This window comes from Pectinophora gossypiella, chromosome 11, assembly GCF_024362695.1.
Source record: "Pectinophora gossypiella chromosome 11, ilPecGoss1.1, whole genome shotgun sequence".
NCBI lineage: Eukaryota > Metazoa > Arthropoda > Insecta > Lepidoptera > Gelechiidae > Pectinophora > Pectinophora gossypiella.
This window is the reverse complement of record NC_065414.1, coordinates 7,612,295-8,119,318: the sequence shown is the minus strand read 5'-3', so window position 1 is coordinate 8,119,318 and position 507,024 is coordinate 7,612,295. Positions and strand designations below refer to the sequence as shown.

General features: G+C 35.6%; 4 protein-coding genes across 14 annotated transcripts; all 4 read right to left on the bottom strand.

Moving 5' to 3' along the window:
• Positions 1–36,717: 36,717 nt before the first annotated feature.
• LOC126370971 (gonadotropin-releasing hormone receptor) lies at positions 36,718–184,306 on the bottom strand. Its single transcript, XM_050016143.1, has 6 exons — positions 184,085–184,306; positions 77,653–78,357; positions 59,995–60,178; positions 54,855–55,054; positions 50,912–51,033; positions 36,718–40,017 (listed from the first exon to the last, which is right to left on the bottom strand). The coding sequence occupies exons 2-6, from the start codon at positions 78,316–78,318 to the stop codon at positions 39,888–39,890; spliced, it is 1,302 nt and encodes a 433-aa protein (XP_049872100.1). The 5' UTR covers positions 78,319–78,357; positions 184,085–184,306; the 3' UTR covers positions 36,718–39,887.
• On the bottom strand, positions 127,912–133,191 carry LOC126370813 (uncharacterized). Its single transcript, XM_050015836.1, has 2 exons — positions 128,597–133,191; positions 127,912–128,051 (listed from the first exon to the last, which is right to left on the bottom strand). Exon 1 carries the CDS (start codon positions 133,189–133,191, stop codon positions 131,791–131,793), a length of 1,401 nt encoding a protein of 466 aa, XP_049871793.1. The 3' UTR covers positions 127,912–128,051; positions 128,597–131,790.
• An 11,785-nt stretch (positions 184,307–196,091) lies between the features above and the next one.
• Positions 196,092–203,073, bottom strand: LOC126370990 (uncharacterized). Of its 7 annotated transcripts, none has more exons than XM_050016181.1 (6): positions 202,844–203,073; positions 199,554–199,742; positions 198,649–198,828; positions 198,098–198,406; positions 197,507–197,622; positions 196,092–197,141 (listed from the first exon to the last, which is right to left on the bottom strand). In XM_050016181.1, exons 2-6 carry the CDS (start codon positions 199,621–199,623, stop codon positions 196,980–196,982), a joined length of 837 nt encoding a protein of 278 aa, XP_049872138.1. In that variant the 5' UTR covers positions 199,624–199,742; positions 202,844–203,073; the 3' UTR covers positions 196,092–196,979. The 7 variants fall into 7 exon arrangements, with proteins under 7 accessions (XP_049872138.1, XP_049872136.1, XP_049872140.1 ...); XM_050016179.1 differs by having other exon boundaries at positions 199,554–199,657; XM_050016183.1 differs by having other exon boundaries at positions 198,649–198,842; positions 199,554–199,611.
• Positions 203,074–214,664: 11,591 nt separating this feature from the next.
• On the bottom strand, positions 214,665–463,295 carry LOC126370952 (small conductance calcium-activated potassium channel protein). 5 transcript variants are annotated; one of them, XM_050016097.1, is made up of 17 exons: positions 462,683–463,295; positions 356,183–356,939; positions 354,703–354,807; positions 335,479–335,511; positions 247,245–247,450; positions 233,539–233,668; positions 232,084–232,179; positions 228,857–229,030; positions 226,613–226,755; positions 226,293–226,397; positions 224,313–224,448; positions 222,306–222,416; positions 221,288–221,415; positions 221,033–221,102; positions 219,247–219,366; positions 218,834–218,973; positions 214,665–218,588 (listed from the first exon to the last, which is right to left on the bottom strand). In XM_050016097.1, the coding sequence occupies exons 2-17, from the start codon at positions 356,924–356,926 to the stop codon at positions 218,420–218,422; spliced, it is 2,610 nt and encodes an 869-aa protein (XP_049872054.1). In that variant the 5' UTR covers positions 356,927–356,939; positions 462,683–463,295; the 3' UTR covers positions 214,665–218,419. The 5 variants fall into 5 exon arrangements, with proteins under 5 accessions (XP_049872054.1, XP_049872055.1, XP_049872053.1 ...); XM_050016098.1 differs by having other exon boundaries at positions 219,247–219,348; XM_050016096.1 differs by lacking the exon at positions 222,306–222,416 and adding an exon at positions 222,141–222,251.
• Positions 463,296–507,024: the final 43,729 nt, after the last annotated feature.

Below are 507,024 nucleotides of genomic sequence, written 5' to 3'. Positions count from 1 at the left end.
ATACGTGTTTGTGGATAATGTTTCAGAGGCACCCATTGTTTGGGCAGTGCTGTGTTTACTCGCAAACACTAGCGAGCTTCTCTGTTTAGTTTAGACCTCCCCGGGAATCAAAGCTAAATACTCAACAAGATGATTCAAAGGAGTAGGTTATCCTAGGTTGTATAGCAATTGAACTCTTTGAAGTTGTATGGTTTCAGCTTGTTTCTGATGGATTTTCGCCCTCACGATTAGAGACTATAAATATGAAAAAGGCACTTACATGAGCGGCAAGAACACGGAATTTACATAATATTGTTTTTTTTTTTTAAGTTTACAACCCGCATTGTTCGAAGTTTGATGCGTTTTTCTTGGCTTGAAGTTGACGCACGACTATGATGCATTTTATTGCCATTTTTTATTCAGGATAATTGATCCACTCGATTCAAAATTATTGTACTTAATTCTTTTCTTTCGATAGTAAAGTGAAGATTGATAGATTTTAACATCTGTATTTACACAAAGTTTTCACAAAATATCTCAAGGCGATCCAGTCTGTCACTGTCACGTACTATAATATCCATAGGTACCAATATGCTTTACACCCTGGGGTCTCAAACTTGTATGTTGGTACTAAACAAGCTTACCCAGTGTATTTGTCTGTGAGAACAAGGCTTATAACGTATGAGTATCTTAGTAGGTAGTGATAATGCATTAAGATATAAACCATAAAACATAGCACGATAAGGGTGACGTCATATCTCTCGTCTTTTTCGTACTAAGCTTTATACTGTTAGTGCGAAAGAGACATATATCTCGTCTCTCTGTCATGCTAGATATAATTTACGGCAAATGATTGCTTATGTTAAAGCACTCACCGTACTAGGAACTGAACTGCAGCTCTGTTTTTTTTTTGACAGAGAAGAAAAACACAATAAGTAATTAGCAAAGATTATTTAGAATCAGGAATGCCGTTGGATGCGGGCAGCGCGGGACCGATCGTCGTGGAGATCCTTGGGGGAGGCCTATGCCCAGCAGTGGGCGTCGTACGGCTGATGGTGATGATATTAGAATCAGCAAAAATAATGTACAAAGGAAAATCTGTAATATGCAATTTGTATTTAGACATTGTTCTAAATAACTAAGAGAGTTATTACACAATAAACCATTACACGTAGTAGCGCAGTTTTTTTCAGGATGTGTGCTCTGTTAATGGCAATAAGCTCGCACCTATTCCAGAAGATTTAAACATAGCTGTGTGTTAAGATGTGTGTGGATTTATTATTTCACCACTCGCAGACTGTATTAAAAGAAACGCTGATTGTTTTGCCATTTCGTATATAATTCGGTTTTAGTAGATAATTACAAAAGTTACAAACACGTGCGACAATAAGAGAAGTTCGATGAATACAAAATTAATTTAAAAATAGTAAAGAATTAATATATTTTTTTTTAACCTTTTTTTAAAAGGTTATTCAATTGTTAATTATAGTCAATTATATTATTATGTTGCAATTGTCAACACTGTGGAGGAGCGGGTATATACGAAATACTATTTACACCTCTGTCTATCTCTTCAGGGATACAGATATTATGATGTTAAGTTGTGTTAAAATAATGAAATGATCATTTAAACAACGCAAAATATAATTGCGTTGAGACAAACCCATGTCGGCTTTAGCAATGCTTCTTATCGCTTAAGGCATTAAGTTCATATTTTTCAATAAAAAAAAGAAACAAGGATCACCTGCGCGATTGTGCTTTAGCTATTGAACTACTAGACTAAATCGAGCTGATCACGAAGAAATCTGAGCGCAGGTATTACTGGCAATGAAATCCCTTAGGATGCATACATACATACTTTTTTTTTTCATTTGTTTTGGCACAAAACAGTCATTTATACAAATAAGTAAAGAAAAACAATACATAACATAAAGACAACGAGTGCCCAAAAAGTGCTTACAGATAAAATGCAATTAAGAGCTTATTGAGACAGACTCAGTTATGCTAAGAGGTAGAACATAAGTACATGAAACAAATCATTAGTAGGTACCTACTAATAAGATGGTCACTTAATCTATAAAAATAAAAAGTGAATTATTCTTATACAAAATGAAAATTTAGGATACAATATAAAAGCAAACCAGATTTAAGTAAATAAAGAAAGATAAAGATAACAAGCAGACAAGAGTGAAATTAAGTAATACTAAAGTAGTATTTATAATAATTATACACTAAGTTTTAAGAATATTTTATTTTTCATGGTATTCAAAGAGTTATTGAATAGGTCGATATCAGAAAAGTCCTTATTATACATGTTCAGACAGCGAGAGGTAAAATTATTATTTGTATAGTTTTTACGTAGTCGTGGTGGTACAAAAATGTTTAAAGTTCGTGAGGAACGAAGTGGCAATAGGGCTTTATTAATGAAATTAATTTTAGATAACAATAACGATGAATCGATTATATTGTTCAACAGTTTGAAGAGAAATACTATATCGAATTGCTTACGACGATTTTGAAGGGTGACCATTTTATGTTCTTTAAGTGACTCGATGTATGATGCATTGGGTGTACTACTGCGATAATTTAAGATCTTGACGAATTTTTTTTGAACTCTTTCGATGCGATCAACATGACATTTGTATAAAGGATACTTCGGAACATAGTTGTATCAAGACGTTAAGTAATGTTCTTAACTATTGTTCTTTGTAGGACAGAAACGAAACAGATGGAACGGAACGTAACAGGTCTATTTTATTATTAGTTCTATATTTAAATTATAAATAGAGAATGTATAAGACGAATCCATGGAATATAGAAAAGTGCAAGTGTAGTTACGACATGCCTGGGATACTTAAGCAAGTGAACACGTGATTTTTTTTAAACTACGTACCTAGGTTTTGTTTAATATTTATGATTGTTTTGTAATTAGATTTTCTTGGCGGGCAGTTTTGCAAAAATAATTAATTTGATTTAAATCAGGTGGTTTCCTAAGTTTTTCTATATAATCAATTAATTTAGGAAGCTATTAATTATTCCAAAGAAAAAGTCATTTAAAATTGAAATTAAAAGTTACGATGACCAGAGGGCTCTTTTGTGTAAACTTAAAAGTTTATTAAGAAAGGATACGGAAGGGAGATCTTATTAACACCTTGTTATGGCTGAATAAACTCTGGAACGTGCTGACCTTCGTGGTTTCGAAGAGCAATGGAACAGTAATTTTGTTAAGACTTAATTCGTTTATACTTGTCTTCTTTCCTTTATGCGATTTCCGTGCCTACGCCATCATCAGATAACAAAATCCGATTTTTGAGAAGAGCTGACTCTGTTTTACGTATGCTACGAGACTTATCTGAACTGTGAAAGCTCTCTACTGAGAGCTTTCACAGTTCTCTGTTTGTCCAGTCAAGAAACAAATATCGTCCAAGTCTAAACAACATATTATAGCATCACGCCTGTGCCCCCAAAGGGGTAAACAGATGCATCTGTAATAATTCCCGCCAACTATGTTAAGTCATGTGTGGTGTGAGTACGGAGAAGACGATTGACAGAAAAAAAGTTTAACCTAACAGAAAAGAATTACATATCCTGCCGACGCCATTTAGAATGGGATAAAGACAGGAGGGTGATGATGAAGCCATGTAGTTTAAACAATATTAAATATAATATGTCAATGTAGACCGACGATCTGGTGAAGGTCGCGGGAAGCCACTGGATGCGGGCAGCGCAGGACCGATCGTCGTGGAGATCCTTGGGGGAGGCCTATGCCCAGCAGTGGGCGTCGTACGGCTGATGATGATGATGTCAATGTAAGGCGGTTATCATACGACGCGGTTGTCAAACTACTTTGCCGACCGCTTCGTCACCGAAAACCGCGACGGCGACCGCTTCGTGTGATAACTGCCTTAAAATAGTGAGAAGTACCTGTCGCAATAGCAATGGCAAAACAAGCCTTCCATAACAAGGGGTGCATATTCAAGGCTAAGATAGCCAAAGCAATCAACAAGGAATATTTAAACATATCTTAAACAAAAGAAAAATATTTATAAAAACAAAACAATTGGCGGAATACAGCAACAATTTATTCCAAACGAGCAGTGATAGGAAATACTACTGACTATCATGCCGTGATGTCTGGATACAAGTAAAGATATAATTTAATAAAAAGTACTTAAGTACCAACGTTAAAGGTTTATTTTACAAATTCGTTAAAAATCGATTAATCAGCAATGGGTCTCGATCAGATCGTTTAATACCAGCCATAAATTTATCCTAAATCTAATAAAAGCAAGCCCTTATCTAGACAGATTCTAGACATCTGTTATCATTCTACAGCTTTAAATGCCTAACTTTAGCATTGAGTTTTATACAACCATCACTCAAGGGCTTAATCGATACTTAAAACCATTTTAAGATAATAAGATTTGGTGGTCTTTTGTGGGTGACCGTATTAAGATGACATAAACTTACGACTCTATCCCAATTGGTGTAGTCAAAGCCACATCAGTCGCAAGATGAACTAAGTTCCCACGCCACGCCTAAGTACCGAGCTTCCCGTTAGACCAACAATAGGTGGTGAGCCGTATCGCCATATATAATGGTCGAGCCAATTGTGTTAGTGGGAACTGCACTTATGATAAATTAATAACTCCAGTAGAAGTCCGATAGCGGGTTTCGAATTAGCGCTCCCTGTTTGACTGTGTTACCTCTAGTTAGATTATTTTTCGATGACCCTAGTACGAGTATCATCATCACCTCCCTATCATTATGCCATTATTCACAGGGTCCACTTACCTAACCTGAAGATTTGACAGGTCCGGTTTTTTACAGAAGCGACTGCCTGTCTTTCACTTACTCGCGAAGGGAATACCAGCCCAATACAGGTTAGGTCACATACCTCCGAAAATGCATTTCTCGGGAATGTGAGAGGCAAGCGTTCTACCAACTGAGCTACCACGGGCTAACCTAGCACGAGTATTAGATTTATTATTAAACCGCCAAAGACCTTTTACATTACTCAACGATTTGCCTTGTTCACTTTCGATTGATTTTTTTTTTTCGTACCACGATTGACACGTGAAAAAAACACGTACAATGACGTCATTATTATACGCAATTGTTAATACACCTTTGTTATTGAAATCCTGTAAAGCAACGTCTGTAGCTAATGAGATTTGTAAACGGATCAACATGTTAGCATCGTATTTGTTTCATGTCAACATTAAGTTCACTTTGGTCCAATCAAAGGCGACGGTTGATTTGAATTGGACAGACAATGAATGATTAATTCGAGTGATCGGTACAGCAAGCAAATTTAACGACGCCAGTGCTGTAACTCCGTAACAACTATAGGGTTTATGCTTAGGTAAGCACAAATGATTTTGTGGCCAAAACGGATCATGCACATCTAGAACGTGGAACCCTTGTACCTTACGTAACTTTTTGTAATGGAGCTTATTAAAATATACGTATGCGGAACGGCATATTGGACAATTAGTGCAATACTCTTAAGTGTACAAATTTGTTATTGATAAGAAAAGAGCACTATGTCTGGAAGTGTACCTCCAGCTAAAAGTATTATCTGAAGCATTCACATAAAAAAGGAATAGTATCCTAAAGAAGTTATGTGATAGGTGGGACTCTCCCCTTCTAAAAATGGATGGAGCTTCACACTTTATAAGTTTGTTTTTATGCTCGCACGAATAAGGTCTTACTAACACTAGTTTATAAGTCGTCTTGTATACTAATATTCTATGGACGTTACCGAAATAAATGATTTTTGATGTCATTTAATTTAAAAAAAACGGAAATTTATATTTGCCAAATATGGCTTTAACTACTTTACCGAACACAACGTTACCGTGTAAACATAAGTAAGTGGATCGTCTACTTCTGTAAATTTTTGTCTATAACTTTCAAGACGATACATAATAATTTAATTAATTAGTGTACCGACATCAAAATTTTGTCAATGAAGACGGATTACGTAAATCAAATTCGTTTTAATGTACATAATAATAAAAGTACCTTCACGTTTGATCTACTTTACAAAGTTATTGGTTTAGTTTGCTATCATAATCGTATTACGATGGGTTTAGTTTTGTGCCCTCAAATTAAATTAATATTCTCCGTGTTATATTATTATTCGTAACAACTTTAGAGATAAGCTTATCGTAGGCGTAATAAAAAGTTTGCAATTTGAAAGGGTTTACGATAACACACGAGAAGTAGGTCGAACTCACGCAGTATATGGTCTAAAGTGTTAGAGTTTACTTACATAAAAAAATGTTATCCGGCTAAGTAGTTAATAGCGTCTAAAGCAAACCTACATAAGTCAAGTTAAAAAGAAGACAGAGACTTGAATTAAAGTCTCTTGTGATTTAAAAATGTGAATGATGATCTTCTGGAAGTGCTTGAGGAAGATAATGAAGACAAACAAGTTCAAGAACGCTATTAAATTATTGATTTACTTATCCAAAGTTCGACATAACTTTTTGCATAAAATAATTCTTAAATACAGAAAAGAATCGCAAAGGGATGGATCTTCAGCTTGTATTTCTCGTTGTTTTAAACAAAAGTTGTGAACTTATAAAATCCTTCATCCACTTAGAAGTAACGATACAAGAGTCGAAAATTGTCTGCGACAAGAAGATTTGTAATTCAACAAATTGGAAAGAACACTCAACGTTATTCGTAAAATGAAAATAAAAAAAATGGCTCCATGAGAGAATGGCTAAGAATACCGTAGGACTCTTTTTTTTTGACGTGACTTATTGTAGATTTGCCGCAGATGGCATTAACTACTTGGCCGGACAAATGAGGAGCGCTGAGGGCTCTCACCCGATACAACGTTTAAGACAACAGGCCTGAGTGTGCCCAGTTGGGCGCGGACCTCGGCTCAGGGCGTCGTCTGAGAGGAAAAATATTTGAAAGAATTAATCGACCCTAGTGGGCCGATAGCGATAAGCGCTGAATGAGGGAAATCGTCGACCACGCCGGCGGGGTCGGTATCGGGGTCCTGAAGTGTTTGTTTGGTGTCGCGAGCTGATTGGCTGCCTCTATGGCTAGAGTAATAGGGTCGTCGGGATAACCGTAGGACTCAAAACTTGTCAGTTTTATTAAAATTCATAACTCGAGCAATACCTACCAATGGACATCTTGTTTTATTTACAACATACGGATTCACTTGCAGTATCGGCTAGCAAAAGCAGAATAAAGTTTTACTATCATAAGGTATAACCCTTCTATGAAAGGAAATCTAAAATAATATTTATGTTCTCTGTGACAATTGCATGAGCAATAAGGGTTTATTTAAATTTCTTTCGGCGAGTCTTTTATTGTTTCCTACGTCAGCTTTTGTCGCCTACAAATGTTCTTATTACACAGCAGGAGGTTTTATTTTTTGTAACGCAAATTCATGATATTGTTATGTGTGGAAACAAAGGATCTGACACGTATATGAGTAACGAACCGACGATTTATGGTATATTCGCTATTTTACTAGATTTAAAGCTCTTTGTGTGCTATTATAATACGAAGATAGTGGCAATAAAATGGTAGGATAAGTATAATACAAATGAGAAACGGTCACTTCTCAGGATCAACGATATATTTTCCCGCTTCAACTGAATGGTAAATGCATTTAGGATTGATTATTTTTATATATTATGAACTCTAATTCTTGCTAGTGTTGCTTCTATTACTAAGACTTGACGGATGTTGGAATTTGTATAAACATGAATAAACCTTTAATAATTTTGAATTACTATTTATATAATTATTTATCTTGTTTAAACGTTTTCGTCAACCGAAAACACTTTAAATGGATTAAAGTTGACGAACTACTACTCTTTTAGGTGTATCCCTTTTTTGTGAATATTAAAAAGGATTCACAAGAAAGATTTCCTGAGTGGACCCCTCGGTGGCATTTGGAAAAACATCCCACATAGATTGACGGATATTTTTATTTGTATGTACTTATACCGATTTTTCTGTACTTAAAGAATGCCTGGAAGAAATTGCAGCATGAGAAAGGAGGCTGCTTGTATATTTGTTACATTTTTTTACTATTTTCTGTATCTTGTGGTCTTTCTGCTCAGTAATGTATAAATATCAGATATCGATAAGACGAACAACTGGGTATTCTGAAGAATTGTTCTATTAACCTTGAAACTGGCAGATTGTAAAATATGTCCATAGAAACAAATAAATATGTGAAAAAACAAAACATATGTGAAGAGGAGAACTTTGAGTTGCTAATTACTAGAGAAATCTAAACCCCTCATTCAGTTAAATGTTGTTTGTAATGAAGATTTGTATAACCTGCAACTTGGTCTTGGGAGAGTATGATAATACTCCACAGCCCTATTGAATTAGTACAAGGATAAGTGCAGAACAAGAGAAGCGAGAAACGTTAGGTAAGATAAGAAGAGAACCTACTAAAAGAGGTATCTACGTAGCAAAGATAAAATCAATAGAAGACTAGATGGGTGAATTTCAACAAGTCTCATTTTTTTATCATTTCGGTGAGATTTTTTATTTTAATACTTTTCTTCACATATTTGACGACAAATAAAACTTTAACCTATTTTGAATTATGTGCGTGAGTGGGCATCAAATACGATCGAAACTTACTGAGATATTTAAAATTGAATTTTTATGAGTCCACTGAAATGATAAGTACCCACTGAAATGATATAAATATAAACCGAAATGATATAAATGTACACTGAAATGATAATGAGTCCACTGAAATGAAATTAACCCACGGAAATGATACAGTCAAGAAAAATTGTGCTGCTTAGCTAGGGTTCCGTACAAAGTGAAGTACTATATACGTCCCACTGCTGGGCACAGGCCTACTCTCAATTAACCGGGGGGGGGGGGGGGGGGTATGGAGCATACTCCATCACGCTGCTCCACTGCGGGTTTGTGGAGATCGATTTATACATTCTTAGATAAATAGTTCAATACTTGCTAAATAAAAAATAGTTTAATACTATTTACTAATAGTAATAGATTGTTGTTCGTTTCTTTCAAATGCATTTAGTTGTTGTCAATATGTGGAGCCGTGGTAGCTAATGGGTGGGTGGTAAGGTAATTCATGTTTAGATCAGAAATGATTGTCACATGCTCAGCGGTGAAGAAAAACTTCGTGAGGAAACCCACATTCCCGAAAATTCCATTTTCGGAGGTATGTGACCTAATGTATATTGGGCTGGTTTCCCCTTCGTGGGTTGGAAGGTGAGACAGGCAGTCGCTTCTGTAAAATACTAGACCTGTCAAATCTTCAAGTTAGGTTAGGACCCTGTGAAAAATCGGTATAATGCTAGGGGGATGATGCTTATTGTCAATATGTCTTTTTTGTGGCTATTGTCATTGTTTCTTTATTAATTACCTACATTTTTTTTTAATAATATAGGTTCACGTAGGACCACAATCTCACCTGATGGTAAATGACGATGTGGTCTAGGGTGGATCACACTTACCTAGCAAATGCCTATTCACCCTAGTCTTGAAGTCTCCTAGATTATAACGAGTTGGAAGTTATATCCATACCCAAGAGCTCGAGATGGTTGGTAATTCACTCCGGAAAGTCCCAGTCAGGAGGAAAGGACTCCGTTTTGCGGTGAACAGACACGCCTGGGTCATGGAAGCGTTGAGTCCAACCTACTTGTTGTCACCCCAGTCTGAGACGGACTTAAGGGGCAGTTTCACACGATTCACAAGATCCTCTCTGAGGGCACTATCATCTCTGGTGCTTACGCGTGCATTGGACATGTATCTCTCCGTGACTGTGCTATCGTCTGCATGCCTAAAGATACCGGGCATAATCAGTAGATCATTGATAGAAAAAACGTGGCGGAGAGAACAGATCCCTGAGGGAGTCCGGCATTAATAGCATGTAGATCAGACAAGCACCCATCAACTACTACCCGAATCAATCTATCCCTATCTATCCAATTACATAGGCTAGAAGGGATCCTGAATATATCAAGGGACATAACAAGATCCTCGCCTTGATTCTAGATTACCTCACTCCATAAGCGTGTAGCATACACAAGAAGAACATCAGTTGACCTATCTCTGAGTAAATTGTTGGCTTCAAGGTACGCCAGGAGGCGGTTGTTCAGGATTAGCGGCGGTTGTACCGAGATGGGGCAGTAGTTAGCAGGGTTGGTACGAGTGCCTTTTTTGGGCAGAGAGAGCAGGTAGAGGCGTGTCAGAAGGAGACTATTCAGGTGCACAGTTCCGCAGCACTATTGCTGGGATATCATCAGGACTACTGATCTTATTCACGTCTAGAGTGCGAAGCATTTTTATACGGCAGAAGTTTGCTTCGACCGATTTGACTAGCGGCTAAAAGGTTTTACTACCAGCTCAGTCAGTTTGGCATCAATTTTGCCAATATTGTCGAAACGTGCCCTGCGCATTGTCTTCTTGCAAGACTTTGCAGCGGTATTCAGGGAATTTTTCAGAGCCCGCATGTTAGGAGGCATATTAGAGCTTCTGCACTAGCATACTCCGCGATGTACCATGAGCGAGCCTTATCGTCAGATGATATGTCAGAAAATGGGATAGAGTATTCCATTGCCTGACAACTAATATGGCATCTCCGCAGCTCGTCGAGTCTTCTGAAGAAAAGCAAACCTCACGCCAAGGATAGGTTTGCGAAGAAGTGCCGCATCTCATCCCAATCTGCTAGCGTGTGTCACCATATTTGCCTCGATCCTCTGGGGCTAAAATCAGGTGGGGAATAGACAGACACATATCTCACCAGACAATGGTCGGATTTTCCCAAGGGGGAAGTCACTGATAGAGATTGATATTGGTCCGGATCAGTTATCAGCAAAAGGTCCAAGCAGTTGGCGCTATAGTTAGCAACGTCAGGTATCTTTGTAACGCAATTCACCAGATGTGAGAGATTTTGCCACACATGGCAAAAGCTTGCGCCTCTTTGCCAGCATGGTTGGTCTTCTGGAATGGGAACAACCACTCTTGCTGGTGGGCGTTGGAGTCCCGGAGAAGAACAAGTTACGCTGAGAGATACCTCCGCCGTGCCAACTCCACTGTCCTACTGAGGTAGGTGAATAACCTGTTTGTCTCAGAGTTACCGCTGTGCGATCGGTAGACACTGGTGTAAACTATTTTATCCAGGCCAGTGTCCACCAGGATCTAAAGAATGGATAAGTCTGGGTATTCAAGGTTACCGAGAAAAGCAGAAAGAGGAGTTTGATAGAAGGTTATATGACGTTTTCCAATCACCCAAAAGGGTTTTGAAAAACCATGAGATCATCTCGAGGAAAAATAAAATAGCTCAACAGAACTGTTAAAAAGGCTCTTAAATCAATACCTAATTCGAAACTAAAATTTAACACACGGATCTCTAAAACTTAACGGTTTTATCATTTCAGTGTTACTTATCATTCCCATGGACTGTTATTGGCATTTCAGTCCACCGAATCCACCGGAATGATAACACCGAGATGATAAAAAACAGGTTATTTTTGTATAAACTGTGAATTTAAATAACTATCGAAAAATCGACACTTCTCAAACAAAACAGTACTTGCAGCCGATTTAACACATCAATATGAAATAAATTGAACTAATCTAACACGAGTTATAATGGCTACCGAAATGATTTTTTACTGATTTTTTTTGTCCCCCTATCACCGAAATGATAAATTTCTTTTTTTGGCGGGAAACCATTACACGCTGTGACGGGTATGTTCACGTCTAGCGGTCGAGCCGAACCAATGCGAGGTGTTGGCAGGTAAGGAGGTGTCATAGACGCAATGTTGACGGAGTTATTCTACCAAAACTTACTGTCCTCTGAAATGATAACTTTTTTTCGGACAAAATTTAACTGCCTGTCAAATGTATGAGAAGGAAGGTAAACAGACAGAAATAGTTTTTGTTGTTAGATTATTTAATAATTTAACGAAATTCTATCAATTTAAATCCCAATAATAGAAAATAATTGTAGAGCAAGACATTTTATAAGCGATAATGGGTTACGGACAAGCTACCGAAATGATAAAATGACACTTTAAAAATTTTTTTCAGCGTGTTACAGTTGCTGAAACTGAATGTTTTTTTTTGCCAAGGTAGAGGACTACTTACTTTACCCAGAAAAAATATTCAAAATCATTTAGCAGAACTTTGCACTACCGTTCTCAGCCAAGACAACTTTTTTTTTCGCTTTTGCAATTCACCCAGATATGTCTTGCTGTATAACAATTTAAACGCCGATAAAATAATGAAGAGTTATGACATTTAATAGTTTACATTTCTTGTGGTCACAATTTGTTCCCCAAAGCTGTATAAGAAATCGTTTCAACCCTGGACCATAAATGTTTTTTCGAATACAAATCAATTCCTCATTAAGTACGTAAATCGGGTAAACAGTTGTACAGAATTTGCTATCGAGTACGATTTAAAATATTTTGGGTTTACACCCACAAAAGACCGCTACTTTTATTTGCGGCTATGGGAACAAGAATTAAGCACAGAGTAATGAATAAACAGAAAATAACGTTTTAAATACTTACTAACTTTATTATTTACATTGTTTTCGTGGCGAAATTACTACTTACCCTTAGTCGGCACCTAAGTAGGTGTAGTACTTTTTTACAAAAAATATTAATCTTTACATTCACTGTGTAGTGGCACGGAACCCTCGGTGTGCAGGTCCTTCGAAGGCATAAGCGGTGAACGAGCATAAGCTTTTATTTATTAAACAACTCATGAACAATTTAATCTTCTTCTTCTATCATGTGGCGTCCGCCAAAGTTTCCTGACATGACTCATGTAACTACGTAATTACATCAGAAAGTAGTAACCGGGGCTAATGGGTTAATGTGCCTTCCAAAGCATTTACTGAACTAATTCAAGACTAGTATCATCATCATCATCAGCCCATTAACGTGCCCACTGCTGGGGCACGGGCCTTCCCTATGGATGGATAGGGGAGATCGGACCTTAAACCATCACGCGGGCCCAGTGCGGATTGATGGTTATTAATGACTGCTAATGAAGCCGGGACCAACTGCTTAACGTGCCTTCCAAAGCAAGGAGGAGCTCGAGGTGACAACTTTTTTTTTTATGGTCACTCATCCTATGACTGGCCTTTGCGAAAGTTGCTTAACTTCAACAATCGCAGACCGATCGCGTTTACCGCTGTGCCACCGAGCTCCTCAACTAATTCAAGACTAGTAAGTAATAGTAAAAAGTCAATTTCTAAACTATTTTCACCACCCGGTACACATGATACAGGTTCAGCGATTCATATTTTTAATAACTCGTCACAATATTTTAATTACGTATTGTATAAATTGTAAATGTCTGAATTCATTCGCTACTCTAGCCACCCAGAAAGAGCTTGAACGATTATTTGTTTGGAAGCCGCAGGATGGGCCGGATTTTGTTTACGATCGGTTCGATAAACTGGACACCCGAAATCCGTCCCATTTGAGCCAACTGGCGCTTAGCTTAAGTGCCTGATGCTATGTGTATACGAATGTGCGGCTTACGAGTACTATTTTTGGAATAAGTTATGTATACACATACATTGCCAACAAAGCAGTATCTAAGCGGCGATATCTTCAAGGTTTCATTGCTAATAATAACCAAATACTACTTTATATTTAGTCAAGAAGGAAGATCGTGTTGTCTGACTACCAATCTCTCTTGACATTCAATCTAATAATAGTTTATTTTGTTATAATAATTATACTTCTATGTACAATAGCATAATATAATATAGCATTTCGCCTGGATCCCCGAAGTGGTACACCCACTCTTTGCTTCAAGTGCCATAGTTAGCAAAGATATAAAATGTCGTGTGAGTTATCATGGTGACACTAATGACTACGGTTGTGTCACCAACAGAGTGTATGTAGGACACCTGGTGCACAACTGCATAAATTTTGTTGGGGACGTAACCGACGCGGTTGCGTCGCCATGGTGTCCTAGTGAGAAAGGGCTCTAAGCGTGTTAACCCTAATCACAACGTGGAACCATTTCCTCCAGGATCAGTGCCCAATAAATTATTCCACCACGGAAACGAAACAATTTTGAGGATTGCTAGTGTAATCCCTTCAAAGCTGCGTTTTCACACATCACCAATACCTATTCTACATAGTATTTTTCATTTCCGTGAAGCAATATCCTGTGCACAGGATGTTTGGCTTAGCTTTTCCAATTTCCTTACCAATAGGCTGTGGGAAGTTTCAAATTTTTCGGTTTACCTAGGTAACGAAATTTTCGAGAATTTTAGAGACGGTTGCTAGATTTTCGCGCGGTGAATTTTCCAATCTCGAGGCTTCCAAAATCCTACCGTGGAATTTTATTATATCAAAAGCTAAAAATATCAGGGTACAAATTGAAATTGTTTATACACAAACAACCTGTGTACGCCCCGCTACTAGAAACTGGCCACCTTTCATCGATCGTAGGGACTGCAAATAAAAAACATACTTCGCTGCTTGTTGGTAGATAAATCCTTGAGTCTATTTTGAAAAGTACTTTTTTCAAAATTGACCTGATAAGTATTAAACTTCGGACCTCTGATTACATCAAAATGTCATCAATTCACCCCATGATGGTCAAATCATAACTTCTTTAAAATAAAGCCATGTTCTTTATCCTCAAATTGACAAATATTAACCCCGTGCGAATGTTCCTCTGTTATTAACTGACGAGACCTTCGCAACCATTTGGTGACGGCGTAACTATTAATATCAGAACTCAATGAGGGTTGACATCAGACAAGCGGTTGATTGTAATTTTGCCAAAACAAAACCCCTTTTAAGAGTACGGAGAACATATTGCGTTGACCCAAAACAAAAACGATAAAATAAAGTTAGAAAAACTATGATGCTATCCTTAATAATTATATTAATAATGTTAAATCAATTTTAGTAATTTATTTTCTTATCCCACACTTAAGAAAATGAATTGTTTTCAATTAAGTCAAAGAAGTGGGCTTTGATAGACAAGAGTTAAGAATGTTACACCGACAAGAACGTGGCGCTTAAATTACAAATATGATGATGTTGTAATGTACTAAATTACTATTTTTAGAGTACTTGTAGTAATATACATTAAACCAGGTAGATCCTTATTTCAGGCGTCAGTTAGTACGGCGGATCAAATAGGTAATAAGCAAAGAAATGAAGAATGAAATTAAATGAACAAATATTAAACGTGAATAGCTTTTGAACCTAAGCTGAAATAACAAAGTATCAGGAATTCTCCATCTAAATGTGTTTGAATAATGTATGCGCTAGAGCGGAAGATTATTCCGAAAATCTTTTATTTAAATATTTGCTTTGGCACAACGGAAATTTCTTGTGAAATGAGTAGGTACGTTGTATAATAAATTAAAAAAAACGACAAGTAGGTGCAATTATCAAAAGGTTAGAGGTAACAAAATATATTTTTTACAGTGTTCGTCTTTTGTAAAATAAAGAATCCGTTCAGTGACTTTCGTATGCAAAATAAAAGAAACTACTCGTATGCAAACTTTAATAATAATAATAACGTTTATTGCATCAATTCAGGTTAGGTACATTGCAGATTACAGTGCATAAAAATAGTATCACCAAATTCTACTTTTTCAAGCATACACAATGAACTTTAGAAGTGTTCTCTTACTTAGTTGATGATCGACGGAGTACAGCAAATAGCGCAGTGTCGTGTAAATTTATTGTGCAAGTTGTTTTTATTTGATTAGTAAATGATATTAAGAATTCTAAATTTATTCGATTTATTTATCTATACTTATAATAAATCTGTAGAGAGGTCAATTCTGTACATTAAATATTTTTTCAAAATAACTATCAGGGGGTGATAAGTGATCGATACTGATGCGAAAAATGCAATCAGTAAAATTTTTGTCTGTCTGTCTGTCTGTCTGTATGTTCCTTATAGAAACAAAAACTACTGGACGGATTTTAATGAAACTTGGTACAATTATTCTTCACACTCCTGGGCAGGTTATAGTATACTTTTCATCACGCTACAATCAATAGGAGCAGAGAAGTGAAGGGAAATTTTGGGAAAACGGGAGAAGTTACTCCATTTTTTAAGCTTTCGTCACGTGAGCAGCCTTAATGGTTAAAGTTACATAGAAATCATGTATGACGGAAATATCTAAATATATAAAAGGAGAAACTGACTAACTGACATATCAACGCACAGCCTAAACGGCTAAACGTAGGCACTTGAAATTTGATAGAGATGCACTAAGAAAGGAATTCCCGAAATTCCCACGGGAACGGGAATTAGCGGGAAAATCCTTTTGTATGAAAAATCTAAACCACTCAAGTTAGAAGTTTGAAATTTGGCATGCAGGTACCTTAGATACCGTAGAGGTGCACTAACAAAGGAATTCCCGGAATTCTCACGGGAACGGGAATTAGCGGGAAAATCCTTTTGTATGAAAAATCTAAACCACTCTAGTTAGACGTTTGAAATTTGGCATGCAGGTACCTTAGATACCGTAGAGGTGCACTAAGAAAGGAATTCCCAAAATTCTCACGGAAACGGGAATTAGCGGGAAAATCCTTTTGTATGAAAAATCTAAACCACTCAAGTTAGACGTTTGAAATTTGGCATGCAGGTACCTTAGATACCGTAGAGGTGCACTAAGAAAGGAATTCCCGGAATTCCCACGGGAACGGAAATTAGCGGGAAAATCCTTTTGTATGAAAAATCTAAACCGCTTAAGTTAGACGCTTGAAATTTGGCATGCAGGTACCTTAGTTAACTTAAAGCTTAGTTGCAACAGGATATAGCAAAATTCCCACGGAAACGGGAGTTAGCGGGAAAAAAACATTTGTATGAAAAAATCGAAACCGCGTAAGATAGATGTTTTCAATTCAATTCAATTAAATTATTTATTGCATTCCATCTAGTACAATGTGATGTTACATAGGCATAGGAACTAAAACATGGACCCTGTAGGGCACAGCAACGTTGAAGGGAAGAGAGGAAGTGTGTATTAAAATTAAAACTCAATGAACAATCAATTCAAAAAAAAAATCAATTCAATCAATTGATTCAATCTAGCATGCATGCATACCTTAGTAAATATAAAGTTTATTTATGGCTGTATTTTGAAAAATGGGAGTTATTGGAAAAAAAATTGTATGAAAAAATCTAAACTGCATAAGTTAGATGCTTGAAATTTGATATGCACTCCCACACACACAAATATCTCTCTTTTATAACACGCTACGCGGACGATGTCGCGGGCAAAAGCTAGTCGTTACATAAAATCCGGAGATCATTTACCTAGTATTTGGATTATCTGGAGAGTATATTTTTATTTTCTCGGGACAAAAGCTAACCTGTCTCCAAATAGAGTAGCACCTTTCCAAAATCGCTTCAGTAGGCACAGAGATTACATCGAACAAACAAATACACCTTTACTCTTCGCATTAGGTATATAGATTTAGAATTGTAGGTAAGTTATATTGTATTTATTTGGAGAAAACACATTAATGTTTCAATTACATTTTATTTGTTTATTACATTTTAAACTATTTCATTCCAAAGTTCACTGTAAATTAAATCAATGATTTTGTAAAAGCTACATGTGACATCATAAAAAAAATAATAATTGAGCCGAATATAGGTCAAAGGGAAAATTTGTTTTAATTGCATTGAGTTGGATATTATTAACTTGTGACCCGAACCAATTATTTACGATTTAATTAATGGAAATTATTGTCGTATGTTTATTGAAACGGGACGTCAATACGGCAACATTTGAAATACTCAAGCGTAAAGTTAAATTATGCAAATTAATTAACCACTGAGAGAGATCACACGGGTGGTTGTTGAAAACAGAATGCTATTGAGCAAAACATGATTAATAACAATATGAGGAATCTACATCGATTCATTTTATTTATTTTCGTTCAAGATGCCAATGCATTGCGATGCGTTGTTGATGATTGATTTTTTTTTAACATCGATAGACATTAATATACTTTATTGAAAAAAAAAGATTAATCCTTATTTTTAAATAGATATGAGATGCTTGTTAATATAGGATCCGAGCAAGAATTTTTAGTCATATGCGGCAGATCTACAACAAGTCACGATTCCACAATTATTCCATCAAATAAATTAAATGTTTTAAATCAAATAACGCACACGGAGAAGAAACAAAAATACAAAAAAGATATAAGTAAAAAGAGTACAATGTGCGGCCTTGCACAAAATACTAGTAAAATAGAATAGAATAGAAAAAGTTTATTATAAAAGGACGCCACACACAAAAAAAGACAACAACATCATATCAAATTTCCACTAAAACAATTACAAAAAAGCAAGACGGATGTTTGTCGAAATGACTATAAGGTGGTGGTGGACGTCCTGAGATAAAAGGGCCTCACTCAGCACAAGTCGCGGCGTGCACCACGACGCTGATATTATGTGGACCCTGTTGGGTGACGCACGAACACCGTATCGTAAATACTAGTTGTACATACTATTTTTTTGTGTGAAGGAGCTTGAAACTCGAGTATCAGCAACTAAAATATTACAGCATCAGGAACAAGCTAGTCAAGTAAATAAGAAATCTTTCCATCGAAGAATATTTTCATAAAACGAATAAGGAAGTTTCATCAAGACCAAGCAGCTAGTGCTCTGCAATAATAAACTGTAAGGACTAGCAATAACTAACCCCCTACTGCGTACTGCAGGACCCAGACTTTATGCCTTCTAAGCCAATATAAGTCTCAGCGCCGTTTCTACTTTACTGCCCGGCTTTCAACACTAGAAGTTATCTTGATTTTTCGTAAAATACAACTCATACTGGCCTTAAATTCTCGTAAAAGGGAATATGGTTTTCAAATGGTTAATTCAGTTTCTTTTCATTAAGATAAATTGCAACAATAGTCACAATGATCTGTATGAAAGGGTTTCAAATACAGACGTAACTTTTTCGTTTCGTCGTGGCACATTTTTGTGTTTATTTTTTTAAATATAATACGTATATTTTTCTACTTACTTACTTTCTTTTGATTGGTTTTTGTGATCACTAGATTTGGAACGTAATTTTATTGATATTGGTCAAAAGATAGTTGCGCCGTAAGGCGACTTGTCACCAGCCTCCCGAATCGGTGGATAAGCCACCAAGTTAAAGAGGACTAATTCCGTCTTTAGTCGGTTAAAACATATCGCCTGCGATGAAAAATAGAGGAACCTGCTTTATACGGGTTGTCTTTACGCCAAGTTCAGTAGACAATGCCCAAGTATTATTTTAAAAAAATAGGATGGGACATTTCGGTTGAGAGTCCTTTTTTTTCACAATAATTATAGTCGTATGGTAGTATATTATTATGAGATAAGCAACATTTGTGGTAATGATAATGTGACATCTATTCAAGTGAAGAAGTACTAAGTAATCTTACACCTTACCAACTATCTTCAGTGAGTAGGCATATAACTTCTTTATTCAGTATCTAGTGCCAACATTACGAAATAGGTGGCGCTATCAATATTTATTACAGCGCCATCTTACGAAGGGTGAATGAACTGATATGCTCAAAGAATGTTATAAGTGTTTCCCTCTGTTTTAAAGTGATTCTGTTTTCTTTTTCTCAATTCAGATGGCGCTAAACAGATGTGATAGATGACTAAGTATGTAAAACAGGCTTTGCCATTTGAAGTTGCAGGTTCAAATAGGTTTATTGGTATACGACTGTTTGGATTTATACCCTGTATTATAATAAATTGCGTAGTATGTTCGCTAACTGGGAACTTATATATAGGTACATGCTACCTACTTTCCTAAAAATTAAACAGTTCTTCATTATTATCTTATATTAGTCGCGCTTTGATAATTTTGCTGCGCTTGGTGGTAGGTATGCAAAATATGATGCAAAGTAGGTAAACCAAAAGAAAAATCTAATTTTAGAACGATGAAAAAAAAACCACAGTACCTCTCTTTCTCAGTCAGTAGATTAATCCAATGGGTTTCGAATGATTAAGACCCTTAAATGGAACGGAATTTGAAATATATAGCACCTTTTATTTAATTTCATTAAACCGAAGGTCGCTATTAACGATTTCGCCAAGCTGGATTTCCTGGAAAAAATACAGGGACCCTATTATGTAGACTGAATTTTTGAAGGAATGATTGTAAGGTCAGTTGCGCATATTTTTGTTTTTTTTCCGAAGTGTTGGCTATAGTCAACAAGTATAATATAAATATAACCTTATTGTGTTGTATACATAAACATAATATACAGTAGATATATATAAACGCTTCAAAAACGATTTAATTCGATTGACAATAAGGTGTACGCAAATAACGTAAAAAAACACTATCGATAAATCACCCGGGCTAGGAGATATTTGACGTTAGAAAAGCATGTAGTAACAGTAACTTTATGAAAAATAAATAGCTGGCGAGGATGGCTATGTTACTGTGTATAATAATATATTATACACCTCTTCCTACCTCTTCGGGGCTACAGGCATGATTTTATGTTATATGTAGTGTAAAGAAAAACTACACATTTAATACTTACACAACTAAACACATACACACACAAAATTTTGTGGCTACACAATTAATGGACTATCGTCATGTCGGCCGACGAGTTATTACTACTTATTACTCTCGAATAGATAACATTACCTGACCAAAATTACTAAGAAGATAAATACCTTAGTCTTGTGGCCTGTCAACCCTAAAAAGAATAACGGGCGTATAATTTATGTTTGCATCAAATGAGAAAGGATCGCAATATAAATCTTGAATGAGTTAAAATACTGGCAACCCTCGTTTCGCAGAACTCTTATCAAATATTTTTTCCACTTGATTTAGATTGGTAGGTACTAAAATATTAAAATTGTTACGATAAGAAACGTATGTAGATAAATAAATATTACTCATAATGATAATCCCCGTCAGAATGCAAAAAATCATAAGTCATCTGAAGAAGTAACCAGCTTTATTGACAATACGACATGAATATATTTTAGAAAGCTCTGTTCTCTTTTCTGTGCTCTTTTGGAAAACTAGGTCGCAGATTCAAAGCACGAGTCTAATTTATCGAATTCATGTTTGAATCAAAAATGTTTATCATACAGGGTGTTAGTGACACCGTAATGAATACTGTGGGGATGATTCGGACCATGATTCTGAGTTGATATCAAGTGGAATTTCCTGTTGGAAAAGTCATAAAAATTTAAGTGCTTTTTGAAATTATTTTCCGATCCGTACTTTTGCGACGGAAAATTAAACTTGATATCAACTCAGAATGATGGTCTGAATCATCCCTCAAAGATTTCGTTACGATGTCACTAGCACCCTGTATATTTTTAGCGGTGATGGAAAACGTCTTTAGGAAATCTACATTTCCGAGAAATGTAATTTCTGAGATATGTGACCTAACATTATAATTGGGCTGGGTTTTTCTTCGCGTTGGAAGGTCAGGAGGTAAAATACCGAACTTGTCAAATCTTCTGGTGAGGTTAGCGGACCTTGTGGCAAAGGGAATACTCTAGGGAGATGGTAAAGATAATAATATTTTGGAAACATTTCTGATCTCATAGTTGAATTTCCGACATTTTTGGAATGATAAGCAGCTTCCGCGTGAGACAGATAAAATATTAAACGCCATCATTAAAAATTGTTATTATAGCCTGAAGATAGTTACTTTGAATAATTTATTATGTTATCAGAAGATGCATCAACAGGATATTGGTATTTTCTTCCATCAACATAGTAATAATGATCGTAAACAATTAGATCTTCTGTCTATACTAAGTACTTATAGCTAATTGAAGGGCATTTACTTTATTCAGTATTTTTAAAACATGTCATTGGATGTACTGTATCGGTACAGTACATCTAACCTAAGTGTTGTAACTTCTGAGTCTTCAGTGTAGTTATACTGCTTCTAAAAATAGGGATGATTTTATAATTTCGGCAAAAGTAAGTGATTGATAAAGTTCTAAGTTCCAATACACGTCTAAGCAAATGAAGATTTAGTAAGGATAAAATGCACTTACAGTCATAATACTTTTAATAAGTGGACGGAGAAAAGTTGTTTATTTCATTTAATAAGTAGTTATAAGAATATTTTCGTGGTAAATTTTATATAGGTGCTTTTTTGTCAATCTGGGGAAACAGTAGTGTCCCCGCCAAGATGTGCAAAGCGAAGCGCAAGGGCAGGCATTATTACTACCTACTTTTTCGTAAAACGTTACGTCAATTTGAACTCTCAAAACTCACATTTGTTTTATACCAAACATACGGCCAAGCTCCATACTTTACCTAACGTGTAGAGTTTCTGAACTTAAGGTTTCTGTAGATATGGGGTGTAGAGTGAGAAACTTGGCTCTACATCAGATCTGATAACTTTTTGATCTCGTCTTGGCAACATTTCACATGAAAATGTTTTTGATGGGATAAATTCTTACAACATGATCTTTACTGTATGTTTTGCCAGCTAGATATTTATAAGCACTGTTATCGAATAGTTTTAATAAATGTTTACGCACATTAAGTTTTGATCGGAATTGCTATAACAATAGCGGGACAGGGCGTAAACCGCTTCAGAAGCTTTTATGTCATTGGACGTAATTTCGTTCTTTTATTTTATGACGTCATAATGTTTCCTCGAGCACGTTCTGTCGCGATTCAATTAAATATTTATACATTGCCTTGTGTATCTGTAGGAAATGGCATGAATCTATGTGAATCTAAGTGTTGTAAATGTACTTACACAGTGTGTTTTAAAGTCGCAGTTACACAGTAGTATTTATCAAAATCGTTACAGTAGCGCAGGAAGTTAAAAAGCGCTTAAAGTAACACGCAAGTAGCTATATACAATATATTTGTTCAGTAAAACTTACTTTCACTTTATGTGACGTATTTATAAAAAGTAAACGTCAATATAGTTATAAAAGCTACTCGTTGTCATCGTTGTCTAGAAAATGGGATCTCGGTTTGAAGAGCTTTATTCTCATAAAAACTATACATAGTCACTTTACCATAAGAACTAAATATTTTAAAATTTAAATTAGTTTGTCCTGTTGAACAGGCCGAGAGGGTATACGAAGAAAATAAAAAGTAAAGAAAAATGGATCTGACGAGGTTTTTATGTAAATGATGTCAAAGATGGAAGGTAAAAATATAATCTATTAAAAACATAGCTGACGAGGAGAGGGTGTGTATCCTAAAGGAGGGAGGGAGGGTGTATACTCCTGCCAACCCTTTCACCGATTCGAGCGTGATACTATGTTGTTATGTTAAAAACAATAACAAAACAATGGTAAATATGCTATAGCTATCTACAAATTGGGGCATTTATTCTTACTAATGATACTCAGAATATTTGGCATAAGATTATTTACGTTATTATATTATTTCGGGGCGGTTTAATTAGATGAGTTCTTGTGGTTTCGCAGACCTTGGTATTATTATTTTAATGAATCGTTGTGTTCGTTCTTGGACCACAAGACGATTTAAACGAAAGGTTTCTTTTGACTTCAATTTTCTGGCGTCATTCGTAGTTAAGCAAAGCCTATCTACTGGACAACACTGATATGCAATTATTGCTCTACGTTTAGCCCAAGAAATGTGCGGACACTACAATCGACTTGACTTGAGGTCGTCACAAAAATACCTATCTAGTTATTTAATGAATATCTAAGAAGGCAGAAATATGAAGAAATACATAATGTATAGTTTCTCATCATCATCTTCTCCTCGTTATCACGGGATCCGCATACCTAACCTCAAGATTTGACAGGCCCGGTTTTTTACAGAAGCGACTGCCTGTCTGACCTTCCAACCAGCGAAAGGAAAATCAGCCTAAATACAGGTTACGTCACATACCTCCGAAATACGTACATTTGGGTTTCCTCACGATATTTTCCTTCACCGCTGAATGAAGGAAACCCGCTGAAGATATCCAAGACTAAAGAGCCCGTAGCGATACTCTCACCAAGCGGGGATTGCGCAATTCGTTGCGGCAGGGTGAGTGTGTGTAATGTATAAAGTGTAATAACTGTAGAGTGACGGATCTGGTCAAAAAAACGTATTAGGCTGCGTTCACACGGCCTTTTCCCATCTACTTTGCCAGTCACGATCAGTTTCCGACCTTACTAAAGCTAAAGCTTAGCTAACCAGAAATCTATTTAAAGCCTATTTTAATATTTTGCATTCGTAGAAAAATATTTAATAGGTAGTAACTCGCATACATAAATCAGAAACACTCGTAAAACATCGGAGATTCTTATTCTGGCAATAAAATACACCGGTCGTATTCAGCTAATGTCAAATCGTAAAAAGGCTGTAAAAGGTAGGCTCGATGGAATGATTAGTTCCACAGAAATCTGATATTACGAGTATTTGGATCTTTAGTGGATGTCAAATAGTATTGGCTTTCTAAGGAAGAGAAGCAACTGCGTGTTAACATGAACAGCCAACTTGCGTTTTACTGGCAATGAGGAAATTTCCAGGCTACGTTCATCATAAAAACACTGTAGATGGCACTGTAAAGTTTTCCGTTTAAATCTTCTAATTTCATGGATAATAGGCATATTTTTTGTTATTACTCCCAGGCGCAACACATCTTCCACCCATTATTATTCTGATCTTAGTAACATAATTCTATACATGTATCTGATCCAAATATCAGTATTTTTTTTATGGCATTGCATTATATTTTTTATATAATTATGTACCCCGAGCAATGAGAAAATAGGTAATTATTACGTTAAATCTGAACAGCGCCATCTATATTGTTTTTGGGGAACGTAGCCCGAAAAGTCCCTCGTAGTTTTATATACAGGCACTAAGCACAAAATAAGCAATCATCGGCATAAACGTAAATCGATGTCTTTCTTAATTAAAGCACATAATAACGATGTCTCTCTTTTTGTGATTTTGCATTTAGATGTTTAAAGTATCAACTTAGAATGATACGAGTAAATAATAGTTGTATCCGTAGATAGATAGATAGATAGATAGATAAAATACTTTATATTTTTTTCGTAGATTAAGCGCGAAAAAAATCTAAGTTTATGGTTATACTTATATCTGAAGGGAAGTTGCGATTGCGACGCACTTTCTATATCTATTAGAATTTATTATTATTTATTTATTAAAAATAAGTACAGTACTTAATACATTTGTTTACAATTGACGGTGCAACAAAAACCAACTTTGGTTTGTCCGTACACCGACATTCACCATCGTCGCTTCCAATTTGCAATATAATATCATGCTCGAACAAATAGTACAATAAAGAACATGTAGGTAGGAATCTATACACTTGCAAGCGAAGTACACAAAAACTAGTTCGCTGCATCAGCTTCACCCCGCGCGTCACACTATGACGAGAACTAGGCAATCACTGTAACCAATTACTTACTTATACCAACAAAAAAAAACCTTTTTAGTTACTAAAGACAGTTGATAATTTTGACATTATAAAAGTATAATTTTATTATCTGTACTTTTATCATAAATTGTGAAACTTCTGCAAATGGTAGGTATAGTTAACGACCGTAAGTTAAGTGACGCGGTTTCTCCGGAATTTCATTTCCATTTCAAACTATTCTATTGAACTCCATACGCATTCATATATGCGTAACTGAACTAACAACTATTGGTATAGTCAGGGATACAAGTCATCAAACCAATGTGCATACATTTGGTATTCCAGACCTCGCCGATGCGGCGTTGTCGGCGTTTACTCTCATTCGTCGCATATCGCTATTCTGTCAAACATTAATCGACAGTATCGATACTATCGATAGGCCTATCGGTTGGGTAGATGATTTTGGCTGTTTACTATCGATAGTAAAACTATCGATTTTTCGGCAACACTAGTATAGATAATGTCGTACCTGTCTATTCTTTCTGTCCAGTCAAGTGGTGCGAATGTCATTCGAGAAAAAACTACAGTACTTAATTTAAAAATATATACTTAAGTTGATAATGTCGTCTGACCAAAGACCTAATCATGTAACTCAGTTTTTATATTGACAGGATAGGTAGAAATTCTGTTCTCTGATTGGCTGAAACTGGGAAATCCTGTAAATTCATTGATATTTTATCCAACCGTGGGATAGGATTCTGTCTGAAAAGAATATGAGTTACATGAACACCCCTTTGGTAAGTCGTCTTCCGTAGTAAATGGCGATCAGTAACACTCTAACGGACTCCGTGGTCCAGTAGTTTGAGCGTTCGGCTCACCATCCGGAGGTCCCGTGTTCAAATCCCGGTGTGGACATATCACGAAAATCACTTTGTGATCCCTAGTTTGGTTAGGAAATTACAGACTGATCACTGGATTGTCCGAAACTAAGATGATCCGTGCTTCGGAAGGCACGTTAAGCCATTGGTCCCGGTTACTACATACTGATGCGAGTTAATAGTCGTTACATGAGCCATATCACGGGCTTTGCCGGCTCAATAGTAACCCTGACACAAGGGTTGATGGGGTTGGTAATCCACCTCACAACCCACGCGTTAGAAGAAGAAGAAGTAACACTCTGAATGTAAACTGTGTGGACTGGGTGGAAGATTTGTACCTTACTAAGTAGATAGGTAACTACAAATAATTTCGGAGAATATCTACTTGTATACTTTTTTAAATTGGCCCAGCTACAGTCAACAAGGGGTAATGAAGGTATTCCAACCTTAAATCAGCGACGGATCCAGAGTTAGGACTAAGATTGAAACTTATTAAAGATCAAACGTTTTGGTTGCTGATGACTATGCACCTATGCAGACCATATTAATATCATACACTGTATTACTGAGACTTGTAAGCTCTATTGTGATCACCGCCTTATCCTACAGTTCATCTCTAAGCCCTATCTATCTATATAGATTTGGGTAGCATTAATTACATGACAAAGCAAAACAAGTTCTAAAATAGTAGCTTTTTGCCGAAGTTTATTTTTTGTATTTATTGCTCCTTAGCCCATAGAATAAGAAATGATACTAAGTACGTACAGAAAAGCATCTCGGCTGTATTTACCTTACCCCCTCTCGGTCTTACTTTAGTCTTCAATTGTATGGCAGCAGACGTCACACACATTGACGTTATCGTACAGCGCGTGTACGATAACGTCAATGTGTAGTGTTTGTGTAAAAGAAGGTTTTTTGTATGAAGTGTCCGGGGTGTGGTTAGACCCTAGGTCCGCTACTGCCATGAACCTTGACCTTCATAACATGGAAAACAGTCCGTAGCCCTTGTTTGGGTAGGAAGGCAAGCAAACATTGATATACTGTCTTCTATTTGCAACCTTCTCGGATTATTCAAGTAACAAAAGAAATAACTTTTTGATTCTCATGTTTGAAACAAAGGTTCATAAAACAATTTTTATTTTGTTCTTGAGTTTAATACGAAGCGGCGTAAAATGTACCCAGGATATTTTGTCTGTTTGGAGAACCAACAAATTTTAAATCTTAATATTCTGACATTGAATTTGAAGAAATTTGGCCGAATTTCTTTGCTGTCCTGGAGTAAAGGAAAACAAAGAATGCATGCAGATGTCTTAAAAAAAGATGCAAAAAAATTGCGAAAAATGCTTTCGAAATTTACATGTATATTTATATGTCAATACTAACATTTTATTCGATTACACTGCTGTTTATCATAATCGTTTGCAACTTAAATAAGGTCTCAATTCAATTCTGTCCCATTAGGGTTGATAGGCGAGATTGTACGATACATCTGGTGAAAAAAATATTTAGATTTGTTAAATAACTACGCTTATGCATTAGCAATCCCAGAAAGATAAAGTGATCCTAAACAAATATTTAATAAGCGTGAAATTAGAAATAAGGATCTAATACGATATATCGCAGCTAAAACGATAATGATAATTTATTTTGACCAGAGTCAATCAAAATGAAATATAAATGAATAGAAAATTTCATTGTGAGATGTATAAATGCAATGTGACACAAAATGTTTGTAAGCTCCACATTTAATTTTGATTAAAATGTAATTTATATTCCATAGAATTGCATTTATAAGTACACTACATTCGTTCCATTCAATCATTTTTATATATAAAAAATCGGAATATATTTTATTTTTATATAACATATATCCTATACTAGCTAAGTAACGATAATTTTATAATATTAAATAATTAAATTACGACTACCTTCCTCTTCTGGCACGCAATTTAGTTACTTTTGATGTACAAGGGTACTAAAGAAAAAATATCCCTTCCAATAAAGCTAATTTAGACCCGTCAATGTTAAAAACATTATTCTTAACCGTGAACGAATGCAATTAATATAAAGCTAAAACTTTTCGCTTCAGTAGCCTAGGTGTAGATATTTACCTAATTTATAAACGATCTTTAAAAATTGCACAGAAGTATCTAGAAAGATTTTAATACTGATGGGCAGAAGGATTTTCTCTTTTAACCTGACCGGATACAGAGCGTACTCCACCACGTTGTTCCACTGCGGTTTGATGGTGGAGAAAGATCCTATCATTGATTATTTTATCTCAAGCGGAGAAGGAAGATACGAAATTTGAATCAATGAGCAAAATATTCACATCGCAGACGCTTCATCAACTAGCAGGGTACAAAGCATTCTGCGTAAATATTCTGTGCTGTTAGCTTTCCTTAAGAAATAAATAAAATAAATAAATATAAAATAAATAGACTCTGATTAAAGCCGATGTGAGAAACATCAAGATACTAAGGGTAAGTTAGTTTCATTTAGTGATTGGTTTTGACTGACCCGGACGGCATTAAAGCCGGGGTTTAGCAATTTAGATCTTAATTGCTACTCCACAGTCCACGGAGACCTTCTAAAGGAATTCAATAAATAATACTTAGTAAGTTTAAATAGTTTTGGGAGTGAACGATGAGCGCCAAAAACTATTTTCGTTTCTGGATGTTCAATGAAGATAAACAATAGGGTGTACGGTCACGAGCATTAATATGTATACACTTTGGTACCATGTAACATTAACTTTTTTGACAAATTGAACTGTAAGTCTCACAAAATGTCAAATATGTTAGTGCGACAGAGTCTTAAGGTGGGTACATTATATTGCTTGTGACTGTACAATCAAGCGTGACGACACTCGAAATCTCTACCTCATACACACTAATATAGTAGGTATTAAAAATGCAAAAATACCTCTCTCTGTTTGTAAGACTTTCATGTATAAAGGGATATGCATAATAACGATTTAAATGAAATTTGACATTATGGAGATGGATTGAGACCTAGGGAAGAACATGACAATTTTTATCTCTGAAATCACCCCCTAAAGATAGCAAAAAGCGATAACCATAGTCCACGTGAGCAAAGTTGCAGGCAGAAAACAAATTGTATATAATTGGTGTAGCTATCCTGGTAAGTACATCAAGTTTGACCTTCTTTTCTTCTGTGAAACGTCTTGTAATCTGGAGTTAATTCATATAATATATTGATACAATTTATATATTTATATTCTTACTAAGCATGACTAAAGCTGTTGCTATCGTTTCATCTTGATGTTCTTGAGAGTGTAGAATAAATTATTCTATGCATAACAGCAGAGTAGTGTGATGAAGCAAACCCATAACAGACACTTGTTTGCCAGAAGGTCAAAAATGGAAATAAATATTTTGTTGCCAAGCTTTAAGCATTTTGACATGTGATACGATTGTAGTGGGCCGGGAAATAGGGAAAGATAGGGTTCGAGCTTGTGTACTATATTGAAACCTCATTTGGAAGCGCCGGAGTGTTACAAACGACGCCTCTGGGCGCTATATCGGGATATATAAGCGGAGCTTGTGATTTGAATATAATGAGACGTACAGCTGGTGGAAATCATAACATAGTATCACACGTAACGCTATAAGTTTTCACTGTATTCTATATTATTCTACTGGAACAGCTTCTTTCTTCAAAGGTGTCATTGATACAGTCTTCAAATATATGTACTACAATTATTCTGTTCCTTGGTGCTTCTATTATCTTAACGTCCCACGACCACTCGGCAATCATCGCATTCACGCAGTACAAGCGGGAATTAAATCAAAACAACAACAGAGTACTTAACTAGTTCTGAAATGAAATTCTGGGGGGGGGGTCTTGTTTGACATTTGTGTGCATCGCGCACTTACTTTTATATGCGCAAATGTCAAATTGCAATATTGCTTTCTTAGATGAATTTCGATTCGTTGTGGCCTTTTTAACCCCCCCTGATCTTTACACGATTAATCTAATAATTGATAAGGATGGAAGTTGGATGGAAGTCGTTTGTATTCGGAGATGTGATGATTGCCGAAGGACGTTAATAAAATAGAAGCACTGTACCGAGGTATTAGCATTTCATTTATATGCAGATAACTTTAGTTCTAAAGGCATTTGGTGTCAAAGACAATTTACTCATGGTCAAACGCATACTGATGTGTCAATTAATGTGGGGTCTTTATCACCTAAACTAGAAGAATCCTGATAAGTACCTACAGTTAGAATTCAGAATATTTGTGTTCAAAAACTAACGTTAACTTTATCTTTGTTTTTAGCATCATGGATTGCGTTTAGCGCAAGATATATTAGTTGGCGTAGTTACTCGAGCGATTACTATAAGATTTATAAACGAGTATGGAAATGGCGGAAATGTCAAAAAACTTATTTTCAAAACAGGGAAAACATATCATAAAAAATTAAAACATTTTCATTTAAAATGATGCCAAGACGAGATCTCGATCTCATGTACAGCCAAGCTTCCAACTCCACACGTCCTAACTATACAAACACTAAGTTCACAAACTCTACACGTTAGGTAAAATATGTGGAAATCTGAAAAATTTTGCTAGCGAATAATAACATCAGCAGTACCTTATGTTTTGAAAGAAGTAAGTGAGTACATTTAACCTTTTTGTCGCTGAAACGATGCAATGTTGTAGTCCAAAATAGTGTCATCCTGTACGAATCTTACAGTTTACTAACCATCAATATATTTCAGTAAGAAAACTAAGGAATAAAACTTTAAAATATGGCGAATGAAGTTCTCGCTCCAACCAAACCAATTTATAGAATAAAACTTAGAAGATCTATTCGAATACGGTGAGAGTTAATTAAACTTTTGTCGATGGAACCCAGAAGTGGATTCAATTTAAATACTTGTGGTCGTCGTGTTTACGAGTCTAAGATTTTTTTACCTTAGGTATAAACGACTTCTTATTTTGAGTGCAAATTAGAAATTGGCATTGCATCTAAATATTTATGGAACTCAAGTACTGCGTTGATTGAGTGTCGTTTAACGACTTCGATCGGTGTCATATAAATAAGTAATGAAATTCGATGTTTGAGATGTTTTTATTTTCGTAAAATAAAATATGATAAATTATTCCCTGCGGCCCAAATTTTCAAACATAACAGTTAAATAAAGGGGTTTTGATTTTAAAAAGACTTTGGACCTTAAGACCATTATATCTATGAAAAAAAGAGATTCTTCTTCTTATCATAATAGTATCGGCCCAAAACTAGGCAACAAGTATGGCGCTATCTGCAGCGCTCATTAGATCCTCCTGCGTGCAGGTGTTCGGGCACGCAGGACACGATGTAAGATGTTCCATCGTTTGGGGAACAGTGCCGCACTTGCACTTTAAGTCCGAGCCATCCGAGAAACCCCACCTGAACAAATTGTCCTTAAAATAGAATAAACGAATAGTTCAAATACCTGCCTACTGAACGTATTTAGCTAAAGATCAATAAACTATAATTCATCATTAAATAATATGTTAAAGATGTTGACCCAGGTAGCGGACGTAAACAACAATAATTATGATAATATTGTTGTAAATACGGGTGACCTTTGAAAAGCTTAAAATCTTTTGTCCCAATTTTATTTTCCCGAATTTCATTATCCATAATTTATTTTGAATAGTTATTGTTTAGCCTACTGATATTTTCGTACTAGGTAATAATGTTTTCCCTTACATTAATACAAGTGTTGTCAATCCCAATGTCATTAAGTACCGTATATTAGGCGTTCGTTCCATTCAGGTAACCAATTAGGACGCAAATTAAAAAGCAAAAACTAGTTTTACCATTACATATTTAAATGTAAAACTAGGTTTTGCTTTTTAATTTCCACGTGTTATTCCAATTCGCTTTTTTGTGATTTTTTTTTGTTAATGTTTTGTTAATGTCCTGCGCTAACCTAATTCACAACTCTTCCGCCATTTTATAGATCTATCTATATGTCTAATATAGATCTATAGTTGTACCAAAGTAGGATTATAATAAAAATAAAAAGGCGATTTTGACAATGATTTTTATATCACTATAATCTCCTTTGTACTTAAACAAATGACTGTTAATCATTCAACTTATTTTTGTATTAACGACAACTTAGGTTTTCATGATACTTTCTACATTTAGCAATTCTAGGTAGGAGATAAAAATCATAGATAATAAAAAGTAACATTGTTATTTCAGCCCTGCGCTTTCCTATTTCGAAGTTGAGAGCTCTGTACACGTAAGGTCAATCATATTTCTAGAGACTGCCAAGTTGACTGATAAGGGCAGTTTCTTGTCATGGCTTGTTAGCTTCACAAATGGGAAGCGCCGAGGGCCTTCACCCGGTAAAATTTAAGACAACAAGCCTGGCTCAGAGCGTCATCAGAGTTTTTTGAAACAATTAATCGAATTGAATGCTTAGGGATAAGCGCTGAATCCTAACATTATTCTTAACCGTGAACGAATGCAATTAATATAAAGCTAAAACTTTTCGCTTCAGTAGCCTAGGTGTAGATATTTACCTAATTTATAAACGATCTTTAAAAATTGCACAGAAGTATCTAGAAAGATTTTAATACTGATGGGCAGAAGGATTTTCTCTTTTAACCTGACCGGATACAGAGCGTACTCCACCACGTTGTTCCACTGCGGTTTGATGGTGGAGAAAGATCCTATCATTGATTATTTTATCTCAAGCGGAGAAGGAAGATACGAAATTTGAATCAATGAGCAAAATATTCACATCGCAGACGCTTCATCAACTAGCAGGGTACAAAGCATTCTGCGTAAATATTCTGTGCTGTTAGCTTTCCTTAAGAAATAAATAAAATAAATAAATATAAAATAAATAGACTCTGATTAAAGCCGATGTGAGAAACATCAAGATACTAAGGGTAAGTTAGTTTCATTTAGTGATTGGTTTTGACTGACCCGGACGGCATTAAAGCCGGGGTTTAGCAATTTAGATCTTAATTGCTACTCCACAGTCCACGGAGACCTTCTAAAGGAATTCAATAAATAATACTTAGTAAGTTTAAATAGTTTTGGGAGTGAACGATGAGCGCCAAAAACTATTTTCGTTTCTGGATGTTCAATGAAGATAAACAATAGGGTGTACGGTCACGAGCATTAATATGTATACACTTTGGTACCATGTAACATTAACTTTTTTGACAAATTGAACTGTAAGTCTCACAAAATGTCAAATATGTTAGTGCGACAGAGTCTTAAGGTGGGTACATTATATTGCTTGTGACTGTACAATCAAGCGTGACGACACTCGAAATCTCTACCTCATACACACTAATATAGTAGGTATTAAAAATGCAAAAATACCTCTCTCTGTTTGTAAGACTTTCATGTATAAAGGGATATGCATAATAACGATTTAAATGAAATTTGACATTATGGAGATGGATTGAGACCTAGGGAAGAACATGACAATTTTTATCTCTGAAATCACCCCCTAAAGATAGCAAAAAGCGATAACCATAGTCCACGTGAGCAAAGTTGCAGGCAGAAAACAAATTGTATATAATTGGTGTAGCTATCCTGGTAAGTACATCAAGTTTGACCTTCTTTTCTTCTGTGAAACGTCTTGTAATCTGGAGTTAATTCATATAATATATTGATACAATTTATATATTTATATTCTTACTAAGCATGACTAAAGCTGTTGCTATCGTTTCATCTTGATGTTCTTGAGAGTGTAGAATAAATTATTCTATGCATAACAGCAGAGTAGTGTGATGAAGCAAACCCATAACAGACACTTGTTTGCCAGAAGGTCAAAAATGGAAATAAATATTTTGTTGCCAAGCTTTAAGCATTTTGACATGTGATACGATTGTAGTGGGCCGGGAAATAGGGAAAGATAGGGTTCGAGCTTGTGTACTATATTGAAACCTCATTTGGAAGCGCCGGAGTGTTACAAACGACGCCTCTGGGCGCTATATCGGGATATATAAGCGGAGCTTGTGATTTGAATATAATGAGACGTACAGCTGGTGGAAATCATAACATAGTATCACACGTAACGCTATAAGTTTTCACTGTATTCTATATTATTCTACTGGAACAGCTTCTTTCTTCAAAGGTGTCATTGATACAGTCTTCAAATATATGTACTACAATTATTCTGTTCCTTGGTGCTTCTATTATCTTAACGTCCCACGACCACTCGGCAATCATCGCATTCACGCAGTACAAGCGGGAATTAAATCAAAACAACAACAGAGTACTTAACTAGTTCTGAAATGAAATTCTGGGGGGGGGGTCTTGTTTGACATTTGTGTGCATCGCGCACTTACTTTTATATGCGCAAATGTCAAATTGCAATATTGCTTTCTTAGATGAATTTCGATTCGTTGTGGCCTTTTTAACCCCCCCTGATCTTTACACGATTAATCTAATAATTGATAAGGATGGAAGTTGGATGGAAGTCGTTTGTATTCGGAGATGTGATGATTGCCGAAGGACGTTAATAAAATAGAAGCACTGTACCGAGGTATTAGCATTTCATTTATATGCAGATAACTTTAGTTCTAAAGGCATTTGGTGTCAAAGACAATTTACTCATGGTCAAACGCATACTGATGTGTCAATTAATGTGGGGTCTTTATCACCTAAACTAGAAGAATCCTGATAAGTACCTACAGTTAGAATTCAGAATATTTGTGTTCAAAAACTAACGTTAACTTTATCTTTGTTTTTAGCATCATGGATTGCGTTTAGCGCAAGATATATTAGTTGGCGTAGTTACTCGAGCGATTACTATAAGATTTATAAACGAGTATGGAAATGGCGGAAATGTCAAAAAACTTATTTTCAAAACAGGGAAAACATATCATAAAAAATTAAAACATTTTCATTTAAAATGATGCCAAGACGAGATCTCGATCTCATGTACAGCCAAGCTTCCAACTCCACACGTCCTAACTATACAAACACTAAGTTCACAAACTCTACACGTTAGGTAAAATATGTGGAAATCTGAAAAATTTTGCTAGCGAATAATAACATCAGCAGTACCTTATGTTTTGAAAGAAGTAAGTGAGTACATTTAACCTTTTTGTCGCTGAAACGATGCAATGTTGTAGTCCAAAATAGTGTCATCCTGTACGAATCTTACAGTTTACTAACCATCAATATATTTCAGTAAGAAAACTAAGGAATAAAACTTTAAAATATGGCGAATGAAGTTCTCGCTCCAACCAAACCAATTTATAGAATAAAACTTAGAAGATCTATTCGAATACGGTGAGAGTTAATTAAACTTTTGTCGATGGAACCCAGAAGTGGATTCAATTTAAATACTTGTGGTCGTCGTGTTTACGAGTCTAAGATTTTTTTACCTTAGGTATAAACGACTTCTTATTTTGAGTGCAAATTAGAAATTGGCATTGCATCTAAATATTTATGGAACTCAAGTACTGCGTTGATTGAGTGTCGTTTAACGACTTCGATCGGTGTCATATAAATAAGTAATGAAATTCGATGTTTGAGATGTTTTTATTTTCGTAAAATAAAATATGATAAATTATTCCCTGCGGCCCAAATTTTCAAACATAACAGTTAAATAAAGGGGTTTTGATTTTAAAAAGACTTTGGACCTTAAGACCATTATATCTATGAAAAAAAGAGATTCTTCTTCTTATCGTGCCGATGGCAAACTAAATAGTATCGGCCCAAAACTAGGCAACAAGTATGGCGCTATCTGCAGCGCTCATTAGATCCTCCTGCGTGCAGGTGTTCGGGCACGCAGGACACGATGTAAGATGTTCCATCGTTTGGGGAACAGTGCCGCACTTGCACTTTAAGTCCGAGCCATCCGAGAAACCCCACCTGAACAAATTGTCCTTAAAATAGAATAAACGAATAGTTCAAATACCTGCCTACTGAACGTATTTAGCTAAAGATCAATAAACTATAATTCATCATTAAATAATATGTTAAAGATGTTGACCCAGGTAGCGGACGTAAACAACAATAATTATGATAATATTGTTGTAAATACGGGTGACCTTTGAAAAGCTTAAAATCTTTTGTCCCAATTTTATTTTCCCGAATTTCATTATCCATAATTTATTTTGAATAGTTATTGTTTAGCCTACTGATATTTTCGTACTAGGTAATAATGTTTTCCCTTACATTAATACAAGTGTTGTCAATCCCAATGTCATTAAGTACCGTATATTAGGCGTTCGTTCCATTCAGGTAACCAATTAGGACGCAAATTAAAAAGCAAAAACTAGTTTTACCATTACATATTTAAATGTAAAACTAGGTTTTGCTTTTTAATTTCCACGTGTTATTCCAATTCGCTTTTTTGTGATTTTTTTTTGTTAATGTTTTGTTAATGTCCTGCGCTAACCTAATTCACAACTCTTCCGCCATTTTATAGATCTATCTATATGTCTAATATAGATCTATAGTTGTACCAAAGTAGGATTATAATAAAAATAAAAAGGCGATTTTGACAATGATTTTTATATCACTATAATCTCCTTTGTACTTAAACAAATGACTGTTAATCATTCAACTTATTTTTGTATTAACGACAACTTAGGTTTTCATGATACTTTCTACATTTAGCAATTCTAGGTAGGAGATAAAAATCATAGATAATAAAAAGTAACATTGTTATTTCAGCCCTGCGCTTTCCTATTTCGAAGTTGAGAGCTCTGTACACGTAAGGTCAATCATATTTCTAGAGACTGCCAAGTTGACTGATAAGGGCAGTTTCTTGTCATGGCTTGTTAGCTTCACAAATGGGAAGCGCCGAGGGCCTTCACCCGGTAAAATTTAAGACAACAAGCCTGGCTCAGAGCGTCATCAGAGTTTTTTGAAACAATTAATCGAATTGAATGCTTAGGGATAAGCGCTGAATCCTCTATTACCCGTTATCTACCTCATACTCCACCTAGGTGAACCACGGGGATTTTTCTCCGCGTTCAAAATTACAGGTCTTTATCGCCGACGACGCTTGCGGGGTTGGTATTGGAGATTTGAGCGATGTGGTGATCACTGTTACTGCACAGTTGACTTTATAAACACTATCAATAAGTAATGTACATTTGCGGGTTTGAGGTCCGGTCTTTTGTGACTCTACCTATTTAATGTTATGGGCTGTATTTGTATTTTTAGCGTAGTTTAGTGTATTTATTATGTATGCGTTTTATCTCCTATTACAAAGGGAACTACTAATCCAATCAATTTCAGATCCCCTGTTTTAGTCTTATTAAAAAATAGTTGCTTTATTTAATTACTTACTTAGTATTACTGCCTCTGCTGTGGTTCCTTATATTTTACAGGTACTTACATGCCACAACATCACATAAAATTGTACAGTTTGTACAGGGGCTGTAGCCCTTTTTAAATAATCGAATTTCACTTGGGGCCTGTTTCATAAAACTTACAATTGTAAATTACGACAATTTGGTGTTCATTACGTAGCTAATATGAAACTGAAAAATATTCGTGATCACACACCCGGCAATGTACATCAAATTGTCATTGTAATTTACAATTGTAAGATTTATTAAAAAAGCCTCTGGCAAAAGACTGCGCGTCAAGCGGTTTAATGTACAGGAGCATCTCTACTTGGTCTGTGAGTGGGATGTTCGAAAGATAGAGTCTTGTCACCGGATCGGTATTATTCTATAGATTTTAATTCGACTTGAAACAATTTCAAAGTTCCAGATAAACGTAAAACGAAACGAAAATAATATCGAACCCGGAAACAAGACCTAATGACCTCTGTTTTAAGTTAGGGCTTGTTTCGTAGGGTTAAAATGTGAGAGATAATTCATTAAATAATTTATTTTTATTTTTTTACAATATTTTTGCGTGATGCAAGAAATAGTTTTTGCATCGGAGGCAAACATTTCTTTAGATTTAGACGGGATAAATCTGTGCTCTTTAATATGCGATTTACACACAAAGCGTTTCAAAAGTTCACTTTTTCGAGATACATTAACTGGGCTTTGCATTACAAGATAAAGTGGAGAGGATAACCATAAATACACTTCACTCGATTACACAGTTTCAGTCACATTATTGACAGGACGCCGATAAAGATGGCTGTCACCGCTAACCAATCATAGGCCAGCACAATTGTCAAACATCATTAAAAAATATGGCGCACGACAAAATTCACTCCACGCAGATTCCACGACGTGCAACTGCCTTACAATCGATTGATTCTTACAATCGACAGTGACTATTAATCCATAATCAATGAGGTGCTTTCCAATCGACGCTCCCCAAAAACACGATAGATGGCGTTGTTAAGTTTTATCTTCGTTTAAACTTAAACTAACTTCGTTCGTCATAAATAACAGATATATGATTATGCAACTTTTATCGCTGTTTTTGGGTATAAATGATGACTCTTTTTATTACACCAAGGTACAATTACAACTTCCACCCATTACTATTCTGATCAAAATAAAAAGAAACAATATACGTAGGTAGCAACATCATTCTATACATGGTGTGATCCAAATATCAAGCGACAATTAGTTTTGTATATGCTTCGCGCATTGCATTACATTTTTGAATAATTATGTACCCCAACAATGAGTAAGGCGATTCTCACACTGCCCGCATGATGCAGCGTAGCGCGTGGATGCGTGTTCTTCCGTTGCTTGTAAGTATCTCCGTTTGTATAGAAAACACGCACAGTCTAACACACGGAAAATGCATCCGCATAAACGCGCAACGGAAGAACACGCATCCACGCGGTACGCTGCATCATGCGGGGCAGTGTGAGAATCGCCTAAATAGGTAATTATCACGTCAAAATTGAACAATGCCATCTATCATGTGTTTGGGGAGCGTCGATTGGAAAGTCCTTCATTGCAACTTCGCTATGGCCCCCGATATTCTGACCCATGTGTAAATATAATTAAAATGCATGACATATACATATTAAGTCAACGAAATGTCAAGTGATTCGCTTACATTTTCATTCTAGTTCATACTTATCGTTATCGAAAGCCAATGCCACATGTTAGCTAAACCCTCTGGGAGGAAAAAGTAACGTATTTTCTCTAATTTCATATTTTTTTGATGTTTATATAACCTGTTACGGTCTTTTGCCAAAATTGATAGGATATGGTCTAAAGCTGCCCAATTATGAGAGTAAAAAGAAGTAAGTAATACAATTAATTACTTAAATTCAAATGTAAGGACTGATACTTTTACTTTTATTTCTCACTGCACTATATTTTTGCACTGTTACTTTTATTTCCGGACAAAGATGGGCCAAATTCTGTCAACTTACTTTTGACTTTTAAAGAAACAAGTTTTGTTCGGTTGATATTAACATGTAATAGTCTATACCGAAGAGAATTAGACGCCTTACTTACCTGCATAACACATACACACGGAATAATTACACATCTTTGTCAATGTACAAAATCGATTAATTTAAACATCTATACAACATATATTTATACAAACATATTCACACTATTTTACAATATATATGATGTGTCTATTTACAAATGCCAAAACATTTCCACTGAGGTCTTTAGATCAACCTTTCACACGGTATCATTTTAGCCTCGTTGGTTCATAACATAACACTAGTAGAGTACTCTTCTTCCCGTATAGTATAGTTAAGATAGTTCCGCACTGGTTATAACAAACTAATATTCTGTCCGTTGGAATATTTCGCAGAGGATCTTAAAGAGCGTATGGTTGTCAACCTGACGGAAGAAGTATGGTTGTCGCGGCGGAAGACAGATGCTTGTTGGCCACCGGACTCTCTGAAAAGAAATAATAAAAAATATTACGGAAGAGAATATTATAGGGACATTTCAGGCTACGTTCGTGTCGAGATTTAACTTTAATCTTTCAAAAATACAATGCAATGGCAGAAGCATATATAAAAATATTTGTCGCTTGATATTTGGATTACAATGTGTAGGTATAGAACAATAAAATTATGTTGCTACCTATATTACTACTCCTTTGGTTGATCTGATAATGTGTGGAAGATGTTGTGCTTGTGTGTAATAAAAATGGTCATCATTTATATCCAAAAACAAAGATAAAAGATCAATAGGATATTTATTATGAAATAAGCAGGTTGTACGAAGGAAAAACTGTACAGCGCCATATTGTTTTTAGGAACGTAGCCTTGAAAGTGCTTCGTAGTTTATTTGGGTCAAGGCATACCTCGGACACTTTATAGAAAACACCTCATTTTACACAGACACTACACATTGACGTTACACGCGCATTTGTGTGTGTGGCGCTCATACGATTGAAGACTAAAAATGAAGACAAAGGGGGGGGGGGGGAAGTATTATTCGTATGCTTTGGTGAAGGGATGGTAAACAGCCATTGCCACTGTACTACATAATACAAATTCCCTATGGCTGTGAAGTTTACTCGTAAGAAACCATACATTAAACCATTATTATCATACATATAAGAACGCGACTATGCTCCCAATTGCCAGTCAGAGGTACATACATCGCAAGATGAACTCAGTACCCACGCTTTACCAAACGTAGTGATTGCGAATTAAATTAACACACGAAATTAAATGGAAATCAAATCGAAATAAAGATTGTTCTCTATCAACTCTACGTAGAGTCAATATTTTTCCAGAAGAAAGCTCTACCGAAGTCCGAAGTCAAGACAGAAAACCGCAGCTGAAGCCGCGATGTGGCAATTTGAAGCAGATGTTCAAGTAATTAAGTTTAAATGTCTGACACTGTTTATTATTTCTGGTCAATTGGTTCTTTTGGCATGGAAATAACACGATACAAGATATAATCCATTTTGTATCCGTAATGCGATTTTCGATGCATTAATCTGCTTGAATCTGCTAGATTACCTAACCTAACCGATAGCGTATTCGATATTATGTTGCTGTAACTATAAACGTACGTATATGTGTGTGATTAGGTTAACCAGTAGTCCAATTACAGACACGTCCACATAATATAGGTGTTATATGGCACTCACATACGCACGGACGTAACCGTGGGACTCTCTATTGTGCTTCTTGCAACAGGACTTTCAAAACTAAATTTGGTTTTGCTAGTCACGCCCGCGCCCATGGAAGAGCCCAGGCTAACACTAGCTAAGGGTGTCGCCTTCGACGGATACGTCTGGGAGGACATCATCATATTTTCTACCGGGGTAAGCAGAGACTATAGAATTCCATTTGCTTCGATCCTGACACACTTCTCTTGCTTCCTCCACATTCATCAATCACTTCATACACGCACGCCTGTTCAGAGTAGATCGTATTAAACTAGGTCAGGCCCATAGGTAACCTCAAAATGTACCTATTGCAAAGTTAAAGGATTTTTCTTTTATTGCACTCGTCCACATTTCGCATGAACAGGAGAAGGACACGGTGGTGTAATGGTTAACACGCTCGTCCCGGCTTGATTAGTGCCGCGAGTTCAATCCGAGTCACTTTTTTTTTTCGATTTAATTTTCTCTTTCGATTCCAAAGTTGACAGGACTTCCCACAATCAACTGGAGGGGGTATAAAGCATACTCCACTACGCAGCTCTACTATGGGTTGGTGGAGGAGTTAGGAAGATACTAGCCAGGGTCCAATATAAATAAGTACCTAATAAGTACTCATCTTGTTCAATGATAATACCTTATTAATGGCCTGTTTTTCTAATCTTATATATCTTCTTCACCGATAATTGCCAATTAAGATGATGACGTAGTTAGACGAGCTTAGGGTGAATACTGGCATGGAATATTATTTTGTAATCTGAAGTATTTTACAAATTGATGTCGAATATAGCATTATAATAATGCACCAACTCTTCTTCTTCTATCGTGTGGGTTGTGAGGTGAATTACCAACCTCATCAACCCTGGTGTCAGGGTTACTTTTAAGCCGCTAAAGGCCCCTGACATGACTCATATAACGACTACTTACTTACATCAATAAGTAGTTTTGAATTTACGTCATTTCGCAAGGTGTTATGGCTGAGGAGAAGAAATGACAAGAAACTGCAACAGCAACACATCTTTTAAAAACCAATGAGGGTATACATTACAAGTTATTTAATAACTAGAGGAACACATTCAATACCAGACATTTTTATCATTTAGGTAGTCATTAATCTTATAATAAGCTTTTTTACATATAGTAAGCTTCACATGAGCTTTAAATTTATTTTCTGACAAATTTAAAATAATATCTGGTATTTTTCTACAAATAAAGTATTTTGTATTGTATTGTAAAAACGTATACATAACCCCAAAAAAGATGAATTTAATTTACTTAATCTAGAATTTTGAATAGCAATTTTATTTTTACTTCTTGTATTGTAAGTATACCTTTCACAGTTTCTCGGAAGGAGATATTATACATTTTTACGTACTTATGGCTGATTCCGGGTAGTCGTTGCATTTGTTTTTATTATGTGCTTATGTCGTTTCCATATCTCGGGCCTATGGAGTCCCGAACTTTTGTCTTCCGTGAGGCCGAAGCCAATACGTAGACCTAAGTTTACCTCGACCGCCCTTGGTCTTACTTTAGTCTTCAACTGTGCGTCAGATGCTGGTACGATAACGTCAATGAGTAGTGTTTGTGTAAAACGAGGTGTTTTGTATGAAGTGTCCGGGTGTAGCAGGGGGAAACAATCGTATCTTCGTCTTTATAGCGATGGCACGTCATATCCTTCGGAATGTTACCTGTCATTGTGATGAAACCCTTACTAAGAATGTCCTACATTCAGAAGTAGATCAAAGATGTTTTCTTGGGTCCTTCTTCTTTTCCGATAAATCGTTTATAAATAGAATATAAGTTATATACTGACTTGTAATATTAGCTGTGCTACAATATTTTTAGATTTTCTTTACATTGTAAATAATTAGCCCAATCCTTTTTCTTTACATTGGTTATGTTAACTTTATTTTTTTAATAATTATAGTGATATTTGCGTGATACGAGATCAAAAAGTGCTGCTCATTTTAACGACTACGTCACACCCCAGATACTTCATACAAAAATCTCAATCTTAGGTACAGTGTGCTGATGAGTCACAGTCCGCGCGCGCTCCCTTGATCCATAGTGGCTTACGACAATTTTACCTTTTCATTATTTTTTTTTTCTTATTTTTTTTTCAAAAGGGGACGTCCCCTTTGTGTTTTACTTTATCGAACGCTGACCTAATTTTTACGAGTTGTATCGTTGTAAACGTATAAATATTCTTTATTCTATGACTACGTAAGAGTTACAAGCGAAAGTTATGTAGATGTACTTATATAGTATTTGTTACGTTATACTCGTATGTAAGGATCTAATAAATTTAATTTGAATAATCTTCCTACACTGCATTTATGGCAAATAAAGAATCTTATCTACAGATATACCGAAGTTCATAATGTTCTACATTTTTCTAATGTATATACACGGTTAACTAATAGAATATCATTTACCAATTCTATCAACTTTAATTTAAAAAAAAATAAAAAAGGAAACGTCAATCAAGACTGAAACACATAGGACGAAATTGAAAATGTCAGATTCAAATGATGATGAATTGAAAAGGATCAAATAACGATTGAGAAAGAAAATATTTTACCTCTGCATTGTTTAAACTATTAATCTATAAATTGACATGAGTCTACAATATGCATTTACTGATCTCGAATAATAATGGTTTTACAATCTTAGCTCACTAAATAATGTCACAACTATAGTATATAGAACTCGGCTTTTTATGTACTTAAACAAGCGAGTCATAGTTTAAAAACTGTTAAAACTGTTTTTTTGCGAATCAAATTCTAAAACTCATGTTTATTTAAAAATGATGATCGCCAAAGCAATTTATAACTTTCAATTTTCGCTCTTCTCGCTAGGAACGGAAGAGATGAGAAGTTAAAAGTTTGAGGTAGACTTTGATTTATCAAATGAAATACACTTTATTGCACAGAACTTAAATTTAAAAACAGAAATAACACATGGATACATTACAACTTGAGCGTTCTTATATCTCTAGAGTAAATTCTTCCAGGCAACAAACATTTATACTAGATTTAGATGCAGGATGGTGTTACAAGAAATAAATAAAAGTAAAGATAAACTAGATTTAGTGGTCTAGCGTCAAAGGTCAAGACACATAATATATCGTAGATACGTAGAACTATGTGGAACGGGAAGCAGATATGTATACTCGTAAAACTGCGCCCAGTCGATTCCGGATTTCTGTAATCTGGGTGCATACAAACTCAAATATTACAAAAAAGTACCTCCAGCGCCGCCTCTGTATTGATCAGCCTTAAGGATAATGACTACCGATGCTATATCCAGCAGTAGAAGCGTTCCGAGAATTTACAGAGTAAATTGTTCAGCCGGATATGGTGACCACAGCCACACAACCAGTGATCAAACGTTGACCCGGAGGCAATCGCTTGAAGCATTCACTGAGTATTATATACAAACATCTTTCTAACTATCCGGCGCAGTAGTTAAAGCCATCTGAGACACACCTAAAATATAGAAACTTAAAGATTTACGCACGCTATACATAGTGAACTATTTTTGATGGGTCGATACGTGATTAAATATTAAAAAAGGAAAAAACAATTATCTCTTTAATTTGTTTTTTTCCGGCGTTAACAACGACGGTAATGACAAATAATGTGACGTGCGGTGTCGACGTGATAAATAATTAAGAGACTAAACGAATTTACCTGTAAGTGAAGTTCTATTTCAATTATACGAAGCTCCTTGTTACAGGCGAGACTCCCTCCCTTAAAATGTAATATCATTTTTTTTTTTGACGTGACTTATTGTAGATTTGCCGCAGATGGCATTAACTACTTGGCTGGACAAATGAGGAGCGCTGAAGGCTCTCACCCGGTACAACGTTTAAGACAACAGGCCTGAGGGTGCCCAGTTGGGCGCGAACCTCGGCTCAGGGCGTCGTCTGAGAGGAAAAATATTTGAAAGAATTAATCGACTCTAGTGGGTCGATAGCGATAAGCGCTGAATGAGGGAAATCGTCGACCACGCCGGCGGGGTCGGTATCGGGGTCCTGAAGTGTTTGGTGTCGCGAGCTGATTGGCTGCCTCTATGGCTGGAGTAATCGGGTCGTCGGGATCGTATATTGCGTCCTTCGGACGCCGATACTTATCAATAGTAACTCTGACATCACACGATAGAAGAAGTTTTTAATATCCCGTCTTAAAGTCTTACCAGGTGATGGAGTTGTCCATGAAACATGCTTTAAACATCATGACATTAGTTGACAGGTACGTCCAGGAAGCGGGAAACTATTTTTTTAGCTTTGGATTAAATGAAATTGAGACGATGCTGGAAAGACGTAGACATCACTGTTAAATACCGTCCCAAAGGAGGAGGGAGTATAATCACGTATTGACCCGTTAAAAATAGTTAACTATGTAAACCTAAAAAATGTCACGTCAAATAAAATCTTCTACTACATAATACAAATAGTGATGTCTAGTTATAGCGAGTTCATTGTTATAGTTTGAAGCGCATGACGCTTCGAACAAATACCTCAAAAGGAATTAATGGAAAGTCCTTATAATTCCTCTATAAATCCTGCCACTTGCAGATTATCTGATGAAGGATTGGTGTTAGTGAAACTATGATGACAAGTATTAAGTAGATTCAGTACAGACAGACAGGTTTGTTTAAAGTTTGCTAATATTAATCATTGAAACGACACCCATGCTAGAAGTGAACTCTTATGTATAAAAGTAGGTTACATTTTTGTATTTAAAAGCCTTTGGCCTTTATGATACAATCCATCGACATTGGTACATAACCTGTAGATTGTATAGGTATAATGCATCATAGAAAATTATTAAACAGATCCCAAATACTGAAACAAAACGAAAATCGATCTTTGTTTCATATCAACATTAATATATATATATATATATATATATATATTATTTTCTTTCATTGTTTCTTTCTTAATTTTAATTCTATGTAAAACTTTAAACTTTGACAGCGCGTAATATTCGGATGAATTTAAATCGGATTCACATTCAGGAGATATTAATTCGTGTGAGAAAACTTTGATGACTCTGAGTTGATATCAAGTGGAATTTTCCGTCGCAAAAGTATGAAAGGAACTGAAAATTATTAAAAATATAATAAAATTGACATGAAATTTCTGGGAGGAAATTCCACTTGATATCAACTCAGAATTATGGTCTGAATTATCCCCTTCATTATTTCTCACAGTGTCATTACGTACAGCCATACGTACTTGCACAGGTGTAAGTGACATCATAACGAATACTGACAGGGATGATTCTCATTATTTTGAGTTAGTACCATGTGGATTTTTCCATCGACAAAAGTTTAGAATTGAAAATAATCTAATAAACTAAAAACATACATACATTTTGCGACGGAAAATTCCCCTTTATAGATTCATGGTCTGAATAATTCCCCATAGTATTAATAACGATGTAACTAACAAGTCATTAATGGAACTTGCGGTTCGGTAATTATCTTCACGAAGTTTAATTTCCATTATTTCCGCAAAATGATATCCTGATATATAATTATAACCAACTTATTGTCTCATTTGTCACAGAACCGACAACCTCTGGTGTTAGCGTGTTATGGAGTGAAAACCGCATCTAGGGGAACGCAGTCTGGGTCGGCCTCTGACAAGATGGCGGGACGGCCTGCAGAAGGTGGTAGGAAGCGCCTGGATACGTAAGGCTGACGAGGACTATGTGACTATGTGTATGCGCGCCTTGGGAGAGGCCTATATCCAGCAGATAACCTTCATTTTATTACAAATTAGTTTTCATCAACCAATTATGTAATAGTATTATACTTAGGTATCTAAGCCAGACTTAAGTTGATAGTAATTGCAATTAGCTAATCAACAGGTGTTAGGATTAATTTACATGAACTAAACGTGGCATGTTAGTGTTATAATATTGGAAATTGTGTTTATGAAACATAGAAAATAAATGAGGTAATATATTTTATCTTTAAATGTATTTTCTTTTTTTATGTAAGTATATGTGTGATCTTTGTCTTATGATGGTGATGTTATTGTAAAGTATCTGTTACCCGTGTCTGTGGTGTCCTAAAACCCCGCGGACCCTTGACACTACCCGATGGCACCACCGGTAGTGTCAAGGGTATTATTCCGTGCCAATAATAAATGTTTCCGTCTTTCTTTCTTTCTTTCTTTCTTTCTTTCTTTCTTTCAAAAGCAGTGGAAATGAGAATGACTTTGAATGATAGAATAAGAAATAGTGTGATAAGACAGTGTTGTGGTGTGAAAGTTAATATAGTGACGAGAATTGAGAAAGGGATGCTTAGATGGTTTGGACATGTAGAGAGAAATAATGAAAGTAGACTAACGAAAAATATTTATGAAGGGGTAGAGTTGGAAGACCAGGTCAAGAGTACGCTAGAGACATAGATGGACGTACATTGACCAAATTAGAATAGAATAGAATAGAAAAAGTTTATTATAAAAGGACGCCACACACAAAAAAAGACAACAACATCATATCAAATTTCCACTAAAACAATTACAAAAAAGCAAGATGGATGTTTGTCGAAATGACCATAAGGTGGTAGTGGACGTCCTGAGAGAAAAGAGCCTCACTCAGCACAAGTCGCGGCGTGAACCACGACGCTGATATTATGTGGACCCTGTTGGGTGACGCACGAACACCGTATTTCATAAACATGTGTTAATGGTGTATATACAGGGTGTTAGTGACATCGTAACGAATACTCAGAGGGATGATTCAGACCATGATTCTGAGTTAATATCAAGTGAAATTTTCCGTCGCAAAATTCATGTTATTTTTTTAGTTTTTTAAATTATTTTCAATTCTATACTTTTGCGATGGAAAATTCCACTTGATATTAACTCAGAATAATCAGCCGAATCATCCCTCTCAGTATTCGTTACGATGACACTTACACCCCATACAAGTACATACAGTAACCATACAAGTAGGTATGGGTGTTAGTGACACTGTAACGCATACTGAAGGGGATGATTCAGACCATGATTCTGAGTCGATATCAAGTGGAATTTCCTGTCGGAGAAGTCATGAAAATTTTAGAGCTTATTTAAATTATTTTCCGTTCCATACTTTTGCGACGGAAAATTCCACTTGATATCAACTCAGAATTATGGCCTGAATCATCTCTCAAAGTTTTCGTTACGATGTCACTAACACCCTGTATTTAAATTCAATTCAAAAATATACATTATAATATATACCAAATTATTTTAATAGAATTAGAGTGTACATAGACAAATATTATCGCAAAGATGTATACGTAAATACTTAAAGTTAGAATGAAGAAAAGAAAGTTATTAATATAGGTAAAACTACTAAACAAATATAATAATATAAACAATTACGAATTCCATGAATGTGTATTGTGTAGTCTGTCTGTGTTAGTACCTATATATCGCGCGCGCCGCACCCCGATTCTAGCTCACGTCGGTAAAGTAGTTTGGTTACTACTAGTACTTACAAACAAATTATTTTTTTAAATTGGAGATGTCCTTAGAAAAGGTTTAGAACGATCTACTCTGAACCGGCGTGCGTGTATGAAGCGATTGATGAATGTGGAGGAAGCAAGAGAAGTGTGTCAGGATGGAAGCAAATGGAATTCCATAGTCTCTGCTTACCCCAGCGGGGAAGAGGCGTGAGTTATGTATGTATGTAAGACCAGGTCAAGAGAACTCTAAACCTGCGAGTACCCATGAAGTCTTGGCTGAGAGTGGAGGAAGCGAAGGTGGTGTATAAGTCTCAGGGTCCTAGAATTCCCTTATTAAGTGGAATTCCGTGGTATCCGCCTGCCCCAAAGGCAAAGGGCCGTAATCTTATGTAAACATCAACAAAAGTGAGGAACATGAATTAATCTAACATAATTTATATTTAAAATGCGAAAATGAATTTTAACTTTGACTTTCGGGCCTTAACTCTGTGATCCGCTATCCATTTTTTTGCATAATACAATTCGTGGATAGATAAGTAACTCTTTCAAACCATTAAGTGAAGCGACAGTTATTGCTTGCGACGAACACAAATGAACCGTCCAGGGATAGTCCCGTGTATCTCTTTTATGTATTTTATACATAAGTGTTTTCTATTTTATTGTAAAAAAAAATATATAAATCCGCATAGCTCCACGTAGAGCCATACATCTCATAAAAAATATTTAATTCCATGGCAAAGGTAATTATAATAAAGTAAATTCTGAATTGTAAGTACGTAACATAATTATATTGTATCGGACGACGCTCAGTGGGTAGGCCCGCTACAAGGTGGACCGACGATCTGGTGAAGGTCGCGGGAAGCCGCTGGATGCGGGCAGCGCAGGACCGATCGTCGTGGAGATCCTTGGGGGAGGCCTATGCCCAGCAGTGGGCGTCATACGGCTGATGATGATGAACATAATTATAAACAGGCTATAATGCTATATACGACCCACTTCCGGGCACAGACCTGCCCTCAATCAACCGGAGGGGGTATGGAAAACACACCACCACTTTGCTCCACTGCGGGTTGGTGGAGGTGAAGGTGTTTTTACGGCTAAGAGCCGGGACCAACGGCTTAACGTGCCCTCCGAATCACGGAATCATATTACTTTTTCGGACAATCATGCGATACAAGTCTGCAAAGTCCTTACCAAACAAAAGACTGTCTCACAAAATGATTTCGACAATGTCCCCATCGGGAATCGAACCCGAACGTGAGCCTAACGTTGTAACTACTAGACCACGGAGGCTTTAATGAAATGCAAATACTTAACTTTAATTTTGAACTTGCCAAGTTTTCATGGCGAAGACAATAAGTTGAAGCTTTAGTCATTCGATGTAATTTAGAAAACTAGTCCACAGCTAAAATATTTCAGGTACTCAGTGTCATTAATCTTTGTTCAAGGTCAACTCATATCACTCACACTACACTCACAATAACATGTGACAATATCTGATGCTGGTATTAGTTCTGAGAATTCATAACGTTTATTGTACTACCAATCCGCACCGACATCGCGTGGGTTGAAATCTCACACGAAAGTCTTAAGTCGAACACTACAAAACAGTAAATTAACTAAACCCGTCGAGCCATTTATAAATAATAGTGATGTTTCGTAATAAATGGTGATATTTTTATTCCTATAAAGCAAAACGGACTCTGCTTGACGCAAAAAATTACGTTTTTTGATAAAAGCAGTCCAGCCGTGGGCGAAGTAGGTACTCGTACGATCTTAACGACCCGATGATTCCGGCCAATAAGCTAGCAACAAACACTTCATGACCATGATACCGACCTTATCGGCGTAGTTGACGATTTTCCTCATTCAGCGCTTATCGCTATCGAGTCGCTAGGGGTCGATTAATTATTTCAAATATAATCCTTTCAGTCGACGCCTTGAACCGAGGATTGCGCCCAACCGAGCACCCTCAGGCCTGTTGTCTTAAATTTTGTACATTTTATGCCCATTTGTCCGGCCAAGTAGTAAATGCCATTTGCGGGAAATCTACAAAAGGTAAGTCACATCCAAAAAAAAAAACGATCCCGTATTTTGGGAGGAGTTCAGTGTGGTGTATGTCAGTGTACTACAGAGTTATTATTATTTTATTATCTGTGAGTGGTACACATACATGCGTATAAAAAAGGCAGAACATACCTGTCACTGTGTCGAGAAACTTTCTTCTTCGGCCATAAATGGAAGGCGCCATATATCACAGGGTTGACTAGACTGTTTGACATCCCGAAGAAGAATATACCGGAAAGTAACTCCTCACTTTGCTGTAAATAGAAAATAAGTATTTAATATCAAAAATATCAATAAGGCATAAAATATTATTTCACTGTGCCTATTTGGGTTTTTTGATTCTTAATGTAAGTAAGTACATCCAAATTCAAATAGCTAATTTTAACTCGTGTTTAACAAAAGATCGGAAATATGTCGATTTTTTAGATGAAAAGTTTAAAAATTACACCTATGGAACGACAATAAATCAGAGTCATCTTGTCGCTGCTTTTGCTATAAAGTCTTGAAGTGCATATAAAAAACCTATGGTAGCAAGGTATCAGAACAATGTCTATATATATACCTATATTTTAAAACTCGTGTGGGAAGATAAGCAGCTAAACGCGTTTTATAATCGTCTAGAACGTAAAGAATATACCCTGTAGGTACTTCATAATCAACGGTTTGATGAAGTACAAAGAAGCAAACCACAAAAAGTATAGAAGAATAGAAATTGGAAAACTTTTCCTCTAGGTAAAATGCTTTAACTTCCCTTTTTGTGGAAATTTTTATCGTAGATGTTTACGTCAGTATCTTAAAAGGCGTCAAAGAAGTGCTGCGTCTGAGTTTACTCAACACTTAATTTAAAAAAAAGTTCAAAGAACTACCTACGTACACATTCCTTGAATTGAAGTTTTTAATTTTATACTACCATTTTAACTAGGTAGTAGTTATAAATAAGTTGACCTTTTATCTTTGTTCTAATTTAATTTAAAATAGGTGGTACTTAATTCAATTGAAATGTCAAGTTTAAAAACTAAAACTCAAAACACGGTAGGGTATGGTGGTTGATCGAGAAGAGGCCTGTGCCCAGCAGTGGGACGTACAGGTATTTATAAGCTATTTTTATTTGTGTTGTTGTTTGTTCGTGGTACGAGTATGTGTTGTTTATTTATGTTAGGTAAGCAACATATTCCGAAATAATAACTGTTGTTTTGTTTAGATAATTTTAAACAAATGTTTGAAAATAGTCGAATAGATCTACAAAAATGAAACATAATAAGGACAAGTTTTTATTGTAGTAACTATTCGGAACCGGTACCGATATAGGAATTTGCCTATATTATGATCTCTCTTGCACCACTCTCTTGCCTTCAGCTTTACAGAGAGTCTTCCTTGCACACAAAAAAATGTATACGCGATTACTGGAAAGTCAAATCTGCACTCGTGTAAACCAAATATATAATATATTCAAAGATCTTCAAATCACAAGTGTGACAAATCGAAAGTGTCACTATGTTACCAATTGATAAAAGAAAATTTTGAGTTTGAGTTTGAATTATCCCGTGTGAACACATACGAACTAGAATATTATTATTAAAATTACCACACTCGAAGCGCTACCGGGACTGCTTGCTGTATGCTTAATATTATGTACATTAATTTTAATGGGAGGTTTTCTCATGTAGAGTTTGTACGAGCACGTGTACACAAGAACTTATTACTCCAATTACAACTGTCGGTGTACCTACAGATGCGAGTAGACCGCTGTCGCTTTTGTTTGTTTGTGCATTACATCTTTAGCTCTGAGACTATAATAAAAGTAATACAAATATAACTATCATCATCACCACCCCACTAACGTCCCCACTGCTGGGGCACGGGCCTTCCCTATGGATGGATAGGGAGATCGGGCCTTAAACCACCACGCGGGCCCAGTGCGGATTGGTGGTTATTAACGACTGCTAATGCAGCCGGGACCAACGGCTTAACGTGCCTTCCGAAGCACGGAGGAGCTCGAGATGATTTTTTTTTGTGGTCACCCAACCTATGACCGGCCTTTGCGAAAGTTGCTTAACTTCAACAATCGCAGACCGAGTGCGTTTACCGCTGCGCCACCGAGCTCCATAACTATAACTGTTACTTTTTTATATAGATAAATGTTAGTACAATAAGACAGACATGCATTGTTCAGAGAGAATCTTTTGATACTAGATGAGACATTCGACAAAAGAATACGATTAAATTGTTTAAAGATATGTTTGAGTTTGACCAACTCAATGCAAAAATGCATCTCAATCATTAAAAGCATTTGTCTACGTCGTAGCTAAATTGGATGCATTTTGTAGCAGCTACGCGGCGGCGTAACAAAGTCGTAGCGAACACTTTAAAGTTTGAATCGTACTAGATTTTTCATAACCTAAAGGTCTGTTTAATGAGAACATACCGACTATGTGGTGTATTAAGTGACACTTTGCGCGGTGAATTGTAACATTATGACGAAGTATAAGAGCGTTCATTCAAAAGCGTTATCACTTACACCCCGCGGGACGCGAATTAATTAATACATAACACAAACAGCCTACACACCCTACTGCTGCGAGGAGCCCGGCTTATCAATGTTAACAAAAGGAGTCATAAAAATAAATTATTAAAATCCACTAAAATTATTACTGCGTATGCAAAATTGATTCTTAAGGTCATCCGTTTCTCATACAAAAGTTGATGCAATATTACAGAAAAACGAGTTTTATGAGTTTTTACTCATAATGGTTTGACAATTCGGATTGAAAGTATTGGGACGACCGGGACATTATCTTTAGACGTTGAATTCGGTGATGCGTTTCGGTCAGCTACAGTAATCTGCACCAATACAAATGTGGAATTTATCAAAATTGACCTTTTGGTCAATGACCGCTTGTCGTCAGTGTCTATAAAAATGTTTATTTTTTCAGTTTGTTCTCCAATTACTTCGACAATTGATAAAATATGTAATATTAAACGACACATTGCCATAACATAACATAACGATAGAAATATTCCCTTATGCTTTTTAAATCATTAATGTTATAAATGAATAAATACTTTTTATGATAGAACACGCACGCAATCGTAGTATTATTAAACTTTTATTAGATAAGCTAACAATAACTGGATTTAATTTAAGATCTTTATTTGACAGTCGAAATATCTAGCGTCACAGACTTGCGTAAATGGAATTAACGTTTCGGGTGAATGGCTCAAGCTGTGAATAGGTCACTCCGCTAACCTTGATGAAGTATCAAAATATTTATGATAGACTAAATAGACCAAGAATTTAAATTCCATGTCGTTATCATCCTTCTAATGGATTAAGAAGCGATTCTCTTCGGCTAATTATCTCGATCCCATTTTTTAAGATTTACTCTTTTTTTTATTTTACCTAACCAAATAGATGGATCTTTCATATTTATGCCGACGGGCACAGAATTTTTAACTTACTTTCAAAGAAAATACTACAACTTTGAATTGAATTCAAAAGTTGGCTTCTTCACGAAAACAACCTCAATTCTTTGCGCAGAAAAAATAAAACGGAAAGAAACGATTTACTGCTAAAGTAAAAACTTCTCTGTATACATTATTATAATAAAGAAATCAATTTTTGAATACCTATCTGAAACAAAAGACTGATGCAGAATAATATTTTTTCTAGCTGCACTATCCTAAGAATATTTCTACAAATTTTATATTGAATTTATATACACTCAAACAAGAGTGAAACACTTTCTCACAAAGTTTCTGCAAATGTTTCTTTAAGTGATATTTTGTTTCGGCTAAATTTGACTCGTAGGTATGTATACCTATTGGATTTGCACAATATTCGTGTATGTGAGTTTACAGGAGCTTCTAAACGCGTGTGCCTTTCAGAGATGTATGTTTCTATTATGTTTGTATGTTTGTCCACGAATTTCACAGAAACTACAAGTCGCAGGCTACAGTCAGACTGAACTACAGAATTCTGATTCTAAAATTGTATGTAACAAAATATTATTTCTTACTTGATATTTGATAGATTCTGAATAATTTTAATAACTTTTTTTGTAAACATAATACTTACGTTTTTGTCAGGGTTCAGGAATGTAAATATGATCATCATGACATAGTACGGCGTCCACCAGACGATGAAAGCTGCTACAATGACCACTGACATCCTCAAGGACTTCATCTTTGCTCGGTCTATCAGCCTTCTTCTATTCATGTCTGGAGTCAAATACTTCTCCGGCCTCATCACCTCGGGTTTAAATACTTTCTCGCTCTCTGGAAGGAATAATGGAACGACTTAGAACAATCAATTAATTTGCGCTCAAAGAAGAACTTTTGGAAAGTAATAAGCGTTGGAATATACTACGAAATCTCTTTTGGCGAACGGTCCACAGGGATAAAGTTTTGGGATAGTTAATAGATCGACTTCGATTAAAATATTATTGATAAAATTTTAAATTTATTTGTCGACTAATTATTGCGGGTACCGTTATTCTGATGAAAAAAATATCCTAAATCTAAAATTATCTTACAATAAATCCAGAGTATACAAGCGTGCCTACTACCTACTTTTCATGTTGTCATACAAGATATACCTTGTCGGCTTACAGATAAGAAGTCCTTTGAAAGCGAATACCCAGTTTCATAAGCCGTGGATTACCAAAGCTTGTGTTATCGACGTTTATCTGGCTTAATACAGGTCTTATACCAAAATATTTCTTCTATTAGCTTTTCTCTTAATATCAGATACGCATGCATTAAGGTTTACTTATATATCTTTATTCATGTCTGTAATCTCAGGTATTGTGAGCGTTGCCATAAATATTAAATATAGAATCAGAAGGTAACTTGTTGCTGCGCTTTATATGAAGTACGAAGTTTTTTCACGCCCGGCGCACCCTGGTAACAATCTGCGGACGGTTTAGTCGGTAACGCAGACTGGCCGATCCCTTCACCACGATGGCGATCCAATGTATCGATCGCCATCGACTCGCAAAGAAAGAAGAAGATACGAAGTCCGGACTCCGGACGTGGATTATGATGAACCATAATGGCGACAGGTGATCAACTCATCACCCGTATAAGTATCAACTGCATAGCATCATGCATATAGAAAGGTAGGCAGAGGTGTATAGTATACCCACCAATACCTCGCTGGCTCTGTTTAAGTCCCATATAATAAGGGGCCTATTGCCATTTATCGGGAGAAGTCTTGGAAACCACGTGATATCTTCTCTTCTATCGTGTGGGTTGTGAGGTGAATTAACCAACCCCATCAACCCTGGTGTCAGGGTTATTATTGAGCCGCCAGAGGCCCCTGACATGGCTCATGTAACGACTACTTACTTACATCAGTAAGTAGTGACCGGGACCAACGGCTTAACGTGCCTTCCGAAGCACGGATCATCTTACTTTTTGGACAATCAGGTGAGCAGCCTGTCATGTCCTAACCAAAGTAGGGATCACAAAGTGATTTTTGTGATATGTCCCCACCGGGATTCGAACCTGGGAACTATCTATCTTTGACCTAGTCAAATACTCTATTCACCACTCAATCATACTCAATCATTAATATTATTAAAGCAGGAAATTACCCAAACGTCTGTTGTGAATTCTAAAATACTCAGACGACAATGACAAATCGTTTGAATACTTACTAATGTGTCTCTAAAATGTATTCAACACATTTTCTAGATATATAATGTATGTATAACTATGGAGCAGACTAAAGCAAGTGAACAAGCAATAGCTAATGAAAATTATTCTTACGCATTATTTCTGGACTCGCTCATGTAAAGTACACAGCTACGTAGCTAAATGTGCCTCAGGAATGGGTAAGATTCAGCTGCTCGAGCGTACCATAACCATGTATTAAACAAAAATCAAACTATGGCACGTGTAACTTTAATGTGTTCGTTATTCATATAATTTTATACCATCGATATTGAATTTATATTAACACAGTTGGCACACAGGGGCAAATTATAATTGTCGATAGAGCTCACCATCTATCACGTTGATCTAACAGAAAACTCGGTGTTACGTGGGTACTTACTTCATCTTGCGATGTATGTAACACTGCCTACCCCAATCGTATATGCGATTGGTTCGGAAATCAAACAATATGATTAATTAACGCTTTATTTACTTAGTTTATTTGTTTCGATTTCTACGAGTAGGTTACTTACTTTTGTGTCAACATGTCCAAAGTAATCTGGTTGTTTTGTAAATCACCTTCAATGTTACACAGAATTTATAATAAGTAGTTACTTTGACATTGGATTTCGTTTTAAAGTTAATTTTAAAAGGCGGAACAAATGATTTAAAGTAGAACAATAGAGGAATTGGATACATCACCATCGTATGCGCTGTCAGAATTTTCTATTTTATATTTATTTATAAATACTTATACAGAACACATGAGAAAGATTTTTGCTTTGTTAATTGAAAATAGTCACAAGAAGAATTCCGCGCGCCACATCACTGAATGGTGTCCGAATTTTTCGAATTAACAAAACATAAATCTAGTTTACCTTAATTAATCTTTCGAACGCCGGAACGCGGATCTCGACCAGACACAATGTAAAATCTATTGTGTCTGGTATCTCGGCATATGAGAGGTTAAAGAACATAATAACGGGTTCTTACCGTTTAAAACAGGGATATGAGACTCCCGATATTTCGACCACGAAACAACGACGGCTTTAAACGCGGTAAGAACCCGTTATTATGTGTTTTAATATGATAATAACAGCCTAAACTTAAAACATTGGATCATAGATAATTGATATTGTGTGATTTCAAGGATTTGTGCCTGGTTACTGGTAATGGGCCCGCCCTCTATTACATGGGACTTAAACATAACTAGCGAGTAATGGGTGTATTGTACTTCAGAGAAACAGGCGTGATACAATATTATGTTATCTTATGTATGAATATGAAGTCATGAGGTACCTATGAGAAGAAAAACATTAATTTCGGTTATTTTGACAATTCTTTTCCGGAATATTTTTGAATTTCGTAAGTTATATGTGTTTGGGTGGAAGGCAAGAGGGAAACCACTGCTCTATTTTTCCCTAAAAAGTAGCAGGGAAAATGGTACACCGACAAGAACGTAGCTTTTAAATTAGTTATTTTGTTTTTTTTTTGACGTGACTTTTTGTAGATTTGCGGCAGGCATTAACTACTTGGCGGGACAAATGGAGAGCGCTGAAGGCTCTCACTCGGTAGAACGTTTAAGACAACAGGCCCGAGGGTGCCCAGTTGGGCGCGAAGCTCGGCTCAGGGCGTCATCTGGGAGGAAAAAAATATTTGAAAGAATTAATCGACCCTTGTGGGTCGATAGCGATAAGCGCTTTTAAATAAGTGAGTGAGTGAAATTATATGCAATCGCTTACGTAAGAACTTATGTGTTTACCGACATTCTCCTCCCATGTTTTATAATGTTCATGTATGGAAAATGATTGATCTGTTGTCACGGTTCCATGAACACAGACATGAACGTAAATAAGCCAGTGCGGGCTTGTTTGGGAATAAAGTACCAAAATAACAGCATACCAGCTTGACGTGACTCACTTATGAATTCTACAGACGGACATATTCGTATTTTGTTCCAGAGTAAATGGGACATTTCTATATTTGAACAATGAAATAATCTAATTCTACCCCACATTTTTGTGCTAAACCAAAGTTTTGTTCTCCCTTAGAACGTGAATGAGTTCTGAAAATAGACTTCTAAGAATAAAATAAACAGGTAGTCTTAGCACGCCAGCGAAAAACATAAACCTAACTTGTGGAAAGTGGTTTATTTTCTGTATTGAAAGAGCGTTTTTTCAAAAACATAAAGTTATAGTAATATTTTTATGTGTTGCCCCAGTTTTGCAAGTTCTTAAAGATAAGCTGATCTTTTGTCACCAAAAGGTTTGTCACATTTATTATAGGTCTTTGTACCAACAGTAGCTGCGACCTTGCGGGCGTCAGTTTATGTATGTATGAAAAGAAAAAAACGACTTGTTTCTTAGTGTATTAGTTTCTATGAAATACACAATATTCTAATTAGGTATTCAGAATCATTATTAATTTATTTTAAATAACAAATTAAAGTTTCTTTTGAAACCTTAAATATATAACTACCATTATTAATTTGTTTTGATCATGTTATTTCTTTGTTGTGTTTGATTTATTTCAAACACGAACTTATAAAAACTTTTTAGTGACTTGGCAAGTTCGCCTGACTGAGTATGTAAAAATAACTTCCATAATTATACTAAACCAGTTTAAAAGGCTTACCTTCATTATGAGTTAGGGAAAAGGCAAAAGGTTCAGAAGTTTTCAGTTTTTCACAGTTCATTGCGTAGTTGATGAGAGTTGTTGAAATGAAGTAAGTACCTTAACTTGTAACTACCTCCCACTCTACACAAGGATAATAATCTATTTGAGTTAATCTGCTCTAAAATTAAATAGGTAGGTACCGTATCTAAAGACTTATTAAATACAAAAAGCCATTTCAGGCGTTAATTTATAACGCATTAGATGTTTCTAACTTAATGATGTCTAGGACATTTTTCTTTGCAACTACAGCGATCAGGCGCTGAGTGTATCAATACAAAATCATGAAACAGACAAAGTTTGCTTAAGTGACACAAATGAGACCTAAAAATGTGACGATAATGTCCTCTCGACTAATATGTTAGAGCCCCGCCCTACTAGAAATCGGTACTCAGTAGTTTTTAATTTTTGAAACCACCCTTGAAAGTTAACGAATAATGGCACCACTATCATATAGTTATTACCAACCTCATAATAATCCCGTTTGCTATTCCTTTGTGACATGAAATCGTGACATTTAATTAGAATTACTAAAACCATAACAGGTTTAATTGAAATTTGTTAAAACCATGACAAAAAATATTTTTTTAATTCGTCCCCTAAAGGGCCAAATAAATAAATACCTAAGGGACGCGAACAGGGTAAGTACTTTGCGAAGACGGACTTAGTAATAGTATAACTTACTGTGAGACTAGAAGTCTTAAAGCGTTAAGCCGTTGGTCCCGGTTACTACTTAATGTAGTACGTAGTCGTAACATGAGTCATGTCAGGGGCCTATGGCGGCTCATGAATAATCCTGGCACCAGAGTTGATGAGGTTGCTAACCCTCCTCATAACCCACGCGATAGATGAAGCTAGTTTAAATATAACACTAAATAATCACTTACGTGCAATAGTCCTTACAGTGGAGACGTAAGTTGATATCAATATTAGAAGTGGCAGTATGAACATGAAGATAAGTGACAGAGTAGTATAAGCCTGTTCTTGCCACCGCTCTGTGTAGAACCCGTGCGTCACGCATTGATGGAACTCTTCAATAAACGGCCCTCTTGCCACTCTAAAAATCACAGCCTGAAACAAAACAAACGTATCGGTTACTTAAGGGGCTATATTTTTCAAGGGATACTGTAGTGGATACAATTGCGTTTAGTCCTTGACAGCTCGCGTCTTTCATTGATTATTATTTATGTATAACGGCCTCCAGGGTCCAGTAGTTGAGCCTTATGCTCACGATCCGGAGGTCCCGGGTTCGTATCCTAGTAGGGACAAATCACAAAAATCACTTTGTGATCTCTAGTTTGGTTACATTACAAGCTGCATTGTGTGACGGATGCAGCAGAGACTTGGTTAAGGGAGCTTAAGCTGGATATTTGATCCAAGCAGGATATTTGTCTGCCATACGCAATAATAATAATTACAGGCTGATCACCTGATTGTCCAAAAAGTAAGATGATCCGTGATTCGGAAGGCACATTAAGCCGTTGGTCCCGGTTATTACTTACTGATGTAAGTTAGTAGTCGTTACACGAGTGATGTCAGGGGCCTATGGCGGCTCAGTAATAACCCTGACACCAGGGTTGATGGGGTTGGTAATCCACACGATATAAGAAGAAGAAGATTTATGTATATGTTACTTTTGTTAATGTAAATGATTTTAAATGTTCACAGACTACCGATAAAAGGATCTAAGTCGCGACTCTACAGATGAGCTCAGTGTAATTATATCATAAGGGAGAAAATGTAATAACTAAATTGACACGGGCGAATTCTCTCGGCACGGACGTGACACAGACGCTACAAAAAGGCACAAATGAAGCACAGATGCGGCACAGAAATCGAGCAAAATCTTTAACGTGGTCTCTAATGCATATCGATGCAGCGAAAATCACCTTTAGAGTAACACGGCTTTGTTTGGTAGTATGTTATAGTATACAATGCAAAAGAAAAATCAACCGGGACATCTATTGACGTAGTATATATATACTTAATATAATTATGTGTGCGTCAGGTGAATCCGCCGCACCCAACCCAACTTGCGCAAACATCTTAGGTAAGTAGGCAAATAATTTCACCATAATAACCACTTGAATTCTTCAGACATAAAACTTTTTTACGATAACATTTAACATAAAAATCTCACGAATATATCCCAATTGAGGTAGTTAGAGGTACATCCATCGCAAGTTGAACTAAATACCCACATCTTACTGACCTTTCTGTTAGATCAACGTGTTAGGTGGTGAAGAGTATCGCCGTCTCATCGAGTTAACTGTGTTAGTGATTTTTTTTACGATTAGATTACTTTTGTCGCCAATGTGTTCATTTGCAACAATGGTGCAACAGCACCAGCAGCTGCAGCAGCTGCTATTGCTGATGGTACAATTACCATCAGGCAAAATTTACTGACTGCGGTTGCATCAGATAGAGTTTACGGTGAGACACTCTTTTTATGTCAAAGTATTTTCATCTTTTCTACGATGTAAAGAGGTTTGTTACCGTGGTAGCCTGCTTGCAAGAACGTTTGATTCTCTTTGTAAGGTCGCAGGTTCGTGACCCGGCATGAGCCTGAAACAATGATTTTTGAATCCATGTTTGGATCTTAAATGATTATCACGTGCTCAGCGGTGAAGGATAACATCGCGAGGAAACCTATATTCCCGAGAAATACGTTTCGGAGGCATGTGTCCTAACCTGTATTGGGCTGGGTCTCCTTCACGGATTGGAAGATCGCATCTATAAAAATGTTACCTGTTAAGTTAAAACTTCAGGTAAGTATGGTAAACGGACTATGTGAAGAACGGCATAATTCTAAGGAGATGATAACGAAGGCAAGAGGTTTAATTTTACTTCAGTAAATACGTAATGAAGACAGAACACAGCACTTACGTATTCGATATCCCAGCGTAAATTATTTGATCCTAAATATACACTGTCACTATATATCTTGCTATGAATCTTGGAAGCCAATTTGACTTTGCAGCTTATTTGCGTGAATATCACGGATAAGCTAACACATTTCGGATAATTATATATGTCATAAAATAATACGTTTACCTTTGCTGTGTTTATTACTTCAAAGTTGGGTATTTATTGTATGATCCAACGTATATCGTTACACACATTTAAGCTGAAGATTTAAGATCTAAAGATTTCACAGAACTTTCAGATTAAAGAGTGGGAGTGTAAAATCATGTCACAGCTCTATTGCGAGATCTTTTTAGAAGTAGGTTCACACTAACGTGATAGGCTGATCACCTGTGACCATACCTACAGTTTTCTTATCTTGGGTTGTGTGGTTAATAATTAAAACACATAATAACGGGTTCTTACCGCGTTTAAATGGGGATATGTGACTCCCCCTCTGGGAGTCATATCCCCATTTAAACGCGGTAAGAACCCGTTATTACGCGGTTATTATCATAATTAAAACACATAATAACGGGTTCTTACCGCGTTTAAATGGGGATATGTGACTCCCCCTCTGGGAGTCATATCCCCATTTAAACGCGGTAAGAACCCGTTATTATGGTGTTTTAATTATGATAAAAACCGCGTAAACTTAAAACGATGTGTGGTTAATGACCAACTTCGGCAACCCTGGTGTCAGAGTTATCATGGGTTGGTCTCAGATTGATTAAAGGTAGCAATATGATTTCTTCTTTCCTGTCGATGACAAATCGAACAACGTAATTATGATTTATCAGCCCAATATGCTGCCACGGCAATAGCGTGGGCGGAAGCGCTCATCAAGTCCAAAGCAAAGCAATATGACTAAATACATTAAAGACTATATCACAAAGACAAGATTAGGTTTTACCTAGCCGCCAAGTGGCACAGACATGTCTCATGTGACGACTACATAATTACGTCTCAGTAAGTAATACCCGGGGCCAACGGCTTACAGTATATAAAATCCATGTTGCATCTTGTCTTGTGATTATTTGTGGCTCTATCCACCCTATTAGGGATTACAGACGTGAGTAAACGTATGTTTTAATGTACATACTTATACTGATTTAATTAAATTTATATTTGAAGAAAAAACAGATACAGGCTTATGATAATTACAATCGTAGGTAAAGATTAGGATGTGAAGCTTATATGCTAACACATTCGTAAGAATATGTGTTTTGGTGACAAGACATAATATGGCAGTGAAAACATCTTCCCGTTACTACTACACCTACCTTCTTATACTGTCAACAAAAGTTGCAGGACACTTTTGATCCAATCACCGCTCGTAATTTACTAAATTAAGTTGACTATGTACAATAAATTGACAATCCAAACCATTCCACGAGTTTCCAGCAGTTAACGTCCTTTCCCAAGAGCTCAGGTATGACATCCTTTGAATATCTAAGTAAGTGTTAAGTTACGATGAATATTTCAATACCTGAATTGCCATTTTCTATGAACGCCGAGCGAATGTTCATGACAACTCAAGGATTTTCAGATACAAACTTGGTAAGTAATGGTACATTAAATTTGCTATTTTTAGCATCAATCTGTTTTTGGAACAAAATAAAAATGCTTTGTGAAGGTTTTTGGGATATTTTAGATAGATGATTGAGGCAACGAAAATCTTGTGGGAGACTTGCAGACGATAGTTGAAAGTTAAAATAGAAAATTTAAACCTGAACGACACACACAACACACTTATTACGTAACTCCATTTTAAAAAAACAGAATCACGCCCTATATTAATGTTACTGTATAGATGTTACAGCATAAAATACCATCAAAAACGTCATAAAAATATAACCAAACGAGAGGGGGTTGAGTTATATCTAGTTCGGCACGATACAAATTGGTGCGGGCGGAGTTATATATTACATTGCAACTTGTTTGGAAGTGTGGTTATATGTTTGTCGAGTGAATGTGTAAAAGAATTCGAACCTTTGCTGCCTGTTCTATCGATTGATATAATATATAAGCAATACAATGTGAAGTAGTTTTAAGTTCTTTTGATATCAATCTTGATTGTGACGGTGTATATATACAGGGTGGCCCAGAAGTTCAGGTTCAAAATGAAAAATTAGATAGAGGGGCTCATTAGCTACCAGAAACACCCCCATGTATGTTCAGCAATTATTTACGGTTTAGGAGATATGACCCATTTTGTACCTTTTTCTAGATTTTCTACCTTACTTCAGAAATAATCATTTTATCGCTATCCCTTTCTTAAGAATTATTTTATTTTACTTCACAACTATGCCTAAGTCTGTGTACTGCTCAATCAAAGATAAATCAAAGTAAAATAAAAGATAAAAAAAAAGTTATCGGAAGTCAAAGTAAGAATTCGACCAAAATTGTTACAATTGTTAAAACTTCGCCGAAGAATAATAAACACATGAGATTGTCATGGACCCTGAAAGTATTTCTAAAAACTGCTCCATTTAATAGGCTTTTAGAAACATTAATAAAAAGTACCCTTAATATGGGCAAAAAACTAAGTAATTAGCCCTCAAAGATTGCAAGACACACAGATTTGAAGGAAAATTTGACATTCTCATACAATGTAGCTGCTACTTTCTAACGTTGTTAAAGGTGCTCAAAGACACATTTTCAATTAAAAGTAAATAAAAATCACGCTTATAATCGCTAACAGGGAAGACATAGCAACAATCCGAAGACAAAACTTGCAGTCACTTTTGGTATTCGTATTTTAATAAGTACATAGATTTCAAGGCAAAAGTTATCCCCAAACACTGTTGGTGATTCATACTATTGGATACTATGAATCACCAACAGTGTCCCTGAAAGTATTTCTAAAAACTGCTCCATTTAATAGGCTTTTAGAAACATCCAAAAAAGTACCCTTAATAAGGGCAAAAAACTAAATAATTAGCCCTCAAAGATTGCAAGACAGACACTGTTGGTGATTCATAGTATCCAATAGTATGAATCACCAACAGTGTTTGGGGATAACTTTTCCTTGAAATCTATGTACCTTCACCTACCTTTGTGTTGGTGTAATGAAATATATTGGTAATATTTCATTACACCAACACAAAGAAACAGTTACAATAAACAAAATCAAAATATATGTTGGTACGTAGATACATAGCCATTGACGACCGTGTCGCTAAAATCGAATTCTAGTTACATAATAATATTTTTCTACTCCTCTACTTTAATCTGGCATTTAAATAACCAAAAAGTCTAATATAAGTACATACATAATTAAACTCTTTGAAAAAGTGTACGCTCTATGGCCTATAAAAGCATTGTTTACAAAGTGTAACTGTACTATAATGTCGCCAAAAAAGCATTGTTGTTGTTTTTTTTTTTTTTGATCTGGAAACTGGCACCTTTACTTTGAAGGTGCCATAGATATACTATAAAAAAAAAGTATACATTTGCCGCCATTTTCCCGCGCGTTGGAAAATAAATTGGAAAATTTTTGTGTTTCGTTTAAAATTACGTCGTCGTAGAAAAAGTATTGTATGCAACGTTATATAACTAGGTCAAAAAATGCTCGTGGCGTCTCTTATTGCGATGTTCGCCAAGGCTCACATCGCAACTCACGCCACTCGCATTTTTTGACCCTTCTTATACAACTGTTGCATAAAATACTATATTATGGCATGAATATTGTTGAGCAATTATTATTAATAATAATAAAACACTTTATTGCACACAAATTCACAAAACATTATTATTCAATTATTATTGGCGTAGCACATATTTCGGCTAGTTAGAAATGTTTTATATACTTACAAAATATATATGTGTCACATTGTTTTAAGTTTACGCGGTTATTATCATAATCAAGGGGAGTCTCATATCCCCATTTAAACGCGGTAAGAACCCGTTATTATGTGTTTTAATTATATATGTGTCACTATTCACCAAAACAGTACGTAGTAGTTAATGCCATCTGCGGCAAATCTATTATTATTATTATTATTAGCCTATATGATCCCACTGCTGAGCAAAGGCAAATCTAAGTCACATCAAAAAAAATGACCAGTATTTGAATATGAGTACTGTAATTATTGTGACTTTTTTCATTGCGAATAATTATATGCACATCTGCCTACCCCAACTAAAATAAGTACCTTACCTCTACGACTAAGTTTTACGAATAAATTGGTCACGGTGTTGGAAATGCTACCAATCTGTAAAATCCGTACGAATATCTATCGCTTTGAAGGTATTTAACAGCGTCAAAGCAGAAAGGAGATTACAGGGCAAAAAGCCTTCAGAATCGTATTCCCTTTGCGAACATTTCCCGTATTATTCTTTTGGATAAAACTGTCCAAATGACAGTAATGACCAAATTTCTGAAAGGGTATCAGACCCAAATAAGTGATATTCTTCTGGAATTTTTAGGAAAACCCGCAAAGAATTTTGCTCTTAAATTAGATTGCGGAAGTACGTACAGTTATTCTCGGTTATTAAGAAATTCATGTCGGCAATGTGCGTTTACAAAAGTTGCGAAAGAATAATAATTGTTGCCAGGGTAATTTTGCCTTTCCATTATAGTTAAACGACAATCAAAATTAAACTGTAACATTAGTATCGCTGTAACACAGCAATAGTAATGTAATTGAATACTTGCGGTATCCATAAATACAATTCGACTCCACCCCTAATTGCCACAGACATTGAAATAAATCCTTGGATATTAACTGGCATTATTGAATACCTATGTCTAACTAAATGCGATTTGGAATGTTACTGATAATTCTCCGGCCTAGTGATAAACTTTTACACTCCTCGTTGCGTCGTATTCCTCAACCTTCACAGTAAGTGACCTCTTAATTAAACCGACACCAAAATGTAGCACGTGTTGGATTGAGCATTGAGTTTTCAGTCTTCTTTCTTTTTTTTTTCAAAGTTCTAGAAGATCCCGATACTACATATTAACGAACTGTAAATTCGTTGCATATTTCGTTATCACCAGTCCATTAACAGTGGGGACGCCACTGCTGGGGCACGGGCCTTCTCTATGGATGGGTAGGGAGATCGGGCCTTAAACCACCACGCAGGTCCAGTGCGAATTGGTGATTATTAACGACTGCTAATGCAGCCGGGACCAACGGCTTAACGTGCCTTCCGAAGCACGGAGGAGCTCGAGATGAAAACTCTGTTTTTTGTGGTCACCCATCCTATGACCGGCCTTTGCGAAAGTTGCTTAACTTCAACAATCGCAGACCGAGCGCGTTTACCGCTGCGCCACTGAGCTCCTCTCATTCCTCTCGTTGCATATTATTTTATAGTTTACAAATTCCAAATGTGCGGGCTTATTTGTGATATCTAGAACGACAGCGCAGTTACATTTTGTGCGATGTGTACCGCCGTGCTAACGTTAAACAAGTTACGCACGTTCGAACCACGAACATGTCATAGGCACGTGTATGGACGGTGTTCTGTATTCCATGTTCGTTAGTGGTTGGTCCGCAAAATTTGACCGAACGAGCGTATTCCGTCTTACGTGATGCCATTGCGATCTACAACAGAAGTTTCAATGATCATGAATTCGGTTAGAACATAATCTCATTGTCCAAAAACTGTATTTTTCTCACAGCGCGTTCCGATATAATAATATATATATCATCATCATCACCAGCCCATTAACGTCCCCACTGCAGGGGCACGGGCCTTCCCTATGGATGGATAGGGAGATCGGGCCTTAAACCACCACGCGGGCCCAGTGCGGATTGGTGGTTATTAACGACTGCTAATGCAACCGGGACCAACGGTTTAACGTGCCTTCCGAAGCACGGAGGAGCTCGAGAAGAAAACTTTTTTTTTTGTGGTCACCCATCCTATGACCGGCCTTTGCGAAAGTTGCTTAACTTCAACAATCGCAGACTGAGCGCGATTACCGCTGCGCCAGCTCCAATATATATATATATATTATTGATGTAGTATGTGTTACTATAGCTCACATGTAACAACAAGTTTTACATTTGATCACTTTTGACGTCGTCATAATCATTGTTTTAATACAAACACGTTTTAACAATAGTAAATTTTGTGTTTTTAAACATTTGACCACAGTCAACTAAGGACATGCTTACCTAAGCAGTGTCTAGTCCGTTGTGCCTTAAAGAGGCCTAGGTACCTTGTATTGAAGTCGCTATTTGTTTTTATAATCGTACGATGTGTATCGCACCGCGTAGAAACTTGCTAAGAGTAGCGCGTTCCCGGCTTCCCGCTTTAACACTTTCAAGGACAGAACGTCTAATGATTCCAAGGTGTTATATTACCTATTATGAACCATCAATGACCCATGATCTCTATCTGTAAAAGGGTTAAGCAGAGCAGCACTACACAGTGAAGCGTAGAGAAAACGCTATCTTGTTCTGTTGCTCGCTGTGATTGGTGGATTCCTATTCGTTCTTCTCCATTTCGCTTCAGCAGGAATACAATCTTACCACGGTAATCACGAGTATTGCAATTAGTGGTGTATACCACAGCGGAATCCGTCATTTACGATTCACAAAGTCAAGCAATGGACCGTAACAGAAGAGTGAGCAGTTTCCTAACGGCTGAGGTAAATTGGATTACATACGGGCGGTCGTTTAAATGTCCATGCATCCAGTTCTACGCAATTATTTGACTCAAAAGGACGATTTCAGAAAGGGTATTAGCTAAAACAATATATTTGATAATTATTAGATAATTTGATAGTTTTTGTGTTTTTTTTTTAGCACAAGTAACGCAATGTGTCATATTTGTTGCGTGGAATAACTCCATTGTATGAAAAATGGAATGATGAGCTTTCTTACCAAACGAGGAGTGCCGTTTTTAACCACGCTACCGGACTTACACCAATAAATTATTCAAATCAAATCAAATCAAATATACTTTATTGCACAGAACTAAAAATTCAACAATCAGACAAAACACATGAATACAGTACAATTTGGGCGGCCTTATTGCTCTAGAGCAATTTCTTCCAGGCAACCAAGAAAAGGAAACAAACATTTATAGCTTGGATGCGGGATGGTGCAACAAAAAAAATAAATAAAATAAAAATAAATAAATACCTTAAAGTTAATACCTAATTATTAATTTATCTTAAATGAAATTTCCACTTGTTTCGACCACTGTAAACGGCGGTACGCCGCACGACCTTTCACGTTGTTTTAACAGAAAACTCGGCGAAGTTTGATCTTGAGATAGATGCCTCTGACTACCCCAATTGGGAATACAGTCCTGAGCTTATGTTATGTTCTGTTTCCAAGTGTTATAGCTTATCTGGGCGATAAAAATCATAAGTGTCAGTAAAATCATAACTGAAAATCAGTTCGTTATATAAAAATTGACGATTCATAGTGTAAATAATACCTACTGAATAAATATATTTTTGAATTTAAATTTTAAATGACATCACTTGCTGATTACCTACTTGTCGCTCTGTCTACCCCGATAAGAATACGAGGACACTACTGGTATATTATGTTACATGTATTTTTTTTCAACCCCGGTACAACTATACCTAAATTATATATTGTGTCTATAAAGTCTTTGGATTAAATTTACCCACGTGACCCACTTAATTTTTTCCTTCAACTCCTCGGCCTCGGCGGCTCAGATTTCTTTTTGCAATTTCTTAGTCCTCGTCAACCGGAGAGGGTATGGAGCATACTCCACCACGCTGCTCCACTGCTGAGCGTTAGGCTCACGATCTGGAGGTCCGGGTTCGATTCCCGATGGGGACATTGTCTAAATCGCTTTGTGAGACTGTCCTTTGTTTGGTAAGGACTTTTCAGGCTTGAATCACCTGATTGTCCGAAAAAGTAAGATGATTCCGTGCTTCGGCCGTAAAACACCTCCACAAACCCGCAGTGGAGCAGCGTGGTGGAGTATGCTCCATACCCCCTCCGGTTGATTGAGAGGAGGCCTGTGCCCAGCAGTGGGACGTATATAGGCTATTTATGTGTTTATGTTAGTCCTTGTATTATTCATTATCTCGGTACCCTCATAAATATATAGGTTGTTAGTGACACCGTAACGAAAAAGAACGACTACTTGATTGTACTAAAAGGACGAGCTTTTCACGCCGATTCGAACAACCCGAATCTGTTCTGCTGCTTATCGCGTTTTACGACTTACATTGATGGTATTTAGTAATTTGTCCTTTTTTTAGGGTTCCATGCAGCTTAAAGCACAATATTATGAGACTAAAAATGTTTATGAATATTCCGACGGGACAGTCACCTAACATTTACAGCCTTACACGTCCCACTGCTGGGCACAGGCCTCTCCTCAATCATCCGGAAGGGGTATGGAGCATACTCCACAACGCTGCTCCACTGCGGGTTTGTGGAGGTGTTTTTACGGCCGAAGCACGGAATCATCTTACTTTTTGGGACAATCAGGTGATTCAAGCCTGAAAAGTCCTTACCAAACAAAGGACAGTCTCACAAATTGATTTCGACAATGTCCCCATCAGGGATCGAACCCGGACCTCCAGATCGTGAGCCTAACGCTCTAACCACCAGACCACGGAGGCTGTTATTCAGTAATTCAGAATCACGGTCTGCATCATACCCCAGTTTTCGCTACGGTGTCACTAACACTGTATATTACCAGACTAGTGGCGAAAAAGAAATTCTAAACTGTAATACATTACTTCAAAGTGTCAATTTATTATCAAATTATTTTTGGAAATTGGAACTTTTATTTTGAATTTGGTACATATTACTTTATTAAAATTCAAAACTAAGTTAAATGGAAAAAAAAACATTGTCACCTTTACATCTGTCTTTATTTAGTAATCAGAATTTCATAATTTATCTTCGACCTAGGAATTTTCCCAATTATGACGCCCAATAGCAAGAGCTGTAAAGCCAAAAAAGTATAGAAAGCTGAATCAGTCTTTGTGAATTTTCGTGTAAATAGAGTTCTGTGACCAGCAGCAGTCCGTCGCGGGCAGAAAATGGACGCAAAGCTAAGCTAGGTTTTGCGCGTCTGCAGTTGAGAGGCAACAGATGTATAGATACATACGTACCTCTCATGCTTTCTCCTACACTATTGGCTATTACAGACGCTTGCGGGCGAGCACGAACCCATAGACGATGATAGGCCAATAACAGCCGAGTATGTCCTCCACACGATCGTACTGATGTAATCGATTCGGTACTCTATTTTTACTCATAAAATTTCATGTAGGTAATAATTTACCATGGCATACTGTTACTTGTCCTATTATTAGTTACGCATAGTATTAATTTGTCATAACTTTTTAAGCATAATAATTAATGACAATAATGATATTTACGCATAATTATTATAAGCATAAAAACTATACTCCGAATAGGAAAAGTTTTGGCACAACTTTGAACATTTTCGAAACTTACTTTTTCCTTGGCTGCATTTGGTTCATGATTGTGACTTTTTATATTTTTGACACTATTTCATGCTGTCGATCATCATTCAGTATACTTTTCGTGTGTAAGATAAACATGCTGGCCCAAGGGCCCAAGGGTCACCCCCGCACCACCCTAACCTACTGTTATGCCTTGTAAAAATTATGACAAAACACTATTATTCTAAAAAAGAATTATGGATACCTATTTATATGCGAATAAAATTTATACCAACAAATATTAGTCAAAAATAAGTTATCCCTAACAAACCAGTATTCCTAGATGTTATTATGGGAAAGCATGTTATTATGCATTTTAAGAGAATCCCAATCGATTTTGTAAAGGGCATGAGCAATCTAGTGACTATATCAGCTGTTATGCAATTACATTTACAAAAATATGTCGTGAAAGAAGTGAAAGACACTCGACAATACCCCCTCCCTCTTGGGGTTTAACGACGTCATATTCTTCTTCTATCGTGTGGGTTGTGAGGTGTATTACCAACCTCATCAACCTTGGTATCAGGGTTATTATTGACCCGGCAAAGGCCCCTGACATGGCTCATATAACAACTACTTTCTTACGTCAGTAAGTAGTAACCGGGACGTCATATTAATAATGTTTGTAACAAGGTATAAATAAATAATAATTCTGATTCAAGTACCTATCGATAAAGACTTAATTGTCATACAATTTGCAGTCGTAAAAGCGGCCAATGTCCTTTGTCCTGAAACGCGCAATTTGGTCCCCACTTGCTTTAGCAGTGGCCCACTTCGGGCCCCATCAGGGTTCCCTCAGACATGTTGTCTTAATTTAGTTGCCAGTGTAGAGCCCTCACCTCGATACTCATTCCTCATTTGTCTGGCTAAAGAGTGAATACCATTCGAGAAATAAATATTCTTTAACTCCCAGTTAGGAGAACACAATACCGGTAGGTATTGTTCAGAACCCATTGTGTTCTAAGTGCTCCTAAAAGTTTCATTGAAAGTTGAACAAATAATGATTACTAAGTTCTCGGAGTTAACCACGAAAGCCAGTATTACTTTGATCAAATTTTAAAAAAATATAATACTACTTTTACGCCAGACTTTTATAAAAAGTTTATTTGAAATCGAAAATTTATAGTGGCTCATCGAGCTCTATGTCTAATTAAGCGCATCTAAATAATTACAGTTCAGTCTAAAGTTCAAGGTTGACGACTGGCAGGTTATTTTAGACAGTGGTTTCGAATACCTAAATTAAAGGAAGCATCAATTAGTAACGATGAAAAGCCGTTAATAGCCACTAATGAATACTCCAGCGCGCTTTTATAAAAATAATGACTTATAGTTACGAAGTTACTCAGGCAAAAAAAAAAACTTTTGGGTATAATATGAATTTCAAAAGGACATTATGTGAGTAAAATAAACGTTTGGGTTTACATACCCCTTCGTGTCCTTCTAAAAATCTCCTTCTTATCGTGTGGGGTATGAGGAGGACCACCAACCTCATCAACCCTGGTGTCAGGATTATTATTGAGCCGCCAAAGGCCCCTGACATGGCTCATGTAATGACTACATACTTACATCAGTAAGTAGTAACCGGGACCAACAGCTTAACGTAGCTTCCGAAGCACGGATCATCTTACTGTCGGACAATTAGGTGATCAGCCTGTAATGTCCTAACCAAACTAGGGATCACAAAGTGATTTTTGTGATATATCTCCACCGGAATTCGAACCCGGGACCTCCGGATCGTGAGACCAACGCTCAACCACTGGACCTCAGAGGCCGTTAAAAATATGTATTCTTCTTCTCTCGTGTGCATTGTGAGATCACTGATCGATCTCATCAGCACTCATGTCAGGGCTACTCCTGAACTGCCGATCCTGACATAGTTCTAATAACGATTCCATACCCAACTAATGTTACTTAAATAAATATGAGCCGGGACTAACTCCGAAAGGTGGAGGCATCTTGTTTTCCGGACAATCATAAAATATAATTTCGGCCTGCAATGTCCTGACCGTACTAAAAATATGTATTAAGTAAGCCAGATTAAAGGTACACAACATAACACGTAATATATCTCACAATTATATCCCAATCGAGGTAGTCAGAGGTACATCCATCGCAAGATGAACTAAGAATTTACCACACCGCGCCGAACTCTTTGTTAGAACAACGTGATAATATGTGAGCCGCGTCAACGTCTATAGGTAAAGGTCGAACCCGCTGTGTGTTAAAGACACGTGTTTGAATAGATCATAATCGTTTCTCAAGCGTACGATCAAAATTATCAGCAATTTCAACGTTCGGATAACTATTTATTGTTTGAGCAATAATTAATAATACGTACCTACTGCGACGCAAGATAAATCGGTATTGGATTAATAACAATAGATGGGATGACCGTGAAGAATGCGTGAAAAATCGAATGAATGCTTTTAGTTTTTCATACAATAACCCCGATTAAGTGTAAATACGGCGTAATACCCACACTTGTGTTTGTAAAATGACAAATACCCAATAATGAGTAATCAATGTTGAAATGATATTATGTTACATTTACAATACATACGTGTGGTATCGGATGATATTCAGCGGATAACGGTATATGCTTTAGTACTATATAACACTGACGCGTACACCACATGTCTGACTTAGTATAATAGCCCCCGAGGTAATAATAAGACGAAAAAAAATACGCACACATCAAAACATACAGCCAAAAACTACGAAAAATAACACACCTATTGTATCTATTACATTTTCATCGTAATTTATTTTGTTTATGCTTTAAAAGTGTGTGTGTGTGTGTGTGTGTGTGTACAGGAGACATAAACTCAGAATCATGAGCTGAATCATCCCCCTCAGTATTTGTTACGATATCACTTACCCTGTATAAGTGTAGATATATCATAACCTACCGCCTATAATAATTACAATAGGGTGATTTCCGGAATAAAATCTTCTTTGTTTTGGTCTCAAACTATTTCTACACCAAATTTCGATTTGAACGTGAAAAGGCAGTAGAACACAGATACGCGATAGATACTTGCATATAAATTACTACTACTTTGCAATAAATTTTATAAAAACGCACTCATCACGAAACTATCACTCACTGACTCGCTCATCACGAAATCTCTAGAACAACAAGTGCTGGAAGCAATGGCTAGGAGTCTCAAATTTGACACGGAGAATCTTTTTACGACTTAGGTGTCACTAAAATAGAATTTTGCGAAATTCAAACCCATTTCTTTTATCCCTAACCCTAATTCTAGGGGAGTAAATGAGGTCGGAAAGTTTGTATGGAAGGAGATCATCGGCTTTCCATACTATGACCGGGACAAATTTTAAAGTGCCGGCCAGAGAAAAAAATGTACTTACCGAACCTTTCGAGTAGATTCCTATGAACATTTTTTACTATATCACCAAACGTGTATTCTACTACTTGCATAGCAAAAATATTTTTTGGCCGGCACTTTGACTTCTGGCCTAAAATCCGATGATCTCCTTTCAATATTTTAAACGCGAACAAAGTCGTAAGTAACAGTGACTTTATAAATTGTCTGTGTTGATTACCATCCTCGATACCTAATCCATCAGGTGACTTTTTTGCCACAATATTGGATCAAGGTAAATGATACTTCTAAGTGCTTCTTTTCACCCCAGATCGGGGGTGGAAAAAGTATAATGTAACCTATATAGGCAGGGTTTTCCAACGTAAAAAAATGGCAAGTGCGAGTTAAATTTGCACACCAAGGGTTCCGTCTTATGACCATTTTTTCATCATTTTCTAGTCAATCATTCAATAATGACATGTATTGTGTGGAAATTTTGAACAGCTGCTATTTAATAAACTTCAAAAGATGCAGCAGGGTCGGAAAGATAGACTGACAGGCAAATGATGTAGAAGGCCGCCATGGTACGGGACCCTGCATATCACGTAAAAATACATTATGTAGCTTTACTCTTGACACGGGCTAGAGAGGGTCAAATTCGAGACTAATCCAATCATCTCGAGTATGGAACCACGCGAACCTCGGCAAATTGGCAACAAAAGAAATCCTTTCCTCAATGACGTAACATTCGAGTAACACCTTAAGGATATTTTGGCCTTGATATTTTGTTTTTCATTAGGACGATAATAGAGGTTATTCGGCTTCTGGTTATAATAACTTTGGACTAAGGTCGGTAATACCCCGGTAATACCCCCTCCGGTTGATTGAGGGGAGGCCTGTGCCCAGCAGTGGGACGTATATAGGCAGTTTATGTAAGGTCGGTAATCTCTACCTTATGGCGCTTGTTTCGATCGGATGGAACCTCCTCGACAAGACTTATGGTCGTCAACCAGGTTGGAAGATCACCAACCCCTTCAACTCACGTCCTAAAATATATATCCATTTCACGTATCACATCACAACTTGTCATTTCCAAGATGAGAAAATATTTTCGCACGTGTGTTGAAAGCGATCGATGCAAAAATAAGGTGTAAGTGACAAAAGTAGAGCATTTAATTTCTCCTTATTTGGTACTAATATTTCTCAACTGGAATGGGTAATCACTACCTAAGGAATGCGCAAAGCTGAATAATCATCTGGGGCTTGCTTTGGTCTTAACCGATCATGGTATTGCCATTTTAATATGATTGACCTTATGAAATAAGGTATAAAGTCGTAATTTACCAATTTACTAACGTAATGATATTATTCATAATATGAATAAATAAGTAAACAACTAACATTCGCGTCAGAAAGAGTACTGCGGGGCGGAAGGCAAGAGGGAAACCACTGCCCTATTTTTCCCTAAAAAGTAGCATGGAGAATGCTACACCGACAAGGGCGTGGCTCTTAAATTAGTGATGTGATGATGATGATTAACATCAGTGTTAAACTGGTAAAATAGGACTTTATACCTTATTTCATAAGGGTAATCATTTCCAAGTTTCTTGTTAATTTTTATCCGCGTGGTTACCAATACGTTACCTTAGATAGGATAAAGAACTAAGTACAAAATATGGTGAAGGTACACATATTTGAAGAGATTCAAAAGTTCTAAATGTAGGCATGTGACCTACCTTCATCTGAGTTTTAACAGATCCTCTCAAGTCAAAGTTTAATTTACTTCTGAATTGCCAAATTTTAAGAAAATCAATACTCGTATAAAAGTATATTTACTAAATAATATGCCATAACATTTTCTGTGTCATTTAATGTTTTAAGTACCGAGGGAAGGCCTGTGCTCAGCATTGGGGCGTAGATAGGCTGTTTACGTTTTATTAAGTATCTACAAGGTGCTTATCTGTCAGTAGATACAGGCGACAATATGAAATATTATATTATAATTATATTCAACACAATAATAATTAATCTACAGAAAATCTATGAGATAAACAAAGCGTATTATTATTGATGTTTCTAATAATAGAATTTATTTCGATCATAAGTCAAGGCTTTTTAAATTATTGACGAATAAAACTGTGGTTTGCGGTTAACAACTTGATGGCTGTGACGAGGTCAATAGCTTTCTAAATATTAAAGTACTCATTGATATTCGACACCTAAAGGTGTCAAATAAATGTCCATCGACCTATTGAAAAGTAACAGGCGGGTCTTTATCATGGCTTTTTTTTAAAAACTTGTTCTAGTATCTAAATGAAGAATTGATATTTGATAGGCTTCAATTAATAAATGTTGTAAAAATACTTTTGAAAGATAATTATATATTTTTTTGAGAATGTAAATATAAAACCTGCTAACGCATCAGAATGTTTAGTTTACTTTTCAATCAACATGAAAACGAATTCGGCACTGGAAAGATGCTGGAAAGGCAAAATTATATAGGCGTCAAAGAGCCATTAAAAAGGCCGTTTTAAGTATTTCTTAGACCGTTTATCGTAACTTTTTCCGCATATATTCAATTTAGATGACCTCAACGTAAAATTACATCATTTTTCATCATCTATGTCTAGCAATTCATATTGTTACTTGGACTGGGAGTATATTTTGGTGCCTACGTAATGTTTGGCGTTTCCGTGACGAATATATTACATATATTGTATTCTAAATTGCGAGCCGTCAACACTTTAGTAATTTGTGAAACTTCGCCGTCTACAATCTGAACTAACTTACTTGAAACTCATCTATTTTATTAGTATTCGTTACAATATTTAATTTTAATAATATATATTACAAAATATTACTAATGCGAATATGGGTAGTCGAACTTAACTTACCTGAGGTATACTTAGCAGGAAACTTAAGACCCACGCGATGATTACGAGACGTCCACTTCTCGTTGCCGTAGCCATACTCTTCATTGGATACTTAACAGCAAGCCATCGATCGACACCAATCAACACAAGGATAAATGTACTCAAATACAAAGCGAACATTTGAACGAACTTGAAAAGTTTGCACGCAATATTACCCGCGTACCACTGTACCGCGAACGACCACGCCGCTTCACCGGCTATACAAAATACAGTCACCAACAAATCCGCAACACTCAGCTGGAATATTAAACTATATATCGCTGTCCACGAAGGTCTAGCTCGGCCTCTACTCCTCTTCCCCATCTTCAAACTTATTATCGTCGCTAAGTTCCCGAAAAACGATAGCACAGCCATGGCAGACAGGATGCTTGCTCTAACTATCGTACTCTTCGTCAAAACTGGAGCGTGATCCAAGCACATCACCTTAGTGCCATTGTAATATAAAAGGAGATTCATTATGTCTTCAGTATTAGTCTCGTTAAAAAGGTTTGCTTCTAAACATTTTTCAATGGGCCATCTTTCGTAGGGGAGAATAATGTCGCTGCTGAACTCTCGACTGTACGTGAGTTCACTTTGATAAAAGACGTCGTCTTCAAGTAATGTGGTATTGTTGCCTCCGCTGCCCATGTTTCGTCATGCGTATTCAACGGTTTCTTTGACGGCAATCTGAAACAAACAAACATAATTCTAATGAGATATTTTTGTCTGAATGGTGTTTTTGAAGATGATTTCCAAATGATCTTCAAGGACATTTTAGAATAAGCCTATATTTCCTTTTTTTCTTCTTTATTGTGATGACAACAACAGCCAGCAGCCAAGGTTACAGAATAATGTAACATTTTATACAGTTTGGTTTTGTCACTTATCTTCCTTTACAAACAAGTTACCTATGTCCATGATTAGAAAACACTTCTCAAACTATTATTTTTAAAACAATATAACTTTTATAAAAACAGCGAGAAGAGCACGTCTGAGACGACGCCGGTGGAATTGACAACTGTCAATAGTGATGTCTCATAAACAAATCAATGTTAAATTAGTTCCAGTTCATTCGGTTTCGCTTTATGTTACTTTAATATGTTTTATAAATAAAATATAAGACATATAATATTGAAATAGAGTTATAAAACAAGACAAAATAAACTAATTAAAAAACGGTTTTCTAACAATGTGTTAGAAGCGCAGTAGGCAATTAAAAGTTGAAATGTTACTTCTTCTGATCGTGTGGGTTGTGAGGTGGTATACCAGCCTCATCAACCCTGGCGTCAGGGTTATTATTGAGCCGCCAAAGGCCCCTGACATGAAATGTGACTAAAGTACGTATTAGGAACCAGTTTAACATTATTAAGGTTGTATTACATGAAATAAATAACTAATATTGTAACACAACTGTCTAAAATAGTTCGTGTGGCACGCCAATAGATGAAGTTAGTAGTTTATTAGAACGCGGTATCGACATTGTTGTTAGATTCTAATACGAAGATTACACACATATGTGTCGTTGTACTCAGAACCCAGGCTTCTAGATAGCTTGCCTACCTCTAGGTGACTATCACAAGACCGATATAGAAACTATAAGTACTGCTTCCGGCTGTGACGCTTGCGCTACGTGACGTCATGACAGGGACTGTGCCTTAGTAATCATTGTGCCTTGCTTCTATGTAAGAGTTTGCGTAATAAACGTTTTTCATAGTGACGTAGTCGTTTTTGTACTCCCTTGTTACGCGGCTAGGGCAAACCCCCCTCTTCATAATTGGCTTCCAACGTGTGGCCCCCTGGACTTCACATAAATGTTTAAGTCCACATAAATGTTTTATTAAATATCATTCAGTGCATAGGTATACTCATTCGAGTTTCGTTTATTCGCATTTGTGTTTCATACATCCCTGTCAAACAACAAGAAGACAATGTTTGCACAACTGAACATTCGTGTAATCATGTTAACGTAGCATATTCATGAGCAACTCGTAACCATATTACACATATAAGTACATTTTGTTGTATATTTAGTAATTTAGGAGTATTGGTATTTTTTCCAGACTAGTACATAATTGTCACTCTCACTAATTTAAAAGCCACGCTCTTGTCGTGTGTGTGTAGAATTCTTATCTACTTTTTTTGGAAAAATAGTGGTGTGGGCAATGGTTCCCGTCTCGCTTTCCGCCCCGCAGTACTCTGTCTGACGCGAATGAGATAGCGCCCAGAGTAGTCAATTTCAAAGCCGCATTGTGACTCCTATCCTCCGCCTCTGAATAGTACTGACAGTTACCTGTAGCCTGTGACTTTAGCACCAAATTATACCAGTGACAAAAACAAAGTGCAAAAGTTAAGCCTGGAACATTTAAGCATACGATTAGCCAGACACCACAACCAGAACAAGCATCCATTGGAAGATAAACCAAACACCCGCACCTCACCGAGCTTCGTGTTAGACCAACGATAGGTGGTTCGCCTATAATAGTCGAGTCAACTGTCATCATCATCATCATCAGCCGTACGACGCCCACTGCTGGGCATAGGCCTCCCCCAAGCATCTCCACGACGATCGGATCTGCGCTGTCCGCATCCAGCGGCTTCCCGCGACCTTCACCAGATCGTCAACTGTGTTAGTGTATAAATTAATAACTCATTGGTGCAAGTTCAGTATCGGGGTAGGAACCGTCGCTCCACAATTGAGAAGCAAGCCGGTGTACCACATAATCATAGTAACTAGGTACTAAATGTATCGGCTTCAACAAGTGTTTCAAATTAAACATGATAATACACTCCCTGAGAGAAGTCCCGCGGATTTCAATGGAACTAAATGACAAGTTATAATAATTTCATACAGATACTGCGACGCTAACGCCGCGGCTGTGGGACTTCTTTTATATCGCGGACTCCATACAATCGGGTATTTTTTCTTGCCACAAGATCGGCAAACTAAGGACATTGAGGATATTTTGACAACTTTTACGTACCGTCTACAGTTGTATTTTTACCCAAAGCACGTTATTGAATGGACTGCGTTGCTTCATGGTGATTCAAATTTTAACACAACAAAACGGACCACATGTTGTGAATTATTCATACAGATGTATTTGCATTTTTCTCTGATCGAAAAACTGACAATAAATTATACAGCATTATAATGACTAAGTCGAAGTTATTAGAATAGTCAATAAGTACAGCTAAAAAAAACAAAAGCTATCGAAGGTTGTCTGGAAAAACTATAAAGCAGCCTTTGTCTGTGTGCAATAAAGTGTTTAATTCATTTATTAAAGTATGTATACCTGTTAATCCTCTGTATTTTCTATTGTTTTAATGAAAATAAAAACATAAATATGTCGGGACCAAATAACATATCCTTTACCTACATAAAAGTGATGAGAAAGATCAATGGGATCATATAATATTATGAATATAATATTTTATTCAAAACAATGCGTTAAGACTTACGAAGAAGGAAGTAACATAAATATAACAAAATTGATATCTTTTATCTTTGACGTAAAACATTTTTATTTCAAATATTGAAACCATAAAGTATAATTCTCAAAGACCATTGTGGGAGTAGATCTTTAAACCTTTATTATATATTGAACAAAATCCTTGTAAGTACAAAATGTAAAAGTCCTTCTAAATTATGTTATAATTTTTTTAAGGCTACTACATAATTTATAGGCCCAGCTCATAAAAATCACCGCGAAAATTTTTTAAAAGCTTTACTTAGCCTCAATTTCTCATTTAAACAAAGTAGAATTAAAAAAAGCCTTTGGAGATTAACTTATATTTTACATTACGTCTGCCGTGGAGAAAATTATAAAGTCAGAATTGCATTACAAGAAAAGCATCGTAGAAGTTACGTAAGTAGTAACTATTGTCGAATCCGTAATGGTTTCAAATAAATTAACCTGTTAAAATAAAAAATGTCCCCGATTCCTGCAGACACCTAATTTTATTTTAAGTTATACCTCGTCATTTTCTTAACCGCTGAAAAGGAAATGGACGGAGGATTGACAACAGTTAATTTTAGAATGAATAAATAATCCGGGCGAATAAAACAGGTTACAATTCGCTGCTATTTAACCCGTTTGACGTGTGCATCAACTTAAATCTGTCGGGTTATTAGCCAGCAAAAAAAAATAATTCTGCATTGACGTGTATCCCACAAATATGCTTGTCGATTATCTCTTTCCTTTTCGATGGATAAGAAAAATACAGGTATAACTTAAAATATAATTATAATGTACTGAAATCAGTATTAATGTCACTAACACTATAGTAAGTTTATTTTTACTGCGTTTAAAGGAATTTATGTAATTAATGCTGCAAAGGAATTTCCCTAGATAGAAATGACGTAAAAACACTGTGAACTTTGTTACACTTTATTTTAGTGCGATATCAAATTAAAATGGTTTCCAGGATTTGTGCTTGTTTAATAATGGGTTCGCCCCGTATTACATGGTAAACATGGGGCTCACCAGCTGGTGAGGAGTGGGTGTATTACGTCTCTGCCTAACCCTCCGGGGATTAATGATTATGGTGATGCTATGTCCTGTATGTCCTGTTATGTTGTTTATGCTTGGCACTCTCCTTTATTATTTGAAGTCACAGAACACTCGCATATACGCGAGCATAAATTCTGTACTTAATAATGTTTTATTACAAAAAAAAAACATGCTAAATTCTCGTAAAGTTTACCAACTCGAAAGAAAGCTTTTAAAAGCTTAACTGAATCCGACTGTTTAATGGGTGAAATTAAGCCTTATGGCCCGACTCTTAATGCTCTAAAAATGGTGAATTTCTAGAAAATAACATCACGTAACATAAGCTCATACACAATTTTATCACAATTGGGGTAGTCAGAGGTACAAACATCGCAAGATGAACTAATTCCATAGAATAAGGAATAATTGAAACAAAATCTCACTAATTGTCAAACATGTTAATGTTACAAGGTTCAAACCTGTACAGTCATGATCAACATCATATACCCACTTTAGAACCCTGTCGCACTATCATATTTTGTCATTTAATAAGACGATAGTAGAGCTCATAGAGAACCAACTTTTTTATCCTGTGCTGTATTGGTTAGATACTTAATTAGCCAGGGGTCTATCTACCAAATGAAATGTCGCAGGTTGAATATCTGGGGGGTCAAAAAGGACACATCGAAGCAATTTATTTAATAAAGCAATGTTGCTATTTGACATTTGTTTGAATTGCACGGTTATTTTTATGCGCAAAAGTCAAATAGCAATATTGCTTTTTTAGATGAATTGCTGAAATCCCGCGATAAGTAGGATCAGAGGAATTTATAAAACGAACCTTTTTTAAAAAAATACCTGAGTCTAGGTTGAGCATGCCCCAAACTAGCTTTTGGAGTACGTAGCAGTTTCGTAAGGCGAAGAATTCAGAATTAAATGATAATAAAAATGAAATAATATAACAAAACACTTCAAATCACACAGTCCATGTTCGTTCAACGTTTATTCGTGCTTGAAATCTAATTATCTTGCACTGTTATATACCAGCATTGCATTTCTAGGCGTGCTTAGGGGACTACGGCGCGTAAACTTCTTCCGTCTTATGAAACTTTTCCGTTTAGTGTTGTTGAATCCTAGCTGAAGAACGGTGTTAATTAAAGCGTTTAGTAGTCGTTTAAACCTGTGAGACACGCTTTAACACTACGACATGACACTGTAAATGGTTGGCAGAGAGTTGGCGGAAATAAGAAAGAAAACTAAACGTATGACACTTTTATTAAATTATTACATAAAAGAAAAGGACAATACATAAAATAAAAGCGAAACTAAATTTACCATAAAACAACGAGCGTTCTCAGTGACAGCGAAAATTTGAAGAGGAAAGATAAAAGACAATCGAACCATTATGTAAGAATCATCATCACCAGCCCATTAACGTCCCCACTGCTGGGGCACGGGCCTTCCCTATGGATGGATAGGGAGATCGGGCCTTAAACCACCACGCGGGCCCAATGCGGATTGGTGGTTATTAACGACTGCTAATGCAGCCGGGACCAACGGCTTAACGTGCCTTCCGAAACACGGAGGAGCTCGAGATGAAAACATTTTTTTTTTTGTAAGATGTAAGAATAAAACATAGAAATTCTTATAACGTAAGAAGATTTTATAAAAATTATAAAAAACATATAGTCCATCTAAATATGATCGTGTGTCGTTTACGGATACCACGGGGACGCAACCAGAAAATTACTTTGTTGCACATACAAGTTTCTCCTCTTGTGTCATGTGGGTTGTGAGACCAATGACCTCATCAACCCTGATGTCAGGGTTACTATTGAGCCGCAAAAGGCCTCTGACATGGTTCATGTAACGGGTACATACTTAAATAGTAGCGGTGAACGCTTAACAAGTCCTCAGAATCACGGATTAGTAGTCGTAGTCAAAAAAGTTTTTCCATAATACAGGGTGTTAGGGGAGGCCTTTGCCCAGCAGTGGGATCTTGCATGCTAGATTAGATTAGATTAGATTAGGGTGTTAGTGACATCGTAACAAAAACTTTGAGGGTTGATTTAGACTATGATTCTGAGTACTTATTAAGTGGAATTTTCCGTCGCAAAAATATGAAACTGAAAATAATGAAAAAAAAAAAACAAATATTTTCGTGAATTTTCCGACAGGAAAATCCACTTGATATCTACTCAGAATCCCATGATTCTGCATCATCCCTCTCAATATTTGTTCCGGTGTCACTAACACTCATACGCACTTATATGGCTGACTGTACGTATCTGTACGGGGTGTAAGTGACATCGTAATGAATACTGAGGGGGAGATTCAACTCATTATTAATATGAAGTGTAATTTTCCATCGCTTACAGCCTGTATAGTAAGTAAGGGGTTCAGTAATAGGGTTTTTTTTTTCATTAAAATAGATTTAGTTTTATAGCACTTATAGCAGATTGGAAACATTCACGTGCTAAGCAAAGTATTATCAAAAACGTTATTATAATAATTGCACAGTTACATAATAAGCATCTTGAGAAGCCTTTCCATGACCAAGCGTACTGTTCTTGCGTGCTATCACGGAGTGTGATATAGAATTTAAGTTAGTTGCATCAAAAATATATTAATTGTCACACAAACGTACGGCCAAAATCCCTAACGAGGTGGGCAGCCTAGAAGCGAAGTCAGAGATTGATTTCTGGAATGCGGATACATTCAAACGTCAAAATCTCGCATCAACTTTATTTCAACTCGCTGCCGCCGTTCTCGAAACTGTGTCGCTAGTGTGCATTAGATTTAACTAAATGTCTTACAGAATGCCAAAACAATAACTCACCGCGGATTCAGATTTCCAAAATTAGCTTACAGAATTGCACAGCTAAACACAAACATGTCTTTTGAAAACGAAGTAGCTATTTCTTGACGTTATCAAATCACTGTTGAATAATCTTCATTTTCTCAGAGTTAAAAATAATTTCCGTAATAAAAAAATAAAATTCATTCAATAAATTGATAAGTTCTCCGACAGTCACGTTTAATATGACAATGAAACGGAACTACAGGGAGGAAAGACGTCATTGCATTTCACTAACATTTCTATTTTTAGTATGTATTTCCTGCTAGAAAATAAGCATGAGTTTAAGTGTATGTAATAGTATGGATTAAGCGAAATGCTATTTTTAAGCATTGGTTATGTTTAGTTTGAATATTTGCGTGACTTATTGTAGATAATTTGCTTCGGACGGCATTCTCTATTATTTAGCGGTACAAAGAAATACGCAAAACATAACTAAGGATTTGAGCGTGGATTATAACAATTCTGGTAGACAAACAACAAATACAAACTTTATTGCAGATTGGCAGTTCTAAAATTGTATTACCTAAAACTAGATTAAGACGTATTATTTTGAGAGCTGCCAAACTAGCAAAATATGCGATTTCATTGTTAGGTTTAGAGTACAGAAATTTGTCGTATTACAGATAAGACAAAGATCCAAATTTCAATTTATAGGCAAACGTGATATTTTTGTCTTCGTGTATCTTTTAGTAGCATAAGTCTCAGGGTGTCAGTGCCACTCAGCGTACGTAGTATGGAAAATTGACTTTGGGATTATTCGACGTGATACAATTCGAACAATGCAGAAATCTGCATGAATAATAAAATGTTTGTCCTTATACAAGCAGCTTAGATGGTGTCACCATCATAATAATGAATATTTCCAAGGAAAAAATGGACATAAATACATACCTATAACATCTACGAGAAATGTTTCCGCGGAGTCCGCTGCCTGTCTGCTCTTCCATACGGCGAAGGAAAAACCGGGCCAAAAAAAGTTAGGTCACATACCTCCGAAATGCATTTCTCGGTAACGTGGATATGTTTTACTTCACCGCAAATATGTATTCGTAAATCATTGGTGTAGGACCGTGCTGTGGTGCGCATTGGACCCGAGCAATGATATATTTATCTACACTTATAATAAATCTGTAGAGAGGTCAATTCTGTACATTAAATATATTTTCAAAATAATTATCAGGGGGTGATTAGTGATCGATACTGATGCCAAAAATGCAATCAGTAAAATTTTTGTCTGTCTGTCTGTCTGTATGTTCCTTATAGAAACAAAAACTACTGGACGGATTTTAATGAAACTTGGTACAATTATTCTTCATACTCCTGGGCAGGTTATAGTATACTTTTCATCACGCTACAATCAATAGGAGCAGAGTAGTGAAGGGAAATTTTGGGAAAACGGGAGAAGTTACTCCATTTTTTAAGCTTTCGTCGCGTGAGCAGCCTTAATGGTTAAAGTTACATAGAAATCATGTATGACGGAAATACGTATATAAAAGGAGAAACTGACTGACTGACTGACTGACATATCAACGCACAGCCTAAACGGCTAAACGTAGGCACTTGAAATTTGGAAGAAACGTAGTTTAGCTACCGTAGAGGTGCACTAAGAAAGGAATTCCCGAAATTCCCACGGAAACGGGAATTAGCGGGAAAACCTTTTTGTATAAAAAATCTAAACCACTTAAGGTAGACGCTTGAAATTTGGCATGCAGGTACCATAGTTAACTTAAAGCTTAGTTGCAACAGGATATTGCAAAATTTCCACGGGAACGGGAGTTAGCGGGAAAAAACATTTGTATGATAAAATCTAAACCGGGTAAGATAGATGTTTTCAATCTAGCATGCATGCTACGAATAAAAGCATGCATGCATACCTTACTAAATATAAATTTTAGTTATGGCTGTATTTTGAAAAATGGGAATTGGCGGGTAAAAAAAATTGTATGAAAAAATCTAAACTGCATAAGTTAGATGCTTGAAATTTGACATGCATATATTATATACCTTAGTGAATGCAAAGTTAAAAATTTCCCTGGGAAGTTAGAGGCTTGAAATTTATAGCTCGCGGTAGTGGCAACCAAGAAACTTCGCGGCCGCGGCGGCGTTTGTGGGGTGGCGACAGCGGTGGCGAGGCGCGGAGGGGGGGCAGATACCCGAGTGAGCAACCGGAACGCGGCAGACGCGTGAGGGCAGACGTCGTTGATGGTCGTATCAAATATTGAATTTTGCGGGCGAACTTTTCACTATTCTTGGATGGTTCAAATCTTTCGTAGGTAGTTTTCTGTTGAATTTTCCAAACGGACGTTTCACGGCGTTTTTCTGTTGTAATTTCTAAATTTTGTTTAAATTTTCGAAACTGATCGTATTTTCCTAAAATATCAAACCAAATCATAAACTAATAATCTAGAAATTAATAACAATTCATTATTTAACTGAGCTACTTATACTATAAACTCATTTAAAAATAATGAAATTAAGCATTTTTAACCTTTCTCCCACACACACAAAGATCTTTCTTTTATAACACGCCACGCGGACGGAGTCGCGGGCAAAAGCTAGTTTTCTTATAAAAGCAATGTCATTACGTATAAAGGCTGTTTATGTATGTATGTATGTATGCCATTACGTGATCGAAGCGAGAATGTGTCGATTGCCAATTTAAGTTAACATTTTCAACAAAATTACAACGCAGCCTAAAATATTTGTACTTACACAAAGTCATGCCTTTTTTCACTAAAGAAGTAGACAACACTTTTGGTATTTGTGTGTTAAGATCCCCACCCACGCCCGCCGACCCGCAGTGGAGCAAGCAGCGTGTTTTAGTATACTCCATACTCTTGACGGAAGGTCTGTGCCCAGCAGTGGGACGTGTATAGGATCTTAAGATAGTTCATAGCGAACTGTAAATATATTGGGATGGTACCTATTGTATGAGTCATACCTACAGGAGAATAAATAATAGAATCTATGATGGTTTCTAATTTCAGTTCGCGACAAACTTTGACGACATTGATATTAGTATTCAACTCTGTTCTGAGCAAATGAACCTCTGTATTCAAGCCAGAAGGAATGTTGCAACGAAAACTTTCTTAATACCTATTCACAAAGCTCTACAAACTTAGTAACATAGAATTAAATTTGTCACCAACAAAGAAACTAGAAATACTTCCTTCACTAGAGTAAGTTGCAAAAGTTGCAAAACTTTTGAAAAAGAACCAATTTTTCTTTATTCCTGAAAGGACACCTACTTTTTCAATTGTAGTTTCTCTGCAACTAGAATAGGTTCATAATAACCACTTATGATTGCGTAATGTGGTTGTTTCTTTTACTACTTGGCCGGTCCTGAGATCAAGTTGCAAAGGATTATGATAATCCACAGTGACAGTGATAAACATATTATATTATTATATAATATAATATACATTTTTATCACTAAGAAATTACAAATCAGAATCAACGTAATTATCATGGATATACTTGTTGAAAATCATTTTAACATTTTTGAATCTACGTCATTTCGAAATTGTGTTATGGCTGAGGAGAACAAATGACAAGAAACTGCAACACATCTTTTAAATCAATGTACATTACAAGTTACGAAATAACCAGAGGAACACATTTATTACCAGGCATATTTTATCATTTAGGTAATCATTAATCTTATAATAAGCTTTTTTAAATAAAGAATGCTTCAAATGTGCTACAACTTTACTTTCTGATAAATTTAAAATACTGTCCGGTAATTTATTCTAAAAACGTAGGTATTATTTACCCCAAAAAAGATGAATTTAATTTACTTAATCTAGAATTTTGAATAAAAAAAATATTTTTATTCATTGTAATGTGATAATGCCTTGCATAGTTTTTCGGAAGGAGAGATACATTTGTATATAAGTACATACTTAAAGTAACTGTTACAAACTGACACTGTACATTATCATAATCGTTTTTTTAGTGTCATCCCTGAGCTTATTTTTAAAAGTTAATAGGTCATGTTTGTACCCTCTACAAACTAACTAACTACTAACAAGGGGACATTTACTGTGTAGGTACTCATAATACGCAAATTAAGCTGTATGTAATGTGTAAAATACCACATTGTTGTATAATGTCATCTCATTTGAAGCCAATTTCACGCTTCTAGCAGCACTGTGGAAATGGAGAGATTCCAAGATATTAAACCAAAATGATTGCCTTTTCGAAACGTTTCCAGTGAAAAATAATATAGTGAGCTTTTGCATATCCACTGGGAGCTTATGTACACTGTTATCAACTTACGTAGGTATGTTATTATGTTATGAATAATTATTTAAAAAGATACAAACGTTTATAGGAATATTTTTACGGTGACACTAATGATATTGACTGCTAGTACTCAAATTCAAATTCAAAAATATCTTTATTCAGTAGGTAACATAGTTACACTTTGAATCGTCAATTTTTACGAACGAACTCTCAAACTCACCCGGATAAATCACAACATAACAAAGAAAATACTTTATTGCACATAAAGAAAATACATAAATACTTCTTACTTCTTGTGTCTGTTTTATTGTGTACAAATAAATAAATAAATACAAAAGATAAATACTATAAAGAGTCATCATCATCAATTTAAGAGCCACGCTCTTGTCGGCTTTTACTATAAAGAGTACAGTAGGTAAATCAAGTTCGTCCTAAGCTCGTATTGTTGCGGGGCGCACTATGGTATCAGATAAATAACCCAACGAATTTTCCTTATCAAATAATTATTGGACGCGTAAATTTAAAAATCTTTGAGAACGCTTTGTAAAAGATCTGTATTAAACAAAATGGATAATATTGTCAGAATTAAAAAATAGTGGATATAGGTTTATCGTTCAGAAACCTGAATATATACATTCCTAATATTCATACGTTGAATCGGGGCGCACGTGTATAAAACGATTGATAAAATGTGAAGTAAATAAGAGTCGTATGTTAAGACAGCCAGTCTCAGCTTACCCCGGTGAGAAACATGCATGAGTTTATCAACGTGACATACATGTTCTAAAACACAATCATAAAACTGGGTTTTTACCGCGTTATCAGGAATATCGGGACTCTATTTTCTGATTTAAAGCGGTATAAACCCGGTATTATGTGTTTTAATGTTAAAAATAACTACGCAAACCACAAACAATGTATATACAAGTTATATTCGTAAAAATAGCCAATCAAACTACATCCTACATTTCTGTATCAATGTTCTCGAAATACAAGCTAAGTATGTATGAGATATATATGCGGTAGAGTTCCGTAGTTTTTATTAAAACGGCAATGAAGTTAAAATATAATTTTAAACATTCTCCAATGAAGCAATACACAAAATTAAATATATACAAATTGTAAAGCGAAAACGTTTTTGTTTTCAAGACATATTAGGTATTATTGTCTCTGGATAACAAGTAGATAATCCTACTTTCTAATTTGTTCTGATTTGACATCATGTTTTATGATAAAATAACAAAATTTTTAACGATCCTAACACAAGATCGTAGCATGTGGAATTCTGTAGTATCTGCTTACCTCAACGGGAAATAGGCGTGATCTTATGTATAGCACTTTATTTGCAATTCACAACAGGGAAATTATGATAATGACATTAAAAATAAGCAAATACCAGTATAAAAGAGATGTTCGGAAAGAAAATCACGCATTTATAACAGCTTCCGTTTCGATATTTTGAATACGGACCTCTAAAAAGCGCAAAAGGCTTAAATCAATGAAGAAATACGAACCAACGGCGCCCCTTTGTTCTTTCTCGGGCGTACATTTACCATTTGAAACAAAATATTTTACAGTGAAGTCAACGTTTTAAATATGTGATTCGCCTTCACGTCTCGTTAACTAATAGTTTATCATAGGGCTTTGTGCCAGAACTGCTATGTTATATAGCATTATAGTAAGAAATTTCCTGTACTTTACTTTTTTAAAACCTTATAATGTTTGCATAGTATATTTTTAAACGCTTTTATTCACAACAAAGCATGCCTGTGTCATTAAAGAGGTAGGATGAGCTTTATACTATATTTGGAGGAGATCCTATTGCCATTAAGGCACAAATCCTAGAAACCACCTGATATCAATTCTCTATCATCCACACATGAATTCAAACTCTTAAGATTGAATCCAGTGGTCTCGAGTCGGGATTCGAACCCATGCATGGATTTGCTGTTTTGATCGTATTTGAAGCCTGATAAAGATGACAATTAAAGCATTACTTATACAGAATAAACCCAAAGTCTATAAATAAACAGTGGATAAGCCAAGTCGAAAACGATTCCGAAAAGCGACAGCAACAGTGATAACATCATGATTAAAGGGACCTTAGCCAACTTGCAAAACGATTACGAAAAAGGACAGTTTTATTTTTGACGTTACTTGTTTTTTATATTTGCCGCTTAAGGTATTACTTAGCCGGAGCAAAATGAAAATGACAGTGATAATAATGTATGAGGCTGACAGAAGGTAGCTCGTATCATCATCATCATCAGCCGTATGACGCCCACTGCTGGGCATAGGCCTCCCCCAAGGATCTCCACGACGATCGGTCCTGCGCTGCCCGCATCTACTACCTATTAAAGAGAACGACTATTTCAGTACGATTTATATTTATATTTCAGTAAGATAAAATTTTACAATATTCTCAATTCGCGGTAAGAATTAGAACTGTCAAAGTACGTTACCTAGTGTCGTGACACTCATTAGCATAGTGATGTATCAGACGATATTAGGTCGATCGATTCTTTTCTAACAGTACCTATACTATCGCAGGTATTTAAAAGTTCCTTGACATTACACTGTTCCTGGGTAGATTTTTTTAATCGACAATGTTTCAGGGCTTCTGATATTATTTTCCTTTAACAGTCGACTGCGTTGAGAAAAAGTTTTGTTCTTTCCAGAACATGCTGGATAAATGATCGCAGTCGTTTGTCCTCGGCTTTCCTAGTCATCGAACAAAGATTGCTCTCTTTTAACGTACCTAGTTAAAATAATTGCTTCGATTTTTTTCTTGGAACGTCTAATATTGTACCAAAGAGTATATGCAAAAATATGTTTTGTTTAAATGCAAATGAAGACTAGTTAGGTTCTTATTTTAGCATGTTGAATAGTACATAAATGATAACTACAGTGCAACGCAAAAACGGCACATGAGACCAACTGGGAGTCTTAAACCGTTCGTCATTTTTTTATATTGCTTCTTCTTTCCTTTACCATAACCTGCTTGGAAAAAATCGCTTAAGCGATAAAGCTGGTAGTATTTTTTATTCGACAAACCTTTTTTTATCTCTGCAATTGTTTCTTTGTCCAATAAAGACTATTTGAATTTGGAATATTCCTGGTACTATAATAGCGGTATTTTCTATTTTTATTCTATTAAATTTTTGTATGGCGTGTCCGGGATGTAAGGGGTGTAAGGAGTGGCAAATCACTTAATTACCCAAGCCAACCTCACCTACACAAGGTTCACCCTGCTGAACAACAAACGAGGCTCTGACGAAAAACTGACCCAGACGCACTGGCCAGTGAGGTGTATTATGGCTGATTAGCTGTAATGATAGCGATATCGAGGCAGAACACCAGCCCGATGGTCGGATGACATTGAGAAGTACGCCGGAAAGCAATGTATGAGACTTGCATAGGATCGAAAAGGATGGCGTGGAAGAGAGGAGACCTTTACCTAGCAATGGGTGGACACAGGCTGAGTAGATAAATAAATAGTCTGGGATGTGCTTTCGGGAAGAGTTTTCAAATATCTAGTACGTTGTAAATAATGTGTATATTTATTTCTTATTTTGATTTCACTAAAAGAGTTTTCTTTTTATCTTAGTCACTAATGGAATAAAATAAACATGTTTATTGCATGCGGGTGGATTAAAATTCAATGGGTTGTCACATGTGGGCTCGGTGCATATCGGAAAAATGCATATTCAATTTTGCAGTGTGTAATAATAGCTTGTTGCGATACTTTGATAAAATCAAATGTAACCGCCAATTCATTTATAAACGTAAAATTGTTTAATATTTTCTTCCCTGAATAAGCATAATTATATATTATGTAATCAGTAGTTTATTTGATCTTTGTAATATACCTAGGAGTACTTTGGTACCATTTAGTTGCCTACTTAACTCACGCTCGCAAGCATAATTCGTAAAGGGTGTATTATTTAAAAGCGATAAATAGAACTGCGATGATCTTCAGTACGAATAGTCATCACTGTGCGAGTGCCAGTAAGCTGCATAACCTAAAATGTGTTGCAACGTTTCGTGGTGTTTTTCTTTTCTTTTTTTAATTTCTTTTTTCTTTATACTTTGTGAAACACCAATGTAAGTTTATTTCTAAAATTCGACGTTCTTATTTTAAAATTAATAAAAATGAACATAAACTAAAGAAAATAAGACACACAATTGATAATTGAGCAAAGTATATAAATAAACGTGGGTGATAATGTGATACTCCGCTTGCGTTCTTTTTACATTTGAAAACAAAAGATAGTATTTTATCCTTTCTATTGTTATAAGTACAATTCTGAGAAAAACAATGAAACAAATAAGTAAGCGCTTCCAGCTTTTACTTTGGAAGTGGGGCATTAAATGAGTCTTTATTAGGGTGGGATAGATTTTTCTTAGTATTTTCTTCTTATATATCCTCGCGTCAGATAGAGTACTGCGGGGCGGAAGGAAAAAGGGAAACCACTATCCTGTTATTCCCTAAAAAAGAAGCATGAAGAATGCTACAGTCTTAAAGTAGTGGTGATATTCTGAGTGTCAAGGATTTATTATTTTTTGATTAGTAAATTCAGTGTTATAAATTCAATCAAGTGCTTTTCAGTTTATGGCAACATACTTAACGCTCAAGCATTATGATCGATCTAAACGGAGGATCTAAATAAATTAAACTTAAAAAAATGTAAAAATATATATACCCAGTAAACAATAACAATAAATAATTAAAAGAATAACAAGACTATCCATTTGGGACTGCCAATATAATTTAAATTACTTACAATACATTGTAATAAATATCGAAAGCAAGAAACTGAATTCTAAAGGTAAATTCAGGATCCTTTTCACCGCGATCTCCAATTTAATTTGCGTTTATTCCCATGGAAATTTCTTAATTGCGGAAAGTATTATATTCCCCGTTATGGTTTAGGAATGGAAACCTACCTATTGTGTTGTTAAGTGTTGGTATCCCCAACAAAATTATATTGTTATTTAAGTATGGCAATACTTGCCTTCTTTTTCTTCTAGAATCTGCGTAACGTGTATCGTGTGACTTTAAAATATAAAATATAATGAAAGTGCCGTTAATAACACTGTCCAGCTGTATTATTCCGCATTCCATCGAGCAGAGCATCGCCAACACCTAGATGCCCACATTAAGTAAATATATTTTACTTTCAAGGAGAATGTATGAAAACGGCTACCACGAGCTGTGTGTTATTGTGCTATGATTCTTGTAATTCTGTTAGATTATGTTTATCATGCGAATTTGTAAGCACCTAATTATTTATTTCTTGTCAAATGAGAGTAGCTGAATTATAGATATTTATTTTTAGCGATAAAGATAACATTACGTTCACTAGTTCACAACTGTATTTCCAAATTGGGTGGTCAGAGATATAATTCACCGCAAAATAAATTAAATACATACTCGCCATTCCAAGACAGTCAACTTATTAATCACTTAGAGATCACTGTTGAATTCAAATTATTTCGAACAGGGAGATCTGGAATTAAGTACTTCTTAAACAATTTAGGCTAGCAATAACTCAAACATAACTAAATTTTCATTAAGTATTATTTGACAACAGTGAAGATAAATGACATCCATTAATTAGGAAATAAACTTATTGCAACACTAAAATATACTTAGCAACTGGGCTTTACGGGCATACAAGGTAAAGCCTTTAAGCGGCTACAGAATAAACGAGGTGCTGCCAATTCTGACAACTGAAACTGATGGAGTGATTAAGTAAGGCGATTTTCACACAACGCTACGCACCGACGGCACACCCCAGACAGTTCATATAAACAACCTCATTTTACACAGACACCACACATTGATAATATTATCGTACACGCACAAGTCTGTGTGTGTGTGACGCCTGAGGGCTGCCAATGACGATACTTATAATTTTACCGTTATTATTTACTTAAGTAGGATTTTATAATCATCAGTTAATATTTATATATTTATTCAGCACACAAATCACGAACTAACAAAATAACAATGAAGGTTCACAATTTAATTAAATAGGGTCTACACTTGACTGAAAAATTCACTGAACTAATTAATTCAGTTTACATTATTTTTAGATATAGCACTTGGTCTAGGTAAAACTGAACCTTTGTGAATTTATTAGCGTGTTATGATCAATGACCGTGGAAAAAAAATATTTATAGGTACCACCCAGGTGCGCTGGCGCGGGCAATTACTGTTAGTTCAAATTTTAATATTCAAATCAGACGAAAGAACATCTGCGTCCAAATTTAAAATTAAACCGATAAAATATAAAAACAGCGGTCCGCGTGCAGCTTTCACGATTCAAAACTAGACTATGTTCGAGGGGGATGAGGTAAAGCTAGCTCAGACGTTGGTGGGGAGCGTGGCAACGTTCACTCGTTCAAGATCAACTTACTGAGTGACTGAGAGCTATTCAAATTATTATGAGAAGCTACGTCTAACGAGTATCAGAGATGCTTCAGCTAATGTGTAGGTATTCGAGATAAGCTTGACTAAGTTGTTACTTAACTGTTTGTAACTTGACCTGGCAAACTTTGGAACTTAGCAACCTTGGCCTAAGTGGAATTCGTAATGTTGGTAACAGGTGTTTGACGTATATAATAATATTAATTATATAACACATGCTACACACACACACACAATATTTATTTTTATTTTGTGAATTGTTTTTGTAATTTGTATGTTACCTATTTCAGTTGTTTTTTTTTTGTTTATTATTATTTATTTTTCTTAATTGTTTGTCTCGATCAAAAAAATTTCACATTTATAATATTAGAGACGTATATATCATATATTGTCAAACATCATCATCATCATCAGCCGTACGACGCCCACTGCTGGACATAGGCCTCCCCCAAGGATCTCCACGACGATCGGTCCTGCGCTGCCCGCACCCAGCGGCTTCCCGCGACCTTCACCAGATCGTCAGTCCATCTTGTAGCGGGCCTACTCACTGAGCGTCGTCCGACACGTGGTCGCCATTCTAGAACCTTTCCGCCCCAGTGGCCATCGGCCATATTGTCAAACAGTTTACTTTTATTTAGCTCATATATACAAGGAGAAGACAATAATTATAATGAAACGTAATCTCGCAATCTCAAAAATCTCGTGTCCATATTCATATATTTAATATTACATTCAAGGTTATTGACCCCAAATGGCTCTACCTGCCCCGATCACTGCGTATTATGATCATTTTAGTTATAAAAGTCGAGATATATACTTGCGATACTTATTGAATTCTTTCACTATGGCTATCAATATTTATAATAATAGAAATATTAATACACAAGAAAATCTAAGATCTTAACGAGTAAATACTCGAAAAGGTCCTTAACCTCAGGATGCTCAACCAGGCTTAATATTCAAAAATACGAAATATTCCTACTGAGTTTTAGAACGCCCTTGAGACTCCTGGACGAGAGCCCTCAGCGCTCCTTATTTGTCCAGCCAAGTAGTACCCGTCCGAGGCAAATCTACAACAAATCATAACAACGGCATGAAAGACTCCAGAACAAAAGAAATCCTCGGCAATTATTTTTTAAGTATTGCTTTATTATTGTTTTTTTACAACAAAAATGCCTTAACGAAGCTGTTTTAATGGCACTAAGTGTAATAAAAGAGGAAAAAAAATATTTTATTTAAATTCTTCTATTTTCTTCCCCTCGTGAGTTGTGAGGTCAATGACCGACCTCATCATCCGTGATGTCAGAGTTATAATTGAGCGTTTACTATTAAATGCCCTGGCATAGCTCATGTAACGACTACTTTAATAACTTACAGTACAAAACATCTACTATCGGACAATCAGTCCAGCCTGCAATTCCCTAGCCAAAATAGGGATCATAAAAAATTAAATTTGTTTATTTTTCCTAGAAAGTGTTCAAATTTTTAGTCAATTCGGTAATCCGGTTCAATCGCTTCTACAATTCATTATATTTTTATAATATTTCATTATTTTTTCTTTTAAATTGGGGTTTTAATAAGTATATTGCGCAGCGGTAAACGCGCTCGGGCTGCGATTGTTGAAGTTAAGCAACTTCCGCAAAGGCCGGTCATATGATGGGTGATCACAAAAAAAAGTTTTCATCTCGAGCTCCTTCGTGCTTCGGAAGACATGTTAAGCCGTTGGTCCCGACTGCATTAGCAGTCGTTAATAACCACCAATCCGCACTGGGCCCGCGTCGTGGTTTAAGGCCCGATCTCCCTATCCATCCATAGAGAAGGCCCGTGCCCCAGCAGTGGGGACGTTAATGGGCTGATGATGATGACAATACAATAATTTTTATATTATATCGTCTTTGTCCGCAACATGGCTTCACCACTATTTTGTGAGTGTGATAGAGTTAGCGCTATTTGAATAACACAAGGTAACACCTTCAAAAATATTGATTCATAGCATGTATTGCTTCATTTGGTCCGTGTTTAGCAATAAAATTGTGATTGTATAGAAAATAAATGAAGTGGCATTTATATTCCAGTGGTATTTAGTACTTATGCTAGTGAATCCATTTGAGATAAGCTTCCTTCATGTAAACAAACAAATAAATCGAATACTTGAATGTTTTACTCTTCTTCTTTTCTGTAGGAATTTGTTTTCTATCTTAGTAAACTGCACGTTGTTTTTCCTTCTATTTTTCTTTGTATTTTTGTGTAGTTTAATATCTCATCAAAGCTGAATGGTAATTAAATACGTTCATATTTTTTACTTTTCTTTGAATCCAAGGATTATCGAATTTCCAATGAGGATAAAAACTAAAAGTTCAAATGTAGGCGGCAGCACTATTGACTGATTCAAAATTTTGACAATTCTCCAAACTGTCCAGCTGAAATTCGTGATAAATTGCTATACAAATGCAAGGTGGAGTATATCCCGTAGTGTAAAAATATATACGAAAACTATATGTTTACTCAAATATTATGGGGAACCGTCAAAATTTAAGAACACTCAACATTTTTTTTTGACGTGACTTATTGTAGATTTGCCGCAGATGGCATTAACTACTTGGCCGGACAAATGGGGAGCGCTGAAGGCTCTCACCCGGTACAACTTTTAAGACAACAGGCCTGAGGGTGCCCAGTTGGGCACGAACCTCGGCTCAGGGCGTCGTCTGAGAGGAAAAATTTTTGAAAGAATTAATCGACCCTAGTGGGTAGATAGCGATAAGCGCTGAATGAGGGAAATCGTCGACCACGCCGGCGGGGTCGGTATCGGGGTCCTGAAGTGTTTGGTGTCGCGAGCTGATTGGCTGCCTTTATGGCTACGGAAGAACACTCAACAGTAGCGATACGTGATGAAGAAAGATGAGAAATATGCAGGTTTTATCCCTATTATTCAATTATCGAAATGTCATTGAAGTGATGTTGGTAATTTGTCAAAGAGAAACGTGCAGTCTTCATGATAATAAAGATAAAACCATCAATCATCAATTTGCTCGTATTTTTATCGCTTTTTGCTTTTACTTAGTATCTATAATTTCCATTTTCTAGAACTAATCTGTTATAGGAAAGTAATTACATTAATTGATAGCGTGACTTCGCTGGTGTTGTGTCTATAACAGAGGCTGTAAAATAATTGTTACTTATTGATAAAGAATTTTCTTTTTATTGCTACATAATACACGTAGGAAATGTTTACACTTTGGGATAACAGAGAGTGTATCTATTATCATGAAATGTTGTGGATTGGCGCACCATTTTTCGTTATTGGTGTTCATCTTTTTTATTGGGAAGTTCTCAGTTAAGTAGTTCCTAAGTAGCTTATTTTAATCTTGATGACAGACGTAAAAAAAATAAATGTTTGCTGTAAGAGTCAGCAATTTCATCCCCATGTAGGTTATCGCCAGCTTCAGCAATTTTGCCTTTTGTCTTATCATCGTGGTTAATGGATTTGCTAATTACCTATTGTGAGATGATTTTTGCAATATTATCCAGATCTGTCAGATGTAAGAGAAATACATCAGTGAAAGAGGATTATGTCTACACCCAGTATATACGTATCGACAGGTTTGCTAGTTTCAAATTCAAGTATATAATTTTTTTTTCTATATCTTACAGGTGAGGTGTTTTTCCAGCTAATCTCCGGGATTAACGTGCCCTCTGAACCCCGAAATCATCTTACTTTCATCAAGCCCAAGGTCTTTACCAAACAAAGGACAGCCTCACAAAATGATTTCCATAATAAAATATAAAACAGTACTACAAACATAAACATTCCACTGCTGGGCATATTACACCATAAAAAAGTGCTTTTGTGCAATAACAAATAATTAAAACAATGACACTTAGACATCATTTTCAGCTTTTAATATAATTATGATAATTATTATGTGTATGACTCATTGGTGACTGAAATTTTTTTATGCCATTCTCTCTGACTTATAAAAATATTTTGCAGATGATTGGATGAGTTAGGTACTTGATAACTTTTTTAAAAATGGGGAATTATGAGCCTGACAGGTTACTAGTTGCTACCCATTACTGTGGGTGAGCCTTGGCCTCTCCGGTTTATGTCCAGAAGTGGGCTGATGATGGGTAAATAGAGTAGATACACCATAAAGCACATAAGTAATCAAAAGTATATTATAATCATGTTCATTTAAAATGCTTAACTCTAATTATGTTTTTCATAACATTTTCATGTTTCGAAACTAACCAAGAATCCCGGCCAGAACTTCCCTCTACCCCCAAAACATGAAATTAAAGCAACCAGAACCTAATAATCTTGTCTAAAATCCATTGTTATTAGCAGATTGCCTGTGTATATCGGAGTTAGAAGAAAATAAATAGTGTACGGCTGTTAATGCACCTTTAAAAAAAAATTTGTGAGTACTTTTCCCGTTTGTGCCTACTTACTGTAAAATGAACCTTCTTACCGTAATCCGTAATTCTGTTACCTATTATTGGATGCTATATTCAAAATCATATTTAACATTATTAAAAATAAGAATATCGATTTTGTATATTTTTTCTGGAAATCGATGTATTGATTATTTAGAAATAGTATTTTTTAGAAAGAGCGTGTACATCCTTATTGTCAGAAAAAGATCTATTTATTAAAAAAGGATTAAAACTATACTACTAAAACTAAATTAAAAAGCTCAATTAAAAATGCTCCCTTTTATCACCTGTCGACCGAATGTGCCCATCACGCTCACATACCTATTTTATACATATTGCGAGCTACGGTGATAGCTGAGATATGAAAATGTATAAATGATAGATAAGTACTTTGCTTCCGAGAAAGAGTTTTATTTTACCCAACATAGATCACAAGACACAATCAACATCAAAATTCAAAGCGTTGTCAAAAAAGGTGAAATTAAATGATGATGATCGAATATAATAACATGTCAAAAAGGCTATAAAATGTTCTGCGAGGATATCGCAACACTTACACATTTCATTGACTAAAGATTATGCCATAAAAAGCAACAACACATTTATTACAAACTACTCGTAGTATATTGACGTAAAACGGTTTTTTATGATTGGCACTTATTTACTTAAAATTACCATACATTGATGACATTTTAAATAACCGGTAATATATTTGATAGCATGTTCCGCTTGTTGTTTTATGATGATGATTGATGTTATCAACCTGGCAAGCTGGGAGTGGAATTCTTTTCCGTCTTCTGTATTTCCGAAAGCATATAACCAGGGTGCTTTCAAGGCCAGAGTGAACAGGCACCTTCTGGGCGAGCTCGCTCCATCTTAGGCCTCGTCAGTGCCTTCGGGCAAGTCTGGGGCCAAAAGAAAACCCATCAAAGGTAAAAAAAAAAGCTTTGATTACTTACTTGACAGTTGTAATAATAAAATATGAAATATGTCAGATGTGATAATTTATCATTTTACGATAATTATATAATGGCTTTTTGTTAAGATGATTTTTAAATATTTCATTTTTACAAGATAAGATTTCAATTTTACAAGACCCGAAATACGGGCGGCCATGATTGAGTTTCGTGTGACGTCACACATAACTTAATAAACATTAAACATTCGTAATTTTTAAAATCCGTACCCAAAAACTGTCAAGTAGCCAATTATTCAAAAAATATTACGTACGTAAAGAGTTGTCATTTTTTTGTAAGTGCTTACACAAATAGTATAATGACATCATTTTCACTCATCATTAGGAGAACCTACTATCATGTAGTAGCAAACTAAAAATACCTAGTTTGTTAGTTTGGGTTCCAAAATTTGCTTGCAGCTATAAGAAAACACTTTAAGGTAGGTATGGCTTAGTAATTAATTATACCTAACACCAAACTCAAACACCAAACTATATCAATCATCTTGAAAAGATGTAGGTATAAAGCCAGACGAAGTTTATTTTATTTTTTATATTTTTACACAAGACATGCATAGAATTACACCTGAATCTTTGTCGGGGCAGCTACTAATACTTAGCGTCTCACCTACTATGTAGGTATGAATGTATTTGTTTATTATTGTGTGTGCTATCGCGGTTTGGTTTAAAAACAAACTGTGGAGCTTAAGAGTAGGTTCATTATGATCTAAAGTAATGTTTTCATTAACTTTATCTGATATTCAAATAGATACATCTCACTATAATGTCCGCACCAATATCCGGAGCTACAAACTAACTTCCTCAAGCTTGTTGGACGAGAGGCAGTTTTCCAATATCGGACAGACGTAGTTTCCTCAAGATACTCGCACTACATCCCCTATATCGTCATTGCAAACACTATACACTTTTGTAGTAGTTTGAAGAGGAATCTGAGGTTCCTCGGGCGTCTAAAGAGAATCTTCCTCTATCAATCTCACACTACTGGAAGAATTTATGTTCGAAATAATTTGTGTTTATCCCCTTTTGTGCTGTCCTGTGTACAATAAATTATTAAATAAATAAAGTAAGTTCGCGTTTGACCTCAATCTCTGATGATAAATGACGATGAGGCCAAATGTGAAGCTGATGAACCTGAAAAAATTACTGCACACAGAGTGTTAGTAACATCGTAACGAGTACTGAGGGGAATGATTCAGACCATGACTCTGAGTTGATATCAAGTGTAAATTCCTTTCGGAAAATTCATGAGTGCATTTGTTAATTATTTTTAGTTCTAAACTTTAGCGACGAAAAATTCCACTTGATATCAATTCAGAATCATGGTTTGAATCACTCCTCAAAGTTTTCGTTACGATGTCACCAACACAGTGAATACCTTTAGCTTCGGTAAAACTCGCTTATTTGTATTTTCAATGGTTATTTGGATTTGAATCTAAATTAGTTTACCTATCTCAACAACCTCAACGTCGCAAACAAAAGGAAGATTTAATGAAGTAGTTGTGATTCTGAAAAAAACCGATTGTCTACTTCAGTTTTGAGGAAACAACTAAATCAAAGGCGAATGCCTTCATCGTGTCAAAGCAAATTCCAGGAGATATGACGAAAAGGAGAGTTAAATCTAATATCTTGATCGTGGTGGTACTAAATCGATAAAATATGTAAATACATGTTACGTTAAGCTATAATCCTTAGGTACTCAAACCAACGATACGGCTCACCACCTTGGTCTAACGACAGCTCGGTGAGATGTGGGTACTTAGTTTATCTTGCAATGGATGTACCTCTGACTACCCCAATTGGGATATAGTTGTGAGCTTATGTTATATTATCATGTTATGTTACAAAAACCTTACCATTTTCGATTTTAACGCGAAGTTATAAGAAAATAGCTTCTAAAACATCTATGGTGACGCGATCTTAAGTAAGCAATACAAATAAATGACGAAAATCCATTATACTTGTCTCACTAATGGCAATACTTGGAACCTTCTTTGAAGTTCGTTTTGAAGGACGCTTTTATTTGACGACATGTGTTCATATTCACCCGTGGTTTATTAAAACGTCTTACCACGTCTTTTGCAACGGAAAGCTCAGTGTAATGAAAACGAGAAAGCGGAGTATATGACGGGATATTTAGAATAGGTAAGTATACAATTGGGTTACAGTGCTTGCGCGCTGAGGAGCTCGGTGGCGCAGCGGTTAACGCGCTCGGTCTGCGATTGTTGAAGTAAAGCAACTTTCGCAAAGGCCGGTCATAGGATGGGTGACCACAAAAAAAAGTTTTCATCTCGAGCTCCTCCGTGCTTCGGAAGGCACGTTAAACCGTTGGTCCCGGCTGCATTAGCAGTCGTTAATAACCATCAATCCGCACTGGGCCCGCGTGATGGTTTAAGGCCCGATCTCCCTATCCATCCATAGGGAAGGCCCGTGCCCCAGCAGTGGGGACGTTAATGGGCTGATGATGATAATGATGATGATGCTTGCGCGCGTCGTAATGTTTTCAATTCTAGATAATATTTGAAGCGATCAAGGTACTGTGATATTTAATTATACAGGGTGTTACTGACACTGTCAGCTCATGATTCTGAGTTATATCAAGTGGATTTTTCCGTCGTCATCATCCCTCAAAGTTATCGTAACGGTTTCAATAACATCCTGTATAGAAAGTACAAACATTACGAAATTATAGTCACAAATAGACTGTAGTTTTTAAACATGCTGTGGGGATATTGAATGAGGAACTGAATAAGAATTTCATGTTATTCGTTATTGTGTGTTTGCCTTACCGGTAGACAACTTAAAGTAAAGTACAAATTAAGAATGTGTCCTAAATATATGCAGTGGTCTCTTTATAGCCCACTGGGAAATAGGCGTGATATTATGTATATATGTGAATACATTTTATAGATGATCCATGCATGTCACGAAGCACCCAATAATAAAGTAATTTATAAAAGGCCCACGCATTTTCATGACGATGCTTTACACCTTTAAGTCCTAGTTACAAAAGTCTTACAGCATACATAATACTGAAGTAAGAGCTTTAGGATTCAGAATAAACTTTCAGGGCACGTTTGATATTAAGTCAAACTCCAACATGCACATAGCACTTTCAAACTTTGTCCCTAAAAAATTGCGTCAAAAGTTTAAATTTTGGTGAAACGACTGGTTTCGTAATGACGCCTGCCTGCCTGTGTTCGTCAATATTTGTTTGTATGTATAAAACGGAATGTTATGTCAGTGATACTAGATTCGAGAAAATGACATGCATATAAACAATGCGCGAATGGAATACTAAACTCGTATGGTAATTTATTCACTAAAATTGGATATTTATTGACGCAAAAATGTTTTTACGATAACGGAAATGTTGAAGTTTTTATTAGAAAACAAAGACTATGTTGAAAATACTAATCCTAGCCACGACAGAAGTCCACGGATTTTAATGGAACTTGTTATCAAGTCATAATAATTCTGTGCCAAATCTGCGATGTTAGGGCCGCGAGCGGTTACTTCTTTCATGGCAAATACTCCATGCCCTTTAAATCTAGTTACTTTATCTTTTAGTCTTCGTTTTGTAATAAAAAATACATCACCAACTTCCTAGCGTTATCCCGTCTTTCACAGGGCCCGCTTACCTAACCTGATGATTTGACAGGTCCAGTCTTTTATAGAAGCGACAGCCTATCTGACCTTCCAACCCGCGAAGGGAAACCAGCCCAATATAGGTTAGGTCACATACCTCCGAAATGCATTTCTCGGGAATGTGGGTTTCCATATGATGATTTCCTTCACTGTTGAGCACGTGGATTTAAAAAAACAAAGTAAGTATATTCCATATGCACACAGAGTGGGCGTTCCGGGCGAATATTCCAAAAAATCTTGCCCAGGTACGATCTCGATATCTCCTATGTCTACATTAAGCTTAATACCGCAGCGAAGCAATATACATTCCCTTGTGAGTCGTCTACGTTTAAACCGTGCCACTCTATTGTACGACACGTGCCCAAACGCAACGTGTCGCGTGTAAAACTGTGTCATATGAGAAAAAAAGTATTGCAATAGATACCATTTTTCTGAACTTTTCATATCCATTGGGTATTCTCCAACGAATCTCCATCTGCAGTCAATACGAAAAAAAAGTGTAAAGGTTTTTTTTAAATCAATCCCCGTATTTGTTATAAAACAACAATCAAATCAAATCAAATATACTTTATTGCACAGAACTAAATTTCAATTTGGGCGGCGTTATTGCTCTAGACAGGCAACCACTACCAGGAAACAAACATTTACAAACAACAATGTTTAAAATGCACTCGGTTTATTTGTGAAACTAGTTATACAAATAAGATATGTTCTAATTTGTATCCAACTTATTATGGAGGCCGTCAATCCACCAGTATAATAAGCATAAGAGTGTTTAAAATTGCATGATTATATTTTTTATTGTGTACCCTGTTTATATTTATGATTTTTTACGAAGAAAGTGACAAGTATGAATGTAGAATCTACATTCATACTTGTCACTTTCTTCTTGCCATCTACATTGTAGATGGATATAGAGGGTAGAGGACGACCCAAGAAAGTGCGGACAGATTGTGTGAATAAGGATATGTGTAAAGGGAAGGAAAGGTGTGAGTACTGAGATGACGACCGACATAGATGGATGGGAGAGGAATATAATGTTTTGCCGACCCCACTTAGAGTGCGTTAAGGGCATGAAAATGATGTTTTTTTTTTAATATTTTTGTATTAAAAGGACCGAGAGCTGTTCTGTTTCTAATATCTTAGTTATTCGTTTCCATTCATTAGCGTATAATTCTCATCTGTATGTTCATATTCATTTCATATAATGTAATTTTGCCGTTATATTCATATTATTCATTTAGGTTACATTCTACTAGTAGAATAGTTCATTCTTTGTTCCATTCATGACACATTTTAAATAATAAATTGAATACAATACAGTATAGACAAATCTAACCTCTTTCAATTTCTGAGTTCCTGGTAATTCTAAAGCTCGAGTAGGCCTACTCTGTAATCCAGAATAAACTTGTAGAAAAACAATATTTATATTTGAACTTGACATTACTTTTCATAATCGTTAAATAAAGAAACATTTATTTTAATTTTGACATGTAACTTATATCTCACTTATTCACCCAAGCTGTCAAAAGGTTACAAAATACATGCTTAGGTTTAAGAGTGTTAATCAAAGCCGATCCGTTTCAAATTTCATTGTTCATTGCACTTATTAACTGAAAGCATTAGGTAAGCGGATTTGCACAAAGTAATCTCACTCTACCGTTTCAATTCCATAACATTCCAAATCTTAGATTATACGTGTACCTACCTGTCTTACCTGTTCATAATAGAGTTCAAAATTCAATTTGATGCAAGAATTCAAGATTGTTGCGGGGATTTCGGCAACTTTATAGCGAAATTGAATTTTGAACAGTAGGTACTTACTATATGAAATTTAGTGGCGGCTTCTCGGAATATAAGACGACAGCTGACAAAGATGAGTCAGTTTCTGTGAATAACTCATAAGTAATCCTAACATTCGTAGAGTTGTCATAAATAAGGGAATTCTCCCGTAGAAAGCCCTTTATTGAACTACTCAATTTTGCGCAGTTTTTTTTTGTCTTGATGTTGTTTTTTGGACTTATTTGTGTTGAAATTATAGATGATGATGATATGTCAAAAAACTTTCGAACTATTGACACCTATAGGAAAACCTACACACAATACTACAAGTACTAAACTGCAATATTTTTTTTTTCTCCTCCTCCATATTGACGTAAAATCATATAAAACAATACCTAAGATATTTGAAATTTCTAAGCAGAAAACTTACATTATATTACAATTCATAACATAAGTATTACGACTAATAATAGAAAGAGTCTACCCATTTGTCGACTGTTATATCACTCACCGCGCTTTTGCTTGGAACAAAGTGCAGTTCAACTCTAATTAATACTTAGGAACTATAATTTGTTAAGTGTCTTGCTAATGTATTGCGAAGATTATGGAAATGCGCACAAATTTTAATTATTAACAGGCATAATATCATTACCTTCATATTCATCATCATCATCAGCCGTACGACGCCCACTGCTGGGCATAGGCCTCCCCCAAGGACCTATTATCTTCATACATATTAGCTTCATATTAATGTCATTGACAAATCTTATTATGTGCTCGATCATTTCATGAAATGGTCATATTTCATGAAATAGAATATCACTCGTTGGCCACATCATGATGAAGTTTGGCCAGATCAATGAACACAAAACATTTAATGATATGAGCAACTTAATACATGATTAATTGGCCAAACGTTGGCAATCATATTGTAATATTAGTAACATTATCCACCGGTAGTGGCGCTGGTGTCGATTATATTTAAAACTTGAACAATTTTCCATGTCGAATAGGTATATAATTTTGAACCTAAGATATTAATCGAGTATTCGCCTTTTTATTACACAACATGGCATGGACACCGCCTGCATTAACGATATGACGATATAACGATTGAAATATCATTAAACGTTGACGTATCAACGATATAGTCAACTTAAGTTGGCTATTTCATGAAATATGACCGTTTCATGAAATGGTCGAACACATCATGAAATGATCAATTCTACGATCTGGCCACGACATTGACATATCCATGACATCTACATTAATATTGTAAATTTGTTGTACCGTATAAGATGGTATAGGTAAATGGTATTGGGAGATCCAATAAACGTTATTCTGTGTTACGAGTATAAGTATGCAATTTCCGTTGTTTACGTAAAATACATTATTTTATGTTTCTAACAGATCGGTGAGATTTGAGTTAAGTACCTACATCGTTCATCTCGCGATGAATGTACTTCTGACTACCCCAATTGGGAGTGAGCGTGAACTGTTTATGTTTATGTTATTTTAAGCAATCACCGAATATCAACGAAAAGTAATTTAAACTTCATAATTAGGTATACTTAAGTCAATGAGAGAAGTTATTGACAAATATCTCTTCCAAATATGAAAGTACTTAAGGAGATCATAGCAAAGACCGTCTTCTATCGTCTGGGTTGTGTGGTGGATTACCAACCTCATCAACTCTGATGTCAGGATTACTATTGAGCCGCCAAAGGCCCCTGACATGGCTCATGTAACGACTACATACTAAGTCTACATCTACATCAGTAAATAGAAACCGGGACCAACGGCTAAACGTGCCTTCCGAAGTAAGGATCATTATACTTGCGGACAATCAGGTGATCAGCGTGCAATGTCCTTACCAAACTAGGGGTTACAAAGATTTTTTTATGATATGTCTCCACCGGGATTAAAACCCTAGCTACCCATTTACTATACTGTTGATTCATAGAGCAACACGGGCTTCTGGCGGCGCTGATTACCAAATCAAATCAAACCAAATATACTTTATTACACACAAACAAAACATACAAACATTTAGCAACATTACAAACAGGCGGCCTTGCTTTGAAACATTTTCTTCCAGGAACCATTACCAGGAATCAGCCATAAAAAACTTGAATGCGAGATGGTTACCCCATTATAGAAAAAAGTATATTTGGGTCTAAGCATTAGTTCTTTAGTGATTATACGTTTTTGTTCTCACAAGAAATGCTGTTCTTAAAAGAACAAGAGCCAGTAATGAGAAATATATAAAGAACTAATTATAGATCTAGTCATAATATTATCTAGATAATGATCAGAAACGACCCACAATTCATTTTAGAACTTAAATCTTGCTATTTAAATACCAAATGTGACCACAGATCTCAAGACAAATTGCAGTCACACTTCTCTAATCCAGCCAGAACAAAAAGAAGCCAAGAAGATCTCGGGTTACCGGTATTATACCGAAACATTAAGAACCGTAAATTACCGAGATGCCGTAGCCAATCACCGACAACGTCGCTAATAATTTAAATATTGTACCTATTACTTAACAAAATGTAATAATAAAACAGTTTATTTTAATCAAAAAGCTAATTTTATTGGCTTTGCCTTTTGCTTTTGACATTTAAGCCGCCCTAAGAATATTAATAACAAATATAAATCCCAGATGAAAATACAGCGCTCTTTTGAACACAAAAACAGATTGACTAACCCGAAGTGAGCAGCTTATTTTTATACCATGACATAATAATGAATAGACATCAGAACAAGGAATACTCCAACGGCTTAATTAAAACGAGAATTACAATGTAACTGGCTGGTAATAAAGCTTACTACGACACATTCATAGCTTGCAGTAGGTAGGTACTGTGACGATTTCATAAATCATGTTTCATTTAAACAATGCACACAGGTGTGATTCCGGGGATGGGATTTTTGTAATATTGGAGATTTTATATATCGCAGTATATATCTCTAAGGATATTATTATATGACGGAATATAATTATTACAACAAGTCGTGTTATAATTATAATCCGGTATATGTTTATTTCCCTAGGGATTTAACTATATGACGGCTATTGAAGGACTCTCTTCCTGACACGCACCCATTCGTATACAAAAAATTTGCTACCGCTCACCGCCGCGTACCGTTTTTGTGTGTAAGGACATTAACGTGTAGAAGTATTTTATTTAATGACTTAAATGTATATTAAATTTCTGTTCGTGAAAGTAGATGTACTGCTTAATTCATAAGCATGTGCTAATTATTCACTGTTATGTACAAAGCTTGTTCTGTATAACAATGTTAAGTTGTATAACAATTATATACCCCATTTATTTATTTTAGTGAAATCGCTGGATGATCGGCATTTATCAGGTTGTGATTCTCGAAAATGTATCTTATATTAGGTATGTTGATACATTATTTACTATTTATTAATAAAATATCAAAGTAAATGAGCAAAAAATACAATTAAGAAAAAATAAACTCTAGTACCTAAAGTAATATTAAACATATTTTCTATTATATAAAATCAAATAAAAAGTATTTTCGTTCCTAAACATGACTGTCAAAGGATGTTTTTTATTTGTTTCTATTTAATTTTGTACGATACAAGAACTGAGAAGAACTAACAAGGAGCTCTGTAGCATCCTTGAAGAGAGTAGGTACCTAGATGTATAAATAAGCAATCGTTGCGGAGTTTTGCCGGAGCTCTCATCTTTATGATCGAAGGATACTATTTTATTTTCCTATTTGCGCATTCACACCGGCATAAAATATATTTCATTTTATTGAGAAATCTTTTAAACTGGTCTCGTATACTGTGTGCTTTTACACATCTAGTACTTGTTCATGTCAATTATAGAGCTTAGCGCCCGCGGCACGGGTTTGCCAACGAGCTCGGCGCGCATTTTATCGAAGGATTCGACCGATAACCATAGGTTTATCGATGTAGATAGTATTCGTTTCGTCAATTGATTTTAGTTCTTGATATATCTCGCGTGCAATGTACATTACAAACGAACGTGTGGCGCCGCGCGAAGTAGCAGAGAAGGGATTCACACAATGGGGGGTATTTTATTTTATTTTATTTATTCAGGTTAACAACAGCTCATTTACAATACGTACTTTACGATAATATTATGTTATAAGCTAGTGAAGCTAATTACAGTTAACCACGTATTAATTAAAGTAGTAGGGGCAGACGAGTTCACGTATATCAGTGGTAGGCGTGTGTGTGTATGTGTGTGTGTGTGTGTGTAATGTGTGTGTGCATTTAAAACAAAGAGAACACACCGCTTCGAAAAATATCTCACATAGCAAACTCCTCACACATCGCTATCATGGCTTTCACGAAATTCTTTGTATGCCTTACTACGCCACATAACTTAGACAAAAAATATAGTCAAATTCCATTATTTTTGCTGTACTGGTAGAACCTAAATATAAAGTATGTTATTATATATAGTTCTACTAATCGTATCCGATTACGGCGATCTGTGTTATTTGCTCGTATGTGTTTAGTTACTTAAATCTAAAAATAGAATGGTTTCTGCAGTTTCTAAAACCACTTACACATTAAAAATAACAATTGGTGATGTCGTTAGAAAAGATTCAGTAAGATCTACTCTGAACCGGCGTGTGTGTATCCCACGATTGATGAATATGGAGGAATAAAGAGAAATATGTCAAGGTCGAAGCAAATGGAATTCCATAGTCTATGCTTACCGCGGTGGGAAATAGGCATGCGTTTATGTACGTTTATGTAAAAACAACTAATTTAGAAGACCTTAATGACGATGGAATAATAACACTGTTTGACGTAAATAATGCGTCAGTTCATTTTGTGCAAAAAGACGAATTCTTCATTTGACGTTTTCTTGAAGTCAAATGACGAAATCATGGAACTGTAAACAAATTATGCGGACAATGCTCTTCTGGCAATTAATCAAGTGAACACATAACATTATGCCTGTATCCGAGGCAGAAGTGTACACTATACACCCACTCCTCACCAGCTACTTTTAAGTCTCATGTACTAAGGAAGTCCCATCAAATAATAATTATGTATTGTGTAGTAAATCGGGGTAAGCAATGAATATGGAATTCCGTTTGCTTCGATCCCGACACACATCTCTTGCTTCCTCCACATTCATCAATCGTTTTGTGGCGGACCCAACTAGTTGGCCACCTAGTTCCGCCCACATGCAACAGATGGCGCCACAATCAATAATGCAGTCTTCAAGCAGTCGTGAAACGCGATATCGAAGTTTACACAACAAGTCGCATATCGTCCCTTAGCTTACAACACCGCTTAAGTCATTTTTACCAACTTTACAGGAGACGAAAAAAAATGTCTTATTTAAAATATCTGTAGATTTTTTTATTGCTACTTAATACATACTCTAGTTAGCGGTTAATAAATAATTATTTATAAGTACTTATTTTGACGATTTACTTTATTTTAACCTTTATTTTCTTCTTCATCCAATGAAATGTAAAAACCGCCAATTTTCGACTTGAGCGGTGTTGTAAGCTAAGGGACGATATATACAATTTCCAACATAACACCGTTGGATCGTCGATCCCTAGTCACACTACCAACTTATGGCTAGCGGGGTACTATGCTCAGTTCGATACCCCGAAAACATTCTTTGGCGGCAGCACACCCTCGCCGCCAAAGTTTCATATACGCACGCCGGTAGAGAGTAAATCTTACTGAACCTTTTCTAACGACATCTCCAATTAGGTCAACGTCCTTGTAGGTCTTCCTCTGCTAGCCCTACCACCAACCTTCACTTTATAAACTGCTCTCGTAATCCTATTATCCTTCATCCGCTCTATGTGTCTAATCTAACTGAACATTCCCTTCTCAATCTTCGCCACTATATCGTCTTTTACACCACATTTCTCTCTTGTCACACTGTTTCACACTTTATCAAAAACTTATAACATAAACCTATTTGCCTCGAGATAGGTTTCCAGCGTTTAGAATCATGTTCTGCAAAGATTTACCTGCGTAGCATTTCCATAAAGCTAGTGCAAATTGTACGTCTAGGCACTTTAGCAGAAATACAAATCTTTAATAATTCCAGTTTGAATAAAAGCTTTTAGCTACTCTGCTAGATTACCCTCAAATCTCTCGAGATAACAGACATATATATTTTTACAATTATTTTGTACGAGATCTGCGTTCCGACAGACGGTAACTTAATGAAGGAAAAACATGTGATAAAGATGTTCAGCTTATATAATCACGGCCATGTCGTTTTCTTCTGTCGTGTAGGTTTTGCGGTCGGTAACCAACCTCATCAACCCCGGTGTCAGAGTCAGAGGCTGCTACAGGCCTCTAACATAGCTCATGTAACGTCCTGCAATGTCCTGACCAAACTGAGGACTGTTTCATAAAGTATCTTTTGTTAGAGGTCTTCCGCCGGGTTTCCGCCGGGACCACGGAGGCCGTAAAAGTCAACTAAAGAATTGTAAGGGTTATGTACCTAATATGCCCAATGTGTTGAAATTAACCTGTTCCTAACACTTATTGAAAAATCATATTCTAATGTGAACAAGACGACACGACCACACTGCTTTCATACCAGGTAAAACCTGAGTTTTTTTTACATAACTCGAAACTAGCGTGTCTATTGCGACATTGTTGCGATATGATTAATCATGACATTTTTATGACTTCGGTAGATACCAAGTGTGCCTGCAAGTTGCCTGTTTGTAGGGAAAAACTTAAAATTGTTTTTGACATGTGAATCGAATTGATCGTGAACCAAACGATCTAGCCACTGCTGTTATGTCTGAAATGAAATAAAAGGTGGCAGCAAAAGCAGGTACTCCACTCAATATCGGTTTTCACATTCAGAATCACGTTTCGAATGGCTTTCCCCTACCTAGCATTCTGTTTGCATGTAGAAAATTTCCCGCCTTTAACACAAAATGCGATACAATATTCAGAAGACCGTTTTACATTATTTTTGTTATTCTAGAAAAAAAATAACCTATTGATAAATTTATCTAATGATAAACCATTTGAAAACATAAACAAAATTTAAACAAACAATGTAAACATTGCATAACATAACATACAAAAAAATGCATCACCGACAAGAACGCGCATTAAATGCTGCACCGACAAGAGCGTGGCTCTTAAATTGATGAACAAAACATACATTAACAGCCTATATACGTCCCACTGCTGGGCACAGGCCTCCCCTCAATCAACTGGAAGGGGTAAAGAGTATACTCTACCACGACTAGAGGCATTTGGGCTAGCAACCCGGCTTAACGTGCCTTCCGGAATCCTCTTTCTTTATCTGACAATCAGGCGATTCAGCTTGCAATGTCCTACTTAAACAAAGGACAGTCTCACAAAGTGAATTTCGGCAGATCGTGAGCCCATTGCTCTAACCACAGACGCTGCATCTTAATATATTGCTATTTGTTACCTGTACAAAAAAAAAATACCATTTTTTTGTGGAACTAGCAATTTGAATATTTTTCACTTGTTGTCATCAAACCGGTCGTTGTCCACGGAAATGAAACTTCAAATAGGAAAGGGTTGCTCATAAAATACATATAAATACCTACAGTATCACATTTAGACTTCCGACGTTCTCATTATAAAGGGTTTTCTGAGAATTTGAACCCAAACTGAGCGATATTATATCAGATAAAAAAATTCCAAGTATCTGCGTAGGTAGTTCATCATCACTAACTTAAGAGACACGCTCTTTTCGGTGTAGCATTTTCCAAGCTACTTTTTAGGGCATATATTATCTATAGTGGTTTTCCTCTTGCCTTCCGCCCCGCATTACTTCACATGTTTATCCATGATAATAACGGTGAATAAATGATTCTGATTTCTGATTTGATTTCTGTCCCCCGCCTCTGAATAATACTGACAGTTACTGCTGCCCTCTGTCAGATTCCAGGTTACAGCCCCTGTGGCGCGCTCCTTCGCCTCTGCAACCGTCGAGGTCTTCACCCGTATACCCAGGCAAGAGTTCTACGTTATAGTAGATCTTGGTCCCTATCCGAACTGAGCCACCAATTCACTTCGGCCTACTGAAGTAAAAGACGCCCACCCCCGCGGTAAGGATGCGCCGAACAGGATTTTCCCCAGTGGAGGGCAGAGAAGGTGGCTCTGTCCCCCCTGGGGCCGGGTCTTGTATGAAACCAAAACCAAAGGTGGAGGTAGTTAGAAGCAATAAGTTGTAGCGAAAGTATTTCTACAGATAATTATAGGAGAAATGGAACGAGACGTTTGCTGCTGCCTTAGAAGGTTATGGCAGTAATAATAGGATGGATGGATGTACTCGTACTGAGGGTCGAAAAAGACCACATTGTTGCACTCCCCCTGGGTAACAGGTTAATCACCTGTCATCAAACAATATATTGATAATATATCAAAAGTGGTATCAGGTTGCCGTCTGATTCTTTTCCCGCCTCATTACGGGATTATAAGAATGAGTTATGAGCGTGGGTGCGTCAACGTAATCACTTGAGAAATAGCCCTCTTTGCTCGTTTGTGGGACGCCTTAATGGCCTCCCTGGTCTAGTGGTTTCAGCATTCGGCTCTTATCTGGATGTGAATATAATCACAAAAATCACTTTATGTTCCTTAAGCAGGTTAGAACATTGCAGGTTGATTACCCGATTTTCCAAAAGTGAGACGATTTTGGACGCGTAAGCTGTCCATTCCGGATGTTTTATTAACATAACATAAATAGCCTATATATGTCCCACTGCTGGGCACAGGCCTTCCCTCAATCAACCGGAGAGGGTATGAAGCATACTCCACCACGCTGCTCCACTGCGGGTTGGTGGAGGTATTTTTACGGCTAATAACCAGGACTAACGGCTAAGCGTGCCCTCCGAAGCACGGAATCAACTTATTTTTTCAGTCAATCAGGTGATTCAAGCCTGTAATATCCTTATCAAACAAAGGACAGTCTCAACAAAGGTTTATTCACTAAGATGTTTTATTCACTAGTAAGTATTTAGTCATTTCATGAGCTATGTCGTAATTTGACAACTCACATAAGAGAAGAATAAGGATTAAGATGCCTTACGCAAAGGTAACTAGGTAAATCGTCTTTATAACCCGCAAAAACACGAATCGCCCCCCACTCCTCTTTTTGAGTAGTATTCCTCAGTGCTGAGGATCTTGATATCCTTTTCTGCATCAGGGTCATTATTATTTCTCTCGTACGATCTTTCTCCGTCTGTTTCTGTCACCGGCGGAGTGGATAAAAACATGAACAACAACACGTTAAATTATGGAAACTCAATAAATAGTTAATAAAAATAAACGTAAATCGCATTATTGTGGGGCCGCTAAACAAAACATACTGCATTTAATTTGCAGGAGAATTCGTCGGATACTATCCTCTGACAATTACTAACTCAATTATTTTTTAATGTATTAGTGCGTTCAAGCATTGCTGTCTGACTTTGTAGGGATATTTCCTTCTCATTTAAAGTACTTTCAACCGTTATTGTACCATAAATATCTATATATCTTTTATAACAGAAAGCTCAGTGAGGCGTGGGCGTGTTTCATCTTATATTGGATGTACCTCTGACTACCCCGATGGGGATACGGTAACCTAGACGTTACCTATTGCAAATATACCTTAGATAGTAATAACTACTTGGTCTGCTAAACGGGAAGTGCTGACGCCTCTCACACGGACAAAATTGAAGGTGATAACTGAAAATTAACGTTAGTAAACCATACACCTCGGTGGCGCAGCGGATAACGCGCTCGGTCTGCGATTGTTGAAGTAAAGCAACTTTCGCAAAGGCCGGTCATAGGATGGGTGACCACAATAAAAAAGTTTTCATCTCGAGCTCCTCCGTGCTTCGGAAGGCACGTGAAGCCGTTGGTCCCGGCTGCATTAGCAGTCGTTAATAACCATCAATCCACACTGGGCCCGCGTGATGGTTTAAGGCCCGATCTCCCTATCCATCCATAGGGAAGGCCCGTGTCCCAGCAGTGGGGAACTTAATGGGCTGATGATGATGAAACCATACACCACATAACAGCAACATAAACCCACAACTATATTCCAATTTGGGTTAGTCACAGGTACACCCATCTTACGATGAACAATGTATGCCACACCTCACCGAACTTTCTGTTAGACCAACGTAGTGATAAATAAAAATAGGTAGTGAGCCACAAACCTAAAACATTCAACTAACGATACAAAACCAAACATCGACTATTATTGAAAATATATTATGTATTTGCTGTTTTGTAACTCCGATACCTACCTAATAAAAGTACACTCTTCAAGAAAGTTTGACTTCAAACTTGAGTGTCTCAGGAACTCGAAGGAACAAGTTCTAAATGTTTAAATAAATAAAATAAATAAATAATTTAATGGGACTGCCTATTGACTTAAAACGCGTCTTTATAATAACTTGATAAAATATCGGATAATTATTTCGCCAAATACGAGTGTATTATATTATAAGGTGTTGAAATAATAATTGGATGACACATTTAAACCTTAACAATGTTGGTAGTCAAATTAAATTAATAGATACAAAAATATTCAATATCTGGCATACCCTTTCTGGATTAACCAAAGTGAATTTTAACGCTTCTCATTTAAATAATTATATTTAAGTAATATTTCCTGAATCAATAAAAGGTTTGAATTTATAAGAAAATAAATAATTATAGTTAATTACTTATTAAGAAATTACTATGACAACGTAAATGGATTTCCTTAGTCAGCTGTCCATTTTCATCTTGAAGTAGTAAGTAACAAACAAGATTCGAATATCGGTAAGTAATGGATTCTATCCCTTAGCTCTAACTTTGTAACCAAATAATTTCCTTGTTATGACATTAGGGGAAGAGAGATAGAAGTTTTGTGAGTACAATAAAAGAGAGATCGTAGAAAGAATTTTTAAGAGCTGGCGTCTTGTATAACAATGTAACAGAACGCACCACAATAATCGTCGCGGATGGAATCATCTAGGTTCTTTTCAATAAACTTTAATGTACATCAATAATGTGTTCAAATATTTGTCGAAAAGTTAGTACTTAACAGTAACTAAAAGGTTTGGCTATGGGGTGAAATATTTTTTCGACATTTATTTATTATTTTCGTCTTTTTGAATTTATATTTTTATTATTATAATATTCTTTTGTTTTTATGACTTTAGGCAGGAAAAACATAATTAGTACTTTGAGAAACATGTAGGCTTTGTTTCACCTTTAGGCTTCATAATTTCATAGACCTACAAACAAATGGTATTCAGTGGTCTCTGATTGCCTCGGTGGGAGGTAGGCGTGAGTTTATGTATGTGTGTATGTATGCACAAACCTATATGGAAGTGATAATGATATTCTAGTGATTATACCATTATGTGTGTCTGTGCCCTGCAGTGGGACGTATATAGGCTGGTTATGTTTATGTATACCATTATGAAACTACTTATTTCTTAATTCGAATCTAGTGTTTCTATAAGGCAATTTTTTTTATTATTTTTATAAATTTAACGCCATCTATTAGGGAATAGATTTGGATAAGTGCGTCTACTCGTACATAGATGGAGTGGGAAAAGGACTGACATTTGTGAAAAGCAGGACTTCATTTCTAGGCAGCTTGATAGCTAGAAGTCATTGTAGTACCATAGCTTGCCAATAGATGGAGCTGTACGATATCAATAAAAATAATCAACCAGGGGATTATTAATGAAACATACTATTTTTCTCCAAAACTGCTTTATTTACTATTGATGTTCATAATTAACAATGTACCTTTGATGTGAGAAACAGTAGTGTGCTTGTAGGCTTAAATCTTTCATCTTACTAAATCTGTCCGTCATTCACATTTGTTTTCCCATAATTTTCTTTAATATTCTGCAACAGATTCCAGGTTTGGAGTAGATATCTGTCCCTCCTGGATCTTTGGACGATTCTGAAAGTAATTAATAACTGAAATTAGGGGTAAATTTTATGTAAGAGCATAATCACTGTCTAGTACCTACTAAGACGATGACTTGCATTTACTTATTGTTTCTACAGGTATTATTTATGATTCACAGGACTCTAATAAACTAATAAAAACATGTAAATACAATAGGAGTAGGATTCATTATTATTCTCAAAAGATTATGAAGGGAGATCAAATCTCATCATGAAAGCCAGTTTTAACCGAAACCGTTTTGCTAATAACTTTATATTTTATTTATCAGTCCAGAAACTATTGGTTGATTTCATGTCTGGTAGGTATGTAATTTACTAATTATTATATTACTCATCAATAAAACAAGGTTGTTAGTGACTGAGCATGTGTAGGAATCTAAGGAATATTTGAAAAATTTCATCTGTTAATATCTCATTAAATCCTAAACAGATTCAAATAATTCTTGTAGTCCTGATAAGAACTATCTCTCCACACATGGAGTTAAGTAATAAAATTTTGCTTGATTGCTGTTTGATAGTTGAAATTATCATAAGAAAAATTGGAACAAATGGTTGAAACAGTGACTTTTTGCACTACGAATTTCTCTATAAAATACTTAACGAATACAAAAGGTATTTATTAATTTCTTACCTGGTGAGTGAATATTTTATAGGATACATTATAAACATCGTCAAGAAGTCTTCAATCTTACTAATTATAGTAGCTAAAACCCGTACGTTGCATCTTATTTTGTCGACCTTCCATTATGATTCCCACTATTTTGTAGTCATATTAAACACGATCTGAAAGGTTTCATAATTATATTTAACACAAAAAGTACACTAATTGTCCAAACAATACAAACCACACTACTTGATTCAACTGTTTTGTTTAACTGTAAGAACGAATGAAGGATATGTTCAGTTTACGTCACAGGAATACATAGATTATAAAAAGGTATACGAAATTTTAGAGTTTGTTAATTAGGATTCGAGATAGGGATGTTATTTTGAAAGAATTTGTACGAATTTATGGAATAAAATTATTTAAAATACAAAAATAGACATTAGGATAGTTTGAATTTTCGCGGGAGTAGCAAGCACCCATAGGGTGTCGATGTAAAAATATATGAATGAAGGGTTTTGAGCTGGTATATTTTACAAAATTGAAAATAATAGCTATATTACGTAGTATTTCTTGTTGAAATTGATTTATAAAGCATACGAAGTTCGTACCTATCGTTTAAAATATTATTCTAATTTTTTAGAACTGTAATTCGTGAAAATTGAAAAAATCATGGAAAAAAAAGTAAAACTAAAATAATGCCAAGTGTGAATCGCATTATTTTGAGGGGTTCCGTGCCTACAATTGAAAGAACATTTAGTGAACAAAAACATGAACGTGAATTGATCGTGAATTTTATATTGCTAGTATGTTGTCGTTGTTAATGACAAGCCAAAACATGCATTGGAGGATCGGGTTTGTAGAGTGGGGGATCTTTTTAACACTTTCGCGGACGAGTATGCATAGGAATTCGTGTTTGCACTACTCGCAGTGACGGGCATTCTTAAGCATTCCAATTTTACTTCCTTATTTTGGACAGAGGAGCTATTGCATTCGTATTCCTCGTATATTGTCAAGAAGCCGCAAGTTTAGTGTCACATTATACTCAATATTATCGCGAATACTGTCCTACTAGAACGTTTTTGCACACATAGAAAAAATGTCTCCCCGCCGACCCCCCTTTCTCACGCACACTGACGCAGATTGCATAGCGTCTGTGTTTGTTTGACGCGTTCCTTCAGCGCTCGGCTACTGCGCCGGAGAGTACACACATGTTATGTGATCGATTTTGCGCGAGCCGGCCGAATATTGACGAGATATTTTGATCGATGTAAGTATAATATCCTGTTTTTTATACTAATCACTAGTTATTTATACAGTAAAGGTTGCAATTACCATTTAGTAAGCTAGTGTTATGATGAAAATGAAGTAATATCGTGAGGGTTGTCCTGTGTGGGTGTGTAGGTATTTTATTGGAACTAGTCAGTAAACGATGTAGTTTTTATACTAATCACTTGTTATTTGTACAGTAAAGGTTGCAATTACCGTTTAGTAAGCTAGTTTTATGATAAAAATGAAGTAATATAGTGAGATTTATCATGTGTAGTTGAGTAGGTATTTCATTCAAACTAGTGAGTAAACGATGGATATCTTTTGCAGATGCCGCGAAAAAACAAAAAACTAGGTCCTAAAATAGTCAACGTTACTCAACAAGAAAAACTGTTGAAGCTATTTGATGAAGCGACAGATGAATCGGATGTACCAGATGAGAATAACAGCGATCAAGACTGCTATAGTATATGCTGTCATAACATAAGGAAGAAGTGGCATATTGTAGGACAGAAATGCTAAAACAGTCGAATTTCAAAGAAGGTTACGTCACATGCCCAACTCTAAATTCTGTACCGTCGGTGAAAAGTAATACAACTCGAGTTGTATCACTTTTGAGTTATTAGCACACACTTCATGTTCAAAAAATTCTCTTTCTTTCTGTCTAATTCTCGTAACTGTAGCTATTATAAATACGGAGATAATTTTTGTGTCTAGTGATATAAGTACTGTTTGTGAAGGATTCATGCTGTTATAACACGTGTAACATAATTCATCTTAACTTGCATTAAAGTGAAATGAAGATTTTCACTAAATATTTTGGTGTAAGTAAATGCAACTCAACATATATTAAAATACACGCAATCCTTGAATTCTCACAGTCCGTGTTTAATGATATAATTTTAGTTGTAACATCAAACACCAAATTTATTTTTTCGTGAAAAGTAATATAAATTAATATATATCAAAATATTTCAGAAAATACGATCTAAGATATCAATAACGTGTCGTGTATAATGATACATACAAGTTCGATTCCATGCGCCACCAGTGTGTATCCTAGGGTGACCTCCGCATAAACCTGTCTATGGGAAGACATTTTGTCTAGAACCACAGCAAACCATATCTGATCCGCATTGCGAATGGGTATAGGTTAAGTTAGTACTTCAGACCAAACCGTGTTTTTTCTCTTTCTGCTATAACCACCTTGTAGTACTTAATTACAGTACCTCAATAAGTTGTGGGTCCTGATCATGGCGTCGTTATCACCATGGCAGGGTTAGTCAAGAGGTATTTGAGATTTGTCATAACTGTCGTTAGTCTCCTTCCCTTAGCTCGAAGCATAGCTGTTTTACATAGTTTTCTTGATTACATGCAGGTTAAGCGGTGGCAGATTGAACGCTGCCTTCATTGCTAAGGAGGTTGTAGACGTGAAATAATGGCTCCAAATATTATCGAGCTCCAATTAACATGCAAGCCATTCAATACACGCTGGTTATATCTTTTATGCAAGCGCCGGTAGTGGTATTTTTGAACCTACACAGCCGTAGATGACAGCTCGGCATAGGCAGCATCGGGATCTGCCACATCTTCTCAAGAGAAGATTACCAGTTTCTCAAACACGTTGAATGGTGTAAATTTGTCGAGCTTCCTCATTTTTATAAAGGGAATAACTGCTCTGAACTCTTGAGCACCACAAGTAATATTTGTTTTCTGTATTTTGATTACATAAGAGAGAATTACGCACAGGACTGTGAAAAATGGAAAGAGGAAGGGGAGGCCTTTGCCCAGCAGTGGGATCTTGTAGGATAGATTAGATTAGAATAAATAATTGGCAACACTACGGGCACAACCCCTTAATTAAACCAGGTCACAAAGTTTGTAAAAATCCCAGGAGGTATTTGAGCTTCTGAAAGGAGTTAGTTGGCTTACATAGTCAATAAAAGCACGCATAATGGACCACTTGCGTTTATGCGGAAAACTGAGCCCATTAAAATAACATTACATATGGGACATTCGAGTATTCATTGAGTCAAGTCAGGGGCCTATGGCGGCTCAGTTATAACCCTGACACCAGGGTTGATGGGGTTGGTAATTCACCTCACAATCCACACGATAGAAGAAGAAGAAGATGGGACATTTGCCCATACATGTTGTGCCGACCCCACCTAGAGTGAGATAAGGGCAGGAGGATGATGATAATATAGTGGGAAGTTTGCCCACTTCACAATAGTGGTCCATACGCGAGGATACGCGGAAAGTCCCCCACGTGTGCTTACGTGTAGAGTTTTGCGGAAACGAGCTCATTTAGCTTAACCATAACAGACCATGGTCCATGGTGGTCATGGTCATGGTCTGAGGATAGCCCTGTGTAACCTATAGGTTTGGAGGTGAACCAATGATCTTCATTTTCACTACCTATTCTCATCATCAACATTGATTCGACTCCGTTTATCGTTCTGTCAATGTTGCGGGCTACCATTAGACCGGGAATTTTGATAATTCGAAATATCGAATTTTACTTTACTTTAGGGGATTTTGATTGTGGAATGAGTTGTGGTCTTTTAAATAGTTTCAGCAAGAAAGAAGTAACACTTACCGGTTTGTGTGATTTTGGTTTAAAAGTACGTAGGTACATCACCTTTATCTCCAGGCCATACTGCCAGGCTAGCCCGAAACATTCCTAATGACTAGTCTTAATATGATTCCTCTTACCTTCATTTGTTAGGGGTGGAAATATTATCATAATTGAATTTGTAAAATTTTGACTGCAAAAATGAACCAAAAGTGGTTTTGATTAGGGGCGTAGTGTAGTGGACAAAATGTGTTTGTAGTGGGCAGCAGTGGTGGTTTTGACCGGTTATTTATGAGTTTTGAGAGTAAAATCATAACAAAAATATCTTATTATCGTCACCTTACACTATATATACGTGTACCATCTTTATATGTATTTATTATTAGAAATTCGTAAAAACATGTATCATTTTACACAATAAAACCGAAAAAATAAGTCATGTTAAACCACTTGACACAAATTCGTTATAGTTTATCGTTTGTGTCAATTGATATAAGTTACGTTTCTTTACTTTTTAAAGAAAATAAATAGAATTTTGCCTTTCTACAACATTATGAAATAAACTTTCTTCCAAGACATTTTGTTTTTTGTAGAATAAGACTGTAAAATTAATAATTGAAATATGATATATCAACGATGACTTTTTTATAGTTATGTGTGTAAAAAGGTATAAGTAGACTTGTATCAATTTACACAATATAAAAGTTGGTGTCAACTGATACATGTAATTTATTTTGATCCTCTACCATTTCTGTTTAGGTTCTAAATATAACTAAATATTAGAAAAGAAACCTTCCATCATCACCTATCGACACATCTAACTTCTGTTCCATTATTCCTTATAAGTCGCGAGCTAGAATATTTTTAACTTTAAACTCGATTTTCTCAAAACTTGAATTTTGGACTTGTATTACTTTTCACCGACGGTACAGAATTATTAATAATAGGATGAAGATGTTATAGCAGTCTTAAAATTTTCATACAAAAATTTAGTGCCCAACGCCTGTGACTTACTGTCCGCGAAAGTGTTAAATGTTTGATTTATTGTGTTTCTTTGAATTTGTAGTTGTGATGGCAATGGAGATGCATTGTTTTTGAAAGTTTCAGCTACCTAATTGTCACAGTTTAAGAGATATAGAGGAATTTAGGTATTATTCATGGTTTTTGTCTCCAAAAACGGAACCGTTTTTGGATTGTTGACAAGGTGTTGTATTGTACGCGTTTTAGACCCTAAAATAGAACAATCCAGAAGTCACGCCACTTTTCGCGTACACAGAGAAACAGCCAATAAGGTTGAGGAGCTTGGTTTGTGTAGATTATGTAAATTACAGATGTGTGCGAGAAACGTCAGGCAAATGGTCGAGCGAGTGTTTGGCTTTTTAGAAATTCTACAAAATTGGATATATTTTTTATCTAAAATTCTGCAGTTCTGATTTGATAAATTAAATAGAATTTGATTAAATAAATAACATCATTAGTATTATAGTCTACTTAGGAATAAAAATAAAATTTAATGAATATTTTTATGTCAATAGGAAGTATGAGATTTTCAATAAATACCTCGATTGTCAATGTCGGGTAAATGTCATTTGGATGTTTTTGAGGCGCTAGTGGTAGCAATATCGCGATTGCCTGAGAGATGGGACGGAGCATAACGGGTATAAAAGGGGTTTTGCACGATTTTTTAAGGAACTTCGTTGGTGACTAGGACAGCAGGAGGTGCTGCCGGTTTTAGAAAATTCAAGTCGGACTAGAGTTTCTGTAAGTCGGTAGGGATCCGTTCTGCTGGATTACCAGCTGTCGCGACTTTTGAGAGCTCCGTAGCTCAGGATTACAGTGCGCGATTGCTATTTTGACAAATTATGTAAATTTGCTCTTTAATCAGCTATCCGAACCTTCCGTGGTGTAGCTGGTCGTCTACCGCGCTAGAATAGGGATTAGAATTAGTTTCCGTGCGTAGATTACGTGAAATATGTAGGTTTTGTCCGACAAAAGTCCGCGGAGTGCGCTGTAGGGACCTTGTTAGGTTTAAAATAGGAAGTGTGGTGTACTAATTACCTTTTCTTACAGGCATCGTTGGAAACAGGTCTGAGATCATCAGATCTCAGACGACAGGTACAATTTTACGCTAAAGATAGGGCCCGATAGGAGTAGGATGTGTAAAAAGTGTGTAGGGAAGCTTGCGAACGTAGGGATCATGTGCTGCTTGTGATTGTTTACCTTTGTTTGTGTTTTGTTATTATTTATGTTATTTTATGTATGTTTATCTATTTAACTTTTTGACTGACACTTTACTGACGCGTAGGGAATGACTGCTTGCGATATATTTTGACTGGATTTTATTATCTTATTGGTTATGTTTGGGCTGTGTGTCAATGTTTACAATGAAAATTGTACATATTGCCGCATAGACTGGACAAAAATGTTCTTCTTGTAGTTCTGTATGTTGCGATTCGCATTTAGGTTTAAAGAAATCTTTATTCTCAATAAGAATATAAATTCACTTACTTGAGAATTTAAAAACTAAGTATACGTACAAAAGCATTTTGAGGGTATATGATAAATAAGAGCTACAATAACACATTTTTTTTATTCGAATATGGCATAGCTTGCATCACCAGTGTATTCTGAGTTGAGACATTGCGTTCGCAGCATGTTAAATCACGCGGACACATTCCAATATAAACTGGTTGCCCGGTTTGTACAGAGAGTAGTATCATGGATGTCTTAAACTGCGATTTGTTAGATATGGCATTATATATTATTACGTTTTAAATTATATATATATATAATTATATATGTATATTATAATATATTAGGTCAGTAGTAGCTATTTAATTTTAAACTTATTATAAATGGTGTTTAAGGATTTAATGTAAGTTGCTTGACACAAACTTTTTTAGGGACTTTTTGAAGATTGACATGGATTTGGCCTCTTTTATGTCTTTCGGAATCGAGGTAATATAATTATTGCCTGGAGATGGGGAGATCAGTATGCAGAATGAGGTATCCTTGTTTTAGAGGTAACCTCATGGATTTAGATTTTTACTTTATACTGTGAACCTAGACTGTTGGTCCAGGTTGGATTGTAATCTTGCTGTGTTTTATTGTAGTTAGAATTCCCCTGAGGATTCTATTCGAAAACCAATCTGAAGTTACACAGGGTGAACCTTTATGGTTTACGGCCTGCTACCTCACTGTGTCAATGTAGAATAATTGTAGGAACAGTTGTTGTTACCACTGTAACATGGTTCTGGATTGTTCTATAGTGGTGCTTTGGGAGATACAGCTATCTACAGGAGTGGTGCGGTGAGATATTATTATCCATGACCTTCTTTCTGATATTGGGACAGGATGACCATCCGCCAATATGAGATGAAGCTAGATAATCAGTATCGAGCCAGCGCTGCGACTTGGATAGTCAGGTTGGATTGCCTCCTCCTGATGAGCGGTTGTGCGTGGCGATGCTTTCGAGTATGAAGACTCTAGCCGATGCCATATAATCAGTATTGTATGGTATGGGTCAACTTTGTCCTCTTGTGTTATAATGTAAATTTATTATGACCCACCCTGGACCTATCAGCTATTGTGGCTTATCAAGCCATGTAAATTATACAATTAATTACTAATTTGAATTGAATTATAAAAGTCTGGATACCATGAGATGAAGGTAATGGTATTGATAATGGCTTTTGAATAAACTTATATACTCTGAATCTGTGTTGTTATTTCACCTATGTGACTTAACATGACTTCTATATACTTACTGTATTGTCCGGGCCTGCCTGGCTTGATTACACTGATATACAAACCAATCAACACAATTTATTTGTGTTATTTTACTATTCTTTTACCTGATAATACCTTAATGTCACTGCTGCTAGTTTGTGACATACCTAACAACCTATACCTTGTCCAGGGGTTTACCTGGCCTGATTTCACTATGCAACTTGTTTGCTTACTAATATGCAATATTATTGCAATAATGCATTTATGCATAACAATTACATCCAGTTTGACTGCATATATTCTTGTGATTCGTGGTTGGTATCATATTCATGACCATCCATCTCACACTCATACTTATTCCTATGGCTGGTGTTATTGCAATGCCGCTGAAGCCATAGTAGGGACGTTAGGGACATTTTTGCTTAGTATACTCGGGGTCAATCCAGTTCGGTAGTCTCTGCTTCTGTTGATCCTCTTGCACTGTGGTGTATTGGGGGGAGGACAGTGATGAGTAGCTGCGTATTGCCTTCGGTTGCTAAGTCGCTCATTCGTTTTGTTAGGGACATTTTGCTTAGTATTCTTGGGGTCAATCCAGTTCGGTAGTCACTGCTTCTGTTGATCCTCTTGCACTGTGGTGTATTGGGGGGAGGACAGTGATGAGTAGCTGCATATTGGCTTCCGGTTGCTAAGTCGCTCACATACTTACCTTTTTGCGCCATGGCTATGGTGCTAACTATGCATCACATTGAGTTGTGTTGTTAGATTGGATGTAAATCTGTCTAACTTAAATAATTTTATTACATATGTGAAATTGGTGTTGGGAAGCTCTTCCCTTTACCTACCAACTTATTTTACCTAATGCTCCTGATATGTCACATATTTTATGTGCTTATCATTCCATAAAAAACCTATATGTTCTTTCGGAGAGGGGCCTAAATCAGGGTAGGGCCTCATTCGCCGGTGAGCGTGGTCGGGGCTCGAAACGGCACCCTATACTATTACATTGTTGTTATGGGATTCAAATCCTTTTCCTGTGTTCCTAAATCTTTTACAATAATAAATCTAATTCCTAAACATATTTCAAATAACTAACTTATTTCTTACCTTCTTGTAAGTCTCTCTTGTTTAATTATAAGCTTTAATCAGTGTCATTAAGTTTAGGATTGCTTGGCGTTGACTTAACTGTTTTTTAAACTATAAATATTTATAATATCTCACATCCCATTGCCCTATTACTTAGATTTTTTTTTTTTTTTTTTTTCTCTCCTAAATGGCTTCTGTCAACAGGGACAATTTTGCCAGCGTCAGGGTTGGGAAATACACATTTTCAGTGTACAGGAGCTCCAGAAGTTTAGGCCAAATGATCGGTTGTGTAACCTAGGAACAAACAGACATAAGCACATTAGTTAGTAGATATAGTAATTATTATACTACATATTATAAAATAAATAACAATTACTAAAGTTTAATATTAAAAGTTTCAATGTACTTAACTAAAATATCTATAAAAGGGGAATCTACATAAGATAATACACTATACATATTAGTAGGGCGAGGGATAAAGTTGGGCAAGAAATCATACAGAGAAAGAGGGTATTTATGACAATTGAAAAAAATGTGATCAATGGTACCCTCTTCATATCCACATTCGCACAATGAGTGGTCCCGCACCCTTATCTTGGCCAAAAAAGATGGAGAACAGTTGTGACCAAGTCGCAAACGAATAATAGTAGAAGTAGTGCGTTTACTTGCTTCGCGGAACTTAAAAAACCAAGGTTTAACTGGGATATCAGGTTGTAGTTCGCCATAGTATTTTCCCTTACGAAGTCGAGAAGTATTCCATGTGACATTCCATTGCTCGGAGAGGTCGGATTTGGCACGGGAGCGTAAATCTTGGGCATAACAAAAATCGTACGACTCACCGCTGGAGCGAATGGCCCACTTGGCACATAAATCCGCCTGTTCATTCCCTTTTATCCCAGAGTGCCCAGGTATCCAAACAAGGACCACTTCAATACCTAGTGCATGACAATTGTATAATGCTTCACGAGTTTTCAAATTAATTGGAAGTAATTCTTTTGAACGGAATGGAAATTTCATAATGTCCTCAAGGCAACTACGAGAATCGGAAAAGATAACAGTTCGATTGAGCTGATGAGATTTAACCATGACTACTGCTTCATAAATCGCAATTGCTTCACCGGTGAATACGGAAGTTTTTGGTGGGGATTTAATGCTTAAATAGGATTTCCACTGAGGGACCCATACTGCTGAGCCTACACATTCTTCTTCAGACTCCTTAGAAGCATCGGTGAATATTGTAAGCCACCCTTTCCATTTATCCTCTACAATTTTATTAAACTGTACATTTGCAGCAGGGTCTCCCTTGACAATACCAATGTTCAGAATGATTTGAGGTTGAAAGATTAAAGCCTCATAATCAAAACCAAACATGGGGTTGGAGGAAGATTGGAACATTTTTGGACCTTCATTAAATTTTTTAAAACTATTATACAGACATGGAGATTGTTTATGAGACCAATACCTGGAAGAGCAAATAAGATTAGATAGTTGTGTGAGACAAGAAATTAGAGGATGGGAAGAATTTTGGGCAATTTTGAAGAAGAATCTGTCACATAAGTACTGTCTACGGAGAAGCAGTGGAGGGTCAAGACACTCTACCTGAAGGGCATTGATAGGAGAGGATTTCATCGCTCCGGAAATAATTCGTAGGCACTTGGCTTGAATCTTATCCCAACAAGCAAGGGCTTTCTTATTACAAGGTTCAAGTAAGAAAGAACTATAATCAAAGTGACTGCGTATTACAGCATTATATAACAATTTCTGGGTATATGGGTGAGATCCCCACCAGACTCCAGAAAGGGCCCGAAGAATATTTACACCTTTCTCGCATTTATTTTTAATATAATTTAGATGTTCGACACCAGAAAGCCGGGAGTCAAAATATAAGCCCAGAAATTTAACATTATCTGAGACAGGAATGCTTTCTTCCTCCAGAACAATATCAATAAAAGGAATATCTCTCTTTCTTGAAAACACCACAACAGAGCTCTTAGATGCTGAAAGAGTAAGGCCATGTAATGAAAGCCATTCATTGAGATAGCGGATGGCAGCATTTAAGCGAACCGAACATTCTGAAATGTTATCCGAAGCATAATAGAGGGCTATATCATCTGCATATTGAAGTATGCTACAAAAACAGTCCACTGATTTGTCCAAGTCAGATGTATATAAACTGTACAATATAGGGCTCAGGACTGAACCCTGAGGCAAACCCTTCCAAACAGTTCTAGAGGGTAACAGTTCACCTTGGATGCGGACAAAAATGGAACGGGCCATGAAAAGATTGCAAATAAAGTTCACCATCCTCGCTGGAATACTCAGATTGAGCATTTTTTGCCTGAGTAGCGGGAGAAGAACGTTGTCGTAGGCTGATGAAATGTCCAAAAAAACACCAACTAGGTGCTGTCCTCTAGAAAAGGCTAAATGAACCTCGGTCGAAAAGATACTCAGATTGTCCAGAGTTCCAGATCCCCTACGGAAACCGAATTGTGTTTTAGATAAAATACCTCTATTTTCTAATATCCATTCTAACCTGTTTTTGACGAGATGTTCCATGATCTTTGAGAGCACGGAAGACAGAGCGATAGGTCTATATGATGAACCAACCTTGGGATCCTTGCCAGGCTTTAAAATTGGCACAATAATTTGTTGCTTCCAAGTATCAGGAATAATTCCTGTCTCGAAAATTTTATTAAAAATTGAAAGAAGAACTTTTTTAGAAGAGTCAGATATTTTAATAATGAAAGAGTATGGAATACCATCCACACCAGGGGTAGAATCAGAAAGGTGTTTTAATACAGAAGAAAGTTCAGAAAAAGAGAAAGGATTATCCAAGGGATCAGAAGAAGAGATAGAAGCAAAACATGGAAAAGAGTCTTCTGAAGGTACATATGAGGGAGCTAAATGGTCTAAAAAGTCATCCAACCAAGAAGAGCAGTCGTTGGAGGAGGGAGAATGATTAGAAAAAGAACCACGGAATTTGTTCATATTTCTCCAAACCAAGGAAAGAGGAGATCGCGGAGATAAGCCTTCACAAAAGCTTCTCCATCCCCCATGTTTTTTTCGCGAGAACTCTCTCTTAGTTATAGCATTAGCTCTTTGTAAAGACATATAATTTTCGTAAGACGGTTGATTTAAGAATAACTCCTCAGATTCATCCCGTTTTATGATAAGTTCTGTGCAATCTGAATCCCACCAGGGTGGAGAGGGGAGATAATCTTTTGGAGCTTTCTTAATAGGGACTGAGGAATTAGCACTAGTAAGTAATATATTAATAAAATCAAAATAGAGCTGGATATAATTTAGTTCTGATACTTCTGGCATCAAATCCGTGCCAAGTTTAACAGAGGACAAGAATTCTGGCCAATTTGCCTTCGAAAGGCGGTACTTTAGGAGAGGAGGCACAGGAGAGGGAGATATAGAGACACAATGAGGGAAAGAAATAATGATTGGAAGATGATCACTACCATGAGAACAAGAAAGGATTCTCCAAGAAGTTCCAGGAACAAGAGAAGGGGATGCAAAGGACAAGTCAACACAACTTGGGTTCTGAAGAGGGGAAGTTCTCCTAGTCGGAGACCCATCATTGAGAAGACATAGGTCATTATTGTCCATCACGTCGAGAAGAGAAAAACTTAATGAGTCACAGGATCTAGAACCCCACATTGTATGATGAGAGTTAAAGTCTCCCACCACAACCAGGGGAGGGGGCAAGTTGGAAAGAATTGAATCAATTTCTTTGAAAATAGGAGATCTAGCATAGGGAACATATACAGAGACAAAAGAAACATTCAAAGCTCTTACAGCAACAATATTAAAAGAGGGTGAATGAGGAGGAAGAGAAATAAGGGAATACGTGACACAAGATTTGACAATGAGAGCACAACCATCCTTCCCATTGTCACAATCATCTCTGAGACATGAGTAGCCTGGAAGTCTAAAACGAGAACCCGGCTTCAACCATGTCTCCGAGATGGCTAGAATTGAAGGCTTAAAAGAGTTTATTAAACTGATAATTTCATGTTTCTTATGATTAATGCTCTTGCTGTTCCACTGCAGAAGAGTGGCCATTTTGAGTGGAAGAAATAGAGGGTAAGAGAGTTCTTAAGTGTTGCAACATTACTGCGATATTGTTCGGTAAATGATTGACCTTTCTAGAAAGAATGTGAATTAATGATTTACACATTAATTCAATGTCGTCGTCAGTGAAGGAAACTTCTGGATTCGAGTTGATAAGTGCACAGCCATTAGGCTGACTGGACTTTGGGGTGGCTGTAGCTTGGGAATGAAATTCTTTATTATACCCGTTAATTACAGGAGCCGGGGACCAGCGGTTGCGGACCACAGTTTTCCTGTATGTAGTTGATCTTGGAGTGGAGGGAGGGGATTCAATGGCGTGATAAGTAGGAGACAAGGGGCTCATAGGAGGGCGAGGAGGAGTGGATTCTGCAGCAGCAGTGTCGCGAAAAGTGCGACGAACCGGACGGAAACGAAGAGAGGCTTCTGAGTAAGGAATACTTTCCTCGGACATAACTAATTTTATAGACTTCTGTCGCAAGTGTTCGGGACAATTTGCATATGTAGCAAGATGAGAACCAGAGCAAAACAAACAAGAAATTTTTTCGTCTGGGACTGTGCAAGATTCTCCAGGGTGTGGCTGGGTACACCTAAAGCATTTAGGTTTTGATCGACACTGAGACTTTATGTGCCCAAACCGGCAGCAATTGTTGCACTGGATAGTAGGCAAAGTATATATACCTACAGGCAGGGAGGTGTAGAAACAAAATACTCTCTCTGGGAGGGTTTGCGAAAGGAATGTTAGAACAACTGTTTGGGTCGGGACCCACTCTGTTTGTCCATCCTTCACGGACTTCCGATTCAAACGTCGCGCTTTAACAACCCGGCAACCAGGTGGGCATTCCAGGGCAAGTACAAGCTCTTCCAGGGTCCAATCAATAGGAATGTTCCTCACTATACCCATGCGGGTAATGTGGTATGACGGAATTACTGCTTTATACTTATTCTCGGAGAGCAATGAATTGTCTAAAAAATCATTGGCGGATTTGGCATCAACAAATTGAACAACGACTCGGTTGCGACCGGCGGACCTGATTCCATCCTTAGCAATTCCTTGAACGGATTTTTTATATAGAAATTGCGCAAATTTAAGCAGCCTTATGGTCAGACCAGCTGAGGGATCCTCTTCAACTCGAGATACGTGGACTATAAATGGGGCAGCATCGTGTTCACTGAACTTTAATTTTGACCCATGATCAAAATCTGGGTGGGTAAAAGTATGTTGGATTGAGGCCGCAGGAGGTACGCCAGCCCGTTTAGGCGGAGTCTCCCCTGATGTATCCTTAGGACGTTTGATGCCCTTACGCACCTCCTCAGAAGAATCGCCGCCCCCATCTGGGGGCTCCTCCACATCCATCACCAACAGAAAACACTAAATACTCACAGCACAGCACAAAAACAGCACAGTACAGCACAAAAACAACACAGTTCCTTTGAGAAATAACCAATTTTAGTGAAAAAAGTCAATTTAAAATTTCCGCACGTGTAGTAACCAATACCCTCGCCGCGAAAAAACATTACTTAGATATTTACTTGACTTTCTCATATACCATAGTGACATAATTATAACCTATTTGTATTGTTATTAAGTATATATGTAGTATATTAAGTTAGTATTATTCTTTATTTACATGCCCTCAATAACATGCATTCATATCTGACTCAGCTACCTTCATATAAAAGAATTTGAGTTACTACAAAACACAACATAAGGTCCTACCTTTATACTAGACGATCACAACAATAATAATGGCCATTTTAATCACTTAATTTGACTATAACCCGGGGTCGAATCCTGGTCAGTTTAGTCAGTGGAGTTGAGTATGTGGGGTTTTTAAGTAATTTATGTAAGGGGGGTCGTTACAATTTGGTGCCGTGACCAGAATATGGGGTCCCAAATGCTGGGAAAAGATTGGATGTCTTGGGGGCGTGAAATTTGATATGTATGTGTATATAACTAGGGGTTTATAAAGATGTGAAATGTTTATGTATGTGTAATCTAAGGGAGACATAAAGACATGTATGTATGGTTAGAATAATGTGGGGGCGTGAAATTTATATGTATGTATGTATTAATGTAATCTAGGAAAGGTGTAAAGATATGTATGTACATCAAGAATGATGAGGAGTTGTAAAGTTATGTATGTACATCAGTAATGATGTGGAGACGTAAAGTTATGTATGTACCTTTATAGTGATGAGGGGGCGTAAAGTTATGTATGTATCTCAAGAATTATATGGGGGCGTAAAGCTATGTATGTACTTAGAGAATTATGTGGGGGCGTGAAGCTATATATGTATCTTAAAATGTCCAGCTGGGGCGTTCTATTTTTGTGAATAGTAAGGGTCTGAGACTAACCTACCAACCCTGATATCATAAAGGGGTGAAGTTTGTGTTAAAACGGTTCAATCTTATGTTTTAATTATCAATTATTATAAATAAGAGACTGATTATCATCAATATTCTAATATTAATTCATATTATAATAAGTACAGTTGTCATATTCTGTTTGTTTTATTTATTATTATTTCACTTTAATTTCACTGTGTATGTCCATGTCATTTTTGTTTTATCTCACTGTGCATGCTTATATTATTTTCTATGTGTCACTTTCAGTATCCTCTTACTGTGGCCAAGACACCTTTAGCCTAACCACGGTCACATGAGTCTGTGTGATTGGCAGTAAGAAAATCCTTCCTACACCTGCTCCTTTCCACTATCCGCCTGTTGCCTTAGGTCTCATGGTGCAGGTATCCCGCCCTATGTATCTATTTATATATTTTCTGTGTAGGTATGGCTAGGGCTAGGGCTGTAGGTCGATAGGAATTTTGACTTGCTAGCATTGTAGGGTTTCGTTCTTGCATAGTTAGGCAGGGCTATATTATCATTCCGAAGCTGTAGGTTATGTAGAAACATGCGCGTAACTGAAAACAAAATAAAATAGCATTGTAAGCGTGTTTTGAACAAGATGCAAGTGAAGGTTTTCCAACGTAATGACGTAGTATTTTAAGTAACCAAACTTTTATAATTACCTTGTGTCATCTTTTATATGTTTTTACTAGGTAGAATCTTCTTATTTACAATGATTTCTTTAATAATCACGACGAAATAATCGTAATACAACGGATGGATCTCTCCAGTTGCCAATCTGACATTAAATTTGTTTGTTTTTGGTTCATCTAAGTACGTAGACAAGGATCATCTTACATACAGCCTTGTTTTAGGTTCATACTTTGACAAAGGCAAACATTTTTTATTAAATAAGCGTGTGTATTTAGTATTTTTATAGATACAATTTATCTAAGGCTATAGAATATAATTTGTGACGTTTTGATGTAGGTTTATCTTACTTTTATAATAAAATATTTAACAAAATCGATCGATCTAAATTAAAATCGATATTAATCGGTTCGTGTATAGATGCTTTATTTTGCCTGCCATCTGGTGACGAGTAAGAGTATTAGTTTGACATTTTATTAGATAGACTTCGCATAGAGTCTCATATCGACGGACAAATTATTAGTTCCGCTGTTCACCGTTAGAGTGCGTTGATATGCATTATTTAATTGTTTTGTTTTTTTAGCGTATTTTTTATATATTAGGGATTAAAAATTAGATATGGATTTTAATTGTTTTTATTTGCTTGTTTTTGTATGTTTAGTTTATTAGTGTAAAAGTGTTGTTGATCGCGGTTGTGATACGCGGGTAATTTAAATAGGGTTACTATTGACCACGGTAGGTAATTTAGCTAGGGTTAGTGTTGTTCAAGGTTATTTAATCAGGTCAATAATCGGAAGGGTCAATAACCGGAAGGGTCAATAATCAAAAAGGGTCACTGGTAGAGAGGGTATTGATACGGAGTCATTGATACCGAGTCAAGGACATGAGGTCATTGATCGGGGTCATTGATCGGTTTATTGGTCAAGGTCATTGATGCCGGGTCATTGACACGGGGTCATTAGTCTAGGTCATTGATAGAGGTCAGGGATAAGTGGTCGTTGACCGGATTATAGGTTAGGTTATTGACTTGACCTACTTCCATTAGTTCCAATGTTCTCTAATAGATGGCGCTAGTTGTATTGAAATCATTATCTTTATATTTAGATTTAATTGAATTTGATAGATTTCATTTAAATAATTTTAAATAGTTTACTTTTGTTTTGTTTATTACTCAATTATTGAGTAATTATTTATTTATTTTTGTTTTGTTATATATTCTTTTTTATTGTTATTATGGGAATTGTTATAAGATTATTATTCAATAAGGATTTAATTACTAAAATAATTAGTATATTATTATTAATTAATGGTTATTTAATAATATTATTGATGTATAATTTAATGGTTTTTATATAAAAATATTTTGACATCACGCTCGTGTTCCCAAAGGAGTAAGCTGTAGTATATAATATTATGTATTTATTTTTATTTTATATCTTATATTTAGGTAAGTAATTAGGAAACATTTTAGTATACCTGTATACTTACATGAGTGTACTTGTATATCATTATGGTTACAGTATTTTTGAATAAAATATTTTATTTACTTATTTTATTTTCAAATATTGTTATTAATTCAGTATTTATTTTATTTTTGAGGGAAGTTGGGCGGTCATTCCTGGGGGGAGAATTAGGTAAATTGTCATTGTGTATAAGATTTAATAAAGACTTAATAAGATCTTCTTCCGAAAGTTTTAGTAATATAAAAGATTGCTTTATTTATTTCTCTAAGGCTAGCTTATTGTGGTGTTTCTTTTTATTTTTTATAAATTATCACTACGATAAACTACGTAATAATTTAGGGGGCGATTGTAACAGAACGCACCACAATAATCGTCGCGGATGGAATCATCTAGGTTCTTTTCAATAAACTTTAATGTACATCAATAATGTGTTCAAATATTTGTCGAAAAGTTAGTACTTAACAGTAACTAAAAGGTTTGGCTATGGGGTGAAATATTTTTTCGACATTTATTTATTATTTTCGTCTTTTTGAATTTATATTTTTATTATTATAATATTCTTTTGTTTTTATGACTTTAGGCAGGAAAAACATAATTAGTACTTTGAGAAACATGTAGGCTTTGTTTCACCTTTAGGCTTCATAATTTCATAGACCTACAAACAAATGGTATTCAGTGGTCTCTGATTGCCTCGGTGGGAGGTAGGCGTGAGTTTATGTATGTGTGTATGTATGCACAAACCTATATGGAAGTGATAATGATATTCTAGTGATTATACCATTATGTGTGTCTGTGCCCTGCAGTGGGACGTATATAGGCTGGTTATGTTTATGTATACCATTATGAAACTACTTATTTCTTAATTCGAATCTAGTGTTTCTATAAGGCAATTTTTTTTATTATTTTTATAAATTTAACGCCATCTATTAGGGAATAGATTTGGATAAGTGCGTCTACTCGTACATAGATGGAGTGGGAAAAGGACTGACATTTGTGAAAAGCAGGACTTCATTTCTAGGCAGCTTGATAGCTAGAAGTCATTGTAGTACCATAGCTTGCCAATAGATGGAGCTGTACGATATCAATAAAAATAATCAACCAGGGGATTATTAATGAAACATACTATTTTTCTCCAAAACTGCTTTATTTACTATTGATGTTCATAATTAACAATGTACCTTTGATGTGAGAAACAGTAGTGTGCTTGTAGGCTTAAATCTTTCATCTTACTAAATCTGTCCGTCATTCACATTTGTTTTCCCATAATTTTCTTTAATATTCTGCAACAGATTCCAGGTTTGGAGTAGATATCTGTCCCTCCTGGATCTTTGGACGATTCTGAAAGTAATTAATAACTGAAATTAGGGGTAAATTTTATGTAAGAGCATAATCACTGTCTAGTACCTACTAAGACGATGACTTGCATTTACTTATTGTTTCTACAGGTATTATTTATGATTCACAGGACTCTAATAAACTAATAAAAACATGTAAATACAATAGGAGTAGGATTCATTATTATTCTCAAAAGATTATGAAGGGAGATCAAATCTCATCATGAAAGCCAGTTTTAACCGAAACCGTTTTGCTAATAACTTTATATTTTATTTATCAGTCCAGAAACTATTGGTTGATTTCATGTCTGGTAGGTATGTAATTTACTAATTATTATATTACTCATCAATAAAACAAGGTTGTTAGTGACTGAGCATGTGTAGGAATCTAAGGAATATTTGAAAAATTTCATCTGTTAATATCTCATTAAATCCTAAACAGATTCAAATAATTCTTGTAGTCCTGATAAGAACTATCTCTCCACACATGGAGTTAAGTAATAAAATTTTGCTTGATTGCTGTTTGATAGTTGAAATTATCATAAGAAAAATTGGAACAAATGGTTGAAACAGTGACTTTTTGCACTACGAATTTCTCTATAAAATACTTAACACGTTGCCAGTCCAGTGCCCCCAACGTGGGGGCACCACAAAGTATGATGGCAAGTCCGTGCCCCCACGTGTGGGTCACGGGGTTCATATAACTTCGAACTACGTTTTCGGGCTTGGACTTAGGAGTACGTTTATGTAATTTACTGGACTTATCAGCAAAGGATGAAGTCATAGGATGAAAAAAAAACAATCCACATTTTGTTTTTCGTGCGGGAAATATGAATTATTTTCTATAGAGTAAAACAAAAACGTTATTTTATTAAAAAAATATATTTATTTATATCAAAATTCCGCGACTTTATAATTTGTCTTCAATATCTTCATTTTCATACAACAGTTTCAATATCTGATATGATGCTTTCAGCGTCACTATCTTCCAGAATCCTCTGGATATCCCTATCCGGTAAAATAGACATTTTATGCGCAAAAGTGAACGTACTATATCGGAATCAAAACAACAACTGTTTCGAGTCTCAGATAAATGTAGGAATTATAATAATTGTTGAACTACTCGCAAAGTAAAATAAAAAATTTACTCCCAAGTCCGTGGGGTCACATTATTTCCTCCTCATAAGTCCGTGCCCCCACATGTGGGTCACGGGAAAAACTGCTGAAAACTGAAAGGAAAAATGATTTTTCGGAAATGAAACTTCTTATACGTTGTAGTTACATATAATAACATACGAATTCGACATTATCTAAGTTGGACTTACCGGGTCGAAAAAAAACTTTGTATGGGGACTGTGAACGTGTTAACGAATACAAAAGGTATTTATTAATTTCTTACCTGGTGAGTGAATATTTTATAGGATACATTATAAACATCGTCAAGAAGTCTTCAATCTTACTAATTATAGTAGCTAAAACCCGTACGTTGCATCTTATTTTGTCGACCTTCCATTATGATTCCCACTATTTTGTAGTCATATTAAACACGATCTGAAAGGTTTCATAATTATATTTAACACAAAAAGTACACTAATTGTCCAAACAATACAAACCACACTACTTGATTCAACTGTTTTGTTTAACTGTAAGAACGAATGAAGGATATGTTCAGTTTACGTCACAGGAATACATAGATTATAAAAAGGTATACGAAATTTTAGAGTTTGTTAATTAGGATTCGAGATAGGGATGTTATTTTGAAAGAATTTGTACGAATTTATGGAATAAAATTATTTAAAATACAAAAATAGACATTAGGATAGTTTGAATTTTCGCGGGAGTAGCAAGCACCCATAGGGTGTCGATGTAAAAATATATGAATGAAGGGTTTTGAGCTGGTATATTTTACAAAATTGAAAATAATAGCTATATTACGTAGTATTTCTTGTTGAAATTGATTTATAAAGCATACGAAGTTCGTACCTATCGTTTAAAATATTATTCTAATTTTTTAGAACTGTAATTCGTGAAAATTGAAAAAATCATGGAAAAAAAAGTAAAACTAAAATAATGCCAAGTGTGAATCGCATTATTTTGAGGGGTTCCGTGCCTACAATTGAAAGAACATTTAGTGAACAAAAACATGAACGTGAATTGATCGTGAATTTTATATTGCTAGTATGTTGTCGTTGTTAATGACAAGCCAAAACATGCATTGGAGGATCGGGTTTGTAGAGTGGGGGATCTTTTTAACACTTTCGCGGACGAGTATGCATAGGAATTCGTGTTTGCACTACTCGCAGTGACGGGCATTCTTAAGCATTCCAATTTTACTTCCTTATTTTGGACAGAGGAGCTATTGCATTCGTATTCCTCGTATATTGTCAAGAAGCCGCAAGTTTAGTGTCACATTATACTCAATATTATCGCGAATACTGTCCTACTAGAACGTTTTTGCACACATAGAAAAAATGTCTCCCCGCCGACCCCCCTTTCTCACGCACACTGACGCAGATTGCATAGCGTCTGTGTTTGTTTGACGCGTTCCTTCAGCGCTCGGCTACTGCGCCGGAGAGTACACACATGTTATGTGATCGATTTTGCGCGAGCCGGCCGAATATTGACGAGATATTTTGATCGATGTAAGTATAATATCCTGTTTTTTATACTAATCACTAGTTATTTATACAGTAAAGGTTGCAATTACCATTTAGTAAGCTAGTGTTATGATGAAAATGAAGTAATATCGTGAGGGTTGTCCTGTGTGGGTGTGTAGGTATTTTATTGGAACTAGTCAGTAAACGATGTAGTTTTTATACTAATCACTTGTTATTTGTACAGTAAAGGTTGCAATTACCGTTTAGTAAGCTAGTTTTATGATAAAAATGAAGTAATATAGTGAGATTTATCATGTGTAGTTGAGTAGGTATTTCATTCAAACTAGTGAGTAAACGATGGATATCTTTTGCAGATGCCGCGAAAAAACAAAAAACTAGGTCCTAAAATAGTCAACGTTACTCAACAAGAAAAACTGTTGAAGCTATTTGATGAAGCGACAGATGAATCGGATGTACCAGATGAGAATAACAGCGATCAAGACTGCTATAGTATATGCTGTCATAACATAAGGAAGAAGTGGCATATTGTAGGACAGAAATGCTAAAACAGTCGAATTTCAAAGAAGGTTACGTCACATGCCCAACTCTAAATTCTGTACCGTCGGTGAAAAGTAATACAACTCGAGTTGTATCACTTTTGAGTTATTAGCACACACTTCATGTTCAAAAAATTCTCTTTCTTTCTGTCTAATTCTCGTAACTGTAGCTATTATACATACGGAGATAATTTTTGTGTCTAGTGATATAAGTACTGTTTGTGAAGGATTCATGCTGTTATAACACGTGTAACATAATTCATCTTAACTTGCATTAAAGTGAAATGAAGATTTTCACTAAATATTTTGGTGTAAGTAAATGCAACTCAACATATATTAAAATACACGCAATCCTTGAATTCTCACAGTCCGTGTTTAATGATATAATTTTAGTTGTAACATCAAACACCAAATTTATTTTTTCGTGAAAAGTAATATAAATTAATATATATCAAAATATTTCAGAAAATACGATCTAAGATATCAATAACGTGTCGTGTATAATGATACATACAAGTTCGATTCCATGCGCCACCAGTGTGTATCCTAGGGTGACCTCCGCATAAACCTGTCTATGGGAAGACATTTTGTCTAGAACCACAGCAAACCATATCTGATCCGCATTGCGAATGGGTATAGGTTAAGTTAGTACTTCAGACCAAACCGTGTTTTTTCTCTTTCTGCTATAACCACCTTGTAGTACTTAATTACAGTACCTCAATAAGTTGTGGGTCCTGATCATGGCGTCGTTATCACCATGGCAGGGTTAGTCAAGAGGTATTTGAGATTTGTCATAACTGTCGTTAGTCTCCTTCCCTTAGCTCGAAGCATAGCTGTTTTACATAGTTTTCTTGATTACATGCAGGTTAAGCGGTGGCAGATTGAACGCTGCCTTCATTGCTAAGGAGGTTGTAGACGTGAAATAATGGCTCCAAATATTATCGAGCTCCAATTAACATGCAAGCCATTCAATACACGCTGGTTATATCTTTTATGCAAGCGCCGGTAGTGGTATTTTTGAACCTACACAGCCGTAGATGACAGCTCGGCATAGGCAGCATCGGGATCTGCCACATCTTCTCAAGAGAAGATTACCAGTTTCTCAAACACGTTGAATGGTGTAAATTTGTCGAGCTTCCTCATTTTTATAAAGGGAATAACTGCTCTGAACTCTTGAGCACCACAAGTAATATTTGTTTTCTGTATTTTGATTACATAAGAGAGAATTACGCACAGGACTGTGAAAAATGGAAAGAGGAAGGGGAGGCCTTTGCCCAGCAGTGGGATCTTGTAGGATAGATTAGATTAGAATAAATAATTGGCAACACTACGGGCACAACCCCTTAATTAAACCAGGTCACAAAGTTTGTAAAAATCCCAGGAGGTATTTGAGCTTCTGAAAGGAGTTAGTTGGCTTACATAGTCAATAAAAGCACGCATAATGGACCACTTGCGTTTATGCGGAAAACTGAGCCCATTAAAATAACATTACATATGGGACATTCGAGTATTCATTGAGTCAAGTCAGGGGCCTATGGCGGCTCAGTTATAACCCTGACACCAGGGTTGATGGGGTTGGTAATTCACCTCACAATCCACACGATAGAAGAAGAAGAAGATGGGACATTTGCCCATACATGTTGTGCCGACCCCACCTAGAGTGAGATAAGGGCAGGAGGATGATGATAATATAGTGGGAAGTTTGCCCACTTCACAATAGTGGTCCATACGCGAGGATACGCGGAAAGTCCCCCACGTGTGCTTACGTGTAGAGTTTTGCGGAAACGAGCTCATTTAGCTTAACCATAACAGACCATGGTCCATGGTGGTCATGGTCATGGTCTGAGGATAGCCCTGTGTAACCTATAGGTTTGGAGGTGAACCAATGATCTTCATTTTCACTACCTATTCTCATCATCAACATTGATTCGACTCCGTTTATCGTTCTGTCAATGTTGCGGGCTACCATTAGACCGGGAATTTTGATAATTCGAAATATCGAATTTTACTTTACTTTAGGGGATTTTGATTGTGGAATGAGTTGTGGTCTTTTAAATAGTTTCAGCAAGAAAGAAGTAACACTTACCGGTTTGTGTGATTTTGGTTTAAAAGTACGTAGGTACATCACCTTTATCTCCAGGCCATACTGCCAGGCTAGCCCGAAACATTCCTAATGACTAGTCTTAATATGATTCCTCTTACCTTCATTTGTTAGGGGTGGAAATATTATCATAATTGAATTTGTAAAATTTTGACTGCAAAAATGAACCAAAAGTGGTTTTGATTAGGGGCGTAGTGTAGTGGACAAAATGTGTTTGTAGTGGGCAGCAGTGGTGGTTTTGACCGGTTATTTATGAGTTTTGAGAGTAAAATCATAACAAAAATATCTTATTATCGTCACCTTACACTATATATACGTGTACCATCTTTATATGTATTTATTATTAGAAATTCGTAAAAACATGTATCATTTTACACAATAAAACCGAAAAAATAAGTCATGTTAAACCACTTGACACAAATTCGTTATAGTTTATCGTTTGTGTCAATTGATATAAGTTACGTTTCTTTACTTTTTAAAGAAAATAAATAGAATTTTGCCTTTCTACAACATTATGAAATAAACTTTCTTCCAAGACATTTTGTTTTTTGTAGAATAAGACTGTAAAATTAATAATTGAAATATGATATATCAACGATGACTTTTTTATAGTTATGTGTGTAAAAAGGTATAAGTAGACTTGTATCAATTTACACAATATAAAAGTTGGTGTCAACTGATACATGTAATTTATTTTGATCCTCTACCATTTCTGTTTAGGTTCTAAATATAACTAAATATTAGAAAAGAAACCTTCCATCATCACCTATCGACACATCTAACTTCTGTTCCATTATTCCTTATAAGTCGCGAGCTAGAATATTTTTAACTTTAAACTCGATTTTCTCAAAACTTGAATTTTGGACTTGTATTACTTTTCACCGACGGTACAGAATTATTAATAATAGGATGAAGATGTTATAGCAGTCTTAAAATTTTCATACAAAAATTTAGTGCCCAACGCCTGTGACTTACTGTCCGCGAAAGTGTTAAATGTTTGATTTATTGTGTTTCTTTGAATTTGTAGTTGTGATGGCAATGGAGATGCATTGTTTTTGAAAGTTTCAGCTACCTAATTGTCACAGTTTAAGAGATATAGAGGAATTTAGGTATTATTCATGGTTTTTGTCTCCAAAAACGGAACCGTTTTTGGATTGTTGACAAGGTGTTGTATTGTACGCGTTTTAGACCCTAAAATAGAACAATCCAGAAGTCACGCCACTTTTCGCGTACACAGAGAAACAGCCAATAAGGTTGAGGAGCTTGGTTTGTGTAGATTATGTAAATTACAGATGTGTGCGAGAAACGTCAGGCAAATGGTCGAGCGAGTGTTTGGCTTTTTAGAAATTCTACAAAATTGGATATATTTTTTATCTAAAATTCTGCAGTTCTGATTTGATAAATTAAATAGAATTTGATTAAATAAATAACATCATTAGTATTATAGTCTACTTAGGAATAAAAATAAAATTTAATGAATATTTTTATGTCAATAGGAAGTATGAGATTTTCAATAAATACCTCGATTGTCAATGTCGGGTAAATGTCATTTGGATGTTTTTGAGGCGCTAGTGGTAGCAATATCGCGATTGCCTGAGAGATGGGACGGAGCATAACGGGTATAAAAGGGGTTTTGCACGATTTTTTAAGGAACTTCGTTGGTGACTAGGACAGCAGGAGGTGCTGCCGGTTTTAGAAAATTCAAGTCGGACTAGAGTTTCTGTAAGTCGGTAGGGATCCGTTCTGCTGGATTACCAGCTGTCGCGACTTTTGAGAGCTCCGTAGCTCAGGATTACAGTGCGCGATTGCTATTTTGACAAATTATGTAAATTTGCTCTTTAATCAGCTATCCGAACCTTCCGTGGTGTAGCTGGTCGTCTACCGCGCTAGAATAGGGATTAGAATTAGTTTCCGTGCGTAGATTACGTGAAATATGTAGGTTTTGTCCGACAAAAGTCCGCGGAGTGCGCTGTAGGGACCTTGTTAGGTTTAAAATAGGAAGTGTGGTGTACTAATTACCTTTTCTTACAGGCATCGTTGGAAACAGGTCTGAGATCATCAGATCTCAGACGACAGGTACAATTTTACGCTAAAGATAGGGCCCGATAGGAGTAGGATGTGTAAAAAGTGTGTAGGGAAGCTTGCGAACGTAGGGATCATGTGCTGCTTGTGATTGTTTACCTTTGTTTGTGTTTTGTTATTATTTATGTTATTTTATGTATGTTTATCTATTTAACTTTTTGACTGACACTTTACTGACGCGTAGGGAATGACTGCTTGCGATATATTTTGACTGGATTTTATTATCTTATTGGTTATGTTTGGGCTGTGTGTCAATGTTTACAATGAAAATTGTACATATTGCCGCATAGACTGGACAAAAATGTTCTTCTTGTAGTTCTGTATGTTGCGATTCGCATTTCGAGGTAATATAATTATTGCCTGGAGATGGGGAGATCAGTATGCAGAATGAGGTATCCTTGTTTTAGAGGTAACCTCATGGATTTAGATTTTTACTTTATACTGTGAACCTAGACTGTTGGTCCAGGTTGGATTGTAATCTTGCTGTGTTTTATTGTAGTTAGAATTCCCCTGAGGATTCTATTCGAAAACCAATCTGAAGTTACACAGGGTGAACCTTTATGGTTTACGGCCTGCTACCTCACTGTGTCAATGTAGAATAATTGTAGGAACAGTTGTTGTTACCACTGTAACATGGTTCTGGATTGTTCTATAGTGGTGCTTTGGGAGATACAGCTATCTACAGGAGTGGTGCGGTGAGATATTATTATCCATGACCTTCTTTCTGATATTGGGACAGGATGACCATCCGCCAATATGAGATGAAGCTAGATAATCAGTATCGAGCCAGCGCTGCGACTTGGATAGTCAGGTTGGATTGCCTCCTCCTGATGAGCGGTTGTGCGTGGCGATGCTTTCGAGTATGAAGACTCTAGCCGATGCCATATAATCAGTATTGTATGGTATGGGTCAACTTTGTCCTCTTGTGTTATAATGTAAATTTATTATGACCCACCCTGGACCTATCAGCTATTGTGGCTTATCAAGCCATGTAAATTATACAATTAATTACTAATTTGAATTGAATTATAAAAGTCTGGATACCATGAGATGAAGGTAATGGTATTGATAATGGCTTTTGAATAAACTTATATACTCTGAATCTGTGTTGTTATTTCACCTATGTGACTTAACATGACTTCTATATACTTACTGTATTGTCCGGGCCTGCCTGGCTTGATTACACTGATATACAAACCAATCAACACAATTTATTTGTGTTATTTTACTATTCTTTTACCTGATAATACCTTAATGTCACTGCTGCTAGTTTGTGACATACCTAACAACCTATACCTTGTCCAGGGGTTTACCTGGCCTGATTTCACTATGCAACTTGTTTGCTTACTAATATGCAATATTATTGCAATAATGCATTTATGCATAACAATTACATCCAGTTTGACTGCATATATTCTTGTGATTCGTGGTTGGTATCATATTCATGACCATCCATCTCACACTCATACTTATTCCTATGGCTGGTGTTATTGCAATGCCGCTGAAGCCATAGTAGGGACGTTAGGGACATTTTTGCTTAGTATACTCGGGGTCAATCCAGTTCGGTAGTCTCTGCTTCTGTTGATCCTCTTGCACTGTGGTGTATTGGGGGGAGGACAGTGATGAGTAGCTGCGTATTGCCTTCGGTTGCTAAGTCGCTCATTCGTTTTGTTAGGGACATTTTGCTTAGTATTCTTGGGGTCAATCCAGTTCGGTAGTCACTGCTTCTGTTGATCCTCTTGCACTGTGGTGTATTGGGGGGAGGACAGTGATGAGTAGCTGCATATTGGCTTCCGGTTGCTAAGTCGCTCACATACTTACCTTTTTGCGCCATGGCTATGGTGCTAACTATGCATCACATTGAGTTGTGTTGTTAGATTGGATGTAAATCTGTCTAACTTAAATAATTTTATTACATATGTGAAATTGGTGTTGGGAAGCTCTTCCCTTTACCTACCAACTTATTTTACCTAATGCTCCTGATATGTCACATATTTTATGTGCTTATCATTCCATAAAAAACCTATATGTTCTTTCGGAGAGGGGCCTAAATCAGGGTAGGGCCTCATTCGCCGGTGAGCGTGGTCGGGGCTCGAAACGGCACCCTATACTATTACATTGTTGTTATGGGATTCAAATCCTTTTCCTGTGTTCCTAAATCTTTTACAATAATAAATCTAATTCCTAAACATATTTCAAATAACTAACTTATTTCTTACCTTCTTGTAAGTCTCTCTTGTTTAATTATAAGCTTTAATCAGTGTCATTAAGTTTAGGATTGCTTGGCGTTGACTTAACTGTTTTTTAAACTATAAATATTTATAATATCTCACATCCCATTGCCCTATTACTTAGATATTTACTTGACTTTCTCATATACCATAGTGACATAATTATAACCTATTTGTATTGTTATTAAGTATATATGTAGTATATTAAGTTAGTATTATTCTTTATTTACATGCCCTCAATAACATGCATTCATATCTGACTCAGCTACCTTCATATAAAAGAATTTGAGTTACTACAAAACACAACATAAGGTCCTACCTTTATACTAGACGATCACAACAATAATAATGGCCATTTTAATCACTTAATTTGACTATAACCCGGGGTCGAATCCTGGTCAGTTTAGTCAGTGGAGTTGAGTGTGTGGGGTTTATTTATATTTATTTATATAGTACTATGTAAGGGGGGTTGTTACAACAACTACACATCGCAAGATGAACTAAGTACCCCCCGAGCTTATAAAGCGACCGTGTCTTACGTAGGTATGAGATTTAATTTTTACTTTACAGTAAAGTGTTTGCACGTTGTTTGACTACATGTCGTTCTGCACAGTCATGTGGATCATTCTCATGTGTTAATAAATATACTAATGTATGCACATATTTAAGAAGTTTGTTTTTGGGTGTACTTGTCCCTACGCTGAAGTACGGTAGTGGATGTTTGGTATGGCAGAAGAAGCATGAAATAGGATTAATGCCGTAGAAATGAAGTCGATGCGTAGCATCTGAGGTGTTGAGTAACAGAGTGAGAAATAGTGTGATAAGAGAGAGATGTGGTGTAAAATACGATATAGTGACTAAGATTGAGAAGGGAATATTAAGTTGGTTTGGATACGTAGAGCGGATGAAGAATAATAGGATCCAATCAAAAACGTAAATGTGAAATGAGAGCCAAGTTAAATATTATGATAAATGCCTTGGTAGTTGTCATCAACGACAAAAGAAGTGAGATCTAAATGGGTGCCAAGTTCAATGGTCAGTCCTGAAATTTATTTATAAGTAACAGTATAACATATCATAATCTTCTTATAACATAAGATAATGTATTGTAGCCCAAGGTCTGTCTGATGGTTCGTGTAATATTACACACGGTGCGTCCCGCCAGTTCTTCTTGAACTTGGCTTGACACGCTACCGCGTGTCTAGATTATGAAAGTAGTACCTATATAAAGCGAACGTAGGTGGTAGGGCTAGCAGAGGAAGACCTAGAAGGACGTGCATTGATCAAATTAAAGGTGACCTTAGAAATGGTTCAGTACGATCTACTCTGAACCGGCGTGCGTGTAAGAAACGATTGATGAATGTGGAGGAAGCAAGAGAAGTGTGTCAGGATCGAAGGAAATGGAATTCCATAGTCTCTGCTTACCTCGGGAAATAGGCGGCAGTTTATGTATGTATGTTACTGGGTTCCTTCGAACACGCTGATGATGATCGCAGATTCATCACATTTAGATATCTAATTTTATCTACAATTCAGGAAAGATTCAACAGAGTATCTTACTTATCGACTGTAAAAAATGCATTACGCCTGGGGAGTTTGTAATGCTATCAGACAAAGATGTTTGAATTGCTATAAGAAAAAAACTGAAAAAACAATTTCTACCCTTACCCGTATTGACCTCAATTGCGGAAGTAAGCAAACAATACCACATCCCGCATCCGACTTTAGATAAACACTTCAGCACAATCCAAATATGTGGCAAAGTTTGTACATTTTGACAGCTTTATACGCTAAACTGGTACCTACCTACTCCAGTTTTATGATTTAAAATTGTCGGTTGACAGTCGGTTAAACTTATGCGATATAAAGCTGTCAAAATGTTCAAACTTCGCCACTCAAAAGTGTTTATCAGCTATTTGCGTTAGCACGAGTAATGAATGTCTCTCATGTATCCAAAAAGACACGGTAAACAAGCCACTGTGTGTCACTGTGTGTCACTGTATGTCACAGTATGTCACTGTATGTTACTGTGTGTCAAAATGTCACTGTTACTAGCTTTCCGTATTCGTTTGGAAGAACTATTTGTTGCCAAGTTTTTCATTACAGAATACAAGTTATAACAAAGTAAGTAGTCCCCAAGATTTTTTATAATATATTTATTACTTATGCAAAACAATGACCTCGCGCCCATTTCTATCTTGAAAATTGGATAAGAAATAAAAAAGATACTTAAATAACGGAAAATTGAATTATAATTTGCTTGATACGAGTATTTTGAAATCTGACTCTCTAATAATATTACTTCAATAGATTATTATATTCTTTGTATTTGATTCGAATAATGTTTGCTACTGATCAGACAGTATTTTTGCTACTTATCAAACAAGCCAGCAGAACCCTAAAATATTTTGGGAGGGTATAGCTATTTCACACTGCCGCTATCCCATATACCTTGGCATTATACTTGACAGGTCGCTGACTTATAAATCTAACTGCGAGAGCGTCAAAAAGAAGGTTTATGCTCGGAACAATCTCCTGCGGAAACTGACCTCCACCAGCTGGGGCGCGTCTCCTAAGGTTCTTCGCACGACCGGTTTGGCACTATGCCACAGTGCCGGTAAGTACGCTGCTCCTGTTTGGAGCTCTTCTACTCATGCAAAAAGGGGTTAGTACAGCTTTGAACGAGACGTGTCGCATTATTACAGGCTGTCTAAAAACAACACCGGTTCATATGCTGTACCCTCTTGCCGGAATAGCACGCCTTGAAATCAGACGGGAGGCTGCTGGCGCTGCAGAACGGACAGGAATGATAAAGGACAGCCGCTATCCGATGCATGGTGACATTTCGGTGCCTCAAAGACTTAAAAGTCGTCACAGCTTCCTTAAAGAGGTGGCTCCATTAGATTCCAAACCTAACCAAACCCGCATAATTTTTTGGCGGCAGAAGTGTTCTCCCGCTCCTTTTATCGCTCCATTGGAATCTCTGCAAGTGGAGATACCTGGTTGATGGTTCCGATGAGTGCGAGTGTGGAGTATCACCACAAACTATGGCTCACCTTTTGTGCTGTCCTAAGTGCCCTAACACCTGCACTATTAAAGACGTGGCCAATTACTGGTCAGCAAAAATCTAGTATCGATCGCCATCGACTCGTTAAGAAGCAGAAGACAGTATTTGTCAAACATATAAAAGTTATGAATGAGACATACTTACTACATAAACGTACGAGTTTCCAAATTTAGAAGACAGATGAAATTAAGCAACATTGTTATTCGTGTTTAAGTAACTTGGTAAATTAAACATTTTTTACCCGAACTTCAGTCCCGTTAAACTAACTTTACTTTCGCCTTGGGGAGAAACGTCTTTAGATATACGAGTGTTAACGTAATTTTTCCTATTTAGTGTAACACGTATTTATCATTATTTTTACATACATACATAACTCATGAGGACAGAAGAGGCAAGATGATTGGACACCTAATAAGACACGACGAATTCATTAAAAACATCATAGAAGGAAAGCTAGAAGGAAAGAGAGCTTACATGGAACAGATTAAAGAAAAGGTTAACGTCGTGTCTTATAGGGAAGTCAAGGAATTGGCCTTTGATAGACTGGAATGGAAAATGCTACACCGACAAGAGCGTGGCTCTTAAATTGATGATGATGATGACATAACTCATGCCTATTTGCCACCGGGGAAGCAGAGACTATGGAATTCCATTTGCTTCGATCTTCGCTCTTGCTTCCTCCATATTCATCAATCGTTTCATACACACACGCTAGTTCAGTGTAGATCGTACTGAACCTTTTCTAAGAACATCTCCAATTTAGTCAATGTACGTCTTTCTAGGTCTACTAGGTCATTAATTTTACAAATGTCCGTTCAAAAATAATGATTTCTTGACTGGGAACCTAATACGTGTGGTTCATCATATCCATCATAAAGCTTCGTTCCGACTAGGCGACAATTATCGAGTGGCATGTGTCCTCGGACGTAGTCGCACGACTAAACCCGACATCTAATTACTACCTTAGCAATAATGCTGCTTTTGTACGTTTTTTAAATTTGTACTCCTATGTTTTATTTATTTTCTTTTATGTAATAAAGAATTGTGTATTGTATTGTGATTGGAGTGTGAAGTAGTCATCGGGCGAAGTTTTGCAACTTTGTTCGGTACCTCCGGAGACACAATATATGTAGGGTCCTAGTAGGGTCAAGGCTAAACACTAATAGCATGAATGCTTGTGGGTTAACTTAGTTCATCTTGCGATGGATGTACCTCCGATTACACCAATTGGAATATAGTTGTGAGTTTATGTGTATGTGTGTGACTTGCGGCTCTCTCCATCCCGATTTTTTTACGTGACTTTTTGTAGATTTGGCGCAGATGGCATTAACTACTTGTCCGGACAAACGGGCAGCGCTGAGAGCTCTCACCCGGAACAAAATTTAAGATAACAGGCCTGAGGGTGCCCAGTTGGGCGCAAACCTCGGTTCAAGGCATCGTCTGGGAGGAAGAATATTTGAAAGAATTAATCGACCGTGGGTCGATAGCGATAAGCGCTAAATGAGGAAAATCGTCGGCCATGCCGGCGAGGTCGGTATCGGCGATCTAAAATGTTTCTTGTGCCGAGCTGATTGGCTTGCTCTATGGCTAGGGTAATCGGGTCGTCGGAATTGTATATTACGTCCTTCGGGCGCCGATATTTTTCAGGCTCATGGTTTCAAAAACGTAAGTTTTATAAAAAAATATATTTTAATATGTTTACAACAAATGCGTAGATTTTAAAAAATACCTGACTTTAGAATTAATTAGCTTGTGCATTGTGAAAAATGGCCAAATAATTACTGTTATTCTCTTGGGTTTGATCGAACGTCCATTAAGAGCATTTTATTAAGTACATTTATTTAGAATAGAAGGATAGCAAACACGTGGCAAGGGACGGGTCTTATTGCACGCAACAGATATTAATAAGTAGCAGTAACAGTATTGGGAGTAATTCTTTGTTTTACGTTAGTCATTCCTTACGGTTTTCTTTTTTCATTTTTGTAATAAAGAAACATCAAGTTAATGTTGAATGAATGTAACAAAGAAATCTTTCAATAGTTTGATGTCGGTAAAAGTACTTTGTATTATTTAGAATATTATGTACTATATTTTTTGTTTATTTTGTTGTTTGATCTTGTTGTCAATAGCATTTTGGTAACATTCCGACAATTTGTTTACATAGCTTATAACAATCTCACATAAAATCTTTACCTGCTGTTGTTGTGATATATGTATTTCAAAAACAAAACTTTGCTTGTTTTGAAATATTGTGTACCTAAACGTTACTTTTCAATAACAAGCTCTTGGGAAATCACTGTTGAGCCAAAATTACATTTAAGAACAATTAATTCTCGCGATATAAGTTTGTATTTTATTTCAATGAAAATTATCTTTAAATACTTAATTATATTTTGTACTAAAATGTTTATTTATTTCCTCTTAATTTTGATTCGCTCATTGGGTATCGTAAACGTAACTCGCAATTTCTGAGTAGCTAAATTACGCTAATAGATCTTTTAGACTTATATTATAATTTTATGATAATTTAATATTTCATATTTTAATATTAATATTATCTATAGTATATTAAAAATAGAGACTTATTTCTGCAGAAAAACTGTTAAAATAGGTATGCAGGTCATTGTTAAACATATGTTATATATAAGTACACGATGATAATGATGTAATCCAGCCAGTATCGGCTATGGTGACTGCTTCAACTCCAACGTGTATTGTATACGCTTATACTTTGGCTTATACAACTAATCTTGTGGGGAACGATCACAGTGGGACTAATCAGTAGGACTACTGAGAATAAAGGCTCACTCATTGCCTTTCGGGCATGTACTTATATTCATAAACTGTGGAATGGAATTCCATTTGCTTCGATCCCGACATACTTCTCTTGCTTTCTCCACATTCATCAAACGTTTCATAGGCGCGCTCCGGTTCAAAGTAGATCGTGTTAAATCCTGTTAAATTATATAAATAATTAATAATAAAAATAGCTGTCATATACAGGTTCCTGTTTAAACTAACTAAATAACCAGCTAAATTAAATTGACTCTTACTGAGCTGCTATGTACGTGTTTACAAAATCAAAATATAAGTACTTTTAGAGTTTTTAGGATTTTTAGAGTTGCAATTCCGACAGTTAAAACCACTTTTGCTAAACGTCACCCACATTATCTTTCCATCTACGTATATAGTATAATTTGCCACAAACTTCCGATTAAATCGATGTCCCTCCGAGAGGCCAAAAAAGAAGTTGAGACATGGTTGCTGAGTCAGAACTATGACAAAACGGAGGAATTGATGCCAAATTCATAATTACAGGATCACACAGAAATACACACTCACACACGCACACACACACACACACACACACACACACATCGTTTTTTTTCGGGTCCCTGCGATACAGGCTTATGCTTAGTGCAGGGTCCGCTGTTTTATCTGTCTATATATTAATGTAGATTTTCTGAAACTACCTCATAAAACCAATTTTTTGTAACAGATTACTTCTGTAAATCTCTTTTTTGAAATAAATATTTTTCTATTTTCTATTTCTACTTGTTACTACAAATATAAGTCTCTCCTGCCCTGTGTGATTGCTTGAACGAATTTTGAAAATTATTGAAAAGACTATAATATAAAATCTGCATGCAAGTAGCTATAAATAATCCTAAAACAAATATCTACAATTTTCTTTACAAAAATATCTTTCTAGAAAAATAACAACTGTAACAACTTAACTTTATCTAATTTATTAAACCGAGCCCCTTGTGAAAAAAAACTTTACGGAATTTCATTCCAGGTACGTAACTACCTTCTTATTTTATACAATTTTAAGTCCAGAACTTTATGACAAATAGAAAAGTTTTAACTCGTATCCTGGAAAAGTGCACAGCGATAGAGCATGTTGAAATAATTACTTACTTACAAAAGATTATTTTTAATCCGTGTTTTTCATTTATAAGATCTGTAAAACTGTAGGTATACATTTCATTTATGTATTTAAAAGGTACACACTAGAAGTAACAGTCATGACATGAGACTACTCGTATACTAGTGAAACAATGATGATTTTTTTTCTCAGAAAAACATATTTTTTACAGAAAAAAATTTCAAGTTGAGATTGGACAGAGACTGTATTGAACTCTAATGACACAGGGCGCGCCGCAACCTTTTCGCGGGGTTCGAAAATAGTTGTACGATAATAATGTTTGTCTACAAAGACAAGACTCGCTGCGGCTACGACAGCCACTACGACCACAACAACACAACTCTATCATGGGCTTTATATTAGACGTACGATGTTTATCTACAAAGACAAGACTCGCTGCAGCTACAACAGCTGCTACAACTATGGCACGTCGCAACACCATCACGGGCTTCGATATTAGACGTACGATATTTATCTACAAAGACAAGACTTGCTGCGACTACTACAATCGAATCGAATCAACTAATCGAAGCTCTCCATAGCGGCTTCCGGTGTAAAATAGTACAAGAAATTGATTGCTTCTGCATTACTTTAAGCTGTGTCAATATCGTCGCAGTTACTAGGACCCAAGTTCTATATTTGAGCAGTACTCGTTTGAGCACTTACACTATTCATGTATATGTTCCTGTAGAGTTACACTCACTATTTCCAATGAACTCTTGCCGGCTTTAATTTCTAGATATACGTCTCGAATTTATACTTTGTATTTGATACCCTCTTCATGTTATGTTAATCGAATTGATAGATTGAAATTGAAACCTTCGAGGCTTAAGTGTTTCACACTGTTTTGAATTAATTAGACGTGAACATTTAAAGCAAATCTTCATTGGAAAATGAAGGGATATCAAGAGCTTTATGCCTTGACTGTAGACAAAAATATTGGATACGCAATCGCGTATCGGGGTACGCAAATGGGCATAGACACAAGACATCAGAAAACAACCTGAGGCTTCAACTGTTGCAGTTCCAAGTTGTACATAATATGACTTAGGGCTGATTTTTCAATGGTTGGATAATTTTCTATAAAAGGTCAAATTATTTATTACGCAACGTCCCATGGTCCCTCGTCTTGGACAGTGTAATATAAAAATAATTAATAATAATTAGATAAAAATTTATTTTCAAAAAGACTATACAAGGGAGCAGTTTTTAGAAATACTTTCAGGGTCAATGACAACCTCATTTCTTTAATATTCTTCGGCGAAGTTTTAACAACTGTAATAATTTTGGCCGAATTCTCTCTTTAAATTCTAATAACTATTTTTATCTTTGATTTGGCTGTTTTTATTTTTTCAGCTAGTACTGAGTGCTAGTTTCAGTCTATTCCTTAGGAATATGAATGAAGTAAGGTGAAACATTTTGAAAAAGGAACGAAGTAGGTCATGTGTCCTAAAATGTAAATATTCGCTGAACATATATGGAGGCTTCAATGAAACCACGGAAAAGTCAAAAGCTCTCAATATAAGTACTTATACAAGTTACGCAGTATAGGAAGCACTTAAAACTAAGAACAAAAATTAACTTTCCTTCATTAAATAATAAGGGCCCTACCTTACTAGGCTCATCTTGGTCTTTCCGTTCCTCTCTTTCCTTCTATCTTCCCTTGTATAATGTTTTAATAAGTTCGTCGTGTCTTATTACGAATCCAATCATCTTGTCTCTTCTATCCTTAATAACTCTCAATATTTGTCTTCTTTCCTTTACCCTTACTAGAACTTATTCAATAGTAACCCTTTCCGTACAACTTATTCTTTCCATCCTCCTCCAACACCACATTCATAGAGGGCTATACTCCGTATGAAAGTTTTGATGCATCGTTTACTGTCTTATAAGGACGCTTTCTGTTTCAGTGTCTAAATTTCACATCTATTGAGGCCTATACTTTATATGAAAGTTTTGATGAATCATTTACTGTTTTATAAGGACGTCAAAGAATTAGCCCTTGATAGACAAGAATGGAGAATGGTACACGGAAAAGAGCATAGCACGTAAGTTAATGATGATGACCGTCAGTTGCGACACCAGCGGGAAGTAATTTGGAACTCAGTTCCAAACAACAAATCACTTCCGTGAGCTAGGGCCCTTAGACAGGCATTCCTGTAGCAGAGAATTGACGCTACTTAACATTAAATACATCCAAAAATAAATATACTATTAAACAAGTCGTGCAACTGGTTATATATCTTCCCGACAAAATCGTAAAAACGAACACAGTGAGTTGGCTTATGTGACTCACATGCCTGCAATTGCAAGCATACACAATGTTTACTGAACTGAACTGAGATAAACAGAATGCAAATTCACAACGGCTAAAGTGGAATTTAAATCTACACTTTAATGGTATTCTGATTATAATAGAGCGTATTATGTTCCAGTAAGAAAGACATACATTTAAACTACGGGAGGGTCACGGGTCGTGTCTGTTATCAGATGGATTTTCGGAATGGTCGGTGGGTTTAACCTTCGCCAAACAAGTTGTTGACAACATTGCCAACAAGCACGTACATTGGCAACAATTCTTGGTACCTACTGGGACCAGCGCCTTTTCTGATAATAATTGTAAGTATTTTCATAATACCTAATAACTTGAAAAAAAAAGATGCTGCTATAAAAAATAAAACAAAAATCTTAAACCTAAGAGAACCTAAACCTCGTATCATGCCAGCGATACCTTCTAATTTTGAAAATTTATGATTTGGACTGTTAATTTAATTTAATTGTAGATATTCGAAATGCGCTATGGTTCTGGATATACACCAGTATAATCTATATAATATACATTTCAGAACACGTATAATTATCAATTTCCTGGATAAAGACGTACTACGCTTTTGAAGTCGTCCACAATTAAATTTGGCTCGCCTACGCTTTTCTCATAATGTGTACTATTACGAGTAAACTTTATACTTTCAAAATTTAATACAATTACTATATTATAAGTAGCTTATTTATGTTAATATTTTGACGCGTCACTCACATACTTACGTTGGCGTAATTATGAATAACCATCATTCACTAAGCTTTTATGTACCACATTTTAAAACAGGTTTCGTGTACTTGTGATAAATTATCAAATTTCACGTCCACTGAAACGTTCTCTTGTAACTTAGAATAATTGTTAATTACTCATTAGCATTTATGAGTGGGTGAAATATGTAATTATGCATACTGCCTTTTAAAAGGCTTTTGAGCTGAGTGAAATCATAGAATAAGGAATAATACTACGTATAGAACGGCAACTCTCTTCTCCCCACCAGCAACTGAGTTAGGTTTACCTCACCCCCCTCGGTCTTACTTTAGTATTCAATCGTATGGTGACGTCACAAATACAGGTGCACGTATACAATAATGTCAATGTGTCGTGTCTGTGTAAAACGAGGTGTTTTGTATGAAGTGTCCGGGGTGTGGTGAAATATTTATAGCCTTTATAGAAGTTAATAGAAAATGTCTTCGGGAAAATTGGTTATTTACAAAAATTACTAACACCTGGGAATTTACTGACTTTTTCTTATTTCAGCATTTTCTGCTAATAAACAGTATCAGGGATTGAGCGCGTATTTTACCTAAATAGCTCCCAAAACTGCTGTAAAATGCTCGCAATTGGAATTTGAATACATCTATGTCACACCCTTAACGATAATTTCATGTATACTAATGTTTTATTTTTGTAATTTAAGATAAGTTCTAACGACGTGGATTTAGTATAATAGCCACTTATTTGCTAACAAGATTAAAGAATATTACAACATTACAATTCACTCATTCTCAAATACCTATTTAATCTGTTTTCTAATTCAGAATGTTATTGAAATGATGTCCAAAGTAACGTAGCTTAATAATAATTGTACCGTAGAAGGCTATAATTTTTATAACGATGCATATGGCTATTCAATTATATTAACATCCTTCCACTATTATTTCATGAAGGTTGAATAATTATACAGTAGTTAGAGAAGCCTGGATCAATTAACATGTGAAAGTTATTTTACCTATTACTTCAATTTACTCCATTAATTTGGGGTCATACGAGTAACGGGCAGTAACATTATTTTATTCTATTGGAAACGTATAAACTTTGGGTTACTATGCAGCTACTATGCAGAATCATTTTTTATGGAACAGTATTAGATATTATTTTTACTACGGGAACATCACTACTCGGTAAATACTCTTGTTATTTTAAAATCATTCCATTCCATTTCGCCTGACATCTTGTTGTATAAGGGAGTAGCCGCACGATCACTGACCACAATGACAACATCTTAACAGCTATGAAAATATGATATATCGAACAAAAAAAACAACCTATCTGCTATCTTGACGTCAGAAAAATAAAAAAGCGGGTGTTATGAAGTATGTTTGTATTGGAGGGCGAATGGTTGCCAGACAAAAAAAAATTAAAATAAAAATAAATTCGAATTTTCAAAACACTTAATTTCGAATGTCATTCGATATAAGTGTTAAATTATGTAAGTAATAGTTTAAGTTGATTTTGTTTTGTTGTTTTCGTATCTTGACAAAACGATCTTTCTGAATTATCTCTGTAAGTATATATTTTTTTATTTGATATTATCAGAATTATGCTTGTTTTTACTTATACAAAACTGTTGGAGTAGGAAGAGACCACTGAATTTCACTTCCTACGATCCTAATACATTTGCGTCCTCCACTCTCATCAAAGACTTCAGGCATGCTCGCCGGTTTATAGTCCTCTTGACCTGGTTATTTTTTCAATGCTTATTTCTTTTATTTCTTTCTGAAGGGGATATTGGGCCCAATAGCTATCGGGACCAGATCTATGTAAGACGATTGCTTACTGACCTATGTTGGGTTAAGTTTACCCCTATACCACAACTGCCATACACAGCAATATTCTTAGTCAATCGAACGAAATCGTTGGATATACACACAAATGAGACTTTGATCTTCTACATCAGCTCAATTGACGTAGGTACCCAATCTAATTATCTGAGCTTTCAAGCCCTATCCCCCCCCCCCCACTACCCCCTTTCATTTCTGTTCACCTGAAAGGCTTTTACATTATGTTTACGACTCTGTTTTTTATGTGACAGTTAAACTCTAATAGAAAAACCATGTCGAATCCTGTAGAACATATCTTGTATACTTATCTCATTGTAATGTTTTTAAGTAACCTATATTTTCATATTTACCTATCATATTGGAAGTCATATGCCAATATATTATTTTTTCATCCAATACAAAAGGCTTGATGGCGCACTGGTGGGCGCGTACTTCGTCTAAGAGGGTTGTATTTGCTCTAATGCGAGATTGAGCACTTAGAAACGATAAGCGCTGCACCACGCGGGCTGGATCGGTACCGGATTTTTGAAGTGTTTATTATTGTAGTCATTTGATTTTCCGCGTCTATAGATAGAGTAATCGGGTCGTCAGGATCGTAGGTAGGTATATCATGTCTCGGGCGCCTTGTCGGTACTGTCCCTAGGTGGGGTACCAATAGCACACCCCGGACACTTCATACAAACAATCTCGTTTTACTCAGACACCACACATTAACGTTATCGTACATGTGCATCTATGTGTGTGACGTCTGACGCCATACGATTCAGGTCCAAACTGTGTTCAAGGCGGGGTGAGGTTTTATCCATATTTTGTTAGTAACAGAATATTATATCTAAGAGTACCATTTTTAATTGTCCATCCTTTGTGAGACCACCTTCAGGAGACTGTTGATGCTGCCCCGCAATCACTCCCACAGAAAAGCCACACGCTTGCGTAGAACTGCCTGGAAGCCATCAGTGCTCCAAGAGGCGAACATCCCCGAGGCACTGCAGCGCCAGGGCAGCCCCCACAACCCCCTTAAGGCGTTGTTATATTGAACGCGCAGAGCACTGAAGGTCTTTTTGGTGTAATTGCTCCAAAGGTTGCATGTGAAAAACCTAGCTCAGACGCTGGTGGGGACGGAGAGTTGCCTTTCTATACGTAGTATTATTCCTTATTCTATGCTAATAGTCCATACATATTGGAAGTCGCGTGATTAGTATAATATGAAATGCTATAGAGCACACCGTTGATATCAACGGTGTATGAAATTGTCCGCCAAACCACAGCAGCGTATACGTAGATAAAGTGTAGAGATATAGTAATTCCCTTATGTAATAGGTACATCAGACAGTTACAAAAAATAATAAATAGATACTTCGTAGAGAGCGTCTTTTTAACCGTTCGCTGAATAATATTTAGCCATTGTTCAATTATTGGTAGTTATAATTAATTTTATTTCCTAAGTAGTTTACTTCCAAAGTCATAAATCAAAACATTTTAGGATGCGGTATTTATTCTAATGCATGCATATTTACGAATGAAAAGAAATGTATGTTATGTTAAATAAAAAGGTCTTTCATTTTATTTGAAAATCACATTATTTGGAAAATTTCACATGTACAATGTCGAAATTCTACGTATTTCACACGGATCGTGAGACGTGTGGTAAATTACTTCATAATTTAGATACATCTTGTTTTTTCATGCTCGTCTAGATTGTGAGATTTGTTTTTTTTTTATGACCCATGAAATGTAAGAGTTATCCAAACCTGTACAATCTCAAGAAATAGGTTCACGTGCTTGAGCATAACAATATTGTAGCTTTTAACATGCGTATATGTGTATTTGGTATTGTGCAATAAAGTAATTGTTATTTTATGTATAGCTCTCACATAGTAAGCATGAGTAACTTATGAATAATCTACGCCATTTAGAACCCTATTATATTCACAAGAGACGTAAGGATATAAGTTTCTAATGGACTTTACGATGTTAATGTATTAGAGTAAGTAAGGCCTCACGTTGCGTAGTGAGTCTGTTGCGACGCGCCACCTAAATGGGTGTTTCGGATTTCCACATATTATTATAATGACCATGTCACCCAATGCGTCGCGACGTCACAATCGCTGTGTTACAACTCACTCTACTTATTCAACACAGTTCGCAATACGCTGACACCAAAGCTCGCTGATGATTTTATCCATATTATAAACAAACAATGTATTGACCCAACACTGTTTCTAAAATTTTAAATCAAAGTATGTTTGCATGAACCTGCGACTTATAAAACAGCATAATTTATGTTTTAAGTGCTGCGCTGTGTTTGTTGAAGCAGTGTAACTCCAAAAACTTTGAAATTTAACTAAGTGAGCAACAAATGGCTAGAAGTTACTAAACTACCTGCAACATAGCATCTTTGCAGATACAAACTAATCTCAACTCATCAAACCGTTTCATTATTCGACAAGTATATTATTTTTATTTATTATTATATAAGTTTATGAAATGAAAGAGAACGGTTAATGAACGCAGAAAATTCATAGGGTTTTTTGAGTTGCAAATTTCGGTTTTGAACATTACTCATGCGTAGAGTAAGTAGAGTAATAATAAGTCATCAGAAGACAATTTAAAGCAAGTTTCTGTATTGTTTTCCAAATCTGCTCCGTACAACTTAATTAAAACAAACTTGTAGTAACAACAACCAGAAGTGCGGAACACAAGTTCTTACTCTCATAAATCAAAAAAATTAAACATTATACTATAGTAGGTCGTCATTCATTACACGGTAGGTGTATCCAGCGAAACAAAATAAAGATAAATAGGTATATTATAAGTGCTACAGATTAAAAACAAATCCTTTGTTACAAGACTTATAAAAAAGGCAATATCGAAATAATGTCTCGCGAAGATATATATGCGATAAAAAAGCTTTTGTGCATGAATGAGCGATGAAACCATAAAGGCGAAAAAAATATTTACGTCATTTTTGTGGTGCACAAAGTTGGTATTTCAATGGCAAGCCGTGAATGGCTTTTGCGCTATTAAAACCTATAGGTTTCAAAAAGGTGCAGTATGTGCATGGATTAAAAAAACAAATGTATTAAAAGATGGGGTATCAAGTCAATACGATATGATAATTATATACTATAATAAATATTATAATATGAAATGTAGTCGCCTCCGGTTTGTCGTCTGTGATGCGTAAACGGGAAAAATGCTACGGAATAGAAAGCTATGCACGTATAAAAGTCGTATAAGGCAAGGCGTTCAGTGTACGGCGTTCGGAGCAAATGGCTCGCCACAAATATGAAAGCATACACATTGCGAGGACATGCCTGGCAATATTTGTACATACTTAAGACCATAAACTTAGATTTTTTCATGCTTACGCCTTAAGACTTAAGCATAAAAAAGGACTAATGACAATAAGTATATTATGTTTTATACTAATAAAAGACCTAATTTCTAAAATATTCGGTTCGATTTATTAATTTGTCTAAATAAATAATAATACTTGTATGATTTTATATTTTTATTTCTAATCACGCATGTCGTATTATACCGACATGTCCATACCATAGAGATAATTTAGCTGAGGACAAGGTGTAATGCTTCAATAAATTAACTAAACTGAGCTTCCTATCGGAGCTAGTAATAGTACACACTGATAGGATGTAAATCATTGGATATATCTAATTTGATTACTATTTTGATTTACTATTCCCTATATTTGGTCAATAGAGTCGATCCGAATTGTCCTGAATCGAACGTAAATTGGATATTGTTCCAATTACAATAGCCCCAATTCCTGCACATCCTAAATTTAATTTAAGTTGCAACTGTCATTTTCTTATCCGCTAAAAAGGAGAGGGATGGGTGATTGACAACTGTTAATTTTGAAATGAATGAGTAACCCGGACGGAAATAATAGGTATCTCGCTCATAAGTATACAACCCGTTTGACGTGTGCTGTCAACTTAATTCGGTTGGGTTATTGACCAATATAATTTTTTTAACAAAAATATAACAGTCAAATTAAAACCTACACTAAAATACATCAAAACACAGAAATATATAAAAAAAGCGAGCCCCGCCCGAACGTACCCATTATGTTTGCAGCGTTACCTCTGGACCGCAAGTGAAATACGCTGCGAGAGGAAAAAGCCAGCTCGAGGATTTCCGCCTCCAACCCTTATACGGCGACCAACATCACGCACCGAAGCTTTGGCCTCAGCGCCCCAAGGTCCCGCAAAAACAAAAATTGACGTGTGTTCCATAAATTTTGTGCTTGTCGATTACGTCCCTTTCATTCTTAACGGATAAGAAAATGACAGGTACTTATAACATAAAATAAAATTGGATGGCGTGTACTGGAATCAGTACCAATGTCCGCGGAAAGATTACCTAGGGCCTTACTCGAATCGCAAATGATTATCGTAATCGACAGTAACAATTCAATAAAATTTCTGTCATCTTTGACAATACTGTGTCGAAGTAGGAGAATACAAGTGGATCCGAAGTCATCATCATTATCCCATTTTTCACGAGGTCCGCTTACCTTACCTGACGATTTGACAGGTCCGGTTTTTTTACAGAAGCGACCTGTCTGACCTTCCAACCCGCGAAGCTAAATACAGATTAGATCACATACCTCCGAAAATGCACAGGTGGATCCAAAGTAAATCAAGTAATCGGTGCACAATCTAAAAATAAAGTATAAGTAGTAAGATTGATTTTGATTAATATAAAAATCCTTACATACATAAATACAGTTTCATTTGATAAAATACATATTATTTTGCATCTCTTACCTTTGTTTTTGGGTATATTTATACCCATCATTTATTTATCATCATTTGATGATCCTTGTTATTAGATCCAGGCACAACAACTAGTCCACCCATTATTAGTCCAATCGAAATAAAGAGAAGCAAATATAAGTAGCAAAATTAATCTATACCATATCTGATAGGTTAAATCTGCACAACGCCAAGGGTCTGGAAGGTCCCTTATTAACATTAAATGACATTTTTTATAAGTAAGTCAAACACAATTTATATTGTTCGTGATGTAAAAAAAACTACACGTCTTTTATATACATTTTTTTTATATCTTTTAGTCTATACTAAACTATAACAGTTCTTTTGAGTTCTTATTATTTTTATGTCAATGATAAAAAAAATTCAACCATAAAATATAAATAGAACCCACACAATCACTATTAAGTACTTATGAGCAATAAAGTACCAACATAATTTCATAAAAAATGCGACAAAACATATTTGAATACCTACAGGTACAATACTTGAATGGTGACAATTACTATAAAGACAAAATGTTACCTGTTACAATACTAAAGTATCCATGTTATGATATGAAAAAAAAAAAACTAATGTCGCTCTAAAAAAGTAACATCATGGAATAACTAATAGCATAGCATACAAAAAAGAATTATAAGTACATTTATCATAGCTGCCAAGCAACCAAAACCAAGTTTTAGTTTGATAACATTACGTTACAATATGTTGTTTAGGCTAAGAATGCGAAAGACAAGTGATTTAATGATAAAATTTAGTTTTTTTTTAAGAAAAACTATGTGTTCTATACGAAATTATTATGCTTTCTTTTTCGAGGACTAAAATAAAACATCTCAGTTTGTATAGATAGGGGGTTTTGATTAAATTTTATTCAGTCAAGTATTTTTTTTTTAATATGTATCATTTCGTTTCATACGAGGGTTTTGTTGGCTTGTAAAAACGGCATACTAATCCGTTTATTGGTCTCGAACCATGTCATATTGATTGGTATGAAATGGTATCATGTCGTATTGATTGAGAAGAACACAGAATATAAAAGCAAAGCAAGGAAATCAAACCGAATTTAAAGTAAGTATTATGGGAGACAATGTTAGTAACCTTGTTATAATGGAGTGACCAATTTTATGGGGAATTTAAAGGGTGGAAACGTTTTATTTGGGCTCCTACGTAAAGTCGGCTGTTTAGATTTATGTCTTTCCATAAAATAAATAAAGACGTAAAAGACCTAAAACATTAACTTTGTATTCAGGGTTTAATGGGCGAAGGGTTCATCGTCTGACACCGGTACGGTTCAATAATATTTAACTAGGATTGCGTATAAAAAGTTAAAATTACCTTCTAATTACTTGTAGTTAATTAGATTTAGGCTAGTTTATCTTTGCTGTAAGTCCATTGTATGCCGTTGTCACTTATAATTAGGGTGATAATTACTATGTCAGTTTATGAAAATCTTTACTGTAAGACTCGTTGTTAACTCTGTTGGTGACCTTTAATAAATAAATAAATAAAATAGTTCTGCCGCTACATTGGGGATCACGAGTATGAGTTTTTTTTTTTTTGTAAAATATATTATGTCTCTGGCGCCGTATCACCGAGGGGCGGAGTACCAATAGTTCATACATACTTATCATTATAATGCAAGTAATAAATAAATCACATATTTTCAAGAAAACACTGTAATGGGTGACTTTATCGACTATTTATTAATTTCCATCGTAATTCTTTCCACAACCAACGTCTCCTAGAAAAGTCGGGGAACCAATCCAATCCCGTTCTTCATTTGTTTTTCTCGCCGCGTAATTCTCACTTCCGTTCCCGCCTTTTCTGTTTACTTACTTTTTAAATTAATTAATTAGTTGTTTAACATTTACAATTATAAATAATTTATATTAATTCTATTTAATAATATTTTAAATCATTAAAATACTTTTAAATTATATGCCCATTTGCTTGAACGATAAAAGTGCAGGTAAATTAATAGTCCATATAAATTCCATCGTTTCGCAACTTTTAACTTTAATCTAGTTAATATTTATGTTAGATATTGAGATATCTACTTGCAGATAATTCAACTTCTTTTAAAATATGAGTGATCATGACAATATATAAAGCTCCAGACTACATCCCAATTGGGAACATCAGAGGTACATCCATCGCAAGATGAACTAAGTACCCAAACGAAACAGAAAACATTTTCTTCTTTAAAAAAATCAATAAATAAATATATAGTATATATGTGTGTGTGTATTTTGACGTATTGTAGTGTAGGTTTTTAATTTGACTATGTTATATATTTTATTAACATTGTATTTAGTAATAATTGTCCATATATTTTTATTATGTGAATATTTTACCAGATAATATTTTAAATTTGACAGAACACAAAAAAAATAAAATAAATAGATTTAGTCCATAAAATACATGGACCAATTTTGTACAAAATAGGTTAAATAGTTTAGGTTAGGTTTCCATTTCTGGTCTAATATTCAGTTTTAATGCGTCGTAATACTATTATTTAAGTTTACCTATGAAATTAAATATAATTAAATTCATCATTTAAAATATAATTATTTTGGGAAACCAGGTTTGAATATGAGAATATACATACATTGTGAATTTGTAATATGTTGTGACGTAATTAATATAATAAATAATTCCTAAGGCTATGTTAATTACCTAATTCATTAGGAAAATGAATAGATGTGCCTCACGCATAATTAACTATATTTAGATTAAGTAAATAAATTATGCAAATTTATTATATTTTATGTTAACTGAAAATATATTAAAAATAGACATGAAACAGAACGCTCGGTGAAGCGTGACTACATAGTTCAAATTTCGAAGGATATATTTAAAACTAGCCTATTTGGGAATGTATGTGCTTATTATGTAATAATATTATATAAAACAAAAGAGTATCTAAGTAAATGAGATATTGGAATACCTTCTGATTTTAAGAGAAAAAATAAAACCAAACAAAGACAACTTTTCGACTAAAGTACCTATGATTTTCGCTAAACCATCTGTCGTATCATGCATTATTAATATGCATTTTATTTCGTCATAATATTTATTGAAATGCGATAACAATGGGTGTCAATGCCAGATTGCATTATTGCACGATGTTATCTGTGTTTATGAAGTTAGCTTTATACAAATTTATTTACTCCATTATTATAATAATTATTTACTGAACAAAGTGTTACTTACTGAACACCGTAGCGAATACTGCAGGGGATGATTCAGACTTTGATTCTGAGTTGATATCAAGTGGAACTTATGAAAGTTTTAGTATCTTTTTAAATTATTTTCAGTTCCATTCTTTTGGACGGGAAATTCCACTTGATATCAACTCAGAATCATGGAGTGAATCATCCCTTAAAGTTTTCGTTACGATATCACTAACACCGTGTAATTACTAAGCTACTACCTTTGACTACCCCATTCTGGATAAAGTTTAGAGCTTATGTTATCTGTTGTTAAAATAATAATAATAAAAATGATAATATTCTCGTTATACCCGGTTTTCCACACGCAATACATAAACAATGAAGATTTGATTTTGAAAGGATGTGGGTTCTTATTTTATACTGTGATTAGGCTTTTCGATTTGGAAAGATGTTAGATTTACGTTAAATGTAGATTAAAGTACTGTAATATGTTTTATTAAGACATTTTTTTACCAAATTTCTTATATACATTAGACTTCTCCTTTACCTGTGGATATTGGAGCATTGGGCTCACGATATGGAGGTCCGGGTTCGATTCCCGATGGGGACACTTTCGATAATCACTTTGTGAGACTGTCCTTTGTCTAGGACATTGTTGAATCACCTAGTTGTCCGAAATAGTAAAATAATTCCTTGCTTCGGAAGGTACGTTAAGCCGTTTGACCCGGGATACTAGCTCAAATGCCTCCACCAACCCGCAGTGAAACAGCGTGGTGGATTATGCTCCATGCCCCCTCCGGTTGACTAATGGAAGGACTGTATACAGGGTGTTAGTGACATCGTAACGAAAACTTTGAGGGATGATTCAGGCCATGATTCTGAGTTGATATCATGATGATGGAATTTTCCGTCGCAAAAGTATGGAATGGAAAATAATTTAAGAAAACACAAAAATTTTCATGAATTTTCCGACAGGAAATTCCACTTAATATCAACTCAGAATCATGGTCTGAATCATCCCCCTCAGTATTCGTTACGGTGTAACTAACACCCATACCTACTTGTATGGCTACCTGTATGTACTGGTGCGGGGTGTAAGTGACATCGTAACGAATACTGAGGGGGCTGATTTAGCTCATTATTCTGAGTTAATATCAAGTAGAATTTTTGATCGCAAAATTATAGAATTGAAAATAATCAAAAAAATAATTAAAAATACCATGAATTTTGCGACGAAAAATTCCACTTGATTTTAACTCAGAATCATGGTCTGAATCATCCTCCTCAGTATTCGTTACGATGTCACTAACACCCAGTATAGTCTATGTTGAATTTAAATGCATGCAAAATTTTGTATTATAAGTTGTAATTTATGAAATAGGTACAAATATAAAACTATTATGGTAGAGCGGTGTCTCCTAAAGGAGGTTCCAACCCTTACTTAATGCTATGTACTTACCAAATCTTACTGCAATAAACTCGCGCGCGATACATCCTGCTGTTCAACGAAAGAGGCTCTGGCGACCCACCAACACGCACTGGACCAGCGCGGTGGGCTTATGGTCCAACCAATAGGACCGATCGTCGCGGAGATCCTTGGGGGAGGCCTACATGCCCAGCATAACATGTTATGTTCCCATAACGTTACAAAAGCAAGCATGATACCAGCTGGCACAAGCTATTAGCAGCATTCGCTTGTATATTCCAATACTTACAAGCGAATGAGTCGCTTTACCTGCGAGCTCGGAGGACGTAAGGAGCAAGTACATTTCGTTGCATAGTAACCATAATAATTGCATGGTCGAATAGATCATTTACTAATGCCTCGTGGAAAATAAAACACATTTAACGATGCTTATTGACTTATTGATGAAACACAATGTATAAGGAAACTCTGAATAGTAAAATGTAGGAAAGGAAGAATATTTCCCCGTATTTAAGACATTTAAGACATATATTTAAGACATAATATAAGTTAAGGTAATGTAAGGTAAAGTTAATATAAGTATAAGTAAGTCCGTCTTTATCACAGCAAGTCGTTACTTCTTTTCATCGTGTGGGTTGTGAGGTGGAATACCAACCTCATCAAGCCTGGTGTCAGGCTTATTACTGAGCCGCCAAAGTCCCTTGACATGGCTCATGTAACGACTATATACTTACATCAGTAAATAGTAACCGGGACCAACGGCTTAACGTGCCCTCCGAAGCACGGATCAATTTACTTTCGTACAATCAGGTGATCAGCCTGTAATGTCCTAACCGAACTAGGAGTCACAAAGTGATTTTTGTGATAATCATAGCCGTTAAATCAACGATTGAGAAATGCAATAAGTAAAATTTTACTTCAATAACATTACACGAGCATTATAAAATTATGTGGATTAATTTAGTTCAACGACTGAAACTAAATTCGGGACGTTTCGAACAGAACAGTTTCTTAAGTCTTCTTTAATTAACTTGAGCAACTTTGGTAGATCCTAAGGCTTCTGGAATATCATTCTCGTCTAGATAGTGTCAGTTTGATTTATTTTGTCATTTTGTTTTTCTTAATTATGCTGTTTACTTTGTAAGTTAAGTATGTTTATTATTTTTGTGTGTGTAAACTTTTTATTTTACCTTCATTGTCATGAATAAATTATCTAGATAGCGAGATACATAATTATATACCTATATGCGATAACAGACGGCCTGAATTTTAACTTTACAGTAGCCCCAATTCCTGCAGACACCTCCTAATTTTACTTTAAGTTATACCTGTCATTTTCTTATCCGCCGAAAAGGAAAATGACGGATGATTGACAGCTCTTAACCCTTTCAGCGCCAAGAGTTTTGATCAAAATCGGTCACCACACGCCACGTCATTAAACTTGGTTGATTTACTAGTGCTGGCAATATTGAATATCGATGTTTTAATTTGTAGTAAATAAATCATTTCAAAAATATGTATATATAGTTATTTTTAAGTTTTATGGGTTTTATTTTATTTTTATATACTCCTTGAAACATTTTAAAATGTATTAAAATCTCAGTAGCCTATAAATACAGTGAACAATCACACAAGTAATTATGATATTAGTTGCATCACTACGTGTCTGATATATCAGACATTGGCGTTTACATAATACGAGTTTTTAGAGAGTCTTAGTGATGTAGCAACTTCCGGTCATAAACTTCGATACCTTACGAAAGAGTTACAAAATGCTACATCTCCTACGTGCCTACTTGACTATCTTGAATCATCTGGGAGTTGTCTGGAAGTGTAATTTTTCGTTTTCGTCCCTTAATTTTTGTTTTTCGTTTAATTGCCATGGCTAAAGGTAACTTTTTCTTTGTAATTTGATGGGTTATGATTGTCAATCATTTTTGTAGTGAAAGAATGTAAAATAAAATCCCGTAACAGACTTCATTCGCGCAGGCGTGGGCAAGGTCATGTGTGTGTACATCGGAATTTCTAGGAACATGGACATCACAGGCTGATCACTTGATTGTCCAAGAAGTAAGATTATCCGTGCATCGGAAGGCACGTTAAGCCGTTGGTCTCAGTTACTATATACTGATGAAAGTACGTAAGATTATTTTTGCACTGAAGGTCCTGGAAATATATCAGGAAGACATAACGTAGTATCACGCCTGTATCCTGGAAAGGGTAGACAGCGGTATTTCTAGGAATCGACATTTGATCATAATTTATCGATATATCTTACCCTCATTATACAGCACTAAATAAACAGTTCTAGAAACATCCATCGCTTCTGACGTCACTTCCGTGTCTTACATATTAGACGTTGGCGTACGAGACTGATGCATGATGGTGTCGCTGTAGTGTTGTGCCATACCGTGCAATTTAGTAGATGCGATGCAAAACATAATCCAAAAATAAATGAATTTTCTGTGGCGAAACTTGATATTTATTCACACTGAAAAGTTTTATGCCCAAAACAAAAACCGTATAAGTTTTACTTTCTTAGATGTTCCTTTGTTGTTGGTACATATAGTACCAGATTTCTGGTTGTGATCAACATGGTTATGTAGGTAACATCACTACGTGTCTGACATATCAGACATTGGCGCTGAGGATTCAAGTAAAAAAATCGTCGGAAATAGCTTATAAACATGGTTTGTTTTTAATGATTTATTATTTAAATAACATTGTAATACATTGTGAAATTGATATTTTTCAAATAACAAAACTATAAACTGTTTGAAAAACGAATGCATGTGTCCTTAGATATTATAACGATAAGGAAAAATACAGTTAAATTGGTAAAAAATATTTGTCTGATATATCAGACTTTGGCGGCGAGGGCACGAAACTTAAATGTCTGATATATCAGACTTTGGCGGTGAAAGGGTTAATTTCAGGCAGAATGAGTAAATGAGTGAATATACTGAGCGAATCAAAAAGGTATCTCGTTGGTATGCAATCCGTTTGACGTGTGCTGTCAACATAATTCCGTCGGGTTATTTGACAATGTAATTCTTTTTAGGTTGTTTTAGATTTGTGCTTAACATTGACGGGTGTTCCATAAATTTTGTGCTTGTCGGTTACCCGTCCCTTTCCTTTCCGGCGAAAATAATGACAGATATTAACATAAAATAAAATTAGATGGTGTTTACATGAATTAGGACCAGTATATGCTTTTTTTTACTGCGTTGTTAAAAGCAATTATAGGTCACATATATAATGGAATCGATTAACGAAATGGTACTCTAATGCGCAGTTACAGGTATATTTATGGTAAAAAATACTCCCCTTAGCGTAGTTCTATTTGTGCTGATCACACCGCTTAACCTCTACAGACTCGACTGACCTCATCAGCTGATTACTAAAGTTTTGTACACCCCTTTGTAATACAATTGAATTTCGAATGCTTAGATTTTATGAAGTATATTTGGCATATAAAATATAAGTTTAAAAACTTATTCCCGACTAAGGAAAAATCAGGGTCTAAAAAGTATGAAACAAGAAAATAGGTATTTTTTCTGAAATTCTTCCGAATAGTGAGGTTAAGGACATAGTCGTAATAGTCCGAAAGTAAGATGATTCGTGCTTCAGAAGGCACGTTAAGCCGTTGGTCCCAGTTACTACTTACTAATGTAAATAAGTAGTCGTTCATGAGCCATATCAGGGGCCTTTGGCGACTCAATAGTAACCCTGACACCAGGGTTGCTGTGGATGGTGCTCCACCTCACAACCCACACGATAGAAGAAGCAAATTCTTATGATTTGATCTTGGCATTCGACCACGGCTATCTCTTAAACATCAGTAAGTATTCGAAAGAATTTTAGATTTTAAATCTCCTGTTTTTTGTACCTAATAATTATACAAACATAAATAAACACTTATTTTATCCATAAGTAGTAATTCAGAAAGTAAATACAGACTGAAAATTGAGAAATATTATTAATTAGATGAGAATTTCCTAATTTAGACCCTGAAATTGTTTACGCGAGTGGAGTTTACAAACAGATCGATATCTTTATGGAATTATACTTGTCTCGTTAATTAGAGAGACAGTAATAGGTATGTTATTTTAATCCCTATTAATTAATATATAAACTATTTATAGTACTGTCGAACAGCCTCTGTGGTCCAGTGGTTTGAGCGTTGGGCTCACGATCCGGAGGTCCCGGGTTCAAATCCCGGTGGGGACATATCATGATAATCACTTTCTGATCCCTAGTCCACCTGATTGTTCGAAAGTAAGATGATCCGTGCTTCACAATCCCGGTTACTACTTACTAATGCAAAATATTAGTCGTTACATGAGCCATGTCAGGGTCCTTTGACGGGTCAATAGTAACCCTGAAACCAGGGTTGATGGGGTTGGTGATCCACCTCACAACCCACACGATAGAAGAAGAAGAAGACTGTCTCTCGCACATTGAAATAAAATAAACGTGAGAAACCATTTGTTTAGGTTGTCCTTGATTTTTTGTTTCATAGGTAATTTGTTTGCATTATTTTATAAACGAATTGTGTTTGAATATAATACAGTGAGTAATCTAGTCATAAACGCATCATTTGACTGGTGTTCAATTTAGACACGTCTCTCAGTAATGTAATAAAAAAACTACTCGTATATATAATGAAGCGCGACGCGGATTCGAGCTAGTAAAAAACAAAACAAAATTACATATGTATATAACCATTTATTTCAGGCTACAAATGCCCATAAAATAAATACCTTAAGTATAGATACAAAAAATAATATTAAAACATATAAACAGCCTATATACGTCCCACTGCTGGGCACAGGCCTCCCCTCAATCAACCGGAGGGGGTATGGAGCATACTCTACCACGCTGCTCCACAGCGGGTTGGTGGAGGTGTTGTTACGGCTAATAGCCGGGACCAACGGCTTAACGTGCCCTCCGAAGCACGGAATCATCTTACTTTTTCGGACAATCAGGTGATTCAAGCCTGAAAAGTCCTTACCAAACAAAGGACAGTGTCACAAAGTGAATTCGACAATGTCCCCATCAGGAATCGAACCCGGACCTCCAGATCGTGAGCCTAACGCTCTAACCACTAGACCACGGAGGCTGTTAATATAAAAAGTAACGAAAAGAAAACCACTTATGTTGACACATTTAGTACATTATTTTTAGTACTTGCCAACCTATTTGAATAAATTATGCATACTAATTGTATTCTAGTTTACATTTTGTACAACTTATGACAAGCTGGTAATTAGTAAGTAATAAAAACAGGATTTGTTTTGGAATCTTAATGGGAATTTTACTCATACAGTCTTCATTTTGTACAGTAAATGTTATGCTTTACATACTGGAAGTCGAAACATCGTAAAAGCAATTGGTGATCACAAAGCCTCATGAAATAGACAGTTAGATATTATTTTTCCAATTGTACCTACTTTCGTACATGTGTTTCCTTCCATGTCATTACAAAGGTGTACAAGCTAATATAATTTACTTAATTGTACACTCGCCTTTAAATCGTTACAATATAGTACAGGAACCTTAGGCAAGTTGCAAACAATTAATATGACAATCTACAGTGACAGTGGTAAAAAAATAATGAAATTGACATGTCACCGTATATTAGTTCCATACAAACTTAATTTGTATAACAATGTTTTATGTTTATTTATTTTTTTAAAGAACGTCTAGAACCTTGTGCCGAGGTGAAGTATGTAGATTTTGTACGCGTGCTTATTGTCTTCGAACCGCCTTACCCCGAACGTGCGAGCGAAACAGACAGTCCTCGCGCGCTTGTTATGGCTTGATCACACTTACCGAGTGAACGGGCTAGACAGTGCATGAAAGCGCGGACAGGATACTCGGCCTAGCAAATAGAACAGGGGTCGAGTAGCTATCTCGCCAAATAACTCGGCCGAGCGCTCAGCCGTGCACTCTTCGTAATGTTCATACACACCGAGTACTCGGCCGAAGGCACTGTTTCGCCCGTCCACTCGGTAGGTGTGATCAAGGCATTACTCCTTATATCTTACGGATAAAAGTGGGTACTCGAATCGGGAACATTCGGGGGTAGGGTTAGGCAGGCAGCATGGATCGGTGCGGGCGGTGAGTGTGCCTTCTATCGATACAATTATTTTTTGTTTTGTTATTCAGAAATACATGCCGTTAATTACCTATAACACGCATGTACGTACGATACGAGCCTCACAAATATATACAGAGTGTTAGTGACGTCGTAACGAATACTGAGGATGATGATTCAGATCACAGCACTGATTTAAAACCAAGAAGAATTTACCGTCGCAAAATTCATGGTTTTTGTGTTTTTTAATTAATTTAAATTCTATACTTTTGCGGGGGAAAATTCTACTTGATATTAACTTAGAATCGTGGTCTGAATCATCCCCCTTAGTATTCGTTACGATGTCATTAACACTCTGTATAAATTGTCACGTGTCACTTGAATATTCATTTTTCTTATGTACGTTGTTAACAAATATTGGAATAATATAAAATACTACGTGCATATATTCTAATCACAAATCTAATCACGCTAGGGGTGAATATACTGGAGTGAATGTACTTGAAATAAATATGATTTGTTGAATATACAAATGTCCGAAACCATTTACATGATATCGCTCCAAATTATTACCGAGGTAGGTTGGTTTATTAGTCAATATAGTCACTTTCAGGTCCACGGGTCATTAATAGTAGTGACCATAGTGACAGTTACGCACCAAACCATGTTTGTACATACTAGTCGAATCTATAGACTTCACTAGTTTACGCGATATTCTACTGGAAATGGAGTAGCTCGGTGGCGCAGCGGTAAACGCGCTCGGTCTGCGATTGTTGAAGTTAAATAACTTTCGCAAAGGCCGGTCATAGGATGGGTGACCACAAAAAAAAAAGTTTTCATCTCGAGCTCCTCCGTGCTTTCAAAGGCACGTTAAGCCGTTGGTCCCGGCTGCATTAGCAGTCTTTTTTTTGTGATGTATCCCCACCGGGAATCGAACCCGGGACCTGCGGATCGCGAGCCCAACGCTCAACCACTGGACCACGGATTTGTTAGTTGGTAGTTAACGCACTACTTGGCTGGACAAGTGCATCGCATCTGAGGTAAACGTACAATACGTCACGTGAACAAAGACTAGAATTCGTTTAACGCGAATCATACTTTTGGGCGGATGATTTTGTGTGATTTTTTTCAACTTAGTGCATTAAATTCGCAGCGAATAATTAAGATGTATTCTTTTGTTTGAATTTTTATACGTCTGGCGAATAGGCACCTAATACCTATTATTGTTATTAATAAAATATCCTGCGTGGATTATATAAATCTAGCTTGAGCTCCCTCATCCAAATCTCTGCTGCATCCGTCACAAAATTCAGCTCGGCTATGCCACCTGGGAACCGGTGTAGAGGGCACTCGTTCACTATGTGAAATAGAGTTTTATCCGAGTGCCCTATTTATGTAGGTGATGGTTCGACTTTCCGTGGTTGGTCCTACACTGGTTCAGTTGGGTCGAGAATAATAATAGTATTTATTATTATATTATATAGGTACTTATCATTATTTATTATAATGATACCTATGAGTATTGTGGACCTAGGTACCATAGAAATAGCGTTATCCTTTCCCGTACGTTTTAAGGCTGATTTTATATTTTAGGTACGCTATATTCTCTCTGGTGCTTACCTAAAATTCAAACTAAATGAATGAGGTTACGGTACCAATTTGTTGTTGGAATTTTAGCTTCTTTTTGATACAGACATTTTCAGATAGCTACCTAAGAACTTCATACAAAATTCAGTCATTTCTAGCGTTACTTTTAACATTTTTTTTTAGTTCACTACTATATATGCCGCAGCCAACTATCTTCATTACGTATACATCTTTGCGATAATATTTGTCTATGTACACTCTTATCCTATTAAAATAATTTGGTATATATTATAATGTATATTTTGGAATTGAATTTGAATATATATACCATTAACACATGTTTATGAAATACGATGTTCGTGCGTCACCCAACAGGGTCCACATAATATCAGCGTCGTGGTTCACGCCGCGACTTGTGCTGAGTGAGGCCCTTTTATCTCAGGTCGTCCACCACCACCTTATGGTCATTTCGACAAACTTCCGTCTTGCTTTTTTGTAATTGTTTTAGTGGAAATTTGATATGATGTTGTTGTCTTTTTTTGTGTGTGGCGTCCTTTTATAATAAACTTTTTCTATTCTATTCTATTCATTTGCCGTTTAATTACTACCTCTCCCTTTTACTTAACAACAACGTTCAACTAACGCACTGAATAATATTCAATCATTTTGTCAAACAGCTAGGTCTATGACTTGGAGTGACAACGTTTAACTACTTGCCTACCCAAGTTATATTATTTTAGCGCGTGGCGTTTAAATATATTGTTATTATTTCTTACTGTTTGATTGAGTTAACAAAAAAATGCAATATGTACATAATCATGCTGTATGGTGATAAAAATGAAGTAATTAATGAAAGTAAAAAAGACAATCCATCATCCCCATCATCCTAGCATTATCCCGTTTTTTTTTTCACAGAGTCCGCTTACCTAATCTGAAGATTTGACAGGTCAGGGTTTTTTAAAGAAGCGACTGCCTGTCTGACCTTCCAACCCGCGCAGGGAAAACCAACCAAATACAGGTTAGGTCACATACCTCCGAAAATGCGGGTTTCCTCGCGATGTTTTCCTTCACTGTTGAGCACGTGATAATCGTCTATGATCCAAACATGAATTCGAGAACAAATTCGACAATCATTGGTTTAGGCTTGTGCTGGATTAGGACCTGCGACATTAAAGTGAGAGGCAAGTGTTCTACCAACTGGGCTACCACGGCTTCAAAAAAGAAATCCGTAAAAAATAAATTAAAATAAATAGCTTTAACGTTGATAAAGTTAGAACGTCTTCGTTACAGCTTTAGCTAATTAATTAATGAGAGTGTTTATGCTTATCATGGAATTTCAGAGTTCCGTATCAAAATGTGAAATAACTAATTATTACAGTCTGGCACCAGGTTTGATGAGGTCAGTCACCCACATGGAAATTAGAGAGTAATTATATCCAGTAATAGAAAGTAATTAATATAAAAGAAGGACAAATATGAATAAGAAATGTTTCATTGCGTCCATGTGTTCGAACAAAATGTGGTGTCATTTATTCTATGTAGGATGATGAAAAAAAAAATCTAATCACACCACCACCAACCGTGATAGGAAGTAGTCTTTTGACAACATGGATCTGCCCATCAATGAGGAACTTTCCAGTTTACGTTCCTTAAAAACACTATAGATGTCGCTGTAAAGAATTTCCTTGGTTCAGCCTCCTAATTTCATGGATAACAGACATACATTGTATTTGTGGGAGACACGGCTTACGTGCCTCACTTAGCAGGGTCCACAGAATACCAGCGTCGTGGCTAGCGCCGCGGCTTATGCTGAGTGAGGCCCTTTTATAAAGGACACCACCACCATCGTTGACCAGTCCATACAATCAATTATTTGTATTTCTCGTGTATGTTGTTTTTATTATGTGTTTTGTTTGATTGTAAGTTGTGTGTTACTCCGTGTTTTAAATTATATATTTGTTTTGTATTTGTTACTGTGGTGTCCCTTTATAATAAACGTTTCTTTCTTTCTTTCTTTCTTTCATACTTATTCATTTAGTTTTGTCATCCTTGTTTTTGGGTATAAATGATGATCATTTTTATAACACCCACGCACAATTACATCTTCCACCCATTATTATTCTGATCAAAATAAGGATAATAATAATATAAATAGCAACGTAATTCTATACATAATCTGATCCAAATGTCAAGCAACAATTATGCTATTACGTTATATTTTTACATAATTATGGACCCGAGTGATTAGAAAATACGTACTTATTACGGTAAATCTTTACAACGCCGATTTATTTTTGGAGAACGTAGCCTTAAAAGTTCCTCATTGACTTTCACTCGCAGTAATTTTAATTTTTCTAGTACCTAAGTAACACTTAAAGTGTTTTCTCAGTCATCTTTCCTTGTTAAAATTGCATTAAGAGATTAATATCTCAGCATAAAAATATACTTTGACTTTTAGAAGATAATCCATTTTACTTATTCTCCCCGAAATTCTCCGAATTCAGTGCATTTATTTTGAACATTTTCACACAATAGAATGACAAAGTAAGGCTCTATATCATCTGAACAAAAGTAAGATTCACGTTAAATTATAGCCTAGCATAAAGTATTTCCAGTAAATATATTGTGTTTTAAATTCAAAAAATATCCTTATTCAGTAGGTAACATAGTTACACTTTGAGTCGTCATTTTTACATAACGAACATCTCATCCGCCTAAAACTCTACAGCTTCTAACAACTTGCATAGCCAAAAAAAGAAGAAAAAAAGAAACTGCAACGAAAACGTCGGCACAGGGCCTTAGACGTTCTTTAAAATAAAATATAAAATATTGTTATACAATTTTGTAATAAGGCTGATTAATATTTACAAATAAAGACATAACTGTCAGTCCAATCTCATGCATTCATTAATTGTCACATAATAGGTAAATATAAATGGTATGAATGGTACGTAAAGACTTACGATATCCTATTTCCCAGTCATGATGCTCTCTATTATATATAAATGACAACTTTATTTACCTACCGGAACTTCTTCTTCTATCGTGTGGGTTGTGAAGTGGAGTACAAATCTCATCAACCCTGGTGTCAGGGTTACTATTGAGCCGCCTTCTTCTTCTTCTATCGTGTGGATTGTGAGGAGGATTACAAACCCCATCAACCCTGGTATCAGGGTTAATACTGAGCCACCACAGGCCCCTGATATGACTCGTGTGACGATTACGTACTTACATCATTAAGTAATAACCGGGCTTAACGTGCCTTCCGAAACACTTACTTTTGGACAATCAGGTGATCAGCTTGTAATTTCCTAACCAAACTAGGGATCACAACGTGATTTTTGCGATTTGTCTCCACCGGGATTCGAACCCGGGACCTCTGGATCGTAAGCATAATGCTCAACCACTGGACCACCGAGGCCGTTTGAGACGCCAAAAGCCCCTTACATGGCCGGAACTAATACCTTATTTCGAATCTTCAAAAGACAATGCTCGTATTTCACATATTAGAGGTATATCTCATATTATTATGTTAATAATTGTAGCATGTTTGTTTCTACGTGAAGGAAGCATTCATTGAGCATTATTAGAGAAAACCCTAAGGGACCTTTCTCAAAACGCTTTTCTACATCATGTGATGTGATGGATGGACGTACGAGTTTGCCAGTATTATACATGTCAGTTGTTACACATTTTCATACTAAAGTTCGACATTTGACCATTTTTTGCACTCATAACTTATTTCTTACTTATAATGTTCCGTGAAAAGCATATCAAAGAAAAAAGGAAAGGTTCTCATCTACTCTTTATTCAGATTGTAACCTAGTTTTAAAAACGCTTAAATCACATCACGCCACGGGGAAGTCCTCTACAATTCATCCATACAAGCGCAAAGACACAGCAAATAATGTACATAATGTTTTTTTAATCTCTACCTACATTAAAGAGTAAGAGCAAAAACTAAAAACGCGGTTCCCACGTACATTCTAGAATGCGCTCGTTTAATACTACAGTAGCTCACTCAATGTATCACTAAGAAATGACACGTTTTCCTTCTGTTTACATCGATTTCGCGAAAGTCTGAATTGGGTCAAAATAAATTATTAAATTATGATTGCTAAATAAAGACATTTAAAAACCAAAGAAAATCATTTTATATTTATGAATAACTGATTTATGAATTTTAATCAAGAGAAACTTAATAATAAGTCCAACATTTTTACACGTTTTTCTGTGGTTTTCGTCACAGTGTGCTTTTTCCTTTTTCATACGAATCCCATGGTAATTTCGTGTTTTGACGTTTAGTAAAACGTAACTGATTTGACTTGTTGGACACTAGTCTATTAAGTCGGCTTTAAGTCACAGATATATGAACTATATTATATGAAGCTCATGATGTGACTAGTGATGTGCAGATGCTTAATAATTTTAAAAGCAGCCAGTGTCTTTTCTATTAAAGAGTTTTCACAACGGGAACATGGCCACTTTGGAAACATTCTCGGGAGCCGCACTTTGCTGGATATGACGTATGTTATGTTTCAAGATATGAGAGATCGCAACAATCAAAATATACAGAGTGAGTGTTCCGGATAAGTAGTTAATGCCATCTGCGGAAAATCTACAAAAAGTCACGTCAAAAACGACAGCGTGAATGTGAAAATATGCATCCAAATGGAGCCAATAATATAATGCAATACAAAAAATAATAATTAAGCCAGTAACAGTAAATCACCAGTAATCTCTTCTGAGGCTGAAATGAGTAAAACATGAAAAAACCACTGGCGCGTTTCAAATGGTTGCATCTTTAAAGGTTGATTCTCGCGTGTCTACGTCTGAAAGGGACTAAATTAACCATTTCTTCTTATATTTTCTTCCGTTCTCTCCTTAAAAAGAGATTTAAGAAAATATTTTCTTCTGTATGCTTTCGAAGTTCTTGATGCAAACATCATGAACAACACAACATATCAAAATCTCTGGTAACTTATGCGGGAAAGTATAACAATCATAAACATCAACCCTTATATTTTTTTTATTTTATAATATTGAACATGTCATGTTATTGTTTTATTGGCATGTCATGGGAGCAAGCTACAGAGGCTGTAAAAGATTGCGGGGAGTGGAAATCTGTTATTCGAGCCCAAATTCCAACAGGGGTTACAAGAATTATTTTAGGGGTTACAAGAGATATTAGAAGAAGAAGAAGAATATTGAGCGTTTTGGAAAGCGTGGGTGGCCGGAGCCTAGACGTAGGGGCTTCTAAAAAAACTTAAAAGTATAATACACCGACTAGCCATTATTTCTGTGTGCACTCAAAAAAGAAAAGGCTTTCGCGTAGTAAATCAATAAATATACCCCCAATAAGATCCGACGATACAAAAAATCTTGCACTGCGTTTTTATTTTATAAGGTTTATATAATGTCATGGCCCTAATTCCTGCAGGCCCCTCTTAATTTTATTTTAAATTATACCCGCATTTTTTTATATCCACAAAAAAGGAGAGGGACAGCAGATTTATATCTCTTGTCGGTGTAGCATTAGCAATGCAAATTTTTAGGGAAAAATAGGGCAGTGGTTTCCCTCTTGCTTTCCGCCCAAACACGACGGGAGATTGACAACTGTTCATTTTAAAATGAATGAATAACCCGGGCGAATTGTATGGGCGTCTCGCTGATATGCAACCTGTTTAGCGTGGGCTGTCAATTTAATTCTGACGGGTTATTGGTCAATATAAAATTATGAGAGAGTTTTTTTACATTTCTGCGTAAAATTGACGTGTTTTCCTTTATTTATAATTAAAAATTAGAAAAGGAATTTAAATATTAAAAATTAGAAAAGGAAAGGGACGGGTAATCACCCGTCCCTTTCCTTTTCGGCGGATAAGAAAATGACAGGTACTTATTATAACTTAAAATAAAATTAGATGATGTGTACTGGAATCAGCATCATGTATTTGTAAATTACATTATTATAATAGGTATAATATAATAGGTACTCAAAAGATACATTTGGTATTTTAGTAGGTTATTTATAATTGATTATTGTCTTTAAAATTATGTCTAAAACAAGTGCCAGAGTATTTTTGTATATTTACTTTTAATCCTGAGAGAAAAATCTTGAGTTTTGTATTTTCCCACCATCTGCCTATTAAGAACGAGGACATACTTCTATGACATTCAATAAGAAATGTGACCAATATAAAAAAATGCGATGTAATTTACGGTCCTACGGAGACTAAAAAGCTAAACCGGACCATTTACATTGACCGTAAAATAAAACGTAAACAGCTTTAAAAAAAAATCTTGCATAATGTAGTAAAATATCTACGCATTAAAAGGATTTAATGAGTTAATTAAAACTTTTTTCTCTCGTGAGCTTGTTTCTCGCATGAAACTAAGGATAAAAGTCACAAGCTTGGTAATTGGTGTCTTTTTGGAAATTATCATACACATAAAATAAGCTGACGAGAATCCGTCAACGTTGTTTCATAACGGTACTTTCCAAACTCATTTTGTTATATATGAACCTAAAACGAACATTCTAAATTTAAATAACCAGAGTCATTTATATTTAAAATAGATGTAACATAATGATACTTTTTTTTAGTACGTAGTACATTTTAAGTACACGGTACTAAAGTTTTAATTGCAAAAGTGACCGTAATTGTATGATAATAAGTTATTATTTTCTTATTTTGTAAGCAAATGTAAGTAAATTGTCGTTGAAAATAGAACTTAAAATATTGTTTTGTGTGCTTACGTCACATATAAAATAAATTCTACAAGACTGCTTCATTACGGTGTGCTTGTTAGGTTAGGTTAGCCTCCTCAAAAAGAAAAACAGAACCCTTATGGAATCACTTTGTTGTCCGTCTGTTTGGATTTTTTTTGTTTGGGAACGGGTGGAGGGATCAAGTTGAAATGAACATCTAATCTAATCATCTACTTCTGTGTACGTCAAATAAATCAACGCAACCCAAAGACACATACATTTGTAGCCTTATTTCCGCACATTATGTAGCGGAATAAAAACCTATGAGGTCCCACAGATTTAAAATCATGAAATTTGGCACAAACGAAGGAGTTACAGCAGAAGTAAGGAAAAAACAATATTTATCTTTTTGCGATTACAAACTGATTTGCACTTAGTTGACTAATCGTGACCTACGTCGATGTATGGAGACAATAGTTTTTCATCGACAAAGTTAAAGCCTCAAAAAAGATTAATTTTCCGCAATACAGATTAGATCCTAGTGCGAAAGTGGGCCGTGGTCGGCCGTCCAATGGTATGCCTATAGTAATACCGTGAACATGCTGTATTTTATTATTGTACTTTTTCTATAGTATTTCAACGCAAAATAAATATTTTTTATTAATTTTCGTCGACAATTAAAGATTACTATGGGGCACTCACCTTTGTATTAGCAACTTAAGGAATACTCAAGGCACTCTATAGATCACCGATCGAAACAACAAAATGTTCTGGTAATTATTTTGGAAAGGTTTATAACCTCTGACATTGAATTGGTTCTCTTCCGCGTCCTTTTGCCTTGGATTGTTTCTTATACTGAGGTTTTAAAGTCATTTCATATTTTTTTGTCATAATTTTATAAATCTTCCTTGTGTCTTCTGCAGTTTTTAACTGCTTACTACCTACTTTTTTGTTTGAAAATGAACACACGTCCGCAAATTGAGATATTCAATATTAATCATCAATATTACCTATATTGTTTTTTATGTTGTGTTTGAAAATAATCCGAAATAAATAAATGAAATAACGTTTGTATCTTCCTCACATTTCATTAAATTACAGATCAACAGCACCATTTCATAAAATTTCAAACAGTAAGAAGGTACATAAAACTTTTTCTAAATAGGTATGGGAAACAGTTAAAAGGAAAGTCGAAAAACTTATTAAAAACTTACCTTATCTCTCGATAGATATTCACCAAAAAGTTTCTGAAACACTTCACTCTCAGTTGTTTATGTCACTATAAGTTGTATCTTCCACATTTAGTGTAAAATTAAAGGGTATTTTATGTCACAGAACGTGTTTGAAAGTTCGTCAATGTCGGCCTTTACGAAGAACACGCGTCCTATCCGCGTCGGATCTCGCTAACAACTGATTACTACCGACCTCAACGACTGAAACTTCACCATCTAGGTACTCTTCCTTCACACAACATAATAATAGTGACTGACAGCCAATGTTTTTTCAGCTGCAACCTTGTAATCTACCGACATTCCTATTCGTCTTTTCCAATACGTATCCGTACAAGAGACGTTTTTAACTCGTTCAAAACGAATAATTTTACGCCTCATCCGTCGATGACAATTCGTACAATCAGCCAATACGGGTTCCGTATTTACCATTAAAATGAAAATAAACCTTGGTTCTTTTCCTAATTGATTGAGGATTTAGGACATGTTCAGTAAACATTCCATAAACTGCCTATATACGTCCCACTGCTGGGCACAGGCCTCCCCTCAATCAACCGGAGGGGGTATGGAGCATACTCTACCACGCTGCTCCACAGCGGGTTGGTGGAGGTGTTGTTACGGCTAATAGCCGGGACCAACGGCTTAACGTGCCCTCCGAAGCACGGAATCATCTTACTTTTTCGGACAATCAGTTTTTAATAAACATTACAATTTGTATAATGCAATATCATATTGTTCATTGCAGCACCACAATAAAGCTACAAAATATCTATATTCAAGCTACACACGCACTTGGCAACGTCCATTAAAATTTTATTGGGTAAATTCCTAGGTCAAAGAAAAATTATGAAATCCTGATTACTAAATAAAGACAGATCTAAAGGTGACAAAAAGGTTTCCTTATTTCTATTTAAGTTATTATGAATTTTAATAAAGAAAAATGGTATAATACACGTAATTGCGACATTTTGTCACGTATTTCTATAACGTCCCAGGTTGCTTTTTTCAAACAAATTCCATAGTAATTTTGTGTTTTGACGTTTAGTAAAAAGTAACTGATTTGACTAGTATTCTTGTAATGTTTACTGAAGAGGCCCGTCGGGAGGCGGGAAACCAAATGAATACCCGTTATATTCCCATATAACGGGTATTCATTTGGTTTGATGGAGAGTGCTAGCTATCAAAAGTTGACGGAGTGATAATTTAAATAGCACTGACAAGGGTGCACTTTGGAGCGTCTGTTGTTTGTTTCGCGTAAATAATGATATCAAGTTGACTTTTCCGTCGTAAAATACATATTTTTGTCTGTTTTTAAATTATTTTCAATTTCATAATTTTGCGGTGGATAATTGATATTTGATATTTACTCAGAATCATGAGCTGAATCATCCCCCTCAGTATTCGGTGCGATGTCACTAACACCCTGTTTGTGTTGGAACTGTTATAAGATTTATATATTACCTATAACTTTTTGTAAATCATAAAAACGGTTTTGTAACCCAACTTTTAGGTAAAAAAATATGTAGAAAACACCTCGTGAAATTGTGATCACGTGTTGGTTTATACCGAATCCTTTACCTCTTGATACGATATACTTTCTCTCTTTCCTTCATTTTTTCCTTCTACGATTTTTTTTATTAACAAATCATGTCGTAGCAGGTGGCCAATCATATTTTTCTCTCCAGTTCTCTAAAGTCTCTATTATCATTTTTTTTCTTCATCTCTTTCCAGCACTTTGTCTTTGACACCGTTTCAGTCCAGCTGCCATTTGAGCCATGTTAAGGGCCTTTGGCGGCTCAATAGTAACCCTGACACCAGGGTAGATGAGGTTGGTACCCCACCTCACAACCCACACGATAGAAAAAGTCCAGCTTATACTCATTCTTCACCAACACCACATCTCAAACGCTTCTGACCTTTTTTTGTCTCTCTGTGTCACAGTCCACGTCTGTTTATTGTTGAATGACAGAATTTTTATTTGTTTTATTTTGAAAAGTGTTCAGTATTTTGATCAAGTCCAATAGCCGTCCTGATTTATATGTATCTATCTACTTACTTATACTTAGTTAAAATGTCTGTGGATTGAGTCGTTAGTTGGATTTAGAGCTGCTCGGTAGTTTGACTAATCCCCCGTCACGCAGACGCGTTGACCCTCGTGTGATGGATAGGCAGCTAACTGAAAAGCAATGTTTCTCAAACTGAAGATTAAAAGCGGCAATATAGGTCAGGCTTTTTCTCCTTGTTCCCGAATCCGGAAGCTTGTGTGTGTGTGTGTGTGTGTGTGTGTGTGTGTGTGTGTGTGTGTGTGTGTTTAAACAAATGAATAGCACGCACGATTGACGAATGTCAAATCGTGCACTTAAATACTGTACAATCATACATACATAAAAGATCACGCCTATTCCCGTAGGGGTAGATAAACGCTAAGGCGTTCCACACTACGATCCTGACACACCACCTTCGCTTCCTCCACTCTCCTTCCTACCTCATTTAGAGTACTACGCTTGACCTGTTCCTGTTTAATAAAACTTACAATTGTAAATTACAATGACAATTTGATGTACATTGCGGAGTGTGTGATCACAAATATTTTGCAGTTTCAAATTAGCTACGTAATGAACACCAAATTGTCGTTGTAATTTACAACTGTAAGTTATTAAATAGGCCCCTGGCCTTTCTTTAAAATCCTGGATCTGATCGTGGCGTGTTCGCCTAGGCCTTCCTTATCCAACTCTACCACTCACACCGGCATTGTAAACCTACACACACATGCATATATTGTTTATGTACTTTGAAGTCCTAAGGCTGTGCCTAGGACGTCGCAAGTTAAACAGAAAACTCAAGGCCGGGTGATCCCAACAGTGAGAAGCTGCAGCCAAAAGCGGAGTGACGTCATCTATTTTCATTAGTCAATACTAACGAAAATTCAATCTAAAGTTGTTTACCTACTTTCGATGCACGTTAGAAGCACATGAACTTGTTATTGTACTAACCATTGTGTTGCACGTGGTGAAGTCAAAGTTGAAATAAAAGGAGCTATCGAAATTGCAAACACGTTTTCTTACGTACCTACATAGTGAACCCACGCTGACCATATATTTCTATCACTGTCTACGGACTGAAAATGGTTTGCACTAATTTGATATCTGATTGGCAGGATTTTACTTCCTACTCTTATAAGTAAGTACGTACAAAGCGTGGGAGGTAAAAAAAATAAATATGGTCGAAGTAATATAGAAAAACTTCAAGGGAGGAAGGTATTTGTCAAGAAATGAACTCAAATACCTATGTGTTTATTAAAATGTAACATATCGTCACGCCTCTATCCCTAAAGGGGAGGTGTATAGTATACAGGGTGTTAGTGACATCGTAACGAATACTCAGAGGGATGATTCAGACCATGATTCTGAGTTAATATCAAGTGGAATTTTCCGTCGCAAAATTCATGTTATTTTTTTAGTTTTTTTTTAATTATTTTCAATTCTATACTTTTGCAATAGAAAATTCCACTTAATATTAACTCAGAATAATCAGCTGAATCATCCCTCTCAGTATTCGTTACGATGTCACTTACACCCCATACAAGTACATACAGTAGCCATACAAGTAGGTATGGGTGTTAGTGACACTGTACCGAATACTGAAGAGGATGATTCAGACCATGATTCTGAGTCGATATCAAGTGGAATTTCCTGTCGGAGAAGTCATGAAAATTTTAGAGCTTATTTAAATTATTTTCCGTTCCATACTTTTGCGACGGAAAATGGCCTGAATGATTCCTCAAAGTTTTCGTTACGATGTCACTAACATCCAGTATATAAGTCAGCTATATTTAAACCCCCTGTAATAGAGGATGATCTCATTGCCATTATCCGAGCGCAAATCCTGAAAACCATGTGATATCAATTATCCCCCACCCACCAAGCCCACAAAGCCCATAAACCAACCCATAAAGACGAATTTAGCAAACGATGCATTACTATGAAAAAGTGCGTCAGCTATGCGTCTTAACTTAGTTAAGTTAAGCTTGGCTCTTAACTTAGTTAAGCTTAGCTCTTGGTCTGCAACTCCAACTAGGCACGCTTAGACCTGTCGTCTTCATTTTTTTTTCGACTGAGAGACCTCAGCGCTTCCCATTTTTCGGCCAACTAGTTAATAATGCTATTTGCGGCAAATCGACAATAAGTTACGTCTAACAGAAGGTCTACAACTGGTATTAAATCTGGTTTTGGTGTAAAATTAGATATATAGCGACACAGAAACCGCTACCTTTCGGTCGGGTTAAGTAGCTACAGTTTCAAATAGGAATACATAAATAGAATCGCTATATTATATGCTCCACAGTTTTGTATTTAGCCTACACGATTTGGCCCATCAAAGGAAAAGTTTCTGATAGCAAATCAAAGTTCGTTCAATAAAAGTTTGTTATAATCTAAATGTGTCCGTAATATTCTGCAGGTCAGATGTTAATATTAAACTTTTGCTATTAGTAAGCAGTATTTTTGGTAAGTAATACCAAAATCTTGTTATCTATAATGGCATATAAATGAATGTATTAAGAATATAAAGACGTGCCAATGTATGTGGGGTACATTTTAAAGGTCATTTAGGCAATTTTAGAGGCAATTTTCAACGTTCAGTAAGCATAATGCGAGAAGCCTACATTGAGAAATAAAAGCGAATATAAACTTAGTTATAAAACGTTTACTGTCACTTTACCGCGCAAATTTTCCTGAAACTGAAAGCCACTAAAGGTGTCCACGAGACCATTTGATTAAACCATTTGACAAGACAAGAATACCGGAAAGAAGGGATAATGAAAAGCGCCGTCGGGTAAAAACAAATTTAGATGAAGTATATTTTTATACACTACTTAGATATTAGGGTAAATATAGATAGCGATTCGGCTCACCACCTACATATATCACGTTGGTCTAACAGAAAGCTCGGTGAGATGTGGGTACTTATTTCACCTACCGATGGATGTATATCTGACTACCCCAATTGGAATACAGTCGTGAACTTATGTTATGTTAAGTATTATTGTTCTTAGTTAGGAGTACTCTTTACTTTTGTTTTTATTTTTAATTTTATTTCTGATCTCTATAATTGGAAGATTCTAAAGATACCTAGAGTTTAAGATACTTACATGTTTAATTCCTGATCTCTTTAAATTTAAAATGTATTATTATGTTCCTATTATTATTATTTATTTAATTCAATGTATATAGGTACCTGAGTCTCCACCGGACTTTGTATTTTTAATCTTTGCGCAAAAAATGTTATACCATAGGGCTACTGCGATACAGGGGAAACCCTAGTGCAGGGCCCGTTATTAACTTGTGTTAATTTTACTTTATTTGGTAAATAAATATTTTTTACTTTTACTTACTTTACTTTACTTTTGTAGCATGTATGAAAATTGAGATAAGAGTAGAAGAAGCGACAGTTATATTATATCAGTTGTAGTAAGTTTAATTCTGTGGCGTCCTCCTACTCCTAGAATCTAAATACCTACTCTAAATAGACGTGATTTTTTGCATGTAGGTATACTAAGCATGACATTGTTTAAAGCATTTACAGGAAATAATTTTGATTAGTACTTTTTTACCTATTATGTTCATGTGTTGTGTAAGTTAAGTATGTTCCTATTATTGTGCAATACATACTAATATTATAAATGAGAAATTGTATGTGTATGTCTGTCTGTTTGTTAGTCCGTCTTTCAAGGCAATACTGAGCGACGCACTGACATGATTTTTTAGTGGAGATAGTTGAAGACATAGGCTACTTTTTGTCTCTTTCTAACCCCCCACTTCCCTAAAATGTAGATTGATAGTTTGTGTGGCGCATTCTCCAATTTGCGAGGTAATAAGCTAATTTAAGTAGATAGTAGGTAAGTATATATCCAGGAATATCGTGCTCTGAATCAATGAATGCCTATTGAATCCATTCAACACCAGACGAATCTCTGTAATAGAACTTTATCAGTTTGATTGGAACAGAGCGGCCTCATTAAAATTGAAGTCACGGAATTTCTGTCAAATTAACGAAAGTTTTGATTAGAAAATATTTTACTTATAAGGAAAGTTATGCGTAAAATTAAAAAAAAACTTTTATGTTGTCAAACATTATCAAGTAACATTCTAAGAACTCCCAAAACTAATCTTTGTGATAAAAACTGAGATTAGAGTTGAAGAACTGAGAGTAAAGTAGTCTAAGTACAGTGCTTCTTATTTTCTAATGTCCTTCAGCCATCATCGCATTTCCGAATACAAACTAATGCCAATTTCCTTACCTTTCGTTACGAGAATTTAAATTCAAAACCTATTTTAAACACGACGCCGACCGCTTTGTAAACATTTTCTGAGTAATTATATCCTGTAGCTTATCACTGTAAGTTATTTTCTGATAACTTCTGACTCTGCAATAGAGTATGTGTACATGGGTTGTGAGTTATATACCTCTGTGAGAGTTTAATAACAATTGGATGGATTCTTCGCTCATACGTCACTTAGAGAACACGTATACTACTGTACCAAAATTTTTGTTTAAACCTACCTACATCATGGCAAAGTGTAATAAGTGCAAAAAAGTAATCACCAAAAAGCAAGTGGGATTGGCCTGCAGCAGGTGCGATATGGTTGTCCATGACACCACCGTGTGTAGTGGTCTTACCACAAAACAACTTGCAACACTTAGAGCAACAGAAACGTTAGAGTGGAAGTGCAACGACTGCCACCTTTCGTCAACGAGAAGATCTTCGTTCCTGTCGGCCACGGAGCTCGACGATGATGGAGAAAGAGGTGAGGAAGAAGAGATGGCAACGCCAGGTGTGGGGGTAGATCTAAAAAAAATACTTGAGAGCATTACCAAAGAAGTCCACAAGATTGTAACAAAGGAGCTTAATGCAATCCTGAAGTCGGTAAAATATGCGAGCGATAAAATCGATGAGTTTGACGTTTGTATTAATGCAACTACCGAAAAAATAAAAAGCTTAGAGCGGAAACAAACAGCAATAAAAAATGAGAACAAACACCTCGATATAAAGGTTGCAGCACTGGAGCAACGGTTAGAGATTATGGAGCAAGCAAAGCTAACCACCTATATTGAAATTGCAACAATTCCCAAGGAAAACACAGAAAACATACAAGAAATGGTCAGAGATATTGGAACTCAGCTTAAGTTACGGACAAATATAGATAATGATGTGCGTATGTGCAGACGTCTACCAGAACGCAAAGGTCAAGCCGGACCCATACTAGTGGAGCTAAAAGACGAAGAGACAGCAGCGCGGTGGATAACAGCGGGTCGTGCTACAAAGATTGTAGTGTCAGACGTGCTACCGAATATGAGAGGAGAAACTGCATCTGACAGAGTATACATTCGAGAAGCCCTCACAGTCCGTAACAAATACCTACTCGGAAAAGCAAAATTTGACCTGAAAAATACATTCAAATTCGTATGGTGCAAATACGGAAAAGTGTTCGCCCGTGCCTCTGAGAAGGAGAAAATCTACCACATCAGAAGCGAGGAGGATATCAAATCACTCACAAACACAGGCCGGGGTAACACACAAAACAGAATGGAAGGCAAAGATGAGTAGATTTCTTGTTTCCATTCTTTCTTCCCTTTGATTAAAAAAAATATATATGTAGGTACCTCATTTTAATTTTTGAAAAATGGTTAATTTAAAAGATAATGTTATTGAACTGTTCGACTGTATAAATATCAACGATTTCCTTGATCACCTACCCGCGAGGAAGTGTCAAAAACTAATATGCGTCCACGTAAACATAAGATCGACATTAAAAAACTTTAGTAAACTAGAGCAAATTGTAAGTTCATGTAATTGTTTAATCGATGTAATTGTTGTCACGGAAGCGAATATTTCCAATAAAATAAGCTATCTATACCAGATGGATGGATATACTATGTATACACAGCTAAGGAAAAACCGAAAAGGTGGCGGTATTATTTTATTTATACTCAACAAACACAAATTTCAACCACAAAAGTCAACAACTATACATTTTGAATGTTTAACTGGGGAAATAATAACGCCAACGAATTATGTCTTATCTGTGTGTGCAGTGTACAAACCACCAAATAAAAGCGAGCACTGTTTTGTAAAAGAACTTGAACGCACTTTGTCATCGTTACAGAACACCGACTTGATTCTACTGGGAGATATGAACATCGATCTTAAAAGCAAGGACGCAATACAGAAATCATACATGGACATGTTGGCCGGGTACGGCCTCGTTGGCGGGATATCCGATTATACCCGGATTGAATGCAGGAAGGAGTTGGTAACTAAATCCTGCATTGATCATATATTTGTTCGGTCCCGACTGCGAGACGTTTACTCGGGCGCGCTCAGTACTGTACTAGCTGATCATAGAGTGACGGTCGCTGCGGTGTATGGAATACCACAAATACAGGCTGCTCCTATATATGTCCCCAGAATCAATAAAGAAATACTCAAAAATGAACTAAACAATATTGACTGGAGTACACTGAACAACATGAGGTGTCCACAACACATTTATAATACCATTAGGAATAACTTATTGGAATGCTACAAAAAATCAAAATATGTGCATAAAGTAACTGGATCAAAACGAAATACAGACCCCTGGATAAATAGTGCTATAAATAGAGCTTGTGAAAAGAGAGATTATTTATTTTTGGAATGGAAAAAAGATACCAAAAATCAAATAGCAAGAATAGAGTATAACAAACAAAGGAATAAAACACATAAAATAATTGAAAGTCATAAAAATAAATTTTATATACAACTACTATTAGATAATAAAGATAACATAAAAAAACAATGGCATATAGTTAATCAAATTTCCGGAAAAATAACAAAGTCAATAGATGATACAATTTTAAAAGCATTTGGAAAAAATGGCACAGTAAAACAGATAAGTAATGAATTTGCAAAACAATTTAAAGATAATGTTCAACAAATAATACCCAAATGTAAAATTAAACTTTTAGATGAAAAACAGTATAGAAGACCCTTGGATAGATCTATGTTATGCCCTGAAGCAACTAATAAACAGATTCATAAAATCATAACATCCTTAAAAACTAGGAAATCGCCAGGGTTTGATGGGGTTAGAGCTTTGGACATTAAAGCAATAGCTGACAAAATGTCAGCGGCTATAGCAATCCTTATAAACACCAGTCTTAAAACGGGTGTCTATCCAGACGAGTTAAAATTAGGGTTGGTTAGGCCTGTACACAAAGGCGGGGACAGCAAAGACTATGGAAAGTATCGACCAATAACTATGCTACCTATCGTTGATAAGGTCGTAGAGAAATACTTTAGTGACCGTATACATAATTTCTATCACCAACATGGTGTCTTGTCCCTAAATCAATATGGCTTCCAACCTAAAAAAAGTACCACAATGCTCCTATCACGTTTTTCTGATAATATTAATAAGTACTTGGACGATAAAAAACACGTGTTACTGATATTTATAGACTACAGCAAGGCTTTTGACACATTGAGGCACGACACACTATTAGAGAAGCTTGATGACACTGGAGTCCGAGGACCTGTTTTGGAGTGGTGTAAGAGTTATGTTGCTGGAAGATCATATCAAGTTAAAATAGGTACTGCGCTTAGTAACAAGGTAAATGTCACGGAAGGAACAGCACAGGGCTCGGTATTGGGTCCGTTACACTACCTAGCATATGTAAACGATCTAAACAACCTCATTCAACTCTGTAACGTTTACCAATATGCAGATGACACCTGTATTGTATCCGCCGATAGAAATGTGGATACAGCTAATGCAAACCTACAACACGATTTTGATCTAATCTGTAAATGGTCACATGACTCAGGTCTAGTACTAAATACAGAAAAAACCAGACTCATCCACATTCACTCCAGTCACAGCAAAACATACAAGGACGTTAAAATAATAGCACATAGTCATGACTGTTTCCACTTATCTTTAAATAATGCTTTTGTAAATTGTAATTGTCCATCTCTACAACAAGTTAATGAGCATAAATATTTGGGTTTAACCATTGACAACCGGTTTAACTGGGGCCAACATGTTGATAATGTATGCGCCAAGCTCCGGGCTGTCATGGCAAAATTTTACGTCATCAAAAATAGAATTCCGTATCGAACTAGGATAACTATTTACAAAGCATTGGTGGAAGGTGTAGTATCTTATGGCCTCAGTAGTTACGGTCGTACATTTAAAACATATCTCGAGCAGATCTACAAACTTCAAGTAAAAATTTTAAAACTTATAATTCCTCCTAAAATTAAGGAAAACATAAGAAACAATTTGGAATTATTCACCTTCTGTAATACACTACCTGTATATTATGAATTTAAATTAAACGTTCTAAAAGAACAATTCTTCAGAACAGAAATACAACACATCAAATTTTCAACGAAAATAACTAGACAGACTGATAAAAACTTACTTACTAAGCCACGGTATCGAAATTTCTACGGGAAAAGAACGTCTGAGTATATTATCCCAGACTTAATGAATAAAATACCGATTGAAATAAAAAAAACAATAACAGGCCAAAATAAGGCGATAATTCTAAAAAAGGAAATATTCAAACAAATGTGTCATAATGTTATAAGTACAATTTAGATAGTAGGTATAATTAATTATAACAAACCATGAAATACAACTACCTATGTATTCAATCAACTTATGGCTCTGCCCACCTCAGTGGGAATGAGGGCGTGATTTTACGTTTGTAGGTAAATGGGACGCGTTAAAACATCCTGTATTCGCAGCGTAAGACCGGTTTGTTGATGAGCGACTGCATGTAGCAGCGTATGCCTACTGACGGTCAATGTGTGATTTCTGTTTGCTACCTACCTGTTTTCTATTATAATTAAGTAAGCACCTCGGTGAATGGTAAGGATTTGTTTTGTGTAAGTTCTTTAAATGTAATAATGTGAAAGCGTGGCGAATGCCGAAGATGAAGGCATCGAGACAAACCTGTTTAGGTTTAGCGATGTTTGTAAATAATGTATGTGTAATTTATGAAGTGTTATAAATAATAAAAAAAAAAAAAAAAAATTAATGTCAGGTATAAACATTCAAAACTTCACTATTCCAAATGAGCCTTACTTTCCATTCGTATTAAATGCTATCCGAAAAAAATATAAGATAATGTGACCATGATAATAGAATTAACACGGGATATTTCAAATATCTTTACTCCTTATATTTTCACAAAATCCTCAAACCCGACCGACATTGCACCATAGACTCCCTTTCTTACTTCTAAACAATCAAATTTCTATTCATTATCCTTCCATAGTATTCTCATTTTCCTTCAGCTACTATTACAGTAAGAATGAATAAGTATATACGTATTATGTATTGATACCAATTCCCAAATTAATTGAAAGGGTTCTTTATTCGTTTAGTAACTGGCTCCCGTAGAGAGAACGTCGAATTTTATGTCAATTTGACGTATCTGAATTGAGTTGCTATGATCGTATAATATCTTTATGGTGCTATGGAGATAAAATGTATTATTTATTTTCTCAATCTTGAGTGCGATATTGAATGAATACTGACGGACTGAAGGCTGATCGACTGATCGTGTTTCTATAGGCGATTTGATGGATAAAAGAAAAAAATATACAGGTAATAATTTATTACATTTAGCAAATAAATATATCTAATTGACAATGCCCTACTTTAGATACTTTTAGTTTATATCATTTATTCTACTCTGTAATAAAAGGTTTCTAAATATAAATTTGATGTTTCCTTTTGTTTATTTTCGTATTCTAATGCCATAATACTATCCATCCTGTAATTAGGTAGTTTCCTAGGTCAATGATAAATTATGAAATTCTGATTACTAAATAAGATAGATCTATAGTTGACAAAACATGTTTTCTTTTTGTTTGGTTGTGAGGTGGATTACCAACCCCATCAACGCAGGTGAGTATTATTGAGCCGCCAAAACCCCTGACATGGCTCATGTAACGACTTCTAACTACACACACACGACACATACCATGTAACTTGCTTATGTATTTTAATAAAGAAACTGATTTGACTAGTTGGTATACAGGTTTGAACGTATTTTTATATTCATAGCAGTTAAACAAAAAAATATTAAAAACAAAATCTAAAATTATTTTAAGAAGAACATATAATTCCAACTACTATTGTAACAATGTAAACAATTGCTTACAAGCTGTTTCAATATAGGCCTCCTTACATACCCAGACGGTGATACAAAAATATTAATTTTATCGTGCTCACATTACATTAAATTGACGACTATATTTCCAATTAGGGTAGTACCTGGTAGGTGCATAGATCTCTAGACGAAATAAGTAATATTTTTTAAAGTGCTCGTTATCGATTTTCGGTAGAAGTATATAACATAGAGGGTGTAAGTGACATCGTAATAAATATTGAGAGAAATTATTCAGGTCATTATTCTGAGTTTATATTAAGTGGATTTTTTCATCGCAAAGTTTAGAATTGAAAATAATTAAAAAACACAGGAAATATATTATGAACTTTGCGATGGAAAATTCAACTTGGTATTAATTCAGCATCATGGTCTGAATCATCGCCCTCAGTATTCGTTACGAAGTCTCTAAGACCCTGTATGTAGTAGGAGCACTCTTAAGGTTTTGTCCCCTAAAGAACGTGTCTTAATGATGACGGACCGTCTCTACAAATGGGCACAGGGTTGGATTCTCTTTGCTGAAATGAACGAGTGTGGTTACAATACAAGTACTAGTTTTGCGGGTAACGAAAGCTTACTTCTGAAAATAGGTTAATCAAAAAAATGTAGATTACGTTTTACATTGAAAGATGGTTAACAATTATGTAGTAATTTAATGTTACAGTGCATAATCGTATATATAATCATTCTGCGATCGTGTAGGAAGGTGTGGTACAAATGAATTACTTCCAAGTTTAGTGTTTGTCGCCACAAGCATCCGCGCTACAGAATGAGTCGTTATTTCTATTGGCACGTAGGAATAAACCTCTTGATTCTCTTCCTGTAAAATTAAAAAATATATCAACAGTTTCAAATAAATTATAAACTTTTATAACAGAGTCAAAAGTCAACCGAAAATACATAAAGAAACGCATCAAAAACAAAATTAAAACACATAATAACGGGTTCTAACCGCATTTAAAATAAGGATATGAGACTCCCGATATTATTGTTAGAACCCGTTATTATGTGTTTTAATTATGATAATAAATAACCGCGTAAACTTAAAACAATGCAAAACAAGCTCTGTTATATTGACATAGAAGGGATACTTCTTGAGTCCACTTATTCGAGTGAATATCATAATTCAAACATTGAATTCTGAGATGAATAACATTATAAATATTATAATAATTCAAAACTTACGAGTACTTCATCTGAACGTACAGCTTTTTTCATTTTCCTGCAGTACCAGCATGATACGCCAATGATCACTGCGCTAGTTGCTCCTGCCGACACAGCCACTACCGGACCTAACCAATCTGAAATTCATCAAATTTACAATACAAATACAACACAAAACTCTTTATTGCACTTAAAACAATTCTTAAAAATGCATTAGTATAATTAGATAGGTAGTACAACAGGCGGCCTTTTTGCTAAGGTAGCCAAAAGGCTGCCTGTTGTAGCCTTTAAGTATAGGAAATCAATTTAATAAACGTAGCGGGATAGACAGTGCAAAATAAAATGTTGAAAAATATAAATATACCTAGATAAAGTCTATACTTTATCTTCTATATAGAAGACAATAAATAATGATTACTTATAATAATATATAAATATGTACATTTACGTATATTACTACGGAAGAGAGGAAACCATGACAGTGCTTTACCTACTTTATAAAAAAGAAGATGTAAGAAGAACGGAGTACAAGAAGAAAAAATGTTGCAATTCAGAATTCAGGTGCATATGATAGCTACAATCGATGCTTATTATTTCCATAAATCTACATACCTTGTTTTTCATAAATATCTTGATTATCAGGATCAGTAGTAACATCATCATCATCTGTTACATTTATCATTGTTCTGAAACTTGTAGTTTCATTAAAACGGAATATATCTTCATTTTCAACTTCAGTTTTATTGTTAAAAATACTAATCGTAATAATTCTGGAACGATAATTTTTGCCAAGGCCATCCCTGACACAACAGAACCATTGGCTGTTGTCAAATGTTGGTGTCAGATATACGTGGTGCTTTAACATATTTGTATTATATGTTCCAACTTCACGGATTATAAGGTTTATTGTACTTGCTACGTCTGAAAAATTATAAAGGTTATCTTTCACCAGCAACTTTAGTCATGTGGCTTCTATAATAATAATAACAGAAAATTATTCGATTTCTCTTTTTGCAAGTTTTTCTTTTAAATCAATCCACCTGTTTACGTCATTTGGACCATTAAAACACAATGTCCCAACTTTGGTCAACTGAGTGTAGAAGACCCTGTAGGTAGAGCATATTCTTTTAGTGATATTTCGATCGCTTTTTTTAGTAGCTTACTCATTTCTTGTTGGTAGATCACTTGTTGTTGTAACCAATACAAAATAAATCCGTCATGCAAAATAGTTCTGACACTATTAAAATCAATTTTGCATACAAGTTTCACAGATGTGTTTTCTTTCGCCCTTATTTGAGTTACTTCTGGATATATCGTAAAAACTGGCCCCTTAGAATCATCGTCTGCAATTGAAAAACTGATTAAAAAATTAAAATATGTCCTTAGACGTTATATTCAAATATATACAATTTTAGTGAAACTTAGTAACCTATTATTTTAACTATGTACGGTTCCCTTAGCAATTTCACAAAACAACCACGACACCAAAACAGCAATCAAGTTCCAAAGTATAAAATATATATTAATATATATGTATTTATTTATTTTATAGAAATATTTCAAACCAAAAGATCCTTGGGGGAAGCCTATGCCCAGCAGTGGCCGTCGTACGGCTGATGATGATGTCAAACCACAAGGCCGTAAAAATTGTATACATTAACCTGAATATCTACATAATTGTAACACGATTAAATGCTTCCATATTGGGAGGGAACAAAAATATAGAACGTGATCCCTTGTTTATGTTCCTGGGGCTTGTCGTAAACGTCGATAGACGGATTGTATTTCAAAATACGATAGAACGTTATGACGATGATGGGTTGAACACTATTCACCATATAGTAAATCATTATCCGTCTGAAGACTTCTTGAGTCTCGTAATGGGATGTATAATAAGTATTGTTCGATGGTTTCGGCTGTAACACTGAATTTAAGTGATTAAGTATTTTAGACGCGTTTGGAGGCTCAATATAACCTTGAGCACGGTCGTCGACCTTACAAACCACGCGCCAAAAGAAATAATATTTCTTAGGTATGTTATAATGTTTAAGACTTTTTTCCCACTTACCATTTTCTGAAGCACAACATTTAATTATCATCAATAATACAATTTTGGACTGTAAACTCTGACACACCATTATGGTTTTAGTATCAAAATGATTATTAATTTTACTAATTATGTTTGTAGTTTATAAGTAAGATTTCAACTTTTTATTTTGTTAATTGTAAGTACCTTATATTTATTTGAACATTGAGGCTGAAATAATATTGCGTTTTTTTTTTCTCGCTATTATACGTTAGGTAATTATGTAGCTTTATCCCTTTGAAGCACGCACATTGGAACACTAGCTTTTGAACACTGCAACGAGCACACAGGAAATTAAATTTAATTATATTTTAAAGGAAGTATATTGAGGTTTTCCTTAACAGTGTAATAAGTAATCAACTGATAAATTCAATTTTTATCTTTAATTCTATAATTTAGAGGCGAAAATTGTAACGTGTTTTTTTAATTGTAGATATTTACGAATACCGAACTTCATACGGTTTAACGTAATAATATATTGCCTATAAGAATATCATATCATATCGTAAATACTTATATACGATATGATATGGTACACATTTGATACGATAAGTAGGTATATACATGGTATATTATTCTTACCTAATGTTTCGTATTGTTGAACATTTCATATGGAAAAACGCTTTGATTTAAGCGAAAACATAAAAAACAGTATCGGTTTTTGTTTACTAGAAAGAGTCTTAAAGAAACTTACTTAAAATAAGACAGATGTATTTTGATTTATTTATCCGCTATGCCGTAACTGTGATGAACAGCACCTTCTTCTTCTTTGCGAGTCGATGGCGATCGAAGCTAAATTTTTGCTTTAAAATAGTCCTAGTTGTCGACCATAAGGGTCCTATTTCACTAAGATATAGTGAAGCACGACGGTTATATTTTTCTCTCTTGTTTTCTTCCCATAGTAGACAATGTCCACCAACCCTCAGTTGAGCAGCCAGGTGAAGTGCCCAGCAGTGTAATATTATAATAATAAAATCATTTATTTCAGATTCAAAATCCATACATTAAAATAGATACCATAAACAATTAAATTAGTAAAAATCAAATACAAATTCAAATTAGAAATTAAACAATTTAAATCAATAATCAATTAAGTCATATTAAAAACAAATCAATAAATAAAAGTGACCAGTGGTTCTACGTGGTATGGTGGCCTATCCACACCTTAAGAAAAGGCGAGTCCAACCGGACCACCAACGCCCTCAGAATACCGTTAGGGCTGTCGCTATCTTTTATGAAATATCCTTTTTACCTAAAAAATAAAATTTTGTAAGTACAAAAAATTTCTCAAAAGTGTCAAACACTAAACAATAACATCGCGGCTGACTTTGCTAACTAACGATCTGTACTTTTTGCTAAAGTTATTTGTGACTTATTGTCAATGAGGAAGTTTCCAATTGGCGTTCCCCAAAAACACGATAGATGGCGTGTTTTCTTCGTTTAAACTTCTAATTTCATGGATACCTAACAGACATATTGTGCGTCTTTTATCTTTGTTTTTGGATATGAATGATGATCCTTTTTATTACACTAAGGTACAATTACAACTTCCACACATTATTATTCTGATCAAAATAAAGAGAAGAAATATAAGTAGCAACATCATTTTATACATAATGTGATTCAAATATCAAGCAACAAATAGTTTCGCATATGCTTCTACAATTACATTACATTTTTCAATAATTATGCACCCCAGCTATAAGAAATATTAATAATAACGTGATAATTATCACGTTAAAATTGAACAACGCCATCTATCGTGTGTTTGGGGAACGTCGATTGGAAAGTCCAAATCAGTTTCACCTAAAATTGCAGATACGTCAGTTCGGTCATCAGCGACGTCATATAATTGAATAAATCAAATATTAATATTGAGATGTATAACAAACATGTCTTGGAAATATGTCAGTTAACTTTATCCGGTCTTTTTCTAAGTAAGCATTATAAATCATAGTATTTTCTCACGGATAATTACAAGGTAATTGTCATACTCGGGCTAATAAGAAATTACGGCATATTAATTAATAAGTAATCGCACGTGAAGTTTTTTTGCAATGATACAATGCTAGCACGTGTGTCTATAAAAAAGGATATGAATGATCCGTCCTACATTTGTTTACAACAATATTCAATATTCCTTGTGTTATTGTTTCCAATTGTTGATCTCTTCTTGTGAATTTTTAAAGATAATAATATAATATAATGAAATAGAGGTAAGTAGGTATATAATATTATGTTTCTAAGATTGAGCCTTCTAGGTTGTTAACAAACAGCTGACCTGCTTGGCCCCGATTCCTGCAGACACCTCCATTTTATTTTAAGTTGTACCCGTCATTTTCTCATCCACCGAAAAGGAAAGGGACGGATGATTGACAACTGCTAATTTTAAAACGAATGAGTTAATGAATGAATAACCCGGGCGAATCAAATAGGTATCTCGCTGATATGCCAATCGTTTTACGTGTGTTGTCAACTTAATTCTGTCGGGTTATTGGCCGATGTAAAATTTTTAGAGGGTTGTTTTAGATTTCTGCCTAAAGCTGTAGTGTATTCCATAAATTTTATATCTGTCGATTACCCGTTTCTTTCTTTTTCAGCGGATACGAAAATGACAATTGTATAACTAAAAACAAAATTTGATGAATAATGGTTGTCTCTACTCTATGACGACCGGTTTGCCATACAACCATAAAGTTGAAGTTGAAAAAAAATTGATGGTGTGTACAGGAATTAGCACCACTGTTTCTTATACCGTATTTTTGACATAAAATGTTTAAAAATCACAAAAAAATTGATGAGCTACACTATTGTTTATGATAAAAAATTATCATATTTTTACTAGAAGGTTATATTATGTAGCAAATGTATATTTGATACGATAGACTAAGATGGATATTATCATTATGATATACAGTGTAGTGTCTAGTAATCCTTTTTACTAGATACCTTCATAAATTTGTTTAAAATCAATTATCATGTTGTAACAATTTTTGAATGTCGATTTTCAACTTGAATGCTAACCATTCACAGGAATATATCTAAGTTCATTACTTGTTACTCTGTTAAGGAAAACCACAATAGACGTCCTTTAAAATATAAATCAATTCCAAACAGTGCAGTTGCTCACTATTCAAAAGCTAGTGTTCCATTCAACAGGACAAAGCGACTCAATTAGGTATTTTATTAACGAAAAAAACGGAATAGGTATTATTTTAATTTTCAAATAAATATAAGGTACAATTAACATAGTAAAAAAGGTAAAGTCAAACCTATGAGAAAACATGATTAATACAAATATTAATTATTTTGATACAAGTGCTAGATATATTGGACACGTATAAGACACGGCGAATAATTCGATGTGAAGACGAACGTCGAGTCTTATAAAGGAGTAAAAAAAATCGGCCTTCGATTGACAAGAATGTAGAATGCTCCACTGACACGAGCGTACTCAATGATGTAGTTAAGTAGTTGTTTGTGACAAGGTACTTTGTGTTTCAGCTAAAACGATGACTGTAAATAAATAAAATCGGTACCTCAGAAATATCTATTAATCTTAATATGACGATTTTAGAAATGTAATATTGGTCTTATCTACATTAATAGAAAGCGCCAAAGCATTATTCTTACTACAATAAAAAACACGAGATTTAACCTTTTCAAAGAAATTAAATTGATGGTGCAAGTTGTCTGTTATTACGGTTTTTAGATGTGTCAATAAATATGCTTAACACGTTTTCTTCCCACGTGTCCATGCGAGTAAAAAACGCAAACAATGCGTACAATGTAACAAGTCAAGTGTCAATTTCCTACAATTACACATAAATCTAAGAGCCTTTAGAGCCTTTATACACTGTTGCTGTTTACGACGCGTTTTCATCGATGCAGAAGGGCCTGAGGATAATATTAATAAACTAATCTCAGCTGACGCTGCCCTCAAGATCATGCTCAAGTCCCCGTTTTTATATAAAAAGTGTCACATTGACACGATGGCAGTCTCGAAGTGGAGATTAGTTTTTAATATCACACTAAGTGCAATGAGGACGTGTAGGGTTAATGGGGTTGGTAATTCACCTCATAACCCACATGATAGAAGAAGAGATAATAAAACATCCATTAAGACCATAATAAAATAAAAACTTATAAAATCACTTAAGTTTTCACCCGTTTTAACCTAAGAACAATAAAAATTTTAATGAATACACTGATATAAAAATTGTAACTCAATCAAAACAGTCATGTTTATGCAATGCGACGGAAGACGATAGCCCGGCGAGTTGTTACCCCAATTACGTCGTCAGTCGTGATTCCTAATTAATTTATTTATAGACCACTGTAAATTCACAATTTTAAAGTCGTGAAATGACAAAACATCATTTTATATCCTAATATGAAATCCTACGTTTATGGTTTGATAGGTCTGCACCTCGTCATGAGTCACAGTCCCTACCATCAACTTCAAACTCATTGCTCATATTGTAAGGCAGAGGTGAAAATACTTAGTAATCTCAACACATGTCGAGCATACGTCCCATTACGCGAAAACACTTTGACAAATCGATAAAACTATGGAAAAAACTGCCGCGGTGCTTCACTACGGGTTTGTCTTGGTCATGTTGTAGACATATTAAATCAATTTCAGTAGACACCTACCTGCGCTTAGATAAAACTCAATTTCACAGTTAAATCCAAGTAACATATGAGTGATTAAAATCCTATATGTGTTATGTCACGTTAAATGGATAAAAGGACTATGCAGATCAAATAAAATCCAGTGAAGTAAACAAATTTGAAAGGTAAAAATCCTTTTTAGGGTTCCATGAGTGACTCAATAGGAAAAACGGAACCCTTATAGGATCACTTTGTTGTCCTTCAGTGTGACAAGAGAGATCAAGACTCTTTTTCTCGGGAACGCGAGGAGGTCTCAGGTTGAAATTAACATCTACTACTAATATCTGCGGTGCCTTTAAACTGTAAAAAAAATCAAGCTTCTAAATCAACGCAATCGAATGCAGGCGAATCACAACCTATTAGGCACTTTAATAATCATGCAATCTTTTATAATCTTTAATAATCTAGAAACATGAATTTTGACAGGACACAAGATCTTACAGCACAAGTAAAAGAAGAATTCATCAACATATTTATCCACATGGAGACAATATTTTGCTTCTCATAAAGATCAACGTTAAGGTTTAATACGATCTACTCTGAATCGGCGTGCGTGTATGAAGCGATTGATGAATGTGGAGGAACCAAGAGAAGTGTGTCAGGATCGAAACAAATGGTATTCTATAGTCTCTGATTACGCCGGTGGAAGATAGGCGTGAGTTTATGTATGTATGTGTTAAAGATCAACGGAAAATCTTCGATCCTCGATCACCGTGATGAACGAACTATTTACATACCAGTTTGTATGGAACCACCGGAGCGCGAATTAGACTCGCACTTGGCTGGTTTTTTTAGAAGCGACAGTGATTTAATTATATAAATTAAATTGTGGATTAAACAGTATTTATAAGTGATTGATTACAAAATGTCGATGAGTTGCTATAACATGTCACTCTTATGGGTTTATTCCAAAAAACCGGTCAAGCCCGACTCTCGCAGCAAAGGTTCTTATGGATGGCTTCAACAGTGCCGTTGAAAATCTCTTATCTCCATATATCGACATAGGTAGCGATTACGCGCAATCCTTTAGTAATTAAAAAGCACAAAATACCTACTTTCTTGCATAATGGAGTTTTTATTATGTTTTACTTAATGCCTTTACAAGTTAATTTACTAAAGCTGCAGTTAATGGATGTGCTTGTGGTCATAAAAGTGATCATAACCAGCAGGCACTTACAGTAATTATAGTGCCATAATACAATTATTATGAACGTTTTATAACAAAGAGGATATGACTGAATAATTTAAGTAAGTACTTACGCTAAATTTGGCGCGGTTCTGACGCGGGGTTGGCTTGGGTCCGGCGCGAAACCGGCGCAGGTCCGGCGCCAATTTTAGCGTGAGTACTTAAATAATTCAGTCATCAGTCTGAAATGTGCTGATTAATTATATTATTATAAAATTGTTTATATAACAAAGTGTAAGTTGATCGCTTGTGCACCTTTGTCAAATTAATGCGGGATGTTGTGTTTGGACTAGTTTTTCTAAGCCACCGGAACGCTAGAGCACATACCTAATAATCCTTAATGAAAAAAAAAGAGTGATTATAAATATAAGTGAAAAGAAACATTGCCATAGTAACAGCGCATCTGCGTGGCTACTTACGCGCGTCTGTATCGACCTGTACCGCAAACGCGATACAGATTCGAAGCTGTATCGCGATTAAATCGACAAAAATGTTTGTTAATAGCTGCTACACTGGACTGGTGTAGCGATTCAGTGCAAAGTACAGTTAGTTTCAAGTTGTATTTTATAGGAAGACAGTTTTACTATCCTCTTTGTGTTGCAGTGAACACTAATAATGACCTCTTTAAGTTTATGAGTGCCATCACATAAGGATTAACAGCTTAACACGCCCTCGAGGGTACGCCATGGGGCTAATTCTTCAAAGCAATCCTAATACTAGGTAATGTAATAAGGTAGGTATTCATAAACATTATAATAATTTACCTACATTACTATGTTTATTATTACTTTATACCAGTATATTACATAATGTTCCTATATTATATTGCTTCAAAAATAAAATAATCTTTTCCTCGTTTATACGGTCAAAAGAAGTTATTATAAACATTTAAACAAAGCTCATACACAGGAAACCTGTATTTAAGTAGGTGATTAATTCAATTAGTGGGTATGTATGTAAAAGGATAATTTATAGAAACACTGATCAAAATATAACTTATTAACAAGTTGAAAAAAATAAACCATAACATAAGTTCACGACTTTATTCCAATAGGGTAGTTTCCAACTAGTCAAATCAGTTACTTTTCACTTAAATTACTATGGAATTTGAATTAAAAAGCAACCTGTGACGTCATAGAAAAACGTGACAAAATGTCGCACATACAATTATATTTTTCTTTATTTAAAACTCATAAATGAGTTAAATAGATAAAAGAAAACACCTTTTGTCTTTATCTGAATTTCATAATTTATATTTGACCTAGGACAATTGAGGTAGTTAAAGGAACATTAATCGCAAGATGAACTAAGTACCCACGTCACACCGAGCTTTCTGTTATGTTTATAACACTTAACATCAATATACTTACCTACTTAATATAATATGATTATAATAATTATTAATAATTTGCCTCCGTCTCTTCCGTCTTTTCCGGCTGCTATTTAAGTAAGTGTACATTAATTCAATCGTGTGAGTCATTTGCCTGCTCAATAGTACCTTAACCCTTACAGGGTTGATGGTCATGGTTCATTGCCATGACAACTGTTACGAGAGAAGAAAATTAGTGATAATGAACTGTGTATTTATTCAGGATGACGTCGATGGCCTCGAAACGTTAATGGTTCATGATATCGATCTGCTTTTCAATACCTACGTAAGACCCTGGCATCCTTAACAAATATAACAACGTATTTTCTTGGACCCTTGCGGTGAGGGCGTTTCGCCACCACGGTTGCGCCTTTTTTATTTTGACGTGACTTATGATAGATTTGCCGCAGATGGCATTAACTACTTGGCCGTAGAAACGGGGACCTCTGAGGGCTAGGTTGTATTTTTTTTTTTTGACGTGACTTATTGTAGATTTGCCGCAGATGGCATTAACTACTTGGCCGGACAAATGGGGAGCGCTGAAGGCTCTCACCCGGTACAACGTTTAAGACAACAGGCCTGAGGGTGCCCAGTTGGGCGCGAACCTCGGCTCAGGGCGTCGTCTGAGAGGAAAAATATTTGAAAGAATTAATCGACCCTAGTGGGTCGATAGCGATAAGCGCTGAATGAGGGAAATCGTCGACCACGCCGGCGGGGTCGGTATCGGGGACCTGTCTAGGTTGTAAACAAGGTAGGTATGTTGTACTACGAATTCCCAACTATATAAGTGACAGAACACTTCGTAAACGAGAACCGTATCTGTACAACATGCTGCCGGTTGACATACGTCAGGAGTGCAATAGAAGTAAATTCAGTAAATCTTTATTTAAAAGTCTTATGCAAAAGATCTCTTTGCTATAAAGTTAACTATAAATGTAACTTAAAACAATAATTTTAAGCGAACTCCACTCCCGCAAACAAACCAAGGAATTGGTTTTGTGTGTTTTTTATTGTACCAATATTTTCTGTATCTTTATGAAAAGTAAACCTTTTACTTACTTACTTCACCTGATTGCGTAACCGAATTCGGAATAATTTAAATCTGGTGCCACACATAGTAAATAGGATAGATCGCAGGTGCTGACGTCACTTAAGTAGTTAATTAAATTTAGTTACAGCTGCATTTTATTTTGAACAGTTCTTTTGTAGGTTCACGGGAACTCAATATAGAATGGCATTTATTAGATTGACTATGTTGATTAAGTTTTCAGACTATGCAATCAAGCAGGCCGAAGTAATAAAATTGCTAAGTAAGTTCAATTCAAAATTACTTTTGCAAACGAGTCACATTCGATTCAAGTAGGGCATGATTGTAATGTTGAATCAATTTGAAATGCAACCTAATTTCAATTCTATCATGAAATATTTATGTATTCGGAGACTGCAGTTCACGGTTTCTTTGTTTGAATAATTGACAACATTATTACAGAAAGAATTGGAATTTCAGTTTCATTTATAATAAATGTCTTCGAGCTGTTTATTTTGTTAGTGCTTGTTCTGCATAATATCAATGCACCATATAAAATGACTTTTTATAATATACAAGCAGTCATATGACGTTCTCCGGAATGTTCCGAAAATGATTATATTCTCATTGTAAAAAAAAAAAATGTAAAGACACTTTTTTTGGTTTTATTTTTCAAATTGTTCTTGCTTGTACTCTGGTCTTATCTGCCTATAGGTTAGGTAATAAAGCTGTTTTTACATACGTTTTGCGCGTTTTTACTGCCGGAAACGGAATAAAATAAGTTGGTTAAATAAATTAGGGTATACGATATAGCTTGCCAACTGAAGCAATACAACAAAAAACCATGTTATAAAAAATAAACTGTTGGTAGACACCATTGGCCTCATGTATGAACAAAAGATACTCAAAATTAAATAGAATCTTTTTCTACTATTAGAAGTATTCGAGTTGACCACATAATACCCAGTATGAGTGTCAACTGGTACACGTGCCAGTTTTCAATGTGCAAGTTGCCACCTAACCCCCATAAAAATATGCAAATCGATATACTACCTATGTAAACAAAACAAAGATTTGTTTCTTATCAATCTGTACAAGACTCATGTAAAAAAAACTATGTATTAAATAAAGAGGTCCGTGTTGCTCTATGTATAAAATAAACTATTTAGCAGTGCTATTTTTGTTATTATGTGTCAAAATGTCATTTCATTTATGCTATAACGAGGAAATGGAATAAAAAATGTTATTTCCGTATTTTTCCATTTAAATATTTATGTAGACAAGCAACGGATCAAAGAATAAGTTACCTGGGAAAATAAATAAGAACATTTTTTTTTCCTCACTCCAACATTGACGGAGTGCCACATATACAGGACGTAGTGACATCGTAACGAATACTGAGGGGGTAATTCAGACGTGATTCATGTGGTTTTTTTTAATATTTTAAATTTTGTACTTTAGCGATGGAAAAATTCCACTTGATATTAACTCAGAATAATGAGCCAAATCATCCCCTTTAGTTTCCGTTACGATGTCACTTACACACCGTACAACAAAGTACAGGTAGCCATACAAGTCAGTATGGGTGTTAGTTGTTAGTGTTTTTTTCTATTATTTTCAGTTCCATACTTTTGCGACAAAAAATTCCATTTGATATCAACTCAGAAACATGGGCAAAATCATCCCTCAAAGTTTTCTTTACGATATCACTAACACCTTGTATTATAATATAGGCTGACACACACTGATATTAACATTTTGCTGAGTTGATGTTACTCTTTTGAGATAAGGTTTTTTAATATTTTGTTCACTCCTCTATACCCCCTACCTATCCTACCTACTTATTTCAGAAATTTATTAATTTTCTTTCTTGTTCCTTCTCTAACATAACATAACAAATACTAATACTATCTACTACTACTATGGTTAGAGCGTTAGGCTCACGACCTGGAGGTCCGGGTTCGATTCCCGATAGGGACATGGTCGAAATCACTTTGTGAGACTGTCCTTTGTTTGGTAAGGACTTTTCAGGCTTGAATCACCTGATTGTCCGAAAAAGTAAGATGATTCCGTGCTTCGGAGGGCACGTTAAGCCGTTGGTCCCGGCTATTAGCCATAAAAACACCTCCACCAACCCGCAGTGGAGCAGCGTGGTGGAGATTGCTCCATACCCCCCTCCGGTTGATTGAGGGGAGGCCTGTGCCCAGCAGTGGGACGTATATAGGCAGTTTATGATGTAGGCCGAATAAGTTTATCCTGTAAATGTTTTGTGACTTTGTGTGCAATAACATACATACATAAACTCACGCCCGTAATCTCTAATGGGGTGGGCAGTAAGTAAAGCCACAAGTAATCGAAGACAACTTGCAGCCACTGTTGATACGATGTCGTAAGCTGGATATGATAAACCTTATGGTGATAAGGGATCAGCCTATCGCCCATAACATTAGTCCATCATGTTAGAGGACACGATCCCTCTGTCGGTTTTTACGACATGCCCGGGAAGACAAGCAACTGAACGTGTTCTAAGTTTTTTATTTGCTCCCAAAACAGCATAGAAGCAATAAAGTGTTTTTATTATTATCATTATTCGGAATTATGAGCGTAAGTTTGTGTGTATGTATGTCAATTTTTTATTTTTGTCGGTAGCTTCCCCATTGATTTTTTTTGTAAATAGAAAGATAGTGTATGTATTTGTTTGACTAAATAAATGAAGAGCGCTGACACCATTTTCTCGATGACCAAAGTAATTTAAGCTGCTTATTTTTAAGTTTTTGGGTTACGTTCAGTAGGTACTCGGCCGAACAAGTGATGGATAGTAAAGAATTGGCTTAAAAGAGTCTGCTTATGCCCAAAAGTGGATGATAATTTGCAGAAATAATATGATATCATTATTGCAAATTTAAAACATGTTGATGAAAATATTGTCACTTCCAATAATTCAGTTGAGTAATTAAATCAATAATTTCATATTAAATAAATTAAATTATGTAAATGAATGTGTCATGAAGTAAATACATCATGGTTAAATTGCTATGATACTGTATGATATCATCGGAATGTCATTGTGCGCTATACTAAAAATGTGTTTTTACATTTTAACCTAACTTAGCATCACGCCTACGTCTCTGAAAGGGTTGGCACAGGTGTATCGAGGACTCAACCGGCACTCCCCGTTTGAGAAGCAAGCCGCTGAAACATAGGATTATAGTGACCTCAAATTTTGTGCTAAAAGTTTTTACGGTTCAGTGTGCCTTCAGGTCTAGCCATAGAGGCAGCCAATCGGCTCGCGAGACCAAACACTTCAGAATCCCGATACCGACCCCGCCTGCATGGTCGACGAATTCCCCCAATCAGCGCTTCTCGCTATCGACCCACTAGAGTCGATTAATTCTTTCAATTTCCCCCCCCCCCCCCCCCCAGACGACGCCCTGAGCTGAGGTTCGCGCCCAACTGGGCACCCTCAGGCCTGTTGTCTTAAATGTTGTACCGGGTGAGAGCCTTCAGCTGCTGAACCAAAATTATAGTTAGTTATCATTAGTTAATTTTGGCTGTACCTAAATTTATGCACAATAAAAATCTTTATCTTTAGCGCTCCCCATTTGTCCGGCCATGTAGTTAATGCCATCTGCGGCAAATCTACAATAACTCATGTCAAAAAAAAAAACAAATCAGACGAAACAGAATCCAACACAGGCCTAAACCAATGATTGTCGAATGTGTTTTCGAATTCATGTTTGCATCATAAATGATTATCACGTGCTCAGCGGTGAAGAAAAACATCGTGAGGAAACCCACTATCCCGAGAAATGCATTTTCGGAGGTATGTGACTTAACCTATATTGAGCTGGTTTTCCCTTCGCGGGTTGGAAGATCAGACAGGCAGTCGCTTCTGTAAAAAAAACCGGTGCTGTTAAATCTTCAGGTTGGGTAAGCAGACCATGTGAAAAACGGGATAATGCTAGGGGGATGATGATGACGACGGTCCGGTGCCTCGTTCTTTCAAAGGTAAAATAGTAATATTTAGGTACTAGCTTTTTCCCGCGACTTCGTCCGCGTGGCGTGTTATAAAAGAGAGATCTTTGTGTGTGTGGGAGTGCATATCAAATTTCAAGCATCTAACTTATGCAGTTTAGATTTTTTCATACAATTTCTTTCCCCATAACTCCCATTTTTCAAAATACAGCCATAAATAAACTTTATATTTACTAAGGTATGCATGCATGCTAGATTGAATCAATTGATTGAATTGATTTTTTTTTGAATTGATTGTTCATTGAGTTTTAATTTTAATACACACTTCTCTTCCCTTCAACGTTGCTGTGCCCTACAGGGTCCATGTTGTAGTTCCTAAGCCTGTGTAACACCCCATTGTACTACATGGAATGCAATAAATAATTTAATTGAATTGAATTGAAAACATCTACTTATCTTACGCGGTTTCGATTTTTTCATACAAATGTTTTTTTCCCGCTAACTCCCGTTTCCGTGGGAATTTTGCAGTATCCTGTTGAAACTAAGCTTTAAGTTAACTAAGGTACCTGCATGCTAAATTTCAAGCGTCTAACTTAAGCGGTTTAGATTTTTCATACAAAAGGATTTTCCCGCTAATTTCCGTTCCCGTGGGAATTCCGGGAATTCCTTTCTTAGTGCACCTCTACGGTACCTAAGCTACGTCCCTTCCAAATTTTAAATGTCTACCTTTAGCCGTTCAGGCTATGCGTTGATATGTCAGTCACTGAGTCAGTCAGTTTCTCCTTTTATTTAGATTTGATTTTTTCATACAAATGTTTTTTCCCGGTAACTAACGTTCCCGTGGGAATTTTGTAATATCCTGTTGCAACTAAGTTTTAAGTTTACTACTTCCTTCAAACGTCTAACTTGAGAGGTTTAGATTTTTCATACAAAAGGATTTTCCCGCTAATTCCTGTTCTCGTGGGAATTTCGGGAAATCCTTTCTTAGTGCACCTCCACGGTATCTAAGGTACCTACGTGCCAAATTTCAAACATCTAACTTGAAAGGTTTAGATTTTTCATACAAAAGGATTTTCCCGTTAATTCCCGTTCCCGTGGGAATTTCGGGAATTCCTTTCTTAGTGCACCTCCACGGTATCTAAGGGACCTGCATGCCAAATTTCAAACGTCTAACTTGAGTGGTTTAGATTTTTCATACAAAAGGATTTTCCCGCTAATTCCCGTTCCCGTAAGAATTTCGGTAATTCCTTTCTTAGTGCACCTCCACGGTATCTAAGGGACCTGCATGCCAAATTTCAAACGTCTAACTTGAGTGGTTTAGATTTTTCATACAAAAGGATTTTCCCGCTAATTCCCGTTCCCCTGGGAATTTCGGGAATTCCTTTCTTAGTGCACCTCTATGGTAACTAAGCTACGTTCCTTCCAAATTTCAAGTGCCTACGTTTAGCCTTTTAGGCTGTGCGTTGATATGTCAGTCAGTCAGTTTCTCCTTTTATATATTTAGATATTTCCGTCATATATGATTTCTATGTAAATTTAACCATTAAGGCTGCTCACGTGACGGAAGCTTAAAAAATGGAATAACTTCTCCCGTTTTCCCAAAATTTCCCTTCACTACTCTGCTCCTATTGATTGTAGCGTCATGAAAAGTATACTATAACCTGCCCAGGAGTGTGAAGAATAATTGTACCAAGTTTCATTAAAATCCGTCCAGTAGTTTTTGTTTCTATAAGGAACATACAGACAGACAGACAGACAGACAAAAATTTTACTGATTGCATTTTTGGCATCAGTCTCGAACACTTATCACCCCCTGATAGTTATTTTGAAAATATATTTAATGTACAGAATTGACCTCTCTACAGAATTATTATAAGTATAGATTATGACACTATGTGGAGATGATTTTTTTGTTTCATGTCGATCGTGATTAAGATGACCGACGTCATCAACACTGCTGTCGGGGTTATTATGAATTACTGAGCTGCCAGAGCCTCAACACATAATTTATATAACGACTACTTAGTATGGTCGAACTTATTTTCTAATATCAGAAAATCAGGTAATCGAATATATATTTGAATTTGAACCTGCAAATGTTCTAACCAAAACTAGGGACGCTCTCATATAATACCAGCGTCGTGGTTCACACCGCGACTTGTGCTGAGTGAGGCCCTTTTATTTCAGGATGTCCACCTCCACCTTAATATTATGATTAGTCGTGGAAATGTCCACGAACATCCTCTATGCTTTTTTGTTATTATTCTGTGAATTTTTTTAAGTGTGAGTGATGTTTTCGTCTTCTTTTTGTGTGTGGCGGGCGTCCTTTTATAATAAACAATTTCTATTCTATTCTATTCTATAAAGATTTTTTGAATAAAGCTTAGGTTTTCGGACCATGAGCCTGAAAAGTATTGGCGCTCGAAGGACGTATACGATCCCGACGAACCGATTACTCTAGCCATAAAGGCGGCCAATCAGCTCGCGACAATAAACACTTAAGATTGCCGATAACCACCCCGCCGGCGTGGTCGATGATTTCCCTCATTCAGCGCTTATCGCTATCGACCCACTAGTGTCGAGCATTTTTTTTTTCAAATATTTTCCTCAAAAACGACTCCCTGAGCCGAGGTTCGCGCCCTACTGGGCACCCTCAGGCCTGTTGTCATAAGTTTTGGACCGGGTGAGAGCCCTCAGCGCTCCTTATTTTTCCGGCGAAGCAGTTTAAGCCATTTGCGGCAAACCAACAATAAGTCACGTGAAAAAAGGATCATGAGCCGAACGATCTAACTATCAAGACCACTGAGGCTATCAAGGGATGGAGTAATAAAAGACATCTTCTAAAAAATACTACAGCTCATATAATCGAAGTTACACTTTCATCAACAATGATCACAAAAGTTTCATCACTTCTGTTACGCACCGCATAGAACTTTCTGTTCGCAATCAACTAAAAAATAATACAATTGAACGTATTTCTTTAAAAATAATTTACTGGAACCGTATTCAATACTTATTTACATTAAAATTCGCAAATACAACTGGTATTTACACATTACTTTTTATTTATAATGTCTTAATGATTTTTTCGCTTATTTACAAAATCTACAGTTATCAATCTTAACAACATTTGGTCAATTCTTATTACAAATAAATTTAACTATGAATTTTAGCTAAAATAGGGTCGTGTACTCACAAAAGTGTTTTAGCATTTTATGGTCTAAAACTAAACCTCTATTCTAATAGAACAATAAGGAACTTTTCAGGTTGCGTTCCCCAAAAACAATATAGATGGCGTTGTACAGATTTCACGTGATAATTACCTATTTTCTCATTGCTCGAGTACAAAATTATTCACAAATATAATATACCTAGATATTTGTATCAGATATGGTATATTTTGATAAGAATAATAATGTGTGAAAGATGTGTTGTGCCTGGGTGTAATAACAAGGGTCATCACTTACCTATACCCAAAAACAAAGATGAAAGATGCATTATATGTTTTTTGTTTTTCAATTCAATTATTCAATTTTATAACCTGAAGGTACATACCTACACCAAATCGTTATAAAACAAGACAATATCATTAGTATATGCCTGTTATCCATTAAATTAGAAGGTTAAACGAAGCCATCTGTCTTTTCTTTGGGGGCCGTATCCTGGATTGTCTCACATTGTTATAACTATGTAAAGCAAATATATTTGGATTGTATCCGTGAATATAATTATGCATAAATATAGAATAAATAACTTTATTTATTGAAACCATTTATGTAGCTATAAAATTAACAAATAAATCAAAAATCCTAGTTAAGAATAAATATTTTCTATACATACAAACAAGTTTTGTAGTCAACAAACATTATCAACAATTATATATTATATTATTATATTGCGTATCTAGTGTTAAAACAATTTTGTGAATATCATAAAATACTATCAAGCTTAACTTAATGACTAGATGAAGTATTAAGATTTAAAACTGGGGATATTCAAATTAGGCTATACGTTCTGAGACCATCATGTCGAAACTAAGTAATGTGCTAGGGGCGTGTTTCAGATGTAACACATTGGCCATCTGTCAAACTATTAAAGGTTTCTATTAGGCACTGTATTGTTTGCTGCGTACATGCATGTATATAATATAAACCACATTTTAATGTTTTAATACAAATTCATTTATATTAAATACCCTTGTTAAACGGTATTACGAAAATTGCAAGTGTCAATTTATTTTAATAGGGAATCAATGAAATATGCTGGTTACTAATCAATCCATAGTACAATTAATTGTATTAATAAACGACATATATACAACTAATCTGTATGTTATCGTATAATAAATTTAGGACCATAGTTCATTATTCGTACCTTTATTTTTATGGGTAAGTAAGTAAGTAATTGTAGTGTTAAGTTTATTTGTTTGCAATGCAGTCGTAATATATGTAAAATCTACGTGTATAATCACGAGGTAGGTACAAATGCAAGGGAGTAAAAGGGAATTTGAACGTTTGACAAAATTTTAGAAGAAGAGGGCAAAGATAATAATGCCTATATAAGAAATGTACAATGTCAGGAATTCTATAAATCTATCATTACAGATTTACTCGTAACACTAAAACTAGTTGGTGTTTTTGCATATACGAACGATTAGGATTATTTAGCTTACCTATGCTATTGTTATGAATATAATTTTAAAATTAAAGATAAAATTCCTGGCTGTTAAAAATTCGATCAATTTATTAAATTATAAGATTACAAATAGTTTTAACGAATTGACAAGAGAGAAGTAAATAAGAAAAAAATAATAAATTATTAAAGAATCAAATATTATGATATAAGAAATATTCTTAAGATGTGTGCGTTTGGCTTTCTTAGTCTCACTCTAAAAAAAAAGTTTTAAATGAAAATATTATGTAAATAAACGAACGTATTTCATTATTTACGTAAGCGTTGACCTTAAGCTATATATCATTGAATCTAAAATTGTATCATGAAATATCAAAGTGAGTCATTAAAACTAAAATATACAAAGAAATTGATCCCATCACACGTACTCGTACAACTACAAAATTCAGATATTTATTATATATTACGCTCTCAAATTTTAGTTTTTATCTATTTACATATTCATAAGGATAATAAAACTGAATTATCGAAATTTTCGTAGTGTTTTAGGCACTATTTAGACAGCCATCAATCTTATGTCTTATACAAAGCTTTACTTACGCTATTCTTATAAAAATGTTTACAATCTACATGTCAATAGGCAGGTAGTAACAATTCAATTTTACTATAAGTAAATCTAAATAAAGTGTATACAGTTATATAGATCTTGTAAGTTAAAATTATGTTTGAAATCAACAAAATCTGTATCTATTTTGTAGGTCCAATGTTTAGTCCAAGTTTTACATCTATGTACGGCAAGTGACGTAATTTATTATGATTTCTATTTGTATGTGATTAATACAATACATAAGAAACTCAAATCTATGTACCATTCTACATGATGAATAATTCAATTAATCAGTAAACATAAATACATTCGAGGAAATGATAAATTTGTTGAATATTGTTATGAACACTAACGGTAAAATGGTCATTTTGAACAAAAAGAAGTAAGTCATTTCCCTGTTTTAATTTTGTTGCCATGGCGCAAAAGAATTTAACTCACCTACTGTAAAGGCCGCTATATAAATTATATTGTGATTACTATTTTACCATTATGCAGTCGAATTCTTCAAACTAGACCGACTGTCCATAAAAACCCAAATTATCTAATTGTAAACTATTGCTATTACCTATTTAATTTATCCGAATTATAATTCATCCTTATCGCATCGAGAAATCTTTGAAATCAATACTTATACATAATTTGGATTTTCGTTGTTTCAAAAGATTTCCCGACAGACAAGCACAAACGTTGGTGGATATTTACAATAAACTTTAGTAAAAACACACGCAGTTTACAAAACAGTGTAATTGGTTCCTTGAACATCAGATAAAACGTGAACAGACGTGGTAATTAACCTTAGTACCTATGACTAACGCTGATAATGTATTCAAAATATCATCTAATGTATTAGCTAAAGCGTCTATTGATAAAGCATTTTTGTATAATCACAACAGCGAGTCCATTCCGTCTAATTTCATTCACTATCTAAGCAATATCACTAGAAAAGTCTGGCACATCCGAAACTTGGGGAACAGCGAAGAAAACTACGGCTGACCTTTTCTCGCACCGTGGCGTGGTCGTCGGCCAACCCCAGTAAATGGTTTCACAACATTCCTCAACCCTAATTTGTTTGTCACAATATAGAAACAAAAACAGAAGACGACGATGATTCGCATTTTGACAAAATCAAAGTTGTAATTCGTAACGAAAAACAACTTTTTGAAGTTAATGATAAAGTGATAAATCTAAATAGGAACTAAAATCTTTTCTGCAACAAAACACTAGTCGAACTTCGTCTATCACTCAACGCGTTGATGACGCGTCGCTTCAATCTGTCGTGAAACCTTATTGGGGCGTAGTCATAATAAAGGGGGGGTCAGAGGATGGGCGCCGAGTTTCGTCGAGTTCAGCACAGGAGTTCGGAGTTGGAGGGCGGTACTCAGCTGGGTAGAGGAGGCCGGGATACATGAGGAGCGGGGCTGGAAGGCTGGGGTTGGGGCACCGGAGTACTCGAGTGTGACGTGGTACTCTCTGGTGCCGAGTGGGTCCGCGTCGCTGGCTGTAAGACCGGACTCGGCGGCCACGGGTGTGATGCTGATGCCATCGTCCTGGAATTGTGAAAAGTAAGATAAGAGAACAATTTGGTAATTAGGTTAAAAAAAAACTTGTGAATGTTTCGTATTCACAAAATTAACAACTGTAAAGTAGAGCATAATTGGATTTTATGTAACAATCGAACACTAAAAATTGGTCGTAAAAAGGCTTTGCCAAATTTCGCCTTTTTGTCTCATACTCTTTTGTTTTATCCAGCACTACGCTTATTGTTATCTAAAGACATATTGATAAAATGTACCTCGCATAAGGCGTGATAGAAGACGGTGGAGTAGGCACGGCGGCGGTGTCGGGGTGGAGGTAGTTCCTCCGCTGCTCGGCCCGCTCCCAGCATTGCTGGAGACAACGGGCCACTACGTCTGGTAGAGTGTTTACTTGCTCCTGAAATTAGTAGAAGAAGAAATGGGTGTCTTGCTTAAAATTACGAAAAGATTTTTCTAGAATTTCATTAGCGACACCGGTATTGTACACACACAGACACATAATGTCATCTTACAAAATAACGTCTTTGTCTATTATGATACTAGTACGTTAACTGTGTTAATAGTTGCATATGCATAGACTACTACTGCTCTGGAATAAAACAAGACAATGAGGTTGGCATAAAATTAAATGTAATAAAAAATATAATCGTGATCATTTTTTACGCCTTACCTGTAAAGCAGTTAGCTTCTCTTCTAAACTAGTGAGTCTCTCTTCTATGGTATCTTGTCTCGTACTCATGTCTGATACGATTTCGTAGACCGTGTTCTGCGTCTGAAATAGAAAGGGGTCCTACTATCAATCGCTTTGCAGTACTTCGTTCACTGTTGGCTCAAATCGTAGTTTTTGTGTTGTGTTATGTGTTTCTGTCTGATTTCGTTTATGAGTATAATTTATAGGATAAAAACTTTTATTTCTAATGTATTAGCATTAGTACGAATGAAAATTTAGAAGGTGTGCTAAAGGGCTCTATACATTAAAAATGTTGTTAGTTACTTCATTCATAGCTAAACATTCCACCTATTTGTAAAGTATCTATTATTCAACTGCTATTCTATCTTCACTACGTTTCTAGAATCTAAAATTTTACATGCACTGATTCGATGTTTTACTAAATTTTGAAGTCCATGCGCTAAGCGAATGGGAGATGCAATTTGGAATAAATAAAATGAAATAGCATGCGATAAATTTGCAGGGATATTTTCTATATCTATAACTGTAAACCAATTTATTAGATAATAAATAAATCATATAGAGATTTATTTCTGTAGGTACTTATTGTTAGAGTGTATTCACAACCTCATTCTGTAAGTTTATAAAAAGTGTGGAATTAAAGATACGTGGAAGGCATCGAAGGAACAAGTTGTGTCTGATGCTCCCGGTTTCTACCTTTGTGGTTTGTTTAAGAAAAGGAAGAGAAAGAATGTGAAGAATGTTTTTTGAAACAGTGAGGTGCGGAAGGCGGTGACAGAACAAAGGCAACACGAGAGAAATGTAATGAACTCAAAAGTATTGCATAAAGTTGTGGAAAGAAAGAAAGGTGAAAAAAAAAATTGAGTAACAGGAGATAACCCATCGATTCCCAAGCCCACCAAGAGTGATTTTGGGAATTCATAAGGACAGCTCGAGGACAACCTAATGTTGCACCTCAGAACTGACTTAAATCAGAAACGAAGTTGGCAGTATTATTAAAGGTGAGGAATAATACATGTTAAAAACTGAGGGCTGGAAGTGGCGTGGTGGCTAATCTGCTGTACCGACTTGAAAAAGCCTATAGTAGAGTGATAAAGAATGTACCATTGAGTGGTGACTTTGAATGATAAAATAAGGAATAGTATGATATGGGAATGTTGTGGTGTGAAAGGAGATGTAGTAACGAGAATTATGGAGTAGGTGCTGAGATGGTACGGCTAGTAGAGATTCACGAAAAGGTTTATGCAGGTGTAAGTGATAGAGTCAGAAGAGGAAGGGTAAGGCAAATATATTGCGACCAAGTGTAGGATGTTTAAACATAAACCAGGTCAAGTGTGCTCCAAAACCGTCAAGAATGAACGAAGATTTTGATGAGAGTGGTCGAAGCAAAAGTAGAGTGTCAGGAAAAAAGTACCTAAATGCAATTCGGTAGCTTCTGTGTACCTACGGGAGCTAGGCTTGATCTTATGTATGTGTGTTAAGTCGATTTAGATTTTATTTTTGACAGTTTAATCACGAGCAGTATTGACAACTTATTCTAAGTGTATTTAATTGGAAAGAGCTAAGGTAAAGGGGTACCGTTAATTTCCATTACCTACTATTACTGAAAATGTCAGTAACAAATACCCAATAACTAACTGGTTTATAACTAAGACTAACAACCTATATCGTATTGGAGATTGGAGTGCTAACTACTGATCTAAATGGGGTGTATCAAAAATGAAGTGTAGCATAGCGTAGAACATTACAACTTTTATAAACGTACCTTTGCCATGTCGGTTATTGTGTTGGCATTGTCCATTAGCTTTCTCTGATCCATTTTTACTTTTCTTAACCTGAAATGTCGTATTGGAAACATTGTGTTCATTCATTTTGGAGATAAAGTGACACAAAATAAAAAGTTTCTCTAATACATTAATTGCAAATGTCGTTGACAGAGTTTATAAGATTATTTTTATTTATTTCATGAATATATATTTCCTGTTCTTGTTAATTTCATCAGAAGGCGATTTGTACTTACGCATATATGGCTAACAAGAACTTTCTCTGATGCGTCCTTACTCGTCCAGGGTGCACCCTCTTGACTAGACGCGTGTGTTTGTATATTAGCCACGTCTCCCGAAGAACGTTGGCCGCTGCGTTTTTCAACTGTAAAATTTCATGAGTTTCTTCTTAGAGTTATATAGGTACACTGTATGCATTGGCATCTTAGGATTGTGCAAATCTACTTGTATTCTTTAGAAAGGATATGTGTATAAGGTCTGTTATGTGTCTCTAAATTTTTTTATAGCTATTTATGAGTTTTATAATGTGTATTTTACTTGCTTAGTGCTCTAGCGATCTATTACTTAACTTTTTTAAATGCTAGGTTTATTCATAAATTTGAACCAACTTATCTATTTTATATGAAAAATGTTAGTAAGAAAACAAGTATAGCATATAATAAAAATATTCTATGTGGGTGGATAAGTATGGTATTTAATGTGAATAGACACGTATATGTTATAATATTAGTATTGGTTACCTTCATTTCAAGATCTGGAACTGTAAATCATTATTCTTAATACAGCTAATCAGACAAGGTCCTAGTTAACACCATGTAAAGCTTCGCAAAATTATGTTAAACTACAAAGTAATTTACCTATTTCCATCATGAGTTCTATACTAAATATTCACATCACAGACACAAAGTTAATCACAATAAAAAGCAGTCTAAAATGTGATTACCTAATACCAATATCAGTTTGTGACACATTAAATAATACGGACTAAAAGGAGAACTAAATTTAATTTAGAGCTCGCCACTCGATCCCTATCTTAGCCAAGCATCCTTACCTGTACAATCCTGTCGTTATTTCCATTATTTATCTTACCTTCTTAGTGAGCTGTGTTTCCATCATGAAGTTATGCACGTGTTTCTCCGCTCTAGTTAATTCTAATTTTCTTGAAGCAACGGTCACTAATAAGGCTGTACATCCCGCCCCCTGTTAATTAGATTAACAATAATTGTGATGAACAGATGTCGCTGTAATACTTACTCTTTTAGTAAGTTGTGTATCCATCATGAAGTTATGAACGTGCTTCTCAGCTCTAGTTAATTCTAATTTTCTTGAAACAACCGCGACTAATAACGCTGTGCATCCAGCTCCCTGTTAAGTGAATATCTTAATGTAAAATGCAAGCGAACGTGTATAGAAGCATTCAAGAAATTTTCATTCCTTAACGAAAGGCTTTATTAAAGGCTAGAAATTAAAATTAACTGAAAATTATTTGAGCTAAGTGCTTTTTTATCTTTTTGTTTAATTTTAATTCTTGTATATTCGTAGAGGATAACAGAAACAACTATTTATGTAAAAACTTCTTTCTTTACTTTTTTTTTTCTTCTTTTGTATATATATTTTTTTTATATTTGACATTGCTTTTATTTTTTATTTGCATTACAATTGTTAATGTTACCCACTTAATCAAGAAAATTTAAAGTATTAAATTCATTAAGTATTTCACTTGTAAATTAAAATATTTTTTTAGCTTTAGAATTTCATACTAAAATGCAAGTAAACTAAATTATAAAGAGAGTTTAGAGGTATGAAAATCGTTGCTATAATTACTAAATTCTGTTAGTTGTTAAGATTGTTAGGTTAGTAGCATAATTCATTTTTATAGGTAATTGTTAGACAAACTACGAATACAACGATGTTCAGACTAAAAAATCTCTAATTATCATTATTTTATGCAGTTTCTTATAGTAATTTGTGACAGTTCTTTCCACTTAGTGCATCATCATCTAGAAAGTGCACAAACGTATCAAACGTGTATTAACACATCAAATACTTTGGATTTATTGTCATCAACATTGATACATCTATTTAGGTGCAATTTAATTGTACACTTTTTTATTTAATAAAATTATTTTAGGAAAAGTGAGCCATTTTAAAAACAAACGTATTGTGCAATTCAGTGAAAAGTTGAAGTGAAGAGAGAACTAGAAATAGTAAGGAGAAATGAAGCATTCCGTACTACATAATAATATATCTAATAGCTGGCTTTAACAGGGAAATGGACGTTACTGTACTCAAAAATCATTGAAAACCGTACTATCGACTTGATGATATTAATAAAATAAAATTGCCTGGAATATCTACGATTTAATTTATTGCGGTAGAAGAAATCTATCGTACTTTTAGGATTCAGTGTGTACATTGAGTGTGAGTTTTACATAATATAGTGATGTTTTATATTCAAGAAAGTGTGTACAATATTTCAACATTGATATATATTGGTTCTGATACAACAGTATTGTGAACATTCATACTTATAATAATTACATTGAAATACATCGATTAACTCTGTGATTTATACTAAGATTTCTTAAAAGATGTGTAAAGCAATATTACGAGTAGTGTATGTGTGATGTTGGTTACATCGAAACATAAGTGTTGACTGACTGCACTGCAATATTAAGGAATCTCTATTGGCAGAAATAAGAATAAACTAGGCGTGAAATTACTGAAAAAATATTTTTTACTCAAAAGACGTAACTACTAAACCTTGACGACCTGAAACAAGGAACTTTGCAGGGACGCACTGGAATAAAAATCTTAATTATTAAGTTCCGTTCTACGAACAAAATAGTTTAAGGAATTTTCGTTGAAATAAAGTTATTTGAACCTTCGATTACTATCTAAATTTTATTTTTGTATTTTACGGGTACCAAACCTTAAAGATATCATGGGCTAGTTATTTCTACCAATGTTATTAAGTTACTTTATTAGATGTTTATATTTGACACGCTTTATTCTTGATTGTTATCAAGCCTAAGTTTAAGTCGTGGTTAAAAGAGCCGATTAAAAATATTTTGATTAGACAATTTTGGTTTCTCTTTGAATTTTATTGGTAACTGCGTCCGAATAAATGATTTTGATCGATGTTTTCCAGTGTCATCAAGGATGTTCGTCACATTGTACGAAATTAGAGGAGCAGACTTCAGTGCTAACTTCAACGCCGTGTCAGTCAACACAAATATAAATTGTTCGTAAGAAACTTACCATAATGCCGGTGCTAACGGCGATACCTCTTCCGCAATATGTGTTTGGCACAATGTCACCAAAACCAACGGAGAGAAACGTTATTGCAATAAGCCACATCGCATTCAGTAGATTAGCGTGTTCTTCGTCGTGAAACCTGAATCGTCAATAAATTTCAACTATTTACTCAAAATATCGGTCTACTTTTCGGATGAGACCACAAAATACCTTAGTGTGTTAGTAACAATACCTACCTACAAAACGCGTAAAGCCGACCCTATGCAATAAGTGACAGAGTTCATGTTAGAAAATAAAATAAAAGAAATAGAAAAGTTGAGGACAAAACTGTTTTAGACATTGAAGAGTTTGACTTTGATTGTGAAATTGCTTCAAACGATTGTGAAGTTAACACATAAAATGGCTCACCTTTACCGACCTAACACTAAATTATCTAGAAAAAGCAAGTTTAATTTTAAATACTAACGCAATAAAATTTTACCTTGCTTTATCTAGTTGGAACAAGAACTGATCACGGAAACCACATAAGGTGTTAAAGTCTCAAGGCAACCCATATAATCCTACATTCATACATACCACCATACCGCAGGTGAGGGTAATGCCACGGCCGCAGTAAGTATTGGGGACTATATCACCGTAGCCCACACAGAGGAAGGTTATAGCTGTCAGCCACATTGAGTTTAGCAAATTGGCATGGTCTTCATCGTGGAACCTGAGAGCCAAAATGCCCGACAAGAACCACAGGGTAACCGAATATTCGACCAGACAACATTAAATCTATCAAATTTCAAGAGAACACTACTTCAGAAATTGATTATTTAAGTTGCAGACTTAAGTTATTCAATCGAAGAATTCGATGTAGGTGATGATTATTGAAACCATAAAAATGTCTAAACACAGATTTTCAATTACTTCCAAATCTGGCATGCCTATTGAATGACGAAAACAATGTTGATTACTACACATCTAAGACCGTATAATAAATAGATTCAAATACAACGTGCAGTCTAAACACTTATCTGGGTTATACCAAATTAGCCATGCGTGAATTTTTGCCTGAGTTGAACAGGTTTGGAGTCATACAGATAATAAACATATAGACAGAGTCGCAAGAAGAGAAGGAGACACATATAGAAGTGAGAAAGGTAAAAGCAGTTTTATAGGAATAAGGTTTGTCCTGATGCATGATGTGATTAGTGCTATGGCCTTGTGCATTCAAATGTCTGCGACAGTTGGAAGCTTATCTAGGTGTATACTGTTTTAATCGAGCCATTTTGTGCGTATTTATAAAATATTTTATTTGTTTGATTTAAGGTTGTGATTGCGTTTCATAATATTCTGACCGTATTTGCAAGTGCTATTTTGACGTGTTGATGTAGATTTTAGTACAAATACAGCTCTTCTTACCTAAAACGTGCGTGTGTAGTGTACACAAATTAATGGTGTAGAAACACTACAGATTCACAATTAGCATCTGAATCCTTGACATCAAGTGATATGGTCTACATCTATTAATTAGCAGGTGTGTGGTTACATTTAAGTACTTTGTAAAATAATCTACAGTTGCGTAGGTATTCAAAGTCAAACTCTTGTATCTCACTGTGATGATTCATGAACCTAGCTTCACTACTTAATAAATTCTTCCGTAAATTTAATCCTAAACATTGATAACACAAAACATAGTGGGTTAAGAAGCGAAATAAATATTTACAACGCCACAGTACAAAAGCGGTAGCATGCCCACTGGCACAACACTGGTGATTACCGTAACAATTTTGACAATATTTTACAAAATGCCAAACATTAAGGATATCTAAACGAAACGATGGAAGCGTAATAATACAGATTGATGAAATCCAAACTAATGAAAACTTAAAATTGAATGTCGTTAATATTTTAGTGTAATTGATGTATCCTTAACAAAATCAGTCCGCAAATCAGATTGCATGTAACATATTGAAAACACGTAGGAGCAATACTGACCTTTCACATTGTCTTAGTGTCCAACTGGCAATAATCCATAAAGACACCATGAACACAAGTAATACGGTGCCAGGACATATAGTCATTAATGTCTTTAAAACGAATCTGTGAAAATAAATAGATCACAGCGCTTAAAAATAAGTTGATAATATTCTTTATTTAAGCAAACACAGTTAAAGCTGAGGTATTGATATACATAAAAAGTCTATCTCTTTATTGACATGTTATAAAATTGTTACATATAGCATAGTAGAACAGTTAAAAGCGTACATACAAGAATACAGTACAACAGTCAAACATTTCGTAACAGTATAATTTACCTAGTGTTAAAATTTATTCTGTTTAAAGCTCCTATACTCCTAGATGAAGCATCCGTAAACAATTTACTGTGGAGTAACATAACCCTGCATATTAAGTACAGCCGAAAGAACATCGGCAAGGAGAGTGTAACATCATATGGTACCTGAAATTAGAAAAATGTTACTTAAGTAACACAAATTCAGTGTCAATAAAAATATAAACAAAACACAAGATTCCGTAGTATATTTGAATTCATTAGATGAAAAAAATTTATAAATGATGATAAAATATAGCAACTACGTCTCAAAAATTAACAAAGCAGATGCAGAATGGACAGTAGGAAAGAGAAAAAAAAAACGGTCACCACGGAATCTAGATTTTGAAATTGATTTAAACGTAAAAATTGAACACCTTAAGGCACACACTTTAAAGACTTTCATATTTACACATTTCAAGTGATGTCAGTCATAACTATTGTTTCGATTCCAAAATAAATATGTCTAATTACTCAAAACATGTGCTTTATATTTATCTCACATAATATTTCTTTATCCAGTGCTCGCATTCCCTTTATATGAACTCTGTAGTATTATACCTATAGTAACTACAACACAACGTAAACTATTCTATTAAGAATAAAATGGCCGCGATTCCTGCAGACACCGTCTAATTTTATTTTAAGTTATACCTTTCATTCTCTTATCCGCCGAAAAGGAAAGGCACGGATGATTGACAACTGTTCATTTTAAAATGAATGAGTGAACGAATGAATAACGCAGGTCTATTAACTAGGCATTTCACTGATATGCAACACATTTGACATATGCTGTCAATTTAATTTTGTGTTTTGTTTCTTTAGGTTACCGGCCAATAGAATTTTTGGGATTTTTTTAAAATTGATGTGTGTTTCATTAATCTGCCATTCCCTTTGTTTTCGGCGAATAAAAAAATAACAGGAATAACTTAAAATAAAATTAGATGGTGTGTATTAGAATCAGCACCACTAAGTGACTAAAATAAATTCTCAACAAATATATATTTAACTTTTTTTTAAATAATGACACTGTCTATCAAAATATTTAAAGAATCATCAGGTCACATATATTTAAACATTATAAATAAAGGGGAGAAATCGAATAATAAAGACGTAGAAACTGCATTTAATGTATGCACACTCAAAGAAACAGATATTAGTTGAGAAGCATCTTCCAACAAAGCTTTCTTCCCTTTTACTTCGTTACCATTGCCAAACTCAGACAAAACGCATATCACGTACACAAGTACAAAACACAATTTCAATTAACAACTATACATTTTTGTAAAATTATGACACACACAAACCTCACAAAAACTGTGGAACGTGAAACGGTTTTCAACTAGTACATGCTCAAAACATGAATTTCTAACATCACTTAAAACCTTGAATGAATCCGATTAATACAGACCTGAATTTGCTTATACATTGTGCCCTAAGGAGAGAAATGAAAAACGAAATCAGTTAGCAAATCAAGTAGGTAACAGATTGAGGCTAGTCATAATGTCTGAAGCAAACCATAGTTATACATAGCATCAATAAAATTATGCAGAATGATGTCGAAGTTAAAGCAATTAACATTAAAATTTAGAACAGGAAATTACAACAGAACAAGCATTTGCTTATTATTATTTTTTACACATCCATACAATTATGAACATTAGCAGTTAGATAAATGTTTTAGTTAACACAACATCATTCACAATACTCAACATCGATTAGAGTAAATAATGTACTGAGCAACAAGATCCAATTCCGAAAATGTGAACTGATCGAGGAATGTCCTAGGACACGATTCAAATATCTAATTTGACTATACCTTTTTTTGATCACCATGAACCGAAAAATCTTAGGGGAATTAATCATAGATAATTAAATGCATTAAAACATGTAAAAGTGTTTTTGTCTGTTGGCAAACCTAATAAATAAATAAATAAATAAATAAATGATTGCTACTGAAAATCTTTCGAAACTTTTTATTTGGCGATCTTCATTTTCGGTCAAATCTTATCGTAAATGAATTTAGAGCGATTCTATGCGATATATCGCGAGACCATTGTGACTGCGTTCTAGATCACAATGTGTCGTCGTAACATTCAATATAAAAACGAAGCGGTAACTCCCGTGTCCCATCATCACTCTCATAGGACACAAAACTTGTTACTCATTTTGTAGTGTCGCTCAGAGCATTAGTTTCTCGATCAAAACGTGCAAAACAGTAGAAACTTACAACTTCAACTCCAATAACTCCTCCTTTGTTGGCCAGCTTGGTGGTCCACGTAAATGTGTACTGCCCGGGGATGGGATGGACGGCGCAAATGGCAAGCTCCAGTGCTATCTGGGCTATCCTTTGCCACGTCATTGCTATCCGCCAGTCATCAGCGCAGTTGTCTATCATAAATAACTGGAATTAGGGAAAAGAAACAATTTTATATGACTGAAAACAGTGTCTTTAAGTTTACTTCTATAATTTGTATCTTTTTTTTTTTGGATATCCATAACATTGTAATTATTGATTTTTGGTGAGAGAAAGCTTAGTCTTCGTAAGAAAATAGTAACAGAAACATTTAAAAACAAATTATTTGATTAAGTGTCAGTAACAGTCCAGCAAACCCGCAATTCAATACTATGAATGGTAAAAAACATCTTTTATAAAAATATTGATGATATAAGGGATAGAAAATCGTAAGGCCATTTTTGTTTATCCTCAAATAATAAAATAGACGTAAGATATTAACTTACTGGTTTTATGGGACAAGATACAGATAAAGATAGTTTTACGGCGGCTTTACCTTCCCTTTGTTATGGGTTCAGTATGGGATTTAAGGTTCAGAAAGGTAAGGCCCGTATTGTATTCGTAAAGATTATTTTGCGTTATTTTTCAAAAAGGTACTCGTAATATGAATAAATTAAAAAGTATGCATTATGAATATCATATTCCACTACAGCATATTGAGTGTATAAACCTCCTCAATCATCATATAATAATTGACAATAAGCTTTTTATGTCTTCTATAGTTACGTGAAGTTGATTTTCTTCACCGAAATAGAAATAATTTTCAAGTATCTAAAACTGGCATTTTAATACAAAACACGTCTTTTGGTACTTAACTGTTGCTTATTTTTATTTTTTTATTTATTTATTTGGAGAACAAACAGATATAGACTTAAAAGCTAGATACAGTTATTTGCGTCGTAATGTTTAGAATATGTAGCCTACATCCTCAACATTCTCACTTATAATCTAATATAACAATTGCTCCTAAATTTACGGACGGACCACTTGGTGACAGGCCATTAGCCCATCGCTTAAGTACCAAAAAAAAAAAAAAGAATAAAGTAATAGAATATAAACTAAAATTTTGTAAAGTGTGTGTGTGTGTGTGTGCGCATATGTGTGCATTAGTGTGGTTGTCAGCCCTGCGATGCGTTGCTTAATAAATAACAGTCCTTTTTGCAAAAAAATATTTGAATTTATCAATGGAAGTTAACCTTTCCGCATACAACTTCGCAACACGCAAATTAATGCATTTTACGATGACGACAATCGATTATTTCTTAAAAGCATAGAAAACTTAGAAGCTTAAAATGGTTTGCTGAGTAATTGTTAACGGAAATAAATAATACCAGCAATTATGAACACGATATGACTATTCTTGGCAATTGCATACTAGTTAAGTATGATTAAAGACTTTAATCGTACTCAATACTGAAGACTTCGTTATATCACACGACTTGGTCGATGTTTCTATGCAATTTCTGCAGGCTATCCGGCGTAAAATATTAAAGTTAATAAAGACTGTAATAGCGGAGTCCAAGGCCGGAATATTGATTGTTTACCGATGGTTTTATGTTTGTGGTACCTATTTCGTATTATCTACTGAAAGTTCCGCTTTTAATGGTCGAAACTTGTATTAATCTGTTTTTAACATGTGTTATATTTAATACTGAGTATGCCTACTTAAAACTATGTAGGGATAGTTATGTTGAATAGTAGTGACTGGTTGTCTGGGAGAAATTGCTGCAGCGCAATAACTTCGCCTACTTTTTTACATTTTTTGTGTATATTTACATTGTCTTATGTGCAATAAAGAATATTTGATTTGAATTTAAAGTTAGTATAGTCCGTTCAAGAATGATTTTCATAAAAGGTAAACAAATATGGCTGCCGATATTTTTTATCTGTGTCAAACTGCATACTAGTGAAGTGCTGAATTGATTTTAGCTCAAGTTATTTTATCAAAATGAACTGACTCTTGGATTGTTTGAATATTTTGTATGATAATATTAAAATATATATTGTATGTTTCTTTGTGGTTACACTAACTTACTTTGAATCTCATTTTTTCACTTAAGTTATTCACGGAACTGACTCGTTTTCCTGACCTGAATGAAATGTCTCATCACTAATCGTCAAATTGACAGCTAGCCACAGATTAACAATAATTTATGATGTATGTTGTTTGATTTTGTTTTGACATGAAAAAATGTGTTTTAATAATTATTTTACGTTAATTTCACATTGAGCTAAGAAATCATACATCTATTGAGTGTTACGGATGTTATTAGAAGAATACTTTGCGTAGTTTAGGTGAAATTCGAACATTCTTTGTAGTAACAGGTTTGTTTACCTTTTATGAAGATCATTTTTGAACGGACTATACCTACCTGACAAGAAGTTTGTTTTTTCAATATTGATAGGTACCACTTGTTATTTCAGCTGTTCCGATTTCTAAATGAATATAATGTAAGTATTATAAAGAAATGTTTACATGAACTATGTATAACTATAAAACTTCTTACTGGATAAAGGCCATGTTTTTACTGGATAATCACAAATTTAAGAGCCATGCTCTTGTCGGTGTAGCATTCTCCATGCTACTTTTAGGGAAAAATGGGGAAGTGGTTTCCCTCTTGCCTCACGCCTAATACTTACTTACTAGTATTTTACTGGATAAAATGGTAAAATATTTATAATAACTCTTATAAGTTTATAGTTTTTTAAAGTAATGAAACAACCCCGAAATTAAAGTAAGTATGCAGTGATCAAAGTCTTTTTGGTCGTTAAAAAAGTATTTATGAATATAGTTTTTTTGACGTGACTTATTGTAGATTTGCCGCAAATGGCATCAGCCCATTAACGTCCCCACTGCTGGGGCACCGGCCTTGCCTATGGATGGATAAGGAGATCGGGCCTTATACCATCACGCGGGCCCAGTACGGATTGGTGGTTATTAACTTCAACAATCGCAGACCGAGCGTGTTTACCGCTGCGCCACCGAGCTCCTTGCCTGGTACAACATTAAAAACAACAGGCCTGAGGATGCCCAGCTGTGCGGGAATTTCGGCTCAGGGCGTCTGGATAGCGGCAGGTCTGGATAATATTTGAAATAATTAATCGACCCTAGTGGGTCGATAACGATAAGCGCTGAATGAGGGAATTGAGTATAGACTTACCTGTACTTCTAAAGCGTGATAAGCGACGATTAGGCCAAGTAAGATCACAGTCGACATTGATATAAGCGTCTTCAACGCTTGTGAATATATTGATGCCTGAAATGGAAAAGAAACATTATAAAAAAATAAGTACATTGATCAGTAACACAAGGTTATCAGTGGACATACACATATATTTCAATATCGTCATTGGAAAGGCAAAATTAAGCAAAATTTATTTAAAAACTAAAGCGCCAAAATATCCTAAAATAGCAGTCTAGTCATATATAATGAAGAGACAATGTAATGTAATGTAAATTGGATAAATGGGTAAAAAATAAACGACTGTTTTTCGAAATAGCCTTTTAACGCTCCTGTAATTTCGCTTTTCCAGTAACGACATATACTTAATTCTACGAAAGGTCTCGACACATGAACGAAATTTTAATCTCATACATTGCGTTAATAAAACTTGGGAACTCCGACATTTCCGACACTTTCAGTTTTATTTCCGAACTTTTAATTGGTTAATATAACTTTAGTGTCCTTATTTTAAAATGAAACGTGTTAAGTTTGATATAACGAATCAGTTTTGGGTTCAAGGTTTGTTCTGTTAAGTTCATTAATATTTTCCCATTATACATACGTAACTTCACGATTGATGTATGTAGATATGTGGCAAGGATAAGCATATTTCATTTTTGGAAAAGTGTCTGAAACACTCTAATTACACACAAGCAATATTATATATAAATTACAGCCACATCATGTGACTAACATATATGAAATTATTGGTAAATATTGGCAGGAGGAGGAATATAGCAGATTTTTATGACCAACTGGACTGGCCACCGAAAACCATGGCTGGCTGGTAGCAGCTGGAGGAGAAAATTCGAGGACGGAACTCAGTGGCATGTCATAGGAGAGGCGTAGGCCACTGAGCTGCTGGATATAAATTCAGCAGTGGAGGAGCCTAGGCTGTTGATAATGTGATGTGGATGATGTGTTTTTTTTTTTTTGACGTGAGACTTATTGTAGATTTGCCGCAGATGGCATTAACTACTTGGCCGGACAAATGGGGAGCGCTGAAGGCTCTCACCTGGTACAACGTTTAAGACAACAGGCCTGAGGGTGCCCAGTTGGGCGCGAACCCCGGCTCAGGGCGTCGTCTGAGAGGAAAAAATATTTGAAAGAATTAATCGCCCTAGCGGGTCGATAGCGGATGATGTGGATGTTCTATTACTCTATCCACCGTTACTTACCTACATGCACACATACTCAAAATCACGCATATCTCCCATTGGGTTAGGCAGAGACCACGGAATTCCAATTACTACGATCCTCACACACCACTTTCGTTTCTTCCACTCTCATCAAAGTCTTCACGCATGCTTGATGGTTTAGAGTACTCTTACCCTAGTAGCTTTTTATTAACAAAAAAAGTATGATTCAAGTACACAGTTTATAATATCTTACCTTAGTGTATACGCCAGCACTCGAAAGTTCATTTTCTATAACCATAATTATAATACCGAACATTCCCATTACTAAGGCGTAGTCGCTTATTCGTTTCCGTTTTTCAAATAACGCCTTTCTTCTACCTAACCTGTAACAAACAACAAAAGTAGCATTAACATCTTTCATTCAACGTTCTTTGCATGGCTAGGGTTGAAAAGGACACACAAAAACGTGCTGGATTTCACCTGGGGCTTAGTTGAAAAATACATACATACGTACGTACATAAAATATGTTTTCACCCGGATGCGCAGAGAATTTGAATTTGAAATAAGGAATAACGTACTTATATACATACATAAAATCACGCCCGTTATTTCAAATGGGCAGAGCCGCAAATCTCTTCTATCGTGTGGGTTATGTGGTGGAGTACCAACCTCATCAGCCCTGGTGTCAGGGTTACTATTGAGCCGCCAAGGCCCCTGACATGGCTCATGTAACGACTACTTACTTACATCAATAGGTAGTAACCGGGACCAACGGCTTAACGTGCCTTCCGAAGCACGGATCATCTTACTTTTTGGACAATCAGGTGATCAGCCTGTAATGTCTTAACCAAACTAGGGCCGCAAGTTATCAATGACTACTCGCAGCTACTGTCGATACGAAGTTTTAAGATGGATAATGCTGAACCTTATAGTGACTAGCGATCAGCTTGTCGCTTATAACAATTGTCCACCATGTTTGAAAGTACACAATCATTCTGTTGGATTTGCGATATGCCCGAGAAGACAAGCACTTGTACATCGTACAGCTGCTGTATGTGTCCCACACGCCATGCGCCGTTTGCCTCGTAATGTGTGTACTTTCATATTTATTTTGCGGCGAGACATGTGCTACGCGCGTATTTCATATTAATTGGCATACAGCGTGCGATGGTGTGTGGGACATATGCCTCGGCATATTTGCCTCTAGGCATACATACATACACATACATAAACTCACGCCCGTAATCCCTAATGGGGTGGGCAGAGCCACAAGTAATCAAAGACAACTTGCAGCCACTGTTGATACGATGTCGTAAGCTGGATATGATAAACCTTATGGTGATAAGGGATCAGCCTATCGCCCATAACATTAGTCCATCATGTTAGAGGACACAATTCCTCTGTCGGTTGCCTCTAGTCGACTTTTAGTATAAACCCGGTATGATAGAAGGGTATCGTTATTCTATATAATTATCACTAAAACCATAGCGTGAAATATTATATCGGAGAAGTGGTGCCAATTAGGTAAAGATTGACTTTATGCCCTACTAAAATCCGCTTTGATAACTTTTTAAGTTGCGCTTCCACTAACGCGCAGCAGAAATGTACACACATCGAACAATCACAGCGAGCAATTGTGGTTCGCTGCGATTGGTCATTTCCGCACGTTTCCTCTTCACTTCGCTTAGATGGGAATGCACACTTACACAGACGAGTAAAGAGACTTTTACATTTAAATCTCGTCCTGACTTAATATTTAAGTATTCGCGGCCGCTTTCACTCAATTTTCTTCAGTTTACATAGCCCCAATATTCTACAATGTGCCTACATTATTCACAAAGTCTACACAATATGCTTTACTCTGGCGAGTCTACGTGCCTTCGTCGGCTATTTAGGGATTAGCATTAGATTCTATCAGAACTCCAAATCCCGTCACTGGTAGCCCATACTGCTGACCTGAATATTTTAAGACTTTTAAGTACAAAATTGAACAAAACAGTTACTAACCGATCATCATCGTCCAAAAGTAATTTTCCCGGCTACTATTAACTTTAGTCTTTAGTAGTCATTACATGAGCCATGTTAGGAGCAGGGGTGTCTTGTTGGAAGCGTTTATACAAGTACAAATAAGTACTCATGTCGCGATACGCGTCATAACTGATCATGTTGGTTTAACAAAAAGCTTGCTGAGGTGTGGGTACTTAGTTCATTTTACGATGGATGTACCTCTGACTTCCTCATTGGGATATGCTCGTGAGCGTATGTTGTGTATATTCACTCTCTCTCTCTCCTTGGCATTTATTATTCCCATCTGATGGTGGGGTCTGTCTTCTTCGTACTTCTCTGTCACTTCGCTCTATCAGACGTGTCGTTCTCATATGCACAGGTCCTTTTTCACCACATCCGCCCATCTTGTTTTTGGTCGTCCACTTGGTCTAAGCCCTGGCATATTTAGATTGGCTGTAACATCACCCACATAATCTGGAGGTATTCTTTTTACGTGCCCAAACTAACGAAGCCTGCTCTCTTGTAGCTTTTCGGAGATATCACCAGAGACGTCGGAGATGTTGTATATATTGTGTTATGTTAAATACTCACACCATGGTGTCCGAGTGAGATAGGGCCCTCAGAACGTGAGATTTGCTAGATAGTACTAACCAGTAGCATCCAGGAAACATTATCCGTTGTAATTCTAACATTTTGTCTTTATCAAGAACAATTGGAATGCTCATTTTTTAGACGTCAAACTATAAGATATCTAGAAAGAATCAGGGAACTCTCATTACATTAGCTCACGACTATATTCACAATTAGGCTAGTCAGAGCAATGTCCATCGCAAGATGAACTTCATGAGTATCCACGCTTCACCGAGCTTCCTTATTAGAGAAATTATGTCTTTGAAGTGTTGAACGCATTGATTGAATGATCTCAAATATAATGTAATTTTGTTCTCCCATCAAAAAATGGAGGTAATAAATCATAACAAATAATTAAGTAACAATTATTTTAGTGAATCTAATATTTCATATTATTTTAAATCTGTCAGCCTATATTTTGCACAAGAAAAAACGACGAGACATTATTACGTAGTAAGTTACAGCAAAGCTGTTACAGCGAATAATGTTTACTTGGAACCAATGATAAGAAATTGATAGATTTTTCATTATTCCAATACTGAGAACTTCCATCATTAGTCAGCTAAACAAGCTTCCAATAGCATTAAATATGAAAGCATAGTCAACCACCCCGCTAGTCATACGAGGAGTTTTAACGACTTAGAACGGCGATACACGTCTGAATGTTTTGCTAAGTTACCTAGCCTTCACTCGCTGTGATCTCAAAGTGGCGTATTACCACTGGAATATAGACCGTGGTAGTCAAGTTGGTAGAACGCTTGCCTCTCACATTGAGATCACAGGTTCGAATCAAGCACAAGCCTAAACCAATGATTATCGAATTTATTTTCAAATTCATGTTTGGATCATGAATGATTATCACGTGCTCAACGGTGAAGGAAAACATCGTGAGGAAACCCACATTCTCGAGAAATGCATTTTCGGAGGTATATGACTTAACCTGTATTGGACTGGTTTTTTACTTCGCGAGTTCGAACGTCAGACAGGCAGTTGTTTCTGTAAAAAACCGGACCTGTAAAATCTTCATGTTAGGTAAGCGGACCCTATTAAAAAAACGGGATTATGCTCGGGTGATGATACCCAACTATACACTCGCTTGTATAGATACGAAAACTTTGCAACTTATCTAGGATTTTTTTATCTAGTACCCTGATCATGGAAGCTGATTCAACTATCGGACCGCGCGAGATTGTTCTTTCACGCAAAAAGATGTACGAGTGCATTTCGATAGTCGAATCAGGGCACCGGATGAAAAAACCAGACCTGTATAACCGTTCTTACATAAGAGGTTTGGCACAAATGCAGCAAAACGACTGAAGGAAATCGATCCGACCCTGATGCAAGCTATTTCCGCTCGTTCAAGGCCGCACTTATTATTAAAACATAGGGTACGTAGCACCGAATACTTTTAGCGACGTATGACGTCTCCATTGTTGAGGTTTTTACGTTACGTTATGTAAAAGAATATGTAAATTTTCAAGACAAAGGTTATTATTTTTCTTGACAAAGTAAACTTTACACGTGAGGGAATAAAACTGATTACAAACACAAATGATCTTTTCATAGCAACATAGTAAAGTGGCATTCAAGTATCTCTTCATACCCTCTTCGCTTAATGAGAGCGGCTTGTGCCCAGTATCGAGTTGGAAAATCTAGTGGTCCTGCTATAAATAGCTGTTGTTTAAATTGTTTATATACTTGTGTGAATACTGAGAAAAAGCATAAATATTGAAGAGTCATAAACCGAAAAAGATAAAGTATACGTTTTTATGTTACGAATAATTTACTTAGCCATTTGGGCAAGTATATTTTTGTAAAATTAAATAATATGTACCTACTTTAAACTTAAAATATTCAAACTTTTCAACATTATTTCAGTTATCGCCTCAACGATTTCAACTCTTGCAATTTTCCGTCGCGTGGTGATGAAATTTCATAGGCCAACGGCGATGCTTTTAAGCTAGACGTTGGCACACCTAGAAAAAATGAAGTGGAATCTAATATTGGCTGAAGTTTATAACCTTAGCAAAAAATTGCAACTTGGGTTTTAAAACTTCGACTTTAATTTACGTGTGTTAAGTTCAGTATCGAAGGAAATATTCAATTTTGACTAAAATTTTGTTTAAAAAGCAACCCTACAACCAAAATTTAACCTTCACCAACTTTACAGCTTACTTAAATATTTCTTAAAAACATGCTAATGCGTCGCTTAAATGCTTATCCACGTTTATTATTTTATAACCACCTGGCTTAAGGATCAATAAAAGAACCGTAAAACAAAATTAATTCCACTTAAGGAGTTCATAAAGTTACCCACGGTTTAAAAACATTATAACAATAACAAAAATTTATGAAAAGCAATCTCCACGCTACTGATTCCCTTAAGGATTAGAGAGAAAAAGTAGAGGCCAAAAATGTTATTCGTTCGTTCATTATTCATTACAAATTAGCTTTTCTCCCGTATATTAGGTACGATACCTTGGTTATATTGCGTTTTGCACCCTAATTCCAAACCCTAATCCATGGAATGAACTCTCTTTCTATCCCAGAGTTTTGATCTATTTTGTGTACCAATATTTTCTTTTTACAATAATATTGTTAGAACAAAATCGATCGGGCTAATCTGGATTGATACATTACCATGTTATTAACGTCACAACACTGGTTTCTGTACTTTGACAGATCTTACTCGTAGCGCGAATTGAAGCTATTGTAATTTATCTACTTATATCGAAATATATTCACTAATTGTATTAAACTATACGTTATGTTTAATAGTATGGATTATTTACTTTTTTTATTCTATTCCTATAACATAAGCTCTGAATATCAACCGTTGTTACTAAATAAATAGGTACTGCTTTATTTACATTTAACCTCTAAGGAATACTATCGTCTGTGTTAACCGAAGATTGACCCCAGCGTTATTACTCTGCTTATTGGTTTTATACAACCCGAGAGAATTAATGAAGACTGTCTAGGTTATAAAGAAGAGTTATGCACAGCTATAACCTGACACATATTCATAAAATGTTGTGTATGACACTTTAAGGATGAGTAGGAATCCCATCTTCTTCTTCTATCGTGTGGGTTGTGTAGTGGATTACCACCCTCATCAACCCTGGTGTCAGGGATACTATTGAGCCACCAATGGCCCCTGACATGACTCATATAACGACTACATACTTACATCAGAAAGTAGTTACCGGGACCAACGGCTTAACCTGCCTTCCGAAGCACGGATCGACTGTCTGATGTTTAAGAATCCCATGAAAAAATGATTAGCAGAACGTAGTTGGTCTCACTAGGACAGGTTAGCGAAGGTGGGTATTGAAGGAATACTCCACCGACAAGAGCGCAGCTCTTAAATAAAGAGATGAAAAATGTAGTTTGCTGTGAAATATACCTAAGGTTAACATAACCACACACACACACACATATGTGGCACGCTGGTCACATGCCTTTCTTTAGTCGATTGAAGATCGATTAAAGAAAAGGAAAGTATTGCACTACGGGTTTTCAGCCGGTTCACATCCGAAAAAATATGACCCGGAAATGTGTCCACTTATAAAACTTGAATCATTTTACCAGTAAAAAATAAACAAGCGGTGAGCCAGTCAAACAAAGTTCAGTCCTATTTTTAGATAGTCTGATTCAATAAAATCAGGAAAACAATCTGAAAACGGACCTATGTCGCAAAAACCTCGCAAAAAAAAATAATTAAAAAATAATCAAACTTCCGTCAAAAATGAATCACTTGTTCTCGATTTTCCACTTGTTCTCTCTGTTTTCAAAGTAAAAAAATGAGAACAATTGATTGACTTTGATTGTAACGTTTCTCTGGGAGCTTTTTAAAATATATAATTAAAAATATCTCGAGAAGAAGAAAGAATGTTGTTGATTGGTTTACCATTATAGGTTTTAACACAATTTCGTAAGCGACATGCCGCACAACGCGTTGCGACCACGTTGCGATGTCGGAGTTCAGTAAGTAATTCTAAAGATTGAGAGCCACATCGCGGCGACGCCGCAACGTAGCGGGAACGCATCGTATGGCATCTCTCAGAATACTGACTGCACGCCCGCGGCAAGCAATTATTTATCAGTAAATGATTCTAACTACTCCAACTGTTGAAAATTATACCCGAGATGCTACTTGAAAGGAGAACTATACAGTATTTCACTTAATATAGTATTTCGATTACAAGTCAAAGCGTACGAAGCGGAAACATATTTTTTGAACAAACAACAGTTCGTTTAGGTACTATCATTGATTACGTTAAAATTAATATCAACTCGATACACATACGACGTTACCGCAGCCAAGTGGCCAAACCACTGTGTGATCCCTGGTTTGGCTCGGACATTGCAAGTGTGCAAAATGGCATGATCAGCCCATCATATCGATTGTGCGAAAATCAGATGATCAGTGCTTCGGAGGGCACGTTAAACAGTTGGTCCCGGCTACTATTTACTTAAGTAAGTAGTGTTTCTTAGTCGGGTACTATTTACTTAGGCAGCTTTTGGAGGCTCAATAGTAACCCTTAGACCAGGGTTGATAAGGTCGGTTATGGATCTCACGACACACACGAGAGAAGAGGGAGGCACATACAAACACACCCTGATGATGTACAGAGTCGTTAACCACCAGACAAAGCCACATCTAGAAGAAGAGAAGAAGAAAGAGGGGTTCAAATTATTCGCTTATTTTATTTAGATGTAACTTTTTGTAGATTTGCCGCAAATGACATTAACTTCTTGAATAGACAAATTGTGAGCGCTGATGGCTCTCAATCGGTACAGAATTTAAGAAATAGGCCCGAGGGTACGAACCTCGGCGCAAGGCATCGCCTGAGAGGATTATATTTGAAATAATTAATCGACTCTAGTGGGCTGATACAAGCGCTGAATAAGGGAAATCGTCGACCACGTCGAGGTCGGTATCGGGGTAAAATGATTCGCATCACCTAAGCTCACCTACTAAAAATATTGGCATAAATTCATCCGTCATTAACAATCCCATATTTCCACGAACATTTTCCGCGTGGCGTTTATAGGCAAATCCTTTTGTTCGCCACGCCATTCCCATTGTGTTATGCATTTCTGTACCCGCCTGCATTATGTAAAAGCGGTGTGCATGAAACCATAAAAATACGTCATTACCTACGCTTTTGTAGTTTTGCACCTCAGTACTCTGTTCGTGGTGTGGATTTCATTTGGTAATGGTCACAGAAATGAGTTTTGTTTGTAGTTGTCTGAGCCAATATGTAGGTCATATGGTTATTTATTATTGTTTCACAGTAAAAGATTGATGCATCACTTTGATTTGCAAGGGTTTTTGGACTTTTTTATACTTACCTACAAAAAATAGATAAGTATAATTGTTTTATTTGGATAGGTTCATTAATAAAAACTTGACCCCGGTGAGGACTTCTGATCCATTGAGTCAGATAATCCTTTCTGTCAATTAAGTAATTTTATCCCACATATGACTTATCCCCGAAGCGGTAGGCAGAAGTGTATAGTTTATTTACTAGTTGGTATGTTTAAGTCCCATGTACTCGTATTTATCATTTGCTATTAACCAGGCACAAGTCCTAGGACCGACAGAGGGATTGTGTCCTCTAACATGATGGACTAATGTTATGGGCGATAGGCTGATCCCTTATCACCATAAGGTTCATCATATCCATCTTTGGAATTCGTATCAACAGTGGCTGCAAGTTGTCTTTGATTACTTGTGGCTCTGCCCACCCCATTGGGGATTGCGGGCGTGAGTTTATGTATGTGTATGTATGTATGTAAGTCCTAGGAACCCGATGACATCAATTCCAGTCCAAACATGCAATCCATACTTAGAAGTCAAAGTAAATGGTTTATAACCCGATCCGGGTTTCGAACCCGAGTTATGTCACCACAATGGGGATGGGGATACGATGGGGTTACGGGTTCTCTGAACTGGATTATCACAGACTTTTCCATTCAAGTTTAATAAATTATAGTAATTATACGTAATCTTAATTTCACATACTTTACATACAAGGCGAAAGATCAGTGATATATGTTACTTGGTCGGGCTGGCGAATGGCTCATTCGATAGTCCCGAGCTCCTATCTTCAATCTATTTGAGGACTAACACTCTAGGCTTAAAGCAGCGTCCATTGCTTCACATACCGCAATCTAGAACTAACTATAGTTCTAATACGTTTCTCATACGTGCGAGCACCTCTTTTAATGAATCATCTAACATCATAGATTTATTCCACACTAGTATTGCATCTATTAAGCGAATTTTAACACAAGAACATTTTGAGACCCAATAAAATTACTCATGTTCTTATCATCATCATCATCAGCCCATTAACGTCCCCACTGCTGGGGCACGGGCCTTCCCTATGGATGGATAGGGTGATCGGGCCTTAAACCACCACGCGGGCCCAGTGCGGATTGATGGTTATTAACGACTGCTAATGCAGCCGGGACCAACGGCTTAACGTGCCTTCCGAAGCACGGAGGAGCTCGAGATGAAAACTTTTTTTTGTGGTCACCCATCCTATGACCGAACTCTGCGAAAGTTGCTTTACTTCAACAATCGCAGGCCGAGCGCGTTTACCGCTGCGCCACCGAGCTCCTCACTCATGTTGTTATATATTAATATAATAAAAATAGCTAAAGTTAAATTAGATTAGTACTTACTAACCCACCTGCGTTCGAACTGACTTAGGGTTTTTTCTTTTTCCATGTTAGCTATTATACTTATGTACTGTTCTAGCTGCTTTTCTTATTTTATTTTTTCTCTCACTCTTTCAGTGATGACAATCATTTATTGGCGGGAACTTGTTATTAATCGTCTCATGCATATTTAGTTCATTTAATGTATAATTAGTCTGTAAGTTCTCCATACATAAACATACATAAACTCACGCCCGTAATCCCTAATGGGGTGGGCAGAGCCACAAGTAATCAAAGACAACTTGCAGCCACTGTTGATACGAATTCCAAAGATGGATATGATGAACCTTATGGTGATAAGGGATCAGCCTATCGCCCATAACATTAATAAGGTCAACAGTCTCAAACCTAGCCATTCTTGATGAGTTTGTCACTTCAAATATTATCGCTGGCAACCAAGTAGATGCTGTATACACGGACTACAGCAAGGCATTTGATCGCATTGATCATGACTTACTGCTTTTGAAACTTATTGGTCTGGGAATAAGGGGCGATTTGTTTCGATGGTTTAGCTCTTATGTTCGGAATAGAACACAGTCAGTTGTGTTTAATGGTTACTCATCATCATGGCTGCCTGTTCCCTCTGGAGTTCCGCAAGGTTCCTTGCTGGGTCCTTTGTTGTTTGCCATCTTTATAAATGACGTCGTATGCTGTTTCCAAAATTCGCAGTTTTTACTTTTTGCGGATGATATGAAAATTTATAGAATTGTCAACGGTCCATCTGATGCGCAACTTTTACAAGATGACCTTAATAGGCTTCAGAACTATTGCATCGACAACAAGCTAGACTTAAATGTATCGAAATGTTTTTCAATAAGTTTTACTAGGAAGAGAATTACTTTTATGAATAGTTATCAGCTGAATGGTAAGTATATTGATCATACGGATACTGTTAAAGATCTAGGTGTATTATTAGATTGTAAATTGAAATACGACCAACATATTAATTTATGCGTGGATAAAGCTTACAAAGCACTTGGATTTGTAAAACGGATATCAAAATCATTCAAAAAGATGAAAACTATCAAAATTATTTATTGTGCATACGTGCGAAGCCACCTTGAATATGCCTCCCAAATATGGAACCCAGGTTACGATAAATATCGTAACTGTATTGAACAAATTCAAAAAAAGTTTATTCGTTTCCTTAGTTATAAGTTTCATCTAAATTACACCGACTTGAGTTATGTCCAGATGTGCCATAAACTTCACCTTTTACCACTTAATTTACGGCGGTCGATTGCTGATGTATCATTTCTGCTAAAAGTGGCACAATGTAAAGTTGATTGTCCTGATCTCCTCAGTATGATCAATCTTAGAATCCCTAATAGAATTTTGCGACATAATACTTTGCTTCATGTTCCTCCTTGTTGCACTAATTATAGAATCAATAGCTTCTTACCTAGAACATTAAGATTAGTTAATAAGCTTAATACTGATACTCGCTTTGACCTATTTAGCGGTAGCGTTCAAAGTGTAAAAACCTTGCTGACCAAGGAACCTAATTTAATTTCTGGCTGTATCTGAGTCTGTATGGACATTTTAAAATGTTTAATGTTCACTTGTGGTAGCTTTTCATTGGCATTTGTTTGTATTTATAAGTATTCATTTTGTAAAAAAGGCTGTAAGCTACCCAAATAAAATAAAATAAAATAAAATAAAAATTAAGTTCTCCAAATAATATAAAATAACATAAATAAATAAATTATAAAGTTATCGGTTTGTTTTTTGCAAGTGGCTGCAAGTTGTCTTTGATTACTTGTGGCTCTACCCACCCCATTAGGGATTACGGGCGTGAGTTTATGTATGTGTATGTATGTATTTCCGACATATTAGACTTGCGTCATACTTACACCTGTATTCTGAGATGTTTACTAGACTTGTCCTCCACTGGGTCTCAACTGAACATTTTGGTATTTTAAGTTGCATTTTAAAGTCATTTTTTAAGTTGTATTTTTGAATGGCTGAAGGCAGAAGGGAAACCACTGCCCCATTTTTCCCTAAATAATAGCATGGACAAGACACCACAAGACAAGACACCGACAAGAGCGTGACTCTTAAGTTAGTGAAACTTACATTTACATCCTCGACTTGAGGAATTTACTCACTGGGTCGAGCATATCATACAGCCAACATAATAATATGAAATTAATGAAAGTAAAACTATTATGCTAAGAAACGTTATGCAAAAAGGATTATGATAATTAAAATTATGACAAAAACATTTATGCATTTTAAGAGAATCCCAAATTAACATTATGCTCACTCTAATAGTTTTGTAACTCTATGGTATAGCACGCGAGGTGCGTTTCGTATCACAATTTGATTTCAGAATTCGATAAATTATAATCTACCGAAAAATAATACGTTAAATTGTAAGCAATATGATACGATTCATAATTATTCGACAGTTCACAATCTCGCGAGATAATCTAACGTTATTTACAATTTTACGGTGACACTTACACTGCTATCTTCGGATCACGTCGCGTTGTCCTTGCTACCTATTTCTCATTACGAGCACGGACCAATTAGATTACTCTCTACTAACCTCTATACTGTATTAGATTTGTACTTAGCTGTCCTTATCCCTGCAGGCAAAGCTAATATACAGAGTGTAGTCTCAGAATATACAGGCTGTTAGTGACATCGTAACGAAAACTTTGAGGGGTGATGCATACCACGATTCTGAGTTGATATTGTCTATACGTCTTCTTAATGAATTAAAAAAATAATTAAGAAGACTTATAAACTTTTTACGTCTTATTGTATCTTCTTATCGCCGGAGGAATATATCCGTAATCTCCACCAACCCGCACTAGACCAGCGTGGTCTATATTCGACGCCTATACCCAGCAGTAAGATGTCTATAGACTGTCCAAGTTATGTATTTATTTAATATTTGGGTACAGGCCACCTCGAAAAATTCATCTAAAAAGCAATATTGCGTTTGGGATTATCCATGATTTTGTTATGTAAGTAGTGAACTATATGAACCTTCACTTCCACTGCGCAATTAACGATGTTATTATTGTATTGGCACCCTGGTGAATACTCTATTTTCTCAGAATCGCTATATTTTTGTCTTGATTCTATCTTCAGTTATTTTCTTTTACAACAGCTGTACATACTGATAATCAACTAAACTTTAACATACTAAAATATTAACATAAGCACACGACTACACTACAATTGGTGTATTCAGAGTTACATCCTTCGCAAGATAAAACTGAGTACCCACACTTCACCGAGCTTTCTGTTAGACCAACGTGATAGGTGGTGAGCCGTTCCGCCATCTATAATTAGTCCAGCCAACTTTACTGTGTTACTAAAAACTGCACTTAAGATAATTAAATAATTCATTAATGCAAATCCGGTATCGGGGTTCGAATTCGCTCCACGATTGAGAAGCAACCAGATGAACCACTAGACCACAGTGACAATCTAACGAGATTCCAATCTCGTTAGATTGTCACTGTGGTCTAGTGGTTGGTTATGGAACGCCATAACATCTTCTTTTTGCTTTCCTTATAATATAACGTTCTTACCCACGTAGGTTTCTTAATGACCAAGACGCTATAAATAATATCACTAATATTCTATATCCAACGTTGCATTCTCTCTTTTGTATTTGCTGGAGACGGGAGTGCCTTTGAAGCTGAAGCATTATGAACCTCCAATTAGTTCCATACCTAGTAAGGTCTCTTAATTACCAGGATACCTGAACAAATACGTATTTGTGAATACAGCAATAATTGAAATGTTCAGGATCTTATTATAAAATAAAGATTGTCCTACAGATAGATAAAATACACATGAAATGAAGGATAAGAAGAGACCTAGTAGTGAAATGCATCTAAGCACTTGATTTCGTATGTTTAGTAGAACATCAATGGAACGTCGTGTTTTATAAGGAGGTGAAGAAATTGGTCTTTGATAGACGAGAATGGAGAATGCTACACCGACAAGAGCGTGGCTCTTAAATTAGTGATGGTGAGTAGAAATCATCACTAATTTCAAATGAACACATCAGACCCACGGTATTGTCGATGTAGCATTCTCCATGCTACTGTTTAGAGAAAAATAGGGTAGTAGTTTCCCTCTTGTCTTCCGCCCCGCAGTACTCGGTCTAACGCGAGTGGGATGGCGCCCAGAGTTGTCTATTTCAAAACCGTACTAGGACTCCTGTCCTTCGCCTCTGAATAGTACTGACAGTTACTGCCGCCCTCTGTCAGGTTCCAGGTTATAGTCCCTGTGACTTGCCTCTTCCAATAATCAAACAATAATCGTCAGTAAAAAAAAAATAGTCAAGAAAAAATAATAGCTTGAGATTCCTAGTGAGTAAAAAAAAAACAACGTATTTAATAAGTGATATATTATTATAACCGACGACATAAGGAAACTTAAACTTCACGTAGATGCATATCTACATCACGTTTTTAACACGACAATAGAGTTTTTATTTATACAATCAACTATTTTGATTTCCGAAGCGAGGGGTACTCGTGGACTCCGACCAGTGCGAACCCGGTGTATTCGGTGGATGCGTAGTTTGGCATAACGTAATTTAAATTTTATGTTTTACTTACCTATATCCTATATTGGGTTTGTGCTTGGCCGTCCCCCCGCCTTTGTAGGTGCCGCCGCCGAGTGCCCTCTCTTCGCCGAAGCGGGGGTACTCGCTGTGGACTCCGACCAGCGCGACTCCGGCCTCTTCGGTGGACGCGTCTCGCCCGCCACCCGAGTACGCCTTCATCGCGCCGGGGATCGAGAGTGTCGACACCGGCTTCCGCAGCTGGAAACATATTGGAATATAAGGTGAGAATGACATAAAATACGTAAAAATACTTCATCGTCTCAATCATTTTCACGTGGGAGCGTTAACATATTCAGTTTTCTATTACTGTGTCGGTATACTTCGGTATCTAACCTAAAGTTATATTATATATCTAGAATTTTACAGCAGTGCTGGCCGGTCAAGTAAAAATACTTATACTAGCCACTTACTATGCAGCATTAGATAAGTTATTCGTAGTAATAGCAGTAATGAGCCTGCTTTTTATAAATTAATAGTTATGTTTAAAAAAGTTTTCCCATTTGCATAGTTTGCTACCATTTGTTCTAATCTTTTACTGATAATAATTATGTTTAAATTTCCATGGAAAGCGTCATTTATTATCTGACCACGTCATTTATACTAATATGAGAATACACGATCAATTGCAAATGAAATTTTATTTAAAAAAAAAAATCTTTAACAGTCATGTGGGTTGTGAATTCGAAGACTGGCGTCAGTAACTCTAAAGCCATCAAACTACCTACATATCTATACCTATTCGCTTTGCTTCTTTAGTTTTAAACCCTTTAAGTTACTTTTACTGAGGAGTAGTATCTATTTCTATATACAGATCAAACTGACGCAATATCCTTTTACAAATAGTGACGTCATAAGGCACACGTGCAGAATAAAATCGACGAACCATTAAATTGCATAGTGGACTAGTCCCTGTTTCCATCAGTTAATTTAATTCAATTGTACGTTTAATCTGAATTATCAATCGGTTTCAGAAATTCAATCAGGTGTGAAATTTTAAAAATATCATCGCCTATCACGATTGAACATTAACGATTGGATGATTGAAGTGATTCGAATGATAATAACCTTCACTCGTGACATTTGAGATATAAAAACAGCACAAATTATTATTTTTTAAAAGTTTATTAGTAAATTCACAAAACTAGGTTAATTAATTAAAAATATTTTACCGTTAGTTTTTACGGAACTGTATAAATTGTAAATTAGGAAGCTTGCATAATAGTTGCCGGAATTTTTGCATAACCAAACGTTTCCCTTATGTTGGTTTAAATTTTTTACACGTGATGTTTTTGTTTGGAATTAATAATAAAAATTTAGCTTGTATAATGTTATTTAAAAGCTTATCTGCGTTTTTTTTTTTGTTGCAAATATATAACTACATACATACATAAACTCACGCCTATTTCCCATTTTTATTTACATTGGCTACTAACAAGTGCATGCATTGTCCCATTCAGTGAATTACTCAATCTCAATCTTCTTTCTACATCTTCATCACATTTACCATCCCTTGTAAACATAGTACCTAAATACACGAATTCATTCACTTGCTCCACCATTTTATTCCCAATCATAATTCTACACTCAGACACATTCTCTTCTCTTTCCATCACCAAAACTTTCGACTTATTAACATTTACTCTCATACCCTTCTTTTGTAATTCATCTACCGTTAGAGATACCGTGTACTGAGGATCCTCTGCCGATGATTATTTACAAATATCTTTAAATTTTTGTGAGTTTTGGCCAGATGTTCCGATATACATCAAGATCGTTGCTTCACTTTTTACATTCAGTCTTATAAGTCTGCGTATGATTGATGGCGACATCAATTTCAAATGGAACACCTCTACACAAAGGTATAAAACATATTGTAGTATCCAGCATGTAATCGATTTGACCTTGGCCAGCCAAGATACATGTTCGTAATCGATCCATGTCGAAATAAAGCCTACATGATCAATCGCACTAACCCTCAGTCTCAAGTATATGATGGATCACCTCTTTGTATCTTCGTATAAGTAAGGTTATCCAGAAATTACTCTACTGGCTTCGTTACCTTTCGGTGTTGAAAAGGGGCAAAATAATCATGGAATAGCGAACCATTTTTATGTCCGTCGTGCTCCCGTAGACCGAAGTTACATCAAGGAAAATGTTTAGCTATTCCGTTTTGTAGCTTACACAAGGAAACAAAATATTTTTAGACGATATTATAATCTCTCCTTTGACAAGCAGCGAGATATTTAAGTCAAATAATTTATTTAAAATATTAATGTAATTATTCAGAATAAGTAATGAGTATAAGAATTTACGGATAAATAAGATCATACAACATAGATAAGTTAGTGATCGCTACAAAAACATTAAGAAGTTTTAAGCAGTTAGAGGTGCCAATTCCTGTGATTTCATGTTAAGTACCTGTTATTTTCTTATCCGCCAAAAAGAAAAGGGACGGATGACAAGTGTACAGGAATTAGCATCATTGTTTATTCTATGTACAATCGATTGTTATTAGCAAACGCAACTACAGTAAACGATCTCGTAGTAAAAGTAGGCACCTAACAGTACCAATTAAAATGCGATTGGATTCCGATTATGTGAGAATTATGGCTGGATACTTTACAATACGGAATGCTATGGTAATACGGATATTTTACGACATACGGTTACATTTTACGATATCGGTTACAATCTGAATTACATAACTACAAACAATATCTCCCTCGTAATCTTTGCTGAGGTGAGTTAAGAGTTAGAAAAGTTAAAAAGCAACCTTTATTCGTATTTAACTTTTCCGATTTTTAAAAAGATAAAAAAAGACAAAGACATATTACATGTTTTTAATATTGGGTTTTACAACAAATATGATGCAGTTACTATATTAATAGCACATTCTGAGATAAATGCTCTCATTCGGCGTTTATCGCTATCGACCCACCAGAAGAGCGATTATTTTTTTCAAATATTCTTCTCTTAAATTTTGTCTTAAATTTTGTACCGGGTGAGGGCCTTCAGCGCTCCCCATTTGTCCGGCCAAGTAGTTAATGCCATCTGCGGCAAATCTACAATAAGTCACATAAAAAGAAAAATGCTATTATATGATTATTTTCAATCAATAATAACTTTACTGCACATGTAACATAAAGGACAGTTACAAACGGATAAAATAAGCACAATTGGCGGACTTATTGCTGAACAGCAATTACTGTCAGGAAACTTGAAGCAACATTTTTGTAATAGTCATGGATTTATTTAGTTAAAACATATCTTTTTTTAACGATTCTAATAGAATTCCACACTAACGCTGAATCTTTATCTTATTTCCAAATATTAAAATTAGTTCCAAGTGGAGAGTTGTATTTGTTGAACAATCAATTATTGTTTTGTCCTTTTCTCTCTCTCGACCAGACCATCCATCTGTCACTGTCACGCCTACGCGGTCCATGTAATGAATGAAAATAGATCTTGTATTACCAAGTTTTTCAGTGTGTTTAGGTTCTATTTCGTATTAACGTGTATTTCACAGTACATAAATTAAACTATACTTTCCGATGATTAAAAAAATGATTTTTTACCTTACTTAGGTAGGAACTTCGGCCTCATGGTTAAACAAAAAATAAAGCAGCGACATTTTGATTCCTTTCACTTAAACCACCCCATATAGATTTGGTGAAAAGCTGCGATAGATAACTTACTGTACACACCAACTATGGACCCTTGTCGATGGATGTTAAGTCAAAGCCAAAGGGCATCAGCCCTTTGAACTCTGATCCCGAAACATCCGGATTGGCTACTGGTATTAACTACGTATATAGTAGCACTGTGGTAAATTATATTTTGCATTAGGAATAGGCATGTGTATGCTTTGAAACGACACATAAAGGCATTAGTATGTAATAGGGTAGTTTCCAACTAGTCAAATCAGTTACTTTTTACTAAACGTCAAAACACGAAAATACTACCCGAATTTGTATGAAATAGCAACCTGTGACGTCATAGATAAACGTGACAAAATTTCGCACTTATTATTACATTTATCTTTATTCAAATTGATAAATAAGTTAAATAGAAAAAAAAAAGAAAACGTTTTTAGTCAACTTTAGATTTGTCTTTATTTAGTAATCGGAATGTGATAATTTATTTTTTCCTTGGGAAACTTCTCAATTATAAGTGATTTTTAATAGCATACACCCACGCTCGGAAAACTTTCAAAGAAAAAAAATCGGTTCGATTAACCCTAGTCCAAAAGTTTTCGATCTTTTCCTGGAAGGAATATTCCTTTTTTTTCTACTACTTATTTATCAGTCAGAAAAGGCGGAGTCATCATTCGAGACACTTTGGGGTTAGACTACTTTTAGTATTGACGTCTTACGGCGAATGTGATGAAGTAGCACAGAATATGATAAAGTATTTCAGAAGGCATAAGAATGTAACACCTAACTGTAACTAATTTTAGAGCCTTAGCGCCCTATCTCACTAGAACACCAAGGTGGCGCATCAACAAAATATATATTTTATAAAGGGTAAAAAGCCTAACTAGGCAATCAATTTGTTGTAGTCAACCGAATTCCGAATAATTTCCTGCTGGTGCCGTATCCATGGCGACCTAGTGAGATAGGGTCCTTATTTATTCGCAAATACAAATAGTAACACCCAAATCCAACAGAATAAATGGCGTTAGCCACAAATGAATTCTCAATATTCATTCCATTCATATACATAACAATAGAATGTTATTATCCGAAATATGTATCCGAGGGCATGGTTTGAACTGATCCTTGGAACAAGGGTGTGTCTCGTAAATCAACTGGAAGTAATGTCCGATATCTACCACTACCCATGATAACATGGAGTTATGACCGCAAAATATTATGGAAATAGTCCATACGAACACATTTTCATACAAATTACGAATAGGAAAATTTTGTTCTAATACGTAAATGTAGCTATAGTATAATACTGCAGCTATCATGACATTTAGTTGATAGGTATTGCCTATTTTATGTTTAATTAACTTCATTTTATTTAGTCTGATAACTCTAAAAATAGTGATGTATTCATTTACGACAAGAACAAGATTTAGGTACAGTTAGTTTTAGAACTATCAAATTAAATTAAAATTAAGTTAGCTCTAACAGCATCGGCACCAAAAATAGGTTAGGGTTTCGACTACTGAATACAGGCCTATACCACTCAATCAGACGGAGGGGTATACTTACTTCACAAAGCTACTTCATAATGAAACTTCAGATCAGATCCTACTTCAGATACTACCAAAAGGTATTATAAATGATTTTCATAGATTTATCTCAAGCCGTTCAAATGAGAGCGTTGAGGGTTTCCGCTCTGTAACAAAAGGTACCTTTCGCAAAATTCTTTGGAAGGCATTTTCAACTTAGTAAGACCGCTATTTCAAACTTGGAATACGAAACGCGAGTAAAAGAAGTAATTTCCATAATGATTCGAAATGATAATATCTATTCAAGCACACTTGAGTAAACTGTCTACTTATAATATATGTTGAAAGAATAAGAAGTAATTTACTATATAAACTGATGTGTAAAGTCTCTATCTAAACCTCACCTGTTATTTCAATTTGTAGATCTATAGTTCCACAGTCAAAGTCGCTCGTTATGAAAAGCTTTGAATAGTAAAGTACGATATCTGGCGTCCAGCCAAACTACTGAAATTAAGTTCTCGTTGGAAATTTGTCAAATTCAAAATCCAAGTTTTCGATATGAAAGAGAGAATATTTCATGTGAATTTATGAAAGGGGACGAACTCTCTTGACTTTCTTGTCACGGATAAAGCGAGTTCCTACTCATCGCAGCAAAAAGTTTGGGGTTGACAAGGGACATCGTAATAATCTAGCCGAGACACATCTGCTTAGTTTATATGAGTCAGTCTTGAGTCAGTTCATCTTTATGTAGTTTGTGTTCGATGAGCGATACATCGACTGTACTTTGTTTTTATTTAAATGAACCTGAGTAAGTCCAGGCGCTAGTCGCCTTCAACTCTCAATGGCGCACTTGAGTGTAACGTATATATTAGTCCACTCAGTTGATAAGATGAACCCTACATCATCCCCCTAGCATTATGCCGTTTTTCACAAGGTCAGCTTGCCTAGCCTGAAGATTAATTGACAGTCCCGGTTTTTCACAGACTGCCTGTCTGACCTTCCAACCCGCGAAGGAAAAACCGGCCTAATACAGGTTAGGTCACATACTTCCAAAAATGCATTTCTCTGATAAAGTGGGTTTCTTCACGTTGTTTTCCTTTACCACTAAACATGTGATAATAATTTATGATCCAAACATGAATTCGGGAACAAATTCGACAACCATTGGTTTAGGCCTGTGCTGTATTCGAACCTGCCACCTCAAAGTGAGAAGCAAGCATTCTACCAACAGGGCTACTACGGCTCAAGATGAACTCCACAAAAAAAAAGAAATTAAGATAACGTTGACTGGTCTCAGTTCATAATGAAAAAAGTAACATTTATATAAATATGCCAACGAAATTATGTAAATTCCATATTTTTACCTTTGTTGAAGAATTATAAAAATGTTTGGTTCAGTTTAAGATTCGTTGATAACAGCATTATTAGTCAAGCTCAAACTCTCACGTGAGTCATTTATTAAAAGATTTTCCTTGTTTCAGGATAATTTTGATTGATTTATAAAAAGAAACACGAAGTACTTACATATGTGTACATTACCATGCGTATGATTTACGAAAATGGCTTCTGGTAACCATATTTTATGCCTTGTTTTACGTAAGAAAAAGAAAGCTATACGAGCATAATATTATGATGATATAATAGCAAATAAAATAATTTATGTCCATACCGTAGTCACACATAATTTTGTCATAAATAACTAAGTAAGTGTAAGTATATGAAACCCCAGTCTGCCGAAAGTTGTCAAGATTTCTCTATCAGCCTTCCCCATAAAGAATAACGGGCGTGAGTTGGTTTATACGTAATAGGCTGCTTGAAAACCTAGTCAAATGAGATACTTTTTCCGAAACGTTAAAGTTTTCTTCGCATTTTGTATGGAAATACTGTCCTGTGACGTCATCAATAAACGTCGTACTCATTATTATTTATATATAAAATTCATATATATAAAATTCAAAAATAAGTCCAAAAGTAAAGTGAGATTGATAATTTGTCATCTTAAACTGGCTTGTACTTCTCATTTTATAATTTATCTTTGACCCGGTCAAATTCCATATTATAACTTATGTTGATCAATGTTCTTGACTCATTTGATATTTCTCCGTCATACTTCACACTCATAAACTGAATACTGCTTGCAAGAAAATTATACCCATTACAAAATTCGTTTTCATAAGTAACACTGTAATAAAAGTAACACTGTAATACAAGCATATTATAAAAGTTCCCGAAATTCTGCATAAAACTGTTTGTAACATAGTTCGTTACTCACGAACAACAGACGACACGAAAATAGAAAACAAATTGTTAGGTTTGTTAAATTTGCATTCCCGTGTTTTTATTTTGTTGTACATTCCAAATTAACTTTGTGTGTGTTGATAATTATATATAACGCCATGTAATATTTAAAAAAGCAGTGAAATATAAAATAGTAAATTGGTCTTACAAGAAATTTATTCATCTCGTAACCCTTAATGAGACTTATTAAAAATATTAGAAATATCAGAACTATTTTAACGGAACTTTTATAATGTTCTATCTGTTAATAATATATTAAAAAAAACTACCCTAGCCCCTGTGGATAGCAGCAACAGGACGGAAGCTGAGGGTCTCACAATGCTCTCTTCAGCAAGAAGCTAGCAATGAGTTGAAACCTGGTCCAGACTACACAAGACTAACAGCATAAAATAATCTGCAGCAGAGATATATAACACAGATACCTAAAGGTTAAGGGGAGTTAATATATGGGACTTACAAGTCACCGTATGTCAACCCCACACATTTTTATCACTATCACCGTCGATTGTCATAATAGTTTGCATCTTGACTAACGCCTTCTATGGCCCCATCCTCATCATCCACACGTATTCACAAAAAAGGCACATGTTTTCTTCTGATTCCTTGATTCTCTTTGCACCCCAACAGGGATAACGGGCGAGTGTTTACTTGTGTACCTAATTAGGTATATCATCATCAACATCAATTTAAGAGCCACGCTTTTGTCGGTGTAGCATTTTCCATTCCAGTCTATCAAAGGCCAATTTCTTGACTTCTCTATAAGACACGACGTTAACCTTTTCTTTAATCTGTTCCATGTAAGCTCTTCTTGGTCTTCCCCTTCCTCTCTTTCCTTCTAGCTTTCCTTCTATGATGTTTTTAATAAAGTCGTCCCTTATTAGGTGTCCAAGAAGTAGATATAGGTGTCGTAAGAAGTAGGACTATCATAAAATAATAAATAAAAATTATAAAGTTGATATTAAGGTTTTTTTTATTAACTCATGCTGCGAAATAACTGGAAAATAAAACGCATTTTTGAATGTGTTTGTTATTTGCGAAAAGTGATTTCATTGATACGTAAGACAGAAACAAAAGATCTTTATTGTGTAGTATTTCAAATACTTGGTCCTTATGTAACATTTTCTTTGTCACACATTTCATCTGTAATCAAAACTGTCATATAACTTAAATTAAGAAAAATATATATATTGTTGTCCCGCAAAAAAGGTAGATATTCGTAATAATTCGAAGTCTGTTTGTAATGTATGTAGTTCAATGTCAAATAATAATCAAAGAAATAATAATTGTTGCGCTCATAACATTTTTTATCATAATTATCACGATTAGCGATTAATTAACGTATTATAATGTCGCTGTATGTTTTAGAAAAATTTGTTGGAAACTGGTATTTATTCCATTAAGAATATAGCATAATTTAGTATTTAGTAGTTGGTTTATGTGGCCGTTTGTAAGAGATAACATGAGGAACTTTTTATTTATTTTGTCTGTACGAAAATAATTGAAAAAAGAATCGATTGTGTGTAAATCGGATTTTGTCAAAAAATATTTAAAGTACTGCTTGTTAGGCACGTTCTTTTTATACAATTTTCATATTTTCCTGCTGTTCTGTCATTGGAATGTTATCGTTGGAATTTCAAGCAAATGCAAAATGATTGTTTACGCACAAATACGTTTCTTCCAATCACAAGCCAGGATTGGCTTGCTGTTGTGGCGATTGTGGCGCCTCTGTTGGGGTCGCCTAGTATATTCGCCGGTGTTTTGGAGGCAAGACGATCTGCCCGGATAAATTACAATTTATCTGAATATACGTAAAGCAATCCTTACGCAAGTGATATAAATAACAGTATAAGTAACAGTGTAAATACAGTGTGTGTGTGTGGTGTAAACGAAACCCCGGAATTGTATGTTTCCTACTGAAGCACGTGCGCGGCACCTTTCGAGTTAGGTGGTGAGCGCTGGCGAAGAAATTAGCAGGTAGGATTCATAATTATTTGACGCAGCTATCCGCAGATGTAAAATTTAGTTCGTCTTAAGCTCACGACTACTTATATTCCAATTGGGGGTAGACACACAGGTACATCCATCGCAAGATGGATTAAGTACCCACAACCACCGAGTTTTCTGTTAGACCGTTGTGGTTGATTCAAGTATATTCAAAATAAAAAACACTAGTAAAAAAACAAAGGAAATAAATAAATTAATCGCTATTCGCTAAAACTAGGACCGTGACAAAAGTTGTGCGTGACTAGAATACGCCCATATAATTTTTAGCTGGGTGCGGGCTTTGTTGCATAAAACACAAATTATTCAAAGTAAAACCTTCACTTAGTTCTACGGTAATTTAGTCACAAAATTCAGTCAACATTATGACAGGTTATGACGACTATTTTTCATTCGGCACTCATGTGTATAGGTCATTACCTAATAAAGATAGTTCCCTAATTAGTAGTAAACTTTGACGTAGGTAGAGAATCGAAGGGTGTGCTTCCGCGTTTGTGGAAGAATTGCTTTCGGTAAAGGAACAGTCATTTCAAGTTGCTTCATAAAAAGAATAAGGTAATGGTGAATTCATGTGATCATAAAATATTTGTTACCCGTGTTATGTGATTTTATTACACAACAAGCCATCTAATAAAACTTTCATTATTGGACACAATACATCGCCAAATTAGTTTTCATTTTTTGTAAAGATACGCCTAATACGCGGAGTGATCTTAGGCATAGCTACTTTTTGGATTCCCGAAGTAGTTGTCAAGAGTAGTCGCACGTATCGATATTCTTCTTCTTCTTCGTATTTATTGAATATGTGTCTGTCGAGAAAATAAATTACCCATTACAAACTGAAGCATTTAAACACAACTTCTCAAAGACCTTACTCAATAATTTCTCACTCAAGACCCTTCCCTTTCACGCATGAGGAGAAGATTGCTCATTTATAAACAGCTTTTAACTTTCCAGTTCTTGCCTTAGAACTAGATAAAGAGTCTTTAATAAAGCCTTGGCCTCTCCACACGGGAACTTTCTACTGGACAAAGTAGGTTGGGAAGTGGCACTCGGCGAGAATGTTAAGTGAAAATTTCTTGGTAATAACGTTGCTTATTCACTTTGAAAAGTGTTTGAGAAGTGTTTCCTTTTACTGAGTGTTTATTGGAGTCATTTTTTTTTAAACGGATTTTAAACGTAGGTAGGTACCCTAACGAGCTATTCTCATTCTATTGATAAAGGTTCTCAACCATTGGTCATCGAATCCGAAATATTTTGGAATTAAATTTTAAGTAATTGATCAGTGAAGGAAATCCACCCGCTTGAGAAATGTGTTATCAGAGATATGCTACCTAACGGGCTAGTTTCCCCTTTGGGTTGAAAGGCTAGTAGTTGCTTCTACAAAAACTTGAAAAATGCTTGTTAAAGGTATATGCTAAAGGGATGCTACTTTAGTCGAATGAGACTAAATGCCTATTACTTGGCACTTAAATATAGGTGGCGAGAAGTGGGTGTATTATACACCACTACCTACCCCTTCAGGGATTCAGGCGAGATGATAGATTATGTTCGTTAGACGAAATGTAAAAATATACTTTTCATAGGAAATCGTTTTAATTGAAAGTCGCTTCAAAGGCGTCACTAAACCATTCAACTTGCAACGTTAGAACCGCAGAAAGCTAAAACTTACTTATTTGATATTTCAATCCAAACACAATATTCAATAACGTTTCTCTTGAACAAACTTTGAATATCAAACGATATCTAATTTCAAAGATTAAACTTGATAAGTAGATAGGTGAGTAGGTACACCTTGATAAGATCAAAGTAGTAGTTTAATAAAGCTGATGACCCGGTAAGACAAAGTTTTGTTCAAGACACCGTTGCGGCTAGCGTCTCGATGCATTTGATAGACGATGAGGATAGTATGAAAGTTTATTATTTATTGGAAATCAATGAACAGTCGCTTCTGGCTTAACTTAAATGAGGTCAGGTTCAGGGAGTTAATTAATTTTGCGGCGTACACTACCTTACTAATTTTAGACGATCATTTTTTGTTGCTAATTTTCTTGGAAATAAATGAAGTGCTTAGTGGCATAATGCTTTTCAAGTTAATAAGCCTTACGATTTATCATATCGATCTGTCATAAAATTTTAGTGTCAAAAGTGCCTGCGCGGTGTCTCCTGGGTCTTAGCCAAGTTGCAAATGTTTATGACAGTCGATGTATGAGATTGACATAAGATGACATGTCAATCCCATATATGTTTACACTGTCACTTTCTATTGTCATAATCGTTTGCAAACGCCAACTCTTTATAGATTATAGTTATAATAAATACATACCTATATACATACGTATGTTCTTAAACAGCAAGATATAAAGCGACTAATTTAAATATAAATAAATACGTAACTCAAACACAGGGATGTTGCACAGTTAGCTATAATGAAAGTGACCAACACAGCTTCACGGTAGCTCGTTTATCTCTTGTGGGCAAATACTGAGGAAAGCAGCTTTCATCTCGAGACCACAGGACGTGCCGTGGGCAACAAACACGTTGATATCAATATACTGTATATATATTATTCTGTTTTACTTTACGCGCGACAAATAATATCATTGATGTATAATTATGTTAATATAGTAACAGCATTGAACGGTGCTATCTTAGACAGTCGCCTTATAGTTTTCCGTCGAGTACTTTTGAATAGATATATCTTTTTATTTATGCTAATCACAAGTCTTTTTTACGAAAACCGTTTAAAAAACAAAAATTATAGATTCTTTATTAATTAAAAACTTGTTGTGGGGAAAAATACGTAGTTTTAAGTTGGATACGAACAGTGCGAGGCATATGCTCCATATGCCATGCGCCGCAATGGAATGGTGCATACGCTCAGTCGCTTTTTACGACAAACCAGGTAAGCTGAACGTGTTTTACGTTCTTTATTTGATCTTAGTTCAGAAAAGAAGAAATATACAAATTGTGTTACCTCCCATACGTAATTAAAGAATAGTTAGTTAATATGTATAGAATAGTTTGCCACGTCTGCGCTGTCGTCCCTCGAACTTTGTCTTTGAACCAAGCTTCTATATACGGCTTCTAAGCGGAATTTAATTAATCCTACCGTTTAGTTTAATACGGTTTATCAATGTATTTAAGAAATGAATAATTTATGCCTTAGGTGATTACATAAACATAAACGGCCTATATACGTCCCACTGCTGGGCACAGGCCTCCCCTCAATCAACCGGAGGGGGTACGGAGCATACTCCACCACGCTGCTCCAATGGTGGAGGGATTATATCTTCTTTTTAAGGTGGTTATATGAGATGTTTCTGTTTTTGTTAGTAATCAAACTTGGCATAAAATATTTAGTGAAGTCACTGTGGTATAGTTCACCGGCTTGTTTCTCAATTGTACAGCCCGGTTCGAACCCCGGTACCGGATTTGCACCAAAGAGTTATTAATTTATCGTGCAGTTTTCACTAATACAGTTAGCTCAACCATTATACACGGTGATACGGCTCACCACCTATCACTTTGGTCTAACAGAAAGCTCGGTGCTGTATGGGTACTTTATATTCTATGGATGCACCTTTGATTACTCTATAAATAAATAAATAAAATAAATAAAAATAAATAGATAAATTATTAATCTCTCTAGGGTAGACATGGGCAGTATTTGTACAGTTTACTTGAGTTTTAATTTTATTTTTATATCCTCCTAAGACCGAATGTTCTTTATAAATCCAAACCCCATTGTTTAACTATTGTGTCTGGAAATCTCGGTCTTAAGAGGATATAGACATTGGATTGACGAATATTTTGGAATACAGACTCGCCTTAACATAACATCGTATTTTGTTATATAACGGAAATATTATTTATAAAACAAATCCAAAATCGAGCATATACAACGAACCAGGAAGCACGAAAAAACTTCAAAAGTAACATCAAAAAACCTATTTCTAAGTCAATCAAACAGATTCGTAAAATAAAACGTCGACGCACTGGTATAATTAATCGCATAGAAAAAGATGTAGCAACAGTCCCAACTCTATCATTATGAACATTATCTTGAGTACGGTCTAACGATTTAGACAAATGACGCGATTGGGCCATTCAAATGGACAAAAAGTTCACTTGTTTCTATATTACATTGAAATTTGCTAGAATGTTACATGGATTTATGTCAAATAGGGAATGTATTGTTGGTAAATTTTGAAATGCTGCCTTTATATTCATATTCATATAATTTATTGGTAATAATTCATATTACAAGATCAAAATTACAATATTTAAAATTACAATCAAATTAATAAGTCATAAATTCCAATATTAAAAATTTAATAAAATTGTTAAATCAATACAATTCATAAATATAATTTAATATAATTCTTTTTTCCATAATACTTCCTGAGAGCTAATGACGACATCGGAAATCGTAATCGGACAATCGATGTGCTTATTAAAAATATCAATCAATAATTCTTTATAGCACATATATAACTTAAAGGGCAGTTACAAACAGTTAAAAAAGCACAAAAGACGACCTTATTGCTAAACAGCAATTTCTGCCAAGGATCCTTAAGGTGAAAGAAGTCAATGTGTTAGCCCGGGACAGTGCAACACAAAAAATAATAAAGAAAAAATTAAGTAAGATATAGGAAATAATGACGTATGACCCACCAGGGTTGATGAGGTTGGTACTCCTCCTCACAAGCCACACGATAGAAGACGATAACGTATCAAGGGATAAAATTGATAAGTTAGGTACTACTAAAGGTTAGTACTGAGCAAAAATATTCTTTTATATTTATTTTTTTTACTTTTTGTAATAACCTAATAGCTTTGACTGCTTGTTTAGTTTTATATTGCTTTTAAGTCACGTGTGAAGGCACAAAATGCCCGCAATCTCAGATATATACGTTTTTAATTGGATTATAGCAAACGAATATCGCACTGTACATATAAACATATAATTATCTACAAGAGTCTTTTCTACACGGCTCACGCTTCACATATTCCGTTCAGTTGACAGCGAAAGATGTCTAATTGTACTCCCTCACTGCCATTTAAAACCGCCACAAACATGTTGTTTTCAAATCTACATTGTTTACATGTGTCCTTAGTGCAAACATTAAATAAAATTTGTACCTGAGGCCAACATAAAATAAGTCAAAGTTTACAATTTCCTTTACACGCTTCGCATGCTAAAAGCAAGCTTGTATTTTAAACTAATTTTGTACAGTATTTTTCCGTCAAAGTGCAAAAGACACATTAGTTCTTTGAAACGGTTATTATGCTTTAGCATGCTATCAAACCGAAAAAGTAACTAGAAATCCTGATTACGCATTTACAGTTCTTACTATCTTATCTACGGTCTATAATAAACCTACTAAAACGAATGCATGTCATCGCTACCTGAAAAGACGGAGTGACAAGGCAGATATATATCTCACTCACTCTCACTTCAGATATGGTAAACTAGAGCACACCCAGGACATTTTAAACAAAACACCTCGTTTTACACAGACACTATACAATGACGTTATCGTACATTCTGTTTGTGTGACGCCATACGAATGAAGACTAAACTATGTTCGAGGGGTAAACCTGGCTCAGCCGCTGGTGGGGAGCGGAGAGTAGCCGTTCTATACGTAGTGTTATTTCTTATTCTATGACTAAAGTCCCAAGTTACTTTGGGTCAGGGGTGTCAAGAGGTACCTAATAAGTATCTACTAGGAAAATTATATTTAGTTTAATGGAGCAGCGTGGTGGAGTATGCTCCATACCCCCTCCGGTTGATTGAGGGGAGGCCTGTGCCCAGCAGTGGGACGTATATAGGCAGTTTATGTTATGTGAGGAAAATTATAATATACCCGTGGTGACAATCTTATTACGTTGTAAAGTAATTTAAGCCTGGAATTCATGCTAAAGTGAGGGAAGTTTGAAATCGTTATGAGTGAGAATAACTATCTAATTGAACATAGATACATACGCCTAACACACGCATGCGTATTTCCGGTTGGGGTAGGCAGACACCAAGGAATATTACATACTTAATCCTGACACACGACTTTCGCTTCTCCACTCTCATCAAAGACTTCATGCATGCTCGCCGGGTTAGACTACTCTTGACCTGGCCTTTTTTTAAAACATTCTGGATCTGATCGTGTTATGAACGAATTGAATAACTTAATGATAATAAATGCGTACCTATTGTAATAAACTTTTACCATCTTTATAGTTTCATTTATAGTAAGGGTTATTACAGAGGGTATTTTTTTTAACCTTAAGGTAGGTGCAAAATTGCAGCTGAGTTGCCTTTTATGTACTACATAAAAATTTGATTTTGGTTTTCTATTTCGATATTCTTATGCCAACTGTCCCAAAACTCTGACATCTGAGCTTGCTATTTTCCAGTTTAGATGCATACTCGTGTGTCTAAATCATATGTTTCAAGCAGTTGGTACCTAAATAGAAAATAAAATTTAAATAACTTTCTAAATAGAAGTGGGACTTCACGGTACGAGACTGGGAACACACGCCAGAGCTCATATTCCATTACGCGACTTTTTAATTAAAAAAAAAGACACGTAAACAAATCAAAACGCTGAACAAGCCTAGTAAAAGTTAATTAATTACCTAGGGTTTATAGCAGTCTTGTTTATTTTTCCGAGGACTTGTTTTGAACGTATGAAAAGAATATAAATTCTTTATGCCACTTGAGCAAAATAATGTTTATCAATGTGCAGGGGGGTTAAAATGGCCACATCGAAGCAATTCGTCTAAGAAAGCAATATTGCTGTTTGACATTTGTTTGCATTGCGCACTTACTTTTATATGCGCAAATTTCAAATTGCAATATCGCTGTTTTAGATGAATTGCTTCGATATGGCCATTTTAACCCCCCAGTAGGTAATTTATTCTGAATAATATAGTGTTTTAAAACTACGTTACAGGTGTCTGATGGCTAAATAATAACCCTGACACGGTTGAGCTCGATCAACAACTTTCAACTGACACGATGGGAGGATGAAGTAAAGTCTTATTTTTTTTCTAGAATTCCGTCTTTTTATATTTAATTTATATTATTTATTATGGTACGAATTTTCTGGGCGTATCATCGAATGCCACTAAGGGATTACCTATAATTATAATACATCAGCGTTAATGGGCCATGTGATTCATGAATATTGAATGAGATTGGACAATCCCTTAGTAGACTTTTATGTCATGCCCGGGATGATGCAGCTGAACACATTCACACTTTTTCTGCAGTCCTAGTCCCATTTCAGCACAGGAGGTATTATTTGAAGACAGGGTGTTAGTGACATCGTAATAAATACTTAAGAGGTTGATTTAGACCATAATTTTGAGTTAATATCAAGTGGAATTTTCCGTCGCAAAGGTATGGAAATGAAAATAGTTAAAAAAACAAAAAAAATCATTATTTTTTTGACAGAATATTCCACTTGATATTAACTCAGAATGATGGTCTGAAGCACCCCCCTTAGTATTCGTTACGATGTCACTGACACCTTGTATAAATAAATAAATATTTTATTTATTTTTCTTAAGTGTGAAGGAAAACATCGTGAGGAAACCCACATACGTACCCGAAAAACGGGTTTCGGAGGTATGTGGCGTAATCTGAAATGGCCAGACAAATATCAAAATCTTCAGGTTAGGTAAGCGGACTCTGTGAACACAGGACAACGCTAAAGAGATTATGATGAGCAAAATTTAGAAACGCTACCGAAAAATACATAATAGTTAACCCTGCAAACCGACAAAATGGAACCATAAAACCAGTCAAGACACAACAACCACTTAAAAAGTCAAATATCAAGACTATGTCTTGCGATGCCTTCATTATCAATTATTTCCGACTTCGCCGAGTTATATAACTTACCTTGTTAAACTTAAATTGGTCAAGTTAATTCTTAGTTAATTGATTAATTAAGTCCGTTACCGAGCAATGATTCTGGCTTGGTTGCGTAACGGTTAATTGAAGTTGAATTTTGGCTTTAAAGAAGATTTTGGGTGAATGATACCTTTGTTTATCAGTATATTAAGTTGTTTAAGAGCTTTTGCTCTTATTATTGTAAATTTGACTAATGACCGAGGTGCAAAGGGCTTAAGAAATTATATTTTGTTTATAATTGGCTTAAATTGTGTCTTGAACCTTTGTTATTAAGCACCTTGTAATTGATTTGCACATTTTGCTATTGTCAATAAGACACAAATTGTTTTATAATATTGCAGATACGTCCGTTTGCAAAATCAGCTACGATATGATAGACGGCCTCCGTGGTCTAGTGGTTGAGCCTTGGGCTCACGATCCGAAGGCCCCGGGTTTGAATCCCGGTGGGGACATATCACAAAAATCACTTTGTGCTCCCTAGTTTGGTTGGGACATTACAGGCTGATCACCTGATTGTCCGAAAGTAAGATGATCCGCGCTTCGAAAGGCACATTATGCCGTTGGTCCCGGTTACTACTTACAGATGTAAGTATGTAGTCGTTATATGAGCCATGTCAGGGGCCTTTGGCGGCTCAGTAATAACTCTGACACCAGGGTTGAAGGGGTTGGTATTCCACCTCACAACCCACATGATTAGAAGATGATAGACGAAGTATAGACAAGGGGTTTTCAACTGATATATATATTATACAAAGTACGTATCGTTTGATGAAGACTCATTGGCTAAGTTTGCCATATAAGATAACCAACGGCGAATTTATATACGTAAATACCCATATCTGAAATCACAATTGGAAAAGGCAGTCCGCCATCAAGCTTCAGCACAGAAACGGCAAACGTTAGTACACCTGGTTTATATAAATCTGCTATTCTTGCTCATTTGCCTTCACCACCTTGTTTGCAGTCAATAAATCGGACCATAGGTGAACATTTTAAAACCTCAAGTAGTGGTTTTAAAACGGTCATGAATCGTTGATATGGAAGATTTATAGAGCCACTTTGTTGCTAACGCTCGTACCAGCTAAATCCACACGGGAATTTCCCATTTTATTGAGCGCAGTTCGCTCTAGTTACTATCGCTTATGGATTTCTACGTCACATATAACATTGATTTATTACTATCGGTACAAACAAGGAATTGCAGTAAGAAATTCTTAAACGGTTCGTATTTTCGTTTAAGCTTTTTTAACTTTTCTGCGCTTAGCCACTACTATCAGTCTTCTTCTATCATATGGGTTGTGAAGTGGATGTCGAACCTCATCAACCTTGGCGTCAGGGTTATTATTAAGCCGCCAAATGCTCCTGATATGGCTCATATAACGACTTTATACTTACATCAGTAAATAGTAACCGGGTCCAACAGCTTAACATGCCTTCCAAAGCACGGATCATCTTCACGCATTACAATCTTTATTTCGGTCAATCAGATGATCACCCTGTAATGTCCTAACCAAACTAGGGATCACAAAGTGATTTTTGTGATATGTGTTCCTACCGGGATTCAAACCCGGGACCTCCGGATCGTGAACCCAACGCTCAACCACTGGACCAGGGAGGCCGATACTAGCAGTCACTAAGTAAAACCTTCGGACGGCTTGAAAACAATAGGGTTGGCTACTAGCCAATTGCCAGCAGAGCAGTACGATTGAGACCGTTACATATTTTCATCAATATCATCAATATCGGACAATCTCTTATGAAATTGAGCTTTGAGACAAAGAATAATAAGACACAATTTTCAACTTCGACTAATTCACTTACTAACAAAATTGACTAATCTGTATAAATATTTTAAAACAATGGTAACTGATAAATGAATCGCCCGCTTCGGTAGAAAAAAACACATAAAAGTCCACGGCACAATTTCTATTGTTACCTTGATTGAATGGAAAACCTCTGAGTTGCGAAAGGGCTTTTACGAAACAATATATTATTTAGACCTGACGATTTGGGCCCCGATCTCGGTAAACGGTCCCTTTAAAAAGCAAAAGGTTTCGGCACGCGTGTCTGGTTTTGGGAAACAATATATGCGGGACGGTGAATTAGACAATCGGTCCGTAACTTTATGTACCTATTGCGTAATGTTATATTGACTGTTTTTATGTAGTGGTTTAGGTAAATAAATGTATCTTAATAAATGATTGCGAATAATTACTGGGTACCCATAAAAGCAAATATAAGATAAACTTTATACTAAAAAAATGCACATGTCATTTACGTATTACTAAATTGATCAACAAATTAATTTACTAGCGTCGTGACGAGATAGAAAACAATGAACATAATGAAAAAAAAATAGCAGTGAGAGAGGACCGACCCTTTAATTAGTGAAAGGGAGAAGTTCAAATTGACTGAAATATAATTGTCTTCGTCTAAATCTAATTGAAATTCAATTGTAAAGGTACCCGTTGAAGAGAGCGAGACAGGAAAGGTTCTCGAGTGTTCATCGATTTTCTCATTCTGTCGACGGATTGCATCGCGAAATTAAAATAGACGCCTATGCACTGGAGATAATCCGGCTTTGTTTGAATTATTCTATGTCGCTTCTGTGTCTGCTACTGGCATTTAAATTTGTAAAATGGTTGGTTATTCTTGATTGTACTCTTATTTGAATTCATTGAATTACTGGAGATCTTGGTTATTTTTTTTTTAAATTTTATTCCGTGTCTAGGATAAATAAATGTTTATTCAGTGACTTCGTGTTGACTTTCTCGATAAAGAAAGGATAATATATTAAGTACATATAGATTTTCATACATCTAATGTTTGTATTTCCTTTCCAGCTCGAGTGTGTGGCATATGCCACAAAGTGGTGATAAATCAGCGCTCATATGTTCAGCACGAAATTGGATTTTTCTTCCCCCATTTTCATGGTAGAATAAGATGTAATCTTTTCCAATAATTCGCAAATATTTTGGTCATAAAATATCTTTGTATCAAATACAGTACAGTTTAGGTAATTTACCAAACATGGTAGACCGCTGGCATAGTTTCGAAATAATGAGGAATGTCTTGTTCTTTTAAGCTCTGGAATTTCATTTTGTACCTACGTAAAATAAAATGTAGAGTTGGCGTCCTATCCGGATGGGGCCTTATCATATATCAGCTAACCTGAATTGCTTTACCGTTCATCAAAATGGCTACCCGAATTCCTTCCACAGATCCTATTCCACGCCGTCCTTTGGTCACGTTTTTCAGAAAGGGTTCGATTATCGAGATATGATGAGAGATATTGATCAAGAGCTTGCATACCTCCTTATGTAAATTTTACGAGTACAACAGTCTATTCTAACGTAGATATTGCAGTCATAATCATAATACCGCATACAAATAATACTGCGGAACAATTTCGAAACTTACGAACTTACAAATGAAAAGGTAGTTTGGTTAACTCACTTATCCAAATTGGCTTCATTAGAGACGAATATTGGTAGAAGCTGTAAATAATACGTTTAGAATTATGTTCAACTACTCGAACGTAAAATCTGCTTAAGTGTATGACTTAATTCAGCAGAATTTAAAAAATTGGCAGCTCACGTAACTACTCACAAAGATACTTACTTAAAACTTTTATCTTATAATTTTCTTTTTCCCAAGAAGACTGAAAACTATTACTACTAAATTTTTTTGAAGTACTGTCATAAAATGGCGACTTTCTCTAAATGTAATAAAATGGGAAATTTAAACGTTGACGGCAATTTGCGATGAAACTAGATCCCTTACATCCTTCGCCTTACCAACGAGATTTCAATAGAACGTCAAACGTCAGCTATATTAGTATTTGACAAGAAAATCCGCTTAGAAGTCTTTTTCTTCTACATATTTGAATGACTCATCCCAAAATGTGGTTCGTAAACTAGACATCTAAGTGCCATCAGCGGCAAAATTTACCCGCTAATACACGTTGAAGTGACGTTAGGTAACCTGGATTCTAGCTGGGATGACTGCCAAATCCGACGGCAGTTTGATTTATTTCATGTGACTACTTCGTATGCCTGGCAACATTTAAATCTTTGCTGAAAATGGATTTTTAAAACTTCAACTAGCCTGCTACCTTTCTAAAAAATATGAGTATTTGATCGGTATAAAATTGCTATGTTCGAAGTTTCAGTGGCGCGTTATGCAACTTTTTGGTTGTTAGTGATATTTGAATGAAACCGTTCCTAGTTTGCGAATACCCGGGTGCTTTCAAGGCCAGAGTGAACAAGCACTGTCTGGGCGAGCTCGTTCCATCTTAAGCCTCGTCAGTGCCTTCGGGCTAGTCTGGGGCCAAGATCAAACCCATCAAAGGTAAATTAAGAATATAATCCTATTTTCACATCTACCATATATGTATTTAGCTGTAATGAATCTGATACTGCAAACAAGTCCAAAAGAATATAATACTTGGATTATAGCCCCAATTCCTGCAGACACCTCCTAATTTTATTTTAAGTTATACCCGTCATTATCTCGTTCGCTGAAAAGGATAGAGACGGGTGATATACAACTGTATTTGAAAATGAAAGAATAACCCGGGCGAATAAAATAACCATCTTGCTCATATACAATCTATAAGGGTTTTTAATAATTTCTTCCTAAAATTTACGTGTGTTCCATAAATTTTATGGCTATCGATTACCCGTCCCTTTCCTTTTCGGCGGATAAGAAAATATCATGTATATCTTAAAATAAATTTAGATGGTTTATATTTACAAATAAAACAGGACCCACCATTAACTGTTTTACAATAAAAGTTTCAAAAATGTTTCCCTCAAAATACTTTGCCGAATTTAACAAAAACACATTTACGTTCACACGTAACTCATTTGAAGTTACCTACTACGACATAAATTTGGTTTGTGAACCAGAAAAAATGGAAAACTTTATCGATTTAGATAATATCTACCTTCCTTAATAAAGGATAGTTCCGATAAATTGGGCCCATCATAAATAAAAGGTTTCTGGGAGAAAAAGGTACAAAAAGACTACAAGAACTGTAAACAAAAACATCCGTCTATTTTTAGTGGCCGATAATGGAAATATCCAATTCAGAATTCTTAAAGTAAACTTTCCTTTAAATACTTTTTTATTAGTTTGTTTTTCAAATGTACTTAATACTCATATCTCAATTCTTCATCTTAAGTACTTATGTCTATTATGAAACTCTTAAAAATCGAATTATTATATCGTTACTTTGTACATTTACAGTTACACAAACAAATCTTATTTATTACGTACTATATAAATTCTTCGCCCAAAATGTAGCGGATACGCAAAAGAACACTCAGTTACATCCAACTGTAAACATGAATCCTTGAAAATTGTTACCTACGCAATATTTTTTCAAAGAAAAGACAAAAAGCCTGCCATTACGGTTGTCTTATCTTTTCTCACCTTTTCCACGATTATTAGAGAAGATGGAATCCCCAGCGTGAATTTCTTTGAAGTGACATAAAATGCACAGCGGGAAAATGAAAATGTACAACATAGATAGACGTTTATAGGATTCGAGCGCCCACTTGATTTTTAAAGTCAAGTATGTTTTAAAGTGTGCAAAATTTGCTGGCTGCGTGGCAAAATTTCTAGGCAAAATGAATATAGTTTGAAATTAGATTTGTGTACTTGATCTGCTTGAAACCAAATGAAAATTAACGGAATGAGCTATAACGAATACAATGCATATACATAAGATTATGTCTATTTCCTGTTGGGCTAGGCACTTAGGCAGCATCCACTGAATTACATTAACAACGACCCTGACACACCACTTTCGCTTCTATAACTCACATAAGAATCACCTTCTACCTCGATCGGAGTCCTTATTTTTCTAGTCTAGTAGCGAATTCCAGTTGAGGCAAATCTTCATTCGGTCGCGTTAAAATAAATCCTGAGAGTTATTAAGTAGATCGAAAAAAGGACAGAAAATCTTATCGATTGAAGAATCAAGTATATATGGTACCTATTCAAGTATTATAATTGCAAAACTCTGGTAAATTTAAATAAGATAGAACTTCAACCTGAGAGAGGTTACAAGTTTATACAGCAAACATAGGTGAACTATAATTATTATAATTTTGATACAAGACCAACGCATATAGATTCGTTGGTTTTGCTGTAATGTAAAAACTAAATGCGCAAAATTCCTATAGCGGTGTTCCATCAGTTATCGAAAAAAGAAACCAAAGAAATAGCAAAGTTTTTGAGACAAATAAACAACATTTACAACGAAATTTTTATCACAACACAAGTTTCGTGAGCAGTTTATCTACTTGACATACGGTTAATAAGAATCAACACTTTTATGTAAAAAAACATTAAATACATTGCCAACATTGCCAACTTAATACAAAGAAACGATAAGTTAAAGGATACCCAAACTTATCACCACAAAGTCGATAACAAAAAAAAGATTAAACGTCCCATTTATTTAAAGTCACCGACTAGGGAAACAAAGTTTAGAAAAAAGTATAAGAAAGAATCCTAATGAACGAGATCTGCGAAATGCAGAGGATTTGAAAAATATCTTGCAACTTTCACTTACTAGCTGTGGTAATATTGGATAGATCTCATTTTCAATGCTCTTTGGTAAAACATTATTAAAATATAGTACGTACTTTTAAATCAATATTTGAATAGCAATTCGAATGTTCAGTGGAAATGTTTTAAAATGAAACAAGCTTAACTTTTTATTTATTAAAGCCAGATGGATAAGCATAGACTATGGAATTCCATTTGCTTCGATCCTGACACACTTCTCTAGCTTTCTCTACATTCATCAATCGTTTCATACTCGCACGCCGGTTCAGAGTAGATCGTACTGAGATAGACATACGTTTATGTATGTTATTAAAGCTACCATCGGGCGATAGCAGTCAGTGCTCCCAATTTGTCCGGCCAAGTAGTGAATGCCATATGCGGAAAAACTACAATAAGTCACGTCAAAAAATATAATAAATTACAAAGACCAAAAGAGCATCAAAAATATTTTTGTTATAAATAGTAGATTTGAAATGCGACCACGAAATTATCACGTATTTAATATCACGTGGCGTAGCTACTCCATTTTGTTGCTAGGATTTGTATGCACAAGTAAATATCAGTATCAATTGCAATACCCATTTCAAATTTATTTAATCTTATTATGCTAAACTACTTTGCTGAAACGGGGATGAATAAACTTTTTTAAATTAAACGTGGGAAAAGTTTGCTTTTGATTGGAAAAGTTTCAGTTCATTTATTTTTAAGGAAAATTGTGTTTGAATGACATAAGCAATCTCCGTTGAAAAAGTAATTCACTGTACTAAAAAGAGACATTTTTTTCCAGAATAGAATTGTTACGGTTACTTTTAAAACGATTTTCACGCGTTTCATATTTAATGTACTATTTCGATAAAGTCAATATGTCATTAAAATTATTAAATAAGGTCATAGTTTTTACTTTTTATTAGTTTTACCTGACGTTAAATAAGTAATTATGATCCAATGTTGATCAGTGATCTCACAACCCACGCGTTAAAAGAAGAGATAGTTATTATGACACTTAAATATTGAATTGTACGAGTGATTGATATTCTATATCAGAATATAAAGCTAAAGCTTTACTTTGTTCCTAAGATAGGTGGAAGAAAAGACCTATCTCGTACTTATTACTAAACGCGTCACTAAGAACAAGTGTGGCACTAAGCGTAGGAGATAAAGAAGTGTAAAGATAGCATCGTTTTCATTCGACGCTTACATAGGATTTTTCTAGAAATGATATGTTTGAAAACGAAAACTCGACTACGGAAAAATTGCAGTCGGGTAGAAATGATAAAAGATACATTTCACGAAGGTTGCCTATTCTATTCGCCCGTGTAGATCGTATTTGGTGGGTCGAAGAATCAGATGTGCCTTAACAAATGGCCGGCCATAAAAATAAATAAAACTTTAGGCGCGGCCCGTTTTTATCAGGCCCTTGTGAGGCGGCGAAAAGGGAAGTGCGGGGTCAATTCCCTTACAACCTTTTTCAGTTTCGCTCGCGATAATCGATCTTGCGTAAAATTGAGGCTTTGAAAGTACCTAATCGACGTCGGTTTCTGATTGCGGGAACCAGTGGAAGTAATATGTAATTTCATGTGTGACTACTTGTTGATGAATATGGATTTATGTTGTTGTTTTATTATTTCAATCTGTTTTCCTGATTGAATTATTTTGTTAGCGATTTGATTGGACGAGATGTAAAAACCATAAATATCTAGGTGTTGTTAAAATTGAATTTTGATTAATTAATCTTACGGATTGTGAGTTGAATCCAAAAATTATAATTTATTGTTCTCGTTCTACGATAAGAACTATGTACAGAGGAAATTACAGTAGGGTAGTTTCCAACTAGTCAAACCAGTTACTTTTTATTAAACGTCAAAACACGAAATTGCTATGGAATTTATATGAAAAAGCAACCTGACAACGTGACATCTTTCTTTATTAAAAGTCATAAATAAGTTAAATAGAAAAAAGAATACGTTTCTTGTCACCTTTAGATCGCTCTTTATTTAGTACATAATCAGAATTTCATAATTTATTCTTGACCTAGGAAGCAACCCAATCTTAAGTAGTTTTTCAGACGGCACTTGAAAAAGTTGAGACATTTCCAGTTTTACTGTCGGTAGAATACCCTTTTATAAGTTGAAGAACTAACATCTGACAAAGTGTGTTCGCTAACGAGAAGAATTCGTAAGAAAACAACTTAATTGTTACTTAGTTGTCGTATTTCTTACACAGTGGCCCATAAACTATTCTTAGAAATGAAAGAACTGCTACGTTGTTAAGAGGTTAAGAGTCTTGTGAGATATATGGCTCTGTTTCTTGTTTCAGTAGAAAACTCTACCCTTTGTCAACAAAAGATTATTCTCAGTAGTGTGTGGGTATAAAAATAATGCAACAGTAAAATTGACTTGCGCTTGCCAACATACATACTAAAAAGAAAATATATATTGTAAATCTACGATCTTTAGTTTTTAATTAGTTAACTTTTTTATCATCAAGTTTTAAATCTGAAATCAATAGGATTCTAAGTTTATTAATTTGTACGTTTTCGGGATATTACATTTAAAATTTAAATATTTTTCGATAAAGGCGCAAGTGTTTCAAGTATTGTTTTCGTCAATATTTTATATTAATATTTCGGAGCTTTCGTATCTTGCGGTAACTCGTGACTGATGATATCTTAAACTTTTTCTCTAATTATTCAGTGGGTATTATGAACTGAATTATACCCGGCAATAAAAGTTGGCTTGAAAGTGGTTCAGTCACGCACAATTAAGAATTTAAGACTCCTAAAAACCTACACTGAGCACTTCTAGACTTAATAAATGGCAGTTTGAAAATTTGGTACTTACTTACGTTTTTGTAAAACCCTTTAACGCTTATTATTTCTTTGTTGGAAAATAGTTCTAGTATTAAAAATGTAGTAAAAATGAGATTGTTTCTGGTAACAGCTTCTGTAAGAAAAAGTAAGTATAAAGTCTGAAATGAGAAAGTCTTAAGACTTGCTTTAAATCGCTGGGTAGAACGAATAAAGGCAAAATGTGACAATAATAATAAAAAAGAAAACCATTCTCAACAATAAACAAGTCTAACATTAAGAGAAAGGAAGTTGGAGCTTAATCAGATTTCATTAATAGTAAAACCAAACCATGGCCACGAGCCGTAGAAAGAAACAAAGCTTGAGGTAGCTACGTATATAGGTCAGTAATAAAACCGAGACAACATACTTACTTATCTCGACTTACCAACTCACTTAGCAAATAGACACTTGGTTGTTTACGCATAGGTATAAGGCTGTCGATCATAAAGAAAAAGGACGTATTACAAGACGAAAACAAAGACATAATTTCATACCAGAGACATATTATGTGCGAGAAAGTTGTTTATGCTAAAATAAGATTTGATAGACGGGTTGCGAAAATAAGGTCCCAAATAAACATCAAAATCAGATTTAAACGTTCACTGATAAATCTATAAGCATATTCTCTTTACCAATTTTGTACAGGCTTCTTCGTACCAAACATATCACTATATTTGTACAGTGTCTCATTCTAATATTAAATGACGATCCTGCATGCTAAATTATGTCAATAATAACTGTGATCCTGCGGTTCACCAGGTTGCTTCTCAATCGGGGAGTACTGGTTCAAACCCCGGTACCGTACCTGCACCAATGAATTATTAATTTATCTTAAGTGCAGTTTTCATTAACATAGTTGGCTCGGCTATTATAGATGGCGATATGGTTCACCGCCTATCACGTTGGTCTAACAGAAAGCTCGGTGAGGTGGTGGTACTTCGTTCATCTTGCGATGAATGATGACAAGCTCAATCAGGAGATGGTCGGAAGCAAATTTTAATAACAAATTAATTTGAAACGAATTCATAGATTTAATTTGCTGGTGAGAATAAGAATTTTTACCATACAATTTGGAACAATCACAAAACGAATTTTTTTCATTATGACTATGAACTTCCCATTACCTGGGTTCCACGTTCAACTTAATTGTTCTTTGACTTTTACGGCTGGACATTTTCAACCGGTATGTAATTTACGCGGAATTTCTTGAGTTTGAATATAACTCTTAATTAGGTACAGCCAACTGTAGTGAAAGGCCAATTTTCATCTTTAAATGACAAATTCATCTAAAGTCCTTCCTTTATATAAAAGTAATTCGAGCTTCTTTGAAAAAATAATCTCGTACCACCTTTAAAATTGACTTTTGGTTTTCATTTTACATTATATTCGAAAGCACCAAAGCACCAAGCACCAAAACACCAAGCACCAAGACCAAAGTACCAAGAATTAAGCACTTAATATTTTTAAGGAACTTAAAATTAATGATTTTAATGACTGCCGCAAGGACGTTAAGGCTAAATTATGGGATGAGGAGCGAAAAATTCCTATCTCGGTCGTCCAATCCTCGGGGGTTGAGAAATAGCTACAGAAATGGACTTCAGTTATCTAACTTATGCCACCGCCTGCGGCTTCGCTTTGGTATAATTGGATATCCGACTACACCAATTTTAATTGAAGTGCACATTTAAATGAAGCTGTACCGTTAAGAATGTGAAATTCGTTTAGTTTTACTTCACTATTCGTAGAGTTTAAAGTTTTGAATTTATTTTAAGAGAACGGTCTAGAATGAAGTTTTAAGCTGTCCATTTCTTATTTAGATCATTCTTATTCAATTTAATGAACATGAAAAAGGAAATATACAGATATATACATATTTAACTTCGTTTTGCAAAGTACATCATGATAGAAGTTGCATAAAACAATTCGGGTCTTTAGCAATAAGCAAAATTTCCTTCCAAGCAATACAAGCAACATTTAACCCTTCTAGTATAGTAAAAGTTTAAAAGAAATTTCGACGCAGAATATACGGTTGTCTCGACGTTGGCACTTGGCACTTTCAGAACCTACGCTTTACACGCTCATACACATTCCTTTTTGCAGAGTACCTATCACGTTTGTTCACTTACCCATGACGTCACGTAAACATGTGTCGGATATCCTCTTTCACGTGGGATGGAAATATTTTAGTTTGTTTGCCATCAACAACATATCTTCTCGTAGCGTATCAGAGGATTTTTATCCTCTAAATCTCATGAGAATCGAGGTATTTTTTGACGTGACTTATTGTGTCAGTTATTTTGAGAAATGGGGAGCGCTGTGAGCTATTACATGACTCTGATCATTATTAACTTAAGATCCACAGTCTTGTCGGTGCATTCTACATTCTTGTCTGTCCTAGATTGATTCTGTACCTAACTTCTTTATAAGACATCACGTTTTAAAAATATGTTACCCAATAGTTCGCTTTAATTGTTCTTCTTTTTAAAAAAAATCGTTGTGTCTTATTAACTCTTTGGTCATCTTCCCATCCGACCTATAGTCACACCGAGTTACCACGCCGGTGTGACTATGGATCAATAAAATGATCTTTAGTCACACCATCAAATAGGCAGCGTTATATATATATTTTTTTTAATTTCTGAATAAACCAGTGCCTGTTGATAGTAGATGGAATATTTTAGCATCTCCCGTCCTCTATAACTTTCAATAGTTATCTCTTTTCCCTTACTAGCACTTCCTCATAAGGAATCCTTTCTGTCTATCTTCTTCTAACACCACATTCAACTCTGATCTAATCGTATAATATCGCCTATTCTGTATGCACAAACACCGCAGTCGCGACTCGAATGAGAAGTTGATTGATGAACATCAATTACTACAAAACGGGATGTCAGCTTTCAGGATATATCCCATCGAGTCAGCGGTTTACCCCATCATGCGATTATTTGTCGAGTACCCTGGTTTATAGTGGCCATAAACGTAAAACTCGCTTTGAATGGACAAGGTGACTACGACGAAAATTTGCGTGCTGCGAATTTTTACTGCTTTTGGGGTACACTGAAATGCAATTGACTTTTGAAATGACACCCTAATATTTTTTCCCGACAAAGGATGTCGCTACTTGATGGCTATTGCCCACTATTGACAAAAGTAATATCTTTGAATCGTAAAAAAAGTAATAGCGGTGCGGATGGAGGCTGCTAATCCAGTCCCCTTTCACGTGGTTTATCTAGAAATAACCTTTCTTAATTATAATTAAGCCTTAATTTATGTACATACCTAGATCAAAAGATTAGAATAATTCAGTTAAAAAAATCCTTTATTGAAATAAGTGCTACCAAGGAATTAGTTGATTAGACACTAATTTCTTAACGCTTAAACAACTTCACATAGATCTTAGTGCTCTTAAAAACCGCCTCGTAAAACATTTTGATCAAATCAGCTGTTACCTTTATTATGTGTTCATGTTTCAAACTTTAAACTTATTAAAGTTGATACTGTAAATAAACTTTCGAGTTTATAGAACCAATCAAAGTTCTAGCGAGAAATGTGTGAAACTTTCAATATCAATAACTTAATGTTCAACGAAAATAAGTGAGCAGCCGACACTTACTATAACAAACAAATTATTTGGTTCGAATGTTATTACTTTTATTCAAAATAGCACACATCTTAAGGATTAACTAGCTTAAAACACGTTGTATCATGATGATTCATATTGAATATAAATATCGGGTTTAAAGACTAACAATATAGCATACATGACAAAAAATCGACTCCAAAATTAACTACAGACCCCTTTAAAGAGGAGCATCTACCCTAAAATTATTCTGCAGTTTAAAAATTCATCAAAACGGTTCAACTTACGACCGAGTACTGACCCTGCTGAGTTTAAAGGTCACCCATGATATAAAATGCTCTAATCTGTATCGTTCCATGTAAATGATACTTTAATAGCTGTAAAATGAAGTTTGTTCCAGCTTTATGTATCCCTAAGTACGGCGGTTTCCCTTACAAAATGTTTTGGGTTCCATAGCAAACACAACAGTCGTTTAGACCGCTGTTTTGATTCTGAAGAAGTTACGTTAGGCATTTTGCAATTCATCGCATGACTTTCATGAATGTGGAAAGTTAGTAAATGAATATTATTTGAGAAGTTTTGCGTTAATTAATTATAGGCGGAACGAAAATTTAGTGTGTACTTTAGTTGGAATAATGAACTGTTAATGATTGAAACATAATTAAAGCTTGACTGACAGCGGTCAGTTTGTTATTATACTTTCTTAAAGCTTTTAAAACTATTATATTGCTTTTATTCGGGTTGTCGAAGGGATTATGTCGTTTCTAACAATATGATAGACCATAATAATAATATGGGCGATGGTCTGACCGTACGTTTCCTCGTTATTCATTCACCTTGGGACTCTGTATGTATCAGAAGTGACTGCAGTTATCTTATATTTACTTTTGGCTCTGCCTATAAGTTTGTATAAACATTTTAATGATGTAGTCATAATTCACAGTAAGCTTTATCTTGTGAGATACTAAAAGAAAAATCAGGAGCAAAAATTACGCCTTTTTAAAAGTACCTGCACCTGAGTACTTTTTAAACATGCTATAATTGAGTCATCAATGCCACTGAAAGTCTTTAAAGTCTTTTTGAAAAATAAAAGTCTCTAGAATAAAATAGAGAGCTCTTTCAAAAGTACACTCGCTTTAATGAAGCAGGTAATGAGTCTGCGAGAGAACAGTAAACAAGTTGAGGGCAACTAGGGGCTAGGTGAGACCCTCACAGAGGCATAGTTTTTTCATCACGTTCTCAACAATAGTATGAAACTTTAATATGAATTACAAAGAACGTTTGTAGATGGAGCTATGAGCAAAAATCATAAACATGCTACAAAGGAGTTTTATAACATTATTTGTAATACAACCCTTTAAGAAAGGTCGATTACAAATCAAAAGTGAAACACTTTTTCGTATTAAAATATTTGACATGATTGTAATGATCTTTGCTGTTGAATAAAATATTAAGTGTCAAAATGCTTTGTTAGTTAGTTTTCAATAGGATATTAATGAGCATTCAAAATAATATCTACAGTACCTAATACTTTAGGTAAGTAGTATCTACAATAATTATTGAGTCGTCCATCAAAATGTTCATGTAAAATCAATTCATTATCCAATGATAATCATTTACTTTAAAAGATTAAAAGAAACAGGCTTTTCGCATTTTAACAGCAATTTATCATAATCTGAACCCAATTGATGACAAATTATTCAAGGGCCCCTCAATTATTATAATTAATCATTAACGTTGTTAATTTTTGTGGTGACACTACGGGTGATAATGACAGCACGAATATTACATCGCTGTAAAGGAACAATGATAGCACGAAATAACAATGAATAACATTATCATTCGTAAATGGAATTGTTTTGGACGAATTCAGCTAAACAAGCGCGCCAAACAAACAGGTTGAAAATTTTAAATTCTTGACGTTACACGCTATACAGCTGTTATGGTAGCCATCCATCTTCAAACACAAGGGATTTTGTCCTCAAAAACAAACTAGGTGTCCTCGGAACTTCCTGCTTAATTAAATGGATGTTTGCGTACACCGACAGACGTTTTGTACGTAACGAAGTATGAACTCGTGTTAACTAAAACAATGTTGAACTTTTCATGGTCTTGTTTCCTTATGTCGTGGAATACGATTCCTTGTTTTATTATCTTAATTTTCTCAATTTGACAAACACCTTTGAGTAAACCATGAAGAGCAAAACCATGATTCGTGTAGCGTGAGATTCAACTTCATGCATACTTATTTCATAACTCAATTCCACATAGAGCTACGGCACGTAATTGCAAAACGATTTCTGCAGTGATCATACAAATATCCTCTACGTGCCCAGGCAGCAAAGGAACCACTTGAATAAATGAGATATCACATTTTAAAGCAAAATCGAGATCGTAATGCTGTCGGAAAAGCCACGTGAATCCTTCTCTCTTGATATCCATTCTAAAAGGTTTCCGTCGACGCTTTAAATGCAATGAAGCTTAAAACCTTTGGGAAAACAGAAAAAAAAAACATTCAACGGTTCACATTACAGTAAAAACTTGTGTCATGCATGACCCAAGTCCAAACATAGAGCTTGTCTTAAAATATTCAGGATGAGGCCGTTCCCAGCACGCATGCCGTATTTGTGTTTGGGTTGAATACACGCAATGATAGTCCAACGAAAACTGCCCTTTGTGGACAAAGGTTTTTAGACATTTTCCAGTAGGAATTATATTATCTCTGTCTGGCAGTAAAATCTGGTAGCATTAAAATTTAAGGCTAAAAGTTCCTTTGCTTGGGAGAGGTACTAGACAAGAGAATTCAGTGGAGTATCATATACAGTGGGGAAAAGCTACACCTTGACAACTATCACCGAAAAGAAATAAATGCTCTAACATTCAGCGGCGCCGAGCAATACGGGCAGAGAATTCGAGCAATAACACAAAATGTGGGTCATCAATAACAGCCCGCTAGCTAGGGGTTGCCGATTGTTACATTATCCTCCTTCAAGCGTAGAATACTAGTCTCAGATTGTTTCTCTAGTTTTGTATTACAATCAATCTGTAGCATTTTCTAACAATGCTATTTCAAAATAGATAAAAGTATATTTTTTTATCATGCTAACATGCTGAACTAACAAATTAGTTATACGGATTTATACATAAGTACACCATTTATTTATGCTTTATTCCTCTATATAAACTCACAGTCTAATATAAAAACCGGAATTATTTTTTTATAGATGACATACTCTACTGAAAAATATTTTTGAGGTTTTGTTCAAAATAAAAAAAAAATAATTTTGTAAAGTTAACTGAAATAAAGTGTGAATTGTGTTAATCACGAAATAACAAACACTTGGCATTTGGCTCAGCTTTTAGCATAGAAGTTAGACAGTATGATATGATTTATATCTTTTACCTGCAATGCTGCAATGTATAAAATTTTCAATTGTAACAACATGTTATTATTTTATGAAATAGTTTAAACTAGATGTTTGATCAAAATAAATAAGGTCTAAGAAAACGTATGCATTTTGTCTCTAAAATGACATTCTCTCAAGGTTATAATAAATCTTTATCATTTACACCATTCATCTTTAGCCACAAGTATTATTCCGTCTGGTTTTTCTGAACAAGCTCTGAAAGGTTTTCCTTAGGATCAAAGAGCTAATAAATTCACCTTCAACAAACACCATTCATCTGGTTGTCACGGTAAGAATATCTCTTTATACCGAGATGAGAAATAACAGAAATCCAGTTTACTGGTGTAAGAAATCCATTCTGGATGATTAACCTTATCAGTACTCGCTTTGAATGCCGTTTATTTTGTGCTTTTTATTTAGTCTACATGAGTATTTGTCTGTTTTAACTAAATTTATCATTGTTCCTACCTTTTCAGTCACAGGAACATGAATAATATATTATAATAGTGACAGTTTTGTCTCCTTTTTGATGATTTCTTCTTTTTTTTTTTGGTTTTCTTAATTAAGTTTTTTCATAAAATATGGCTTGTCTAACTTTTACGTAACATAATTTTAACCTTACTACGAAGTGGCGCAAACTTTCTTCCTCTCCAAATCACCTTCTGGAAAGGTTTATAAATCACTGACTGCGAATAACAGCAGAGTGCTCTTCGGCTGATGAAAAACAACATCGTTACTGTTCGACAAGCAAATGTTGTGTAACCAATACTTGGCAAAGGGAAAAAATATTTTCAAGAACCACGACAAAACGTGGCTTATTTCTACGTCATTGCATTAAAACATGCGAAGTCGACACTGAATAAATTTGCAAAATTCTTACCCTCTGAAACATTCAAATTAACTGTAAATCTAAAACTCCGCCTTAGCATTTCTGGAGTATAATAGAATGAAGTTTACTCAGCGTTTTTACCGTTGTGTCGCAAACGCTTAGTCGCGATTCGCCTTATCTTTCGAACAAAATTCAGACGCCTGAGGTGAAACGACCTGCCCATTATTTTGATGATGCGACAAAGCTTTGAATATGACTTCTAATAAAGACCCTTTTTTCTACGATTATTACGAAGTCACTCTGCTATTGTCGTATCATTGTAATGTTTCAAATTTGTCACGGTAATGTTAATTTTTGTCACCTTTTATGCTGCCTGCTTTTCGTAGTTTCCCTTGTATCTTCTGCCTTTTACGTAAGCAGTATTTTGGTCGGAATGTTAATTTTCTACGTAAGACAAAATTTTGGCATGCTTATTTATAAATAGTGACGTACCTGAAACGACGTGAGTTCAGCGACAAAGCAGACTATCATCGACAGTGTTATATCGCTGCATCAGCTAGAGGTATAAACGTGTCGGCGTTGACGTCGACTTGTCATGTTCTTCAGACTTCGAGTGAAGTACATCGATGCTTGGTCCACTCACTTCTCCGTCATCGTTCTCGGCTAATCGACTATCGATCGTCATACTTTGTTCATCGTTTAAATTCACATCACTAGTACTATCACTGTTTTGTCTGAACACTTTATCTGGCTTAGGTCTTATCTTAATGTTTTAGGCTTACAAAACAACAACTTGAATCAATTTAAAATTTTAAGCAGTTGCATATTTAATATATATAAAAAGAATTCGCACATGGTAATAATTTTTCAAGTTACGTGTCAGTGTAGACTGTTTCTAGTAACGAGATTTCCACACGCTTGTTATCTGCAAGAGACGGGGTTGTTGGATAGTTAAACCTAACAGTAAGTCACTCGGCGACAACGTGGCTTGATCCAGTGCAGACGGCTGGCGCACACGGCACATCGATCAACCTAGTTGGAAGCCCTACACATATGGCTGCATGTTCTACAAATCACTAGGTGTTTGTCTTGTCTCGTACTAAATAAGATACGTTAAGCCAGCACACAGAATGCAATACTACGAGCTGTGCTTGTGCAAGATGCACGCTAAATATTCAAAGTACTTGTTTATTTCGCGACGTCGTATTTTCCTTAGCATCTGCTTTAAAATATTCCTTTTTTAACAAAATCTCTTGCTTTTTAAGAGCTCGTTACCACTAGTTGGAATATGAAAATACGTTTCGTAACTGGAAAATGAAAACGAACGAAATTCTACGAAGTCATTTTTCCTTGCACCGACTTGGAATTATGCATGCACCTTATTATTAAACTACGTATTTGAAAGCAAGAATTTACATTGACATAAATAACGTGTTATTTTGCTCTATTGAGTGTGCCAATACTTACAAGACTAACAATCTAATACTCAGTATAACAAGTCAAGTTACTCGTAGCTGCTAGCCATTCAAGTTGGATCTCGCCTCTTGTCTACAGCTTCGGCCAAAGTTCAAACACCGCACATCGCATCGTTGTCTATCAGTTTCTAAGCCAATCTAGACGACGTTGTATCTAGACGGTACACTGTATCTTGAGTGGAGTCAGGCAAAGTGGTCGGTCAATAAAATCTGCACTAGAAGAACTATTAACTACCGTTCTAATGCATCCAAATAATTTCTCTGGTAAGCAATTCAAAGAGTGTCCCCTGAAAGATAAAATAATGAAAACCGTCAACACAAAATATGTTTTTAGAATTTACGGCACTTTAATTAGTATCAACACATTAATATAATTATATTAAATATTAACTGATATTATAAAACGCATAAAAACCTACTCAAACATATTTATAAAAATATCAAAAAATCAGAATTTGTTCATAGAACGCTCTTGCATTTACTCGAAATCTTTTTAAAAGAACACAGACTTTGTTCTAGAATTGAAGTGTACCTAACGTCTAGAGAAATCTTCCTTTGCTCAATCAGCAACCCAATAAACATAAAAATTTACCGAACGTACTCGTTGCAAGTTTTAGGGACAAAAGTTTATTTTTAGAGGCGTTTTTCAATGAAGAAATCTAATAAAAACTTTTTAAGATTCTTATTTATTCGTCTTTGTTCTTTTACTAACCCAACTTTTTCCCTTACTGTTTCAGAACATCGATGTACTCATAAAGAAAGTTAGTTATACAGTAATATGTCTAGAATAATAAGGTATGGTTGAACTAATATCTAGTATTTTTATAAATATTATATAATCCATGAAAAATATGGTGTGATTTCAACAAAAGATAAGATACAGTAAGGGTGGGTTGTTTGTTTGCAATAACAGAATACCTTTCTTTCGACAGTAGGATTTTGGATTTTATTGTTTCTTGTACTGGAATGTGTCTACTCGTTATTTTTGTAAAGGTTAGTGTCATGACCTAGCCTGTTCTAGGTTGATTGTGAAGGTTATTCTACCCTTTGTTGACAACTGTGAAAAATGCGACATTTTGTTTAATTATATAAATATAAAGTTAGTAATATTGAAAACATAAATTTTATTTGCCTCAAAAATGAATAATGTTAAATTGCCTTAAATAATGTAGTAAAGCCCATTAAATATCTGAAATATATACACACACGAATAATATGACACACACGAATAATAAGACGTCGCTTATTAAAAAATGAAAATTGTGTCTGAACCATAACCTGCAAACTTTTACGTTATAATACTCGGAAACGTCAAGGGAAAATTGTGACCTCTTTATACTATTTTTACGATTTTAAACATGAAGTTACGAATATTGTAGAACTGGACTGGCTTAATATACAAGTGGGATACGTAACCGAGGCAAACAAATTTGTCTACGTCCTCTCTCATTTTGCTTACTTCCATGGCGCCAAGTTTTATTAACACCACAGAGTATATATTCTACAGATGAGATAAAGGTCCTTTCTGTATTTAATTAAGGTCTTGTAACAAATAGATCCAATTAGGTATCGAGAAATGGCCCTTGTTTAATGTAATTTGTCTCGCTGTTGTAACGATTATTTGGTGCCTTAACATCTGTTTGGTGACATAAATTTTATTTGCAGAGCAATTACATGGTATTAACGTTTGGCCAATTTAATACTCTTAAATAGATATAAGAAAATTAGGTCAGGTCAGTCGAATAAAACGTATTTCAATACGCAGGGTTCCGGAAAAACATTTGTAAAGATAATGAAGTTGAAAGAAATAAGTAGATAAAAATGACAGAAGAAATAGATATGCCCGTTAGTATCATTATACAACACAACGCAAGTAATTAATATATTTAAAGATAAGAAATTAAGTAATAAATTCTTTACCTTTTGTGAGTCTTGTTTTGTAAGAAAATAAATAACTGTTTCTGATTGTTCAAGCTTCCAAGGAAATAAAACCTAATGACTAATTATTGAGCACATTTTCAACTTAAAATACCCGATAAAATACGAGTGATCGGCGATTCTGACGGACACGAATAAAACTCCCCAATGGTATTTTATTCAAACAAAAGATGACCACACAGAAGCCATTCATCAAGAATTGAATTGAATTGAATCAAACAAAAGAGCTTATACAGACTGGTAAACGAAACAAAGCTAGTAAAAAACGGTACAATGACCTAGGAAAAGGGAGAAAACTTTAGCCATAAGAAGTTTCAGTTCTGTTGGTATCTGGATCTGTGTTTTATTGCAACTGTGGGAGATAGCGGAGACTAGGCGGCGTCTTCTACGGTCGATGTACGCGTTTCATCGACTCGAGTCGCGTCTGAACGAGATAGTGAAGAAAATCATTTTTATTTTAAGTCAGACAGCTGTAAAATGTTGTCATCCTTTACTTTTACATCCTTATATATATATATATTCCTACCTATCCTTATATTTATATTATTCCTATATTATTCCTATCCTTATTTTACAGCTGTCTGACTAAAAATAAAAATGATTTTCTTCACTATATATATTATGATTTTCTTATATATATATAATATATAAACAAACAAAGCAATAGATAAAGCTTTTTAACTCAGTTATTTTAATTCCGTTCATAGTAGTTCATGTTTTTAATAGATGCGATTTAAAATTTATCTTAAAAAAAATATATTATCTTCTTTTATATTATTACTGCTCAGGCGGCTAAATATATAAAATCTTTATCGGAATAACAGATCACTTCATTTCGTACTTTAGAATGGAAACGTACGTATTTATTTTTATTTTTAGTATCATCTGATGCCCTTGTAAGTATAATTATATCAATTTAACTTCAGGTGGCACGTTATGTATGTGTTTATTAAGGCTGTCCCTTCGGATAACACGGCTGGTTACAATGTTCGGTTTAAATTTGATATCTGTTTTACGCAACGTAATAGGAATACAATCCAGTAATGTGTGAATTAATACCTCATTATGAAGTAATACTTGTATTAGTACATTACTATCGAACGTGTGTTTAATATATACGTGTTTTATAATATGAACTATGAGTCTAGTATGGTAGTGTTCAATTCAAGTATCTTTGTTATTAAATTTGTCTAGCATATCGCTCTAAGTAATAACGAATATATATCTGCAATTTTCTTCATATTTTTTACTTATCTTTTAAATGATTTGAACGTTATTTTATAACATTTTATGTTTTATAAAATATAATGTTAAAACATCTCATGTACCTACTTAATACATTATTCCCAGCCCAAAGACATCTAAGAGATTCATGCTTTTAGCAAAAATACAACGATAAATTATTTACTCGTAAGTAAATATTCATTTCACTACGTTACACTTAATTGCCATTGATTTTGATTAGACGACTAATTTAATTCCCTGTATTGAATTTAAATATGATAAATACCAAATGTACTTGTGTAGCAACTCGATTATAATTGAAATCAATATTGATTAACATTGGCTTTAATATACGTTTGAAGTGGAATTATTTAATTATACTACGTCAATTCAGTTATCATAATCGAGTTTATATTTCATAAACCATTATAGCTATGGATTGTTATGTATTAAACAATAAGGCAGCAGATATTTTATATTTAAATATTACTTATCAATGCGAATGGAATACAGTGTAAAAAATTCAAATCGAGTATCTTGAATACTTACAAAACTATTCCAACAACAATATTTTAAAAAGCTATCTAGAGCTAATACATGGTATTAGGAACAATATTTTATTTTAATATTATACTAGTTTTAGATTTTTAATGATGTGAAAAGACTTAAATCATTTTAGACCATCATCGTCTACTTTTGATTACAACTTACGTAAACGATTTTTGTTACTCCATGATAGCAGTGTTGGTATTATGTAGTCACCTGAATACACTGCTATGATTAGTTTTTTATCGACGTCTCCTTACAATGACCTATTGACCTTGTCTATTATTTGGTTTTGTATTTATACCACGTGTATTCTGCAAGATAGCCAACTTTCCCATGGTAGTGGTGTATTCGTTGTAACGGAAGCCGTTGGTAAAGACAATTTATCATACAATGTAATAGAATGATGGATTTATTCCAATGTCTTATTCATATTTGAACCCACGAAATGTAGGTCATAAGGCAGCACTTTTCGTGAAAATATGTGGGCGCTCGCGTATATTTAAATGGAAACAAATGAAAAACGTTAACAGAATATTTTATTCTAAGTAACGGAATGTGTCGGCACTCGACACGTTTAGAAATAGCTGTGTGTGTGGCAAAAATAGTACACATTACCATAATACATTAGTTTATTCAATGGCTTGAAGGTAGATGCTGAAATAAAACCAAAACACTTTCTATAAGTGACAATAATGCTCTGAATTGCGAAATTTTTGAATAATAAAACAGTTTAGTAAACAATTCTCTACTTTTCCATTTCGTTTAAATTGAATTATAATTTGAAGGTTACTTTGCATAAAGTACTAATGTATATTATGACATGTTTGTGTTAGGTGCATAAGGTAACGCCCATTATATTATCTAAGAAGTTACTTAGTTAACCTACTTTCTCTGCACAAACATGTGAATTATATTTAAATTAACCACTGAGATTGAAATTGCCATGTATTACAAAACTCCACATAAACAGGGATAGAAGATAAAGCTGTTTCTCAAAAGAATAAACATTTGTTTGTATTTTTATTCGCTGGAAATAACCTTGACTCAATATCTCTTTGGGGGACTATCTACGGTCTACGTCACGATAGATGTCGCTGTTCAGATTTAAGGTGATAATTACCTATTTACTCATTGCTCGAGGTACAAAATTATACAAAAAAAATAATGTAATGGCAGAGGTATATACAAAAAATAATTGTTGATATTTGGATCAGATGCGCATATAATTATGTTGCTATCTATATTTTTGCTCTTTATTTGGATTAGAAAAATAATGGATGGAAGATGTTTTGTGCCTGGGTGTAATAATAAGGGTTATCATTTTATACCCAAAACAGAAAAATTACAGATGCATATATTTGTTATCTGTGAAATTAGAAGGTTAAACGAAGACATAACTGTACAGCGCCATCTACCGTTTTTTTGGGGAACATAGCCTGGAAAGGCCCTCATTACAAAACGAACAAATTATACGTATAGTTTAGTACTTATACCGTATTATACGAATTTGGTAAGTACTTACAAAATGTGTTTTGTTTTTATGCCACTAAATGAAAAGAGTCACGGGTTTGCATATTTTCATGTTTTTCACATGAGGTAGCACTGGCAGTACGCTATCGATTGTCCCTTGTACACTACGGTCACAGCCAGGTGCAAGTCTAAATAAAAAATGAGATTGGAGACGTAATAGAGTTTACTCTAATAATTTTCCTAGGCAATCAACAACAAATTGATGATCAATACTGGGTTCTAAAAATAAATAATGAGTTTGATTATGTTTTCAATACACACTCGAAAGTCGGTCGGTAGGTTTCATTTTTTATTTAAATTGTGTCTTTACTTGAAACATTTTCTGTAAAAAAGGTTGGCCATCTTGATATTTTTGAAAAAAAATTAAACTGAAATTAAATTGAAAAATTCCTTGATTATTAAAAATGAGTGTTTTACTTATGAAGCTTTTGAAAATGTGAACCTCTTACGGCCGAGATTTTCAGACACAATAGTTAAACAATGAGTTTTCAAGGATGGAATTAATTTTAAATCGACATTCGGTCTTACGACTATAATACTTGGACTTGAATACAAATAAGAAAAACATTTAATGTATGAAGATAACCGCCCATGTATATAATACATTTTAATATCAATTACTAATCGCATTAGTCCGCTAACAAAAATGTGTTAGAGTTATAGATAGAAGTGGAAAAAAGGTGAAGATTGTTATGCCTCGCTTTCTCAAAAATAAGAGGGAATTTTCTACAGAAGAGACTGAAGAAGTATATAAGATTGCCGGTGTAAGAATTCATGTCGAAAGGATAATGCAAAGATTAAGAGTTTACCAAATTTAGGCACTTACCTAACAAGTTTCAGAAGGTAGCAGTTAATCTCGATTGCATACATTGTGTGCAAACCCAACAAAATTGCGTAGTAAATTACATAGTAACAGTATATACCCACGTACGTATTTACTTCATACTCCTATCTTATGTAGGATTTAAGGATGATGGTCTTGTAAGAACCCTTCTATGGATGTAAAGGAAGCGTTGCAAAGAGTTTCCTGTGGCTACAACACACCAAAAGGGATCGAACCATTCGTCAACTATTCTTCTCCGATCTTTGTACTCAACGATCGAAGGTCTAAGGCGCCACCGGTTATTTGAAATGTAAATACATTGGCAAAGAACCAAAGTGAAGCTCGCAAGTACCGAAAATCTAGAAGAGGCCCAATCTTTACTGAAATTATAGCACAAAATCATAAATTGATACTTGAGAACGGAGTACACTGTATACACTGTGGGTTTAATAAAATAACATACGATACGGTTTAATAAAACAACATTGCTCAAGTACATAACGTCATTAAAATATGAGGGATCCTATTTTAAAAATTACAACATATTTTTAGAATTAATAGCGCTATTTCTTGTCAGATCATATTGCTTTAATAAGTATAATTAGTTATGTAGTAACAAAAGTACAGACAGACGAAATCAAGTATATGTATGTGATCTACTATGATATTCATCAACTACTAACCTTATTATTGACTTGGTGTTGTAACCAATAATCATTTATTGGTCACAGTCACAACACTAATGTTATTATTCCTAAAGGTTTTCCTCATTCACTACATAGTGAGACAGAAAAATACGAGGGCCATGATATAAATCAAATCTGAAGTATAATTTTATGAATAAAAATGTGATATTATTTTTAAAAATAGGTTGAAAACAATGTAAGTGTATTGTGAAAAAAAAATCAAGTAAATGGTGATAATAATTCATAATTTATACATATTACAAATGAAAAAAAGAAAACGTCATGGACTTGAAAAATCGAAAATAAATTCCTTGCACGAAAGTGAAAAATGTTAACTTTGTCAACTGGAAAACGTGTAATGTCTTCTTAAGAAAAAATATATTATGTTTCCTACATTTTTTACATTACTTTTACAAACCTGAAGAGCCTCTAAACATCACGTGCGCTCGAGTATGATTTTTCTTTTTTTTAACTTCGTTTTCTTGTCAACGTTGTAAAATGTAGGCCGCGGAGAAAAACTATTTTTTATGACCACTAAGTGAGCAGAGTGTTAATTGGTGTGTGATGATCCTATAAAATGGAATGACGTGGAAATTGTCCGGGTGAAATAACCGTACGTGTTCCGCATCGATATACGATGTTATCAGTATAACGTGGGTTTCCATCAGAGAAGCTTTTTTCTGACATTATGACCTTTTTTATTTACTTTTCCATCTTGTTCTGTCACATTTTTTCGTAAGATATTTTCATCTATTTGTTAAATGAATTAGAATTTTATTTCTATCGGATAATTCACGTTTAAATTGGAAAATTCTCTTAAAAAAAATCAAAAGCGGTGGCATGTAAAACAGCGATATTTTATGCACGCAATTAAAAGTATGGGGCGTGACTGTGAACTTTAAATCTACGGTTTTTGTACAATTTAGTGCAATTTTTAAAGTAGGTACTTTTTTTTTCGTAATGTAAGCAGTGTGCACTATATTCTTTAAAAGAAAGCCAATTTAACTGGAAGCCTGCAATTTTATTTAAAACTAGTTACGGTTTTCAAAAGCTTATTTTTAGATTAGATTTCAGTTTTATAGCAAAATCTTTGCCAATTTCTACAAAAGCTTTTAAGCAAAAGGCAGTATTTAAATATTATTTTTTATACCCAGCGGCGAAGGTTTAAATCACAGCCGTTGCAGATGCACTTCGGCATTAGGTATATCCATACAATGTTATTATATCAATCGATCACTCAAAACCTAATCGGACACATTTACAGTCGTCAGCACAAAAAAATATTTTATTTAGTAAAAAATGGCACAAATCAGACGATCCTGTTTATTTTAGTGAACAATTACGACATTTGACATAAATATGTGGAGATCTCGAAACGACACGTTATTTTCATAATTCAGTTTTAAAGGTTGCCGGTGTCTAGCTGGTGACGAGGAGAAGGTATGGACCGAATGACGCTTTAATACTAGTCAACACTGACACCTATAGAATGGTCTTCGTGGATGGATTAGAAGGTTTCATTTCGGAAGGTTTTGCTCTGTCACTGTGTAGAGCGGGGTCCGAAAGCGACACTACCCCGTACGCGGCAAGGTTTCGACTGAATCAACCCCGATTCGATGCCTCCGCCCAACATACAGCGCTTGCTCGACTGCCCGCCCTGGCAATTTTCCACCCTCCCCTCTCAAGATTAAAGCTCGTATTCCTTCGCATCTACAGTTGTGGTGAAGAAGGTTCGTACTTCGGTTCGTATAGGCGGCCAATACGCATGTCCACGACATTGTATATAAATTCGTATAGACGGCATAGTTTCCTTGTACATTTGGATTTTCTGGAGTTCAAGGACTTTGCGTTGTCTGTTTGAGTTTTTTGGGCGTCGAATCTCTCTATTAGGTGACGTGTTTTATTGTGAGATACTCGCCAAACTCGGAAACAGCATATTAGCGTGCAAATAATATAATATATTTATTAGACCATAATATTATTTATTAAAAATATTAAATTGAATGTGAAATTTATTATTTTAAGTATAATAACATTTGTATTTTTCTATTTCAGGTAAATATGGGACGGAATGTGAACGCTAAAGAGCCATAACTTGTACTTAATGTGAGTAGAGTTCCACATGCAATAGTTGTTAGTTTCATATCAAATTCGTACTTAAATATAATATAGGTATTAGGTTTATTTACACACAGAAAAATCTGTGACATCGTTTTAAATCGATTTCATATGAGACGGAATCGCTGGAAAATTATCAAAATTACAACATTCAATAGAGTATATTGAACCGTAAAAGAATTTGAATGTGAATCTTTGTATCGTGTAATGTAAAACATTTGTTTACTTTTGAAGGATTCAAAGTTTAGAGCTAAGGGCGCTTACAGACCAGCCGACGTCATCGACACCACTAAGAGCCTGTCCAGATGAGGCCTTTTAGGCGCGTTGTAATACCACAGAGTACTTAACAGCGTAAGGATACAGACGCACATCTCCAAGCATGCAGGAATCTATAAAGTAATCAAATTACTCTGTGGTATGAGAACGCGAGTAAATTGCGCCTTCTGAACAAGGTCTAAGGCGGAATACTAAATATCAATCACCCGATAGTTTGATTGCTTTGATTAGTATAATTATGATCTAGATCTACACTAAATTGTGCATATTAGTCCTATAATTACGTATAATATACGAAATTAAATGATATAACTATGCACAATCAAATTTGAATACTAAACAAATAACTTTGAAGTAGAAACTTTGACCACCAAATCGAAGATCCTGGGTTTGATTCTCCATTTGGTTATACAAATCATTTCTATATTGACTAAGACTAGAGTTGGAATGTCTTTCAAATAAAGTGAATTTCATCGATATAAAAGAACTCTGTTCAAAGTCAATAAAAAGTATGCCTACCTACTTCAACTTCAAATGAAAACTATTTACCGTTAAATATATTTAGCATACACAGGCCCTTATAGAAAGTCGAAGGTTAACGACACCCATAATCATCACAATTCATTTTAGTACAAAAAATATATAATTTAACTTACAGGCCTAAACATCAATCATAATTTGTATCCCTTTATAGATACTTAAAACCAAAAGAATGGAAGGAAAAATTAAGGCAAGGTCCAATACCATAGAACAAAAAAGATTTCACTTCGGAAGGGTAGAAGTGGCAACGTAGCGTATTACTGTAATGACGACGCATTTTCCGAATTGCTTTCTTTTTGCCTTAACGTTTATCACTTCACTTGGAAGAAGTTAGCAATATTGCTTATATTACATAAATCACGACAGTACATTGCAAAATATGGCTTATAAATAGTCGCGTTAGAATAAAACGGTTTAGTATCTAGATTGTAGCGGCGCGGTATCGCAATTCTAATTTGTTTGTTTAATAATAAATAATCTACACAGTGCAACAACAGATGTACATACATACATCCCCCCCCCATACCGTACATACATTTATATAATTATTATGTAAATAAGTGCGGTCACGAGTACTAATATGTATACACTTTGAAACCATGTCAACTTTTTTAACAAAATATTAAACCGTAGGTCTCATTAAATGTAAAATATGATAGTGCGACAGGGTTCTAAAGTGGGTACATGATATTGCTCATGACTGTACACACTAATTGAAATGGAGCTTTTCAATCTTAGGCGCGAAGAAAAATATATTCCACTTAAAGTTTCAAAAAACTCCAGGGAAAGAGTTCTCTTGATAAACTCAGGTAGAGAGTTCTAACAATTGTAGAGTAATATTATATTATACATAAGAAAGAAATAAAATGACTCTGTAGTAAGATCCAATAAGCCGGTGCAAATAATGAGAATAACATGTAATCACGCAGTAACGAACACGTTCATATACACCCACGCGTATAAACTCAGCCTTGTAATACCTACGGAGACAGAGCAACAAGTCGTTATGACAAAACCTACTTACGTATACTCGTAATGATTCTCTCAGTAAGTGACGAGAGGAATCAGTATAGGTAAGTTTAATTTAAAATGGTGCTCATATTAATGCTAAATCATTTCCCTCAATCAGCGCCTATCGCTATCGACCCACTAGGGTCGATTAATTCTTTCAAATATTTTTCCTCTCAGACGACGCCCTGAGCCGAGGTTCGCGCCCAACTGGGCACCATCAGGCCTGTTGTCTTAAACGTTGTACCGGGTGAGAGCCTTCAGCGCTCCCCATTTGTCCGGCCAAGTAGTTAATGCCATCTGTTAATATAATATAAAAGTTAATGAATCTACAATAAGCCACGTCAAAAAAATAAAAAAATAATAATGCTAAATCGCGATTATGTTACATGATTGTTTTCCTCCATAACTGATTTTCATTAGCCTTTAAGATGGACGTACTCTGCTCAATTAGGAGTAAGAGTAACATGATTTTAGACGTTACTTAATGCGGATTTGCCTCGCATAGCACTCACTGCATACTGGGGAGCATTGAGGGTTTCATGCACCCTGGACAAAATTGACAACAGTCAATTCTAAATTCAAAATTGATAAAAGTGATTATAAGAATTCAGATTTATTAGAATTTGAATTCAGAAATAAATACTTTACTGTTGTATTGTTTTAATTGCCGCGTGAAAAGAACTACAATAAAATACTTAATTCTGAATTGAATTTCTGATACACGATAAACTCGTTTCTGCCCACTACAATAGGGAAATCGTGTCTATCTGTCTACCGGGATAAAATACAGCAAGTCGATTTGAAGAGCAAACTGGATTGAGGTAGTTTTTCATTTGTTTTCCTTCGATGGATCGAAGGCTTCTTCACACGATCGCTTATTCTCGTTTACATTTTGACGAAACGTCTTTATTCAATACATTTGCTTCTTAAATTGTTCCGTTTCTATGTGTATTAAAGAGATATAAAATAAAATAAGAACAATTAGTATTTTATTGTATTTAAGCCGCACTTGTAGCCGTTTACTGGATTAATTCTGTCTATAAATCTTAAGGGCGCCTTCAAATTTCATGCATGACTGCAGCATTGCTGTCGCGTGACCGTTGTGTCGCAAGATAAATCCATACAAATTGTGTCGCGCGACTAATTTGTAGACGCCCAAAGACAACTCAAAGAGGATCAATGGTTATGCTTGAGTACTGACTTGGTTCAATATCTACAAATAAAATATGAAATTAAAACACATCCTTCATACAAATAAAGATCAATCTTGCGTCTGTCTACCAGCGAAGTTCTTTTCGGAAATTCATTGAAAATAACAAAACTGATTGATCATAAAAAATATACTCTTTTGATCTAAGTACCTATTTTGGTTAAGATTAATAATATAACTTATATAACTCTGATAATAAAATGGTGCTCACACACTAATTGAAATGGAGCTTTTTAATCTTAGACGCGAAAAAAATTATGCCGAGTGTAGCTTGTAAGTTGTCCATAATAAATAAATAAAATAATAAACTTAACACTATGAAAATGAATAATTTGTCAGGGGCTCTAAAAAGCCACATCAAAGCAATATTGCAATTTGACATTTGCGCTTACTCATAGATAAAGGGACAAAAAACAAGGGAAGGGATATTTTGCAAAAAACTGTGAATATTTCTTTTTAATGAAATAATTGTCTATGCTCGATTATTAGTTCGTGTTTTTGTAATAGATAAACATAGATACATTAACAAACTACAATTATATGAGTTATACCACAATTATAAGAGATTTTGCATAATACGGTGTCTTTTCACTTACTTCAGTTATGCTTTTTTAAACAATGATGATTCGTTTTAGTTTATGACATACCTATTCTTGCAGCTCTTCAAGCGAATGAAAGCTAACCGTCAAATTATTCAAAATCTATGAAAGTACAAAGATTTCAACACTGATAAAATCAACGTATCTAACTGTATCTCTTCTTACGCCTTAAGCCGTTAGTAGCCACTGTGTGAAAGGAATTTATTTCCGATGCTAGCCGTAGATTACACGGTTGAATTCCCAGATATATCCGGCAAAAAGATCGACCACAGATAAACGATGTGTAGATGACTTACGCGATAGTGACGTCAGATCTTTAGTGTTACACAATTTGAACCAAGAAAATAAGTAACTTTGCTAATTAATCTTACATATTAATTTTATTTGGTGTATTTATTTTTATACGTACAAGTTTTCCCATGCTGTACTATCCCGCTATATTACATAATATTAAATATCTCCTATAAGTACTTAAAGGTTGCCTGGAAGAGATTGGTGCTTAGCAATAAGGCCGCCTATTGTACTCATCCTATTTCTCTTTTGTTTTGTATTTTGTTTTTTCCTGTTTGTGCAATAAAGGATTTTTTTATGTTATGATATATTTTTTTATTGTACATTAGAGAACATAATGATAGAAATGAAGTAGTCTCCCGTCTTTTACAGTTCTCATACTCGTAGTAACCAAATTGTGAACTACAGAAAGCTTATGGGAATTCCTACTTATTGTATAGTCGAATGGACCTAAAAACTCATTACAGGTTTGTTCGCTTCAATTTGGTGTAGGTGTTATATTAATGGTTTGAAAACACCATTCATTTATATATACCATTTTCTTAGCAGACTGTGAATAGAAATCTGCTGAGTAACGGTGTTAATGTGAAGAAAACTACAATAAATAAAGAACGCAAACCTAAACTTACTTTTACAAATGTCTTTCAAACACATCTATCCAATTCGGTAGACTAAAGGGTTTATTTATCCAATCAGTTTCCATTTACACATTGCTGAGTATTGCTGTTTGGTTCACCACGCTATTTTCTTTGATGGCATTCATTGTTTACCCTTTCAGCTGAGTTGCAGTACGCAATATTACTGGTCCCACTGGGCTATCCCCGGGGTGTCAGCGACCGAAAGGGGGATTGCACACTTAAGTATATCACTTTATAGTGGTGAGCTGTATGTATCTAACAATATTTTATCTTGAGCCTTAAATTTAAGTACACAGAGATGGCACTGGGAGCACAGCCCGGACTTTCCATTCGTACCAACATTACAATATCATGCGAAACAGTCCACGCGCGCTATCTTGTTCCTTAATGGCAGTAGCCCACGTCCAATATCTACGTACATCGTACGCGGTCTTCAGCACATCTCTAGAGCATTAATTAAATAATCAGTCAGTATTCTATTTTTTTCGTGACATCTGCATAAGTCTAGGCTATGTGTACCTATGAGCCGGGGTAGCCCAGTTCGTAGACGTTCGTAGACGCTTGCCTCTCACTTTGAGGTAGGAATCCAGCATAGGCCAAACCAACCAAAACCAATTGGTTTGCCCTTCGCGAGTTGGACAGTTAGACAGGCAGGTGCCTATCCCGTTGAACAGGTCCGGTTTTTCAGGTCAAAAACCGGACCTGTTAAATCTTCTAGTGAGGTAAGCGGACCCTGTGAAAAACGGGATAATGCCAGGGATATGATGATTTGCATAAATCTATAAGTAAATTACAATTCGAGTTTCAAAGTTGATGTCAGGCAAGTTATGGTCCATAAAAATAATGAAACACGTTCTGCCAACGTTGAAGTCTTTAAAAGTTCAAACCCTATAAATGAACGAATTTCATCAGATAAAATTGAAATATCTAATCTTATGACTGTACCTTGAGCACGGAGATAGCGCACGCAACGTCTATTCTTGTAACAACCAACTCGAGTAAAGACACCTCCTTTATAAATACCTAAATAGTTCAATACTATCGTCACAGTCTACATACATACAGGGTGTTAGTGGCATCGTAACGAAAACTTTGAGGGATGACTCAGACCATAATTCTGAGTTGATATCAAATGGAATTTTCCATCGCAAAAGTATGGAACTACAAATAATTAAAATGAACCCCAAAATTTTCATGAATTTTCTGACAGTAAAATTCCACTTGATATCAACTCAGAATCATGGTATGAATCTTCCCCATCAGTATTTGTTACGATGCCATTACCACCCTGTATATAAACTCACGCGTATTTCCCACCGGGGTAAACAGAGACTACGGAATTCCGTTTGATTCGATCCTGACACACTTCTCTTGCTTCCTCCACATTCATCAATCGTTTCATACACGCACACCGTTCAGAGTAGATCGTACAATTTTTATTCTAAGTATATATCTCCAATTTGGTCAATGTACGTCCTTCTAGGTCTTCCTCTGCCAGCTCCATCACCAATCTTCGTGTCAAACTATATCGTGTATTTGTGTGTGTATCTATACGTATAGTATTGATGTCGATTATTACAAGAATAACTGATTGCTATTTGAGTATCCTTTTATTAAAATGGAAACTATCGATTGTAAATCTATCAATAGTTTGCCAACGCTACGAAAATCGGAATAAATGTGACAGACTATTCCCCGCTCGATCCGATTCCAGTCGATGAGAATTATAAAATTTACGAGTTACGTGTGCTTAGGAAAGAGTAAGCTTAACCACACGTCTCTTGCTGTCTGACTAGACTAACTGGCAATATTTTGTAGAATTTAAAGTTATATTGGTGTAGACTCGTCCCCTGTTACATAGAAATTAAACATAATATTATGAACTTTATATTTGGTGATAATTGAGTGTATATTGAGGAGCTCGGTGGCGCAGCGGTAAACGCGCTCCGTCTGCGATTGTTGAAGTTAAGCAACTATCGCAAAGGCCGGTCACTGGATGGGTGACCACCAAAAAAATGTTTTCATCTCGAGCTCCTCCGTGCTTCAGAAGGCACGTTAAGCCGTTGGTCCCGGCTGCATTAGCAGTTGTTAATAACCATCAATCCGCACTGAGCCCGCGTGATGGTTTAAGGCCCGATCTCCCTATCCATCCATAGGGTAGGCCCGTGCCCCACGTTAATGGGCTGATGATGATGATGATGAGTGTATTATACTAAGTATAGATAAATATTTGACCACCTCTTTGGGTTACAGGCGTGAAGCTTTATTATAATTATGTTCTGGTTAGCTTGCTTATTATAACCTACTAACTCATTTATTCACCGAAGAAATTGTTTCAGTTCCTTCTCTCGCTTTGTAATAATTACGTCGTAACATAACCTTATGAGTTGAAACATAAGAGAGTTATGATGTCTTTGACTAATGAACGTATCATGTAACGATGGGTTTGACACACATTCCCTTGGTTAAGTACAATTTTGCTAAACGATTTGAAAGGGAGTGACTATGCGAGGTGTTAGTGACATATCGTAACGAATACTAAGGGGGATGATTCAGACCATGATTCTGAGTTAATAACAAGTGGAATTTTTCGTCGCAAAATTCACGACTATTTTGTGTTTTTAAAATAATTTTCAATTCTTTACTTTTACGATGGAAAATTCCACTTGAAATTATCCCCTTCAGCATTCTTAACGATGTCACTTCCACTCTGTACAAATACGTACTTACAGGTAGCCATACAAGTACGTATGGGTGTCAGTAACACCGTAATAAATACTGAGGGGGATGATTCAGACCATGATTCTGAGTTGATATCAAGTGATGGTCTGAATCGGCCTTCAAAGCTTTGTAACGATAGTTGTTAGTAACATCGTTACAAAGCTTTGATATTATATCAACACTGAACCTTCAAACATAAATCACAAGCGAACATAAAAGTCTCAACTCGATTACCTTACGAGGCCCTCAAAGAATAGATTATTTAACAGGTCAGGGGAAAATAATGATCTCAAATCGCATTACAGTAGACCGACCGTAATTACTATGCAATATTAAATAGAAAAAGAACTTAAGTATTGCCGTGTGACGACACAGACTCGGCGTTTGATGACGTCAGAATATTCAAAACTCGTTTTCGTTTCTTCTATTTGCGCTGCCAACACGAACATTGGCCTGTTTGCCTTTTATGAAATATTCAAGTTCTGAAACATGTACGTTGTTGACAGACGTGTTGTGTAGACTAGCTTTACCACAAAAAATTCGTTGAAACCCGCACTTCCTGATTTTCGGGGTAAATTCGGCCTGCGGTTGCATGCGCCAGGAGTGGCCAACCACATACTAACGGTTTTTAGTTTATAACTCTTTTGTTGGAAAATTGATTTTAGGGAACTATACCATAAATTGAAAATTCAAAGCCGACAGCTTTGAACGAAGCTTTTCATCGACGTTAAAGTGACATGATGCTTTTATACAATATGTTTCCTATAAAATTCCTCTCGTATTCAATTCTAATTTTCATAGTCAATACACCTATAACAAAGTAATATAAAGAGTGAAAGAAAAAACTGGCTTAGTTTGAATTATACAAAGAGGGTAAATACAAAACACGATGGCTGGGTCGCACAAAGCGTGTAAAGGAATGGATAATTTAATAAGTTGACGTGATAAATGAACATGCAAACATCGATAAACATAATTAGTGTCTTTTGTTAGGTATAATGTTACTTTAGGTGCCTTTTTACCTACTTACACAAAATGTCCATGTTTCGCTTTCCTTGTAAATTGTTCCGTTGCATTTTCGTGCGCGTTATACTCTTCTTTGTAAGTATTTATGAAGAAGTGCTGCAGCAAATGGAATTCTATAGTCTCTGCTTACCCCGGTGGGAAATAGGCGTGAGTTTATGTATGTATGTATGTATGCTGCAGCAACGCGACTGCTATAAGCTTATCTATTTATAGAAATCAGAATCATTAATTCAACGTAATTATCATGGATAAACTTGTTGAAGGTCAATGTAACATTTTTGAATTTACGTCATTTCGCAAGGTGTTATGGCTGAGGAGAAGAAATGACAAGAAACTGCAACAGCGACATATCTTTTAAACCAATGAGGGTATACATTACAAGTTATTTAATAACTAGAGAAACACATTCAATACCAGATATTTTTATCATTTAGGTAATCATTAATCTTATAATAAGCTTTTTTACATAAAGTAAGCTTCACATGAGCTTAAATTTATTTACTGACAAATTTAAAATATTATGTGGTATTTTATTGTAATAACGTACACATAAACCCAAAAAAGACGAATTAGTTAAAGGCACATGCAGTACATGTAGGTAAAGTACTTGATTCTATAGATGTGCTTATAAAAGGACGTTTGTGTAAACTGGGGCCTTAGCCAAGTTGCAAACGATTACAAAAAAATACAGTGACAGTGATAAAAATGATTGGATTGACAGTCATGACAATCTCTTAGCTTTTAGCTTTGGCTTTTAGCACTATCACTGTCGTTTTTTCGTAACTTAAATATTTTGCGAATAAATAGTTTTCATACCGTTCCGTTATTACGTTTTATTATAATGCATAGACATTTAAATAAAAACTTGTATTTTCCTGTATAACGCTAGATCATAATGTTGACGCTCTATTATTCAATAAATACGAGTTTCATGATATACTTAAAATAATTTTATTGGAAAATATTCATAGTCCTATGAAAATCTCGAGATGCAGCTTAACTATAAAAATGGAAAGTCATAAAAGTAGGAGTTGTTTCCTCATTCACTATGAAAATGAAAACGCAAATAGGAAGCCGTAGTGCTTTTATTAAATTTCTTTAACTCTTAATTTTAGAGGCGGTATAAAATGTAGAAGAAAACATTTATAAAATGTACTTATACAAAAATCATTTGATTTTTTCCTTTATTAATAAGTAAAACCTAGAAGTAACACAAAATAAACAAAATCTAGTTACAAAGCTGATTGTTTTTTTTTTTTCAATTTTGTTAGTTACGCCCATGCGTTTTGCAGGGTACGATAAGCGTTACCTAATCTAAAATAAAATCTGGCAGTCCTGCCAAACGCTATTATATCCGTCCATTTGTGATCACGCCACCGTAAAGTTATTCACCTATTTCCGATACTGACCATTACCAACGCTATCAGGTCAAAAATCAGCACCAAAACAAACCTACGCAGTCGACGCTTATCCCAAATGTAGTACCATTGTAAAATTGAATTGTGTCCGAACTCTGGAATCGATGCAGACAAGCGAAACGAACTATCCGTTTATCAGATCAGATATTCTGGGAAAGCTTTTAGTCTGGCATATTTAAAGCGAGCAGTTGATGGACTAAAATAAATCCAGGATTATATAAGACGTCTGTATTTACTATAATGCGTATTATATTCAGGTTTGTGTATAAACCGAACGCAAAAGTGTCCCATATCTAAGTATTGTATACAGGTATGTAACACGCGTGTGTGGTTAGAAGGAATAATGTTGTGATAGGAACCAGACCGTCGTCTGTAATATGATTATGAATGATTGGTTGACGTGTCTTAATTAAATATCGCTTGATATAATAAAAGGTATAGTATAGAAGGTAGCAATGCACGAAATACTCAAAAACGATAATTATTAATCTCTCGCAGTAGCCCAATTCAAACAATATAATAAGCTACTAGGTTGTTGGCAACCCAACAAATTTACTTTATTGTAATATTTAATATGGCAATTCCCTCTCTCTCTCTCTCTCTGCTACCAACTATATCACGACGACATTGTGTGTTCCTCAATTTAATTAATTATAAATAAATTATTATCAGTGACAATCAGTGCGTGTCATTAAAATAGTGCATTAGTGGATCCACAACAGTGCTACATTCCAATAAACACAGGTTCGGTGCACCTAGTAACGTACACTAGATTACCTTTTAACATGTCCTTTTACATAAGACCTTTTTTTAAAAAACATATACCTACCTATATGTGTTCAAAACAAACACTTTCCAACGTTTCAGGAAAACGTTTACACGCCCATTCCGTTACAATGGCAGATATCCATAAAGCCGGCAGCGTATAAAGCCGCAATAACGTACGATGTCCAAACTGAATTCCACAAACCGTTGCAACCGCCGAATATTTTGTGGCACGCATCGGTATCGACGTCCGGACACAGGAAAGCATTCGTTTTATTACAGAATCGCCCCACCCAAGTGAAACGTTCACCCTCGCTATAAACAAAAAAAAAAAAGAAAAATAATGAACAACTTTTCCTAGCACTCCAAAGTATACCTTCGCGCGTTTTACCTACAATTCTTATTCCATCATGACACAATGCCCTTTATCACTATTCGTGATGAGTTAGGCTATTCAGCAGTGAAATGTAAATAAAATGGTGTGCATTAATTGCTAGGTTTTCACAGTTCGTTTATCGGCATGGCGGTTGTTTTTTTCTGTTTTAATGAATCTTGTCTTGAATAAATGAATTAGCAAGAATGCCGTCAGGGGGTTCTTTTATTAATTTGATTATTTGTGAAAGGAGAATAATTACTGTCTACGATTTGACAGTGCTGTACTTGGGTTACGTAAATAGGTATATTTTTGATAGAATAAAACATGAATGTTTAAAATGTTTCTGCTAATCCGTTTTTTTTTTTAGCAGAGCAAACGTAAGCTTGTACCACTTTAGTAAAATCCGTCTCATTTATTTAAAAATTCTCAAAAGTTAAGCCGATTTCCCAACTTTACAGAGAGGAATAAAAGTTACAATTTGTTTTGTCGGAGATATAAACATTCGGACTGGAAGGGAATACTGCAGGATTTGTTGCCTGTGTCGTACGCTGTACGTGACTATAACACAACGGAGATTTCAAGTGATTAACATTTTTAAAAGCTTGTTTCAAATTAAATATTATGTAGAAATACATTATGCAAATCAATATATTATGTAAGTACTTACTTAAAGGAACTCTTTTCTGTGCTTGGTTGGACTATTCACGACAACATGGCTTTTCATGCGGTTTATATTGTTATGGTAGACCATATTTAATTTCAAGAAATAAGGTAAAATTAATTTGTGCCCAGGCGAAGCCGGGTAGGGTTGCCATTAGCCAATAAAGTAGCGTTCATATTTTTTACGCCTCACAAAACATTTTCGACATTGTCCCCAACGGGAATCAAACCCAGACCTGAATATCGTGAGCCCATCGCTCTAAATCACCTAAACTACCACCGGTTGAGTCGCTTAATTGTCCGAAAGTAAGATGATTCTATGCACGTTAAGCTGTTAGATCGTGGTTATTAGTGCAATGCAAACACCTTCCCGCATTGAAGCAGCGTGGTGGAGTATGCTCCATACGGTTGATTGAGGGGAGTTCTGTACCCAGTAGTGGGAAGTATATAGATTATTTATGTTTATGTTTTATATAAATGGTCCGTATGGTTTACACAGTATACAAAGCAGAAGAAAATTTTAAATGCTTGTTGTCGCACGTTCCTTGGATTCTATAAGGCAGGATTTTGTGGGATTTCCGATCGGATCTCGACATGTTATCTTGTTGTGCTGTATAATGCAATATTCATAGACCAACACGCTTAGAAGCTGAAACCCAATAACATATTATGAATGTCGCAGCCAAAATATACAACGCCGATCGTCTGTATTCTGACATGAATATCTGTTGACATTTTTTGGTGAATCAAGGTAATATTATTATGTTTTGCTACAAATGCCTTAGTTATATTTGGTTTTTTCTTCTGGGTTTGCCAGACATGTTTTTATTTCACGTGATTTATGTGGGTAAGGAGTAAGGACCATCGGGCTGCTCATCATCAGAAATCGCAAGTGGGCTTTAGACTTGGACGCGGTCAGTCTTCTTCTATCGTGTGGAGTGTGAGATGGATTACCAAGCTCTTCAACCCTGGTTTCAGAGTTATTGCGCCGCAACGGCTGACATAGCTCATGTACGCGGTCAGTGATAGACTAACTAGTCAGCCAACCAGACTCTGTCATTGCACACATCACACAGTGAAGTTGGCTACATAGTGACGTTAGCCATAGACAACAGCCAATAGACACTTGTGGTGAACTACAACTTGCGTCCGTACTCATGACCATGCTTGTTTATGAGATATTATTATGTTTACCTCAGGTGGCATTATCTGCTTGACGGGAAAATACAGACATGAATATCGTTTCCTGATGAATCAAGGTAGCTTATTTTGATAGCTATACCTAAGTTTATTTGAATTTTGTTCTTTGCTGGATTGGGGACGAAACAAACATAGAACCGGTTTAGCTGTTTGTCTACCCGGGCATGACGACAACCGACTGGAATTTTGTCCTTTCTGAAACATGATAGACAATTGGCTTCTTAACAGTTGTAACAATAAAATATGAAATAGTTCGGATATGGTAGTTTATCATTTAAGTATTAGTATCTGATAGTATTTTTTTAATTAAGATAATTTTTAAAAATTAAATTTTTGCTATTAATGCTTTTATTAATAATTAATGCTTTTTTATCTGAGTATTACAAGACGCTAAACACGGTCGGCTATGAGCTTTGTGTGAAGTCACATATCACAAAGTAAACAAACACTACCTGTCAAGTTTCAAATTATAATGTTTGACAGTTTTTTTAATTATTGAAAGTCACATAATTAAGAAAAATATGTTTTTGTTTTCTAATAAAGCTGTTTAGAGATAATAAAATACTTATTTTAAGATATGTAAAAAAAGCGATTGTAATAATATATTTAAAATACTTATTCGAAAACTGTCAAGTTGCCAATTTATTACTTGTGCACAGTGCGGCCAATTTGAAGGGACAAAATAAGAGACGGATCAAAAAATTTGCCCCATTTTCACAGCGACAGCATAATATTACAGTATGTAAGGGCTTTCCGGTTGATTGAGGATGTAATAATGAGATTAATTACGAGCAAGGGTGTCTCAGTCAACCCGCACCGGAGTAGTGTAATGGATTATTCACCATATATTTTCTTTGATAAGATAAAGCATGCGCCCACACAATGCTAAGATTATATATAGATTTATAATTGTACGACATGTTTTTGAGCATTTTAGTACTAATGTACATTATACTCGTACGCTACATGGTTGAGTGAAGGACTCTTATTGTGCAATTAAATATATTATTTATCAGTATTTTCCACTCTAGAACGAATAAATATTATGTCATTTCATTTCATATTATAACGTCAAAACAATCTTTAGTTTAGGGTATTCTATCGTTCTAAATATATTCTTTACTGTACACAATACTAACGAAAACGAAAACAAAATACCAATGATGTTACATAAAGTGGGCTTGTCTGTAAAATAGATCTCACTTGTTATTTATTTCACTTTTGTAATTTTCTTTTAATGTTGTGTTTATATAATATGCAAAAATGTGTTTTGTATTATATTGATCTCTTCCAGCCAATCCCACATAGTCTAGATATACGTCCCACTTCTGGACTCAGGTCTTCCCTTAAAGAAGGTTGCTATTCCACTGCGCGTAGTAGACTTAAATAATGTATTATTTTGTAACAATACGAGCTATAATTAAAAAAAAAATGTGGGGCTTGGGACGACTTTTATGTCTTGCTATTTTTTATCCCGATAAGGAGCAGGGTCCTCTTGGGAAAGGAAGGCCGTTCGGCATTGTCCTACATAAAGTTAGCTTACAACCCACAAAATTATCTACGAAATTGATAAGTTAACTTAGCCCTGTTAAGAAATATGTTACGAGTATTTTGGAATTGGTAATACTATGCTATTGTAGTTCAATACACGCATATATTATTTAAGAATCTAAGGAAGCTTACTTTTAAGTACGCTTCTCTAATTGTAGGTTGAAGTAGTAGGTATGCTTCTGGTCGATAAATAATCATGTATTTATTATATTTTACCAAGCAGTTTTTCATTGTACTCAAAATACTTTTTGAGCTTCAATAATATTGGACAGTCGATATATCTGGGGTATATTTCGAGTAAAATTATTATCATGTGTAATTTCCACTACCACGGATGGCGATACGGCTCACGTTACTCACCTATCACATTGGTCTAACAGAAAGCTGTCAGGGGCCTTTGGCGGCTCAATCATAATCCTGACACCAGTGATGATGACACAAGCCACACGATAAGTAAAAGAACAGAAAGCTTGGTGAAGGGTACCCAGTAGCTTAGTTCATCTTGTGATGGATGGTCCCCTGAATAACACTATAACAATACAACGTGAGTTTATGTTTTATGGAGCGATGCCTCTCCGAATGGCATAGTGCATTATAAACTAACATTCCGTGCATATTGTAAATGCTCTTCACAAGATAGAAAGTCAAATTAAAAAAAATATATATATATGCCATCGACATGAAAAAGCATATTATCAGACAAATTGACGCCAGAAGATGAGTGCCAATATAATTATCTAAAATATTGGTAACCTTATTTGTCAGAGTCTCGATTCTGATCAATGACGAAATTTTATGGCGTAACAGGAAGGAAAATTTAACGAATAATACGATCAGATTTTTGTCAGTAAAACAGTTCGCGAAAACATATTCTGTTTCCTCGAATTTCAAGCTTTCGATCTTGACTTGAGAGTGGAACGTACTTTTTATTCCGTTGAATCTAAAACGTATGGAACGAAGTTGTCAGCACAATCTCATATTACTTTGCTGTCCGCACCAACATTCATTGCTACGAACGCGATTTACTCATCGACAATTCCAAGATTCTCCTAAGAACTTCGACTTCAAAGGGTAGCTCTACACAAGATATGGGAAATATGGTTAAGATGTCTGCAAATATTAGATTTATCTTCGTGAAAGAGTCTGCTTTGATTATATTACGAGACGACGAGCTTGAAAAGGAGGTTGAATCCGTCAAGTTTCGATTTTAAGTTGTAAATATTGGATGAAGTCGAGAATGCAGTTTCATGGCTATTCCGGAGTCGTTACTTAAACTTTCATAGCTGTTTAAGAAACTGTACATTTCTGATATGATTTTGGAATTATTTTTTTTATGAAGGCTCCAGAAGCTGCCAAAACACGATTTGTTATTTACACTTTATTGGTAATCATAATGATACGCACATCGCAGATAATATTTTTCTCAAAATACCGTTAAAAAATCGTCAACCATTATGTAAGTCACATGTGAAGTCACCTTCAGCAAAGCAGGGTTATATAACATACATACGTCTATCGGGAATCGATGTCGTTAGCGTGCGACCACGATCACCGCGGTAGCTCCTACCAACGAATAATTAAACGGTCAACTATGAACGGCCCACTTTCATAGACGATCATTAAGGGTAAAAATAAATCGATCAAAGTATTTAATGCTATTATTTACGGATAACCAGTGAAGTTACTTTTTGAATTACGAAAATCGGTCCAATATTTACGAAGTTGTCTTTCAAGCGCGAACTTTGACCCGCGCTGAAGGTCGTGACATCAACTATTAGAATTTTTTTCTATTCTGAGGTGAGGATATATGCATATTCGCGTACCTACTACGGGTAGTCTCCTTAATAAACACTTAGATGCTCCTACATTTCATTATTGCAATAAATCAGAATTATATTTATTACTTATATTTCATGTAAACGCGAAAATCACGTTTGTATTACCCACCGATGTGAGCACTATTATAAGTAAATGAAGATGATACAAAAGCATTTGAGAGAGTAGGTCTTCCACCGAGATAATAATTCAATCATACGTTAAAGAACAAATGTATGATAAAATACAAAAGTAATTGAGAATTTGGGTTTTTGACAAAGACAACACATTACAGGGGTGTTAAAAAGGCTACATCGAAGCAATAATTCCGAATAATTCCGCAATAATTCTAAGAAAGCAATAATTCCGCACTTAGTTTTATATGAATGTCTAATTTTAATGTTGATTTTTAAATGAATTGCTTTGATGTGGCCTTTTTAACTCCCCTGTATTTATACATATTCATGAACTCATGCCTATTTCCCACCAAGGTAAGCAGAGACTATGGAATCCCATTTGCTTTGATCCTGACACACTTTTCTTCATCAATCGTTTCATATACGCACCCCGGTTCAGACTAGATCGCACTGAACCTTTTCTAAGGACGTCTCCATTTTGGTCAATGTACGTCCTTCTAGGTCTTCCTCTGTTAGCCCAACCACCAACCTTCGCTTTATATACTGCTTTCTATTATCCTTCATCCGCTCTATGTGTCCAAAACAACTTAACATTCCCTTCTCAGTTTTAATCAGTATATCTTCTACTATATTATACTTAATTCTATAAACCAAATTAGATAGATACCTATAAAACTAACAGAGAATGTGGCTTTTACATAGAGATAATGAGTAAAAGAAAAATACGACAACTAATTTAAAAATTATGTTAATATCTTCATCAAGTCGGATCTGGGAATAAAGGAGATAAATGGAAAAGCTTTATCAAACTAACTGTAATTGTTTTTTTTTTTTATTGAGTTGATATAATACAGTTTTTTAAAGCTTTTAAGTTTGTTGTCGGCGGGGTTTGTTGTCGTTAGCATTTTATTTTGAATTTGCTGTATTATTAAGTTGAAATATTTAATACGTCTTTAAGATGCTACCATAATAGGCATATTAGGGTGCCTTAAGTTACGGATAAGTTAAGAAAACAGTTCAGGAATTTATATACCTTACTTAAAGCATGTTTATATTTTAAAAGAACAATAGAGAAATAACTATTAAAACGGAAACCAACACTTTCTAAAAGTTGTCTCAAAACCTCGTAAAAAGTAAAAATACTGTAGTACCCGCTATTAACATGCGGACTATTAACACGTTAACGCAGAAATATTGTCTCAATTTCGCTGCCAATTTACAGCCAGTGCAAGCCAACCAAAAAGCCAGACGAAAAAAGAACGGCAATCGCTTTAATGCACTTACTTTCCGTTTCGGACTTTTATGTGATGCTCCCTGTCTGGAGCACTATTCAGTACGCATTTTTTTTTAATTATATCTATAAAATCTACGTAGTCTCTACCTTCATGTGTATACCAAGAAAAAATAGTACATCAATAAAACATTAAAAGGTAATTAGTTACCTATTTGGGGTCTGGCTAGGGAGTAGCTCTCCCCAGCCACGCCACCGTGAGTTTCAGTTTAGTATGTTATCAAGTAATAAGGACATCATCATCACATCATCATCATCATCATCAAACATCATCATCACATCATCTCATCCATCCCTGCTTACCCCGGTGGGAAATTACCGTATATTAACGTGTTTTTCTTCAAGTAAACCACGATAGTTATTTTAACATAAACAAATCAAAGGGTCCGGCCAGAGAGTATCCAATTGTAAATAATAATCCGTTTACAAGTAGAGATTAAAAATGCAAACTTTTTTTGAAATTCATCTTATTTTAATTAAAATATAAAAAATAAGAAAAAGTACATTCTAGTTTAAAATTCAAGCTTCTATCTTTATTTTTAATGAAATTACACGGGGTTGAAGATGCCATGAATGACTTCTACGTATAAAAGAATAGTACGGCGTGTCGTTGTTTTTGCTCGACTTGGCGGAAGCACTGCCGTGCCCCCAGAAAAATAATTGATACCCTCATCGTATAAACCTGAAGTCTACCTAATGCATACACAGATAGAAACATATGCTCACGCCCGGAATCCTTAACGAGGTGGGCAGAGCCAATAATCAGTAAGTGAGTAAGTGGTGATAAGCCCTTTGCCCGTATAAGTAGTGGTCTATCACATAAAAATAATACAACTTATCTGTTGGTTTTTACGACTTACCCGGGAACAGCGCAGCATAAAAACTAAATTTACATTTTGAACAAGATTATTAAGGAAGGAAAAGCGGTTGTAAAGTCTCTACGGACATATACAATCCATGCTTTCCTCGGAAGGACACTTCCTCGGGTCCCCATGGCTTATCCATCAAAATTGTCATTCTTAGTTAAGCCGCTAATATTTTTAGCCGATAAGCAAGGAACTGAGATAATCCATTTTGTCCCCTTATTGGGAACGAAGCGACACCTGCGAAGCCTTACATAACAAGACTATTATATTATTGAGGTTATTTTCTATTTTTCCTTACTTGTGCATCTGACTACACTGACTTTTCGAATACATTTTTTTAAGCTGTGGCCAACGTAGTTTCCAACCCTGGTACCGGACTTGCACCAATAAATTATTAATTAATCTTAAGTGAAATTTTCACGAACACAATTGGCTATTGACCAACACAGACGGTGAAAGTGTCACCATCTTTTATTGGTCTAATATATGTATTTTCATTGTTTGTTACTTACTTGTTATGTGTACAATAAAAGATTTAATGGATTAGTTACAAGAAGAATTTAATGAGGTTTATAACTACACTTCAAATAAATAAATGTGTTGCAAAATAGTACCTATATGTCTACATTAAAACAGTCATTGTCACTTCATTTCCACCTGTGAATATCTCACGATGTAAGTATAGGTCCAGTGCATTATTAATAATTCCCTTTTCTAGAGTTATTATATCACATTACAATCCGATATGCTAATGTGTTACACCCACATTATTAACATAATTATTAGCTGATTGTATTCCGTTTCTTTTTATTCCAAACCATAAAAATATCTGAATAGTTTGTACATCACGTCTTTATCCGAAGGGGACAGAGAGGTGTAGTGTATATACCTCCACTCCTCGCCAGATATGTTTAAGTTCCATGTGATAGGGGGCGGGCCTATTGCCATTAACCGGGCACAGATTTTGGAAACCACGTGATAAAACAATCTATGATCCAAACACGAATACAAACTCTTTAAGTCAATTCCAGTAGTTTAGAGCCCATGCCGTGATTCGAACCCGTGACACGTTTATGTATGTCACGAGTTCTTCGAACATAGTTATCACGAACTGCTTCTCAAACTGTTCTCTTCATCTCTCGTGTGGGTCATACGGCGGCTTACTAACCTCAGAGACCCTGGTGTCAGGGTCATTATTGACCCAATAAAAGCCCCTAACGTGACGTGAGCTGTTCAGAACAAAGCGCTGCAACTTGTAGCCTACATACTGTTTCACTGAACGGCCGACACGTAAATTTTACCTGCGCTGTGAGACTAGGAGTAAATTGGCCTAAACAGAATTTAAAGACACTTCGTATAATGTTATGTGGATCGATATTTAATTTTGTTTTCGCTCCAAGGAATACAGCCGATATTATCATAGGACCGAAGGAAAGGACCATTTGCTCAACACATAAAATGTATTGTGAGAGAATATCAAGACACACAGTTTTCATATAAAAACAAATAATTTTTATAATACCTATCTAATAATTATATAATTTTGGTTGGGATAATGTTTTTGTTGTGGGATAAACATCAGCACAGAATATTTTTTAGTAGAAAATGTTATTTATGACTTTAAATAAACTCTTTAGTGCCCTAAAATAGTCTGTTTCAAAATACCCCAGAGGCACAATAGAGCACGTTTAACCTCTTTACATCATTAAGAAGCCGAGCCTCTACAGGGCACGCGGGCAAAGTTACGAACAGTTGTTTCCATTCGCCATTTTCAAAAGCCGTCTATTTCAGCCGAGTGCCATTATATTTTCGCAGTCAAACTCTAACTAAAAAGCCATTTCGAATAAACTTTGAAATTTTGAATTCTAAAGAGGTTCGAAATGCAATCGACTTCGGCCAATTATCAGGATTTATAATGCCGATTGATAAAAGTTTCCTCATTCTTATTCACTGGCTTCTAGTTGTCAGGGCATTTTGTAAACTGATTCTTTGATTGATAAAAAGCGATTTGATCACAACAAATACTTCAGAACACTTTCTCTCACTTGATCTCTTCCTAACTGTATTTATTTATAGCTGATTACATAAATTGAATTTGTTGTTTGTAGTCACTGTTTAATTTGCTAATGACATAATTAATTGAAGTGGGTTAAATAGGATTAAAGGATAGAAACCACTGCATTGCTAGTTGTCACTGGGGACCTGTGATGGGTAGTAACTTACTACGGAGAAAATAGACTCCAACGGGTAATTGAACACCTTAACTCTCTAGAAAATTAATGAACAGGCGAAATGCTCTGAGTAGATGTAAGAAACTAAAGGGTGAATTGTTATAGAAGTCTAAGTTCTCTATAAACTTTTTCCATCGTGTGGGTTGTGACGTGGATTACTGGTCAGTAATCCACGTCACAACAAATGAGGTCTCATCAGCCCTGGTATCAGCGTTATTATTGAGCCGCCAAATGCCCCTGATATGGCTCATGTAACGACTACGTATTAATATCAGTAAGTTGTAACCGGGAGTAATGGTTTAACGTGCCTTCCAAAGCCCGTGCCTGTTCATTATTGGAATGAACAGGAATGGAACTTTCACCATGACTTTTGTCCCGCATATTATTTCACATCCAAAGATCATTTTGCGCAGAGTGCGCGGCTAAGCCCCTTTTAGGGATGGTATTTACGAAGAAATAATTTAATAACTCGAGCGGACAACCACAGATGACCTAGAGCCTGTGGGCTTGAAGACGTATAATTAAGAGAGTCAGCCCCAAGTAATAGGGATCAGCCAGACAACATCGGAATTCAAACCAGTGGTATCTTGTCACAACTAATTACGTAGCGAAATCACTTTAGCACTACCTAGTTGGATCTCCGTAGAGAAAATGACACAAATAAGCAAGAAATGCGTGAAACTATAATTATTTGTAACATTGTCCACTACTTACCTACATATGATTAATCATTTGCAGTAACATATTATTATATTAGTTAAATCATGATGCTTAAAACTAAATACAGTTAGAGCAAAGGCTCAGTCAAATATGACTTTAAACTTTTTTTTTATTATTATTATTATTATTATTATTATTATTATTATCTATCTTTGAGATTCTCAATATTTTTAAGAAATATTGGTGTACTAATGAAATACACGGGCCTAGGCCAAGTGTATTTCAGTTTCAGTGTCTGGTGCAGTCAAAGTTTGGTCGACGTCTGTTGGAGTAGGAATCGGTAAAACTGGCTGAGTCTGTAAATTTGGAGGTTGAATGTCGGTTTGTAAAAATTTTCTAACTATTCTGCAGGTATTTAATATAACAGCTTTTTGCATTAAGGCATAAGAGAGTGGCGGCAAGGATAGCGTGCTTAAAGAGGTATGTATTTGGTGTGGTATAACACCTGTAGTGGACATAACAACAGGTACTATTGTGACATTATTTAATTTCCAGATTCTGGTTATTTCCTCTTTTAACTCTGTGTATTTAGATAGTTTCTCAGATATTGTACTTTGTATATTATGGGTGTTAGGGATTGCTATATCAATTAGAAATGCAGTTTTGTTTATTTTGTCCACTACAGTAATGTCTGGTCTATTAAAATGTATGGTTTTATCAGTGAGTATTGCCCTGTCGAAATACATTTTGTGGGTTCCATTTTCTAAGACACTTTCCGGATTATATTTGTAATAGGCTGTGGCTGGTGGAGTAATCAGTTTATATTTAATGGCAAGTTTTTGGTGTATAATATTAGCTACCTGATCATGTCTATGTTTGTAATCAGTTTGGACTATTGCTCTGCACGCTCCAGTAATATGTTGGATGGTTTCTGGTGAACTATTGCATCTTCTACATGTATCAGTTAATATTCGTCTCATTATATACTTTTTGTAGTTTCGGGTCTCAATGACCTGATCTTGTATAGCCAACATAAAGCCCTCAGTCTCTGGAAAGAGTTCGCCGCGAGTTAGCCATGCGTTCGACGCAGTTTTGTCGACATTGAGTTGGCATAAATCTTGGCGATGTCTTCCGTGTAGAGACTTTCCGCTCCATTCTGCTATTTTCGTTTTGTGATCAGTAACTTCTTCTGTTTTTTGTTTGGTTCGGTCTTGCAGGTTCAGTGGTGTAAAGCGATAATCGTTCTGTTCTATGGCTTTGTGGAGGTTGGAGACGTCGGATTTTTGATGAAAATATGCTCTTAGTGTAGCAACTTGTTTGTTGTGTAGGTTGGTAATGTCTATAAGTCCTCTGCCGCCTTCTTTCCTAGGTAGATTTAATCTCTGTATACAGGATCTGGGGTGGTGCTTCCGGAATTTCGTCATGGTGGTATTAACAGTTCGTTGGAGAGCTTTGAGGTCTGACTTAGTCCAATTTATTATGCCAAAGGAGTATGTTAGAATGGGTATTGCATAGGTGTTGATTGCTTTTACGGTGTTACGGGAATTTAATTGCGTTCTAAGAATTGAGTTAAGTCTGTGTTTAAATTGCGTTTTTAAAAGATTTTTGGTTTCTTTATAGTGGATCTGTTGTGACTGCGCATATCCGTAATATTTATATCCAGTTTTCTCGTCCAACGGATCAATATTTTCTCCGGACTCTAAAGTGTAATAGTGTCTGTATTTTTTTCCAGCTTGTACAGAATTTATTTTGCACTTATCTATGCCAAATTCCATCTGTATGTCTTTCGAAAATACTTCTGTTAAATTGGCTAACTGTTCTAGGTCTGTTTCATTTGATGCATAGAGTTTGATATCGTCCATGTAAAGTAGGTGATTAAGGTGCGTTTCATCTTTGTCCGTTTGTCTGTCATTAGTATTTCTTTCATATTTCAGCCGGTATCCTGTATCTGTATTGTTGAGTAAATTAGATAGGGGGTTGAGCGCTAGACAGAACCACAGAGGGCTGAGTGCATCGCCTTGAAAAATTCCGCGTTGTATTTTGATTTGGTCTGATTCTATTGTTCCAGTGGGGGTGTTTAGCCTCAGTCGAGTTGTCCAGTTATGCATTATAGTTTGTAGGAAGAGTGAAATTTTTGGGTGGATTTTATACATTTCTAAAACTTTAATTAGCCAAGAATGGGGAACTGAATCGTAAGCTTTTTTGTAGTCTATGTACATTGTGTAAAGGTTGGACTTTCTTTTGTGGACTTGTTTTAGAATCACGGAATCTATAACTAATTGTTCTTTACAGCCCTGACTGAGCTTCCGGCAGCCTTTTTGCTGTTCAGCTAGGATGTTGTGACTGTTAAGGTGATTATATATTAACTCGGAAATGCAACTGGTGATTATTTTATACAAGGTCTGTAAGCAGGTAATTGGTCTATATTTAGCAGGGTTCTTAGGGTCTTTGTGGTCTTTTGGGAGCATGTATGTTGTTCCTATGGTAATGTATTTCGGAATAGTGTCGGGATTGAGAAGAAAGTCATTTATGTAATTGTGTAAATAAGGGTGAGTTGTGGTGAATTTTTTATACCAATAACTGTGGATATGGTCAGACCCTGGAGCTTTCCAATTATGTAAGTTGCGGATTACATCTTGAAATGTTTCTATGGGGATATGTTCAAACGCCATTTCTTGTACTTGCGAATTAGTTTCTGTTTCTGTTTGGATCCACTCGGCTTGGGTGTTATGTTCAACAGGGTTCTCCCAAATATCGGCCCAGAATTTATGCAAGTTTTCTAGGTCTGGGCCGTCGTATGAATCGGAGCTGTTTCTGTTACTTTCCTGGGTGTTAGTGGTAGCTGTCTTAATGTTACGGTAAAACTGTTTTTCATTATTTACAAATTGTAGGTTTTGTTCCTTACGAAGCGTGCAGGCTTTATATCTGTTGAGACGACTAGAGGTAACTGCGAGTTTCTGTTTTAGTGTGTCTAAAAATTGTGCTAATTGCATATTTGTTCCTTCATGCGTCGAGTGAATTTGATACTGTTCTTTAATTCTATCAACTTGCTTTTTGAGATATGTGTTTCTATTACCATTAATATATTGTGTCAATCTTCCTATTTTAGTTCGCAGATCCTCTAGTCTTCTCTCCAATCTCCGTTGCCAGCTAGGTTTATTGTTCCTTCGGGCTTGCCGTGCTCTGTCAGATGGAATCATATTTATTTTTGCGCCGTTGCTTTTAGCGGCAGTCCAGGCCGCGCAATAGATGATTGTTTGTAAAGTGGAGAAATCTGTATTGTCACTGATATTTTTGGGTAAAATTACGCTGTCTAGATAATCGACTATATAAGATAATTTCCTTGATGGTTTTTGTTTAGGTATATAGGGTCTACTGGTAGGGTCTGTGTCTTTAAAATGAGTTAATGCCTCTGAAAATGTTCTGTCTATTTCTAGATTCCTCTGTAAGCAAAGCTGTGGTTGTGTTGTATTAATGGGTGAGTCTGGGTCTGTACTGACTTGAAAGCTACTTAGGAATTGAAAATCATTTTCAGGCATCTGAGTGTCCGGGTTATTATTCTCTCCTTCTCTTATTACATCTATTGGTGTGGGCAAATTCAGTTCATCTGCTATTTCTTCTTTAATTTCTTTTAGTCTCTGATCACTAATCAATTTATTGTGAATGATTGATCTTCTTTGGTCTGCTACTCTTTGTTCGCTCAAATTAGCTAGTGATGGAAATTTTGCAATAAACTGTTGGTGTAATGGTTTCCGGTACGCTGTTCTATTTGTTTCTATCTGAGTTATTGTCAAGTAAATTTTAATTATTGCTTCGTTGTGCTCGTTGGACCATCTTCTTCGCGTATGTGTGTTCTCATTGAAAGATATTTGTGAAGTGGTTTGCTGTGCTTGTGGGTTTTGAACTTGTGGCGATGCTGTAGGTTGTGAGTGTCTTTGTATGTCTGTTTGTACTTTGTTTAATTCTTCTTTAACTTCCGCATAAATCTTATCTATCGTTGTTTGTGGTATCAATTTTCTACGCTCTACAGCCCGCCTCTGATCTCCTACTCTTTGTCGACTGACCTCCATGTTCGGGTATTTTTCGATAAACTTTAAATGTAGCGACTCTAGGTAGTTTGTCGTATCTGTGTTAAGTGCTGTAAGATGGAGATATGTGCGTAATATGAACTCGTTCATTTCGTGCGTCCATCGCTTACGCTTACGTGGTTCACCCTTGGTGGGTGCAGTTTCGATGTCGTCACAGAAGACATCCTGCACAACATCCTCAGGTGTATTAATTGACGAACTAGGTGTTGGTTTCGTCATATATGAAGGGCGAGTTGACGGGATTATTATTATTATTATTATTATTATTTTTTATCTTTAAGATTCTCAATATTTTATTTATTATTATTATTATTATATGCTCCCCTTTAGCATCTCCCGTCCGAATGTGTCCCTCACACTCGCAGCGTTACCCCTTTGGATGGCGAGGAAAATATGCTGCGCTGTATGAACCGGGAGTTACCACCCTGCTCCCCAAGATATCCCCTCGATAAAGCGCTTCGTTTCGGGTTTCGGAGCTTCTCGCCCCGCCCTTTCGACGGCAAAATAATAATTTTTTATTCTTATTCAATTTTATCATACGCCGAGATTCAAATATAAAAAGGACTTACCTAAAATAACACAGCTTTAAAAGCATTCAACAATATTATCAGTGACTGATTCCGTTTACGGGTAACTCTTTCGTTTTATTCGATTTCAATATGGGGTTCACGTAACTCCGGTAATCTAGTTATTGGAAATGTTATTATCTAAGGCTTTACCAACTGGTATTGTTGGAAAAATTCTGCGTGAACGATTGACATTCAATAGTTGTGTGTTCATACATGTTTTTTACTAAGATATTTATTAGTTCACTTAGGGATTTGCTAATTAAATAATAATATGACATCATTAAATATTCGAAATTGAAAAGAAATCTCATATGTGGTTATAATTATGTAACATTGTTATGTTATGTTTCCGACTACCTTTTCTATCGCCATTTTTAAATTATGTAGCATGCAATATTCCTTAACGTACCTAAACTGTTACAAATTAAAATAGCTATTCCACGTAATACCCTTATACATATTTATATTTTAACTAAAAACCTTTGATGTTAAGGATTCTTTGTTCATAATAATAATTTATTTATTTATAGGTACAGATCGTACCTTTTATTATTGTGATTTCCTTACCACTCTCTGTATTCTTTGTTGTTACTTATAACAATTGGACCATTATCTCACTTGTATTGTCACAAAATATACACACATCTATTTAAAACATTACCAAATACTGAAGCTTCAAGCTAGTTCCGATGCTGCAATAAAACAGTAATTTTATTACCAACTACTAAAGTACAACTATCAATCCAGATAGTATTCAAGCAATCCCCGCAAACTAAACACCACGTATCACTTTACTTAGCAGTCTAATAACATGGGGAGCGTCGAGACACGCATCGCATTATACTGTCTAGACTAAGGATTCTCAAACTTTTATCATAACTAAACACGTACCTTTCATTTTATGGAACCCCATATCAAACGATAAGAAATCAAAAACATTAAATTTTACCACGATCAAAAAACACATACTTTTGAAAAGAACTACTTTAATATTTAATCACTTTATTCTTTACTTCATTTTTTAATATAAAGGATAAGTTTAGCGAAACACAGTTTAGGAATCACTGGTCTAAACTCGCATGCAATAAATTCTGCGAACGGATTCACGTGAGCACAATAGAAATCTGTTCACCCACTGTGCAAAGTTGGCACATAGCCAGTGCACCAGTGTAGAAACACTTAGCGTCAAACGGTGGAACTTCAGTTTTCATATTGTTGAATGGGGCGACTGCTCATGACAAGAAAACCATACATTGCAGCTGAGACAATGAAGATATTTTGGAATTGCACAAAATGTCTTCTTGGAGCAAAAGTTCGTGTAAAATTATGGTACAGTTGCTATCATCTTGACATATCTCATTGGTCTTACAGAAAGCTCGGAGAAATGTGGGTACTTAGTTCATCTTGCGATGTACCTCTGATAACTCCAATGCAATCGGCAATATAGTCCTGAGCTTATCTAATGTTAACAATAAAACACTGTGTTGCACACACATCATGTATCGACATGTGTATGTCTCATCTTGAGGAAAACGCACTTTATTTTCTCTTTTTCTTTGTTTAAGTTTCAAGAAAATTGCAAGATGGTAGTAATGTCGGGTAGTAATGCAAAATCTTTGAACGATCTCCGAATCAAAAAGCGAAGCAAACTTATTAATTTATTTTGACGGCTCGACCATTATTTACGGCAATACGGCTCCCCATTTATAACGAGGGAATATACTCGTGAGCTTAAGTTATGTTTCCCCAAAGCCTGACTTTCCCGATTCTTCAATATTAAACATAAGTCGACTGAGCTGAGTAAGAACAGTCAATAAATCCTACAGATGCTTAACAGAGGAGCGAAACACATGCCGATAAGTATCAATGATGGCCAAGTGCATCGTCTGCATGTGATCGTTAAGTGTCATTATGGTAGAACATTGCAGAAATGTAACATTACTTTGAACGCAGAAATCTTTTGCAGACTAACAGCAGTGGAACAATTTTAATAATATATGTATGCAACGGATATATTATCAGAGAAATTGAATAATATAAATCTTAAAGAAGGCATCCCACAAGCCTTGTCTTTTTTTGTGTTTATCTCTAAAAAGTACGGATATAAATTGAGTTTTAGTCACAATTTGCTTTTTAACTAACTAAAGGCGAGAAAAGAAAAACGCATTAGATACGTATTCCGTTTTGTATTCTCATTTTAGAATGCAATTAAAAATCTCAGATAAAATTATTTTATGTTGTGATTTTTGTAAGTAATAAGTTTTCGTTGTGCGGCGTGCCTTTGCAAATGAAGAAAATTATAAAAGCGAGACGGGATTTTCTGAATTTCAATGAAAGTGGCAATAGAAAACAAAACACATGCATACATAAAGTCACGCCTATTTCCCATTGGGGTAGGCAACCCTGGTGTCAGGGTTACTATTGAGCCGCCAAAGGCCCCTGACATGGCTCATGTAACGACTACTTACTTACATCAGTAAGTAGTAACCGGGACCAACGGCTTAACGTGCCTGAAGAAGAAGTTATGTGTATAAACCAATTGTCCTATTTTTATTTTTCGCAGCGAACCTGGTTGTGGTAAGCGCTCATAACTGTTTTATTTCACACGACATAAAGTGGGAGATCACCGTTTATTTATATTGAAGCGTTCGTACAATTCCAGTGAAACAGTACGCCGTAACTTTACCATTCGTAATCGTAATAAAATATTATGGACCTTTGTCTTATAAAATGGCAATTCAAGGTTTTATTACCAAAAAGGTTCTGAGGAGTCTGTATTCAGGTGAAATGAAGACATTATGTAAAGCTTATAAAAACGTAAATTTTTAATGGATTATAAAAAGGAATCCAATTCCGATTGATTAGTGGAATTCTAAGATCTCTGCCTACCCCAACGGGAAATAAGCGTGATCTTATGTATGTACCTACACTTGTTACAGGGTACGTATAGGATATTATGTTATAGTCAAAACTAGTTTTTAGTGAAAACGCGTTTTCCCTAATTAAAAATTAGCTTAATTAACTTAACTTATTTGGTAACGTAGCTAACATAACCTATTATATAGTTTTACCTAAGAAATTTTAAGTATACCGTTCAAACTATTTTTACTTCGTATACCATAATATTTTCACTAAACATGGGTTGTGTCTCTAACAAAATAATTTATTATAGGATGTTTTTTATTTTTGCTCCAACCTCAAAATTAAGAACCTTCACACACACTGAGATGTAAAGAAGATTAAAAATCTTGTAAGCCAAGACACATAAGTACAGTGAAACCTGGTTAAGTGAGACATCAAGGGACCTGCAATGTCGTTTCACTTATAGAGGTATTCCACTTACCCAGTGTCTCAGATATACAGGTATAAATAAATATCTGTCTCATTTACAGAGGGTTCCATTAATAGAGGTGAGAATACAGATTATTTCAGTTATACAGGTGCGATCATTAAATAAAATAACGTGTTATGTATTTTCCAAATAAACATCTGTATGATAGTAAAGCGAAACTAAAAATGAAGGTAATTGAAGCTCAAAATTTGTACTTACGTACTTAGAATTACGTGTGGAATTTGTGGGTAGAATAAGAATGAGTAAACAAACAATGTTATCTCAGTTACAGAGGTTTATGCATATAAAATTGACTCGCTGTCTCAGTTATAGAGGTAACTATGATGATAAATCGAAAGAACGAATCCCAGATATAGAGGCTTACCTCGTCTCACTAACAGAGGTAATTCAGTGCCAAAGTGTTGGGCCCTCAGCATGAGTTCCAGTTATGGAGGTTTCTCACTTATCCAGGTCCCACTTAACCAAGTTTCACTGTATTATAATTATTTTAAAAATACAATACTTTGCATAACACGAGGCAATACAATAGGATCAAATTAACAGAACAATGAATAGTTTAACCGTTTCGTAATCACGCCTGGGAGTGACAAGCGCGGCTTACACCGACAAGTTTATTAAATAAACTGTCACTTTGAATGGTTTACACGTGTTTCGCTTCAGATTTGGGATATCAAAGGAGTGGCATAATTAGGCCTATTTTCTAAGCGAAAACACAAAATTTTGCTAGGACAAAAGTGAAAATAAAAAAAATATATTCCAAGCCGCTTTTTTTTCTTCCCGAGCGTTTCATAGAAGTCGGTCAAAATAACATTAACATTTACATGTATAGATATGCTTAAGTAACTAATAAACTCAAAATAAATGGCAAGTGAGAAAAAAATACTTGAATGCTTCATGCTGCATAATATCATCACAGTGCTATAAGTCTTCCGGGCAAATAGTTCATGCCAATTAAATGCGGCTAAACTTAGTTTAAGTCACGTCAAAAAACAAAAGTTGTAGAAGTCGTTTTCACTTTTTTACCACAGTGATAAGTATATATGTACTCTCAAAATTAATAAAATATAATTTTCAAATACCTCAGTGTCTCAAGACGAAAGTCTTTGACCAGTGCGTGTTGTCAGTGATGACCTACGGCAGTGAGACGTGGCCGCTTACTATGGGTCTCGTGAGGAGGCTCGGTGTCGCTCAGCGGGCAATGGAGAGAGCTATGCTCGGTATTTCCCTGCTGGATCGAATCAGAAATGAGGAGATCCGCAGGAGAACTAAAGTCACCGACATAGCTCGGAGAATTGCAAAGCTGAAGTGGCAGTGGGCAGGACACATAGCGAGGAGAACCGATGGCCGATGGGGCGGAAAGGTTCTGGAGTGGCGACCACGTGTCGGACGACGCTCAGTGGGTAGGCCCGCTACAAGGTGGACCGACGATCTGGTGAAGGTCGCGGGAAGCCGCTGGATGCGGGCAGCGCAGGACCGATCGTCGTGGAGATCCTTGGGGGAGGCCTATGCCCAGCAGTGGGCGTCATACGGCTGATGATGATGACTTTTCAAATATCTGTAAGGCAGATTTCATTATATGACAATGTCAACTTACTAGGTACTTAATCCATTAGCATTAAACAGACGCATCATAGTACATCAAACAGCATTGTATTTCACAATGGGACAGTCACTGTTCAGTGTCCAGTCATTACGACCACATTCGTAGTATGTAAATGGCTACGAAATCTACGCTTGCTACGAGTGTAGCAGAATGGCCTGCTACGCCGTAACACATACTACGAATGCTGGTCGTAGCGTCATTGTTAGAACGCAAATGAGATTGTAACTGTTCTATGCCGTGAAATTAATGTTTAGACTCAGATAATTTTCCTTTTGGAGCACAATGGATGCAGTGGAAAGATAATGAGGAAATTAAATGTATATTATGTATATAACTATGTACTGATACCTATCAGTACCAGTACTGATAGGTATCAGAACATAGTTCATCATCGACATAAACAAAGTACCTACTTTGGAGATTATGAACCCTTATATGAAATACTAAAACTGATACTACACTACTACTGCATTGATATACTGGTGCTTATATGTATGTAAATGTATGTAAAACTGATAGTAAAACTCACTAGTTAGTATTAAGAAGTATTTTTTTGTCCCGAACCGCACGAATGTCAGTAAAACATGCGCAAACAAAGTGACCGAGGAGGTGAATAACAACAATAGCCGCTAAAGGCCACCGTTCCAAAATTTTGTGATTAAAATATGCTCGAGCTGTTTGTTTGTGTTACAAATTTAATTCCAATTATCTCGCCACCGAACCGCCGAAGCCCATTGCAAGTTTGACGTGGATTCTCAGAGTTTGGACTCTGGACACGACATAATCATGAATAATAAGGGGCAGACTTAGAATCCTCGTGACGATGCCCTTGCAATTTTAAGGGAAATTGAATTCAAAAAGGAGTCATTCTGATTCAGAGGTATCAAATAAATATCATCTGATTTTTTTAGTACCTATTTGATGTAAATACTTGCCTATCCATAAATGTGATTCTATTAAAAATTGACACGCATAATTGAACGAAAACTTGTGATATCACAGCTGCAGTAATTAGAAGACAATTCGCAGCCATTTTCGATATGAAGTATCAACGATGTGGTAATATGTGGATAGTCTATCTCGCCCAATACATCATGTTAGAGCGCACAGAAACCCTTTATCATATTTAGTGAAATTTTATGACAAGTAGAGGAAAAGGAAAACTGAAACTTCCACAAAATAAATCATCCCAAACTAGATTGAAAGTTGATACTGACATAATCGCACTTTTGTGTAGGTCGAAGTTTGCAATAAGTTTTTAATGGAACGAGGCAAGTCGGTCTCCGATTTCATAAAAACTTGTTTAATACACGTACAGACTTCTATCTAATACTGAACTTGGGCCTTTGTTTGGTTTACATTCTTATTGCTCCGCTTATTGCAATATGTTCACTCTACTTACTGCAATATGTTTACTCTACTTATTGCAATTATGTTTACTGGCCTTATTGCAATATGTTCTGAGTAATAGTTCAAGATTAGTTGTTACAGACAATATGTTGTCCGTAAAGTTTTCGTTTGAATCGTTCTGAGGAATTATTGATTATTATTATTATCAGACGTACGCTTAAACATACACCAATTACATTTTTGCTTATGTTTATGTAATCACATGTGCACAATAAAGTTTAATATTTATTACAATCATTTCTATGTTGTTTCCATATCTCGGGACTACGGAAGTCCCGGACTTTTGGATGGAGCGTTTGGGGCCGAAGCTAACATCAGTAATTGCAGACGTGAGTTTAATACGTTTGATTGTGATTGGCTTCAGCTCCATACATACCGTACAAGGGAATCTATAATTATGAGATATGTAAACGACATTAAATAATAATAAAAAAACAACTTTTATGAAACATCGAAATTGAGACTGTGATCAAACGCTTGCCTTCCATAAAAACAAGTTATGAAAAATCAAGGCATAAAACAAGATAATTAAAACTTCAACTGACTCAATGCAAATTTTATTCCGACTGCGCCTTCTATATGCAAACAGAAATAATTAGTAAGAAAATTTTCATTGCAGTCACGAATTTTAATCTACAATAAATTGTATATCTGGATTTTATAAATGGAATTCTTAACAACTTGCAGTGCATTTGGCGTTAATATTATTAATAATTGATTATTTCTACTGGAAAACGTAATTTATTTTCATGACTTGAATGGTTCAGAGGTTATTTAATGCGAATGTTACTTTTCTTTGTATTTTAATTTAAGGAAAACTTAAAAATACCGTAAAAGACAGATGACATGAATATGAGCAGCCTATATATTTCCCACTTCTGGGCACAGGCCACCCCTTAGTTAACAATATGTGGGATTAATGTCGGGACAAACCCTTTTAGGGTTTTCCGATGTTAACTATTTAAAATTCAATATCTCCTATACTTACTGCCTTAAGGTTGCCTGGAAGAGATTGCTACTTAGCAATAAGGCCGCCTATTGTACTAATTCTATTTCTTTTGTTTTGTATTTAGTTTTTTCCTGTTTGTGCAATAAAGTATTTGTTATGTTATGTTAAAATGTAACATTAAATTGTAATTATGATAAATAAATAATAATAATAATAACCGGAGGGAGTACACAATGCTGCTTCACTGCGGGTTGGTGAAGGTGTTTTACCATTGGCTTAAAATGGCCTTCGAAGAACAGAATCAACTTACTTTTCCGGACAATCAAGTGATTTAAGCCTGCAAAGTCCTTATCGAACAAAGGACAGTTTCACAAAGTGATTACGACAATGCCCCCATCGGGAATCGAACACAGACCTCCAGATTGTAAGCCTAACGGTCTAACCACTAGACCACGGAGGCTGGCAAAAGGCACTTTCCCCATTAATTTTATGGTTTATTTTTTCAATTAAAGGCGCTGCTCACTTACTTATTATCATTTACGATAAATACAAAATTGTCACTTAGGTATTTGTTGAAATCCAGTCTTCTAAAATACCCGTAAAGTTACACACACACACACTTACACACACACACACACACACACACACACACACTTACACAGTTACACTAATGAACTGATACAATCAAGACGTCTTACTTTACAACTCAAAGTAGTAGCAATTACTTTAACTCACATAGTAACTAACGTCTAATTTTGTCGCTCACTTTATTACCGGCTTGACATTTCAGTTGTTCATCAGTAACCGTAGTACGACACACGCATATCGCGCGCGAGGCGATAAATGAAACGAGTCTATTGGCTACGAGTAAATACAGAGTGTTGGTGACACCGTAACGACTACTGAAGGGGATGATTTAGACCATGATTCTGAGTCTATAATAAATGGAATTTCCTGTTGGAAAAGTCACGAAAAATTTAGATTGTTTTTTAATTATTTACAGTTCTATTCTTTTGTGATCGAAAATTCCACTTGATATCATCTTAGAATCATGGTCTGAATTATCCCTCAAAGTTTTCGTTACGATGTCACTAACACCCTGTATAGGTACTATAGCCATCGATACCTCATCGGGCCGTCCCCTCAGAGCGACCAGAAGCACCCTGACCTGGCGTCTCCGCCAGAAACCCTTACAACCCATTTAATTTATTTTTGTAATTATTTCATGCCAGTGTGTAAACTCTTATAAAACATTTGTTCTACTTTATGGTTTGTTTTGTCAAGAACCTTAGCTCAGATCTTTGTCTAAACGCGTATGCGCCGCCATTATTGATTGATTTGCTTAAATTGTGTATCCGTGTGCGCGATTAAAATAAATTCAGAATCTCACAGATAGGAGTATTTGTATCAAGAACCCAAACCAAATAGACTAAAGTACTATTTTTTTTTGCCTAATTTATCAACTCGCATGCGATATGCGGGTACCATGCTACTGCTACTTGAATGTACGACTATATCAAAGTGACGTAAATAAATACACGACTCATTAATGGTGTCGTTGTTAAGGAAAGAGGAGTAATGACTTCCGATATTTGTTATTGTAAGTGTATTCTATTAGTAAATACTGTACCGTCGGTGAAAAGTAATACAACTCGAGTTGTATCTCTTTTGAGTTATTAGCACACACTTCATGTTCAAAAAATTCTCTTTCTTTCTGTCTAATTCTCGTAACTGTAGCTATTATAAATACGGAGATAATTTTTGTGTCTAGTGATATAAGTACTGTTTGTGAAGGATTCATGCTGTTATAACACGTGTAACATAATTCATCTTAACTTGCATTAAAGTGAAATGAAGATTTTCACTAAATATTTTGGTGTAAGTAAATGCAACTCAACATATATTAAAATACACGCAATCCTTGAATTCTCACAGTCCGTGTTTAATGATATAATTTTAGTTGTAACATCAAACACCAAATTTATTTTTTCGTGAAAAGTAATATAAATTAATATATATCAAAATATTTCAGAAAATACGATCTTAGATATCAATAACGTGTCGTGTATAATGATACATACAAGTTCGATTCCATGCGCCACCAGTGTGTATCCTAGGGTGACCTCCGCATAAACCTGTCTATGGGAAGACATTTTGTCTAGAACCACAGCAAACCATATCTGATCCGCATTGCGAATGGGTATAGGTTAAGTTAGTACTTCAGACCAAACCGTGTTTTTTCTCTTTCTGCTATAACCACCTTGTAGTACTTAATTACAGTACCTCAATAAGTTGTGGGTCCTGATCATGGCGTCGTTATTACCATGGCAGGGTTAGTCAAGAGGTATTTGAGATTTGTCATAACTGTCGTTAGTCTCCTTCCCTTAGCTCGAAGCATAGCTGTTTTACATAGTTTTCTTGATTACATGCAGGTTAAGCGGTGGCAGATTGAACGCTGCCTTCATTGCTAAGGAGGTTGTAGACGTGAAATAATGGCTCCAAATATTATCGAGCTCCAATTAATATGCAAGCCATTCAATACACGCTGGTTAGATCTTTTATGCAAGCGCCGGTAGTGGTATTTTTGAACCTACACAGCCGTAGATGACAGCTCGGCATCGGCAGCATCGGGATCTGCCACATCTTCTCAAGAGAAGATTACCAGTTTCTCAAACACGTTGAATGGTGTAAATTTGTCGAGCTTCCTCATTTTTATAAAGGGAATAACTGCCCTGAACTCTTGAGCACCACAAGTAATATTTGTTTTCTGTATTTTGATTACATAAGAGAGAATTACGCACAGGACTGTGAAAAATGGAAAGAGGAAGGGGAGGCCTTTGCCCAGCAGTGGGATCTTGTAGGATAGATTAGATTAGAATAAATAATTGGCAACACTACGGGCACAACCCCTTAATTAAACCAGGTCACAAAGTTTATAAAAATCCCAGGAGGTATTTGAGCTTCTGAAAGGAGTTAGTTGGCTTACATAGTCAATAAAAGCGCGCATAATGGACCACTTGTGTTTATGCGGAAAACTGAGCCCATTAAAATAACATTACATATGGGACATTCGAGTATTCATTGAGTCAAGTCAGGGGCCTATGGCGGCTCAGTTATAACCCTGACACCAGGGTTGATGGGGTTGGTAATTCAACTCACAATCCACACGATAGAAGAAGAAGAAGATGGGACATTTGCCCATACATGTTGTGCCGACCCCACCTAGAGTGAGATAAGGGCAGGAGGATGATGATGATATAGTGGGAAGTTTGCCCACTTCACAATAGTGGTCCATACGCGAGGATACGCTGAAAGTCCCCCACGTGTGCTTACGTGTAGAGTTTTGCGGAAACGAGCTCATTTAGCTTAACCATAACAGACCATGGTCCATGGTGGTCATGGTCATGGTCTGAGGATAGCCCTGTGTAACCTATAGGTTTGGTGGTGAACCAATGATCTTCATTTTCACTACCTATTCTCATCGTCAACATTGATTCGACTCCGTTTATCATTCTGTCAATGTTGCGGGCTACCATTAGACCGGGAATTTTGATAATTCGAAATATCGAATTTTACTTTACTTTAGGGGATTTTGATTGTGGAATGAGTTGTGATCTTTTAAATAGTTTCAGCAAGAAAGAAGTAACACTTACCGGTTTGTGTGATTTTGGTTTAAAAGTACGTAGGTACATCACCTTTATCTCCAGGTCATACTGCCAGGCTAGCCCGAAACATTCCTAATGACTAGTCTTAATATGATTCCTCTTACCTTCATTTTTTAGGGGTGGAAATATTATCATAATTGAATTTGTAAGATTTTGACTGCAAAAATGAACCAAAAGTGGTTTTGATTAGGGGCGTAGTGTAGTGGACAAAATGTGTTTGTAGTGGGCAGCAGTGGTGGTTTTGACCAGTTATTTATGAGTTTTGAGAGTAAAATCATAACAAAAATATCTTATTATCGTCACCTTACACTATATATACGTGTACCATCTTTATATGTATTTATTATTAGAAATTCGTAAAAACATGTATCATTTTACACAATAAAACCGAAAAAATAAGTCATGTTAAACCACTTGACACAAATTCGTTATAGTTTATCGTTTGTGTCAATTGATATAAGTTACGTTTCTTTACTTTTTAAAGAAAATAAATAGAATTTTGCCTTTCTACAACATTATGAAATAAACTTTCTTCCAAGACATTTTGTTTTTTGTAGAATAAGACTGTAAAATTAATAATTGAAATATGATATATCAACGATGACTTTTTTATAGTTATGTGTGTAAAAAGGTATAAGTAGACTTGTATCAATTTACACAATATAAAAGTTGGTGTCAACTGATACATGTAATTTATTTTGATCCTCTACCATTTCTGTTTAGGTTCTAAATATAACTAAATATTAGAAAAGAAACCTTCCATCATCACCTATCGACACATCTAACTTCTGTTCCATTATTCCTTATAAGTCGCGAGCTAGAATATTTTTAACTTTAAACTCGATTTTCTCAAAACTTGAATTTTGGACTTGTATTACTTTTCACCGACGGTACAGAATAATAATATTGAGTTAAGTATAATTGCTAATAATACCTAACTAGGTACAATTATTGGATCGATAATGACCTCTAAGGTGAGGTTTGATCAGAATGCTTTTTAAATATGAATAAATCACGATTATTTTTACAAGATACGTCTATTCAACTTAAGTGTCATCGGTTTTTCTGCATTTAAATACTCGTATTTTTCAAACGATTTTAGCAAAATTTTGCATAAGAATTGGTCATATGACTTTTACAGACTTTCACCGAACAGTAATTCACATTGATGCAATAGAACTAGCCTTCTTCTATCGTATGGGGTTGTCAGGTAGTTTACCAACCCCGTCAACCCTGATGTCAGGGTTACTATTGAGCCGCCAAAGGCCCCTGACTTGGCTCGTGTAACGACTACTAACTTACAACAGTAAGAAGTAACCGGAACCAACGGGTTAACCTGCCTTCTGAAGCACGGATCATCTTACTTTCGGACAATCAGGTGTTCAACCTGTAATGTTCTAACCAAATTAGGAATCACTAAGTTATTTTTGTGGTATTTCCCCACTAGAATTCGAATCCGGTACGTCTGGATCGTGAGCCGTCAGTAGAATATAAAACAGAACCAAAAATACTGACTAGTTCGACGATAGATCGAATGAGAAAAAAAATAAGTTGGTTTATTGATTGATTATTTCTTAGTTTATTCAATGGCTAAATTAATTATTCATCTCTCAGTATTACAACATAAAATGGTTTAATAATAATGATTGAAAAGATAACAGGGATCCACAAATGAAACGATACATTTCTAAACTAACATTATTTTGTGAAAGTAATAATTTTTAAAACATAGTATCTCATAAATAAAATGCATTTTTGTAAGTTACATCATTTGTTACACGTTTTACAATAAAAGCCTTTACGCAATCAGGAAGAGCTTTCAAATCAAGAGAATGGATATTTTGTCTATGGATGTTGTTGTTCCTTCTTTGGCTACAGTCTATTACGTTGATAAATGATTTACTTTGCAGCCAATTTGCTGGCAAATTATTTGTCTGAGGTGAGTCTCGGGCTTTCTTAAGAAGGGTAATTAGGAGAGCTTATTATGCAATTTGTCAAAAAACATTTTTAAAAGGCCGAACGTAACTTTAATGATAAATGGTTAATATGATTTGTGATCATTCTCAATCATTTGTATCGAAGTTTTACTTCTCCCTTAAGTAAATAAACTCACGCCCGTAATCTCTTAAAGGGTAGGTGATACAAGTAATCGGAAAACAACTAGCATCCACTTTTCGTACTTAGGTATGAGATCGATGTGATGTATCTTATTGTGACGCCAAAGTGCTTGATTCACTGTATGGAATGGACACACTCGCTTAGCTGACTTGCTTTTTTCGTCCTTCACTGAAGTGCTATTCCTTAAGTACATAGAAGTACAAGAACTATACAAGTAAATATTATAGTAATATCAATTCTTAACTTTCCCGGCACAAAGTACGGTAACACTCATAACAAAGACCCTAAAAGAGAGTTCTTTTCATTTGCGACATAAGCTTGAATTTATCGGCAGTACTGCCAACATGAAAATGTGTTGCAAAATCCTACCAGTTACGTAAGGACGCGAAAATTCAATCTGAATGCTCGTGACCTTTCGGAAAACTATAATTTAATGAGTTTGATTTTTTTAAATACAGGGCGTTAGTGACATCGTAACGAATATTGAATTAGATTTTTTATACCTTTTCAATAGATTATCTTACTTAATTAAAGCACATAATAACGGGTTCTTACCACGTTTAAATGGGGATATGAGACTCCCGATATTTCGACACTGTTGCAAGTGCCATGATCACGGGATGACTGATGAGAACCGTGTAAACTTAAAACAATGTATTATCTTACTTTCTGACTTTCAAGTGATCAGTTTGTAATAGCCTAACCAAACTAGGGCTCAAAATATGTTTTGTGGTTTGTCCCCACTGGGATTCAAACGCGGGATCTCCGGATCGTGAGCACAAAGCTCAGCCACTGGATCACGGAGGTCATTAAATAATACTGAAAGAAGGGAAATTAAATGAGAAAAGCGTAAGAAAATGACAAGTTCTATACGATAATGTGCAGGAACATTAGCGTTCACTTAGTAACGATCCGTCACGGGCAGTTAGTCAGTGCACTTCAAGTATATAAGCTCAATGCACACAGAATCGGTACAAGAAACCGTATTTAGCAATAAGTCCGCTGATTGTGCTTCTCTAGTCACAATTGTTTATTTTTTTTAAATATTGTGTTGATATGTGCAATAACGCGTTTTTGTATTGTTATGTATTGCCGGATTGAGGAGCTCGGCGGCGCAGCGGTAAACGCGTTCGGTCTGCGATTGTTGAAGTTAAGCAACTTTCGCAAAAGCCGGTTATAGGATGGGTCACCACAAAAAAAAAAGTTTTTATCTCGAGCTCTTCCGTGCTTCGGAAGGCACGTTAAGCCGTTGCTCCCGGCTGCATTAGGAGTCGTTAATAAACATCAATCCCCATTGGGCCCGCGTGATGGTTTAAGGCCCGATCTCCCTATCCATCCATAGGGAAGGCCCGTGCCCCAGCAGTGGGGATGTTGATGGGCTGATGATGATGATGTATTGCCGGCGCGCTGGTACGCGAATTTGTATTTACCTCTACACACATTCTCACAGAATTTCGGACGCGCGGTTTGATACGAACTTTCACTTCCCATTACCAGTCTGCTCCAGGTACCACTTTAATGGATATTAATCTCTTTTATCCGACTACGGCAAAGTCAAAAGGAAGGGTTGCAGTTTGAGCAGTGTGTATGTAATGAATGTATCTTAGGATATTCATCGTAGGTCCTATATTGGCTATACGATTTCGATGAATGAAGTATTAATCTAGTCGTGAATGATAAAACAAGATACTAAAAAATCGTCTACACTATTACCATTATAATTATTTGAATAATCTTAAAAACCATTATTCGATTTCTTATATATTTTTTCCAGAAATTAAATACGAACACCGAGAAAAAAAACTTTTCAGAGACAACTTTATAACGTAGTTGAGTTTTAGTTTTTGGAAGAAATGACATGAGAAACGTAACATTTCTTTAAAATAATTTGTTTTTTTTAATGGTCTGAAACAATTCTGCGTGAGAGTGCAGAATTTGCACATGTCGTTTCCAGCTAATTTAGTAAATGGCAAACATAATAAGGAAGGGGCGACAAAAATATAAGTGTGAAACAATACATGTAAAAATAGAGCGAGTTCGCCTTTCTTTTTCTTGCTTTATTTATTATCCACGTTATTGTACAGAAAACTAAAAAATATATTCAATGAAAACAAAATCTCTTTTTCTGCAAAACCTTTACCAATTCAAACATGAAGAAGACATTGCGAGAATTTTAAATTCCAATTTGGTACAATACGCGAGCTTCCTTACGAAGCGATGCATTTCGTACGATATTCGAACAAATGACGATTTGAGTGCAGGGTAGATGATACCTTAACGTTTTACTTGTCAAAAGAAGTTTGTATTTGAAACTTTTATGAAATAACGAGTAATGACGTCGATGAAAAATAGTCAAACGTTTGTATCTGGTATCCTTACACTGACATTCCACATCCATGCGATATGCGATCGCGTCTTGGGGAAGGACTCTAAAAGCATTGGCTTGTGGAGCTGGTAATAAGGTCAGGTGTATAACGTAAGTGAATGATGCAGAAGACGCGAATAGTGTTTCCTCCGCGGATTACTTGGATGCACTCCCGCATTATACATTTATTTCACCTTTGTTTTGCAAACGAAATTGTTTATTTGTGTAGCGTGTATATTCAAGAGTCGGCGAAATCCGAAACTATTTTAAATAATCCGAATATTATAATAGTTTATTTTTATGAAGGTAGATACTTGCGAATCAAGACATCGAGACAAAAATCATAGCCTTTCCGAAAAAAAAGGATTATTTAGCAAGTAATTTTAAAAAATCTCGCAATTATAATAATTGATTATATATTAACTTACATACTTTTGTGATAAATAGGTAACTAACATATCTTATAAAAAAATGTGTAGTAGTTATAATAAGGTCAGTAACATTACAGCAAAGTACATCAGAAAGTAAACTTTAGAACTTCTCATAATAATATAGGTATAAAAATATTAATTTTATTTTCAACAGATAGAAAAAATATAAGCTAGAATTGGCTCGTAACCGTGAAAGTTAACGGCGGTAGTACAGTAAAACCCTCAGTACTTCGACGCTTGAGGTTATATTTGTTTGCTTCGTAGAATTGCAAGTTCACTCCTCGTAATTTTCATTTTATACCCGGATGTTTTTGTATTCAAATGGAAATTGCTCCTTTGTTCCAGGTATTTATATCCATCGTATCTCGAGCTGAGGTCTAAATTCATATGTCAAAGGTACGTAAATATGTAGGTTTTATGTACTTGAACATAATATTTATTTCTTTCTTTTTGTTAATAATTAGTTAATTAAGTACCTAAAACTTTATTTTTATCCGATAATATAAAAATAACAACTGTTACTAAAGTTGATGTTGTCGTCAATGCAATCCAAAAAGAACCGTAATTATTTACTAAAGTTGTTTTCAAAGTTCCGCGCAATTACAATAAGCAATACACTATGTAAAATAGTAATGGTATTTTCAGGTAATTTGGAGATTTCCTTAAAAGCAATTACTTTTAAATGGTCTATCTTTAAAACAATAATAATAAATTGCTTCAAAACGATCTTTTAATTGCAACTATATTATAAACAACTTAATTATATGTCTTTATTTCTTTAAACGACATGAAGGTAACTCGGAAGGACTTTTGAGTACCTACATTTTAAATTATATTCATCATAGGGGTAGGGGGGGAATTTCAATACACTCCAAACCAAAAGTCACAAATATAATATAATACTTACCAACCGAAGCGGTGAGTTATGGCATAATCTAAAGCATGAAAGTTTTTTTTTTCTGTTCCACCAGAGGCCATATGCCTTATTTTAACTTAAAGCCACACTGCGCAGTTCCTAGAATCTCTAGAGCGAATGTATTATCTAAGTTAGTCGAAATAAATAATCTACTCATATTGTTACTACTGACATACTGATTTTGACACATTTAATAGTGCTAATTCTGATGCAATCCAATTCATGTCTCGAATATTTTCGTCATAAATATTAGTGTCACTCTGGCAGTCGCAATTAAGTTACAATTAAGTTTGTGTCTGCCAAAATTGCACCAATATTCATAACGGAAACATTCGAAATATGAAATACATCGAATCAAATTAACATGTTGTCCACTAACAGGTCACGCGTACTCTGTAAATATATTTTTATCGAAATCTGCAGCTAAACTAGCTTTTCAAAGGATTATTTTCATACACAAAATCTAAAAAGCCATCTATAAACAACAAACACATACTTGTATGCTAGGTGGTAAGTCCATCGTGGTCCTCTAGAACAAAAAGAAGATTACTACAGGTTAATACATTTAGCTTTTTCCACGTTAACAAACTCTGTACCTACTCTACTTCTGTGTATCTAAGGGTGTGTGTATCTAAATTTTTGAATGAATTCAATGGTCAGTGATAATTGTGATAATGTACGTGCGTAAGCAGCAAACAGATTCATGCATTTTTGTGCTTCGTTTTATGGTTAAATAATTGAGAACCAGTGATTATTATACATTTTATCCTATCCAAGTCAATGTTCATTTTTGAAAGGTTCAAACTGACCCTATCAATACCTACTCAACGTTTTTGTTTGGTGTGTTACGAGTGTTTCTTCAAAAATATGTAACGAATGTTTTTGTGTCTGGATTATTTTATCAAATTGATGAGCTGTGATTATTAAAGGAAGTGCAAAGTGCGGCAATGTAAAATGTAGCGGATATTCGAAACACCTCGAAAGTTTTATGTTTTGTAAGTATTATCTAAATAAAAAAATATATATTAAAATAAACAATAAAATAAATAATTCAATTTACAAGTAAGTATTTGTAGGAATAAAAAATAAATGTTATTTTATAGTGGGAATAAGAAAGTTTTTAATTCTTTATTATTAATATTCCAAAATCAAATTAAATTTTAAATTAAATCCTTGTTTTGTTGCACAAAAAAAGTACAAAATAGACAGCTTATTCTAACTTCTGAATCAGGTTACACTCACAAAGTTGACTTATTATTTCTTCAATTTCCTTACAATAGAATAGGACGTTCTCCCTCCCCAATCTCCAGAAGACGATAAAGAAAAGAATGGGCGAAAGCGTTGTTGATATGCCATCTCATTGACAAAATAGAGGACCTTGGCTATATTACGAGTATACTCGTATTTTACGCTCGCGACCTTGGCAGTAAGCCTTGGCTTACTTTCCCTTGTGTACTACTTTGTCGACCGAAATTTAAACTATTCAAAATATTGTTCTAAGGCCTATAAATAGGCAGCCCACGGTGACGTTGTAGAGTTAATAATTAATAAAGTTACTGAAACGGAAGCATTAAGCTATCGCGTTCTCACATTTAAAAAAACTCGCTAATTGTTAATAATAAAATAATAATAATAAAAAAGTTTATTTAGGTAAAACCTACGACACACATATACAATTACAATATTAAAATATACACACATTAATATTTAGATGGAAAACATAAAGGTAGGTAGGTAGGTTTTACTATCCACTGTAATATCAACGTTAAAATATTATACGCATTCAAATACGTCTCAACGTATTCATTTTATTCTTACGTATACTCTCGTAATATGTTAATATTTATGTATTATTTTCATGACGTGTCTTTCCTTTTGAATATAGAGTTATTTTTTTGGAAATGTGCAGAAAAAAATCGATAAAATAAAACTGAGTAACTCAACAAAAAAAAACATAGTTTCCGAGATAAGTGACACAATTGAACAAGTTTGAACACTAAAAGAGAGAATTTTATAAAATTCATCCCCTAAAGTTCTAAAAAGGGTATGTACGTTTGGTATCAATTCGTGATTTGTTGAAGTTAGATATCTTCTGAGGTTACAGATAATTTAAAAAGAAAATATGTCTCAGATCTAGGACACAATCGTTCGAAAATATTTAAACCCCGTTACATTAAAAATGTTAATGGTACATCAATACAAAAATAAGTAAAAATTGATGCAAAAGTAACTAAACCGATATAATAACCTGCAATCATCAGGAGGGCTGACATGTGCAGCATTATAAAATTATCTATCGATTCAATAAATTTTATCGAAATCGATAAGTTTTTTTTTTCCTAACATGCGTGACACGTGATTTTGTTGTTTGACAACATTTTATCACGTTGCGTACGTTAGCCTTACTGGTCTCGTCTATAAAAATTCTATTCACGGCTAAGAACCAGTAAAATAGAAACAATAAAAGTAATACCATCTATATACATACGAACAATTAAACATACACGCCATACAAAAAAAATGCGTGTGCAAAAAAGTTCTGATATAACAGAACACTTATGTTCGTCCCGCGACATAGATAAGCATTTTGCGAAATCCCTGCAAATTTCCTCGTATGATATGCCCGGGTTAAGCTTTTTGCAAGCGTGCTAGGAATTTAAACCCGAAGGACCACCTAACCGTTTGAAGTATGTAATTCCACTCTGCATATGCATTTTGTAATATCATATGATAAGATTAAAATTAAATTGTTGTAGAACTTTGCTCGGAGTGCTCAGTTTCATGTACGGTTTGTGAGCAAAGAAAAACTTTGTACGTTCCAAGTTGGCTTATCGTGGCTGGTATTTAATAGGAGTGTACGGTCACGAGCATTTAATACGAGTATGTGCATTTTGGACGATATCACGTTAACTTTATTGTCAAATTGAACTGTAAATCTCACTAAATGACAAATTATGTTAATGTGACAGGGTGCTGAAGTTAGTAGGTAGGTAGGTAGGTAGGTAGGTAGTACCTGTGTATGAACTCAAGAGTTCATGGTTGTACTGAGCGATCAGCAGGGTCTGCACAACCAAGACACCGCGCGCGGCGCGGTTGTCATACCAAAAGGGCAAGTGGACGTAGATAAAGGTACCTGCAGTTAAGCATTTAATTTCTTATTCATGACACACGCTGCCAGTTGTTTTATGATTGCTTATGTTATGGCTCTTCGCACCGTATTAGGGTAGAGGTATAACTGGGGAGTTAAAAAGGCCGCATTGAAGCAATTCATCTAAAAATCAATATTGCTATTTGACATTTGTTTGCATTGCGCACTTGCTTTTATATGCGCAAATGTCAAATTGCAATTTTGCTTTTTTTTACATAAAATGTTTCGACGTGACCTTTTTAACCCCAACCAGCTAGCTGACCTTAGTAAGAAAATTGTTGTGTTTAAAACTAATTATAATAAAATAATACATAAGTACCTACCAATTAATAATAACATATCATCACGGGGTAATAATACTATGTTTAAGTCGCTGCTAACTTCACATTTATTTAACGACGCACTTTCTGTATTCGACGCCATTGTTGTTATTAGGTATGACAGACAGCGCCACCAGTGTTAAAAGTGGGAATAAAAATATCAAATATCCTACTCTAAATATCCTGTTTTATTAGATTTTGTCTAAGACTGAAAATAAGCAGTAGCATTAAAACTATTCCGAGGTCGCCAACTTGGTTTAAAACGCTCGTAAAAATGCTGATATTATTGAGTTTAAAACAACTGAACGCCAGTTTATGTTCACTACATAATTTTGCTGCATTATTGCCTGCTCAGTATCTGGTCATAGGAACGTAACTCAAAATTTCCTTCTTCTAAACTCGCGGACCGTAAAATTTCTGCGATAGTTCCTAACTGCAATTTAGAAAATGGACATTAAATTCTCATCTCACCGCACTCCGTAATGAAGTTGTTACTCATGAACAATTCCAGATAAATTTAAACGATAGCTATCGGTTTCCAATCACGGCGCATTAGGCCAATGTAATGGAACATATTGTGGTCGCATCTAGAGCATAATTTATATGACAAAGTTCTATATAGGATGCCCATTGTGGGAAATTGGAACCTTGCCATAATCAACGCGGTTGATATCTGGGAACTAACGTCCACTGAGCTAACCATAAGCAATAAGAAAAAATCGTTTTATTATGGAAAGGGCGGGTCGAAGACTATGGAGCTGGCCCGTATAAAATGGCTATTGTTGCCGCGAGTTCAGATGTACTGTTCGATAGAAAAGAATCGATCGACCTAATATCGACTGATACATCACTATACTAATGAACGTTGCAACACTGGCTTACGAACTTTGACAGATCTAATTCTTAACGCGTATTAAGACGATTGTAAAATCTTATTGAAATACGATTACTTATTGTACTGAACTGATCGTTTCTGTTGAATAGTACATCGTAGATACAGTTAGGCTACTTACTGTCAATGCAGTTAAAATAATTAAAATAGTAACAAAAAGCACGTTATAAGTGTGATTTTTTTGTTAACGTATAGTAATATTGCGGATTTTCCGCAGAATCTGGGATTTTCAAGACTGCATTCATCATATCCAAATCTATCTTAGAACTTCGTAGCTTGTCTTTGATTACTTGTAGTTCTGCCTACCCCATAAGTGACACGGGCGTGAGTTTATGTACTTTAGTTTTCAATTAGAGATTGCAGATTTTGAAACGCCCGCATAGTAAATCAACCTCATTGCAGCCCCCTCCGATTCCATGAAAGATTTTCTGTGCTGATTTTCCTGCAACGCAAATGGCGGCCTGTGTGCTGAAACCGATGTCATAAACCAACACATACGCCATTATTAGCAAGCACTAGCTGGTTTGCCTTAACCAACCAACAAGTTTATTAACTTTACAAATATACATTATACTTCTTGTGGGCTTGTGGTCTTGCTCAGAGTCAATAATCAGATACCTAATGATACACTCCATAGCTTTAATCCGTTGTCATGAGGCCCGTTTACCGATTAGTGCCCAGCAGTGGGGAATACTTTATAAACTTTTAATATAATCACTTTTGGTATTAATATCAAAAGATAAATTATAAATATGTATCTTCAAGCTCGATGGGGTATGGGTATTTGGTTCACCTCGCGATGGATGTACCTCTCACTAGTCCGATTGGGATAGTCTACAAGCTACATACTCAAGTAACCAGCCAATCCACAATGTTTTTTTTTTTTTTAATTTTGTTTTATGAGTGGAGATTTGGGGGGTTAAAAAGGCCACAGCAATTCATCTATAAAAGCAATATTTCATTTTGACATTTGCGGATATGTAAGCAAGTACGCAATGCAAACAAATGTCAATTAGCCATATTGCTTTTCTAGATGAATTGCTTTGATGTGGCATTTTTAACCCGTCTGTTATTCAAGTTATATTGGAGTTATACCCATAAGGAGTAGAAAATAGGAGACGGCCTCATTTAAAAGTGGTAAATAAGTTGCCTTTTAACCTTTTCTGTACAGAAACTGTACTTATTATGGCATGCGGAAAGGAATTTCAAATATCCACTTTGTTGTATCACAAGGTGCGTGGGCCGTAATCCCTTCGTCGTTCTGTCTACTTACGTAATATAAACTACGTCCGTACGTAGTTAAAAGACAACTGTCAGCCATTGAGAGAACACTGAGTTTCTAGCTCTTAAAGTTTTATTCCTCAAAGATTTTCATTCATATGGCTATATGCGCCCATCTTTACACGCCTTACCTCAAGAACGATTTTTCAAGACCACATTTGTAGTAAACCTCCTACTTTCCTATTCACACCAAGGCCAGTTGTATAAAAAGAGATTAGATATTGTCATTTTGAATTTTCCTCTGTGCTGTCTTAGTTGCACTAAAACTATGTAATACAAACTGGATTAAAAAAAAGGGAAAAGAAAGGAAAACATGAAACAGTAGGACTAGGGTCCTGTGCTGGGAGGTTTTCTGACCACGTATTTCCCTCAGCGTTACAGATTCCGATGTGGTAGTAGTTTTACAGCTAGTTACATAATATGTAATTTAATTTTTTGACGTTCAAAAAGCGCTAACTTTGTAAGCCAATTTTGAAAAATAAATATTTTTGATTATTTTTTTCCTAAGTAAACGTACTTAATGATGAATGGTAAGTGTAAAGAATGAATTTTTCAGACAATTTCTATGACACGTCTCGATTACCACGCAGCACAAATCAAACAAAATATGTCTCTAAATACACTTCTATCTCATACCTATACCATTTGTATACTTGACCTGAAACACTTAAAAATCTATCAGTAACCTTTACAAACTGCAAATAAGCCGACAAAATAAAATAAAATGTTAAAGTTGAATTTTATTTTCGTCTAGAACTACAAAGGTCAGACAGTCGACAAGATATTTTCATTCAAGTACTTATAAATAAGTACCTTAGTCAGGGCAGCGTCAAAGATAGCTAGACTTCAGACTACAAAGTCAAAAGTTGAGCTAAGTCTAGATGTTAGTTGAACAAGAATCATATTATTTAAATATTTGCAGTGAAGTTGTTTATAAATAGGAAACACTTGTACGGAGCTGTCTAGAAGTGGGTACTTATTCTTGAAAATATACGTTTTTACACGGTTGACATAACATAGACCTCTGTTACGTTTGACGCTCTAATAACAAACTCGAAAATGCTAAACCCTTTCACCGCGTTTACGTATGTCAATAATCCTTTGGGATTTTCAATTGGATTATAACATGCCATCGACTCAGAGAACATTAAAGTCCACATTGTCAATAGAATTAATAAGGATTTAATAGTTCAGGTATACCTGATTTGAAAGTTTTGTCCAAATAAAAAACATCCCGCCAAGTAGTCAATGCCATGGCAAACCTCCACTACCCAAAAATGAAGGGATTTTTGTTGCAGATTATGACCTTTGTCCCATTTTTATTAATAGACGGAGCTAAAGTGATCGACTCGGTACATATTACTAATCATAGCGACATTAATGTTATATAATACCTCACTTTATAAGATCCCAAACAAAACGAATCGGCTTAAAGGGCTAGCAACTTGGCCAGAAAATTCCAAAAATTAAATAAAATGTCAATTCACGAATTATTTGTTCACACTTATCACCCTGCTGAACTGTTTGCTCTTCATATTATAACTTCATATTATTATAATGCATATGCATATATAAACTTTTTGTTAAAACATACGGATAGTACGAGTAAGAAACGCCTGAGATGCAGGTACACCCTGGACACTTCATTCAAAACACACGAGCACCTGTGTGTGACTTTGACGCCCGTATTGATTGCAGACTAAAGTAAGACCAAAAGAGGGTAAGGTAAACTTAGCTTAGCCGCTGGTGGGGAGCGGAGAGTTGCCGTTCTACACGTAGTATTATTCCTTATTCTATGATACAGGTAAGATCTATTCATACCTACAGTAGCTATGCCTTTGTTATTTGTGACAGGGTTCCAGTGGCCATAACTTGAACCCGAACGTGGAGGTATGGACCCTTACCTTCGAACCAATTGTCAGTGACGGCACGACAGCTGTTCGTTTGAAAAAGGGGTCTCTTAATGTTGAAAAGAATGGAGGTCGGTTACAATTCATAATTGAAGGCCACTCTTTGAATAGGTCAACCCTCTTGTCTTCGAATATAATATTGAATGGAGTATACTTTCATTCAGTTCAACAAAAGATCAACGATTCTTGAAAAAATACGCTCGTTTTAAAACGCGCAGATCAGGGGGGTCAAAAAGGCCACATCAAAACAATATATTGCTATTTGACATTTGTTTGCATTGCGCACTTACTTTTACATGCGCAAATGTCAAATTGCAATATTGCTTTTTCATATCAATTGCTTCGATGTGGCCTTTTTAACCCCGCAGGTCGTTACGTTATTAAAATTTCAGTCATTATTTAAAATATCACAATTGTAATGATACTGTACTGTACATGTATTTAGGTTAGATGTATTGTGACAGACAACAAACCTGTCTCCCATAATATGTCCACATTTCGGTTGGACACTACGAGAAACTTAATTCGACTTTTGCGACAAGTCCGTATAAAAGCTTAATTAGGTCGTTGTTAGCAAAACCAGTGCAAGTTTCATAAATTCCATAGTCTGCTTACACCGGCGGGAAATAGGCGTGAGTTTATGTGTGTAGTATGAACTAATAAAACACGAAAACGTGCAACGTAAACTCTGCTACTTCACAAGTCGAAGTATGCTTTAATATAATTTCAATCCAGTCTTGAAACATACTAAGCATCCGGACCGTACTCTTGGGAGCAATAATTCAGTGCAGCGAACCGCACATTAACTTACCCAAAACACTAGGGAAGCACTAAAACTCATTTCAGTGTCAAGAACAAGCTAGTTTTAGGAATTAATTCCAATAATTTTGCGATCTTGGCTTCGACTAGAATCTCTGCTTGCATAATTTAGGTGCATATTGCGAGTGACATCGGCGCAATAACGTCAGTTGGCTATAGCCAAGTATGTACATTTACTTGCACGACATGCATGATAGGAATAGATATAGCATTCTGTATTTGAATGTACTGGAAGTTCCATCTTATTACGTTTACGAACCCTTGCTAACTTGGATGGATATTATCATAACTTCTATTAGAAATCGATAATTTAATCAAAACCTTAGTCGAGTTTTTGATGATTTTTTTATACGCGGGAATCGAATCACAAAAGTTTAGGATTAAGTGAAACGCATTTCCCATGGTGTCGCACCTCAAGTGCTTATTTTGCAATCTCTTTTTACGCCTTACTAACTTTTAGATAACTCCCGTGGCGCAAGCGGAAAAAGCTAAGTCCCACATAATTTGAGTAATAAATCTGCCAAGTGAAACGTAATTTAGAGTGAAATATTTTTTCACTTCAAACGGAGATAAATTTTGATTTAATGGAACTTAAGTTATACCTGTAATTAGGGTTCAGATTTCAGAGAAACAGGCACTGCGATATGGAGGTAATTCCTTAATGATCCCAAAATAACATTAGTGGAATCCGACACAGAGTTAATCAAATAATACTTGAGAAGGAATTGTATTAGGCTCGCATTACGGGGAATTTCAAACGTCCAATAAACGGACACAATCCAATTTTGCCTGTTATTCCGTGCAACTTAAATGTGCAACGCTATTTTGTGGCGTGGGTTTGGATAATTACTTAACAGCAGAGTTGTAGGTAGCTGATATTATGGATTATACGTGTGAGACACTTTTATTTCATAATAATTATGTTGCGAGTTTAAGCGTGGGTGCTTGGTTCATCTTGCGATGGATGAACTACTGACTCACTGACGAAAATAATCGTGAACTTATGTTATTTATGAGTGCGAGATCCATAGTGCGAGATATGTGATCCTTGGATGGTGCTAATCAAGGCACATATTTACCAACAATAAGGCTTCAGGCTTGGGACGGAGCTCGTGTTCAGGCATGATATCTGGAGAAGTTGTTAGGGGAGAAAGGTTCGGACCTTTCTGCTATGCACGCATACCCGTGTGATCACAGTAATTAGCGATTTCATAGTACCTCGCACCACTGCTTTCTCAGAAATCAGAAATCAGAATCATTTATACAACGTAATTATCATGGATAAACTTGTTGAAGGTCAATGTAACATTTTTGAATTTACGTCATTTCGCAAGGTGTTATGGCTGGGGAGAAGAATGACAAGAAACTGCAACAGCAACACATCTTTGAAATCACTGAGGGTACATTAAAGTTATTTAATAACTAGAGGAACACATTCAATACCAGACATTTTTATCATTTAGGTAATCATACATACATACATAAACTCACGCCCGTAATCCCAAATGGGGTGGGCAGAGCCACAAGTAATCATTAATCTTAAAATAAGCTTTACATAAAGTAAGCTTCACGTGAGCTTTAAATTTATTTTCTCATTGCTTATTTACTCTTGTTAACCTAATTTATATATAAATAAAAAAGTGTACCGTTCTTAACAAGAACATTGTTTGACGAATATTCGAAAGTGATTAAATGTTTAAATGTGGGAAGACATGGAATACAAATCCAATGAGCATGAGCTGGTTTAAATTATTTTCTCAAGTAAAAATTCACGCAACAGGAATGCATCTTTTTAAACAATTGTGATAAAAAGTACTTTATTTTCAGTAGAAATTTAAAAGTTTTTCATTCTAGACAGGTGATGCTGTCAAACTGTGTGATGCAGGCAAACGAGAAATAAATAATGTGCAGTACATCATAAACATATCATAAACAGCCTTAATACGTCCCACAGCTGGACACAAAGGCATCCCCTCAATCAACCGGAGGGGGTATAGAGCATCCTCCGCCACGCTACTCTACTGGGAGTGGATGGAGGTGCTTTTTATGGCTAATAGCTGAGACCTACTGTTTAACGAGCCCTCCGAAGCACGAAAGCATCTTAATTTTTAGCACAATCAAGTGTATCAAGCCTGCAATGCCGTTACCAAACAAGGGACAGACTCAAAAAATGATTTCGACAATGTCCCCATGAGTACATCATTGTCAAAATATCTTTTATAAGAACTTTTAAATAGTACTGCTTGGAAAACGCATATAATATGCTGGTATAACAAACTTTGTTGAAAACCCTTAAGTAAATAAAAGATTAAAAAAATATATAATAAGAAACACATGACAAGCCACCAATCCATCACGTGTGTAATACTTGTACATCCATCGCATCAGCTCAAACATGGCTGTTATGAAATTTCCAGGTTCCTTCATGGAATTCTGAATTTAAACCAAAATGTTTCGAGTCTGAGGGAGTTTAAATTTGTAATACGGCACACACTATTCAATTTGTCTGGTTATTGTGTGCAACCTAAATGCACACCGGTTTTGTGTGGTTTCGTGCAATTATCTTCATATTACAACCAACCGCGCTGATAGTGGCAAAATTTAATTAGCCCATAATATCTGCGTTGACGATGCTTTCAGTACATAATTTTTCGTAATATTGGCCGCTTTTTAACGATCATTGACTACGATTGAAACCATTAAATCGCTGGAGAGCTTTTATGACGAAAGGTCAGAGCAAACGAGAGTTGTGTGGTCAACGCAAATATTTATTTGGAATGAAATTGCGGGAAAACCTGGGTGAGGTGCGGATGCTTAGTTCATCTTGCGATTTATGTACTTCTGACTACCCCAATTGAGATATACTTAATTGAGACCTTATGTTGAGTTTGCGGAATAATGTGTGTCATGTGTTTTATAGAGGTAGATAACTGATTACAAATATCTAATACAAGATTAAAAAATAAAAAAATAAAAGAATAAAAGAGAAGGTGCAGGTCGTGTCGTATCGGGAGGTGAAGGTTTTGGCGGGAAGAAGAGAGGAATGGCGATTACTCCACCGACAGGAGCGTAGCTCTTAAATAGAGAGAGAAAGAGAATACAAGATTAACATGAATGATTTAATCCCAAATAAAACCCATCCCGCCAATAAAATCGTTGTCATTAGTAACGTCGCGGAATTGAACTGAAGAAATGTAAAAGTATCAGTATTTTAAATTATTTTTTTAGTTATTTGAGAATGTAATGAGGAGGGTTGAAAGGCATCTAACGTGGAAAGTTATAAGTACGAATTTTGATGGATAATGGGGATACGTAACGAACCAAGAAAGTTTGGATGGATTGTGTAAAGAAGGATATGTATGTGAAAGGTGTGAGTACCGAGATTACGACTGACAGAAATTAATGGAAGAGGAATAAATATTGTGCCGACCCCACCTAGACTGGGGTAAGGGCAGGAGGATGGATTAATTTTAATTATTTATGTTTTCCTTTTTAGGTAAAATATAACATTTATATATGTTTATTTTGTTTTTATAGCACTTACCCGTGTTCAGGGAAACGCACAAAGAGGAAATTAAAATTGATAACAATTCTGACTCGGACGAGACATGAGCCCTCAGCTCTTGTCAAGTAGATCTAAAGAATTTCGCCTGGACAGTCATGAGCAATATAATGTACCCACTTTAGGACTCTGTCGCACTAACATATTTGACATTTACTGAGACTTACAGTTCAATTTGTCAAAAAAGTTTATGTGACATGGTACCAAAGTGTATACATATTAATGCTCGTGACCGGACAGGAGGAGGACCCGCTGATGTTATGATTAATTCTGACAAATTTAAAGCTCATGTGAAGCTTACTTTATGTAAAAAAGCTTATTATAAGATTAATGATTACCTAAATAATAAAAATGTCTGGCATTGAATGTGTTCCTTTAGTTATTAAATAACTTGTAATGTATACCCTCATTGGTTTTTAAAAGGTGTGTTGCTGTTGCAGTTTTTTGTCATTTCTTGTCCTCAGCCATAACACCTTGCGAAATGACGTAAATTCAATAATTTTACATTGACCTTCAACAAGTTTCTCCATGATAACTACGTTGAATAAATGATTCTGATTTCTGATTAACATGCTCGTCCCGGCTTAAAAAGAGCTGCGGTTTGAAGCCTCGAATGTTTTTTAGATTTCTTTCTGTTTATAACATTTAATTTACACAGCTCTTTTAGCCAGCTCAAAATATAACGATAGAAAGGAAAATTGCTCAGGAAAAATAAAATAGGAAAGGTGTAGAATGGCAACATATGTTAAGGCGATATAAGATTCCAATTTATTATATTGGGATCGACTGGTTGGGAAAATATTCAAGATTTATAAATAAATATACTGAAATAAATTTTAGGTTCAAATGAATTTATATTTAAGCTTCATTTCAATACGTTGTTGCAGGTATCCGAAGGGTAAAACATTCATTTGCGATGCTGAATATTTCAACAGCATTTATAAGGAATTTATTCGATTGATTGTCGAATTTAATATTATGAAACTGTTTACATAACATAACAAAACATCACGCCTGTGTCCCCAATGGTGTATTACATTATATATACCCACTCCTCGTCAGCTATCTTTGAGTCCCACGCAATAGGATGCAAGCCAATTGCCATTAACATCAGGTGGGTTCGTGGACATCCATACTCAAACCTCTTAAAATAAAAAAAAATATATAATCAAGAAAATTATGGAAACCACGTCATGTAAATTATCTATGATCCAATATAAAGTCAAACTCAGTGGATTCGAGCCCGAGCCGAGATTCGAACCCGTAACACTACGATGTAAGTCACGTATTCTCCAAACAGCGCTATCATGGATTAATTTTTAGTTTTATTTTAGAGACATTTGGGTGCTAATTCCTGTAGACGCCATGAAATTTTATTTTAAGTTGTACCTGTCATTTTCTTATCTGTTGAAAAGGAAAGGGACGGGTAATCGACAAACAACAAACATTCCTGTCACAAATAGGGTTTGTAGCAGACCCAACTAGTTGGCCACCTAGTTCCGCTCACATGCAATAGATGGCGCTACATTCAATAATGCAGTTTTTAAGCAGTCGTGAAACGCGATATCGAAGTTTTCACAGCAAGACGCATATATACAACTTTCAACATAACACCGTTGGATCGTCGATCCCTAATCACACTACCAACTTGTGGCTAGCGGGGTACTATGCTCAGTTCGGTACCCCGAAAACATCTTTTGGCGGCAGCACACCCTCACCGACAAAGGTTCAATAAAATAAATTATGTAGGTATATTTATAAAATTGTACCTATATACATTTCCTGACCTGAGAAGTCTTGGGATAATAAACTAGCAGACACCTGATCCCAAAATGTAAATTAATTTTGAGTCATTCGATGTCAAAATCAAATTTAAAATTATTTCTAGATAACTCTACCCTTTCAATACGTCCACTTTGTAGTATACCTTGGAGAGTAATTTCAAATTCCTCTTGAACAAACTTGAACGTTGCTTTCCATTGAGGTGCTTGAAGAATGTTCCCCTTTTCAACGTTCTAGGAAAATTTACAACCCTTGCAGCTTGCTAAGAACTCCAGTTTCCTCTATTTTTCAACGCCTGGTCACGTTAGGAACCAGACGAAAAATATTGGCGTCGTGGGGATAATGATTCCGTAGTACTACAGACAAGATTAATATATAGACAACTCCTTATTTTATGCATGATTATTGCGGGGCCAAAGCCGTCCGTGTTCCTTTTTTTGTACGGTAAATTACCTATTAAAACACCTTACAATTTTGCTTTTCAGAATATTTATTATCTATCGTACAAACTGCGTTAACACACTTTTGTTTTTTAAAGGTTTTTAACAAAGTTTATTATGCCAGTCCCATCGATCAAAACTGTTTAGAACTGATAAAAAATCATATTTAGTTCATGCCCCCACCCACAACAGCCTAAAATGCTTTTTTTTAATCTTTATTTAATAAAGAGGGTTTTGTCAAACATTGACCACGCCACCCCCATCGGACTAACCTAGATTATCGCCTACGTAAACACAATTTTACATATTTATATAGCACCCTATCCCTATCCAACAATGGGAAAAGATACTATTATACAAACAAACATATTGGATAATAATATTCGGGAATTGTATTAGAAATTGTTGTCTTTCCGCTTCGACCCGCGCACACTACGCCATCACTTGCAGAGTATCCTCCGCTTGATCACACACGTCACAATTTGGTGAGTTTACTTTCCTCATCAAAAAGCTGAAACTATTTAGTGGAATGTGTCCGGATCGAAGTCGATGGGCTAAAGCATAAATCATAGGTATACATTTTTGACCTGATAACTTAGCAGTTCATAATCAGAATTTAGTTGCAGGTTAATAAAACATGCATGCCATTTTTCATTACACACGAAAAAGAAAAAAGTATAGGTACTTGTAATGAAGATAAATAAACAATCAAAAAGCCCGGATCGCGCACAGTGTTATTGTTATTATGGGCATATTTTTGTATTGAAGAAAAAAAATATATTCTTCATAATAATTAATGCAATAATATTTCAGACGCTCATATCGTTCAATATTAATGCCCATACATACACTCATACACGCATACGTAAACATAGTCGCTAGTAATCAAAAGTCAACTTTTGATACAAAGTCCTATGATGGATGGATGAATACTAATGAATAGTATAGAAACAGCTACATAATGAAAGATCAGATATTAGACACCTTACACCTTGACATTATGATTATGTATTACGAGGTTTAAACAGACTAATTTTTTTCTAAGCTCAAATGTCAAATTGCAATATTACTTTTTAGATGAATTGCTTCAATGTGGCCTTTAGACCTCCAAGGAGGTAAATAAATTAGCTAAGAAACATCTTGTTATGAAGTCTAGTCGTTCTTAAGTCTGAGTTGCTCAGTCTTGCGTTTCATGTCGACGGGCAAGCTTCCAAGAGCTGATTATATGGTTTATCGTGAGTTTTGTTGCCAAGACTGGAAGGGTTTCATACATAAAAGTAACTAGCTAAGAAAGGGAGGAAAATGAACACGATGCGGCTCAGAAATTTATTGCAATCCGTGTGTTTGACTTTAGTTATGTTACAACAAGACGGTTTTCTTCTATCGTGTGGGTTGTAAGGTACTCAAACAACCTCATCACCCCTGGTGTCAAGGTTACTATTGAGCCGCCAAAGGCCCCTGACATGGCTCATGGTAATGACTACTTATTTACATCAGTAAGTAGTAACCGGGACCAACTACTTAACGTGCCTTCCGAAGCACGGATCATCTTACTTTCGGACAATCTGGTGATCAGCCAGTAATGTCCTAACCAAACTAGGGACCACAAAGTATTTTTTGTGATATGTCCCCACCGGGAATCGAACCCGGAACCTCCGGATCGTGAGCCCAACGCTCAACCACTGGACCACTGAGGTCGTTGAGAACAAGACGGTGATTCGTCTCATAAAACGCAACATAACATAAGCGGCCGATACACGTACCACGTATTGGACACATTCTAATTCCCTCAATCCAAAATAGATATAAAACTAGCGACAAACAAAAGAAATGTGATTATAATTCCATATTAAACTGAAACAGGAAGCTAAGTTCATCTTACGATGGATGTACCTCTGATTATTTCAATTCGGATACAGTGCCGAGCTTCTATTACGTAATGTTTTAAAACTGAAAATTTTCACAGCAAATAGGAGAAAAATACCTAAAACTTTTGTATTTTGTGCCAAAATTAAACCATAAACCGTACCTTAATCCATTGTGAAACTTATTCTAAACGTAACAGCTTACAATCTAATCCTTTCGAACTTTATAAACCGAGCTACAATAAGTACTTTGATATTAACATTATAATAATCTCATTAGTATGAGATTAAGTAAATCCTACAGTACTGTACAGGAATATGATTATTAGCTAGAGCTATTTCGATTATTGAAATGACGTAGGCATATTGGTTGGCAAATAATTTATTAAAATTTAATTCACAGTTTGACACATTTTCCTGTCTGCAATTAGGATTTATTTTTACCATCAATGTCCTTTTCAGGATTAAAACAGAGTAAAGAACTGACATTTGCGAGCGGTATGACTAACGCACAATGTGTTAAAAACAAAAACAGAGATTTACTAAATAATATTATAAAAACAAAACCTTTTTATGAATAGTCTATACACGTCCCAACTGCTCGGCACAGGCCTCCCCTCATTCAACCGGAGGCGGCATGGAGCATACTCCACCACGCTGCTCGACTACGAGATTGACGGGTGTTTTGGGCTAGTAACCTGGGTAGATTAATGTGCCTTCCGAAGCACGGAATCATCTTACTACTTCGGACGATCAAAACAAAGCACTAATTAAAAAATTAGTTAAAACGACCACAAATTACGTAATGTGACTCTTTCTCAACAGTAAGTTGCTTAAAACTTGCAACAGACAAATTCAGCGGACATGCATCCTAACTCTACTACAATGAAAGTAAATTGCAAATAAAACGTAGATAAGAAACATAGAATAGAGAATAAGACGTAGAGATATTAGGTAGACGGTTTTATTGCTCAAGAGTTGTACGTTGTTTTCGAGATAATCTTTTAACTACTAGCATTTTAAACAACCATACATTACGCACTACAACTGACTGACAGAGAATTTGTGTAGGTATTTTTACTAAAATTTATACCTAAACGAAGCAGAACTTACCCTGAATTCTCTTATAGTACATTTACACGAATGCTTCACTTACGTTACTTAGTGAACCGTAGGAAAAAAACCCGAAATATGTTGCCTATTACAATAAAACGCAGTTCAAGGGTATAGTACTTAAGTTAAGACGAAGTTATAACAAGGTTCTGCGATTAATACACGTACTGTAAGTATTTATTTGATGATACATATAATATTACAAAACATATTATATTAAGTAGTGATAGAATCGTCTATATTACTCTTAAAAAAATGCGATATATTTTATTAGTAGCATTTTTGACAGTTTTCTTTGTAATAATCATTTTAATTAACAAAAAACGACCACAAAAACTCTAATACGTATTGATTTTATTCAAAAGTGACGAAGTTAATAACAATTATGTTGCGAAGAATCGAAAGTAATGACCCGAGCCGACATACTTTTGCTTTGTTATAGGAAAATGAGAAGTCACCGCACGCCGCGTATTTCTTCTTGGTGAAAAAGAAAAACGCAACGTTATAAACTTTATTGCTACTAATGTAGACCTGAGAATGGTGATTGAGGACTAGATAAATAAACACTTTTGTGTCAACCTCAAGCGTTCGACAGTTACCAACTAGTCAAATCAGTTACTTTTTACTAAACGTCAAAACTCGAAATTGCTATGGAATTTGTTTGAAAACGCAACCTCTGACGTCATAGAAAAACGTTTTCTTTATTCAAATTCATAAATAAGTTAAATAGAACAAATAAATTGTTCTTTGTCACCTTTAGATCTGTCTTTAATTCATAATTTATCTTTGACCAAGGAAACTTCTGAATTGTTCAAGGAACATATTGGTTCTTAAACAACTTGAAAAATAACCTAAAATTATTTTTTCTTTCTATTTTCAATTTATATATGCGGGTTCTTTATTAACATGAAATATTTATAGGTAAATTCTTATTACCTTTCTTAAAAAATCTTTACAAATTCAGTGAGAAATATTTATAATTATGGAAGTTCAATTTAGTCTAATAAAATGTACTGTCATTATAATTATAATTTGCTTATAATTGTCTGTCTTTTTATTACGTTCCTAGATAACACAAGACTAGAACTGATAGAAACAAACCGTTGGATAAAACTTGAGTCCCAATAAAAACGTCGGAATAATCCCCATGCTTCATGTAACAGCGGAAATAAATGAAGTCCCTACAATGTTAAGATAAGAGCGTTTTGTCTTTTATGACGATAATAAATGATGAGGTGCTACTGTGCAGAATAACCTCTAATAACACGGGTACTTACTCCGCATAACAGCATTCTTGGCTGTACATTATACTGGGTTTTTATCCTCGTTTGTAAACGATCGCGTTTTAGTAGTACACCTTGGACTTAGAGGTACTTACAGCGTACCCAACCCTTATTATTAATGAGAAAGATTAAAATAAGCCCTTACGCTTGCATGAGTATTTATTGGGTTATATTTTAAAGGATAACGCTAGTCCTAGTCCTGTAAATCTCTTTATACAAATTTCATTTATGTATAATAGAAACATATCTAAACATGTAGCTGTTTATCGAGCTATTTTATATTTTACACGCAACGCAGACATTAGAATAGCTGGTATGCTATTTACTAGCTCCTAAATCACAGTGTTATCAATTCACTTACACACCAGAAACTACAAAAAAAGATAATCTTCTAAATGAAAAGCAATATTTCAGTGCAATCTAATCATCGATCTAAAGTGCATAGCGCTAGATCCATCAAACGTGAATGAGCGGACAGCTAATGGTTGTGTAGGTGCTGTGTATTTGCTTGAGTAATGGGTTCCCAAAGCGATGACAAAACGTTTTCCATTAGACCCTGAAATGCTGAACATGATACCATGGCTGCAAAATATGAAGGCAGAAAACAATATATTGCAAACGTACCTGCGAAGGAAAAGACTGTTGACGATATAAAGCCAATATGTCTTATTGCCAATGAGTGATAAGTGAATGACAAGTTTTGCTCAAACGTTGCGTTGCAGAAAACGATTTGTTCGTGAAAAGCAATTTCTGTGCGGGGAAGATGCCGGGGCGTGGGGGGCGCTAACGGTGGTCATTAGACGAAGCTATAGGGACGACACATTCGCCAACTAACAAATTACTCTGGTGATAACTTCACAGATACTGTCCGTTCGACTGTACAACCTAGGAATGTCTAAAGGTCTAACTATAAAAGTTTTGAATTTAAGAAGGTCAATTATTTCTAAATATATTTTCATATAATTTTAATAAGGGTGAAGAGGATAAGCTATTTAATTATTAAGAATCTAATCATGCTGTAAGAGGTTATATAACAACGTTTAAAACTAAACGAATTAAGTTACACGAGATGTTATGGACGGTTATTAATTTAATTACCTGCTTGGGTAGGACGAATTATATTTTTTAGAGAAAAAGTTTCAATATATGATGTGAATATCAATAATTTTGATATAAAACTTTCGAAAACCAAATACAATAATATTTTTTTAATTAAATACCATTATTGTTTCAAAGATTAAACAAGGTAGATTGTACAGTCGATAGCAGTATTGGTGGTGCATAATGCAATAATTTGACGCCCACCGTTCTAACGTAGTTAACTGTATCTCCTGTGGCCTCAGTGAAAGCGCGCCTCAGTCTGGCTCGGCGGGTCTGCGACAGGGTTTGTGGACAGAGGAGCAGGCCAGCCTGTAGGTTAAAAACATACGTCAAGGGCGGGTTCCAAATCTGAAGGTCAATCGCAGGCGTTTGTCACTGTAAGCGCAACCGTCTCTATCATTGTCACTTTATCTTGGTCAGAGCTTCGAACACTTTGAAATAGGAAGGAAAATAATTAGATAGCAATCTATCTCCACGCTGTGTAGGCTGAAGTTGTTTGCATTTGATGTGTTGGAATTGGAACGCGCCCTGTAGGGAATGAAATTTAAATTTCACCCAAGGATTAGGAATGAGAACCCGCCTCAACACCCTTACACAGCACTTACACGCGCACTGTTGAATGTATGTTACTTCATATTCGAAAATTAAGATGGATGTGCTCCTCTCAGCGAGTAAGGAGATGAATTATGACTTGCCGCGTAAGAAATGTAGTAATGGAAGTAGCAATAGTCATCTCTTATGTCAGCTAGATGACTGCATCAATTATTACAAACCTACGTAAGACAAAATGAAACACTTACACAATAGCTAACAATACGCCACAACAAGTAACAGAAGTAACAATTAGTACTTTTGACTAGTTAGAGCCCAGAAATTACAGCGTCGCAGCATAAGACGTTGCTTAGAACTGTGAAACTAAGTTAGTTTTCTGTAAGCTACAAAGACCGCGTTTAAGTGGCTCATCCTGTTGGAAATTGGGAAGGATACTTTAAGGCTTAGAAACGGTTTTGTGTTTCTACAATTTAATATTCTCTAAGGCCCTTAGCTCAAAGGAAAAATTGACACGTATAAACACAGCAACATAAACAAGAAGACAAATAGCTTATTTAAGTTAATAGAACATCAGCTTGACCTTGAATATAAAATCGCGTGTTCACTCCTAAAGTATCCTCATTAAACGACGTTTAGCCAATACAGCCAGGAACACGGTTTCAAACATTACATAGCTGGTTTCGTCGAGTATTCCATTTTAGTCTTAATTAGGCACGGCCTTTTTCAAAGTGGTTGTCGAGGCTGTTTACTCAGCAATTCCTTTAGCAAATGCTCGGCTTTCGTAAAAACTTTTCAGCCTTGAGTTTATCCCACATCAGTCTTTCTCAGATTACTTTTTCAACAGAGAACCAGCCTATCACTTAAAAAAAGTAAATTAATCGTGTTGGATTTCCAGAGCAGTTCAAATCCATTTGTTGAAATCCGGTATGTACCTACTTAATAGATTCCTGCAGACAATTAATTACTATTTCAATACATTCCATTATTAAGTTATTTCTAAACAAAAATCATCACCATTTCTAGTAATCTCTAATAAGAAGTATTCTAATGTCTAATTAAAGCGGACAAAACACCAGACCTACATGTAAAACTACTCTAAATAGAGGCGCCACCTACCAGCTAGCCGACTAACCTGCTTAAAGGGCCTCATTCCACCGTTGATACGTAGAGAGTCGGCAGCGATTCCGGCGATTCCATCTCCTGGTTCCCTCAACTGTCGCAGGGAGGCGCTGGGGTGATGATGGGCGTGGTGCGGACAGTGTGCCGCGCATGCGCTAGACTCTGGCTGCGAACTCTGCCGGATGATTCTCGTACTTGATGTCGGTAGTAATAAAGCCGGAGGTTGTATAACAGGGCAGGTGCTAACAGCGTGAAGTGAACTGCACCCACAAGGATAATGCACCGCCGATCGTACGCTTTCTCGGGACACAGAGCGCGCTAGTTGTAACGCCGATATAGGCGCCGTGGATTGCCGCCTTTCGCAGACGCGACATCTTGCGTACATGTGCGGAACTAGTTGGCAGGCGGTCACTGACCCGCGGTGGGAACAGGTGGCTACGGGAGAGACCAACGTCTGAGGTCGGTCTGCTGGTTCCCGACATTGAAGTTCTATGTCAGGCACGCTTCTCGCCGTAGTTCCGTCTTCCAGTCTAATTGACGTACCGCTTTCTTCGCTCCCAGGCCCACCTGACAGTTGAGGTCTTAGATGAGTCGTGCAGTCTTGTCTTTGTAGCACAGGTTTGACTGATCTGTTGTTTTCAGCTGGTACTATAACAGTTACAGATGGGCCTGAGACTAACAGGCTTGCAGTCTCGTCACTACTGCCGTACCCTGAGTTGGTTATGGCTTCCGTGCTGTCTGTGGTAGGTACCGACATTTTATTGTTTTATCTGTAACAAAAAAAGTAAATATCAGAAACTATAACCCATATTTTATCTTTTGTTTCTAGTCTATAAAACAAATCACCTTTAGGTAAGTACTTCATAGGACTTCAGTAATTGATTGAGAACAATATACAGGCAAGAAAATGGGTCATAACACCGAACCTTTAATGATAATGGCATAAAACATATCCCATGGGAAATAAGTACTAATCTTCATTATTTAACATGAATAATTATGGTTATATATAGACATTTAATATTAATGGACAGTTAGTGGGTTTCTAATCGAAATGAGAATAAATGAATACGCAAGTTAAGATATTCAGTATCACGTACTATTATTTTTTTTTTATTTTACCGTCTTAACACTTCGAACTGTTTTCGAGTTGTATTTAGTAAAATATCGTTTGTTTGATTTTGTAGTTTTTTTATGTAGCTAAGTAAAGGAAATGGTTGTAATGCATGTCTTATTATTAAAATAGAACATTGAAATGGCTTTTTGGTAGTATATGACGTTATAATACACTTCTAAGCGCCACTTGTTTAATTTTATTGTTACAGAAACATATCATAGATTTTTTTCTAACTATGCTTGTATTTTTTATGAATAAATAATTAAAGTGAAAATATTGTACAATGATTTAAATGTTAATTTTATGTATCTCGTACCTGGAGAGTATAAATTAATGATGACCCAGAAAAATATATCGCAAAGTAACAAAGTAAGTCCTTTAAAAGTATATTTAATTCATATATCCATCGGCCTTAGGCCTGTCATTACGACTCAAATAATTAATGATGCTTTTCATCAACTTCCCTTTTGGCTGAAGAACTTCTTTACTTGCGAAGTTCTAAAATTAGGTCGTATCATTCTCCATTCAACATATTTTCATTTTTCCAACAGCATTTTTCCTTGTTTCAAGACCATCTGTCTTCGCGGTGTTAGAACGGGTTTTGTGTACTTTTGTAGTTTTTGAAGGTCCATAGGGAGTTACCAAAGCTTTTCCTTAACCCAGAAGGATTTTCGAACTTAGATGACAACAAACGAGTTGGACGCGAAAAATTTATTGTGTCCCGTTGTGGTTTGAACACAATAAGACGCAAAAATAATGGTCTGAAACACAATAAGATAGAAAATCTATATTTGTAATATGGGTAAAAGTCATGCAGCGTAATTTACCGTAGGTTGATTGACTACCAAACCAGTAAAACATACTGTAAAATGGTTTGACGGATTTCAAATAGGCATTGAATGTTCTTAAATATGTTAACCAAGGGGGCGTTAGTTACTGTTATTATTGTAGGTTTCATTTGCTGTTCATATTCATAAAAGTTGCAAAAATATGTTTAAAAAAATATATTTGTTAGGTACATCTTGGGTCTTTCTCAGATCACTCACAATAGTTTCAAAATAATACTTACATCATTATTTGTTCAGTATCCAAATAGCATCCATGAATACATGGTAATCCTAAATGAGAAGCTTTACAATACATTACAACAATTGCTAGATAGCTGGAAATACCTACAGCAGAGCATGCTTGCAAACAACCTGGTTTAATGATAGATACCATACCCACCATAGAGCTAAATATTTTTCGTCATTGTAGCTTGATTTTTAAGTTACTTTAATACAAAAATGTTATTTGCCACATTTTTTATTATTTTTACCTTAAAAGTAGGCATAATGCCTAGTACAAACATTGCGAGGTTCGATTCTCGAATTCCGTACGTCACACGACTTGCTATGTGTTAAAAAGCAGATACATACATTGTTAGTTCCATACCCTGAAAGCCGGTATGTGAAATACGTGCATAGTACGGTCACGAGTACTAATATGTATACACTTTGAAACCATGTCACATTAAGTTTTTTGACAAATCAAACCGTAAGTCTCATTAAATGTCAAATATGATAGTGCGACAGGGTTCTAAGTTAGGTACATGATTTTGCTCATGACTGTACATGCCTCGCCACGAATATGAAGGTACACACCTCGCGAGGCGTGCGACGAATGGCGTGCGAGGCACACACCTCACAATGTTTGCATCTACCTTAAAGTTTATCACAGTTCTCAAAAAAAATAATCCTTCTAAGCGTCATAATAATCCCATACAATGGAAGCACTCCTAAAGTTATCTCAGCCACGAGTGTGGAATAAAATTACACTTTCTTTTTACAATAACCGGTACTTATGTAACTACTTAGCATCAAACCGTAAACAAAATGAAGAACAACAAGAAGGTAAATATCAATTGATTGTGGTGTGTAGCGCATTGAGATTGTGCATTAATTTATCTTCTTCTCTTCTTCTATCGTGTGGGTTGTGAGGTGGATTACCAACCGCATCAACCCTGGTGTCAGGGTTAATGCGGATGCGGATTAATTTATAATTATTTGATTTGTTTGTACAAAATTTTATTTAATATTTTCATTATAGTTAAAAATTGCGAACGTGTCTTCGTTCTGACCTGTGTTTGAGCAAGTTTTCCGTTCGGATTGGAAGGTCAGATAAGCAGTTGCTTCTGTAAAAAACCGCACCTGTCATATTCAGGTTAGGTAAGAGGACCAGGTGAAAAACGGAATGAAAGAATAATACATGATGCATTGAATCTAACTGAAATTGCTATAATCTGATACACTGCAAGTTCTCGTAACCTTAGCGTATCAAACGAGTATGAAATAAAATAATATATAATCTTATTTCACAAAACTAGTTCATAGTGAAACCAGAGGAGTCTGTACATACCTGCATGCATTTTCCAGCCCTTTTATAATGTATAAGTGATGATGAAAATGCACGAAAGACATATGTGTGTCTTTCGTGCATTTTTCATCGCTTCCTGCAAAATACGTGCGTATTCTTGACTAAACTGCACGTACCTACCTGCTGCAACGTCATCACTGAACGATGACGTCATCAGCAAGGCGACAATAAATAGGAATGAATTTGATAATATTAATCAAAATGTATTAGAACTATTATTTTTACATGCTATTAAAGCGACTTTATTAATAACATAACATCTGAAAAACTCCATTTAAGGCGAATAAAAAAAAATGAATTTGAATTTGACAGCGTTGCCGCCGCCAGGCGACGACGTCGTCAACCGAGTATCGTTGGTCTGTAAGCGCCCGGCGTATTTTTTGTACGAAACAGATCGCTTTTAAATATATCCACTATTTCTGTCTATTTTCTCATGTATAAGGGAAATGGCAAGAGACAGGTAAATGGAGTGAATTCATAATTAAACACTTACAGGTTTATAAGGATAAAAGTAAACGTCAAAAAATTACATGGGTTTAGTTTACCATTAACACCACCTTCATATTTTCACTATACACTATACTTCATATTTTCGGAAGTACATTTAAGTACCCATAGGGTTTACCTACAAATTTTGGCTAGTTGTTGCGTAGTTGATGATTTCCAGAAAGTTAAAAGGACTTACTCGTACTTAAGTATAGAGTAATCCTGATATTAAGTGTGAATTTACCGACAAATAGACATAACAAACGTACTTAATCCTTATAGAAGCTGTCAGAAGATCATTTGCAGTCGCATTTGGCATGGGAGTTATTTTATGATGTGACTTTTTATCAGCCATATAGAAAATTAGACATATCACTTACATAACGTTTTAGCTACGCTGAAGATGATAAGGAGTTGAAAGTAATCTATCTTTTTCACTCCCAGTCTTTCTTCCAGGCTTACCAATTAAATGGTTTTCTAAAGGCCTTTATCCTCTGTCGTGTAGGTTGTAGGACTACTGAGCACATCAACCCTGGTATCAGGAATACTTATTATTATTGCGTATGGTAGACAAAAACAAAATATCCTGCGTGGATCATATACCCAGGTAGGTAGGTGGGTGTGATTCCCAGCTGGCATAGCCGGGCTGCCGTGTGTGTCGGATGCGGCAGAGACTTGGTTATGGGAGCTTAAGCTGGATATATGATCAGGATTACTATTGAAGCAACAAAGGCCCGTGACATGACTCATATAACAACAACATACTTACTCCGAGCTCCGAAGCATGGATCATCTAACTTTCAGGCTTTCGCCAGGATACAAATTTAAAAGGGCTTCAATACAAAGCTAGCACAATTCCTAAGACGAAATACTCTCTCCGTCACAACTGTGTTTTATTAAAACAATGTCGTGTCGTCTTATTGGACACTCTATGTCCCACCTAAAGTAGGTGACATAACGGCTTTGTTCTGACCCTATTTAGACAATGTCCCTTGTCGTAGTTTATGAAGGGTGGGTGTCTGATTTGTGTTGCTGAAACTTGTTATTGTCACTAACACCATCCCTCTACTGCATTAGAAAAGACTAATGACCGTACTCTTGACATCCACCACGTATTTTTTTTTTTTTCTTCATGTTATGTGGGTCATAAGCGGTCGAGATATTTTATCATTTTATTTGAGTATTCGCACGGCTGCGTAAGAGAGCTTCATCGGTCTTTTCATCACCCGCGCTTCGGACATCCGGTTGGTCTCGACTATTTACTTGCGTACCTAAATTCGTATTCGTTGTATGATCCTGGAGTAACTTCGCCGTCTTTAGCTATTTTCGGGGTACTTACAACTACACTATTTAAGTTTCCTTACCTTTTTGATGTGACGTCATTCAACAAAACCTCAATCACTTTAAATTAATTTAAATCCGAGTAAAAATTTATACCACAATTTTGTGATTCTTAATGTGTTTTTTTTTTTTGAAAAAACACGCTTACTTAATTTTCACTAAAGGTGACAAATACGGCTAAAATTATTAGCTTATGGAACACAAAATATTGTTGTATACCTGTAATATTTTTAAAAGTACTTACATAATAATATATAGTTACCTATAATAAATAGAATATTAATTACTTAGTTATGCTAAGCAAGCATATATTAATATTAAGATTGTTTGGCAAACAGTAAAGTTAATATGCATGAATTCTACAAGTTTAGATGGCTCTATTGTTCAAGTTAACGGCATAAACTGATTAATTCAAGTAACAATAAGGTAATCATGAAACAAATGCAAATTTCACTGAAGGTTTTGTCCTCGATAACGAATCTTTTGATGGCTATTATTTAGTTATGTGGCAGATTTTTGTTGCTAAAGTTTTTATCATATGTTTCTTTATTATATTTCATCACATTTCATATTTTATCACTTTTTATTATAATCAATTTTATTAATTATTTTTTTTATAATTATTATATTTGCTAACACTGAAATCAGAAATCAGAATCATTTATTCAACGTTATTATCATGCATAAACTTGTCGAAGGTCAATTTAACATTTTTGAATCTACGTGATTTTGTCACTTATTTTTTATAACAGTGTGCGACATTATGCCGCTGCTTTTTTCTGCCGCGCGGCGAAAAACTCGTAGTGCGCGCCTGGCCTTACTAGTATGAGATTCTGTAGAAGCGACTCGCCAACAAAAGTGTGCTGACGAACCCTTGTCTATGTCTCCAAAAAAAACTGACAAACTAGGGGGGTACTACTAGTTTATTTCATATTACGTAAAATTTGTGTTCACAGTTCTTTGACAAACGTGTGCCGGACGTTTTTAGAGAATCGTATAGCTGGGACTGGAGGAAGCTTGTGTAAAAGAATAAAAATCATGACAATATATAACTGACATCGAAATCGAAGTAGACACGAAAAAGATAACGTAACAATCTTGATGCTTACTGGACGACAAATTGGTGGCAGTTCGCTGAAAACCGCGAAGGGTGGAAAGATGAAGGAGAGGTCTTTGCCCAGCAGTGGGAAAGTATAGGCTTCACTAGAAGTAGACTAGAATTACAAATATAATAACTAATGATCCTACCGTGTGAACTAACACAAAAGCGGAAGAACTATCGTCATTTAATATTCTTTTGTATTATCAGTGATATCCATGGGGTAGCTTTTTTTTGACGTGACTTATTGTAAATTTGCCGCTTGGACAAATGGGGAGCGCTGAGAGCTCTCACCCGGTACAACGTTTAAGACAACAGGCCTCAGGACAGTTGGGCGCGAACCTCGGCTCAGGGCGTCGTCTGAGAAGAAAAAATATTTGAAAGAATTAATCGACCCTAGTGGGTCGATAGCGATAAGCGGTGTTTGAGGGAAATCGTTGACCACGCCGGCGGGGTCGGTATCGGGGTCCTGAGGTGTTTGGTGTCGCGAGCTGATTGGCCGCTTCTGTGGCTAGAGTAATCGGGTCGTCGCCATGGGGTAGCGAGATCCAAAAGTTTCTTGGATTTAATAAGGCCGAAAAGTAAAGATATTCCATAGGTGAACGTATCCTACTTTCGGCCACTTACCAACGGCTGAGATTATGATCAAAGATAAACAAAAAAATATAGAAAAAATATAGAGCGAAACTATTTATCTATTTTATTCATTATGCTATTTGATAAAGTAACAACACACTCAACTCATTGCTTTCTCTCACATACAGAACGTCCCCGGTACATTTATAGTATTTCCCTTGACATTAAGAATGCTTTCACAACGCGTGTGTCACTTAAGTGAATTGCGAAATCCACCCATTAGCAACATAAGACTGAATACAAACGGAACAGCCTCGTAAAGTAGCACGCGAGCAAAGTCGAGTTGAGCTGCTAGCTAAGTGTTTCCAGGTAAAACATACATACATATCATACATCTTCTTTTATCGTGTAGATTATGAAGTGGATTACCAACCTCATCAACTCAGGTGTCAGGGTTATTATTGAACCCGCAAAGACCCGTGACATGGCTCATGTAACGACTACCTATTTACATCTGTAAGCAGCAACCGGGACCAACGTACGGGCTTAACGTACATACATAACGTACATAAACTCCGGGTTATTTCCCACCTGGGTAAGCTGAGACTATGGAATTCCATTTGCTTCAATTCTGACACACTTCTTTTGAATCCATGCCTACATAAACAACCGGTACCAACTGTTGATACTCGAACGAAGTCTTAAGATTGGTATGAGTGATTTTGGAGACTTCGTCTATTAATCGTTATAATAGCACATCATCTTAAAAATAATAAAATCTATAGGTTGGTTGGTTGAGGAGCTCTGTGGCGCAGCGGTTAACGCGCTTGATCTGCTATTGTTGAAGTTAAGCAACTTTCGCAAAGGCCGGTTATAGGATGGGTGACCACAAAAAAAAAGTTTTCATCTCGAGCTCCTCCGTGCTTCGGAAGGCATGTTAAGCCGTTGGTCCCGGCTGCATTAGCAGTCGTTCATATTCATATTCATTATATTATATTCATTTGTATTTATCATACATTGTCATTATTTATCATACATTATTAAAATTAATTTTAGTTAATAACCATCAATCCGCACTGGGCCCGCGTGATGGTTTAAGCCCCGATCTCTAGGGCCATAGGGAAGGCCCATGCCCAGCAGTGGGGACGTTTATGGTTTGGTGATGATGATGAGGTTGGTTTTTACAACATGCTTCTGACGCATTTCTTTGATTTTTATTCGCTTTTAATCCAACATAGAAGCAATAAAAAAACGTGGGTATGAAATCATCACACCACTATTTTAAGAGCCTCTCGGTGAGCTCTTGTCGGTGTAGCATTCTCCATGCTACTTTTTTAGGGAAATATAGGGCAGGGGTTTCCCTCTTGCCTTCCGCTCTAAGATATTCAATATGTGCATTGGATTGAGAACCTCTTCCTTTTTTGTAGTCGGCCAAAATAAATAGCTTTAGAATTATTTGCCAAAGAGCCAAGCCACTGTTTTCGCTAACGCTAACTATCAATTGGAATTTAACGTGATTCGCTTATGCCAGCTTAGAGTTAACATTGTAACGGCGCTCTCGTATATACTTAATTATTACTTAATTAAGTATTGATTTGTGGGCCTGCGCACTTTGTTAGGAGTAACAAAGGTCTAACTGTATGTAAGTCAAGTAGAATTTTATGTCACAGTTTTTTTATTTATTTTTTTAAGATTCACCTTTCTTTTTTTTTTGTAACTTAGAACCAAAAGCTGAATCATCCCCCTCAGTATAAGTGCTAGTGACATAGTGTTTATATGATAGTTTAATTTAATTTGTGGCAAATATTGTGTACTTATGTACCTAATTGGCAAGCACCATCATTATGATCACCAATTATTGTGTTTATGATAATGTGTAGAATTCAATATGTATTATTTATAAATAAACCCCGCTGAATGAGAAAACGAGACTTGCAAATCAAACCATTATCAATAAATACTCTTTGAAATTTTCCAGCTACCAACAAATTGGATGAACACCGCTATTTAAATACATATATACAGAGCGCCTCACAAGTTTCCTTTTAGTTAAATTTTGTAAGTGCATTAGGAAGTGTTGTAGTAAGCTGGTTTGACTGCTGTTTTATAACTGGAAGTGGCATGACCTTTCACTGAATATGGTGCTGTGTATCTTGAGTCGTAGCGTTAAGAAGGGTGGAGTGTTTGTAATTTCCCTAATGTGACTCCGAGATTTTCTTTTGTTCGCCTTACGGTGTATTTTCCTTTTTTAGTACTTCGTTGATGTTTTTTTCTTTTCTTTTATATTTACTACCATTTTGAAAACTGGTTTTACAGTTTTTTTTAAAGCTACGATGTGGATGGCTTTTTAATGACCTTCGCGAAATGAAGTGGCAAATCTCTTCTCTTCCATCGTGTGGCTTGTAAGATGGATTACCAATCCCATTAACCCTGGTTTCAGGATTACTATTGAGCCGTCAAAGGCCCCAGACGTGGCTCATGTAACGACTACTAACTTACATAGCTAAGTAGTAACCGGCACCAACAGCTTAACGTGACTTCCGAAGCATAGATCATCTTAATCGGAGTTGGTAAATGATCAGCCCATTATCCATACTTATAAGTGTAAATTATTTTATAAGGCTTCTAAACTTTCAATACTTCTACAAATCCGAATGACATGCTCGGGAAGATTAGAAGATGAATGCGTTCTGTGTTTTCCATGCGCATTTACTTTAAAACTTACAGAATAAAGTTTATAATTGGCTGAGTTCCTGTTGTCGTTGTACACTGATCTCCAATGCCAGCTACTTTATAACAGCCGTAACAAACGCGGAATTCCAACAAAATGGAATGACGGCAAAGTTGGATTCCAATAATAGCAATTTTACAAAAAGCAACTTGGAATCCAGAACACAGATAACGAGTTTATTTCACGAGCCTTTGTTTTAGTGAATTCCACAGACTTGCATCAGATGATCTCCCAGCTCTATCCCGTTTCCATAAGGTATTTTATCCTGATCTTAACTTTTGTTAAGTTCAGTTTTTACAAAAACCAGCCCAATACAGGTTAAGTCATACACATTCCAAAAACATTTCTCATTTATGTGGGTTTACCTTCACCAATAAGATCTCATATGGCTAGTAGGACGGGACCAATGGCTTATCGTGCCTTCCGAAGGACGGCATCATCTTTCTTTATCGGACAACTAGGAGATTTAGCCTGCAATGTCCTAAATTTAAGTAACAGAAAGTAAAGGTTTACCTCCTTTATTAAACGTATAATTGTACAAGTTTTAATGTAATTTGCGTTTCGGATTAACACGGTTTGTTTTTAATTGATTCCAGTCAATTTATTCAGTGTGTGAACAGCGTATCTAAATACCTGAAATGAATAGGTATCATTCATACTGTTATCACAAACGCCTAAAATCGTAGTGCTTAATAAAAACATTTTAAACGACGATTATTTCGAAATATGATAATTTTTATTAAACAAGTGTGCCTCATCTAACGCTTAATAATTTATAAAACATTTAAGGAAACATGTCAGCAGTTTGTTGACAAGAAGGCTCATTCTAAAAAAGATTTTAAAATCTTGCTTATTCTTATCAAAGGCGAGCTGATAAAATGACGTAAGTGTATTTCGAGTTCCTAAAACGGAATCTATTGAAAACACTCGAATGCGTGACCAAGAACAGTACAAATAAAACCAAATAGTTTGCGACATTGTAACTGTTATTTGCTCTGCATATAATGGAAAAAACTGTAGAAAGAAGTACTTAGATTATATTTTGTTTACTTTTTACAGAATCCACTTATTCCGTAAAAAGTAACGACAAAAAAGTAAAAGCGATTTGGAACGGAATAACCGTAAAGATCTTTTGGGTTCACGTATCAAATGTTTGATAATACGTAACAGAACATAAGGCCTTATTGCCAAAGAGGTAGGCAGGCGTTTATAGTAGCTGTATCATCCTTTTCTCACCAACTGTGTTTTTATTTTATCCGAATTCCAAAAGTTTTAACCCCAGAAGTTCCTTTCAGTCCCTCAGCCGATTTTCGTGCCCGCTTTTCGACTGGTGAGAGCCCTCAGCGCCATTTGTACGGTCAAGTTGTTAACAACACCGAGACAAAACCTATAATAAGTCAAGATACATAACGGCCTCCTTGGTCCAGTGGTTTGAACGTTGAGCTTACGATCCGGAGGTCCCAGGATCAAATCCCGGTGGGGACACATCACGAAAATCACTTTGTGATCCCTAGTTTGGTTATAGGACATCACAGGCTGATCACTTGATTGTCCAAAAGAAAAATGATCCTTGCTTCGGCAGACATGTTAAGCCGTTGGTCCCGGTTACTACTTACTGATGTAAGTTAGTAGTAGTTACATGAGTAATGTCAGAGGCCTTTGGCGGGTCAATAGTAACCCTAACACAAAGGTTCATGGGGTTGGTAATCCACCTCACAACTCACACGATAGAAAAAGAGAGTCAAGATACGTATGTTTCTGTTTTCTGTGAAAAACGGGATGTGTCAAATCTTCAAGTTTGGCTAGCGAACCCTCTCAAAACGGAATAACGTTATATAATAATAATAGATACCAGATGACAAGAGCGTGGCTCTTAAATTAGTGATGATGACCCAAATGTATTCAGCGTATTCAGAAATGGAACAAGGGCACAAATTATTCTGTCATTCATCCAAAATATGGAATTCTCTCCCATAATAATCTTTGACATCTTAAATGATAAGCTCATTTCGCTTTCCGTTCACGAGCGCGCGAGGGCCGCTTCCCATTATCTTATGTCTTGTTTGACATCCCCACACTCAAACTTAATTTCAACTGTCGACCACTGGGTCGACTTCACTGGAAAAGCTGTCGCTAATAATAAGTCTTATCACGTAAAAGGATGTAATTTTGGTATTTCGTGTAAACGCTACTTCCACTGAGGACTTTATTAGCCCTTATTCGTGAGGTGTAAAGATTTTGTGTGTTTTGTATTTCCGTTGTGAAACAAAAGGTTGTCACGAGAAATGCTCGTTAAGTTTGTAGGTATATATACCTTCGTAACGGGATAATAAAACGATTCTATTGTTTCAAATGTAGCTGTTTTAGTGTAGTGGAAAGATAAGAACATTACAGTAACCTGATACTTGAGTAAGTGTTGAAGGAAGGTAATATTTCTAAAGGTGTAAAGTAACCTATTTTGATAAGTGTCAATATTTGAGAATAGTTTTAACCGACAGTACACGAAACAGTCATAAGGGTAACCTTATGAAAAAGAGAGAGTTTTGTAATAATGTTAAGATGTAAGATACCTATTTACATACAATATGTAAATAGGTAAGTAGATAATGCTTTTATGATCAGTAAAAGAAGTTTTCAAAACAACTAAAATGAAACCCATTCACATACACTCTTATCGAAGTGGAGGAAGCCACCAGAAGATATCGACCATACCTAGCTCCTGATGCACTCGGAACCTCAAATTAGTCTCTCAATAGACACGCACGTGAACAATGAGGGACTTTCTAGGTACGTTCCTCAAAAACAATATAGATATATAGTAAGTCATTCGAAAAAACAAAAAGGATAACAAAAAAACTCGTTCTTAATGTATAGGTATATGCACACAGACTTTGCTACAAGGATATTATGGATATGAAATTTCGGATACGCTTTTAAGAATGATTATTATACCGGATACGGTTACGGATACGGATAATAAATAATTTATTCGGATTATCCTTTAGTTTCGGATAATTTCGGTTACGGATATTATTTTTTAAGGAATTTCAAAAGTAAAATACAAATAGATAATAAAGTGGTTTTATTTATAACGACGTAAGTTATATTATGTTATATAATGTTATAACGACAAAAGAAGAAAACAACTAACAATGCGAGTGGCTTGTGTGTCGGCACTGGCAGCGGCTAGCCGACTAAAACAACTTGTCATAAAGTGTCTCAATTAGGCTCCGTCCCCATACGATATTATCCGAAACTTTTATTTCGGATTCGGTTACAGATGATTTTTTATATCGGATATCCGATAGTTTCGGTTACGGTTACGGAGCTCCCTAACATCATCTTTGCAATGCGTTATAGATAGCAATGAATCTATATTGTTTTTAAAACATCCATGTAAACTACGTATAATGGGTAGTAAAGCACTTTACTCGACAAGTGTGAAGCTAAGTATAATATTTTCATAATAGACGGTTAAACTTAATGGGAACTTTATGCTACTTGTACAACAAGCCCATAAGAAGCGTGTCAGTCTTCAAAACATTTATGTTTTCACATACATACATAAACTCACGACTATTTCCAACCGGATAAGGAGAGACTATAAAGGGGATAGTTGAAGCTCTTTTTAATTTCTTTTGACGTGACTTATTCACAACTAGAGAGCACTCAAGGCTCTCACCCGGTACAACGTTTTCTTAAACATGGTTGTCTTCAACAGGCCTGCAAATATTTGAAAGAATTAATCGACCCTAGCGGGTCGATAGCGATAAGCGCTCACACGCTCAGTCCTAGCCAGCTATATTTAAGTCCGATGTAACAGGGATCGAGCGTATTGTTATTAATCGGACACACATCCTAGAAACACGTGATACCAATTTTATATGCTGATCCAAACATGAACTCAATGCCATACAATCGAATTCATCATCATCCGCAGATCCGCAGGAGAACTAATGTCACCGACATAGCTCGGAGAATTGCAAAGCTGAAGTGGCAGTGGGCAGGACACATAGCGAGGAGAAACGATGGCCGCTGGGGCGGAAAGGTTCTGGAGTGGCGACCACGTGTCGGTCGACGCTCAGTGGGTAGGCCCGCTACAAGGTGGACCGACGATCTGGTGAAGGTCGCGGGAAGCCGCTGGTTGCGGGCAGCGCAGGACCGATCGTCGTGGAGATCCTTGGGAGGCCTATGCCTAGCAGTGGGCGTCGTACGGCTAAATCGAATTCAGTGGAAATAAAATATGATAATTTCAAAAATGCGTTTTTCCTTCTTGGAAAAGAAGTAATTTCTTTGGCGCGCGTATTTTGTTCTTATCGCAAAATAATCCCCGGAACGATAAGCAGCTGAATGCACGGCTTTTTAATATTTTTCTTTACACTCGTCCAGTATAGATCATCAACTTTAAAGTCAAACGACATAACACGCGTACTCTAATACAATACTCTGCATTGCACAAAAAATAAATATTAAAAATAAACAATTATAAATCAATTAGATAGTAAAACAGGCGGCCTCTCTTCCAGGCAACCTTTAGATATAGGAAATGAATTTATTTCGAATTTACTTTTATTATTATTTTCTATGTACTAACGCCCACGTGTCATAAATTTGATTTCAATGTACTAAAAGGAGGGGTTTATGAAAACATTAACGTTTAGGTCGTCTTTTATGGGTCGGGTTTTGTTATCATCCCATTTATTACGTTAAATAAACGTAACTTTATATTACACGTGTTTTGGGGTAGAAGAAGAGTATATTAATTATTGGGTAGATAAGTACCTAAAAGGTAAATAAAATCAATTTCCGTGGTGCTTATCATCCCCGGCGTATCTGAAGAATGATTGAAGATCATTTTAGGGATCGGTGTATATGTTGCAGTCGGATTGTATAATCCGCTGTATTACATTGCGGCTAGCTGTTTTCAAACACAGGGCCGTTTTGTAATGCGGCGGTTCAACGATTAGCCGTATTGTCATTGCGATACGTTCTCCAATAAAGCGGTCCACGTTCAGCCACATTGTACTACTACTTAAATTGTAGGGTGACTACAATATTTTTTTCTAACTGCACTTGAAAATTGTTCTTAAATTCACTATTTACCGACATATTAACACGTTTCCTTTATTTAATTCACTTGTAACTTCGCTATTTAATAACACACTTTATGCATCCAACGCCATTGTTGTTGTTATGACAGGCAGCGCCATGAGTGTTAAGAATCGGAACTAAAAACTGTCAAAGAGGCGGCTAATCCCTCGCCTTATTACATTACGGCTAGCCGTGTTGAATGACGTATGGCGACGAATATTTTTCGGCGGTTTTTTACTTAGCCGCATTCAATACAGCTAATCGTTGAACCGCCGCATTATAAAACGGCCCTGTTTTTGAAAACAGCTAGCCGTAATGTAATACAGCGGATTATACAATCCGACTGCGACATAAATATAAATTGATTGCAGCCTCCGTCGACCAGTGGTTGAGAATTGAGCTCACGATCCGAAGGTCCCGGGTTCGAATCCCGGTGGGGACATATCACAAAAATCACACAGGCTGATCACCTGATCGGCCAAAAGTAAGATGATCCGTGCTTCGGAACTCACATTAAGCCGTTGGTCCCGGTTTCTACTTACTGATGTAAGTAAGTAGTCGTTACATGAGCCATGTCAGGGGCCTTTGGCGGCTCAATAATAACCCTGACAGCAGGGTTGAAGAGGTGGGTAATTCACATCACAACCCACACGATAGAAGAAGAATTGATTGTTCTACTATGTGTACGGTCACGACTACTAATATGTATACACTTTGAAACCATGTCACATTAACTTTATTGACAAATTAAATCGTAAGTCTCATTAAATGTCAAATATGATAGTGCGACAGGGTTCGAAAGTGAGTACATGATGTTAGAATGGTCTCTTGTAACTATATAATTTATCACTTGACGTTGTGTTTTCTTTTTTTATTAAATTGTGTTGTAGTATTTTAAGTAAACATTCAATGGCATTTCGACAAAAAATAATCATCTTTCAAAAACCATAATAAAGTGTGCTACTATCTACCGTATTGATTAAATTATATATCGATAATTATAAAACTTAAAGTATCGAATATCGTTTAATTGTTAATTAATAAATAACATCACCTAAAGGTTATGTTTTGTGAATTTGTGCCTCTGGCTAGACAGGTATACGATGGATACATTGATACCTGTAAATAGCATAATCTTGTTTAAGTATTGACACTCATTTGCAAAAAATACACGAAACGCAATCGAACTTTATTTACTTAGACACTGGCACAGAAAGACAGAGAGACTCGAAACCTTTGGAAAGTGGTATTGGAGGAGAATGGAAAGAATAAGTTGCACGGAAAGAGTTACTATTGAAGAAGTGCTAGTACCTCAGAGTAGGGGAAAGGAAAGAAATATTGAGAGTTATTGAGGACAGAAGAGGCAAGATTATTGGATACGTAATAAGACACGACGGATTTATTAAAACATGAAAGAAGGGAAGATAGAAGGAAAGAGAGGAAGGGGAAGGATAAGGAGAGCTTACATGGAACAAATTAAAGAGAAAGCGACTATCGTCTTATGAGGAAGTCAAAGAATTATCCATTGATAGACAAGAATGGAGAATGCTACACGGATAAAAGCGTGTCTCTTAAACTTTCATCGAACAATTTTGTTTATTGAAGATTTTATATGTCTTATTCTTCTTACACCATTTATAATATGGGTAACTTTAATAGATACATATACCTCTCAGTCGTAGAATTCGTATAACAAATAGACAACTAATCTCTGTAGAAAAAGTCTCCGCGGCGCACCTTGTCACAAGCGACACTATACAAGCAATATTGCAGTTTATTTGAACAGTCTTTTGACTGAATCATGAACAATCTTTAGAACATCTGAATTTGACGGAAGGAACGGATTCGCCAATTTTTTTAGGAAAACTCTTTAGCGAATGTGTTCTCAGAGATACAAACAAACAAATCCAAATACATACAAATCCCTCTGTCTGCCTCCGGCAACCACTTGATAGTACAAAACCGCCTTATTTGTATTCATCTGTACACACAAAGATTATGTACCGGGCTTGTCACCGATGCTATACTTTGAAGATGAAAGAAACCAAATTATATTTTATTTAATCGATTATATTAAATATTCCTTTCGCGTTTTATTGTTTTGGAGGTAATCATGTTAAAGATGTAATGTGTGATTACAGATAAAGTATTTAAATTATGTAAAAGCTGCTTTTTATCATATTGAATGTAATATAATATTATTTTACTGGCATTCCGCCCGGGACTAACTGCCGAATTGTAGCGTGGACAGCGATTCCCCGAACGGCGACTGCTTGACAGTTCAAAACACAATTTTAATCACGATACATACATTTAAAAAAACCTTATATTTCCAAAAAATCCTTCCTAGTACTCACTTACGTAACTTACGAAACCTTTCTGCAAAGATTATTTGATGCTGTGAGTTAATGGATAAATCGGCTAATCAGTTTCTTCTTTTATATAGATTCATACTTTCTTTTAAAAATATTAGCGTCCATTTATTGGGCATCGGAATTTAATCCAGGATGGACCACTTGCTATCTCAGCAACGATAGGTATATATTTTCTACCTATTTCTATTTATCTACACACCTCGAACCCGCAGTTGAGCAGCGTGGTTGGAGTATGCTCCATACCCCCTCCTGTTGTTTGAAGAGAGGCCTGTGCCCAGCAGTGGGACAAATATAGTCTGTTTATGTTTATGTTTCTATTTATCACATAGCTCAAAATTTTGATATATTATATAAATCTTCACTAACACCTCAATTGTCGTGATACAGAAATCAATTATCATACAAAGCTTATGTCCTTTCCTCTTTATTGAGAGAAATCCGCCATTAGGTAGATAAAACACGTACCTAGCGTGCACTCAGCTGTATAATCCTGACAGAAACAATAGTCTATACAACATTTATAAAGCTGCGCTTCCACGTAGAAAGTACTATATACCATACTATAGAATCGGAATATTTATTTATCTTTTAATAAATTCACGCGGCTTACAAACATTTAGCCTAAAATGCAAGTAAATCTAATTACAATTTTATAATAAATGTAGTAATTTAATTTCCAAAATAGAAACTGTCGGAAAATTCATGAAAATTTTAGTGTGTAGTGTGTGTGTGTGTGTGTGTGTGTGTGTGTGTGTGTGTTATTTTCAGTTGCATACTCTTGCAACTGAAAATTCTACTTGATATGAACTCACGAATGGTTTGAATGATCCCTCAAATTCGCTTGTCAAAACTGAATAAATAAAATAAAATTACGGAATATCGACCATAAACCTTTTTATCTTAAGCACTCTGTTACCTTCATCTACACCTACACCTTTATCTAACTTAATCATGTTAATTTATATCTTCCTAATTCCTGACCCAAATGTGAATCAGTCTGGAAAATGAAGTAGCCAATGTTATTGAGATATTAAGGAAATAATTTGGTTAATAAGGTAGCTTAAGGAAATAAGCGTATTTATAGAAGCATTAAATCGTTTTATATTTTCATTTTTATACGACAAAGTGTACAATACAATGACATGCAAGCATGCTCCACGGCCGTTTCCATTTCCGTGTACACATATAACAATATTTTGCGTATCAGACGATGAATACTAAACACGAAAGAGTTTTATAGGGAAATAATATTCAAGCAATACGCTTTTAGGCATATACCATAAAGGCTTTTTAGGTAAACCTGTATTGGCACATGCTGCGATATTTTAGTCAGCATTTCTTTTTCCGCAAAAGTTTTATAACAAAAAAACTATTGTTGACGTAAGCATCTATAATGAAGAATAAAAAATGACAAAAAATCGGATTATGTACTAATATTATTTACAATTCCAATCTATTCAGTGCAGCCCTCAATAATCGTGTGCATTAGATTTCTGTCTAATCTGAGTTTCAACAGATTTACCACAATAGCCTCTGGGAATCAAGAATTGACATTCCTATTGGTTAGGAATTTTCAATAAACAAGAACTAGGAGAAGTCAATAACAGTTTGGAATTTGCGATTCATCTAGCTATTGGACTAATCTCAGACTTCTCTACATAAACAAATAACTAAATACGTTCAAACATATTTAACCTATACGGTGATATTAATAAAATCTCACCTTCAAGACTGCCCTCCAGGCCATGTTCATGTGACAGTTCTTATATAAAAACAGGGACTTGAATATGATCTTGAGGGCAGTCTCAGCTGAGATTAGTTTATTAATACCAATCCTAGGGTGGTATTAATAAACGAATCTCAGCTGAGACTGCCCTCAAGATCATGCTTAAGTCTCTGTTTTTATATGAGAACTGTCACATTGACATGATCTTGAGGGCAGTCTCGAAGCTGAGATTAGTTTATTAATACGACCCCTAGTGATTCGTTCGTACCATTTAAAAACGGAACTCCTTTGAAATCTTTCCAATTCCGTCTACGATTTCCCTCAATCAGCGCTTATCGCTATCGACCCGCTAGGGTCGATTAATTCTTTCAAATATTTTTTTTTTTAAGACGACGCCCTGATTCGAGGATCGCTCCCAACGGGGCACCCTTTGTTGTCTTAAACGTTGTACCGGGTACGAGCCTTCAGCAGCATTCTCCATTTGTTCGGCCAACTAGTTAATGCCATCTGCGGCAAATCTACAATAAGTCACGTCAAAAAAAAAGGAAAAACAAGTCTACCCATCAGTCCGTGTGTCACAGTCAATGTTAGCCCAATTTGCATAGAAACTTATTTACACTGTACGATCAAACTGTATGATCAAATTGGTGGTATGTAGTTTTTAATGCTATAATTCTTCGCTCTGTGGCCTAGTTTGAATCCCGGTGGGGATACATCACAAAAATCACTTTGTGACCCCTGATTTGATCAGGACATTGCATGCTGATCACCTGATTATTCGAAAGTAAGATGATCCGTGCTTCGGAAGGCACGTTACGCCCGATGATCCCGGTTACTACTTACTGATGTAAATACGTAGTTGTTACAATAGTCATGCCAGGGGCCTGTGGCGGCTCAATGATAACCCTGGCACCAGGGTTGTTGAGTTAGGTACTCTACTTCACAACCCACACGATAGAAGAAGAATGCTACGATCACAGCCACACTTTTATATTTTCTTGTTTTATCTATTTGGTCACTCATATTTGCAGAATGCATACATACTGATATAAAAGAGGTTGAGATACCGATGGGCATTGGCAAGCATATCCCTAGATCTGCCTGCGGGAGGGGAGATCTTTACATTGGACAAAGTGCTTCGACGAAAAAAATGTATATTTCGTGGCCAGATCGTAAAATTGATCATTTCATGATGTGCTCGATCATTTCATGAAATGGTCATATTTCATAAAATGGCCAACTTAAGTTGACCATATCGTTGAAACGTCAACGTTTAATGATAAGTCAATCAACGTTTGGCCATATCGTTAATGTAGGCGGTGTCCATGCTATGTGGTGTAATAAAAATGCGAATAGTCGATTAATATCTCAGGTTCAAAATTATGTACCAATTCGATATGGAAAATTTAACAATAACATTGATTCATCGATTATAATATCAATCAAGTTTTAAAATAATCGACACCAGCGCCACTATCGGTCGATAATGTTACTAATTTTACGACATGATTGCCAACGTTTGGCCATATCATGAAGTAAGCATTTAGTTGCTCATATCGTTAAACGTTTTGTGTTTATTGATCTGGCCAAACTACATCATGATGTGGCCAACAAATGATATTCTATTTCATGAAATATGACCATTTCATGAAATGATCGAGCACATCATGATCAATTCTATGACAGTCCACGACATATATATAAAAACAAAAGATCTAAAACATTTTTTTTTATTTACCTACAGGACGAAAAAGTAAGTTGATGACGAGGCGGGAAGCGTGCGGTAAAGTCGGACAGGTTAGTTTTGAAACTTTTACGGCACGGAACATTAATTGCAAAAGTCCGACATGTACTTGCTTGGTTTTTATAGCATAACGTAATCTCACGACTATGTTCCCAATAGGACTAGTCTGAGAGCTTTCTATTAGACCAACGTAATAGGTGATGAACTGTATCGACGTCAGTAGGTAATAGTTGTCAAACCAATCGTGTTAATCTTCTTCTTCTATCGTGTGGGTTGTGAAGTGAATTAACAACTTCATGTTACTGTGTTAATAAAAAAAGTAATTCAAGAAAAAATATTTATATTATAGCCAAACATTTCGTACTAACCACCATAAATATGCGTGTTTTATATTATATATTTGTTACTGTGGTGTCCCTTTATAATAAACGTTTCTTTCTTTCTTTCTTTCAAATAATATACATACTCCCGTAATTCTTACTCAACAACCAATTAGATGTTTTAATATAAAGTGGGAAAACTTTACTTTTTAAAGCAAAACGAACATTCGTAAAAAAACGTAATATTTAATCGATATATGCCACTCATCGTTCTATCACAAATGGCCGATGCTTAAGCGATGAAACTATGCCGAGGCCAGACACTACCAAACACGCGATCCGGCTATTAAATTGACATGAGGTATCGTAATAGCACACGTTTTTGTTCTACCCGTACGCATATTTACCGATCACTTCAATAATAGAACCGGCGAAGTTTCATATTATACTTAGCGACAAGCCACACGATGCGTTGTCGCTCCGCTACGCCGATGTCGGAGCTTTGTCGTTCTACATATTGAAATCGAGTGACACGATGTCGCAACGCAACGCAAATTTTTGTAATTTAAATCATCATTAATCCTTTCACGAACAGAGACCACGGGTCATTGGTGGTTCATAATAGATAGTATGAGAGTATGACAACTTGGAATCGGAACGTCATTAGACGTTCTGTCCTTGAAAGTGTAAATATAAGAGCCACGCTCTTGTCGGTGTAGCATTCTCCACTCTTATATTAAAGGCCATTTCTTCCTTATAAGACATGACGTTCGCCTTATCTTTAATTTGTTCCGTGTGAGTTCCTCTTGGTCTACTCCTTCCTCTCTTTCCTTTTATCTATCCGTTTGGGATCACCCTAACACAATAATATTACATATGTAAGCATACGAAACTGGGTATATTTTTACATCAAAGTAAGGAAAGCAGGCCTTAAAATAATCAAGGTGTAGGCAGCTATTAAACTTTGAAACCTTGTTAGCCACAAATTACGTAGGTAACGTTTTGTACCTTATAAGTGGTAAAATAAAATTCAACGTTGCACTTAAAATTTAACGAGTAAGTTAGTTGCAATATTATTCCGTGCTAGATTTAAATCTATACGTGAGTAATAGCAGTTCATGTTTATAATCGCAAATAAAAATATGAAAATTTGGATAATATTTGAGAAATATTCTCTGGTATAAAACAAACAGCTCTGCTGTGGATGTTCCGCTATGGGAGAAGCGTGTAGGGCGTTTAGGGCCTCTTTGAATTACCCGCTTTGTGTCTTGACTCAGTTGAGCTGAAGCCACTATTTTTGTATGGATATGTTTTTTCGGACGATTAACAGATTAAGCACTGCATCGCTGCATCGAGACTAAATTAAAGGCCCCCTTCAGTTCTAACCCTTTACAGCGGAAACCTACTCATACTCCACCACGCTGCTCCACTGCTGGTTGGTAGAGGTGTTTTTAACGGATAATAGCCGAGACTTAACGTGCCCTCCGAAGCTCGAAGCACGAAATCATCATACTTTATTGGACAAGCTCGCAAAGTCTTTACCAAACAAAGGATAGTTTCACATAGTGATTTCTACAATGTCCCCAAAGAGAAACGAACCCGGACCTGCAGATCGTGAGCCCAATGTTTAGGTTCTAACCACAAGACCACAGAAGCTGTCTAAATATATAAATTATCTGTAATAATATTATATAATATAAAAGTTTTTCTCACGTGTCCATTAAATACTGTCATAAAAGCAAGTGCACCGTTCTCAGTACATCCATAAACTGCTCTTTACGATATGTCCGCAATAAAAATATGAATCATAAAATATGTCCACTGGAAAATATTTATATATTTCACGATTCCCAGAAGATCTTTGTGAAAGCAAAATATTTATTGAAAGAGATATTCTGCTAAACTAGAATATTATTTTATAGTAGGTAAGATATGTACGAACACATTTCTCTCAGAAAGGCTTTCGTCTAGTTGGGTAGTCAATAGTTAACCATGTTACCACAAACAGAAGTTATAATTAATTATGTGGTTCGTTTTGCCTTTAAACTCATTGATGAATTTCATAAGGGTACTTACAAGGGAGGTCAAGAGTACTCTAAACCGGCGAACATGCATGAAGTCTTTGATGAGAGTGGAGAAGCCAAGGTGGTGTGTCAGGATTTTAACAAGTGGATTCCATGGTCACTGCCTACCCAACGGGAAATACGCGTGATTTTATGTAGGTATTAGTGATGTTCCGAATATCCGTATCCGTATCCGCGGATATCCGAGATAAAAGAAAAATCCGTATCCGTATCCGTGTCCGTTACTTTTCACGCGGATCTTTTACGGATCTTTTTCAGGTGATTAAGTAGAATTATTAAATAAAAAACTATAAAATTCCACAGTGTCACACTAAACCATAACCAAAACAAAAGTACTACCTGCGCAATGCAAGTTAAAACGTGTCATGCCTGACGTTGCGGCGAGCGAAGACGTCAACTATCGTTTCAAGGTCGCGGGCGCCGACACCAATCGAATAATATCGAATAAGAAAATAAAGATCCGTATCCGCGGATATACATTTTTAACGATCCGGCACATCACTAGTAGGTATGTATGAATTTCGCAAATTATTAGTGAAACGCGAAACGTCTCTAAAGATTTTTCGAGTAGAGGAAGTCAGCCACTAATCGAATCGTTTACGATGCTGCCAAGGTAATTTCACAACAGCAAAAGAATTTATTTGTCCAAATTTGCCTAAAGTATTGGTAATCGTGTTGAAAGAAAACCTTAAAGGAAAAGCATTATAAAATAATAAACATAATATGTTTCACTAATCATAATATGTTAATATGCTTCAAAGTAGCCCCTATACCCGATAAGCTGAAAGAAAGTCGTTTGAGGTGGTATGGCCACGTAATGCGGAGAGACCAGCAGCATGTAGTTCACACAGCTCTTTGCCTGCCCGAGAACAAAAGAGGCAGAGGACGCCCTCCGTATACTTGGTGGACCAGCATGTCCCGATTATAGAAAAATGAAAATTTACCCGACCCGACAACCCTAGACAGAAAGAATGTCATGGCGCTGCAAAATTAGGAGAGCCGACCCCACCTAAAGTGGGATAGCGCAAGGAAGAAGAAGAAACATAAAAATAATAATTATTATGTTTATTTAAGTACTTTGTTCCAAATACGCAAAAAATACTTTTTGTCAAAAAGAAAAAACCAACAAATTGTATTATGCGAATAATTGGATCTGTCGGTTAACAGAAGAAGCAGCATCTGGTGAAGTTTTTCCAAATGCTTTTCCTTTTAGGTTTTCTTTCAACACGTTTACCGATATTTTAGGCGTATTTGGACAAATAAATTCCCTTGCTGTTGTAAAATTGCCTTGACAGCATCGTAAACGATTCGATTAGTGTCTGACTTCCTCTACTCGAAAAATCTTTAGAGACGTTTCGCGTTTGACTATACATTTACATGTAGTTTATAAGTTGTCTAACGAATTTTAACCTAAAGTAAGTAATGGATTTATCTTAAGACTATAACGTCGCCAGGGGCGATAACCACACTCATTTGGCGACGCTTTGGCAACGAAGCCATTTCAGTATAAATTGTTTGGCGACGTGGCCGATGACGTGACTTATTGTAGATTTGCTTCGGATGGCACAACTTGGAAAGAAAATTAAGGGTCCTAATTTACTACATCATCTTGATTGTTCGCGAAATTATTCGCGGTTCGGTTGACGACAACAAATTGGTTGCGCCACCAGGGGAGGCGCGACATACTGCTGTAGGCTACATGCCATGTAATGTGATTATTTTGGTATAGTGTTACAGCACAGACCGGACGTCCCATACAAAAATGTAGTTTTAACCGTGTGCTGGGTTACTCCACGCGCGCTCCCTTAACCCTTAACGGCTTACAGCTTAAACAGACTAAAGTGGCCCCTATACGAGCTTAGAGTGTGTGTGTGTGTGTGTGTATTCGTCGCATTATCGTTTATTCATTAGTGACGGATAATCTAGCTTAATGAACCTCGTTGTTATACCAATAATGATACGTGACTGGGTGGAAGATTATTCAGCGTACGTCATTATTAATCTGATTAATATAATAATGAACTTCTTCTTCTAACGTGTGGGTTGTGAGGTGGTTTACCAATCCCATCAACCCTGACATGATTCATGTAACGAATACGTACATACATCAGTAAGTAAGTAGGAAAGAAGTAAGTAAAGTTCATTAGTACTGAAATAATTAGGCTTCTATTCGGCTGAATACTTTCGTGTACTTAACTTTAAATAACAGGTAGAATAATGATCTGTATTTGTTTAAGCAGCAATAAGCTTTTATTATCATTCATAAATTAAATTAGAAACTGATTTTAATTTTTATAAATTACATTATCTAATTGATTCAATGAAATGAAGCAACTGAGACTAATTACGCAAGCAAATGGGTCTTCGTTTGGTCGCCAAATTATTATTCGACATTCAATTCAATCAAGTAGTTTGGTTATGACAATGCAGGCTGATCACACAATCCCAATTGTCCGAAAATAAGAAAATCTGTACTTTGGAGAGCAATTTAAGCACTATTTACCTAAGTAAGTATGAAGTCGTTAAAGAGACGTAACTACATACATAAACTCACGCCTATTTCCCACCGTAGTAGTAGTAGTACATGACTTTTTTGTTCTTTGAAATTAATACTCACAGCAAAACACTTCATATAGAAAAATAACGAACCACTAGCGCAATTAAATAAGTACTAATAAAGTGGAGTATCTAAACGTCCTATTAATATTTACGACGAGGATATCGAGTCTATTATACAGGGTGTTAGTGACATCGTAACGAAACCTTTGAGGGACGATTCAGACCATGATTCTAAATATCAAGTGGAATTTTCCGTCGCAAAAGTATAGAATTACATACATACATAAACTTTATAGTTTATGTCATAAACTCAAGCTTATTTTCCACCGGGGTTAGCAGAGTTTATGGGATTTCATTTGATTCAATCCTGACATTCTTCTCTTGCTTCTTCCACATTCATCAATCGTTTCGTACACGCACACAAGTTCAAAGTAGTTCGTACTAAACCTTTCTCAAAGACAACTTCAAATAGGTAAATATTTCGTTGGTTTGTGTGTTGGGCGTGTTTGATTGTTGTATGTATGTCTGTTTTTACTACACCAAGAAAAACAATCTACTGTAATAAAGTTGATGTACTACTCGTGCATATTTCCCTAGACATAACAGTCCTTGCCATTCCAAATGCACATATAATATTTCTACCTCAGACTTTGAAAATACAAATTCCAAGATTTCCTTCCAAGACATGTTGAAGAGAATTCTAAAGTTGCCTAAACAAACCCTTGCATACTGCAGTTGCAACGCAACGATATGCAAATTAAATTATGTGAAATTTCATAAAATATTTATGTTATTGGTGTGTTGTTCTTTACGTTGAATCCTTGAGTGTTTTTAACTTGAAGCATTGGATTTCAGTACCTATATAAATTAATAAAATTGATTGATTGACTGATTGATTGAAGTACGTTACATGAGCCATGTCTGGGGCGTTCATCATCATCTCCCTAGCATTATCCCGTGTTTTCACAGGGTCCGCTTACTTAACCTGAAGATTTGAGAGGTCCGGTTTTTTACAGAAACGACTGCCTGTTTGACCTTCCAACCTGCGAAAGGAAAACCAGCCCCATAATTATACAGGTTAGGTCATGTACATCCGAAAATGCATTTCTCGGGAATGTTCACCGCTGATCACGTGATAATATTTATGATCCAAACATGAATTTGAAAACAAATTCGACAATCATAGGTTTAGGCCTATTATGGATCGAATCTGCGACTTCAAAGTGAGAGGCAAGCTAGACCTAGAAGGGGAACCAACTGGGCTACCACGGCTCCTCCATATCAGGGGCCTTAGGCGGCTCAATATCAATCCTGACACCAGAGTTGACGTGTGCGGTCTATGATCTCACAGCGCTTACAAAAAAGAAGAAAATTGATAAATAACATAATATAACAAATACTTTATTGCACAAACAGGAAAAAACAAAATACAAAACAAAAGAGAAATAGAATTAGTAAAATAGGCGGCCTTATTGCTAAGTAGCAATCTCTTCCAGGCAACCTTCAAGTATAGGAGATATTGAATATTACCCAACAAAAACATTTTTATGTAAAATGTTGCCAAGACGAGATGATATCGACCGCAATGTCAAAAAGTTATCAGGGGGTCACAAAAAAGGCCACATCGTAGCAATTCATCTAAAACAGCAATATTGCAATTTGACACTAGTTTGCATCGCGCACTTACTTTAATATGCGCACATGTCAAATTGCAATATTGTTTGTTTAGATGAATTGCTTTGACGTGGCCTTTTAACCCCCCAGATCTCATGTACAGTCAAGCTTCTAAGTCTACACGCCTTAACTATAGAAACCCTCCCAAGTAGCATTGGCGAGTCTAAAAAGGGGATATTAGATATCTAATAGAATGCGATTTGATTGTCTACCTCTAGAGTAAAATATCCCTCAAGTTATCTTCAAGAACGCTTATAGATAGCCTCTAGCCAAGTGGGCACAACCTTGTAGCTATTCATAAGAAGGAGTTAAGAACGCACGAATAGATAGAGTTAAGAGTTGAAAATTTTCAAAGTCTAAAGGCGTACTTCTAGAGTCTTTCTAAACTGTTTATAGACCACAATGTGCACTAGTAGATAGTCTATAGATAATGTTAAGAGCTAAACAGAAATCTTTGCATGTGAAGTTTTAAGACCAAATTTTCTTAACATTAACAGCTTTAAGATAATTTTTATTTGAAATAGACAACGATTCATAATGGCGCAGATCTCACAAGAGTAAAAGTTAATATTACAACATGGCGTTACAAATTTCTAAATTCCTATTTATTTACCGCTTATACGGGCTGATACTGTCACCTAGACATGAAAAACCTAATGCGGATGAAAGTTTCTCGTGGAATTTGTGTAAAACTCTCTGAAAATAAGAGCGCCCGCTTTAAATGTAATATTTAATTAATAATTTACCAAATAAAAAAATATTTTGTAAAAATAATATTTTTTAAATAAGATTCAAATGCTTTAACCATTTATTTCATTCATAATATAGTATTTTAAAACGTGTAGAATGATTTATTAGACATAATTTATTCATAAAAACACGAATAAATAGTTCGTTATAATAATGTAAAAACGTATCAAGCAATAAAAATGGCGTCTAGTTAAAATTGTCTAGAAAATCGATTCCTTTAGAACAAAGATTCTAAAGAATTGTCTGTAGTATGGCTCTAGATAATGACAAGACTATTTGTACTTGTTACATACTAAACTTACTAGTCGAAGAAAAAACAGGTTTATGAGTGATTTAAGATTGCCTATAAACTGTCATTTTTGTATACTGTTTTATCTCTTCGGAGTATTTCTAGACATTCATCAGAGAACTGTATTTTTTACGTTGTGAACAATTATGGATAGAATTGTGCAGAAGCAATCTATTGCATTAATTGACGAGGGAAAGAAAAATATTTTTATTTGTAAACAATGCGAAATATAATCTTAAGTCATTTAGATCTTTCGTTAAATTCAGTCTAGTATGGTTTAAAGAAGGCGATAAAATGTATGAGTGGTATTACATCTATCCAAAAATACTCAGACGATAACCTCTTGTATATAAACATAGTTATGTACTGTGTTTTTAACTCCCGTGGAGACACTTCGTGCTTATGCGTAACCCTGTGATATTAGCGTCAAAACGATATTGAATTCTCTTTTATAAATAAACCTACCATTTGTAACATTTTTCAAATTTTTGTGTTCATCATTATCCACCTTAGGATTTTGTATCATAAGTGGCTGCAAATAGTTTCTCGATTTGTAGTTCTGCCTACCCCTTCAGGGAATACGGGCGTGAGTTTATGTATGTATGTATTTTAATATATTTTTTTATTTAAATATAAATAAATTTAATGATAGACGTTCTGTACGTTTTTCTACCTCTTAGGTGAATTTTATTATTGGACTTACTTGCAATATTAGAGATTCCTAGAGTTTTAGTTTTTTTCAAATCTAGCATATTTCTTTTTTTTTACTGGTATATAATGACGATGACACAGGTCCGTTATTTTCTCCTGATATTATTCATTTTCCAAAATAGAACTCGCTATTGCAAAATAGAATTCACTTTTATCCGTGCGGCGACGGAGAAAGAATACGATTGTCGCCGCCCCCCTCTTCCCGTGGATGTCGTAAGAGTTGACTAAGGGTAATTCCAAACATAACACCTCTTTTAGCTGGTGGTAGACCTCGCCACCTGGTTAGCTACCACCCTCCCGCCGGAGCCAGGCGCCAAGCCACTTGCTGCGTTCCGTCTGTGCGCGGGAGTACCAGTGCCTTTGGGGGATGTAAGGGTATCAGTTGTGTTGCTTAGAACCGATTTGGTTCCTTAAGCGACGTCAGGCCGGGAAGCTCCCTCTGGAGGGTAGTGGGATTCGAGGCACGGTCTTGCCGGTGGCCGACCGCAGGTAGTTGGGGGCCCTGTGGTATTCCGTCAATCAGCACACGACCCTAAAATGATTTGTGACCGCAGTGCAGTAATAATAAGGTCGCTTTTTCTAAACTTCATTTTTGTGCATTTCTTTTGTCTATGGTGGTGGTTTGGTGGTTTGTCCATGGCAATCCGTCAATCAGCATACGACCCTACAACTACCAATAACAATCACAGTGAAGTAATAATAAAGTCGATTTTTGTTTGAATAAAAGTTATGATTGACAAATAAGTTTTAAATTTAAATTGGTGGATAGATTAATACCCCTTACAGGTATAAGTGGCAAATCGCTTCACCAGCCCCCTCCATCTCAAAGGCACCACCACAAAGATCACCTTTATACTCGGCGCTGCGTCAATTTGTACACATCCATGAATAATATAAAATGTTATGTCATTACGATCTAAGAAATTAACACATCCAAGGTCCTCTAAGACCTCTAAGTCGGTCCAAAGCATTTAATCTCTCGCCTCTTGAACTATATCTTGAGTATGAGGCAATATATCGGCTGAACGCTCACGCCAAGACCAGCTGGGAACCCCAAAAAATGAGATCGTGATCTTTAATTTTTTACTGTCTCCGTTGCATAAAGCCAATCGATCTAGTAAAATTGCACTTAGTTATGCTATTGTTAGGCAAATAAACACTTTTTTTTTTTTTTTTTTTTGACGTGACTTATTGTAGATTTGCCGCAGATGGCATTAACTACTTGGCCGGACAAATGGGGAGCGCTGAAGGCTCTCACCCGGTACAACGTTTAAGACAACAGGCCTGAGGGTGCCCAGTTGGGCGCGAACCTCGGCTCAGGGCGTCGTCTGAGAGGAAAAATATTTGAAAGAATTAATCGACCCTAGTGGGTCGATAGCGATAAGCGCTGAATGAGGGAAATCGTCGACCACGCCGGCGGGGTCGGTATCGGGGTCCTGAAGTGTTTGGTGTCGCGAGCTGATTGGCTGCCTCTATGGCTAGAGTAATCGGGTCGTCGGGATCGTATATTACGTCCTTCGGACGCCGATACTTTTCAGTACCGTCCCTAAGCGGGATGTATTCGGAAGCCGCAACTACCAGGGGATTTGGGTGGTGCGGAGCAGAATCGAAAAAACGTTTGGAAGCTAATTTGAGCCATTGGGCAATGGTTGGCAGACCTAGGTCAATGTGCAGATTTTCATTGCGAAGGAACCACGGAGCTCCCGTGGCTTTCCGCATGAAACGATTTTGTATTACCTGTAGACGGTGGATTTGAGAGGGACTCGCATGAGCGAAAACTACCCCTGCATAGGTCATGATCGGACGGATGCAAGTCGTGTAGATTTTGACCTTATTCCTAAGGGACAATTTACTTCGCTTGTTAAGGAGACAGTGAAGACGGCCCATTACAAACGCGGCGCGATCGCGCACACGTTTGATATGGGCCTTGAAAGTAAGACGTCTATCTAAGACTACGCCGAGATATTTGACTTGCTCCTCCCAAGGGATCGGCTTGCCAAACATCTTAATGATTTTAAGTTGACGGCGTGACCGTGGCGTGTTATAATAGCCCTTTGAAAAGTACACCGCTGCACTTTTCTCCGGGTTTACCTCGATTCTCCATTTGCGAAACCACTTGCCCAAGGCATTGGCCGCGCGTTGGAGGATTCCGGTCATCATAACTCGACCACGGCACGAAGAATAGATGGCTGTATCATCCGCAAATAAAGCTAATTCGGTATTAGGGGATTTGGGAATGTCACTAGTATACAATGAAAATAGTAAAGGGGAGAGGACGGAGCCTTGTGGGACTCCGGCATGTATCGGGTGCGGTGACGAGAGCGTCCCTTCCACGCGGTAGCGAAAGGTTCGATTTGAGAGGAAGTCTCGTATGATGTGCACGAGACGGTCTGGCACTCCCAGTGAATAAAGCTTGTAGATCAAGCCGTTGTGCCAGACTTTGTCGAACGCTTTCGCCACATCGAAGAAGAGCGCTCCCGTAGCGACAGGTTTTTTAAAGTTTAATCTACTGGAGATATGTTCAACAATACGGTGCACTTGTTGAACGCAGGAGTGTTTGGTTCTAAAACCAAACTGCTCTGGTGGAATAAGACTATTGGATTCGGCGTAGTCCCGTAATCTAGCAAATATCAGCCGCTCATAAATCTTCCCCATGGTATTGAGGAGACTTATAGGGCGGTAACTGGAAGGTTCGTTTTTAGGTTTCCCAGGCTTTGGTATACCAATTACAATTGCTTCTTTCCACTGCTGTGGAAAGACGCAGTTGCTCATGGCGACGTTGAATATTGCCGTTAGTAAGCAGATGAGGGGAGCACCGAAGTTTTTAAGGACACGATTCGTGATACCGTCTGAGCCAGGGGCTTTTCGGGTATGAAATCTTTTGATGATACCTAGTACCTCTTCCTCAGTAACCTGTGGAAGAGGAGGATCGGTGGGAGGTACAGTAGCCCTACGCTGAACTTCAGAGTTCACCGTCGAGAGGTGCCTACGATCGATAGGGAGAGTACTGGGCGAACATTGGGCTTCGAGACTGTCGGCAAGGCATTCGGCTTTTTCGTCATCGTCAAAAGCGGGGGGTTGGTTAGGCCTATTGAGAGGAGGAGTAGGAACAACCGTATCCTTTTGAAGAGACCTAGACAGCTGCCAGATGGCCTGGTGGTGGGGCTCAATGCCGCTCAAAAGATTATCCCACCGATTCTGTCGCATGTCATTAATACGTTTTCTTACAGTATGCTGCAAGAGACGCAAATGACGGCGACATTCCTCGGTGCGATTGGAATCATATGCGCGGGTGGCTGCGTTTTTCTCCGTTAGCAGATCACGGATGTCGGTAGGCAGTTTCCAGCGATGGTCTTCCATCTCCGGAACCTGTTTTGAACTTTCATTCAAAACCGACCTCACGTGATCCGTGAGGGAGTTAATAGCTGTCGAGGCCTCCTCTAAGGAGACTATTTCTACTGGGATACTATCTAAGTATACTGAACTAGAAGACTGGAGGCCTTCGGCCACCTTCTCCCAGTCCAGTACTGTCTTAGGGGTTGCTGGATTATCAGGGGCGTCTAAACGGGAGCCTAGTTTTAATATAACAGGTCGGTGGTCGGATTGTAACTCGTGTAGTACTTCTATAGAACATAGACGTAAGTTTATGTTCTTTAGAAGCGCCAAGTCGAGTATTTCTGGTCTGTGGTTCAAGTCAGGGGGATATCTAGTGGGCTGCAATGGTGTTATTATATCATAATAGAGGGGCTCGGCTAGAGTTTCTAATACCCTGCCTCTTGTGTTTGTTGTTAAGCAACTCCAAGAAAGATGTTTAGCGTTAAGATCGCCTGCAATTATGACTGAATTACTGAGATTAAAGAGGGCTTCGAGGTCACTTCTAAGTAACCTCTTAGAGTTATTAGGAGATAGATAAGCCGACACTAGTGTGATTGGCTGATGTCCTGTCATGCCCACTCGACAGATCGAAGCCTCTATGTCAGTGAGGGCAGGCGGGTCTATAGGTATACAGTGAAGTGACTTTCTATAATAAATGAGAGTGCCCCCTTTGGGCGCAAAGATCCTGTCGTTTCGCACTAAATTATAATTCGCCATCTTGGGGTCGCGATTAGAGGGTTTGAGGAAAGATTCCTGCACTAATAAAATATCTACCTGATGATGTTTTACAAACTCGTGAATCTCTGCACGTTGACCTAAGATGCCATCAGCATTGAAAAAACCTATTGTAAGGGAACGCGGTTTGACTCTACTTTTATTCGTACAATCCATTATTAGGCTTTAAATTGGGACAGGGAGTCTAATAAACTGTCAAGTTGACTAAGGGCCGACTTAAAGAGAATACTAAATTCCCTAAACTGGTTGAGCAAATAAACACTGGAAACACTGTTTCACTAGCAAATTTTTAGAATAACTATAACATATCTATAAAAGTAGTTTATTTAGACTTTAGTGTCTTTCTAAAACAAAGATAAGAGTACCACTAGCTAAAATTGAATATTTGTAGAAAGTCATATCTTAAAATATACCATCTTATCTATAAAATATCTAGAAAATCGGTTCCTCTAGGCTTTATTCATTACTTATAGATAATATTGTCTTAAGATAATCGTCATACCTAGAAATGTACTTAAAATAAGTGCTCTATAGAGCAAATTATCTAAAAATAATCAAATATTAGTGAAGATACTCTATAAGAATACTAATACTTTATAGAAGCCATCTGTAGAAAGCCCTTGTCTAGAAATAAACCACGAATAGACTATCAATAGATAATTTTGTTTTAAGCCTCCAGACCGATGCTACTTGGGCTAAGTTTACTCTACATGTAAAATTAAATTGTAGCTTGGCCGTTTCGGGCGTCCGTAACCTCTAACAGGATGGGCAGACCCATAAGTAGTCAGAAGACAACTTTGAGCTTCTTTTAACACTAGTTCTCTATGTATAGGTAACTATTGTTATAACTAAAATGTATCAATAACATTAACAAAAACTTCTTGCAAATCTTTTCCAAAAGTACAGAACATATAAATATACCTACGAAAACCCTTTAATTATGTTATGTAAGTATGATGTCACCGGGCTATTATATCAATTAGGATAATTGTCATTCCGAAACAGCGAGTTGTGTATCGCTCCAATTTCTGCTCCAAATAATTGTAGTCATATTTTCCCTGAAATGTCAGTTAAAAAACATAATAAATTGTACCAGACAAACATAAAAATGTGATAAAGCAAACAGTGTTTTACTTTAAAAATCTTAATATAACATTGTATCGCGATTGTATCCTCGAAGGGGTAGGCAGTGTTGTATATCATACACACTCCACTCTTCGCCAGCTATGTTTCAATAGTAATTGAGAGGGAGCAAAGTAACTGTTAAATAAAAGAACAAAGATACATTGTTCAGGTAAAAATACCTCTCACTATCATGGCCCCCTAGCGTTATCCCTTTTTTTACCTTTGATGGGATTGCTCTGGGCCCCAAAGTTGCCCGGAGGCATTGACGAGGCCTAAGATGGAGCGAGCTCGCCCAGAAGGTATTAGGTGTTTTCAAGGGATTGGCATACTTGAGCTGAAGTTTTGATGGTTCTGGTCTTTTACGACCGACCTGTCTAACTTTCCAACCTGCGGAAAGAAAACCAGCCCAATAATTACTTATACAGGTTAGGTCATATGCCCCCAAAAATTTCTCGGGAATGTTGGTTTCCTCACGATATTCTCCTTCACCGCTGAACACATGACAATCGTTTATGATTAAAACATGAATTCGAAAACAAATTCTAATGTCATTTGTTTAGGCCCGTGATGTATTTGAACCTGCGATCTCACATTGAGAGTCAAACGTATTTCCAATTAGGTTACCAAGGTTCAAAAAGTATCTCTCGTAATAATTATAATACATACTTGCTATGGAAACATACCTTCATACACGCTCTTACACTCATACACACACACACATACACGCACTCACACTCATTAGTAAATTGTAATTGGTAACGAATTTATTTTCCTATTAATTTCTTTTAATATTTATTCTATTTTGCTGTATTGAAATCGAACATAATGTAACAGGTGGATAGTTCTAACATAGGTAAAGTAATTTCCCTACAGCCAGATCTATTATTAAGTATTTATAATTGTTGTTTAATTAATATAATTATAATATTTTTCATTTTATTTATTTATTATTTATTTATTTATTTAGATATCCAACAATGCCTACTTGTAAATAGGTACATGTATATAAGAACATAATGAAATGTCTAGTCTGTATTATTCACTCTAGTCATCTAACAAACAAATTGTGAAACATCTGTTCACAGAGAAAATAAGTAACAAACTAAAATTCTCTCGTTAAAATCTCTTTCAGTTTTTTTGAACACAATATCCGTCGCATTAGAAAAAAGCTGAAAAGTGAAAAAGTGCACTAGCTGACTAAAATTTACGTAGTGACCTAGCACCAACATTTATTTAAACTACGCACATTGCATTCACACTATGCAAAATCTATTTTGAGAGCAAGTGCGATGCACTTTGTGAAAGGATCTGACTCAGTGGTAAAAATATCTGGAACGAACCACTGCGGAAGACGGCGCTAAATAAAGATCGAGTATTCTTAGTTCAATCGTAATGCCTCGAGCTATACTGACTGGTCTCGTTATTGTTCGGTGATTTGTGAGCAAGAGTATTTTGGGAATTAAAACTTGAATGTAGTTTTTCATCTTCATCTTTCCAGTCGCCGACTGATCTTTCGCATATTCTCGCGGATGTAACTTCTTAATATACACGTCTAGGTGTATCTATATTAAAGAAAATAGTAATACCTAGATGTATTGATTGATGATTCCCGACTGAGAAATTGTCGAAATCACTTTGTTGGGTAAGGACATCGCAGGCATTGTCCGAAAAAGTATGATCCCGTGCTTCGGAAGTCACGCTAAACCTTTGGTCCCGGACTCCATACTCCCTCCGGTTGAATGATAGGCTGTTTTTATATAACTTTATATACGTACATAGGTACGTACAACAAAGTGATTTCGACAATTTCTCAGTCGGGAATCATCAATCAATACATCTAGGTATTACTATTTTCTTTAATATTTATATACCATAATCCGCATTAAGCAAAAGAAATCGTAACAGTAAAAACGGTCTAAAAAAATCCACAAACACAAACAACAATACACTAATCCTGGAATACGATGACACCTCTCGAAGATTAAACGACCTTGCTTCACGGAACTTACGAAAAAAATACACTACAAAATTGCATCATTTCTTACCAACCATTTTGTATATAAGTTTGATTCAATACTAAACGACGGAAATACTTATAATGCAGAACAGAACTTTTATTTCCCGACTTGTATAATAAACGCGACTTTTTGCCCTTTTGATAAGATCTTCGGTAAGTACTTGAAAAACTTTGGTAATAATAACCTTCAAGTTTGTAAGAGTTTCGAACCTGACTTTATATTCATATGAGCGAGTTATGGCTTCAGTAGACTTTTAGTGCAAAATGAGTTGAGTCAGGTTGACACTTTAGAGGAAATGCTATTATATAGTATGTAGTCCTTATTTGGGACATTTCCACGTTAGGGCAACGTGACGTGGATGAGAGAGGCCTAATTACGAAAAGCGACTGTGTAACCGAATAAAATGAATGGGATTGACAAGTCAACTTATGTCCCTTTAGTTTCAAAATATAGCTACATATTTATGTATATAGTAAAGCTAGATACTTCAAATGAAATTATCTAATTCAGAAATCGGTATTAAGTAGTTACATTTTCCTTATAAACTTTCCATTTCCTACGTGACCCTAATCTGTGTTATTGAAAATCTGATTGAACTTCAAAAGGCAGGCTCCTTTGTAATCATTTTTTAGCTGTCACAGAAAATATTTCCACCTGAATTTACCCTAAAAAGAGAAGTGAAAAAACCATCAAAACAAACCCACTACCTCGGCGTCTTCCTTCAACCGACGTGATTACATTTTCATGTCGAGGAAAGTGAAAATTAATTCATTTTATTTTTCATTCTTAATTTAATATTTACACATTTTCGTAAGATAACGTTTTAATGTTTAATCTACTATTTTGTACTATCAGTCCTCACCAAAACGATCCATGATGTGCAATGTTCTAAGCACATATTATTCATTACGTCTAATTATTTAAAAGGACCATTAAATGGTATTTACATTTCGTTTTCTACATACTTTGATTATTCTTACTCTCTCAAAAAAAAAAAGATATTAACTCGTGAGCTTATAAAAGGAATACATAAGTAGTCGTATGCTATTAATTGATTATGGCTGCAACTATCCGTTGCAAGAAGATAGATTATAGATAGATAGGTCTCTTCAGGAAAAAACCGATCTGTCAAATCTTCAGGTTAGGTTAGGTAAAAAAAAAATGGTATGACGCTAGGGACATAATGATATCTTTTTGGTCAAGATGTTGATAATTTGTCACCATCCTGGGACGATGTTCAGAAGTGACTGCAGATTTGATAGTTTGTGGCTCAAAGTATTACTAGCATGACTATGTATGCGTTAAAGAAATTGATTATCCACAACATTTTGTGGATTAGCAACTGGTCTGCCAACAAGAAACTAACCCTTTTTAATTCACTTAGAGCTCACGTGACTCCGTTAATTAAATTAAAAGGGAAAAGTTCATTTACGCCTTTGGATTATGCTGACTTTATTGTATTTGGCTAATTGGTTTGACTTTTTTAACCATTTTTAACGATAAAATTCAGTAGCTGCTACGTGTTTTACCCGTCTTTGGTTAAATGAAAAACCTGGGGTTATTTGCAGTTACTGTTATTTCTAATCATTTAGTGTACCTACTTATTTTCATTTTGTTCATTTAAATACTTCACAGGGGATACGAGTATACCCGTGATGATAATTATAATATGTTATAAGTACTTACTAAAAACAATAAGGTTGCAGCAAACAATATACAATAACTTCGTAAACCTGACACTATGGTTGATGGGGTTGATAATCCACCTCACAACCCACACGATAGGAGATAACTTCGATGTGACGTAAGTTGTACGTTTGCGTTTTTAACAGGGGGGGGGGGGGGGGTTAAAATGGCCACCCACGCAATATAAAAGGAAGTGCGCAATGCAAACAAATGTCAAATTGCAATATTGCTGTTTTAGATGAATTGCTTGGATGTGGTCATTTGAACCCCCCTAATAATTCAACTTCAACAAGATCCAATCGTAAAGGCGTAGGTACTATCGTCCAAAACCATATATCTTTTGTTAGTTTATTTATAGTATGTACTGTAAATAATGTATGATAAAAGCCAAATCGACGAGAAGATTAGACATTAAATACCTCAGTTCCGGTATCGCCCAAAACGTGGACGTTATCGATAAAATTTCGGAAATAGCCTTTCAAGGGAAACTGCGCTTCATTTGGATTCCGTAAAAGATATCTTTGTGGTTTTAAATTACCTAACATTTTCATCTAACGGCGTTATCTGTTGATTTTTTATCGATTTCAATTATACATACACCTATATAGGGTATTAGTGACATCGTAACGAAAACTTTGAGGGATGTTTCTGACCATGATTCTGAGTTGATAGAATTATAGATTAGAATTGAAAATAATTTAAAAAAACTCTACAAAAACATGAATTTTGTGACCCTACCCAATTAGATATCCCAATAGAATAGTCAGAAGTAGACGACGACGATTATACAGTCGTGAGCTTAGATTATGTTATGCTCCTTAAAATAATTACTAAACTGTAACAACTGCAACTTCTTCTTTTATCGTGTGTGTAAGGTTGATGACCTTAGGTTGATGATCAACCCTGGTATCAGGGTTATTATTGAGCCGCCAAAGGCCCCTGACATGGCTCATGTAACGACTACTTACTTACATCAGTAAGTACTAACCCGAACCAACGACTTGACGTGCCTTCCGAAGCACGGATCACCTTACTTTTTGGACAATCAGGTGATCAGCCTAAAATGTCTTAACCAAACTAGGGATCACAAAGTGATTTCAGTGATGTCCCCACCGGGATTCGAATCCGGGACCTCTGAATCGTGAGCCCAACGCTCAACCACTGGACCACGGAGACCATTACTGCAACTGTGTGTGTTGTTGTAATTGTAATAATAAATATTTTCTCACTTTTCATTTCTAACTGCTACGATGTTTTCAAACCTCATAACTCACTCACGTCAATATTCTTAAACGAAAACCTATGTTTTATAATAATACCTACAATATTTTCGATTACAAGACGATATTCGTGACCAGACCTCGCATGTTCAAAGGCGTTATGCAGTCTTTTATTCTCCACTGCAATGTAATTTCAAAACGTCAAAGGATCAGATATCGCGCAAATATTGCAGTTCTATTGTATTATTTATTTGTAGTGTTGTATAAGTCTTTAGCTCCATTCCAATCGCTGATATCAAGATGTATAATAACACAGTAACTCAGTGATTCAAATCCAGTTGGATCTAGCAGGTTTAGGTCTTAGTCGAAAATAAAATACTCTTATATACAATGTATAAAAACTAGAAAAATAGAGGATTTTTCGTTTTTTTTTTTATAATAAGTTACTTTATTTTATTCGTTATTATCACGTGCTCAGTGGTGAAGGAAAACTTCGCAGTGAAACCCAGAAGTACCTACTTGATAAATGCGTTTCGGCAGTATGCGACCTAACCAGTGTGGATTTCGGGTTGGATGGTCAGACAGGCAGTCGTTTCTGTAAAAAACCGAACTTTTCAAATCTTCAAATCAGGTAAGTGAACCCTGTAGAAACGGAATCTAGGGCAATTATGATAACTTATTTTTGTTTATGATCACGATAAATGGATTAGTTAAAAATACATCTTATATTTCGGAATTCTCAAATCAAATTTGACTCGATGTTACGAACTCTGCAAGTGAGTTTTTTCCTCGAACTCTATTACATCGAAGCCTAAACATCACTATACGTATTCTGTACATTGCAAGAAAATTGTAGCTATTATACCATTTCACACTATGTACAAAAGTAATTACGAGTAAATATTGCAGATTTGAATGTGGAAAGGAACTATTATTTATTTCTTGGCGCTATTAAAAATAATAACTACAATTTTGCTCCATTTGCAACTACTTCTTATTTATTATTGACACATAACATCGAATGTTTAAATTTCACTGCACAAATAGGCGATTTGTATAACGTTGCCTTTCAGCGGACATTTTTTTTTGACATGACTTATTGTAGATTTTCCACAGATGGCATTAACTACTTGTCCGGACAAATGGGGAGCGCTGAGGGCTCTCCCGGTACAAACTTTAAGACAACAGGCCTATAGCTGACACCACGTTAGCGCCTTTTTAAAAATCACATTCCGATGTGTTTCTTTTTTCTTTATCAAAACCTCGATTTATTTCAATTAATTTCAATCTGGTTAAAAATTTTGACTACAAATTTTGACTTGAACTAAAACTAGCGTATCTATTGCAAGGTTTTGTTAAAAAGGCGCAAAGGGGGTGTTGTTAAGTGGTATTCCCTATAACGTGACGATTATATTATGTTTCACTCCGGGTATATCTCAGTGTGCGTTGAGCTTTTTAGCACACATACATAACACTCCACAGACATATTCACACCTATTTTCCGTTATTTAAATTAATTAAGAAATATTTTTCCTTCTTCTTCCTCGAATTATTTTACCCCCTGTTGGGGTAAGAAATGTATACCCAATATTAAACACACATAACTGAAAATATAATATCATTCTGAGCAAGGTATAATATTCCTTCATAATGAAGTTGTTCCCTTGACGTTAGCATAATGTACCGCGATTTAATTAAAATATTACGTAAATCATTATCGCCGAACTGAGTTCCATTTTAATTCTCTTAATAACTTTGATTTAGAGTATGATGAGAATATTTCAATCATGCCTTAATCAAGTTTGCTTATACAATTAGCTAGCATTTTCTTAAGGGAATATATCAAATAATTCAGTTTTTCTGTAGAAATATATCCTTTTATACACCTATAGCGAACAGTTGAATGAAAAAAATATGGTTCGCGCAGTATGGGTTTCGCGGAGTGGGTTTTAAAATTGGGATCAGTGTTTTAAAAATATTTGCACTTTTTTAAAACAGCGTATAAAAACGTAGCGAGAACTAGTTGGTTATACATATTCAAAACTATATCATTTTTCTTTCATTCAGTTCTCACCTTAGTTTGAAATAAAACTTCGCATGATTGTCACAGACTATGAACTGTATCCTTTTATAAATTTTGTACTGTCTATCTAGATATTGTTGCATCCACTGTCTTGCTATTATGTTGTTGAACCATTATATTCTTCTTTAGTTAGTACAATAAATCGTACGTCGCTCGACTATGTCATACCCTAATTAACGACACTTATACTTGTTATTTTGTACTTAATAAGTTTTATATTATTATTGTACTTTTCGTTTGATGGTTGTGCGCCTACGGCACAGAACTTTAAAAATCAGATAAAAGCCAATCAAGCTGATTACAATACAGAGTTATTATCTGTTTGCAAATTAACGGTAGACATGCTCTTTTCAACAGAGTAGATTAACATAATTTTGGAGTTAAATTAAATAAAGTGAAGGTAATTTTTTGTCGTAAAGGTAAAGTATACATTGTGAAGGGAGTCGGTATTATGTGACTTTTACGTACCCACTTCCTAACTGCAATGATGCGTGAATAAGAGATATAGGTAAGTATTTAATAATAAAATTATTATAAAAAATTACCCAGAAGATGAATAATCCGAGAAGATTTGTGATACCTGCAACAAAAAATATATGACGTTATTTTTATAAGTTTTGTTTTCTGTGTATGGTTTCTAACAATTCTCGAATTGTTGAACCGAACGAAGGTCGTTTCGTTTGTTTCCAGCATTTTCGTGCATGCCTGAAAAAATATATTTTTTTAATGAAGTGGATATATTGTTTCCAAAAAAGAATAGGTACTTTTTTTCCAACCGTCTCTCATTGAATTGCGACAATTCAATACTTGTATGTAACATTTGAAAATTACAAGATAACAACAACATAAGTTCACGGCTATATTCAAATTGGGATACTCAGAAGTACATCCGTCACAAGGTGAACTAAGTACCCACACCGCACCAAGCTTTGTGTTCAGACCAACGACATAGGAGGTGAGCCGTATCGCGGTCTATAATGCTACAGCCAACTGTGTTAGTGAAAACTGCATTGAATACTTGCAGCATGGCAAAGGCAAAACTGACTTTTACAGGAAAAGTTATTACAATTATCATCCCCGTAGCATTTTTTCCTTTCAATAAACCCATCTTCGCTTTCCGTTCCGACATTGTTCAGCCAAGCGCACAATACTATGTAAATGAAGTGATATTCCTGTCGATACTCAAGACTCGATTCACTGGGCTATTCTGACCACAATGTATGCTAATACTGGCCCATAGGGCTGACTGATTTTCTTACATACATACATAAACTCACGCCTATTTCCCACCGGGGTAAGCAGAGACTATAGAAGAAGATGATGAATAAAATTTTATTGCCAGTAACAATTTACTATAGAATTCCATTTGCTTCGATCCTGACACACTTCTCTTGCTTCCTCCACATTCATCAATCGCTTCATACACGCACGCCTGACAAATTTTCTTCACAGTGTAAAATGATGCGAGAAAATTATGTGCAATCTCACTGCAGTTGAAAAGAAAAAGGTTTATACTGTTGTTATGATCACTTTTCAAGTGACAAAATAATAAAGAAATAGAGTGCATTTCCAAGTAAGTAGGTGTATTGCAATTTGAAAGTCGTCCCATACCCACTGCTACTAAAACTGTTAGAATAATAATACAAGGTGTTAATGATACCGTACTGAATAGTCAGGTCATGATTCTGAGTTAATATCAAGTGGAATTTTCGGAAAATTCTTGAAAATTTTAGTGTAAGTACTTATTTTAAAACTATTTTGAGCTCCATACTTTGCTGAGCTCCATACTGAGCAACCTCATCAAACCTGGTGTCAGGGTTATTATTGAGCCGCAAAGGCTCCTGACATGGCTCATATAACGACTACATACATCAGTAAATAGTAACCGGGACCAACGGCTTAACGTGCCTTCCGAAGCACGGATCATCTTACTTTTTGGACAATCAGGTGATCAGCCTATAATGTCCTAACCAAAGTAGGGATCACAAAGTGATTTTTGTGAAATGATTCGAACCCGGGACCTCCGGATCGTGACCCCAACGCTCCCAACCACTGGACCACGGAGGCCATTACGATAAAAGTTTCCCGTAGCCCTAAGGCTGCTACTGTTAAGCAGTAAGTACTGCTCAGGCAAATCTCGATCGCCCGCTTCAAAGATTGACCTAGGACATAATATAAACACAAAATCCTCGTTTTCCCTTCTCCGCAGTCGGGTAAAAATAAATTGCTGTAATACGGTAAGATCCATTATAAGACGAAGTAGCGCCTTTTTGAGATAAACTTCATGTCACGTTCAATTTTCTATTCCGCCGCTCACAACAAGGTTAGAGCGATTTTTATTCTTTTACCCTAATTTTCTTTCAGTACCTAGTCAAAATCTTTTTCGTGTATTTTTTTTTGGGTTACGAGATTAGGGTGGATAGAAATTCTTATGTTGATGCGTAATATAAATAGCTTTATTAAAAGTTCGGTACGTTAGGATCTTGCAATAGCAGGTTTAACATGCAAATATAAATTTGTATTTATAGAATGTATGATATCTCTTTTAAAAACACACATACATAGCTTATTTAATATTTACCTACAAAATTGTAATATTTTTAGTAAGACCTAAGGGAAGTAGCGGGACATTCCCAACTCAAGTATCCTCATTACTTACTGGGAAGTCCTATCCACGAACAACTGTTAAGTATGTACTTTTAGAAATAAATGACTTTTTATTTTTATTATTATTTATTATTAAAACTCGGTCTTTCACAAGCGCGTTTGTATTGTGTGAGTGATCTTTTGCAGCCTCTGTGGCTAGTTAATTAATTAATATCTAAATAGGCAGACACATGAAGAAATACGACTCTATTACTCATTACTTACTTACTGCGTACTTTATCAATTTTATATTTAGGTACTTACACAGTTTCTTTCCATTCCATTATAACAGGTGTTAGTGACATCGTAACGAAAACTTTGAGGGACGATCCCGACCATTATTCTGAGTTGATATCAAGTGGAATTTTCCGTCGCAAAAGTATGGAACAGAAAATATTTAAAAAAAAACACAAAAAAATTCATGAATTTTCCAAGGAAATTCCACTTGATATCAACTCAGAATCATGGTCTGAACCATCTCGCTCAGTATTCATTACGGTGTCACTAACACCCATACCTACTTGTATGGCTACCTGTATGTACTTGTACGGGGTGTAACTGACATCGTAACGAATACTGGGAGGGATGGTTCAGCTCATTATTCTGAGTAAATATCAAGTGGAATTTTCCATCGCAAATAATAGAATTGAAAATAATTGAAAAAAACTAAAAAAAAATCGTCAATTTGCGACGGAAAATTCCACATGATATTAACTCAGAATCATGGTCTGAATCAACCCCCTTAGTATTCGTAACACAAAATTCATTTCCTTTTTTTTTAGTTTTTTAAAATTATTTTCAATTCTATACTTTTGCGATGGAAAAATCCACTTGATATTAACTCAGAATAATAACCTGAATCATCCCTCTCATTATTCGTTACGATGTCACTTACACCCTGTATATATTTTTTGATGCCTCAGATAGATTCAACTGTTTAACTTAGCAAAGGAGAGGCTTTCACCCGCTATTTACATACATTTACACTGTTAAAATTATGAACAACATAATAAGTACTATCAAAATTTCTTTACTATTATTTTAATGTCACACGTATTAAATTTTAAAATAATATTTTTTGATGCCTCAGATAGATTCAACTGTTTAACTTAGCAAAGGAGAGGCTTTCACCCGCTATTTACATACATTTACACTGTTAAAATTATGAACAACATAATAAGTACTATCAAAATTTCTTTACTATTATTTTAATGTCACACGTATTAAATTTTAAAATAAGTTAACTCAACAATACACTTTCTATGAAAATTTTCCCGTCTTTGGGGGCGGAAATTTAATACTACAATGTTACAGTTTCATTACTTTATTTTATAAAGTGAAGAGGATATTAAAATATCCACCACTTTTGCTTTCTTTTCCTTATATCATACCTTCTTTCAATTAGAAAACATTCTCAACTTACGAAGCATATTATTTTCTTTTGTGAATATTAATGAGCCTTATTAACATATTAACAAGTTTTTTTTTTTCAAATTATAACGGTACAAATGCAAGTCAAAAACAAGAAATGTTTACATTCTTCGCATCTCATGTTTATTTAATTACTTATTGATTTGTTTTTGAATTGTGTAATATCTCGACTTTCATGAAATGAAATGTAGTTGTGAAAATATGTAGTTGTCAAGGAGATTGGGCGTTGGTTACGAGAGAAGTCTACAATATTTATTTAAGTAGGTACGTATTTTCTGTTTTATTTTTTATATTTGACACATTGTATATTATTTTGTTTTTTAATATGTAATATAAGTGTTGTATCAGTGTAAAAATATATAATAAAAAATAAGGTCTTAAATTATGGGCAGGCTCTCATGTTTTACCAGAGATTGGTTTAAAATATTATTTAATTAAGGCTATTGGTGTGAAACTGCTAACTGTGTATATTTTTATCTCTTGGTATGCGTAAAAGGTAATTAAGTCAAATTTTATATATTATGTCTTTACTTAGTGTTATTTCATTGCCGCTATTTTCGTTAATAAATAAAATGTTAACGTGGCAATTCAAGAACTATACCACATTTTATAGTCGTTTTACTACAAGTTTAGTAGACGGTAGTGAATCGTTAAATTGGTTCTTAGTGGCGATCAACTATTTATTGTCTTTATCGATTACTGTCTACTTCGTTGCTTTAGGATTTAAAAATAGTGTCTTTAAAGATTCTGTTTACGGAGGGTCAATTTTCTAATTAATTATGTAATACTATTTATTTAGTAATACTTGTTTAGTAGTACTTTTTATTTAGTACATTTTATTCTTAAACGGCACCTAGAAGATACGCTTTCCCTAAAAGGAAGCCACGTATGTGTTTTCAACTTACATATTTTTTGACAACACTTTACAACTGTTTTGAAACTTAACAGTTTATGAAACCTCTATTGAAATATTGGTTTTCTTAATAAGTGTCATTACACTATAAATTCATTTTTATTATAGCTGGCAATAATTGGACTTAACGTATAAACAAATGAAGCACATCCAGCAATAAATACTCCTTTAAAGCATCTCAATTTGCCTCGTAATCCAAGACACGGCGTAAGATTTACAACGTTTTTACAGTAAATAAGTTACGATACAGTTTAATGCGAATGGAATATCCCGAGCTATTTAAGAACACGGCTGCTATATATCACTTGCAGGCGTTACACAATTCACCGGAAAATGAGACAGAATCAAATTAATTGTAACTCATAAAGTCACTCGCGGAGGTATTTCAATTTGAGTCGGGACTAATTTTGTTCTTGTTATTTAAATTGTGTTTTGCTTAGGTACTTACCGAGGAAAACGAATCCATTCATAAATAATCATTCAAGTAATGGATACAAGCGACCTTCCATTTCCTAAGTACCTACAAAATCTTTAATAATATAAATTCGAAAGTAACTCTCTGTCTATATTATCTTTTCAACTCTAAACCGTTGCGCCGCAATTTTTTTTCTACTTTTGATGGATTTGCTTTTGGCCGCAGACTTGCCCGAAGGCATTGACGAGAAGATGCCTGCCTGTTCATTCTGGCTTTGAAAGCACCTGGGTTATATGCATTCGGAAATACAGAAGACGGCAGAGAATTCATCAACTTGGCTGCAAATTGGCACGTAATTAGATTGAAATCCAGGTACCGAAATCGAGTCAATTCTATAGGGAGGAATTTAAAGTACTTTTATAATATCTTTTTAATTATACTGCGGTAGAAATCCAAGCAAATAAAATCTGCCTGGTCAGAAACGACTGAATATTTTTATTATCAAAGAAGTTCAATTAAAATGAACTTGTCTAATCGTTTTAAGCTATTCGTCACTCGTTGTCCATAATCGTTACCAGCCGGGTCTGCATGACAACCGGCGCGAATTATATTGATCGCTTCGACCAATAAACGACACGAGTGCTATCTACGTAGATGGATGTCAAACGGCTGTTGGTCGAAGACCCCGATATAATTCGCGCCGCGCGCGACGCGTATACCGTGCAGAGCCTACTGGCCTACATAATCTCCACCATTCAAGAGGTTTTGTCTAGACAGGGCTTAACTTGTAATTTATTATTTTCGCGCGTATATAATATATTGGTAGACGTTTGTCTATTTATAACAATGACATATATAGCTAATATTGAAAGATTTCGAGGACAAAAGATGCACGATGATTGAACATTTAATCAGACATGACGAATTTCTTAATAAGGAAAAAGAGGACGGCGAAGACCAAAAAGAGCTTACATGGAACAAATGAAAGAAAAGGCGAACGTCGTGTCTTATAAAGAAGTCAAAGAATTGGCCTTTGATAGACAAGAATGGAGAATGCTACACTGACAAGAACGCGGCTCTTAAATTAATGATACCTAATACAATGGTTTGTTATCCTAAGTTACTTTAATAAGTCCGCCATTGTCGTTATCTTAAATATTTCTAACAACTCTAAGCAGCTAGTAATGAGAGGAAAATTACGGTTGTTCATAATTAAATTATCGTGAATTTGATCTGTTTCCAAAGTTTGTTCATTGATTCTTCCGACGGCAAAACGTCTTCTATTTGTACGAGTGAAGACGAGACTTGAAAATTAGCTTTTCTAATAATTTGAGCGAGTCAACAAGCTTTCAGACTCTTAGGTATAAACGAATTCTTAAAGTGTTTTGATTAAATATATTATATAATAAGTACCTTTATATTAATTTGTGTTGACTTAAAGATCGTGAGTTGTCGAGCGGTGAGGTTCGTAACCTATCATCTTTTGACTAAATAATAAACATACTCTATTTTTTTCAAATGTATGGATATATTAACAAAAAATCATCAGTTTGTTGGCGTAAATATAATTAAATGGTTGTATAATATAAGAAACCCAATAATTACCCTTGACACCATAGTTGCTAAGTTTCGTAATCCATTTCACAACCCACACAATAGAAGAGGGAAAAGTAGATATGTATATGCGTCCAAGTCTTTACTCATGCCTTCAATTTTACTGAACAGCGCAAATATTAGAGAGTACAAATTCAATAAGTTCAGTAACATTATCCTGCAAACAATAAAAAATGTTATAATTATGATGATGCTTTCTCATATATATAACTTCTAACATGACGCCGTTGGTTTGTCGATCCTTAGTCACACTGCTTATATACAATGTAGATATAAAAAAATGAATATAATGATACTGCGATAATGATGCTGTGATATTGATCAAAATGAACGTAATGAACTTACAACTATTGTGCCAGTTTTATTATTAGACTTGCTCAGGAGTCCTGAGAGAGCTTTGACGAGTCACAGCTATTGTTGCTTTCTTTAGAACCGGGTTACTTGAAAAACCATTATCGTCAAATTCTTCGTCTAAAGAAAATGATTTCTAAAAGAAACAGTGAAAAGTCAAGCATGGATGGACATTGACAAATAAAACCTAAATAATGAGTATTTTGTGATTTGCGGGATATACAGAGTGCTAGTGACATCGTAACGAATACTCAGATTGATGATTCAGATCATTATTCTGAGTTAATATCAAGTGGAATTTTCCACCACAAAAGTATAGAATTAAAAAATAATTCAAAAAACTAAAAAAAATCATGAATTTTGCGACGGAATTTAGTGAATCCGCTGGATATTAACTCAGAATCAAGGTACGAATCATCCCCCTTAGTAATCGTTACGATGTCACCAACACCCTGTATGAATAAAATGTATTTTAGATCAAGAAAAGAACCAACATATAACGATATTAACGACCCACTTATCAACAGGGTTCCGTGAGCGTCATTAAATGCGCTATACATTTTAGCTTACCTAATACCTATAATTAACTTATTCAAGAGTCACGCTCTTGTCGATGTAGCATTCTCCATGCTACTTTTTAGGGAAAAATAGGGCAGTGGTTTCCCTCTTAACCTGTAATCATGTAGTATTTCCTCTTTTATCTGTCTTCACTTCTCTTCTTCTCTGTCTATTTACTCCAAAAACCTCTGTATATTTTAGCACATACCTAGGAGTTACTATCCTCGATATCATCTTGTATGTTTGTTTCACTCACCATATTGTTATTAAGTTGGTCTAATACGTCTAATAGAGAACTCGGTAAAGCGTGGGTAATTAGTTCATTTTTGACAGATGTACCTCTAACTAACGCAATCGGGTGTGAGATTATGTGTTTGTGTTGTCGTGAGGTTTGACTGTTGCTGGCGCCTCAGCGAAATTCTGGAGTACGGGCTGATTGCCAACATATTTAGCCAATTTAAATTGCCCGCTTGAAAATCTCTGACGTAACAAAACTTCTGCTTTCAAATGTTGTCTTCTCGCGTCTTGTGGCACATATACTATGGAATAATAGTGCTTAGAACGGTTACTCCCCATGACCCATCTCAGGGGCCTATGGCGACTCAATAGTAACCCTGACACCAGGGCTAAAAATGTTATTGATCTCTCAACCCACATGAGAGAAGAAAAAGATCAGAAAATGTACTATACATACTATACACACACATACATACATTCAACCATATGTTAGGTACATTCCTTTTCTTGTCTCTATATTATTCATATTTTCCAACAAAGCATGGAGGTGAAGTTATTGTTGTGTTTCTCATTGATTGAATCTTATTTTTTTCGCATTGTTTGCACGAGATTGTGATTATAATAGAAACCACATTCTTTCCGCTGCCGTCTAATGGTCCTATTTCGGAAATGTCAAACAAATTGAAATCTCTTAAACTTGAACTGTCAATCAGAGTTATTTGGAATTTCGGATATTTCGATGCTATTTGTAATGACCATGAAATTAATTCAAGAGAGCAATGGTTGTTGTTGAAAAGTTATTCCGTTAAGCAACTTAATTCAAACAATTGAAGTACTTGAATTGTTTTTGAAATCGATTGCCGACGGCGACGTAGCGAATATTTATTTATACTTATTTAGAAATTATAAAGAAAAAGTTGGGCGATACATAAGCTTAAATTGTTCTATCCTATTAATCGTTCCTGGTATAATAATGAATAGGAATTTGGTGTAGTAAATCTTGGAGTAGACAAGCTTAAAAATTTGAAATGATGAAGTTACAAAAACAGCACTGCCTTTTATATGCCAACTTAACTTTCATGTGAATAATTTGTTCACATTATTATCAACCCACCCAATAACTTATTAATATTATCCAAAAGCGATAAAATAAATGATGTGGTAAAAACGATTCGTTGACAAAGGACATTACGTGGGTTTACAATGAAAATTAAATATTCAAAGGAAACGTGGATGATTACATACTAAAATGAAACTGTGGAAACGTTTGCAAAAAAATAGCTTCAAAATAGATGAAAAGGTTTCTTCATTATCAGATTATCATAAAGAACCATCTTCTATGTTGTTTGAATATGAAGATCACAATAAATCTTTTAATCATCTCACTGTTACGACTGGCTTGGGTTTAGATAAACCTGAATTTATCAGCATACTAACTCCACACATGCCCGTAATTGAACATACATAGGTCTGAGACGATAATGAATCGCCATGGTGGCTAGCATAATATTAAGCTCTCGACGCTTCATCGAGCTTTCTATTAGACCAACTTGTTAGATAGTGAGCCGTATCGCCGTCTATAATGGCATAAAATAAGGAATAATACTACGTACAGAACAGCACCTTTTCGCTCCCCACCAGCGGCTGAGCTCGGATTACCTCACCCCCCTCGATCTTACTTTAGTCATCAATCGTATATCGGTCACACACACAGGTGCGCGTGTACGACAACGTCAATGTGTAGTGTCAGCATAAAACGAGATTTTTTGTATGAAGTGTCCTATTGATAATGGTCAGGCTGTTTCAGTGATAATCCCCGTTTGAGAAGTAAGCCGGTTTTTCTTCTATCGTGTGGATTGTGAGGTGAATTACCAACCCCATCAACCCTGGTGTCAAGGTTATTACTGAGTCGCCATAGGCCCCTGACATGACTCATGTAACGACTACGTACTTACATCAGTAAGTAATAACCGGGACCAACGGCTTAACGTGCCTTCCGAAGCACGGATCTTTTTACTTTTTGGACAATCAGGTGATCGGCCTGTAATGTTCTAACCAAACTAGGGATCACAAAGTGATTTTTGTGATTTGCCCCCACCGGGATTCGAACCCGGAACCTCCGGATCGTGAGCACAACGCTCAACCACTGGACCACGGAGGCCGTTGTAAGCCGGTGACACACAGGACCTCAGTAACTATAATATTATCAATATTATTCATTAATAATTCTTTCCCGATATGCTGGAGCAAGCAGCTGAGTTTTATGTCTCTTTACTGTCTTGTCCAGCAAAAAAAGTACAAAAAACAGGTAGAAGCTAATAAAACAGAAAGAATGTGGCTTAATAAAAAACAAGATAAATACCATTACGCTAAAAGTAGTACGGTAAGGTATGCAGGCAAAACCGCGTGACAATTTCGCCGAGCATAAATCAGGTCACATAGGGTTGCGTAGCTAAAGCAAATAAAGCCAGTATAAGGGAGTGTTCCCACTGAACATCTCGTTTTCGCTTATTCCTTGGCTGCATTTGATTTATTCCAGTGCACTTCGCTTTACACCACCGCTACGCTTCTGTGGTAATGCCTAAATAGTTTGCCGTATGTCGACCTAAACCTGTGCGGTTTACGGTTTCAGTTCGACGTGTAGCTTACCTTTTTGTGCAAGTGACTTATACTAGACTGTGATGGAGCGGAGCGGAAAAGCAATAATAACTGTCAGTTCAGTTCAATACAAAAAATAACTATTCGACATTATATCCTTTGAACCCCGAGTCATGGTATAAGAAAACCAGGTTTGCTCAAAACTGACAGTTAGGTCCCCGATACCGACCCCGCCGGCGTGGTCGACGATTTCCCTCATTCAGTGCTTATCGCTATCGACCCACTAGGGTCGATTAATTCTTTTAAATATTTTTCCTCTCAGACGACGCCCTGAGCCGAGGTTCGCGCCCAACTGGGCACCCTCAGAAACTTCGTACCGGGTGAGAGCCTTCAGCGCTCCCCATTTGTCCGGCCAAGTAGTTAATGCCATCTGCGGCAAATCTACAATATGTCACGTCAAAAAAAAATCAAAACTGACAGCTAACATTTCAAGGTTAGCCCATTTGACGTCATCCCGCCCTGCAATGCCATTTCGTAATAAATAAATTATCCACCACCAATGTTTCTTTATTTACTCTGCAAGGTAATTTTGAACTTTTAGTAAAAGATTTACTTACAGTTCTAAGTATTTTTTATATATGTGACAAGTAATAGTAATTAAATACATACAGTCAGTAATTCCTTAAATTTTTAATAATAAAATTAACGTCCTTGAAATGTTGGAGATACCAATTTAATGGTAACACTTACGTCGTCAATGGGCTAGCAATGGCGGCTTGTCATAGGATTGGGCATACCTGGTCTGCTTAATACATGCCCCAAGCTATTATACGAAGTACATGTATAAACACTAAGTACCTACATACGTTTAGCGCTTTGCTTTAATTTATAATAAATCGATCGATTCACGCTTCAACGCGCGACGTCGCGGCTCTAAATATCATTGATGTGATAGCTGCTTAACATAACAGGCGACCGGGTAACATGTGAACTTAATTCATTTTGATGGCTATAACATAAATCTTAGCCATATTAATCTTTTATATGGCGGCGTCTTAGGACATAATTTTGCCAAAATTGTGCTTAATTACTGAAAGCAAGACTTACCACCAATCATAATTAATATTTAACAAACGTATATAAACTCCTCTGCCCTCTCTCTTCTGGCCTCTCTGGTCCAGTGGTTGAGAGTTGGTCTCGCGATCCGGAAGCCCCGGGTTCGAATCCCGGTGGGGATTTGTGATCCCTAGTTTTGTCAGGACATTACAGACTGACAATAAGATGATCCGTGCTTCGGAAGGCACGTTAAGCCGTTGGTTCCGGTTACTACTTACTTCTTTTTCTATCGTGTGGGTTGTGAGGTGGAGTACCAACTTCATCTACCCTGGTGTCAGGGTTACTATTGAGCCGCCAAAGGCCCCTGATATGGCTCATGTAACGACTACTTACTTACACTCTACTACTTATTGATGTAAGTATGTAGTCATTACATGAGTCATGTCAGGGGCCTTTGGCGGCTCAGTAATAACTCTGACACCAGGGCTGATAAGGTTGGTAATCCACCTCACAACCCACTCGATAAGAAGAAGAAGATATACTTAATTAAAACACATAATAACGGATTCTTACCGCGTTTAAAATGGGGATATGAGACTCCCGATATTTCGACAATGTCGCAACTGCCATACCTACCTACCCCACTACCCCACTTATGGATCTACCTACTCCACTCCAATCTCATCAGTCATCCCGTGATCATGGCACTTGCAATAGTGTCAAGATATCGGAAGTCTTATATCCCCTAAACGAGGTAAGAACCCGTTATTATGTGTTTTAATTATGATAATAACTGCGTAAACTTAAAAGTTAAAACAAGATATACTTAGTATAAATTCCCACCAGTGATCTACCAAAGGGTAGACATAACGACAAGTAATGAGAAGACAACTAAAGCCATTTTCAGAACCAAGTCCTAACCCCCAAAATGGATAGTTGTGTTAAACCGCATGACGATAGGTGATCGGCTCATCATCGCCCATATTCACCGTCAATAGTTAGTTGTAAAACCCACGATAAATGTAAATGTATACACACTAACACCCATGCGTAGGTGTTAGTGACATCGTAACAAAAACTAAGGAAATGATTCAGCTCATTATTCCGAGTTAATATCAAATGGACTTCCCCCGCAGTAATCATTACGATGTAACTTTTTTTTTACTTATTGTAGATTTGCCGCAGATGGCATTAACTACTCGACCGGATTAATGGGGAGCGCTGAGGGCTCTCACTCGGTACAAAATTTAAGACAACATACCTGAGAGTGCCAAGCTGGGTGCAAACCTCGGCTCAAGGCGTCGTCTGAGAGGAAGAATATTTGAAAGATTTAATCGACCCTAGTGGGTCAATAGCGCTGAATGAGGGAAATCGTCGACCACGCCGGCGGGTTCGGTATCGGGGTTCTGAAGTGTTTGGTCTCGCGAGCTGATTGGCCGCCTCTATGGCTAGAGTAATCGAGTCGTCAGGATCGTATCTTACGTCCTTCGACCGATGTCACTAACACCTTGTACAATGGTACAAGTATACAGATATACATAAAACGTAAATTTTAAAATGACAGAAAATGGCAGAAATTGCTAATTAATCATTTTGTAATCAATGTAATGATATTAATCTTAAGAAGTTGCGACGTTGTCAGTTGATCCGAATAAGAAGCAACGTAATTTTCAAATTCACATTAATTTACATTGACAGGTCACATAAAGTAGACGCGGGGAAAGAGCGAAGAGTGGAACACGGAGATAGGCGTCGTATGCTTATAAGGATGAATAATATTATTAAGTTCCCGACGAGAATCAAAAGCGACTGGCTTAAATCTGAAAAGGGTGGAACAATAGAAGGATGACTTATGCAGAAATGCGAAAAGCTAATAATTGTCATTATCAGTAAGATGATAATTACTGTGGGTTGTAAAGTAGATGACTAACATCAACTATCCTGGTGTCAGAGTTATTATTGAGCCGCTAAAGGTCCTTGACATAGTTCATGTAACGACTCCGCACTTATGTAAGTAAGTAGTAATGTCGATGACAATTTGAAACTAACCATTGTGACCAGCAGCTTAACATGTTCTTCATTCCAGAAACAAAAAGAACTCGTGATAGATGACGAGTGTAACTTTATGTATTTATATTTTATGCCTGTCTAATCCGAATTAGAAAAATGCAATGTACTGACGACCCGATCATCTGCGGTGGACAGAGATATAGAACAGAGATACATACTAAATTGTATTAACTATAAGTACTTTGTCTACAGCAATTTATCATTAAATATCCGTACATTAGAAGCTTCACATTGACACCCTTTAAAATTAGAACTTTCGAAAGACAAAAAAACTTAGCACTTTATGTAGGTAGTATCTTAATGTAGCTAAGTAAAGACTCCAACTAAACAAAAATAAGCTCTAAAATGTTTATATTTTTTATTTTTGCCAAGTACTTAGTTGTGGCAAACCAGATTTCATCCACTTCACAGCAAAATTCAAAATTATATTTATTCATGAACAATGTTTGAAATAAAATGAAATTTAAGATGGGTGAAAGTTTTATTTTACTGGAATACGGTACACAATTTAGCCTCATCAAACTTCAACTTCGTACAGTCATGAGCAATATAATGTACCCACTTTAGGACTCTGTCGCACTAACATATTTGACATTTAATGAGACTTACAGTTCAATTTGTCAAAAAAAATAATGTGACATGGTACCAAAGTGTATAAATATTAATGCACGTGACCGTATAAGTAAGAAATATAGTACTTAATTTGAATTTCGAACTGCCAGCTAGAATCAAGACTAGAATTTAAATGTTAACAAACAGCTTTGATAAAACAATTAACAGATCTATTGCGATCCATACCAGATGGTGATTGACAGAATATGCTTCCTATAATTTTCAACGTCTATTTTATGCTGTAATTATTTAGATACTATTATACAAGGTGTTAGTGACATCGTAACGAAAACTTTGAGGGATGATTCAGACCATGATTCTGAGTTAATCAGCAGCAAGAATAACATAATCTTATTTCTCTTATTGTCACACAGGATTTGGTATAAGTACATAAAATAAACGCTTTCCACTAATAAACCCGAATCCCGGTGGGGACATATCACAAAAATCACTTTTTCATCATTTTGGTTTGGACATTACAGGCTGATCAAGTGATTGTCCGGAAGTAAGATGATCCATGCTTACTGATGTAAGTATGTAGTCGTGAAATGAGTCATGTCAGGGGCCTTTGGCGGCTCAGTAATAAACCTAACACCTCACAACCCACACGATAAGAAGAGACTAATAATTATACTTACTATATCGGTCAGTAACAGTCACATACATCAATAACAGAAATTGCAAGACAATTACATAATAGTCACATTGTAACATAAATAATATCACAGATAGTACATTATTATCGATCATTTTGTACTATACGCGTTAGGTACGCGTGTCACATAAATTATTCAAAATCGCTTTACAACCCAAGTACCTACTTACTCAGTTTATTGTATTTCATATTGCTTTTACAAAGTGTTTCAAGCTTGGTTCAATGAGTTGTATGTACGTGCTTGATATACTTAGTAATATTCATGACCTTTTATTGATTTTTCTTTAATTTTGAAGGAAACTTCACACGACCAGTCTATCACTTTGTAGTTCATTCCATATTTTTTTGTTGGTTTGTTTGTTTATTAATTTGTGTGGTCGTGTGATGGTATGTCAGCAATTTTTGACATATGACATAGTAAACGAACAGTCATTTTCAGAGAGGCAACTTGAACGTTACCGCTTCGTTTCCGCGTCGCAACGGTCTATCAAATTACGATGTCGCAACGCATCGTGTGGCATATCTGTAACATGGAGCAACACGGACCTCCGCGAAATATAGAGCCAATGCCATCTTTTATATAAATTTGACTAGCCAGATCCCTTTTAGCATCAAAATATCGAACAATTAGGCATTTTTCTAGGACGTCGTATCAGCTACGCACCTAGATTCAATCTAGCGCGCAGGCCGACTGCAACTATTTTTGATAAAACTACTTGTCCTGGGGTCAGATTCGCAGAAGGAAACGCCTGCGTATGGCTACTCCCCCCGTGTTGCTCTTTGGTCAGTAATGGTTTCTAATTGAAGAAAGACGGGTAGCGACGGAACGGAACGTATCTACAAAGTGTCGTGTGGCCTCGTCCTTAGTATTCATTTACAGCTTCGTTCAGCTTTAATACGAGAGAAGTACATTATCTTCAGAAAATGTGCTTGTTACGTAAAGATAATAGTCTACATGAATGTTTTGTCCAAGATATCATATACCTCCAACGTTTATAGCTATAAGCAGGATGTGATCGTTTGCGTGACTTCTACAACAATGTTCGCATGACAAGCAATCGTTCCAGTATTCCTTTTCATCCCTTGTACTCTTAACCCTACCCTCGACGAACATTCTGTTCAACCAATGTGTAATTGCAATCTTCCGCCCCTGCTTTTCTCATTTTCGTTTTCCTGATATACATTTTCTCCTATAATCGTTTACAATTGAACGTTTGACGCTCGACATACTCATTCATATTTAGCTTATAATATACATTCAACGATAAAGGCGTTATGCCTTGTTATATTACATACAATTATTACTTTTCATATTCAGTGACAAATAACACTGGCGGGCTGTTTTTAGACAACTAACAATATTACGACAAATACAATGTTGATTTTGAGCAGCAGTTTCGATAGAACGGTTGTTTCTTTTTATAGCGAGTTTGGAATGCCGAAATTTTATCTCCCCATTCATCCGATTTTATTCCTCCAAAGCAAATAAAGTTAAATTCGTCTTACAATGAAAGTCTTCAGACTTTGGCTTTTGATTGTAAGTATTTATAACGAACAAAAAGCTTTTTTCTGTTCATGATTGATTTCCTTCACATTTTGCTTTTGAAAAGATAATGGGACTGCTACACTGCTATTGACCTGTCAAGTGTCAAATGAACTCGTTTTTTATATTATATAAAATGTATTTATAACGAATTACCTATTAAATTTAACAATATGAACATATTCATTTAATACCGCTAAATTCAGTTCTCTCTCTCTCTCTCTCTCTCTATTTAAGAGCTGCGCTCTTGTCGGTGGAGTAACCGCCGCCAAATTCAGTTCTAGACGTTTTAAAATAGCATAAGTTGAGCATTTTCGAGCGGCCATATTGTATCAATCGAACTCGTAAATAATAACTCGGCACACCTGCACTCTGCAGCCCCTGAATATTATATTCTAGACTGAAGCAATGGCAGGCAATTTCACCATGCTGCTCGGTTCAAGGTAAATACGTATTTCTATAGTAGCTGCAATGTACCTGGATGTACCTCAAGTGAAATTGAATCTTCTTATCCTGTGGATTGTGAAGTGGAATATCAACCTCATCAACCCTCAAAACCCTGAACCCTGTGAAATTTAATGTACATGCCTGAAAGAAAAGAAATTAAAAGAATAATGGCGCTGATTCCTGTAAACACCATCTAATTTTATCTTAAGTTATACCTGTCATTTTCTTATCCGCTTAAATTATATGTGACACTGAAAATGTACACGACACTGTAAAGCCGCGGTCCTGATCTATAGTAAAATATTTTGCATCAATGGACCATCAGAATGGCGCAATTTTGAACACACACCCGCTACTCCAACATTCAAAACCGAATTTCACTTGAAGTACATTCAGATATGTATATTGCAGATACATTTTTTTTCGCAACAGCACACCCGCCATTCTGACCCGCACGAATGGAAGCAAACAAAAACATTATGTTCAGCTGCTTATATTACCCGTGGTATCCCAAGAAAAACATTTCTATATAAAATGATGCGAAGACGAGATCATCAATGTCAAAAGGTTATCAGATCTCACGTAGTGCTAAGCTTTTAACTCTACACGAGCAAACTATACGTAGTATACAAACTCTAAGTTCTCAAACTCTACACGTTAGGCAAAATATGTGGCGGGATCATAATGTTATGTATAACTGGACATTTATTTGATAAGTTTTGTACTTATCACTGTCATCTATCTACATTGTTATCTTCTTTATGTTAAGTTGTGGCGCGAAATATAGATTTTTAAATATTTTTTTTTATTAATATTAATATCTATCGTATGATTTCATAAGTTGTCTTCTGCTTACATGTGTCTTTGCGGGCATGAGTTTATATAATGTAGGTACTATGAAAATATAAGTTATCTATTATACATTGTTTTAAGTTTACGCGGTTATTATCATAATTAAAACACATAATAACGGGTTCTTCCCGCGTTTAAAATAGGGATATGAGACTCCCGATATTTCGATCACGGGATGACTAATGAGATTGGAATGGAGTAGGTAGATCCATAATTTTCTACAGACAGACATATCTGTCTACCCTCTTTGTTTGGCGCTTGTTTATGTATTTCATACCCGAAACTCATATCCCTATTTTAAACGCGGTAAGAACCCGTTATTATGTAATTTAGTTATCCATTGTTTCCAATTTACTAAGGTTTCTTCGTCCGTATTTTGGACACTCGCGTCTATTGTGCTACAGCCTCTATAAAAACAACACCATTCCACGTGGAACCTTTTCAATAAAAAGTACCTATAAGTTCTACTAACTCTATTGTGGCCGCATACTTTGAAGGACGAATATTGAAACGAAGGTGGTAGAAACATATACTTTTAATCAGAGTGCGTGAAAGGTCATGTAAATAATGCAGGCTAATTATACGTTTCAAATATATTCTCTGCGTTTTATGCTTAAAAATGACTTTCATTAGATTCTCTAATAAATTGTATTACGAATCGTGAATGACGCAGTTTCTTATTATAATTATAATATATTATTAAGGCGATTTTATGCCTTAATAATATATTTTTTATTATTAAAATTGTTTAAAATAATTACAAACCTAGTTACCACTTTTTTCATATATAACATAATGCCTGTTCGTTCTTACTTATCGAGAAAACACGACGTATAACTTACCTGCAATTAATATTCTAGACGTTTGTACAAACTCTAGAATCTAGAAGTCTAGAATATTAATATTATTTATTTATTATTAATATTATTATTTTATTTAGGTAACCAACAGCTACAAACCAAAATACACAATTTAATAAATCTTAAAATAATATCAATAATCTTATAATATGGTGTGTATAGGGCAGAAAAACAATCATTGTTATTTTAGGTGATACATGACTATTTGTTCAAATAATTCTTGGTAAATACATTTGTAAATACAATAAAATAATAAATAAATAATATAAAGAAATATTAATATACTTAAATAATAATTATAATGATTATTTATTATTTATTTGTAAGTACACAATAAAACAGACACAAGAAACATGCAAAGAAAACAGATAGTACAGGTAAGATTATCTCTAAACAAAGGGATTTCTTCCAGCTGACCCGATTTATTACCGAGCGATTTATTATTTATTTGCTGATTTATTTACCTTTACGATAGTCGATGTCAAATGTTATTTGCCTTTTGGTTTGACTGGTAGCTAATGTTGCTTGTAAGAGTCAATCCCGAAGGCTTCTTGTCAGACAGATCATTAATCTTACTTTGCTTGCTACGAACTTTGCGCTGTATGTCAAATACGTGCGGAATTGAAATACCACTCAAGATTGATAGGGAAGAGTGGAAGAAAAAATCTATTGGACTAGCGGAACAGTGGTTACCTTAGGCTTTCGTGTGGGATTCGTACTAAAATTACTAGACATACCTGTGCAGATAAAATAGATTAATATCAATACAATATAATAGATATGCCGCAGCAGAATAGATTTGCCTTAGGTTCACTATATGCAAGATCGAAGTAAATGCAATTCCAAAGTGTCTGCTTTCCCAGAGTGAAATAGACGTGAGTTTTTGTATGTATTCGAGTATCAATACATAGTGTAATAAATATCAGTTCTCCCCATATTTGAGCTAATCTCAAAAAGCTTTTAATTTGCATGTGATTTTTATAACAAACTGTTAAAAACCCCTAAGTAAAAGAAAACAAATGTATTATTCGCATCATCGAAGATTACTTCGGTAAAAATGTTACCATACCAACCATAGACAAATCGAGTTGTTAATTAATCCATAAAATACGTAAAGATCATTTACATACGTGTTAATGAGTCTGATAGCAGGCACTTGCTGAATTTCTTGGATACCAAGTGCACTGAGTTTGCCAGGCCAGGAACCGTACTCATACTCTATGAGTAGGCAAACCTGAATACATACGCCCGGTTCCTGGCCTGGCAAACTCTGTGCACGACGTCATTTTCATCACACTTCTCATGTACCCGTAAAAAAAAATCACACACGGCGATATAATTTTTGAAGATGTTACTGGTGCGAACGATGTGCAACTGTTTTGCGAGCAATGTGTCAATATTTCTACCATTTATCTAGAATCGATCATTCATTAGATCGTCGATAATTTAGCGCTGAATGTGGCGCCATCGAAGAACCAGAAATAAATGCAAACTATCATGACTCTTAAAATATAATCAATCCAGATTGTAGAAATATATTTTCGTAGGAAAATCTGTTTTAATACGGAACAATATATTAAAAAAAAATGTTTTAAACTCTACGGATATTCCTAGTAAATGCGTGTAAGTACTTATATCTATCAAATAAACACATCACAACTCCGAGTATAACTTTAGTTTCACGACAATTTAGTATTGATCCCACTAAATTCTCTATAAATCCCTGTTAAGGTCCGAAACCACAGGTAAAGGGGTCATCCCACAAACCTTCAAGTTGACCTCTCTAAACCAAAGAGCGAAATATCGTTCCCATTATTTTTCCAACCTGATTTTCCCAGGTACCCCAAGGGAAAAACGAGATAGCGTAGGCACAAGTATAACTTGGTGTGGTAGAACATAATAAATTGAAGAAAATAGATTTGCCCCAGTTACATTAGGTGCTAAGTCGAAGGGGGATTTCAGGACGCATGGCGAGAAAATGACATGATTATAGACTTCGTATCCCTGTGAAAATGGAATTGAGAAGTTCATTTTATTGGATTTATAGGGCTGTTGGCAGTCATGATTTGTGAATAAATAGGACATAATAAATTCGAACAACTTAGTCCATAGATTGTCAGAAACAAGTAACTAAAAAGCAAAAAGTAATGAGCGAATAAGTGTTATAATATTTTTTTTTAAGCTGGACGCCAACATTCCCTCCGCTACTGCTTTCAGCCCCGCGGCACTATAACCGAAGACGAATAATAGCGGTGCGACGTTTATCTGCGTAGATAGAATTCGACGCTTCTATTGGTCGACGCTCTTGATATTATGATTCGCAACGCGCGCGGTGCGGTTGCTGTGCAGAGGGGGCAAGAGGATGTTGGATTCGCAGCGGATACAGTGCATCAGAGAGGCAATGCGCTTCCTTATTATACAAGTAAAGTTATCCACTCTTGCCTCAGCAAGCGTCCTGGTTGCACTTTTAATAATATTGCTGATAATAATAATGTAGTCTATCTATAGTAACAGACAATAAAAGCACGGCATGTAGACATTTTTCATTTCGTCTTAAACCTAAAGCTTTTACGTAATATTTATTTATTTATTTATAAATATTACGGTCTACTGCTGGGCACAGGCCTCCCCTCAATCAACCAAAAATCTCACACCATAATCCCTAATGGGGTCGACAAAGCCACAAGGCATCAAAAACAACTTGCAGCTGCTGTTGATACGAAGGCCTAAAATGAACCTTATGGAGATAAATGCTCAGCGTATTGCTTAAAACATTAGTCCATCATGTTATCAAAGACGCAGACCCTCTATCGGATTGCATATGCCCAGGTAAATGAGTAGCTGAACGTGTTTTGTATGTATTTTATTCGTTCATAGAACAGCATTGACGCTAATATTTGGAGATTATTACTATTTCCAAATATATTAAGACGATCTCGAATTCGTAATTCCGAACTTTTAACTTATAAAATATGCCTCGTAATACTTGGCTCTCCCTGTATCCCGTCTCTACGAATTTCAATTATTCTTTCCTAAGCTCTATACAAATAGAGGCGATGCAACGTTGTTTCATACAAACTTATGCTTCTCGACTCAGAACGTCCTCGGTAGGTAGGTTCACCGCACCTGTGTATCGAGCTGAACTAGCTATATACTGGCTAAATGTTTTAATATCAGTTTGACTACAGAAACTGCCCACTATTATAGTTTTAGTATGACATAACCTAGATTATGTGTCATGCCCAGTGAAATTCTCATCATGATTGGCATAGTGGGTATAAGCCAAAATTTACGCGAACATAAAACCGGTCATTCTTTTCGTTTTTACGGATTCAGTAAATCATCTTTATGTTTGACCGATAATAATTTCAGATTACGAGATCTAATATTGAAAGTTACGGTATTATTAAAATATAATGCTTGAAGAAATCTAGTAGCTTTTTGATTAATAGGTAGGTACCTACGTATTACTATGCTTTGAACTATTATTCATTTATTGTTCAATAAAAACTTAGTATACACATAGGTCCCGATTCCTGCAGACACTTCCTAATTTTATTTTAAGTTATACCCGTCATTTTCTTTTCCGCCGAAAAGGAAAGGGACGGATGATTGTCAACAAGTTAATTTTAAAATGAATGAATAAGCCGTGCGGATAAAATAGGCATCTCGCTGGTATGCAATCCGTTTGACGTGCTGTCTACTTTATTCTGTCGGGTTATTGGCCGATGTAAAATTTTTAGACGGTTGTTTTAGATTTCTGCTTAAAATTGACGTGTATTCCATAAATTTTATGCCTGTCAATTACCCCTTCCTTTGTTTTTCAACGAATAAGAAAATGACAGGTATAACTTAAAATAAAATTGTATGGTGTTTACAGGAGTTAGCATCAACATTTAGCTAATAAATTATTTTTAAATTAATCCAAAATCAAGGAATTAAAGTCTATATGCACATGCGTTATGACAAAATAAGCCACCTCGTGTCACTCCTGCCCATCAAACTAGCCGCGTTTCCACGCTGGATAGCGTTAGACAACCGTTGCACAAGGTATGACCCGGAGCGAGCGTCATAACCACATTCTCTCAATCGCCGGCCTATGTCAGCCACAAATGCGCCTCTGCACACCAGGAACCCGCAACATCCACCGCGAACGGCATGAAAGTATATTTCTGGGCGAGGACTAATATTTTGATTTTTTAAAGAATGAATAGGAACCTGAGCCGAGGTTTTCCTTGCAGATTTTCTTCTCCGGCATTACTGGTTGTGAGAAGCTGTAGTAGTTTCAGGCGGACGAGAAGTTCGTTAAATACAAATTTACGCTTCAACTATGTAACCTACTGGTATTTTCAAATTGGAATTTGAATATGTATGTTTAATGTCAATTTGAGCATTTTTCTACATTCTACAATGACGTTTCAACAACCTACAACTTATTTATTCAACTAACACAATAAAGCCTGTCCTAAACACTCTCAAAGAGTAATAGCGACTGTAGTGTCTTCTATACAATCAACTCAAGATCTGAAGTGGAAACATAAGTGGCTTAGTAGGACATTGCAATGAGAAATAACCTCTTAACCCCACTCTTATCCCTAGCGCGACCCTCGCCAAATTGAAAGTAGTCCTTTGGACAGTAGGTCTATCTAAATAAACTATAAAACAGTTTGCTGGCTCGACCATTCATAGGCCTTATACGTCTGTTTCAGACGATTCATGACTATCATTGTCACAGAGCATTTTTCTAATAGCTGTGCAAGGCTATTCTGGAGCGACAAATTCTACCGCACACTCTGCAGGAGAAGCGTTCGGTAGTTGGATTGTCGGCTTGTTGTCGTTTTATTCTCTTACCCGTCAGATTCTGGAACCAGAGTCATGAGCTTGACGTCCATCGAGCACACACTTTCTCCACATAAAACCACGGGCAAGCTTCTCCCGTGCAACGTAATCGATACCAAAAGAGCTCATGTCTCTCTTAGCGCCGTCTCCCAACGCCTCTCTTCTAGAAAAGTCTACCCATCAAACAATCTATCTAAACACAAGGATTTATTACTGCTATAAATTATATACCGAGCAATATAATTAAAAGATACACCAAGCAAGCAAACATAGGGCAATGTCCACAATGATACATCCCTTATAAGCAAAGAGAGTGTTGATGGATGGGGGAAAATGAGGATAAAGTGGACTAAGTTTTAAATCTACCTAACAAGTATAACAGCAGAAATCACCATAAAATAAAATTATCCTTAAGGTGCTGATAGACTTGAGCATTTACTTGTAACGGAACATCGAGCATTCGCCGTTTTTATATTTGTCGAAATGAACAACCAAGCCAAGCATAGAGCCAAACATTGCTAAATTTTCATGAGCAAGAACGCTCGATAGAATGCTTGCTAAAAATATATTGTTACATTCGCACAAATGCTCATTACAAGTGAATGCTCAAGTGTCAGCACCTTTACACATAGAGATACAGTGTTAGAAGAAGCTTACCACACAATTAATATAAACAAACTTCAGAATCTTTTCAACATACTTACTTGTAAGTTTTTATAAATTAGTCACTTTACTGATATAATAATTATTATGTTATAACTATGTTACTGAAGTCTTGACCGACAATTTCCAAATAACGCTTCACAAACTCATACCTACAGGCACACGCATATATACGTATGAGTACTTACACAAAAATACGCACTCACTCATACACACCGCAGAGCCATTTGTGACTACAATCTGTGTCAGTGAAAGAACATCTAAAAACTGTAAATATGTCTGTATTATGTCTATTTCTGTGTTAATAATTCTGCCTACGTCTATGTTCCGGGATTTTTGGTCAAGTTACTAAATAAACATTTAGTCCAGGAGGGTTAAAAAGGCCATATCGACGCAATTCATCTACAAAAGCAATATTGCTATTTGACACTTACTTTTATATGCGCAAATGTCAAATTGCAATATTGATTTTTACATGAATTGCTTCGATGTAGCCTTTTTAACCCTCTGGTATTTTGAAACTATGCGTTGATTTCATTACTTATATATTTTTGCTTGTTATTTGCATTAAAATGAAATCCGTGTTATTTATTCTAAATTTTACACGAAAATAAAAGTTAACTAAAAATATTTTTAACAAGTTTTAATCGACTTTAATAGGGATTATAATAAACACAGGTAATTAAATTTTATACCCAACTTTGAATTTTTGGACAAAATGAAATTGTTCCATGGCAGGATAGTCAGAGACAACACGAAAACTGCTTCGTTGCTTCGTGATGAAGCTCTTCTGTACGATAGATATTAGGAGATACGCTGATAATTTGTCAGTAGTTCTATACGACATCTATTATACCAAAGTTGCCTCATGTTGGAATTATAAACGTGGTCTAGATCATACACACCAACAGGGGAGATAAAAAGGCCACGTCAAAGTAAATCATCTAAGAAAGCAATATTGCTTTCTGACATTTGTTTTCATTGCGCCCTAACTTTTATATGCGCAAATGTTAAATTGCAATATTGATTTCTTAGACGAATTGCTTCGATGTGGCCATTTTAACCCCCCTGATTCAATTCGATCTACAGAAGCATCCACTACACTAACAGTCAGTACCTACAGTCAATATTGTCAGAATTTCAAAGTCAAAATACAAAATTGATGCCGCAATAAACTTTTTATGTGAAACTGAAAGAATTTCTTAGTACTAATAATGTTGGCGTACAGACCAGATGTTTCATTATAGTTCGATTAAATATAGAAGGAACATGTCGGACTCGAAAAATAGAAGATTCTATTCTTGGAATCATCGCGTTTGATTGAATTACAGCGTTTGATGAATCGTATTGTTCGAATCTTTCGAGCAAGAGTGATGTCACACGACGCATTAGATCCGTAGCGATACCTCCTAACACTGCCTTGTTCTATAATATCATAAACCATAACGACATACCATACGATACGATGCTTTGCGAACGCTTCGTGCCTCTTCGTTACCTAGCGTTATCCCGTTTCTCACACGTTACCTAACCAGACAGACAAGAACAACAACAACAAGAGAAGACAAGAATTGACAGGTCCAATTATTTACAGGAACGACTCGAAGGTTAGATCACATGCCTCCGAAAAACATTTCTCGGGAATTTGGGTTTCTTCGTGATGTTCTCCTTAGTCGCAGAACACTTGATAATAATAATTTATGAAGCTTGAATTCGATAAAAATTGGTTTAGGTCCGTGCTGGGATTCGAACTTACGACCTCACAGTGAGAGTTAAGCGTTCCTCGTGGCACTTAATAATTATGTTGAAATTATATCATTGCGACGATGCTAAGGATCGGCAGCGCAAGTGTGGCCTCTCTAATTCTATAAGCATGTTATTATTACGTATTGGGGTTGGTTTACGTCTTTGTGGGGTCAGGGTACTTGGAACCTTAATCTGGGTCATCGCCTCGCGTCATGCGGCTTGCAGTTTTACCTTCCAAAACGGTACGCGTCAAACGGCGAAAAATAACGTAACGTTATTTCAAATGTAGCCACTTTTTTGCGCACAACGCTAGGACGTCAGTAGACCAATACTGAAGTATTAGTTATGTTCCTTGGGTATTAGTGTCCATTCTGGTTTCAAATTCAAATTCCTTTATTTCAGACCATAATTTACATCACATTCAAATTTTAAAATTACAATTACATTACATATCTAACTTGTATACAAACTTTTTTTGATAGCGGTATATAAATAGTTTTCGAGTAAAGTCTTGAAACTCCACGAGGTTCGAGTCATAAATTGAAATAATAAGAATAAGTTTAAATAAAACAGAAACTGTTCTTTCTTCATTTCTTCTCTACTATTGAACAAAAAATAATGTATATGTCGTGGCCAGATCATAGAATTGACCATTTCATGAAATGGTCGTATTTCATGAAATGGCCAACTTCAACTGACCATATCGTTTAAACGTCAGCGTTTAATGATATTTCCATCCACGTTTGGCCATATCATTAATGTAGGGTGTCCATGATAAGTGGTGTAATAAAAACGCGAAATAAGGTAGGAAATAATGTATTACTCTAGTACAAAGTACAAAAATGTTTAAAAGTCAATTAAAAATTAAAAAGTCATTTTCGATTAACGGAGTGTTGATGTAGTTGACATATACGCCGTAACTGCATCTCGTTTTGAAGTCGTCGTCATATTTTTTGACACTATTTCATGCCATTGGTCATCATTCAGTATACTTGTCGTGTGTAAGATAAACATACTGGCGGCGTAGGGGTGGCCCAAGGGCTACCCCCGCCGCACCCTAACCTACTGTTATGCCTTGTAAAAAATTATAAAAAAAAAAGGATTACGATAATTTAAATTATGACAAAAACATTTATGCGTTTTAATAGAATCCTGTTTCAAGTAGTTAATGCCATCTGCGGCATATCTACAATAAGTCACGTCAAAAAAAGAAACTTTACGGACAGTAGGAAAGGATTATGATAATTTAAATTATGACAAAAACATTTATGCGTTTTAATAGAATCCTGTTTCAAGTAGTTAATGCCATCTGCGGCATATCTACAATAAGTCACGTCAAAAAAAGAAACTTTACGGACAGTAGGATCGTCTATATTTTTCTTTTTTAAAATTAATATCTCTTCATTCGCAGTTTTAATTATATTATATTTTGAAATCCAATAATAGTCCATTGATTTACGTAGCGTGGTCACTCGACCTTCATTATTTGCCATATAACCTAAAAATAAAAATAAAGTGGCTGTCTACTGTTAATACGAGTTTTTCTTTTCACCTTAGTGTCAAAACATTGCTTCAATGCACTTTTATCTTGTATTTGCTCATTATTATTCGTATTATTCGCGTTCACACAAGAATAATTATTGTCCGCCGCCATTATGCAAAACATAAACAAAGCGACACCAGCGCCACTACCGGTGGATAATGTTACTATTTTACGATATGATCGCTAACGTTTGGCCATATCATGAAGTAATCATGCATTTAGTTGGTCATATCGTTAAACGTTTTGTGTTCATTGATCTGGCCAAACCACATCATGATGTGGCCAACGAATGTTGTTCTATTTCATGAAATACGACCATTTCATGAAATGGTCGATCATTTCATGAAATGATCAATTCTATGATATGGCCACGATATATATATAATATGCTGAAGTACTTGAGCTCGAAAATAAACATACATGAAATACTTAGCAGGAAGTCTCGGTTGGAATTAATGTGAAAGGAGAATGTCTGCAGTATTGAGTTTCCGCGAGTAATGAACGTCAAGGGAAAAACTTCAGAGTACTCCAGTTGTTCATTAGAACGCATCACATGTCAGCCGAGACTAAATGGTAATGGGGTAATGTAGGCTAGTGTGTGTACACTAATATAAGTGTACACTTTTATTTATTTATTTGCCTGAAGTCAAGCAAGTGTGTTTATTGTCGTCTTGTAGCGAATCCCTCGTAAGCGTCGCTTCGAAAAATCTCACTCTGATAAACTCACACCTATTTCCCACCGGGGTAAGCAGAGACTATGGAATTCCATTTGCTTCAATCCTGACACAGTTCTCTTGCTTCCTCCACATTCATCAATCGTTTCATACACACACGCCAGTTCAGAGTAGATCGTACTGAACCTTTTCTGAGGACATCTTCAATTTGGTCAATATACGTCCATCTAGGTCTTCTTCTGTCAGCCCTACCAACCTTCGCTTTATATACTGCTTTCGTAATCTTATTATCTTTCATCTGATCTACGTGTCCAAACCAGTTTATCATTCCCTTGTCAATGTTAGTCATAATCGTCTAACCTCACAATATACGTACGGTAGTTTCAATCCAGGTAAACAATTGTAGTATCGACTTTTACCTAGAATGGTTTTAAATGGGTTTTGAAATGGCTTGCAAAATGGATGGACAGTCCAAAATCATAATTATTTATTACACATTATAAAAAATATTCGAATTGGAAAATATTGTAATGAACGATTGTTTTGTTATAAAAGGTTCTAAACATTTTATAAATAAGTAGGTACCAAAATATAACACGGATTTTTTACAACAAGTATTTTAAAATTAAAATCAAAACTTTTCCAAAGCTACTCTTACAACTTTGTTAATAATTACCTACTTATCAGAAATTGAAAACGAAATAAGCATAATTTTGTGCTTAAATATAGGTCTTTACCATTATACGCGTAATTGAACTTGACGAATTTTTCATCAAATACTTACGCTTTTTGTTCTTATTTCAAAATTTCGCCGAAACTCGATTCTTTAAGTAGAAAATTGGGTAGGTACTTAAAACAAAGATTGAAACCTTTTGATGTTAAAACTTATGGATATAACGAAGTAGGGTGCCATTACAGAAAAGTGGTATACTTGAGGCTAGCTTTAAAATTCCTGAGCAGAAGCACGTCGCTCTTAAATACTTAAAGCTGCTTAAAGATTTTATGAAGTGAGTGGTTCAGAAATGCTTCGTTAACCAAATTCAACGGAATTAGACTGTTAGACACTGTTAACAATTCTACAATTATAAAGGACGTAATAATAACCTAGAATACTTTTTGTTGGTTATAATTCTCGGTCTGACGTAGAAGTCGACTGAATCACTTCCTGAATAATATTACAAAATTAATAGAAGAATAAAGAAATGGAGTAGCTACAGTCATGATTCATGACTCAACTTACGAACGAAATCCCTATCGCAATTTGACATAATAGTGAGAATTACAGTTCAATTTGTCAAAAACATAATATGATATGGTACTAAAGTTGCATTGGTGTCTGACGACTTGAGTTTCTGACCATTCCAATAGGGATTACGAGCATTACTTTGTCTTTTTATAGTACTTACCTACTCAATAATGTATTTTTTTTATAAAAATACAAAGAATGTGTATTTTATGTAACATAATATAATTTTAGGACTGTCATAAAATATTTACGTACATTTTTTTATGTTCAACGGAAAGGATAATAAAACGATGTTGATATCCGTTTTCAGTTCTTGAAGTTCTGCGTACCAAAGAAACTAGTTGACAACAGCAGATTTGCATGAGGTTGAACTCATAGTTTTGTTATGCCCTTATTCTTGGTTATACTGTCCACGTAAACGAGCGGCACCCTATAATAGCCCTATAATTACCACCCTATAATTTTGATATAATAAAGTACAACAATTCGCTTCCTCTCATTTTTAGGTCGCAGATTCGAATCCAGCACAAGCCTAAATCAACTATTGTCGAATTTGTTTTTGAATTCATGTTTGGATCATAAGATTAAATGATTATATCACGTGCTCAGCGGTGAAGGAATATATATATTGTATATAGTGTGTATTTTTTATAAACCAATAAAGAAAGTATATAATATGTTTATATATATATGAAATATATATTATATTATAATTTATTTAAATGTGGTTTGTAGGTTTATATTGTGTCTTATATTAGTATAAGTAATTTCTAAATAATTTGTACGCGTATGTATGTCTATCTATATAATATTATACGTTGAAAGTCTCTCTTGTCACGTAGGTCAGCTAGAAGAAATCTCTTTGTTTAGAGATAAGCTTGCCTGTACTATCTGTTTTCTTTGTATGTTTCTTGTGTCTGTTTCATTGTGTACAAATAAATAAATAAATAAATAAATAAATAAATAAGGAAATCGTGAGGCGACCCACATTCCTGAGAAATGCAGTTTCGGATACTCGGCTGATTTTTCCTTCGCGGGTTGGAAGGTCAGACAGGCAGTCACTTCTGAAAAAAATGCGGACCTGTCAAATCTTCAGGTTTTGTAAGCGGACCCCTAGAAAAACGGGATAATCCTAGGGAGATGATGACGAAATTCGATGAACACAAAAAAGTACAGCCATATGCTCCTTCAACATAATTATTAATTAATACGGAACATGATAAGCGGAACATGCGTGAAAATGACCATCATAGCGTGCCACTAGTTTAGTTATCCGAGCGCACTCGGTTAGAGAGTACTCGTATAGTGAAAAACCAGCTTTATGGCTCTGCCCACTGAATTGTAAAGCGCGAGTTCATTTATCTATGTATACTTAGCCTACAATATACGCATACAAGTTTATTTATGTGCCTATTATTTAACCAGAATCAATCTATTACTGCAAATACATGCTGATTATATATAATAACTAGCATTCATTTATTGGTTACCACTTGAAAGCAACATTCAACCATGATATTTGATTGCGAATATCGAATGGGCTGAACAATTGCCATGAAATATTATTTTCGAATAGCATTTTCAATGAACTCTCCAATTTAACCTAAGAAAACAACAGAAATCAGAATCATTTATTCAACGTATATAATTATCATGGATAAACTTGTTGAAAATATTTTGTCCCCAAGGTGTTATGGCCGAGAAGAAGAAATGACAAGAAACTGCAACAGCAACACATTTTTTAAATCAATGAGGGCATTACAAGTTATTTAATAACTAGAGCAACACATGTAATGACAGATATTTACTTCCGGAAATCAGGCCAACATTCCGTAGAAAACATCAATAAATTAGTGCAAGTTTCTACAATTACATACTAAATATGTGTTACTGAATACCTTTGATTGCTGAAAGGAAGGCTTAAGCGGAGTAATAGAATGTAAGTAATAATATAATATAATACCTACTTCTTTCGTACATACGTATGTCTATAATTATGTTAATCGTTAGATTTTGTCTTAAAGTTATTTACTTATATGTAAAGCGTACTTAATACAATGAAGTAGAAAATATAACCATTAGGCGTTTTCTCGGCTCTAGCTAAAAGGGAAGCCACAAGTTACAGATTGAGATTTATGAGGTCAAATTTCTCAATGTCAAAAGGCGCAATGTTTTCAATTGTAGCTTACCCGTTTGAACAAAATTGCTCTATAGTGCTAACTAAAAATAAACGCTTATCGATTCTTATATAATTTACAATTTTGTTTGCGTTTCCTTAATAATATGTAAAATTACTTTTAATATTTAATTTTATCGTCATGCGACCTACAGTAGATAGAAATTAGAATCATTTATTCGACGTATGTATTTATTATGGATAAACTTGTTAAAGAACAATTTAATATTTTTGAATCTACGTCTTTTCGCAAGGTATTATGGCTGAGGAGAAGAAACTACAATACAAGTTATTTAATAACTAGAAGAACACATTTAATACTAGGCATTTTTTTATCATTCAGGTAACGACTAATGTTATAATAAGCTTTATTACATAAAGTAAGCTTCACAGGGTTTGGATTTGAAAAGGACTTTGGGCCTTAAGACCTTATGGTATTTATTATTATGAACTTACTAATTTTGTTTACATTGTTGGCAGGGATATTTTTATGTTAATTTAAAATGAAATTTATTTTATAATAAATAAAAGTCAACTTTGGAATATATTACAAAGTAAAGATATGACATAATATACTGACCCTGCTGAACAGAGAACAAAGAACAGAGTACTTAAAGAAAAAGATCATTTTCTTACTATCCTGAGCATATCGTAAGAACGGATTAAGGTATTTTATCCTCCCAAACGTAAGCTCACGAGTATAATTCCCAATTGGGTAATCAGGGGTACATTCATCGCATGACGAACTAAGTACCCACACGTCTCACCGAGCTTTCTGACAGACCAACGTTGTAACCGTATCGCCATTTCGTATTCCACAGTCGCGCGCTGGCCGCATGTTATTTTCAATCTGTTCGTATTTATGTGATCATGATAATAATATTGTCTTCGCGTTCTTCTTCTTTTAAAAGTGTATAAGTTATGTCTGTCAGAAGTAAGTAATAAATTTTATTTTTCATTATCGATAAACCCGCGAACATATTGTGCAACCCTATAGCTCTGTTATAATGCAAGCTTTATTTAGTCGCCAGTTCAACCGAGCCTCGGTTGAGCTCATAATTTCTGCTTTATTAAGCTCTGCGTAAACCATTTTGTGTTTTTGTATTGTGCTATGAATACGCCATTATATTGCTGCTATTAAATTGTCGGTAATGTCACGGAACTGTAGACGTGTGATTAGTTGGTAAAACATAAGTGGTATAAGTATTAATAGCTGCAGAAAAGAGCATAAAATCTACGAAGTAAAAACAAACGTTGCGATTTATATTTGAATTACAAGAAACAATATTGCTTAACTTGTAAAAGAAAAAAGTTGTTTGTTTAAGCTGTACCAATGGGCACACAATTTTTAAACACTATTAGTATTATTCCTTATTCTATGACACTATCATTATATTGCATTATAATTTGAAACACGCACAGCTATCATTAATATTGTTCGATGAAAATTGTAAAACATTCGTTTTGAATAAGACATACTTTGGTTATCTATTTATTTTTCTAAATAAATAATGTGTTTGACAAGCATAGAATTAGTTTTTTTCACGCTTACGAGTACACGACGACAAACTGCGCAGAAAAGAAAGATCACTTACATCTGGCTCAAGCTTCTATCTGGGATGAGATGAACAAATATATCGGAAAACCCCTGCACTTGAGCGGGATATAGGGCTATTACCAAAAAAGTAAATTTCGACTGCAACCAGCCCCAAAATTGCAATCTAGAAGCAGTTTTTTGCGGTTGGCATAACTGCATCCAAACTATAAACTGACTGAAATTCAGCGGTAAACTGACTGCAATTCAACTGCAATTAAATGTTGCTTAATTTATTACGTTGCTAACCTGTAATAGATGTAACCAATATTTATATACAAAGAAATCTACACAATAGGTAAATAAATAAACGGGATATAGATTTCAGGGATCAAGGCAGCCCTATAAACAAATACCTCAGGAGCGAGTATTTTCCCATGTCAATAAGAATATTCTATTTGTTTTATTCAACGGTTCATTGGATATCAATATCAGGTTTTCGTATCGTGTAGACTGCGATGATTTTATCCCAATATTCAAATGTCAATAATAATTTTACTTATAGTCCTAGGTCCTAGAACTGATAAAAGTTAAAATATTACTTCAAAATCACATTAAAAAGTAAAAAAAAATATATAACTGTGAACTTTTTTAAAGCTAATTATACCTACAGTAAATATTAGAACATTTTAACCAAATTTTTGAAAATTCGCGTTTTACCTAAATTGTTTGACCGTTAAAGGACTAATTAGTAACATATTGACCCTACTAACCAATACCACCTGTAATTGATAAATTATATTTAATGTAATTGAATTCCGTAATAATATTTAATATAAATTTCATTTAATTGAATTTTGTTATATCTGAGACGTGTAATTATTATTTTCAAAAAATGACTATGATTAATTTCTGCAGACACATCGTAATTTTATTTTGAGTGTGTACCTATCATTTTCTTATCCACCAAAAAGGAAAGAGTGTTAATGAATAACGCGGGTGAATCAAATAGGCATCTCACTCTATAACCCGTTAGACATGTGCTGTCAACTTAATTTTCTTGGGTTGTTGGGCAATGTAAATTATTAAAAGGGTTGTTTTAGATTTCTGTCTAAAATTGACGCGTGTTCCGTTCCGTTCCTATTCGGCTGATAAGAAAATTACAGGTATAATTCAATTAAAATTAGATTGATGTCTACAGGACTTACCCCGGTGGGAAATAGGCGTGAGTTTATGTATGTATGTCTACAGGACTTAACCCCATTATAATACTATTTCAATGGTTGAAGGACATGGGTGGAATAAATAAAGATTGATTCAGAATCTATTTTTTTTTAATTCTGAGTATGATTGACCCTTTATCATATTCGATAAACCCAGATTTACGAATCTTTTCCGAGTTGCGAGTAACTAAAAATTCTTCTCGCACATCAAAAACTATTCTTACCAACTCACCAATTTTTTAGGTAAACGAACTACTTTTTCACATGAAAAGATCTAATTTAGCTATGCTGTCACATAAGAAAGGTCCTCTAACGTATTGTACACAATACACATTCTCTGACCCATTTCCGCCAGTAACAAGTTACCAAGTAGGAAGAGAGTAATAGCGCAGGGTATTTCTACAACTTTAGTCAAGCCTTAATGATTTTATAAAATGTTAATGATTTTTAACTGTTACACTTATTTTCTTATAATAATTTTATACCGAAACCGACAGAGGGATTGTGTCCTCTAACATGATGGACTAATATTATCGGCGATAGGCTGATCCCTTATCACCATAAGGTTTATCATGTCCAGCTTACGATATCGTGTTAATAGTGGCTGCAAGTTGTTTTTGATTACTGGTGGCTCTGCCCACCCATTAGGCACTACGGACATGCGTTTATATATGTATATATGTTATTTTATTTAATGATTAAATAAAATTCAATTTCAAAGTTTCCTTTTGAAAATGGAACCTTTTGCGACCAAAATACACTTTACTCTGCGACGATATAAGAAAATCAAGTATCAAACTACGTCTTCGTGTAGAATCATCCCATACTGAAACCCTTCCTTCATAGTAATAGAGGAAATTGTGTCGCGCGGCATCAGCGCGGCTCGGTGTCGCTCACGACTTGCATGGCTTCGCTCACAATTTTCATGGGACACAAACATTGCGAGACATGTGCCCCGCACGCCATGCGCCACATGCCTCAAAATATACCTTTACATTCGTTGCGAGATATATTCTACGCGCTTATAACATGTAGCAAGTCGTGCGCGGCATATGCCTGGCACTATAGGTATCCGGCTTAAGAGCTTCAATATGCTTCTTTTCGTAACACGACCTCGTCTGAGCCTCTGTAAGCGGCCATTCGCCTTAAGATCCTATAGTTGAGACATTGTCAACTTAATAATCTATATATAGCTACCATATCTACTAGGTATCTGTAGACATATGTATTGCTGTAGTAACTGTGTATAATCTGTATGAAGCTTTGCCATATATTTTGTTTAACTTTCTATTTCTAATATCATAGCAATCACTAATACAGTGTAGTATGAGCTAGTATCAAGAACTTCGACCCGATTTTATGCTCCTAAAGCTTGTAAAATTAATTTCCAATATTATAGATTATGCACAGCATCGAAATTGAATATATACTTCTCAGCCAAAATTCTTATAATGGTGTCTACGTACCCATTCCAAAAACATTTTCACAAACAGTATCTTTCCCGTTGAACTAGTTTGCATATGAAAAGCCACGACTGTATATTGGATCTGTACACACTGGAGAAAGAACCGAAACATGAAAACCACTGCGCAGTTTTTCAATTTAGCAGTGGATTTTCGTTAAAGTGTACAATACGAACGAATGAACATCACTAAAGTGGAAAAAGTCGATTCGACCGTTACCCAACCCGTTTGCTTCATAAACATAGAGGGTGAAAATGTTCTGACCAGCTGCACTTTCCTATAAATCTATATTTGTCAACAAGTTTCTCGAATTCCTGAAGGTGTGCTAGTGTTATTTTAATTAATTACTTACTAATGTATAAAATAAAAATATAAATATGTGTGTTTAAGTGTGTATGGATATGTATTTATACATTTAATCCTTATCTCAATAAGTTATTTTTTGTGCAGGAATTTCACAGTTAACAAAGACATAACGGTGACAAGCTTTGCCGGCCCTTAGACGGAAATAAAACTTTCAAAATATTCCAAACCATTGGAAAAGACAACATAGACATGGTATATTCATATCATTTTCATTATCCCAGAGAACTAATTTAATTAAATACCGCAGTTACAAAGAGCATCCAACAAATACCCTAAGTTTCTTATTTTACTGTTCACCGAACAGATTTGTCGATACGGTTATCCGCGGTGATACATAATTCAGTAGCATTTTACTTCGAGGGTTGACGTTTACCTGACGTATTAGCTGAGAATAGCCTTCCATTTGCGTAAAATAATATAAAATTCTAAGTTTTTTGAGGAAACCGTCTTCCATTTGCTTAAAAAAAATATAAAATTCTAAGTTCTTCTTAGTAAGAGTAACTAATGCAGACCTGCATTCTTCCCTTTTATTAGTGTTCCGAGCGAAAATCTCTTGTCTTCTTATCGTATGGGTTATGAGGTGGATTACCAACCATATCAACTCTAGTGTCAGGGATATTATTGAGCCGCCAAAGACCCCTGACGTGGCTCATGTAACGACTACATATTTACATCAGTAAGTAGTAACCGTTACCAAAAGCTTAACGTGCCTTCCGAAGCACGGATCATCTTACTGTCGGACAATCAAGTGATCAGCCTGTAATGTCTTAACCAAACTAGGAATCACAAGGTTATCTTTGTGATATTTCCCCACCGGGATTCGAACCCGGGGCCTTCGGATCGTGAGATCGTCGTTCAACCACTACAACTCGCTCGACCACAGAGGTCGTGCTTCGGAAGAGGCCGTGCGAAAATAGTATAAAGGAACCTTTATGGTGAGACTGTGTCTGTGTTTTATTCCATTCACCTTTTGTAACCCAAGAACGATGAAATATTATTCAGTAGAGCTAGTTACTAATTCGTCAATAGATTCAAAATTACGGGAACCCTTAGCAAAGCAATAGTATACAAGTTAGCATCAAGTTCAACTGGTAAACAAACTGGATCAATAGGTACACGTGTTTACTTATGCTGAATGTCTGTGAATCTCATCAAAGACAATTTCCAAACAACTCACTCATCTGTTTCTCACAAGCAATTATCTAGCGTACTTACTCGTCATCTGAAAGGGCTATATCAAAGCCGATCTTGAGAATATACATTCCATTTAACCCTTTGGAAGCAATTGACATAATTTTTCATGTGAGTGGCCAGTACGGATAAGTCTAAAATATTAAGACCTACATTACGTTTTGACATTTTCTGGAGGCTTGAAACCGGGGATTTTACGTACTGATGTCCTATAAACAAATATATTCACATTCGCTAAGGAGTTTTTCTAAAAAAAAAAACATCTGTATCCGGGGTGTGAATATATATTATGTACACATTAAGTAAAAATTCTAGTAGTTAAGTTCGTTCCCTCAAATTAAAATGTTATGGTTTTCAAATAAAGTGCAATATCGGTTATACGGTCACGAGCATTAATATGTATACACTTTGGTTGGTACCAAACAGTTCAATTGACATGGCAATTGGCATTGGCATGGTTCAATTGGCATGGATTGTGACATGGTTGTCACATTAACTTTCTTGACAAATTGAACTGTAAGTCTCACTAAATGTCAAATATGTTAGTGCGACAGAGTCCTAAAGTGGGTACAATTATTGCTCATGACTGTACAGTGTCGTTACACACCGTCGCTTGTGGCAAGATGCGGCGCGGAAACTTTTTTACAAAGATTGGATGTCTATTTGTTATACGAGGTCTATGATTTTACGTTCCGCCTTAATAAGCGACCTTCCCTTGAAACTTGTAAAAATGGGTCTTTGAAAGATGGACCGCATAGCCAGATTCATAAATGCAGATGATCTACCATTGTTTAAATATACTTAAATACATAAAGCTAACTAAACTTACCATTTCAGGACCTCTTTTAAAAAAGTTTGAATCGTGAGCATGTTTCCTGCATATTTCCTGCATATTTCTCTAAAAACTTGTTTGTTTGTGTGTGTGTATTCGGTTTCTATATCTTCGCCTGGGTACAATTTTAACACTGCAGTTTCCTTGGAGAAATACAAATAACTAAGTGGTTCTTAAAGTTAAATTACTTACCTTATCTACTAACACAACATAACCAATATCCACACCATAAATTTTAAAACCGATTTAGGTTCGTTGGAGACAAAAACATGTTTAGTATTCAAGGCTGAATACGGAAAAAGGCCTGATTGAATATGCGTGACCCCAGTCTACAAACACTGACTGGTATTGAACAAACGTCAGATTATCGATTACTTCGCCCTTTGAACGGTTATAAGTCCCATAACCTTAACATAATGCCATAGAGTTCCATCGCTTAGTTGCCAGTGACATTTTAGCTTCCATTTCACATAATGGTGTGGGTTGAGACGAGAAACAATCAATATGTAACAGGTGATTATTGATTCTACAATTCATATAAAATGTATAAGTCGGGAGTCCATTTATCGGGCTAAGTAGTAGTAGCCATGTGAGGCAAATCTATGATAAATAATTACAAAAAAAAAAATTTTAGTCTTTTTCTTTTAATTAGTAGTTTCCACACTTCAGTTCACGTCATGAAACTGAGTGGTGTGAAAATAACTTTCGGAGTCACTGGCTCGACAATGGGATCTTAGAAGAAATAAACCGTTCAAGTGTAAAATTTGGCAAAATCTATGAACCATCATCATTTAGCGTTATCCCGTTTTTCGTAGGGTCCGTTTACCTAACCTGAAGATGACCCGGTTTTTCATACAATAATTTATACACCATTATAGTGCATAAGATACGCTCATTTTTAGTACAGGGGGGTTAAAAAGGCAACGTCAAAGCAATTCCTCTAAAAAGCAATATTGCTATTTGATATTTCATGACATTGCGCACTTATTTTTATATAAGTACGTAAATTTCAACGTGCAATATTTATTTTAGATGAATTGCTTAAAAATGACCTTTTAGGCCCTCAGGAATCATTTTCATTTATAGTGTCTAGAAGGCACATTTTTCATTCTCTGCCACATTTTTCTACCACACGCTCTGCAGATGTTGGCTGTAGCATTGGTCTATAACCCGTCTGGGACAAGGAAAACTCCGAAATCAAACCCAGTGTAGAGTTCCCGTTAGTCTTAAATAGAGAGTAATAACAGAAATACAAAATAAGTATTTACTTATGAACGTCCTTCTACGACACAAAGCCTTTATAACTGAAGCTAGTAAAGAACGTAATCCATCATACTGCACCATTGCGGGTCAATGAACTCTAGTGACCTACTGGCCAACTCAATCGTAAATGCGACAGGTGAAAAATTTCACCACAAATCTACTAATTTTTCCTACTACAACAGACTACGACATCAGATACACGATTCAACACATATAAGAACAATAATTCTTCATTTTATTGGACGTATCTTCAAATACCAACTCGTAATAGAACTGGGATCAATTAATTACGTCAGGGACAAAAGAAGGAAAATCTAAGAAGTGCCCTCAATAGATATACGAGTATTGTCTTGTCACATTCACATTCTGATCTTCTTACAAGACTTTTTGTGGCTACGAGATTGATTTCCTTTAATTTATAGGCCGCTTGTCTTGCAAGTGATAGTGTATTTATATTCCACTTCTCTTTTCTATCGTGTGGGTTGTAAAGTGGATTACCAACCCCAGTAACCTTGATGTCAGGGTTATTATTGAGCCGACAGAGGCAACAATATACGTACTTACTTCAGTAAGTAGTAACCGGGGCCATCGGCTTAACCGTGCCTTCATTTGGACAATCGGATGTTCCGACTGTAATATCTTAATCAAACTTTGGTTCACAAAGTGACAATTTATGTCCCCAACGTTAGCCCAATGCGCAATGCCCAACCACTGGACCACGTGCCGTGCCGTTTTAAAACAGAAGAAGAAATATTTTTAACTAACAGAAGACTTCTTAGCCCAGTGGGTCTTTGGAGCTACTGAGACTTGTTACGCTGTGGTCTTAAGGACGAATTCAAAGAGCTAATGGTGTGAATCGTCCAATAATTCAGCAGGGCGATGTCATGAAGAATAAAATATTATTACTGAATGAATTATTAATATACAGGGTGTACCCCTCAGTATTCGTTACGATGTCACTACCACCCTGTATATTCAAAATGTATGCGTATTCAATTAATATTCCATGTCACAACTCGATAACATCACAAAAATAATATGAAAATGACGGTTTTTTTGGTAGAACAAACAATATTTACCCGATTTTTCCGTAATAGTAAGTACGTGAGGTGTAAAATACTGACGATGTTCCTTAATATTATAATATACTAGTAACCCGCCCCGTCTTCGCTCGAGTGCAATGCTGAGGAAAAGGTGAAATTATTTACGACATCACATTAAAATCTTCAAAAATAACAGTATTATGGATACCACTATTTAATGGATGTTATTATACCTATAAACCTTTCTCTTGAATCACTCTATCTATTAAAAAAACCGCATCAAAATCCGTTGCGTAGTTTTAAGGATTTAAGCGTACATAGGGATATAGGGACAGAAAAAGTAACTTTGTTTTATACTATGTAGTGATTCGTTTAACTGCTACATCCCTTTATTAATATATTTTTTGAAATTTATTGTTATAATGATTGACTTTTAAATTAATTAATTTTATTTATATCAAAATAAAGTACACAAGTTAAAATAAAAATATTACGTCTAACTGATATTAAAAATATATTACGGGGTCAAGAAAAAAAACTATTGTCGATATTTACCTACTTACTTAGCAAGTAGGTTACTTACTAATTACTAAAATATTGGAGTTTCTTTTCATTTCAGCTCCTCTGGCATCAAATTTTGTGAAATATCGTAGATTCAATAGTGTTGTAGAATGAACCTCCAAAAAGCTTATCTCTGGTAATTATATTAAAAAAATGAATTTTGAATTTGAATATTACATTGACATTAAAAAGATATCTATTAAATTAAATTATGCAATTTTCTGGTCACATGCTGATCGTAATATCAGCTGCAAAACCCACTTATGTAATAAAATCTTCCATCTTAGCTCTCGTGAGACCATAAAACTTTAAAAGATTGGATAAATATAACTCCTAGAAAATATTGCTGTTTTATGAAGCAATTCCATAAGAAATTGCTTTTTTAACGATTAGTTGCATATAAAAAAAATGTCAAGTTGTTTCAATCAGTTTAAAAAGGACGTCTTCAGTAGACGGCTATGATGATTCTGCTTATCGTCATGAAAATTGGACTTCATCAGTTTTGTGATAATTATTATTTCAACTCCTCTGCTGGACTGGGAGTAAAGAAAAAACATAGAATGCTGAACGCCTATCTTCCCGTGCATGTCGTAAAAGGCGACAAAGGGACAGCGTCCTGTCGGACATGATGGACCATCTGTAAGAGTGATAGGCTGATCCCCTATCATCATACGATTTAACATTAATTATTACCTTTATTATTACCACCTTAGGACTATGTATCAAAAGTGACTGCAAATAGTTTCTTGATTATTTATCGTTCTGCCCACCCCTTCGGGGAATACGGGTGTGAGTTTATGTATGTATGTATTATTACAAATGCAAGGTGTTAGCATAATATATAAATAAATACCAACGTACTTAATTGTTACAAGAATCAGCGAAATCCTACAAAAACCAAACCCAAGTTTCGTTCTTAATTTAATTTATATATTGCTACTCTATTCTAGATTTTGCAAGTAAAACAAAGCGGTCAAGAGTCCTTTCTTAAAAAACCCAGACATCTAACCATCTTAAGAGGTCAAGCGAACTTTAAAGTGTTGCCACTGACTGGCGTGAGGTTTTAGTTAAAAATATAAAGAATGTTCGTTTTAAGTTGTCTTCTAGCTTTTGCTTTTAAAGCACTTTGCTTTGTAAGTCACACAAGAATATGTGCTATCTTACAACACCTAAGTTTCCGTTTCTGCTACGTTAACCAGTTTCCAATGCATTTCTGTTCTTTCTCATCCAACATTTCAATATATATTTTTTTTTTCTACTAAAGTATGATCTTTTTTTTTTCTTTTTAGGTAATAAGCAAGCACGTCATCATCGCACACAGTCAGCTGAATAAAGGTATCCTTTTTATTAGTCTACAGAATTATTTCCGTCTCTGAGTTTTTCTTACTCGCACGTCCTGAACCCTACACTCGGCACCAAATAGCGGCAATGGAAATAAAGTTGCTACCCAGACCATTTTATTTTATTATTATGCCTGGAAAGGTTAAGAGAAGATAAGAGCAGCCTTTCATTTATTAATTTGGTGACTGTTACGTATGTATGTATACTGCTATGTCCCAAAAAATCCGAAACGTACGGTATATCTGACGTCAATGTTCCACAATTTGTTTTCTGACATCGACACCACACCATAAAAATAAATGACGGTCAATACTCAAATACGCCATGGCAAACACACGCAACTCTGGTTCGCCACGTTTTCCGTTTATATCCGGCAAAATCTGCGTTGCGATTGACTTTTAAAGAAGCCGAATAAACTTATGCATTGATACATTGTTTTAAGGTTACGCAGTTATTATCATAATTAAAACAAATAATAACGGGTTCTTACCGCGTTTTAATCAGGGACATGAGACTCCCGATATTTCGACACTGTTGCAAATGCCATGATCACGAGATGACCGGGTGATTCAAACGCGGTAAAAACGCTTTATTGTGTTTTAAATATGCATTGATACTTTGTTTTCGTCCAAGTATTTGGAAAGCAAGAGATAGGAGTGTTGTATTATTGAGAGATTGAAACGTCTTGGGAAATTATCTAATCACAAGTACTTACATTAACTACGTTTATAGTAAATATATAATTTAATTTAATTATAATTATAACATTGTATGTATTCTTAGGTAAAGGCATATATTGTAAGGGTCTTAGTTGCCTGAATCAAATAAATAAATTAATTTCAGTGTATTTTAAAACCTACATGCTCTAGATAACATGAATATAATACTTTCACTGTTTTAATACAAAACTTTCAATCATTTGTCAGCAAGTAGGAAAGTTTACATTAGACGCGCGTGCGAATAACATACATATAACTCACGACATGTTTTAAACTATCAGCTTTGTAGACGTTGATGTCATTCATCTTTTATTTTTCACAAAAGTGGGCGTAAAGTTTACGCAGACGGCCGCGAGCGTATACCATTTCCAAACAAACAGTTTACGAAACTTGTGAAGGCAAAAATCCGTCATGTTTTGAGAACGCGAGCTAGAACTGTTTATAAAAGCACAATAATAGCGCCAGTCGTTCATTCATGACATTGAATGTTTGATCGATAGGTTATGCAACGTAATTTTCCAACACGTCAAATGAATTGAACCCCGACACCGACCCCGCCAGCGTGATCGACGATTTCCCTCATTTAGCGCTTATCAGATGAGTTCCACCACTTGCTGATAAACTGTCTGACAGTCTAACTACACAACTTATCTGTCAGATAGTAGAGTCAGGTATAGTGCAATTAGACAATTGAACAGCAAGTGGAAAAACATATTCTAAGCCATTTGGGTAGTTTCCCAGGTAAAAGTAAATTATGAAATTAATTGAACAGATCTAAAACTGTCAAAAAACGTTTTCTTTTTTCTGTTTAACTTTAACTTATTTATGAATTTGAGTTAAAAAAATTAATAATAAATGCGAAATTTTGTCACGTTTTTCTATGACGTCTCTTTACGGTTATGTTTTTTAATACAAATTCTATAATAATTTCGTGTTATAGCTTTTAATAAAAAGTAACTAATTAGACGACGACCAGTTGGAAAGAGGTTTAAATGGATCAACTTTCACTTTTTAATTTCAGTGAGACGCTTTTATAAACAAAAGTCCTTTTGTTTTGTTTCTAAGCTTATCAAAATTCCCCAAATTCATCGCCTCAAAGCCTATAATTTTATTGACCTTTACACCATAATATAATTGAACTCTGTAAGTATATAAATTATCCCAAAAATTACACAAATTAATGAAATAAGAAACAAAAAAGTTAATCGTTTGTTGGTAAACTCAATCAGGATTTTTCTTTATTTTGTGAAAAGTTGAAGTTCCAAACTCAATATCTTGGTATGGCCACGGCACGTGTACAATATAATAATTTCATTATTAACCTGCGTCAATCCTATATATATTATTCAAAGAAGCTATTAAACAGAAACATTATATCCATTACGGAATTAGGTGTGATTATCTAGCTATGAAAACACAATGGCAGGATTTGACTTTCTAAAATTGTGACTGTTGGCATTATTAAAAAGAATCCCGGTGCTCCGTTAAATTGTCGTTGTAGTATCTCAGTATGAAATAATCAGTTCTGACGCATCTTGCTCTGTATAAATATCAATGGTCGAAAGTGCAGTGACCCAGTTGTTCAATATACCAAAATACTATTTATCTTATCGGTTTTAGAGTTCAGGCAGTCCCCGGACACTTTATACAAAAATCCTCGTTTTACACAGACACTACATTGGCGTTATCGTACACGCGCATCTGTATGTGTGACGTCTGACGCCATACGATTAAAGACTTAAGTAAGACCGAGGGGGTGAGGTAAACCTAGCTCAACCGCTAGGGAGCGAAGAGGTGCCGTTCTATACGTAGTATTATTACTTATTCAAAGTATAGTAAAAATATATTGAAATTGATATAGTAAATACAATTAGTAACTTATAATTAAAATTACAATTAATTTACTTATTTTATGGTTCAGGTGACAATTGAAAGAACCCCATAAGTATTACGTGTAACAATGTATACTATTTAGAAATACCATCTTGTCGTGCTATGACTTAGAACTTTCCGACATAAGATTGTGATTATAAAATTTGTCCATCTCAACTGAAATAGTACTTCTTCATCATCTGTGTGAATTTGTTTTGTATGTTGTGTGCAATAAAGTATATTTGATTTGATTTGATTTGATTCTTATTGGTTCTTATTAGTTGTTGGTCCCGGTTACTACTTACTGATGTAAGTAAGTAATCGCTTGGCGTTGGGTAACTCAATAGTAACCCTGAACCCAAGGTTGATGAGGTTGGTAATCCACCTGACAACCTACACGATAGAAAAAGATACCATTTATTAGATTTCTCAAACAAAAAACCTCACGATAAAATCAATTAAGTACTCTCTTTAAATTTCTCCCCTGAATCCGCTGTGTAAAATCTTGTTTTGTTTCCGTTTTCGTTAATTTGTACAGAATATAATAATAATAAAATGTAAATTTATTGCCTGTTATTGCCTTTTCCACGTAGACGTTTATAAAATAACTCATAGAGAACAAAATTGCTTTCATGATATAGGTTTACTACTTTGATAATTATGTTAATGTTTTACAAGACCATCTCGACGAATTAAATAAAATAGTAAGTACTTAATCCGAATCCAACCTTCTCCACACGTCGAATATTTTTTGCCCTGAAAAATATCCAGAAACTCGATACGTAGTAGCACTTCATAAATCAAATAAGGGTTATGTTACAGCTGGTATTTCATACTCCTATTTACACCGATTTCAGAATCATAATAATATAAAAAAATTAAAATTTTAATAAAGTTTTTAATAAAAGTGAAAAGAGTTTCTCGAAAATAGGTTCAAGTAAGTAACTAGGTAAAACTATCATAGCCAAGACGACAATGAAGGTATAACGAAGTCTGCATTAGCTTTAGAGACAAAGCAAAAACTTTCCTGTATTGTAGGTATATCATCATCATTCATACCAAAATACTCGTAGAAACCTAAACTCTAGGAATTCATTCCGTTACTCAAGTTTCAAACTATCTTTTAAGAAAGTTATGTAAAATATTTTATTCGTACTATCATAGAACGTACAGGAAACAAACATAATTGTTGCTTCTCTTTTTGAAAATTTTGACATGTCAAAGCTTGCAAAAGAGATGCAATCCCAAAATCCCACTAAACAGTTCACCCTATCACTAGCCATCCACCACAACGGAGATTAACATGCTTGGCCACATGCTTTCAACGCTTGCCACTGAAGTACAGACAAAATATTATCAGGTAACAGAGTCAAACACTACTAAACTATTATAATGTAACGAAAACTTTGAGGAATGATTCAGACCATGATTCTGAGTTGATATCAAGTGGAATATTCCGACGTTATCTATCTAAACAGTGGCGTCGAACATAAAAATACATGGTGTTAGTGACATCTTAACGAATACTAAGAGAAATGATTCAGACCATGATTCTGTGTTGATAATACATGTATATTTTAAACTGACAGAAAAGTTACAACTTTTCGGCGGGAACAAAATAGAATAATAGTATTTTGTACGCAGTATTATATCAATTATTTGAATTTCTCTTAATCCCTTGGTGGAATACTTAGATCTTTATGAATTAGTACCTTTAATCCGCCTTTTTTTTTATTATACCTACCAAATTCTTCCTGCTGCGTATGCACTAAAAATAACAGTGCAATACAAACCCGTACACCTATTTCGAAACGTTTTATTACTACCAGCTAAATCATCATCATCATCATCAGCCCATAACGTCCCCACTGCTGGGGCACGGGCCTTCCCTATGGATGGATAGGGAGATCGGGCCTTAAACCATCACGCGGGCCCAGTGCGGATTGGTGGTTATTAACGACTGCTAATGCAGCCGGGACCAACGGCTTAACGTGCCTTCCGAAGCACGGAGGAGCTCGAGATGTAAACTTTTTTTTTGTGGTTACCCATCCTATGACCGGCCTTTGCGAAAATTGCTTAACTTCAACAATCGCAGACCGAGCGCGTTTACCGCTGCACCACCGAGCTCCTCACCACACCAGCTAAATATTTGTAATAAAATATTCAAAATTCTTCTGAATATGTTTACCGACTGTAAGTTTGAACGACTTGCTAACATCAATTTTCGTGTTATACACATAGCTGATGACCCCCAGTACATTTTACCGTCCACAAATCTTTCTAAACAACACTTTCCTTCACAATGAGACATTTATTTGAAGACTAGACGATAGAAGAAGATTAATATTGGGCCATTGAAGCTATTTTGGAAACTCCATATTGTTCAAATAAAACGCCCACCTGGAAATAGATTTTTATTCTTGCAGTGATATATTGAACTTTATTTTAAGATTGAAGACATTTTATATTTAGAATAAAATAGACTTTTGTTATTTGAAGTAAGTATAAAAAATAAATAAAAAGTTCAGTTTTTTTTTCAAATTAACTTTTTTTCTAAATAATGACACAAACTATTTGGTACAATAGTGGTCTTATTTAACTTTATTTTTTTGTCAATTTTCCAAGTCGTTTTACGTTCATCAACAATTACCCACCTATATTATGTAAATGTAGAAAGGATTACTCTGTAATTCCCAAAGAGAAAATGTAGGTACTTAATCGAAAAAATTATTTTTTAAACTTAGCACGGGTAAGTGCTATAATAATAATAATAATAAAGTTTATTTAGGTAAAAGCAAAAATCAAAAACTGTAATTGGTACAAATTGTTATTAGTGCTCTATAAAATGATGTCAACATTACCAAGACTGAAGGTAAAGGAGATCATCGGCTCTCCATACTTTGGCCGGCCCAAATTTGAAAGTGCCGGCCAGAGAAAAAAAATGTGTCGAACCTTTCGAGTAGATTGCTCTGAACATTTTTTACTATGACACCAAACGTGTATGACCATTAGTTTGGCTTTAATTGGATTTTAAAAATCACGATTTTTCATACATTTTGTAAAAAAAAATATTATGTCCGTTTGGAAAAAAAGGGATACAGGCGTATTACAAAGGACCGTTAGAACATTTATTAGTATGGCGCCAAACTTCTATGACCATTATTTTGACGTTTATTGGACTTTTCGTTTTGGTAAATATGTTAAAATGCCGGCAATCGAAAAGAATACGTCGAATCCATCTAATAGTTGCTTCTCAATATTTTTTAATATGACACCAAACATCTATGACCATTATTTTGACTTTTATTGGAATTTACGTTTTAGTTCAAATGTGAAAAGTGCCGACCAGCAAAAATACCATGTAGAGAGTATCGAGTAGATGCCTATTAACATTTTTTTCTATAGCACCAAACGTGTACAATCATTAGTTTGGCTTATAGTTTATTTTAAAAATATTGATTTCTTATTTATTTTGTTTAAAAATAAAGTGCTTTGGGCAAAAAATGCGGTACGGCGGATTACAAAGGACCTTTAGAACATTTAATAATCTGGCGCGAAACATTTTTGACCATTATTATGACTTTTGTTCGTCTCTCTTTCCGTTTTGGTTCAAATGGGAAAATGTCAGCCAGCGAAACAATTATTTTGTCAAATCTTTTGGTAAATTACTTGAAACGTATTTTTTTACTATATTACCAAATGTAGACTTTGGCGTTTATTGGACTTTTTAAAAAATCTTTTTTTTATATACATTTTAACAATGACAACAAGCAGAGCTTTCCCAATGACTAGTTATTAGTCAGATAAATACTTTGTGTTATTGTTTTGTGTGTTGTTAGGTGAACTTCTATATTAATACTATCTGATTTTAGATACGACGTTGGCTGTAGTGTTTGCATTCGACTCAACGTTACGGCCTAAGTTTAGGTTGAATTATGGTATTGATTCATCTTGATCGTAGATGGTTACCACCCTCCAAAGATAAGCTTGCCATCTAGTGACGAAACTCGTATTTTGGCATGACGTCTGAAGAAGCTGTTAGGGAAGACAGGAGTCGGGCAGTTATACTTTGCATGTATGCCGATCACAATGTCTTGGTGCTACTCGGCCGATATAGCACAGTACCTCACATTTCTTAAAAAAAAAAATAAGCTTCTAAAGCGTGTATCACCATCAGGTGAGATAGTGGTCAAACGAAAACCTATTTTTGATTTATAAAAATGTGTCCAATGACGACCACTATATTACGCCTTTACCTGCATTATCGCCAGATAAAACTTTTTTCGCCAAAGTGTAGGTATCTATGAAAACTCCAGATTTTGGAGAAATCTAATTGAGTTCAAAATAGTGGTCATAGACGTTTAATGTCATAGTAATAAACATTCTGACGATCCTTTAAATAACGCGCCTGTCATATTTTATTTTATAACAAAATAAATCAAAAATCGAGGTTTTAAAAATCCAACAACAGCCAAACTAATGGTCATACACGTTTATTGTCATAGTGAACAATGTTTACAGGTATCTTCTCGATAGTTTTGACATGTGTTTTTGCTGACCGGCACTTTTCACATAGAAACTAAAACGTAAAGTCCAATAAAAGCCAAAATAATGGTCATAGACGTTTGGTGCCATAATAATAAATGGTCAAATGAATGAGTTTTAACGGGATATACCAATATTGTTTCTTGGCCGGCACTTCACATTTTCACCAAAATGTATGAAAAATACAAGTTTTTTTTTTAATTCGAATAAAACCGAAAATATTGACGCTACAGCTTTGGTGCCATAGTAATAAATGCTCAGACGGATAAGTTCTAAGGATATATACCATTTTTGTTAATTGGCCGGCACTTTACATTTTCACCAAAAATGTATGAAAAATACAGTTCTTTTAATTCGAATAAAACCGAAGATATTGACCCTACAGCTTTGGTGCCATAGTAATAAATACTCAGACGGATAAGATCTAACGGAATATAGCAAAATTATTTTTTGGCCGGCACTTTGACTTCTGGGCCGAAATCCGATGATCTCCTTTGCACAATTATGTTTCCACTTGGGACAGGCTCTAACGTACTTAATAAAGATTTCCTTGTTACATTATTGTTTTCCGGGAAAAAAATAATATAATAATTCTTTTTTACACCAACAAAGAATTCTGATATCTACCTAAATTCAAAAAATGTGAGTGTGGAAAAATACTTAAGTGAATTTTTTTTTTTTGTTCTATCCATATATTTATATGGAATTAAAATACTTATTTTATATTCAGAGCTCACAGATTCTGTTCCATCTCAGATTTATCAAAAGTAATTTATTAACAATTTAAATAAATTAAAATAATTTACGTAATCAATTTATCTACGTCTGCCACTTCTTCGTAAAACAATAATTAAGTTCGTAAGTTTAACAGACATAAAAATCTTTATTTCAAGCGGCGTAAACAGGGTGGAAATGATGTCTATAATTATTATAGTAATCTTTCAAGGTATAAATATTTTTTTAGACAAGCGTCTATCTAGAAGTCAACCATGCTTTTACCTTTTTGACTAATTTTACTTGACTCTAAAATATCTGTCATCTACAAAAATAATTTGAACAAAAGAAAGATTTATCTTTAATTACCTCTAAGCTTTATTCTCCACCTGACCCAATTTCGACAACAATAACATTCGATTAAAACAAGTACGTGTACAAACGAGAAACAGGCGAACCTTTATCCGAAACATTTTTATGCTCCATTTGTCTTCATTAAGGGGAAATGAGATTACCGGTCACGTTGCCGACCGTTACCTTGAAGACCTGCGTAGCGCTACTTACACACGTCATTATACGCGGTCGCCAATAAATAGAACCAATCTGAGTAAATGGTTGAGTCCACGATCAAATTTAAAACATTGCTTTCACCTGAACATTGCTTTTGTGTCCGGTTAATGACAACAAGCCCCAAGTGGATATAATTACCATAGACCTCTGCATATCCGTTCGAGAAAACAGAAACTTTTACCTAGGCTAGGAACGCTGGGTTGTTGGCATAGTCTATAACTACTACTTCTCGAGGAAGACTAGTGTATGGGTAGATCCACCAGCAATTTTGATTTTTTTGATGTTGCCAGTAAAGCATGAAAATATCAAGGTGTCGAAAAAGCTTCAATAGGGTGTATTGATTTCCCTCTATGAGGTCTTCCCCGTGTTGATTAGACTCTGAACCGACAAGCATGTATCATTATGATGGATTCAATGAGAATGTAGACTTCTAAAGTGGTGTATCAAGATTATAATTGTGGAGTAGAACTGAAAAGATGGTTCATACGGATGATATTATTGTAACAGCATCGGAGAATATTATGGAAAGTATTTATGAAGAAGAAACGGAAAGGTATTACAAAAGTTTAGTTGTATTTTTTGTGTACGGATATCTCAATCTCAAACAACACCTGACAAAAAAGCTTTGTTCCGTGGTTTCATATAGCTTTTATATTGCCAATTTATCTGATATACTGACGTTCAATAAAGACACTAGACCTACACATTCTATAAATAGCAGGTTTAAGGTCGGTTGAACATTGTACGCAAAAAATATCCTCGCTGATATTGCTATTGACGTAAGTGTAATTTTTGATGAAACTGATTTGCACCTTTTACAATTCAGACAGACTGGTATTGTATCCTTTCTAATATGATGGAGTATAATAATGGTAAATGAGCTGATCATCCGTCACAATATACGGTTCATCACATCCATCCAAGGCCTTTATCTCAAAAGTGGCTGCAAGTTTTTTGGACTCTATATTACTTAGTCCATCATTGCATTTAGTATTAGTTTAGTTACGCTTCATAGTGTTTCTTCTTCTTCTTTCCACAGAAGATAAACATCTGAATGCATTTTATGTTTTTTCTTCCCAGTAGAGAAATAAAATATTAGAGTGAAAAGAAATTTATATGCGAGTAACAGATGAAAACGGTAAGCCCTTTGACTATTAACCTTTCTAGTAACCTAAATGTTTACCCGCCTCTCGAAACACAAAAAAGAAAAAGTAATGCCGCTTCACATTTTCGTTCATAGTGACAAGTTACAAATTACGCGGATATTCTATTTTATTAGTGAATTTCAAGGCAATGGTTTGGTGTAGGTAAAATGTGGCTTGGAGCGTTTCAAGTGGTTTCAAAACTTTGGCATATGGTACAACTATTAGCCCTAACACCACCGATACGCAATGGCGCAGTATGTTGGAATATGCTCCATATCTCTTCAAGTTAAGGATTACTAAATAAAGGACATGCCTGTGCCTTGCAGTGGGATATAAATATCTGTGATAAACAAATATATTAGGCTGTTTATTACTATAAACATTACTCATAGTGCAAAGTTATTTAGAATGTTCGTTAGAACGACTACATTAAAAAGAAGTATGTTATGGCACCGTCGTTTAGAAACACGACATTTATGTTCCCAAATCTGCACCTGTGCTTTCCCAACGGTTGTGTCGATAATAAATTGCTAGTACAGTAAAATACGATCGTAATGTATTTAGGGCGCTGTACAACATAGAACATTAATATGCATAAGTAAATGGTACCCGTTACAATAGTTCATTTCAGAGAAGGAAATATTGTAAGTACTTACAGGTGAGTTTGTTATATTGTTTCTGCTTTAGCCTCGTAAAGGCGAGGTTTCCAGACACAATAATAAAACAATGGAGTTTGGATTTTAAAAGGACTGTCAGCGTTACGACTTTAAGAATGATAAAGAATAAATGCGTACGATACTGGTACCTGAATCCAAAATTAAATTACTTTATTAAATGATTTTTGTATGTAAGTATTTTAGTTAGACTTCAACTTGATGTCAAGCTTTATGGAAAAAAAGACTACTGTGAGTCTCACTTAACTTCCCATAGAATCATTAAAACTTTAATATTGATAAAAGGGACAAAATAAAGGTTTGAGAAAGTAATAAGTTAATAAGTGATCCAGTTAAGTAGACTAAATATCTACAATCAAGCCCACGGAAACTAGATATTTCGTATTCCATTCGGTTGGTAACAGGAAGCCACAAATTTCAGCTAATTTATTTCGTAACAAGAAGCCGCCTACGGTAAAGAAAACCTTTTTTCCGTGACTTGAGTTATCGTAGAGAACCCTCGCATGGCATTCACTACTTGGCTGGAGCAAAATTACTCCGAACCGAATAAAAGTGTGACCTAATTTTTCACTTTACCGAATAACATTGCGAATAAATGACTCTCTTCACCAATCAAAGTGTAAGAAAATTATTTCAGATTTTTATTAAGTCAGCCTCATTTATTCCTTGATTTGCCTTGATTATAATGTAAAATGATTCTAATTTTATACTAAACAAAATTGTGAAAAAAAAAATATTGTTTCTCATTATTCACGGAATAAAACAGGTGACCGAAAATCTGTCTGTTTCCAAACTCATGCAAATCTCTTCCAAGGGCGTAAAAAGGCCTGCCACCCTTTATAAAGGGCCACCTGTGACCTTCAGTTAAAAGTACTTGTATACGAGGCATTTTTTGTGCTTTCGTTATACATACAGGGTGTTAGTAACATCGTAACGAATACTGAGAGGGATGATTTAGCTCATGATTCTCTGTTAAAATCAAGTGAAATTGGTCATCGCGAAATACATCTATTTTGTGTTAAAAAAACTATCTAGGTTTGTGGTAGGGCTGACCGAGGAAAGACCTAGAAGGACGTAGGTAGATTGACTAAATTAGAGATGTTCTTAGAAAAGGTTCAGTTCGATCTACTCTGAACTGGCGTGCGTGTATGAAACGACTGATGATTGTGGAGGAAGCAAGAAAAATGTCTCAGGATCGAAATAAATGGAATTCCATCGTCTCTGCTTACCCCGGTGGGAAATAGCATAATAGTTTATGACATAAACTCACGTAATAAAGTATATGTATGTGTATGTAATTATACACATTTGCGACGGAAAATTCCACTTGATATTAACTTAGAATCATGGTCGTCCCTCAAATTTTTCGTTACAATGTCACTAACACCCTGTATAATAGACTCGATATCGTCGTCGTAAATATTAATAGAACGTTTAGATACTACTACTTTATTATTTCTATATGAATTTTAAATATGAAGTGTTTTGTTGTGGGTATTAATTAATTTCAAAGGAACAAAAAAGACCTGTACTATCTGTTTTTTTTTGTATGCTCCTTGTGTCTGTTTTTTGTGTTCAAATAAATAAATAAAAGGCCCTATATATAGCGCAAAAGGAGAATAATACAAACCATTTGGCAAATCGATTGTGTAGTAGGAAAAAGCTGAAACCATGAAGCTAGTAATCTATGTGATTTGTTGCACCTGTCACAATGCATATATGATGTTGTTCTCTTTTTTTTTGTGTGTGGCGTCCTTTTATAATAAACTTTTTCTATTCTATTCTATTCCTAATTATTACATACGAGTAGTAGGTACTTATATGGTATAAAGTAACATCAATTTAATTCATTTTCCATCTTTGACTGATATAATACATCTCACCAGAAGGGTCAAAAAGGCCACAACGAAGCAATTATCTAAAAAAGCAATATTGCTATTTGGCATTTGCGCACATAAAAGTAAGTGTGCAATGCATATCACTGATTCAAGAGCCACGCTCTTATCAATGTAGCATTCTCCATGCTACTTTTTAGGGAAAAAAGGGGCAGTGGTTTCTTTTTTGCCTTCCGCCCCGCAGTAACTCTACCTGACGCAAATGGGATGGCACCCAGAGTAGTCTATTTCAAAGCCGTATTTGGACTCCTGTCCTCCGCCTCTGAATAGTACTGACAGTTACTGCTGCCCTCTGGTCGGGTTCTACATAGATGAAAACAAACAAAGATGTAGAGTCTCATAAACAAAAAAACTAAATTTACTTAATAAAACTTTAGCTGCAGTGACATCAATACCCATTTCTCAAGCCTTCCATTATTAACTTTAAACATAAAAGCTCGAAACATAAAAGCTTTTAAATTGTCCCCTTACTGACATGTGTCAACCCTTTAGTAAAACAAATGAATTCTGATGAATATTTTCCTAAATCTACATTGTAGGTTCCTTTATAGGGATTAATTTATCGTTTCAATGTTTTGCTGAAACAATACAGGTATATAATACTATTTAATGCAAAAAAGGGCGGCGACGCAAGAGTGTATGCCAGTTCTAATGTCAAGGTTCATTCTGAAACTACAGTGACATTTCCTAGCTATTTGTTCGTAAAATGTGAATGATACTTTTTATGACAAGAAAAAAAAACATAATTATGTGTGACAGATGTTTGTGAAAATACAAAGGTAGAGACAATTTGAACCCCTTTTAGTATCTTCAAAGAAAATAATTATGCTGTCATGAACGTTCGGAGCAATGCAAAGTATTTATTAATTGTAATTTTTCAGGACTATTACTCTCTCTAGTAGCTCTTCCTCATTAAAATAATAAGTACAAGAATTAAATTCGAAAAATGTCAAATCTGTTTGAACTGTGCACTCCGTCTAATAAAATTTTCTCAAACCATAACCTTTCGCGTTTCGTCATCAAAATAGTATCTAGACTACGGATCTTCAATACAAAACTTAACAAAGGGAAACGTAACGCAAAATTAAAGGTTACAGTTCCTTACCCTCTCTATTGCAGTCCTTGGCATTTGGCTTAAAATAGCTAAACGGTGTTACATGGATTGGTCGCTGAATTTACAAGCCGCTAAAGGTTAAAATACCGATTTAGTTTCTTAAATGACGTTATTGTTTTTATTACAATGGCAAAGCTTAGGTAAATTTCCATAAATCGTTTTTTTATTTATTAACTTTACTTTATATATGTCGAGCATTTTGAATAACTTTCAAGATATTTCATGACACTTAAACCAAGTTCAATTCGTCACATTGCTGTTTGCTGCTAGAATAAACATTTCTGCTTTCACTAGTCCTGTTACCAGCGACTTCGTCCATAGTGTATCCGCCCCATAGGAGTTGAATTGAATTTAATTCATTGGATCAATGATGGAATTCCAAAAATCGTAATGCTTGCTTATTTTGTAAATGGTTTTCCTTAGTTTAATTAAAATTATTATAAATGGCCCACATACGACCCACAGTTGAGCAGTCACCTCTCCTCAATCATCCGGACAATCAGGTGATTCAGCTTGCTATGTCTCAGCCCAACAAAGGACAGTCTTACAAAGTGATTTCGACTATGTCCCCACCGGGAAGTGAACCCGGGCCTCCAGATGGTGAGCCCAGCGCTCTAACAACTAGACCACGAAAGTTGTTTCTTAGCTTTGAGCAACAAGTTTGTCTTATCCTTTTGTTGTTGGTATTCCATCAACCCGCACAAAGCCGTCCGCTTTTACATTAATTACGGGAACAGGTAAGGTGTGTAATTATGTCTGCCGGTTTCTGGTTTGCATAAGGATTATTAAGTGGTTACTGAGCGAACGATGTAGATAATGGTAACGCTACAGTCGATCTTGGCAAATGTCATTTTAGTTTTTTTACACTAGGGTTGCTGGCATTAGGGAGAGAAAACCACATCACAACCCACACGATCATTTTCATCTCCCTAGTATTATCCCGATTTTCACAGGGTCCGCTAACCTAATCTGAAAATTTAACAATTCCGGTTTTTTACAGAAGCGACTGCCTGTCTGACTTTCCAACCCGCGAAGGGAAAACCAGCGTAATACAGGTTAGGTTACATACCTCCGGAATTGCATTTCTCAGCAATGTGGGTTTCCTCACGATGTTTTCCTTCACCGCTGAGCACGTAATACACACCCAACACGATAAAAGAAGAAAGTGAGTATTTTTTGCATACTGACAAGATAAGCAAGCATCCCAACCGCGATTTCCAGGGTGGATTAGGGTTATCGCTCGCAGCACGTTTATTCCATCCCCTTTTTATCCCCTTAGGAGGTGATTTCCGAGATAAAAAAATGACTCATATTATTTCTTAGGTCTCAAACTTTCTGAATACTAAATTTCATCTAAATCGGTTAAGCGGTTTAAGCGTGAAAAGATAACAAACTGACGTACATAAATACCAGACATATATCAATAGTGTGACTTTAGTAGAAGAGCGCAGGACTAAGTTGCTTGTAAAGAATCATTAGGGACTTATATTTTGTATCATCATCATCATCAGCCGTATTTTGTATCTAAAATATTAATGTTTACTTCCTTAATAATGTTATACAAACTTTTCTATATAAATAAAATAGCTCATAAAAAGTCAAACAAATATTTGAATACCTAAATAAAAATATCTGAAGATGAAAGTAGGGCGCGATAGTGACCTTCAAGTATTTAATTGTTTTGTTTCTTTTCCCAAATCCTTCGGACGCGGAAATCTCAAGCTGACTTTAAGCCCGTAGGCAAGGACCTTGGTCCTGTCCTTGTGTCTGTCGGTCCTGTCTTGACAGGTTCGACGCAATTTGTCGAGAAAAAGATTTGAAACTCACTTCAATCAGTTTTATAACAAAGTTTATGGGGCAAAAGAGATTTTTTAGAAATCCATCAATTGAATAAAAAGGTAAAATACAATTTGAATGTAGGGTCTTTTCAAAGTTTGTAAACTTTAACTATGCTGTATTCTTTTGCACAAGTTCTTATACAATGCTATTGGAAAAATAATTTTAGATTCAATACACGGAAAAGAAGGAAAAAAAACAAAAGACAAGAGTAGGTACTCTAAACCGACGAACATGCATGAAATTTTTAATGCGAGTGGAAGAAGTGAAAGTGCTGTGTGAGGACCGTAGTAAGTGTAATTCTGTGGCTTCTGCCTACCCCAAAGGGGAAATAGACGTGATATTATGTATATATATATAAAAATATCGGTACCGATAAATGGGAGGACCTGGCCAGTGACCGGAATAAGTAGAGGACGTCTTTGGCCGATGAGTGCAAAGCACACGATAAAACCTGGTTCCAGATTTTAGCCGACAAGCGCGAGAGGCGACACAGAAATGAAAGGTCCGATTTACCACCTGTACCATCTAATAACCCTCAACTACAATGCCAGTCGTGCGGCCGCTACTGTCGCTCTCGCATCGGACTTTACAGCCATTTTAAAAGTTGCCACAGACGTTTCTGTGGCAAAATGGCGTTCAAACAGCGTCCTGTTTGAATCATCTGATAAAGATGTAAAGGCCTGAGATGAGATGATATAAAAATATATAAAAATAACTGCATCTTAACTGGAAACTGACTTCAAACCAATATACACTTGCAGTTAACATTTTTCCTATTAGAGTTGCAGTTCAAATCTGTATCAACCCTAAGTACGTAGGTTTGTATTCCTGTCTTTGTGGCTTACTAGTATAAAGAAGTTTATTTCAAAATAAGTCCTGAGTATGTTTAATGGTATATTTTTCAGGCTTTGAGGGTTCAGAGAAGGGCTTCTATACGGATTTGTTCAAAGAAAGACGTACGAGAGTAGTCCTCGTAAACTATTCTTGTATGTCAAGTAATATTTTCAGTACGTTCATTTTTACTTCTATGCTAGAGTTCGAGCAATAACCAGTAGGTACACTTACATCATCGTGTTAGATAGTAAGCACATAATTGCCAAATAGAAAATTAAATCAAAATGTCTGACTCGGGCAAGCCAAGGTTAACCCACTTGGAGTAACCATTACCTACATTACCTACATTTTAAAATTTCAGAAATCAGAAATCATTTATTCGTTTAGAATATGTACCTACCGGTACAGAGTCACAACATGGTATAGGTCAGTGTTACAGAATCTCTATCCTGCTAATTATTATTAGCATGCAAATATCAAAAAATCAAAAATTCACTAATACTATAAAAACTAATAGTAATTAGCTATTCGCGTAATTTACAAGACATTATTTTAGAGGGTCTTTTTTTAATTTTCAGGTAAGTATCTTATTGTATGCACATGTTATGCGCATTTTCCAATCATTGTGTGCTGAGGTTGCTATAAAAAGACAAAATCCTTTAGAACATAAATGATTTTTATAATTATACGTTCAGAATTAATTAATTTGCAACTTCACCCGTAGATCGGAACCGATAATAACTATCAAACTATAAACTGAGCTCATCAAATAATCGTAGAGCCTACACGGATTGCGATTGAATCAAAGGGGATTTTCGCCCGTGTAGATACCTATCTACATTTGTTCGTGAAAATAGGTAGCTATACCTACCTTTGTAGCTAGGTACTTGTTATACGCTTGTTAGCACACTGGTTCGGACACTGTGTATGTATTTAGACGTGACATGAATACTAGTCTAATAAAAAAAAATAAAAACCAGTAAAAATAACACTTCGTCTTAACCATCATAACTTCAATTGATACTTATTATACCTAATTTATATTCTTGATAAAGATGTAAAGGCCTGATGATGATGATTCTCGTACCTATAGCAGTTTGTAAAAAGCAAAAGGTCAGTTTGAATACTTTAGTAAGTATTAGACAGCCTACTTTATAGTTCTTTATTTTTGGGAAACGATGTTGTTACGATTTAATTATATTATTATTATTCTGTAGTGTCAATACACTACAGAACTACTGCACTAGCAATATCAATATATTGCTATCCTTGTCTCGGTCGCATACGTCATTTGAATACAGAGTAAGACAAATAGTCAATCAATGCAGGACGGTCTACCTGTACAGAGTGATGGTGTGTTGGCGAGCCAATCATGGCAGTATACAAAAGTAGAGTACCTACATATTCTACATAACTTATAAGTCATCACCAATTTAAGAGCCACGCTGTTGTCAGTATAGCATTCTCCATGCATTTTTTTAGGGAAAAATGGGCAGTGGTTTCCTTCTTATTAGTAGATACCTATAATATTAGTGGCCCATAATAACATAAGTATTTTACAGTCAAACAAAGTTCAATCGAAGTGTTACCTTGACTGTCCAATAGGGAGTTTTCACACGTTCACAGCTATGTACAGAATGTTAGTGACATCGTAACGAAAACTTTGAGGGATGATGCAGACCATGATTCTGAGTTGATACCAAGGTGTAGAATTGAAAATAATTTAAAAAAATATAAAAGAATTTGTGAATTTTGCGACAGAAAAATCCACTTGATATTAACTCAGAATCATGGTCTGCGTCTTTCGCCTCAGTATTCGTTACGATGTCACTAACACCCTGTATATTATATTTTTTTATTGAATACACTTTAATAAAAACGAAAACAAAAGGATAAGATGTGTTTTAATAGTATAATTATAAAAGTAAACACTGCGATAGTATAAGCAACATCATTTATGAATACACCGGGTAAACACAGCTCTGAAACAAAAATGCCCGCTCCCGGGGGTACTAACGCTCATTAAAGTCAACAACTTTGTTTAACAATTTATTTTATTTATTATTATTACATATATTTATTATATTAATACACGCTTTCATTGAAAAATAAAAGTGAAATGTTTGTTACGTTTCGGAAGAAATAAAACAAATGATTTGTATAATCATAATTTTCACATTTTGCTCACAGAAAGCGTGGATGACGCGTGGGCTCCGAATTCATCTTGCAACCTCTAACTAGTGATGAGCTAATACTATATAAGCTTTCCTTGTACAAATAACGACGACATATTCTTGATTCTCCCTGGTTCCAGGCTTAATTCAAATGTCAATTTGTAAGGACTGTGTTGTTAGCTCAAACAGCGTTAGTCTAAGAACATACTATAAAGCAGGATGGCTTAATGTAGGAATAGTTAACTGAATGAAACGGGACGTGAAGATGTGAGCGAGTTGTAAAATAGCAACATGAAGCAATACATACATACATAAACTCACGCCCGTAATCCCTAATGGGATGGACAGAGCCACAAGTAATCATAAGACAACTTGCAGCCACTGTTGATACGATATCGTAAGCTGGATATGATGAACCTTATGGTGATAAGGGATCAGCCTATCGCCCATAACATTAGTCCATCATGTTAGCAGCACAATCCCTCTGTCGGTTTTTATGACATGCCCGGGAAGACAAGCAGCTGAACGTTTTCTATGTTTTTATTTGCTCCCAGAACAGCATAGAAGCAATAAACAATTTCATTTCCATCATGCACCATCACGCAATTTCAGTAAATGAACTTTTCTATATTGTCTGCAAGATTCTCCATATTGTGGTCCGTACCTCATCCGATTGATAAGGTTCAGTCTAGTACTTTCCTGATTATATGGCTAACGTTTTATTTCTCCTTTTTATGTTTACTAAATATACCTACTTAAGTGCAATATCTGCGTGTATGTTCATTAGATTACCTTCATATTTATTAGATTATCCTTTTAAATTTGTGATTAAGCAGGTAAATTTTATGTGTTCTCTCTGCTTAGTATTTTTCTAAACAACCTAGTGTTTTTTAAATCATCGTTTCTATAATAATGAGCGAAAAGCTACATGAAAAGATAAAGTTAAATGTAATAATCTTTTCACTTTGTGTCAGAGCAAACCCGAAGCTATTCATAATTTTCTAGCAAAATCAACAAAATCTTTTTATGAATTAACTACAAAAGAAACTTCAAACCCTCGTTTCAGCGGAGATTATATCAACTTATACGGATGCTAGTATCTTGTCTATAAAGGAACGACAAGAGGTATATGAAATGGGTCTCTCGGGTAAAATATTTCATACAATAAGCCAACTAAGGTTGTAGAGCTCGCTTCCGGCCCTTTGTATCGCAATAATGAAGATGTAGTGACACTGAAACTTAATTTAGAAGTTGATAACTTGTCCAGTTTACTTACTTAGGGCCGCCATTAAGAAGTTTGCGGCGGTCTGTCGTACATAGGTACAGTAATTTGTCCCAATACTTTGTTGTTCGTCAAAATGGGACGGAGTAATAAAGTTGAATAAGCACAGTATACAGTTTACGACCTCTTTGGCGTAGTGGTGAAGTCAAGAAAATTCCGGATTTGCCTCCTAATGGGAACAGTTTTGGAAAGGTACTTTGCAAACTCGATTAATAGGTACGCAGTGATTTTACACTGAGCCTGTTTCGGTTCGAGTAATTAAGTAGTCTGTATAGTTAGTTAAGTAGTCTGTATCTAGCTACACGTATGTAATGATGTTGTGTACAAATTATACCTCACCTGGTGTCTTGTTGGTTGCGCAACCAACCAGCATCATTTTCGTTGGTAGCGCATAATTTTTAACTGTATAATTGTCAACTGCATATTTTTTGCTCCTTACCCCCTCCGGTTGATTGAGGGGAGGCCTGTGCCCAGCAGTGGGACGTAAATAGGCTGTTTATGTTTATGTATGTATATTTTTTGTTGGTAGCGCGACCGTCGTGGCGCTGCCATGATTACCTAGTGAGATATGGCCCTAAGGCAAGGCTATAAAAAGTACTTACACGCAAAAAAACAAATCACATTAGATCACTAACTGTCACTAGTTGGTTGTAATTTGAAGTAGTGGAATGGAGTACTGTTAACATAATTATTTACTTACATCAGTAGCTACGTGCCGACTATTAAGTCAATAAGTCTTTGTAAGGCTTCCCGCGATGATTTGTGGGATTACTCGGCACGCCATTGGTGTATTTATGGAATCTTGCGGGTGACAATTCCATTTACAAGTGAGATAATTTTACTTTCGCATTAAAACCTATAATCAGGAGCAGTAGCCAACAGTTTCAGTGGATTTGTTTGAATATTTGGCTTAGTACTTAGCCTTAATACTATCTGGAGGTCCGAACTAGAAGATGATGAATATGCGCAACGATCCCGACGTTTGATGACCTATCATTGCCACTCATCAAAAAAACTGGTAAAGAAACTTAGTTCGGACCTCCGGATAGTAATATTACTATCTATTATATACAACCTGTATAGCCGGGGAAAAGAAGCCGCACGAAAAACCTCGACACAGGGTCGTAGACGTTCTTTTAAAAATAAACTTAAAGTATTGTTATACAATTTAGTAATTTGTCTGCCTAATATCAAGTCCCAGACAATTAATCCCATGCATTCATATCTTCTAGATAATCACTAATCTTATAATAAACTTTTACAGTTTCTGTTTTTGTTCTCTGTTTCTTTATTCGCTTCCTTCGCTAGAAGGACGTACATTGGCCAAATTTCCTTAGAAAAGGTTCAGCAAAATCTACTCTGAATCGACGTGCGTGTATGAAACGGTTGATGAATTTGGAGGAAGCAAAAGAGATGTCAGGATCGAAGTAAATTGAATTTCATAGTCTCTGCTTACCCCGGTGGGAAATAGGCGTGAGTTTATGTATGTATGTGTCATTCGCTTTCCAGTCTAGCGTCGAAGCTAACATAGTAACTAAAGTAATATCGAGTACAACGAGGAGATAATAGTAACTAGAGTAACTGTTACCTTTTTCAAACTTTGACATTTTATCCCATTCAATCATCCATTACGTGGTTAGTCGAAAACCTAATGTAATAACAACTTCAATATCTAGAACGAAGCAGCCGGGTTCTGATCTCAATCTATCAATGCGGTTACTAATCGATCACTACCGTCTATCCAGTCTAAAATTAAGCTTGAGCAAAGTCTCGCTTTGCCGGTTCTATAAAGATGATTTTGTAATCATGGAATGTTAAGTACTTATTTAAAAAGTACTTTATAATAAACGTAAACTGTTATAGACCTGATAGGTTTCCCACATAACAACATGAAATAACATGATGCATATACATTTCGGGTCATGTCAGTCTAACTGAAAGCTCAAAGTCGTGTGTGTACTTACTACTTAGTTCATCTTGCGATGGATGTACCTCTAACTACTCCAATTGGGATATAATATGTTTTATAAACTGAAAATTTTCTTTTCGGGTGAGAGCTTTAAGCACTTGCCATTTGTTCGGTCAAGTAGTTAATGCCAACTGCGGCAAATAGTACATAGTATAAAACAAAGTCGCTTTTTCTGTCCCTATATCCATATGTACGCTTAAATCTTTAAAACTACGCAACGGATTTTGATGCGGTTTTTTTAATAGATAGAGTGATTCGAAAGGAAGGTTTATAATTATGTAAGTATAATAATATCTATTAAATAGTGGAGAAATACTGTTATTTTTGAGGTTTTTAATGTGACGTAAATAATTTCATTTCTTCCTCAGCATTGCACCCAAGCGAAGCCGGGGCGGGTCGCTAGTCTACAATAAAATTAAATGTCGTCAAAAATGGAGTACGTTTATATGTATAACAGATCGAAAAATTCATCCGTAAAACACAGAGATGGGATGAGGACTAGTGGTGTAATCATTAACAAGCTTATCCGGGATTGATAAGGACGTATTAGAATTCTATCCGGGATATTTCGAACTTTCCTCCTAATTAAAATTTACCCACTCAAATACAAACAATGATAATGATTGGTCGGTCATTTACCTCATAGAATTATGAAAAAAATATATATACAGGATGTTAGTGACATCGTAACGAAAACTTTGAGGGATGATTGAGGCCATGATTTTGAGTTGATATTAAGTGGAAAATAATTTAAAAAACACAAAAGTATAGAATTGAAAGTAATTTAAAAAATAATAATCATGAATTTTGCGACGGAAAATTCCACTTTATATTAACTCAGAATCATGGTCTGAATCATCCCCCTCAGTATTCGTTACGATGTCACTAACACTCTGTATACGGTCGAATTGACCTCCTCCTTTTTTGAAGTTGGTTAAAAAATAATATTGTAATATGAAGGTACTAAGTCGCCAGAAAACAGACTTAGAATATCATTCATTATTAAGTTCTAACATTTCCCAATTATGTGCATAGTGTGTTATGCTGCCACCATTAGCCAGTCCATTTCCTATAACACATCCATTATATTAGACACCGTATCACCTTGCTTATAATACAACTAATATCGCTTTTATGTCTACTATCTATACATAATAAGTTTCAGCCATTATTTTATATCGATTATTCTAGAAACTAAAGTAGCACAATGATAATTCCACATTACACGCCTACCAATTACCAACGCTTGATAAATAATTAATAATGTCTTCTTACCTGTAATTGGAAAATCAATAACAATTAGTTTCGTTGTCTTCGGTAAACTTGCAGTGTTGTTTTATTAATCCGTCCGCATAGTTACTATATTATGTACACAAATCACACACACGATATATTATTAAATGTACGCTAGTTCACCTGAATCTTTGGTCCACGCACCAGATCAAGTATTCTCAATACTTCCAATTGATATTTACACAGTTATAAAGTTACTCTACGAGATATGAGAAGTTTTGCGATATAGTTTCGATATTATAGGTTTCTATATTAAGTCACTATTTTGGACCAACGGGTAAAGTTCTAAAGTGCTGGAAACTAATTAATTACATCTGCGTGTTTTATGATAGGCTAAAAGGTTTGTAACTACTATTATGTACAAAACGGGCGATGAAAATAAACTTTGTACATAGAGTTCATCACCACACATCCACTTACGGTCAAAGGTAATAAAATTTAATTGCTCTACAACAAAAGTCCGGCCTGCAAATGGCGACCACACGGAGTACACTACGAAGCTATAACTAAGCACAAAATAAATTAACGTCTCACGTACACAGCGATGTTTCAAATTTTTTCGCGGCGAGTTTGGGCGGCTCTTTCACGCGTGCGCTCGCCCTGCCGCACAATCGCGGACTGAACTCTCTACGGAAACAGTTCCACAACTGGAAAAGCTTTTTAAATTATCACCTTACCACATAGGAGTGAAAGAGACGACACTACCTTCTCAGTTTCGGGTTCAAACACCATGCTTGACTGGTGTTTATCAAAAGGAAACGAAGGTATCAAAATAAACAAGCTGCAAACCATCTGGTTTGTTAGGTCACATGCAAACCGATGCATTGTATGAAGATGTTATTTGCAGACTGATTTCTTCTGATCTCCGCATTAACTGTGACAGATATCTTTTGGATCTGAGAAGTTTGGTGCGATGCATGCGTGAATAATATGAACCATCACGTACTGAAATATAATGCAGAATACGAAATTTCATAACAACATCAGAGCGAATCATTTCATCTCCTAGATCAGTTCTATCGTATGCAGACACTCACGTTTTCCGAGTAACTTGAAATATGTTTTACTTTGGTGTAGCTGTCCTTTGTTTAGTAAGGAATTTTCAGGCTTGGATCACCTGATTGTCTGAAAAAGTGAGATGATTCCGTGTTTTGGAGGGCATGTTAAACCGTTGGTAAAAAAACCCTCCTAAGCGCCAAAAAATGCTCTATACCCCCTCAGCTTGATTAAGAGGAGACCTGTGCCCAGCAATGAGACGTATACAGGGTGTTTATTTTATGTTTATGTTGATATAACTGCCAGAATGGACTATTATAATAGTATTCTTGGTAAACTATAAAGCTGCTTGATAAATGCTAATTTTTCAAGTTGATTGTCATTTACGTATTTATAGTATCCAGCCATAACTCACACAATCCAAGATTAAGTGTCTAAAGAAAATAACTAACTCTCCGATACACATGGCCACGTCGCGTCGTCGGCAACGTCGCCAAACAATTTACATTGAAATGGCTTCGTTGACAAAGCGTCACTAAGTGAGTTACAATACAATACAATACAAATACACTTTGTTTTAAGTTTACGCGGTTATTATCATAATTAAAGCACATAATAACGGGTTCTTACCGCGTTTAAATGGGGATATGATATATCCCGTGATCATGGCACTTGCAACAGTGTCGAAATATCGGGAGTCTCATATCCCCATTTAAACGCGGTAAGAACCCGTTATTATGTGCTTTAATTACAAATACACTTTATTGCACCAAAATAAAAAGAAATAATTACAAAAAGTCTCTTAACTAAGTACATGTCATACATTTCAATATGTTTTTTTTTTTTTGGTGAATGTCGACGTGACCACGTCTCGGTGATTAACGGCCCTTAAAGTGAGTCCACGTGCCATAGCTCATTTTCCTTTTAATCTTGTAAATCTTGTAAATTAGAGCGAAATCTAAAGCTTCGAAATAAATTAAAATTGAGAGATCAGATATTAATTTTCAGCTATAAATCTTATTCATCCTAAGAGATAAATAAAAAATATTGTTATCCGGGTTTTCATTACAATTTGTATAAAGAAAACGTGTACACTTATGTAAGCTCAAGGTCCATCAACAATCATCTTCTTTAGCTTCTACAAATATTGTGTAAGCATTTTTAATTCTAAAGATGGCATGGTGTTCAAAAACTATACTACTAGGTACATTCATTCTTAACATCATCATACATACATACATACATAAACTCACGCCCGTAATCCCTAATGGGGTGGGCAGAGCCACAAGTAATCAAAGACAACTTGCAGCCACTGTTGATACGAAGTCCAAAGATGGATATGATGAACCTTATGGTGATAAGGGATCAGCCTATCGCCCATAACATTAGTCCATCATGTTAGAGGACACAATCCCTCTGTCGGTTTTTACGACATGCCCGGGAAGAGAAGCAGCTGAACGTGTTCTATGTTTTTTTATATGCTCCCAGAACAGCATAGAAGCAACATCATCATCTCCCTAGCATTATCCCGTTTTTCACAGGGTACGCTTACCTATTCTGAATATTTGACAGGTCCGATTTTTTCAGCGACTGCCTGCCTGACCTTTCAACCCGCGAAGAAAAAACCAGCCCAATACAGGTTAGATCACATCTGAAAATGCATTTCTCGGGAATGTCGGTTTCCTCGCGATATTTTCCTTCACCACTGAGCACGTGAATATCATTTATGATCCAAACATGAATTCGAAAACAAATTCGACAATAATTGGTTTAGGCCTGTGCTGGATTCGAACCTGCGACCTTATAGTGAGAGGCAAGCGTTCTACCAACTGAGCTACCACGGCTTCGGCATTCATTCTTAACGTGAAATTATCATATTTTTGTTATTTAGTTGTCAAATAACAATGGAACTTAAAAAAAACTACCAAACAGGAAGTGGACAAAGAAACATTTTTCAAAGAATTCCTTCCGGTCGTTAATTAGAAGCATGATGTTGGAAAATTGTTTTTTCCTAATTAAAACAACGTTCTTTTGCCAATTAAATCTGTTAATTTCTAATGCGGAAACAAGACTGATTTAAAAAAAAACGAATAAGTAATATGCTTTTATCATAATAAAAAGTACCTACTCTTAAACAAGACCGTTTTCTATTTTTAAAATACAAAGTCCTTGAGATGGATATCATGAACTGTGAAGTCATAGGCAAACAGTCCTTTGACCAAGAAGGTAGACACAACCCGACAATTGTCTAGTTTCCAACTAGTCAAATCTTAACGTCAAAACACGTAATGACTATGGAAAGTACGGAAAAGAACACTGACGTCATAAAAAAGAGGTAAAATGACTTATTATTAAGGTTTTCTTGAATAAAATTCATAAATAAGTTAAATACAAAAAAGAAAAAAACGTTTTTCGTCAGTTTCATATCTTATCTTTGACCTAATGCTACCCAATTTCCATTTTTGACAGTCGTAAGCAACTGTTGTTTCCAGTACTCTTACTCATTCAACAAAAAGCTCAAAAACAGTCGCAGTCGTATTTCCGCAGTCCATTCCATATTATTATAATCCTTATTCCGTAAAATTGCTTACTAAAGGCTTAGTAAAGCTGTCCAAGGCGAGTTTGATAGCGGTCTGTGTCAATTTCATCACAGTCGTTGGTCATTACAATGAATTTGAATAACAAAAGAGACAATTTATACGAAATAACCCTTCACTTTGGACTTCGCACCAGATTTATTGCGACCCCATAGTCCCAAATCACCGGTAAATTTTTAAATTGGGTAAATTAACTAACTCAGGCGCGTTGCAGTTTCGTGGTTTGGTTGAATAATTACAAGGTAAGCATGAAAATTTTGAAATGAGCTCAGTAACGACGTGTTTGAGTTTGTCACAGTATAAAGTGGGTTTAATTTTGTTTGCTAAAATTATCTTTATTAGGATGAACTTTCGCAGTTAAATTAATAAATTCACATCTGCCTAGTGACGCAGCTTTTACGTTGGATAATGGAGGGAATAAAAACCATACAACGATTTTCAGACGATTTTCGAAAAACCGTCAGAGCGATTGTATCTCCACGAGGCATGTACAGTGCTTCTATGTTCTTAATGTCGCTCTGCACTCATCGTATTTGCAAATACAAACGAATAAATTCTAGTCTTCATGTTCATAAATTATTAGATTTACCGTGTATCAAAATTCGAATTCAGAAACAAAGTTCGTACTTTGTAGTTTGGATCACGCGGGAAAAAATAAAACAATAATAAATTACTTCGATCTAAATTCAAATTCTGATGCATGATTTGTACCTAATCGGAAATACGACTTTAAGAGAAAAAAGCACTGTATTTAGAATTAACATTGTAATTTTATACATTTTTGGGAAGCAGGGTGCTTAAAAAGGTCACATCGAAGCAATTCATCTAAAAAAACAATATTGCTATTGGACATTTCTTGACATTGCGCACTTACGCGCAAAAGTCAAATTGTAATATTCATTTTTTCAATCCTTATACTGCACATAGATACGTAAACTTTCAGTACTATCCTTCATAAAAAAGGTTGAAATCTTCTGAAAAGAAGTTGTTATCCTAACTACACCTGGGATTTTGTATATCCTTTCTGTAAGTATCCGTATTGATATCATTTTCAAAGCGAACCTTACTTTGAACCCAAGAATAGCTTTCATATTTCAGCTGACCATTCATAATAAGTGGTATTGGGTGATCTTAATCTTTACTCTGCTTCTATTGATATCCAGTGTTATTATGAATGTTTTATGTCAACCGGTGGGTTTCGGGAATACAATCAAATTAAAAACTGTAATGATAGAACTTTGGATATAGTTATCTCAAATTTGACAACACACAATGTATCGGCAATTTTGGAATGCGATCCGCTAGTGTCGCCGGATCCCCAGCATCCACCCCTACGCATATGTCTGACCCTCATTAAAGGTGATACACCTCCGATTAAAAAGCGTACACCTAGAAATAGTACCAACAAATCGCATAATAATTTTATACGATGGAATTTTTATAAATGTAATTTTATGGCGTTATACAACCTTATGATACTATGTGATTGGAGTTTATTATACGAAATGAATAATGTAAATGATGCAACCAATTATTTCTATTCAGTTTTAAATGAATTAATTGATAGGTGTACTCCTAGGAAAAAGCAAAATCGTAACTCTACAAATAGGTTTGTTTACCCGCCGTGGTTTGGCTCGGATATCATTACTGATATTCAGACTAAGGCACGGTGGCACAAAGCGTATAAGAGAGCAAGTAGTAAGGGTACATACGAATATAGAATGTTCTCTTTTTACAGGCAATCAGTTAAAAGTAAAATCGGAAGTGCGTATAGAATTTTTATAGATCAATTGCAACAGAGGATCAAGGATGACCCCAAAGCATTCTGGGCTTATGTGAACAACAAACGACAAATAAGGAACACACCACGTATCACCAGAAATGGAGTGGTGCTAGATAACCATGAGTGCGCGCATGCTTTTGCTGAAAACTTTGAGTCAGTGTACGAGCGGGAGAGTCCTCTGCTCGATCCTGAGGCAGCTGCGGCAGCTGCTAAGCCATCGGCTTACAGAGTACATATCAGCCAGTTATCACTGAGTGATGTACAGGTGGCACTGCGCAGACTTAAGGCTAAGAGTTCAAGGGGACCTGATGGAATACCAACGTTTGTAGCGAAGGACTGCGCAGCGGTATTGGATCGGCCTCTCCTACACTTATTTAATTTAATTATAGCAACGGGTACATACCCCGAGCCATGGAAAACCACTAGAGTAGTTCCCGTGCCGAAGAGTGGTGGAGACTCTGATGTGTCTGAACATCGGCCTATAGCCGTATTGTCAACTTTTGCTAAAGTTTTCGAATCCATCCTATATAATAATATTTACGCTCAGATACAGGTGCTACTGTCGGATTCCCAGCATGGCTTTCGGCCGGGTAGAGGGACCCAGTCTAATCTCTTGGTCTTCATGAAATACGCCACTAACGCTATTGACTGTAGAGTTGGGGGACAAGTAGATGTTGCTTACTTTGATTACAAAAAAGCATTTGATTTAGTGAACCACGATGTATTATTGTTGAAATTGGCTGAAATTGGTTGCACACCTGCTCTACTTAAATTCTTTGTGAGTTATTTAACAAAGAGGAAACAATATGTGGAGTACGGAGGGTATGAGTCAGATACATATGAAATACGATCCGGTGTAAGTCAGGGTAGTAACTTGGGGCCCTTGCAGTTCCTTATTATGATAAATGACTTACCAAGCGTAATACGGGATGCAGGCTGCCTACTATTTGCGGATGACTTAAAGTTATACTTGCAGGTAAATGAGGTTTCGTGTTGTAAGCTCCTGCAAAATGACATTGACAGGGTAGCCGAATGGGGCCTTAAAAACAAATTAGTTTTTAATATAGCTAAATGTAGTGTCATGTCGATTACTAGAGCACAAGGACCTATAGACTACCAATATAGTATTAACGGCGACAGTTTGGCAAGGGTGCACTCAGTTCGTGATTTGGGATTACGTGTTTCAAGTGATCTGACGTTCAAAGCTCACATTGTGGATATTTGTAAAAAGGCTTTCCGAAATCTGGGTTTTGTACTCAGACAAAGTAGAGAATTTCAGGGGGTTGGAACCATAACTACACTGTATAATGCACTGGTAAGAAGCCGGCTAGAGAGCTGCTCTATCGTGTGGGACCCCAATCAGGCTAAGTACATAGGCATGCTTGAAAAGATACAAAATAAATTCTTGCGCTATCTTTATTATAAAAATTACGGGGTATATCCGTTTTATCCCCTTATGTATCCTACCCTTTTTGTTATGGGAATGGTGGGGTATAATAAGTTAGAAGTTAGAAGAAAGTTGGCTCTCGCTATATATATATTCAAGGTGTTTAGGGGATTTCTGACGAATCCGCAAATATTGGAAGGTATAGGCCTCAAAGTACCTAACACAAGACTGCGTAGGGGGCCACGAAATGAGGTGTTTGTGGTTCCGACGGCGAGAACTAACGTGCTACGCTATGCGCCTCTCACCACTGCCCTCCATATAATTAACGCAGTGTCCATGGAATTGGATGTATTTGTTTGTACTCTGTCGAGATTTACGGTTGTCACTTTAGAGTACTTAAGTAGGTAAATGGAATTTAAGATCTAGGAACTAGGAATTCATTGACTAATTTAAAATATCAATTGATTGTAAATTTGACTAATTGTTAATTTTTGAAATAATAATTTAATAATGTTCTAATTTTTTGTTTTTATGTATGGGAATTATTAATGATGTATTTGATTATTATTTTTGTTATCTATTGATTTATGTTTAGTTGTAATTGGATTGTATTGTATTAAGCATTATCGAATTGGGCCTGGCCTGTTATGATAATGTGTGTGAATATGTAATAAATAAATTAATAAATAAATTAATAAATTAATAAATGTATTATAGTATACAGGGTGTTAGTGAAATTGTAACAAATACTGAGGGGGATGATTAATTAACTCATGGTTCTGAGTCAAATTAAGTGGAAATTTCCGACGCAAAATTTATAACATTTTTTGTGTTTTTAAAATTATTTTAAATTATATACTTTTGCGATTGAAAATTATTCTCGATATTAACTCAGAATAATGCATCTGCATCATCCCCTTCAATATTCGTTATAGGTAATGTCACTTACATCCCGTACAAGTACGTACAGAGGAGGATGATTCAGACCTTGTTTTGAGTTGATGCCAAGTGGAAAGTTCTTGTAAATCGGTCGGAAAATCCAATCGCAAAGTTCTTGTAAATTTTAGTGTTTTTTTTTAATTATTTTCAGTGTTTCTTTTGCGACGGAAAGTTACACTTACTTGATATCAAGTCAGAATCATGGTTAGAATCATCCCTTAAAGTTTTTGTTGCTACGTTACACTGTATAATAATACAATATTTAAATTTTTAGGTGTATTATATTAATGGTTAGGCTTATCAATCAATAATTAAAGCACTTAATAACGGGTTCTTACCGCGTTTAAATGGGGATATAAGACTTCCGATATTTCACGGGATGACTCAGTCATACTCGCATATCTATACCCCCCAAAACGTAGCATGATTAGAGTGCCATATCTCGCGCATCTTTCATACTAAGCCGTATACCATTAGTGTGAAAGAGACATATGATGTGTCCTATCTAATCATACAAGATTTAAGTATATAAAATATCCACTTAAACTAAGCAACAGAATTAAAGCACATAATAACGGGTTCTTACCGCGTTTAAATGGGGATATGAGACTCCCGATATTTCGACACTGTTGCAAGTGCCATGATCACGGGATGACAAAATAAAATATCGAAATATCGGGTGAAACGCGGTAAGAACCCGTTATTATGTGCTTTAATTATGATAATAACCGCGTAAACTTAAAACAATGTATAAGCAACAGAATGATATTTTTTTTCAGACCGTGTTCAAATACAGAATCAGTGAACTTTTAAAAAACTCTACACGTGTCAAAAAGTTTCTCATTTTTTAAAAATGTAGACACGCGGCCATTTTTTTTTTAATTTCAACGTTATCAAAAAGTTCCGAGGTACTTTAATGATTTAAAATTAAATATTACGAAACAAACAGACGAAATTATATGTTCCCGTTGTATTTGTTCTCGTTTAAATGCAATTGAGTAAATACTTTTTAGCTGTTTTCAGTAACCGCGTATACGGAAGACAGAGTTTCTGAATATTACGCTATTTACTGATCGGGGTGGCAGTCAATGATCACAGTCCGAAATCTTCTTTGATTCTACGTCAAAATGAGCTAAAAATAATTTAAAATTAATCTCATCTTTCGCATCATCTTACTTCAAAGTCGAAAAGTGGGATTACTTAATACTGATAACAGGAAATTCGTAATTGGATTCAATCTGCAGGGAGATTCTTTTGAATCCATTATAATTATTTTATCAAAAGTTTGTTTATCTGTAAATTGATTCGAAGCTATAAAACTTCGCTGGTTTAATTGAGTATTTTATTTAAAGCCAGATTTTATTTTTTTCTAAGATAACTTTGTTCATCAACTTACCAAGCGATTTGTAGTGATATAAATTGGTTGGTGTTTCTTCTTTTGGTATGTAAATGAATAAATAGTAGGACACTCTATTCTTATTATTTGAGGATTTCGCCTACTCTTTATAGATGGCCAAGCGCTCTATCTCACATGAGATGCCCTTGTGACATATGGCTTTAAAGATCTCCTATTTCAGTTTTAACATCTCCCAGTCCGTATCTATCTCTTTCCATTCTGTCTCAAATGCATACACGTTTTCTTCTTGCCTCTGCTACTGCAAAAAGTGACCGCTCTGTCACAATTTTTGTCCATCTATCGCATATAGTGATGTACCGTCCCCGTAAAACGACGCAAAAGTTATGTAAAGACCTTATAGTCTTAAGGATAGGATCAGTGTACAAGAATTGCTAAATAATTTGTACGCGTATGTATGTCTATCTTTATAATATTAAACGTTGAATATCTCTTTCGTCACGTAGGTCAGCTGGAAGAAATCTCTTTGTTTAGAGATAAGCTTACCTGTACTATCTGTTTTCTTTGTATGTTCCTTGTGTCTGTTTTATTGTGTACAGATAAATAAATAAAAAAAGAACAATTTGAAAAAAAAATAGCTACTGATGAAGAGTTTTTACATCAGGAACATTGAAAATCTTTGAAATAATTCCCGGGAACGGCACATTAGTGATCTCATAACTTTCTGGGACGTGACTGTCATTGTCACTGACACTGTCAATGTCACTCTCACTGTTACTGTCACTGTAACTTCACCTCACCAGCCATATTGTAGTACCAGCTACCTCTCAAACAAAATGTAGCACAAGCTACACTTGCTTTATAATTCACTACTCTTCCTTGATTGAAAAGAAATACGAACAGTTACAAATTAATTAAGAAAGAACGAATTCTTATTAATTTCAAAGTAAAATTGTACTTTAACTTCTCACACTTTTCTAAGGAAACCTAAAACAAATTAATTAGGGTGAATGGAGTTTCAAACGTTGATTAGGTTTATTAATTAACACTCATTTTATGTTTAATAATAAATATGAGTTCGTGGTTCTAGGGCGATCAAAATTTTGCTAAAATGTTTTAGAACATTAGGTAGATACGGTAGTAAGTACGGTCACGAGCATTAATATTGTACACTTTGGTACCTATTGTACACTTTGGTACCATATCACATTAACTTTTTTGGCAAATTGAAATGTAAGTCTCACTAAATGTCAAATATGTTAGTGCGACAGAGTCCTAAAGTGGGTACATTATATTGCTCATGACTGTAGACACGTACACCGTATCTACCTAATAATGATAATAATTGAAATAGGTTGTTTGTTTATATTAGCTTGTAAATGCCACCAGTAGTAATAACAACATTTTAACATTCAATCAAAACACCGTGTTGAAAGGAAATACTTACTCTAATTAAAATCGCATTCATCTTACAAAACGAATTTACGGCGCCAACGTAATCGAATTAGAAGGGAAGAAGTTTTCCGTTACGCTGTAGACTGAAATAAAACTCACACGAGACAACTTTCCAATCGAGTCTAAGTCCACTCTAAGCAGGGGCGTGTCTAGTATAACTTTACGCCCGTAATTCTATCGAGGTGAGCCTGTAAACAAATTACCAAAAGACCACTTGCTATCACAATTGGTATTGTAATGACTAATGTGTTTAGTAGACAGAGCCGACATAGAAAGAAAGTGACAACCTACAGCCACTCTTGATAGTCCTAAAATGCCTTGATGGTATGATCCCTGGGCGGCTCAAAAATAACCCTAACACTAGAGATGGTATTAATAAACTAATCTCTGCTTCGAAACTGCTCTCAAAATCATGTCAATGTGACAGTTTTTGTATAAAAACAAGGACGTAAGCAATATCTTGGGGGCAGCCTCAGCTGAGATTAGTTTATTAATACCGCCCTAAGGTTACTGAGGTTGGTCATCCACCTCACAACCAACACAATAGAAGAAGAACCATTATACTAACAGGTGATTAGTCGTTCGTCTATACAATGGTCTCATCATCTCCCTAGCATTTTCACATGGTCCGCTTACCTAACCTGAAGATTTGACAGATCCGGTTTTTTACAGAAGCGACTGCCTGTCTGACCTTTCAACCCACGAAGGAAAAACCAGCCCAATACAGGTTAGGTCACATACCTCAGAAAATGCATTTCTCGGGAATGTGGGTTTCCTCACGATGTTTTCCTTCACCGTCGAGCACGTGGTAAACATTTTTATGATGCAAACATGAATTCGAAAACAAATTCGACAATCAGTGGTTTAGGCCTATGCTGGATCCGAACTTGCGACCTCAAACGCAGGCGTTCTACCAACTGAGCTAGCTACCACAGCTTCTATACAATGGTCTATTGTGTTAAAAAGAAAGCAATCCTTTTGTTGTTTTTACGACATCACCTAGAAGACCCAACAAGTTCTATTATTTTTACAGTCCAAAATAGAAGCTAGATACTCGTATTAAGCGGTATCTCCCTTGAATCCGAAACTGACTTTAGAAAAGTTATCTTTTAAAGTTCTATAAGTACGTAGATCTTTCAATTATCGTTTCAGAATAGTAAAGTAGTAGCAGTAGTAGTAGTAGTGTATAGTGTAGTAGTAGGAGTGCGATGGTTTAACAAAGTTTTTCTAGTCAAGAGTTGCTTTAGCGTTGACTCAATGTTTCAATTTAAAGACGAACGAATGAGGTGAACGCAATTTGAAATGAAATTCTAACCTTCTTAATTGTCATCTCCTTGTACTTTTTATCTTTTTTGATCAATTAAAATATCAACATCATAAACCAAATTATTATTTAATGTAATGCTATACCATAATAAAATTATATACCATAATGACGACATATGTACATAATGGCCTTATGAATTATTAGACCTACAAATGAATACTTAAGTAGGTACGTCTGTCAAGTGCCGGAAGATTTTAGACACTGTTCTGTATATATTAAATCGTTAATTATTTGTTATTAGGGGCAAGTCACAGGGACTGTAACCCGGAACCTGACAGAAGGCAGCAGTGACTGTCAGTACTATTCAGAGGCGGAGGACAGGAGTCCTAGTGCGGTGTAATAATGATGAATTATTTGTTATAATGCAGTATCTATATATCACTGATATACTAAGTTATTTTCAAATTAATGAATACGTTCGTCACCTTGCTTTTGTTATTAGCAAGTTTCACAAGTTCCTAGATATTCAATAAATGTAAGTACATGTCTTATACTGTTCTCGGCATACTTTAACATTATCATCTATTTAACATGCTTTTGACATCACATTAAAAACCTCAAAAACAACATTATTTCTCCACTATTCAATACATACATACATAAACTCACACCTATTTCCCACCGGGGTAAGTAGAGACTATAGGACCATTTAATGGACACCCCTAAATATAATGGATGTTATTTATACATATAAACGTTCCTCTTGAATCACTCTATCTATTTAAAAAGACGGCATCAAAATCCGTTGCGTAGTTTTAAAGATTTAAGCGTACAAACGGATATAGGGACAGAAAAAGCGACTTTGTTTTATACTATGTAGTGAAGCTCAGCTGGGCAGCATATTTTTTTACTTTGAAATGCGTACTTACATATTATAAATTTTACCTTTGTATTTGATTCAGTTCGATTCGGTTATCGACAATAAAATACTTGTCCGTCTCTGGACCCACTTTATGACAATAAAATTCACCCAAATCCGTCCAGCAATTTAGACATCTAAGGTTAATGGCAGATAGAGTTACTTTCGCATATATTAATTAATATTTAAAAATATTGATTAAAGAAAGATCTTCAATAAATAGCTGTTTAGTAGAATTTGTTACATAGTGTTTAGATACAATAGAATCTATCGGCCTAATGCCGATTGATACATCACTATGCTAATGGAACGTTACAACACTGGTCTCTGTACTTTGACAGATCTAACTCGTATCCCGCATTGAAGCTATTGTGAAATGTTGTACAGGGTGTTAGTGATATCGTAACGAATGCTGAGGGGGACAATTCAGACCAAGTCGAATTTTCCGTCGCAAAATTAATGTTTTTTTTTCGTACGATGTCACTAACACCCTGTACATTATACCTATATTGAAATAATCGTAAACCATTATCCCGTTTTCACAGTGACCGCTAACCTAACCTGTAGAATTGGCAGGTTCAGTTTTTACAGAAGGGACTGCCTATCGGATTTTTCAACCCTATGTGAAAACCCAATACAGGTTAAGTCACATACCTCCGAAACGGTATTTCAATCATTATCATTTCTCGGGTATTTGGGTTTCCTCACGATGTCAAGCTGTTATTATATTTTGAAATATAATCATTAATTCTACTGAACTATATGTTCGGTTAAATAATGCTTAGTTATTTCATCCATCTCATAAACAAAGGAAGTAATATTTTCACATGTCAGCAGTTTATCCTCGGAAACAATTGTATATTTGTAGAGCAAGAACTCTATTCAAATGTCCCTGTTTCAATTACCAGTTTTCTTTAGCGCAGCCTGGCTCGGATGACGAAGCGTCGAGTGTCACAATCTTGACACAGTTTTTGCCCCTTCAACTCTCATGATTCTATTCATACAGTCACTAGGGGACGCAAACCGTCTTCGTTACTTCTCAATTTTATAAGGGATGTTTCTAGCACTCACCTTATTAACAGGCAGCTTTTAGAACTTGCTAAGTAAGTTGTACTACACAGTTCGTGTTCCTTAAGTTTATTGCACCAAAAAGAAAGTAGACGTAAAAAAACGCTTACTGCCAAAGTAGCAATTACTTTAAGTAACCTTGGGTATAATAAAATATGGTATGGTATATTTTACTAAACCCAAGGTAAAAGTTTTTTATTTCGGAATAAAAACACTGAATGAAACTTCAATTATCTCCCATATATAAGTTTAAAAGGTTTCACAAGCTCACGACTATATACCAATTGGGATAGTCAGAGGCACATCTACCGCAAGATGGGCTAAGTACCCACACCTCACCGAGCTTTCTGTTAGTACAACGTGATTGGTAGTGAGCCATATCGCAGTCTATAATGGTCGAGCCAACTGTGTTTATGAAAACTGCACTTAATAATAATATAATAAATTGGTGACTCATTGTTGCAAGATTTACAGTAAATTATGAATATAGATATGTCATACAAAAACTAAGTCCAAAGTTTGAGCATTTCCAACATGTCATGTCTTTTAAAATGCTGCACACCTCGCGCCTTGCAATACAGAACCCAGCTTTCCAGTTGAAAAATACGCCACTAAAATGAAACTATATACGTATTCGTATTATAAATGCAGTCAGTTAACTGAAGACCTTAATAAACAGACCGTAGGACCTGCCTGCAGTAGTGAATTATGCATGTCAGCCAAGCCTAGAGCGGAACTTCCCTGCTTGCTAATTAGGTTTACTAGTGGTTTATTTTTAAAGCGGAAACTCGATTACTCCATTGACGTTGCTGGAAGTACATTGCATTTTCAAAGTGATCACTTTGATGTAAAATTAATAAGATTTATCTGCAATAAACACTTATGTAAATCACTTTGCTATAATTGTAATTACACTGGAACATTTTTCTCGAGTACGGGACTACAGAACTCGCAATAGGTACGCATAAAAATTTTATGCGAGCGAATGGAGCGAAAGTTGTGTCTCAGAACCGTAGCTAGGGTACGTAGGTAGCTTTTTGTTTGTTTTTTTTTTTTAGAATGCACTAACCCGTTACAATTACGTTCCTAGATATTGAATAAATATAATTATCTTATACTGGGGGGTTAAAAAAGCCACATCGAAGCAATTCATCTAAAAAAGCAATATTGCAATTTATTTTATTTATTGACGTGTGCATTGCGCACTTACTTTTATAAGTGCACATATCAAATCGCAATATTGTTTTGTTAGATGAATTGCGTGGCCTTTTTAACTCCTCTGTTCTCGGTACTTTTACTTAAAAAATCTTCCATATCTTAATAATATTATCATTTGTTTAACATGCTTTCATTATCACTTATTTTTTTTAGTTAAGTAGTTACTTTTTACCTTAGTAGGAAAAATTACCTTCCTTGGCTCTACCACAGCTTTTAAAACCCCGACTTTCCCGGATTTATTCGTCTGCGCAAAAGCGTGTCATGAGTTTTATATAACAAGCTCAGCTGCGCAGCACATTTTTCTTATGAATTGGATATTTATTATAAATGTTACATTTGTATTTGACTTCGGTTATCGACAGTGAAATATTCGTCCGTCTCTGGTTAGTACCTACTTTAAAACAATACAATTCATCCAGATTGGCCCAATCAATCAACAGAAGGTAATAACTTATATTTACTCATACTTATACCTAATATTTTTCTAATTTTTAAGTTTGCCGTGTAATTTTAATTTTACTTTATTTTTAAATACTTACCCTTAATTGTGTAAGTTATGTACGCCGTAATTGTCATAATTATTGTCATAATACCGTAACCTTCTAAATGTAAAAAAGTTTTAATGTATGTGATGTAGCTGTACTTTATAAATAAATAAATCAATGTGATTTAAGCACACTTCTTATACCATATTTAGACCATTAGTTATACCAAAATATATGTGGGTATATCCATCGGGATAAAAACCAGTAGGAGTCCATTCTGTAAATTCATACTCCATTTTGTTGTACTCACAAATATTTTCTAGACTGTCTTCTTCATTTCATCATAACCATAACATTAAAATTTCAATTTATTAGACTTCTTTTTTTGAAATGGAAGTTGGATACATGTTTATGAATGTAAATTTTACAAAATCTTAATACTAAACATACAATTTAACAATCTTTATATCACTTAATCATATACATAAAAAACGATCGAAAAATATTATTAATCTATGCCATTTCTACGAACTTTACCTACACATTTCAGGTGTATTTTGTTGACGCTTTCATACCCATATTTGAACCGTTTGGAACCTTTCAAACACCATGCTTGAAGCAATTTCCGTTACATGATCACAACATAAATAAAACGTGTGATGTATTCCAAAAAATAAAATCAAATAATTTATTATTTACACATTTATTTTACGTACAAAGATGTAATATTGAGTAGTGAAAGTGAAACATAATTATATATACAGTATATTAGTCACATCGTAACGAAAACTTTGAGGGACTAGTTATTAAGCGGAATTTTCCGTCGCGAAAGTATGGAAGTTAATATATTAAAAAAAACACTAATAAAATTTTCATGATTTTCCGACGGAAAATTCCCCTTGATATCAACTCAGATCTTGGTCTGAATCATACCACAGAGTAATTTGATTACTTTATAGATTCCCGCATGCTTGGATGAGGAATATCCGTCGGGGGCTGCCATTAACCCAGCTAAAGTTTTTCTAGTGACGTGAATACAATTATTGAAGTATTGTAGATGTTTCACGACGACATAAAATACACTTATGAGTATCATTAATTTTTTGTTGAAATTTCATATAGAAAAGGGAGCCCCCGACGGATATTCCTCGGTTATGTATTATGGTAAAATTATATCTATTACTGATTTCTCGAGATATCAAATCTTTTTTAGAAAGTATTTTTAAGTATTATAATATTTCGTTACATAATAATTGGGTTTAGTCGGGGGTTTTGAGTTATTTTATTCTTTTTCGATGAGATTTTTACCGTCGCGGGTTTTTTCAAAATTTTTAATTTTGCTTAATTTTTGAAATGCTATTTTTAAGCTTAAATGGCTACGGCCATCTCGGTCTTAAAAAACAGTTCACTTTATAAAATACTAGCGACCCGCTCCGACTTCGCTCGGGTGCAATGCTGAGGAAAAAATGAAATTATTTACGACATCACATTAAAAACCTCAAAAATAACACTATTTCTCCACTATTTAATGTATGTTAAATAGTGGAGAAATAGTTTTATACATATAAACCTTCCTCTTGAATCACTCTATCTATTAAAAAAACCGCATCAAAATCTGTTGCGTAGTTTTAAAGATTTAAGCGTACATAGGGATATAGGGACAGAAAAAGCGACTATGTTTTATACTATGTAGTGAACAGCCAGAGGTAGTGAGATCGCCGCACGGGACAAATCAGTTCGAGGCGGAGAGTCGCCGTGCTACGTGGCGTAGTATTCTGCATTCTACAGAGGCTGTACCTATGTAAAATGCACTTCATAATTGCAAAAACCCAGTTCTAATTACACTTCACTACACGGTAACGTTTTACGAGTAAATTGAAAGCGCTTCAGTTCGTTAGCACGAGCTCGTTTGAACACTAAAAGCGAGGGGCATAAAACGTTGAGTACGACAGACTTTTCTGATTAAAAATGTTGGCCAGGCCAAGATACTTAGCAGCAGTAACTGTTTAAATGTTAGGTAAGTACAGAAAACTAGTAAATTCATTTGAAATGATGTTCTCTGACTTTACGTAAACATACACAAATCACGCTCATTACGCCTATAAGACTAGGCAGATGCTCACAGAAGGCATCTTGTAGCTGCACTTGATATTTTAGTTCTTAACTAGCCTAAATCAAGTTTTGTAATTAATTACTACGTTAAAGGAGAAAATAACTAGACTGTACTGTGTTCATCAAGTTTGGTATTAATTTATGACTATATCGAAGGAGCGAATTATTATCACAAAACAGCCATCATAACGTTAAGATATACAGGGTGTTAGTGACATCGTAACGAAAACTTTGAGGGATGATTCAGGCCATAATTCTGAGTTGATATCAAGTGGAATTTTCCGTCGCAAAAGTATGGAACGGAAAATAATTTAAATAAGCTCTAAAATTTTCATGACTTCTCCGACAGGAAATTCCACTTGATATCGACTCAGAATCATGGTCTGAATCATCCCCTTCAGTATTCGTTACAGTGTCACTAACACCCATACCTACTTGTATGGCTACTGTATGTACTTGTATGGGGTGGAAGTGACATCGTAACGAATACTGAGAGGGATGATTCAGCTGATAATTCTGAGTTAATATCAAGTGGAATTTTCCATCGCAAAAGTATAGAATTAAAAATAATTAAAAAAAACTAAAAAAATAACATGAATTTTGCGACGGAAAATTCCACTTGATATTAACTCAGAATCCTTAAAGAGGTGGCTCCATTGGATTCCGAACCTAGCCAAGCCCGCTTAAATCTTTGGCGGCGGAAGTGTTCTCCCACCCCTTTTATCGCGCCATCGGAGGGTCTCCCGCCTGGAAGTAAGCTAGCGTGGCCCACATGGAAGTCTTTAAATAGGCTCCGGACACAGGTTGGCCGCTGCAAGGATAATCTCTGCAGGTGGGGATACCTGGTTGATGGTTGCGATGATTGCGAGTGTGGAGTATCACCACAAACTATGGCTCACCTTTTGTGCTGTCCTAAGTGCCCTAACACCAGCACTATTGAAGACCTGTACGAAGCCACTGACAATGCCGTAAGCGTGGCCAATTATTGGTCAGCAAAAATTTAGCTTCGATCGCCATCGACTCGCAAAGAAGAAGAAGAACTCAGAATCATGGTCTGAATCATCCCTCTGAGTATTTGTTACGATGTCACTAACACCCTGTATATAATTTTTCAAAACTCATAAAAATCAATCCAACGCGTAATTATTCATTTTTTATCCCTTACAGCATAACAAAACGGAACGGAACAGCCTCTGTGGTCCAGTGGTTGAGCGTTGGACTCACGATCCGGAGGCCCCGGGTTCGAAACCCGGTGGGGACATAATCCCAAAAATCACTTTGTGATCCCTAGTTTGGTTAGGACATTACAGGCTGATCATCTGATTGTCCGAAAGCGAGATGATCCGTGCTTCGGCAGGCACGATAAGCCGTTGGTCCCGGTTACTATTTACTGATGTAAATGAGTAATCGTTACATGAGCCACGTAAGGGGCCTTTAGCGGCTCAATCATAACCAGGGTTGATGAGGCTGTTATTCCACCTCAGAACCCACACGATAAGAAGAAGACAGCATAACCGCGGCTGCCTCGCTACTGCAGCGCGTTGGCAAAGGCGATGAGCTGTATCGTCGCATAACTCATTGGTGGAAGTCCGGTACCAGGATTCAAACCGGCCCTCGCCGTTTGAGAGGTAAGCCGTAGTATGGGAGTGCCTTCTGACAAACAGCAAACACACTCAAATCATTATGGATGTAAACAAATTGCTTAGCAACGATCGCTTATTAACGACACAATAGTTTTTAATCAACTTAAAAAAGGAGGAAATTATTTTGAAGTCCGTGCCAAGCCCAACTATTAATTAAATTACTACGGAACGGTCTCCAAAAATAATTGAATATTGTAAATATTGAAATTTGTTTTTAGTGTAAATTTTGTACTTACAATTCAATATCAATAAAAAAACCTTATAATAAAAAAATCATTTTTTTTTATAAAATTGTTGTAGATATTGCATTAAATAAAATGTGTGTTTTGTGTGTCATATTATATGTAAATTTAAAATTATTTTTGGTTTATAGTTTACGTGTTTTTCTAATGCGCTTCTTTGTGTATGTCTTGTAGTCTAGTTTGTAATTCATTTTTTTTAAAGCCAATTTTTTTTAAAATTTATGAACGTAAGTAACTCCAAGAAATTTAATAAGGTCAATAAATACTCATGTGGTTAGCTTTAGCTTTTATACTGCACATACATAGATCGTTATATGCATCTTAGGACATCATCTGCAAGTTGATCTTGAAATCACTTATGGCTCTGCCCACCTCGGAAAGGATCAAAAGCGTATATTTGCGTATTTGTATCTGAAACGTACATTAATCGTTATAATCAGCTTTATCACTATTATCAATATCACGTGATATGATAAGTGAAAACAAATACTTTTGTTTGATCAATACATAGCTAACTATGCAAAGATTAGTAGTTATTAACTAATGTACTGTCATAGTTCTGTCGATTTATTTTTAAATAGAGTAATTGGAGCCTTGGTAGCCTAGTTGGTAGCACGACCCTCACTTTAAGGTCACAGGTTCGAATCCTGCACAGGCCTAAACCAATGATTGTCGAATTTGTTTTCGAATTCATGTTTGGATCATAAATGATAATCACGTGCTCAGCTGTGAAGGAAAACATCGTGAGGAAACCCATATTCTTGAAAAATGCATTTTCGGACATAAGTGACCTAACCGGCTGGTTTTCCTTTCGCGGATTGAAAGGTCAGATAGGCAGTCGCTTCTGTAAAAAACCGGACCTGTCAATTCTTCAGGTTAGGTAAGCGGACCCAGTGAAAAAAGGGATAATGCTAGAGAGATGCTGTAATTGGAATTAATCAAGTATGTCAAGCAAATGGAATTCCATAGCCTATGCTGAGCCGATGCGCAATAGGCATGAAACTATAGAGTAGTATACAGGGTGTTAGTGGCATCGTAACAAAAACTTTGAAGGATGATTCAGGCCATGATTCTGAGTTGATATCAAGTGGAATTTTCCGTCGCAAAAGTATGGAACGGAAAATAATTAAAAAAAAAAAACATAAGAATATCATAAATGTACGCGCCGTTACATGTAACAAAGTATACAGGATGTTAATGACATATTAACGAATACTGAGGGGGATGATTCAGACCATGATTCTGAGTCAATATCAAGTGTAATTTTCCGTCGCAAAATGCATGATTTTTTTAGATTTATTTAATTATCTTCAATTCTATAGCGAGAAGAAATCTTGTTCTAGTCACACACACTTGACCGGAGCTCCCACGTACCAAGCATAACAACGAAAAAAAAATTATATTTTCATCTATCGCATTACACAGGGTAAAGAAATCGGCTTTTACAAGTAGTCTAATTTATTTCCAAGTACCTGCGTCACGTTACTAGGTAGGTTAAAAAAAAGATTTTACATGAATACGTCTTTACGATCAAACCCATATTAAACGATTTCAAAAGCGTCCTGTCAAAGTTTGTTCGAATTAATCCACATTAATAATTGAAGTTGTGAATCGATCCGCCTCGCCGCCACTTATTAATTTTAGTCTGGGCTTAAACATGCAGAACACTCGTGCTAACAAACTAAATTAATATGACTCCGCTGACATTAATCTATATATGTCGTGGCCAGATCTTAGAATTGATCATTTCATGATGTATTCGACCATTAATTCATGTTGCCAATGCTAATTTAAGTTGACCATATTATCTTTGAAACGTCAACGTTTAATGATATGTCAATCAACGTTTGGCCATATCGTTAATGTAGGCGTCCATGCCATATGGTGTAATAAAAATGCGAATAGTCGATTAATTCCTTAGGTTCAAAATTATTTACCTAGTCGATATGGAAAATTGTACAATTACATTGATTCATCGATTATTATATCATTCAAAAAGCGCCACTAGCGGTGGATAATGTTACTAATTTTACGATTGCCAACGTTTGGCCATATCATGAAGTAATAATGGATTTAGTTTTGTGTTGATTGATCTTTCAAAACTAGAACAGATATGGGCAACGAATGATATTCTATTTCGTGAAACATGACCATTTCATGACATGATAAATCCTAAGATCTGGCCACGACATATACATAGCATAGTAGGCAAAGGTGTACTTTAAGGTCAGGGTTGATAAGGTCGGTCATTGTCATTAACTTCAAATTCATTGTATCATTAACAAAATTGGCGCATTTTAGCTTAGAATTCCTGTCTGCTGAATGCGAGGTAGCTTTTTGTATCCACAAAAGCAACGTTAACCTACAATTCACTAATGTTTATACACCACTTAGCCTAATTACGAAGTTACATGCTCCTTAAAGCTCCAGACTACATTTAAAATTGGAAGACTTTAGATAAAAGGGTTTTAGACTAATTAACAGAAAGTGCCTTAGATGTAAATGGCACTATAATCCTTGATTTAGAAGTTTCTATTATACTTTTAGTGTTATGGAGTATTCAGAGTGTTGTAGACCTCAACGGTTGCAGACGCGGAAATGGAAGCCATCGGTATGGCAATGCAGGACGGAAGGGGCAAGTCACAGGGACTGTAACCTGGAATCTGACAGAGGGCAGCAGTAACTGTCAGAATGTGTGCCGCAGTCTGTTGGTATTTGGTCGCGCGGCAAAAAGGACGTATTTGACGTAACGTATTTTTTGATTAATAGCCTATCATACTAAGATTTTTAGGTTTCCTGCGATAAGGAGAGATATCCATACATTATCGTCGATATTTGATTTTTTACCCTGCAGGTTATAATGCACAAGACGACATTTGAATATACTATTGCGGAGCTCTGTGCGTCGTAGTTTGATGACGGATTTGATGGCGGATGAGAGAAGCGCAAAGTGGAAGTATGAACTATTTGCTCATACTTGTATGGCGCGCGTTTCGTGCTCACTTGGCCCTTCCAACCTCTTTCTTCTATTCCCTGGTCATGTACGATTCACCTCGCGTTCAGGTTCGCAGAGCTCCATATGCGGGCTACAGATCCAATCCAGACTAGGCGTAACTCAAGAACGCGTTATACGCAACAAAATATACTCACTGTGGTACTAACTTCTCAATCGGGGAGCGCCGGTTCAATCCGCAGTACTGGAATTGCACCAAACAGTTGACTCAACCGTTGTAGACGGCGATATGGCTTACCACCTATAACGTTGGTCTAACAGAAAGCACGGTAATATGTGGGTACTTAGTTCATCTTGCGATAGATGTACCTCTTTCTACCCCAATTGGGATATAATCGTAAGTTTCTGAGATGTCTCCTTATGAAAACTTTTGATTTCCGTCCAGAAAGCTCACGGTACCGATCCCGTGCGTTGGATTTTTAAATATTATTTAATCACTCAAGTTTTATACTTTACAAGTAAATAAATCTTTTCAGTCAAAAATCCCAAGACTAAATTTTATTTTATGTTATCTTTGAGCTTTGGGTACTATGAATAACAAACATGAATAACAAGACAATTCACTTACTACCAAGTAGAATTGAAGACTAATGCCATAATCCATCCATAGTGCAAAGAACTGTAAGCTGCAATCTTCATTACTAAAAGCAACTTATGCGTAAAATAAACTTAAGAATATTGTCTCTGTCAACGAGGTCTACCACTAATACAGTAGAGATACAGAAACTACTCACATTGGTCTGGATAGAAGCCATATGTCGCCGGAATGGAACTTGCTATCAATAATTGGTATTAAAGTCTTGAAATGTGATAGGTATCAGATGAATAAGAACTGTGTGGTTACAGCTTAAAGCCTAATCACTGTGATCATCCGATTGTCGGAAAGTATCAAAATCCATGTTTCGGTACTCCGTGTCACTTCGATAAGCTGGAGATGAGAAATATCTGAATGTATTCTGAGAAGGGCACATATGCACACACACACACACGCACGTAGACACAAGATTATCAGGGGCAGCTGCCGAGTGGGCTGCTAGCCAAAAGCTGGCGAAATACGGGGACTTAACGCGGACCCACGATTTTGTCCCTTTTGCCGTCGAGACTTCGGGTGTGTGGTGCTCGGCGGCCAAGGATTTTATTCGTGTTTTGGGGAGGCGCTTGAGGGACCGCGGTAGTGACCCCCGCGCCAGCTCGTTCCTGGTTCAACAGGTTTCCTTGGCAATAGTGCGCGGTAACGCGGCCAGTATAATGGGCACCTTTGAACCGGGTACGAGAGGGGGCGGTATTTTAGACTGACTCACTAGTCATAGTTTGTGTTATAATTTTAAATGTTTTAATTATTCGTAATTTTAAGCGACAAATTTTATTATTAATAATATTATTTTACTAAATAAATAAATAAAATTTATAAAAAAAAAAAGATTATATTGGTATAAATTTTGTTAAGTTAGCTTACTACTGTAATAGGTAGGTATACTAGAACATTCTTGGGATTTCATTTTCGTCTAGACCACTAAGTCGTAAACATGTTTTTAACTCTTCATACTAACAAGGTTATCATGTTTTATAACTTTCTTTTTACATTTTCATAGTTTTTATTATTATGAATTTGATATTTGTGCTTTATTTGAAGCTTTAGGGCGATTATGAAAACCGTAATTTACTTTTAGTTAAAATAGTAGAAGTATGAAAATATATTTGAGACATTTTTAAATAATAAATTTTTGTTAAGATACTTACCTAAATTAGGGTTGTTGAGCTCAAAGGACACTAGGTACTTACAGGAAATAGGACAATAATAAGAAATACACAATTTAGGCGCTCTTATTGGCACTAACACTGGCTCTGCTTGCTTCTAAAATTAAAAAAAAACTTAAGGTACTCATTTATACTTTCTTATTTTATAACTAGTATTATTAAACTCCATACTAATAATTTTACAACTTACTCCTTATAAAAATGGTACGTACCTTAATGTTAATCAGTTAGACTAATATTTATTTATTTATTACAAGCGACTCGCCCGGGCTTCGCTCGGGTGCAATGCTGAGGAAAAAATGAAATTAACACGACATAATTACGACATCACATTAAAAACCTCAAAAATAACAGTATTTCTCCACTATTTAATGAATTTTATTATACATATAAACCTTCCTCTTGAATCACTCTATCTATTACAGAAAACCGAATCAAAATTCGTTGCGTAGTTTTAAAGATTTAAGCGTACATCGGGATATAGGGACAGAAAAAGCGACTTTGTTTTATACTATGTAGTGATTGAACCGAATGTTTGGTCCCATGTTACACGTACAAGAAATCTTCAAAGAGTGTTCTGGTGTTGTGTTTACATACATAACGGTTTTTTTTTCTACTCGTAAATAGCATTTGACCACAATGTCACTTGATAGTGAAGGTGAAGCTGAGGCCTATATTTTCAATTGCCTATAGATTCACTCTAATTTTTAAATTAAGATTCCAAGGTTGTTACTTTTATTATAATATTATAATATTTAATTAAAAACAAAAAACACAGCATTAAATCCACAAAAGTTTCGTCAAAATACAAACCGAAAACAGCAACAAGCTTCGTTCTTATTCGAATAGCCCGCCCCAGATCATTTCTGACTATAATATTTAAATACCTAATTATATTAATATTAAAATAATAATAATATCAATATAATACAATTTGTCGCATAATCAGAAACATACGTAACTTCGTCACGTCCAACTAGGCGTTTAAGTGTATTAATATTTGGTTTTGGGTTCGAATATATCGAATATCAACCGAATATCCAGCGCATTTATACTTAATACTGACATCAAAGTTATTCCGTACAACACGTCTGCATTACCTCACAGCTGGAATGAAGAGATAGCGACTAGGGAATACACTCCGTAAACTGACACGCCGCCGGGAACTGCATACAAATTAACCGACTATGCACCTACTGAAATATTTAAGGTAAATTTGCAGACTCTATACGTATAATACCTTGAGATCCGTTCTTGGCTGTATTTGTGGGAAATTAATTAAATAAACAAATTAAATTTATTTATTATTTAAAAGAGTTCATAAATGAATACATTTAATATTAAAAATAAGGTATAAAGTAGGTTACTGGTGTCTAAACTAGGCTGAGCCTGAGTTTCAGACAGAATTGTAAGTCTCCAGTGTGTTTTTTTTATTCTTTTATGTCTCCAGTGGCTTGAAATGTATCATGAGGTCGTAAGACCTCGATATCTTTTAAAATCCAAATCCCTTTCCTATTGTAAATTGTGTGTGTAAATTCGGGCCTTACGAGATTCAAACAAAATGTAGAGGTAGGTAAGTCAGAGATCTGATCAACATCAATGGAAATATTCAACAACATTTAGATCTTCATTTATGTAAATTAATTTGTATAATTACCCAAAAATTCGGTCACTAAGTCAATTCCAGCCGTTAAACTTATATAGAGACAAAATACCTTTAATTAAAGAGGCATAGAAAGAGACAGACATAGTCGCTAAGTTTCATAGTCACTTGCGAATAACACCCGACAATTTCCCATAATTTACGACCCAGACGTTGGGAGTTTAATTTATAACTTAATAAGTACCGTCGCTATATTGAAAGCTCGTTGTGTCTACACAAGTTATTTAGGTTAAGCTTTGTAATTTCGTAGAGGTAAAATATTGCAGAGTTCTTCCATTCAATATGGATAAAGTTGAACAGAGTTTTGACGGTGATAAGTGTGTTTTTAAAGCACTTTTCGAAGAATGAATTCTTGATTCTGTAACTTAACCGATTTATAATAAATTTGGCAGCGAGTTTAAATGAACAGGCAAGAGGGAGGCACTTTCTAGATGAGCATGTCCTGTCCTCCCACATCATTACTTACCATCAGGTGAGATTGTGGGGAGATGGTTGCCTGTCTTCCATTAATTTCTTTTGCTGCATAACATGCAGCCTATTAGGCAAATATGACTGGACATTTCACGGTTTAACAGAATTTGAAACTTGATGATAGATGAAGAAGTTATAGGTGAAAACCATAATCATCTCATAGTAATAACTAGAAATATATTCAATAACATTGCAAGCGTAATCCTTGCAAATCTCGCACGAGCCAACTTAGTCAGCGAAGTATAAAGTCTGCAAGATTGAGCTCCATGAATTCTCTATAGGCGTCAGTTCCTCGCCTCGGCCGAGCGAATACGGCGAACTTTATATATTTTTCATAAACTTCCCAAGCACGATGAGAAAATTATAATAAACGCGCGAATAAAAAATAAAACATCCTTCTAACATTTCCGAATTTTATAAAACATGGCTACGAGATTAAAAACGTGTCTCGATAAATCTCAGTGGGTTTGATTTTGTATTTTTTTTTTCGCAAAGTAGACAATTATATTGTAATAATGTACCTAATTTCAAAATCAGAATTAAGTTACATTTTCCTCAGTTTTTTCTTATCCCGGACACATCTTAAAAACCGACGTATATCATGACATGATAGACAATCTACATTGGCGATGAACTGATATTCTGCCGCCATGTTTTTTTTAATATTTTACGAGTTGTATTGTTGTTTGTTTGTTGTGTTGTTGTACTAAAAACCGTTTTTAGAAATCATATTATGATGTGATTCGTCGAATTCAGCACAGGCCTAAACCAATGATTGTCGATTTCGTTTTCAAATTCATGTTTAGATCATAAATGATTATCACGTGCTCAGCGGTGAAGGAAAACATCGTGAGGATCCACATTAACGAGAAATGCATTTTCGGAGGTGTATTTGAGCTAACCTGTATTGGGCTTATTTTCCCTTCGCCGGTTGGAAGGGCAGACAGGCAGTCGCTTCTGTAAAAACCGGACCTGTCAAATTTTCAGTTTAGGTAAGAGGATACTGTAAAAAACGGGATAATTCTAGGGAGATGATGATTTTTTGTAATTTTTGTTAACAAAAACCTGGCAATGGCTAGTTTCAATCTAGGTACACAAATGAAGTCTTAATTTTTACCTAAAACAACAGAAATATGTCCATTTTGAGGTTTTGTCACACTAGAATGTGATCTATCAAAACGCGCTTATGTGGTTTTCTGGCAACAACAATTTACCAAACATGGCTAATTTATTTAAATAACGTATACCTAAAAATAAATCATAGTCGACTATTAAAATCTTAACATTAAAATAATAACCTTATCCATTAAAAGTGTACCGTAGCGTGACACCAACGTCTTGTTAGCAGCCGTTTAATAGCACGAAACATTTGGAAGTGTAAAATTAACGAAATGTTTTCCGCATTTTCAGAATGTTTAATGTATGTAATTAATACAATAGAGTTATAGATATAATAAATTATACATAAAATAAAATTATTTATTATCGTGTCTTGTTCCTGTTGTTGTTGTTCTTATTTCGAAAAGGAACGAATCGTGATGGTTGTTTGAAGGCAAAGAAATCACTGCTCTATTTTTTCTCTAAAAAAACAAGAGCGTGGCTCTTAAATTAGTGATGTAATGTGAAGTAAGTAGATTTTATATTTACACAACAAACAAAAAGTTAAGTTAGTAGTATGAATGAATTAATAAACACTTCTTTACACACACAAACACATAACATGTACAAAGAAAAAATAAAAGAACTGAAAGTGGGGATAGACGAAAAAAAAGTAATAAGGTTTAAAGTATATTTGTATCAAATTTCAATAAGAATATTAAATTAATTTGGTTTGGACGTGATGTACACCCACATTCCTCATTCCCAAACAGAAATGAATTTTCGGAGGTATATGACCTAGCCCGTATTGGGCTGGTTTGAAGGTCAGACAGGCAGTCGCTTCTGTAAAAACCGGACCTGTCAAATCTTCAAATTAGGTAAGCGGACTCTGTTAAAAACGATGTTAGGGGAATGAGGGGTGACGTGATGTATAAATTCTTCCGCTAAGCGGAGAGTTGTTGATATTTTTTTTGACGTGACTTATTGTTGGTTTGCCGCAAATGGCATTAACTACTTGGCCGGACAAATAGGGAGCGCTGAATTCTCTCGCCTAGTACAAAATTTAAGACGACAGGCCTGAGGGTGCCCAGTTGGGGCGTCGGGGGCGCCGTCTGAGTAAAAAAATATGTAAAAGAATTAATCGACTCCACTGGGTCTATAGCGATAACCGTTGAATTAGGGAAATAGTAGACCACGCCGACGGGGACGCTATCTAAGTTAATGTATTGATAATTTGAAGAAACTTATTGTTGATTTGCCTGGGATGGTAACGTGCGAACTTTGCTTGAAATCGTCTGTTGTGAATGTTGCCTTAGAGAAGCCAAACAAATGTACAAAATGACGAATAAGGAAACAGATCAGTATTATTTCACGGAAACCTCAATATGTTTAGACCTTATCTTATTAGTTTGGTAATACGTGACCTCCCAAAGCCCAGAAGTCATAGATGCCAAGGGTTGCTCCCAATTGGGCCATCTTATTCCTTCTATTATATATGATGAAATAGGAAAAACGCTATATGAATATCGAAAGCATAAGGAAGTAACTAATCATAATAATAATTGTGTTATCTTATTAGTGACTATGTATAGTTTATTTCCTGTTAGTGAGGCCAAATTAGAAATGTCCTTAGAAAAGGTTTAGTACGATCTAATCTGAACCGGCGAGCGTGTTTGAAACGATTGATGGATGTGAAGGAAGCAAATAAGTGTGTCAGGATCAAAGCAAATCGTAATAATATATTCTCTGCTTACCCCGATGGGAAATAGGCGTAAGTGTATGTGTGTATATATATATCTACCGGTAAAACAAAATTATTGTTACATTACAAAGAAAATATGTGATATTGCTACGGCGTAGTAATCAGCTACGCGTTGCTTCAGCGAAATAGCTCCAAGCTACATACCTATCTTAAGGTTCTTGTTCTACATTATCCGACCATAATTATTTACTTACTGACTAAATTCTGAGATATTCAGGTACACACAATCCTAGGTCCTTAGTCAAGTTGTAAACGATTATGAGAAGTATGGGATTGACGTAAGGTTATTTACTTTTTATTTACCTAACGCAAAAGTTAAAAAAAATACATCTTATCCAACTATAATTATTTTTAAAATTATAATGGTCCATGTTTTTACACACACAGACTTTTAAAATAATAAAAAAATAAGAAAAATTATAAGTAAATATGTCTTCCAACACATCAAAGCAAAGTCCGATGAATATAACAGACCAAGTTGGGCTTCTGTAACATAACGTAACATATATTATAAATCCCACATATTTTATCACTTTTATATGGCCCCAGGAGGACTTCTTGTTACGTGGCAATTCTAACGAAGCTAGATTGATTTTGCAATACATACGAACTGAATACATTTAGGCATTTCTCCAGAGACTTTACAAGCATTCGTCTGGATTTCAACCATAAATAAATAAACCACAGAGCAGTATAAACGAAACTCTCTTTACATTTCACCGACAAACGTTATCGCTTGAAATACTGCGACTGCGATACGCCGCCAAATTTAATTAGCGTTTTGTCGGCGCTTTAGGTCTATGTAATCAAATTTGCATTCATTCCGATGCGCTATATGCTTAGTTATAACACGGTCAATATTTAGCTTGTTTAAATATTTATTGACAACCTCTGTGTTCTAGTGGTTAGAGCGTTACTCTCACATTCTGGAGGTCCGGGTTTGATTCCCGATGGGGACATTGTCGAAATCTATTTGAGGCTATTCTTTGTTTGGTAAGGACTTTTCAGGCTTGAATCATCTGATTGTCTAAAAAAAGTAAGATGATTCCTTGCTTCGAGGGCACGTTCAGGCCGTTGGTCCCGGCATATTAGCCGTAAAAACACCTCCACCAACCCGCAGTGGAGCAGCGTGATGGAGTATGCTCCATACTACCTCCGGTTGATTGATGGGAGGCGTTTGTCAAGCATTGGGACGTGTATAGGCTGTTTATTCTAGTTCTGTGCAATAAAGTATATTTGATTTGATTTTGATTTGATTTATGTTATGTTAAATATTAATTGTGCTCATTATGTCTACGTATCACATACTTGTAAAGTCTAATGGGTGACCACCATGGGCAAAGCAACTAGCAGCCACTTTTGATACGAAGACGTAAGGAGAATATGAGGACCTGTATGCAACTAACGTATAACTGGTATATATCACACTTGGGGTTCTAGAAAAGCAAGTTACAGCAACTTGAAGTAACAATTTATGCATGTTTATTGCCGCTTCGTAGATTGTAAACAATCTGAACAGAGTAGAGACTTATATAAAAAGATACTGTTTTGCCTACACTTGCATTTTGTTTAACACTCTGTTTTGTAACGAATCTAAGGGTGGTATTCATAAACTAATCTCAGCTTCGAGACTGCCCTCAAGATCATATCAATGTGACAGTTCTTATATAAAAACAGGGACTTGAGCATGATCTTGAGGGCAGTCTCAGCTGAGATTAGTTTATTAATACCACCCTTAGAAACTTGTTTATAATTTTGTTATTTATTATTCTATTTGGGAAACATAATAACATATTTAAATAAGTACATATAAGTAGCTTAACAACAAAACTGTTTACACAGATAATTCATGCAACCTCACATACAAGCCTTATGCATAGTTAGTTCTAGTACTCCTAATAAAAAAAAAACAAATTCCAAGCGCTTAGGCGTTGACATATAAAATGTATTTTACTGAAGAGATAAGACGAGTCTATTCCGTTGTTATTCATACATTATAATACATGTAGTGGCAGGTATTATAAATGTGTCGTTATTTACACCTGCACCTATTTTACTATGACTATAGACCCCCAGGGTTGATGGGGTTGGTAATCCACCTCACAAGCCACACGATAGAAGAAGAAGACTATAAATATGTGTGTTTTATTTACTAAAACATATATATGGTCGTAAGGCCCAAATGACTTTTAAAATCCAAATAACATTGTTTAACTATTGTGTCTGGAAATCCGGGCGTTACGAGGTTATACCATTCAAAGAATATAGAAAGACGGACAGTTCATTACGAAAGCTAAATATCGTCGCCTAAGCGAATACCACGAAAGCGCCTTTTTTAAAAGTCACATTGGAAAATATTTTTTATCCACAAAACAGAAACTTAAAATTCCATTTTAATAATTAAAATAAAACTAACCAACCCGTTAAAATCTTTGTCAATTTAAAAAATACTCTCAATACGCTCGCATTATTGTCACACTGAAATAGTGAAATAGAAATACCATTCTAAATTCAAGACTGCCTTATATAAGGTTGCCGTAAGCGACAGAACGGGTGTGATTCTATCCAAAATGCTAACAACTAAACTGCCCGAAGCTAAACAATCAACAAATGATACGCTTTAGTGAACATGACTTAATAACACGTAGGTGAAACATTTCAAGTAATAGAAACTTCACTTGAAATATTTCACACTATTCGATATTAATATTATATATTCAAAACTAACTCTGTTTGTTTTTACCTTTTCACGCTTAAGCCATTAAAGCTATAAAATGAAATTCGATATGACGCTAGTTCGAGATGCAAAAAAAAACTGTAATATCACAATAATCAAGTTTACAAAATGATTTTTGTCCCCAGCAGCAGGAACTTAATCCAGCACCACCGAATCGTGAGGAAAAAGCTCTGACCCTTGGACCACGAGTCTTTAGTAAGGATGTAGTAAGCTACGTAGATGTAAATAAATTAATATGTAATGGAAGCAGCTGGAAGTTCAAGCCCTCGTCAAGAAATAGGTTTAGAGGGATAGACGGAGTAACCTCGATACGCTTGTCCGGTTTAAAGGTATTCTAAGATTGACAGAGGTTAACCACTTACATTACTATGGTAGGCGAGCTAAGTTCAAAACTATTTACTTGTATTATTTACAAGAGAACGTCTGCGGCTTAGTTTAGCATAAGTATTGATTTTAAAAACAAATTCAAATTCAAAAATATCTTTATTCGAAAATATATTTATTTAGCTACACTTCGAATCGTATTTATTTAAATAACGAACGCCTCATGCGCTTAAAACTACTGCAGCTTCTCACAACCTGTATAACTGGGGAAAAGAAGCTGCAAGAAAATCCCCGGCACAGAGTCCTAGACATAAAAAAACTGTTTAGACAGCGCCTGACTTACCAGAAATACACACGTATGCTTCGATCATTATCCATTGCAGCCAAGCAGGCTAAAGATTATAGTCTATAATAATAATAATAAACGCCATTATTAAATACATCAATGAGTTTATGTATATATGTATGATAAATATGAAATGCCTATATTGCGTATAAAACATCTTATATTAAATACTTAAGAAATATTTAAGTAAGTATACCGAGATCGTTTATATTGTATTTAAAAAGATAAATATCTTCTCTTAAATGACAAAATAAAGAGAAATACCTACAATACAAAAGAGTATTAAAATTCAATCAATCAATAATTCTTTATTGCACAAATACATTACTTAGGACAATATACAAACTGATAAAATAAGAATTTCTGCAAGGCAGCCTTAGGAATGCTAAGGGTGAAAGAAGTTGAGTTGTTGGTGTATCATGCCTTCCTGCTAATTGTGATTTAAGCCATCAATTCCGCTACGATGTATCTACAAGATCTCTATAGAGACGTTGAGATGTAATGTCTTTCAGTGAACTATTTCACGCGAGAAATGTACCCCTGCGCTGCAAATCCGTTGCTCGCAAATGTTGATGATTTCCCCGAGGACTAAGTGTGCCCGCCAAACTTAATTATTTAAGTTAATGTCATACAAGCTGAGTGTGACTGTAAAGCGGTCGTAACACGGCTATTTGCAGGCGTAAAGTTAATGCAGTGTTGAATATTCAAGGAGCGAATTACCAGAATTACCTCAGTCTCCCTCTGGTGGCGACGTCTGTACTGGATTTTTCCCATACATACATACATAAACTCCGACTCCGAAAGCGACTGCGATACGCCGCCAAATTTAATTAGCGTTTTGTCGGCGCTTTAGGTCTATGTAATAAAATTTGCATTAATTCCGATACGCTATATGCTTACTTATAACACGGTCAATATTTAGCTTGTTTAAATATTTATTGACAGCCTCTGTGTTCTAGTGGTTAGAGCGTTACTCTCACATTCTGGAGGTAATCCCTAATGGGGTGGGCAGAGCCACAAGTAATCAAAGATAACTTGCAGCCACTGTTGATATGATGTCGTAAGCTGGATAATGATAAACCTTATGGTGATAAGGGATCAGCCTGTCGCCCATAACATTAGTCCATCATGTTAGAGGACACAATCTCTCTGTCGGATTTTACGACATGCCCGGAAAGACAAGCAGCTGAACGTTTTCTATGTTCTTTATTTGCTCCCAGAACAGCATAGAAGCACAGGATTTTTCTCATGTCTTTCGAATTGTGTTTGAATATTTTTCTGCATGGTTTTATGAGGACTATGCAAAGAGAACTACTGGGAATAATAGCCCAATTAGGAAAACGTGTGACTTGCAACGTGTGAGTTACCTAGTTACTTGCATTATTTATGTTGGACTAGTAAATCTCGATGAACTCACTCGATAATGCGACGGGTGTAACTTGGACTAACCCAATTCGGGATATAAGTACAGTTATGAGCAATATAATGTACCCACTTTAGGACCCTGTCGCACTAACATATTTGACATTTAGTGAGACTTACAGTTCAATTTGTCAAAAAAGTTAATGTGACATGGTACCAAAGTGTATACATATTAATGCTCGTGAACGTACTCGTGATAATAATTTATCTCATTATTATTTCTCTTTTATTTTTGTATTTGTTATGTCATATTTATTTATGTAACAATAACAAATAGATGGGTGCTGACCACCACCGCCACCACCACCGTTCTACATGCCCTATCTATGGAGTAATGAAAATGGGGGCGATTACTCCACCGACAAGAGCGCAGCTCTTAAATAGAGAGAGTAGACACCAACATTTTAAATTTCGTTTGACAGTTTCAAAACTATATCTATCTCTGTTTTGCACTTGTCGTCGGTGAAGGACAACACTTATTGTTTAGAGCTATCAGACTAAAATAAAATTGAGTTTTGTTCGCCAGATATTATGTTTCGTATTTAGGACACAAAGAATGGAGAGAGGTGAACGGTTCGAGTCCCGTCAGAGTTAGAATTATTGATTTAGTTTTATAAGGAGAAATCTTATGAAAGTAGTTAACAATAAATGAACTGCTTTTAATACTACTATTTTTGGTAAGACAGGGCATAAATGAGATAAGCCTATACGCGGTCACATTACTCAAGGCTTACACTAATCCCGGTTGCGACCCTAGATCTAGCAACTGTCAACAGCAGGACCTTAGGATACGGAGGAATATATACATATCTTATACAGTACGGTAGTTTCCAACTAGTCAAATCAGCTACTCTTTACTAAACGTCAAAACATGAAATTACTATGGAATTTGTATGAAAAAGCAACATGTGACGTCATAGAAAACCGTGACAAAATGTAGTATATTACATTTTATGTATGTACTTATGTAATTATTACATTTTTCTTTATTAAAATTCATAAATAACTTTAATAGAAAAAATAACCTTTTTCTCACCTTTAGATCCGTCTTTATTTAGTAATCAGAATTTCATAATTTATCTTTGACCTAGGATCATCATTAATTTATGAGCCACGCTTTTGTCGGTGTAGCATTCTCCATGCTACTGTTACTAATAACTATTACTAATAATTACTCTTGAGGAGCTCGGTGGCGCAGCGGTAAACGCGCTCGGTCTGCGATTGTTGAAGTTAAGCAACTTTCGCAAAGGTCGGTCATAGGATGGGTGACCACAAAAAAAAAGTTTTCATTTCGAGCTCCTCCGTGCTTCGGAAGGCACGTTAAGCCGTTGGTCCCGGCTGCATTAGCAGTCGTTAATAACCATCAATCCGCACTGGGCCCGCGTGGTGGTTTAAGGCCCGATCTCCCTATCCATCCATAGGGAAGGCCCGTGCCCCAGCAGTGGGGACGTTAATGGGCTGGTGATGATGATGATGATGAATAATTACTCCTAAGCTTTTCATTGGTTTGTTCATAATATGAACATTTATTATAGAATGACTGGCAGGATGACAACAGCACGGCCTTATGGATCATCTAGCGCATCACTAGGAAACCAGCCTAAAGTTTTTCCCTACGAAATTAACCGCATTTCAGAGCAAAGGATACGAAAGAACATCCCAATACCCAGCAATAAAAAATATAATGACCATTATAGGCACTTGTGTATTCGCAATTAGCGATGGTTGAGCGGACGTTAATTACTCGTAATGGCCTGATATTTAATCTATTGTCGGAGCCTAAATTGCTCGCTTTATCGTAGATAAACAGAGCTCCGTTTGTCAAGGGTGTGTTAGCTTTGCGCCCACGACTACATACGCGTGGACTTTTTTATATGCGGCACGGTTCTTTTTTTTCCAACACCCATTTTCCTAGTGCTGGATCCTGGTTGCCTGAAAATGCTGCTAGGCAAAAGAGAATTAAATACGCTGACTTGGAGCAGCAATATTCGTTTGTCCCTTTTGCGGTGGAGACGGGTGGACCATGGTGCGAGGAAGCTAAAAAGTTCGTTAAAGAACTAGGGCGACGTCTGCGAGATCGTGGTTGCGACCCCCGCTCCGGATCATACTTGGTTCAGCACATCTCGCTGGCCATCCAACACGGCAACGCAGCCAGCGTGATGGGTACATTTGAGCCGGGTATGCTCCGAGGCGGGCTATTTGACTAATTTTAAATGTAATTAATATCTAGTTATTATATCATCATCATCACCAGCCCATTAACGTCCCCACTGCTGGGGCACGGGCCTTCCCTATGGATGGATAGGGAGATCGGGCCTTAAACCACCACGCGGGCCCAGTGCGGATTGGTGGTTATTAACGACTGCTAATGCAGCCGGGACCAACGACTTAACGTGCCTTCCGAAGCACGGAGGAGCTCGAGATGAAAACTTTTTTTTTTCTGTGGTCACCCATCCTATGACCGGCCTAGTTATCATATAGTTCTTTTTAAAAGAAAAATAAATTAATAGATATAAAAGGAAATGTTCTAAAATGAGGACACCTTAACCTATTATAGGATTTATAGTAATATTTTTTTTTCCTGGTTAAAAAACTGTAAATAAATTTTCATGAGTTTTCTAAACTATCTCTATAACGAACATCATAATAATCAGTTCAGCAGTTTAAGCATGAAAAGGTCATAGGTAGTCATTTTTTTTACACGTATAAAATTATTATGGATGGATTATTTACTAGGCTTGGTTTACTAGAATACATGAATAATTTATGTGCTAGGAAACTTTAATGGAAATGTGAGTGTTAGCCTTGCTTTTATGAAAAATATGCTGTATTATTAGGTGACAAAATTTTTGTTAGAAACTACTTGTCATGACAGGAGTTTTTAAGTTTGTTACTTAAGAAACCGTTACAGAGACGACTTTATCATTATAAAGAACATGATAATTGTCATCCTATTAACACAAGTTATTGATCAAGTACTTACTTCAGTCAATACCTTTACGTGCGGTAAAATCATTTCTGTATTTCTGCCAAATAAATGGTTCAAACCCGTCCCGTTTCAAACGATTGAAATTTCATACTTCAATCAATTTGCGACGAGCTCGCGTACTAACAAACCTTTACAACGTATATAATATGATATATATGGGCGATTCTAACATACTCGGCTTGTTATCACGTTACAACTACCAGCTTTTTTCCGACTCAGAAGGTTTTGTATGATAAATTATTCATAGCATCGAATGCCGGTTATCAAGACCGCGTGAGTGTCAAATACTGAGTGATTTACGGAAGTAAAAGGTGGATGCGGTAGAATGAGTACCGGGTGAGAGCCTTCAGCGCTCCCTATTTGTCCGGCCAAGTAGTTAATGCCATCTGCGGCAAATCTACAATAAGTCACGTCAAAAAAAGGTAGAATGAGTATCTAGTCAAATGAAAAAGTGCTGGAAAGAGTTGAAGAAAAAAAGTACCATATTGAAAACTATAAAGAACCGGAGAGGAAATATGATTGGCCACCTGATACGACACGATTCATTTATAACAAACATCATAGAAGGAAAAATTGAAGGGAAGAGAGGAAGGGGTAGACCTAGGGGTAGAACATTTATAAAACAAATAAAAGAAAAGGTGCAGGTCGTGTCGTATCAGGAGGTGAAGGATTTGGAGGGAAGTGGGAAATGGCGATTACTCGACCGACAAGAGCGCAGCTCTTAAATAAAGAGAGAGAGAGAGAGTATCTACTACTAAGATTTCTCAGTAATAGAAAATTTCCTAATTAATTTATAACAAAAGGTACCCTTACCCTTATATATTACACTATGACACACATATTCAGGTAACAGTAATAGACGATAAGTCTCATACTCGTATAACACAGTGTCCCAAATTATCGAAGTGGACATACGAGATACGTGGTACTTATACAATTTGCTCGACGTTGTTGAAACTGTCTCGAGTGAGACTTTACCTTCAGACTAAAATCAATAATCACAGAAGAGTCTAAAATATAGACTTGCTCATAATCAATTTAACAGCAACGCTCTTGTCGGTGTAGCCTTCTCCTAGACAAAAACGAAAAAGAAGAAAGATCTATTTTTAAAAATTTGAAAATGGAGTAATCTCAATGCTGTTTGTTTTATTTTCACATGTTCCTATAAATCCATATCCATTATTGACGTTAATAAATATAATTTAAACTTCATAGACTGTCATAATATTATCACAATAACAATTGCTACAATGTCCAAATTCAAATAAAAAATATCAATATAATCTAAAATAGAATAATTATCTAACTCAGTCGGATATCCGGATATATGCTATATTTGGCTTAAGCCGCTCCTAATAGGTATGTTTATGGATTAACCGGGCACGTGACACGTTTAATCCGGGTTAGAATTGGACTTGGAGCTTGTTAGTGGTCATGAAAATATACGCAAAGTTTCAAGAGATATTCCCGGCTTATAGTTTATTTTGTTTGCAGAGGTTCACAATTATACTTCGTTACCGAGTCAAGACTCAAGACTGGAGCCAAAGGAAATATGAACCTTTGGTGCGAGAAATTTAAATTTCCGGAACTTTTTTTTCTTTTCTTTATAAAACATAACAACATAACATAGTTTCATGCCTGTATCCCCGAAAGGATAGGCATAGGTATATAATAAATACACCCACACCTCTTCTTTTTGTCGTTTCGATGGCATTACATTTCTTCAGCCCAGTATTCCGCCACTCGCACAGCATCCTCGGTGGCACTCATCAGCCCCTCTCGCGTGCTATGTTTAAGTCCCATATAATAGGGAACGAACCTATTGCCATTAACTGGATATGTGGTTCTCCTTATTAACTTTTAACTAAAAAGTAAGAGTAACTACAACTAAGTTTAAGTTGTAAAATAGAATTCAAATAAAAATTTAAGAAAAAGAAGAAGTATATAAAAATTCTATTCCATAGAATTATTTTACCAGTTTTCTTACGAGAAAGAAATTACTACAAGACTTTAAATAAATAGATACTGATGTAGGCCTGATCAAAATAACTTTAATTGACCTAATTTATTTGCCTCGATCGAAGGTTCGATTCGCCAAATAAAGGTAAAGGTTAGTGGATTTGTCGTGTTTTCGATTTTCTACGAATAGTTTTAAAGTAGTAGAGAGTATGTACTTGAGATTAAACTAAAATGTGTGTCGAGTTCTTTAAAAAAATTAAAACAAATATACATAGCATAAACTCAAACAGCAGTTACGAAACTAGCAACTGGCACTGATAACATTTAACAAGTCACATCACTAATTTTAGAGCCACGCTCTTGTCGGTGTAGCATTCTCCATGCCACTGGCAGTGGTCTGGCCCTCTTGTCTTGTGTTGTGTTGGTCGTGTGTCAGGTTCGAAGCAAATGGAATTCCATAGTCTCTGCTTACTCGGGTGGGAAACAAACGTGAATTTATGTTTGTATGTATGTATGGTTTCCCTCTTGTCTTCCGCCTCGCAGTATACTGTCTAACGTGAGTGGGATGGCGCCCAGAGTAGTCGGAGTAGGACTCCTGTCCTCAGCCTCTAAGTGGTACTGACAGTTGCTGCTGCACTCTGTCAGGTTCCGGTTACAGTCTTTGTGACAAATACAAATACAAAATTATTTATTTGTGTACACACATCAAGAAGATCTTATTAGAGGTAAACATATATAAGTATGCACTGCCATGATACTGGCATACAAATATCACGGAGTTCATGCCTTACGTTTCAATTCAATAAAGAAGTCAGTCGAACATTAGGAATAAAAAAAAATATCCTGCCGTTTATATAAAGACGAGCCATTACTTGTGTGGAAATTAGATAAGTTGTTTAATCAAAACATACATACATAAACTCACGCCCGTAATCCCTAATGGGGTGGGCAGAGCCACAAGTAATCAAAGACAACTTGCAGCCACTGTTGATACGAAGTCCAAAGATGGATATGATGAACCTTATGGTGATAAGGGATCAGCCTATCGCCCATAACATTAGTCCATCATGTTAGAGGACACAATCCCTCTGTCGGTTTTTACGACATGCCCGGGAAGAGAAGCAGCTGAACGTGTTCTATGTTTTTTATATGCTCCCAGAACAGCATAGAAGCAATAGCAATAGCCAACAAATCATCAAAAACTTAAGAAAATATTTTAAAAGTTATATACGTACGTTTTTTATTATACACAAAAACTGTACATCGAGCGATTGATAACGGATATTGCCGGAAACATTGAAGATTTGACAGATCCGGTCTGACCTTCCAACCCGCGAAGGGAAACCAGTCCAATATGTGGTATGTGCGCACATACCTCCAAAAATGCATTTCTCGGGAATGTGGGTTTCCTCAGGATGTTTTCCTTCACCGCTGAGCAATCATTGCTAGACTGTGCTGGATTCGAAACAGCGACCTCAAACCGAGGGGCAAGCGTTCTACCAACTGGGCTTCCACGGCTCATATCATCCTACAATACATCACACCATCCTAAAAACCAAATGTACTCACTCACTTTGACTTCATATCTACAACATTGTTTAAAAAGGTCAAATGGTACTATTAACATATTGACTAAAATTAATACTTCCTCTTTAACATTTGTACTAATAACTACGCGTTATTTAGCAAAATAACATAACATAGCATCACTCCGACACACAAACTAACGATTTACCCAAAATAGCAGTGACATTTAATCCACAATAACGCTCTTGTACTTTGACATTTTAGTTAAGTAATAAGTTTTAGTTGACGAGAGACGTATTATAATTTATATCACAGATTTAAGGTTAAATATAATTCGTCTTATGACAAAACAAACGTTAAAAGATTATACTTACCTACCTTTAAAATAAAATCCATTTCACGAAAATTTTTATTTTATTTTATTTTGGACAACAGACAGTCGTAATACAGCATTTATATGTTACATGGTGGTAAGTTAAGACAAAGAGTGCCCACAATTTAATGATGAAAGAAATAATTATGACCCGCGGTTGTGGTGTTTTTCTCGCAAATTCTGCGTAGAATGATTAAAGGTAGAATTAATTCGATTCAAATCCGTGAACTTTGTTTGGTGGCGCGGATTTTTATTTAAGAATAAGAATAAAATAAATTTATTGCCAGTAACAATTTACATTTGCTATATAAACTGTTTATTTTAATTCTCTTTGGCCCTTGATAGACAAGAATGGAGAATGCTACACCGGCAAGAGCGTGATCTGTCCTAGAAATGCGTAATCTTGTGCTAAAATAGTATTCATTTATTTATACCGTGATATTATTTATTCAAACAATTACTGGATCAAACAATGGCAGGCAATTATCGAACTTAATCTCCAGAGACAGCTGCGAACCGTCAGTGTAGTAATCAATATAATATGATGGACATTTTGATTGGTGGAAATCATGTTACAAACAAGTATTACATAGCAGGAACAGTTATATTTTTTAGTTAATACATAATATCTCTATTATAGTCGAAGGGTCTCTTTGTTTAGAGATAAGCTTACCTGTACTATTTGTTTTCTTTGTATGTTCCTTGTGTCTGTTTTAATGTGTACAAATAAATAAATAAATAAGGTTACCTGGAACAGATTACTTCATAGAAATAAAGCCGTCTATTTAACTATACTACTAACTACACAAACTTGGTTTCTATTTTGCTTTGTATTTTTAACAGATTTAAAGCAAGAAGAAAAAAGAAGAAGAAGAAGGAGAAGAAGTAAGAAGGAGCTTATGCTCCTTCTTTTATTGTACACAAATACAAAAAAAATATATTTTTTTAAAGTATTTTGGAAGGGGTAGACCTAGGAGAACATTTATGAAACAAATAAAAGAGAAGGTGCAGGTCGTGTCGTATAGGGAGGTGAAAAGGTTTTGGCGGGAAGAAGAACGGAATGGCGATTACTCCACCGACAAGAGCGCAGCTCAGAGAGAGAGAGAAAGTATTTTTATGTTATGTTGTGTTATTGGAGATTAAATCTTGACCTGACTTTGGCTGTAGATCGAGCATTCCAGGGTTACGTTATGCAAAGAGTGGGTCTATACACTAAAAAGAAAAGAAGAATGAAAGCAAGAGACGTTTATTATTAAAGGACGCCACACAATATAAAGCACAATATCACTTCTACACCTACCTATACACCTCTGCCTACTCCTTAGGGGATACAGGCGTGATGCCGTCTCATGCTTGTGTGTCATGTTATGCAAATGTTTGTAGGTTTGTATATATACTTAAATAGTATTTGCGTAGATCTTAGACTGAAGTATACCCCGGACACTTCAGACAAAACACCTCATTTTACACATTGACGTTATCGTACACGAACATCTGTGTGTGTGACGTCCGTTGTCATACGATTGAAGACTAAACTATGTCCGAGGGGGGGTGAGGTAGACCTAGCTCAGCCGCTGGTGGGGAGCGGAGAGTTGCCGTTCTATACGTAGTATTATTCCTTACTGTACGCTATTACCCAACAATACTGCAACTGAACTTTGACATTCCTGTAGTGCCCGAAACCAGCGTAAAACAAGTTTTTTTTTTATTTTGCAGTTTTATACTGAACAAAAGAAGTTTTGTTGGAGATTGTCGACAGGCACTCGTCTTGCCGAAACAACCGGGGAACCTCTCCAACCGAGAACCGTCGATGCTGAAAATAAATGAAAAAGGTTTTGGACGAAATATTTGTTATGCTGATTTTGTTTTAAATGTCAAGCACCATTAAGAAAGGGAACCTGGATATAAGAACTTCAAAATACGATTACGTAAAGAAGTGAACTTACTCTTTTCTTCTTTTCTCCAGCGGACGTAATCATCGTTCATCGCCGGAGTATAGAACTTCATTAAAAAACTGAGAAGTGACTAGTACAAAATCCGTCTACGTCCCTAACTAATTATGCCTATCAACCGATCCTCAAGCAGACACCACTTCGAATATTCGTCGCACGATTCGAGCAAACGCGAATTCAGCAATTTGCAATTTCAGTTTGCACACCGCGTGTTTAGAGAGCTTTGTGTCCACATGAACGATTTATCAATCATCGGCCTCATTACCATGCTAACGATTGCTTCATCAGATATATTTTATTTTTTTATCTTGATTCATAATTATCTATTGAATAATCTGTTGGTCTATTAACTTGTGTTTTGAAATCAGACAGTCGGGCATAACTTAGGACATGAATAAAGAATAATTCTGCGTATAAAATAGTTTTCCAGCCCCGTACAAATTCGTATCCGAGGTAAATTTACCTCGGGGTCCTATTTTAAGCTCTGTAAGCCAGTGTCTGTAAGCCACTAAAGAGTAAGGAGTAGCACGCGCGGGTAGTCTGTTTTGCTCACTCTTGCGCGGTAAGGCAGCACACTGTAAGATTGAGATTTTTGTATGGAGAGTCTGGGGTTTGGTTGGGAATAAACAGAGCTACAAGACGTCAGAAGACATCTACCCACGTTTGGCATTGAAATCAAAATATGTATAGTAACAGGTTACTAGTCCATCGCCCATAATAATATAATCATGCTCATAATTACGAACTAAAAATCACGTGAACTTTCATGCACACAACGTTGCGGGCATGTTCGCCAACATTTCAGCCATAGATAGCTATGACCACGTTTTAGATGCTAACGTTTCAATCCAGACTAATTCCCTGTATTGACAGTTCATTTGATCCCTTTGTGATCAGCTGCTAGATAAATACGGGTCTCAAACAGCATGCTTGTCTAACGGGATATTTAACCTTTTTGAATCAATTTCAAATAATAATTTATTAAGAACCTCTCACACTATTCCAATAAAGCAAATTAATCGTTCTCTTGGAACCTTCATATTAAACTTTCAATTTTCAATATTTTCTCAACTTGTGTTTCATAACTACCTGTACAAGCATTGATGTGAAACTCACTCTGACATTCTCTTAACCGAAAACTTAGGTTCGTTAGCAAGCTTAAAATATTCAAAAGCTAGAAAGCTGAGAAAATTGGATTGCATCGCAAGCTGCTGGAGTAAAGAGAGTTCCGCGGCATTCACAACAGTATTCGACAAATGCCACTACGAATATCACTTTACGGACCGAAACGTGCCATTTGAATAGTAGAATTGTGTTCATTTTTGGCCGCTGTTACTGAGTTTTTACAAACAAGTGTATTTATAAACTACTATTTGGTCTCTATAGCTTTTTGTACATGTTTTTGGTTAATTCTTCTCTTTCTTTAGTAAGTACTTATATTTCCATTGTAAAATATTTCTTGTTT

What these genes read in the sequence shown, in the direction of transcription:
- LOC126370971 (XM_050016143.1), bottom strand. Translation starts at nt 78,318, where the DNA reads ATGGGCAGCGGAGGCAACAATACCACATTACTTGAAGACGACGTCTTT. An exon ending in TCCTGCTAAGTATACCTCAG is followed by an intron (nt 60,179 to 77,652) that starts GTAAGTTAAGTT and finishes GTTTTGTTTCAG; the next exon opens with GCTGTGATTTTTAGAGTGGC. An exon ending in TCCTGAACCCTGACAAAAAC is followed by an intron (nt 51,034 to 54,854) that starts GTAAGTATTATG and finishes TTCTATTTACAG; the next exon opens with CAAAGTGAGGAGTTACTTTC.
- LOC126370813 (XM_050015836.1), bottom strand. Translation starts at nt 133,191, where the DNA reads ATGGATGTGGAGGAGCCCCCAGATGGGGGCGGCGATTCTTCTGAGGAG.
- LOC126370990 (XM_050016179.1), bottom strand. An exon ending in GATCTACCAACAAGAAATGA is followed by an intron (nt 198,407 to 198,648) that starts GTAAGCTACTAA and finishes ATAATTTTTCAG; the next exon opens with ACGTAGCAAGTACAATAAAC. An exon ending in TACGTTCAGATGAAGTACTC is followed by an intron (nt 197,142 to 197,506) that starts GTAAGTTTTGAA and finishes TTAATTTTACAG; the next exon opens with GAAGAGAATCAAGAGGTTTA.
- LOC126370952 (XM_050016097.1), bottom strand. Translation starts at nt 356,926, where the DNA reads ATGTCGGTACCTACCACAGACAGCACGGAAGCCATAACCAACTCAGGG. An exon ending in CCGTTAGCACCGGCATTATG is followed by an intron (nt 222,417 to 224,312) that starts GTAAGTTTCTTA and finishes TTCACTTAACAG; the next exon opens with GGAGCTGGATGCACAGCGTT. An exon ending in CAATAACCGACATGGCAAAG is followed by an intron (nt 219,367 to 221,032) that starts GTACGTTTATAA and finishes GATTGATAGTAG; the next exon opens with GACCCCTTTCTATTTCAGAC.